Source organism: Excalfactoria chinensis, chromosome 1 (assembly GCF_039878825.1).
Source record: "Excalfactoria chinensis isolate bCotChi1 chromosome 1, bCotChi1.hap2, whole genome shotgun sequence".
Lineage (NCBI taxonomy): Eukaryota > Metazoa > Chordata > Aves > Galliformes > Phasianidae > Excalfactoria > Excalfactoria chinensis.
In genome coordinates this window covers 39,849,549-40,426,264 of record NC_092825.1, presented here as the reverse complement: position 1 = coordinate 40,426,264, position 576,716 = coordinate 39,849,549, and the positions used below count along the sequence as shown (strand labels likewise).

General features: G+C 34.7%; 4 protein-coding genes across 11 annotated transcripts; 2 read left to right on the top strand and 2 right to left on the bottom strand.

Annotated features, from left to right (window-relative positions):
- Window positions 1-157,782: 157,782 nt before the first annotated feature.
- Window positions 157,783-159,711, bottom strand: LOC140263743 (uncharacterized). Its single transcript, XM_072358877.1, has one exon. The coding sequence runs from the start codon at window positions 159,514-159,516 to the stop codon at window positions 158,032-158,034; it is 1,485 nt and encodes a 494-aa protein (XP_072214978.1). The 5' UTR covers window positions 159,517-159,711; the 3' UTR covers window positions 157,783-158,031.
- Window positions 159,712-222,189: 62,478 nt separating this feature from the next.
- Window positions 222,190-470,646, top strand: MGAT4C (MGAT4 family member C). Of its 5 annotated transcripts, none has more exons than XM_072347714.1 (5): window positions 222,209-222,509; window positions 460,953-461,087; window positions 462,741-462,896; window positions 467,364-467,511; window positions 469,271-470,646. In XM_072347714.1, the coding sequence occupies exons 2-5, from the start codon at window positions 461,085-461,087 to the stop codon at window positions 470,425-470,427; spliced, it is 1,464 nt and encodes a 487-aa protein (XP_072203815.1). In that variant the 5' UTR covers window positions 222,209-222,509; window positions 460,953-461,084; the 3' UTR covers window positions 470,428-470,646. The 5 variants fall into 5 exon arrangements, with proteins under 5 accessions (XP_072203826.1, XP_072203815.1, XP_072203798.1 ...); XM_072347707.1 differs by lacking the exon at window positions 222,209-222,509 and adding an exon at window positions 375,741-375,862; XM_072347725.1 differs by lacking the exon at window positions 460,953-461,087 and having other exon boundaries at window positions 222,190-222,509.
- Window positions 470,647-500,288: 29,642 nt separating this feature from the next.
- Window positions 500,289-512,780, bottom strand: NTS (neurotensin). 2 transcript variants are annotated; one of them, XM_072347578.1, is made up of 5 exons: window positions 512,714-512,780; window positions 512,377-512,454; window positions 509,178-509,239; window positions 502,572-502,796; window positions 500,289-500,662 (listed from the first exon to the last, which is right to left on the bottom strand). In XM_072347578.1, exons 2-5 carry the CDS (start codon window positions 512,435-512,437, stop codon window positions 500,516-500,518), a joined length of 495 nt encoding a protein of 164 aa, XP_072203679.1. In that variant the 5' UTR covers window positions 512,438-512,454; window positions 512,714-512,780; the 3' UTR covers window positions 500,289-500,515. The 2 variants fall into 2 exon arrangements, with proteins under 2 accessions (XP_072203679.1, XP_072203670.1); XM_072347569.1 differs by lacking the exon at window positions 512,714-512,780 and having other exon boundaries at window positions 512,377-512,661.
- A 17,732-nt stretch (window positions 512,781-530,512) lies between these two features.
- Window positions 530,513-558,658, top strand: RASSF9 (Ras association domain family member 9). 3 transcript variants are annotated; one of them, XM_072342837.1, is made up of 2 exons: window positions 530,513-530,885; window positions 555,051-558,658. In XM_072342837.1, exons 1-2 carry the CDS (start codon window positions 530,839-530,841, stop codon window positions 556,324-556,326), a joined length of 1,323 nt encoding a protein of 440 aa, XP_072198938.1. In that variant the 5' UTR covers window positions 530,513-530,838; the 3' UTR covers window positions 556,327-558,658. The 3 variants fall into 3 exon arrangements, with proteins under 3 accessions (XP_072198938.1, XP_072198957.1, XP_072198946.1); XM_072342856.1 differs by lacking the exon at window positions 530,513-530,885 and adding an exon at window positions 531,059-531,250 and having other exon boundaries at window positions 555,051-558,620; XM_072342845.1 differs by lacking the exon at window positions 530,513-530,885 and adding an exon at window positions 531,065-531,190 and having other exon boundaries at window positions 555,051-558,620.
- Window positions 558,659-576,716: the final 18,058 nt, after the last annotated feature.

The following is a 576,716-nucleotide window of genomic DNA, read 5'->3' as shown; positions in this document are numbered from 1 at the left end:
TTGCTGTCTTCAGGGAGAAATTGAAGCACATTTTATCATATTCCACAAGAGAGGAGTTAGAATTATAACAAATACATCGCCATGGAGTGATTATGTGTTCTCTGTCTTGTACTTGTGGTAACATAATTCACCAAATTAATTCTTGCATTTTAAGGAAGCTACAAATTAGTGTATTTAAGCAACAGACAAATATGACTGCAAGGAAAAGCCTCTCCTCGTGCTGCCTTAATTGTTTTTTTTTTTTTTTCTTTTCTTTTTTTTTTTTTTTTTTTTTTAAATGTATATATATATACATTCTTTTAGCAAGGAGTTTGTCATACTTAGCAAAGTTAAGTCAGCTGTGTTAACAGTTTGATTAAGAAGCACAGTAGTTCTTTCTACCTGAAAAGATAATCTTTCTAGAATATATCATAGAAACCAAGACTTAAAATTATTTATATTCTTTATAAAGAAAATATTTGTGATTTCTTTGTGAATTCCCCCTCTCTGGAAGCAGGGAGGCTGGATGGGACTATGAGCAATCTATTCTAGAGGGAGGTGTCTGTCCCTGCCTATAGGAGGGATTAGAACTAGATGATCTTAAATGTCCCTTCCAACCCAAGCCATTCTATGATTCTGTGATCTTTATTTTCTGAGCATTTATAACAATTGTTTTGTTTGTCCTTAATTATTGGATATATTGTTGGACACTGCATATGCTATTCCTCTGAAATCCTCACCAAATAAATTGTTTCTTTTGCTACTTTAGAGAGTATTTGTGCTGACACTAAGCTTGGGTGTCCAGTTGGAATCTGTTAATCCATTTGAGCCTTATAGAAAGGGAAAATTCTCAGTTTCAGAAGACACTCTTACTGTAAGTATGGTAAACTAACACTGACATATATCTCAGAATCATCATACAGCTCTCTCACACATCCATCTCAGAAGGGTACTGGGAGAAAATACAAGTCTAAAGGAGAGTATGTGGATTGCGATCTGGACAGGGAGATCCGTCACTAATTACCATTATAGGTAAAACAGACTCAGCACAAGGCAATTAATATAATTTACTACCTGTTCATAATAGCAGAGCAGTGAGAAATTAATCAAACTAAAACCCGGGCACATTCTTCCAGATCCACTGAGTTGTGCAAGGGAATGGTGATTGCAGTCAGTCCACAACTCTGTCCATCTTTGCTGCTCCTTCGTGGTTAGTCTCTACTCAGTGTGGGGTCCCTTCCATGGGATGCTGTCCTTCATGAAGTGATCCTCTGTGGGCTTCCCAAAGGCTGAAGCTCTCCAATCACAGCCCCATCATAGGCCTGTAGCACAGGGCCCACCCTTAAGACATTGCTCCACACAAGTCCTCACTGGTGGCAGCTCTTCCAGCCCTCCTGCCCAACTGCAGTATCCTCCCCTCAGATTGCAGCTCAGGCCCAGGGTGTTTCTGTGGGGAATCTCCATGGGCTGTTGCTCTTTCAGGTCTCAATCCACTGCTTCACTGCAGGCTCTTCCATGGCTGCACATGGAGATCTGCTCTGCTTGGTGCCTGCGGACTGCAAGGGTACATCCTGTTCTATCAGGGGCCTCTTCTGGGCTGTAGGAAGCCTCTGCTCTGTGCCTGGAGCACTTCCTGCCCTCCTCCTGCACTGACTTTGGTGGCTGCAGAGCTGTTTCTCTTACATTTTTACCTCCTTTCTCCCAGCTGCTGTTGTGAAGTAGTTATTCCTTTTCTTGAATCTGCTCTCCCAGAGCACATCCAGCATCACTCATGGCTCAGCTCTGACAGTGGTGCGACCCTTTCGAGCAGCTGAAGCTGGCTCTGATCTATCATAGGGCTGTTGCTGCACTCAGAGATCATCCCTTAAGTCCCTTTTCTACGAGAACCTTGCCACATTAGCCTAATAAATCATTTGCTATCAGTTTATTCTACTGTATGAGCCCAACTTAATTAATTGCCTCATTACTTTTAGCAGAGATGATTGTTTATCACAAATAGGAAGTAGTTTTCTTGTTGTCTAGTTTAAAGACTTCCCTGTTTTTCTAGGCTCCTCTTTTACAACAATTCCCTTGGCATGTATAATTAACTGCACGGAACAAGGGGTTGTATGCATAGATACAGTTCCAGCAATACCCTGAAAATGACCCATGTGTGTCCATCACTGAAGCTTAGCTAGTATTCTCACAGTTGTCCCTCTCCCTTGATCACCCAACTCTCAAGCTGCCTCCCTCTTTCTCTAACTTTCTGTTGCCTCTCTAGTGCTTCTATTTCATTCTTTTGTTTCTCCATCATACTCTCTTGTTCTCTGTCTTTCTCTCTTTTCTAATATTTCTTAGAACATTTCATCAAATTTGAACAAGAAAATTATATGTGAAGTAGTGCTGATCTGGGAATTCAGTGGTATAGTCATCCTTATCTGAGTTCAAAGGAGAGATGACTTAACAATATTTAGTTTCTAAATTTTACTACACATTTGCTTTTTTACTTTAGTGCAGTTGAGATCTATTTTCTGTTTCATAAGCTATTGAAAAGTTGATGGCGTGTGGTTATTTTTTTAAGTGCTGGAGTCATTCGAAATTTGGATGATTTGCTTTAAGATGTTTGGACTCCAGTAAGTTAAATCTAATTGCCGAAATTCATTTTGTTGTGAATTTTAGTTCTGATAAAAAGCATTTCACTTACTTAAAAATTCTTTTCAGCTTGGAGCTTGCTTCATCATAAGCTGAATGTCAAGATATTTGTAGAATATGCCATATGTGATTTTTACTTTAGTGTGTCTGAGAAAGTTGAAACATGAGAAAGTTGAGCAAGAATTGCTTTCACTTTTGTCAGTGGGTAGCAAACATATTTTAATGGAATTTGTGGAACCTACTAATTTCATCTCTTAAGAGATGCTCAAATTCCTGTGGAATGAGTTCAAAGTACGTACTAAATTACGAAATGCAGTGCTTTATATCCATTTAGAGTTGCTGATGTGTATTCCATACACAACTATTGTAAAAACTATTGCTGTCTCTTGCTGTGAATTTGGGCACTAGAATAATGCTGCTGGTGTCAGCATTGTGTTCTTCTTGAAAGAAGTAATTAATATAGAATACATTCTTATAAATTGTGAGTCCTTTAGGAAGTGAGAAAGGGAAGGTTTGTTCCTGAATGCCAGACAAAAATTTCTTTGATACTGTAAAAATATGCTACATTCTTCTTCTGTATGGGAGATGCCATTGCCTGTAATTTGATTTGTTGGGTCACTTCCAGAACAATGCATCCAGTTTTGAGCCTTCCAGTACAGGGAAAATACTGATAAACTATGGAATTTTCCTGCTGATTATGAGGTGGATGAATGTGAATGTTTAAAAACAAAGTTTCTTCTGAATCCTTATTGTTCCCCTTCCCTTCTTGTATGTCTAGATATATTTTTTTTTCCTCTCAAACTTATGTACATTAATATAGCCTGGTATCTGGTTTTACTTGAGAAACACAAGAGATCAGTAGCAGGAGTAAAAATTTGTTTGAATACACCTTAGCTGTTAGGTATTAAAGGCTATATCTACAGAAAAGTAATAACCAGCCTTGATAGAATGATAGAAAAGGAATACTGAGCTGCTAACAATTTACAGGTTATCAGTAGTTAAAAATATATTTTCATGTGTGATCTTCATATAAATGGAATTGTTGGCCGATGTCTTTATTATTTTTTTATGTATAAATTTATAAATGAATAGCTGTTGAGTCAAGGCATAAGGAAGGACTCAAACTATACAAATAGCAAATTTAACATGGCTAATGGAGACACTTCAAAAAACTCTATAATATTCCTCAAAATATTACTTCATTTTTTCCCCTTAAGAATCTTATTTAACTTTTTGGTTTTTTTTTTTTTTTTTGGTTTTTTTTTTTTTTTTTACTTCCCTGAGAATTGCTGTCTTTACATATACTGGTTCCCAATTGTTTTTTTTAACCCCCTTTGATACTTTTGCCTTCTACTTAACTTGCAGTAAGTCAAGTAACACAGTGTGACTTCTAATGTTAGATGAGATGAGCAAGTCTCCATAGGGACTACAAGAAGGTGTTGTGGGGGTGTGCTTTTACAGATATGTTGAAAGCTTTTTTTTTTTTTTTTTTTTAGTATCTCAATTTACATAGACGATATCTTCAAAACAGCTTGCCTATCTGACATCTGTATACGTTATGAAAATAATATTGATTCCACACTTTCTCTTCATTCAGTTAGCTATTTTAACTGTTTGTCAGAAGTGCAATCAGGATGTTCCTGATTTTCCTATGCTGTGTATACTGGGGAAAGAATATACTTCTGAAGTATCCAGATTTTAGAAATTACGTGGGAAAGCTTGATAACAAGTTGATAAAAGTAATATCATGTAGCATTGCAGTCACACGTGAGTAATTTCTACAGACAAGAAAAAGATGTCAGAGAAATCACAGTGTCTTTGGTTAGAAGAGACTTTAAAGATCATTATGTTCCAACCCCCTGCTCTGGGGAAGGTTACCAATCACTAGGTCAGGCATCAGATCAGGGTGCCTGGGGCCCCACCTAGCCTGTCCTTAAACATATCCAGGGATGAGGCACTCACAGCCTCCCTGAGAAAGCCCATTCTGGCACCTCACCACCCTTTCAGTGAACAACTTCTCTCTGATATCTACTTTAAGTCCCCCTTCCTTCAGTTTAAAACCATTCCCACTTGTTTAAGGATGAATCAAGCCTGACCAACCAGATCGCTTTCTGTAAAGAAATGATCTGGTTTATGTGTGAAATAGGTGCTAGCTGATGGGGAAATCTCATATTATTACAGATATTGCCCATGAGAACTTCATATTCTAGTTGATTTTGTTTTTAGCTAGCCCAATGGTATGGGCTATATGCTACTACCTATAGCTAAGTACTAGCCCAATGATAGTACCTAGTAATTGAATGAAAAATCATTGCTTGTTTAATATTGATCAGTGTATCCATTAAAATCCTACATTGCAAGTTTGCTAAAATCACTGCACAGCTTGAGTTAAGCTGATTGGACAAAAGTAAACATTTAATCTTATTGTTAGGGGAACCAGAATGAACTGCGAAAAAAAGAATGAACTGCCATTCTACCACAACAACATATGTCACATAATATTATTAATACTATGTAAGTATTTGAGAGAAAATAAGTGGATCCTAGAACCTTGCCATTTGAATTTTAATAACAGGAGATATTTACCTGGATCAGTTTTTAATTTGAGTTAGCATTCCTTGAATAAAGTTATAAACATCAGCATTGTACTAAAAAAAATCCGTGTAAAATTAATTTCCATTAATTAGAAAATAGTTTAGTCTTAATGACTGTTAATGAGATGGTTTATCAGTTATTTATTCACTGGAACTGGCTCTCTAGGGAAGAGGTTATAGCTTCAGGCCTGCTAGAGTCCAAGGAGAATTTGGACAATGCTCTTAGGCACCAGAAGTCCTGTGTGGAGCCAAGAGTTGGACTCAGTGATTTTTGTGGGTCCCTTCCAGCTTGGGGTATTCTATGACTAGAATGTGTGGATTGAAGGAGAGCAATAACATAATAGCACCAATTAATTTAAAGATATATAAAAGTAAGTATTTTATGCACATTTGTAAGAGTTTCTGAATACAAGTTCTCCTTCATTTCTCTCCTTATGTACACAGTGGTTAATCATAAGGTTTTCAAAGTTTTATAGTATCAATAAGCATGCACTTATACACACAGGAATGTAAATTCATGTGATAGTGAATAATGAATGACTGTATATTCCGTGCAGTTCGTTGTACTCTCTCTAATGTCAGTCATTACTCTATCTGACAAGGATAGCATTTTCAGATTGATGCTTAAAATTAATGAGGCATTTCTTGTTTCAGTAAAGAAGCTAATAAAGAACATTTTCCCCTCTGAATTATGTAAATTAGTTTATATAAATTAACTTAATTTTCAGAGTTTTGTGATTTTCTTTATTTCTAAAGTTCATTCTAACATTTAGAGGTTGAGAGAGCTGCAGTGACTGGAATACTAAACTTGAAAAGTTTTGTGAAAGTAAACAAAATGGTAAGTGCCATTCTTGAAGTAGGAAAAATGAGGAGTTTAGAGAGGTACCAGTTTTTGATGTAGAGGAACAAATTTAAGGTTACAGAAATTAGTTAAATGAAATGATTTAGTCATTCAGTTATCTCCATAATTGAGTCTGGTTTTGTATGTTAAATAATAATAATAATAATAATAATTCTTTAAAGAAGACTACCAGTTATTGAGAAGCAAATGCAGTATGTGGGTAACATAACCTTGTAGTTCAAAACTGTGGTGCACTTGTGTGAAGGACAGATCTGGTTTTCTTTTGTTGTCTCAAAGCTTGCTTCGTGAGGTTTTTCTGATGATAAGACTCTGACTGGCGACTGCTAACTATCTAGGAGAGTGAATGGTGGTTGCTATTGTGCCATCTCTGCTTATGATTGCAAAGATAAGCAGAGACAGGACAAGCAGTCTTTTTCAGGGGTGCTGCTTGAAGGAGCTGACCACTGCAGAAGGCGATAATGCTTGTGTCGCTTCTTAATCTCACGCCGGGTATATACACATATCAAAGAACCTTGCCTCCCTCCTGCAAATTGGAGCGAGACAACTTGGGAAAATTTACTTTCCAGCTCTTCTTTGTTTCACGTCTTCACCCTCTTAAATGACAATATTTCACATTGTCCCAGTTTCTTGATTTCAGTGAAGCATGTCTGTTTACACAACATTAACCTGTGTGCATTCTTTGACATTTTGGGGAGATTAAGTTCAATACATGCTAGAAGTTGTCACTGTTTTTGAACACAGCATTTTCTCTCTTAACCTACAAAATTATTTTCAAGAAATAAAACAAGCTCAGTCTGGCCCTACCGCAAGTCAGCCTGCTCTTATCCATATGCACATAGTGGGTTTATTAGCTTGGATGCTGCAAGATGTTAGATACAACTCGAGCTGTCTGGCCAGGAGCTGGCTTAGGGCAATTGTCTGCCTGACAGGTATGGATATATGTAACACAAAAATATGTTGATGCTTGCATTTTTTACAAAAATAGTTGCTTAAATATAGTTCACTTCTTGTAAAATATTTAATTCACTTTGTATATGCACGTGTACATCCACACATTTCAGCTGATAAAACAATCTAAATTATCTCAGTTCTATTTTGACCTGGATGTTAAGGTTTTGTATTCAATGATTTATGAAATAACATTAGTGATAAGAACTTAAAGGTTGAACAATTTAGCCAGTAACTGCAGTACTGGAACATAAACTAGTCTTATTCAAAGGCAAATAAGTAATCTGAATTTTAACAAGCAGAAATTCCATCAGAGATGTGTAGGATGACTAACGCTTGGATGTATGTTTTATGTGTGAGTAACTCAGTCTTGCTAGTGATAAAGCAATCTAAATTACTTCAGTTCTCATTTTTTAATCAGTGTCCAGAAATACTGACATGTTATTTCACAGTTTATTGGGAAGGAATTGGAATAATTCATGCCAGAAGAATTATAGGATATGTTTCTAGATGACTCTGCATCGGCAAAGAGCATTATCTGTAAAGAAATGGTTACCCTCAGGTATGGATTTTCATTTTAATGGTCCACACTAACTAACCTTGAGCATTCTAATCCTGTGAGCTGACTTTTAAAGAATTAGCATTCAAAAAAGAATTACACGCTTAACTCCCATCAGGTGTCTGACTGATTTTTTTCTCAAATATGTAAACTTCAGAGAAAGTAACATTATAGAAATTCTATGGGCTTTTAGCTTCCTCTAGTTTTTCCTCAAAATTACCTGTGGATGTTTAATCCATACACTGCCTAGAATCCACATATGATCTTTTTTTTCTTTGCCTTAACTTTTCCTTAAAGCCACCATTCATTTCTAAATATCACTTTGTACAGCTGCCAGCTATACAAGCTTAAATGTAGAGTAATTCCTCTAACTGTTGTCTATTAAACTTCCACTGAATTGAGATGATCCTGTCATTGAAGTGACATCTGGGCTACTACTTTCTTACATAATTCTGCTAACGCTTTAGAGCAATGAAGTGAATAGAAAATACTTTTCTGCTAGATGTTTGCTAATTTATCTATCTTCCTCTACATGTATAATTATGCAAATACCACCTTTGGAAAACTATTACATTGATCATAGAAAAGAGTAAAGGTGTTACAGTGCTCTCACCAACTTAAACATAAAACAGGAAATAGACTTTCACTGGTGGAAAAAAGTAGGATTTATGATGGTAACACTGCTACATATCTCTAAACTCCCTAGGAATATGCCAAATTAGTAAAACATAAAATTAATGGAAGGCACCTTCTACTTTTATTTTGAGAATCATCTTTTCCTCCAATCTTGTTTTTTCTTTCTTTTAACATTCTCCTTCTGCCATGTCAAATTCAAATTTTGACCTGCTTGAGAGGACTGTCTCCTCCAGATAGGATAACCTTCCAATTTACAGTCTCCTAAAGATTCTCAACAAGAAGTATGATCTAGTATACTGCATCAAAAATTCCACTGCAGTAAACTAATTAATATGCTACAGAAATTAAAATACTTAGGAGTATTGCTCTCACTTCATAGAGTAGCAGACAATAACTTCCAGAAATCTAGATGAATATTAGGTTACTGAAATAGTACTTTTGAATTTGCAAAGCAATTGGTTTCAATAAATTTGTCCTTCTGAATAAAAGGGTACAACAAACTGGATTACATTTCCAGCAGAGTTATAATCTCAGCTACAATGCTGTTGTAAGTGTCTATTGACTGCAGTAATTAACAAAATATAAGTGTCAGTCAGCCTCCAGTCTATAGCATTGCAGGGAGTAGCTCCTGCCATCTACTGCACTTAAGGCTTGATTTTGTTCAGTGTTTTAGGTTCTGGTCAGTTTCTCCATTCTGTTCAAATCACTCTGAAGAGCAGCTCTGCACTACAATGTACTGATTCTGCAGATTACAAAACGCAAACTGCATAAGAGTGCCCTCTGTCCTATCTTCTAGTTTATCAATGAACGCTTTAATCATTAATGTCCCAGAACCGATGCCTGAGAGACCCCAGCAGTTACTGTCTGCACACTGACTTTGCACCGCTGTCCACAACAACTTGAGTTTGACAGTCCAGCACTTTTTCTATCAACTTCATTGCCCATAGCCACTTTGGTGATAAAGGGACTTTAGAAGATTTTCAAAGGGCTTTCTAGAATTAGGTTTTGATAACACCCACTGACCTCCCCTTGCTCACAACACTATTTGTCACAGAAAATGTGAAGCTGATCAGGCATGAAGTGCACATACTGGCTATACATGTCCATACTGGCTACTCAGCTACTTTGTCTTTCATATGTTGAGAAATGGCTTTTAGGAAAATTTCTTCCAAAAACTTCCTACAGACCAAGATCCGGCTGACCTAAGATGAATTTTCATTTTTGTTTTTCTTGAAGTTGATTGTGGTCTTCTTCCAATAATAGGAACCTCTTCTTACTGTCACCTATCAAAGACAGTGGAAAGTAGACTTGCAAATACATTGCCCAGCTCCTCCAACACCCTTGGATGCATTCTATCTGGTACCTTGGGCATGAGCATGTCCAAATAGATTAAATGTTACTGAATTATTTTCTCTGACATTGCCCTTAGCTTTTTTGCCATTGCAGTACACACATTTTGTTTTTATAGCTGTCTCATTACTTCTACTTCCAGCTGAACTTTGGTGTTCGTGACTCCTTGCCTAGATGCAAAGCAATGTTTTTGTACTGCATCCACTTTCTATGTATTTCTGTTCTCCACTTAAACAAGAGCTCTGTGTTCATCCATATTTTCCTTTCTATATGCTGGAAAGGACCATCTCTGTTCTCTGAGAAAACCTGTCCTTGAAAATCAGCTTGTTCTCTTGTGCCACTTTGCCTTTTGAGGTAGTTTCACATGGGATGCTGCCAGTCAGTGCCTTGAAGAGGCTAAAATTTGCTTTTCTGAAGTTCAGGATTGTAATTCCACTGTCAATCTTACTTCTCTTAAACTCTATGGTTTCAGGGTCACTGCAGATCATATTCTAAGTAGATTGGGATATGAAATACCCATAATAAGATTAACTGTTGCTGAGAGCTATAGCAGTGAAAGCATTACAGATAATGTAAATTAGCTCACTGGAGAAATATTTCTTAAAAAAACATTGAGAAAGATGACCTCCAGATGCCACAAAAAGGAAAGCTGTAATAAGTATCCCAGTCTACGTATTACAGCAGGATAATGTATAATAATTGTCCCAGTCTACATATTATACTAGTTTTATGTATAATGATCATTTTACTGTAATGCTTATTTTATAAACAAGCTAAATAAATAGAAACTGGATTAAACTACAGGCAAAATGGTCTCTGCATTCAGAAGCAAGAAAGTAAGTAGTATTCAGATAAAGTAATTAATTAGTTTACTTTATTTATTTTTAAGGAAGCTTAGATCATAAGCTGATATCTTACAAAGACAAAGATGCTGGAAGTTTAATTTTAGTTGTGAAGTACATAAAGGAATGCCCAGAATTGTGTAGGTATTGCATGTATGTAGCTGATCCTGGTTTGGGCTATGCTGATGAAAAATTCTTGTCAAATCTTTTTTTTTTTCCTTACTTTGAATGACTCAATAATAGATGATCTGGCTTTCCCCTCATCTTTTTTCCCAGAATATAATATAAATAATCAGTGTTTCCTGGTTTTATCTGGCTTTTTTTTTTTTTTTAAATGAGAAATATGTATTTTTTTAAATACATTTTTTTTCTATTATTTTGAATGTACATTCAAAACAGTCTCCTCACACTGTTACATGGTTTCAGCAATTTTTTTTTCTTCTATTTCTTTTCCTACTCTACCAGTTTCCTTCAGTTTGTGCAATTTATACCTCCTGATTTGTACTCAGTGTACAGTTTTATTTTGGCTTCAATTTTAATATATAGTCTTTTTTCAATCCAGCATGATCTCTTCTTTGCACACTTTAAAAAATAAACCTTAAGAGATTTCAATTATTTATTTATTTTCCAGCTGTAAGGTGGAATGATACAAAGGTGGTAACCAATATTCAAAAGGTTATTTATAAGGAAAAACTCACCAATATGGATGCCTTTGCTAAGAAAAGCTGAGGCAGTCTCCAAGAGATACTGCCTTAGTGGTGGTCAGCCCTTAAATGAGGTCTAGAGGAGGTGGAGTCAAACTCCACCCCTTCCGGGAGCACAGCTGTAATCGGGTTATCTAGATTTATCCGTGATAGAGGCTGCTGCCCCTAGAAGGGGAGAAATGAACAAAAACAACGGCAGCAATCTAAGGGAAGAACTTATTTTACTAAATACGAGACACAATATTACTACAACTACTATATCAAACAAGGCAGAGAAAAAGAAAGAGAGAAAAAAGAGTCCCGGAGAACCGGGGCCTACTGCAATCTCTAGGCGACAGGCTGGAATGTTGCTGATAGAGCGAGACGGCAGGGATGGAGCGCTCCAAAGCGATAGACAGGGCGAAAAGAGGGACGTTCCAGCCTGGGAGCGAGATTATATGTGTGTCCTCCTCCTCTGGTGATTCATCTCTGGCCGCGTTGTCCCCTGGGATATGTAGTTTCCTCCAAGGGCTGAGTACTCGGGATGCTGCCATTCCACAGATCTGGAGCATGAACCTTCCACACTTCCGCATACCCTCTGTTACACTTCCACATACCCTCTATTACACTTCCACATACCCTCTGTTACACTTCCACATACCCTCTGTTACACTTCCACATACCCTCTGTTACACTTCCGCATACCCTCTATTACACTTTCTTATACCACCAAAACAGTTCATACCGCACATGATGTCATGATGTAGAATATTGACAGCACAAAACCATGACAACAGCTAAATTACTCTCACCTGTGCTCCCACAGCTGACCCGACACTTGCCTCAGCTGATTAATCAGAGGTTCAGGCTGTGATTACCAATTTCCCATACACCAGCTGAAGTTTTCTTAAAGCACCAGGCCTGTGTGTCACAGCAAGAGGATATTTTTTAGCCCGAGATTAAATGTTAATCACTTGTTTATGTAATATCACAGATTTTCTGAATAGAGGGAGTTTCTCCAAGCCCTGTGAAAGTAGAGAATGGAGATCTCAGTGTTTTATCTTCATACTTAGTATCATATGTAAGATATTGTGAACATTTCAGATATGAAAATATTGGATAATTTTATACACTAAAGAAGTCACTGTGAGACTTATGAGACTTATATCTGTAGAAAACCACTATCCTGGTTCTGCTTCTCCCAGAATAGTTCATCAGTGCTGTAATGAATTTAAATTGACTCTAAATGTTAGTCAGGGCAAAATTTTATTCCTCGCCATATTTCAGATGCTGACTGCTCTGACTCAAGCAAAGGTGTGGGTTGACAGTTACTGTCTGCAGGAGGAGAAGTATTATCTTCAATGGCTCCTGGTTATCCTTTGGGTATTTGAGGCAATGGAGTCAAACAGGCCTAAACCTCTTCTTAGATTTCCAAAGAACATTCATGTTTTTAAGGAAAACAAAATATTATCTATCTTTTGGCCCAAATTGACACATACTCATTCTTAAACAGTGGAAAAAATGTGCAGTTTGTCAATATGATATATGTGGAATACTATGAGAAAATTTATGTAATTTATACTAAGTATATTTTTGCTCTCAAATTTAATATCATAGAATCATTTGAACTGGAAGGAACATTCAAAGGTCATCTGGTCCAACTCTGCTGCAATGAATGGGGCCACTGACATCTAGATTAGGTTGCTCAGAGCCCTGTCCAGCCTGATCTTGAATGTCTCCAAGGATAGGACATCTTCCACCTCTCCAGGCAACCTGTGCCAGCTATTCCCTACCCTTATCTTAAAAACAAACAAACAAATAAACAAACAAAAACTTTTTTCTTATATCTAGTTTAAATCTCCCCTATTTTATTTTGAAACCATTTCCCCATATCCTATCACAACTGGCCCTGCCAAAGACTGTATCTCATTCTTTCTTACAGTTCCCCTTTACATATTGAAAGACCTCTATCAGATCTCACTAGACCCTTTTCTTCTCCAGACTCAACCCCCCAACTCTCTCAGCCTGTCTTCACAGGACAGGCATTCCACCCCTTGCATTATTTTTGTGACCTCCCTCTGGAAGTGCTCCAGCAGTTCCACATGTCTCCTATATTGCAAACTCCACATCTGAACACAGTATTCTAGGTGGTCTCACTCATACACAGAAGAGGTGCAGAATTTCCTCCACTGGCAACTTCTGACCATGCTTCTTTGGAGGCAGCTCAGGACATGCTTGGCTTTTTGGGCTGCAAAGGCATTTTGCTGGCTCATGTACAGCTTACCATCCACCAGTACTCATTAGCCCTTTTCAGCAGCGCTATGCTCCCCAACTCGTATTGATAGTGTGAGTTGCTACAAGATCTTGCACTTGTTTTTGTTGTATTTCATGAAATTTCCCTGTGCCCACTGCTCGAGCCTGTGAAGGCCTCTCTGTATGGCATCCCATTCCTCAAATATCCCATCCCTCAGGCATGTTGACTGCACCATGCAGCTTGTTATATGAAAAATTGCTGAGAGTCCTCTGTTGTGTTAAAGGGCATCAGTCCCAGTGCTGAACCCTGAGGGAACACACTCATCACTTGTCCCCATTTGGGCATTGATAAATTGACCACCACTCTCTGGTTATGATCTTGCAACCAGTTCCTTGTTTATCATACATTCCACCCACCAAATCTATATCTTTCCAATTTAAAGGGAAGGATGTTATGGGGGACTATGTCAAAGACCTTATCAAAGTCCAGATCTATGTCATCAGTGGCTCTTTCCTTGTCCATTGCTGCATCAGAAAAGGCCACTAACTTGGTAAGGCAGGACCTGCCCTTGGTAAAGTAACACTGGTTGCCTTGTATTTCCCCCCTCTTCCATATGCCTTAGTATAGCATCCAGGGGGATCTGCTCTGTTATCTTCCACATCATAGATGTGAGGCTGACAGTTTCATAGTTCCCTGCATCAACCTTTTCTACCCTTCTTAAAAATGAATGTGATGTTGCCCAACTTCAAGTTTTAATCTTCAAAACCTGTTCTTATTATCAAAAAAATTACTGCTGCTGCTGACTTATGTATTCCCTCAGTACCACATTTCAATGTAGTAAGAATTTTATCTTTCTCTTTTTGATGTTTACATGCCATTTTCAATGATTTCAGCAGTCAGTAAGAGTACCCAAACTTAACTAAAATTATACTAATTATACTCCCTACAAAAAGTGAAATGAAATGGTGTAAGAAGGATCTGTTTCTCCATGAAAAGATTTCTTAGGCTGCTTACAGTAACACATCCTCTGGAAAAAACTATGTAGTCCATGTAGTTATTTGTGGGTAAGAGGCCAGAAAAGTCTCATTACTTAATGAAGTAAAGGAAGATTCCTTTTCTAATCTTAAAGCTGTGCATCTTATGTGAGCTGAACCTGCATATCATGTCAAGAAACTGGTAGGCTGGGTAAGAAGGTTTGGCTGAAACATTATTACAGAGATGAATTAAGTGTGTGTTCCTATGTATTGTACTACATGCAATCTCCATTTGCCTTGATTTTTATATTGTTGACATAACATCAAAGACACAGACCCATGTTTTGCAGCAGATTCCTTGAATGAGTATACAAATCTTGAGCACAAATGCCAGCTGTGCAACTGCAAGCAAGTTGCCTTATGTTTTAAATACTGATATCAAAGGAAAAATAGCTGCCCTAGGAAATAAGCATTTCATATTGTGATTTAAGTCACAGAATAACTCATGTATTAATAATTTAGATAAACAGAAAAGTTAGAAAAATATGCACTTAATTTTCTATCATAACAATGTATTTGCAGTAGAATGTTAGCCATAACTTGACATCTAAAAATCATTGTCTGAAGAATAGAAAAGCTACTCTACATCTTTGATTTCTAGTTGTCTGCCCCAGTGGCAGCAATGTGAAGCAATATTACTTTCATATTCAACTTCAGCAAAGATCAAAACTTAATGAATAACAAAGAGTTTATACTTTAGTGAGAATTTTATAAAGCTAAGTGTCAGTCTCAGCCTTTATGCATCAGTAGGACGCTGACTGATGAATGTTGCAGGTCTCTGAAAATAAATTTGTTGTAACTTTATTGCTGTTTATGTGCATGTCATGAACAATTGTGTAGAACTGCAGCAAAAAACACAAGGTTTTTATTTCCCCATCTTATTTTCCATAATTTCAAAGACTTTAAAAGGGTGAAATAAACCCCTGACAGTTTTGCTACCTCAGCTAGCTTTTATGTTAACTTTCAGACTTATAAATTGTGGCAACTGTGTAGCTAGGTATCACCACCATAGAATGAGGGAAAATTAAAACAATATTCAGTGATGAACTCTCCTAAATGATATTCAAGGATGCAAAAAGCCTCAGGTCAGCACATTACTAGCATTCTAAATACTATTGATAGGATATTGTTTTTGGACTATTTACTCTCCCTGTCAGAAGGAATTTATGAAACAGGGCATGTTTCACCACACAAAATAGGTTATATTTTTATGTGCAAAGAAATTTGCAAAGGTGAAATATTTGAAATTAGCCTGTGCTCTATAATTCTTCTGCTTCCTTCATTTTTTGATATTTTTATCTCTGGGGAATGTTCTCCATTGCTAAACATATCATTAAATCCTTGCAATCAAAATATTTTAGAAACTACAAAACATCTTTCCATGCCTTAGCATTTGAACATTTGAACACTTACTTATTGTGTTTTGTTTTGTTTTTTGTTTGTTTGTTTGTTTTTTGTAGTGTAACTAATGTACTCTTCAGGGAGAAATACCCATTCTCTAATAGTCTATTTATTTATTTATTTTTGTCATCTTTTTATTACTAAGTCTAGTAAACTTAACAAATTATTAAGTCTTTATTATTATAAATCTAGTAGATTTAATAATAATATAATTAATAATTCTTTTTCCAACTGTTTGCTGAATAGGTTCAACAGTGGTAGATTAGAAAGTAGGGGGAAGACCAGATGTTACCAAAAGATCTTTGTGTTGCAGGACTTATGAAATAGAACTAAAATGCCTTATTACTTGATGTTACATTCTTGTTATTTGGAGCTCTGCAGGGCATCTTGTTGGTAGATTTCTGGATAAGAGCTCACACAGATAATTTATAGATCAGACATGGAGTAATCTCTACAATATCTTTTGCATCTGTACACCTCTAGATCACTTTGATGGGAGAAAACCAAAGCTCCACAATATATTTCTGAATGTTCTTTCTTCTCACCTTTCTAATTTCTTTCAATAATTATCATTTCTATACAGCAGGTGTTTTAAAGTCCTACTGTTCTATGGTGTTTTAAAGTTCTACTGGCCCAAACAATTTTGCTGAATTGACAGTCTGTTAAATAAAAATATACTTTTCTAAATTTGTTACAGTCATTTTCTAAGAGTTTTTAAATTTTGAATTGTGTATTTTATTTTTTTCCCTTTGTTTTCTAGTTTATAATTTAGGTTATTAATTGTATCCTCTACTCTGTGTATAATCTTAATTGACATGGTGATTTGTAGCAACTGGAAGAATTTCTCTTCAGCTATAATCAAACAGGAAAGGCATAAGACTGCTGCTCCTGTCTTCTGGGGTTTTCCTTGTTAGGAATTACCACTAATACTTCTCTAGTAACTACTTTTTACTTAAATATGGTATAGACTAAAAAACCATAAATACTGTTCTGTACAACTAGTTGGCTGCCACAAATGACAGTCGGGTAAAATTTCATATGTTTCAACTTGAAAAATTAAAAATAAAGCACAACAAAAAGATTACATAAAATTATCCATGTCTCTTCTGGTCCCTTTGGTCAAAATCTGACAGACCTGGTAAACTGTGGATTCTTCTAAGAGTCTTGCATTCTGTAGAGTTGTTTTGTTTGTTTGTTTTGTGTGGTTTTTGTTTTTATTTTTTGTTTTGTTTTTGTTTTGTTTTTTACCAAATACATGATTATTTTCTGCTGTGAAGTCTCTTCTGTAGGGCTCTGAAGCAAAAATAAGAATCACTTGACCACCTGAATACATGGGTAGGTGAGCCATCTGACAGTTGGTATTAGAAAGAAGAGACAAATTAACATCTTCTTGAGTCCAAATGAGTATGTGAGTCTTCAGGCTGACAACACTAAATGGTACTGTAAATTAGAAAATGAAGTACAGATATCAAGACAGCAGGGAAAAACAAACAAACAAAAAACAAAAACAAAAAAAAAACAACAAAGATAACAAACAACAACAAGTGAGTAATAAAGTGCCAAGAAGAAATATAAGACATTCTGTTGAATGGGGGTTTACTGTTCATAGTCCACAGTATTTCTTTGACAGTAGTTGCCAATGTCATGATTTCAAAGAAATGACTGTAACTCCCTCTCTTCTTTAAATACCATGGTAACAGAAAATACATGAATTATGTCCTGTTTTCATAAAAAGTGGTCTTTTGTTCAAAGTGCTTTCTAGAAAAATAAAAATAAAATAGGAAATGTGTTTTCAGTTATCTTCTTTACTGAGTGCATTCAGAGACCAACTCATTGCTTTCCAAGTAAGGAGGTAGTTCCTGAAGAAAGAGGAACACAATGTGTATGCATCTCACTGTTCCTACTGATAGTATGGAACTGAGAATAAGGAATTCTATAAAGATGCAAGAGACTCCAGCTCTGCTCTTAGAGTGTTCAGTGTGAAGAGGGTCTTTGTGTGCCCAAATGCAGAGCCAAAAGGCAAGTGCTGATAGCTTTGATATCCTAGGTTCTAGCTTAGTATAATACTAAGATAATTACAACTATTTCCTTTTGAGCTTCAGGTTCTGCTGCTGTCTTTAGCAGTGGTGGTGAATGTAACCACCTGACACTGCATGCATATGTAACTCTTGCAAGAAGGATTGAAGTCTGTGGTATGAAGAGACCTCCCTCTTCTACGTCCGCTGTTAAAATTGATATCTGATCTCTAGTTGGATTTCAGTGGAGGGAGAGTATAAAACAGAACTTGCCATAATCCAGCTGACTCAGATATTTATGAGAAATGTCTGGATTTTCAAGTGGATCTATCCCCATACTGATGTTGGTTCCTGCTATAACAATGTGGAAAGAAACAGCAAAAACACTGGTTCTGAATTTTTTAAGATATTAACATATTTGCCATTACACTATGAACAATATGCTACAAATTTAACCTTTTTAAATATAGCTGACAATATTACTAATTAATGACATTAAATTAATCATCATTTAAAATGCTAGTTTGCTTTTGTTGCGAAAAAGAACACTGTCAGTTTTCCCACTGCAAGCTGTTATGAAAAAGTGATCATTTTGTGATTATTCTTCTTTCCAAATATTGAAGACAATTGCAGTTGTTGCAATATGTTTGAGAAACTACCTCAGGCAGTGTTTAATGTTCAACATTTAAAAGTCATCACAACAGTGGAAACTTGTTATATATCTTAATAGATATATGTTTCTGCTGTGACAGACATGTAATTGATCTTGAAATTCTGTCTGTTGTTACCACTGAAATGGAGGCATATACGGGACAATGCTGTCTTGCCTGATATTTCAGAATGCTGAGCTGTCAGTAACTGTCAGGAAAGAATGTGAATGGCCGTCATGAGTTGCATACAGTGCCTGACAGCAGGCTAACCTGGAGGTCCAGTTCAGCAATGTATTCAAGGTGTCTGCTGAATTTTAATCCTCTCTTCTGTTTAACCTGAAGGAAACAATTAATCATTATTTGGAATTATTATAGGTATGTTATCTTGAAGAAAGGAAAAATAAGACAGGAAGAATGATTCTGTAAGAAATCTTTAAAAAGTTAAAAAATTTACTTCTCTGGATAGGAGATACTGTTTATCAGAAATGGTTTTTATAGAAGCGATTATCAGTGATTCTTACTCTTCTCCTTCCTGTTGACAGCAGCAAACAATAACAAAGTTTTGAAAACAAGCATGAGTATTGAAATTTGAAGGGGAAACTGTGAGACTAGTATGAATTCCCAGTCAGGATGTGATAGTTCAGCTTAGTCTTTCTGTTTCTTTTTAAGTATTAAAAAATAAATTTTAAAAAAAATTAAATATATATATATATATTTGAAATGTAAAGGAAATAATTTCCTAATTTCCTGTCATCTTCCAGTTTGAACCTATGTGACAATTACATCAATGCTTTCAGGTTTTGTTGATTTAACTCAATAGCTCTTGTTATTGAGCTTCTTGAGGGAGTGGACTAATGCAGATGCCAAGCCACTCTCAACAATATTTGAAAAATCATGGCAGTCTGGTTAGTTCCTTGATGACTGGAAAAAAAATCAATATCACACCTATTTTTTAGAAGAGAGAAAGGACAAAGCAGTGAACTGCCAACCTGTCACAGAAGTGCAGAATTGAAGGAACCTCTGGAGGTCATCAAGTCCAACCCCCCTGGCAAAGCAGGCTCCCTACAGCAGGCTGCACATGTAGGCAGCCTCATATCTGTGCTAGGGAAGATCATGTAGCAAATACTAAGGTGTACAGAAGAAAGAGAGGTGATGTAAGACAACCAGAGTTACTTCATTAAAGACAAATCCTGTCTGACCAACCTACTGGCCTGTGACAGCATAACTGTGTTAGTGGATAAGGGAAGAGCCACTGATGTCATCTACTTGAACTTCAGTAAGGCCTTTTATGTGGTTTCCCAAAAGATCCTTCCGTCCATATCGGAAGGATTTGGCAACTCCCACTATCAGTACAAGCTGGGGGATATGAGGATAGAGTATAGCCCTGCCTAAAAGCCTCCAATTATGTGGTTTGTTGAGAGTTCCGGAAGAACTGAAGAACTACAGCTCCCAGACAACTTCATTATTCTGTTCTCGTTGTCTGTTCCAAGGGAAAGATAAAACTGTTTGGGAGTCACAAAATTGCTTTTTCTTCTTTGTCACTGCAGTGCCTGCTCCCTAGCTGCCTAATCTAAAGCATTAGAGTAAGGCCTTTTGTTTTGGACATTTTCTCATTTTATTTCATTTATTAGCATCAATTCCAATTGTATTATATCACATTGTGTTATCTAGCTATCATATTTAGTATTTAGAAAGTTAATTTTCTCATTTAGCTTGTTGCTGCTGTTCTGTTTTTAGGCCTATCTCCCCACCTTTTCCCTATTTCCCTTCCCAGTTTCCTGAGGCATGGGACCATGGGTCCCCCTTGCCCCATTAGTCACAGAACCAGGTGGAACTGGGCCAGAACCGACACACCCTAATATTTATTCCTATGCACTATCCTGAACAAACATCCATGTATGCTTGTGTCAAATAAACACTGAACAATTTTTATTATAATAAATCAATATTCATGTGTAGGTTTTCAGTCTTTCTATGTTCTTTTTACAAAAGTCTTTTGGAACTCCAAAACAGATGTGTGTGTTTTCTAGAATGCAAATTGTTCCAGAAATACTTAAGGTCTAGAGAGGGGGTGTCCCTGCCCATAGCATGGGGTCTGTAACTAGATGATTTTAAAGGTCCATTCCAAGCCTATGATTCTGTGCTTCTAAGAGGCCTGTCACATGGAGACCACTGTTTACATAATATCTCAGTGTATTTCCCAACCCGGAAATAGAAAGAATGATTTCCAAATAATTACCAGAGAACAAAATATCTGTACATTTCATTTAAATGTACAAACATCTCTAAGCAACACCATCAGAGTAAATTAATTTTGGGGAATGTTACTTGCATTAATTCATAGAGAAATGCTTATGAACTGTAAGGAAATTGATCTTTTTATTTATTATAAACATTACAACTTATGAAGTTATGTCACTGTTCCTGTCATTGGTCTTAAAGATGATTACTTGTTCATTCTCTCATTTTACTGTAGCTTGCTGTTGCTAGTGATTCATCTTCAAATCATCTCAGTCAGATCTTAGATGAAAAGCTAATTCTACTTATATATAAATACAATTTCTCTTTATATCCATTGACATTTGAATTTTTGTGCATTCATTAAGCTCTGCAGATTGTTTGAAAGTGTGAGCTGAATATTAATAAAAGAAGCTTTCAGAGTTCATTATCTCCACTCGTACACATTCTTTGGGTGTTTGTCACATACTTTATGTTTCAAAAGTCAAAACTATCAGATGATTGCTAGTATTCCAACACGTGCTTAATTTATAAAAAATAAAAATAGAAAAAGCAAATGGTCTGAGTGGGAATCCATGATAATAAAAGGCAGAAGTCAGAGTGGTTATGGGGATGAGTAGTCTCGTGCTTGATTTTCAGATCACCTGGTACTGGCATGTAGTTCTGGTCTATGCAGCTGTAGTATGAAGTATTTGGTAGAAACAACCTTCCACTTAACTGAATTGTTTTGAACCATCCACTGGTAGTAGGAAAAGAGACAATCCTGCCATTGGCCATGTTTTTCAAATATAACTGAAAATACTGAGAAATAAAGACTGTCTATGTTTTCATACTAATTGAGGAGAACAAACTAGAGAAGGAATTAACACAGTAAATACTTTCAAAGCATTATGTAAACATCTTGACGACAGCTAGAATTAAGTCAATCTTTATGGGAAGGTCTTTGGTTCTTTATCTGTCTTCTCATCTCAAACCTTTCTAAGTCAAACTTTTTTGAAACACATTTTGAGTTTTCTGTTCCATGACTTGGCTAAGCTTTATTTTTAATTATTTTATGAGGGCCTCACTCATCGAAAAATATCACCATGGAAATTAATTCACTCAGCCCATGATTTGTGCATGTTGAAAAGCCTGAAATGCATAATAAAACTTTGGCATTAAAGGCAAAGCTAGTACCCCTGAAAATAAATTTTAATTTGTATGAAATATAAGTGCCCCCTGTGGTTGTACACAACTAATACTGCAGTCTTCATTCTGATTGGGAGTACAGTCTGTAATGGTATTAATACTGAAAGTCCCAAAGGCACTTGGGCCAAAATAATTGTCCTGTTATGCATTCATATTTTGGCATTCAGCCTTACCTAATATACCAGTGTAATAGGGCATGACATGCTGTCAAGATGATTTGACAAGCCTGGGAAATTTCAAAGGCATTATCTTACTGCATAAGAGTATTTATTTATCAATACACTTTTAAGCAATTATTTAAATATGCTTGCTAACCTGTTTGCATAGTACATTGGAGTCAATGAGCATAGAAAAACCTCAATGTTTATTTCTAGCAGATAAGAGCTGGCAGCATACAGGGAACAAGTGAGAGCAAATATCAAATATCACAGGATCTAGACTGAATTCCCTTTACTTCCTCTATGTTTAGTTTACATAATAATTCCTCATGGCTTTGATCTTAATTAGATCTCCTGATTGTTACGAAATTATAAATACTAGTTGCATAGGTGTTTTTTTTTGTTGTTGTTGTTGTTGTTGTTTAATTGTTTTTAATTTAAAATTAGCTTTTTTTTTTTTTTTTTTTTTTTTTTCCCAAATATTGGGAAAGAGGATCTCCTCTTTCTCTGGACCTGCTCCAGTACCTCCATGTCTTTCCTGTGCTGAGGTGACCAAAACTGAACACGGTACTTGAGGTGAGGTCTCACCAATGCTGAGTACAGGGGCAGGATGACTTCCTTAATACTACTCACCACACCATTCTTGATACAAGCCAGGATGCCACTGGCCCTCTTGGCCACCTGGGCACACTGCTGGCTCATATTCAGCCGACTGTCCATCAGCACACCAAGGTCCCTTTCCGTCTGGGAGCTTTCCAGCCACACCTCCCCAAGCCTGTAGGGGTTGCCTGGGGTTGTTGTGACCAAAATGCAGGACCCGACACTTGGCCCTATTGAAACTCATGCTGTTAACCTTGGCCCATCAATCAAGTCTATCCAGGTCCCTCTGTAGTGCCCTTCTCCCCTCAGGCAGATCAACACTCCCTCCCAATTTAGTGTCGTCTGCGAACTTACTGAGGGTGCACTCAATCCCCTTTTCCAGATCATCAATGAAGATGTTAAACAGAAGCGACCCAAGCACCGAGCCCTGGGAGACGCCGCTCATGACCGTCTGCTAACTGGATTCCACTCCATTGACCACAACTCTCTGGGCCTGGCCATCCAGCCAGCTCTTCACCCAGTGGAGAGTGCACCCATCCAAACCACTGACAAACAGTTTCCAGGTAGACCACATCGACAGCCTTACCTTCATCTACCAAGAGGGTCACCTTGTCATAGAATGAAATCAGGTTAGTCAGGCAGGATCTACCATTCATAAACCCATGCTGACTAGGCCTGATCCCTTGGCTGACCTTTAGTTGATCCATGATGATACCTGAGATTATCCTTTCCATAACCTTCCCAGGCACCAAGGTGAAACTGATGGGCCTGTAGCTGCCAGGATCGTCTTTCCGGCCCTTTTTGAAGACAAGTGTCACATTCGTCAGCCTCCAATCCACCAGGACGTTCGCAGTCAGCCAAGACTGCTGAAAATTTATGGAAAGTGGTTTGGCGACCACATCCGCCAACTCCCTCAGCACTCTAGTTTGCAACCCATCTGGCCCCATGGACTTATAAGCATCCATCTTTCAAAGCAGGTCCAGAACCATCTTGTAGCAGATAATCATTATGAATGGGAAACTGTAGGAGAACAACTACATCTACCTCAAGCTTTCCAAATAAATTATGTGTGAATAGGAATGCCACATATTGACTGAGTATCTTCTAGAAGACCATTCTGATTCTGATTCTTCCTTGTAACATCAGTCTTGCTGTGTATACACAATGACTGTAGCACAGTTTATGGCCATTACATTCAGCATTTTCAGAAAATGTCAAACATACCCTTGATGTCCTACTGTTCTTGTAGAGTGGATGTTTCTGGATGATTGGCAGACACTGGTGAAAAGTTTGATGCTATTTGTGATGTAATAAGTACTGTATGGATAACTCATATATCTGGATTAGTTTCCCAGAACTTACATAGATGGGATTTCCAGATGGAAAACAACTGCAGGTCATATTAACTAATGCTGTGCAAATAATGAAAACAACCCCCCCCCTCTGCCCCCAAAAAACCAAACTGTGTGTTACAAGAAGTATATATATATATATATATATATTTTTTTTTTTCCTTTTTTCTTTCTTTTTTTCACCAGGAGACATAATCAGTTAAGAATTAAGGTTTTCTCAGCATAAAGGCAGAAGAAGTAGATAATGAATGTACCTAGGGAGAATAACTCTGTCTTCACACAGAGAGACAAACCTTCTCTCCCCTTTTATTCTGCATGCTTTTTATTTTTAACAGTCACTGATCAACTACTAAGCTATTTTGAAAAGCTAGGTAGAGCATTTTAATTGATGTCATGTTTGTATTTCAGTTGGTAACAGGAAATGGTATTTGCTTGTATTCCAAAAGCAATTGGATGAGAATAGGTGTCTTTATAATATAGAATAAATTGGCTCTTGAAAAGAGAAAAAAATCTTATAACTGGCTCATGAAATTTGGAGTGTCTGTAGCCATGCCTCTATAACTAATAGCTGTTACAGAGCAACAAGGGTAAACTATTCTGTGGGGAATACTCTTCTGTTACGTTTCCCTAATAATAGACTTGTCCTCATCAGAAATTAGGTAGAGCTGCAATAGCTTAAATGTCCCCTACAGCTAATCTTCATTGATACTGTGGCAGGAAATAGATATATCCTACATTTTTCTTACTTCTCTTTTACCTTGGATAATTGAATATTTACAGTACTTGCGTTCTAGCAAGTAGAAAAGAGCGAGTCACTGATGTAACTTTTTCTCAGATAAAGCTTTCAAACTGATGGATATTATTTTGAAAAGAAGAAGCAAAAGCTCTAAATCAGATGACATTTGTGGGGTACATTTTTAGTGTTTAATTCATGCATCATGCACTCAAGAATAAGAGGTTATTCATATTGTGTTTGTGAATTATATTTATTTATTATGCATATTTAACTATTTGTTTTGATACTGCTATTATTCTGCCTTTGCAGAAATAACTGACATTTACCAGCCCATTGCTGTTTCTAACAGTCACATTTTATAAACAAAAAAAACCCACACAAACCTAACAAAATACAATAATATAGCAAGACAATCTGTTTTGTGATGCTGCAGGATCTCAAATAAGATTTCCTTTCTTCTATCTTTACTTTTTAATGGGATCTAAGAGCTCTTTGAATTCCATGTTGCCTGGGAAGATGGTCTTTTTTAAAATCATATCTGACTGTAAAGTCTTTGGAAAGCATTGAATTGCATGAAATTATGCACATATGATTGCAACAGACACAATTAGTTTGATGCTGATTTAGTAGTTGATGTGTGTGGGCGTAAGTAGACATAAGTTGGATTTCAGTATGTATATATGCTATGCGATTATATAGGTTTTCTAACAACTACCAGGTGGCAACTGGGTGTCAAAGGATGGTACTAAGTCATTTAGTGCCATGTCTCATTGCCATTTAGCTTAAATGATTAAGTTAAGGCAAATAAGAAAGTGCATAGACTTTTTATTTTTATTTTTATTTTTATTTTTATTTTTATTTTTATTTTTATTTTTATTTTTATTTTTATTTTTATTTTTATTTTTATTTTTATTTTTATTTTTATTTTTATTTTTATTTTCATTTTCATTTTCATTTTTATTTTTATTTTTATTTTTAACCTATGTTGTTGATTGGATATAAGCTGAAATGAGCAAATTGCTTTCCAACACCGTTTTGCACTTATAGGAGTGCTGTTCTCAAGACAACTTTATCAGAACTCCTATATTCCCTGTCAGCTTGCAATTTTTCTCTTTGCTTAAGCAGACATCTAGAACTCTGTACATATCAGAAGGTGGTTGTCTAAGGCCCTAAGTTGCAGTTTAACACTGAATTCTCATCCTTAAATGTCTCTAAGCTTTGCCGGCAAAATACCGACAGATACTATTTTGTGGTCTAGGATTTCAAGGTTGTATTTTGTTGGTTATAGATTACAAAATGTTGCATTTTGATCTCACTTTAAAGTCAGTTCATGCAAACATAACTGTGCAAAATGCAAAAGAATGGGACCAATATCTACACTAGATGTACCCCTGATTTTTGGCTTTTTCTAGGATTGCATCAACAGTTATTATCTTTTGTTATGTTGCACGGTAAAATTATGATTCTTCTTCATTTTAAATTCTCTTTGGAACATCTGAACACTGGAAAGGTGACTAGAAATTTATTATCAGTTCATTTTGTCAAAAATAAACGAAAAGTGACAAAATTTTATGCTGCTGGAGTTTATCCTTGATATCAGAAGCAGCTTAACCTAATTAGGAAATTAATTAAAAACAAACAAACAAACAGTTTTCTTTCCTTCATTACGTTATTCTGGTCTTATGCATGCAAAGAATATTACACTTAAATCTTGAATTTTGTCCCTTTTGTTGTAGTTGATACTATACCTATCATCTCATTATTTCATAGTAAATGTCATTAATGAGGTCAAAGAAAAGCTTTATGTTATTGTTTCAGTGTCAGTTCTTTATGAATTAATTCTGGTAGGAATCAGTTCTAATCATTTTTTTTTTTTTATTTTTTTTTTTTCCCTACTACTTGTGAGAATAATTTGCAGAGTACATTAATTAAGAAAATAAGCCTATAATTACTGTGGTTACCCATTTCCTACCAGGTTTTAAAGTTTCAGAAATAATTATGATCCTAAGAGAGTCAGACTACTTCTGATATGCTGCATTATAGATGCCACACTAAATGCCATGAAAGGCTTGATTAAAATATTAATGCATCTCAACTGAAAAACCTAATGCATCTTTCTGCAAAGAGCTATGCTTACAGACTGAATTATTTCGGTTGATTTCACAAAAAAAAAAAAAAAGCCTTCAGTTTTGAAAGTCTCATGTTTCTTCAGCTACTAAACTGAATCAATTAATCATTCAGAATACTGGTTTTCATAGTAAATAACTAATATCCCTTTCATTTTTGTTTGTTTTTGTACAAACTTTAAATGGTGGATGGAAATATCTTTAGAGACTGTTGAGTCAGGGAGAAGAGGAGAAAAGAACCTCTCAGAAACTGACATTTCTCAGAACAAGGATTTCTTTAACAATGTTAAATATTACAGGTGATTTTAATACCTTGTTTTTTATGGTATTTTACTATGTGTTCTACTTTAATTTTTTCTCCTCTTTATTTGCTTTCAGTTTAATGCCTGTTTAGATAAAAATTTAAATAAAAGTGAAATTATGTAAAGACTGCCCAAGATCCTTTATGTTTGCTGTTGCTGTGCTTGAGCTTATTAATGCCGCTTCTATGTAACACAGTCATAGATCAATATTGGTTCACTCTTAGTTTGTGCAGACCCAAGTAGCCAAGGGAATGAAATTCAAGGAGCTGAGCCATAAGTCTGGCTTCTCTCATGCTTCTGGAGGAAGTAAAAGGAAAACAGAGAAGGAGAAGGGAAGCAGCTTCACTGACTCTTTCAGTACCAAGTAAGATGTAAATTTTCAAGTTACACATAGGCATCTATGCTTTTAGAGATAATGGTGCAAGACTTGAATGAAGAGATCTTTTCTGTGCTGTCCTGGCAAGATTTTTAGGCATCATCACACTTCTGTACGTAGAATATTTTCAATATTAATATTAAATCAAATGATCAGTTACACATGTCCTTTCCTTCATCACCTATCAAGCTATGTTGCCTGCCAGAAATTTCCTGACAACCTAATTAAGCACGTAACTATTTAGGTGTTCCTCTAAACTGTTTACTTAAAATGGAAAGTGATGAAATTTCTATTGAAAAACCCTCAAAATCAACCTTGGAAACCTTAGTATTTACTATGTGCTAACTTGCACTTGAAGACTAATTCACACTCAATTCACACTTTTCTCACACATTTGCAAAACAACACTTCATCAACTTTGTTCATTAAGGTAGTCCTTCCACATATAGCTCAATAGGTGTCTACAACAAAATACACTAAAATATTTTTCTTTCCAATTTCTATTTTTATTTTCAGAGATAACAGATTAAAATGGCTGGATGCTTTGTATTACACCTTCTAGTTTATTCTTTCTCTGCTTTGGATTCCAATGTGTTTGTTGAATTTCTAATATTAAACAAAGATTCCGTGTTTCTGTTTGCTCAGCAGTTATGTGGATAAACATATAACACAGTGTAACCCAGAAACAGCAGCTATAGCTGGCTGACAACAGAAAACATATGTTCCTTAAGGTAGGAAGACCTAAACTAGATCACAGAGAAGAGACCAATCTGAAATTCTTGAAAATAAGTGTATTAAAATGCTGGTCCAAATGGCAAGGTAGAGAGCTAGGCAAAAATATGGTCTAAAGATCATTTCTATCATAGGGCAGGGAGAGATTAAGATAACCTTATGCCAGTAAGACCAGCAAAGTGAGTTACAGAGCAAGCTCTTGGAGAGCATCTGCAGCTGGGAAACATTTTTCCTGGTATCATGGTCTTATGGTCATCGGCATTCTATCTCATAACATCATGTAGTGAATTTGTTTGCCATGGCTTGATCCAGGCTGCACCTTGATGGCAGGTGCTTAGATAATGTCATGTTACTGATGGAGGGAAGATACAAGAGTAGGTAAAAGATCAGTATAAAACTGTCAGAGACCTACCAAGTAACATTTGTCTGATCTTAAAGATCTGAAAGAGAGCTCTGTAGTACGCTGTTGACAACCACAGACCCTTGCATCTCTTAGGAGTATATTTACTGAACACTGTATTTTTCATTCAATCATTTCCATCAGTAGAATTTTCCTCACTACATTTGAAATTATTTCAATGTTTACATTTTTATTTATTTATTTATTTATTTTTAATTTAAGTCCATTCTAAACCTCAGGAAGTACCGTGTTGTATCGCTATCAATTTAGTAGTCTATATGGTGGTTGTTTGCTCTTAAACATAACCAAGACAATATCTAATAATGGAAAAAGCAAGTTAAAGATTTCTTTTCAGCCACCCATTTCTCTCTCCTTTTTCTGAGTTGTACATTCCTTTGACATGATGAGTGCTGAAGGGTTTATGTAAAATAAAACTCTTCAAAACAAATGAATCCCATGTAAGCCTTTTCAGAAGAGGCTTGAATGTTCTCTTTGCTGTATAGTTCTATGCAGAGAAGTTTGATAGATACTGATTATTTTACTGTAAATAATTCAAGTATGACATCTCTGTTTTGCTCTTCTCCACTATAATTCTCAGGACTCAGTTAAAAAAGTGAGGGCTGTATGTCTTTGTCAGCCTGTCTGGACTACAAGCACTCAAGCTCCTGCACCCATCCAGTCACCTTCTGCCTCCAGTGTTAACGGAAGTTCCTGTTAGAGTGGCATTGTCTGAATTCATTAAATGCCTTATGATGCTCTATATTTATTCATGCACCTTGAGTTCCCCAGCTAACTTATTTAAAGTATCTTTCCAGTGCTTATAGATAAAAAAATTGTTTTGGTAATGATGATCAGATATATTATTGAGGTCACTTACTTCATGAAGCTAGCAGATACTTGGTTAGGTGTTGCCGTGTGCGCCCATGGTTCAAGCCCCCCCTTGCCCAGGTTCTAGCGTAACCCCCGCTAGGGCCAAGAAGACCACCATGACTCAGCAAGGAAGGTGGCAAAATGGCATTTATTAGGAGTAATCAACACCTTATATACCTTAATTACTTCGTCTACTCCCCTTAGGTTGTAGTTTGAAATGTGCACCCAAGGTACATCACAGGGCATGGGACGGAAGAGGGGGGGGTTACTATCCCCGTCACATACTGAATCCTCATTAAACGCCTACAACATCTCCCCCCCCCCAAATACAACAAGGCTCAGACTCGTTAACGCCTACAACTGTTTTGACAGCATATATATATAGCTATATATATATTGAAAATGGGAGTTTTAGTATTCCAAATGAATAAAAATGAGACCTAGCAAAGCTTTATAATGTGAATATTTATATGTGAATATTTATAAAATAATTATAATTGAAAATAATGTGTTTTTATTGTTTTGTTTTTGTTTTGTTTTTGCCTTAGAACTCCATAGGGAAATTTCATTTTGCATGTGTTGGTGGTTTTTTTTTGGTTGTTGTTCCTAATGACTAACGATGTTTTAGGGTATATAATCTTAAGTAAGCTTGTCAAATTCAAGTGATGTAATTCACTGATACTGGTAATGTGGTTTTAAAAATAATTTAACATGGCACACAGATACTACTTACTTAAGAGTACATTTTGCAAACATAAGCCACAGTTCCAAAGCTTTTTTTTTTTTTTTTTTTCTTCCCCTTTTATTTTTATATTTTAACACCAAGACTTGGAAAAAATGCCCTATTTTCTTATGAGTCCTTACCTACTAAAGAAATGTTTGTTATTCAATATAGTGAGCCTGGAAATGAATGAACAGTGCAGAATGATTTTGTATTTCTTTTTCCAAACTCTATGGAAATTTTGATCTATTTTAATCATTATTTTCTTTTTGAGGTAAGGTGGGAAATAAAAAGGGAAGGAATTCTGTGAGATAGAGAAGAAACAAATTATGAGCTCCATTTCACTTGCAGACACACTCGTAGCAAAATCTTGGTCTAAGAAAAATCTGTTCAGTTGGAAACTGTAGAAACAGCAGTTTATGACAGTGTGAGTTCTTTTTTCACCTTTAATGAATAAGATCCTTAGTAAAATTTTGCTTGAAGATGTTAATAAATCTATTCCATGAAAAAATCTGTCATTGTATAGTACCCTACCTTACCAAGACAAAGATTTTCCTTTCTTCATTCATTACTTATCAAGGCTTTAACCTTTCCTACATCCTCTGAGTTAACTGCCAGTGCTGTCTTTTCTATAATAATTTATGTATCACATTATAAAATATTAATAATAAAGAACACTTTTACTCAAGTAACCCCTTAAGTCATTTTAATTTGCCCTTTTGTATAGCTTTTTTTTTTTTTTAAAAAAAAAAAAAGTAGTTGATACCACATTATTCTCTTAACTGTATTATTTTATTAATGCTTTTTTCATAAGAAAATTACTGAACTTGGATGACATATGCATAAATAAAAAGATGCCAAGCTTAGAAACAAAGTGTCATTTCTTGATAATATACTGTTTGTACATCACCACTCAGCTGCATGTTATTAGTTTTAATTGTAGCCTATATGAGGCAGCTCGTGGCTGCGGAGCTTTCATGAATGTAGGAGTTCAATATGGAGGGCAAATAGGCAGCTTAATTCAGCAGGGGAAATAAAGGCCACCAAAACCAATTGAGCTGTTAATATTTGCCTTTCAAATTAAAAATAAAGGTGACACCCAGTGCCATGTGGTGTGACCCAAGAAAACCGGGTGAAGAGACTTGGATGGGTGCTGTGCTGGGGCCTGGGAGATCTAGGTCTCCTACCTCCCCACCAGTGTTTAATTTCATAGCTATTTTTGTCCTCTTTCACACTGCAAACCTTCTTTATTTATTTTGCCAGAATGCCTTGAGTCTAAATTGTAGTAAAATGAAAAATCAGTACTTTAAAGTACAGACCAGCACTCTGCTTTACTTTCAGGATCCTGCTGGTGCTGCACTAGAGCTGATTAGGGAAGTTCTCTTGAGATGTTTTGCCTCATTCAGATTATTCACAGGAAATAAAATTGATCGTGGTGATGTCCGATAAAAATGAAATTAAAGAAACAATGAATAAGAAAGAAATGATAACATCTTCTCATTTATTTTTACACTTATTATTTCAGTAACAATATAAATGTGAAAGTTTTCGTTTCCATTGGAAATGGTGTTTTGTTTAATGCCACTCATTTTACAAAATGCTTTTGTGTGTTCCACAGAAGACATTAAAAAATACGAAATGTTGAAATTTCCCACAAAACCAATGTTTTCAGCTTTTTGACATAATATGTAACAGAAAGATGGCTCAGATTATCACATAGGATTAAAAAAAAAACAAAAACAAAAAACAAAAATAGAAGCTATATTAAATATTGAACTAAATTAATATTCAAATGTAATAGATTATTTCTAATATTTTGAATTTTAATTTTTTCAATCAATATTAATTTCTCCCCCTGAAGAAACAAAAAAGTTACCTTGCAAGGGATGCTGACATGTGGAAATCAAACTCCATTGCCACAAAGTAGTTATAAAGCAGGTATGTTTAGTGAGTGATGCGCGTATGCCCTGGTGTTTGTGCTACAGATATAGGCTGAACTAATACTCAATCACTAGTTCACAGGAATTTGGATACATATTCACTACATTCCTGAGACCCAATTAGCACGTGGTCTCTCCCCCCTTGCGCTTCGTAGTGAGTCATGGGAGTGGTTGTGGAAGGCTTATTGTCTTCCTCACTGTAAACTTTCAAACTGTGGGAGGGGCATCCCCCAGACTGGTTCCATCTTGCCCTGTGTGTAATCACCTCACTGTCCTTGGGCTGTTGCACCCTTGTCTTTATGGCCTTCATCCCTCTTGTTATTCCAGACCCAGTGTCTGCAATCCCCATTCTTCTAACAACTGCTACCTAAACTTTTCACTACCCTTGTCCTTGTTTCTGCAAAGTCTCTCTCCCTTACTGTGGGGGCATTCTCACATCCTTCAGTGCTGTTTCCTCCAGTCACCAGAAATGACTGGAAAAGTGTAAAGATGAAATGATTAAAAGTACAGCTTTCCCAATATTTAGTATGCTACAGAGAGTTCTGTATATTGAAAACAAAGCATTTTGAATGTGTTTAAAATTTTATTTTTAACTGGAAAAATACTTAAATGAATCAAGTATACATTTCCAAATTACATTTTATCTCAAGCTTTACTTTTAATTTGGTGATGTCAATAACTTGATTAAAAGGAAAAATTAATGTCTAAGTATAGCAAATATTCTTGGAGGCTGAAATCCCAGTGTTTTTTTTTTTTTTTTTTTTTTTTTTTCCCAGTCTTCAGACTACTGAAGATAATTAAAGGCATGACATCATCTAAAGATTCTTGAGCAGTCAGGTCTTATCTTGTTGCTAGAGTTCTATTATCCTTGCAGCTAATGTAATCTGACTGTAATTGTCAGAATTGTTATGATTTTGAAATAAAGTAGGCCTTTCTTGTTTTTTATCTATCTTTTCATTAATAAGAAGACTAATGTGCTACAAACACATAGGATAAAATATTAAATAACACAAGAAACTAAAATGTTAAGGAACTGAGTGTAACCCTTCAGTGGTGGAAAAGATATAAATTCTATATGTATTTACAGTTAAAAGATGAAGACAAATGCACTAATTTACTACACTTGGAGGCATGAACTAATTTATGGATTTCTAGGTTTTAAAGCAATCAGTAGCTCTGTATGCTGTTTTATTAGCCATAGCAAGACATCAGCCTACATGATTTATTCATTTTTTGTTGTTGTTTTTTCACCTGAAATATTTTGACTGATGAATGGGAGAAAATTGATTCTGCAATACACCCTATGCAATAATCATTCCTCTAATGAGAAATTCTACTGAGTTCTTTTAAAATACTTTTAGAAGGTTTTGATGCAGGCTACCAATTACATAGGAAGATCATAATTTGACCAGAATTAATTTTAAAAATTATTTCACCATAGAGCAAGACAACATCTTAAAACACAATGCTTCTGTTAAAACACTTGTTGATTTTTAATACATACTGAGATAGGATGCTTGTTGTAAGTGCTATATTGTCACTGAGTTGTGCACTCAAATAAGTGAGGGCAAATAGTCTGCGTCCTCATCTCTTTGGTTGGTTTCCAAACATTTAATGCTAAAGCCCAGCATGATATGACACAGCATGTTGTGTCTTCTTCTGGATATTTTTCTTTCTTTCTTTCTTTCTTTCTTTCTTTCTTTCTTTCTTTCTTTCTTTCTTTCTTTCTTTCTTTCTTTCTTTCTTTCTTTCTTTCTTCTTCTTCCTTCCTTCCTTCCTTCCTTCCTTCCTTCCTTCCTTCCTTCCTTCCTTCCTTCCTTCCTTCCTTCCTTCCTTCCTTCCTTCCTTCTTCCTTCCTTCCTTCCTTCCTTCCTTCCTTCCTTCCTTCCTTCCTTCTTCCTTCCTTCCTTCCTTCCTTCCTTCCTTCCTTCCTTCCTTCCTTCCTTCCTTCCTTCCTTCTCTTCCTTCCTTCCTTCCTTCCTTCCTTCCTTCCTTCCTTCCTTCCTTCCTTCCTTCCTTCCTTCCTTCCTTCTTCCTCCCTCCTCCCTTCCTCCCTTCCTCCCCTTCCTCCCTTCCTCCCTTCCTCCCTTCCTCCCTTCCTCCCTTCCTCCCTTCCTCCCTTCCTCCTTCTCCCTTCCTCCCTTCCTCCCTTCCTCCCTTCCTCCCTTCCTCCTTCCTCCCTTCCTCCCTTCCTCCCTTCCTCCCTTCCTCCTTCCTCCCTTCCTCCCTTCCTCCTTCCTCCCTTCCTCCCTTCCTCTCCTTCTCTCCCTTCCTCCCTTCCTCCTTCCTCCTTCCTCCCTTCCTCCCTTCCTCCCTTCCTCCCTTCCTCCCTTCCTCCTTCCTCCCTTCCTCCCTTCCTCCCTTCCTCCCTTCCTCCCTTCCTCCCTTCCTCCCTTCCCCCCTTCCCTTCCCTTCCCTTCCTTCCCTTCCCTTCCCTTCCCTTACTTCTTCCCTTCATTCCCTTCCCTTCCCTTCCCTTCCCTTCCCTTCCTTCCCTTCCCTTCCCTTCCCTTCCCTTCCCTTCCTTCCCTTCCCTTCCCTTCCCTTCCCTTCCTTCCCTTCCCTTCCTTCCCTTCCCTTCCTTTTCCTTTCCTTTCCTTTCCTTCCTTTTTACATTTTTTGCACTGCTAACACTTGACCTAGAGTTTGTGCTACTTCCTTGGAAGGCACAAAAATACTATGTTCATCAGAACATGGACAGTAAATATTTCTATCTAACTGAAAAGATGTCAGTATAAAAAGCTTTAGGGTGGGATTCACATCTATTTTTGCACTGATTTAATGTTTTTGCATTAGTTCTTCCTGTGTGGAGAAATGCTTTAGATGCCTCACCCTTTGGAAGGCAGGAGGCAGGAATCCAAGCTCCAGTTCCCATTCTGTAATTATTCCCTTCTTAACCTTTTGGTTTTGGTGAAAGTGGGGAAAAGAAGAAGGGGAGGAAAGTGGAGAAAGCACATGTTTATGTGCTTATTCCTGCTAGCAAGTATGTGGAAATCTTTGTTTGACAGTAATGATTTCCCTTTTAATTTAACTGGATTTCTTTACTGTTATGCCTTTGAAAATATATGAAGTTGAACTCTTTAAATATATTCAAAGCTTACACCTTTCATATGTACATGTACTACACTTCTACTATGAAAATAGCATGCTAGTTACCAGTACATCTAAGTCTGTCATCAGCCATCAGTGCCTCTACAGCTAAGTAACACAAATTCAGCCTCTTTTATTATGTATCAGCATGTTCTCCTCAAAGTGAAGGAAAAACATTAAAATCTGATTCTGTATCACATTTCCACACAAAATCAGGTAGGGTTATATAAAGCCTTTGTATTTTGGTTATGTGTTTTGATTGAAACATGATAATCTGTTTAACTTTTATCTTGTGTACAATATCATCTGCTTTTTCTCTGTTTTTTAGCCTTTGTTTTGAACAAGACTTCAGAAACTCCTTCATAATCTGTAAGATTTTGTTCCCTAATTGTTTTCAATTAGTTTCCAGGTAGAAGTGTGTTTCTGGAAACGTACTGATTTCTTAATACCAGTGACAGTATTACAGTCATATTTATTATGCCCACTAATGTAGATTCTAAAACATCACAGCTCTTGTGTGAAGCTCTATTAAGCTTGTGTAACTAAATAAGTAGGTGGATGAATGCATCACTGCATAGGGCAAATGAATCATTGTGTCCCTCACTACTAAAACAGTTCTGATCCTTCTCCTGTTCAAGCCAGAAAAATGTTCCTTCTGGATGGCAGCAGTACTGATCATAAAGCACTTTTTACAGATTTGGAACTGTGCTGAGCAGACCGTAAAAGCATAAAAATACTTGGAAATATTTTCCAGAATGTACTTACATGTTCAGTGTAATTATTACTCATTCCTACCCTGATTTCCATAGCATATTTTTTTTCTCCAGTGAGTGATTTTTATAGCAAATATTTATTCAGTGGAAAACTTTTGTATCAAGAAATGCTTTAATCTAACAAGTGTCTGTTTCTTCAGTGTTTGTTTTGGGATATATTTGGATGCTTCCCTTGAAAATACCTTTGGGTTGGAGTATTGCTTTAACCTTTATTCCAGATTACTTAAAATGCTGTCTGTAGAAATGAACCTGAAATTGAAGTTATCTCATTGGGGTTCTTCTTAAAGTATATTTTTAGTTTTTTTCTCAGATAGAGATGTCAATCATATTTTAATTGAATGAATATGAATATGAATTGCTATCTCTTACGTAAACACATATCTAGGGTAGGAACGAGCAGAGAGATTAATGATTCTTCAAGTAACAGAAGTTCCAGATGACATTAAAACACATCTTTTTTTTTTTTTTTTTTTTTTTTTTTTTTTTTTTTTTTTTAACAAACCTTAATCTCCTTAGTAGATGAAATCTTCTTTGAGAATAACATATTTAGTTGTCTACATATGAGCTGTAGGTGTCTAAAGTCCCATTCATCTTAAATTTAGGACATTCATCCAGGCCAGGGTTCAGCATTTTTGGCATCAGTGCCTAATGCTGTTTTAAATGTCTTTGAGTTATGCCTCCCATATCCAGCAGCCTTTACAGAAGGATATAGGTCTCTTGAAGATCATGTATTACGGCAGTTTTACCTTGAGGCAATAACTGTTTTGCTGACTAGTCAGTAGAGGCATTCAACTGTGTAAATCTTCATGTGCAATTTGGGAGACACAGTACCCAACAAATCTGACCATGCGACATGATGTGGACAGAACTGCTAAACTCTCATAGGTTTGTATCCACGGTTAAAGACTGAACTCTCTGTCATCCTTTGACATAATTCTGGGTTTTGGGAATTATCTTCTCATGAAAATGGTCTGCTTTTGGTTTCTCACTGATGGGATATATATATATTTTTTATGACTTACTCTAGCAGTTTGTTTATAAAACCCTACCCAGGAGGCTATCGTGATGCTGTAGTAGCGTGATCATTTGTCTAGGAAATTGTCAGTAAGGAATAAGATTCAACAGGCATAAAAAGTGTCAGATATTCTACACTGAATGGGCTATCCTCAACATCTTGTTTATGTGCAAAATGAAAACACATTTTACATAAAAAGTCAAGAGCTGAACATAATGTCTGACTGCCTGACCACTTTAGGGCTAACCAAAGATTAAAATGTATTGATGAGGGCATTATTCAAATGAACACTCACAGACATGTGACATCAAACACCTCTCTAGGAAGCCTGTTCCAGTATTTGATCACTCTTACAGTAAAGAAATTTTTCTTTGTGTTCAATCTGACCCTTCCCTGGCACAATTTTGTGTTGTTCTCACATCCCTTCACATCCTTCCATTAGTTACCAGAGAGAAGAGATTGGCACCTCACTCCCAGTTTCCCTCCTCAGGAAGCTGTAGTGAGCATGAGGTTGCCCTTCAGCCTTCTTCTCTCTGAACTATATAACCAAAGTGACCACAGCCCCCCCTTACAGGACCTGCCTTCCTGTCCTGTTGCCAGTTTTGTAGCTCTCCTCGGGATGCACTCAAATATCTTAAAATCCTTTTTATATTGTGGAGCCAAAAACTGCACACACTGCTCAATCTAAGTCTGTGGCAATGATAAACATAATGGGAGAGTCAACTCTTTTGACTGGCTGATTATACTGTGCTTAATGCACCCCAAAATGCAGATGGCCCTCTTGGAAACCAGGGCGCACCACTGGCTCATGTTGAGCCTGCTCTCACCTGCACCTCCAGATCCCTTTTTTGCTGAGCTGCTCTCAAGCCACTTTTCTCCATGTCTGTATCTGTGTCTGGCATTACTCTGTCCCAAGTGCAGCACCTGTCAACTTCATGCCATTAAAGATTGCCTAATTGTCACGCAGTACAATAAAAGTTCCAACAAAACAGGCTTGTTGAGTCTCAGTCCAGAGGCCTCAAACTCTGCACAAGGCTTCTAACCTTTTACTAAGAGTGGCAGTACATTATTGCAGGAGTGTAAGAATACAAATAGGAGGCTTGAGCACTCAGAAACTAACCTGTTACACAGGAAAAAATATATATATATCACATATACTCATGAGAAATATTCCTTCTTTCAAACTTTGCCTTTCAAGGTATTCTGTGGGTATTCTGCAGGCAAGTTCAATAGTGGCAGTGTTCAGGCTGACTGAAGGCATGCTCCTAAGTACATTGGATCACACAGGAGGTTATAAAAACTAGACAGTATTTACTAACATAGGATGACATATTTGTGCTGAGAAGACAACATTCTCTACTTTAAACATGTTCAGAAAATTCCAAGGCAATATTTCAGACTCTTAAAGTGTAGAGAATATGAGAAAGATTTCATTGCATCTGTGAGTAACAGGGTAATTTGCAGAAGAAATATTTCCTTCAACTCCTTGAATATACCTTCAACTTCTGTTTCAGTGCTCTGTATTTCTACTTCTGCCCAAGCAGCCCCTATTAACTGCTTTTCAGGAATAATTCAGTGGTTACTTTTGCTCTGCCTTTTACATTTATTTTCCCTTTAGGAAACAGCTGTGATCTTCATTGTTTGATTGCAGAACTGTGAAAGAGACTATTTTAAACTACAGAAAAGGCACTCTCTTATTCCTTATTAATTAACATCACCCAGCTCTTGGCTCAAGTTAGTTAAACAACTTTTGCAGAAGGCAGATACTTCCTTTTGCCATTAACTCCTCTTTATATACCAAAATTTGTCATGACAATGAAACGTTTTCAGGAAAACAAAAATATTTTAGTTGGATAGCATAATAATCCTACAAAGTACTTCTTACTGGCCTTTCATTATCCCCTAAGCTGTTGTCTAAGTGCATCCACAGTTATCCCATCTCTGAGAATCTACTTGATTTTCTCATATGTTTGTGTGACTCCTACTTGCTTGCGTTTCCCTGAAGGAGTCTCATTCTGTTGCAGCTGCTGTGGTGACTTCGGGAAGCATTCTTGGCAAGTACATTGACACATTCTGAGAAACAGTGCCATCTGTTGTCACTACAGTGTTTATCCTACCTCAATACAACTTTATTTTTTAAGCTTACTTCGTGTGGTCTGTAAATACTCATGCCTAGTAAACCTCATGATGTTTCTTTCCACCCAACTCTCCAGCCTGCCAGGTCTCACTATATGGCAACACTGCCCTCTGGTATGTCAGCCACTCCTTCAGTCTTTGCACCCCAGCTTTGCTGAGTATGCATTCTATCCCTTCATCCAGGTCGTTGATGAAGATGTTGAATAAGACCAGACCAAGTATGGGCCATGGGGAAAATATATTATGAAGCCCTTGATGCTTATATGAAGCAGTATACTTCGCACATATAGACATGACAGACGTCTTTGTGACTATCATTACTAGGTTGTTTTAATGCTATCATTTTAAATGACTGCAGATTTTGTTAAGATGCCACCACTTTTTATTTAATTAATACTTTGATTTTAAAGATTAGGATCCTTTGAAAGCCACATTATTATTCTGTGCAGCAGCTTACTTCAAGCTCATTTATTTTCATCTTTATATTCTTTGTGAATGTCAGTTTTGTTTATTCAGAGTAGATAAATCTGCCATGTGGTAAATGATGAAAGGGAGATGGTCAAGTGTGTTATGTTTCTAACCCTCTGTCCCCTGTCAAAATTATTGTAAAAATATATGAAATATTTTGGCAGAAAAAGAATAATGTGTTGTTTCATTCTGTGGAACACTGATGAATTCCATATAGAATACTATTAGTCTAGAAATTAGATATGCCAGTGTACTATAAAGAAATTTATTTTTGAATGTAATGCTCCACATAAAATGAAGAATACTATTTATAATAACATTTGGCATTTGAATAGAACTTTTCTGAGTCTCTAAACATTTTATTAACATTTATTAAGTAAGGCTCATGACACAATCCTACTTCCACTAAATTAACAAAAAAGGTAACAGTATGAGGATTTGGTGATCAGTCATAATCCTCATCATCTGACTTTTCTAGTTTCCCTGCCTTTGATTCAAGACCACATTCCTTCATATCCTGAAAATGAGCAACACACTCTAAACTGCCAGAGCAATGTTAAGATTGAGTTAATACCGGGTCACTTAAAAGTGAAAAATTTGGTAATATTTTCTCAGATTATACTTTTTTTCTGTTCTATTATATGAAAAAAAATATTCTATTAACAGTTCACTGGATGATGATTTCTTTTAATTAAGGAAGGCATTTCTTAGCATAAGAAATATAGGGACCCTTCATACACTTTCTTTCAGATTAGTACATATTCATAGTTTTGCATCTTTTTTTGCAAAGCATATCTAATAACTCTAGATGTTCCAGATACAGAATTTCAGAATGTAGTGGCAATTATCCCACTTGTGGGATAACTAGTTGTACTAGTGTGCTCATGCTATATTAAAAATCGATCTTACTAAGAGAATAGTGAATTATTTTGCTAAATTATTTCATATCCCAAACAGTTTTAGAACCACATATATGTTTCTTAGAATATCTCCATAATTTGCTTGGCTATAACTTCTACTTATTATCATAAGTTTAATAGTTTGTGAGTGCTTCAGGGAGAGAATGAATTTGATAGTGGGATGAGGAACAAATCCAGATGCATTAATAGAGGTATCTAGTAAAATGGTTGCTTGCTCAAAAAAACAAGACATTAATCAGCTGATTGATTAAAAATAAAATGAAAATAAAGTCTTGTGTTCAGAAGAAATGATAACAATAATTAACAAAGGATTTGTTATGTTAATAAAACTATTAATTCCTGCTAAGCCCTCTGTTTACATGTGTAGGATTACAGACCAGAGCCTTATAATTATGTACTTCACTTTAGCAAAAGTACTTCAGAGCCCTAGATTTTACAGAATCTTTCTAAACAGAGATGTTGTGTCTAGGTAAACTGAGAAATGGGTGATGTTTTTCCATGAGAGCATCTATGAAACAGATTTTTAGAAGAAATAGTTTAATTATCTGCCTTATTCCTTTTCAAACTTAGTCCAAGGCAAGGCAGTTCAAGGTATTCTGTGCAATAAATATTGCCTTGTAAGTATTTGACAGACTTTGGCTCTGCTTCCCAAAATACAAATGATATTCCTTGCTGCTCTTCTTACATATATATTTTGTTTGTTTTCTTGTTTTGTGCTTTCTTGTTGGTTTTTTTTTTTGTTTTTTTTTTTTTTTTGTTTTTTTTTTTGTTTTTTTTTTTTTATTATTTAAATTAGACTGTTTGTTTGTTTGTTGAGGGGCCTTAAGAATCCTTTGTTATGTTGGAAGATTTCTGAAACATATGGCGTATACTGAGCAGCTTAAAATAAATAAATAAATAAGAACTGGGTATGCAGTCACCTGAAGCTGGCAAGAATATATACTACTTTTTAAGAAAGCAGTAAAAAAATCAGTGAATGTAATCCACAGAAATAGTAGTTTGGCCATTTATTCTATTTGTTCTTCCATTCACATAATGAAGTTTTATTCTGAAAAATAAAGTCATGTGACATGGCAATTTTTATTTAGAATCATATCTATCTTCATATGGCAAATAAGCTTTCTCTATGTCAAATTATTGTTACCAATACATCACAATGATCTGGTTAATTGGTGCTGGAACAGGCTACCCAGAGTGGTTGTGCTTACCTCATCCCTGGAGGTGTTAAAGGCCAGGCTGGATGGGGTCTGGGCAGCCTAGTCTAGTATTAGATATGGAGGCTGGCTGCCCAGTCTGTGGTGGGCAGGCTGGAACTTTATGATCCTAGAGGTCTCTTCCAACCCAAGGCATTCTATGTTTCTATGATTCTGTGATTCTATGATTCTGCAATTCTATGATCATAATACACTTTGCATGGGCTCCCTCACTACATTTATTTCAGTAGTTTAAATGCATTAGTTCTAATTAATTAGCTACTCATACGTGATCAATAATATTGTCCTATTTGAAGGAATCCCCACTACCCTGCTGTTTTGGGGAAGTCTATAACTTTATTTTTCCTACTACACTGAATGAGGCTTTGGGAAGACATATATCTGACTGTGCTTTCTATAATGAATAGGTGATAGTCATATTGTAACAAACCTGATGTTTACTGCTTTGCAAACCCATTGGTGAATAAATAAATAATCCACCTTTGTTATCCAGCTGCCTGGGAGATTCAAACCACAAAATAACAGAATGGTTAACTATTTTCAGTCTTTTCTTCTCGAAAATAATAATAATAATAATGAAAGTCTATTTATTCTATAAAATAAAAGAAGAGAAGAGAATGGAAGGAAAGAAAAGAAAGGAAAAGAAAAAAGAAAAGAAAAGAAAAGAAAAGAAAAGAAAAGAAAAGAAAAGAAGAGAAGAGAAGAGAAGAGAAGAGAAGAGAAGAGAAGAGAAGAGAAGAGAAGAGAAGAGAAGAGAAGAGAAGAGAAGAGAAGAGAAGAGAAGAGAAGAGAAGAGAAGAGAAGAGCAGAGAAGAGAAGAGAAGAGAAGAGAAAGGAAAAGAAAAGAAAAGAAAGGAAAAGAAAAGAAAAGAAAAGAAAAGAAAAGAAAAGAAAAGAAAAGAAAAGAAAAGAAAAGAAAAGAAAAGAAAAGAAAAGAAAAGAAAAGAAAAGAAAAGAAAAGAAAAGAAAAGAAAAGAAAAGAAAAGAAAAGAAAAGAAAAGAAAAGAAAAGAAAAGAAAAGAAAAGAAAAGAAAAGAAAAAATTCAGTAGCATTCATAGAACCATAGAATCACAAGGCTGGAAAGGACCTACAAGATCATCTAGTCCAGCTCTCCTCCCATTACCATTGCTACCACAAACCACTCAACCATATCTTGTAGCTCCTCGTCCAGACACTATACCAGGGATGGCGACTACATCACCTCCCTGGGCATTTTTCAGTGACATTCTTCTACTCAGTCACTGCCAGGAAGCCACTTAGTTTGTACTTCATGTTGGCAATAAACAGGCAGATGCAGTACAATGAACCAATTATGGTCTCAAAGTAATAGCAAATTAAATCATAAAGACCATCCAAATGCATAAGGATTAGAGAAAAGAATATTAGAAACTAGAAAGAATACTGAAAGTGAAATAAAATATTGAGCTGTAGAGAATTGTCTCATTTTTATACCGTGAATGCACAACTAGTACAATAAAGATAAAAAACAAACAAAAACAAACAAACAAACAAACTAACTAACAAACAAAAAAACACACATGAAAAATACTAAGAGTGAGATCAGCCTAAAAACAGAAGTATTTTTCTTTATCATACTTTCACTTGTCTTAGGGAGGGATGCATTTTTACATCTGGCTGCAGACTGAAGTTTTATCTAAGTAATGAGCATCTTGTTCTCACTTATTTGTCCAAGTAATATTGTATGTGTGGTCAAACAGGGATGTCTTTCAGATGACAGATGCTCACTCAGTGACTCCTTTATCCCCCTAAGCAAGCACGACAGGGGAGCAAATGCTATGAAAAACTGCATGGGTGGAGATAAACATGTAATTATTCACCAATTACCATCAACAGGCAAAACAGATTTGACTTGTGGAAAATTAACTTCATCGATTGCCAATTAAAATAGAGTAGAATGATGAGAAATAAGATGTGCAAACATCTTCTCCCAGGTCCTGGCAGCCCCCTGCACAGAGCTGGAACACCTGCAAACAGATGTACAGTGCGCAACTCATGTAAGTTTTAAAATTAATGTAGTATTTTCAGAAAGATTATCTCTTGATAACCTATGTCACATTGCAGCTGTCAGGAAATTAAAGAGGAATAATAAGTAGAAAAGTATTTCCTTTCTAGTTCTTGGTGTTATTCAGTTTGTTATGATTAAAATATATGTGTAAATTGTTGGGTTTACGTAACAAACTTTTTATTTATCTATTTTTTTTTTTAAAGGCTATTGAGTGAGATTAGCAATGCTCTGAGGCCAATTTACATTTCTGTGGTAATTTTATAGAATTGTCCAATGGAACTGTTTCTACTCTATTCTGTGCTCTTTATTTTTTATTTTTATCTTCTATTGTGAGTAGTAAATTCCGTATGCCTATTTTTTTACCAAATACAAAGGAAAGCACCATGTCTTTCTGAAAGAACAGGAAGGATTAACTAGTCCACTGGAGATTTTCAAGTGTTTATTTTCATAAAAGCAATTTTTTTTTATTTTTTTTATTTTTTTATTTATTTATTTTTTTCTGTGCCTCTGTTGGAAGATTCTCATCTGGAATCCCTAATCTTAGTATTGCAGATTTGCTTGGCCTCTCTGTTGACAAAATGCTGTGCTGATCATAGTTAATGTTTTACTTTTGTAAAGGTGGTTTTTGTCTATGCTGGAGAGTAATATCCACCATAAAGGTCGCGAGTTGTGAAGATGCATGAAGTGAAGTGAGTGGCACAAAACAGTAGGTAGTAAAGCATTGTACAATTCAGTGAACATCAAGGTCAATTACTTCATATCTACTTGTAGTTCAGCACAGCTGGACTGAAAAAAATCGTAATGCCTGACTGGCATGCTGCAGCAGCTTAATGCAGAATAATAATGGAGTTTAAATCTCCAGTTTATGAAAAAGTGTCATTCTGACTTGGCAAGCATAGAAATGAGAAGCAAGCTGTCTATCAGAAAAGAATTGAAAAGTATTAGGAGAACAAAAAAGAAAGAAAACAGCAAGAAGTATGTTGTTTATTAAGCTGTGAAACTGCCATCCTAGTTTTTCCTACATTTTCCTTATTTTGATCTTAAAACAAACTGGTCTGACTATTATAGTAATTTTTTACTATTTGAATGCTGCTGGTAGCTTTTTGTAAAGCCAAATTACTTTGGTAATGAATTTGCAAATATCCAGCATGTGAGTTCAAAAGTTCAGTTACACTAGGAAAGTCCTTTAAAATAAATGAGTGTTGTGATTACTCACATTATTTCAAATACTGTACTTCACTGCAAAATAATTAGAAACGATAAAGGTTAACTTCTTAAATGCAGTAAAAAAATAAATATGAGTTAGTAGTTCAATAAGGAGAAAGATAACAGAAACAGTCAAAGAGGAATTTGGCATGGGTTGATAACAGGGCAGAGAAAAGCTCAACATATTTCTTTAGGATCATTATATATAATGATGATTATAATTATAATTATGAGCCTGCCAGGTAAAGCCATATCTATCCTTTCAAAAGCTCTGCAGTTTCAATTGTTGACAAGAACAGTTACAGAAATACAATGCATTTGAGATATTTTTTCAAAATTTTGTATCATGTCTACTGTTACAGACATTTTAATGTTTGTATGCAAATACCCAGTTAGAATGTGGAAGATATTTTGAAAGACTATTTCTGACACTATATAAAAAAACAAACAAACATTATCAACATTAAATTTGAGAAAGCTACTTTAATTTAATGATTCCTAGGTAGTTATACATGTTTTAGGAAAAATCCTCAGTTTTAATTTGGCCAAAAAATAGGTTACATATTTTTGTAATGATTAACATTATTTTTTATGCCTTGGACAATCAGGTGTTTTACCTCAAACATGTAATATATGAAGGTTCTATACTCAGAAAAATATGTTCTAAGCATCTTAAGGAATTCTTCCTAGCAAACCTGTTCAAATCTGACTGACATGATTTTACAAGTTCACTTTTTCTTATTTATAGGACAGTATAACAATGGTAGATGCCAGTCCATCCCATCCACCTCAGAGATGGGAGTAGCTAGAATGGATGTCTCTGCCATTAATGTAATATTTACTTTCATAGTTTCAAATAATTAAAATTGTTTTAACTATATATTGTGTCAAATACTTAACTTAAATTTGCTTTCCTTTGTGAAAAATACAGAAATATTAAAATCTTATTCTTTTAGACAGAGGGTAGTCACTGTGTTGGTAATGGAAGAATTGTTTCCAATGTAAATATAGTAATTTACACTTGGCTTTTTGCAGAATTAGACTATTCTTTGCTGCCCTTTGCTACAAGCATGCTGCCAGATTAAATGGATAAATGGTCTAATCTAGAGTGGCAGCATTCCTAAATTAACTGAAACAAAATTAACTTTAGTACTGTTACCAGTGTTCTCAGCTGTTGTGTCTACAACAGTGCCCTGGGAAAATTATGATTGACTCCTCTCAAGGCAGCAGCTCCAACACAAAAAGTAAGGAACACAGGAAAATAAGATAAGAATGAACAAAACTGGGTACCTTTCCAAAGCATATTACCCTCTTGCATGCATACTACTGGCATTTTTTGCAGATATGTGGAAAATTATAACATATCAGCAGTAGCAAATTTATAGATAAGATCAAGGGACTCTGAATATCTCAGGACAGTGAAGGAACATCTAGGCTTTGTGGAAAACCAGCAATTGGTGCTAGAAATTCTTAGCTGCAACCTCTTCATAAAGGAGTGGTCTCTGTGGTGTACTTAAGAATTTAGCATAGTAAATATATATAAACATGCTTCAAAATGCTGGATGACCAAAGTTTTAAGACATTTTGAAAGAATCTGAGGATACATTAAAGAGTTTTGTCTTGATTTGTTCTTGAAATGTAATAGAAGGGGAGAGATGATAATTAAGAACACCAGATAATTTTGTAAAAACCCATATAAATCTTGATTTTTGCTGCACATAACTTTCTCCAATATGTTAACATAATTTTGTGAAAAATGCTGTCTTCCGAGGCACTGCAGATCCTTACAGAGTTGGTGGCAGAGCCTGTGGCTTAATGACTGACCTGAATAAAGGGAAAAACAAATCTGTGTTGTTTAGAAGAGAAATGGAATACTGGTATGTTCCCAATTTAAACACACAAAGGGCTGTTAACTCCATTAGTCTTTCTAAATATTCCCTGCTACCTTTCTTCATATGTCTCCTCTGGTGCACTGTAAACACATCTGGCTCATTGGCTGGGCAAGAAATTTCTCCCCTTTTCTAAGTACAAAATCTGTAACTAGACCTAAGGATCTGCCTGAGGAATGTCAAGAAAATAAATGTCCATAACTTTCTTTCTAGTCATGACTTCAGTGGTCATTGTAACTTGTCACTTGCAGATAATGTGGAATTTGGTTTAACTGTAGCCAATATTCAAATATAAAATCTTTCATGCTCTAGTTTTCACACATAATCATTTATGTTGATAGAATGTTTGAATGGGATGAATATGCACAATAAATAACATTTTTTTAAAAATTTGGTTTCTTAAAAATATATATACTGCTCTTCTGCTTTCCATCACAATTTTAAAGATCATGTTTTCTGTGAAAATTATGGGAGCAAATTAAAATTTAAACAGGAGGCAGTTGTGTTCAATAGCTGATTTTACTTATCACAAAACTGCATTAGCCTCTTCTAAATGATGTCTGCTCTTCAGTACCTTCAACATGCAGCAATCATCTTCAATAATTTCTCAAATGATCTCCTGAGCAGTGACTTTAAGACGCTGTAGTATACTCATATAATCTTTTCATAAATACCCGAATGCAACTCACTATGAATTAATTACTGGAGTTAAAGAAAGTAATTTTAAGTTACTTTTGAAGACATCGTAGATGCATGTTTGGAAAAAGTTCATGTTTAGAAGGAAAAGTATTTAGTAGCCTAGAATGCATTGCAGAAGATGATACAGTTCTCCAGTACTTTATGCTTCATCAGTATTGCATAATCAGAAGAAAATAAACATCATATTTTATATATTTTCTTCTTGTTTTTTTTTTGTTTTTTTTTTAATTTAAAAAAAAGGTACACCTCTACTCAAAGACACTTGTAAGAATAAATTTATATCTGTAAATGCATATTCGTAGATAAGTACCTAAATAATACAGTGATCTCTAGTTATTTTGTTTTTAAACTGAATGACTTTTGTCTAACAGTGGCATATTCCTATATATTATGCTCACTGTTTTTTCTAAGCATTTCCATGTCAACAAATCAACAAATGGCCTTTTATAGATATATGTATATATATAGTATAGAAAGTGCTAATTGTGTATTTTCATATTTTATATAACACAATCCCAAACTTCCAAATTACTCACCAGATAATACTGGAGAAAGACTGAAACACATCATTCTCCTTCCTGCCAACCAAAGCCTCACCTAAATGTTGTCTACTTATTTGAGTATTCCTTCTGAGGGTTTTATTTCAGTCTGGGCATCTTCTCTGCAGAGGACTGGGCATAAATATCTTTCAGGAAAGTGCTATTGCTGGGCTAGCCAATAGAATTCACATCTGCTGGATATTTTTGTAGCGGAGTGTAACCCAAACATAGATCAAGTTGATTATGTTATTCCACATTAAAAGGAAACAAACAAATAAATAAACTGTTTTCCCAAAGAAATAGAAAAATCTCTGACCATGTCTTCTACAAAAATGACGTGACTGCTGATGTTATTGGATATACAAACATGGGGACAAAAGCATCCAAATCAGTCATGAAAAGTATTAATGACATGATAAGAAATAACATATTTTCAAAAAGATAAACAACTAAAACTACAGTCTTGTGGATGTGTCATGAAAATTAAAGGACTCAATTTTGCTGAATACTTATGGTTTGCATCCATTGCACTCGCTTTATCAACATACCAGCTCCTTGAACTTGCCTTAAAAAACATTGTCACTACATGTACAGACATCACTTTAAACATTTAGGTCAAATCAAATATTTTTTTGAAGTGAGTACCCACGTTGTATGTGGGTATGTCAGTACCAGTATATTGTATGTCACTAACCACATTGTACCCACTTGTGCATTTTTATAGTGGTTTTCACTCATAATCTGCATCTACAACAAGATTTACAGGGGAAGAAATTAAATTTGCATATGCATATGTTGCTGTGAAGAACACATGAATCCTAAAATGACTCTGAAAATAAGAATATATCAGCTTTTTAAAATTTGTTTGATGGCATTAATGCCAAGTCTCCTCATTAATTAAGGTTTCATAATTTCACTGAAGTGTAGTGCAATTCATTGAGTGTCTTATACTAATTGAGAGTCCATCAAGCTGACAAACAGCATGTTATTAATTTAAAAACAGTCAAAACAATCACGCATCTCAGGGATTATAAAAAGCAGTAACTGACATTGGTGACACAACACATTCCGTTAATAAACCTTCTGTAAAATGTTGGTAGCTATTCTGTCCTTAAAAAAAATGCCTCAGTAATGGAATTAGACTTCCATTGTCAGTCAGAGCAGCTAACAAATCTACTGTTTCTATAATCATGACTCAAATATAATTTTACTGCCTGAAAGTGCAGGCAGCTTTAAAACAAGGGAAAACATCCTGATTTATTTGTTACAAGTCTGCTACAAGGCTCTGTCTTCTGCTTTTTTGTTTATTAAAAAAATGCTTTTTGATTGATTCAAGGAAGCCACTATCTGTCAGGTTTTGAAGAACTAGATTAATAAATATATTGTTAGCTACTTCAAATATAGTGCTAGTCAAAATCAGATCCTAAGTAGTTCATTCATATCTTAATAGCAAACATCTATCTGTAAACTGAAAGGATATTCAGATGCTTCTACAGTAGTTAATGTGTTATTTAAATTATTTTTCTACCTGGCTTTTATTTCTTGTTGTTGTTCTTCTCTGATGAGAAAATGCATTGTCTGGTCTTAGTTCATAAAATTCAAGATCCAGCTCACAAAACAGAAGAACAATGAATCTTTTATTATTTTATTTTATTTTATTTTATTTTATTTTATTTTATTTTATTTTATTTTATTTTATTTTATTTTATTTTATTTTATTTTATTTTATTTTATTTTATTGTCATTTGTATGATTCACCAACAATTAATTTAGACATATTTGGATGAGATTATACCCATTATATCATTCAGTGTACACTGTGCTTTTTTTCTCACTCAGTTCCTTTAAAGTGAATTGAACAGATGCTGACTTCAGTGGTTACTTTTGTCCCTTCAGACTTTGTAATATTTTTATTGAGGAATTCATATAAAAATGGTGACACTTCATCAGGTTACCACCCAGTAGCTCACTCGCGACTTCAGACGTGTTCTTAGTGAGCTAGTTAGCAGCTTGGCCACTCTTCTGGAGTCCTCAATTCATACATCTCTCCAGGAAACAGTAGAACAGATTTTGTAAGTGCCAATGAAATTTAGGTTAGACTGAGTGACAGAGATTAGCAGCATAATTCTTTTCAAGACATCTCAGCACAGAGAAAAGAACAGAATGTGTTTATATGTTAATTAGGAGAAACATGATTGTGCACATAGAATAAATGCAAGAATGTCAGAATTATACTCTCTCCTTCATCCAAACAAAATGAAGTAATTACTGTAAAAAATCAGTGATTCCAAGCTGTGTATGACATGCACAATACCTGGATAAGAAAAGATTTGTGTGTCTTTTTATGCAATCAACGGCAGGTGAAGAGGTGTTGCCCATCAATATTCAGAATAGTCAGAAGTGATGTCTGTGGTGTCAAGTGTCTCACCAAAAAGTCAAAATAAGATCCAGTTAACTTATCTTTAGTCAGAATTAGAAGAACACTCAGGCAGAAATAGCGCAGCTTTTGTATATAAATCATAGAACAATTGAATCAACAATGTTGGAAAAGACCTCCAAGATCATCCAGCCCAACCATGCACCTATCACCAATATTTCCCAGTAAAACATATCCCTCACTGCAACATCACAAGTTTTATTCAACACTTTCCAGTGTTGATGACTCCACCACTTCCCTGTTCAGCCTGCTCCTCTCACTCTCTTGATCACTCTCTTAGAGAAGTATTACCTAACATCCAACCTGAACCTAGCGCAACTTAAAAGCATTACCTCTAGTCCTGTTGCTAGTTTCATGGGAAAAGTTTACCACAACCTCCCTTCAGGTAGTTGTAGAGAGCAATAAAGTCTCTCCTGAACTTCCTCTTCTCCCAACAAAACAATCCCAGCTCTTTCAGCCACTCCTCATAAGGTTTGTGCTCCAGATCCCCACCAGCTTTTGTGCCTTTCTCTGAACATGCTCCAGGGCTTCAGTGTTTTTCTTGTAGTGATAGGCCCAAAACTGAAAAGAATGCTTGAGATATGGCATCATCAGGACTGAGCATCAAGGCAGATCACTTCCCCGCTCCCGCTGGCTGTACCATTTCTGATACAAGCCAGGATGCCATTGTCCTTCTTGCCCACCTTGGCTCATGTTCAGTCAAGAGTCAGTCAATACCACCAGGTCTGTTTCCTCTACACAGCCTACCAGCTACTCTGCCCCAAACCTATATCAGATCTCATGTTGCTAAATTCACCTTGTTCCTATTAGTATGTACTGGCAGTAGTAGGGTACTGGGATGACCACACTCAACATCACTGGGAATGATCTGAGGAACAATTCCTTTAAATGTATATTTTACATTTTGCTTACATATTTTCAAAATGCTTTAGATGTATTAGCGAATATGTTGATGTTTACTGCTGATAAACTTAATAACTGTATCATTGTGTTTTGAATAGGATTACATTATTAACTGAATTAATCTTTCTTTAATTATTCATCTTTAGTCTTTCAGAAAAGTACAACCATTCTCTATCAGTGTTCCTTAAATAATATTAACTATCATCTAGCTCCTCATGTTAATAATTTTTGAACGTCCATTTCTGTCAAACTGTACTTCACCAGAGGCCAAAATCAACTACTGCTTTTCTGGTAAGGGTTTTATTATGGTCTGCTAAGCAGATCATTAACCCAAAAATCAGTACCTGAAGTAGACTGAATCTGTACACTGAGCTCTGGCCACAAGAAGTATGAGTAAGAGACCAAGAAGTATGAGTAAGAGAACAGAAATACAATCAGTAGGGAAAATAACATATTTGCTGGCTGCTTTTTCTTTTCTTTTTTTTTTTTTTTTTTTTGAGGGGATCAAAAGGAGGAACAGTGTATAGATTCAGTCTTTCCTGTTGTCATAATATGTATAATCTCTGAAGTAATGTTGTAATTTAAAACAGTTAGAAAAAATCCCAAATGGACAGAAGTTATTAAAATGAATGATTGATAATTGATGATGCATCAATGAAAGCATCACAAAACAAAATTAATTAATTAAATTTGTATTTTAGTTTTCTATTGTTTGTCAGACATTTTATCAGCTCTCTAGTTTAGGTTACACTTTTAAGTACTCCCACTCCAAATTAATCCCACAAAGACAGATTTCAGGTACACAGCTCTGAAGAAGACAAACAGTCTAAATTGTGGCTAAGATACAGTCAGTATTTTACACTTTAAATGCAATTGAAGATTCATCTAAGCACAGAGTGGTTATATTTAGTTTTATCATATGATATCATGCTAAGTAGCTTTACGTGATAGCTTAGCATATCTTGGAACAAAATTACCTTAAAATTCAATACTTCAGTTCTTTCTGATGTGCTATACTGATGCATAACTTGAAAATTAGTTTGATGTTTTTGAGTCCTCTATAACCACTAAACAGCTACAGTTTAAGCCATTTGTCCTTATAGATAAAAGGAAATTACCTTCAGAAAGCATCACAGAACAAAATTAATACAATTTAGAACCTTTGTTTTGCCTTGGAATAACTTAAAAAGATTTGACAAATTAATTAAAAACAATAGAAAGCAAAACAAAACCAGAATTATGCAGACAACAGTTTTGGTTTTGTTATGTATTTGTTATTTTTAAAAAATATACTTTTGCTTCTGAATTTCAGAGCATAATAAAACATAAATCTGCATTGTCCAGGTAGTGAATTTTTAAATTAATTAATTTAGCTCTACACTATTAATTATAAGGTTACAAAACAAGATGAACCATAACTAGCTGAGATAAAATATTGCAGCCCAAGTACAGGAATACGGATGAATACTTTGTTATATTCTTTTTTTTCTCGGCTTTCGGAGAAGAAATGTGAGATGAAAATGGGATACTGCCTTTAATCTGGATTTTTTTTTTATTTTTTTTTTTTCTACCAAAACAATTTAGAAAACCCACTAGAATCAATTTTGCAAATTCAGGGAGATAAAAGTGATAGCCTATCTTATATTACAAGGAAGCCATCTGTTGTAGCTGAATTCAGAGTATACCATCCCATTCACAACAGAAAAAAAACAGTTTTTTTTTATGACCGCCTCTCATGGCTGTCAGAACTTGCTATTAAAAGATCAAGAATAGTGACTTTAAAGCAGAATTATAGTTATTATTTATTGTTATTATGTATTTATTTATTATTATTATTGTTATTATTCATTATTATGAAGAGCTTCATAAGTAAGCATTATGCCTTTTGACAACAAAAAAAAAATCTTGACTTTCTTTATGCACGGAAAGGTATTCTACTTCATTATTGAGCTACAAGGCATTGTGTTCATGGCTATTACCAGGGGAAAATCAATTCATACAGCTCCAATACCCCTGAGATAGAAGATGGTAGCACACATGAGAGCAAATAAGAACAATCAAAATAATTCTGGAAAGTAAATTTCAGTTTGAGGCAAAATTATGATTTAAACACCCTCCCCCTCCCCCCCCCCCCCCCTTTTTTTTTTTTTCACACCTCTAAATATGGCTTGATGTATTCTATCTAACTCAGATTTACCATGCTTATCTATCAGTAAAACACTAACAACTAATTTATAATGTTTGAATTGTGAGAGGGTTCCTTTAAAATGAAATTCTTAAAGATATTTTCAAACAGCACCAATATATAGTTTTCAATTGACACAGTTTTCAAAGTGATGTGTTTTAGAAAACTAAAAGAAATTTAAAAATTAGAAGAAAAGAAAATTATATCTGCAAGGAATGTTTCTTGTTAGTATCCATTTTGATTTTAAGAAAATAGATCATCCTTTATTTGTCTGGATTATAAACAATGCTTCTACACAGGTTACTCTGAAAGTAATGCCTCATATTTATTTCCATGGAAATAAATACAGCAGATACACTATTTGATAGAGGAAATTTACAGCTACACATCACTGTTTCTCAACATAGCCACCATCATTGGCTATGCATTTTCACCACTGATGACCCTGTGTACCATACTTGTAAAAATCTGCGTGGTCATCTGGAACATGACTTGTCTTTTATATATTGCTGTCATCACTGCTGAAACACACCGCCCACTGCCTCACTGCACTCCCATCCTCTCTTAGGTCTCAATAAATGTTCAACCAGTACCAGTGAATGTCAATGGGTGACATATTTTATTTATTTATTTACTTTTCCTATGTGGAGGAATTCAGTGACACATCTTTGCTCCACAAAGGTGACTACTCCTCCGGTGCCATCTGTCACATGGGAACAAAATGTAATGGAACATTGGTGAGAGGGTTTAACCTCTACCGCCATAGTACTAACATCTTCCTCTGAGGTTGTGAGCAACAGAAAAAAGCAGAAGAAATTACTTACAAAGCAGTGTTTGTACAGTACAACTCTTTCCAATTTACAGCACCTACTGCCTTCTTCTCTCTGTACAAAGGATTTTCTGCCCAAAGGAAGATTCATACCTCAAGGGGATATGAAGAAGAAACAAAGGAAATAGTCTGGGAATTGGTATTGTGAACTCGGAGCTGGTTCAACTGATAAGATGTGGAGAAGGCTCTTAGAAAATTAAAATCCATGGCACTTTAATCATATGGTAGATCAGAAAATGCCAGGTCTACTAGTAGGTGAAGGGAAAATATTACTCAGAGATCCAAACTGGATTAGTACTGTGGGAGGGGTTTAATTTTTTATTTGTTATTTTTTAATTCGGGGATGATTAAATGCATTGTAACCAGTCCTAATGATTTTCCAGTGTTTCTGGGTCAGACATCTTCAAAGGGCATTTCAGGAAACCCAAGTTAGTCTCCTGATCTAAATTTATCTTTGAAGAAGTTTTTCTCTTTTTCTGTCTGTAAAATGTCTCTGCGGGAGCCATCTCTCTTGGCTAAAGCTATCCTTTGCAAGTATTTCCATTTATTCAGACTGAAAAATCATATAAATGGCAAGTTTCATCTTCTAGTAGGACCTCTTTAGCTATCAAATAAAGATGAAGGAACCCAAATTTTCAGGAATATTTATATTCAGACATCAGTATTTCTTCAGAAGTAATCAATTTTATTAAATGGTGCATTGATTTTATAGTCAAGAGTTTGATAATTAAAAGTTTTTCTCATATTTGCTTTAAATATGAATGTAATGGAACCTGCCCGATCAGTACATGGCTTAAATAATGATCTGGTTGTTTAAAAGTGATGCAGACTGCTGCAGTGCACTGCTAGCTTTATTGAATGGCACACTTTAAAGTTAAGAATAGGCATAGGATTTTTCAAATTGCGTAGGTAACCTGAATGAGTTAAGACTACAAAATCTGGGACAACCATTTTGGCAGGAAGGGGATGAATACATTTGAACTACATTACTAGGAATGTCTCTTCAGCTACTAGGCTATGAACTAAAATAGATCCCTGATATGAAAATAAGAATATATGCTACATGAAAGACAACAGAAAAAAACATAGAATAATAAAGAAATATTTATTCACACATGCATCTGTTGCATATGAGAGCAAAAAACTGGAAGTCATTCAGTCCAACCACTGTAATGCTGGACAGGTAATTCATAGGCTCTTTCATAAACTTGTGAATTCCCATGAGAAAACTGGAAAAGATATTAATGAGTAGCACTGCTGGAACACTGATCAAAACCCACATCTTCTGCTGGATAAAAGTATTTTGATTCATAGCTTCGGCTTATTCATTCGGCGTATTCAATCAGCTTATTCAGTTTATTCATATTGAGTTTCTACTCAGTTGCTCTTGTGCCAACAGTGTCCTTCAGTTTATAAAACCTGCATTCCTTTCTAACATTTACCCCCCAGTATGTTTAGAGATAGTAGTACGTACTCTCTCGCATTGGTTCTTTTGTTAGGCAAAACAAGTATTTTTTATTTATTCTCCGGTTGTAAGATAGACTGTCATTCTCCTGCTGAGGTAGTGCATGATTAACTCAAGAACAGCGCTACCACAGCTGCACAGCTTCTGAGCTGTGCTTAGCTTCTGAGCTGTGCTTAGTTTCAGTTTGCCTAGCTGAAAGTGTGAATATCTATGTCTCCCTGTGTAGACTAACCCTTCTTAGCCTTTTCTGAATTTTGATTTGAATTAAGCACTAGTAAAGACAGATGACCAGAATTATAGATCATAGTTGTGAGATAAGGGGTGGTGGAAGGATAAGGAGACTGTCTGATTTGAGACTGAATTTAGTCTAATGAAAGAATTGGCTGTCAAAATATTTGCCTCATTTAAATAAATGCTTCAATGCATTTTCTTGCTGAGTGGTATTATGAAATACGTTAAGAAGCAGCAACAGTTTGCTTTTATCTCAATAATTTATGCAGTGGGTGAGAGTAACAGAGTAAAAATATACTTCTAAATCAATTTTATTATAATCAGAACCTGTTAACTAATTCAAGATCTTCCTTCTGAATGAACTAACTATGGTGTTTTTAGTGTCTAACGTAGTGCTATGTACATCAAAAATCATCTAAGTGAAAATATCTAGAAGCAAGAGATTTTCAGCTCGCCATACTGAGCTTCCATTAAAGGGGAACTTATGGTTAATACCTTGGTTTTCAATAGTTTCATGTATGTGAAGATGAAAAAGGTGTTTTTGTTTTTTTTTTTCTTCTTCTATAGCCACTGGTTTTTCTAATTTTTCACTATACTCTTCCTATTTCCCTCTCTTACACAACAAAAAAATTGTTGCCTGAATTCTGCTAAATGCTGTTTGTCTGGGAAAACTACATATGGAACAAATGCTAGTCATGAAAACCTTGGTCTACAGTTAGATTTTGTTTCACGTCAAAAGTAATAGGAGTAAAAAAGAGTCAGATAATGTGTTCTGAATCTCTCTCATCCCACACTTGAGCATTCAGCAATGTCAAGCTAGGAATAATAATCTAATATCAGTTTAAACTTCGTTTCAGAAAATATGCCCTGTTAATTACCTGTTTCTGATACAGTGGATAATGTGAGAGTCAATAAGGAAATGCTTGGAGGATCAGAAGGGTTAAAAGTCCTCTGACATTCTTATTTCATTTATATGTGATGTTTTAACATTACTGGAACCTCAGCACCACCACACTGCTCTCTCAGTCCCCCTCCTCAAAGGAGCAGGAGTGAAATGAGAATACAATGAAGAAAGACCATTGGGTTGAGAAAAGAACAGGGAGATTAGTCACCAGTATTGACACTAGCAAAACAGACCTAACATCAAGGGAGATGAATGTAATTTATTGTCTGCTAATAATAGATTAGAGAAGTGAGAACTATAAGCAAACTAAAATCAAATTCACCTCCCTCCTTGTCTACCAACTGCATATGGAGTTCTGCTTTGCGTGGCACCCACTGGCTGCAGGAGGACAAGCTGCTCCATCGTGGACCTCTCCTGTTGGGAAGCTGTAATCTGTGAATTCTTTGTTGGTTATACTTATATGCTGTCATGAACCCCTTAAAACATAATTTCTATAAATCTCACTGTGTTAAATGGGAATTGTTGATTCAGTCTAAATTTGCATATGTGGAAGAAGGGTAAAATAGAAAGAAGAACTGTGGGGAATGAAAAATGTTATCAGAGTAAAACATCTTTCTCCATTGTGTGCATTCACTGCTCTCTCAGAAATGGTCTGTGACACACAGGGTTATTCCTGTACAAATTATCATTCAGTTAGCAGAGACTGTTGCTTTATGACAAGTTGTTCTAATAGCAGTGCATTGTCATAATGTCATTGCAAAGCTCAGAGATAGATTTGGCAGATTAAGCTTCTTTTTCGGAGACATATGATAATAAGAACAGCCTACATGTTATGTAGTGTAGAAAATCACAGTAATCAAGGTCTTGTGCTGACATAGTGACACTGACTTAAGTATATTGTAGTTTTATTTATTGAGGTAGTTAAAGGGAAAAAAGCTTGCTAGGATAAACCTGTGAATGAATTTGCTATGCAAGACAAGGTAATATTTTATTCTTTTTTTTTTTTAACATGCCTTAAAATATCTACGTTAAGATATAATGTATCTGGGAACTACTGAAAGTTGTGTAATAAATGGTAATCATTGCAAATTTACAAAAGAATACTGTGTTTCTATAATAACAAAATATACAACATGGCACCTACATTAAGGATCTAAATTTAATTATAGTTTACAAAGAAGTAGTTCCCCAGTTTCTTCAGTTTGGAAGTAAAATACTCTGCTAAAAATAAGCATTTTTCACAGAATCACAGAATCACAGAATGACCTGGGTTGGAAGGGACCTCAAGGATCATGTAGTTCCAACCCCCCTGCCTAGCAGGGCCACCAAACATACGCCTTTTTTACATAAGCATTTTTCCTTTTGCCTTAATGACAATGTAGTGCTATTAAAAATAAGATGAGAAGAATATTTTCTAGGAAGTAAACATGAAAAATTCTGATTTGGTAGTAGTATACTGCCAGTTGAAGAAGTAGTGCTTAGATGAGTCACTTCAAATACGTAGAGCTTAAGAAGCAGTTAATCAAATTTTCAGATTTGTCAATCTATGTTGGTGTAACAAGTGCTAAAAAGTAATAAAATGTTTTTAAATGCACACAACTATTTTTGCTTTCAGAGATAAAATATTAGAACTGGTAAAATTATTTTAGAAATAACAAGTCTTTATGTCAAAGACAATGTATTGGAAGAGCTTACTTGTGAAATAAGGAGATTATAATCAAAGTGTGAATTGAGCTGTATTACAGAGACACTGTAAGGTTACTTTATATAATCTTCCTCTTATTATTGGCATTCTCCTTAATTTTAGTTTACTTGTTCATATTAAAAAGGCCTAACTTTTTTTTTTTTTTTTTTTTTTTTTTTTTTTTTTTTTTTTTTGAGGGTAGGTATTTGTGGACATTTTCAAATAGTCTATTGATCTGAAACAGAGAAATATCACTATATTCTTGGCTGAAGAGTAGAATATTGTTTTCAAATCTTTCCTGCTAATTCACTGAATAACAGTAATTACATCTATATTTTCTGAAGATATAATTTGATTGTTTTCAAGAGGAAGACACAGAAGATGTTAATGTTGGTCATTCTGCTTAATTGTCTATGAAATTAAAACTGGTTTAGTTGAAATAACTGGCAAAACATGGAAAAATAGGTGCAGAAAACCTATTTAGCAGTTTTAATTCTACCTCAAAACATGGACTGAAATCTTTCTGGACTGTTTTCATTATTTATTAATTTGCTTTTGTAATATTTTATATTTTAAAAATGAGTACTCTTACAGAGAGATTAATGCGATTAATTTTAAAGAACAAACTTGATGAGGGGTACAACACTAATGAAGTTTTAGAATAATAATTTGGCACCAATCTGAGAAATTTGTTCATTTGTTTTAGGAAAGATTGTGTTGTTAAATGAATATTAGAGAGTGGCAAATTAACTTTTCGAATATTTTATTTTTTTATATAATAAGGCCTGTTTTTTTATTTCTCTATAAAGTTCAGATATAATTTTTTTTTTCCTTATGATACCAATTCAAGTTGTATTTTAATGTAGAGATAAAAAATGTCACGTTTTAAAGAGAGAAAATAACTCCTTTCTCCTTCACCTATTTTTGCTTTTTTGTTAAGACGTATATTGATGAAAAAAATATATCTTACATGTTATGTGGAACATTTAGGTGCCCAAATGTATCCTCCATCCATTTAGAAAATTTCTCTTTTCAGCTAAAAATGAAAGAAGACAAAACAAAACCAAGTGTTATGCATATGTTGACTTTGATTTTGCATTTTAACTATTTTGGATCTTTGCATATTCCTAAAATATGAAGACAAATGTCAAGATTTATGGATTTACATAGTTTTATCAAAGCAAACAAATTCTCTTTTCATTTGTATTGCTTTATTTGACAGTCTTCTGAATTTAAGCAACTCTAAAAGACATTTTTAAAAAATGAGTCCAGCTCTACTTTTTACTTTACTTTTAACTACTACTGTGTATCTGCTGAGTATAAAGCTTCTTGCCTCTTCTCAGGTGGAATTTTTGACTTTGAAAGGCTTTGCTGGTAAACATGAATTGTCAATAGGTTGGCTATGTAGATGCCATCTGCTATAATCGCTTTCTGCCTGCTTATATGCTGTTCAGAGCGCTTCTGAAATGCTCAAGTGCTATGTAATATTGGTTTGCTGTAATTAGACAAAGAAGAAAATAATGAGAGTGATATCTTTTCCTTCACACTGATTTTCTTTGTGCCATGAATGAAGCATAATACACAGGCCCTTTTTTAATTTGGGTGATATTTCTAGATAATTATGTGTCAAAAATGCATATTTGAACACGGTAATTTTGACTGCCAGTAACACAGGTAGCATTATATCAGGTAGCTCAGAAATCAGTGACATTATTTAAATTTTTAAAATTCATGGGGAGCATGTACAGTGGAAAATTAATGCAAATCTATGCCAAGAATACAAAGCTTTTGTAAGAAATCACACATGTATACAGAAATTAACATCTTTACAAGCCTAAATGTCTCTTCCAGTTCAAGTTGAGTTTATTTTAATGATGTGTCAGAACAGAAGATAGAGGGAATTATTGAGTTGAGAAGCAAATTACAATTTCATTTTAAATCCTAAGCCTATTCAAAGTTAGTTCCCTCATTAGGCTAAAAGTTTTGGTCTGATTCTACTTTCAGCATAAAAATGTGGTTAAATGTGTTTGTTTAGAACTGTGATTAATTTTGGAAGAATTAAAGGACAGTTATTTATGAGCTCCTTCTGAGAAATCCTTGGTTTTTGTTCTTTCTTTAGTCACAAGTTTCCAGTGAATACATTGCATCCCAATATTTATGGTTTATCTAGCAGTTCTCACAGTGCTTTCTTTTTTTGACTGGATTACACTAATGTATCCTAAGGCAGCTGGTGCAAATGTTGATGAATAAGAACAAACTCTTCTACTAACCGCATTCTTTTGAATTATGCTTTTGTTTTGACTGACAGATATTGCTGGGAGTCATGCAGATTGAAAAATGCTGAACAAGTAGTAAGCAGCAAAAAGATGTGTTTTCACAGCTGGGAATGATTGACAATATGTACTGGTGATGCTGTGTTTTTTTTTTCCTGCTAAGCATAAAATTGAAAGGGGATACCCCAGTAGATGGCCAGAATTAGTCTGTATATCAAAGGTGTAGACAGTGCTCTGCATTCAGTCTAAAAGTAATGGAAAATGGAAATATACCACAAAAGTGTATTTTTCTGACTCTGCAGTATTGTATTTGTTCTCAAAAATTCTGTCTCTGACTGCTGATTTGAAGTGCTGAACAAGAATTTGTTTACTACATTGTCAACTTTCCATGTTACTGAGCCACTAATTTTCATTTCACTGTAAGTGGCTTGTTCTGTAAATGCCATTCTAGTCAGGAAAGGATAACACGGATGGAATCTGACTGCAAAGATTGTTAGTGTGGCCTGAAGTACATATGAAATTTACTTTAAACTGTGCTGTGCTCAAAATAGGAAGACAGTTTGGGGAACCTTGGAGAAAATAATAGGTATCAATCTTTTATCACTCGAAACAGCCTAGATTTGGTGAAATTTATCTAATTTGATCAACACCATTATAAGGTAGCTGCTTTTATAATATCCTGCTTGAGTTTATTGTAGCTTATATTGTTTAAGTATATCAACACTGAATAAATGATTTGAAAATATTAATCATGCTGTCAAAATTAAAATGGTATATTTTCAATCTCAGAATTTAATACTCGATTCACTTAAACTTTTGAAAATCTGTCATAAACATTGGTAACCCTGTGTGAAATGAAATGCATTTTAGTCACAGTTCGCATTTACAAAGCAGTTCATTTTCAAGTTCATTTTCCCAGTTACTATAACTGCCGTATCAAATAAAAAAATTACAAGTTTGAAGCAACATATGTTCCAACTGCAATCCTTTCAACAAGATAATGATTTAGTGCTGACATTACTTTTTAAACATTGTATATGATAAGAAGTGATGACATTTATTCCAGTCTACTTCACCAAAATGTACCTTCTCTGCACATTGCTGATTATGAGGCAAAAATTATGTATTAAGAACTGTCTTATTCTTTAATGTTATATCCTACATTCTTCCACCAAAAGAAATCAATTTTTGGCAAGAATAAATGAAGAAAAGCTGGGAGAAGAAGGGATTGGAATTAGTATGTTGAGGAGGTTAATTATTTGGAGGTTTTATTTTCTGATTGTGCACAGCCTACCTCCAGGAAACTATTATCTGATTTCATATTTCATACTGTACTTCAACATTTATATCCCGACTTCCTTGTCATTTGGTTAGATAACAGTACTAATCGAAATGAGGCTAAGCTATTTCTTTCCAATCCAAACATGAGGAGTTAGTCATAAAAGCATTAAGTGACACATGATATCTAGCCCAACCATTTACATTCTGCTTTCCTTCTATTTTATGTGTATTTTAGAATAAAGAAGAAAGTTAATAAGATTGGAGATCTGGAGAATAGAATTATTCGAAATTTTAACAAATGAATGTGAGCATTGTACTGGGTATTGCACAATGCAAGTTAAAAATGAACATATGTCTTAAAAAATTAGTTGTTGTGCAGACCTCAGTGGAACTGGAATTACCTGCTAAAAAGTGTAAAACTCAGTCATTTGCTTATGCTATCTCCCATCTCTGCAGAAAACATATAAAATGTGTATGTTCAGTTTACCACACATCATCTCTTCTTAGGAACTCAAGCAGAAAATTAAAACATGCAGAACAGATTTAGAGCAGACTTCCGATGTTACTTGCTTTAATTTTAAAAGCCACTGGATTGATTTGTTTAGAACAATTGGACAACAGTCAGGAATTGTGAAAAGTTAATGAGCTGATGGTGGAACTATTGCATAAGGTTTACAGAACTGCTTTCTGAGCTGAATTCAGCACTTTGCAAGATATAGATATATATATACATATGGCACATATATCTAAATGGAGATATAATAAGGAGCAATTCAGATTGTAAAAAATTTAAGACCTCTATCACTTATGCATTTAAGTAAGTTAAGTGGTTCCTCTTAGGGCATATTTATTGATGACACTTGAAACATTTCATCATATCTGAACACTTGTGGCTTTATCTGAAAATCTGTATTTTCCTTCCCTTTTTCAGACTATTTCTTATGGCTTCTTTAAATTTTACTTCTTCATAGGTACCCTTTGTGTTTCTACTGACTGTAACCACTATGACACATCTTTGTTCTTGTTGTTCCTCTGAAATATGTTTTGTTTGTTCAAAAAGGAAGAACAGCAGTAATTATGGTTTTTGGTGTGCTTATATATTCTGGAGACAAGGAAGACTGCTACTCCAATGAGAGCAGCCACTACTCTGAAACAGGAGAGGGTCCTAGAGGAGGAAATTAGGTCATCTAAGAGGGTCTGAGAAACACTGGAAGTGAGAAGAAACTCCTGGAAAATCAAGGGAGATGATGCAGGAAAGTTTCTAGCTAAAGGGAGAAAGGGGAAATAGGATAGGTTTTACTGCAAGTCATATAATCTTTAAAGTTGTTAAACTGAGATTTAAGATTGAGTGAAACAACTGCAAATAATGTGGGTCAAGGGAACAGTGCAACAACAGACTTAGTTGCAGACATTTATATTTCTTGTTTATTTTACTCAGAGCACATCTGACTTTTTTGCAGTTTTTTTTTTTTTTTTAAATTTTTAATAAATGTATCTGCAGATTTATTTTTATCTATCTATCAATCTATCTATTTATTTATTTTCTGATGAGAAGGTTACTCATCTTAAAGAAAGTTATAGCCAGAATTTTTAGAAATGATTGCTCAGAGAAATTTCAGCTAATTCCTTTAAAATAAAAGATACATGCAATTTGCTATCTCTTAGTAACTATACCTTAAAATCAAATATCTGGGTGGCTTATCAACTATGACACTCATATTACCCTTCAAATGTCCTTCAACATTTAAATAAGAAAAAAAGTTGCAAAATATTTTTAAGTATGAAAAGCTACTTCAGTTTAAATTGTAGGAAACAAAGGTAATCTGTATCTTAAATCAAAGACTATGTTGTTTTTACTTCTATATCGTGTTTCCTTTTATCAATTTTTCTTTTCATACAACATTGTTGATAATCATGGTATGCTATTATTATTTTACTTTCCTTTAAAAACAACTTTAAGTCAGATTCATAGAAAAATTGCATATATAATTTTGTCTTAACATGCAAGGCAGTAGACTTTCAGAAATAACCTCTCATATGTTGGCAATTTTACAATAGATATTAAAACATTTCTTACTATAAATGCTAAGTGAGTCAAATTCTTTTCCAGAATTAGGCTAAGTAATAAAATGATAACAACAACAGCAACAATAACAGCAACCATACCAAATTATCTAAAACACACTATAGCAGATATTGTCAGTGATATCAATTTATTGCTATTTAAAACATTTGCTGAAATATACTTTCATCTTTAGGTGTACAGTTTGTTTAATATTTTGAAGATGAGGGAAGTTTTGACTTGATATGTTTTTCTCCTGTAATCTTAGTGGCATTGTGGCAGTGCAACATTATGTCTAGGTTTATATGAGGATTTAGACAACATCTAAAATATAGATCTTCAGAATCCTCGTCTACTGCAAAAGCATCTCAATTCCTTGAGCATGTAAATTTCCTCTAGCAAAGTTATACAGATATCCAATTTTCTGCTGCTAAGCATAAATGGATACTTGAAATCTTGACAATACTAATCTGTTTGGAAACTATCTCCTGCCTAAACTGCACGGGAAGTTATAAATTATACCTTTCTCTGTAGAAGTCATAATCTTGAAAGTATAGTTAGCAGAAAATAAAATAGAAATTTCTGGTCTTTATTGTGTAGCAGCTGCCTGTAATGTTTTAATAAATATGTTTGAATGAAGGAATATGATGGGATACACTTTTATGCATGACAAGGTAAATGGACCGCTCTACTGAGATATATAAAGTGATTTAGCAGTAAGAAAGAAAGACATAAATTTTTCAGTTATCTCTGTGTTACTCACCCATTCCCTCATATTTCATGTGCATCAGTGTCCCTTCAAAACCCTTTCAAAAAGAGAGAATTAACCATATAAGAAAATATAACAGTAGATGTAGTTATAGTAAGGGCTCCAGTGAAAAATAATAGTATAGTAGATTAAAACAATGAAATAAAAAAATCCAGCCAAATGTAAAACATCATTAAATAAACAATTCCCCAAATCCTTTTATTTCTAATTACTGGAAAATTGTATTCTAATTGTCTCTGAAATATATAGTACACAAAGTCTGATTTTCTATTCCCTCAAAATATCTTACAGCAATTTCTCTCCTGTCCAATACAAATTCCTCCCACAAAAGTTCAACATATAACATTCTGCCTACTTTTCCAAAGTCCACCCAGATAACTCAGCAAAAAAAGTCCACATTGATGATAAGTATCATCACACCGTGATGATAAGTATGCTAGAATATTTTTTTATATTATTTTCTAATTTTTGGTTCTATAACCCTCTGACTTCTGTTTACACCCTTTATTTCTGTCTATTTCTGTAATGAACTATCCCTAAGCTTTCTCTGACCTCCTGGTGAAGGATCAAAGAAGAATAAAGAATAAAATTACACTGTTTTTTTTTTTTTTTTTTTTTTTTTTTTTTTTTTTTTTTTTTTTTTTTATATTTCAGCATGTGTAATTAAAAGAACTGAAAACTATTAAGTAAAGATGCTCCTTGAATGAACATTGACTTTGAGACTAAGGTATTGTTTGCTAGAGGGATTTTCTGTTTTTCAAACTGTATTATGAAGCACATCCTCTGTTTATTTTGAGCTTTACTCCAACTGACTTTACTTGAGAGCTCTTAGTTCTTGGAGTACACAAAAAACAGGCAGTTTTAATTCATCCTCACTGTGCTTTTTATGACTTCTAGTTCTCTCTCACATCCAGTAAGTCATCATTTTTCGAAGATGCAAAATCCTTGACCACTATTTATTTTAATATATTGATAATGTTCTGTACCATTGATCATCTGTATTGCCCTTTTTAAAGAAATGTTACATCTAATCATGCTATAACATTTTCATAAATGAAGGAGAATAACTGGGAGCAACTCGTGGATCTTTACTGTAGAATAATGAAGATTCACTGACTTCATTCCATCTCAAATAAATATTAAAATGAAATGTTATAAGTGGGCTTCTTCTGCTACAGAGCTGCTAGTTTCATGGAAGTGTCTACTTCAATTTGCCCTCCTCCAAACTTATGCTTTCTTAGTAACAGTCATTTCAATATCTGCCACAAAGATGATAAGTGAAGCCATGAATATTCCGTATGTGTCACGTTATGCAGGTCTACATAGAGCTTCATATGACATTTTCTTGCTGAGATTTTCTATCTAGCAGCATCTTACTACAAGTCTTCAAAGTCTGCCTTTGACTTTAATGTAAGATAGCTACATATTTTGTTGTTAGTCTGGTCTTTAAGAATTAGTACAAATTACAGCTACGGCATCAACAGAGCTCTTCTGATGACATTTCTTTGCAGACTGTGAAGAGAGTAAAAATGTACTCCTGTCACCTGTCTCCTGTCTTTATACAAATTATTTAGGTATGCAAGAATCCCTAGTCTTCTAATGTGCTAGCATTCATTAGTTTCCTGTTGCATGTCTTTTGGAAATACATGAAAAAGTACCACCTAGATTGCCTCTATATTTGTGTGGTTGAAAATTATACTTGCACCATAGATTTCAGTAAATAACTCCAAACATAACTGTAAATAACTGTAAATACATGGACAGAGATTGCACGTTTTAAAGCAGATTAATAGAGTTGATAGTACAATGTGCTGTAGTTAATTGGTATGGAGTCTCATATGATTGTAAGGACACAATATCAAAGGCCGTGAAATAATGAGTAGCATGGAATTGCTTCAGGAATAGCCTATTTTTATTTATTTATTTATTTTAAGAATATGAAAATACTCCAAGTGCTTTCCTAAGGTTTACAGCAGTTTCTCAGATGGCATGAGTGTCATAAGATTGCTGATTTTTTTTCAGCTTTTATATCTTGACTACAATATACTAGAGACAAGCATTTTGCAACTATATTATTTGGTCTTTTCAAACAGGACTTGGAGAAGAAAATGATAGCACATCTGATTTCTGTTCTGGGATTCTGAAGTAACTGATGAAATATAGACATAACAATGATATGTTTGTTTTGCTTTTTCTCACTTCAGTAATGACTGAAACACAACAGAACTCCACCAAAACACAATCTTTTGAGCAATGCATCCTTTGAAAATGTCTTTTCTTGAAAACTGTAGGTGGGCTGGGGAGAGAGAGGACTCAAAATCACTTGTGACGAGTAATCACTTTTCACTGAAATAAGAATTGAGTTCTTAACTGTAATTTATTCTTTGACTATCACTCCATATTTTTCAAGGCAAAGTAAGACAAACAAGCTGTAATACAGATGACAAATAACAGCACATCTTAGAAATTATTTTAAAGCTTTTGAAGTTTATTTTCCAACATTAGCTAAACCTTCTGTTACTGCACTGAAGTAGAATTAGAATCCAGCTCAGCTTGGATTGTTTTATCTTCTCCCCGGTAAGGAATGGCAGAAATAGATTTCAAAACTGAGAGAGAATGGCCTTGAATTAAACAGCCTATACATTTTGAAATCACCGATACCATTCCTATGATTTTTATATCTGATGCAGCTGAAATGGAGAAATTCTTACTGAGTGTGTAGACATTCCACTTCATTACATTTGACAGCAAATACTGTGTCTTACTGAGGTGAGCTATTCTTTTTAAATAAAAATCTGAAATTTTAAGTTACATATTCTGTTTATGCAGTATCTATGTATTAATAGCTAGTTAATTGGATAAATATTGGTTAAAATGAAAGTTGTAGGGAAAAATAAAACAAAACAAAACAGAAGCACCTTCCATCAAATGCTACACTAAAGTATAATTACTAAAGTAAAAGCAAGCACTTAACTGACAAAACCATGTAGCATTTTTCCTTTTACCAGCAATACCTCACCGATAGGTACAACAAAATATTTTAAAACACACATAATTATTACATACTAAGAAATATATTTCATTTTGAAGATTCTCAGAAGCTGTGTAAGTGAAAGATATTCTATCTTATTCTAAAGTATCATAGTATCATAGTATCGTGCGAGTTGGAAGGGATCTTAGAGATCATCGAGTCCAACCCCCGTGATTCGAGCCCTCTGTGTAGCAGCACAGCAATTCTACCACTTGCGCCACAGGAGGGATTTGAACCCGAGCCTCCGCTGTTGCAAGCGGCAGTTCTTCCACCGTGCGCCACCGGGGGCATGCAAGTCATATCCATCCACATTTTTCCAGCTACGTGTCATCACTTTTGCATTTACAACAGCTTCAGGTATAAACCTTTTCCCTCTTTATTTTCTGAAAAGATATAAATAGACTCTTTAGTTTTGTGGAAAAGATTTTTTTTTTGTTATTTTCTTATCATATCATATCCTCCCCATATCCAGAATCACTCTTTATAAAACCTTTGTACAAGTCATTTAGTCATTTGAAATTCAGCCATGATTCAAAAAGTGCTTATGTTCTAAGAAATTCCTCAACAGTATCTTCATATTTTTTATTTTTATTTTTTTATTTTTATTTTATTTTATTTTTTTTCTGGGGGAGGGGATGGGGCGGGAAATTGTTTGTGAAAATTCCCAGAGAAAAGTATGAACATGCCTGTGGCAATTGGATCTTACTTTGATTGATTCACTAGCTACCCTGCCTGCATTATATGCTGAAGAAAGTCCTTTCATTGCCCCCACTCTTTATTACATTGACATGAATTTATACAGATCTTGTGAAGTCTTCAGCTTTAAATAATTGGAATGTAAGGGAATGTCTGCCTTTTTGTTACTATGAAAAGTACTGAAAAAACAGCATTTCTTTGTTAAAATGTAGGTTGATCTAAGAGAACTCACAGTGAACTAACTGTCATTCAAGAGGATACTGAAGTGTTTCTGACTTGTTTGGCCTTGTTAGCTGGCTTAAAAGGTCAGTCTGCCCAATTATGATAGGCAGCACAACCACAATCACAGAATCACAGAATTGTACAATGTTCTCTATATGATAAAGCAAGGAGATGTCAGTTACCTAACTATGCTAAAAAGCAATTATCCAATGAAAAATAAATGTTAAACTTCATATAACATTTTTGTGTGTGTGGTTCATTTTACATGTATATTTTAAAAGTTATCAGATATGAGTGGGTTTTTTGTTTTTCCCCACCAACAATGGACTCTTGTTCTCTTGTCATCAGATCAATCAATTAACAGAGAATTCTTCAACTATTTTCAATCAAATAGAAATGCAAAATTTCACTTATTCTGAAAAATTTTAGTCCAAGCATTTTGACAGAAAGCTTTCAAATTCTAGGCACAAGATATTTACCCTTTTTTTACGTTATTAATTCTTTTATTTTATTTTATCCTCCCCATAAGAAGAAAAGATATTTCAGTCTGAAAGAAAGAACTTCATAATATTTAAAACATCTAAGGATACAGTCTGAATAATTTCTCTGGGAAACCTTCTGGGACCCTAAGGGATAAGCATTTTATGCAGATGCAGAACAATCTGTTCCTAAACAAAAGCAATTTGGGCATAATCTGTGTTGAATATAAAATCTTATTGGCAAAGAGTCTCCAATTTTCATTTATATCAATCTTAAGGCTTATTTTCATTTGTGAAATCTTTTTTTTTATTAGTTTCTCATTTCTAATTTATGCAGAGAGATTTTAAGAAAGTTCATAATAATTCTAATTTTTCTCATGGAAATTTCAACTCCATTTCCAAGAAAGGTATTTGATTATGACTAAGTATATAGTATGTAGATTCTTCAAGGAAAAATTTGAACAGCTTAGCAAATGCACTTTCCTAGTTATTAGCCTCCTATTTATTTCCGTGGAAACAACAGAACAAGAGTACAACAACATTCTTTCATAGAGCAAATTCTCAGCTACAGAACACTACCTTTCAACATTGTCACTAGCTGTACATTTTCACCAGCAATGAACAGGAGCCTGCATGTCATACTTGTAAAATTCTGCCTGGCCTTCCAGAATGTTGCTTGTATTTTATGTCACCATCACCACTGCTGAAACACCCCACTCACCACCTTGCTGTGCTCACATCCACTGTTCATCTCCATAAATATTCAACAAGTGTCGATGAATGTCAGTGTACTATTTTTGATGTGTGGAGGAATTCAATGACACACTATTGCTTCACAAGTACTTCCAAGTCAGATGTCATTTCACAGGACTGACACTCTGCTGCCATCTGTTGCATGGCAACAAAATGAAACAGAATATTGTCAAGAAGGTTCATCATCTACTGCCAAACCACCAATATCAGCCTTAAATGTTTTAGGCCAATGTAGTAATACAGGAATATGTCCTAGAGGCACGTTACGCAAACATTCCTTGTCTTCTTTTGAATAACAGTTGTTGATTGTGTGGGATGAAGTGCCCTTCTACAGGGTTAAGGACAGCATCGCCTTCTTGTGGGATTGTTGCTGGAAACGTGGCCTGAGAAAGGTTAGCATTTTATCCATTAAGCCATCAAAATTTTTCTTCTAATACCAGTAGACAAAAGTCTTTAGCTTGAATTACAAACATAAAGTTCAGCAGACTTTCTCATACTGGTATTCACTGCTCTAAATGTGAGTTTTCAATGACAGAGTATAAAATACATTGAATCATATCACTGAAAAGTCAGGAGACAGAGCAATTTTCAGCTTTCTAAGTCCAATTTAAGTTTATAAATTGAAAGCTCAGTTTGAGCCCTACTTAACAGAACAGACAATGCTAGCATGAGGTTAGATTTTTATATGAGCCTGCTTGTTTATCTCTAATTATATGCTAATCAATTTGATTTCTCATTTAAACTCAAACTAGGCATTTTCCAAGTAATAATAGACCTCATATTGAAGCAACAAAACTGTTTTACATTTTCCACATCAGCAGGGCTTAATTGCACATTTGGACAATAAAAATGAAGATGGATTCAGTTTTGTTGTGCTTACTATATAGCGTTACATAATACATTTCTAGTTTGAGCTGACACCTTTGTGGTGGAGATACTAAAATGTAACAGCCAAATATTTGCTCAGACATTGTCAAGCTGTTTTGTTCATGTTTTTTCATAAATGATGCATATTGGTTTGTCTCTGTTAGATTTTCCACCATTTAAAATTCTTGACCCAGTGTTACCTTCATTACAGGTCAAAAGACAAAAGTTATGAAAAGAACTCTTTCCAAAAAAAACCCACCCAATACCTAAGATAACTAGTTCAAATTACTTGTGAGGAGCACACAGTTTTTTTTTTTTTGTTTGTTTTTTTTTACTGCAACTCCCTTAGGAAGTCATGCTATGAAAAATATACAATATTGCTAAATATATGTGCAAATGTCAGGTAGCAATCCAATTCATTTATTGACACAGCTGAAAACAAATGGTGGAAAGGAAGCACCTTTGATGTTATTCCTGTAGATGCACAATCACGATGACAGTTGAGAGCTCACTTGAATCAATGCAGATTAGAATTCTATTTCTTAATCAAGTTGTATAATTAAGCAAACCTCTAAGCAATCTCTATAGCCATGGCTGAGTATACCCAAGTGCTTTACTTAATCCAGTATGAGTCAAAGGCAATATCTAAGTATTTGTGAGTGAAGTGTTATGGATATCCATGAATATCTTCTCAAAATACATCAATTTTAATGTAATAAATAGTGAGTCCTTTGACCCCAAGCATGCTGAAATTACCTTTGGATGAAGCCTTTAACTCAGCAGAAAATTTAACAAAATTTAATACTGAATAAATACGATTATTTAAAATCCTAAACATAAATCTTCTTTGATATGTACGGCTAGATTCTTCAGCTAAATGTTAATTGTTAATACCATGACTCATTTGTTTTCAGCTGAAATATTGTAAAAAACCCCGTTCACTTTATTTTATTTTATTTTATTTTTTGTTTTGCAAGATTGGATAAGATGTTTGGCAACTTGACCAGTATTAACAGTCCTATCATTAACTTTTTGACTGTAATTTCTTCAGAAGAGACTCCCAGCTTTATTCAAAGGATAAGTCCTTTTACTGTTCCACTTCTTTGGTCTCAGGACAGAGACTGTCTGCTTCTGCTGCTGCAGTAATAGGACTATGTGATGCTTTATTTTTTCTACCCATCTTCAAAACAGCATGTACTGGTACTTATACACTCAAATGCAGAGAGAAAACCATCAGAACGTATGTTCCTTCTTTCAGTGAAAAGGCACTGGTGATACTCAAGAGATGACATATTTCTGAACGTATTGGAGAAATCCTTTCAAGTGCACCTTGGAATAGTCTTGTCCACATGTAGCACATCTATAGCCTCACAACGAACACACTGAGAGGTATCTCTGGACCCTCTTCATTTAAAAAGTATTAGCACTTTAGTTCAGAATAAACTAAAAACGGAGATAATTTCTTTTTCTTTTTTTTTTTTTTTTTTTTTTTTTACTAAATGATTCAGTTGTTATAAATGTTATAAATGTTATAAAACATTTTCCACTACACTGAAAAGAACTACATAGAGTTAATCACTCTGTCAAGTGAAAAAGATTAAATGGCTGGGTAACAAAAAATCCTGTAATCTCTATTATTTTACCAGCCACAGTAAAGTATCTCTTGTTAGTTAGGAATCTTTGGTGTTTACTTAATTGTTCACAGAGAAAAAAAATATCATGTATATCTATCTCTTTTTAAGGTTTTTACTTCATTTCATTGTCTAACCAGAACACCTTATATTCAAAAGGTTTCCACAGTTATCTTTTGAACCATAAGCTTTAGAATCACATTTTTTTTCTTTTTCCCAACGAAATAAGCTTTCTTAAAATAGTTATACCAGCCAAAAGAGAAGCACTGATAGCAAAGCTTTTCTACCTTCACGATACCCTGATCCTAGATCTAAGTAAGTGACAGCTAAAGATAGACCACTACTCCCCTCACCCAAATTAAATCTGAATAGTTTAAAAGCTATTCACTTGCCTTCTCTTTTCATTCTGAAGCTGAAAAGATATTCATGAAGTATGTCCCAGAACAACTTAAGTGTTTCAGAAAAAAATGGAGGTTTAAAATAACTGTATCGGAAATCTTAGAAATACAGCAAGCTACAATAACACTACATGGTGCACATGTCAATGTATGCGTTACAATGATTGTGAAAATGGAAAAAAGAAAATTTTACATCTAAATTCTCAAGTGTTTTAAGAAGTACAAATACACAAATTTTATTTCAATTTTCCATAATATTAAATTATATATATAATTTATATTATTTGTATAATGCAATATGTATAAATTATATATATAATTTATAGGCACATGTTGAAATTTCACCTTTGACAGGTGGTCAGATTAGGGGAATATGGTTCAAACATCAAACTACAGTGTCTGGATATGCATGTTAGGCAGTAGTATTGGAAATACAGCAATTTATTCAAATTTTTATTCTGTAGTCAAAGTAGATTTTTTTTTTTTTATTTGTCTGAGATTTTATTGACCATATGTATTTCTAGCCAATGAAAACTCCTTTGATATTCCCACTTCCTTTGATTATATTTCTCTTAGCATTATCATTTGACAGACCTTATGTTGGCCTCTTCTATGAAACAGTATGAAAATTTTAATTTTAGTCGACCTCCCAGTATGCAGAAAAAAATTAGCTATTACAAGTTGTGGATGAAGGCAGAAGACTTAGCTACTTTAAAGAGGATGCTTGCAGTTTTCATATCCGTTAGTCTATATACATGCTATCATGAAGATTTCACCTGTGTAGATATGAGCAAGCTTTGAATCAATTGCAAATGAAACAACTATGTCATTTTTCTAATGTGGCACTGAGGTAGTAAATCCAACTTTGCAGCATATACTGAAATTACTAAAACAAGCAAACAAAACAAACAAACAAACAAAAAAACCCACTGACTTTGATTTGCTATTTAGCCATCTAAGGGAAGGGACAGAGCTTATATATGCCTTGCAGAAGGAAATTCAGAACAGAATCAGTATGAGTTTCAGCTGTTGAACTTTGGTATGGTTGAGGATAAAGCACATTAATGAATTTGTCAGCTTTAATGAGATGTCAAAAACAGACCAGATCAATTGTTTCATATTTCAACTATACAGTTTATATAACTGAATATTGGGGTGGTAATGAAAAAAAAAAGAGAGAGAGAGGCAGTGGTAAAATTTGTCATACATATGTAGTAAATATGAAAGTGAAGACATGGGTTTTGGTAATTCTTCTTAAATGTTAAATTCAGTGAGGCTTGCAGATGAGACTCTAAAAACAAACAAACAAACAAAAAATCTTGATTTTTATTTTTTCTTGATAAAAATGTCTTTAATCTCCTCTGGTTCAGTTCCTTTGCCCAATCAGTCTACTTCATTCTCAGCAGCTTCAATTCTATTGATGCAAAGTCATTTGGTACTACTTCATCCTTGAACAAATCTGCAGCATTTTATATTCTCTGCTTGTCTGAACACATTCTTCTTCTCTATTAGCTCAGGCAGCAGAAGGATCTCACCCATCAGACCTTCCCTTGTGGTATCTGCTTTGCATTACATCCACTGCTCAGCAAGACATACCTTATTTGACTCCTGTCTTGGTAAAGAAACAGAAAAGACCATGTCAAGTTTGTGTGATAAAAATATTCAGCTGAACAGAACCCTGGGGAAAGGGTGTGGAAAATAGGTGGAAAGAATAGGAGGATCAGCCAAACAAGACAAATGTCATTTGATCAGGGAAAGCTAGGTAGACATCTGTTTTGTTGGATAACATTGCATGAGACAGTATTGTCTGAGTTGTTTTTCAAGTGCTTAATAGTGGGATTAAAAGTAAGGTGTTCTTGGATGCAATGAGTATATATATTCAAGAAAAAAAAAAAAAAAGTTAAAGAATCCTGTGGATAGTACAGGAATATGCATAGTGAGATGTTTCAATATGTGGTAAAGAAAAAGAGATGAAGTTACACAGAAATTGTAATGCTAGCCTTTCATTTATTTTATATAGGTTATTAAGCTGAATATGTGCCAAGAACCAATTAAAGTTTGTGTCTAAGAGCATTTAAGACTATAAAAAAGAGCTACGATCCCACTTTCTAAAAATAAAATGTCATATTTCAGATGAACAAGCATGTACTTCAGCTCTTGCTTTCTGTCAAGTATATGAGACCATAAAGGAAAAAGAAAGAACTTGAAACAATTTTGTACTGAAAAAGTGAGCAATAAAAACTGACTAGCAGAAAAGGAAAAGAGATAAGGATGAAAGAGCAGTGTACATAATGAGTCAAAAGGAATGTGGGAGAGAGAAGAATTTACCTCTGTATAATTTACAAAGAACATCCTTTTGTGTTTTAATGTCATTAAATAGTAATGTAGCTAGTACCCAACAGGAGTTCCATGGATTAACAGTAAAACTACAGGGATCTGACTAGCATTTTTTACTAATATTAAGAAAGGTAAGTTTTCAGAACAATTGAAAATATATTTTCAGGTGCATTTTCTCGTGTTGTACTTGAGATTGTCTACAATATAATACTGCTGTGGATCACATTGAAATATATAATACATCTAATCATATTATAGGTTTTAGAAATGTTTTCTGAGCCCCATAAAAAAAAAAATATATATATATATATATATATTAAAAATGTTTGAATAAATCCAGTATTTAGTTTGTTAAAATATCAAAAGGGGAAGGTATATGGTACTTTTTAAACAACATGTAAGTTTACACAGAATCACAGAATACCTAAGGTTGGAAGGGAGCTCTGAAGGCCATTCTCACAGAAAAGGTTGTTCAGGCCCATGTCCAGGCAACTTTTGATGATCTTCAAGGAGGCAATTGCACAACTTTTCTGGGCAGCCTGGGGCAGTGTACTGTTACCCACAGGGTAAAGAAATGCCTCCTGATGTTCAGTCAGAATATCTTGTGCTTCAGTTTGTGCTCATTGTCTCTTGTCCTGTCATAGGGAAGACACTACAGAGAGTCAGTCTGCATCCTCCTTGAACCCTCCCCTCAGGTATTTGTAGAGACCAATGAGGAGGGTTCCTGAGCCTATCGTTGTCTATGTTAAGCAACTCTTTCTGTCTTTCCTCACTGGAAAGATATATTTCACCATCTTCATGGCCCTTTGCAGTATCTCCACTTCTCTATTGATCTACGGAGCTTGGAAATGAATACAGTAATCCAGTTGCGACCTAAGCAGTGATTAATACAGGGGAAAGATCACCTCCCTTAACTTAATGGGCAATGTTCCTCATAATGCAGCCTGTTTGCTATCCTGATTATACCCCCTTTGGTGAAAATCTAATCTTACTCTTGAGTTTTAGTATCACTGAAACTTCAAGGTGTTTCATGCTGCAACACCACTGGCTTATTGGCTTTGGCATGCCTTAAATATAGTCTGTGCTTACCTGACTTGATATGAAGGTTTGGAATTGTGTGGTTTCCACACTGAAATATTAGCTCAGAAACCAAAGAAAATTTGCACAGTAGCAAATAGCTCAAGGAATCAAAATTCTGGATCCTTGACACTGTGAACAAACATTGTTGGGCTAGGAGGTAATGATCCTTTCTCTCACAAGCCTAATTTTGAATTCTATGCAGTTACACAGTTTTGCTTTTTAAAAATTGAGTTTTGTCCTATAAACTCAGACTAGCCTATAGAATCATAGAATCATAGAATTACCCAGGTTGGAAAAGACCTTGAAGATCATCAAGTCCAACCGCAGCCTAACCAGTACCCCATCTCTAAAAAAAACTCTGCTAAATCATATCCGAGTACCACATCCAAACAGTTCTTAAACACATCCAGGGATGGCGATTCAACCACCTCCCTGGGGACCCTATTCCAGTACCTAACCACCCTTTCTGTAAAGAAGTTCTTACTAATATTCAACCTAAACTTGCCCTGGCGCAACTTGAGGCCATTTCCCCTCGTCCTGTCACTTGTCACTAGTGAGAAGAGACCTGCCCCACTCTCGCTGTAAGAACCTTTCAGGTACTGGAAGAGCGCGATAAGGTCTCCCCTCAGCCTCCTTTTCCTCAGACTAAACAGCCCCAGCTTCCTTAGCCTCTCCTCATAGGGCTGATTCTCCAAGCCCTTAATGAGCTTCGTTGCCTTTCTCTGGACCTGCTCCAGTACCTCCATGTCTTTCTTGTGCTGAGGTGCCCAAAACTGGACACAGTACTCGAGGTGAGGTCTCACCAATGCCGAGTACAGGGGCAGGATGACTTCCTTAGTCCTGCTCACCACACCATTCTTGATACACGCCAGGATGCCGTTGGCCTTCTTGGCTCCATGGGCACACTGTTGGCTCATGTTCAGCCGTGCATCAATCAGTACCCCCAGGTCCATTTCCTCCACACAGTCCTCCAGCCACTCCGCCCCAAGCCTATAGCGCTGCCTGGGGTTGTTGTGGCCGAAGTGCAGGACTCAGCATTTGGTCTTGCTGAACCTCATCCCATTGGCTTCAGCCCAGCTCTCCAGCCTGTCTAGATCCCTCTGTAGGGCCTCGCTACCCCCAGGCAGATCCACACTCCCAGCCAATTTAGTGTCATCTGCGAACTTACTGAGGGTGCACTCAGACCGACTGTTTTGGAACTTTTCTGGGAAAAAAGTAGTAGGAAAGAATTATTGTGAGAAAACATTTGATCCCAGTGCTCAAGTAACTGAGTTTGAGTTCCACTGACCTGTAAAAATATATTTTTTGTTTGTTAAACTTCCTGTTCCAGAGAAATATATTTCAGTTTGCTGAAGTAACATGTAGAAACATGCTGTTGCCACTGATGAAAAGAATATAATTCATTTTTCAATATTGGGAATACTTTGAGATGTTTAGAATTTGACATCTAGACAGCCACTTACCTCAGCGTCAGACAAGATTCTTGAAGCTCCAAAAGAAGCCACAGAAAGGAGAAAAGGAAAACAAAATTTCATTGAATGTCTTTTGTGATGTTCACACGTTCACTTCAATTTCCTTCACCAAACTTCAAATCATTCTTAGAAGATCAGTGATGTCCAGAGATTTCTCCCTCATAAATCTCCAAAATCTGACGTTCGCCAGAAACAAATGCAGTCAGGTAAAGTAATGTTTTCTCGTATATCTAGTAGGCTATGATTTTGTAAAGAGAATAAGACAAGCAAGCAATGTCAGAACAAATAATAATTTAAGTTTTGCCAGACTTATGTTTTCTTACATTTAATAAGTAAGAAAAGATATTTTTTATCAGATAGCTTGAACATACTTAACAAGAAGTTTTTCAAAATGCCTTTCTATTTTCTAAAGGTAACAATTTCATATACAATGTCCAGAACATCATCTTCAAGAGAAATCCCCAAGCCCCCTCTGTAAAGAAATTTCTTTAAGAACTCATTCTCTTTACTCAAATGTGGCCTTGGGATAAAATCATATTTAAATTTGAACAGTTGAAAGTGGCTATATGTTACATTTAGGGAACAAGGGAGGAGTTTAGCAAGGTCCTTTAAGTGGACAGAATGCAATTAATTACTAAACTGGAATCCAACCAAAGGACTGAAACTAACTACTCTTTGCTTGCCTAAACAAGCAGAAAGGACAAACTGAAGAATCATGGAGTCTTTTATAATTACTGGTCAGGATTTAAATTTAAATAATATTCATTTGGTTTTGTGGACAGAGTTTAAAAAGCTAATCCTTGCTGCTTGTTACTGTAGTTTTTCATTATAAATAAAAAACAGTTGCTTTTGTGACTTTGACAGTCATAAATACAATTACTCTGAGCTGCCTGAGAGAACATTTCCAAAGATAGCCATGACCACTGTACTTTTATTCAGAAAGTTTTACATCCATAAAATATTCTGTCATATAGAGATACAATTCTATAGCCTTGATACATGAACTCAGAAATAACAACAAAATTTTGTCTCCAAAATTCTCCATACTAGTCTAGATTTTATAGGCAACCACTGATTAATTGGCAAGCCCTTCCTTTCCCTTTTTACAAGCAAATTTCTCTGATGTGTTCTTATATGTTTACTTCTTTTTAAAAGTTTCATTTTATTGATTAAACTATTGCTTTTCTGAGAATCTCATTGTTTTTTAGCCAGTTCTACTGGCTAATTCGCAGCACTATACTGTATTTGTTCTAGGTGTGATACAGAACATTTTGTTTATAACTTTTGTAATGCTTTCCCATCTGAAATTGCAATACTTGAGTCTTTCAGAAATACTATGCGGTATTTTAGACTTGAAAATAATTCCTTTAAGATTTGGAAATATTGTCCTGTAATTGTCAGTGTGTGGGATTGGAGAAACTTTTAGGAAGGAGGTTAGATAGAGAAAGACTATATTACCTATTAACAGAATAGAAGTTTTGGATTATTTCAGATAATTTCAGATTAAAGTAGGAATTTTAGCTCCTGCACATGAATGAATAATGTCATTAAACTGGTAATAAAAATTGCAGAAGGGTAACAAATGCTTTCCTCTGAAGCTAGTGTATCGAGGGACTGCATTACTCAAAACAACTTTTCAGAATATTTTGTTCTGCTCTCTTGTCTGTGCTAAATAGTTCTAGCTCTTTTAGTTTTCCCTCAGTGGAGAGATGCTCCACTTTCTTCACCATCTTCATGGCTATTTGCTGTACTCTCTTCAGTAGCTTCGTGTCTCCAACAAGAGCTCCAACTAGCCATAACTGTTTTATTATTTCCAATAATATTCTATATTACATACATAATATTTGTATTTTTTAATATATATATTTATACTTATTCCAAGTATAATAACTGTCCATTCTAATTGCCAAGGTCAGTAAATTTGTCTGTTTTTAAAGATATTTAACTTGTATTTTCGCATTCTATCAGATCATCTGGAGCACTGTTGTCAAGAACTTTTACTTTACGTCAGTAAGCAATTTTTAGTCAGTCCATGTGCAAGCAATGTGTTTTTCTGTAAATACTCCAGTATGATAGGGCAAGAAAAGCCTTTTAAGAGTGGTAGGTAACACACAAACTCTGAAATGGCAGGTCTTCCTTAAACAAATTTATTCTACTGTCTTGGAATAGTAATAAAATTCCCCATAGAATCTGTGCCAAATCTGATGCAAAATGGAATATACATCCTCGGGGAAAGCTTGTAGAAGGTGTGTACATGGTTGAAATTACTGTCTTTTGAAGAACATGAAGAGTGTGTGCATTTACAGAAGAGTGCAACAGAATATTAAGTAGTCTACAATAGGGTGAAATATATCAAAGCAATATATGTCATAACTCAGGAGCAAATATAAAGTAATACACATCTCATTTAAATACAGTAGAGATCAAAAAGAGGATGCGTGGTAAGTGTACCTACAAAGTTACTTATTTTCCTGGTTATATTTTTATAACTTTTACTAAAAGTATACTAGAAAGAAAGATTATTATGATTTTACCTTTAGTTGATAGAATATTCTGAATTCTCATTTTCAGAAAATCTCGTTTGTTTTCAATAAATATTTTGTTGCTTTTAAATATTTAAAACCAGAGCTCCTTAATCATCAATGACTGTTAGAGAAGAACATTTTATCAATTTCATTTTTTTTAATGAATATATTTATCCTACTGTAAAATTATTTTTTCTGTAGCCATGAAATATTTATTTTTACATGGTTTCTATTATAGAAATTACTGAAACAATTGTGTCTGTCTGATAAAGTTAATTCAAACTTTTGTTTGATTTTAGTGGCCTTGTCTAGATAGGTGTTATTAAAGACATATGTTTGCAGGAAAGCAAGATCTTCCTGTTGTTTTTATTTTTCAGTTGTCTGTCCTAATGTTTACAAAAACAGTTGGAGGAGATTATTTTCAACAAAATTTTGTATGATGTTAATGTCTTTTTATCCATTTTAGCCCTATTTTGTCTTTTTGTAACTGCAACTGAATACTGATTCTAGTTTCAGGGCTTTTTTTTTTTTTTTTTTTTTTTTTTTTTTTTTTTTTCTTTTTTTTTTCTTTTTTTTTCCCCACAAAGTGCTGTAGTTTTTGTCTCCTTTTAGTGTGCTGGCAGACTCTTTCATCTAATACATATCCTCAGGATGGTTTCCCAGAAGAGAAGTATCTAAAATTATTGTTGCAAACAATCATTTCAGTGTAAATGTCCTGATTTTTTTTTTAATTTTTTTTAGTGCGTGTGTGTGTGTGTGATTAATAATAACAATGTTTCCCAATGCAATACTGAACCCAAGCTATTTCACTTACTTCATATGTATTTTACAATGCACATTTCTGAAGCTAGCACATTAACTTTGTTGCCTTCAAACAAACCTGCAGCATTCTAAATCTATATGGAGATTACTCTAGGTATTTGTATTTTTCTGGCTTTTGATTTATTTATTTATTTATTTATTAATGTTCCTTCAAGTACTTCACTCATTTCTAGTCTACAGTCAGAAGCTAACTTGAAAACTGTTTTATGGTTAAACTGCCTAAGGTAGTAAAACTGTTTAAATGCACTTTGTCTTAGTGCTATGCTACTAACAAAAACAGGTGTTGCATGATAACCCAAATCTTTGATTCTGTATTTAATATATTCCATTGCAGTTTTTCTTAATGCACTTTATGGAACAAAATGTAATATACTGGATAAACCTTTTGTGTGTCATTCTTTAAATTCAGTCATAAAATTTGAAGAGTCATAAAATATCTTTAAGATATCATAATAGTAATAATAAGAAGAAAAGAAAGGTGGATGTAGTGTTCTTCATAGCTATGTAAGTTATAGAATATTGAATCAACAGCAGCATTAATGAAGCACTCCTTTGGAATTTCTAAATTTCTGTGCTTTGGAAACACTAAATTTGAATTATTTTTATTGCATATCTAACAGAATAGACATAATTCAGGGACCTGTATGAAAAACAGAGAAGAAGATAAAATCCAGGACATCATTATTATCATTATTTCTTAAATATTAAATATTTAAAATAATATTATTAATAAAAATATTAATAATAAAACTATTAATATTTCTACACACGTGTCTCTAGAAAAGAGTTCTAAATTTTGGATTAGGACTCAAAATTTTAAAGGAGGTTGCTGAAATAGTAACTGAAATGATTGTCTTTCAAAAGATAAGCAATCAGTTTCTTGTATGAGGATAAATGCCTTCTGGTATTGTGGATTCACTTCCATCAGTTTATAAATGCCTACAAAGACAGATTCTGACAAGTAAAGAATTCATGCCTATGACTTTAGGTTGTATTTATTGTTCCATTCTTTGGATACTGTAAAAACATACTAATTCATAAGGCTAGTTACTACCTATTAACATTTTGAGGAGTGTGTTTATAAAACATTATTGAATTAATGATTTTGATCTGGGCAACTCTTACATCTCATTAGTGTGTCTTGATAATGCACCTTGTTCCTGTTTCACCCCAAAGAGATTTGCATATCAAGAAAACTAAGTAACAACTTGAAAGTCACCAAAATGATTTTCTGCAAAGCACTTGATATATTTTAATGCTAACTGTTCTCAGAATGGCTCTCATCTAAGAGTATTATGGGATTGTTTGTTCTATGGCTTAGGTATCTTCCTTCATGCAGGAAGGAAAAAGTGCAGGAGATTAAAAAAATCACTAGAATTGAAATTGAAGTAACTACAAAGTTTTCAGTTCCTCTTTTACTCAACATTCTACAGCCGTAACATCTATAACCTGCATTCATAGGCAAGAGACCCAATTTGTCAGATAATATACAAATACAGAATAAAAAGATCCTACCACAGACAGCTTACAAAATAGTCTTTCATTCTCAGACAAATGCCCAAAAGAAAAAGAAAAAAAGTCAAAAGTCATGATACAGGACTTGGGGCCTGAGTACTGAGGAGAAAATGATGGGTTTCGGGGATGGGTACAGATCAGTGTGGCATAATATACAAGTGACAAGTTGGTTATAGTAACTGTGTTAGAATTATTGTACCTTCATTGTAGCTTGTATCAACTTTCCACTCCTTTACACATAGTTACACATAGATTTATTCTTAATAATAAGATTATCTTTCTCTCTTCATACATGAAGCTGTTATCATAACTATCTGTAGTTTTTTGAAGATAAACATTTTAGAGGCTTCATATAGTGCTATTAGGCAACCTCATTCCAAGTGCATGCAGTACCCTACAGAAGTGCTCCTTTAACCTCCATTCCTGAAATAATATTACTCAGAGTAATCACAGAATCACAGAATTGTAGGGGTTGGAAAGGACCTCTAGAGATCATAGAGTCCAACCCCCCTGCCAAAGCAGGCTTCCTACACCACGTCGCACAGGTAGGCGTCCAGGCGGGTCTTGAATATCTCCAGAGAAGTTGACTCCACCACCCCCCTGGGCAGCCTGTTCCAGTGCTCCATCACCCTCACTGTAAAGAAGTTTTTGCACACATTCGTGCAGAACTTCCTATGCTGAAGTTTCAGCCCATTTCCCCTAGTCCTGTCCCCACGCACTACTGAAAACAGACCAGCCACGCCACTATGGCTCCCACACTTCAGGTATTTATAAACCTGGATCAAGTCCCCTCTCAGCCTTCTTTTCTCAAGGCTAAACAGACCCAGTTCCCTAAGTCTCTCCTCGTAGGGGAGATGCTCCAGGCCCTTCACCATCTTTGTGGCCCTCCGCTGGACTCTTTCCAAGAGATCCCTGTCTTTTTTGTACTGGGGAGCCCAGAACTGGACACAATATTCCAGATGAGGCCTCACCAGGGCAGAGTAGAGGGGGAGGATCACCTCCCTCGACCTGCTGGCCACGCTCTTTTTAATGCACCCCAGAATGCCATTGGCCTTTTTGGCTACAAGGGCACACTGCTGGCTCATGGCCAACCTGTCGTCCACCAGGACGCCGAGGTCCCTCTCAGCAGAGCTCCTCTCCAGCAGGTCTTCCGCCAGCCTGCACTGGTGTATGCAATTATTTCTTCCTAGGTGCAGGACTCTACACTTGCTTTTGTTAAACCTCATCTGGTTTCTTACTGCCCAGCTTTCCAGCCTGTCTAGGTCTCGCTGAATGGCAGCACAGCCTTCAGGCGTGATAAATGCTTTCCTTTTATGTAACATACAATAATAAAAATAGGAGGTTCATACTTCATCCCCCAACCACTGGAGGAGTTGTGACTTCTAGGGGAAAAGTGCTTCTGGTTTCCCCATACCATTTGCAATTTTTCTGTTGTGAGAAAGAATAATTTTTGGTAGTTTTCCCAAAGAATAAACTTCATGGATCCCTTGTGAAATACTGAATTTGATCATTTCAAACGTGTAAACACTAGGATACTCAATCCATAGAATAGTCATACTATTGCATATTGTATTGTCTAGACATTTTCTTTACCCACCAAATGTCAAATATTTAATTTACAATTTTGAAGATCAGGTCGTAGGAAATTAATACATCTCTAAATCTGAAAAGCTAAGACAAAGTGTTTCATGAGTTTTTTTTCCTATTCAAAGATCCTTTAGGCAATGCAGTCTCTGTACTGGGTTTTGTACTGAGTTTTTGTCATGGTTTTGCAATTTCGAAATTTTGCTATCAGTATTCCACATCATAACATCATGTAAAGTATGGATAATTTTACCGAATGTGCAGCTCACAGAAGAAGACTACATATCCCAGAGAACATCATGGTCAGGGATGAGTCACGAGCCAAGGACACTATATAATCTCACTTCGGGGCTGGACTTTATCTCCTTTGAATCCTGCCAGACAGGGAGGGAGAGCGTGGGAGCATTCCAGCCATTTTGCCTAGAGTTACAGTAGGCCTCTCAGTTTCGGGACCCATTCTCTCCTATTTTACAGGATTCGTTAGCCTTAATTCCAATTATATTGTATTATATTGTGTTATCCTGTATTTCGATATAGCATTTAGTAAATAAGTGTGCCTCCTTAAATCGTTGCCGCTGCTTTTCTTTTCCTTTTGGGCCAGTGGCCCTGCAGGCTGGCTGTCCCCCTGTCATGGGTGCAGGTAGATTTTTGGTTAACCCATGACAGTTTTGGAGATGAGAAAGACAATCATTTAGTCTTTGGTTTATAATTAATCTTTTTTTTTTTTTTTTTTTTTTTTTTTTTTTTTTTTTTACCTCTGTTCCTTTATTTTCCTAGACCCTCGTGAACTGTGTGTTTTTTATAAATCATTTATTTACACAACTGAACCATTTTTAAGTTTATTATTTTTTTTGTGCATGTGTGCATAAAAATAAATTTGAATCCCTAAATATCTTTGTTTATGAGCATGCCTACATCTTCAATTTTTTAGGAATTACTTAAAGAAAGTCTGGAATGTATTAAAAAACACATAATATACAAATAAAGAAAGGGTTAATGGGGAGCCACAGGATAAGAGTAAAAGAGGTTTACTTATAAATATATATAGTAATACATCATTCTGATTTTTATTTGCTTAAAAACAGATGTTGAGTCAAAGCTTGAAGCAGGAGGATATGAGTTGCAACTGCCCATCTTAGTGTGGCTGCAGTGGTCTGGAAACTGCTTTTTTTTTTTTTTGTCTTTGAGTCTCCTGTAGTTTAAGCCATCAAGAAAAATATTCAGTTATACTGAGCTGCTGTAAATAAAACAAAAACCACCCCCCCCCCCAAAAAAAAAACAGCTATTAATAATTAATAATTATTATAAAATATTATTAATAAATAATAATTAGACCAGGCTTAGCTATTATCATTGATTGCACTTACTAAGTCTGTGCTGGGTCATGACACTGCAGTTACTGTGAGGCACTGGCACATCAGTGGAGAGAGAACTGGGGGCTAGAAACAGCTTCTCAGGAGCACGTCAGCAGCCTGCTGGAAGCTCATGGGTGTCTGTCATTTATCAAAGGTAATGCTGATTCAAGACACATATAACTTATTGCCTGGTGGTTTCTCACTAACACTGGAGTACTTGTTTAACTATGGAGCAAAACAGTAATATTACAAGCTGAGCCTGGAAGATGGTTCCTTTCCTCTAGCAGCTGGGAGGAAATTTGACCAGTTAGTTTTGTTTATCCAGGATTTTCTTTGTATAGTGTGCTTTTTCAACATGTACCTACTGTAATGGGGGGCAATAATTTTAATGATACTAAAATGGACAATACTTCTTGATATCTTTCAATGATATATTTGGTTCTGGAAGGGATTGACGGGGTAGTTTATTGTGCTGTGCAATATCTGTAATATACCGTCACTGAAAACTAATCTATAATATTAAATAAAAGCCTTTTTAATTTTGAGCTAATGCCTAAATGTTGTGACATCTTTATCTGCATCAAACATTTTCCATGAACCTTGATGACTGGTTCAGATCAAAACACTGAAACACTGGAAAGGAAAGGTTATTTAAGAGCAGAATGCATATTGTTCATGCTCGGAGCAGTTAATATAATTGCTGATTTTCATCTATAAAAAAATGTGAATTAGTATACTCCATGCAGTCAAAACAGATGAAGCAGTTGGATTTTTTGCAATTAGTAGCTTTTTTTTTTTTTTTTTTTTTTTTTTTTTTTATGTCAAAATGTATTAGGTCTTCTTTGATTCTTGCAATTCCAGCTGAGATAGATAATATCACATTTTGGAACAGTCTTTGATAACAGTCCTTCACTTTGTTTCTTTGAATATAAATGAAAAGTAAATAGGAAATAGATCTTGTTTATACAGGGCAGTTTAAAAACTGTCTCTTAATTGAGCTTCTCATATTGCTCTTTGAGTTTTCAATTATACTTGTCATTGTCCTAGCAGTCATTAGTATTTGAATGAAACTGCAATTTTTAAGAGAGGATGTAAGAAAGTAAATAAAAAAAAATGTATCCCTAGAATAAGAGTCCTTGACATTTGTAACTTCAAATGAACAGAGTTTTATCACTAGAAATATAACCCCAAGCCCTTTCATTTTTTAATTATAGGAGATACCTTACTACTGTCAAGATTTTTGCATTTATGATACAAAATAAATATATAAAACTGAAAATGCATAAAACCACTAGTTTTATGTGATTATCATGCATTGTTAAACACATTTAATCTATCCTTACCTTTATATAATTGAAACTTATTCAGATCATAATATCCAGAATGAAAAAATGAAAGTTTTCAGCATCTTCCAAGTATTTCATAAATGAAAATGCCCAGAGAAAAGTCAGTTTATAAATCTGTTCTTGTAAAAAACAAAAAACAAAACAAAACAAAACAAAAAACCAAAAAACAAAACACCCTTGATACGTTCCCATTTCAGGGAAATTGTGCAGGTAACTGCTTCCTTTCTCCCTTTACAGGTAACAGATACTCCCATGGTTTCTCATAAGTCTTTTTTTAAAGTATACTTAGTCAGTTACTTGGAAAAAGGTTGACAAGATTACTATCACAAGAAAGAAAAAAAGTAGAAAATCTTTTCCTGAGTTGCTTTTAAGCCAGCTTGCAGGGGAACAGGTACCTTGGCAACACAGCATAGACTGTTCTGGACTGCTAAACAAGCCATCAAAAATTACAGCATTTTGTGTCTAACTCTGTATTCTCTATACTCATTACGTAAGTGGATCATTAAAATATTAAATTGGATCAGTTAATTGTACAACTCAATCAATAAAATATCTAAGTTATATTAAAATAAAAAACTCATATGTGTACTGGTTGATTACTGAAATATGCAGTTTGATCATTAGATTATATATAATATACAATGTAATATAATATATATATATAATGTAATTAGATGTCTGAAACACATAATGGAATCAGGAAGAAAATCTGATTCCTTTGTAAAGTATCCTTGGCATCTATGGAAATACAAGCATAAGTCTATCACATAAAACTATTTACTTGTTTTGTAATAATTTCAAAGACTATTTGTAATGTCTTGGGCCTATTAGGATTGACCTACTGATCTAAGAAGGCTATAGAGAAAATAGCAAAGGCAATGAAATGTCAATCAAAATGTTTCAACCTCTTTCTCTAATGCTATATGCAAGATTTTCAGAATTCAATTAAATCAAAAGCGTAATAGACTATGGAAATATTTAACCAAACTTGTAGATTTTTTTTTTTTTTTTTTTTTTTTTTTTTTTTTTTTTTTTTTTGGCAGGAAAGTCAAACTATCAGTTCACTTGTGGTTGGTTGGTTGGTTTTCTTTTTTTTTTTTTTTTTTTTTTTTTTTTTTTTCCAGACACCACTTATTCATAATTTTAGAAATATATTATTAGACACAAATGTTTTGGCTTAGGAATTTCTGTTGCCTTGAACTACATAATTAAACTTACTGTAATTAGGTTGATATTTCTCTAATTTCTTTTAAAGTTTCCATTAATGTCATGAATAGTAGTATGTATTACTAGAAGTTGATAGAGTAGAATTATATGAACAAAGGCTTGTAGCACATAATATTAAAAAAAAAAAAAAAAAAAAAAAAGTCATCTAAGTGATGACTTCTCAATTCTCAGTTCTGCTTGTTTTTTCGACATTAGCAAATATCCTCTGCCCCAACTAGCTTCATTCTGAACAGGCAAAATGACACTAAAACCTATGACACTGCTCCTCTAAACTTTGTTCGTGTCCTTATTCACATTTTAGAGGATATGATAATGGAAACAAGGTATATTTTCATGACATGTAACATGTATAAATTCGTTTAGATTAGATAAGACTTTCTATTAGAATCAGACAAAAGCTTGTCTAGAGACAAAAGAAGGCTTGAAAGTGATATTTGGGGATAAAGGGAAAAACTACCTCAGAAAAATAGATTTCTAGAAAGAAAAGAAGGAAGTTTTGAAGTTTTTGAGATGTATTGATTTTTTTTTTTCTCTCTCTCTCTCTCTCCTTTTTTGTTTTGTTTTGTTTTTTAATTTTCTGTTCATCCCTCTTTTCTTTGAGGGGTCTTTGTGGTCCTACTCTTCTGCAGCTGACCTACGCAACTCTAAAATGCTCAGGCTCTTTTCACTTTGTTTTCTACTTAAAGTCCTCTTTACAAGATGCAGTTGTCCTCTTCCCATACATTTGTTGATCGTATTCAACATTTCATGGCCCGCTGCAAAATGGAATAGATAGCATTCCAGACTGGAAATTCTTCCTGTCTCCAAAGAAGCTGGAGCTGTAAGGGATAATCATCTCTAAGTGGAAATGAAAATGGGAGCAGCAGCGACTGCTGCTTCTCATTCTGATGCTACTGTTAATTACAGATTTATTATGCTTTCTCACTAATATATTAACTGGATATGAAAGACTTTTTCAGGGGATTAAAAGACTTACTTAGAAAACTAAAAGAAGAAAAACATAATTTATCAAAAAATCTTTTGAAGCACAACATTTCTGTTTCAAAATACTTTAAGAAGTACAGTTCAAAGTGCTTCCCAAATTATATAAACATTCTATAGCCATCTATGAACTTATGAATCAGAAATATGTTTTTTGTTAATGTAAGTATGGCTATGATCCTGTAATGGCACACGTATCCGTTACTGAGAGAAAGCTTTATAGCCTGATTTTCCTGTTGTCAAAGTTGCTTGAATAATAGTAACATTTTTGCAGACTAGAATGCTCACTGTCACCCAACAGAAAAATGGCAGGCTGCCATCTCTTTTTTCTCCTCCTTACTGTGATGATTCACAATTTCTTTGATGTAAACAAGCCATATGCAGTTAGGTTTCAATATCACTAGCTCTAATTCTTTGTCTTTTTTTTTTGTTGTGTCTTTCTCTTCATGGCACTAAATTACTGTCCTGGCTGCAAGCAGGAATTTGTTAGATAGAACCACTATGTATTTTTTAGTTAAACAACAACAACAAAAACAAAAGCAATAAAAACAACAACAAAAAACACAACAGGATAATTCAGAGCTATGTTATTGAGCTGGAAATGTCTTGCTTAAAAAATAAAAATAATCATGTTCTTTTATTTTTAACTAAATCACATGATATATAGCTTCAAAGATCCATTGTAGATGTTGAATGTGCTCCTTATCCTGAAAAACCATTACTCTCTTTATTCCATGATAGTATGCAACATGCTATCATTTATTATGGATGTTTAGCTGTAACTGTAGTTTTTATTGTTTATTATCCATGTACCAGCATTATTAGTATTTATTTTGTAGGCTCTTCTGATTTGCAAGCAAGAATTTTTCCAGTCAGCTACTATAAATCTGCTATACTTTATTTTCTATTCAAAGCAATTCCATTGCTTTATTAAATAATATTGAGTTATATTTACTGCTTCCACAAGGAAAAAACATGGAAAATAATACTATAATATACAGATGGCTAATTTCAAAATACAGAGATAACAAATGTCCCAGACAAAACTTTTAGTTGGCATATATGTAAAACACATCAACATGTATGCTGTAGCAGTATTTTCCTGCTATAAATTTCACAACATACTTCTCTGCTCTGTTTGAGTTGGCCTGATTTGTGATGTGTACTGCTTCTCTTAATCTAATGTTTCCTATCCTATCCATGCATCATACAATAAAGGAAATTAGGCAAGTCAAATAACTTTTGCCTTGAACAATTTGATTGAAATATATAAGGATTGCATATTTGCATGGGAACTGTTGAATCACAGCCTGAGCCATTGAATGATCACCTGAGGCAACCACTGAGTCAGCCCCAGGAGCAGGTGAAGACAATTCATGTGTGTGACTGAAAGTGGTGGATCCTGGCTCCACCTCTCCTAGACCCCATTTAAGGGCTGACTGTCCCTGGAGAAGGATCTCTTTCTGGAGATCATTTCCTTTGGAGTTTTCTATTGCAAGTCTAGGATGTGGATGAGCATTTCTTTTATCTTTGGTTATCTCTTTCTACCTTAGTAATCTTTCTGACAATACAACATGTTAAATACACAACCTGTATAATACTATCCTAATCACTCTAATCTGCTAACTGTACATTTGCTGATTGTGTAATATTACAAATATTTCTAAAATGGTGCTTTTTAAACTCTTTAACACCAGTCTTATTCAAATGAATTCGCAGACTTTTCACACCAAAAGAATGAAAATGGCTGTTGTTAGAAGGGGTGATTTTTGCTTTGTTCATGATTCCTGCTGTCATGACACAGGAATGCTATTCTGCGGAATGAGGAAGTTGGTTCTAAAACTCTTAACAGATGTTCTCAGTGAGGCTTATTGCTGTGTTGCCCGATTTCTTGGCAGATTTGAATTCTGCAGTGCTATTATGACCTACAAATGTTATTCTTATTTTTCTTCATAGTACCTTTGTTCTTTTGCTTGAGGCATTAGCTAGTGAGGTTTTGATCACTGAAGAAAGATTCTGTAAGAACTGCAGGAACGTGTCGTAATCGTTTCCTTAATGTGCTTCCTAGAAGGACTGATGAATTTCTTTGTCACAGCTCCTATGTGATGGCCCAACCTATCACTGGGGCTTAGGTCTTAGATCTTAGGGCTGACTGCTGCTCCAAAATACATTTCAGATAACAATGCTAGTCTTTGTTGAATTTTATAATGCTTTATTTCTCTAATAAGTTCTAAAAAATCTCAAACACACTTCAGCACAGGACTTGTTACCTAGTATATTAGTGTGAAGTAAGTGAACAGCCCTCAAAACCCGTGTTCTGCAATAGAGCGTGGAAAAACTTTATCACTAAAGTGAACTAATTTACAAAATATTGTTCGTCGTCTTACTCATTTCCCAAATATTATGTTTTGTTTGTTTTTTTTGTTATTTTTGGTTTTTTTTTGTTGTTTTTTTCCTCAAAAATGCTTTCTTTGGACCATTCAGCTGTATTTTCAGTTCAATAGAATCTGTTCCAGATAACAGTCTATTATAATATTTGCCTTAACAATTACAATTCATCAGTTTTGTTTTTTGTTTTTTGTTTTGTTTTGGTTCTTTTTCTGAGTTAGTTGAGTTGACTTTGAAGTAAATGTCTAACATAATAGACACGCAGTTTTACATTGTGAATATCAACTACTGGACTTCTGAAATGTTACCAAGAACTTCATAGCAATTTGTTACTTGGATTATCTTTTCATATTCAATTTACATATTTTTGAAAATAAAAAACAAACGAACAATGCTACATTTTTCTTTTCCTGTTTTTTTTTTTGTTTTTTTTTAATGCTAGATATCATCCTTTCCATAGAGAGAGATGGGTGATACTACAAGTTATGCATGGAGATATTTGCTCAACTCTTTATTACAGGTCCTTAATTTTATTGTGAACTCTATCACTTCTCTCATGCTGGCAAGCTGTAGTTAGATATTAAAATAAATTCAGTTTGGGTTTTTTTCAGAAGGTTTTCCCTTTTAGTTCTAGTAATAGTTCAGTATTTCATGTACTATTCATACTTCTCAGTATCTCAAAAAAGTTTACAAATATTTCCTCTTACAATATATTTATGTATGTTGCACATACATATGCTGTACATTAATTTTTCATTGACTTATTAAATAAAATGCAAATCACTCACCCTTACAGCTTCCTAACTTCTTATATAAATTCCATTCATATATGTTTTGCTTTGCTGCATATTTTGTTGTCCAGTTTCACTAAGGTTACACAGAAAATCTTTGGAACTATAACAGCATATATATTTTTAAATTGCTTTAAATTAAAATGAAATTTAATTTCAACCGTGAGTTTATACTTTCTAGTTCATACTTTCTCTAGGAACCAACTTTTTTTTTAACTTTTTTTTTTATTTATTTATTTTTAGTATAGTATCTTGATTTTAAGGTGGAATAGTTTTCAACTGCCTTGAGGTAGATGAAGAAAAAATACTGAAACATTCTCTTTGACTTTTTTTTGTGTGTGTTTTATGGTAGTTAATTTTATTTTCAGAAAGTGATAGATAGGTCATTGTTATGTTAGCTCCCTAGGGCATACAAATATTTTGTCACCTTCTACATCCTATTTTATCCTAAATAGGAGCTTTTTTCCTATGAAGGAAACAATTTAAAAATATTTACCCTTTGTTTTAAATCTTTAGGCTCTGTAGTGCCCTACACTAATGTCTAATTATATTTCAAGAGTAACATACTTAAAAATTGACGTATGTTATACGCTTTTGCTCGTAAAAAGATCAGTTACTAAGCTTGCTTGGGGGAAAAAAAAAATAAAAAATGAAAGTTTTATTCTAGTAATCCAAAGCATTCTGTGATTCTATGATTACAATTTGAATAGTCTGGCTCTGTTTAAAACTTGCACAAGTGATGAGGAAATAAATATAGCTAATTAGTCCAGTATAGTAAAGTGTTTTTCTTTATTTGGGAATATTCAGCAATCTAAAAATATCCTACGTGTCTTTGGCCATTTTGTTTTGTTTTTTGTTTATGGTGTTTACTCCCAATGATATGTTAATCAGTATGTTTTCTGAAAACAAATTTTTTCACTCTAATAATTATTGGCACCTACAATTTAATTTGGCTGGTATATCAGGTTTGGTTACTTAAGTATTTGCATGTATCTGTCTCTGTTTGGTTCCTAAACATCAGCACTTATCAGTGAAGTTCTGATAAGTGGAGGCAGAGAGTGATTAATCTCATTGGATGCTGTGGTGTCCCGAGAGATCTTGCTTTGCCAAAGAGGAGAGCGGATATTTTCTGTTTTGCTTATCATACATCAAACACTGCAAGATGTAAAAAAAAAAAAAAAAAAAAAAATATATTGTTACACAACTGAAGAACTATCCACTGAATAATGGGTATCCACAGAAGTTAAGATATCTAGCACACATATAGCCACCTACATGTAGAAGTATAGGACTGGACCTGATTCCCATCTTGCTTTTTCCTGGGATGTCATATCCAGTGGTCATAGACTTAACAGAAAAGAGGTGAAGGGTAAGAAAATGTCTTGGTACAATGCTTTTGTATTCATAGATGGCATGTAGGTCATACTTCTGCTGTATTGGTTACTTTCTTTAATCATGGAGAGATAAAACATCTACGTGGGTCCCTCCAAACATATGTTTAAAAGATTTTTATTTTATTTTATTTTTTTAGAATGACACTATGTTTGAGAAAAGATTAAGACATACATAGAGTAGAATCATAGACTTTTAGAATCATTAAGGTTGGGAAGACTGCTTAGATCATCTAGTCCAACCATCAACCCATGCCTGTGATCGTTCTGGACCAAGTCATCCTACCAAAAAAAAGTGTTATTTGTCAAGATTTCTGCAATAGAGTGGAGGGTAAACGTAAAGCATGATCCTCTGATCTACTGAAAATGGATGCAGATATTCTAAGAAATGTCAATGATAACACGTGTTTTCTTTTAATATATAGGTATTAGTGTATTTATGGGGAAAGATACAAGCACGCTATTCCACACACATCATGGTGGAAGATCAAGGTTTTTCTGCAAAAGTACCTTCAGTTATGTATTTGGAGGATTTACTAGTCATATTGTACTGCTAATACATATCCATACACATATGAATATTTACATAATTTTACATATATCAATCTATTTATTTTTTAGAGAAAAACAGAAAATAAACTGGTCTGCCTGAGCTATGAATTTGCTGGATAATACTTATGTTGCTGAAATATTGTCACTTTTGATGGCTAAAATTAGAATGAAATACCTAAACCTCACTTTGGCTTTCTTCAGAGAGCTCTTACAGAGAGGTAAATTGCATGGAAACAGAGGCAAGACCCTGAGATATTAGACAGTGTTATGCTAATGATAAGCGGGCAATGTTTTTGAAGAGCTTAGCTAGAGACACAAATGGTTCTGCCTTTGACCTACTTCAGTGATGGAGTAGCTGTATGAATTTCAGATTCTTTTTACAATGGTTCTGAGTGTTCTGTTCATTAATATCAAGAAAACTAAAATGGTTTCATTTAGGAGTGTGCTCTAGGAGGACCTAAAAATATATTCAAGGAGAATCACAGAATGTACTGTATTGGATAATGATTGAGTCCAACTCCTGGCTTCAAACAGGACCACCCAAAAATTAGGCTGTGTGACTAGATTGTTGTCCAGGTTCTTTTGGAAGTGTGACAAACTTGGTATTGTGACCACTTCTGTGGGGAGTGTGTTCCAATGTCCAACAAGTCCCTGGTAAAGAACCTTTTCCTCATATCCAAGCTGAACCTCTCCTATGTCGGCGTTCAGTCAGGTTAGAGAGCTCTCTTAGTTTCTTGTTGCATCAGGATAGTCTGTTTATTGAGTTCAGCATGCATCTTATATACCATTCACTTGCAAACAAGACGTTCCTGTTCCTGGAACAGTTTCTCTAATCAGTTAATTGGTCCCAGCTTCTCCCAAGCAAAGTGGTAAAGGATGAAAGGTTCCTTGAGAACAAGAGGATTAACAATGCATATCAATGGAACCTTCTGTCTGCTCTTAGGGGCAAACAGACACTGCTTGCTCATCGTCTCACATTCCAGTCTCCCAGGGTTTCACAGTGATAAGGTCCATCAAAGAGTCTGATAAGCTCTCTGGCAACTCAATCACAGATATATCTTCCCCCACACTCCTATCTTCAGCTTTGTGTCATTTTTTTTAATCCTATCAATGGTCAACAGAATGAAGAGATCAGCACCTGGCCCTCCACTCTCCCTCACCAAGAAGCTGTAGGCTGCCATGAGGTCTCTTCTCACTTTCCTCCAAGCAGAACATATCAAGGCACTTTAGCTGTTCATTATGTTTCCCTCTGACCCTTCACCATCTTTGTATCTCTCCTTCGAACACTCTTTTAGTAGATTTATGCCCTTTTTGTACCATCATGCCCCAAACTGCATGCAATATTTGAGGTGAAACCACACTAGTGGAGTACAGAGTAGGACAGTCACTTCTCTTGACTGGCTAGCATACAGTACTTGATGTGCCTCAGTATACATTTGGCTTTCCTGGCTCCTGGGCACACCGTTTCCTCACGTTCAACATACTATCTATCAAAGCCTCCAACTTTCTTTCAGCAGGGCTGCTCTCCTGCATCTCTTCCCCCAGTATGTATGTATAGCAGGGATTGCCCCTTCCTGGAATCTGACACTTGCTCTTATTAAACTTCATTAAGTTGGTGCTTCCATAGATATCTTAGTCTAAATCTCTCTGCATGGCCTGTCCACCCTTAATGAAGTTGGCAGCTCTGCCCAATTCACTATCATCAGCAATCTTTCTCAAAACACCTTCTTGACTTACATCATTTAAGTCATTTACGAGAACATTAAAGAGAACTGAAACTAAAATGGAGTTGGGAGAGAATCCCACTAGTGACTGACCACTAACCTGATGTAGCCCCAGTTACTATAATCCTTTGGCCTTAACCTATCATCCAATTGCTCATGTTACATTTCATTTTTGTCTAATCATATGCTAGATGTTTTGTCAAAAAGGGTATTGTGAGAAATAGTATTGAAAGCTTCAAAACTCAAAAAGATAACACATACTGGCTTCCCTTGGTCAACTACATGGGTAATCTGGTCATAAAAGTAAACACTGAAAAAGTTGAACAGCGCCTTCCTGTTCTTTCCAACAATTCTGTAGGGGAGCTGTTAGGTCACAGCTTAAACTAGTGTTTGAATACCTGAGGAAAGGGTGTGGCTGGCTGAGGGAGCACAGGAACTTTTTGTGAAGGAGTGCTGCATAGCCAGATATCCCCCTCACTGGCTGGGTGAGTTCAGTTCTTTCTGTATGCATCTATTGGCCTGACTGCCAACACTTTACTTGGTAGAGCCAATAACCTATTAGAAAACATTTCATTACTTTCTGAACAGAACAGATAGTATTGTACTCTGTTTTTTTTTTTTTGTTTTTTTTTTTTGTTTGTTTTGTTTTGTTTTGTTTTGTTTGTTTGTTTGTTTTTTTCCTAACTCCCAGACTACCTCCTTTCTCTATAATTTTACTGGGTACCAAAATGAGTCTAACAGGTCTATAATTATCAGGGTCATTTTCTTCTCTCTTTTTGAGTATGGGAAAAATGTTTCCTAGCTTCCAGCTAACTGAAATCTCCAGATTCCCAAGACTGTAAGTAAATAACTGAGAGGTCTTGTAATGATATCCCTCAACTGACAAACCTGTGATGAATCCCACTGGGCTGGGCCCCATGGACCTATATACTTTCAGGTGGTGTAGGAAATCATGCTTGAGTTTCGACTTGCCTGGGAGTTTATTGTTACAGTAGCCTCTAACCTGGGGCAGCTAGCATCCCAGAGCCCACCCTCTGCTTTGAAGGTAGAAGTAAGAAAGGCATTAAATGTCTCTGCTTTGTCTGTGTTTCTGTTTTTAAGGGGTCTATTCTCATAAAGTAATGGATCAGTGTTCTCTCTGGTCCTCCTCTGTTGTTAATGCATTTTTAAATTTATTGTCCCCCTCAGTATTGGCCAGCTGCAACTCTACCTGACCTTTGGCCTTACAAATTTTCTCCCTACAAAGGTTAATAGCATTCCTGTAGTCTTTCTGTATCACCTGACCTTTCTTCCAGTGGCCATATGTTTTCTTTTTCCACCTAAGTTCTAGATTAAGATCCCTGTTCAGACAAGCCAACCTTCTGCCCCATCTGATAGACTTCTGACACTTTGGAATTCCCTGCTCTTGTGCTCCTATGAGGCAATACTTAAAGAGTCACCAATATTGATGGACCCAGATGCCTTCAAAAGCAGTTTCCCCAGGTAACTAAATAACTAGTTCCCTGAGCAGCCTGGGGATTCTCCCACCATATCTATAGTTGAAGCTTTTGTGGCAGTTTTCCATTTATCATCACCGATTTTAAATTCAACTTCTTGTTTCATGGTAACTATGGCCTAATTATTATTTATTATCTTCTACTAAGGCCAAAACATTTACTCCTTCCTTGTTCTAGAAACAAATGGCTGCCCAGTTTGTTGTTGAATTTCACAGTCTTTGTGTTATTCTTGTATCTTTCAAATATAAAGTATTATCACAAGCAGTTTGTGAGCTTACTAATTATAATAATGTACAGGTAGTATCTAACTCTATAATTTTGATACAGGTATTGTCGCTTTTGAAAAAATAGTAATGTGTTTCTAAATGAACTACTTTAATGAAAGATTTAGCTTTTGCATATTCTTTTTTATTAATGGTTGCAGAAGCAATAATGCTAGTCATTTTTAACAGGACTCTCCTCAATTTCTCAAGGGGAAAAAGCCTGTCACTGCATTTTATTACTGTGATCATTAGTAGAATGACAAGTGTGATCTTTTACTGGTAAGTAAATTAGGGTTATGTTACTTATGGATTTAGTGAATAGAACTTAAAATGTATGTGTCTGTATATGTGCATAAGCGTATATGCACACAAATATGCCAATATTGCTTCCATGCTTCCATTCTTCTTCAGTACTGTAAATAAAGTTTTGATATTTGATTAATGCTCTAGAAATCATTATGAACTTAGAAATGGAATACAGTTTTGTCTTTTCCTAGTATTTTTTGAAGTGTCCATTAGTGAAGAAAAGGAAAATAACTTGGACAATATGTATTATAAATCCTTAAATGCTTCTGTAAGGCACAAGAGTTATTTCAAAGCGTTAATATATGTTCTATATTTTATTATGTGTATGTTAATATATATGTTAGTTTAAGAACTTTTATTTGAGTTTGATAGTAGATTATTCTGTCCAGGGAATTATCCTATTTAGACTCCCAAAGACTAGTCAAGTACAACAAGAACCATCAAAACAACGCTAATGGATGTTTTTTACTCATTGGCTAAATGAAATAATTGTGGAAAAGATCAGATCAAACTGGTTTTCACGCTGAAACAAAAATTAATTATTTTAATTTTCTTGAAATAACTTTAGCATAGTTCCATTTGATCCTAAATTTGGGATTTTGTTCAATAAGTAGCTCTTCTGTAGTATTAATGCTGATATCTTTTTCTACTGCTTTTTATTGAAATAGCAATACTAATGAAGTCGCCATTGTTATATCTACTTCTTAAAAGTATGTAATTCAAATCTATTTTCAAAAGGTGCACTTTCTCTGTAATTCTACAGAACTTGTTCTATAGCAATACACTTGATGATGCAGTACTCTTATCACACCACTGTCATAGTAATGATGAACAAAATCCTCTTCCCTTATAGAGCTATTTTTCATTTATTAGAATGCAACTCTATTAATCATAAGTTTGACAGCTTAATGCTTGGATTACAGCATTAAAATGTAATTCATTAAAGTTTGTTCCAGGCAGTGTGAGTCAGGCAGTAAAATATTTATTAATCTTTTCAGTACTTTTGACAGAAAATTGAGTTTTTTAAAAAAGTTGAATGTATCATAAATACTAGAGCTGCTCTGAGAGTAAAGACTCCTTCTTTATTACACTGGGCCATGACTTCGGAGGTAGTTAGTGGTATGGCAGTAGGGACCAAACCGTTGCACCAGTATTCCTTTGTGTTTTATTTCTGTACAACAGATGGCAGCAGAGGGGCTAGCCTGAAAAAATGGTGTCATTTGTGAAAGTGAGTATGAAGCAAAGATGTGTCACTGAATTCCTCCATGTGAAGAAAATGACACCTACTGAGCTATTCATTCATAACCCTCTGGACATTTATGGAGGCTGAACAATGAACGTGAGCACAGTGGTGGATGACAGTGGTGCAGAGACAGTGGGTCACCTCACCTGGTGCAGATTTTTATGAGTGCAGCTTGCAGGCTCTTGTTCATCAGTGGTGGAGATGCACAGCTAATGGAGGTGACTATGCTTAAAGTGTTTTGAAGCTGAAAACTTGCTCTATCAAATAGAGTTATTGTGCTGTTTGTTGCAGCTTTAATGAAGGAAATAGGAGCTGTTACTTTTGGGGTGGCCTACGTACCATATAGAAAGGATCATTGGCATGTCAATAACTACAGGAATGTGTGATGCATTCTGTAACATAGCCATCTGTTCCACTGTTCTTGTATATCTTCAGTATCAAAATTTTACCAGAATGTCTAGTCAAAATAGCTACCCATCTTTTAATCCATGGAAAGGAACAGACTGAAATCTAAAACCATAGCAACAGCTAATGTTAAAATTCCACTTTCAGCCAAAGATTTCTATCATTGTTGCTCTCCACCAGAAAGACAACTCACCATTGCATGAGCTACTCAGTAAGTTCTAGGAGTGCATTGATGACAGCTTCCATTGATGACAGCTTCCTAACACTGACTGAGGATCAAACAAGGAGATAGGTTCTACTGGACTTTCTTCTTATAGGAAGGATTGTTTCAGGAATGTGGAATCCAAGGGCAGCTCTGGCTAAAATGATCATGACAGGAGTTCAGGATCCTGCGTGGAAGAGGCAGGGCTTAAATCAGAATCATAAACCAGGACTTCAAAAGGGCAGACAAGCTTTTTCAGTAATCTTCTGGAAAGATTCTCATGGGAGATTGTTCTGGAGAGAAGCAGAGGTTAAAGACATCTGGTTTATACTTAAATATAGGCCAGGTTCTTCTCGGTGATATGTAGTGATAAGACAAGGAGCAAAGGCTTGAAACTTCAGTGTAGGAAACTCCGTACGAACATGTAGAAGAACTTCTATGTGTTGAGGGTGATGGAACACTGGAACAGGTTGCCCAGGGAGGTTGTGGAGCCTCCTTCTATGGAGATCTTCAAGGCCTGCCTGGATGCCTACCTATTGTAGGGTACCTTCTTTAATGGGAGGAGGAGGGGGCTGGACTGTGATCTCTTAAGATCCATGTTTTCTTCTCAAACCAGTTCTCTAATTGACAAAGGGGAAGGGAATAATTGGGACTGCAATCAGTTCATTTAACTCTACTGTCTTCCTCCTCTCATCCCATTGAGGGTTCTTCCCACAGTTCCTGTCAGCAATTGCTCCTTCATGGGCTTGTCACTGTCTTCAACTTCTTCATGGCGCATTCATTTGTCCTGGAGTAGGGTCCTTCATGGGCTGCAGCTTAGATATCTGCTCTCATGTACTACAACAGTTTTCTCCTCTGTGGGCTTCAGGGAACTTCTGCTCCAGGCCTAGTGTGCCTCCTGCTTTCTTTCTGCACTGACCTAGGTGTCAGCAGGGCTTTTTCTATCACATTTGCTCATTCCTCTCTCCATGTTGTTGTTGCTGGCGCAAGTGGAGCAGGCTTTGATCTGATGCTGGGCAGCTCTTGGTGTCATCTTATACCTGTTAACAAAATGTCACATACACCAAAATACAGTGTCTTGTTCCAAGTAACCCAGCTTTAAGCAGGGGTGCTGTACTAGACGGTCTCCAGAGTGGTCTTATAACCTCCACAATTTTGTGATTCTTTGTACTACTTCTGAATACGTATCTTTACCTATAAATAAAATATGTATCATTCCATGATATGGATATAATAGACATTTTTAGGGTTGTATGTGAATACTTAAAGTTCATACTGTTTAACTGGACTTTGACCCAGAAATCAATGACTTTCCTTGAAATTCAGTAATATGTGATATGAATTCACAAAATCACAGAACTTTAGGGATTGGAAAGACCTCTAGAGAATGAGTCCAACCCACACCTTTCACTAACAAAGGAAGCAGAAACTTTTTCTTAAATTTTACAGTATACTACCTCAGTTAGAATGACTTCAGCATGGACTGAATCAGTTTGAGCAGCTCTCAGTTTTTTGTCACTTGTGCATGTCCAACTCTAGCTGTAAGTGCTTTCTCCTTCTTCACTGCAGGTAGAAGGGTTTCTTTATCCCTAAACAAACACTGCTTCAGAATGGAAACCTGAAAGGAATCTAATGCATCAGGGAAAAAAATAAATAAAAAAAAAAAATATATATATATATACTGTTTTATGATGAAAAACAGGAATAGATTCTTCTGAATAAAAAGCAAAGTTCTGATCTTATAATGAAACTAGACAGTCTGGAGCTGTTATGTTTTGTGAATACAGAACACTCCCCTAAGCAGCGTGGAGTTTTAAGTCCTCTCCAAGATTAGTAAGTATGTAGGGAAGAAACATATATATATTGTTTTTCTCTGATGAAATCACTTCATTCCATCACCTCTTCAGAAATTTAACCTTTAATCCTGTAGGTCTCCTGGTCTTTTTAATACATCCAGTGTTTGCTTGGTACCCTCCCTCTCTCCCTCCACCCCCCCCCTCCCCCCCCCTCCCCCTTCCCTCCCTCCCTCCCTCCCTCCCTCCCTTCCTCCCTCCTTCCTTCCTTCCTTCCTTCCTTCCTTCTTTCCTTCCTTCCTTCTTTCCTTCCTTCCTTCCTTCCTTCCTTCCTTCCTTCCTTCCTTCCTTCCTTCCTTCCTTCCTTCCTTCCTTCCTTCCTTCCTTCCTTCCTTCCTTCCTTCCTTCCTTCCTTCCTTCCTTCCTTCCTTCCTTCCTTCCTTCCTTCCTTCCTTCCTTCCTTCCTTCCTTCCTTCCTTCCTTCCTTCCTTCCTTCCTTCCTTCCTTCCTTCCTTCCTTCCTTCCTTCCTTCCTTCCTTCCTTCCTTCCTTCCTTCCTTCCTTCCTTCCTTCCTTCCTTCCCTCCTTCCTTCCCTCCTTCCTTCCCTCCTTCCTTCCCTCCTTCCTTCCCTCCTTCCTTCCCTCCTTCCTTCCCTCCTTCCTTCCCTCCTTCCTTCCCTCCTTCCTTCCCTCCTTCCTTCCCTCCTTCCTTCCCTCCTTCCTTCCCTCCTTCCCTCCCTCCTTCCCTCCCTCCTTCCCTCCCTCCTTCCCTCCCTCCTTCCCTCCCTCCTTCCCTCCCTCCTTCCCTCCCTCCTTCCCTCCTTCCTTCCCTCCTTCCTTCCCTCCTTCCTTCCCTCCTTCCTTCCCTCCTTCCTTCCCTCCTTCCTTCCCTCCTTCCTTCCCTCCTTCCTTCCCTCCTTCCTTCCCTCCTTCCTTCCCTCCTTCCTTCCCTCCTTCCTTCCCTCCTTCCTTCCCTCCTTCCTTCCTTCCTTCCTTCCTTCCTTCCTTCCTTCCTTCCTTCCTTCCTTCCTTCCTTCCTTCCTTCCTTCCTTCCTTCCTTCCTTCCTTCCTTCCTTCCTTCCTTCCTTCCTTCCTTCCTTCCTTCCTTCCTTCCTTCCTTCCTTCCTTCCTTCCTTCCTTCCTTCCTTGTTGTAGATTAAATCTCTCTTCACAAAAATTATAGATTTAGATATGCAAAAAACTAATCTCATTGATTCAAGATATTATTGTTGAGAATGCTGAACTTTAAAGGACAAAAGAACAGTTCTAGTGATCCACTGAGAAGCATGACACTATAGAGTATTACTTGTCAGAGGAAAACAAAGAATGCTGTAATTTCTCTTTACAAGGAGTGACTCTTGGCCAGTGAAACAGCTTTACAGTTCCAGAGATAAATTAACTGGGCTATGCTGTTGCAGACATCTTTCTCTTTCAAACACTGAAGTAGTGGATCATATTTGACAATAAAATTTCCCCTCTGATGCACTGAATATTTTCATATAATTTATGGTGTTTAGATGTAAGAACAAAATCCTTTATGATGATGAAATAAGTATATTGTTTTTTGCATATTATCTAATTATACTGTAATTAAAAAATGTTTAAATTAGAGCATTTAATTTTCTATTTTATTTTTCAAAACCATAAGTAGGAAAAGTTCAGCAATGAATGTAAACCTAATATTGAAGACTAACTCCTCTCTTACATATATATAGTGGATGTATTTTGAAATTTGTTAGATCAATGCTAAATAATTTTTAATTATTTGCTCCTATATGATTGGATATTCAAACTTATGTCAAGGTAATTTTTATTTCATGGAAAAGTGAAAAAATATATAATGCTATATCTATTTTTTTTTCTCAGTTTTGGTTTTAATTAAATTGTGTATTTTTCCCTGCTTATCACTCTTCCTAGGAGTACTGGCCCCTTTTCAGATAAAATTTTATTTTTTCATTCTGGTATATCAGAGACTGTTTCACAATTATCTTACTCTGAATGAAAAAAAATTCAACTCACTGCATAGATAAGTCAGAAAAAGTAATATATCTTACTGTCTCTGCAATATGGAATTAATTTTATTATCCATCATAAAGAGTGCATTAGCAATTTTATGTATATGTGAGGGATAGAGGACTGCATAGATTAGAATGTAGTCTAAGTATTCTTCCAAAACTAGCTTGGCTTTGGAGACACAAAAAAATATTGGTATTATATTTATACTTGGTTTGTATCCATGCTAAAACTGTGAGTATTGAAACAGAAGAAAAATCTTGTCATTTCTGGTATTCTGTGTGCTTGGAGACCTTGGGTCTGTGATAAAGATGCTACGAACACTTCAAACACACACAAAATAATAGGGTTTCTTGGAGAGCTTATAATCTAATTTTTAAGCAAGAAAACAACTTTTGATAAATTCATGAAATTGTGTACAGTGGATTATGTGAAAGAAAGTAGAGTTGTAGGTAGCAGATAGGGTACTGGGCTTCTACCTGTGCCCTGTAAGGCTTGTAGAATGATCCATCCCCTGGTAAGTCTACCCTTTGTTGTGAGGTATATAAAGTCAAAAAAGAAGGCAGCATAGAATCAGAGTGAGCTGTTAAGTCTCTGAATGTATTAGCACTGACACAGAGCGATCTATTTATCATTGAGATTTGTGGCAAATATGATGTATTCTCAGACAGATCATAATTCTGAAGTCGTTTAGCAATTTCACTTCCTTCAAGTGTTTGGTAGATTATTCAGACCTATAGGTAGCATCAGAATTCAAATGATTAGAGTTTCTTCATCTTTTAAGGAGTAGGCTGGATATTATGCAAATTGTGTAGGGATGAGCAATTTTTTTTTATTTTTTATTTTTTTTAAATCACTGGTAAATCTGCTAATTAAACTTGGTTAAATCACTTCACTTCCAATGCTAAAGATTTTCAGTTTTATTGAGGAGAAGAATTGCATAACATATGGATGATATGTGCTGCATCCTCTTCAAATTATATGCTTTTCTTTACTGTTCAGTTTATATTTTAAATTCCAAAGGATTCCTTGCCCACCACAAGATGGCTCAACCTTTCTATGTGGGGGAGATGCTCCAGCAGTAATGGCAAAAATCCATGATTTGATCTGAATCAGTTTACCCTTATTTAAATAGTTTCACCTCAATTAAGGCATAACTATAATTATGTAACATATACCAGGGATTCTAATGGAAGTTCAGATAGGCTCTTCACTATCACAGTGAAAATGCTTGCACACTGAAAAGCAAACATGAATGCATGCACAATTTGGTTTATAACAGAAGGGTGTGATACTGGAAAAACAAGTGTGACTATGTGACAGCTGTAGTGTGTTTGAAACATCCTCCTTTTTAAAACAGAAGGGACATAGGCACATAATCTTTTAAATGCAAGATCTTTAGTTCAGGATACTTAGTTTTTTTTCTGATCTCTTCGAAGACTGCTAACTTTTATGACATAATACAAAGCCCCTCTCCCTTTTTTCATCATCTTTCCTATTACGTAAGGTAAGCTAAGTGAAAAATGAATAGAAAGTAACTTTTCTTTGTAAAGAAAAACTAAATGAATACACACCTATAAAATTATTTTCATTTCTCTAAATCATTTCATGAAATGTAAGTTTGTTAAATTTTAGGTTTAGTATGTGTTCATTGAATTAAAAAGCGCTATAAAAATTCTCGCAATTAGACTTATTTACAGGCCTTATTTCAGTGCATTTCTAGCAATTCACATAATATAACATACACGTTGCTGTCAGACGTAATGACAGTAACTCTAAGCACAGATTACAGCTCTGCTCACTAAGGCTTTGTAGCACAATAAGAGATATTCTGTCTGATTCTGCATGGTTGAATTTAAAATAAATAATCTTACTGACTTCACTGGAAAGGTAAACAGATTCAGCCATATGGCAGTCCTACAGAAAGAAAAAGAGGATTTTCTGCTGTGAACAAGAAAGGGATACAGATACATAGAGCAGACAGTAGGCTTAATCAGGTTGACTTGTGAATTCACTAATACTTCCTTTTGAATCCTTACTAGCAATTCCTTAAGAACTGTGTAATTATCTCTTGATTAACTCCTTTAAAAGACAGGACAAATTAAAGACTTTGTGTGTATAAATCTATATAGATGCATTTAAAGTACATATAATTTCTTATGAGTTACTGAAGAAGTCATAAGTCTTTTCTGGACGCAATATATGTTAAGAAAATGTGAATTTTCTTCTAGATTTTTTTGCTGATGTTGCTGTAGTATTCTGATTTGAAAACTGTAAGTGAACAAGCAATTTTTTCTCTCCATTAATTTGGATAACAGCCTGACAGAATTTAGGTATCGTGATTTTGGTTATCTAAGTTTATATCTTCTACATATATAGATGAGATTATTGCACACATTGCTTTGTTGCTTTGTTAATTTATGCAATTTGGTAAACAGATGAAGAAAAGCAAAGAAAAGCCCAAGTAAACCCTGTGGCACACATCTATATTTCCTGGAAAACTGTGTGAAATTATAGTATGGAGAAATGAAGACTTTAACATTGATATCAAACTCATCTGTTATATTAAAAGGGCTTAGCACTGTTATTACTCTCTGGGAAAAAAAATATGTAGTAGACTGTTGAATCTCATCACTGGTCCTATTCATACTTGAAATCAGCATCCCAGTTACTTAATACTATTCATGCATTTATGATTCACTTATAAAAGAAATCCTGTCAAATGTAAAAATACTTCACAGTATCATTTTTTATTTTTTTTTTTAATGTTTAAAATTTGTTTATTGAGAGTACTGTACCAATGCTGTTCCTATCTCCTAAATATCATTACTCTGTTTAAATAGTTCTGGAATAGAACTTTTATTTTAAAAGCTGTAGGCTTTGAACAATCTATATCAAACCTAAGACTCATTTATTCAGACTGTGCTAGACAGCTAGTCTTCTGCTTTATTTGTTTTGTTCACTAGTGTAGCTTCTGCCTCTGAAAATAATGTATTTTTGCTCCCATTATCTACTTTTTCATCTTTTCTTGAAGAGCAATAGCATCTAATACAAAATTCCAACTTGTCCCTCATAATATGGCATTTGTTATGTTCTTGGGGGTATAAGGAGTAATTACATTATTCCTTTTGAGTTTTCCTTCCTGAGATCTTCCTGTTATCTTGTAACCAGAACTAGGGGATAAAATAGGTTTTGCTTGTTTATATAGTTCTGCACACAGCTTTTTTTTTTTTTTTTTTTTTTTTTTTTTTTTTTTTTTTTGCAATTTTTTGTGGATTTTTTTCAAAGTACTCTTGATGACTTTTTTTTAATGGCATATGGATAAGGATTTACATCATACTTAGTTTTTCAAGGAAAGTAGAAAGTAAATTAGGTAAAATATTGGAAAAAGTGATGATTTCTAAAGGAAGTAAGGCATACTGAAAAGCAATGGACAGTTTTGTGTGGAGGAAGCTATATCATCTTTTCTTCATGGATTTTTTCTTTGAAAAAGTGTTTGTTGTTGTTGTTTTTAAGACAGGGGGGAGGCTTAACTAAATAGGTCAAATTTAACTCAGCCTTTCATTCTATGGCTTTGGGCAGAAATGAGATGTGCAGAGCATACATCAATTCTTTGCAAAAGAAATTCCTTTTCTAAATTATGTGGTTTCTGTTCAAATATGCCTGCTTTTATTTAGAGATAAGAATATGTCATTAATCACTTTTTCCAGATTTTTTTCTTAAACTAAGATAGAAATAAAACAGCAGTAGAATTCAATCACCTTTAAAATGCTTGCATGTCAATCCTCTAATAGTATACTTCATAAAGTCTCAGAAATTAAGCTGAAAACAATGACGTACATGAGAACATAAATAAAGGACTACTAGGGATGCAGAAAATAGTATATGTGACAGTCAGTAGTTCAAGAAAAGCATGCTAGAATATAGTATTACCTAAACCTATAAAAGCAAATTAATGTTGTGAAATGCACAAACTTATTAAGAACTTATAAACTACAGTTAAAGTTGTGGAAGAAAAGCCTACTGGAGGCCTGAAAATCCATCTTGTGAAGTAAGGCCATCTTAGTCTGTATATAGCATTTATGTGTATCTAACTTGACATCCAGAAATGGAAGATTGAAAGTGGGCTGGAGGGGATACACATAAATATACATGACATTTGATTGGTTCTTTATTTGGAGGCTCATCCTACCACTTTGATAAAATTCTACTGAGCTCTGATAGGACACTAGCAATCTTTGCTGCCTGAAGTCAGGCTCTGTTTGAAGTTTATAGTCAGGGCTTCAGATGGTGTTCTGTCTGGTAAATTTCACAGGAGCCCACCTCTCAAGATTGTCCAGATCCCATTGGATAACTTCTCTTTCTTCTGTAATATCAACTGCAACAGTCAGCTTGGTGTCATCTGCAAACTTGGTGAGGGTGCACTCAATCTTACTGCTATCCATAAAGATAATGAAGAGACTGAACCTACATTTCTGTGTAATATCACTTGAAAACAGACAAGTATTTTCAGTTTCAAAAAGACATTCAGGTCTATAGACCCATAAAAAACATTACGTTCCTTGTTTTTTTCTGGCATTCTCAGAATCCTTAAAACATGTATGTGAGAACCCTTCTTTGTTTTCCAGCTCAAATCTTGCATCCTTAGGTATTTCTTGTGATAAGACTCTAACTGATTTATGGAGGAGGCAAGTGATGGGTGCTACCGTGTGACAACCAACGTCAGTTTGTGGGCATTTAAAAGCACCTTCCTTCAGAGCTGTTTGCCACTGGAAGAGAGTGCGTGGGACTGTTTACTAGCAAAAGATCTGTCCTGGGACTAAAAAGCTCCAACTTGGGATGGGAAAACTGGGGAATGATACCATCATGTCCTGTGAAAAACAGGATGCAGATGGGCATCCCTGCTCCCTCTTATCTGCTGGCAAGGCCCAGAAGATGGGAACAAAGGAGTTTCTGATGAGATCCCAGATCCTGAAGCTGCCATTCCAAGGAGAGCTGACTCAACCACTTTGGATTTGGCTTGTCACTCCAAAGAAAGATGACTCGACCACTTTGGACTTATTTGTAAGTTTGTACTACCATTGGAAATTATCAGTGTTGTCCCTATCATCGTCAACGGAACACCTGATGACCCACCACTACTGAAGATCAATACTGAACTACAAACCACTGGATCCATGGCGGTGACTATTTCCCTCTTGCTTCCTTCAAAAACTCCTTGCTTCTCTTGCCTATCTTTTCTACCACCTGCCTTTCCTTCCCCATCACGCTAAATCATAATAGTGTCTGTCCTCCCCTTCCCCATCTTTCTGATTGAGATTTGTGATACACTGGTTGGATCAACATTTGAACTGTTGTTTCTTAAACTCACGCCGGGTATACATATTCCAAAGAACCTCCTCCCCCTCCTATAAATTAGCGAGACAATGTAGCAGCATAACACAGAGGGCACATGTACATATCTTGATCAGACAACAAAATTAGGCTTAAAAATGTTAAACTCTATTCTTGAATGTCTGAGTATGGTTATGCTCACTGTGTGACAAAGTACACCTGGGCTATATATAAATATTATACTGATTTATTAGCTCTTTTTCTATTTCTAGACCATTTGGTCTGTGGTCTTCATACTACAGTCCAAAATATCCAAATATGTCCTAGACATTAATCTTGGACTAGGTTAGTTCCTGTTCCCTGTCATATCTCAGAGGGTGGACTTCAGACAGTTTGATTTTTCATCTGAAAAAATGACATGGAAGGAAATTTTTTTGAAGATAAATAAATCAAAACCATCAATCTTCCTGACAATTAGCAATCAGTCATTTTTCTCTGGTCTTTATTTTGAAGATATGATGCCTATTAGGACTCACTTGTCATACCATATTCATTCGCAGAGGCACTTCAAAACAAAAAGATTTTAATTATATTTGTCATCTCTTAGCTCTGACAATGACTATTTTTCCTAAATGTAGCATCATTGTGACAGCTACCTCACAGTGAATCTTTCTGAATCTTCTCCATATTTTACTTTGATATTAAGCATTTCTTACATATGTATTTGTGGAGTTCCAAAAAATACATGTATCAGGAAATCAGAAATGACTGTGATGGTACTGCTAAGACTGACCTGTTTCAATTTTATTCACTAAAACTCACTACTTCTGAATGGTAATTCCTTTTATAAATTATTGCAACAATACTTGCTGTATTGAGAAAACATAGCCTTTAGAGCATGTATTTAAACTTAGCTGTGAGTGTAAAAGACTACAGAGCTGATGCTGTACAGCTAGCTCAGTCTTACTGTCCCTGGTGGATTTCAGCACTTTACCAAAATAATTTGGAGTGAAGTAATGGAGGTGGGCTTGCTATTTCTAAACAACAACTAGGGGTTTCTACACTGCTTTCAGTATAGCTTCTCTTCTCTTTTTTTAATTCTTAGTCATCTTGTCAGCCATCTTTTTGTGCAGCTGGGGAAGTTTCCGATGTATTTTCATCCCCTTGCTCTTTCTTCATCCTTATGTGAAATTATTCCTTGGATCCTGCTGGCAACTGTGCCCAGCTCTATATACCCTATTCACAAATAACTATGTAAAATTTTATCTGTTATGTCAAAATGTTGCAAAACAGCTATAATGTAGTTAATTACGGTTTTTCTAATAGGTTTATATTCAGCTACCTGACTAGCTAACATTAATTAGATAGTTAAAAGTACATTAATGCATTATAGTTGTTGTATGGTCCTGTTTGAGCTACAATATTAAGACTAATTCTTCTATAAACGAACTTGTAATAATTGCAGTAATTTCTGCTCTTGAATAGTCATTAAGAGATGGAAGATTGTATGATGGATGCAATTTATTTTATTTTCATGCATAAAATAGATTTACAGTGCCTATATCAAAGTCTTCTACTGACTGTGACTTAGATGACGTAGACTTAGATGGGGATGTTTAGTTGATCTTCACATAGAACCATACATCCTATGCAGTAACCAAATAATACATATATAAATAATAGTACATGAAGTGTTTCACAGAACTGAATCCTTGTGAGAATCTAGTTGTACAGCTTCTGTTCAAACTTCATGGTATTTTAGATATATGATAAGGAGTCACAATGTCCTAGACAGGCACAGTATTTTGTTTACAGTCATAATGTGTATGTAGTGCAACTGTTGGCAGAGAAAGGGATTTCCAAGTAGTTGCTTTTTCTTCAGTAATTGATTCAGTGTAAAAAGCAGAGTGTTATTTGGTGCAGGGACCAAAAAATTAAACATTTCCTTTCCTTGCTTAATTCTTTAATGAAAAGGTTGAATAATTGGTATGTGTTTGTCTTTTGGGTACTTGATTCTAGTTTTCTGTGCAGCAGGCCTACTTTCATAGGAGGTGTCAACTCTGCTTCTGACTCTTGCTAAGTTGTAATCTAGATAACGAGATATCTGCTTGGGAATTAAGTAAGGTAAACTGAATTAGTCTCAGATTTAGGAAACAAAAGATGTGCTCTCTAGCTTACTGAATATTTTTATGCACTGGTGGACACTATTGCTATCATGCAGCATTTTAAAAAGAGTGTTCTGTTGTATATTTATTTACAGTGGAAGACCTAGTGTTTCAAATTCAGAGTAGATGGGCTTGATCTGCACTACTTACCAGGTTGCTACATTCAGCAGTGAAAACTTCCTGCTTTGTTTGTCTGACTAGCAGACTTTAGGAGAATCAGTGCCAAAAACTGAGGGACACTCTCTGGTGACAAATATCTTTCACTAGAGGTAATAGCAGATATGTTCCTATGGGACATGCCTGAACTACCTTTGTATGTCCAAGAAAGATGAGCTGAATGGGGACTTCTGTTCTGGACATGTCTTTCTGAGAGCATTTGAAGTGGACTGTTTAGTTTACAATGCAATGCATAATTTCTTCTACTGAAGCCAAATTTCAGAGTAGACAGGATTACAAACTAGATCACTTCTTCACCCTCAGTAACCCTCATCTTTCTTAGTACTAAGATTTGATTCCTTTTGATCAGAAAGAAAAAGTACTTAGAAGCAAATGCCTTTGTGTACAAGCATTCACAGAGCCTCCTTTCTCCTGCTTTCCAAAACTAGCCCAAGGATCAGTTTAAGAATAACCTATAAGTTCTTCCTAAGCATCTCATTTAAATATTTATTGTAGTGATAGTCAGCATTTACATAGCTATTATATGCATTATACAGCACTTTAGTAAGAATGACCTGTGTGGTTAGCAGTTCTTGACTGTTAAAGACTATCCAGAGGAGTTTTGCCCCTAAAACTAGGTAGTCATTAACTGTGAGGAAATATTAATCCCATAGGCTATTATTTATGAACCATGCAAAATTCATAATATATAAAATATCCTTTTCCTACATTTCCTGCATTTCATGGTATATGATGCTGTCTCTAGCAGTTAATAATTGATGTTATCAATTTTTAACATCCCATTACCCTTGTAACAAACTTTGAGGTTCATCTTTCTACCTTCTTTTTCTTTAACAAAATCCTTGTCATTTAGTGTTTAAAAAGCCAAAATAATTGTCATTTTAGGTGTCACCATAACACTGTATCTTAATTTTCTTTGTCAAAGTTAAGACAAGTGAATAGAAAAAGATGCCCAGGTTCCATGTAGCTTGTTTTAGTTTATTTTCATTTCACACAACTTGCGTTTCCATGGAGTCTGTGCAAAACACGTTGCTTAGGTATACTTGAAACTTTGGCGCCATTTATGTATCATTTAATTGTTTATTTATTGTAAGTAAGTGTTTAAGTAGTATACTGTTTTCATGGTTATTTCTTCAGGATGATGCCTACCTGTGAGACGTATTGTAGAGCACCTGCTTCAGCAAGAGGGTTGGACTTGTTGATATCTTGAAGTCCCTTCCACCTCCTGCAATTCTGTGACTCTGAGATTCTGTGAATTTCAGCTTACATAAAGGATGGTACTAAATTTAAGTGCCTTTTAACTGTGCTGCTTATTGTATTCCTGAATATCTTTCCCCACCCCCCCACCCCCAATCAGATATTTCAGATATTTCAGATATTTCAGTTTTCCTTGAATTCTATGACATATATAATAACGAAATGTTTTCTGAATTTTGTAATTTACAAAGTTAACTAATCTTGGCCAAAATTTTGTACATACATTTTTAATATACTGCATGATGAGATTTCATTTTACTTCCAATTTGGGCATTTCTCGACAACATTCTTAGGACTGTATCTTACCGTTTGAAGTTTTTGTTACCCAGGAGCTTCATGGATTTCTATTTCACAGGCTTATACAAACCATGTTATTCTTCAGTAATTGATGAAATGTCTATAGCAAGGTATTTTACCACCTCAAGATGCTGCTATTTATTATTCTGAAGACTGTTTCGAAGATGGAAATCTGTCAGATATGTATCTGCAAATATTCTCAGTGTGTTATTCAGTTATTTTTGTAAATGCCTACAGTCTTGTGTTTAGTATTCAAGTACAACAGTGTAGTAAAACTAGTTGTAATTCATTTCACTGCAAGAGCAGCCAACGTACTTCACTATACCTTTTTCATAGATCTGTTCCATTTCATTTGTCCTTATTCAGTGATTTACTTGATGTATATATTTGCAGCCTATTACTGTCTAGAGAAAACTATATGTAGTTAAAAATAATCCATCACACGGTGACAGGAAGATGGATTTTACTAATTGTATGCATTCTTGCAGTCATGTTTCTTTATTCTCCTAGAAAATGTTCTCCTCTTTCAATAATCTGAAATGTAATATATTAACATTTCCTGACAGAAAAAAAATTAAGATGCTTAGCAAAGGAAAACTATTAATAAAATTGATTTATATTTTTTTCTTACTATAACTGTTTATTATCTACTGGAAATAACTACTTTTATTAAATAATTTAAACACAATGGAGATCAACTTGAATTTTAAACATGTAGAAAAAATATCTCAATCTGAACATTAAAAGAAGCATATGCATGTGGCATGAATGGTAATAAGAAGCTGTTCTCAATATTCAGTAAAATGTAATGAGTTTGATTGAATCGTGGCAATAAATAAATGTAGTATTAAGTCACGTAGGAAAAAGGACAATGTGACGTTGACTCAGAGATGAACTGTAGCCAGTTGCTTTCTTGAATTCAGGATTTCCAAAATACTAGAGTAATATAGAGAATGGAAAAGTTCATCTAGCACAGGTTTCTGCACTTAAAAATGTATCTTTTTTGTCCATTTGGATGAGTTTTTTTGACCATGCTAAGTTGTTAAGCACACATGTTTTTGCCTAATTTTATATTGAAGTCGGGGATTACACTTGGAGCATGCTTTTGAATGGAGGGAGAGCTTGTGAAAAGTGTAGCACATCCATGAAAACACAGAGGCTGTCTGTTTATTTTAGAGCAAGAATGAATAATTTTTTGAAAACATGATTAAACACAGTGTTAAGTCAACATATAATGATCAGCTACTACAGAGATGAAGATCATGTAAACTGATAGCACTTTGTAGTAGTGAGCAATGTTATAAAAATCTAGAAATGAAAACCTGTCTTCTTATTAGTTGGTAAGTCATTGTGTTTTATACAGTTTGTACCAATGATAAAAATGTATGGAAATACTCATTTGCTTGCTGAGTATCTGTGGAGGAAATACATCAAGGTACTTCATACAAAAATCAACTTGCATGCAAGATTGATGGAATATTATAAGAATTAATTTAATGTCTTTTTTGTTTGTTTGTTTTGCTTAAGAGAGATCACAACATAACAATATAACATTTAGCATGATAAAATATATAGGGTTTCATTCATCAGAAAGTCTTTTTTTTTTTTTTTTTTTTTTTTTCCTAGTGTAGACAGTAAAAATGTATAGAAAGAATGATTTGGAGCAGAAATATGCAAATTTCTAACTTGTTATAGCTAAAACTCAAAAATTTTATCACTCAGTTTATTTTGACTATCACTTTTTTCATGGTGTTTATTTGAAAACAATTGGAAAGTGAGCATATTCTGCAAATTAGCCAGAGGTTTTGAGTTATTCATTTAAGTATATGAAAACTACAGACATTTAAAGTCACTGTTCTGTGAACCATATAAATAATGAAACCAACAATTCTGTTAAATTCTTTGAAGTAGCAGAAAATGGTGCAAGTGAATATTTCTGAGTTCTGTTCCTCAAATAGATTTGGAAGTCTTAAAAATTAATTCAAAATGCCAAACAAATGAATCTTGAACCTAAAGATCAGAATGAAGTTTCTTTCATCATGTACTTCTAAATTGAAACTTGGATAATAAAGTGATTATGTGGTTAACGTATGTTCAACACATGCTCTTACAATCAACAAAAGGTCACATGTATAGGAGTGCATTTTATTTTACTGATGTCTCATTTTCAATTGCTTGGGAAGTTTGATATAAGCAGGAACATCCATGTAACAATCATGTAATATTGCCACACTGTTCTTTCTTTCAGAAACTGGTTAATTCAATCTGTACACAGATTTTCCCATCAATTTTTAATTTGCTCAATTTCAGTGAGCTGTTATCTACAAAATTTTACCATTTTTCAGGCTGGTGACTGTCTCACTGATGCCTTGTGCTATTCTTTCTCTTCTGTTTCCATTTCAATACAGATTTTATAGTTCATTACCTGTCAATCAGTTTTAAATGATGTCATGCTCACTGAATCACATTCAGTAAAACTTGCATGTCTTGCATGTATTTCAGCTTGATCTTCCATTTATTTCTTTGAGCACTGCTGATATCTGTAGCTATATTTCTTTCAATGTGTATGTATTTTAAGAAATACAATATTTAGTTTCAAATTGCTTTCATCTGGAATATTTATTCAAGCGAGTGAATACTTTCTCAGTGGTAGTCTGAAACTTTCTTATCTGTAATGTTTGTCCATATTTTTGTCATAGTTCTAAAAATGTTAACTTTTTACTCCCTGCCATAGTTCCCCCTAAACGAAAGTAGCAAATGAACACAGAAGAAAATATGTCTTTATTTGAATATATTTTTTTCTGAACATGTAGAACACGTCCTGTATCACAAAAGAGCATCTGTACTTCTCTGACAGCGACCAAAAAAGGTGACCTTAATAGAAGATTTTCTTGTATGGTACTTTATGCTCAAACTTATGTTTCCACACTATGGGATTATGTTTTGGAGGGTTATAGGAAAGCTGTGTAAACAGAGATAAAAAGGCTTTTTATGTATACCAATATTAGAAAATCTCAGGAAGTGGCAAGGTTTCATTTTAATTTATCTGTATTGCCACTTCTGTTTCATGAGAATTTAACAATTCAAGTTGAGGCCATTAAAAATAGCATTCAAATTAAAAGAATCAGGAAACTATTTTTGAATTGGTTCTTGTCAGTAACTGTCTATAGCAAAATGTATTAAGTGTAGGTTAATGGGGCAGCTGTGTAACCTGAAATTTTACAGACTGTTGTATAATTTCTGCAGATGAGAGGTTATTGCCTTGGTACAGCATACAATCTCTGTTATCCAGCAGTATAAATGTAGTATTTAAAAAAAAAACAAAAAACAAACAACATGTTGTCTTCCTTTTTCTTCTCTTGAAGAAGACAAAAGGCAAAGACAAAAGTGATTGTGAAGGCTTCAAAAATGGGATGGCGTGAACAGTGTTAGGGGAAGCCAGAAGTGCACATAAACTGTCTAAGGATTTATTAATTTTTCTTTACTTGATTATGCAGACTGGGTGAAAATGAGAGCATGAATGTATAATTTTAAAGAGTAGTCATTGAGAAAAAGGATTGGCTGTTGTCACTGCAGTATAAGCTTTATTTCTGTTACCTGTTACTAGCAACAGCAAGTGTTTCTATTTTCTTATTTACATCTGTATATGTACACTAGTCATAAGCATCTTCAGCCTCAATAGATTTATTCCTTTATATATACTTATTATTCATGCTTCTTCATAATTTTTATTAAAGTAATTTGTAGTGAATCAGTGTTAAGCAAATATTTTCCTGTTCTACGATTGTAAGACTAGAGGTTTTTATTAATTCAGTGTTGTTCTAGTGCATTGCTCATTGCCCAGTAATGAAAGCTGTCACACGTATCATAATCTTCAAAACATAGACTCTGATTTACTATATTATTTAGGCACTTGTTGAGTTTTAAGCATGAGAAGATTTATAGAATGCAGCATTCTACATAGGTCTTTCTGAAAGTAATGCCTTTTATTTCTATGGAAATTGCAATAAAGAGCACAATGACAGTATTTGATGGAGCAAATTCTTAGCTACAAAACACTATGCTTCAACTTAGTCGTTATCATTTTTTTGCGATGCATTTTTGGCAGTGATAAACAAGAGCCTGCATGCCACACGTGTAAAAATCTGCACCAGCAAGGTGCGCTGTCACAACTGCTGAAATGTTCTACTCACCACCTCACCATGCTCACATCCACTGTGTGGTCTCCATAAATGTTCAGCAAGAGTCAGTGAATGTCACTGGGTACACATCTTTCCACATGAAGAAATTCAGCAGCACACCTTTGCTTCACATGCACTTCCATGTCAGATGCTATTCTGTCAGACTGACCCTCTGCTGCCATCTGTCACACAGCAACAAAATGTAAAGGAATAAGAGTGGGAACATTCAAACTCTACTGCCATACCACCAGCATCTGCTTCTGATGTTATGGGCCAATATAATAAAGTATGTGTTGCCTTCAGAGTAGCCCTCATATTGTTAGACTATGCCTGTAATTTCTGATCTCCATTTAAATAATTCAATGTTCAACAATTTATTTTTTTTTAATTATTATAGGAAGAGAAAACAATATTATTGATTTTTCTTCTTCTGTGAATATAAAAGATTATGTCTTTTAATTACTATAAATCAAAATCAAATATTTTAGATTAAGATTTTAAAGCTTAGTAGTAGGTTGTATGGACTCAACACCAGTTGTTTAAAACTGTGTTTCTTTAAATGTGTCCGCAGAGATTCTCAGTAAATTCAGCCCCACACATATTAGATTACAAACACTTGTCCTATTACACAGTCAGAAAAGTCTTCAGAAGCACTCTACCTCTTTGTATTGAGATTGAAAGACTTCCAGAGGTGTTAATATCCTCATGAAGAATACCACCCTGGTTACCACAACATGCTATAGAATATCACCACACTGCCAGTAGAGAAACTATCTTACATGGATGCACTTCACCACTTTAAACAGTGAGGACAGTTTCCTTGTAAAACATCTCACACCTGACATTTGCAGAGAGGTCATCCACAGCTCCTTTCACAATTATGCTAAACATCATTCACTTTCTGAAGCATTCAATGATCATACTGCTCTGGTAGAGTTTTCCCCTGGTCTTTGTTCAATTAAGAACCATACAAGTAATTACCATTACTTGTTACTAACAAGTAATTGTTAGTTACTACTCTCTTCAGTCACTTCTAATGTGTGTGAAATCCTGGGAAAGTTTAACACTCTCGGGCATTACACTGTTGAGATAATACTAAGTTTCTGACCAGTGTCTAGCAGCGGTAATATCTTATTTACAGGGGCATGTGCTGAAGAAATTGAACAACTTCAGAGTCCTCAGTTCTGCTTTTTTAGCAGAGGGTTGTTAAAGTAGTATGGTTGGGTTGTGGTTAGATGTGATGATTTTAAGGTCTTTTACAAACTGAACGATTCTATGATTCTATGCTGTGATTCTCTAAGGTTTTTTTTCTTTGTTTGTTGTTGTTCTTGTTGGTGGTTTTTGTTTTGTTGTGTTTTGATTTCCTGTATTGTTTTCTTGCTCTTAAAATAACATTTTTCATTTTTCCTGGATTCTAATAATTTGTTCATTTCTTTCCTTTCTTTCCTTTGCTGGCAGGTCTTTTCGTTTCTTGTTTTCCTTTCCATATTCAATCATAATTGTGGGCACCACAATATAAGAAGAAAATTAGAATGTTGTAGTACACCTAAATGAGAGCTGCAAAATTGGTGAAATGTTCAGAGGCAGGATGTATGAGATCCCTGGGTTTTCTCAGCCCAGAGCAGAGGAGCTGAGGGGAGGACTCAGGGTGACTGCTGCTGTGGCAGCACTGAGCTCTGCTCTGTGTGGCAGCAACAGGGCCCAAGGGAACATCATGGAGCTGTGTCAGGGGAAGGTTGGGTTTGGGGTTAGAGAGAAGTTCTGCCCCAGAGAGTGGTTGGGCACTGGAATGTGCAGGGCTGTAGTCATGGCCCCAAGCTGACAGAATTCAAGAAGTGTTTGGATAATGCTTTCAGTTTGATTTTTGGGTGATCCTGGCAGGAACTGAATTTTATGATCTTGTGGACTTTCAATTTGGAATATTCTATTCTTCTCTACTCTGTTCTGTTCTTTTAATTATTAGTAAACTCTGAATACTAATTGGAAACATGTACTGCTTAAAATTTTTTCATTAAATGAATGAATGAGTCCCCATGCCTGTAGTCCTATTTTTTAATAATATATTAACATCAACAAGGCATGAATCTGCATTTGTAATAATCTAATGCTATAATTCAGTTATATATAACATTTGTTAAAGTGTACTGGACCATGACAGGAATTTTTCCTTGTAAAACATTAGCTATTGCCAGTTTAAGAAAAAACTAAAAATGCTGTAAGCACCTAATATTTAATCTTTTTTAACTTCAGTTTCCAGATTACAGATGATGGTGACAAAATTTTGCATGGGACAAAAATTGTTGATTAAAAAATCTTGTCACATTCCTTGATCATTTTCAGGAGAAAAATAAAATGTAATATATAAGAATATTTACAGAACCAGACTCACTGAATTACTAGCACAGCACTATAATTTTTTGGAAATACAACACAAAATGCTTCAGCTGTGAAGATTAATGTATACCTCGGAGCATCACAGCAGTTTAGATAGCAGTTGTTACAAAGCCTTCTTTATTGTCAATAGAGTGCCGTAGGATCAAAACAATAAAAAATGTGACTTGCTTCTGAATTTTTCCGTTCTTCTTACAGCTCAGTTAATTCATCTTAACTTTGAAGTTTTCAATATTCAAAAATCATGTTCAGGTATTCTTTGTGCAGAGAAAGAAATGAATTATAAAAGGGATCTCATGAAATACTGTCATGTCATTGCTGAAACTCAAACTAAGTAGTTATTATCAGTATTTTTGTTACTATCTTTCAGCAACTTGCTTTTGAAGCCATGCAGTTTTCTGCTACAAATGATGATAGTCGATCAAAAATATGCAGCCCAGTATCTTGACCAGGATATTGTGTCTTTGGGCTATTGTAGATATTTGGATTTGAATTAAATGATGAAGAAAAGAAGTATGACTGTGAAAGGGAAATGGAATTAAGATAGGTGTATTTGCTTATAAAGAAGGCTTATTCATGCTATGGATTAGACAATCTCTGATCATAAAATGAGGGTCATGTAAGATTCCTATGTATCTGAGTGTCTTCTAATGTTATTATTTTGCCTATTGATTTTGCCTTTTATAATACTAACTAACTTAATATTTTAAGGAAAGCATTGTGAAATAGAGTTCTGATTGATTCTCTGCTTTACATGGTAAAAACTGAGGACTGAGTAATAATGATACTTATGATTTTAAAAGTTTATCTCCAATTAAAAAAATAATTGCCTCTGCTTCCCTGTGACTTCTTTTGGTTGGTCTCCACATGTTCAGCATGCACTTCAGAAAATGCATCATAAAAGTATTTAGTCATTTTCAAGGAAAGAAAATTTTACTTTTCTGAAAGTTTATATCTGATTGAAATTACAGCAGCTAGGAAAAAGACAGTTTCCTCAGTTTGCTGCACAGCCACCAGCGTAACATGGAAAGCAAGCAAACAAAAATACATTGGAAATCGTCCTTTATCTGACCTTTTTTATTTTATTTTATTTATTTATTTTAACATTCTTACTGCGTTATATTCAATGATACAAATTACTTAAAATTTTGCAGGAAGAGAAAGGTGAACTAGGGCAACAATCTACTTCACCTCTCAGTCTGTTATGTATCTATTCACAAATTCTCCCTAGAGTAGATCCTAAAACCTAATCATCTAAGATAATATGCAATTTACTCCTCAAATTCATGCATCAGCAAAAATAAAGTCTCTACTCGGAATGTTTTCCTCACTTTTAAATTCCTCGCTGTGCTGCGGTAAACTGAGAGAAAATGGGAGAATGAGGACATGCTCCTTTTTTTGTCCCTAAGGAATCATCTTCTTCAGATTATTATTATTATTATTATCATTATTACTATTTAGATTAAAGATGAATCAGTTTATCCTTATCTGTTTAGAGGAGTTGAGTTTATCAACAGGAAACGAATGTGGAACGCTTGTGTCATCTTGTATCTATCTGATATATACAGACTCCAATCATACATTCTTTATAATACAACAAAACTTACAAAAACAGTATTATCATTACCTCAAACAAACATTTGTATGTAATATTACTGCTATAACTTGTGTAAGTTCTGCTGCAGAACATATTTGTACTTTTCTCACAATGCTCTTACTTTTTAGGTGATTCAGATTTGGGCATTGCATTCTTGTAACAGATGGCTGAATGGTTATTCTAGATGCTAATTAGTCTTTTACATTTTTCATCTAACCTTACGGAGACACATTCCTCTGAGAGATGATTACACTATGTGGTTTTAAATAGTAGCACATATTTGCTAAGAGACTTCTGTAATGAGCCCTTTATAAACAATAAAATTGTGATTAACTGTGGTATAGTAAACACATGATACCAGCAAGACAGTAATTAACAGCACTGTGGCATTTTAAAGGACTGATTTACATATTTTACATTCTTTTACTGTAGGGGCTCTTCAGATGGAACCAGGAAATTCTTGTAGAAGTTCAGAAAAAGCTGCTAAAATGAGGGACCTGTGGAATTTCCATCTGGAGACAGTCATTTATCAACAGCTGAAGCAGAAGGAAGCAAACATGCTAAAAAAGCTGGTCATGGTAAATAAAACACACATGAAAAGAAAAAGGAAGCAAAGACTCAGAGATGTATGTTGGATGATAGTCATGATTAAATCTATCTCTGCAAATGTACATTTTTGTTCATACAAAACCAAATTTCTGTTTTAATGAGTGATTAGCCCAAAAAAGTCTGATTTGTATCCACACCTCACTAAAAAAAACACATTCTGGAGTTGTATCTGAAATAATTAAATGTCTAAGCATAGTGAACCATCAAAGTATCCCCGTAGTACTCCTTATTTGTGCAGAAATGTATTTGCCTATTTGCATAGAAGTGTTGCTGAAACATCTTCAAAGCAAATTCTGAAAAGGAGACAATGGAAGTATTCATGACACTGAAAATTTAATAAGATATCAGGTAGGTGACACAAAATAGAGTGTCTGACAGTTCTATCATCTTATGCTGGTGATGGTAACTTGTTAAAGTACAAAGAAAGCTGATTCTGTGCCCTAGAAATATTAAAGAGAAAACTGTAGTTGAATCTTATTTGAAATATCTTTTACACAAAAGAACTGATACTAGGAGAGAGCAGATAATGAAAACATTAACAAAACAAACACAAAATAGCTCATCCTATATCAGTATAGTTGCATGTCCAACCATTAGGATATTGTTAGTTATATGTTAATTGATAACCATGGGCCTTTTGCATCTCATCTTACTTTTTTCCTCCTGTTTTGAATAAAATTTTTAACTGAGATCCAGAGATTCTTTTATAACCCATAGCTAGTGACTTACATGACTTACGTGCATTGGTCTAGGAATGAAAGATTCACTTTGAGAAGGTAAGTTGTAACATTCTTGTATGTAACTGGTTATATAATAACCTTGATTTTTGTGCAATACCTCCAAAAATGCCCTTCCTTTTCTATTGTTTCTGATCATACTAAAAAGCCTCTTTAAAGAGAATATTGGATGTTAGGAACTTGGTTTAAAATATATTTTTAAGATGAACTCACACTTGGGCTAAGTATACTGGTCAAATGTCATTTTCCAGAGAAAATGAGCATGGGGAGAACTAGTTCTGAGAGGTTAAAGAGGCTGTTCTAGAGGGAATGTATTAGTTGGAGAATGATACAGAAAAAGAAGTGTGACTTGAATCTTTGCTTTATCCTTTCAGCACTGCAGGGAGAGTCAGACAATTGACAGTTTCATGAATGGCTCTAGTCTTTGTAGACTAGAAGAGAAGAAGGTTAGCAGGAATAGTCAACATGGATCCACCAAGGGGAAAACAACCTGGTAACCTTCTATGATGTCATGAACATCTAGATAGATGAGGGAAGAATAGTTGATCTCATGTACTGTGACTTCAACAAGGCTTTTGATACTGCCTTCTGTAACATCCTTGTAGGTGAGCTTAGAAAGTGTGGGATAGATGGGTGGACACTGAGGTGGATTGAGAACTGACTTACTGGCAGAATTCATAGTGTTGTGATCAATATAACAGAGACCAATTGAGACCAGTAGCTAACAGTATTCCCTGGGGGTTGGTACTGGGTCTTGTTCTACATATTCATCAATGACCTGGATGAAGGAAAAGAATGCACCAAAGCCAGTGAAAGACTGTGCTGTGGTTCAGAAAGACCTGAACAGATTTGAGAGTTGTCTGGAGAGGAGGCTCATGAAGTTCAATAAAGTCATGTGTAGATTCTTACAAATGGCAAGGAATAACCACGTGGGTCAGTAGAGATTAGGAGCTGACCTGTTGGAGCTCTGCGCAGAAGGACTTGGGTGTCCTGTTGGGCAGAAGGTTGACCATAGGCCAGAAGTGTGCCCTTGCGACCAACAAAGCCAATGGTATCCTTCATTAAAAAAAACATGGCCAGAAGATTGAGGGAAGTGATCCTCCCTCTCTATTCTGCTGTGGTGAGGCTACATCTGGAATAATGTGACCAGTTCTAGGCTCCCCAGTTCAAAAAAGATGGAGTAGTTCTAGAGAGAGTCCATCTGAAGTCCACAAAAATTAGGGACCTGGAGCATCACCCTCATGAGGAAAGAATAGGAGACATAGGACTACTCAAGCTAGAGAAAAACAAAAGGCTGAGAGGGCATCTTATTAATGCTTATAAATATCTAATGAGCAGGAGTCAAGTGGATGGGGCCTTGCTCTTCTTCAGCAAAGTGGGTCTGAGGTCCCAAGATCCAAACAGGGGTGCTGTGTGCACAGAAGGGCTGTGCCAGTACTTGGATGATCCTGGTGAAGGGATGCTGGACAGAGAGGCTGTGCTGATTTTTGAGAGGTCTGATCATGTCAGGTACTGAGATGATCTGTGAATGAGTGTGTGTTTGTGCACCCAGAGAGTGGGGTCTGTGTACCTGAACTAGTGAACTTCTGTCTCTACCATTTGGAAGAAGTCTCAGCTGTCGGAGACCATGTATCCATGTTTTATGTAAGTCATGTGTTTAAGAACTGTTGAAGACAGCACTGTATGTTTCTAGGATACAAGCTCAGCTTTGCTGCTGGTTAGTCTTGCAAAAGGGAAAGCAGCAACCATGTCCCCAACCTGGGCAGAGACCCTGGAACCTCCATCATTAGGCTCAGCTACAGCAGCTGGCCAGAAGTAGTCCTGGGCCAGAATAACCGGAGTAAGAAGGCTATTCTCCTCACATCAATAGAGGTAGACTTCATGCTCAGTTATGGGGTTTTAAGTCACACACATCTGTTTTTATCCATGATGGGATTCATTCTACTTATTTTTTGATGATCTCAACGTCTAGGCATCCTAGACTCTACTCTGAAAAATTAGACTTTCTCATGTGTATATGTTAGAATGAGAAAATTCACAGGTAAGAAGTAACTACTTTGATTCATTGGCTGTAGAACATACCTTGTGACTACTTTAAATGACAGTCCTTTACTAGAGAGATCATATTTCTTTTAGGTAAGTTTCATTTTCTAGATTTTTTCCAGGTTTTCTAGGTATCTGCCTGTCATATGAACAGAAATCTATGTCAAAATAGCAGCATAAATGTACTATGCTAGTAAAAAACATTTATCACATTTTCATATATAATACCAGTCCAACAGTAGTTGTCTCCATTCTCCAAATATTCTTTAAGCCTGATAATTGCCAGAATGCTTGATGGAGAGCAGATATTCCAGGCAGAAACATGATATAGCTGTTGTCACAACTGATTCTTTTTTTCTAAAACTAAAAATACAATGTGCTGGGCCGGAAGGGACTTTACGGATCATTTAATCTAATCCCATCTTTCCATCTTTGAAAGGCTTCTATATAGCAATAACACACAATTCCTGTAAATGATCTGGCAATAAAAGCCAAAATGAGACACTGAGGCAGAATACAATATTTACAGTTTGACAAAAATCATCAATCAGTCAATCAGTAACAGCAGCATACAATAAAAAAAAGGAGAGGTATCAAATACAGAATAACACTAGAAAACATCTGTTTAACTGAGATGAAGCAATATGTTTATAAGATTTTGCTAGTCCAGAATGTGTGTTCCTGTTACCTTTGTAAAACTTCTTCACTTCCACTGACAGTAGGTAGTGCACCTCTATGAAGCATTAGCTCTCTATATCCAAATGTGGGAAGAGAAACAGCAACAACAGCAAATGGAATGTCACTGGATATTTGCAGTAGGGAAGTAATGGGCTGTTTCTTGATATTATTTTTTGGGGATTTTCAAACAGCTAATGACTTTGCCTTTTAGATCTAGTATTTGTTCCAAGCAAAGTATTGGATCTTCAGTGATATATTATCAAAATGAATGGCTGATTCTGTAATGTTTTGCATAGGAAACTGTGAGATTGTTAAACTTAACTTAGAGAAATATATTGTCTATTAAAGCAATACAAATTGGCAGAGTATGATATACATTGTTATGTACTATTGTGCTCGGTGCTTGTGTTTTTACCTAAAAAGTATTAAAAATATAGGTAGTCTTTAGCTGTTGTATGTAGCAAATAATATTTCTGTTTCTAAAGAAAAGAGCTGTGTTAGCAATCACTGTACTATATCTTAGCTGCAGTCATATCAAAAACTTTCAAGAAGACAGAGCTGACACAAAAATTGTCTAAGCTGGCATCTGTTTTAGTCTTTTGAAACAAAACTCAGATTAAAATCTTAATGAATGTGTGTGGTCTTCCTTCAACATTAATCTGTTTGCCTCTGAGTAATTGGTATTTTACTGGTAAGAAAGTACGCTTAACAAGAGTGTGATTTGCAGAACAGTCTCTGTAACAGTATACGCATTGACATTTTCTCCAAGTAACTGTATGTCTAACAAGTCCATAACCATTTTAGAATCTTCATGAAAGAGATTTTTTTCAGGAATCTCTGGTAATGAAAAGGTACAGAATGTATCTATCAAAGGTACATCAAGTTGCTTTGAATTTGGGCAAAGGCATAAGTGTACACTGAATAATATTTGATATTTTTTTCTCCACTCAAATACTGATATTGTTGTAACTGTGAATGTGTACTACTAAAGATATGCAAATAGTACTTTAGAAGTTCATTTAAATGCATTCCACTTACTTGTGTCTTTTTAAACTACAACCTTTATTCATTAGGATAACTCTAGTAACTTTATTCAAGCTTATTACCTTCTGATGTGTGTAGTGAGTAACTTTTCTTATGTTGAACAACAAATGATCCAAAACAAATAGATTGTGAAATAGACTGTCATTACCCTCAGTGTACTGATAAAAAAGCAGAACATAAGCATAAACACTGATGTTTTGGCTTCACTGACATTGATAGCAGATTTCTTCTGATTTCACTGAGACAGGATTTTACTCATTCTGAAGTCACTAAGAACAGCTGTGGCAGAGCCAGAAAATCTTATGTTCCAATATTTAGGTGTTTTTGTTGTTGTTGTTGTTGTTGTTTTTAAAAAATAGAAAATCAGTCTCAGATCTTCACATTCCATAGAGCATTTTTCTACTTCCTTGTCACAGTATAGTATTCATTTTCTAGTTGTTGCAGCTCCTCACAGAATTATTTCAAATGTTCAGAGTCTTTTAAGAGGAAAGGATGAATGTGTTTTCATATACCTATTGGAATGATTGTTCATAGGCACAATTCTGAAACGACAGTGAAATTTATGTGGAGAGAATAAAAGAGAACTAAAGAGGCAGCTGTCACATAATGAAAGCTAGAAAAGATTATTATTGTATACTATAATTATAATTATTATACTGTACTAGAAATTCTGTTAGTCCATCTTCAAAACAGTTGCTGGAATATAAACTCTCAAGGACATATAGGCAGAATTTCACATGCAAACAAGTACTGCAGTTCTGCAAATCCTCTGTGTTACCCATTCAAAGGGTACTATTGAAAAAGGCAAGTTTACATTTTAAGTGACTATTTTAACTGTTGAAGAGTGCTGTCTTGGGGAGAACAGCCACATTGGTGTGAAATGTAAGCATTAATCCTGAGCATACAAATTCCAGATGTTGGGATGCTTTGAAGCAGTGCATTTTGGTTTCCATTGGCATCAGTAAAGGCAAAAAATTGTACCTCTTGCCACTGCCACTTCCAGCTACTGATTGTTTCCAAAATACAGACATGCCTAAGCATGAGATATTGCTGCAGATAGGCTAAGTAATGCACCTTAGGCTACAAAGGCATCTTCTTAAAAAACTAATAATAAAAATATTGCATCTAGTAATACTATAGCACACATAGTGTAAGTGTATATTCATTAAGTTGATCAGATTAGCCAGAGGAAGAATGATTCAGCTGTCCATTTTTATATGATAAATAGTAGGACTTTCTTTAGGTTTTAGCTTTTACCTTTGACAAAAATAGGAAATTTATTATTGACTTTAGTGAAGAAAGAATACCGCGCAGCTCTCACTTAGACTTTCATGGGAATGCAGAAATAAGTACAATATACCTCTGCACAGAATGCATTCTGGATTTTTATTTATTTATTTATTTAGATTCTGTTTTATTTTGTTCCTTTCTAGTCTGTACACAAATTGGTAAGAATGTGTAGCTTTTAATGGAGAATTTGCTATTGTTATATTAAATTACTCCCCCCTCACCCCCCCCCAAAAAAAAAGAAAAGGAAAAAAAAAAGAAAAAAAAGAAAACTAGTTCTTAATAGTAGCAAGATAATTTCTAAAAGAAACAGTATTTATAACAAATATGTGGATGTATAACATCTTTGACAGTTAAATGGCAAATACATCCTTTTTATGCTGTGAAAAGATGTCCTAGTAATGTGTTTCTTTAATAGACTTTTCTTGTTAAATTAAACTAGCCTTGACTTAAAATTGCTTCAGAGCTGTCAGTGCCCTGTTCTATTATTTTTATTTTTATTATGCTGGATTTTTCATCTTTTGCACTGTGTAAGCAAAGAATACAGTAAAACTTTCAGATGAATTATAACAGCATTGTATTGTTAAGCCCTTTTCTCTGGCTACTGCACTTCTGTCGTGTGACAACAATTAAACTGTAAAAGCAGTGCTCCAGCCCTCTGATCATCTTTGTGGCACTCCTTTGGACCCACTACAAGAGTTTGATGCCCTCCTTGTGCTGTGGTCTCCATAACTAACATAGTACTTCAGGAGGGGTCTCCCTCTGCAGAGCAGAGGGACAGAATTACCCCCCTTGACCTCCTGGTAATGTTTCTGTTGATGCAACCCAGGATACAGTTGGTCTTCTGGGCTGCAAGCACACATTGCCATCACATGTTGAGTCTCTCATCAATCAGCACTCCCAAATCCTTCTCCTCAGAGCTGCTGTCAAGCCATTCTCTACTTAACCTGTATCTGTGCTTAGTATTGCCCCAGCACAGATGGAGGACCTTGCACTTGGCCTTGCTGAACTTCACAAAGTGGGCATGGGCTCATCTCCCAAGCCTGTTCAGGTCACTTTGGATAACATCCCTTCCCTCTAGCGTGTCAACTGCACCACACTGCTTAGTGTTGTTTGCAAACATAGTGGGGGTGCACTTGATCCCACTGTCCATGTTTCCTACAAAGATGTTAAAAAACACCAGTCCTAGCACAGACTCCTGAGCAATACCGCCTGTCACTAGTCTGCACTTGACTGAGCTGTTGTCTGCAACTTTCTGAGTACAACATACAGCCAATTCCTTATGGGATATCTGAAATTCTTTCACAGACTATAATGAGCTAAATATACTTCGTATTATCATATTTTTTTGCTTTTCTTACACTTCACTGTAAATTTACTGTGTATCTTCATATTAGAAGTTTCTGTCCTGTCTATTTAACCAAATATACAGGCTTGTATCTTCACAATTGTATTTTATTAATATGGCATTATACCTTTCAGAAATTTCTTGAATCATTTATTTTTCTAGTCTCTTATGTCAGTATTTTTTAAGAGGGTCTATAGTGCTACATGGAAAGCTGCTTCCTGAGGGGTATTAATAGACACAATCTGTTGTAGGAATTAACAAGGATTCAGGATGTGACGTGATAGTAACCCCCCTCTTTCATCCCCTGCCTAGTGATGTATCTTGGGGGCACATTTCAAACGTACACCCTTGGGGGCGTAGACGAATTGATTAAAGTATGTAAGGTGTTAATTACTCTTAATAAACGTCATTTTTAGCCATCTTTCTTGCTGAGTCATGGTGGCTTTTTTGGCCCTAGCGGGGGTAATGCTAGAACCTGGGGCAAGGGGGGGTTGAACCATGGAAGCACACGGTGACAACAATCAAAAGCATTACAATCATAATCTCAACAATTATGAAACCTTCTTGATAAGTGATATCTTTTAGACATTCTACTTTCAGTACTCTCTGTCTGGGTCCCTTCTGTTCATCTGGGAGAAATTATCAAAATAGTCGACTTGTAGGGAAATTAAGTAGAAAAGGTCTTTGAAAGACCTTCTGAGGCTGTTATTTTTGGAAAGAAAAAAGATTAAATGAGGGTGCTTGTTCCACAGAGAACAGTATTTGAGCATCTGTAAAATGCCATTGATACATATAAACATTCTATAAACATATGTTTATAGAATGGATTTAGTTTTTCTTTTTTTTTGCTGCAGGAGAACATCTTTGAAGTTGATAATTGTAAGATGTTAAAGTTTTTATGGAGAATAATGAAAGTAATGCCTTAGACTTTTAGTGAATACCGTAATTTAAAACACATTAATTGCTTTTTTTTTTTTTTTTTCATATTCTGTGTAATGTGTTGGGATTTCTTGACTCTGAACAGAAAATCTACCCACCTCTTTTAATACTAGGAAAAAAGGGTTGTGTTACTTCAGATGTGAAAAAATTATTCCAACATCTAAACATTTTTAAAGGGTGTTAAAACATTCTTTTCTGAGGAAAAGATTCTTTCTAACATAAAATTCATCTTTTCCTATTACTATGCAAACAAGGTCCTATGCAAATGCTATATAACTTATGCAAAGCAAACCCTATTATTTCTTCTTATCCAGCTTTATCATTGCCAAGAAGATTCTAATTGGGCAGTTAGCAGCTTTTTATTGAGGACAGTGTTCAGAAAGGTCTGGCTCAAGCATAGGTTATTCTCTGCCCTGTTTATTATTCTAACGTTAAGGTTTGCTTAGGCAGATTTGGAAGCTGCTTTGTATTATATCTTAGTGCATATGTTTTCATGATTGATAATACACACTGAATGCTTTAAATATCATAGAATATCCCAAGTTGGAAGGATTTCACAAGTATTACTGAGTCCGTCTTCTGTCTCCATGCAGGATCAAACAAAAATCAAACTCTGTGTCTGAGAGCAATGTCCAAACACTTCTTGATCTCTGGCATAGTTGGAGACAAGACTACTGTCCTGGGAAACCTGTTTGAGGACCTAACTACTGTATCAGTGAAGATGATTTTCCTAAAATCACACCTGAACCTCCCCACTGCCTCTCCATCCTGTATCACTGTCACCAGAGAGAGGAAGATGTAGGCTACCATGAGGTCTCTCTTCAGTTTCTTCTCCAGGCTGAACAAATCGAGAGACCGTAACCAATTCCCATAAGCAAAAGTGTTAAGCAAGATTGTGGTAAATAAAGGTATCTTGCAGTCTATTTGCCCCTTTTCAGAACTGTAGGGGGTAGACAGGAAAACAAAATATTTCTTCTGAATATATATTCTTCTGAAGTTATTTCTGGGGGAATTTTCTGACTGAAGTTCAAGATCTTTAACTAAATGGGCATCAGTTATTTTCTAATTGTATGCTAGCAAGGGACCTAGAGATAAGAAAGAGCAAAATGTATTTCTTGTGTTACGCAGCTTTAAGTATCATAGGCCATGTTTATGGTGCAACATTTTCTCTACAACTGTGGGCATGCTGGGAGTGAACAAAGTTAGAAAAGCAAAAAACCAAATGCATCATCAACTTCCTGAAAATAAAATAAAATAAAATAAAATAAAATAAAATAAAATAAAATAAAATAAAATAAAATAAAATAAAATAAAATAAAATAAAATAAAATAAAATAAATCATCCTTCCCTCATTCCTTTTTAAAGTCACATTAAAGTATGTCTCTACTGGAGAGCTTAAATTTCATGAATTTAAATCAATGATGGGGAGATACTAGCATGTTAGTATGGGGGATAATAGCATGTTAGTTTAACTGATATTTGAATGGCTGTACATGTAGTGTAAACTAAACAAAAAGTGTCTGAAATGAGAAAAGATTCAAGGCTACCAACAATAAATGATATTCCACAGAGCTCTGAGAGAAAATAGCAATTATTTTAGTAACAGCATTCTTTCAGCATTCTTTAGGACATACTGTCTGGCTTGGTGCTTGTGTACCCTCAGAGCTGAAGCATGAACCTCCATCTAAGTTTTACATGGTTTTATCTTTTCTATTTTGTATTCTGTGAAACTAAAAATATGTGCAGATACTAGATAAGAGTTTTAATTACTTTTTAATTTAAAGTCAGAAACATAATTCCCTATAGTAATAAGGTTACAGAATTAATTTAAAGGCAATTAAATGAAGGCAAGCTTTGGATTCTTGTATAATACCATCTTTAGTGTCTGTAATTAGATTTAGCTTTGTTTGTCCATTAATCAAAATGAATTTGTATGTCCCTTAGAAGCATTTATATATTCAACTCCAGAAAAAAAAAAATAATAATAATAATTTTAAAAATTAAAAAAAAATAGTATGTTTGCTTGCCAAGGGAGATATTTGAATACAACAATATTTGGTAATGTGGATTAAAAACTAGATATTTAATAAAAGTGGCTTATGATAGTTGTATCTTGTAAGCATGCACAATTGTAATAGACACAATTGTGATGCGATAGTTATCAGTGTACTATCATAGATTAAAAACTTCCAGACTTGAAAAAAAATATATACACCTGCGTACAGATATTTTAGCCATAACATATAGCTATAGCAGTCTTCATCTCATGATGATTAACAGAGGGTTATATGTAATATTTTTGTCATTTGTGACAGAATTCCACTCAGAACAATCTTTCAGCTTCGTAGATTGGAGCTCCAAGTTTGGACAGTGCTTCAACATCTGATGTAGCATGAGAAGTGTTGTCAAGTTAGCATCTGTGAACTAAAGCAATCACGACAATTTGGGCATTTTTCACAGCAACTGTAGTATGCAATTCAGTAACTGTGATAAACAGTATGTTTTCTCTTGAGCTACGTATAAATAAACCTTAATTTTTTAATTTTTTATTTTTTCCTTTTTCCCTTATTTATGTATTTATTTATTAATGTCTTCTTTGGATTGCTCATTTCACGTGTCAAATTTGAGAAATGACATTTTGACTAATCTGGGAAATAATTAGTTTGTACAGGAATTGCAAGTATTCTAATGTCTGTTTTGTAAATACCTAAATTCTCACATAAAGGGGAGTTGAATCCAGTGTATCAGTTCCCCTGCCTATCTAAACTACAAGCACTGAAGTAAGTGTCACACATATAAGTGTTACCAGGACATTTCCAGGAAAACAGAAGCTGTAGCTGATACTCAACAACTGCATGAATAAAATATGAATTATGGTCATTATAAAAGTTATTATCAAATTTCATGTGCTATAAATGTACAGATCAATCTCTTTCAGAGCTTTTCATTATCACATTACTATTTTCTAGCTTCAACGTGTTTATCCCTGTTTAACTGTATATTAAAACTGACAATCTCACTACAGTTTCAAGCTAAATAGAGATACACGCTGAGAAGCATCATGTGTTTTTAAAACTTTTAATATGATTTCCAGTTTTTCTGAATTTATTTTAAAAGAAAATAAAAGAACTGAGTGTGATGAAAAGTGGATGACATTTGAATTAGGGTTGCAAACTTCAACCACAGTGCAGAAACAGATGAAATTGTTCTTAGAAACCAACTTGTCAAAGTTATAGGGAGGCACATGCACAAGGACTTACCTGAAAATAGATGTGAGCATGCCTGGCCTATGGAGGTGGTAGACAGCAAAGTTCAGATAGCTTCCTTCCTGTGCATAAAAGATCAAATGTGTTACACAACTCATGGTTGGGAGAGGCTGTGGATGTATTCACTTGCACCATCCTGACTTTCTGTCAACCTTGGCTCTTCAGTCAGTGGTTGAAGGAAAGTCTCAATGAGAGGCAATATGCAATAACATTCTCTGGAGTGGGCAACAGTGTATTTCATACTATAGAATCTTGAATTTTTTCTTTTTAAATGATTTTGAAAGTGTGTGTGAGTTTTCTGGGATCATAATGAGGAAGAAAAAACAACAACAACAAAAAATAACAAGTCCAACTTTGACATGCTTATGCACATTTACAGAAATTTTAAGCTCTCAATATATGAAAACCCTTATTACGGTGGAACCTTGGAATGCATGCCAGGTTAGCTGCATTTATGAAACTGAAACATAAATAAGAAGTCCTGGTTTCTATAAATATAGAGCACAGCTTTTGTGGAAGCAAATGTGAAGGCATTTTTATGAATCTGTCACTGAACATCATAAACCACATGCTCAAAAATCCTATTCTGATTTTATCTCTTTCTTTCTTCACTTCCACTACCTCTAATACATGAGCTAAGGATGATATTGTTGTGTGTACATATACTAGAAAAGCAACATTCAATATATATATTGACAACTAAAGCAACCACTCAAAAGATGCAGACATTTGAGTGCTGTGAGTAACATAAGTAAATAGCATTTTCAGTGTGTGGAATGTGGACATTACAAATCAGTATCAAAGACTGCAATGTCTACATGAATATAGATGTCTCCATTTCTTTAGGGGGCTTACATTTCAAGTTGTCCAATCCAACAAAAGGCACAAAACTGAGAATGCCTGAATCTTCGTTATGCTGAATGCTTCCTGCTTGTACTGAGACCTGTATGCACTGAAGAGTTATGGATCCTCATTTTCAGTCTGTAGAGACAAGTCCTAAAAGACCTGTAAACACATTACATCAGTAATTCATGTAGAACTGATAAAAATTAGTGTTCGGAATCATGTCTTTCCTTTAGTATTCAGATAAGAATAAAAAATTAAAGTGTTTTGTTTTGTTTGTTTGTTTTTAACTTAAATAATACAGAACTCTAAATTATGCAATTACATTTTTACAAACCAGCATCAGTGATTAAGGATCCACAACTTTTGCAAAGCAGCATAAATGGTTAAGGATCCAAATAATTCCTTTCTAAACATTTGAAATTTCTAATTAATTATAACACAAAATAATTGCACCAATCATCATATTCACAGAGCATTTCGGTATTCTCATTTCAAACTGATTTCTTGTGGACTTCTGTAGAACATGGAAAGCTAAAAGCTCCAATTATATCTCTTTTTAGGTAGAATCATTAAACAGTGCAGCAGAGAAGTGTATGATCTACAGACACTCGTATGACTTTACTTTTTTAAAGTGTTATTTGTGTAAGGCCCAATTTAACTCTTCAAGTAATTAGTATATTTTTCAAGAGTTTCCCATTAATGCATAAAATAGGAGTGCACAGTTCTTTTCAGATAGTGTTTGTTTAAAATCATTAGTTTCAGTAGAACTTCCAGTGTATCTTGTTCAGCCTCATTATGGCACAGTTGCATTTTACACAATTTAAAGACAGAGTGTGCCTGTTCTGGTGCCCTATTGGTTGATGCAGTAGCCCCCAGCTTTGCACAAAGTAGTAGTGAAATAGCGTATGTTGTCAAAATGAATTAATCCAAGTATTGCATGAAGTGTTAGTAAGGTAATTTTGAAATTTGTCTCCTTCTAAAAGATGGTAATCTCAGTACTCTATAACAATATTAAACTAAAGAGATAGATGTGGCAGAAATAGAAACAAAATAAACCTATCTATCTCTATATATATTTATATATTTTACTACAGCATGGAAATATAAGGAGTCAAAGTTTTAGACTTTGCTACAAAGAAAGCACTGACTACCAGAGAAAGTCAATGCATCCTAAGAAATTTGGAGGATGGAGGGATTCCATAATATGAGATAAATTACAGCTATCATACTGTTTATAAGGCTTGCCAACAAGAAATTCAGCAGATGGGATCTGGTCTTCTCACAGTTCAGCAGATACTGTATTCTTACATTTCATTTTTCCATTTAATATTTTTGAACTGATTTAAACTTTCATCTTTTAGCCAAGAGAATGAAAGATCCTGTTAGGACTTTTACCAGTAGGTCCTCAATGTCTATCACTGTTTGCATACTCCAGTTAAAACAGTTTTATTTATAAGTTTAATTTTTCTTTTAAGAGGGAAAGAAAGCATGCAGATAGTATAATGGTCTGAGTGAACATCTTTATTAGCAGGATAGAGGGCCATGATAGTTTACATGTTCTTTTTGGTTGTGTTAGTCTTTAATTATTAATACAATGTGAAAGCAGGATGAAATTCTCGCTGTAAGTCCCTGCTGTTAATGATATCCTCCTCTAGAGTACATCATCTTGGAATATTTAAGGAATTACCAGGGAAGAATGGGAAGACTGACTCATTTCAGGCAAAGAAAATAACTGAGATGCCATTCACTACATCTAAAAATCCTTGAGGTGTGTTTGGGCTCAAAATCTGATCTTCTACATCTGTTCAGAACACACCAGATTGTTTCAGGCAATTCTGGTTGATGTATAACCACTTTATTCATTTTAACTGGATTTATGGAAGAGGCAGGTGCAAAAGTGTAAACACTGAGGAACATCAAGACATGCTCAGAATAACAATGTCTTAACAGTTTGGAAATCTCTATTATATACATCCTTACTGAGAAAAAATAGCATGCAAAATGAGAATAGGTTCACTGTTTACGTGCTGCAAATATTTGTAACTAGCTACTCCAGCAATTGTAGAGTAAGAAGGACCAGAACATACTGTTCTTTAACAACTGAATATCCAAGCCCTTCTTTTGCTTCCAAAGTGGAGCCACACGGACTGTATATGAGCAGGTGAACCTGGTACTGAACCAGAATTGAAACTGCTCCAAAAACATCAGTGCAAAGACTGTAGTTCTGATGTGCTTTCTAGATAAGAGCATTCAGAGCTGTCTGGAACATTAGGCACACAAAATTAGCTAGGCAGGGCTTCCTTCTTTTTTATTCTCGGAGAATAAATTATGTTTTAATGAAACAGTGGGTGTAAGTCAGTTTGAAATTAGTATAATAACTGGTTACGTGCAGTGAATGACTGTGCACTGATTAAACTTTAATGTCAGTGATTCCAACTCATAGGTCTTCAAGTCTGGATTAGAAGTACTTTTAGAATTAGTTTGTACTCTAGATTTAACAGACTCTTTGTTAGGCTGGAAATGGGCCATGTAGTATGACAGATTTCATTACAAAAACAAGGATAGAAGTGAAATAGAATCATCTGTGGAATTTGTTGTTGTTGTTTATTTATTTTTTCCCCAAAGCAACTGGGATTTAGTACAAATTACCAGTTTTGAGAAGACTATCAAAGAACTGTCTAGCATTCTTCCCAGATGATGCAGAAGTCTTTAAACAGCAACATCATCTTGGCATGTACCTGTGATGCTCTCAAGATAAGTGAATATGAATTATTTTGGGGAAAAAAAAGAAAAAAAAAAAAAAAGAAAAGAAAAAAGGACATTCTCAATTTATTAGCCCCACTACTGCACTACTGTAGCTGGAAATATTCAGGCAGTGCCTCATTTTTATCTCCATGGAAACTACAACATATACAAAAAGCACTATAGCACTGTTTGATAGGACATATTCTCATCTAAACACTATATTTATTTATTTATTTATTTTTAAGATAGTCACCACCATTAGTTATGCATTTTTACCAGCAATGGACAGGAGCCTGCATACATTGGTCAAACAAGTCTTCATGGCCATCTGGAATGTGATTTGTCTTTCATATTGTTGCCACTGTTGAAGCACACCACCCACTGCCTCACTGTGCTTACGTCCACTGTTTAGTCTACATAAACATTCAGCAACTGTTAATGAATGCCAATGGATGATTTATTTATTTATTTATTTCTATAAGGAGGAATTCAGCAATACACCTTCACTTCATATGTACTTCCATGTCAGATGCCATTCTGCTTTTGCCTTGAGCAAACTTAAACTGTTTCTCACAGTATATTGCCAGACTGAAAGTCCAGCATACGGCTAGACATAAACATAATGTGATAAGTGAAAGAGTGGTTAATGAGTTGGGCTCAAAAGGTTATAGTAAATGTGGTTAACATCAGCCTGGCAGCCATTCACTCAGTGGAATTCTGCAGGACTGCATTTCAAGGCCAGTTCTATTTAATGCTACCATCAGCGTCTTGGATACAGTGCTTGAAGATACACAAAGTACATTTATAGATGACTCCAAATTGAGAGGAGCAGTTGATTTTTTTTTGAAAGCAGATAGAAATCTTGACAACATAGATGGTTGAGAAATAATTGACCACATTAAGTTTTACAAGAATGAGTGCCAGATTCTGCACCTGGGGTGAGGCTACACTGGTTAGATGTACAGACTGGGAGACAAGGGACTGCAGAGCACCACTGTGGAAAGGGATCTGGGGTTCTGACTGGCAGGAAGTTAAATATTAATCAGCAGTGCACCACTGCAGCCAAAAGGGCTAACCATACTTTGGGGGTGCATCAAATACAGGATTACTGTTGTTGGAAGGAACTGTCCTTCTCTAACCTAGTGCAGCCTCACCATGAGGTGCTGTAGGCAGGTTTGGCCACAGCAACAATGTAAAAAGGATATACAACTATTAGAGAATGACCAAAAGAAGGCTATGAAGAGGGTGAAGGTTCCAGAAGACAAGACTTTTGAGGAGTAGCTGAAGTCATTAGTTTGTTCAGCCCAGGGAAGAGGATGTGGAAGGGAAGCCTCGTGGCAGCCAACAGCTCCTCATGAGGGAGCATAGAGGAAGCGCTGAGCTTTGCTCTCTTGTGTCAGTGACAGGACTCAAGGGAAAGGCATGGAGCTGTATCAGGAGAGGATCAGGTTGGGTGTTAGGAAAAGGTTCTGCGCCAGAGGCACTGGAACAGGCTCCCTAGGGCAGTGGTCATGGCACCAAGCTGCCAGAGTTCAAGAAGCATTTAGACACCAGTACCAGAAATGCTTTTATTTTTATTTTATTTTATTTTGTTGTTTTGATTTTTGCTTGTTTGTCCTTGATGTTTCTTGTACTGAGGGCTCCATATGTGGATGGTATACTCCAGGTTGGGTCTCACCGGTGCAAAGCAGAGGGGAAAACTTGTCCCTGAGCTGACATATTTATATGGTGATATAACTCTACCTTTTGATTTAATCTCTTCAAATGAAAATTTCACTTAGCCATTTGAAATGTTGCAGTGAATTTAAAATAAATAGATAAATAAAGAAAGAAATAAAAGAAAAAAAAATCCAGGAAACATAGAACACTATTTTAACTTTTTAAAAAATGTGCTTTTTTTTTTTTTTTTTTTTTTTTAATTATTATTATTATTCTTTCTGGCTGTTTGTTGTTGTTGTTTTTAACTATACAAATTAATGGCTTTTGTCACCTTACTAGAAATGAAGCCAACATCAAATGTTGCAAGAGTTGAGAATGTTGGTAGTCTGATCAACTACTCATAAGCAGTTTATTTTTAGCAGTTTGTTTGAAAGATATGTTATCCCTTTATTTGAAATCCTATATCCCTTCCTGAAATTCGGTGTCTGATCATTCTTTTCAAAACAAGCAGAAGTCGGCTGCTTTTGGGAGAGGAATTCTGGTTTCTGTAGCTAGAGGAGGAAGTGGGTACTTTGAGATGTTGGGGAATAAGATCAACCAGGGGACGGGCCTGAGTGACTGCATGAGAACTGCTAAGACAACAGCCAAAGCAGCTAAAGCAGAACTACGGAATGGGGATGTCTTGCTGAGTGCCCCATGACAATGTGATTCATGCAAGGGAAGACTTTGGGGGTGGGCAGGGGAGTGTGTGTGTGGGGTTGTATAGCAGGTGTACGGGGATGAACATGCGTGGAAGCCATGCTGGTATATAAGCCGTGTGATGCAGCAGCAAATCTGAGAGCTGACTCCACGGAATCTGTGTATGTATCTCTCTCCCCAGACAGGGTCTAGCCTAGGGTCATTTGTCGGAAATGAGATTGAGGAAATAATCTAGCTGGGATTTTTTGTTTGTTTGTTTTTGTTTTGTTTTTGTTTTTTATTTTGTTTTTAGTTTTTTTATTTTCATTTCTTCCATAAGTGAATATATATTAGGTTGAAACAAAACAAGTGTCAACCATAACAACCTGATTATCTACATGGGATGGGACCATTCTGAATTCCAGTTTCTACCATTATGGAGAATTAATGCAAAATTCTACAGTAGTTATTCAAACATAAAATGCTTCCCATAATGAATATTTGAATAAGTGGCTGAAAACCAATTCTTATTCTTGAACTTTGATTCAATAAATGTGTAATTAATTTCTATCTAATTGAAATAGTCTCAAAAAGCCAGAGTTCTCTGCATGTAAATTAATAAGTTTCTGTTCTAGGAAGTTGGAAACATGGGTTTAATACTTTTGTTACCGCAAGGCACTGGAATTTAAGAATCAGATGTAATAAAAAACAAACAAACAACAACAAAATACAACATAGAGATTCCAGTGGGGGTAACTGATATTGAACCGTCATTTATGTGCAAGATAGAGACTGCTGTTCCAATGAGTTAAAAAGACACATTTAGCCATGCTACACAAGTACACCTTACCACTGTAAAGTGTTTTGTTAAAATTTGTTGAGCAAAGTCTTATTTTGTTGAAAATAACTCAGAACATAAAAGTGAAGAGAGGAAGTGAAAGTTTCAAGGTGACTGTGGCATTTAAGAGTCTGTAGCCAGAGTGCTATCATTTATAGTTAAATGCTTTATCTGATGCCTGGTTGTCTCTTTATGTTTGGGTCATATTCATCCTTCTAGCCGAGTCAGTGAAGTAGTACATTAGCTTGTTTCTTTCACTGCAATCCAGTTGACCCTACTCAGTAACCCTATTTTTTAAAAAACAGCCTATTGATATAAACTGACTTCTCTCTGGCAGAAAGAATTATAATGCTAAATGATTCTTATGAAATGTAGTTATAATATAAATACAAACAAAACGTTGCAACTCACATGTTGAGCTAAAGAATGTAATGCTCTACCAATTTCCATTTTTAATTTACCGTGATTGCACAATTTTGCTTTAGCTCTGTAAAAATTATTTTTCTCTGCAGAGCTGATGTTAATTCAATCTCCTCATTTTCTAAAGCATCCTATAGTTCCATACAAATCTACAAATACCAAAAATTTACATGAAACAAGCAAACAAACAAACAAAGCAAACACTTCACCTCTGGAAGAATATTGAAATAACATTAGGAATATGCATGTGGATCTGAAACATGGAATTGTATCTTACCATAAGGATGGGTGCAAGTACATGATCCTATGACACAGAAATATAGAATTCCAAACAAAGAAGAAAACTATTGAATTAAAATCTGGCAGTATATATCTGTTGGAAAGACTGATAAAGGACTGCACTTAGAAGGCGATGAATTCAGTAGGAAGCCAGTAATATATTTTATAAGTAACTGGCAAAATAAGATTTTTCATTTTTACGGTTTCTTGCACCTGCTGCTCTCTCTTGAATGTTAGTGATGCTATGAATTGTTACTAAGGAAACAGAGAATCTTGGATTTAATTAATACTTACCAGGTAAAGAACTTTAGGCTATTTGATTTTTTGGGGGGAAAAAATTTTCAAAATAATGTTGTTGAAAATCAGCCTGCATATATCTTGTTACTGATTAAAAATCTCTGGTCTCTGGTTGTAGCAGTTTTGTCTCATTCATCTACAAAACAAAACAAAACTAACAAACAAATAAACACAGACAAAACAAAAATAAAACCCCACAACTTATGAGTATAAATGAATGTGAAAATGGCAATGAAAGTAGCCATTTCTAATTATCTTTGAAATTGAAATACATATAAAATTGTCTTTGAGGTTCTATACGAAGTCCTTGTGCATTGTAACCTCTGTCAGAATTGGAATTAGTATCTACTATGTGGGCCCTTTCCAGAAGGAGACCGGAGACATGGTCACAAGGTATACAGAGAAAGCTGAGGTGCTCAATGACTTCTTTGCCTCAGTCTTCACTGGCAAGGACTCTAGGCACACAGCCCAAGTTGCAGATAGCTATTGTAAGAACTTGGAGAAGGTAGACCTGCCTACTTTAAGTGACAGTAAGGCTCGAGACCATCTAAAGAACCTGAAGGTTCATAAGTTTATGGGACCTAATGAGATCCAACCACAGATGGTTCCTTCCAAGCCAAAGAATTCTACAATTGTATGATTCTTTTGTTTGCTCTGATACCAGTATTTCACATTTCAGTAATAACTCAGATTCCCAGATTTTCTGTTGAATGAGTCTGTCATATTGAATAAACTTTCCAAGAATACATTTATAAGGCAGCAAAATTTAGAAGCATCCATTTTCTCCTCTCCATGCTCAGGAAGGTATTCATCATGTTATGATGAAATGCATATGACCCTTGTCTTCTCTCAGTCACTATGAAACTACTGAAAACTGCTGTATGTGAGGGGTAATTGAGGTCACATTGTTTGTTCAGTCCAGAGAATAGGAGGCTGAGGGGAGACCTCATGGTGGTCTACAGCTTCTTCAAAAGGAGAGCAAAGGGGCAGCACTGATCTCTGCTCTCTGGTGAAAACAATAGAACCCAAGGGAATGGAGCTACACCAGGGTTGGATATTAACAAAAGGTTCTTCACCAGTGAGTGGTCAGGTACTGGAACAGGCTCCTCAGGTCAGAAGTCACAGACCCAAGCCTAACAGAGTTCAAAAAAGTACTTAGGCAACACTCTCAGAAGTATGGTTTGAATTTCGGATAATCTTAAATGGAACCAGGGGTTGGACTCAATGATTAGATATCAGGAGGACATTTTTTACTGAGTGAGTGGTGAGGTGCTAGAACAGGTTGTCCAGATAGGTTGTCAAAGTCCTGTCCTTGGGAATATTTGATGTCATCTTGGATGGGGTCCCGGGCAATCTGATCTAGTATTTGATCAAGCAGTTAGCAACCTTGCCTGTAGTAGAGGTGTTGGAACTTGATGATCCTTGGGTTCCTTCCTCCTCAAGCCATTCTATGATTCTGCGTTCCTTCTAGGTCCTTTCCAGCTTAGGATATTATATAACTCTATGATTCTTTGAATTGACCTATAATTCTATTTCACTTACAAACAGACTTCATATGTAGTTCTGCTAAGCTTCTTTTATTTTTCCTTTCCTTTTTAATCTACTTTTAGTTGTTAACCTAAAATTCCCTATGTGAATGTTCATTATTACAGTGATGACAGATTCATGGAGTTGTCACAGATTATTTACGCTTTTAAATGGCTGAGATAAAGATAAGATATCAAGGTAAAATTGTCTGTTACTTTTTCTTTATGCATTCATAACTTCAACTAAGTTGGAAATATTTTTTTCTTCAGAATTTAGTACATACCTGAGGAAGTTTTTGCAGCCTGAATCCTTTTGTTCAGTCATGATTATTTATGATTCATGTTCATGATTCATGTTCATGATTATATGTTCAGTCAGAAATAGGTAGTGTAGCAAAAATGCTAACTCATGGCTTGAACCAATGATTGAGCATGTGGCAGGAAGGCAAAGCCAACATATGGGAGCTTAGGTGTATGCAGTGCACTTGAGTGACTAGAACGGGTCGAGCCAAGATCAACCCCTTCCCAGACCTCATTTAAGGTTGGCAGTGGATTTTGGATGTTTTTCCATATCTGAGGCATTTGGAAGGTAAGTAGATTCTTTCCTTTGTTTGAATGCTCAGATCTGTTGTATTTGTGCAAGTCCTTACATCCTGCAGCCTTGGACTTTACTATTCTGCTGCTGTTGCAATGTTTTCCATTGTGTTACAGCTAGGAATGTGTCGAATAAAATGAGAGGCTAAGTAGTTTGGAATAGGAATATTATCCAAACTATTCTGATGCATAATTAAAGTAATGGTCACCAACAGCTAATTATCGTATGGAAAGAATGATGTAGTCACTCATAAATGATTTTTACCTCTGCTTGAGACCTACAGTTTACTTGGTCTATATAATAATATGTATAACTTCTAATAAACAAGTAAAAAATCTGACACTTTAATATTATACTGTCCTCTTTTATTATTATTATTATTATTATTATTATTAAACTTTTGGCTAGTTGCAATTACAGTGAAGGGTCTAGATCTAAAGTGACTAGGTTCCTGATAGATGTTACTGACCATTTTTGCTCCTTCCTGCTCCCCTCTAGTTAGTCCAGCCAGATGTCTATTAGAGCTTATTTCAGCTGTAATCTTCCTTGCCCTTAAAGCTGTAAAGGGATAAAGATAAAACAAAGAATAACACATTGTAATCGGGTTATCTAGATTTATCCGTGATAGAGGCTGCTGCCCCTAGAAGGGGGGAAATGAACAAAAACAACGGCAGCAATCTAAGGAAAGAAATTATTTTACTAAATACGAGACACAATATGATACAATATAACTACAACTACTATATCAAACAAGGCAGAGAAAAAGAAAGAGAGAAAAAGAGTCCCGGAGAACCGGGGGCCTACTGCAATCTCTAGGCGACAGGCTGGAACGTTGCTGATAGAGCGAGACGGCAGGGATGGAGCACTCCAAAGCGATAGACAGGGCGAAAAGAGGGACGTTCCAGCCTGGGAGCGAGATTATATGTGTGTCCTCCTCCTCTGGTGATTCGTCTCTGGCCGCGTTCAAAAGAATTTACACTTCTTTGCCTATAAGCTGGAACATAAAATTAACTTCCTTATGCATCTATAAGATTGTAATAATGAAATACGTTTTTGTGTGTTGTTATTTTATGAAGATTTGAATAACTTTTTAATGTAGATTTTATAAGCTCAAAGATTGCCAATATGTAATATGTATTCTGCCTAACAACTGTACCACAGTGTATGTGGAAGGCGATGTTATTTGCACATTATAAGTAACAGCTTGTCCAGAGATCAGGGACCAGGATGCATGTAGGTATTTCAATCCCAGCTACTCTTTATTGAAGATGAACTACATCATATATCTTTCAGAAGGAAAGTTTATGAGGTGCTTTATTAACTTCTCCAGTAGTGCAAGACTTTATCGTGTAAATTATCATGTAATGCTTCATTCTAGATATGCAACATAATTCAGCTGTCTGTATGTGAGAAGGGTATACAATATATTGGAATAATATAATTTTTGCCCTTTTTCTAGTAAGTATAATAATTATCTGGGTTGCAGCATCAACCCTTGCTATTTGCTGATCCTTTAAAGTGGATGTGACTGAGTACCATACCTCTTGTAATTAAGTGTAACCTAGAGTTTAATCATGTTTCTTGTTGTCAAGCAACAAACACTTCAGCAGTTTTGAATGTTCAGCAAGTCAAATTAACAGAAGGTATTTAAAATATTCCAGTAAATTAAATGCATTGAATTATTTTCTTCTATAATCAAACTGATAATCTCACAATAATACATTGTAAAAAAATACAAATTAAATACTCTTTTTTTTTTTTTTTTTTTTTTTTTTTTGTATGTACAGATAATATTAATGTAAGACCATGTAATGTTATTGTATTACATTAATATAGATGTATCCCATGGCAGCTTATTTTCCTATGTGTCAGGTAATATGGTAGACGACACTGTCCTCCATTGACCTTAAACTGCTTAAATCTGTCAACTCAGTCCTAGTTGTAAATATACACATTATTTACACATGAGGGCATGATAATGAGTAAGGAGTAGTGAACTGCTTCTGGAGAGCTGTTATTTTCACATATTTAATATTCTATCATGAAACGGTATTTCAGATAGTTGGTTTTTGTTTTCACTGACATAATGTACTCCAGAATCACGACATATCATAGAATCATAGAACTACTCAGGTTGGAAAAGACCTTGAAGATCATCAAGTCCAACCACAGCCTAACCAGTAGTCTATCTCAAAAAAACAAAATAAACAAAACAAAAAACAAAACAAAACAAAAACAAACAAAAACAACAACAACAACAATCCTCTGCTAAATCATATCCCCGAGTACCACATCCAAACGGCTCTTAAACACATCCAGGGATGGCGATTCAACCACCTCCTTGGGGAGCCCATTCCAGTACCTAACCACCCTTTCTGTAAAGAAGTTCTTTCTAATATCCAACCTAAACTTGCCCTGGTGCAACTTGAGGCCATTTCCCCTCATCCTGTCACATGTCACTAGTGGGAAGAGACTTGCCCCACTCTCACTGTAAGAACCTTTCAGGTACTGGAAGAGCGCGATAAGGTCTCCCCTCAGCCTCCTAGTCCTCAGACTAAACAGCCCCAGCTTTCTTAGCCTCTTCTCATAGGGCTGATTCTCCAAGCCCTTAATGAGCCTTATTGCCCTTCTCTGGACCTGCTCCAGTACCTCCATGTCTTTCTTGTGCTGAGGTGCCCAAAACTGGACACAGTACTCGAGGTGAGGTCTCACCAATGCCGAGTACAGGAGCAGGATGACTTCCTTAGTCCTACTCACCACACCATTCTTGATACAAGCCAGGATGCCATTGGCCTTCTTGGCCACCTGGACACACTGCTGGCTCATATTCAGCCGACTGTCCATCAGCACACCAAGGTCCCTTTCTATCTGGGAGCTTTCCAGACACACTTCCCCAAGCCTGTAAGGTTGCCTGGGGTTGTTGTGACCAAAATGCAGGACCCGACACTTGGCCCTATTGAAACTCATGCCGTTAACCTTGGCCCATCAATCAAGTCTATCCAGGTCCCTCTGTAGTGCCCTTCTCCCCTCAGGCAGATCAACACTCCCTCCCAGCTTAGTGTCGTCTGCGAACTTACTTAGGGTGCACTCAGTCCCCTTTTCCAGATCATCAATGAAGATGTTAAACAGAAGCGGCCCAAGCACCGAGCCCTGGGGGAATTCACTTGTGACCGGCCGCCAACTGGATTCCACTCCATTTACCACAACTCTCTGGGCCTGGCCATCCAACCAGTTCTTCACCCAGCGGAGCGTGCGCCCATCCAAATCACGGGCAGCCAGCTTCTCTACCAGAATGTTATGGGGCACAGTGTCAAAGGCCTTACTGAAGTCCAGGTAGACCACGTCGACAGCCTTTCCTTCATCTACTAAGTGGGATACCTTGTCATAGAATGAAATCAGGTTAGTCAGGCAGGATCTACCATTCATAAACCCATGCTGACTAGGCCTGATCCCTTGGCTGACCTTTAGTTCATCCATGATGATACCTGAGATTATCCTTTCCATAACCTTCCCAGACAGCGAGGTGAGACTGATGGGCCTGTAGCTGCCAGGATCGTCTTTCCGGCCCTTTTTGAAGATGGGCGTCACATTCGCCAGCCTCCAATTCACTGGGACATCCCCAGTCAGCCAAGACTGCTGAAAAATTATGGACAGTGGTTTGGCGACCACATCCACCAACTCCCTCAGCACTCTAGGGTGCAACCCATCCGGCCCCATGGACTTGTAAACATTCAGCTTTCGAAGTAGGTCCAGAACCATCTCTTAGCAGATCACACAGGGCTCGTTTTGTTCCCCCTTCCCATCTACCAGTGTAGGGGGCTGCGTTCCCAGGGAGTTACAAGCATAATTATTGAAGACCAAGGCAAAGAAGGTATTAAGTACCTTGGCCTTGTCCTGATCCTCAGTGACCAAGTTGCCCTCAGAATCCAACAAGGGATGGAGATTTTCCCTAGCCTTCCTCTTGGCGTTGATGTGTTTATAAAAACATTTACTATTCTCCTTAACCTTAGAAGCCAAGCTCAGTTCTAGCTGCGCCTTGGCCTTCCTAATTTTCTCCCTGCGCAGCCTCACTACAAACCTGTAATATATGTGATTGTGAATTGGAACTCAAATTTTTAAAAAGAGGGAAAAAAAAACAAACTAGTAGGAACTGATACAAGCAGAATAAGAAAGACAAGTATGTTGCAATAACATGGGATCCCCAACAAGCAGAGTCTAACAATGAAGATGAAATATTGCTTTTTCACTTTTCATAGTTACTACATGTTATGAAATCACAAAAGGCAATCACAATGGCTATAAAAGTATAGTTGAAAACCAACCCTATGAGAATTCCTTTGTTGTTAGTTTGTTACTATGGAAACTCTTCTTGAAAATATGCTTGTTTCAATTAAATATTAATTAGTAAAGGATTTTTTCTATGTATTGCTAGTCTCAATCAGTAAAGGGCTCAATACAGTTGATTTCTACAAGGATTAGAGCACATCAGATTTCCTGCACCATATTCAACAAAAAGACACTTAGAACACAGCTTACCTGAAATTCATCCTACACTCAAGAGCGTATTCTGCTGGGTATTTTATAGCGGCTATCATCTCCCTTCCTTTTTTTCACAAGAACATTTGGAATGTTTTTTCTCTTTGTTGCTACAAAAGTAGAGCTTACAAAACTTGAAAATTAAGTGGAGCAAAAATTACTTGCTTCCCGATCCTATTTAATAGTCTTTTTTGAAAAATTACAGACATTTCTTTCAACTATATGAGAAGCCTACACCTGAAAAGTGGGAACAAAATATTTTATGATCAAACACCATGCTTCTATTATGGTATGTAAATGTGTTACTTAAATACACAAACTTCACAGAATCACACAATCCCAGGATGACCATAGGGGACCTCTGTATGTCTGGTTTAACACTTCTGCTTGAGCAGGCCCACCTGGACTCCCCTCCCATGGGCTACAGCTCTGGTCCAGAGTCTGTTCCTGTGTTTTGTTTTGTTTTTTTTTGGTTGTTTGTTTATCTCCTTTCCTAAGTCTGCATTCATACAGGCACAACTTAGCATTGTTTATTGGCTCACTTTTGGCCAGGGGTGTGTCTCTTTTGGAACCAGCTGGAACGGGCTTTTTCTGACTTGTGGCAGCTTCTGATCTCTGATTATATTGACTCCATATTACAACAATTATAATAGATAACAAGAAAATAATGGTCTTTTTTATATCCAGTAATTTTACTCAATAGCAAATGTACACTTGAAACACAGCAGTAATAGAGGTCAGTGTTTTTCATCTATAATGAAACATCTTTGCCCTAATGAAACAAAGAAAGGATCACTGGATGGTACTGTAGAGAGTGGGTAGGATGGGGATACAAGGTGCTTCTGTGTGTATGCTTTATTTTGGATACAATTGTGATTTTTTATTTCTCTTGGGAGAACTCCTTGGAGCTGCTTCCACTTTCCAGTCTCTTTCCAGTCTGTTTTTTATTTTGTTTGTTTGTTTTGTTTTGTTTTTTTTTTTCAAAAGATGACCTTCAACTGGATATATGTCACCAGTTGTGAATCTCAAGAATCAACACTTACACACACGAGCCTACCTTCACTTTCTTTAAATAACAAGATTATTTATTGAAGTACGAATAGAAAAAAGAAATCAACATATGAAGGAGAGAAATAACTGTTTTGCTTCTGTTTCTTTCACTAGAGTTTGTGGATCGGAAATAAGAAAACTGGCTATTTGCTTATTTTGATAATAACTTTCAATTCTGTGTAAATGGGTATGGAATATTGTGTTATTTATAATTATATCAAAGAAAACATGATATTTGGGTTTCAAACTACAACTTGCAATTATGTAAAACAATCAGTCAAGTTCATATAGTTCTGAAAATAGGTGAATAGTATTTGCTGCTTTATACAAGGTGTTTTATGGAAAAAAATCAAGATCGGTCAAATATTAAATTTTCGATAATGTGAATTATATATTCTTTTTTCTTCGCCAACATATTCCAATGGGAATAGAAACCACATTAAAGTTTTCTTGCATAAAGAATATTCACCACTTCCTTCTACTCTGCAAATATAATCTATGAGTTCAAAGTCATTACTGGGAATGATGTATCCAGTGTATTAAACATTTATCTCTAAAAGATATTCAGTGCCATGGAATATTTTCTACATTAATATATATATATATTTTCAGATGTACTTACTGAAAAATAGATGCTAATTGTAGAGACTATGGAAATTTTCTCTTGATTTTGGAAAATTCCACTGGAATAAATCTTTTTAATTGTGACAGCCATGATCATGCTTTTTGCTCTGCTATACAGAGCAATACAATAAAATGAAGTGTTTCATCTGAGGAGATAAATTTTAATTTAAAGTTTTAGAGCAAGCTACCTACTCTTTTCTGGCATAGAAGAATTCAGATTTGAGATTTGGCCAGCAGAGTTGAGGATACTATCTGCTGAAGAAGCCGAGGAGGAGATATGCAAACACCAGATGGCTATGCTGTGATTAACACTTAAATTATTATGTATAAAAGTAGGCATTTTAGTGTATCCAGAAAAATATATTTTAGGAAGGCAACAAAACAACAAAGCAAAACAAAAAAAACTATAACGAAAAGAAAATAATACATGGAAGTGATGAAAACCAACCAGTTGATATGTCAAAAGATTTCCTGACTGGAAGAGTTAATTGTAAGGGTAACATATTGTCTGTTTTTTTTTGTGTTTTTTTTTTTTTTTTTTTTCCTTCTTTCTTTCTTTTTCTTTCTTTTTTTTTTTTTTTTCTGATGCTCTGAAAGAACATACCGTAATTCTGTTACAATGTTGCAATTGTCTAGGAGAATATTTATAATATAAGTCAATATTCAATTAAAATTACCACTTAACCAACATATATTCTATTTTTAGTGTTTTACATAGATTATATCATGTTCTTTGGACTAAGATATTTCACTATTAATGTATTCACTGCTTGATGGTGAAAAACACTGATGCTACATACTTACATAAGTATCAGCCTATAAATAAACTAGGCCATAATATCTCAAAAACATTATATCACTTCAGATTACTGCAGAAGTTTAGCTATAATCAAGGTGGCTGCAAATACCATGCTCACAGCTGATAAAAAGTTGTATCTAAAGCCTGATTAAAGAATGTTCTTTAATAAAATGTTTTGACATGCACAAAGAGGTAGGGGTTATCATTTCTTCTTCCAAAGACATTTCCCTTATTTTGGCTTTTTTATTTGTTTGTTTGTTTGTTTTACCCTTCAGTTAATATAATTATGAATACTTTTTAAGCCAGCAAATGTGGTGAGTCACTTTGTGTAGCCACTGCTAAATAGGCTAGTACAAACAAAATGTCCTGACCTATAGACTGAGTTCTTTAGCTCACAGTAGCTATAATATCATCAAATTGAAGCTGCTAGTATATATTTGCAGACACAGTTATAAGAGATCTGAGAGCTTAGACTAAGTTGTATTTAGCATATTGATGTATAATAGATGTGATTGCAGCTAGGCCGAAAATATGATAGGCCTATAATATACTTTTCTTGTATGTAACATTCAAAAAAGTATAAGTAGTGCACACGGCAACAAAGTTGCAAAATGGTTGTTTATTTAGTTTAATCTTGTGCAAACAAAATTTACTGTAAGCTGTTTTACAGCTTTTACTTTTTCAAGCGTAATACAATTAGATAATTCAGTCTTTAAAAAACGTTGGTTTTAATAGCTAATCTTTGATGCAACTCACTAAAACCATGAGGAATTTTTTTGTTTGTTCGTTTGAAGGTGGCTTTTTTTAAGGACTTTTAGCCTTTAATTTTGCAGATCTAATATCATCCAGATATATAAATAAGTTTGATGGCAGAGAGATGAAGTAATAGTTTAGATGGATGATTAAATGGAAAGACTGCAGAGATAAAGGGAGAAATAAATAAATAAATGTAGAAGCTTTAAGTTCATTATCTGTCATGTCCTTTATTTGATTGCCAAAATCAATTTTCATCTTTCTGTTGTTGGATATTTAAACAATCAAAGTAAAAAGTAGATAACTGATGTTATACACAGATGAGAGATAAACAAATATATTTGTTATATTTTACTACTTTAGGTCTGTGGGTGATCAATGCTATTCATTCTTTGCTTGCTTCATAAAGTGAATGTTAATCTACATCTACAGATAAGGATGCTCATAAATAATTCCATAATTTTAGATGTTAATCTGTGTTTAGAATGTAGAAAAGCTTTATAACCCATTTCTGGACTGGTGGAAATCTTCATTGCTTCATAGATTCATTGGAGCTGTGCTGGATGATCTGATGATTGTCTGCTTTAATATGTAGCTTACCTTGTCTTACTGTAAATTCTTCTTGAAACTGCAAGTAGGCTTGTGATATTTTTGCAATACAGTGTCTTAAGAATTTAAAAAATAATAATGATCTTGGTAAGGAGAATACTGTTGTGATAGATGACACTACTTTGCTTTTGAAGTTCTTAAAGTTGCAAGAAAAGCATTTTGAATCATTTATCTTATACTTATCTGCAAAAAAAAAAAAAAAAAAAAAAAAAAAAGGAGAGTAGCAAGAGTAGAAATCAACTCAAGGTCCTAGTCCAGCAGAGCTTATAAACACCCATTTAACTTAAAACAGCTGAGTAGTTCTAGTAATTTAAATATACTTTACATATTCATGTGCCTATTTGCTTAGATGTAGGACTCAAATGCATTGTTATGGCTTTTATGATTTTCTCATGTACAATTTCTGTCTTGGAATGAGAATGTAGAAAGGATTAAAATTAAAGTCAGCCCTGCTGTTTGTCATTAAACATTCAAGTAAATTAGATTCATAAGGATGCAGAATGTAGTCTTCAATGCACAAATTATTCAATGATTAAATAGGATCTATATTTCATAGGAAGTTACACAAATTAGGTTATTCAATACGGTGATGAGGAACCTGTATTTTTAAATACCCTTATGCATTATCGGCCTAACTACAAATTAAAAGTTAATTCAATTTGATTGAGGTGGCATCTAGGTTTAAAAAAGATAAGAGAAAAACAAAACTACACTATCCTATACAATGAAAACCTGCCACATTAAGAAATGTTTGCACCACCACATTAAGTGCAGTCAACGTGTTTTTGTACGAGGTCACATCATTTGCTCACAGTGATAGAATGAATAGAATTCCATGGATCTATTCAGTATTATTTTGGTGCCTAACAAAACTGAAAAATAAGTCATAAATCTTTACAAATGACTACAAAGATTACTGTTTAGTCACAGTCATAGAAAATGTATAAACTAAATTTCTGCTTTGAATCATCCTTGATGTTTCACCCTTTCAGGCAGTGAGACGCATGCATCAGGGGAATGGGCAAGAAAATCTGAAAGGTAAAAATGAGAAAACTCATGGGTTGAGATAAAGACAGTTTTACAGGTAAAGCAAAAGCCACATGCAAAGCAATATAAGGAATTCACTCACTACTTCCCATTGTCAGGCAAAAGTTCAGCCACTTTCAGGAGAACAGGGCTCATCACGTGTAATGCCTTCTTTGGAAGACAAATGCCATCACTTTGAATCATCCTTTACTCCAGCTTTTGTGAGCACAATGCCATATGGTATGGGATATCACTTTGTTTGGGATCAACTATCCTGACTCTGTCTCCTTCCAGCAGCTTGGCATTCCCAGCATTCTTGCTGAACAAGAAATAAAAAAAGAACTTGATTCTGCTCAGCAACCACTAAAATGCATGTGCACTATCAACATCATTTTCAAATTTGAAACATAGTGCCATATGTGTCTCTGTGAAGAAAACTAATACTGTCCCAACTAAAATAATAGTAAATCCACAGTTAACCTTCAGAAGGTCTCCTCACTGCCTGTATTGAGAATCAGGTTACATTAATGTCACTGTGTTGTTGCTGCTGGATAAGTAATTTATCACCTCACTGATGATGTTTTTTTCTCACCCGAATATGAAGAACTCTCATATTCAGTATAAATTTTAAATAATCAGTAGCAGGTGACACTGTCATTGGATCAAAAGTAAACAAATATGTAAACAGTATCACAGCCCTACAGAGTAGTTCTCACATTCGTGAGAAGAAATAAAAATGTGGGTTTGGCTGTAGGCGTCCAATCCTCTCTGCCATAGAGGTTCCATATGAGGATGATTAAATCTTAATATCAAAATCAACTTTATTAGAAGATATTTGGTTTTACATAGGATTTTAATTTAGAAAAAAATGTTATGGCAATGTACTGAAATTGCTATGTAAACCAAATGAAGTAGTTTAAATAAACACTTAGATCGCAACATGAGATTGATTCCCGTTGCTTGTCTTCGCATTTCGTGATCATGGACATTTCATTCACAAGGAGGGAATCTGAAGTCAGATCATTTAGTCAAGATCATTTTAAGTTGATAAATTCTTTTAAAAAATCAGCATAACATTTAAAAATGAATCACGAGAATGATAAATGTACAGAAAGTTATAAAATGAAATTAAGCTTTAAGAAATTTACAGAAGTTTCGGTGCTATATGAAAGAAGTAAGTGGAGGACAAATGGGAACTTAAAAAATAGCCTTGATTCTTCAGGTTTTCCTTTGGAGTGTCACTGTTGCTTCCTAACTGCTGAAATTATTCAGGATAGTGTTCCTCATGGTCCTTCCGGTACACAAATCTTAAATTAGATTTCTAGATAACCGTTTAAAAATTGTTTGTAGGACTCACATCTCCTCTGTTTGTGCTTTTCTTCCACGTCTCTGATTCTGTAGTGGTTTCATGAACAGTTTACCCTCTCAGTAAACTGAAATAATTTTTCTTTTATGTCAATGATAAACGAATTAAAATAAAAACACTAATGAGAATTGCCCTCTCAGATTGCATGCTCTTCGCTCTATTCAGAATCGTGCTTTTTTGCAGGCTATTTGAAAGCTTGTTCTTCTATGAACCATCCTCTTTATTTTTTTTATTTTTTATTTTTTCCAAAACAAGTATTTATGACTGCTGAAAATTTAATAGTGCTGAGGCTGCCCTTTTTTAAGTAGTCAGTAAGATGAGTACATTAGTTAAATATCTCTCTGCAGCAAATTTTCTAAAATGTCCTAACTAAATTAATCCCAGTGAAACTTTTAATATATTCTTGATCATGTTATCTTATAGACTGTCTATTCTATAGTTAAAGTACTTCTACCAATTTAATTAATTGTGTAAAGTTAAAGAACATTAAATTACTCAATGGATGTCTCTTCTATTACCTTCCCTCCAACTTAGGAAGTTGAAGTAGATTAACACTACTTGTCTTTTGAATTAGATAATCAAGGAGGTGTTTAGTATATTTTCTGTTCATGCCTTCAGTTAATTTTCAGTGGAATAGAAAACTGGTGCTCGTAAATTTTAAACTTTGAATCATGCTGTGACTTTCATGAGTAACCATTTTACTGTCACTTTCAATTAAGAAGTGCTCATAAACAATGTTCTTTCTTTCTTCAATTTTGCCCCCAAGGTATATCAAAATGTTAGTAGCATTCTTACTTAGTGTCAATAAAGTGCTTTTCTATTCTGCCCTCCTCAGTTTCTTGTGTCTAAATTTTATCTTATAAAAAAAGACATAAAATTCAGACAGTGATGAGATTAGAGAAATGTAGATGAGAAGTGGAACAAAATGTCACAATTAAATATAAAATAAAATGAAAAAAAATTGAGGCAATTAATATTAAAGTCTGAAGAACAGATGATATCACTTTATTATGTTAACCTTGAAATGTAGCATTTTCTTCTAAAATGACAAATTTGGCATTTAGTGATTGTGTTCTGAAATTAAAGTAACTGTGTTCATTAGTTAAATCATTACAATGAGCCTTGGATGTTTTCTTTTTATTTTTTTTCTTTTTTCCCCCAAAGAAGTAGAGACTCCTTCTTAAATGCATTTCTCACTTGGTGGCAGGAGATTTTATATGCATTTGTACATAGATCTGAAAAGTATAACAAAATGGAAGACTGTGTGAAGATACGTAATTTTTTCCTTTAGTGATCTAGAAACAGATGTGGGCACAGAATTTTGATAAAGAGGGACTAGAAAGAAAACTATTTTGTTGATAATTGAGATTGCATAGGTAATAAATGGGTTTATTTCTATTAAATAAAATTATGTTGTGCTTAAACATACACTTTCATTTTTTTCTTCTTTGATCCTTTATTTCCTTAGTCTCTCATTTTTAGCCCACTAAAATACTTCTCAGGTCAATGACCAAAATCCATGAATTATTTAGATGAATTAATGTATGTGTAATGTTCTTCAAAATATTACTCATTATTACGGAACTTCAATAAACATAATTGTCCTTCATAATTTTGTTTCTGTTTCTTTCTTGGATCTTTTCAAAATTAATAAATTATCTTAGATATGTGTGCTCCCAGACATAAATAATGAGTGTCTCGCTCCAATTAAGGAGTGAGGCAAGGTTCTTTTGATAAATTATGCTCGGCGTGAGATTAAGAAGAGAAGCATTCAAATGTTGATCCGACCAGTTTATTGGGAATAATAGACGGCTGAGGGGATGGGGAAGGGAGAGCGGCGGATACCAAAATTAGGGTGATGGGGAAGGGAAAGTGGGCGATAGGAAAGGCGGAAAAGGCAAGAATTACGGAAAGTGGGGAAAGTCACCTCCTGAACGCAGCAGCGTCCCGTTGCACGTCGTTTCGTTGGACCAGGAGGAACAAGCGCAGGGGAGAGCCGCAGCAGAGGGTCAGGCCGCAAGCAGCAGATCGGTGCAGCGCAGAGCGGGAGGTAGAAAGGGCAGCGAGGTATCGGGAGGCAGCGAGGTCTTACGGTGCAGGGTCTCGGGCAGCGAGGTCTCATGGAGCAGAGTCTCGAGCAGCAAGCCCAGGTGAATCCGGTGTCCGCCGTAGGAAGACGTTGGAGGAATCTGAAGCCAGATGCCTAAGAGTTCTTCATGCATGCATCTTCTTCAGCATGCAGGCGTTCACGTAGTGAGGCATCTGATGTCAGACAACCTCCTTGTTCATGAAGAGAGGCATCTGATGTCAGAAAACCTCAACCCCCAAAATCCATGGTTTGTCCATGCTCTTTTTATCTACTTCTTCCCAGCCTTCGGGACATTTCTGGAAGGCTTGGGTAAGAGTCCTGTGAATACCTCGGAGATGGCCCTCTTCCTTGAGATAGGCCCACACAAGAGACCACTTAAGGGCCATTCATCTGTATCTTATCTCCCTTTCGTAGCTCCCGGACTTGTCCATCTGTCATCTGTCTGTCATCTGTCACGTCACCCTTAAACAAAGGGGGTCTGGAACCGTGGCTCTGACTTGCCTGGACTTGTCCTTCTGTGTGTCTCTGGAACCTTGGCCAGGCTTCCCTGAACTTGTCCATTTCAGCAGACTTTGAGACAGTAATGTAAAAAGCATGGCCTCTTACACCACCCCGTGACTCAAAGTTTGCTTAAAAAATGGACCACTGCTGATCCAGGATGGTGAGAGAAAGATAGTAAGCATGAGGGAAAAAGGAGAGGGCAGGGGAATTAAAATGTTTCATGCAATCATTACAAAGGATTTTTCCTGCTTGGTTACAAATGTTGCATGGATGTGCTCGACTTCCCCATCACTTGATGAGGTTACAAAATACATAGAAGATACAACATGTTGAATAAGTTGAACAAAACATGGTATCATACATGGAAGAAACAGTAGAGTTGCGACAACACACAATAGATAAACATGGTATCATACATGGAAGAAACAGTAGAGTTGCGACAACACAAATCATAAAAGTAATCCCAGAAACATACACATCTCTTGTCAAAACTCAGACACTTTCCAACAACTGTGTTTTGGATGGAACTCCTGAACTGATGTGTTACTGAAAAGCATCAGTGCAAAGGGTTTTATGATAAATTTTACTTTTGTGACCACATCTAAAAGATATTAGATGAGTCCCATTGCTCACTTCCCAATTTGTTAATAATTTGGAAACACCATCGAGGAGTTACATGCAAATCACAATCAGTTTAACCAAAAGGGGTGAAAGAAGGGGTCAGAAGGAATGATATCACTGTGCAGGAAGTACCAGAAAGTCAGAATGATCTGAAAAAACAAAAATCTGAACCAAATTGTGAATTTTTAACAGATCCAAGGACTGATATCAATCACAACCCACAACAAACCAAAACATAATATTATTGCTTCTAGCATGATCACATCTTCAATTTTTCTGTCACAAAACACAAATGGTTAAAATCAGCTACAAGCCATTCTGTTCAGTCAGTGTCCCACGGGAATCTTCTGAAAAATAAAACAAGACAACAACTTGCCCTTTTGGGGCTTTGTTAATACAATTAAGAAAACGAGGGAACAATTCGGTGAGAATATGTTTTACATTCCTTGTTTAGGGGTGTCCTTAGCCTTCCAAGGATTCTTGTTAAGGTATTTCATTAATGTTAGGGGAATTGTCCTCAGGTTAGCTGAGTCAATTGACACAGGCTGGCCAGTGTTTCCCTAGTTTATCAGTTTAACTGTATTGTGACTCACAGGGGTAGCTGGTAGGAGTGGTGAGGCCTTGGGACAGAAGGTGTTAAATGGAGAATCTTCTCCTTTTGTTGTGAGCTTTCTAACAAACATCCACCCTTCCCCCCCCCCCCCCCCCCCCCCCCCCCTAGCTCACTTGAGGAGGGTGAAGGAATTAGTTTCCCAATTTCTCAGGTATCTCTTCTGTTACTGTGGGGGGGGACACTAGGAACTAGGGTCTCAAGTTTAGTCGGCCAACTGGTCACCAGCATCTCGAGCCTATCTGTTGATAGTCCATTCATTAGATCTCGAGGAATACCCTTTTGCCAGCCCAGGGTCCACAGTCTATTACGTTTGTGAGCAATGTTTCGCCTACCTGTTCTTACTGGCAATGAAACCTTTTCCATTCTATTAAGTTTCGGGCTAGGTGGCCTAGGAGCAAGGGTGGCTGCTGCAAGCCTTACTCCCTTTGGCTCAAATTTACTGGTAGAAGCCACGGGCCCAAATTTCCTTTCATAATTAATCAACTCTTGGGCAACCTCCCCCCATGTCCATACCTTAAAACCAGACTGTAAAGAGCCTGAAGTACCAGCTCCTTCTAAAACAGTTCGAGCTCTCTCTCCCTGGGACATGGCTTGTATTTTACCTTGTAACTGTATACCTATGGGTTTCAGCGATTCTGGAAGCCCCCTAATTAAAGGAGTCATCCTTTCAGGATCCACAGGCATCATCATGGGAGATTCGTGCCGTGGCTGCAATTTCCTGTCGTACATCATTTGCAGACAGGCAGCCTTTTGGACACTTTCAACCAGTTGATCCACTGTCCCATTAATAGCAAGAGGGTCTCCCCTTTCTAAAGGGTTGAGACCACCAGCCCAGTAAGCAGCCCTCTGTGTTAAGGACCAGGGAGCACGGTTGTTGCCAGTAGTTAAAAATACTCCTGGCCCCCAATAACCCTCAGCCTCCTTTTCGGTTAGCATTATTTGGTCTCCACCAGTTAGACTGACTCTCCATACATACTCCGTTTCCGATTCTCTTGGAGACCGGCTAAAATCCTTTTTCAATTTAGCTAGTTCAGTAGCTGAAAAAGGAATTTCTTTAACATTCATTTGAGGATCAAGGTCCTCACCATTATCAAAGGTATATTCTGTTTTTATAAGAGGACGCAGAGGGGCTACTGGGGTTTCATTATTAAAGCTTTCTTTTGTTTCTCTCAATTCCTCCTGAGGATAGATTTTCTCTTGTGGTGCACTATGGATAACAGTGTCACCCGTATCTTTATATAATAAAATTTCCTTAAAAGCCGTTTGTAACAACACCGAATTATGCTTTTCTCTATTCAATTGTTCTTCTAGATTTCCAATTTGGTTTTGCAGAGCTTTTACAAGCTCCTGTGTTGTTTTAACCGTTTCTTGTAACGACTGTATTGTCTGGTTTTCCGCCTTAAGCTGCTGGTCTCGGAACTCCACGGCTGCTTTTAAAGCAGCACCGAGTACCGCACAAATAAATGATTTGCCTTTCCCAGCTCGGGTACGAGCCCCATGTTGCAAAACACAAATACGGTCCGAAACAGCCTGCAAATTATGCCAATTTTCTCGTGCCCAGTCCAACCCTGTTAACGATGGCCTAGACGCATGCTTTTCTAGCAAATCAAACAACATATTTTCACCTTCCATAGCGAATATACTTTTACTCACTATAAAGACAACAAAATCTACAACGAAATCTACGCTGAGGGAGGAGGTGACTCCTTATCTCCTCAGAGAGGCAAACACTTAGCAAAACAAAACCAGCAACTGCTCAAAACACTCCCTTACACAAAAGACCGAAAGACTCAAATCAACACTTCCAAAGAAAGTGTAAACACCTCAATCGCTCCTGGCTATCCTGTCAGGCCACAAAGAAAAACTTCAACCTTCAAGCCACACAAGTTAAAAAATAACTTCTAGGTTTCTCAAAAGAAATAAACTTCTTGGAGGAGCACACACGTCAAAATAAAAATTACTTCCTCACTTCCCCAAGAGGCGCACACACAAAACTTCAAATCCCGAAGTACGTTACAAGATACTTAAACCACCACAATGCAAAATAGTCTTCCCGGGGAGGCACACACATATAAAACAAAAGCAAATAGTCAAAATTAATCTATACGTCCCCGAGAGGTATACACGTAAGAAAGAAAGCAACAAAGTTTCAGGATATGGAGCGGTCTTCCTGGAGAGGTGCTCACGTCAAAGAAAGTTATCAAATTTATCGCTCCTTGCAACTCCAGGAGAAAAAGACAGAAAAGTTTTAAAGAAACTGGAAGGACAACACTCTCACGACGAGTATCCTGCCGACTACGCCAATAAAAAATGTCTCGCTCCAATTAAGGAGTGAGGCAAGGTTCTTTTGATAAATTATGCTCGGCGTGAGATTAAGAAGAGAAGCATTCAAATGTTGATCCGACCAGTTTATTGGGAATAATAGACGGCTGAGGGGATGGGGAAGGGAGAGCGGCGGATACCAAAATTAGGGTGATGGGGAAGGGAAAGTGGGCGATAGGAAAGGCGGAAAAGGCAAGAATTACGGAAAGTGGGGAAAGTCACCTCCTGAACGCAGCAGCGTCCCGTTGCACGTCGTTTCGTTGGACCAGGAGGAACAAGCGCAGGGGAGAGCCGCAGCAGAGGGTCAGGCCGCAAGCAGCAGATCGGTGCAGCGCAGAGCGGGAGGTAGAAAGGGCAGCGAGGTATCGGGAGGCAGCGAGGTCTTACGGTGCAGGGTCTCGGGCAGCGAGGTCTCATGGAGCAGAGTCTCGAGCAGCAAGCCCAGGTGAATCCGGTGTCCGCCGTAGGAAGACGTTGGAGGAATCTGAAGCCAGATGCCTAAGAGTTCTTCATGCATGCATCTTCTTCAGCATGCAGGCGTTCACGTAGTGAGGCATCTGATGTCAGACAACCTCCTTGTTCATGAAGAGAGGCATCTGATGTCAGAAAACCTCAACCCCCAAAATCCATGGTTTGTCCATGCTCTTTTTATCTACTTCTTCCCAGCCTTCGGGACATTTCTGGAAGGCTTGGGTAAGAGTCCTGTGAATACCTCGGAGATGGCCCTCTTCCTTGAGATAGGCCCACACAAGAGACCACTTAAGGGCCATTCATCTGTATCTTATCTCCCTTTCGTAGCTCCCGGACTTGTCCATCTGTCATCTGTCTGTCATCTGTCACGTCACCCTTAAACAAAGGGGGTCTGGAACCGTGGCTCTGACTTGCCTGGACTTGTCCTTCTGTGTGTCTCTGGAACCTTGGCCAGGCTTCCCTGAACTTGTCCATTTCAGCAGACTTTGAGACAGTAATGTAAAAAGCATGGCCTCTTACAATGAGCTTCTCCATTCTTCATCTGTTTTTTATATATTCCATAGAACAGGAGCATAGAGAAAATTCCCTGTCTTAGAAGCAGACCACCTTCTAGTAATCAAGTAGAAAAACCCAAGAGGCCATCATAGTTATCTGAGCACTTGCCATTGCAGTGCTCTTGTTGAGAAGACACTTCCTGAAAATACAGGGTTTTTATTTTTATATTTAATTTTATTTTTCATGTCCTGCTGTCCCTGTAGTTTTTTGTACTCTCATGTTCTATGTTTTTTCTGGCCCAAGCTAGTGAGTATTTTGTTAGTTTCTTGATTTTATTTATTTCAGAGTTGCTCATTCATAAAGAGGACAATGGAAATAATACTTTCTAAGACGTCTTTCTGAATCTGATCATGCACAATTTTAAGTTTCATTGAAATTCATGGTGAAAGTAGCAGTTAGAAGAAACTAAGAATCAGTTTCCCCTGAGAGTATAAAGTTTTGCACAGTCAATAATTTACAGAACCAGCTACATTTTGTAGCAACACTGAAGAAATTAGTTATAGGCAGAAATACTTAGTTACTCAAATTCATATGAAACAACAAAAGCAGTTTATCTATATAGGGCTGGTATAATTTGATGGAAATGAGTTATTTAGTTCTGATAGCTCATACATATATATTTATGATAAATTTAGTATGCACTGATTGTAAGACCTTTTAAAAATAATAGAATGAAAGAAATTAGTATTTTAAAGCTGTTCTGTAATTGTTCCCATCTCTGCTTATGCATTATTCACGAAGGCCCAAAACTGGCCCTCTATGACCATGAAGACTACTTTTTAAGAATTCTAATGTAATTCTGTCCTTACATACTGAATTATGGAGACATCAGATCATAACCCATGGAGTGATGAATTTCAGATGTTTAGAATTCTTAATGATTACCTCCACAGTATAAATTCTGAATTGCCTCATTTGTATGGGAAAATTCTCTTGATGCTCAGCAGATGCCCTACTGCTGTATTATGAAATGAATTTTAACTTCATATAATTTCAAGAAAACCACCTCAACCCACATCAGGAATTTTTAATAGACAATAGGAAGTGGTCTGATAAAAATTTCACCATTCCTGTTTGTGTGCCCCGGTGGCGCAGCGGTAGAATTCCCGTCTGCAACACCAGGGGGCCCGGGTTCGAATCCCCCCTGTGGAGCAGGGGGTAGAAGTGCCGCTCTGCTACACACAGGGCTCGAATCCCGGGAGTTGGACTCGATGATCTCTAAGGTCCCTTCCAACTCGCACAATACTATGATACTATGATACTATGATGAAACTAAGAATAATTGTCTAGGTGAAGTGAGAAAGAACTCTGTTAATGCAAAGGACACACTTGAATTTTTTACAGTTATAGAAGATGATACATCTCCATTCATTTGGGTGTGATCATAAAAACATTTTAATACCATAAAGTAATACATTATTTCCCCTTTTTAAAAAGATATAGGTTTTACACAATTGATTTTTCCTTAAAAAAACAAACAAAAATGCATAGGATAGTGCTTCATTTTCAAAACAAAATCATTTTTCATTTATGAATGTTTTTTTCATTAAAAGTATTTACATGCATTTGTGTAATGCATATCAAATTTAAAGTGATTATGCATATGCATATAATGTTTTATACGTATACATGTAATATATGGCTGTTTATAATATATTTATAAAAAATCATTTGCACATATCTTATATATCACGTATATTTTATTAATAGGATATATACAATGTGTCTAAATGATAAAAAAATATTATTCTCATCTTTTCAGTTTGTCATGGTTTTATGATTTTTGGTTATTGGTATTCCACATTAATTAAAGTGTTAATGCTCCAGTTCTGTGTATCTGTCTGGAAGAGAAGAACCAGATTCCCTAGGGGACTTTGCAATCAGAGAGGAAATATAACTCCTGGCAAGGTCACCTGATTGTTTCTTCTTCACTCTCTTCTTCTCCTCTCCCTGTTGCTGTCCGTCCTGATTGCATGCATCACTTTAGTATTACTGTAAGGCCTATGGCCTTCAGATACTCTCTCGTTATATTTGATTTATTAGCTTCAATTCTAATTTTTTTGCATTATATTGTGTTATCTTGTATTCCGATATCATATTTAGTAAATTGGTTTCTTTCTCCACAGATTGTTGCTGCTGGTTTTAATTATTTTGTGGTCTCCTGTTTCCCTTTTCTGGAGGCACAGATTTTGAAAAATCCCTCTGCCCCACAAGTCACGGAACTGGGCTGAACCAGATGGCACACTGTTGACACAGTTTTGTAAACTAATTTTATTTTTTAACACTTGAGTAAGGTTTTTACAAAAATAAATAAATATATAAGTAAAAATTTCAAGAAAGATCATTTGCTGACTGTATCCACTTGACCCCATTTATCTCTATTTAAATCTAGTTTGTGGTTTTGCTTCAGTGAATAGTACAGTTGACTGATGCAGTTAAGAACAAAATTTCTTATCCTAGCCTTCCTAGAAGTTAGTTTAATTTACCAGTGTTAGCAATTTTATGGCCTGGATGTACTATAACAGTTAGAAATATTCAATTACTTCAGTGACTGTGATTTTCCTACTTAGTTTCATTCAGTTATCATTTCCTCCACAATTTCTCTCTATATTTCTCTCTCTTTCCCTTCAAAACTTAATCTATCCAGAAAGTTCTTCTGCATCTATTGATTTACAGATCATACAGGCTATCAGATGTTAAGTTCATAATCAGGTTTGCTGTTCATTGTTCAAAGTGGAAGCAATCATTTGCTGCTGTAAATAAATGCAAGATTAGGCATTCCTTCTGCCCATGAAACATATATTTTTGATCAGTTTGTAGATAGTTTGCATTGATCAAATAATGAAATAATGTAATTAGGTGAGTAAGACTAAATGTGATGTGTTTCGTGTAGTTTGATTTTCATGAAATCAGTGTTGGAAGAGGGTTTTGAAAGTCATCTAGTCCAACTCGTCTGCAATGAACAGGGACACCTACAGCTGGACCAGACTGTTCAGAGCCCTGTTTAGATTGACCTCCAGGGATGACAGGGCATCCATCACCTCTTTGGAAACTTCTTCCAGTGCCTCATCACCCTTGTTTTCTTCCTTATATCCAATGTAAATCTCCCCCTTTAAGTTTGAAACCATTTCCCTTTGTCTTATCACAACAGACCCTGAAAAAGCCTCTACCCTTTTCTTATGCCCCCATTAAAAGGCCATTCTCGTGTCTCCCCAGAACCTTCTCTTCTACAGGAGGAACACCTCCAGCTCTCTCAGTCTGTTTTCACTGGTGAGGTGGATCATTTTGTGGCCCTCCTCTGAATATGTTCCAGAAGGTCCACATTTCTCCTGTACTGATGACTCCTCATTTGAACACAGTACTCCAGGTGAGCTTACACCAGCACAGAATAGAAGAGCAGGATCACCTCACTCACTTGTTTTGTCCTTGCTTCTTTTGGTGCAGACTAGAATATAGTTGCCTTTTTGTACTGTGGAAACACATCTCTATGGATGTGTCAAGTTTACCATCCACCAATACCCCTTGTCATGGTTTTGTAATTTTTGCTATTGGTATTCCAATAGAAAGCAAGAGCGAGTGTCATTTCTGTGATGTATTTCCCTCTCTGACCATGAGGTCCTCTGGGACGTGTAGTTCTTCTTCTCTGTGCTCCACATGATGTTGTGATGTGGTTTACCAATAGCAGAAATTACAAAACAATGACACACTTAAGTTCTTTTTGGCATAGATTAATTTATCCTTTCATCCCCAGCTTGTATTGTATTGCCGCGACCCAGGTGCAAAACCTTGCACTTGGATTTATTGAACCTCATGAGGTTCACCTGGGCCTACTTCTCAACTTGTGCAGGTCTCTCTGAATGGCATTAGATGGGCTTGTCGACTGTACCAGACAACTTTGTGTTATCCACAAACTTGCTGAAGGTGCACTTGATCCCACCAGTGTTGTCATTGATGAAAATGTTAAGGAACACTGGTCACAGTACTAATCACTAAAGGGCCCCACTCATAAATGATCTCCATGTAGCCATTGACTACTCCTCTCATTTCATTAATGAATGGATGACAAGCTGGTATGTTGAAAGCATTCAAGTGAAATTTTTTGTTTTGAGCATATTGAACGCTGAATAGATTCAGGTCTTACTCCTCTATTCAGGCTCCCGTGAAAAAGTTAGCTGAGGTCTGAAACATAAGGAAGTAACATTTTCAGATAGCTTACTAATATAAACTTTTATATATTAACTTTAACTTTTTTATATATTAACTTTAGTATAAATTTGGTAATATTTTCCATTAGTTTGAAAGGGATGATGTTCATTAACATTATACAACTTAATATCTTGTTGTAGTGGGAGAAAAAGAGACACAAGATAGCCAAGTCTGTATGGCTTTGTCAAAGGATCTCTTTTTAAAAGATGGAATGTCTGAACACTGTGGAAGTCTACTTTCAGTTTTGCTTTTAAAAGATAAGATCAAATATCTGCCAAAATACATTTTTCACAGTGAAACATTTCACTGATTCTGTACTGTAGATACCTTGAGGCCTATATCTTTTGGCAGTATTACTGCAACAGCAGAGCTGTCAAGAGGAAAGGACTATTTACAGCCATTGGGAACAACTCTTCCCTACCAACAGGAAGACATTTGAAAATGAACTTCTATACTGAAAAGCTGAGAGAATTTCCCCTGTATGTTTTTTTCTTGTAGGACAGCAGGGAGTTGAAATTAATATTTTTCTTTCTCTGATTTTGCTATCTGAATACCTTTGGTAACATGACATTTTTCTTTTATCGTTTTTTCTTAAATATAAAATAAGAATTAAAAAAAATCAGTCTACATCTATTTTTTTTATTATTATTATCATTATTTGTATTATCATTTTTAATCGTAAGTTTGCTTTGTTGTTTTTTTTTAGTGCAGTGAGATGAGGTAGATGATAGAATTTCTTCTTGGCTATGATGGATTTCCAAAACTGAAGTTAATGCTAAATGATATAGACGCTAAAAAATATAGATGTAAAAAAATCCTTCTGCACAGTGTGTTACCTAAGATACAACTTACCTCCAGACAGAGGTAATACAAAGTGAGATATTTCCTTTCAAGCTCACATACTTTGAAGAGATAAAATCTGAAACAAGCTTGAATAAAATTTAAACTTTCAAAATTCTATGAAAACCAGGAACAGCCTGCACAAAATACTGTGTTTAGAGATAGCAAATAATCAGCTACTGCAAATCCCTCATCATCTTTGGAAGTTCTTTCCCAAATCCTTCTCCACAAGTCCCACAAGTCCACATTTCTCTGGTCAGAGTATTCAGGCCATTTCCCTAAAATTTTCATGTTCTGAAATTTGTTTTCTTGCTTATTATTTTTACTTCCTCACTCTTCATATTACTTATTTATTTATTTATTTATTTATTTCCCACTAGCGGAGCCTCAGTGTTCCTGTTATTTTTATGTCAGTTGCACAGAAGCCAAAATGTTTTCTGTTTCTCATACTTAGCAGTACCAATTATGGAATTAAGAGGCTCTGGACTAAAAATGTATTATTTTCTCCAATTAAAAATTACCCAGGGAGCTGGGTTAAACAAGGGATATGAGAATTTCAAAGGAACTTTAATAAGATAGGCAAGTTAGTAAATGCCAATCTCTTCTATTTAATCAACAAAATAATTCAATTTTAGCCATAAATAGTAATTAACCTATGAATCATGTACAATATAATATTGCATACATAACGAAGTATGTTGCAATTCCCACATGAGATAAAGAATTGAGTTACGTGAACCTTGAGCTAGATTCTTTGTTCAAGGTACTGCTTGAGTATTGTTGCTTTGTTTGGCAATGAAAATTTAATTGCATGTTCCTGTATGTTGATATTACTTAAAGATGAAGCCAATCCTTTTTGACATTTTCTATACTAAAATTTCTCAGTATTTTTTTTATTGATTCCACAAAATATGGACAATTTTAATTCTGATTATTAAGGAAAAAGAAGACAATTAGAACTAGTTTTTATGTAGACTGAGCATATCATACCATTTGAAGGAGCTATCTTGTGTATGAAGCTTGGTAGGATGTCCAGTTCATACAGTATATAGCATTAATATTACTGCTGTATTAAATATGATTCTTTTTCCACACACTGATGGATAAATGGCTGGCTTTGATAAATATGTTCTTATACTATCATAAAATAGGATCTCTCTTCAATGAAGCAATATTTGCCTTAAAGAAAAGAAAGGAAAAGAGAAAAGAGAACTGGAGGGGAGGGGAGGGGAGGGGAGGGAAGGGAAGGGAAGGGAAGGGAAGGGAAGGGAAGGGAAGGGAAGGGAAGGGAAGGGAAGGGAAGGGAAGGGAAGGGAAGGGAAGGGAAGGGAAGGGGAGAAGAAGAGAAGAGAAAAGAGAAGAGAAGAGAAGAGAAGAGAAGAGAAGAGAAGAGAAGAGAAGAGAAGAGAAGAGAAGAGAAGAGAAAACAGCATAATTGTTGGAGTGAATAAGATCTCAGTGTTGCTCGTGAACTAAAGTATTTCTCACTAGATTTTAATGGTGGGATTCTTTGCATTTTTTTACATTGTTCATTATTTTCATGTTGGTATTTTTCAATAAAAAAATAGTATGAATTTTAAATGGCAGATGTTTGGGTTTTTTTAATAGTGTTGTGTGTTTCATAGAAACATCAGAGTAGCCTTCAACATTTCATAAGTAACCTATAATCTTGTATTACACTGTAAACTTTGCCCAGTAATGTATTCATCCTCACATGAAGGTTGCCTGGCAACAGTATTCACGATACCTTTGTTGACCACAAACATATGTTTATATGGTCTCAGCATGAATACATTTTCATTGTTATATTTAAAAGAATGCAAATATTAACTTCTTTACACCCAGATGTAACAGTAGGAAAAAACTGACCAATATTTTATCAAAAATCCTTCACTTAAACTATATTATTTTTCATTCAAAATAGTGCTTTAAGACATTTACTAATACAGGAAAACAGTAGTATCAAGAAAAATGAATCTTAAATGTTTAAGTTAATTATATATATGTTTGCCTACTATGTAGTTTGACTTTTGTAAGGCTTTCTTTATCTGGTGTGGGGAAACAAAGAAATACAGTCAATACAGCTGGAATGTGATCATGTATGATAGAAAACTGTATTTAAAATGTGTAAGTAAAACCACACAGAGACACTTAGCTTTACATTTACCTCCACCCAGTTTCACTTGAAATCAAAAACTTTGTAGACCACCAGACCCAGACCGGATCCCATGCTCTACTCTGTCTTAGCCTGTGGTATTTTGCAAGTCAGCTTTGGCCTCAATGGAGGATCCAAGGATCCAACTGTTGCATTCGTCAACCACATGCTACTTCTTTCAAACTTTAATACTGCTCATTACAGGACTAGATGCATGATTTTTACAGGACAAGCAAACAAACAAACAAAACTTATACTCTACATACTTTATAAGATACAACAATAGTGTACAAAAATAATACATTATGAAAGAATGGTTTTGAAATAAAGTCTTCTTAACAAAGGAATAACTACATTTTGTTACCATTTTTGTTTAAAAGTATACCCTGAAACTTTGCAGCTTAGGCCTTTTATAGCATAACTGTGACTGATGAGTTCTAGGAATATAGTTTTAGACTAACATGTGAGTATTGTATTTTTGTCAGCAGATGATCTACAAGTAGTGTATTGCTAGTAGTACAAAATTACTATACATATGAAATATATTGACTGGATATATGATAAAAGAAGTTAAATTACCAAAAGTACTCCATAGATTATAAGGAAATATTAATTTAAACAAAGCAGAGTGAATTCTTTATTATTGTCTAAGTGTAACAAGACAATGTTTTTCTCTCCTTTAATTCTATAATAACTAAAACATTTTCTTAACATGATTATTTGCTGTATCTGAGGAACACTACATGTTTGTGTATATCAAGTTGAATACCTCATTATTCCACAAAATCTTTAGTTCATGTTTAATTCTTGAATGTAATAGACGTAACTGATTCTAACTCCAGAATATACTTGCCAAATTTTATGACCTGACTGAAGAATGTGAAGAAAAGCATGTATAGAATCCTCTGAGAACCACAAAACAAGGCAATTATACTCTATTTAGATATTTAGGAAAACAACAACAACAACAACAAAAAACAACTATAGTTTTTATAACCTTTATACTTATTATCTCATGAGTGAAGAGTTATTTCAAGATGTTTTGAAAAAGATTAGCTTAAAAAGGCATAGTAATAAAGCAGGAAAATGAAGCACATGTAGAATTAGTGCTATTAAATATATTAATGAAAGTATTTATAGAAATGTAATGGAGATTATCTTTTTAATACTGTTTGATATTACAGATGGAAATTAAACTGAAAATATGATAAACAGGAAGCTAAATAGAACATTTTTGCAACTAGTTGGTTAAAAGAAAATCGTATTAGAGCCACAGAGGACTTGCAAGAATAAATTTTACATTTCTGTATGGGTATTGCAAAGGTTGCATGAAATGAAGTTTCTCTTCTGATCCATATCAATTTGTAAGGGTAGGCAATTCAGCTCACTTCATGAAATTTATTCTATGAAGCATAACAAAATCCAATTTACCAGAAAAACTCATTTAAATTAGAATCACAGTGTAATCTTCATACGACTCACTACTTGTACCATAATGATGAAATGAGATCAGATACCTATGTTGTATATATTTTTTTTGTATCCTGATTACCTTCAAACCTGTTCAGAAGAAATTATCCACAGGGAAAAAGCTTCAGGAAGATCAGAAAATTTGCATTTTTGCTCTGCCAAACTGTTAAAGTAAGAAACTGTACAATGACCCAGTTGACAGAGTTGCTTGAGAACAGCTAACGCTCATATACTTGGTTAGTGAGAAGAATATAAGTGCAACAGTATAAAAGTAATGCTTCCTACTATATTATGTTGTCCCACAACATCAGAGGTGGATGTTGTTGGCATGGCAGTAGAGGCTGAACGTTCTCACAAATATTGTATTACATTTTGATGCCATCTGACAGGTGGCAGCTGAGGAGCAGTGTGACAAAGTGGCATCTGACACGGAAGTAATTGTGAAACGAAGGTGTGTCATAGAATTCCTCCGTGTGGAAAAAAATGGCACCCACTGACATTTATCAACAGTTGCTGGACATTTATGGAGATCAGATAGTGAGGCACTGGGTGGTGTATTTCAGCAGTGACAAAAGCGATAGAGGGTCACCTCTGCTGGTGCATATTTTTACAAGAGCAGCATTCTCTTGTTCATCACTCTGAAAGTAATGCCTCCTATTTATTTCCTTAGAAAATACAATGATACAGAGAGCACAATAACACTATTTATCTGATGGAGCATATTCTTAGCTACAGAACACTACATAATCACAACCATTAGCTATGCATTTTCACCAACAATGAACAAGAATCTACATGCCGTACTTGTAAAAATCTGCACCACTGGAGGTGATGAACAGAGCACATTTATTAATTTCGATATGACTGCTCTTTGATATAGATTTCTTGTTAGGTTCATTGCTGTTAAGGATCTTAATTGTTTATTGATTTAATTTAAGAAGTCAATTACATGTTTTTATAGAACAAAATTATTGACTCCAACCAGTGTATTAGTCTAGATCTTACTAAGAGTCTGGGAGCGTCTTATCCCTCTTTCAGGGGATAATCCATCAAGAGATAATTTCTCAGCAGCAAACTTCCTTTTCTTGGAATGTACTTCTTGGAACTGAAAGTTCATTTAACTTTCTGTCTAGGCTGCTTTAGGTTGTATGTTAAATAATGTCATAAGAAATGTGACTGATTCAGAATCCCTTCTTAAAGAATTAGCAGTTGACTGACTTCAATATTAGGAAGAAGGCAAAATTTAATCTTGAAATTTATAGGGGTAGAAGAAAAAAAAATTGAAAAATAGTTGTGTGAATCTCAAAACAGATATATTTTGAAATTTAATTTTCCCGATTTTTTACCTAACTTGTGAAGCCTCTTAGATTTGAAATAACTAATAGTCAGACCGAACTTAGCTAAGTGAACCTCATGTCTATTAGTACATTAAGTGTTAGTTTTGAGGCTTTTAAATATATTTTATTATGTAGCATAGGGTGGACAAATCACCCTATATCTTATTTATTATACTGTACATCCCAGCAGAACATATTTTTTCTTATGATATTTCTACTTGCTTGTGGTTGAAAAATACATTCTTTGTCTATATCTGCAATTTTCAGTTTGGCTATCAGTGGCATCATAGTGTAATTGAAAATACTCTGCAGTTGGCCTTGGCCACAAGCAGCCAAAGTCTGGGTGGGAAAATGTTGCAGAGTCTGATGCAAGCCTGATGCAGTTACGGCTCAGGGCCATAACTGTAAGTTAACATTTCAAGGGTTTGGTTTTTTATTTTGTTTTGTTTTTTGTTTGTTTGTTGCTGTTGTTGTTTGCTTTGTTTGTTTTTCTTTTTGTTCTCACCATGCACTGACTTCTTTGCTGGAAATAGAGGAATTAGGGAAAGGTGTGTTCAGCTGAATGATGTGTGTTGAATGTCTTATAGGTTGTTTTACTGATGCCAGTTGTACACTGAGGTATGGATTATTTAAATTTCTGTCACGAGTCTGCAGTGTACAAAATAGTTTTCAACTGTTTTTCAAAACTGGGGAAAAAATCAATTCTGTTGGTTGTACCATGTCTAAATGGGCTCCCAAGAAGACAGCAGTTAAGTATCCAGATATCAGTTTAATAAAGGAACAATTTCATTACCCCTAAAATGCAGGCTGAATTGCATTTAGAAGATTCTAGTTCAGACTAATTTAATTCACTCTTTTGCAGTCTGTGTCAGAATAAGTATGCTTTTCTCAATGAATGATAAATGTATGGATTAGATGAAGCCTTTCATTTAACATCCCAACCAATAACTGTTTCCATTAATCTTTTAAGAATAAATGCTCCTTTTCTATTTATTACTACTTAGTAGTTATTAGTTGCCCTACTGAAGAGTGGCAACTTGCAAAAATTTGTTTGTTCTCGGTGATTTCTTATTTCTTCTCTCTTTTATTCTGTGAATGTCAAACAATTCAGAGAGCATGTGAAGTCAAAAAACTTTTTCCTGTTAAATGCAATTTACTCTTTGAATGGCACGTTGCTTATCATGTGTCATGTTTTGCCCTTATCTCAATTTAGATTGTAAACTCACTTTCGCTTTGAGGTGTGTGGAAGAAAGGGGTTGTGGTAGATGGTGAAAGCTGATTTAAACATGTCATGTTTCATAGTGGGTCGAATTTTAAATCAAAATTTTTGAGTGATTAGTAAATGCTATGCATGTTTGTTAGAGAAGTGAAACAATATATTTTTCTAGACTGCTCCTTTGAGGGACCTAATTTACTAATGCTTTAGCCCTAGATAGAAAAATTACAATTCTTTATTTCCAGCTAGATGTGTTTTTATGGAAAATTGAATACTAGTCCAAGATTTATACTTCTCAGACTACTGCATGCTTTGAAAAGAATTTTTATGAACTTCAAAATATACATAGCCAAAGATTTCTTATTTTCTGATGAGAGGAAGGGTGATAAATACCAAATTTTCCAAATTTAAAAAATAAAAATCTTTTGTTTAGATTGAGATAAACAATTCTTGAAATTCTAAACTCCAATATTCCATCACTTTCTGAAGGTAGAGATGTGAGGCATGCACCCCAGCTGTAGTTCATTTTAGTTCTGTATGATCCTTAGGCACTGAAATATATTCTCCCAAAGAATCAAATTTAGAAGGTTTGTTTGTCCTTAAGATGTTTCTTCTGATTGTTCTGTTTGACAGTGTGGTGCTTCTGAGCTTCTCTACTTTGTCAGCAAAACTCTGGAAAGAAGAATCATAGAATCACAGAATCATAGAATTACCCAGGTTGGAAAAGACCTTGAAGATCATCAAGTCCAACTGCAGCCTAACCATAGTACTCTAATTCTAATGACTTTCTGCTAAATCATATCCCTGAGCACCACATCCAAACAGCTCTTAAACACATCCAGGGATGGTGATTCAACCACCTCCTTGGGGAGCCTATTCCAGTACTTAACAACCCTTTCTGTAAAGAAGTGTTTCCTAATATCCAACCTAAACTTGCCCTGGAGCAACTTGAGGCCATTTCCCCTTGTCCTGACACTTATCACCATTGAGAAGAGACTTTCCCCACTCTCACTGTAAGCACCTTTCAGGTACTGGAAGAGGGCGATAAGGTCTCCCCTCAGCCTCATTTTCCCCAGACTAAACAGCCCCAGCTTCCTTAGCCTCTCCTCGTAGGGCTGATTCTCCAAGCCCTTCATGAGCCTCGTTGCCCTTCTCTGGACCTGCTTCAGTACCTCCATGTCTTTCCCGTGCTGAGGTGCCCAAAACTGAACACAGTACTCAAGGTGAGGCCTCACCAATGCCAAGTACAGGGGCAGGATGACTTCCCTAGTCCTACTCACCACACCATTCTTGATACAAGCCAGGATGCCATTGGCCTTCTTGGCCACCTGGGCACACTGCTGGCTCATATTCAGCTGACTGTCCATCAGCACACCAAGGTCTGGGAGCTTTCCAGCCACACCTCCCCAAGCTTGGGGTTGTTGTGACCAAAATGCGGGACCTGACACTTGGCCCTATTGAAACTCATGCTGTTAACCTTGGCCTATCAATCTAGTCTATCAAGGTCCTTCTGTAGTGCCCTTCAAACTTCAGGCAGATCAACACTCCCTCCCAACTTAGTGTCGTCTGCGAACTTACTGAGGGTGTACTCAATCCCCTTTTCCAGATCATCAATGAAGATGTTAAACAGAAGCAGCCCAAGCACCGAGCCCTGGGGGATGCCACTCATGACCGTCTGCCAACTGGATTCCACTCCATTTACCACAACTCTCTGGGCCCAGCCATCCAGCCAGCACTTCACCCAGCGGAGCGTGCGCCCATCTAAACCACGGGCAGCCAGCTTCTCTACCGGAATGTTATGTTATAATGTCAAAGGCCTTACTGAAGTCCAGGAAGAAATCATCATAAAACAAAACTAATTACGTTTATTATTATTATTTGTTTGTTTGTTTTAAGTCATTACCATATATTTTTCTTATTCTTCAGGGATACTTCACTACAATTCATGGCTCTGTGGGATTCTTTCTGACATGACACAATCCATCAGCAGGAAGAGTACGGTCATTTCTGATGACATACCAGAAGAGGTTGGTAGACTACCAGAAAGATAATGCAGATTTGAGATTATTTATTTCAACTTTATGTCATGTCCTGGACTTTCCTCTTAAAGAAAGAAAACCACCTTCAGCTGAACAAGTTTTCTGCCCTGGAAATAGTGGTCTGTCACTCTTCATGTACAAGGCAGCAGAGATTCAGATAGGCTGCCAAATGTTAATTAAATGCAAATATAATCATTCAAATCCTTTTGCCTGTTTTTATCCAGTGCTTGTGAGTAAGATGTTGGAAGGGAATTTTATTGGCTCTGGCCCTTACTTTTTACTTACATAAAATAAACTAGATTTTCTTTGTGCCTATGTTTGGAGGACATGAAAATCTCTGAAATGAAAAAAAAAGATAAATCTGAGCACAGGGCTTATTGCAGCTTACTGAATCCTAGTGAAATATTTAGAAAAAAAGAAACAAACAAAAAAATAAAAACACAAAAAACAAATCTATAATTACATGATAATATCAACATCGATACAGTATTAAGTGAATCTCTAAAAACTAGTAATCCTTGTATATGGATTTAAAGGCGTATTGGAAATTAAAACTAGTATACTTTGCTGTGCTTACTCAGGTCTTTTTCCACATTAGGCAGTCTTAAATATGTTACACTCCCCAAGGATGGAATTGAATGTTTCTCTTTTGTTTTGCAGTGTCTCTACAGACAGAAAAGCTTTCAGTGTCTATGTATTCTTCAAGTGATATGCAGCTCACCCAACATTTTAATATATATTTATTAAATGTAAAGACAGTAATAATATAGGCCTTTCATAAGAAAAAATCTAAAATATACTATATGCTTCATAAAACTGTTATGTATTCATAGGTCTCTAAGTGGTCATTTTCTCAAATGTAACAATTTACAAGCAGCTTCCATATCGTTTTTTTTTTTTTTTTTTTTTTTTTTTTTTTTTTTTTTTTTCCCAGAAGCTATAACATATACAGTTACATTAGAAAGAACTTTGAGGTAAACCTGAATATATCAATAGATTTTAAAGGTGCTTATAACACTATAAAATTTGGAAATAGTTAGAATTTCAGTGTTCATTTATAAACAGTACCTAAATTCTCTTAGAGAATATTTTTTTCCTCTTTTAGTCAAAACATAGTGGAGTAGATAAAATAACATTATGTAAGTACCCTTAAAAATGAACTTGTATACATGAAGTTTGACACTGGAGTTGGAATTTTCTCATGTTGACTATAGAAAGTTATGCAGATTCTAATGCTTTCTACAATAATTTTGAATTCAGTAAGAGAATTTACCTCATTTATATTTTGATCCAGAATTATTACTGAGCATGTTATTGATAAAGGAATCGAAAAAGTAATTAACAGCAGAAAATAAAGATTAAGAAAAAAACACAATACACTCTAAAATGTGCTACAATATATTTAACTAGAAATAATTCAATAAATTCAATAGAAAACAGAAGTACACTCAATATGTGTTTCTTTCACTCAGTGTGAAAAAAGCTTAATGCTAGAAATGAAATCTGTCAAAAATTCTAGCTCTATGAATGCTACTTCTCCATGAAGTGTCATATTCTTATCAGTAATGAAGGATATACTAAGAACTGAAATTCCTAAGACTTTTCCCACATTCTTCTGTGGACACTACTGAAACTGTGTAAATTTATACTGGTCAAAAAGCTCACCTATTATTTTTTTAAAACATAGATTGCATGTGTAAGTCAAAAGTAGAAAAGAACAGGAAATTGAGTTCATACATAGATAAATTTTCCTAGCGAGAATCTTGTCTCAACATAGACAGCAAATCATGAAAACAACCTGTTTCTTTGTTTTCATCTCTGCTCTATAAATGCTCTTGTGTTCTCACATCAGCTTCTGTGTACATTTTGAGAAATGAAGGATTGCACATCCTTTTATGCAGTGAAAATAAATTAGTATTCAAGGTCTTTAAATACTGGTTATAGCTGCAAATGGAATACAGACACTTTTTTTAATGTCTCAGTGAGGTGTACATGAACATCAAAGCAGCCAGTGTCATTTCCTTCTGAATTTTCATTTTAATAAAACAAGCAGTTTTAAATATTATATCTATATATTTTCATTTTCTCTTGGTAATTCCTTTATGCTCCTGAGATGAGAAGTAGAATGAACAATTGTTACAAATCTTCAGAAAAGTTTTTAGCTGGAAAATACATGTATCACAACAAAGTAATGGAGTTTAGGATTCTATTATTATGAAAATAGTAAAATTTCAGATGGTTGAGCAGAAATTAATTTTGCCTTTGCCATATGACTTTTCTTCTATGAAAAATCACGCTTTTATTATTATTGTTTTAGCTCTTTTTTTACTTTTGTCAGAAAGGAGACACACACAAAAAAAGTAAATATGAGGATCCTATTTTTTGTTTTTAAGATTTTATATTTTGGGAAATTTTGCACAGAATAATTTTATTTGACCTATCGTATAATATGTAGAGAAATTTCTCTTGAAGAAAAAAGAACAAAAGTTTAATTCACTGCAGAAAGCTGAGCATGTTCTTTCACACAATATTTAATTTATCTCAAGATCTGAAGTACCAAGAAACATTCTCTAAGAAATTATTCCAGTTGTGTGATCACTCCCACTCTTTAAAAGTTGACACATTATTATTAGCCTGAGTAAATTTTCTTATTTAAATTTTTAACAGTACTTTTATTCTGTCTTTTCTCCTAGGTTAAGAAGTTGTGTAGTCTCAGAAATTTTATTTCTACTTTTACACATGAAAAAATAGATCATGAATCACCTCTAAATTTTCATTTTTTAATGTCAGAAAGGAATTTGTCAATTTCTTAAAATTTCCAACCCTGAGAAGATTGAGAAACAGTAGTGGAAACAAACAAACCAACAAACAAAGTATTTTTTCTCTTTAATGTCTAAAATTTATAGGCATATCAGTTTTGGGACTGCTGTTACTTAACATCTTTGCAGACATCATGGACAGCAAGTTTTCAAATGTCGGCAAGCTGAGTGGTGCAGCTGACATGCTAGAGAGAAGGGTTGCTACCCAGAGTGACCCAGACAAGCTTGAGAGGTGGGCCCATGCCAACCTCATGAAATTCAACAAGGCCAAGTGCAAGGTCCTACACATAGGTTGTGGCAATCTCAAGCACAAATACAGGTTGGGTAGCGAATGTCTTGAGAGCAGACCTGAGGAGGATTTGGGAGTGTTGACTGATGGCAGATTCAACATGATCTGGCAATGTGCGCTTGCAACCCAAAAGGCCAACCATATCCTGGGTTGCTTTAAGAGGATGTCTCGCTCCAATTTGTAGGAGTGAGGCAAGGTTCTTTGATATGTATATACCCAGCGTGAGATTAAGAAGCAGTGGTTCAAATGTTGATCCAACCAGTTTGTTAAAATCCTAGCCGTTTTAGGGAGACGGGGAAGGGAAGGTGGGTGATAGGAAAAGTAGAAAATATAAGCAAGGAGTCTGTTGAGAGCAAAAGAGATATAGTCACCACTGTGGGTCCAGCGAGGTACACTGTAGGTCCGTTGATCTCAGGAACTCGTCTGATCACCGCGGGGGATGGGGGAAAGCCAGGAAGGTCCGCAGCAAGCCGGCCTCAGGGGTTCCTCCGAAGAGTTTTTCCCCTCAGGGAATTCTCCATCAAAGGTGTCTTTGGGAGTTTGTCTCCAAAGTCCGCAGTTTAGTCTTTTATCCCCCATTTCGGTGGGGTTGTTTTTTCTTCTTTTCTCTCAGTTTAGCGTGACATACCTGGCCCAACAGATAAGCCAGGGAGTGGTGCCTTCACTGCCATGCACAAAAATTATCACCTTTTGCAGTGGTCAGCTCCTCCAAGCCGCACCCCTGAAAAAGACTGCTTGTCCTGCTTCTCCTTATCTTTGCAATCATAAGCAGAGGTACTGTTGCACGGTGGCACCCACCATTCACTCTCCTGGATAGTTAGCAGTTGCCAGTCAGAGTCTTATCATCAGAAAGGACTCACGAAACAAGCTTTGAGACAACAAAAGAAAAACAGTTCTGTCCTTCACAGAGGAGCATGAGTAGCAGCTCAAGGGAGGTGATTCTGCCCCTCTGCCCTGCTCTCATGAGATCCCACCTGCAGTACTGCATTTAGTTCTGGAGCCCCCAACACAAGAAGGACATGGAGCTGTTGGAGCAGGTCCAGAGGAGCACTACAAAGATGATCAGAGGGTTCGAGCACCTACCCTTCAAGGACAGTGTAAGATAGTTGGGAATCTTCAGCCTGGAGAAGGTTCTGAGGAGACCATACAGCAGCCATCCAGTACCAGAACGGGGCCCACGAGAAAACAGAGGAGAGTCCTTTTATAAAGGTGTGTAGTGAGAGGATGAGAGGAAAAGTCTTTAAACTGGAAGACTGTAGATTTAGATTATATATTAGGAAAAAAATATTTACTGTGAGGATGGTGAGACACTGGAACAGGTTGCCCAGAGAGACTGTGGATGTCTACTCCCTGGAGGCATTCAGGCTGGATGGGGCTTTTTTCAACCTGGTCTAGAGGGAGGTGTCCCTGCCTATAGCAGGGCTTCTGGAACTAAATAATCTTAAATTTCCCTTCCAACCCAAACCAACTTATGATTCTATCTGAATTGTCTTGGATTAATTCCTTAAAAAAAGAAAAAAAATGTTTTAAAAACAAGCAGTGTATTGGAAGTGCTAAGTCAGGGCTTGATTGAGTGATTGAGCACCTGATGAGAAGGCAGGGACAACCTGGGGGAGACTGGAAGGGATGGAGCCAGGATTTAACCCTTTCCTGGCCTCATTTAAGGGTTGGCAATGATTTTTTTTTTTTTTTTTTTTTTTTTTTTTTTTTTTTTGAGATTCCTGTGTTTCTGGGGGCCTTTTAAAGATGGACAGTTTTTGTTTCCCCCCTCCCCCCCCCCATGTTACTGTCACTGTTACGCTTTCTACTGTGTTATGGCATTGCAAGCTGTCATTTATATGAATGCAGTTTACTGAAGAAAGGGGTTTAATTACTCATGGTCTGTTCTAGGAATGTTTTGGTCAAATTCTACAACTGATTTTTCATTCTACGACATACTTTTCATTAACGATAGTGAAAATAAGATGCTAAGGGAAAAATCCATGGTCCTCACTTATTGTATTTCTTTTATGTAAATTAAGCAAAATGATGTTAAGAAGGAAAATAAAAGGAAAACTTAGATTTGGAAGATTTAAAATGTCTCTTATGAACCTGGGAATAATTCAGAAGTGAGAATATCATTGTGCTAGAAGAAAGGTGCCAGGGTGAAAGCCTGTCCCACTAATATTTATGGCAATGTTCCCTTTAAAGTCATTAGAATGTGAACTTTGTTCTGTGTAAAAATGTTATTCATTCTTTCACAGATCCAGACTGAAATAGAATACATCTGAAATACCTCATTCTCCCTAAGGTAACCTAAGTGCATTAACAGCTGTAGTAACATGAAAACAGGTGGTACAATACACTATCTCACAATTAATTGACTGTTTTACAGAACATATGTCCAGTCACAGGTTCACAGTTCTGCATAGCTCATATGAGCCACAAATTTCAGAAAAAGAGTTCAGTACTAGGTTAATTGCATGCTTTTCTCAATGATTTGTGAGACCTTCACAATATTTTACAAACACCAGTCCAAGCTCCCCCCTCACCTCCACATGCCAGAACAGCATTTGGTTTTCAAAGTCTGGTAGAGAAAAAGTGGATATCCTCTTCATAGTGTCACAGAAGTATAAAATGAATGTGATATTCTAATCAAAGAGCTAAGAATGGGAAAGGTAAAAATATAAAAGAGGAGAAATAATGCATAGAGTAGACAATTGAATTGAAATCCTTTCCAAAAGGCAGAATTTAAGCGAAAAGGGGACAGTAGTAATTTTGATGCCTGTTATATCTCATGACAGATATACATGATGACTGTCAGCCTCTGAGGGAGAGTTTTTCAAGTAAAACCTTGATAAAAGTTCCTCCAAGGCAGATGGTGTTGATAGGCTGATTGTGCTCAAGCTAGCTTCAGGACATTTCAGACAGTTCTTTCTTGAGCAGTGGCCACTTCACATCCCATGGTCATGGATAAGAGAACATAATTAAGCCTCTATTTAACTCTGTCTTTAAATAGAGTTAAATTTTGGCAGGTATATGGATAAATTGCACACTAGCCAATTTCATATTGAGATCTGGATACTGGAAGGGTTTTTCTTCCAAGCACAATTAAATGGTCAATGGCATCCAAGTATATGCCAGGCGTATGCTTCAGAGTTTTACTGGCTTGTTGCCAATAAACATTAAAAAAAAGTTTACACTTCTAACAAGTGTAAGAATAACAGAACTGAATATAAAGCAAAAAAATATATATTTTTAATAATTTGACACATCTTAATTGCAAAAAATATTTACCTAGTCATCTGTCATGAACTATGATGAGACAGAGAAGCTTTTCTCTGTGCTTTTATCTACTAGGAGACTACATTCTTCCAAAACTGTATGTGTATGATTAAAAATATTGAAACCATGATTAACAAATAGTTTTAGGAGTGTGAATTAGGTTGAATTTAGGAATAAAGTTAAAAGTAATTTTTAAAATGTGAACTTATTTTTCTTATTATAACACATCCACCTTCTCCAGATAAAAAACTTTATGCAGATATATTAACGGATATACATACATTAGTGTAACATTATTGAAAACTGTTAACAAAGATAATTCAGAATGCTTTCTGCTCTTTTTCCTTCCCTGAGAAGCTTTTATTTCTTCAACTTTGACTAAACTATTCAAAGATGCCAATTAGACTTATAAAGTTCTAGCTAATAGTATTTGAACTAGAGTGATAATTTGTATCATCTATAATGAATTCAGTGAAATTTACTAGACTGGAAACTATATTTACAAATGCTTGCAATTTATTTCATTTCATTTGTGTAGCTAAATATCTGGCATATAATTGATGAGCAAATACAAATCATTTATGCTTGATAATGTATCCTATTTTTCCTTTTTGGACACATTCTTAAAAGAGTCCATTGAATTATTGTGCAATTGTACCATTTGCCAGTATTTCCCTATTGACCAGCAATCCGTTTTTCCATTCCTGCTCTTGAACAATCATTACACATACGGCAGTAAACTTATACTCCACTAAAACAGGGTAGTAAAAATGTAGACTGGTAAGCTAATGCAATATAATTCAGAATCTATTTCATATCAAGAAAAGACAAAGAGGAAGTTATGTAGCCCTTTTCTATTTTCTGTGAACTTTTTTTTTTTTTTTTTTTTTTTTTTTTTTTTTTTTTGTATTATCATTAAAAATGAGAAGTGTAAAATGAATTTTAAAAAATGATTGGACAATTACTAAGACTCTTGTGAAGCTAACAAAAGCCTACACTGACTTCTCAGTACTTCTCAGATTCCATCCATGTTATAGAAAACATGAAACCAAAGGTGCCTAAGTACTAAAATACTTCTTTAGAGAAGCCTAATTTGTTGCACATCAGACTAAATTAGAGATTAAAATAAGAACATTGCTATGTTGCACTTCACGCAACAATGCTGCTTCCTAACAGCATGTAAGCCATCACAAAATTTAGGGCTCAGCTATATCAGTGGCAACAAAATTAGAAATAAATAGAGAAGGATCAATAGAAAGTGTAGTCTGGCATACTGAAACAGCCCTTAGGTAGAAAACCTATTCTACTTCTCTCTCAGCAGCTGTACTCTTTGACAGTCTCTTACGCAGCCTAGTACACAGTAACATTATTTATTTTACTTAGGAAAAATATGGAGCTACATTTCTTGCATTACTGAAATACTTTTTGTTGATCAATAATGTTGTTAAACAACTTATATATTTTTCTGACTTTTTTTTTTAAAGGTATTTGTATTAATGTTGCTGTTACTTAATAAAACATTAAGAATTACTTTGTTATGCTATGCTGTTGTCCTGACAATCTGTGCTTAACAGCTTAACAGAACTTGTTGTCAAACACGATCTTACAGAACATCAAAATTTGTGCCAGAGGTTGCTGAGCCTTTCTAAAAATGAGAGAAAAAAAAATGCTCTCACTGTGTCTGAACTCTCAGTGTCTGACGTGGAATGCTCAGTGTCTCTTTTCTATTATGCCAAAGACTAAGTAGATACTGTCTGTCTGCACTGAGATATTGAATTTATAAATTTCACTCCTGTCTTTTTTTGGCCCTCTTTCAGAGCCCTACTAGATGCTGAAAATTCTGCTTCCACATAACTCCTACAAATCTTTTGTACTGGGCAGAGCCAAGCTTGACCGTACTCTAGGTGTGGCCTCACCTGTGCTGAGGAAAGGGGAAAAAATTATATCTCTCCACCCGCTGGCAATATTTTGCCTGATGAACCCAGGATATCACTTGCTGTCTCCAAGGCATGGATTGACTGCTGACTCAAGTTTAACTTGGTATCCACATGGACTACTAGGTCCTTTTCTGAAAAACTGCTATCCAACTAACTATTCCCCAGAATGTACTGGTGCTGGGATTGTTTCTCCCTGGGTGCGGGACTTACTGACACATTTACAAAGTTATGTACTAAGTGAATAATAGTAAAATGGAAATGAAGAAATACAGCTTTAATTTAAAATTTCCATCCAAGAATGGACATGAGTTACGTAAGTTTCCAGGTGCACAAATGCAGTTCATTCATAATAAAAACACATAATAAAGATGTTAAAAGAGATAGGTTTTAAAAAATGTTCAATTTCCTTTTATCTAGTTCTAGATACTTCATAGTATATTCTCTATCCTGTGATACCTTGTTCAAAATGTGAGCTATTTTTTGATTCTATTCAGAATTGTCTCAACTCTAGACATTTTGTAGCCCATTTACCCAGTTAATAAGTGTTTTCAATGAAGTTCCAAGGGCACAATATTTGAAGACTGTAGTGGTAGTGCAACATCCTTTGATTCACTGTTGCCTTTCTTATTCTAGTTCATGGTGATTAAGTATAAAAATTAATGCTAACATATATTGCTCAGAGTCACTACAATATTCATGTTATGAAATCTGTTCGTGAAGGGGCAAGGAAGTCCTTTATTTCTACTATTTTCCTCCAGTAAAGCAAACAGGTCTTGAGCCAGCAATAAGACACATCAGTTAAACTTCCCTGACCAACACCAACATCTAAAATAAAATAAAAGCAAGGATCAATGCATGTTGTAAGGTATGGATAGTAATCAGTCTTTCTCCTGCTGGACTAGTTTGAATCTTCTTACTTCAAACGTGACTATTTTAAAATTCAGATTACTGTTGTTCAGAAGCCTAGAGTATGTTAGTTAATTATATTTGCTAAATTGGTAGCATTCTTCTAAAAAGTCATAGAAGTTTCAGTATTTCAAAGGGAATTCAGGATGAGTAATGAATTGAGCATTATTGTTATAGATGTTGATTACTTAGCACATACAAATTTATCTTGAATGTGGCAAATATTATCTTTTGGGACTCAGACAACAAAAGTAGATGGTAAGTTTACATCCAATAATGTAAACATGATCTAACCTTTCAAGCCATATTTTAAAAAAAGTGCTTGCTTTAACTTGTTTATGTTTACTAAAAATACATAGCAGAATTAGTTTAGGAAATGTTTCAACCAAAAATAGCAGCACAGAAAATATTCATGCCAATTTCTAATTTGGTCTAATAATCAGCTATAGTTTAGATATTGATTAATCTGACCTGGATGTATATTTAATCCTCATTGCAAATATGAAACGTTAAAAACAATGCTATTTGATATCTTTAGTATTAGATAATAATAGCAGAAAGTCTATGGGCAATAAGGTAAAATGTCTTTTATTCTGCTTATTGCTGAATCACCAAAAAAATAAAAATTAAAAAAAGTAAAAAAAAAAAATTGTGGAATTACTTTTTCAGCAATAGAATTGTGTTGAAATAATACTGTTGTAACACCTTGTCAGTGAGTGAGAATGGAAACCACTGGCTTAATTTACATTCTATTAGCAGAGCCACCTGAGATCACCTCTCACTCAATTTCTCAGAAATCGGTCATTACCCTGTCTGACATCTACTCCACTACTCCACCAGCTGACAAGAAATTTTGACTATGTATCCATTTATTTCCCTTCCATGCAAATAAAAATAAGCAATATTTGTCAAAAATGACTCAGAAATCTGCTACAGAAAATAAATCTAATCTGTGACAAATTTGATTTTTATTTATTTATTTTTTGTTTTATAGATCTAAAGATACCTGTGGATTTATTGTGACTTTTAAGGGATTAAAATGCATCATTAAAACAGTATATTTCCATCGTATACCATTCTTTCTCCTCTGCTGTTCACTGTTATTCATCTATCTTTTGTCAAGAAATTGGTTTTCAGTTGTTTGAAAGTAGCAGAATTTGGAGCAAGCTTAAATAGTTTTCTCATCTTTAATTTGAGGATTTTTTAGCATGTACTTTTATTTTTTTTATTTATTTATTTTTTATTCCTGAATAATATATATATTTATTTTTAATGTAAGTATTTGAAAGAAAGTCCTTAGTTCTTTCTATTATTATTATTAAGATTATTTTGAGATTTTACTATTTTGCTATATATAATATATATATAATATATATTTTATACTTATTAAAACAACAACAACAACAACAAAGATAAGACAGTTATTTAGTCAGTAAACAACATAGTATTAACACAAGCTGCCATAGTATTCCAGTGGTTTCTTAACAAAAAACTCACGTTTGTCTTTGCAAAGCACTTGAATTTGACAGGAATACATTCCCTCTGACATAAGCCCTTTTATTGTTTCTCTCAACTAAGAAAAAAAATAAAAACCCCAAAATATTTAAGCTTTTTCATACTAGAATAAGTGGCTATTCACAGGCCACATGTAAGTATCTGTAAAGCAATATCATGTTTATCACCTGCTGTGAAGTACAGCTTATTTTCTAATATTTATATATATTAATATATATATTAGCTTCAATGCAGGCTGTAGATTCATGCACTACTTTGTATCTAAGATTAGCAGGATAAAATGATATTCTGAAAATAGATTCTGATTTTATAGAACACTTAATGTAATAACAAAAGTAATGCTTTGGACAATCTAGATAAGTCATGGGACTTTATATACTCAGATGTCACTTGAGGTATATATTCCAACAGTGCAACAGCAAGTCTGGTCTTAATGTTTGAAAAACTGAAAGATTTGAATGATGTGTGTTCTTTGATATTCACTGTTTTCTTGCACTTCATACTATGAAAAAAATGCATCTGGATTTGTTCCGACGATTAAAAGACTAAACTATCAGTTTGTAACTTGAATGCCATGTAGAGAGCAGTAGCTGTTGAAAATGGGATCCTGTCCACCTACCTTTTAAACCTGTCACTGTGGATTGCATTTACAAGTATTTGAACTGTAAGAATGTTGTATCTATATGACCACAACTTCATGCTTGTATCCATAGCTTTTGACCGCTACAAAAAATAGCTGTCCTTCATGTTGCAAATGCATTTAATGATAACCTACTGTAATTTTTTCTTTCTGAATTGAAGACATTGAGGTTTTTTGTTCATGGCTCACATCTGTAGGTGTTCTAATGAAGGACAGAACAATGGAAGCCGTCAAACTAATGATATGTTATCATCTAGTAACAGAAGGAACCTGTAACAATTTTAATAGCAGAGACTAGATTAATGTCATTTAAACCAAAAGGAGTTGGGAATCAATTTCAATGCCAATCATGGCTTAAAGAAGAGATTAGTAATGCAGCAAATGCCATTAACTTTTCAAACACTACCACTACATAAGGATTCCCATGGAATCTTCAAAACAGTGTGCAGCTGTGACACAACCAGAAATCAGAACAAACACAATACAACAACAACAACAACAACAAAAATAACAAAAACAAACAAACAAACAAACAAACAAAAAAAAAAAAAAAAAAAGCACTGATGATATTCCCAGTCTATTTTATGGCAAAAATTTATGCTCCAAACAAGTCTTTCTTAAAAAATGGAATCCCTTTTTCTTTAACAGTAGATAAAATATAACTATTACAACATTTATTTTTGAGTAGGAATTTTCTGAAGTATGAAAATTATGAAGCATCATTTAAGCTAAACAGTTTGTGCAAAATTTATAATTTTTACTGTGGTATGTTTCTTAAAAGTTCTTTACCTACATGATATTGTAGATATTTTAGCTTACTAACTTATTACCTATGAGTTTTCTCATCTAAGATGATGATTGGGCAGTTCCACTCAGTGCAAGCAGGTACAGATGTTTTCACAGTGCTACCCTAAATGATATCTGCAGAAGGGGAAAACACACTATTCAACATCAACAACAACAACAACAAAATCATCTTGCTTGAGACTATAACCTCCACTGATGCTGCAAGAGTTAAATTACTTACTGCAACAGTCTCCAAGACTAACTCTTTAAACCACTTAAAAAGCATGAGGGTTTAAGCAGCAGTTACAGGTGACTCAAAACTTGTAGATAGGTACTATTTAATTTGAACACAGTTGCACAGTATAAGAATGCACAGCATTTGCTCACTCTGTTCATTAAATATTGTTATCAATACTTAAATATTGTACTGGTATTAGGATTTTCACTTGATTATCCCCTAAATTATGCTAATTGCAATGGTGTCTTGCAAGATTCCACATTCTATCTGTAAGAAATAGTTTTGTTACCTTGTAGAAGAAAATAGAAACTTATTTCACTTACACAATAGTATTGATCATGAGAATAGAAACTTGAATTTCTGCTATTCTTTCTTTCACTTCCAAATGTTCTATCAGTTGTGAGATGATGATGCATGTTCTACATGCTGTTTTAGGTCTGGTATTTCATCATTTTGAAGACACTGGTGATACAATCAATAATGATAAATGATTCGTCTCAGTTAATTAGGCAGAAGAAAAAGTGAGTTACTTCAAACAAAACTTTTTGAAAAAGATTTATTTGTTAGAGTTTTCTTGCCTTCTTCATTTTTACATATGCTAACATTTCCTCCTATCTTTTTCTCCATTATGTAAGATATATTGATACACAAATACATTAGTGTGTTAAAGAGATAAAAATGGGAGTGTCTCAAGTGTAGATTATACGAAACAACAAAGTATTTGAGTTTTGTAAGCACAAACTGCACAATTTTATTATCTGCAGACTAAGAGAAAGTACGGGTTGTCTGTCTCCCAGTTGTGATTCTAAGTACTTTAAAAGAGCACCATATATGAAACATCATATAACTCTGAAAGAAAATCATATAATTTACCAGATTCTTATTACTTCTTTGTAGTTAATATTGTTTTGAGTTGGAAAACTCGTTACATATTAAAGACCTTAAATGACATATCCTTGAAGATTCTTTCAGGCAAGTTATGAGGGCAAAGGAAAAGTGTGAGGAGGAAGAAATGGCACAAGTAAAACTGACAGTGGTTCCCAGTTTCCCACCCTCTGAGCTGCTTGGACTAGGAAAGGGGTAGAAAAGTTGGAAATTAAGTTAAGCTTATGAAGAAGTGAGTGTAGAAAGAAGGTGTTTTCACCTTTTTTTTTTTTTTTTTCCCCCCTTCTTTCTTTTTTCTTTCTTTCTTTCTTTTTTTTTTTTTTTTTTAATTTATTCATTTTCTGATTCTCATTACTCTGTTGTTAATTTGCAGATTAATTTAATTTTCTCCAAGTTGAGTTTTTACTTATGATGCTATTTGCTGAACAATCCCCCTGCCTTTATTTTGGTTCAAAAGTACTTCCTGTCCAACTGATGAGGGGGACTGAAGATAATGCTTGGTAAGCATTTGATGACCAGATGAGGTTAATCCAAAATAAATAACTAGTCTGGAAAACCGTGAACAGAGAAGTAGGAAGAACAAAAGAATGCATGATAGAATACAAATGACTGAAAAGAGTGATAGTGAGATCTTAACAGGTGACTGAATGCTGTGTGGTATTTAAGGTTATCCATAAAGTAGAAATAATACTGTAATTTAGTTTTCTAGTCTTACTTCCTACACTGAAAGCTTTTCTATTTATTATTCACATAATATAAAAATATAATCTATTGTGGAGAGTTCTCTCTTGATAAGAAATACCATCACCTAAGAGGCATTTAGTGTACTGTCAAATGGTAGAAAGATGAATTTCAAGGGAAGAGCAGATATGACTTTTTTTTGTCCGTTTCTTAAATGAAAACCTCTTTGTTAGATAAACTACCAGAAGAATTTTAAAAGTAAGCAGTTACTGAGATAATGATGACAAAATTAGCCAGACAACTGGATGGAAAGATTATTAGTTATATATGGTCATTCTGACAAATCTGTGATGTCAACATGACTCAATTTTACGTGAAAAAAATTATTGTTAATCTAAATCACATTTTTGAAAAGCAAAACATAGAAGCTTGATTATATAAGCTACATGTGCCACAAAATCTACTATCAAAGGGAAACATAAGATCACAATACAAGTACTCCTTAAATCACTAAACATGTTAGAGTACATCTTTGATCATGTGCTTTTGCTTTCTGTTCCAAAGTTTTCAGGCATAGCCAACTTAAAATGACATTGTAGATATAATTACATACAAATATTATCTGGCTTCAACACAGTTGTTCACAGCCAAAGGAGCACATGTATTCTGCCTAGATCAGTCATCTTTTCAAGGTCAAAGCTTTTGTAAACAAACACTAAGAATAACACTACTGCATTTTCTAACAGGACAGAAAGATAAAAGGATTATCCATGGAAGATGAACAGGCTATTTATTTGTAGAACTTAAGTCTGTGGTTAGGTAAAATTTTGTAATTCAGGACCTGTTGGATTTCATGGTTTTATTAGCCTGAACAGCTCCAAAGATAGTGCCAAGATATTACAGTTTTATGGTGGCAAAAAGTCAAGCATTTTTTAATGCTCATCACTTGCTTGTTTTTATGCTTGTACTCTCTCATTTACAGTTATTTATAACCATTTCCACACTTAACAACTTGTTAACATTAGGCATCTAGTTTTTATAGGTTAGTTAAAATACTGAATTCCATTAAGACAAATTATCAGCATTTATCATATTATAATAATTATAGAGCTATTTTGGCTTCTTTAAGAACTCTTTTCTAATAATTTAGATGTCCTAACCTCATCCAACTGTTTTCTAATTTCCTTCCATTATTAACAGATAAAAAAATCCCTGCTTCTGGCTCAGTGAAAGCTAACATATATGTGAGGATGTTTAAAATATTCCTCTGATACCAAACAAAATGATTAGACCTGATTTTTTTGTTTGTATTTTAGTAAAGCTTAAACAAAGTTCTCAAGCTTAGTACTAATGTACATGCATTTTAGCAATATCTTTGCCTTCAAGGTATATTGACAAAACTGTCTTCACAGATAATCCTACCAAATCAGAAATGTATTATAAAATTTTCACAAGAGTCTAATTGTCTTTTATCCGCACATTTTTCTTTTGTTAATAGAAAAAGAAATGGAGCTTTTTTTCTTAAAAAGACCAAATATGGATTCTTTTTAATAAGATTTTAAAATTTATTGGATTTACAGTTTGTCTTATTTTTATAATCCCTTTAGTATTGACTGTTTAGTAGTATATTAAGCCACCAAAATTAGTTCTGAAAATTGGCCCAAATAGGGCCAAACAGCAGGTTATCTGTAGTAGCCTTTTTTTTTTTTTTTTTTTTCCCTTGACTTGATCAGTCAGGCTATTCTTTTCTTCAACAGATCCCTCCTCAGACAAATTATACACAAATAAAGCAAATTATTATGTAAGCACATTTAGTTTAAAGGCAATTTATTTTAAATAGTGGGTGACCATGTCTGTTCAAGTCATAAAGTAGGCTGCAGTTTTGAAGATTTAGTAGGCTTATGATGAAGATTTCTCTTCTGTGGTCAACTCAACATAATTTTTCACAGTTCCAAAATTTAACTCCTAATTTTTATATAACTTAATGTTTTATTTTTTTTTTTTTAGTAAGTTAAAGACATGCACTGCAAGTTTTTAAGAAATACCAAGTACACCCAGTAAAGTCAGAAAATCATTTTTGTTCACCCTTTACAGGCACTGAAGTACATTGTTTAGTGGTTATGTGGTCTGTAGTGATGAGTCATGACCTCTATGAGATTATTTTTAAAAAGCCACTTTGCAGGATTTTTTATTAGGTCCAAACAATTTTTCTCCATTTCTGAATGCTACTTGAGTACCTTGACCATAGACAAACATTGGAAGAAGCAAGTAAGTTGCCTACTTATTCTTAGGATTTACTTAATCATTCCTATGCTCCCCCCAACCCCAAATAAACAAACAAACAACAACAACAAAACAAAAACAAAAATGTATTAAAGTTTTGGAATCTTTCTGAATACACTGATGTTTTTTCTTTCTTTTTCTGATTTATGCACTTGGTAGGGATTGAGAAAACAAAAATGGAAGCACAAAGAAATGAAAGAAAGGAAGTAGTGATACAAATTATTCTCTCTGCAGTGCTGTGGGTTTATGGAATTTGTATGAAAAATGCATGTTGAAGACTTTCAGTTACATGCAGTTTAGTTAACGTTACTTTTCAGCAGCCTGATTCCTGAACCTAGCAGTCAGCAAAACAAATTGCACTGTCATGAACTTTATAAATAGTGACAAATCTTCTATGGATTGCTTTCAATTCATTTTTGACATACACCTACTATAAATTTTCAGTAATGTGTCTTTGGTGCTGAATAAGCCTCCTCTTTCACAGCTCACCACAACATAATTGTAAGGCTTAATTACTGTACTGTCTCTTTTCCTTTTAAAACTCTTAGAATTGATACTGCATCTTTTGTAATTAAACCAGTTAATAATAAATAATCATGTCATCGAAACCACTGTTACGCTAAGGCTGAGAACTAAAGTTATTCAAGCAAGTACTTACAAGTGCTTCAAGGTACTTAAGTACTACATGAAAATTCATTTTAATAAATAATTATATAAATCAACTTTTAAAAAATACATTCTAAACAATTTAGTGCAAAATGGCTGATATACAGGTATTTTGAATGAATAAAATTGTTTATTTCTCAAGTGAAATTTATTTTTATTCTACTTAGGTCAAATCATAATTTCATAACATTTTTGCTTTCCAGTAAGGTCTCCATGATTTGTTCCAATCAGGTAACTCATTATTAAGGAAAATAATAATAAAAAAGTTTTTATACATTCAAGAACTTCTTAACACCTATAATAATTTTTCATATATATGCCCTGTTGCTTTACAGATACCCAGTGGATGAATTCTAGCACCCACATATGTCCCTGATGATGCTATGGTATGGAATTTATTTCTTCACTTTAATTAATTACAGAAGCAAAGTCTCCAGGGAAACAGAAATCAAACCAACGTACTTGTCAGCTATAAAAAAGTTGTCCTTAGTGGAATAGAACTGTACATATTTAATGAAGAAACAAATAGTATATAGATGACATTCCCATGGCACTTGTAATTTGATATGAATTTTCATCCAAAAGTAATATGCAAAATTTTAGTTGGAATGTACCCAGTTGTAAAAAGCTGGTTTTATTTGATTCTTCCAATTTCTTTTTCACAACATCCAGGCTGTTTCCTAGATTATCATTAGCAAACAGAGAAAAATATTCTGTACATGGGGATTTCATTAGCAATACCAGAGATTAGATCAACTCAATTACTGGTAGATACAGCAACAAAAATATTTTTCTTTGCCACTTCTTCATGGCCACTCTGTGCTAAGCATTGAAGTTATTATCACCACTACATTTACAGGGAGATATTGAGGTCTTCCTTTCGCTAAATAGAGCCTAACCCCTCACTACTTGTATTTGGCAGGATCCTCTTTAATTCTAAATATTCTAATTTTTTCTCAGCTGATTTGCCTGTATAACATATGATTCAAACATTTGCTTGAAGGTGCTGGGGAGTGCACTGGAAAACTTCCAGAATAAGTAGGATTTGTCTGTTAAAAGTTGTGATTCTAGAAATATTAAAGAAGATTCCATGTTCCTGATCATATTTTCAGTAGTGTCGACTAGTTTCAGGTTACAATACCTCAAATTTTGGGCCAAAAGATTCTGGAATGGATATTAGAAATGTTACATCTCTAATGTGATTAAACTTCTGGCACCTGTATGGGCATTTCAAAGGACAACAATAAAGGTGGCATGAAGAGGAAATTTATTTTTAATGTCTACTACATGCATATACCTGACACAGACTAACCATGACACTGAATACATATCCAAACTACTTGTATTATTCAAAATCATCCAGACATACAAAATCCCTACCTAACAGTTTTTCTTCTCTGTTCTAGGACAAAATAATCCAATGAAGACTTGCATCTATGATAATGTGTAGGCTAGGTCAGTTTCCATTAAGTAATACTCCTCCACAGATAACGTATAATGGATGATCACTGTATTATACAAGATTTTAATCTGCAAGCTTTATATAACTAAAATCCCTGAATGATTCTTTACAGTGTGATGTACTTGTATGTCCCAAATACTATTAGAGGAAAACACTGTTATTTGCAGTACTCTGATATTATAATTGTTACAGAATCTTATCAATAAACAATCATTTTTCAAAAAGATTTGGAACTCAGGAATGCACTTTAGGTCTCAGAAAGTATAACTCTGCAGAATGATGTAAACAGTAACAACCAAAATATGTAAACTGAACCAATAAAAATTTAATTTATCAATTATTCCAAAGGTCTTATTTTTTCTGTGAAACATATTCTTTAATTAGAAATCAACTATGTGGTCTAATATTAATGGTTTTATTGGTGACCCTGTGGTTTATGTAACATGAAATTTCCAACACTGCTAAAAATGATGGCTCATTATACAGTACCATATTATTTATTCCTTTTTGTTTGCCTACAGCTCAGCAGTGTATTCTGTTCTCTGCTGAGCCAAAGTTACATTTTACTAAGGGCTGGTAAATCTAAAGGAAATAATCCGTCTTGGGCTGTCCAGATGCCCATGGGTGGCTGATTCTTTTGTTTCAAGCTGGTGTAAAGTGCAAAGAAGCGGTGATCTTGGTGATCATAAATACATATGCAGTGAAGAAGGCAGATTTCCTTTATTTTCCCTTGTCTCTTATGGTAAATATCAACACAACCATTACAAAGAAAATTCTGTGAAATAGAAACATGTCTATGTTTATATTTGGATTTTAGACTTCTTAGTCACTCATTTAAAGTAAGGCAGAGCTAAAAATATGTATATGTCCAAGTACTAAAAGTCAGTCAGTACTAGTTTACATGACCATTACATGATTTTGAGTGTTCTGACTCACTGTTGAACATGAGAATGGTAAAAGCTAACAACTCATAAATACTTAAAATTAATTTTAAATATAGGTTTTTGTTTTTGTTTTTGTTTTCACATACATTCTGTTATCTTGAATTGTACATTTTGGATCATCATATTGTTTATATGTTTATGCTCTCTGTGTAGTCATAGGCATTCAAATCTGTTTCCAAGAATATCCACAGTATATAATTTTCTAATTGTATTTCCAGTCTAAAAAACTGATACATTTTCTTAAAAAGCAAGCTTTTCTTATTAAAAATTCTGAAAAAGTTCTTCCTTGATTTTTTTTTATTTTATATGTATATATATATATAAATTTAATATAAATGACTAACTCAACTCTAATGAGTGTTTGACAGAAATAGTTTGAAAGTAATTATACAGAGCCAAGCATTTAGACTCATGGGTAATTTGCATGCAGTTTCTTTCACCCTTTATAATTATGTACTTGCGGTGTCATGCTGCTGAGTGAACATTACCCTTTAAAAATTCAGGGAAGGATGTAACAGCTCAAAATTCACTCTGCATTATAGAACTTCAAATTATTATTGAACAGAAGAGGAATGTGGAATAAAGAAAGCCCTCCTGTGAAGTCCAGTTGCACATGGAACAGGGGCTTACAGCTCTGAAAATGGGTATATGCTTGTTGTTTTTGTTTTGTTTTGGTTTGGTTTTTTTGTCATAAAAACAATTACAGTGCTTCAAGAATGGACTGTACAGATTGTTTGTATATCTAACTTTATTTTTCTTTATTTGATTTTGATTCTTGCCTTTCATCAGTGAAGTGGGGAAACTAAAACAGCTGGATTTCAAACAGCTGCATTATTAAAAATGTAATGTCTAAAAATCACAAGAATATTTCTGGATTTATATTAGCTAAATTAAAGCACATTTTACAGCAATATCCCTTCTTCAGTGTGTTTGGATAAAGGTTTTGTTTCCTACTTAATCTTGTTAAGCAAGACAAAATAACTTTCTTTGGTACTGTCCATTCTTTAATAACCATCTCTTGATGCGATAGAGAAGTTCTAAATGGTGGCATTTCAAGAACTTGACTTCACTGACCTTCAATTCCAGATGAGATCAAAGGTTAATATGGCATATGAGATTTCCTGGTACCATGGTTCAGACTATATTTCATTTTTCATTTCATTTTGAGGAGGATGTAATTTTTTTCCCAGTCATGAAAGCAGATATGGTTAAGGAAAAACATTTTAAATAATTTAGATGGCCAATGAAGGAAAAAGAAATGTAATAAACAATTAATCAAAAGGTGAGCATAGTCTGCCTTCATTAATGCCAGAACTTTACATTTCAGTAAAAGCAGCAAGGACAAAGCATCATACTGGAATTAGAAAAGACTGGAAATTGTCTTTTCTAGTTAAACAGAAAATGCACACATTGATTCATATTATTGAGAATACTCATTGCTGACAGTTGAGTTTTCTAGTCCATCCTTAAAGATGTACTCAGAGTGCTGGAAGAAGTACTCAGTCAGCTGTTCCCACTAGTTTTGCAACCAGACTTGCTATGTGGAAAAAAATGCTAACCTTCTTCTTATTCAATTCAGTTCTAAGTAAGATAGAAATAAACCTTTAATCTGTGTTTCTGCTTTGTCTAATTTGAAAATAGTAATATAATCTTTTCTCTTTTGAGAAAACGTACTACACGACAGTGAACTAGTGACATACAAATATGAATTGGCAGCAGGCCAAGTCTTTCTGAATGCAAATAATAACTCTCATATTGAAGAATTTGTCCCACACATCTGAGATGTGTTACTATCTCACATTATTTTCCTAAGCAGACTTTTCTAGTACTTACCTTTGTGTGTTATTCTTTCTGCAGTACTTTTGAGAATAATACCAGTGTATGATTCTTACACAATAAGGTATCTTGTGGAAAAAACATCTAAGACTGTGATTTAAAATGTACAGTACAACCTGCAAAGAAACTACCACTCCCCATGTTTAGTTAGAACACTTTCTTACAGTAAGTTCATGAAAAAAAACTACTTTTTTTTTTTTTTTTCTTTTTCTTTTTTTTTTTCCCCCAGATAATGGTAGAATGGAGAGAACAGGGGTGGATTGCGCAGTGCACTAAAGATGTGTGAAGAACGTATCCTAAATTTTTCATGTCCCATCTTGATTGCAAGGTGTTCATTATATTCAGCCATCTTGGTAATAGAATGAATCTTCTTACTTGTATGGAGCAGTAAACTTCCAAAAAAAGTACCCAATGAAATTCCCTTTCTCCATATTTATTTGCTACATACATTTAGACTGAGAAAGAGGAACAGTCAACAGCCTCAGATTAAGGACATCATTTATTTCAGTTACAACGTTTGGAAAAAAAAAAAAAAAATCAAAAATAAATGCTTTACAAAAGCACAAACTTGAAAACAGACTGAAAATATAACAAAATCTTTTTTTTTTTTTTTTTTTTTTTTTTTTTTTTTTTTTCCCGTTGTACATAATTAAATCTTTCTTCTTACTGAAGTCAGTGATCTTTCATCTAACAGTGGAATTTTTTTAAATACGGCAGATTGGAACTACTTTATAAGAAATTACAACTTTATAACAAATTATAATTGCATTTGCATTCCAATCACAATGTCACCTAATATTGCACTGCTGACAGTTACATGTTTTTTTGACAGAAGTAGAATAGTTATGCAACTCCAGACTACTAATTTCACAGTAAGGCTTAGTCTGTAACTACAAACCCCTTTATGTAGTTGATATGTAAATTAAATTATCAAGATTAATGTGTGACTTGATGCCATTAGACGTACAAAATGACCTAAAATTTTGGCAGTAATGACCATACAGGTTGCAAGTGAACAGATACTAATGCGCTGGCAAAATAATAACACAAGGCAAAAGGAAATCAATTTTCAGTTTTATCATTTTAAAATGTCTTGAAGAACAATAGTGTTCAAGAAGAAAAAAGAAAACAACAAAAAAATTACCAATGGCCCTCGATATTCTTTCCACTAAGTCTGGAGCAGAACCTTTAAGAAAGATTAGCATTTTTTCTGTATTGTACTGAGGAGAAGGTGTATGTTAAGATAGATGATATAGAACTAATGTTGCAAACAGAGGAAAAAGGTGTAAGGTAAATAATGAAAGAAATGTAAGAGTATACTGACCCAGTTTAGATAAAAGGTATGTTCGCTTTTTGCTTTTAAGCTGTAGGCTGTTTCTCTTAATAGAAAAGATCAAATGTAAACATATTTAGATGTTTCACAGAAGCTGGGTTTGTCAGCATCAGTTCAACTGATGAATCAAAATAAAACTAAAAAACAAAACAAAACTAAAAAAGCACAGCTAGATTTTGTAGAGCTTGTTAATGAAGGCATCTAAACTCCATTGAGGATGAAAATGAGAATGCACTGAGGAAGAATTTTGCCTTTAATGTGCAAGGAAAACTCTGCCAAAGTGTAACAAAACTAACAACTGCTACTACTGAGCTCTTTTGCACATTCAGTAGTTCTTTTATAATAAATAGGATGTCTTCTGACCTCATGCACTTCATGAGAACAAGTGAGAGAGAAGGAAAATACAATAATAATAACAATAATAAAAAGTTAAAATCTTGATACATGTACTCTAAAAATATTATTTTGGCAGGATTAGCCATTTAGGACAACTTTCTTGTTTGTTTACTTAGGTTAAATATAAAAAGTAATAAAAGTTTAAATCAGTAATGACTAATTCTGTGGACATTTGTTTGTTTATTTTTTTTTGTTTATAATTGTGACTATTGCTCCCCTTCATCAACAGCTCCCTTGAACTTGCCAGGGAAAAAAAATGAACTTGCATGTCAACTCTTGTATATACCAGTCTTCAGCCTTTCTGTTAGATCTGACACTGCAGACCATACAGTCCTCATTGGAATATTCATGTTCCAACTTATCGAATCCTGTTCTTTATAGCACTGAGTAGTACTTGTGTAAACAGTGTATCAAGAGCTTCTTTGGCTGTATTTTCAAAAGGTTGTTACCATAGAATCATAGAATCATAGAATTATCCAGGTTGGAAAAGACCTTGAAGATCATCAAGTCCAACCACAGCCTAACCAGTACCCCATCTCTAAGAAAAAAAAAAAAAAAAAAAAAAAAAAAAAAAAAAAAAAAAAAAAAAAAAAAACCAACCTCTGCTAAATCATATCCCTGAGTACCACATCCAAACGGCTCTTAAACACATCCAGGGATGGCGATTCAACCACCTCCCTGGGGAGCCCATTCCAGTACCTAACCACCCTTTCTGTAAAGAAGTTCTTCCTAATATCCAACCTAAACTTGCCCTGGCGCAACTTGAGGCCATTTCCCCTCGTCCTGTCACTTGTCACTAGTGAGAAGAGACCTGCCCCACTCTCACTGTAAGAACCTTTCAGGTACTGGAAGACGGCAATAAGGTCTCCCCTCAGTCTCCTCTTCCTCAGGCTAAACAGCCCCAGCTTCCTTAGCCTCTCCTCATAGGGCTGATTCTCCAAGCCCTTCACGAGCCTCGTTGCCCTTCTCTGGACCTGCTCCAGTACCTCCATATCTTTCTTGTGCTGAGGTGCCCAAAACTGGACACAGTACTCGAGGTGAGGCCTCACCAATGCCGAGTACAGGGGCAGGATGACTTCCTTAGTCCTGCTCAGCACACCATTCTTGATACAAGCCAGGATGCCGTTGGCCTTCTTGGCCACCCGGGCACACTGTCGGCTCATGTTCAGCCGTGCATCAATCAGTACCCCCAGGTCCATTTCCTCCACACAGTCCTCCAGCTACTCTGCCCCAAGCCTATAGCGCTGCCTGGGGTTGTTGTGGCCGAAGTGCAGGACTCGGCATTTGGCCTTGTTAAACCTCATTCCATTGGCTTCAGCCCAGCTCTCCAGCCTGTCCAGATCCCTCTGTAGGGCCTCGCTACCCCCAGGCAGATCCACACTCCCAGCCAATTTAGTGTCATCTGCGAACTTACTGAGAGCGCACTCAATGCCCCCATCGAGGTCATCAATAAAGATGTTGAAGAGGACAGGCCCCAGCACCGACCCCTGGGGAACACCACTTGTGACCGGTCGCCAGCTGGATTTAACTCCATTTACCACCACTCTCTGAGCCCGGCCCTCCAGCCAGCTCCTTACCCAGCCGAGAGTGTACCCATCCAAGCCACGGGCTGCCAGCTTCTGCAGGAGAATAGCATGGGAGACAGTGTCGAAGGCTTTACTGAAGTCCAGGTAGACCACATCAACAGCCTTTCCCTCATCCAGCAGATGGGTCACCATGTCACTCCATATGTACTAAGTTTTTATTATTCTTTCCAACAATCAACTTTGATACATCAATAAATCTTATGTGCCAAAAAGTTAAAAGTAACTACTACTACATTATTATCTACTGAACTAGAAATTGAAAAACATTTGTTGTTCAAATATGACAAATATGCACTTTTTACTTATGACTGCTAAAAAGATTACCCAGGGCCAACTCAAAAACATATAAATAATTTTTAAAACTGTTTTCTAGTTATAGAAGTCATTTCATAACTAAGAGTGAATGCATTAGTTATTATTATTATTATTATTATTATTATTATTATTATTATTATTATTATTTCAAAGTACTTCAGATGCCTTTGGTTCTATGGTATCAATGTATTGCTATTAGTTCAATGGTTAGAAATCGGTTGTTTACTTCTCAGAAAATTTATGCACATTGATGGGGCACATAATTGAGAAAGGCAGCATCAAATTGTTCACATTTATATTTCTATAATGATAAAGCCAAGTATTATATTTTTTGTGTTAAAGTTTTTTCATCTTGAATGAGTCATTATATAGTAGGTACTAGTTCTAGAGAAAACATAGTGGGAAGGATTGTGGAAGGAACAGATTATCATTTCATATTTTGTTTCTATTGTATGTTTAATACAGTCAGAAATAAGAATCAGGACTTGATTTTTCCTGTCAATCTCTTCTGCATGAGCTGTTTTTACATGAGGTTACAGTTAGCAAACTTTCCCGTGTTTAATCGTAGCAGTGACAAAACATTTAGTGACTGCATCTGGGCCAGATTTTCTTTTGAATACCTGAAGGATAAATACAGTTATAGTAGTACATTTTAAATTATTGGTGGCTTTTATGCTTCTGTTTGTTATATGATCATATGAATTGCCCATAAGATCTGACCATTCATCTGTCTGGTTAGATACATTTTTTAGTGTATATAAATCTTTTTCCCTGAACGTACTCAGGGACATTCAGAAATTTATTTAATTCTACAGTGTTCTGTGCTTCTGTATTGTGCAGTAAGTGTATTTAATATTCAAATGCTTACATGATCTATAGAATCATATAAGAAACCCTAACTCTAACAACCCTCCGCTAAATCATGTCCCTGAGTACCTCATCCAAATGGTTTTTAAACACATCCAGGGATGGTGACTCAACCACTTCCCTGAGGAGCCTATTCCAGTGCTTAACAACCATTTCTATAAAGAAGTATTTCCTAATATCCAACCAGAACCTCCCCTGGCACAACTTAAGGTAATTTCCTCTCATCCTGTCACCTATCACCAGTGAGAAGAGATCAACCCCACTTTTGCTGTAAGCACCTTTCAGGTATTTAAAAAGGATAAGATCTTCCCTCAGTTTCCTCTTGCCCAGACTAAACAGCCCCTGTTCCCTTAGCCCCTCCTCATAGGGCATATTCTCCAAGACCTTTACAAGCCTTGTTGCCCTTCTTTGCACCTGCTTCAGCACCTCCATGTCCTTTCTGTACTGAGGTGCCCAAAACTGAACACAGTACTCAAGGTGAGGACCCACCAGTGCTGAGTACAGGGGCATGATTACTTCCCTGGACCTGCTCACCACACCATTCCTGATACAAACCAGGATGCCACTGACCTTCTTGGCTGCCTGGGCACACTGCTGGCTCATATTCAGCCGACTGTCCATCAGTACACCAAGGTCCCTTTCCATCAGGAAGCTTTCCAGCCACTCTTTCCCCAAGCCTGTAGGGTTGCCTGGGGTTGTTGTGGCCAAAATGCAGGACACAACACTTGTCCCTATTGAAACTCATACAGTTAACCTTGTTTGTTTTCCAATTTTAAATTTGTTATTCTTAAACATGGTTACTACTAGAATTTGTGTTTTAAGAATTTTCAGATTTCTGGGGTGAGCTTTTCAACTCCATCCTAGTAACTTTCTGAAGTTAAGGAAGAAAGTCTAAAAATATCTGTCATTAATAAGGCCTTTTTTAAAAAATAGAATTTCTGTTTCACTTATTTGTCATGTGAACTGAAGGAATCTGATAAACTACAACACATTAGATCTGATCTTGTCTCCATCTTAAAGGATGACTACTACCAGCACAACAGAGCTGTGGACAGCTCTGACTAGATGATTCCTGAATTTATTTTTTAATTCTGTGTACAAATTCTATGCTACTACTACACCATCCTCAAAGCATAAAACAATCTTCTATTATCCACTTGAAACTCCCAAACTGCAATTTCTGGCTGTTGTCACTCAGTGACAACACTGAATTCACCAGCACTGATAAGAGCTTGTGAAGGACAGATCTGGTTTTCTTTTGTTGTCTCAAAGCTTGCTTCGTGAGGTTTTTCTGATGATAAGACTCTGACTGGCGACTGCTAACTATCTAGGAGAGTGAATGGTGGTTGCTATTGTGCCATCTCTGCTTATGATTGCAAAGATAAGCAGAGACAGGACAAGCAGTCTTTTTCAGGGGTGCTGCTTGAAGGAGCAGACCACTGCAGAAGGCGATAATGCTTGTGTCTGGCAAACAGAGGCACCACCAACCCCTGCTGGCTTATCTGTGGGCCAGGAATGTCACAAAAGCTGGTTTTAAACCATTTTACAGAGTGTTTGCCTTCAGAAGATGCTTGTTTAGACATTCAGTGTTTGTTTGAGTTATCCTCAAACTTCAAAGAAGAAGAAAAACAACCCCACCGAAATGGGGGATAAAAGGCCCTCGCTAAACTGGGGATTTGGGAGACGATTTTTGGAGATGAATTTTGGGAGACGATTTAGGAGACGATTTCTGGAGACGAACTCTGGAGATGAACTCCCAAAAACACCTTTGACGGAGAATTCCCTGAGGGGAAAACCTTTTCGGAAGGCCGGCTTGCTGCAGTGCTCCCTGACTTTCTCCCATCCCCCGCGGTGATCAGACGAGTTCCTGAAATCAACGGACCTACTGTGTACCTCGCTGGACCCACGGTGGTGACTATCTCTCTTGCTCTCTACAGACTCCTTGCTTATTTTTTTCCTTCTTTTCCTATCGCCCACCTTCCCTTCCCCATCTCCCTAAAAAGGCTAAGACTTTAATAAACTGGTTGGACCAACATTTGAACCGTTGCTTCTTAATCTCACGCCGGGTATATACACATATCAAAGAACCTTGCCTCCCTCCTGCAAATTGGAGCGAGACAGAGCTTGATTCTTTTATTTCTAGTTGCAGTCTGATATTACTTGTTTGCCAACTCTTCATGTAATGTCAGAAATCCAGCTCCGTCTATCAGCTTCCTCAACTTATTCTTTAATGTCATGTGCTAAAGTAAGTGACACTCTACATACCAAAGCCCCCTCCAGTTTCCTCACATCACTCATGAACTAGGAAGGTAATGGCTAGTTCCAGTGCAGACTTGCTACTGCTGTGTTTACAGGATTTTAGAATAGACTGTGCAGGGGACCCACAAGAATCATCTAGTCCTACTCCCAAATCCTCACGAGATCACCTAAAATTCAAGCTATATCTCTGATGTTGTCCAAACACTTCCTGACCTCCATCAATCTTGATCCTGTTTTCCAGCTTCTAAGCCTCTCATCCACCAGTCTGTATATCAATCCAGATTTGTCTCACATTGTGCTGTCTGGACAAATCTAATTGATACAGCTTTTTTTATGTTTTTTTTTTTTTTTTGTTTGTTTGTTTGTTTTGTTTTTTTTTTTTCTCCCCACAAAGTGAGTGAAAATTCACACAACCCATAACACCTAGGAGCTGTTGTCTACAATGAGTACAGAAGCAGAGCTCAGCCAGTCAGCTCACAGATGACACTGAAACATGCTTTATTCCTGTTGTACTTTGTAAGACCTCTGCTGGTCCTCAAGTGCACTCTGGACTGAAGTTCTAAAATTTCTTGCATCAGTCACCCAGTTAATTTATCTACAGAATTGCTGGGAGTGGACTCTGCTTTATCATCTAAATTGATGAGAATGTTGAAAAGTAAGGATCCTGGTATTGACCTGGGGCATCCTCCACTTATTAAAGGCCACAAGTCAGATATTAAAATATTGATCAACAAATTCTGAGCCTACTCCAAGTAATTATGAGCCCATTTAATGCTCAGTTATTCTAACCAACATTTCATCAGTTTACAATAGAAAATGCTGTGGGACTCAGTGTCAAAAAGCTTTAAAAGGTCAAGATATAGAACAGGTTATTCTCATTCTGCATCTGCTTGGAAATGTACTACAGAAGTGATACTCCCTTCCAACAGCTGAGGTGGGGTTTGCTGGCCCAGAACTCTGCAGATTCTCCTTGTCTTTCTTAACTATCAGCGTAACGTTAAGTTTTTGATCAATGACAGACATCTACATTTCTCACTCTTTTTCACAGATCCAATAATATTTTCAGCACTTTCAAGCTGATCCAACGGATAATAAGCTAATGCTTTTCAAGATGGAATATGTAGACATATCCAAGTTCTTTTAGTAATTCTGAGCTGCTGCTCAAAGTCAAATGTTAGCTTTCTTGGTTATGCTGATGCACACTGAAGTCTGAGCACAGGCAGTGTATATGGAGATCAAGACAAAAAAACATTGAACTGTTCAGCCTCTGACTTGTTCATGCACTAAGGAAAAAAAAAAAAAAAAAAAAAAAAGCCTCTTTGCCCCAAACTTCTAATTGTTATTAGTGTAAGTGTGGAGTCCATTTTTGTTACTGCTAGTGTCCCTTGCTAGATTTAGCTTGTGATGGGCATTGTTCTTGAATTTCACTCCAAGTGTCCAAGAGATATTAATTTATGTACAAAAAAGTAGGTCATATAGTTAAGATGTATAAGTACCATAGCAAAATACAACCAAGTTTAAAGCTTAAGTTACATGAAAATTCAGATAGAAATTCTGGAGTTCTGATGAGTGTTTCTGAAAGAATTAACAAACAAACAATTACAAATACACTAATGTATTTTACAGTATTTGGGGAGCTTTCAGTTAACAGTAAAACAAAACCTCATAATATAGCCTACAAAAGTACGTGGTCAAAATGTATTCTTTTTTTATGCAGCTGACTTTAAAAATAAAATCAAATCAGATCACTTTTTATTTCAAGCACAGATTTTTTAAATCAGTTCTGTGTAGAAGCAAGGAGGCTTCCATTTTCTTTGGCTGCATTGTTACAAAAAGCACTCTCCTGTGTTGCCAAGCTCACTGTACTGCCTCTATCTGCTACCAAAGCACTATCTTTTGCTGCCATGCAGTCTGCACTATGTGATAAAGTGTAGTTCTCTGCCTTGCTGATTATCAACTCTGCTATAGAAATCATTCTCTTGAGCTGCAATATTCCATTTTGAAGTCCTACTATTTCCTGCTCTTCTCCCTTCTCAAATGCCCATCACATTCAAATTTTGGTTTACAGCTTCCAGTAAGAGTTTTAGTGTGGTGTGCAGTCTGCACATATTATCAGTTTTAATTTTATTTGTGTGTGCACATTTGAGTAATGGATGAGTAATGAGATATCAAAAGATACATAACAGGAAAATGATATTCTACTTTTATTTGGAGAATTTGAAACATGCATTCTAAACAGAAGTATCAGAGGGTAAGCAGAGAACAGAAGTATATTAAATTATACTTATACTTATATAAAATATACTTATATAAAATTATTTAAATTCACCTTGAACTGAGAAAAAAAAAAAAAAAGATAAAAAAGGGGGGGTGGGGGTGGGGGCAGAAGGGTCTTGATCACACAAACAAACAAACAAACAAATAATAATAAATAAATACATAAGTTTATTCTGTGGGGCATGGTAAATATTTGAAGAAGGACTGCCATCTTACCAACTAAGAATTATATGATTTTACCTATACTGTTTTTGCATGAAATTTTTAATGTATATATGACAAAGAACATTTGTGTTTCAGGATCAAAAACCCTGTTAGGTTCCTTCTGGATAAATTCACCACCCAAAAATCCAAACAAACATAAGACTTAAATCACCAACCGAAAATCTAAGTGTCGTAAAATCCCGCTAGGAGAATTTACTTGTTCTTCAGTGAATGTTCTACCCATTAAGCCAGTATGTCATCAGCACAGTCTCTATTCAAAAAGCTCCTTAACAAAATATATTGTTACTTGAATGTATTAACAGATTTTAATACCACCATTTTAAGCTAAATCATTCCAGACAGAACAAATGTCAGGTTCTTTAAGGCAGGGAGCAGTAAGAAGCAAACAGTTTGCTATATGCAGTCATTCAAACGTTAGGTGTCAACAGAAAGAGGGCAAGATCTATTATGTAGTATTATGGAGGATACTAAATTATTACATATATGCATTTTTTTCCATACCATTATCTCAATATCTAGAAGGGCCCACAGGTTTTACTTTTTTGCCTGTGAATTTTCTTACACTAATTTGCTGCCTGGCTGCAGTAGAGCTTTGTTCAAAACATAAAATAAGGACTGCAACACCAGTCAGCTGAAAAGGCTGGCAGAGCAAACGTTGCTTTAGATGACAGAAGTTGGAGCAGCAGGTCCTGGAGAAATAAACTTGTATGAGCCAGGAGTCACTCTTTAGTTTTCACAGTTTGATAAATTTTAAATTATTTGAACAACAAATGTTCTTAAAGAAAATGTTCTGAAAAAAAAAAAAAATCACATTAGTGGGACTTATATTGAAGAATTAACTGGCAGGCTGGATGCTTGACTTGCACAGGAACTGAACTGAAGTAGGAAAAGGATCTGAGATTACATTTAGAAATATACATTTTTTTAATAAATACATTTTTTTTTTTAATTTAGGTAATAAGAACTATAATTTCAGGCTTCTCAATATATAAAATAAAGAGTATAAACATTAATATATCAAAGGTTGGGTAATTACTTATATTTTTTCTCTTAAACATAAAGAAATACTTCATAGTATCATAGTATCGTGTGAGTTGGAAGGGACCTTAGAGATCATCGAGTCCAACCCCTGGGATTCGAGCCCTCTGTGTAGCAGCGCGGAGCTTCTACCACTTGTGCCACAGGGGGAATTCGAACACGGGCCTCCGGTGTTGCAAGCGGCAGTTCTTACACCGTGAGCCACCGGGGGCACACAAATACTTCTGGCTCTTTTTTTTTTTTTTTTTTTTCCCCTTCCTTTCTCAAATTTCCTAATTTCTACACTAGACTTTAGAAAGCAGTTATATTACTGGGGAATAATGGCTATGGTTCTAACTTAAAGATTAAAATTAATTATTTATTTACTTTTTATCGCAAAACAGCAGAAAAGCAAGGTCCTCCCGTAGCTAAATTCTTACTCCTCTCTCCAACTAAGTTCTAGAAGGAGTAACCTAATTTTGGATTCATCCTTGGGGATGACTTGGATATCAGTTCCTCAAACAACTGTGTATGCATGTAATTTCATGGGTAAACAAACCCATTGTAGTACTTACATGTTTCACTTTAAGCACATGCACAACTCTCTGCAAGATCAAACAGAATTATGAAGTCCTACATACCCAGTTTGTCCAGCCACTTCAGTCTTCATGATACATGGAAGCTTATGTCACTTATAGGTAAATGATATCTGAGGGCTGCTCCAAATGTAATGTCTCCTATTTTATTATGCTGGCCCACAATGTCAGAGATGAATGGTGGCAGCATGGCAGGAGTGGTAGAACCTTCCGCCAATATTCCATTACAATTTGTTGCTGTGTGACAGATGTCATCAGAGCGGTAGTTTGACAAAATGCTATCTGACATGGAAGTGTGTATGAAGCAAAGATGTGTGTGAATTCTTCCATGCAGAAAAGATGGCACCCATTGACATTCATAAACACTCAATGCATTCTTAAGTAGATCAACCATTGGATATGAGCACAGTGGGCTAGTAGGTGCTGCCTTTCAGCAGTGGCAGTGGTGATGTGAAAGAGAACACATGTTCTGGATGGCCATGTTGATTTTTACAAGCATGACATGAACAATGTTTTTCATCGGTTTTGGAACTCCATAGCTAGTGGTGGTGGCTATGTTGAAAAATAGTGTTTTGTATTCGAGAATTTGCTCTATCAAATAGTGTTGTTCTGCTCTTTATATCAGTTCTAGTTTCCATGGAAATAAATAGGAAGTATTACTTCCAGAGCAACCAATGTATTTGCTTTCTTTGGGTACACTGACAATTTTTCACTGTTCTTTGTGAGATTTGTTGGTGGGTTCTATTTAGCTTGTTTTATGCTTCCTTGACTAATAAGCCAAAAATAATGAGTAACGTTGAGGAAAATAAAAAAAAAATATATTTTTTTTTTCTTCTTACTTCCTCTTGAAAACCCATACTCACAAAATGCATTTGTCTCTGCTTTTCAGGAGTATGGTACTGATTATGATGCTGAAGTTATGGTTAATAAAATAGTTATTAATTAAACTTCTGTGAGTTGTTTAACATATGAAATTTAAAGGTTGCACAAGGTTGTTATCATAATATTATCCTGTGAAAGGCAGTAGCAGAATGCTGAAATTCATACTTGTGCTCTGGATAGCTCTGTTGGTAGAATATAATCTTTTATAATTAGGGGAATGGTTAATTAATCTACCCAGTGCCTAAGTGACACTGATATTTAATAACAATTCTCATTTTGCTAGGATCTACACTGTAGAAATTCCTGGTGGGAACTCACTAATTTAAGTAAGTTATAGTCTTCTCAATTACTTGTATTTGTAAGATATAACTTGCTCTTGTAGGTGGCAATGTTTGCAATACGTAGAAATATTAACACTGAAATTAATGTATAAAACATTAGTTCATAGAGTTTTATGTTATTTCTTTATGCTGCTTAAACAGAGCTCTTAGTGTTAACTACAAAAAAAGTGGGAAATTTGTTGTGCAATATTTTGGGGGTAATATAACATGGAAGTGTCTAAAGATCTGCATGCTTATTGTCCTGTGCTTCATCAAATGATTCTCCCTATTTTGTCTGTATTTACATGGAAGTTGATTTATAGGTAAAATAGGTAGAATACCACCTTATACCTTTTTATGAAAGCACAACTACCAAAAGGGTATGACAAATGGAAAGGCAAAATTACAGCTTAACTCACTTGTACTTCACAAAGGTACAACCGTTGCTACTCATAAGACTTCACAGCTGCATCACTTTAAAATTCTCTGAATGGCAAGAATACCAAAATCAAAGAGCAACAGTGAGGCTTTATTCCCTAGAGTTTTAGTAGTACAAACAAATTATTTTTAGTGGTATAGGGTAGCCTAAGAATTTTAATCTCTTTAAATGATTTTTTGTGAATACCCCTCAATACTTTTGTGTTTAAGATAATGTAGGTCTGATCTTCCCTCTGCTTTCCTTTTAATTCTTAGTTTTAGTTGATTTGCCCTTGTAGAAAAAAAAAAAAAAAAAAAAAAAAAAAAAAGACAGTACTAAGGCTACAGTGCCTAATTGAGTTAGCATATTGATGATGCTTTCTTTGATAAATCATCTTACAGTTTGTAGAAGTTGATGAGAAAGAATGACAAAGAGAAAAGAAAGAAAAAATATATCCAGTAAAGAGAAAACAAAGCCTGGTTACATTAGATGTCAGCCATTGAATGCTATGACAGCTCCCTATTTTCCTCTGAGTCATCCTCCTCCACCCTCAGTTTTTAATTGTTACTGGAGGAAGAAGTCGAATCACGAACTAGTTTTGAGGAATAAAGAGTATCTAAAAATCTTGGCTAATTCCAGTTAAACCTGCAAATGGAGGTCTTTAATGTACACTTACTTTTCTGACAGCTGTTCTTCTTGTCTCTGATAAATGACCCCTCACTTAAATGAAAATAAACAGACTACACAATATTGATTTTATTACATCTTGTTGCATCGTCTGCAATGTAGGTAATATTGCAGAGTTGCTACATGACAAAATGACTACATTTGTTGCCACTTTATCTCCTGAGTTTACTGTTACTTTAACTATTTCAACACATATATTTCCCAAGTAATGTTTATTTTTTTTTTATTTTTTTTGTTAATATATATATATATATATCAATTTTGCACATATTTATACTTTTTTTTTTTTTTTTTTTTTTTTTTTTTTTTTTTTTTTTTTTTAATCCCCATAGAACTCCCTGTATTGTCAGCCAAAATAGTTTTGAGTTCATTACTTACATTTTTATGGTGCTTGAACACCTTAAAGAGAAATAAGGTTTAAAAAAATGACTTTTCATAGCTGTGTTTAGTACCTTATCATAAAAGAGATATACATGCATGACATGATATGATTTCAAAGCTTTGACATATTTAAGGTTACTCCTTTACATATTGTTATATAACTATCCCAGTTAAGTACTATGAAATACTGCAGAAGAATGGTTACTTACTGTTGTTTTCTGTACATAGTGGTAATTTGTTTTCTTCTTTAAAAAAGAGTAATAAATTAGACACTGGTAGAGCTGAGCAACTACCTTAGCTCATGCAGTTTATAGCAACTACTGAATTAATGAACAAATCTTGTGCTAATTCTTTCATTTACTTTACTTCCAAAATGAAAGTACCTATCTATGGGTGAAACTGATAAATAGGATTACTTTAGGAGTGACTTTTCCTCATGGACAGCTGTAGTGAAACTGCTTGCATAGAAAAAATTTCAGGCGACTGTCAAAAACTGCCTGAGTCACACTACCTTTCTCAGTTAAGAGTAGATATTAAACCAGGAATGTTTTGTAGATACCAGTTAATTAGATCCAGTGCTTACTTAGCATTGGAATCCTTGTTATTGAAGATGCAAGATGGAGGAATGCAAACTATGAGAAGATGTGTGAACAGGGAATTCATGAATGAAAGATTGTCACGAAGAAAAGGTCTTTCTGGCCAGTGTGCACTTCCAGTAATGTTCTTTTTACTCTTCTCATCCAGTAACCTTCACTGACTCTTCAGGCTGCAAAAAATTCTGCAGAGGTACCCAAGAGAACCCAAGAAAAATCTTATCTATCCTCTTCAAAGTCTGTCTGTGTATATGCTCGCTGTTCCTCTCATGATCCCCTGATCTCTGCTTGCTACATCTCACATTTTCTTCACACACATCCTTCTGGAAATATTCCCAAACTGAGTAATCTCCCCTGATCTACGTGAACTCAAGAAAGCTCTTGATCTGTGCTGTACCTTTTCACAGGAACATACTGTGCAATACATTGTATAAAGAAAAAAACCCTGAAATACATACACCTTGTTTGAATAGTTTGCATCTTTGTTTTCTGTACCGAAAGAAAACACTTTTTCATTTGAAATTGGGTACGATATTCTAAATATAGACAGGAAAAAAAAATCTTTAAGGATATTATGCTAATACTTATGTGTATTTTATCTGGCAAGGTATAGAACATAATGACAGAAGCACTGAAATTGAAGTGCTAAAAAAATTAACAGAAAGAATTGAAACGGAAAGATTTTTACAGCTATCCCTAATATACATACTTACTCAGTTTTCTACTTGTTTATAAAACACATATATGTTGTTGTTGGTTTTTTTTTTTTTTTTTTTTTAATGTTTAAGGGATCACATTAGTTAATGCTCACTTCGCTGCTTTTAGGAATGAGATTGTTCTTGTTTTCAGAATGTTGTTTGTCAATATTGGGGAGGGAGAGCATCAGTACATCACTTTCTATGATGCTGCAATAATTTAGTGAAGAAAATTAAACTTATGAGAAAAAAAAAATGTGTAGGCCTCTGTAGTCAATAAATGCTGGTAATATGAATTATTACAGATGTGGCATAGCCAGTTATTGTCTGCAACTTTGAATGATGAATAAAATATTTCTGTCTGTCTCATCCTTGGTCATGGATTTACTAAGACCATAGGAAAAGTATCTGGGTTAACTGATTCCTTTCATCTTGTGCATAAGTTTTTGTCTACATATAGATTATATATAGATACATATAGATTATATATAAATTATGGAATGCATATAAATTACTAATAGGCAAGATCTCTATCCTAAGAAGAGAGTGAAGGGTGAAGTAATATTTTGTATCTGAAAATTTTGGGAGACACTTTTGAATGAGCTGTTTAATACCAGTTCCTTGAGCCGTTATGTGTAGTCAGTGCAGCTAGCAATATAATGAAACAGAGGACTTAAACTTCTGTGCTTTCTTCCAAGCGATGAAGGTCAGGCTCATTGTGCAGAACTCAGTATAGTTTTAAAATATCTAAAAATCTGCCAGTTAGTGATATTTCCAGAAACACTTCCGGAACACTAGATGAAAACATAACCTTTCGTAGTGGTTTGACCTTGCTGTTTGGCCCCAAAACAAGCTTAGAGAAAGAGGAGAATGCCACATTAACCATCAAGAGTTTTGATTCTAAATGAACATAACATTCAAAAGAGCAATTGCTTTCTTATTTTTATTTTATTTCTTTAATTTTTTAATATATACTCCTAACATCACAAATGCTATGTTCACCTTATGCACTGGTAGAACTTATGTGATTTAGAATATAGGTGTGAAATGCAGTTGGCTGTTATGGCAAAACATTTTTTGTATATTCTTAGTAGTACATATACTTTCACCTGTACAGTATTCTACAAAAAATACTATCTGTATATATTTGTATTTGACTGGCTTTCTGGATGACAAAAAGCTAATGAAAATGGTAAACAGAACAAACTATATAAAATGTAAATAATCTAAAGACAAGCTTGATTTTATCTTAACTACTGACTGAATCTCACAGTTGAGTTATCTGTTTTTCAGTTTCTTTTTCCCAGCTAGAATCCTTATCAAAATGTTCTCTTAGGACAAACAATAAGGACCAGCAGTTATTATTTCCAACAGTATTTTTTTTTTTTTCTCGTCACTATTAATTATATATAATACTTATAATAGATTAAATGTGTTTTACAATTTGCATTTAACTCAAAGTAAAATGTAACATATGGACTGACACAAAATTGATTATTTGAAATTATCAGCTGGAAGCCCATTTCTTTTATTTCCCACTTTTAGAAGTGTTATTCCCCTTGCATATGAGTTAGTAATGGAAAGTCAAAATGTTTAGTGGATTAACTTACAGTTAAAAATGCATGTTTTGGGTATTTTTTTTCCCTTTGAAAGTTCTGTTTTATTTTTTATTCTTAAAGAGTGACTGAAAGTACAGGTAAAACTTTAGTAAAGAGAAAAGGAAGAATAAGAATAATTTCTTACTAGTTGAGGAAACTATAAATTCTGTCATTCTCTGTTCTGTATTGAAATGAATCACCTGGCAAATTTTGTTTAATAAGAGTTAAAATATTTTGCTTTAAATTGCCAGTCATCTTACGTAATTTGGAAGTTTTTCTAAGGTACTACTGCACTATGAATTTCCTTCTACAGAAAAGTATGTGACCAATAAAATATATTTTCAGTTGCAAACTATTTACTTAAGCATGAAAATGTGGTTATTTTAGGAAATAGGAAAGTGGCTCTGGAAAAAATGTCGATCTCTTGTGATTACATGTGATTTAGTTAGGCACATCTAAACCTGAATTACAATTTTAATAGGATATTTAATCTCAAATTCTTACTGTAGTTATTTATTGTCCAAAGAAGTCATTTGACAATCATTTGAAAAAAAGTTCTTTGTACTTACCTATAAGAAACTGCTTGATGTGCTTTACTTTTTTTTTTTTTTTTTTTTTTTTTTGAGATCTATTCTCACAATAACACCTAGAATGTATTATTAAATGGATTGATTTAGTTAAGAAAGCTGATGTGGGTTGGAAAGAGTTTAGCAACTTTAATGGCATTTATACCTTGGTTATGAGAGATCTCAGGTGAAAGATCTCCCACACAATGTATATTAATTGGAACTAAATGAAAAAAAAAAATAAAAGAAAATAAAAGAAAAAAATGCTGTTTTAAAGAAATAATAATGTAAGCTATTAGATGCATCAAGAATAAAGTAACTTGCTCTGTCCTATTACATTTTATGAAATGTTTCAGAACAATGAAAGCTAATGAAATGAATATGATCACATGTATAACTTCACTGATTGAAATTATGGTAAATTCAGTGTATTTATCTTTAAATATTTCAAATAGAATTTTACAAGAATAAAGAATAGCAATAAAACTCTTTTTTTTTTTTTTTTTTCCCCACTGATAGCAAGTTTCTCTGGAGTTACCAGGAATGTTAAATTCTATTTCTAATTTTAAAAGTAATGGTCTTACTTTTCAGATAAGCAAGTAATTGTCTTTTTCAGATAAGCTTGCTTACTGTTAGTGGCTTTCATCCATGCACTCTGTGAAGCTCTTCAAAATTATAGTTAGAAGTCTTCCACATGGTATAAGATGGGGAGAAGAATGTTGCCCAAAAAGAAGGAGAAAAAATGTGTATATAATGAACACAAAGAGTTTGCTGTACTTATATTATTGATAAATAAAGCAAGATACAGGTGATATGTGTTGAAAGGAAAAGCATGACTTGCACTGAAACTTTCTTCAGTTTTGTTTCCAACACTGTGTCATTGGGTGTACGTTGAATCTGATTTAAAAAGATTAAGGTTGATGACTTGAAAGTCAAGACAGTAGTCAGACCTCAGGTCAGATACATACTGGGCAATATGAGAAGCTCTCTGAATGGCAGTACACCATTAAGCCTATTGCTTGGCTTAAGTTTAACATCCCAGTGTCTGAGAATGTCAAGTGGAAGAATTTATAAGAGATTCTGGTCTTTAATGCTGATTTAGTGTCCACATCCCTAGACTTTACAAAGATCCTCAAAGGGGAATACAGGTATCATGAAGATCTTCGCCCAGGTTTCATCAAACACCTCAGAGACAACAGCAAGAATAGATCAGGATAAACTGATATTTAGAAGGCAAAGCTCTTAGCTGACAGCATCTTAATCACCAGAATGATGTTTTTTTTCACTCATATTTCAAGAAACATTTAGTCATGCAGCTTGTTGAAATGAAGGTGTACAGCAATAACATGATCTTGATAATGAGACTTTCCCTGTTTGTGTGTATCTGTGAGTACAGGGAGACTGTAGTTCTCATGTGAGTAGACAGTTTCATTTCCATTTCGAGCAAGCAGCCTGAAGATGTAATCAGCTGCGAGTGATATTCCTCAGGAAGGTTCAGTGTGAACGCATTAAAGAGAGGTTTATGGGATGTCAATGACAAATGATCATTGCAAAATGAAGATGTGGGTGAACTTCTGCCAACAGAGGAATTTGTAGTGAACTTCTGCTGAGTACTATGAAGGTAACCCCGAGGGTTTGCTCTGTTCTTATGAGACAAAAGTTGAGAAATTCCTTGATTCAAGTGAGTAGAACAAGGTAAGAAATGTGGGATAAATATTTGATGAAATAAGATAGTTTGATTTCCCCATCTTCATTTTCCTATGTTCATTTCCTTCACTTCCACCTTCCCCTTGTTTTCATTAAATGCTAAATTCACTTTCCCTGTGCAACTTCCCCATTGACTGCTAAACTGATTTGCAGTGTGATACTAATGAAAATACTGTGAAGAATAAAATGAAGTTGTTGTCACGGTGTTTACAGTTGTTTGCTTAAAAATAATTTAACTGTTTAAAGAGAAAAAATGTTCTAAGAAGTTTCAAGGGCATAATATTAAAACAGGTCATCAATAAGCCTGTGATGTTTCTTGGGGGATGAGACAGATGATCTGCCTGGTAGTGATGCTGAGGAAGCATTTTAAAAATCTTTGAAAGTATACACAAAATCTGTGCGAAAGGAATTAGTTCCTTTTTAAACATACAGGCAATTCATTTGTGAACGATCCAATTTTGTTTTCACCAGTGAGTTGGAAATTGCCATATTAATTTATTTCATAGTAAAAACAGCAGTGGGAGAACAAAACAGGTTTGTTCTATGCTGCATTTAAATGAGTCTGTGTGCAGGCTTTACTGGGGTAAATATACCCTTTGTTGTTATGTGTGCTCCTTGTCCTATGGTCCCCCCAGATCCCTTAAAGAGAATTCCGTTAAAATTAATTTTTGCACTTAAACATGTGGTTGTGGTTGTTAGTGGGGGACTTTTATTTTATTTTATTTTATTTTATTTTATTTTATTTTATTTTATTTTATTTTATTTTATGCAATGAATACTTAACGTCTAGTGATTAGGCAAAATTATCTTTCATTTCCAAAGATGCGTGGAGCTTCTCATCAATAAATTATTTCTATACTATTGTACTGTAAGTAAATTGTAAGTGATCTCATGTGTAGTAACTAGATTATTTGGAGAGTATGGATGTGTCCAGAAAAACTGTAATCAGTATGTCAAAACTATAATTCAAACTACGGGAAGCTTTTGGAGTTTTCTAAGTATTGCCTTTTTCAGATATTGATTTATAGATCCAAGAATAACACACTTCTGTAAGACCTTTCTTAGCAGAGAAAGATATCCCTCACTTCACAGCCACATCTTACTCGTGTCATTGCTTTCTGCCAATATGTACATTTTCAAGAATAAAGCAAAGGAAGAGTAAGATTTCATCAAAAAACACCTGGAGAACTCCCTAAGATTTGCAATGACTTCCATCTATGTCTAATTAGAATATATATATATATTTGTTTCCTATATACAGTTCATTATATACTTTACATGTGGCCTGAGACAAAGTACAGTTTGTTTTACTTTATTTTCTTGTATATCCCAACCAGATGCTATCAATTTATGTGTAGGTACAGAGATATCAGTTTGTGTTACACAAGATTTATGGATTTCAAGATAGACATAATGAACTTGCTCTGAGCTTGTGAGATGAATAGTGATGTCTGAGTTCAAAGTAACTCTATTCACTGTAATGCAAATGAGAGCTAAGGGAAGCAAATAGTTAGTTAAAAGGTTAATATCAGGAAAATAGAAGGATCTTCTGTCACTGATCACTTAAACTTTAGAAGCTCACATGCCTCCTTACAATCTAACCAGTACAAGAGAGAGACAATGGAAGCCAGAAAGAGATACACTTTATCTATCACATGCAAACTTTTGGGAGATTTCTTGTTGAATGACTTGAGGGGTTATTTATTTATCTTTTTAATATTAATCATAAAATATATTATTTACCTGCACTATTGATTTCATATTTTAATGTCATTTATGCAGATTTAAATGGAATTCTCAGAAGAAAATAAAAAACAAGAACCAGTAGTTTGGGAATGTTTATGAAAATTGGAACGTAAATATTAGTATTTAAAGTAATTGCAAAATTCCTGAAAGCATTTAATAATGACAGCAGAACTGTGTAAAGACATTCACTTGTTTATTGTTCTGGTTTCTTTTGTTGTTGTTGTTTTGTTGATATTATTGTTGTTTGTTTTATTGTTGTTTCTTTCTCTTTTATTTATTCTTTTTTTTTTTTTTTTTTTTTTTTTTTTTTTTTTTTTTTTAATTGTATTACCTGGGTTAGTTCCTTTCTGTTCTGATTTGAACTGTAACAGTAAGAGGTCACATAACTGTTCTTTCAGCTCCCATTTTTACCTTTGTCACATTAAATATGAGGGCACGTACATTAGCTTTGGAGCAAATATCCTATATGCCACAGGTTTCTATATTTTGTTTTGCATTATTGGGTGCATTCTTTCCTTTTGGATGAAACAAACAGAAAACATCTTGCTCTGGAAACTCACATAATGCACTCCAACTGCATATCCAATATATGAAACAGTGTGGATAGTATGGAAATTAAGCCTCTGACAAACAAAGTGTCAGCACCTCTTAGTGAAATGTTACATTTTACAGATCCTACCTTATCTGTCTCTTTATCTTGGTGATAACAGGTATAATCAACTTCTCTTAAAGCAAGTGTGCTTGTGTGCATTCTTCCACGGATGTACATGTTCGTAAAGTATTCAGATTTTACATAGATAATAAGAACTGGAGCAAGGATTTTGAGACAAGTTTTTAGCCTAAGAAGGATGTGGGGAAATTGTGACTGTAGTTGTAATACTGTGATAATTCTGTGTAAGGAAAAAATACAGGAAGCCTATACCCACTCCAAAATTCAAATTAGGAATTCCTGGAGTATGTTAAATTTACCTCATATCTTTTACATATGTGGGGTCATCTTAAATGATTAAATGGTCTTCAGATATTACTCTTCTAATGACTTATGTTAATTTTCAGTTTTAGTAGGAAAGAAAATAAAATTGTCTATCAGACACTTTTGGAGAGGAAAAAGAAAGAACTCGCTGTTTAATATTTCAGATTAAAAACTTCTGCTCTTCTAAAAAGCATAGAGCGGACAGCTTAAAAGTAGGAAGTCTAACAATAGTAAAAAAGGGCAATGGACATCAGTATATTCCAAAAATATATTTCCTTCCCTCTTCTCAGTAAGTCTCAACTGCCTGCTTCTGGGTAATATTTAGAGTGACAGACTGAAGCCTGAATGTTTTAATGTCTACATCTCCTCTTCAAATTTATGTACTTCCATCTTGGATGTCCTCTTTCCCATGTTACATGTTTTTAGTGTAGAAAGAGCACTGGCAGAAAAGCAGGCTATAGTCTTTGTATATTTTATTAATGTGCACATGTAGTGGTGGGTCACATCTTCTGACATTAAATTTTAGGGTTAGAAAACATATTTTTATAGTATTTTATTTTCAACTAAACTTCATCCTCTAAGAATCTAAGAAAGATAATCAAGAAACAAACTATAGCTTAAAGTCTAATGACAGAATGAGATAATTGTATCAAGTTATAGCAGTAAAAAAAGAAGTACGATAAAATATGTATTGTACAAGAGTTCAACAAATAATAATAATAAAAAAACTATTTTAAAAAGTTTAGTATGTTTATGTATATATATATACAAATTTGGGCTTCTTTTCAATTTTTATATATGTCCATGTGTACACTTGCATAGAAATGACAAAACTTTATATAAATTATTTCTCTTGCTGAGAATTATTGATTGGAAGACAGCTATAGTTCTCAAAATTTAGCCAAATAGTATACTCTCTATTGTTCAGAGTTTTATAATTTTCTTTAAAAATCTGCCTCGATAGTTCTAAAGCCAAATTCTTATGTATGTTTAAAAGCTAAACAGACACAGTGTACAACTTAGTTTTCCAGATTTTAATTTTTTTTAATTTAATTTTTTTTTTTTTTTAGAAGTTCTAAGATATATAAATTTGGACACATAGTCAAGTCTATTACAATTTCTGTAATTCTTCACAGAATTGCAGTATATTCTGCCTTGTGACGACCTTTTTAAAAATCATTCTGAAACACTGCTGCAGTCTTTCAGTGTTTCGTAATATGTTTTCATGACTATATTGCAATATAGCAAAAATATCTAGCATGCTGTGCCACAAGTATCACCTTTGCTTCCAGTATGAAATAAGACTGTCCATATAATTTCAAACAGATATTGGAATTGTGGAATAGGTTTTGGAATTCTACTAGAAGACTGATAGTATCTTTGAAGTTCTTATAAATCTACATCTTGCTCTAAAATCTTGTAAACCAAGTGACTACTGTATGGCCTAAGCTTCCTATAGGGAGTATTAAAAATTCTCTCCCTGGACAAAAGAGGCCAAACAAAACTGAAATAATGAAACTCAGCACATTGTTAGTATTGAAATTCCCATCTCTGTTGTTTTGTCTATATTTCTTTCTATCTGTACGTAGTAGAAATGCAAAGTCACGCCCTGAGAGACTGCTGGAAAATCAGGGCCAACCAGGGGAGCCCAGCAGCATGCATGATGAGCTGCATTCCCTCCATCCTTGAGGGAAGGGGTAGAGCCAGGTTCCACCTTTTCCCGGAACTCAGTTATGGGTTGGTAGTGGAGGTAGGTTATTTCTGGAGATTCCTGCTACCTGCGGTCTCCTAAAGATAAGCAGGATTTTTCTTTTGTTTCTGTATCTATAGTTGCTGCATTTGGGTTTATCTTCTCTTTCTACAGCCTAGGGCTTTGCTACTATGTGATTGTTGCTGTGTTTTCCATCGCATTTTAGTGTTAAGCTGTGTTTGTCTACCTGTTCACTTAAGAAGAGAACATAGATGTGAACATGTTATCAAATATGAGAATTCCAATATGGCATTTTAGATGAAGTTGTTTTGTTGGCTAAATTACTTTTTAGTTTCCTTTTATGGCACACAAGAATCCAACAGCTCCTACAAAATGAAATATTTATGTTGCTGATACAAACCAAAGGAAATGGATAAATCATATATTCTAAAATAATGATATATTAGGAAGAACAAACTTTTTTGATGTTGTGGTTTAAGTTTGTGGATTTTCATGGATGGAAGAAGAAATAGCGATATGGCTGTTATATTCAAGTTACTGAGTTTTTAAGTAGCTTGCCACTGGTTGTTACATGAAGTAGCAGCTTCAGAAAGAGAAGAGATGTGAATTATGTTTATTCTAAAAGACAAACTGAGCTTAACAGGTGGCTTTCATCTGAAGTGTTTTCCAATAAGTTTTACCCTACTGTGAAGAGGAATAAATGACTTGGGAGCTTTACAGTTGGGCTGTTGCACAGTCAGGTCTTGGCCAGTCAGGTAATGATTCTTCCAGGCAGTTTATTTGTTTTCAGAAGCAGATGTTGTACCTGTGTGAGCAGAAGAGAAGGAAATTCTAGAGGGAAAATATTTTAGAAAGAAATTTTGGATACCCAGAACTGGTTGTCCAGGGTCAAGTCCAGGCAGTTTTTCAAAACTGCCAAGGTGAGAAACTCTATAATAAATCTGACCATCCTTTTCCATGCTCAGTCACATTTGCAATAAATAAATGCTTCCCGTTTTTAAGGTAAAATATTCTATGTTTCAATTTATGCCAGTTGTTTCTCACCATGTCACTGGGTACTGGGAAGATCTTGGATCTGTCCTGTTTTCACCCTCCTTTCATGTATTCAGAGAGAAGAGCTCACCCAAGCTTTCTTTCCTCGACATTTGACAGTTCCAAATCTCATCTTTTTCCCCAGAGAAAAGCTCCAGTCTCTTTCACTTATCCGTGGTCCTTCATTGGAGTCTCCATTTCTCTTTTGCACTGTATAGTTTAGGTTTGGACATAGTATTTTAACTGTCCTTAGGCTCAGTAGAGGAAAGGGAAGACTTTACTCAACTTATTGGGGGGCATTTGGAAACAAAAACAAATGAAAAGACTGACAGAAAAAATCTCATAGGAAGATGATACTTTTTCTCTCAATAACCACCAATCTTTTTTCTTTTCTCTTTTTTTGTAAATGATATCCTAATAGATAAATAGCTTTACAGAATAAACTGTTTTACACAGTTTTCAAGATTGAATTCAAGATGGAATTGATTATTTGTAATGATTAAAACAGCAAATCAATATTCATGTAGTTACTCATGTTTTCTTTGCAATCTATTAACTTAAATCCAAAATTCTAAGTTTAATGTTCTTTATCTAAAATTAAAAGAAAATACAAAAAAGATGTTACATGATGATCTGTTTGCACTTTGCACTGACAATATACAATTATTAATGTCTGGGTCTGCAGTGCAGTCCCAACTAGAATCAGAAATGTCAGTGTCATAGTACTAGTAGTAAACCTGGTGCAAGGCACAACGAGAAACTGATCATTTCTTAATCTCTCTGGAAAGAGATTCTGTTTACATGTACTGATTGTAGTGAATGATTAGATCTCAGCAAGAGTTTGTGCAAGCTCCAAAGATGGGTTGTTGGGACAAAGGCTTAAGGATCTTTTGCTTAAAATAATAATAATAAGCTGACTGTAGTAGTTAAGTAGAGATGATGAGTCTACTAATTAAGTAGCTTGTAGTAGGCTCTGTGGGGCTGGTGATTACTGTGACACAACCCTCAAAAAAATTAGTTGTTGTTGACCATGCCTTTTCACTTCAGCTGGTGTCACTTTGTTAATTTGGATGCATATTTATTTTATGCAGTGGGAGTTTGGGATGGGGGGAGAACAGAGAAAAAAACCTAAGCATTGATTCCTCAAAGCTTTTCAGTGTCTATTTATGTCTGATTGATGGAGAGCACAGTGAACATCTGCCTCTTGGTGGTTTATTTGGCTATTGTTCTCTGGATTCTTTAGATCTAAGGCTATATTCCCCTGTATTCCCATTTATTCACTTACATATCTATTTGCTTACTGTTTGTTGTAGGGACCTGGATATCCATTTCACTGAATATTCAGGTGTGAGAAAGCTGTTGAGGGTAGATAACTAGAACTTCAGAAAGTTGAATTAGTTGTAACTGAAGAGAGAATTTGCCTGTTTACTAAGGAGCACAGCTGGTCTTTGGTCTTTGAACATATTCTTTTTAAAATTATATTCAAAGTTTGATAGGGTAGAGCTAAGCTAAGGCTAAAACTTAACTACTGTGTGTAATATTATACTACCCTGCTTAAGCTACCTATGTAACATAGAAGTTGGAAATTAGTAACTTTGTCCAACAATTTTGGCACTAAATTTGTCTGGAAAAATTCAGCTCTGTCTTCCTTGCAAGCTGGTGTAATGAAAAAAAAAGTGGTTTACAGTTAAAGATCAACAATCTGTTAAAAGTTTTGATAATTTTTGTTAGCAAAATTTTATGGTGGCATGGAAAAACATTACATATCTTTTTGGCTTATCTGCTATGGCTAAATGTGTCAGTTATCCAGATTTTTAGCTGTCAGTCCAGTTTGTGCCAAGTATGGGAAAATACTGTCACTTTCTTCCCTGGAAAATTTAAAAAGATAATTATGAAAACATACATAGATAGCCAGTAAAAAGCAGACACAAAGAATAGGTAGGAGAAGGATAATTTGAGTATAAAAAGATAAAGTTTGTGAAGCTGTGAAAAATTCCCATACTTAATATATTGAACACAGCTATATAAAAAACATGCTATCATTTGTCAGCTAAAAAACTTTTAAGTATTTATTTCACATATGAATATTAAGGCTGGTCCTATGCTTTTTCTTTTTTTTTTTTTTTTTTTTCTTTTTTCTCCTTTTTTCCTTTTTCTTTTTTTCCTTTTTGACCTGTAACTTGGAAGAATGCTGCACAGGGAATGAATTTCATGCTAGCAGACACTTTTAAGACTAGATTTAGCTGCAGTCACATTAGCTTAGATAATGGGAGAATTTTTCTTCATTGAAAATGCTCCCTGTCGCTTAAGAAGAACTCACTGAGGCAGCCTGCCATCTAGCTTTTTCACAGCAAAATAGGCTTGCAGACTGCAGATGAGAGACTCGGGAGCAGAGACAATTTTAACTTAGCCATCCCTAATTTATCTCAAGCTTTTTCAATTCATCTTCACTGCTCTGTGCACATTGGAACACCAGATTGTCAACCCCTGGGAACAGAATGCAACCAGGGAACTAGAGAGCTGTCACATCCTGAGAAATATTTAAATTGTGCCGATTTTCTTCTGGAGTGCTGAGCAGAGGGAATGAAACTCTCCATCAAGTCATAGCTTTGCGAGCAATAGATCAGAGGATACTGCCAGTTTTTCTAATGGATTATTGTTATCGGGCAGGTTCTTCCTGAAGGTATGTAGTTACTCTCTCGATTCATTACCCACACTATTTATCAGGTAATGATATAATGAACTAGTAATCCAGATACATTAAGAAAGATGTTAACTAAGTAATCTGTATGAATTGAGTGATGGCACTTTATTGCAGCATATTTGCAGGTAGTATACTCTGATATACTTACTGTCGGTGTTTTGAACCTGCTGCCAACTGCTTTGTCAGCAATCCCCCTAGGCAAATAAGAATGCTTAACCTTTAAAAAAAAAAAAACAAAAAAAAAAACAAACACATTGTGCTGCATAATACATATCCACAAGTTAATACTGACTGCCCTGCCCAGAGAATGTTATTTTTTCTGCAGCACTTAATAAGGAAAAGAAAAATCATATTTCTAATTTTATATGTGCTATAGGTGAGTATTTATATCACAAAATATTTTCCAAACATTGGTAAGGGTGCAACTCCTCATAAAGTACTATGACTTAATTCTGATGTTAGATGTTTCCTTGTTAGCTGTGATATTCGATCCTTTTGCATGAGGAAATAAGTATCTAATTCTGAAAATCTCCAATGTGAAATATGCAACAGAAGCCTGTTGTTGCATCTGTACTGACAGACTCTTAAAGAGCTTCTTAGTAAAGCACAAGGTTTATATACCAGAACTGGGGGTTTAAAAAACAAAATCTGTAAGGAAGATTTTCTTGCTTTTTAAACTTTTGAGTTTAAATAAAAGTTACAGCATCTGCTTTCTAGTCTGGAAATCTTACTGCATGTCTGTCAGCGCAGCTTGTGAGGCAAACTGACCTAAAAATGAAGGATCTCTCTAAATTGCAGAAGCAGACAGACATTTTTGAACAGTTCAAAGCGCGGGAGTTGCTGCAGATATGGAAAAAGCACTGCCTAGTAATACTCCAGATATGGAATAAAGCTAAGGTAGCTTTATTTGGATTTCTAGCTGAGTGCAAGCTCTGGCACTTGAACACAAAAACACAAATGTAGGGCTAAGTAAGAGTTAAATCCTAAAATAAAATGTTACCTGTAATTTCTCTATTCAGTGCCCTTTCCATACTGCTGTCATTCTCCCAAAAGTAAATGATGTATAGGCTTGTGTATGGAGCACTTGGTAGTGAATATTCTGAACTGGATGTTTAGTTGCAGGTGACAGACAGTTGTCAGATATTTTCACGTACTGCTGAGAGAAAGCAATATGGCAGTAACAGGTAAACAAGATAGGGGCTGGAGATTTCAGAGGCAAATAAGGGGTTAAAATCTGTAAGTCTGAGATAAGAACCCTTTTCAGTGTGCTTAGATACCCTTATTTATAGAATATTTTCAAGGGATTGATTAAAAAATTCTGGCAGTATGTGTTGCATACATGTGTTGCAACTTCCTTTTCCTGAAAGTTCTTTTCCTTAAAAAAAAAAAAAAAAAAAAAAAAAAGATTGATTCTGTCCCATTTCCAATGAACTCTGTTGAAGTATTTCTTTTCCTATGGACACTGGAAAGACTGAAGCAGATAAGCTTTCACTAAACTCTCCCTAGAGGCTTCTATCATCAGCAAGATGTTTTTTAAGGGAAGTATTTATGCTGCATCTGTTTGTCCCAATCTCTCAAGCCTCTGGGTCAAATATATAGACTCCTCTTAAAATGCTAGCACCAATGGATGTTTCAGAATTTTATGCTATTGCTTTTGATCTTTAAAGCCTCAGAAGGTAATATAAGCATTTCTTATTATAGACTGTTCTTTTAAAAACCTATTCCATTTTTTTTTTTCATTGGGTCCAATTGTATGCTTCTTCCCTCTAAATGCTGTGCCACTTGAAAACTAACTAATTATGCAGAATTACTCCTAATACATGGAGCTGAGGAGTAACCAGTAGAAAAATAAAAGTCTTTGATTATATTTACTTCAAAAGAATATGAAAGAAAATAAATGTATAAGCAGAAGAATGGGAGAGTGTTATGAAATAACAGAAATAAATGATATAATATCATTTTAATATATTTATATTCAGTCTTTATCTTCACATTGGTATTCTTCTGTTTTATTTCTGTATGAATTGCAGTCACAGCTATGCCCTCCCTTGCCAACTTATGAAGTCCCATATTCAAACAATATAATGTATTATTAAATATTGATAGGACATTTATGTAAGTAACCGTATTAAAAAGTGTGGCATAGCATTAAAAAAAAGAAAACCAGTTAACATTCAGGAAGGAAGAAAACTCAGACACAGTTTGTTTGTTTTATTTTCCCCCAAAAAATCCATTCTCTTTAAAGTGTGGTCTTTTGCCTGTCTTGGTTTGACTATTAGTTTGATTTTTTTTTTGTTTTTTTGCTATAAAGATTTCTTCAAAACAAAACAAAACAAAAAACCCACCAATTTTATTTATTTATTTATTTGTTTGTTTGTTTATTTATTTATTTTTCCCTGATTAAAAACAAAAAAACAAACACAAAGCAAACAAGCAAAACCCTCAGGAACATACTTTAGTATAGCAAATGGGCATATCTTTTTCATATTCTTTAGCACTGCACAGTCACTAACACTTATCTCCTCCACTTTGATTTAGTAAGCTGAAGTGTTGACTGTATTCCTTTCTAGATAGCTTCTTAAATTCCATTACTTTCTTTTCTTTGTGCTAGATAAATCATAAAATAAAGGAACAGTTTTGGCCTTTTTTTGTGCAGTGCTCTTAGTTTTCACCTGTTCTTATTTAAGAGTTTTTTGCATTTGTGGTACGTTCTACCAGGTTAAGTCTCTAGAAAATACAGACACTACACAGAATTTGATGTATGAAAAAGGCAACTTCTTTCCCTAGTTTGTGTTATTCAGTGAATTTATAGTAACTGTTTCCTATTCCATACTGAGAATATGAGTAGAATCACTTAAAGATTTTGAAAAAGATAAATAATGACTATTCAACATTATCTGTTCATTGAACTCTAACAAGTTACTACTGGTAGAAGAGCTTAAAGAAAGAAGTGCATTGGAGTCTGGATAATAATAGAACTTGCTAAGTCAGAATGAGTGTTTTCAGGTAAAACTCGATAGCTCTAACATGAGGAAGTATTCTGACCTTTAATTTTTTTCATACCTTTAAGTGTCTTTTTAGGTTTCAGTACTGCTTTGTCACTCTTTAGAGAATTAACAGAGTGTATTCTTTCACGTGCACCTTTTACACAGCTGAAAAACACAGTAATTCTGTGAAGAGCAAGATAGATCTAATGACAAACAGCACACTCATAATTTATCAATTTTGATAGAGCAAAACTGAAAGGATGATTTCCCCTGAGAATCATAGGATATCAGGAAAGAGACAACATAAGAACTAGCTCATGCTTTCAAGACTCTCTTATTTTGGCTGAAACTCTTCAATGTGTTTTCAAACTATGATTCAACTTCTTAAACTATGGACTACTCTGCATAACTATATTAGGTATTAAGTCCAAAAATGTACAGGCCTCTCATACGTTTTGTGCTCTGTCTTCCAGCCCCCTCATTCAGCTATGGGACATGACATCTGTGATGCTGATCTTTTATTTTTTTTTTTATTTTTTATTTTTTTTAGAAATAAACAATTAAGTACTAAATGTCTCTCTTTCTGCCTGACTCTAACAACACTTTTCACAGTCAAGAATTTGGATTGCAAAATAGCAAAACTTTGGTTCCTTATATCCCAAAAGATAAATATTTTTAAAGTAGCTGTTCTTCATGCTGAAAGGTATATAGCTCACAAAAGTATTGACAAGTCTGTTGTTAAATTAATTAACATTATCTTCCAAGTAATAGCATACTTGTTTTTTTAGTATTCTATACATATGTATTTCAAAATAGATCTGAATCCCTTTTTTCTAATGCTGATCATATCTTAATAAATTTTCAGCAAAATACTTCTTTGAAAATTTTTGAAAGACTTTTTTTTTTTTATGCTTCCCCAAATGAGATTATGCCTCATTTGAAAACCTGTCATAACTACCTCCATTTACTTTCTGGTAAGTCTTCATTTCAGATTAAGAAAAGATGAAGATATATATGCATATGATTTCAGTTTTATTGTAGTGTCTTAATTGTACATTTTAGTGTTTACCATACCTTTTCAGAAGAAATTAAATGTGCTTTAAAAAGTAAAAGGGATATGCTCTTCATATATATATATATATATATATATAAATAATATGCAGGAAAAAAAAATATATATGTATGTGTGTGTGTATATATATATATATATATATTTTTTTTTTTTTTCCTGCATATTGTTGATGGTGGAAACTATCCTGAAACACTTAGTTATGGCATCTTCTTATTTCCAGTAAATGCCTAGAGTTCTTTCCAGGTGTAATTCCAAATCATGTTTGTTTTTTGTAACTTCATTCTTGCTTTTCTATCTTAATGCAGTCATCACAATTTCTTCCTCATGTAGAGAGATAAATAACTTCCCTGAAGGAATTATAGTTATAAATCTTGTTCTGAATGTCAATTAATATCCAATTTACCTCCTTCTTGCACTACTAGAAATCACTACACTGAAGTCAATGGAATAAATGAGAATGGAATCAGACTCATTGTGTATATGGACCCCTGTTTTCTCCTACATGCTGATCAGCATGAATTTTCTGTCTTACACAGAATTTCAAGGGTAGATTATTTGTTTGAACATAGAAATACTTTTGTTTTGATCTTTCAGCTGCTACTGAAGACTAGTAATATTTTTCAGATTTCTGTGTCTTCTGAAATTGTGGAAGCTGCTTCATTAGAATTTAAAGCAGATTAAAATAAAAATCTGTTTCAAAGAATTTTAAAGAGTTCTTTGCTTCTTTTTCATATAATGTCCTAAATTTTTGTTATTTTAAGAGTGTGAGACATATTATATTATGGGCATTACTTAAGTATGCTTCTAAGATGTGTTGTCATTGCATTTACTTGTGTGTTTAAAAAAAAATAAAAATGGGACTTTTAGTTTGAGTAACAATTCTGGTTATGAAACCTTGATAAATACACATATTTCCATGTGAACCAAGAATCACAATCACAAAATGGCTTAGGTTGGAAGGGACATCAAAGATCATTTAGTTCTAGGCTTCCTGTTGTGGGCATCCACAGCATCTCTAGGTAATGTGTACCAGTACCTTACCACTCTATGAGTAAAGAATTTTAAGCCACTTTTTGTCCTTGTCTGATCACTGTCAGATCATGTAGAAAGTCAGTTCATGTCCTTAGCTTCCTTCAAGTGCTGCAAGGCCACAGTGAGGTCTCCTTGGAGTCTTCTGCCCTCCAGGCTGAACAAAGCCAGCTCCCTCAGCCTATTTCACAGCGCAGGTGCTCCAGCTTTCCAACCATTTTTTGTGAACTTTCTCTGGACCCACTCCAGCAGATCTGCATCCTTCTTCACAGGGCTTCTCTTGAAGATCTCTTCCAAACTGTACATATATCTGGGATTGCCCTGACTCAAGTGCAAACCCTTGCACTTGGCCTTGTTGAAAATCTTTAGGTTTATGTGAGACTGTCTTGGTGTCCCTCCAGATGGCATTCCTTGTGTCAAGTGCATCACTCAGTTTGGTGTAATCCTATCATATTGCCATATAGAAAGCCAACAGCATCCTGATCTACATCAAAAGAAGTATGGCCAAGAGGTCAAGGGAGATTCTCCTGCCCCTCTACTCTGCTCAGCTGAGGTCTCATCTGGAATGCTGTGTCTAGATGAGGAGTCCTCAGTACAGGAGAGACACATTAGCATGTCCAGAGGAGGGCCACAAAAAGATCCAAAGGATGGAACACCTTTCCTATGAGGACAGGCTGGGAGAGCTGGGACTGTTCATTCTGGAGAAGAGAAGGCTGTGAAGTGACATGTTAATGGCCTTTCAATATCTAAAGGGGAACTACTGGAAAGAAGAGGACAGACTCTTTAGCAGGGTCTGTGGTAATAGATCAAGGGGAATGGGTTTCAAGCTTAAAGATGGTATAAAGAAAAAATCTTTTACAGTGAGGGTGGCAAGGCACCAGAACAGGTTGTGGTGGATGATTAGTCCCTAGAGACTTTTAAGGTAAGGCGGGAGCAGGCCTTGGGGAACCTGATTGAGCTGTGGTGTCGCTGTTCATTGTGGGGGAGTTAGACTACATGACTTTTAAAGATCCCTTTTGACTCTAAGGAATCTATGATTCTCAAACTTTCTGAGAGTGTGCTTGAGCCCACTGTCCAGGTTATTAATTAAGATGTTGAGCACCAGTCACAAGAATGACCCTTGGAGGACACCACTTGTGATTGTCTTCCAACTTGACATGGAACCACTGACCACAACCCTCTGGCTGCAACCATCCAACCAATTCTTTATCCACCAAATAGTCCAGGCTTAAACTAAGGAGTATTTCTAATTTGTCTTTTCAAATGTTTAGCATTTTGCTCTACATTAATGATGAAGGAGTTCTCCATAAAATCAAAATACACTTTGAATCAAGGAGGAGCTGATAACTGATTCTAGTTTTGCATTCTCTCTACAGTTTTCCCTCATCCCCGTTTTCATAAGCTTCAATTTGCCAAGTTGAAGAAATACAGGGACCACTGTGCTTTTAGAAGCTGTATATTTGTACAGTAGCTAGAATTAACAGGGGTAATACGCTATCTCATGCATCCTTTTTCTGTTGTGAAATTGTGAAGAAAAAGGACATTGCCAAACTGAACAGATTTTTTAAAAGTCAGACTCCCAAAATATTTAAAAACTAATATAAATGTTTTGGTTTATTTCTGTATTCCCAAAAACATTCATAGATCTGTTGCAATTAATGTATCCCATTCTGAAATTTAGGGTTGCTATTTAGCACTTTGATGCAACCAAAATATCACACTGGTCTTCCTTGCTTAGCAGTCAATACTCTCCTCTTCATCTCTGTCTCATGTTCAAGACAACATTTTCCTTCTTAATATAATTGTTGTGAACCAAATATGTATTTTACTCTATTCTCTAATGAAGCAATTCTCTGCTGTACCTCTCCTCCTCCTTCTGTTTATGAAGTTCTTCAGATTACTTCAGGTTGCGTGAAATAGACTGCCCTTTTCTACACAGTACTGGAGGGCACATGTTTCAATGGTAGAATTCTCCATAGGAAGGAGGACATGAATGAGTATGATGTAATCCAAAAAGGATGTGGTGCTATGTCCTTTCTCTCTTTCCCTTACTTATTCTGGACAGGCTTTTCAGCAATTTGCTTCATGCTATCACTAGAGCTTGCCAAATCCCTCCATGAACCCCTCAAAGCACAAGACTGATGGAAAGCTAATCTAGCAGGAAAAAGTTTTCCAATAGTATAGCAACTGAATCATGTCAGCTAAGTTCCCGTTGAATCTGAGACCACATTCACATCAGGAAAAGACCAGAGTGACTGAGGCTGATAATAGAGTAGGGTGCAAAGAGGAATTTCCTTCTTTTGTTGCAATAAACTGTTAGATCTCAGCAACTATAACATTTAACCCTACCTTAAAGCTGCCTTGTACTCTTCGTATGTCTCCTTACCTTCAGCTGAAAAGTGTCAGTGGAGGAAAAGCACAATCTCTGATCACATTCAGAGGTTTTATTCCTCCAGTGTGTGCCTCCCTGGGGAAAAGCAGTCTAGAAGACGAACACTGAAATGGAAGTCACTCAAGGCTTTGAAACTTCCCCTGCCATCAAATATCCCGCTGCAATAATAATCAAGATGTCAACTCAAAAAGGATCTCTGAGAGACAGCTCTATGATCTGTTGAATCTACCTCAACCAGGCCTAAAACTAGGGGTTTTATAAAAATTGGAAAAATATGTTTACATGTAAAAAAGTTGTGAAGACTTAGTTTTGGCTTCTTCTTAAACACTATGTGAAGTTTCTGGGTAAATCTTGTAATGGGCAATTCTTTATCAGTTTTGAAGTTTTAATTATGCATTTTACTTTTAATCTTCACCTTGATTGGCATTGTTTTTTCCCATGTGTTCAGAAAAAGAATAATTATTAAGCAAAATTACCCAATACAGTAAAAAACAATATATATATATATTTTAAGATTATGAAATGTTTTGTTTTGTTTTCCTTTGTGTTTTGTTTTGAGGGTCCGAGTGTCTCCTTTAACAGAGAAGTTATGCTTTGCACAAAAACTCCGATTTAATGCATAATTCAAGAAAACTTTTATGGTAAACAATAAATGTGTTTGGTCTTGTATGATCCAGGAGCTAGGCTACGTGTTCTTAATTGTCATCTACTGGTTTAGTGGTGTTGCATATCGATCATCTACTTTATTTAAAAAAGCTGTAAAATTACTTTGTAAAATTACTAAGTTACTTTGGTTTCCACTGGAATTCTTTGTCACAATATCATACTTACCTTTCTTCTTCTTTTTTTTTTTTTTTTTTTTTTTTTTTTTTTTTTTCTTTCTTTCTTTCTTTTGTTTCATATTTACAACTCGTCATTTGTGATGGGGAAATGGAGAAAGTAATCTTCTGGTAACTGCACATGTTTGTGAGAGAAGATAAATAAACGAAGAAGACACTGAATTTAATATCTTTGGTTAAAATGAAATGATAATAAAATATGATTTTAGCTTTAGAACAGTGAACCACTTTCTGCAAAATATATTTAACCTGAGATGTTATCCAAAGAAAGACTGCAGTCTGAATCCTTATGCAAGGCTGGAGAATTATGAAGGGTTAAGATAATCCTATTAGGATCCCCTCTGTTGTGGTTGTTATATCAAGGGTTTTATTATACAATCAATTTGTCCCCTAAGATTCAGAATGATCTTCAAGGTGATGGTGAGAATGGAGTTCATGTTACAACTGATAAAGACCTATTGGTCTAAATGGTAATATTATCCCAGCAGAAGCCAATATAGAAAATAGTCTCAATTGCCAAAATTCTTGATTCTGTAGCACTTGAAAAACAAGCTATAGAATGAACACATCTCCTCCATAGAGGAGAAGGATGAGAGATTGAAGGTTCTGCTGTATGCAGCTGTAAAATGGTGCTCAAACAATGTATTGACTGATTGTTTGATCTGCTACATTAAATTTCACGAATTCTATTTCTCCACTAAGAAAAAATGTTGGTTTTTTTGTTGTTTTTTTTTTCTTTCCCCCATATTTGAGTGGTACGAGTCAGCATATTAGTAAAGAAAGCCACTTTCTGAGGGAGAAAACCAACATGCCCATGTACTGTGAATATTTGTGAATATTTGTGAATACTGAAACTTAAGCATAAATCAGACTGCAAATATGGGTTATCACCAGAATTGTTTGATTACCTCTTTTACTGAATAGAATTACTGTGATATCTTAGAGGGAAAAATATATACAGGGATTTGTTATCGGAAGTGTTTATTGATCAGAAGTTATCTTCACCGGAAGCAAAACCAAATTTAGTAGCTACAGTATTTGCAACAAAACTATAAAAAAAATTTACATTGTCAAAATAATTTTAGAATAGTTTGGGGAAAAATAAATAAATAAATAAATAAATAAAAAAGCAAGGAAAGAACAAGAAAAGGTTTCTTAACAGACGGTAACAGAAAAGCAAAAGTAGGAACTATTTGCACACCCAGTCACCCAGTACTACCTCCTTCTGTCTGTAGGCAGGTAATATATCTGAAATGTTTCTGCGCTGAGTAGTATTCATATGATGAAATATTTTTTGGTTTTGTTTTTTTGTTTTTTGTTTTGGTTTTCTTTGTTGTTTTTCCAATGGTCAAAAATAACATACTAAGTAAGTATATGATATTATATGCTATTTCATGTTCCTTATGTAGAGGATCCAGCCTCCTGAGGGCAGATGTAGTCTGCAAATTCTTGCCTTTTGAGTGTTAATATATATGTAGATAAGTCGAAGGACACTTTCTTACAAAATGACTGTTTCATCTCTGTATTTGCCATGGGAAGAAACATTCAAACAATTTTGTTTTGTTTATATTATGTCTTTTCACATTTTAATAGTATTTCTTGCCATCCCTGGTTTCCATGTTTCATTTTAAAACTTACAAATGAAACTATGAACAATGGATCAGAAAGATCATAATTTTCTATAAAGATACCAAATGGAATCTTTTTTATACAAATCTATATAACTACATCAAATGCCGTCTTTAGTTTACCAGTATTATGAGAAATAGATTACCGGGAACAGGAAGTGAACTCTTACTTGAATTTGAGGATTCTTTTGAAAACAAAACAAAACAAAGCAAAACAAACAAACAACAACAACAACAACAAACACCAGTAAATAATATTATCTTAAACATGGGAAAAGCTGTGTCTTTTAGTACAATATAGTACAAGATTAATACAATTCTATGTGTTTTTCTGATACTGCTTTTATCAGTCTGGCACTGAGAGATGTACAGCTAGCTTCACGTATAACTGAGGTGGTAAATATCAAAGAAACTGTGATCTTTCCAAAATATCTTCCACTATAATTTACCATTTACTTGGAGGAGCGCATAGGATAGTTGCTTTGGAAATGTAAGCTTCTTAATTAACTTTTAAATCACTGTGTTTTTTTTTTTGTTTTGTTTTTTTTCTCACCAATTAACCTGTTAACCTTTTGCAACCTTATTCAGTGCAGAGGTATGTTGTGAGAAACAGAAGAAAGGTGTCATATTCAATCTTTAATATCATTTTAGCAGGATGGAGGTCAGTGCGTACACTCTCCATAAGCTCACTGGGTGACTACAAATGCAGGAAGTCCCATGGCACAGTTTAAATTGCAACTGTTTACCAAAGCTGATTTAAGCATCACTGTCTTGTATAGCAGTCTTCTGTAGATTCATCTTTAGGCACACATCTGCTTGATGTAACAGCATTGTTACTGGCCCATTGTCTTCAGGTAAATTCTTACAACATGAGGGGTGAATTAGACTAAATGTAGCCTGCTATTTGCCAGAATTGTAATTACTCGACATAGTTTTGTTTATCAAAATTTAGTTTTTGATCTGAAAACACTCACATGTTCACAAGATGACTACCAAAGCAATAGTTTTAATAGGATTTGATGAAGTTTCATGGATTTGATGAAGACCGGTGCTGTCTAAAAGAAAGCTGTATGTTTTAACAACACGTGTTTATCAACTTACTTATGTCTGTACTGTTTCCAGAATGTTGAGAAGTATCTTGATGAAAACTTGCACAGTGAGAAGAGAATGTTAGTACTGCTTGATCAACAACAAAGAAGACAAAATATTTTCAATCAGATACTTGACCCAGTTGCTCCATTTGTCACTGTTGGAGTAGATAGTACCTGTTTAGAGTAAAATATCTGCTGTAGTTTACCTACAGATGTATTACTTGATTACTAAAAGAACATGCTTATAGAACTGATATATATCATTAGTTTGTCGTGTTTTGTCAATTTGAATTGACTTTGAATTTGTACTATGTAACATGATGTGATATCACACCATTTGACATAAATTGCTGTAACATAATTTAGCAGGTCAGAAAAGTAGAAAAAACAAAACTGTGTCCATGATGAAATTCATGTTGCTCATTTAGCAAATGTGATTTTATTTTATTTTATTTTATTTTATTTTATTTTATTTTATTTTATTTTATTTTATTTTATTTTATTTTTCTGCAGTATAAAAGTATATTTCAAATTCTTTCTAGAGAAATACTCATATTCCTTATTAAACATACTAGAACTTCTTAAGTAATCTTGAAGTTGATTAACCCTTACTCTTGTTGAGGGCATATCTAGGGAATACCTTGAACACATACCGTTTTCCTCATAAGTCATAAAAACATGGCACAGTAGCCTAGGCTTTACATTCATATTTTTGTGCAATGCATATCATCCTCACTTCTGAAACAGTAACAAAGATATGTTAATGATCAAACTCCGGCAGAAAAAAATACTTTTTCATGTAGGACCCATAGCTTTGTATCTCATCATTAAATCATGTATAACATGAATTCCATATCATCTGGAAATGACAGGCAAGTGTCACCTGCAGTATGAAAAAGTAATTGGCAGACGTTTCATTAGTTAATTAGGGTGATTAAGGACTTAATTGTTTTGCTTATTCAAGGTAACCCCTTATCAGCCTCAGGAACTCACTGGAGTTTTAAGCCCTGTGTGTACTAATAAATAATCAGTATTTTTGAACAAAGAACAAAGGAAATGCAGTTAAAAAAAAAAAAAAAACAAACAAAGTTATTCCATTTGGCATGCAGCAAATATATTTATTTTTGTTGATGTCTATATAAATGGGAGAAAAGTAATACTCAAAAAAACAGTAGAAAAGCATACATATTATTTCAAGTTATCTTTTGCGTGATTAGCTTGTGGGAAATTACTTACTAGAACAGATACAGTAATCAGAATATATATGAATATTTATTTAATGAAAAAAAAAATTACTACACGTCTATGACATAGTACAAAACTAAAACTCCCACTGAACTTTAAAATGAAGCAGTCTTCTTGCTCTCCTGTGGTGTAACTCTTTGTAGATGCTAGTCAAAAAGTAATTTCTGAGAAAATATTAAGTAATAACAATCAGTGTCAAGGTTCTGTTTTTCTGTTTTTAATGTTGTCTTATAAAAAGTTATTGTCTATTTGAAATATAAAAATGAAACATAAAAATGAAAATTCCCTAATTTTGCTTTAAATATACTGGATTTTTTATATCTACTGCTTATATATCTCTGATATCTACTACTGCTGATATATTTTACTGTGTTGTGTAGGAAGAATAGTCAAAATACTTCAGATCTTTTTTTCATAGGTATTTGGATATATTCTTACACTTATATCTGTTCTAGAAAGTATTCTCCCACACATGAATTAAGGTAAATTACAGTAGACTTTAGATCTTCTTTATCAGCAGTCTTCCTTATTTGCTTAAGTTGAGCTGAAGTCACTCCAGGCATGGTGAACCAGTATCCTCTATGCTTTCCCTGCACAGACGCTCCTCGGCTATTTTGTGATCAGTAAGTGTATTGGTACCTGTTCTTCGTCCTAAGGATTTTTTTTTTCTTTTTGTCTGGGGGAGCTTCATATACTTCCTGTCAGCATATTCCTCCAGCTTTTCAAGGTCCCTCTGAATGGCAATTCAGACTGAAGGTACAGTCTGTTGTGATATCCTAGTTGTCAGTAAAGATAATAAAAATAATAATAATTAAAAAAAAAAAAAAAAAAAAAAAAAGTCTCCATCATCTGCCACTAGTGAATGGTGGCAAGCCAAACCAGTAAAGGTTGATGTGAAACTTTTCCATATTGTTTGCTATCAGGTCTGCTCCTTTACCCTTATCTTTTATTGATGTTACAACATGTTTTATTGATGTTATCAATATTGATTTTACAATATTATCTTTTCTTACTGACCAGCATTTCCCTCACAACACTCATGTATGCAGGTGTTTTTTGGCTGCACATGTGAACCCTGCATTTTCCCTTTGTGTCCTGGCATTGGTCATGGTTTAGGGAGCCTGCTTTGGCAGGGGCGTTGGACTCGATGATCTCTAGATCTCCCTTCCAACCCCTACAATTCTGTGATTCATTACTTCTAATTTTTATGTTTTCTACTTATGTTTACATTTTGCTGGTGGCCTTGATCACTTGTATAGGCATCTTGTCTTTTTTTCTTACCTGCCATTTTTTGGTATATTAGCATAGACTTATCAGCATAGAAGAGGCGATCTTTGAGAATCAACCAGCTGTAAGATTTATATTCATGATCTGTGTTTGTTAGCTAAAAGACCAATTTTTCAGATTTTCTAAAAAGGGTTTTTTGTCTTGACTCAAAATACATTTTTTAATATGCTTTGAATAATGATACACAGTGGAATTAAGTAGAGAAAATAACTATTTAAAAATACTGATTTCTTTGCGAGTGATGGCAAATTATGATCAGCTGAGATCACATGCAGAGTAACAACCTCCTTAACTAAATTAAAGCTGTCTACATGTCACTCTAAAAGTAATGCCTCCTATTTATTTCCATGGAAACTACAACAGATACAAGGAACACTATAATATAACTTGTTAGAGAAAATTCTCAGCTATGAAATACTATTTTTCAACATAGCCACCACTATTAACCGTGTGTTTTTGCCAATGATGAGCAAGAGCCTTCATGCTGTGCTCCTAACAGTCTTCAAGGTAGTCAAGAACATGGCTTGTCTGTCATTTCACTGTTGTCACTTCTGAAATGCACCACCTTTCCTCATTATGCTCGTATCCACTGTCTGGTCTCCATAAACATTCAGCAAGCATCAGTGAATGTCAGCGGGTGCCATTTTTTCAGTATGGAGGAATTCAGTGAGGTACCTTTTCTTCATACTCACCTACATGTCAGATGCCATTTTTTCAGACTGCCTCTCTGCTACTATCTGTACCATAGCAACAAAATGTAACAGAATGATAATAAGAAGGTTCAACCTCCACTGTCATACTAGCAGCATCTGCCTCTAATATCACAGGCCATAGTAATAAAACAGGAGGCATAGGATTTTTTTTTTTCAGGATAACATCTCCTGCATAAAAATACTTATATCAGTGTCTGATGTTAATAACTCACAAAGACTACTGTAGAGGTGTTATGTGTGGATTTGGCAATTATTTCTTAGGCATTTCACGAATCAAATTCCAAAATACAGTCTCCCTAGATTATTTAGATTCATGAATATATTTCTATATCTGCTGATAATGATAGGGCAGAAAAAATCTTCATGCTTAAGGACAAAGACCCTGGCAATTTGCTTGTTAGTTAGTTTGTTTCTTTTTAATAAGAACAAAGATTTGGGTCATAGTTCTCTGAACTTCAGGGCTTTTTTTCAGTCAAGTTTTTTGATCAGTGGAAGTATTTCTGATCCCTCCTTGAATTTCTTCAAGCTACTAGATTCTATCAGAAATTTTATGTAATGACTGCCATTCTTCTCTGGTCTTAGCTTTATATAATCTGCAACTGTGGCTATTGCACAAGAGCTTTGTACCTGTTTGCTTTGCAATGTTTTTTATTTATTTCCCCTAAAGATTTTTTCTTCCTTAATTTGTTAAAAGTAAAGATTTGTAAGTTATCTGAATATGTTCTGAAGGGAAAAATATTTTATATATATAATATATAAATATATATATATATTTAATTTAAAATAATTTCCACAACAGGGCAGCTACTAAAGTCCTTGTTCAGAATTTATCAGATGAAAACTTATTTTCAGTACTGCTGAAGTCTCTACAATTAAAATAAATAAATAAATAAAATTATTTCAGAATGACTTCTATTAATTTGAATACTGCTCAGGAACCTTTTGAGTTGTAACTCTGATCAACTTTTTGATTCACAGCAATTTTCAGTTGTTTTTTGTTTTGTTTTGTTTTGTTTTTTAATTATTATTATAGTTACTGCGCTTTTTGAGAAATGTGAATCCAATATTGATTCTATGCATATATTGATATTTGCACATTTGTCCTAGTTGCTTCAATAATAGGGAGTGAGTTATTTTAAGAAATATCTGAATTCATTAGGGACAGTGAATCAGTAGAGCTATTATTTTTGGTGATGGTTAATTTTTTAAGACTCTTTTGGGGCCTGCAAATTTTAACATGATGCGTAGATTCAGTTTTTCCTTCATTAAATACATGTTATGTTGCAAGAAAACAAGACCTGACAGGGAAAAACAAAATTATAGCCAAGTTGCAGCCTAAAATAATTCTACCAATATTGCACTCACAGTACATTTTTATGCCTCAGTTAAGTTTATAGACAACTCTATAACATGAAATTACAATTCTATGTTATAGGGTCTGTGTTCCTACTTAGCAGAATCCTGCTGTTAGTAGAGCTCAGGTTATATTTTGAAGTAATTTCTGCTCCTTCACTGTCCTGAAATGCAGCTACTTAATTAGAAAAAGTTATCTCTTTGTGGCTCTAACAGGTACTTTGCTATCACATGGTGCTTACTAACCGGTTAATAGGATATAGCTGAGTAGTAGAGAGGAAGAGTTCCTGGTCACACAGTGCTTGTGTTGAGAACTCACAACAATGAGAAGAGCTTCTGGAGTGTAATGAGGTACTGATGGTTCTGAAAAAATCCAATCAGGAGAAAAGCTGCAAAATGAATACAGCTGGAAGATTCCTGAAAGTAGCAGAGTAGTATATCCCCAATATAAGACAGCTTTTTGTAGAAACTGTTGGGGAGATGGTATGGGAACTTTTTTTCCTTGTGAGTCAGAGAGTTGCTGACTTGGAAAGAAAGATTCAAAGTGAGGGCATTTCTTTGTCCATCATGGTGAAGAGGGAAGGATTACTTTTGAAGTATTTTATTTAATGCCTTATCCAGGAGATCCAAAGGTTTTTTTCTGTCTACAAATTTGCCTTCTTTGCTGTCACCTTTTTTAACATTCTTTGAAACAATGCAAATGCAGATTTTCTAAACATTTTACTGCTTTTTTTTGTTATTTGTTCTTGCTGTTATTTATTTGGTTCACATTATGCAAAACAAGGGGATGTGGTGAGTATACTCTTCACAAGCTTGTGGCTGACTCATAGCTCCATCACATGCACATACAAAATTATATTTGTTCAGTGCTACTTAGATGACTGCAACATAAAACTGTTAATGACTAATAGAACAGAATTTTTAAGTAGTGCATGTACAGGAAGCATTCTCCTTTACTATAAAACTGCTTAAAATTTGAAATAGCTGTTCCTGTGTACAATGGAAGAAAATAAAGGATTTGGTTATGATAAGAAGACTCTTTCAAAGTTGTGTCAATTAATATGCTTTTAATCTGAGTTACAGAAAAACAGGAAGCTTGTTCAAAAGCATGCTAGATAGGATTTTCTCTAAATTTTTTTCCCAGTGTTTCTGTTCTCAAAAATAAATAAGCAAATGACTGCAAGTCACTTTCTTAGATAACCCAAGGCTGAAATTCTGCTTTTTCTTTCTTGTAAAATAAAAACATTTTTAGGGCTATTATGGTTTAAAAGATGTTGCTGGGACAAGCTTGATTCTAAAATATATCTTTTATAGACTATTTTTAACGCCATGTTATGTACTATTATCTAAATTAAGTGCAAAGTCTTTATTCCACTTTTGTTTTAATAGTGAGACTTTAAATTTTTTGGTGTTCTAATTTAATTTCTATTTTCTTACCACAATTTGTTTATGCAGTGTTTATGAAATCTGAATGTTGACTTCAAGAATAGCCTGTTTCTGATTCTAATTCTAATTTAATATCGTTCATTGGTTATCAGTTTAGTCTTGTTCTAAAAACGGAGAGAAAGATCAAAGACCAAATTATGAGTGCTTAAAACTTCTTTTGCAGTTAGAAATAATTTAAAAGATAATACAGGCTGATAAAGAAACTTTAAAACTATGCCATACAAGTATATTAATGAGATTTTGCAGTTAACAAAAGCAACTGTGATGAGACCTTTGCCACTGAATGAAAGTGCTACCAAATTTTGTGCTCACCATACAGAAGCTTTTATTCCTTTATTTCTGTTGAACTGAACCTGCCAGAAGAAATGTATTTTAAATACTAAGTATATGGCACTTTCTTATGAACTAAAGTCTTATTGCATTGTTGTTTTATACGGTAGTTGCTTATTACTTCATTATTTGATATAGTCAGTGCTCAAGTTCACAGTGCATAAAGGTAGCTGATTTGACCCACAGGTTATGAATACAAATTTTCAGAAATTTAAGCATCAGGTCAAAAGTATTACAAAACTCCCCTCAAATTACCACAATCTAGATTCAGTGAAGACAGATTTATTAGAAGACTTAAGATGATGTGTGCAGTAGTTTATGAACTAACTAGTAATAGTCTAAGCAAAAGTCTGAAGTCTGAAACTGCAGGACTACTTCATAGTTTTTTTGGGGGAAAAAAGTAATCATATTATTTTGCTTATTAGCTAAGCACCAGTTCTTATTTGGAATCCCTAAAAGAATAATTTTAGTGGAGTAATATTGTTTAAAAATGAATTTTAAGTTTTCAGAATAAGCTGCTATTCTTCAGTGTAGCTTTTAAAAGTATGATTCCGATTTGAAATTACCCCAGTGTAAGATTAGATTTGAGTACAGGGCTGACAGAAGTTGAAAGAGGTATTTAATAATTTGTGGTGGAGCTAGCACATGCTTCTCATACATACTGATGATCTTGAAAAATATGACTGGGATTTGAAGAATGATGAATCATTCTTTTTTCAGAACTTTTTGAGACTAACAACACAATTAGGTAACAGCTTTTTCCATGTACTTAAAAATACTGGTTGCATTTATGGTTGAGTTTTTTGTTTGTTTGTTTTTCTTTCCTTTTTTTTTTTATAAGCCACTGATAGATTACTCCAGCTTTAGATTACAGTAAACACTTGAATCTAAAGTAGTCTGTTTTTTTGTTTGTTTGTTTTTTAATGAGATAATAATAATAAATATATTTAATGAGATTCATTTTCTTATTAAAGGTTTAACTTATGTATTGCATTTTAGTACCTTACTGTAGCATCTCTTAGTTTCATTGTAATAATTTTCATTATTAGCTTTCAAACATATAGAACAACTTATTTTGCATTTTAGTACCTTACTGTAGCATCTCTTAGTTTCATTGTAATAATTTTCATTATTAGCTTTCAAACATATAGAACAACTTATTTCCACAGAAATGACAAAATCTATGGTGGTTGAACATATTTGAAAACTAGGCTACATATAATTGTTGAAAAGAATTTTTCATTTTAGATAACTTTCACAAGATTCCTGAAGCAGCAGCCATGATTTAATGTTCCTCACCTGTTGTGTCTGCAACTTTGTAACTATGTTAAACCGCAGATTTCACAAAATCCTTTGTCATGCTCAGGTTGAATTAACTCTTCATCAGAACAGTTCCTCTGGTCTACTCTAATGTTTGTCCAATTCTAATGTTTCCTAAGAATGTAAGAATGATCTCACTTCTTCACTTCTTGGTTGCTAAGAAAATTTTTTTTTGTTTTGTTTTGTTTTTTGTTTTGTTTTAATCATTCTGTTATGTAGTCTTTTGTCATTTTCTCAGTAAGCAACTGTTTAACTCCCTGTACTGGACCTCTCTCAGCAGACCTACACTTACATTAAATTGTCGACCTCATTATATTACTCTGTGATGTGAAGAGTGAAATATATCTGGAATATATTTAAATTAATTAAAAAAAAAAACAAAACAAACAAAAAAAACTTTAAACCAAGTATTCATGGTCTCCTTGGCATGTGGATGAAAAAGATTATTATTAGAATATTATTAATATATCATTATTACTATCAATCAGTTCTTTTTCACTGGAAAGTTGGAAGTGTGAATTTAATTTTTAAAAAATAACAAATATGAAAAAGCATACTGCCATACCTCAGGTTCAAGTGAAATTCAACTGAAAAATGAATTAAAGTAGATATCTTTTAAAATGATATAACTAATCCAAATTTTCTTTAACCTAATTAAAACAATGTTTTATTAATATTTGGGACAAAGATTGCATTTTTTTTGTTTCCCTCATCCCAGTTTCCATGTTAGCAGAAGAAGAGTTATGGATAGTGATGCATAATGAGAGAAGGAAAGAGGAAATATTTATAGCATACATTATCACAGTAAACCTTTTTTTTTTTTTTAATTATTATTATTAATTATAAAGGTAATAATAATAATAATAATTTTCTAAAGATATTATTGTGATTGTGTTTTGTTTGACTTTTTTAGCAAAATGTTATAGTGGGTAGGAGTGAGGGCAAGGATTTCCATTGTGTTTAATTTGGTGGACCTTAAAGTCATTTATCAAAATCAGACCAAATTACCCATCTTCAAAATCACCTGCTTTCCACTGTGTTATTTAAAAAAAAAAAAAAAAAAAAAGTTTTTATTGATGCTGTGAAAAGTACTAAGCTATATGACATCTGAAAATTTCTCAAGGTACGTGTCTTACTTTTCAGTGTCTGTATCCTTACATCTCTTTTCTGATTGGTCTGGCCAGATTGGTTTATTCAAAATGATGTTATGTAACGTGACAGAAAAAGTGAAAGTGAGTTTATTGATTCTGTATTTCTGTAATTTGAATTTGAATTACAGTACATGAGCTCCTCTGGTGGCAGAACTACACCTTATTTTAAAGGTCCTGTATTTTCCCAGGTGACCACATACAAAGTCGTTAAGCACACTTTTCACGTGAAATGATCCTTTTTTCAGTCTAGAAATATATTCAGATTTACTGTTTGGAATACAAATAGTCATTAAAGTATTCAAAAGGCATATACATAGAATTAACTCATGACTCATGCTTCCCTACACAGAGTAGTGAACAAAATGAAGCTGTAGCAAAGAGGCTGAGATGGAAAAGAAGAGAACCTGACTTTCTTAGAAATGGACATGTAGACAGGTGTGTTGGGACTGGCACTGAAACCATGTAGAAAATCACAGTGTGACTTTTAAAAAGATGGAAAGTTGCTTTTATTTTAAGACAAAATTGATTTCATTTATTCACATTCACAAAACAAACCTTAAACTCACAAGCACCAAAATAAGTATGTTTGTTCATCAGGCAGGCTGGAAACTGCTCTGGAATGTAAATGAACATGAAAGCTGATGAGCAAAAAAAAAACAAAACGAAGTCCATTCTTGAAGAAAGAAAGTGGAGAGAGTTAATAATGTTAAAATTGATGAGTAGTTGATATTTTTATGCCTATATTGAATCATTATTGGTGCTTCCTTTTCAAAGAGGGGGGAAATATGAGACACATATAACTATAATCCTCATAGAATCCACACCCAGTTCTGCTATGAGATAAATCACATTTTGCTCAAAATATCACATCCATGCTCATTAGCTTGATTGTTGTAACGTGTATACAGCAATAAAGTATATCATTTCAGTAAAAATCTGTTCCTGGAAAACTGACAAATGTAATTTAGAAGCTGTCTTTGCAATTATCTGAGCTGTGATACAAAGAGACGTTCCACCCAAACCCCCTAATAGCTAGGGCATATAAACATTGTATTAGAAGTCTAGAAAATCTCTGTTAATAATGAGTATCATCAACGTCAGTGAACAGCTTAAAACAAACAATAAACAAACTCACAAATATAACCCTGTATACACTAAGTTATCTCAACTCAGTCAAAATTTCCATTTGATCACCTGCTCTGAGGATCTGCAGAAAGTATCAGGAATCTTCTAAGTAGTTAGGGAAAGGAGCTGTGTCTCAGATCTTGGAGTTTTGCAGGGGTGTTGGGAAAGATACTTGTGGGAACCACAGCTCCCTCAGTGAGAGGATATTGCTGTGGTATCCCTGTAGATAATTCTCAGTTTTGAATGTCAACTAAATGATTTTTTCCATTTACTTATTCTGTTCAGGATTTGCAGTAGAAATAAAGTTTATAACAGTCACATTATCTAAACAAATTAGCTGCTAGAAGGCTAATCTTCACTTTTTTTTTTTTTTTTTTTTTTTTTTTTTTTTTTTTTTTTCCTCTAGCTAGTGATGCAGAAAGATGCTCTTTGTTGTAATTGTCAAGAAGAGAGTAGAAAAGATATTTGATAAGATCCTTAAAGTATCTAAATGCCTGAACTAAGATAATTTGTATTCATTCATTTTTGGGTGCTATTGCAAAGGTCTCTGTGAGAACTGCCCTAAAAACACTAAGCTGAATCAAGTTTAACTCTCTTCACCTCAATGGAGCTTTAGCTCAGAAATATTGTTTTCCGTAGTATAACACTATATCTCAGTGCAACAAGTGCATCATGTGCTCAGCAGAGCCCTCAAAGCATATCACAAATAGTGTGGACAGGAAAAGGCCACATCACCTGCCTGAAAGCCAAAGAACAGCTCCTGATCTTGTTCTGGCTTATTAGTGTAGATATAGAAGAAAATTTATTTCCTTTCTCTCTCTCCCTTTTATTACTGTGCACAAATACACAGTCACAGCCTGACAAACATAATCGCAATCCCACCACATACAAAAAAATATTTTATAGTTAAACCTCAAATCTGTCTTCTGGCTTAATTTATACTTTAGGTACATTACATCAAAATTGTTCAATAACAAACAATTATGTTTTCAGTGTTTGGATTTGTACATTTTATAAGTAATATATATATATATTCTTTTTGTGAAATAACTGATGTTTTGAACACAATATATTAATATATGTAAGTTCTGAATTTATTTTATTTTTCCCTAAAACTGGTAGAAATATAATTTGAAAAAGAATTCAGCTTTCTGCAAGAAATGCTTTCCTAAGTACAAAAGTTCTGTAGGGAGCTACTGACATGTCCAGGAATAAGGGAACTTATTAAGAGTGACTTTATGAAGCAGAGCTAGTAAATGTAAAATAAAATTAAGAATGGAACCACAATGTTGTTACCCAATAAAAAAGTTTGTGTAACACTAATATTCATTTATTGTCAGAAGAAGATTTCCCATACAAACTTAAACAATTTTAAAAAGATGAGATCAAAATTTCTTATCACCTTCACTGTATTTTTCAAATGGGTAAAAGCAAATTTTACTGCAGATTCATTGTGGCCTGACAAATTTTTGAACCTGACACAAATCTCCTGCTTGTCTTCATAGGTAGTAAGGGTGATCGGTGAGGTTTTCTGCCACTGGAAGCTTGATTTATTTCTTGTCCACTTCCTGCTTTCTATAAATGATTCTGTATTAGGAAATACAGCTCTGTCTGTATTTTTAAAAAAGGTCTATCTCAAATTGTACACATGAGCAATCCAACTGATATCTTGAATTTATAAAATTGCAGTTTTGACTGGTTTTACGGGTTATGTGCGCCAAGTGTTTAATATAAAGATTCATTATGTAAAGAAGAAACATAAAAAGGAGATACAGAACCATGTCATGAAAAAAGCTGGAAAACATGAAAACATTTGAGAGAAATGTTTTTTCTATCCTCAGCATAATATTTAAAATTGGAGTGACATGAATCATGGCTTAAGATAGAAAATTATCAAAAATAAGAATATTTAGTTTCTCCCTTTTTTTTTTTTTTTTTTTTTTTTTTGTTGTTGTTGTTGTTACATATTTCAAATACAAATATTAGAGAAGTTAGACGTACATTTTGGTGCAATGTATTTTTTCTATTTGGTACTGAAGTCCTAAAAGGAGTAAACAGATCATTTTCAGAATTTTGTGATTTCAGCTGGTTTTGACTCTACTTTTATATTGTAATTACTGGACTCATGCTTAGAACAGATTTGCAAAACAGACTTATTCCTTATTTTTTAAGTATGTTTATACAATCAAAAGCCCACCACACAATTTTAATTCTGGCCATTCTAACGCAAACTCTGTGAGACTGTCACTGTTATTTATGTATCTAAATGTATGATGATTAAGTATTCTACTTAAATTGCATTATGAACTCCTAGAATGTTCTAACAATTAAATCCAGTATTTCAGCTTCACTTTTAGAGACAGATAGTAATTTATCTTAGCTCACACAGTATGCATGTTATATTTTTTAATAGAAGGTAGCACAGTTTATCTCACTGTTTTCCACTCCAGGTGTCTGTTAATGCATGAGTGGTCACTTCTAATTGAATAATGAATCAGTTCTGTGAAGTAAGTCTTCCTGAAAGACTTTTATCCCTACGTGATGTTCAACTCTGTTTCCTATTGAACGCTGCAGTTTTGTTCAGGATGTCCTTGTTTGTTTGTTTTAATTTTCACCCTGCATCACAAGTTGATCTGTTTTGTTTTTTTCTCTCTCGTTTTCATTTGTGTGTGTGTGTGTGTGGTGGTAGGGGGGGGGGGGGGGGTTGGTTTGGTTTGGTTTGGTTTGTGGTCCTCCTTACTTTTTTCTCTTCCATGAATTTGTAAGAGATTGTAATTTTCAGTTAAAAAGATATGTGTGCTTTAAAATTTAAGGAATATATTTTCTTAATATTTGCTTCAGGAGTGTCCAAACAATCTTTGATTTTTCTTAGAGATGTAAACTGTAAATGTGTCTGTACACACCAGCATAGGCTCTACTTACTTCCATACTATTTTTGCTTGATACTGGAATAAGATGTGTTCATTGTTACCTGATTCAGTTTCCTACTTCAATATTCAGTGGTATGAAAATAGTAATACCAAAAAAAAAAAAAAAAAAAAAAAAAGTCTTCTTTATTTCTTTAACATAGTAGTATTAAGCAACAACAAATTTTGATGCAGTACAACAGTTATACAGTGTATCAATGAGAATGAAATAGAAGATTTCATATTTGGCAACTAATTCATTTATGTATTCTCTCATTCACACCCATGAATATGTCTGTGAATAAAATATTATCCTCCTCCATTTATCTTTGAAGATAAATTGTCAGCCTGGATACTGTCCTAAGTATATGATTCTTACTGATGATTATGTCTCTTCATGTAATTTACTGTTACCAGAAGTTTTTACTCAAAATTCACACCTATTCTTTTGGCCTAAACCTGCACAGTACACATTTACCTCTGGTTTTGAACTCTTCTAAGAGGCAGAGCATCCCCTCAGATAATGATGTATATACTGGACTGATCCAAACATCATGACCTCTTTGACTTTCAGAGTTTCATATGCATAGTAGAACATAGGGACCTGTCCAATTATTTACATTTTGTCTATTTCAGCTAGTTCATAAAAAGAAAACATAAACAAGACAAACAGAAAAACAAAGAAACTAATCAAACCATCCAAGCAAAACAAACTGCCAGGACATCAGTATCAGCTGTATGATAAAAGAGTAGGCCAACTAGCAGGAACATCTGGCTGCTTTCTTTGATTGTGTTTGAGATATAAAAATGGGCACATGTACTTAAGGAAATACAGTTCTTCATTGCTTGTTTTGAGTGATTGTCTTTTGTATATTGAATTTTAGCTTGCTTATAATATGTCTAGAAAGAAACGTAGTTTTAAGATCATCATAATCCTTCTCTATGTCCTCTTACCCTTGTGATCCATATCTGTGATCTCTTAAATTGAATGTATTACTCATTTATTACCATCTCTATTTTAATTTCCTCTCCAGTTAACTCTGCAAATAAAAGACTTCTAACTGTTTTAATTTTCTCTTCTGACAGCAAAAGACATATCTACATTATTAAAATGCCAGATATCTTTATAACCGTTATCATTTACAGTAATTAATAGAAAATAGAAGTAAAATTTGCAAGGGAAAAATTATTATTCTAAATCTTTGTTAATTCCTAGTAGTCTATCAGCTACCATTTCTCCCACACCCCACTTATTATTTGCCCTTTCATTTGTACATTATTAATAAATACTTCTTTAGCAAAGTTGATGTATATTTGCAGTGTACTTCGGTCTGAAGTATAGATCTACTGGCCCTGTATTTCTCAAGCTGAGAAGAAAAGGAAATTTTCTTTCATAAGGGAAATTGTGCTAATTAAGAATCTAAAAGAATGCAGTCAGTCAATATATATATATATATTATTAACCATGACTACAGGCTCTTAATGTAATGGCTCTTATTTTAGTATGGCAGCCAGTGATGTCAAGGGTGGGTGTTGGCAGTATGGCAGCAGGGATTGAACTTTCTAAACAATATTCTATTAAATTCTGTTGCTGTGAGGCAAGTAGCAGAAGAGGATCAGTCTGACAGAATGGCGTCTTACATGAAAGGGAGAATGAAGTAAAGGTTTGTCATTGAATTCCTTTACAACGAAAAAATGCCCCCATTGACATCCATCAATGCTTGCTGAACATTTATGGAGACCAGTCGGTAGAACAAGCCCAGTGAAGTGATAGGTGGTGTGTTTCAGCAGTGGTGACAGTGGATCACTGCTGCAGGTGCGAATTTTTACAAGTAGGACATTCAGGTACTTGTTCATCACTATTGACAATGCATAATTAGTGGTGGTGATTATTTTGAGAAATAGCTTTTTATTGCTGAGAATTTCCTGTATGAAATAGATTGAGCTCTTTGTTGTGTTCGTTATTGTGCTCTTTGTATCTTTTGTACTTTCTATGCAAATAAATAGGAAACAATAGTTTCAGATCGCCTACATATTTTAAAAGTCAGAATATTCCTTCTGTTTCTTCTTCTGAATGGAAGTTTGTGTCTTGTGTCAAGAAGGTGCTTACCTTGCATGGAACTTTGTTCATATTAAGTATTCATGACAGAAAAATAACAATAATAATAAAAATACTGGATTTAACATTTGACTGAGGTTTTGAGAATATCTTTACATTTTCTAGTGAGACTGGACAAACACTAATTACATTGATGAATCTCCCAGGTCCATTTCCTTCACACATGTTTAGCTACTCTGCCCCAAGCCTGTACCATTGCTTGAAGTTCTTGTGGCCAAAGAGAAGGACTCTGCACTTGGTCTTGTTGAACTTCATCCCACTGGCTTCAGCCTGTACAGTTCATGCAGGTTAACTCTTCCTCTCAGCCTTGTGTCAAATGCAAAATTACTGAAGGTGCACTCAATCTTCATCCGTGTCATCAATAAAGTTAAATAGGACAGGTTCTAATACAAATCCATGATGAATACCACTCATGACCAGCTGCCAGCTGAATTTCACTCCATTCACCATCATTCCCTGGGCCCAGTCCTCTACCAGTTCTTTATCTACCAAAGAGTGCAACTGTCCAAGTTGCAACTGTAGGAGATAGTGTTAGAATCTTCACTGAAGTCTAGGTAGACTGCCTCACCAGTGTTTCCCTCATCTACCAGATGGGTCACTCTATCATTGAAGGAGATAAAGTTTGTCAAGAAGAATCTGCCTTTCATGAACCCATTCTGTCTGGGCCTGATTCCCAAATTGTCCCACACATGCCATGTGATCATACACAAGATGATTTCTTCCACAACCTTCCCTTGCACCATGGTCACCCTGACAGGTCTGTGGTTCTGTGGGTTGTTCTTACAACCCTTCTTGTAGACGGGAGTCACAGTGACACAACTTCAGTCCTCTAACGACCTTTCTGGTAGGCCAGGACTACTGATAAATGGTGGAAAGCATCTTGGTAATCAGGTCTGTCAGCTCCCTCAGCACCTTCAGGTGGATCCCATTGCCCTCATGAACTTTTGACAGTCAGGATGAAGTAGAAGATCTCTAATTGTCTCTACTTGAATTGTCAGGTGTTTATTCAGCTTCCCAACCCCAACTTCCAGCTCAGGGGGTAAAGTACTCTGAAGATTATTGGCCTGACTATTAAAAACAAATGTAGAAGAAAGCACTGATACATTGATGAATCTCCCTCATCCTTTTCTTTATCCTCAGTGGTCATGTTCTCCTCTACACCCAGTAAAGGATCACAGAATCACAGAATCACAGAATTATCAAGGTTGGAAAAGACCTAGAAGATCATCTAGTCCAACCATTACACACACACTTGATTCACTGTAGGGGACAAAATTGCTGGTAATTATTGTAATTGTATGTTTCATTCCATTCTGAAGAATCAAAACCTAATCGTATATGAAGACTGATCTGAAGACAGGTCCCCTAGCTTGTTAATTTGCTGTTCTACAAAATAACTATTTTATGGTTCTCCTGATAATTTACATAGACTCATCCTATTCTTGGCCTCAGTTAGAACTTACTTGAAGTGTGTCCTACTATCATGTCAGAATGAAAAGCCAATAGTATAATTCCATATTGTGGTGATAGTAATTCAAATCTTATTTACATATTCATATGTTTATGTAGATATTGTTTCAGCAAAAAATAATTATAAAACAAACTGAATTTCTGCTTTGGGGACTGAATTCATAACTATAAACATGAAAATACTGAAGACCTTCAAAAAGGTGCTTATTAAATTTAAAGGATACCTAGTTTCAGCATGGAGTATCTGATTATATATTTAAACTGGTGTATATGATATACATATATATATATATTAGAATTTTTTCTTCCAATTTTCTCTGTTACTTAATGAAATAATATCCGAGAATCCAAACTGAGAGCTTTTGTACATCCAAGTTTCTTTTCTCTCTGTCTTTTTCGGTGTAGGAGACAGGATTTGGCATCTCAAGATGGGCTCCAAGTAAAATACCATTTTTGTTTACAGATCCTGTCTCCTTCTCTTCTGCTCTTTATAGCTTTTTGTCACATTCTTTATAGTTGTTTTAACTTGCAAATGAATTAGTTTCCAGAGAGAGAACATTACACAGTCATTACACAGAATTCATTACACATCCTTTCAGGTGGGGGGTGGGAGGAGGGGGGGGGAAGGAAGGAAGGAAGGAAGGAAGGAAGGAAGGAAGGAAGGAAGGAAGGAAGGAAGGAAGGAAGGAAGGAAGGAAGGAAGGAAGGAAGGAAGGAAGGAAGGAAGGAAGGAAGGAAGGAAGGAAGGAAGGAAGGAAGGAAGGAAGGAAGGAAGGAAGGAAGGAAGGAAGGAAGGAAGGAAGGAAGGAAGGAAGGAAGGAAGGAAGGAAGGAAGGAAGGAAGGAAGGAAGGAAGGAAGGAAGGAAGGAAGGAAGGAAGGAAGGAAGGAAGGAAGGAAGATATTATTTGCCACTGATCATATTTGTTAGTGGTATCATGGTACTGCAGGCTATCCATTCTCAAGTTACAGTCACCTCTCATTGAGGGATATATAGTAGATTAAACTAAATGAAAATTGTATGAAATTATTGTTTTATCTATACTGAAAAAGGATTGATGTCTGATCATGAAAGTGGACTATCTCTTGTCTTAGGAGATAGACTTCTATATAAGAAGTGTAATTTGTAAGACCATCTATGAAGAGGATTTTTTAAGTATAAACAAATCATAATATTTTGGAAAACATCAGATTATTGATTAAAACTTGAGAAAAAAATAATTTTCTATTCACTGAGAAGATTATTCAAAAGGATGTATGCTACTGACAGATTCTTATTTAAGATTTTTGACGTCACCATTAATCTATTCATTCTTTGAGGTAGGTAACTCATTAATGAAATATTTTATTTCCATCTTTTTAACTATTTGATCGACTCCACTATCCTTTTGTGATAAGAATATTTTACTAATATATCTGCATGTGGTAGCTGCTGTTAAATTCAATGTTTTCTGTTATTTTATATTCTTTTACAATAATAATAAAAATAACAAAGAAAAATTCATGACACTTTAAAAATACCTTTTCAAAGAAAATGTCTGCTGCTAAATATCGCAGTATACTACTTATTTTTTTCTGTTCCTTATTTAATTTTCTATAAATTATCCTAGCTGAATAATTGTATATGATTTCATAACTCCAATATGATTTTATTTTTTTTTTGCATGTGCTTGTGAGTATAAATATATGTTTAAGTTATTAGCAGTTTGCTTTTAATATATAAAAGTGAAAGAGCAGTCCTCCTTCATAAGAAATTCCTTTGTAAGATTCTTTTGGGGTTTATTAGAGATAATTTTCACACAGTGTGTGAGAAGAGTAAGGAATACTTTGAGTGGGAATTAATATATATTTTTTCCCTTTATTTACCATACAGGTATGTCTGAAAAATTGTTTTAAACTAGTAGAAAATATCAGATTTTTTGAAAATGTAACTTTTCATGGACAATAACTTAATCATGGAAGCTTTTCTGTGTCCACGACTGAATATCTTGTCATAAGTGTACAGCCCCTGGGAACAGTACAAAGATAAGATATCATTTCTCAACTGTAGGTGATCTAGGAACAAGTCTCTCTCGCTCTACTTTGATAGTGTGAGTTAGAATGGGTTTCTTTTAGGTCGGGTAATTTTCCGTCAAGATAGTTGTTATTATGCACATCTTCTTTCCTCTATGGAGTATTTGATCAAAAGTAATGTTAGCAAATAACTACCATCACATTCTCAACATTGTTTCTTTACCAGAAGGGTGAATAGTAGTGGAGTCTTTACTCTTCTGGTGGGTAGAAACTAATGTCAAAACTTTGGATTTTTTTACTCAATTTTTCTCTGTTTCTGAGAAATAGAGATACTAAAATGTTGTAACAACATGATATAGTGCATGATGGAAAATGTGATTTTCCATTAGCAGACTAAACATAGGCTGGGTTTGTTAGTTGATTTATTGTAGAAATAAATTTATGACTGCAGGCAACAAGGTTACTTGTATCAGGAAAAAAGTGTTATTAGCAGAGCTGGGAACAGCTTTAAAGTATTGATACTCTCTGGGAGGTGGTTTCATGTCTATGAATAAGTATGTCAGAGATCATAAAGTTACAGGTAATTGAAAAAAATGGAAGAAATATTAAAGAAAGACACAGAATACAGAAATTATTCCCTAGTGAAGGTTTCAAATAGGAGGAATTGTAACCAGTCATTGTAAAATCTGTGTATGTGTCCAGATCTGAAAATTTAAAACAAACTTTTCCATCCAGTCTTTGCAATTGAAGTAGATTTCATTTTTAAGACAGCTTAATTTAAGAAATTTTATTTCTGTATTTAAAAAGTGATTTAAAGTTGCTGATTATTTATTTATTTGTTTGTTTGTTTGTTTATATTGTTCACATTTTTGCTGCAGGCATCAAGTGCCTCCTGAATTATCTATTTTCAGTTTTTGTCCACCTTTCGTTAATCACCTGTTAGTCTTGTCATTGGTTCATTAATGAAAATTTCCTATTTGAATATTACTTCTGTCTTTTAGCAGTTTCTTGGGATCCTGTTTTGATGCTTCTTATCGTTTTCTCTCAAGCTAAAATCACAAAATATCTTGCTAACTTTCCTCCCATTTTAATTTCCAACAGATTTTTATACTAAATTCTTAGTCATTTTAACAGCTGAATGGATTGATGTATATTGTTTTCTTTAGCAAGAAATGAAGTAGAATTTAATTCAAACTTTTTTTTTTTTTTTTTTTTTTTTTCCATCTTGATTGTTCTGTTTCTCTTCTGTTCCTAAATTTGTGAGGCCAAGGCTGACTTCTGACAGGAGCAGATGCTCAGATTAAAATTTTCTGGGTTTTCATATTTCTTAATAATCCAAATTCTTGTTTTGGCATAGGACTATTTAATTGAGTGCTGTAATCAAAATGTGAACATTAAGAATTCAGTCTTCATATTTATATATGTAGTCAGAAATCCAAAAGCTTTTACTGCAAGTCAGTGATGAAAAGCGGTCAAAAGATGATACATTTGTCAATATTTATTACAAATGAGAGATGTGAGTACTTAAAATCTTACACTACCAAAGTGTTTTTGAAGTTTAGCATTATGAAATTTAATCCAGAAATTGACCGCTTATTCTCTCACTTTAAATTTTACATGTGCATTTTAAAGAACAAGCAACTTTTATTTAGAGAGAATTCTTTTTTTTTTTCTTCCCTAAATCTAAAAGGATGCATATTTGTATTACAGCAGAGTTTTGCAGAGATTTAAAGGCAGCATTATATTTAAAGATGCAGTGTAGTATTCAGTTTTGGTATTTTTCAGATTATATTATTTCTTCCTGCTGGAGAACTGAAAAGCCTTCGAGGCCATCTGATCTTTAAATTTGTAATTTAAGGCAAGTAGCTTTACCTCCAAGTCCTTTGATTTATCTATTTTTGAAAAGGCCTGAGGTATTCATAGAAGTTCAAAGCCAAACAAAAATGTATTCCTTGAAAGACATGGGCAATATTCTTTGCTTTCTTTTAAATTGATTTTATCTTAAATTGTAAATCATCTCCACTGAAGATCCTGGTGAGAAAACATTTCTTTTGCACAGTATTGTGTTTTTACAGTAAATTTCTACCCTTTAAGTTATATTAAATTTAACTTTTTTTTTTTTTTGTGATATTTATTTACTGTGCCTTAATTTTTCTTTAAAATGATAGTTCTATTATTTATTATTCATTTTCTATATTTATATAGTGAAATAAAGGAGTATTTGGAATAACTTCTACCCCCAAATGGATACAAACTATGTGGCCACTTACATGGAATTGATTTCTACCTTTGGATAAGCCCAGTGCTCACCTCAAATTCTCAACATTAGATAGCTGGCTGGCTGGCTGGCTGGCTGGCTAGATAGATAGATAGACAGACAGACAGACAGACAGACAGACAGACAGACAGACAGATAGATAGATAGATAGATAGATAGATAGATAGATAGATAGATAGATAGATAGATAGATAGTCATATTTAATTTCTTAGTGTTTGAAATCTGTTCTTCAGTATTAGGTAAGATATTCATCAGCCAGTCAATTAGTCAATAAATAAGATAGATACATGTCTTGTACATATCAGTTATATGTACATTATATCGTAGAATATGTATTATATCGTAGAATAGCACATACTGCACTTATACACTTATAGCCAAACTGTATTTCCCTTTCTTATTCTTGCTCCCGTAGCAGTAAAACTGAAGGTATTCAGAATTCTGATCTTACTCAGCAGTGTAGGAAAACTAATGTGAAAATAAAAACTGAGCTTTTGCAGAGAAATCTTAAGCAGCTAGCTGTGCATATTGTTAGCTGTGAAGCCATCTGACCAAAAGAATCTGAGCTGAAGGAAAAGCTTCAATTTTCAATTAAAATGTAAAATGTAAAGACTGGAGAATAACCAGTGCTCCACCTATTTTGTACTGGTACAATGAAACTGGTTATATCGAGATATTCTGTAGGAGATTAATAGATGATGCACAGCTATTATATTATTAGCGGAACAGGAAAATATGTACAACCACAATTCATAAAAAAGGTGAAAAATGATTCAGTTAGCTAAATGTTTGCAGTGGAGTGACCTGCTGAAATTCTCTCTTTGAATTCTTTCAGCCCTGATGGTTGGTTATCAGACAGTAAAATATTTTTTACATTTCTAATTAACGAAGTAATTGCCACATGTTTTTATATTTTTCTTTTTGTTTTAATTTGAATTATTTATTTTAGAATTATTTTATATCTTATGTGTAAAACTTATGTACTAGGTTCTTAGAAGTATAAAATAATAGTTTCATTATTTTTTATAATTCTGTAAATCTACTTTAAAAATAGATTTGAAATATTTTGGAAATATATGAAATATACAAGGAATTATATCCTTGCATAGTACAGATTTCTCATTTGTACTTTTCAAGGATGACTCATACTACACATAATAAAATCTGCAAATTACTCATAACCTCTTCCTTTCTTCAAGTCTATAGGGGTTATTTTATTTAACTACACAGTCAAGCAGCTTTTTTTTATTTACATTAACTATGTATTTAAAAATTTTCTATTTTCATATTATTCACTTTTATCATTACTGATGTCTGAAGAATTCATTCTTAACTTTACATTTACTCTCCATACTTTTAAACATGTCAGTTATCAAATATCTATTTCATATTCTTCAGCATCTGTGCAAAGCATGGGCAACCAGATAGACAATTTGCCATTCCTTTTTGTATCTCCTTTTCTCTTATGCCTGTCCTGTTTTACATCGGAGTTTTTATACTTTCATTTATCTCTCCAAGCTGTATATTTTCCCCAAATTAGTATTTATTATCTGTTCATCACCTAAGTATATATTCAGTAGGTTCATCACTTAGATATAAATACAGAAGGTAAATAATAAAATAACTGCTGCACCATATGTTCAAGATAATTGTAACTGCTACTGCCAATCAATTAGTCACAAAATTAAATATAATTACAGCATTTCAGATAACAACTAAAAGTTTCATTAATTGTTTCTTTCAAAGAAGAAAGACAAGCTCAGTAAACTGCCCTTTGAAATATATGGTAGAAGCATGTGTAGCTGATACTTCTGCATTCAAACTAGAGTCTCTCTCACAGACATATACTTTCACTTCAATGCAATTTCTGAATATGTTTCAAATGTAACATGTAACTAATAACTATGTAAAAGAATTCTCAAATTATAGTTGAAAATTTATTATTGCAATTGAGATTGAAATAAACACATGAATTGTGATTATGCTTCCAGAAAGCTATGCCAATCAGAGTTCGAATAAAAACTAAAAAATATATGCTCATTTTATCAAAATATTTTTAGCAGCATAATACATTGTCTGTATCTGGAGATTTGTTTATTGCTTTTGGAAACTGACAGATTTATTTGTAATCTTAAGTATTTAAATAGATATATTATACACATAGCTGAACTGCAAGTGAAAATGAAGTCAAAGAAACAGAATTTCTGTGTTAAAAAAGTCCATTAGAAGTAAGGCAGCTCCTGCTGGCAGAGAATAGTCCACTAGAGAAGTTGGTTTATTAAGTAGGTTTTCTGGTCGCTAATTACATCTGTGTGCTTTTGCTCATTTGTAAAGTAACTTCATAGTTGTTTTTTGTCATGCTATACCTACAGAAATCTTTAAAATTGCATATGAGAGAGAAATGCTATACACAGTGTCATGACTTTACATAGCACTGTTTCTGTAGTCATTAAGATTTGGATTACCAATCAATTTAAATTTAAATTTATAAACCATCATGTTCATTTGGAATTCTTTGTGCAGGCAGAAACATCTGTGCTAATGAATTTTGTGTGGTATGTTATGAATAAATAATTTTTCCTTCCAGGTTTGCTGGAAAAAAAAAAAAAAAAAAAAAATCAATAGCCTTCTATCACTGCTGTTTGTTTAAGTGGGATTCAAACTGAAACTGAATTTTCTGCAGTCTTCAACAAAGTTGCTGAACTATATAATCCTGATATAAATATTATATGAGACCCACTGTTCTATGTGCTCTGAAGCAAATAAATGAAATATCAAGAAAATCTTGTAAATCAAAAATTAGTTTTTCACAGTATCATTGAATCATAGGATGACTTTCATTGGAAAGGACTTTAAAGACCCCCTGACGCCTACAGAGTTGGCAACCCTAAATGATACAGAAAAGTTAAAGTTAAATAAATATTTTTATAGATTCTTAAAAGACCATAAGTGACAGAAAACTTAAATCACAGTGACTTTTAGGAACATAAATTAAGAGAATGTTAATGTAGATTCATACTTGGGTCTAAGCGAATCTAAGGACATTTCACTGTACGTTTCTTATTTTAAAATGGCAAAGAAGTTAGAAGGAATGTAGGAAAAAGAGTCAAGTGTTGTGATTAAGCTTGATTTCTGTGACAAGGGTGTGAAGGAATGGATCCATGTCCATTAAGGGTGGGGGGAAGGGAAAATGTAGGGAGATGGGCCTAGGTGAAGGAACAAACTCCTAGTGCATTGCATGATGTTATGATGTGGAATACTGATGAAAAAAACATGGAATAATGACATCAGATTTTCTTAATCCTGAAGTGATCCCCTTGCTATTAGATTTTAGTATCATAGTTTTATAAACTTTATGTATTTTGATCCATAAACATGCAGTCTAGAGGTGAGGGTGTCTCCTTATCTAAATAAATTTGTCTCTCAAGAAAACTTTTTGAGAAGCAAAGGCCATGTGTCAAGCTATCTTTCTGATACAATCAGTGGAGAAACAAGACTTAGAAATTCCCATTGTTTATGTGAGTGTGATGGTTAAGTGTCTCAAACAAATCTAAGTCAGAAGCTCTAATTACTACAGGGAGATTGTAGTAATATTTTTTATTATAATATATATTTTGAATAATCTCATCATAGTAAGTACTTTATATGTTTATGTATGTATAGAAATTGATTCTTATTTTTTTATTCTAATTATAGAGATAGATGTAGATATTAGAGATATAGGTACAGAAATACAAATAGAGGTGAGTAGAGATACAGATAGGGATTATATAGGCATACATACACATAAATATATTCTCTAAATATGGTTCGTCTTTCTCAGTGCTGCAAGATTTATGTTCTACAGATATATATATATATATATTTTTTCCTAAAAGGGTAATTTTCCTCTTCTTTGAGAGGAACCTCATCTGTTACTAATTGAAGCTTTCCAAGCCAGGTGGAATTCTAGCCCATAAATTTACTTCCTCTTATGCCTAATGCGTGTAAATTGGCTTACGTGCTTAAAGTCTAAGAGCCAAGAATATTTATGTTATGTATCTCCTGTTCAGCATCATCAAAGGTTTCTGGGAATCCAGTATAACAGTAGTTTTCATCTTCAAATACAGACAACAAAAAAATTAAGTAATAAATAAATAAGTAAATAAATAATACTGTGGCTATAGTGTGCACGTTACCTGCACTCCTGTGTCCAAAATTGCAATTGCATAAAAATATTGACTTTTTGAATGAAGTCAGGCATTTGCAACTTTCCTTTTATCATTCATATTAAAGATAGTGTGTAAATGAGTCTCATCTATTCTATAACGAGAATTAAGAAAAATATATTCCTTCACACAAGTTTAAATAGTCATATTTTTTGCATTTTAGAAACCATCAAATAGTTCTTGTAATCATGGATTTAATTTTCAGCTATATATATATTATTTCTTTTTCAGAAGAGAACACATAAACTTCTCACTGCTACTGAGATGTCAGAACTATACAATTTAATGAGAATAAGAATATATGGAAGTGCGTTAGTATTCTGTGTTCATTTGCACACTAGCAGTTCATTTTGAATTAAAAGTATATCTACCTTTCTCTTGAAAGGAAAAAAAAAAAAAAAAAAAAAACCACACAAACACACACACACACAAAAAGAACAACAAAAAAAACCAAAACAGATAAACTCTAAATATTAATATTTACTTTAAATATTAAGCAATTATTCCAGTTAAAAACAGACAGAAAATATGACTTAATAATCCAATGAGCAGTAATGCTACATCAATTAAGTGAAAATCTAGTTTCTCTCATCCCCCTCCTTCCTCCCTCCAACTTGTTTTTCTAATCAAGGACATGCTTTCTCCCCTGAGGCATGTGGGAGTTTAACAATTACTTGCAGCTCTAACACCAAGCAATTTCTTCTGGGACTGCAATCTGTTAGAGTTCAATTTTCTCAACCATAGATGAAATGATCAGAATGAATTTGTTCCTTCAGAATGAAACAGAATGAATAAACTAAATGTGTTTGAAATGATATTATGTAGCACTCATTCCTAAACCTGCAGACTTCTTTTGCACATAAAGATACTACCATGTGCAAATACGAGATCTGGCTTTTATGGCTGCTTATACTGACTCTTTCTTCCTGCTGTTTTTTATCATTTAGATAAGACTTTTAAATAATTTATCTCTTACCTACAGAGATCATTATTAGAAATACTAGAAGAAAAATCTTTAATAAATTGCTGAACTTTGGAATGTTTTTGTGAAGTATATCAAAGCATAAAGCAAGAAATTAACCTATAGCAAAACAATAGACACTGGGAAGAAAATCAAAAGGGCAAAAGGGAGATGATTTTTGAGTCAACGTGAAGACATTTTAATAGGTAAAGCAAAAACTGTGCAGGCAGGCAAAGCAACACAAGGATTTAATTCACTATTTCGCATTGTCAGGCAGATGTTCAACCACTTCCAGGAAAGGAGAGTTCACTACATGTAATAGTTTATCGGAAGACAAATGCCACCACTCCAAACACCATCTCTTCCTTCTTTTCCAGTTTTATTTCTAAGCATGACATCTTATGGTACAGAATATCCCTTTGGCTAGTTTGGGTCAGCTGTCCCTGCTAGCTGTTTATTCACCTCCAGCCTCATTGCTAGTAGGGCAGCACAAGAAGCTGAAAAATACTTGAATATGTGCAAGCACTGCTCAGTAGCAATTGTTGTAATCAGTTGTGATGTCACCATTGCTTTCATCAAAAATCCAAAACACAGAATCAGACAAACACAATTCCATGGCAAAGTTTGGGCCAAAGAACGTCACCTCTGTCCTATGGAAGGTGGTGGAACAGTTTATTCTAGATGCCATCTCCAAGCAAGTGTAAGAGAAAAAGGGTATCAGATGTAATCAACATGGTCTCATCAAGGGAAAATCACGCTTGACCAATCTGGTAACCTGCTATGATGTCATGACTAGCGAAGTAGGGAGAGAGCAGTGGATGTTGTGTACCTTGATTTCAGCAAGGCTTTTGACACTATCTGTCTTCTATAGTGTTCCCATATGTAAGCATAGAAAGTGTTGGACAGATAAGTAGAAAGTAAGGTGGATAAAGAACAGGCTAGTAGACAGAGCTCACTTTGATCACTTCCCTCCGAGACTAGTTGGAGAACTATGGCTGGTGGTGTTCCCCAGGGATCTGTTCCGAGTCCAGTCTTGTTCAATATTGTCATCAATGTCCTGAATGAAGGGACAGAATGAACCCTCAGCAAGTTTTCTGATGAATGATAGGAAGCTGGGAGAAGTGGCTGACACACCAGAAAATTGTATTTAGAGGAATTTTCAAGTTATTGACATGTATATTTTCTCTTTCTGCATAATTAAAAAATAGGAATAACCACAACTTCTGTGTTTTAAATTGTAAAATGTTTGGATGAACTACAGATCCCTCAAGGAATTTTGTAGTACTTTGCTTTCTAGAAAAAGAAATGAATCACAGATATGTGAGTTAAATCTTCAGATACATATGGACCATCTGTTCTACTTAGTGTGCCCCGGTGGCGCAGCGGTAGAATTCCCGTTTGCAACACCAGGGGGCCCGGGTTCGAATCCCCCCTGTGGAGCAGGGGGTAGAAGTGCTGCTCTGCTACACAGAGGGCTCGAATCCCGGGAGTTGGACTCGATGATCTCTAAGGTCCCTTCCAACTCGCACAATACTATGATACTATGATATGATACTTCTCAAAATGAACTAACGTCTTGAATATTGTAACAGTTCAATAGACATGGACACAAAATTTAAAGGTGAATAAAGAAAACATTAACACATAACTGAGCTCAAGATGAGGATGAGAAATTAGGTGAATGATTAGATGGGAAAATTTTAGTGAAGAGACAGAAAAATGCTTGAGAAAAGACTGTTCAAGACTTTAGTAAATATTAATCTAGCTGCAGACACCAAAAGAAACATGAGGTTGGAGTATAGTAAATTGTTTGGGGAGGTGCTCTTATAGTGATGTGTTTACAATTATATCAAAAAGGTGATTTATTTATTTATTTATTTATTTTTTATATAAAAAAGCTCTTCACTGACTATGTGTTTTGTGTGTTTTTTGTTTATTTCTTTGTTTGTTTTGTTTTTAATACAATGCAAGCATATTTTAGAGACCAACTGCTCTCTTTTTTTGAGCTCCCTTACTCAGGACAACAACTTTGTCATGCTACTGAGCAATTTCATCAGGGTATTTGCTGTATATTTGCATTCTCAAATTAATTACTCATTTTAAAAGCATGACACAAATAATTGTAGTGAAATTTATGTTTTTAATACTACATAACACATTTTTTTTTTTAGGAATATTTATTTTAAGTAAGGTTTTTCTCACTCGTCTTTTATTTTTGTGAATTTATATTTTTCCTGCTTCTGATCTTCACTTCTCAGACAGCCATCACTGATTAAAATTACATTTTCCTTAAGGATGCACAAGTGAAATGCAATTTCTATATATATAAATGCATATTACAGAGATTTTCTTAAGAATCCTTAGATTCCTTGCAAAATTTATTACAGATTTATTTTTGATGAGGTAAATTAACCTTTATGAAGCCAATATTTCAAAAATTGGCATGCTAACTGAACTGTCTTTTCTCAATTTCACTCTGTACTATTTAAATTCTATCACAAATTAAATAATGATTTCAATCTACTTTTTCTCTAAGCACAAGTAATTGACTTTCAAAGTAAATCTTGCTTCATAAACTTTAAGTCCTAACCTTCAACTCTGAAACAATGAAGGAAAGTGAGTGGAGAAGAATAACTTCTGGGGAGTATCGTGGTGTGTCATGAATCTTCTTAATTTGAACCTTGTAACTTATTTCTGTAACGAGAAAAGGCAAATAATATAGATTAGAATTACTGCCAAGCATTTAGTTAATATACAGAAATGCTGCCAAAGTGAAGATGTGAAAAAACAGAAGTGATTATTATGAGATATACAAATTTAGAAATTAGCAAATGTACATCACTCAGACAATATTTGCTTATCAAATTCTCAGGCCTACTGCAGAGAGCATTGGAAAGTTAGACAATGCAATGAAATCTATGATTTTTTGAAACAAAAGTATTTTTCCAATATTAAGATTGTAAGGAAAAATTCTGTTGTTTTGGTTCTATCAGGTAAATCGCCAGATTGAAAGTAACTGTGATTGAAGTAGCCAACTATGTCTGTGAGATGGAACCCATCCTTCAGAGCTTTCTCATAGACAGAGTAGTAGGGTGCACTTGAAAAGTGGTTGATTCACTTTGGAGTGTCTGAGCTTTAACACTTAGCAAATGTGGAAGGAAAGACAACATAATTGTGAGTTTTACCAATTTTGAGTCAGATATATTTAAGATCTTAAATAATACATAAATGGGTATTTCTTATTGCATAAATTAACAAACAGTTTAGAGTAATGATGGACAAATGTTTCCATTTTTAATGAAGATCACTAATATTTTCACATGATGAGGTAATGTTAACTCAAGGGAACTTTTTCCTTTCTTTGTGCAAAAACAGAGCAAATATTCAAATTGAGGTTTTATAGTCATAAATCTCTTTATTATGCTGCACCATATTTAGCTAGAATACCAGACAATTTACTTAACCAGATGTTACCTACAGTAATGCTGCAAATGATGCAATACATGGAATATATGTAATACATGTACATATATGTATACACGTATATTTCAACATCCATGCTATATACTTTTTACCCACTTGTGTTCACACAGTCTGTATAGACATGAGTTTGGAGAGTCAAAAATGCTTGTTTTGGAGACCATATAATTTTATCTTTATGAGAAGGTTAACTAAAAGATATCTAACAGTTTCATTAAAAATAATTACACATTTATTTTTACTGCAGCAATAACAAACTCCTGAATTTGAATATTACTTGAGTACATTCATGCATTAATCATCTTTCTCTTCTTTGAGAAAGTCATTACAGTCACCCTCTCCTATGACTACTCAGACAAGTATTCAAGCTTTTTCAGAAGCTAATGGTGTCCTGGAAATATTCTTATAGCCTCTATCTATATGGAATTGAGAGTAACCACTAAATCCTCTCTAATAATTGATTTAGAGCAATACTCCACAGCAAGCTCCTTGTTCAGAACACAGACCAATTGTTCTTATGTCTTTATTTATTAAATACTTAGCTTAATTTCCAGTTGTATTTAACCATTTCCCTCTGAAAAAAATAAAATCACCTGTCAATTGATAAAACACGTACTTTGCCCTGTAGTTCACAAGTTTTTTTTTAACTGTTTAGCCAGGACCATATATAGCTGAATATATTAGCTGGCATATCTTAAGAAGGCTTTCTTCAGGTTGCAAGAGCTCTCCATCCCCACATGTAGCAAGTCAGGAAAGCAAGGCAAGAGACCAACATAGCTGAACCAGAACCTTCTGGTGAAGCATAAGAAGAAAATGCATAGACAGTGAATGCAAGGTATCATGGAAAGAGTGTAAGGAAGCTACTAGGCTGGGTAGGGATGGGGTCAGGAAAGTCAAGGCCCTGCTTGAGCTGAGCTTGGCTACAGATGCCAAAAAGAACAAGAAAGGTTTCTTACAGGTACCTCAACCAGGAAAGAAAAGTCCAGGAGGGCATACACTCCTAGTGAGTGACATAGGCAGGCTGGTAACAACAGACAAGGAGAAGGCTAAGGTGCTTAACAACTTTTCATATCCCTAATAACTGCTGCCACACAGCCCTCAAACATTTGGATTAGTAGAGGGGGACTGGGGAAGCAACATCCCTCCCACTGTAAGTGAAGATCATATTCGTGACCACCTGAGAAACCTGAACATCCACAAGTCTATGGGTCCTGATGAGATGCATCTCAGAGTCCTAAGGGAATTGGCTGATGTGGTTACCAAGCCACTCATGATATCTGAAAAGTTGACAATCAGGTAAAACCCTGGTGACTGGAAAAAAAAGGTAACATCATACCCATTTTTAAAAGGGTAAAAAAGATGACCCTGGGAACTACCAACCTTCCCTCACCTCTGTGCTGGGAAGATCATGGAACACATCCTCCTGGAAGCTGTGATAAAGACAGATGGAAGGAACGGTGGTGATACAGGATAACCAGCAAGGCAAATCCTGCTTAATCAACCAAGTGGCTTTCTCCAATGGTGCTGCTGCATCAGTGGACAAGTGAAAAGCCATTGACAACATCTATCTCAACTTCAGTAAGGCCTTTGAGATGGTACCCAACAACATCCTTCCCCCCAAATTGGAAATATATGGATTTGATGGGTGGACTGTTCAATGACAAAAATCTGGCTGCAGGTTCGTGTCCAGATAATGGTGGTCAATGGCTCACTGTCTGGATGGAGATTGGTGAGGAGTGGTGACCCTCAGGGGTCAGTATGGAGCCAACTCTTTCATATCTTCATCAGTGACACTGACAATAGGGTCGAGTGCACCCTCAGCAACTTTGCTGATGACATCAAGCTGTGGGGTGTGGTCAGGATGCCATTCTGAAGCACCTAGACAGACTTGAACAGTGGGCCCAGGTGAACCTCATGAGGTTCAATAAATCGAAGTGCAAGGTCTTGTACCTGGGTCAATGCAACCCCCATTACCAATACAAACTGGGGTATGGAAGGACTGAATGTAAGAATTATAAATAGATTATTTTATGTATTTTTTCAGCTTTTAAGAAAATTATTATTTGTTCCATAACTTGCATTCAACAAACTAGAAAATGCTGAAGCATATGTAAGATCACATAATCAACCATAATTGGTGACTGATAATGATCCCACTGCATCACAAGAACAACTTTTGTTGGTAGAAGCCCAAGGACAAAGTTGAAACACTTTCTGTTTAGAATGACACCAGCAGTAATTCAGTAAGAGATGCTAAAATTTAATTGCAGATATAATTTACATCATTTTCTTTAGAACTCAGACCCAAAAAGTAAGTAGTCAGCTTAATTCTCAAATGAGCACACATGGGAAGCAGTACAACTTTTCATACCTCAGTTCCAGATAAGCTAGTCTGATCTTTATTTTCCTGCATGTGTTGTATGTGAAAAATAATATACAGATTTTCTTCTGGAAGAGTTATTAATGAAATAATTTACTCTCAGAAGGAATACCAGAACATGTCTTCTCCACTACATTCCCTTCCTTCTTTCTCCCATACGTCCTTCTCTGCATCCTTATAACCACCAGTCCTTTGCTTGATTGTATGTTATCTTCCTCATCATCTGTCTGTCCTTGTTAACTGAGGAACACATACACTGTAAGTTGAAAAGAAAAATAGGTGTCTCTTCTAATAAAAATCAATTTGTCTCAAGATTAAGACCATGAAAACCAGAATGCTAAGTTCACCAGTCAAGGTGTTTGGAATTACAATACAAATCTAATCTGTCAGGTGGACAACTGAGGAAAACAGAAGATTCTCTGCAGAGAGGGATTTCTCTCTCAACATATTTGAAGCAGACCCAGCCTCACACATTATTTAAGCCTTGATCATCGTGATAGCTTTATTCTAATGGGAAAGACTTATCTGAATTTTTCTTCTAAATCTATCTTTTGGAAGAGTTGCAGTTGTTACTTGTTCTATAAAAAATCAAATGCTATAAATATATTAAGGTTATCTACATTTTTTCCTATGTATGTGTCATAAGCTTTCTTAGGTCAAGAGTAAAAGGAGCTTCATATGATTCAGTTTCATGTTTGTAATATATTGTAAAATACAAGTAGGTCAGCAACTGTAATATCTTGCTTAATACTGGGTAACTTTCTGGACTTCATATTATATGACCATTAAATATTTAATATTAAGGTATTTTAGAGAATTATTTGCCTAAAATGTAACTCTTTTGTCACTTTTTACTCAGCATGTCTTCTAACAATGAGATTTAGTTTTCTGTTCATGAAAGTCTGAAAGATATGCCAAACTGAAATAGTGATCTTCTGGAAAATGTGCCTAAATTTACTCCCAGAAAGATATCAGAAGTTGATTCATTTAATAATACTGTGCAGTGACTGAACTTTTCAAAATTCCCAAAATGGCCAATGCTTCTTGAATGCTCCTTAGCAATATATTAGTGATTCACATGAAATATTTTTGAGAGTTTCCTTGCATGTACTTGAAGATCACAGTAGTTTTAAAATAGTCTTTTTCTCCAAGTGTCTCTAAAATCTGAAGGTTTTTCTGGCATTTGAGCATTTCTGGGAATAAAGTCAACAGGGATTTTGCTTGATCTAAAAGGAAAATCACAGAGCAATGTCTGAGATTGTTAATTGTCATTAACTATTCATCTTCTCGCAAGGTTGCCAGCCACTAAAGATCATGGTCATAATTCCATGGAAACATCAATTTGTATGTGTTAGGTTCTGCACTGTTTGGTAGTTTTGAGTTTTGTTTTAGCAGTACACACAAAATTCTTTGTTGAAAAGCTGACAAAATCAGGCTGTTAACACTTAAAAAAAATGACTTGAAATATTGTCAAAGATGATTCATGAAAGTCTTGCAAATCTATTTCATTTTCTTTTCCAGTCACAGAATGGTTAGGCTTGAAAGGAAACTCTGGAGAACATCAGGTGGAAACAATCATAGTATCATAGTAGTATCATAGTATCGTGCGAGTTGGAAGGGACCTTAGAGATCATCGAGTCCAACTCCCGGGTTTCGAGCCCTCTGTGTAGCGAAGCGGCACTTCTACCCCTGCGCCACAGGGGGGATTCGAACCCGGGCCCTACAGTGCCGCAAGCAGCAGCTTAAACCACTGCGCCACTGGGGGCACAATGTATCCATTCTGCTTCTGAGATGTATATTGCATGGGTTTACTGAAAAGTTGGATACTGTATCTTATTTTCTAAACAGAAAGTGTGGATGTTTAGTATTTGCTACTGTATTGGTGGTTGGTCTTGGGAAATTCTTGCCTTTGGCACTGATGTGAAAGTATCTTAAAAATCTGTTATTCAGAGTACACAACTATGTAGTGAATACTAAAATGTAGCGTGTTTTGAAGTTTAAAGCTCAAAAGCATAGTTTAATTAAAATTGTGTTCTCAGTAATAGTTCTTATCAGTGCTTGCTTTTTTTAATTTTCTGGTCTGATGATTGAGGAGCAGGTGAGCAAATTTTGCAGCAATGGCTTCAAAATGTTTTGGTTTTTAATATATTTTAGCTGCTCGTGTTTTTTTTATTTTCTTTTAATGTCTTGAAAATCTATCCCTATAATTCCTGCTGACTCTGAACAAGGACAGCATGCTTTTTGTAAGTTTTCATTACTTCTGTGAGCAGTGAGAGCCAAAAAAGTATTCAGCTTCTTTCATAAGCTTATGACTATCATGGAAGAGAGATAAAGGAAATGTTACAAGAAGGACTGATCTTTTTAATAGTTACTTATTACATAGTGACAGTGACAATTTGAAAACAAATTTAATTTTGATATTCTTCAAGTTTTATATTTTACATTCAGTGGAGGTTTATAGAAGTTGCAGGAATGGAAATCAAAGGATTTTCTGTAGGCTCTTCATTAAATACTTCTTGATATGATTGTTTCCTGCTATTATATTATAAATTAGTTTAGGAGATATGATGAAGACAGTTTAAAATTGTGTTTGATTTTTGTTTGCTTGTTTTTCCCCTACTTTTTCAGGAAATAGCCCAGTTTTCTTCACTCACATATGTCACTATGATGGCTGTAGTCAATTACTGAATGTAGGTGCATTTAATAATCTGTCAGTCTAGGTGGAGACTGAGCACAGATCTGTTTCCAAATCACTCAAAAATACATCTACAATGTAGATATTGCATCATCACAATTTTTTCCCCCCTTCACCACAGACCATAAAGTGTGAGAAAGCTAATGTACAAGAACATAAATGTGTTCTTTTTCTAGACCATTCCTTTACCTAGATTGCAGTTTAAGTAGCTTCACACACTGAGAACAATATTAAATTGATTTAAGTCAGGTAAAAAGGTTTAAGACTAGTTTTATGTCATTCCTGAAATGAAATTTATATTTTATTTTAAGGGGATAGGAGATCTGTGATACAACTTTTGTCTGCACAGTTTTTTTGATGAGTCTTCCATTTTATAAATGCATGGTCTGGGTTTAAGTCTTTGAAGAACTTTTAGGTCTTCCTGGCACTGACTGCTTATGCCTTTTACTCTGGAGAGTGTGTTGCAAAAACAGTGTAGGAAACAGTAGTATTAAACACAGTGACACCAGAAGCAGTGTAAATCAGACTTTCAACATATCTGATCCCTGATGACAGGTCATTCCTATGGTTCGCATACAGTGTACTCATAAATACTCTGCAAGTCTCCAGTCTCCTCTCCAAACAGCTCACTGGAGACATGATTTGCAGGATAGTGAGCTGAAGCTATACCTCTTTATGTTGTTGTGAACTGCAGCTTTGGATTTCTAGCCACTTATAAAGAGATGGAAAAGAAGTTCATCATGTTTTGAAAGACTTTCAGAGCACCATTTCTGAATGTCAGTTGAATAGATGGAGTAACAAAATTAGGCCACTGAAAAAAGCTTTTTATTTTTTTCTTTTTTTTTTTTTTTTTTTTTTTTTTCCCTTTCTCCCTTCCTTCTTTCCTCCCTTCCTTCCTTCTCTGTCCTAATACAGATTTCTAAATTTAATGATATGTGTATTTGTCTGTGTGAAGTTTCTCTGTGAATTTTCTGTTGTTTTTCTTTTTTGGTTAATTTCAGTAGACTTGAAAAACTTCAAGTAATTGACTGTCGGTATCTCTGAAACTCAAGTCATTCAAAAGATTTTCCTTTCTATTGTAACACAAACTAATGATGAAAGCAGTCAGTGGTGAAAATAAAGGAAAATAATAAGTTTAACTAAATATTTTTACCTGTAAATTAGGTAATGCTTGAGTTCTTTTAAAATAACTGTAATATTGACATTCTTCACATCTACATGGTGTTTCAAACAGCACATGTAATCTGTCACACCCGGAGAGATGTGGAAACTTCCTGTTGAATTCAACAGGATCAAATATACAAGCTGTTTAACCACTCAGTGCATTAGGATACATGATTTATTCACATGGTCAAATAGCAGTTTACTAGAAAATACAAACAGAAACACAGAAAATTATGAAGTTTTTTTCTTTGGAAACATTATGTATAAGAATGAAGGATGTCATTAAGTACTTAGTAACACTTTTAAGGAGACAAAAGGAAGTAAGAAAAATTGTTTCCAAAATTAAAGGTTTTATTTCTGTAGCATGAAAACACGTTGCTGAGGATGTGTTCATAAAATATTATTGAAGAGATGTCAGAATACTAATGACCAGGAGGAATCACAGAATCACAGAATTTTAGGGGTTAGAAGGGACCTCTAGAGATCACCAAGTCCAACCCCCCTGCCAAAGTAGGCTCCCTACACCACGTCACACAGGCAGGCATCCAGGAGGGTCTTGAATATCTCCAGAGAAGGAGACTCCACCACCTCCCTGGGCAGCCTGTTCCAGTGCTCCGTCACCCTCACTGTAAAGAAGTTCTTGTGCACATTCGTGTGGAACTTCCTATGCTGAAGTTTCAGCGCATTACCCCTAGTCCTGTCCCCATGCATTAATGAAAAGAGACCAGCCTCGCCACCATGGCTCCCACACCTCAGGCATTTACAAACCTGGATCAAGTCCCCTCTCAGCCTTCTTTTCTCAAGGCTAAACAGACCCAGTTCCCTAAGTCTCTCCTCATAGGGGAGATGCTCCAGGCTCTTCCCCATCTTTGTGGCCCTCTGATGGACTCTTTCCAAGAGATCCCTGTCTTTTTTGTACTGGGGAGCCCAGAACTGGACACAGTATTCCAGATGAGGCCTCACCAGGGCAGAGTAGAGGGGGAGAATCACCTCCCTCGACCTGCTGGACACTCTCTTTTCAATGCACCCCAGTATGCCATTGGCCTTTTTGGCTACAAGGGCACACTGCTAGCTCATGGCCAACCTGTTGTCATATCATATCATAGTATCATAGTATTGTGCGAGTTGGAAGGGACCTTAGAGATCATTGAGTCCAACTCCCGGGTTTTGAGCCCTCTGTGTAGCGAAGCGGCACTTCTACCCCTTGCGCCACAGGGGGGATTCGAACCCGGGCCCTTCGGAGCTGCAAGCAGCACTTTATACCACTGCACCACCAGGGGCACACAACAGGGGCACACTGTTGTCCACCAGGACATCCAGGTCCCTCTCAGCAGAGCTCCTCTCCAGCAGGTCTTCCGCCAGCCTGCACTGGTGTATGCAATTATTTCTTCCTAGGTGCAAGACTCTACACTTGCTTTTGTTAAACCTCATCTGGTTTCTTACTGCTCAGTTCTCCAGCCTGTCCAGGTCTCGCTGAATGGCAGCACAGCCTTCAGGCATGTCAGCCAATCCTCCCAACTTTGTGTCATCAGCAAACTTGCTGAGGGTGGTCACTATCCCCTCATCAAGGTCGTTGATGAAGATGTTGAACAAGACCAGACCCAGTACCGATCCCTGGGGGATGCTGCTAGTTACAGGCCTCCAGCCAGACACCACACTGCCATCAACAACCCTCTGCACTCTGCCAGTCAGCCAATTCTTGATCCACTTCACTGTCCACTCATCTATCCCATACTTCCTCAGCTTTGTTATAAGGATGTCATGGGGGACAGTATCAAAAGCCTTACTGAAATCAAGGTAGACTACATCTACTGCTCTCACCCCATCCACCCAGCTAGTGACATCTTCATAAAAGGCCACTAGGTTGGTCAAGCGCGACTTCCCCTTGGTGAACCCATGCTGAGTACTCCTGATAACCTCCTTTTCTCCCAGTTGTCTGGAGACAGCATCCAGCACAAGCTGAACATTTTATATCATCACATTCAGTCTTTTGCTGTTTCAGATATCCACTTACAATTTTCCTAGCTATATTAAATTGTATCTCATTGTTTCTTTACAAAATAAATAAATAAATAAATAAATTACATTGATAATATTCTGTTTCTCTGTTATATGCAACCTATATTTCTCAATATACATATATATAAATTTTAAGTCTCAAAACTTTAAATACAATGTGAATAATCCTATTTTCTAGACGAACTTCTACTATTCTCTGTTTTGATTTTAATCTTCTATTAGACCTCAATACAATTAAATTATGTAATACAGCTAATCAAGAGTGAAGAATCTAGAGAAATGTTTCCCTTTTGCTGCCTGGCAATTAGCTTTACATAAGATATGATAGTATTTCTGATGCAACAATGGGATGACCTTTTACTTCTTTTATACACCTGTCATTCAGCAGTGCATCTCTAATGAGCATCTTGAGCTCCTGAGAGCCTCTATTAAAAAAAATATTGTACTTTCACATGAACATACTGATGGCTGAAGTAGAGCTTCTGATATATGAATACCTTTCATTAATCTTTCTCTCTGGGACCCATTAGGAAGGCTTTGACATTCTATATCATTTAGAGAGCTTAAGAAGTAAAAATGCAGAAAAAAAGAGAACACTGAACTTTAATATGAATTATAGAACCATTCCTTTGCACATAAAGGTAATACTATATAAAGAGATCACAAGCAAATAAATAGTGTAGCTTTATGTAGTGCTCAGAATGGATTAAGTGTTCATAAAATGTGAACTGACAAAGGAACTTTGTCACCTCAGCCTTCAATAAGTTCAATAGAGAGAGATCATTGGCATTCTCTAAACACTAATCACCACAAAAGGAAGAAAGTCCATTTATTCTTGAGTGCAAAGATCTTTCAGGTATGCAAAAGTTCTATAGCTACCGCATCTTTCTTCTGAGGAATTCAGAGAATCAGAAGTAAACTTAGACTTGTGAACAACAGTTGCATACAGTTTGGATAACCTATACAAAAACCTGATATGCTGGCATTTTGAATCACAAGTATCTATTTTCAAGATTAATAGGGCTATAGTGTGATATAAATAGCTGTAATCAATTTGAAAAGAAGGATTTTTGCCACTTCTTTGTATGCAGTCTGAAAGTATCCTCTCAGGAACAGAAAGGAAATATGCATTTAGGAGTTCAAAATTTAATTGAAACTGAATAGCCAAACATGAAAAGTTATCATAGTGGGAAATATATGGATCAATTATAAATAGTGGGTTTTTTTGTTTGTTTGTTTGTTTGTTTGTTTTTGTTGTTGTTTTTTTTCTGAGAAGTTTTCATGAAATAAAGAACATAAACTTGACCTGTTACTGAGTTGGGAAGGCAGGTGGTTAAAAACAATTGGAAGGGACAACTTTACACATGGCAAATGAATAAAATGCTTGTGATGTAGGTCTTTCCTTAGATGTTTTACATTAATGATCCCATAATGGACTTACTAGCTCAAGCTTTTTATTGTGGAAATTAAATTGAACATTTATACTAAGAGGAAACCAAGTAAGAGGACAGACTAAAAAGTGAAGTGTCAAAAGTAAAATATGGGACTCTGCATTGCTAGTCAGGTATTTGATTACAAAACAGATATAGTTTTGAATTGGATCCTGATATTTTCAGTCCCCTATTTCAAAAATTAATGCCCCAAAATTCTCCTCAGTGATAATTATTTTTTACATATATATAAGGTTATTTATACCTGAGCACACAAAAAGTTTGTGTGAATGCTGTCAGTTTTTGTGGTAAATATAAAAAAAAAAAATATGACAACCCATTTGTTCTTTTTTTTTTTTTTTTTTTTTTTTTTGGTTGGTTGGTTGTCTATTTGTTACCTTTGTTAACATTTACCTGTGATAACATTTCGATATTTTATAGGTTTGTTTGTCCTTTGATATTTTATAGGTTTGTTTGTCCATAGCTCTCAACTTAAAGTGTTCAGGTATGACATCCAAGATTAATTTAACAACTGGAGAATTAGAAACATATCATCCTTTTTCATCCTTTTGACCTTAGTGTCAGCTCATTACCACTTTCATTCATTTTCAGCTTTGTTCTTTTAAAATGATTTTTTATCTTCTGTGTTTCATTAGAAAATGAAGGAGAGTCCACCTCCCACATTAACTATTCCTGTGTCTTCTTATGACTTAGGTTCTTGGTAGCTAACAAGAATCTGCTAGCTTTGTCATATTTTGATTTAGAAAATGTTCATTTTTATAGTAATTTCTTTTGATACCTGTATTTGACACAATAATTTTAAGTATAATTTATTATCCTGAAAATACAAACATCAGAAATATTGTCCTTTCTTTGGATACCACAGGCACTGTTTTACAGTGAGAGCTCATCTAATCAAAAGATTAACTTATTTGGATATATGTGGAGATATGGAGGCATGATTATTTTAATTCTTAAAATAAATAAATAAATAAATAATATCTAATTTTTAAGAGGTTGCAAGCATTTTGAATAAGAGACAGTTAAGTTTTAAATATTAGTTACACACTAGGTTGCAAGAATTAGTTTGAGAATGAGGGATGCCACTTATTGGGATAACATAACAGTTTATATAGTGGTATACTCATGATATATTTAGCTTCAGACATCCATTATTTAGTGGAAAGTCAAGTACTAGTAGATAAGAAGCAGTTCAAGGAAGCTTACTTTCTGTGATTCCTTAAATATCCGAATCCTTCTTTGTTGTAGAGTAGTATTTTTCTCCCCCTCTCCCCCACAGATTTCATTTCAGTTTTTGAAAACAAAATTGAGCAATTTGCCAAGTAAAGTACAGTCAGTTTGCATGGATAATAATACTGCTGTACTATTTACTATTTTGTATTAGTATTATTAATACTATTAGTATTATTAATACTATCTTGTATTTTAATTGATTTTACAGAAGATGTAAGATTGGTCAGTATTCAAACTATTAGTTGAGCTTTAGTTGAGTGCCTTGCTCTCTAGATTCTTTTTTCTTTTTTAATTTTCCTGTTACACCTAAAGAATTTTTTAAATTTACAGGCTATATTTGACTTTATAATTATTGCAGGTTGTTTTTTTATTTTGTTTTTTTGTTTTTTTCCTGAAAGAATGGAGACCAGTTTTGCCATTTTTCATCAGCATTTGACACTGTCCTAGGTGACATCCTTTTCCTCAAATTGGAGATCTGGATTTGACTGATGGCCCTCATGGAGGATAAGAAATTTTAAAGAACTATAGTGAGCATGATGTCTAGGTGGGGATCAATGATGACTGCTGTGCCTCAAGGGTCCATACTAAGGCTGGATTTATTTGACATCCTTGTCAGCAACATGGACTGTGGAAATGAATAAACCCTGAGGAAGTCTATGGATGACATCAGCTGAGTGGCTCAGTTGACATGCTAGAAGGAAGGCATGCCATCCAGAGGAGCCTTGACAGTTTTGAGAAGTGGGCCCATACAAAAAAAGGAAAAAAACAAACAAACACATGGTTCAATAAGCCAAGTGCAGGGACTTACACCTGGGTCAGGGCAATCCCAAACATGAAGCAGGCTGGGCAGAGAACGGTTTGAGAGCAGCTATGAGGAGAAAAACTTGGGTACTTTTGCATGATAAGTTCCTCATGAGCCATCAGTGTGTGCTTGCAGCCTAGAAAGTCAGCCGTATTCTGGGCTGCATCCAAGGAAGTGTGACCAGCAGGTCAAAGGTGGTGATTCTCATACAGTATTCCAGTCTCTTAACATCTCACTTGGCATACCACATCCAGTTTTGGGGTTTGCAGCATAAGACATGGATCTGTTAGAGTAAATCTAGAGGAGGGCCACTGAAATGATCAGAATATGGGAGAACCTTACCTATAAAGAAAGGCATGGGAACTGGAATTGTTTAGCCTGGTAAAGAGAAGGCTTCACAGATACCTCATAGCAGCCAACCAGTACTTCAAGAATGGCCAAAGGAAAGATGAAGAGTGTCGTGACAGAACAAGATTTAAACTAAAGGAAGGAAATTCAGATTAGATATTAGAAGGAAATTTCTTTACTGGTGGTGAGGCACTGGAACAGTTGGCAAAGTTATGCATACTTAGTTCTTGGATGTCTTCAAGCCCAAGTTGGAAGAGGGCATTAGGCAGCCTGTTCTAGAGGGAAGCTTCCTTGCAAATCACAAAGGTATTGGAACAAGATGATATTTAAGGTCTCTTCCAACCTTGACTGATCCTTGTTTCTGTGGTTTGTGATTCAGTAACAAATACATTGAATAATATTGGCCCCACTATCAGTCTGTGTGGTACATTGTTTGAAAGTGTTTGTGGTCTAGACAACAAAAACTCTTCACCACATAAACAAGAATAAAAAAGTAATAGGCAGCCATGGTTCAGCTATATTTTACTTCAGAAAAAAAGGATAGTTTGAGTTTTCTCTTGCACTTTTACAGATTTAATCATTATAAGCTCTTGGAAATGTGAATACTCCACAGAAACTGCAAGGGATATGTTAACTTCTAGTATTTCTCTCATTCCATACTTGACTAAATCCTGACAATTATTTTACTTATGGGCACAGAAAAATCCAATTTCAATTCATAACACTGGTAAGATCAATTGTTGAAAACTATTCTTTTGTCTTTTTCTGATCATGACTTAAAGGTACAGAAGTGGTATTTATGACATTCATGTCATTCATAACATTCTTTTCTGCAATATAAATGGAATTCCATTCATTTATATAATAAGGTAATGTAAGAAACATAGTCCATTTTATATAAAGGTACAAACCAGTATGATAAATAACTATAGAGATAGAATGTACCCAATATAAGCACTAATGATGAAAAAGTAGATCTTCTAAGAACTGTTATTTTTAAAAGAATTTTTAAATTTCTATAGGTAGCATGATGCCTAAGTACATCAAAAGGAAAACACAAGAAGAGCTTTGAACAATGGAAAACAAAACCCAGATACGCTAATGTAGCATGAATTATTACAGAAGTGCTATATTACTCTGTCCATTGTAGCTATCAATATTATATGTATTTATATATATTATGTATGTATTTATATATATTATGTATTTATATATATATACATTCTGTTATGGAAACTAATCTTGGAATGTTATGGAATGTGACCTAACCATCTTTTTTTTCTAAATATCATAAGCTCAGTAAAAATTGTCATAACAAATTTAGAATACTTAAAAAAAAAAAAAAAAAAAAAAAAGCAATAACAACGACAACAAAAAAGTCACTGATTGTTCATTAATGTTAATGTCAATAAATAGACAGCAGAGAAAAGTGGAGATAAAAACATGTTCTTACTACTTTTTACAACTATTAGGAAATTAGAACAACAGACTCAATATTATAATGCTGTGGGTTTTTCTGTGTAGTTGGGGGGTATTTTGGTTATTTTTTAGGTTTTGACAACTAGATTGTTATCAATTAACAATTGAACTATATTGTTATATCTTTTTGAAGTATATCAGTTGAGACATCTCTTGTCAAAACTAAACCTGTATTGCAGATAAACAGAAAATCTCAAAAACTGTAAAATGATTTCTTAAAGGATAAAAAGCTAAGGACTGCCTAGGAAAGAATCAGTTATTTAGAGTTAATATTGTGAGTTTTATCACTTTTAGGATTCATGGCAGGCATGATTAAAACTGATGTAATGTGGTTTTTTTCCTGTTGTTGTGGGTTTTTTTTGGATTTTTTTTTTTTGATCAGATTATAGTTACATTTCTATTATTTATTCCTTTTTGAAAACCTTGATGACAAGTGATAACAGCTAATTATTCAGATGTAATTTGCAAATACATTATTACTATTTTTACTTGATTATTTTTTTACTTGATTATTATTATTATTATTATTTTTTCATCAATATCTGACTTAAGTCGTTGGCAATATGATGATGTGTAGTTCTTTCTAGGCTGTTCATTTGGTTACACTTCACTTACCATTATCTATTTTATGTACTTTTATGGTACTTCATTGTTTTTCAAATAGAATAATAATATATGATTTATCTGATGCAATTATACATTTATCTCTTTTTGTTGAGCTAGAAATTATCACCATCATCATCATCAACAACAACAAAGGGGATCTGGCATATGAAATGACATTCTCCTTTCTGTTTTGATAGGTTTATATATAGCTGTTAATAAAATTGCCAACACTTATATCCATGTAATATTACATACTCCAGAGAAGAAGAAATACAAAGTGAAAATGTGTAACATGTTGTAATTGAATGGCTATAAATTCTCTGATGTATTTCAGGATGTGAAAATAGTGTTTCTCAATGTATTTCAGGAATAAATCCTTTATATCTGGTTAAAATGCAGATAAGATTTGTAAACTATTGTAATTTACAAAGTTGATCTGATGCAATTTCCTCACATCTGCTTCAATTACAAAACTTGGAGGGAATTTACTACAACTATCAAGTACAATTTGGGGTTAGATGCAATCCCCCAGGCTGAAAGTCCGTATGTAAATAAATTCCATTTTAATACCTTTGACACTTCTTATAAGACAATAATAATAATAATAATTAAAAAATCTTACAATATTGTAATGAATTAATTATTTACTAATAAATGATGAAACTGGTAGTACAAAGCTGTATCAGAAGAAATGGAAAATCTGAATGACTCTGAGGATAAAACCTTATGTTTCAAATCTTAAAATTATTATAATTCTTATAATGTTTTTTTGTTGATTTTTATATCTTGAGTGGTTTGCTTAATGCATAGTAAGAGTTGCAACAAGCCACTAATTAGTATAAATGGCTTAAAGGCATTTATTTCTGTGCTTTGGAGTTTGTTTCTAGATTAGATAATTTAAGGAAGAGAATCTTTTATCTTTGCACATTATTGTTTGCTTGTAAGGACCTAAGATTAGCTTTGCAGGGGCTTCATCACATCAAAATCATCACTAAATGTGAACTTTTGCATATATCTACATAAAAATTAGTAGAGATGTGCAAATTGCTTAGATAATGATCAATAGCCAAAAGACAAATTATATTTCTTAAAAGTATGTGAGAAGGGGAAATATTGTGCAAAGGATAATTTCCCTTTTAAGAAAAGATTAACAGAGAAACAGCTACCTTTATTACATTTTTATTTGACAAGAAGAACAAATAAATTGCAATTTTAGTAAAATGCATTTTCTATATAGCAAATGGTCTTCTTTGAAAACTGACAGGGAATGCACAGATCAGCAGAGCAGTTTGACACTGAAAAATTAAGCTCAGTTATTTAGTGGCAGGAAATTGAAAGCAACAAAGAGAGAAAAAAATATAATGCTCAGCTTACAAAGAACTGTATTAGTTTGTGAAATGATTGCCTGCCAATAGTAGCTTTCTTTACAACTTTTTTTTTAGTGAAAATATCACTGAATATTCAACTCAGTAGACATTTTGATAAACCAAATGTCACTGTATTTTAAAATGATTTCTCCATAGATTTTATTTAAGTATATCTAGAGGAATACAAATCTTCAGGATTCAGCTTTTTTCTTTGATCCCTGGGGTTACTTGTCATGCTTGTGTCCTGAAGAACTCTTCACGATAGAGCAGTACAGTGCTGAACACTAGAATGTCAAGTCTTGTGCAGATGGATTGAAAAGACAACTAACACAAAGGAACAGAAAGTAAATGTAGATGGCAAAAGAGACATTCTTAAACACAGAATAAATGAATGAATATGTTTTTGTTTTTGATTTTTCAAATTTGATCTTTTGGAGTGCTTAATCTAGTGTGTATATGTACAGTTTATAGAAACTTTTATAACTAAATACTAATACTACAGGGGAAAACATCAGTTGAAAAGAAAACAAAGATCTCCATTTAAATATAAACTAAAATGATAGTCATAAGTGACAACTTTACATGAAAATATATTTTGTAAAAATCTACATAAGACTAGCAGAAAGAGTGAAATTATACTAGTGCTTTTGCTACAACAGTTGCTGTTCCTTTTCTTATATGAGTAGGTCAGTACTTAAGTGTTTATCTTAGTGTTTATACTTCATCTTTTGCAATTATTTTTTCTTCAGACTTTATGGTATAGTTCATTGCATGACAGTTTACTTCATTTGGATATTTATTTATTTATTTATTTTTGTAGTGGGGGAAAGCTCTAGGGTTGGTCTTTGTGAGTCCAGCAGCTTCCCTAAATCAGAAAAGAAACAAATCCAGGTGCTCCAAAAGGCATGTGGTGCAGCCAAAACTCAACCAATATTATATTCTCCTCAAATACTTGAGATAAAACATGTTAAATTTTGTATTAACTAAGTTATCTGGTCTAGGATTATAGGCTCTGCACAATCAAAATACAAATACATATATTCCTAAAAAAGTAGTCGTGTCACACAACATGTTTGTTTACAGTTAATGTGACTTTCTCCTGTCTCCTTGTTTTCAGGGAAGAAAATATTTTACTTTCACTGGAATGTATTTATACATTATGTACATTCATTGTCTCCCTAATTCCAGAATGGCTGAAAGTTGACCATGTTCTTTAGCTACCATTTTGTCTTCCACTCTCCTAGAAGTTCATCGGATAAGATTTTTGCTTTTCTATTTTGTTCTTTAATTCGCCAGGAGAATCACACAGTCATCTGCTCACTCTGCCCCTCACTGAGGGAGAGACTGAGAAACAAAACAGAACTTTGTGGGTTGACATAAAAATTATTCACTGTGAGAGAAAAAGAAAATAGAAACATACAAACAAGCAATTATGAGTGTGTATATACATATATTTCTCCACAATGCAACTCCTTGACACCTGTCAAACAATGCAAAATCTCACCATCCCTTAACCAAAGCCCAGCTAAGTCCCAAGCAGTGGCCTGCCCTGCTCCAGCTCCCCAGAGGTTTATAGCCTTCTGCATGATGTCACGTATTACAGAATGATCACATTCCTCATGCAGGCCAGTTGTCCTCGTTCTGCCTTCCCAATGCACTGCTGCTGCACTATGATGGCAGTGGACTTCCCCTACCAAACAACCTGGCCCATCCCCACTGTGCACCCATGACTCAGCAACAACAAAACATCAGTGTACTATTCACGCTCTCTAGGCTGAAACCACGATACATTTATATTCCAAATTTCACCAGTAAAATTTATACAGCTGCTATGCTCTGGAGTCCCTGTGACCTACATAGTTGCATTACTGAGAATGTTGCTACCAGTGAAGCAAAAAGAATCACTATAAATTATGGGCAATATGAAAACACACTAAAAATTTTAATCTTTTCTGGCTTCTTTTGTCAAGTACAGCTCTTAATAATGTACTTGAGTGAGACACCAATCAACTTCTAAATTCTTCTGTTGGTGAAATATGTGTTTTTGCCTTCATACTAATTTAGCAGAAAAATATGTTACTGAGCTGTGTCCTGGCAGTCCTGGCTGTTGCCTGGACACAATTATTTCAAAGTAGAGGTGCTTTATTAGTACAACAACTTAATACATTTTTTGTTTTAACACTAGCTCAGAACTTCGTTTGCCCAGAAACAATATTTTTAAAAGAAAAATTAAATTACGTTCATGTCTGTTATGTTATTTAGTTTCATTTTCACACCACTGCATACAAAATTAAAACATATATTCTGTAGTCATACATATACAACTCACTGCAGAATGCATATGCAGACCAATGTACAAATTGGTTTAAAAACAAAAGGCCTCTGAAAAATATGTTACTGTTGAGCAACATGTAGAGTATCTGTAACATCACCTCTGCTATAGTTTAAAAATTGCCAGGCCAGAATGTCATGGAATGAGAAACAAAGTGAAGGAAAAATCAGCCAAAGTCATGACCTTCAACCTTGCATTCTATTAAGCATAAAGTATTTGGAATACCTTGGAAACTGTATTGGAATGGAAAATGGAAAGTAATGTAGGGGAAGCATAACATCACTTTCAGTTTTTTAATATTGACTGAGGGTGTGTAACACAAACATTAAAATTTTTCCTTTGTTTTATTCAGTCATAGATGTTGTGACATGTGGCCTAGAATATACATCATGTCTTTTATTTCTCCCTAGTAGATTGAATTTCTGTTGCAATCCCCAGCAGATCATCCTTGCCAAAATGAATCAGCCCCTTTAGGTTACTTTTGATATATGAAAACAATTGTCTGTGTATTTCTTTCTAGAGACCCAAACACAGAATTCATCACAACAGTCCGAGATGACCAATTATTTCTGAGATACAGCAAAAACTTGAAAATACACTCTCTAAATCAATTCCCATTGAAACTAAAGATTTTCAGACTGCAGGTTTTTTTTCTCAGCTTTGAAGCCTATCTAGGAAGAACACATTTGTCACTTGACCTATGTACTATCAGCCACTGTTCTGCAAAAGAAAATATCCCAAATAATTCTGCTACTATAATATGAAGATTACTTCCAGATATTAAAATTATGCTTAAAATATAATGCCTTATATATATATGATGAGAACTAGATATTCTTATGTGTTTATTTTTTATCACCTGATTTTCTATAACCTCAAACCAGCAACCACAGCTTTCTGAATTTCTCTTTTGAATACAACATCGAAAGACTGTCTGTTAACCATATACACCATCCCTCAGTTTCCTCATGTGAATAATCCTGACTTATTGAGAATAGAGTCAGAACAAAAATATTCTTTACCTCCAGATATAAATACTTCTTTCACTGTTTCCACTTCTTTCAACCCTCCCACTGATTCAGCATCGTGTATTTATTTCACAGCACACTCCGCAGATGTTCAGATTTTGTATTTGTGGCTATAATAGTATGGAACCTGATGAGTTATCTGTTTTGCTTTGGCTCTTTTTAATCTGTTACTCTTATATGCAAATTAACTGATAATAAAGATAAACTTAATCACTACACTGAAACTCTCTGGTTAAAAATGGTTTAATATAATTTATGATTTTAATGTATTAAGGATTTAATTTTGCATGTATCATTCTCTGTAAGAGATGTGTCAGAAAGATTTCTCTCTTAATAAGCACAAAGAGTAGATGATGTTCTTAATAATCATTTGGATAACTAAATGCGTATTAACAGATATAATATGGAGAACATGCATTATGAATACTTTCTAGCTATTCTTATTCTGTTTGTCACTGTAGCCATGCGATAAATAAATAATATTTAGAGAAAGTAACTCTTAAATAATGCTTTTATCTAGAGATGTCATTTTTATCCAATTTCTTTAATTAATCAACACTTTGCCATACAGCCCAGCATGGGAATCTGAGTCATCAGGTAAAAACACAAGAAATTATGAAGAAACAAATAAAATTAATTCAAAAGCTAGGTTTGGCATTTGTGTCAATAAAACCATAATGTTAATACAAGACTGTGATATGTAAAGTCACAACAGTAAATGGTAAAGGAGAGCTTTGGATATAAGACTAGATGTAAGATACAGCTCCAGATATATGAATTTATTCCCACAATGTGGTAATACTGCCTCCATTTAACAACAACAACAACAACAACAAAGGAACAGACAAATTAAGTAGTTGTCCATTGCTAAGGAAAGATCTGTAGCAAAACAAATGAGTACAGAATCATTCCCAGTGTGAAAGCATCTCTATATATACTGACTGGGGGAACTCAGAGGACAACAGGCTGAAAATCAGCCAGCTAAGTGCTCTTGCTGTAAAGAGAACTACTGGTATTCTGCTTTAGGCAAAGGTATCAACTGCAGCTTGAAGAAGGTGATCCTCCCCTTTATTCGGTGTTGGAGAAGCCACATCTGCTATACTCTGTCCCATTTTGGGTTCCCCAAAAGGTTTAGAGCTACAGGGCAGAGTTCAACATAGAGTCACAAAGATGATAAAAGAGCTATCTTTACTTAAGGCTAAAAGAACTGTGACTGTTCAGCCTAGAGGTGAGAAGAGTCAGGGGCAATCTTACCTATGATGGCTGCTCCAAACGTAGTGTCTCTGATTTCATTGTGTTGGATGACAGTGTCAGAGGCTGATCTTGGCGGTTTGACAGCAGAGGCTGAACCCTTCAACCAGTATTCTGTTACATTTTGTTGCTGTGAGACAGATGGCAGTAGAGAGGCAGTCTGACAAAATGGAGATTAACATGGAAGTACACATGAAGCCAAGGTGTATAATTGAATTCCTCCATGTGAAAAAAGTTACCTCTGGATGTGAACACAGTGATGCAATGGGAGGTATGTTTCAGCAGTAACCAATACTGATATGAAAGACATTCTGGATGGCCATGAAGATTTTTATGAGCATGGCATGCTGGTTCTTGTTCAACACTGGTGAAAATGCATTGCTACAGGTAATAACTATGTTGAAAAGTAATGTTTTGTATCTGATAACTATCAGTTTTATTGTGCTCCTTGTATCTGTTGTAGATTCCATGCAAATTAATAGGAGGCTTAACTTTTAGAGCAACTTAAATAAATAAATATATGAGGGAAGTGTCCATTTAGGACACACCAGGCTTTTTTCAGATGTGTCCCCTGAAAATAGAAGAGACATTGGGTACCAAGCGAGGGAAAGGAAGATCAACCTGAAAAGCAGTAAGCTGCTTTATTTGTTTTTTGTTTGTTTGTTTGTTTTTGTTTTTGTTTTTGTTTTTGTTTTTTTTTTTTTTAGTTTATTTTTACTATGAGTGTGACTGAGCACTGGAATAGGTCATCTGAGAGCTTACGGAGTATCCATCATTGGAGATATTCAAACACTATCTATATATGGCCTTGGACAATAGTCCAAGGACAATAGTCTAAGGACAATAGTCCTTAGGTGACCCTGAAAAGGAGTTAGACTAGGTTGCAGTGACTGAAGGCATGGACTCAGATGCTTGAATAATCCAGATTCCTTATTGCAGGTTCTAACATCCCTTATATACATTTCCAAGTTCCCTCTTGTAACTTGCCCCCCCAAGAACACTTAACAAGTCACCTTCAAGTCTAAATACTAATTGCCCATGCAAATGCTAATCCAGTGTGAGCCACAAGTTGCTCCTATTCATGGGCTTCTTCTCCAGCCAGGGTTATCATCATGCAGAGATTACATGCCCTACTTGACTTCTGCTCTTGTCTCCTGGATACAGCCTTTGTTCTCAGTGTTCTCTTTCACACCCCGTCAAACTTGTTTTTCAGCCTCTATTCTGAACATTGTCTTGAATCCCCACACTAGGTAACCTATGGAAGACTTTCCAACCTCAAATATTTTATTATTCTGTTTCATAAATAAAATTTTAAGTATTATGCTACTGAATTATTTCTGAATAATATGGAGTTAATGCTCTGATTCTACTCTACCAGTCTCTACTGAGGTTTCCAGGACTAGTGAACTCTTCTAAGTACTTACCTTGTTGTTTCTGCTACAACTCTTACTGTGATATGGCATTAGTTAGAATAACCTTGCAGGTTAATTAGATATGAAATGTGATACTACCAAAAAATGAAGATAATTTTAGTTTAATATCACCTGCCACTAAATCACTGATCAATTTTTGTCCTATGGTGAAAATCAACAACTGCTTCACAATCAAAAATCTAAACTGCTTTGCTTTTACCAAGTAAAAAGGTGTTGCATTTGAGCCAGGGCAGTCCCAGGTGTTTATGAAGACTGGGTGAAGAAGCCCTTGAGAGTAGCCCTATGGAGAAGGACTTGGGGGTCTTGGTAGATGAGAAGTTGGATATGAGCTAGCAGTGTGCACTTGCAGCGCAGAAGGCCAACTGTGTTCTGGGCTGCACTGAAAAAGGGATGGACAGCAGGGAGAGGGAGGTGACTGCCCCCTTTACTAGTCTCTTTTGAGGCCTCATCTGGAATACTATGCCCAGGCCTGGATCCCCCAGTACAAGAAAGATTCAGAGCTCCTGGAACAAGATCTAAGATGATCAGATGGCTGGAGCACCACTCCTATGAAGAAACGTTGAGAGAACTGGGCTTGAGTAGCTTGGAAAAGAGAAAGCTCTGGTGAGACCTCATTGAGGCTTTCCAGTATTTGGAGGGAGGATATAAACAGGAGGGGCAATGGCTGTTTACGCGGGCGGAGAGTGATAGGACAAGGGGGAATGGTTTTAAGCTGAGGTAAGGAAGATTTAGATTAGGTATTAGGAGGAAGATTTTCACACAGAGGTTGGTGAAGCACTGGAACAGGTTGCCCAAGGAGGCTGTGGATGCCCCATCCCTGGATGCATTCAAGGACAGGCTGCATGTGGTTCTGGGCAGCCTGCTCTGGTGGCTGGCGACCCTGCACATAGCAGGGGGTTTGAAACTAGATGATCATTCTGGTCCTTTTCAACCCAGGCCATTCTATGATTCTGTGAAAAAAAAAAAAAAAAAAAAAAAAAAGCCAAACTGTCTTTCACTCTTCTTAATGCTTCTAGCCACAGCCCATAATACAAACAGGGAATAATTTAGGATACCTATGAATACAAAATAATAATAATAATAATTCTCTGTTGTACTGAGACATTGATCTACCTAGCTGCCTGAACACTGGGAAACTGCTTTACAAGTTTGTAACTTCAAATAGCATTTACTAGGAGGATTTCTTCCATAACCTTTTGACGTTTTGCATTTCTTACAACATGCAGCAGAAATTTTTGCTTACAATTCCTCTTTATTTCTAATGCATTATTAATGACACAGTATTGCAATCCCCTGTCTCTTGTAGCAGAAATAATAAAAAATAAAATAAAATAAAAAGAATTACTGTGGCTTCATAAATAAATAAATCAATATCTATCCTCTCAGAAGAAAATGGAATATCTCAGAGTATTTAAAAATATTTTATCATCACCACTATGAATGATTGTTCGTTTTTCCCTCATTAAAATAAAATCAGCATTTTATTTCATATTATATTTGAAATAAATTAACTACAGACCAATTTTCAAGAAGATGCACTAACCTAAAGTGAAATATTCACAAAGGATTTGTTTATGTATGTATTTATAATTCTTGAAACCTTAATAGGAACTTCAATGGAAATCTTCCAAACGATGAATTGCTTCATTTTGCACAAGTTCTTTATTTATCTTCATTAACAAGCTTGTTGGAAAGAGTTTTTTCGTGCTGTAATGTATCATTTACTGAAATTCTCTTTCTGGCAAGCTGACAAAAGGAGTATATTAGATGTTATGCTGTCTAATTACAAGTCTTGATTTTAGTAATCATTTCCAATTTGCTGGTCTCAAGACACAGGAATAAAGAACAGAATATTGTAGATCAAATCTTACAGATCTTCCCAACAGAGCTGTATCTAAGAGAGATAGAATAAAATGTTTGGAAGAGTGTATTTAGTACAAAACTTGTGCTGATAATTAAGTCATTGGAGAGGTTTTCTAGATTTTTTTTAATAGGGAGGAAATTAGTATAGAAATTAGCACACTATGCAATGTTTTGTTTGAAAAATAACAGCACAGTAAAACATCTTAAATTCTTACCTATTCAAAAAAGGTACTATGTGCAATTGAACTAGTCAATAGTATGTATGTCACAGTGAAAGTAATGCCTCCTATATATTTCCCTGAAAACTACAATAGATTCAAAGAGCACAATAACACTGTTTGAGAGGGAAAATTCTGAGATGCTAAACAATATTTTTCAACATAGTCACCACCATTAGTTTTGCATTTTTATCAGCAATGAATAAGAACTTGAATGCTGCACTGCACAAATGGAGTAGATCCACTGTTTCACTGCTATAATAGCATAATTACTAGGATAAAAATATTGTCACTGCAGTTCATCTTTCATCAGTCCAAACAGATGGAAATCAGAAGGTGACATATCTGAACTATATGTTGGGTGTGCTTGACAGTTCAGCCAAGACTGGCAATGTGTCTTCAAACTGATATGGAACCTAACATTACTGTGTTGCAATAGAAAGATTGTCCTGTACTCTGGCCTGACTCTGGAAGTTCAAGCTACCTGCTTAGTTAGTATAGTAATGCAGTAGTCAGAGTTTATGGTTTGTTCTGGATTTCAGGAAATCCATAAGGATCACCAACTGCATGACACTTTACACACTGAGGTCTGTGTCTTGAACTTCTCATTTGACAGGGAATTCACATATCATTACTTCACAGACTGCCATTTTGACTCCAGCATGTAGTTCAGTTATGAAACAACATCTTATCACAAGTAATGATCCATGAAACTGTCATCTGCAGCCCCATATTGGTTCAATCAGTACTGAAAAACTTGCATACAGTGATCTTTCTTTGCCTGTGTGAGAATCATCTGCGGGATCCACCAGGAAAAAAATTGTGATATTCAAATGTTGCTAACATTGTTTCCAATGCATTGAAGCTGATATTCAGTTCCACACACAGTTCCCTTGTTGTAGTTCACTAATTTGTGCAGAAGAGGTGATTGAGACACTCTTCATTTCATGGTATGACAGCTGTGCATGGCAATCTGGAACATGCTCTGTATTTCACATCACTGTCACTATGGGTGAAACACACCACCCATTGCCTCACTGAGCTCAGTTTCATAGATTGTACTCCACAAATATTAAGCAAGCATCAATGAATGTCAATGGGTATATTTTTTTTTCTTCATGGAGGAATTCGGATACACCTTTTCTTTATATACTCTTCCATCATTAATTTGTCAGACTGCCCATCTGCTGTCATTCATCACACAGCAACAAAATGTAATAGGATATTAGCAGGAAGGTTCAGCCTCTACTGCCATGCCACCATCTGCTCTGATACCGTGGGCCAACATAATAAATGGGAGGCATTACTTTTGGAGCAGCCCTTGAAGACTCAGATGTTTCCATTATTTCACAAATTACATTTCTTACTAACTTCTATAAGCATATTTTTGTGGAAATAGTAATAACAATGTCTTCTATAAGATAATTAGAACCAGAAAATAATACGGATAATGCAATGAGTACAATTAATTTCTTACAAAATTTAAATGCTGATACTTTCTTTTACGAACAGTGATAATTATAACTTCACACTTTAAATCAGTGTCAAACATTTTAATAAGCATCTCATATTGGAATTTATTAAAAATGCTATCACTAGTGATATGTTGGGGGGATGTTGTAGAAAAACAAAAAGACTAATTTTCAGTATAATGCATTTTTCTGTAGAGATACTAATTAAAACAATGAAGATTCTCACCACCAATTTTTCTACTGTGGAAACATTAACTAACTAAGGAAAAAATAGCTTGCACAACCTATTGAAACAGCACTTAACACTTTTATTGCTAGTAGGTAGAATGTAAAAAGAATTTATTAGTTAATTTTCCGGTCAAACAAACACATCTGACTAGGTTCATGATGAACCAAGATACTCTCCAGAAGTTATTCATTCTCTGCTTCTTTCCTTCATTGTGTCTAAGGTGAAGTTTAGGACTGAACATTTATAAAGCAAAGTTTACTTTGAAATCTAAATACTTTTTGCCTAGAAGAGTAATGGAATGTGATAGAAGTTAAAAAGTGAAGAGTGAAATTGAGAATAGACAGATCAGTTATGAAACATTAACTTACTGAAGGTTGACTTACTTCATTAAAGATAAATAAATCTGTATTATTGTTGCAGGGAATGTTAAGAAAATCACTGTATTCTATATGTTTATATGTAACAATTGCATTTCACTTCTGCACCCTTGAGGAAAATGTAATTTCTAGACAGGGTGATGTCTGTCTGAGCAATGAAGTTTAGAAGTAAGGTGTGCCCTCACCAGTGCTGTGTACGGAAGGTTGGTTACCTCCTTGATATTTCTGCCTGCACAATTGCTGATACGAGCCGGGATGCCATTGGCCTTCTTGACCACATGACTCATGTTCAGTTGAGTGCTGACCAACACCCCCAGGTTTGTTTCTTCCACACAGTCTCCCAGCAGTGAAAGTGTATATTTCATACTAAAATGTACAGCTTGAGTTGCTTATGAAAGGCCTTCAATTGTTGAAGTAATTTTGAGTCAATTGTTAAGCGAAAGTTGAGAGCTAATATTTGTTGTAACAATCACTTTTTATATGCACAGCTAGGAGACAAGATTTTATTGGGTTTAGACACTGCTTTCTCTTCCAAAAGATGTAGAAGCAAATATATCTGTAGGAGAAAAGAAATACACTAATTTGACAACACAGCATGAATTATATCTATATGTTTGTCTTTGAGAACTCTGAAAATAAGGTAAACCATGAAGGAACCTGTAGGAGAGCAGCGTCCCTGATATAGTCTGAAACATGGATCATTTCATGGTCCAGTTTTGACAACAAACTTATTTCAAAAATATGTCTTGTTGGAGTAAAATTCACCAAATTAATTTATTATTATTATTATTATTATTTTTTTAGATACTAGATTGATTAAGATTTTGTGAATAGCATAGGATGAAGAGCATAATATTGCACTTTATTTCATTTGATATCTAAATCTCCACTGAATATTTATATTGAATATTGATTTTATAAAACTATCTTGGAGTTTCATTTCTCATAATTTTACCAGCACTATTATGATTGGCCTTTCAGAGTCTATGTCCATTACTGTGCTAGAGTGTCTAAATACACAGAAAGTTTCAGAAAAAAAATAATAAAAAAATTGAATACTAACATATAGAAATTACAGAAAAATATAAAATATTGATTACAAAAAAATAATTTCATTTTCATATGGGAAATAAAAAAACAACAACAAAAACAGATTTCTCCATATACAAATTTTTATGCTATCACTAAGGAACTAGTCCCAGCAGAAAAATGATACCAAAGACCTAAGATGAAAAATAATTAGTTCTTTTGACTGTATTTATACTTACAATGTAGTTAGTATTATTCTCCATTATCTACATTTTAAGTTGCCAGGACAGCTTTATACCTGCTTCAGGTCATTTCTTGTGTCACTGAAAGGAGAAATTATTATGCAAAGTGTTTTTAAAGTGCTCTTTTTTTTTTTTTTTTTTTTTCTTTTTTTCTTTCCTTCTTTCTTTCTTTCTTTCCTTTTTTTTTTTTTTATGTTATGCAGAGATAGTGATTACTTCAAATCAGTGTTTGGAAAAGTGCAGTCAGTAATGATATGAGATTTGGAGATAAAAACAGTAAGCACTTTTAAGTTCAATAGCTTTTAAAGGTTTCATATGCCTTCTCTAGCACTTTTATTCTGACTTTTTACAAGCTCCTTTAAATCTAAAATAAGAATAAGCCTTCATCAGTTTCCCAAAGTGTATAGGTCAGATTAATTTTAGATTCATCTTAATTATTCATTTATTAAAAAGTAAACTTGCAAATATTTTATAAATTTGCCATCTGGTAACCTATTTCTCCATGCAGACTTAAGAAGTTCAGGTTAGTTATTTCTGTATAAAAAAATACTTGACTTTTTAGATGGCGATGATCTGCATTTTCTTTTATATAAAAGTTCCTCTTATAGGGATCTTTTCTGACAGTTATTGTATTTGATGTTAGTACAGCATAAGTAGTTGAGATATGTGCTTTTGTAATGAATCTATTTTCAGCTCAATTTACTGGGCTTTTCAGGAAGGCTGTCATTATGCAAGTGAATAGATTCCTTTTAAATGATACTGGACTGTAAGACCTAAACAGGACTATCTCTATAAGGAACAAAAGAGTCTGGATCAGTGACTGGATAAAATCTTGAATGTACTGACAAACATGTTAACAGAAGGTTTTATAAACATCAGGCCAGCAGTCCATATCTAGGCATGCCTGTCATGTTGTATAAAAGATGACATATATACTTTCATATGTGCTATTGACCCCAGCCTCCTTAGTGACTCATGTGGCTTCTTCCTAATCTATCCAATCTTCTTTTGTCTCAATATTCTGTCCTTTATTTAGAAGTCATATATTAATTTTCCTCCTTTGATATTTCAGAATATCCAACTCAGTGCCAATTAGGATTCCAAGAAAATGTCACAGTTTTCTTTGGTATAAAAAGGACAAAAAATAATGACACTGCTGTGAAGGCACATTTCTGTTGCCATGCTTAATCTTCTCCTCAACTTTTGAGTATTTCTTACAACAAAAGCACAAATGAGTGCTACTCTAAGTGTCCTGATTATTTGCATATTATGCAGATACCTGAGCTTGCAGCTTCTAAGGAAAGTGATCATTGCTGTTCTAGTCTGAATTTTCATAGAAGCTGTGCAGGATATATCTAACACAAATAATTAAGAAAATGTTGAGGAAGTTTGTGTCTGATCAGTTGTGTGAAGCCATTCAGGCAAACAAGATTGCAAATAATGTTTGGACTATCATTACCTGAATACAGACAGTGGTGCTGGGCTTTGATACATATCAAAAATTGATTTGTAAGTCCTATGAATACTTTGTTAAGCATCTCCTATGAGTCTAGGGATGATGAACTCAGCTGTTACACATCCTTTCTGGGAAGCTTCCCAAAGCAAAGTTTATGTAATTGTGAATATCTTTGAGTAGATTCAACAGAGAAATTTAGAGGGTGTCAACACCACCTACACACCAGTAAAGCACAGAAAAGAGATTTATATCTTTCCTGTACTCAGTCCCATCAGTATTTATCATACTCTATCAGTGCTCTATCAGGAAGAAAATTTGTAAGGTATCTTCTCCAGCTGATGAACAATGAATTGATAGCTGTTAGAAGCTCACCTTATGTCACGGGTTAACTGAAAATCTACCTACACCTGTACAGGGGGCAGCCGGCCCACTTTTATACATGGGGAAGCTCCTGAATTGCATTCTAAAAAGAATATAAATATAAAAATGGAAAAGTTAAATGAAATTGTATAAAACAATCTACTGCAGAAGGCCTAAGCATTTGAATGTTTTGTAGCTGCCACTGCTTGTACCTCTGCCAAAGATGTTACATCAGTCTGCTAAAAAAGATGTCTCCAGGGCTCATTCAAGGACCAAATTAGCTACAGGGGTAAAAGCTTTCAATACAAAAACTCCTGTGTATGTATTTCTCTTCAGTCAAATTAACATTCAGGAAGATAAGGTCAAATAATTCAAGGGGGACATATGTAGTAGCTGCCATAACCACAATAGGAAAGTCATTTCATGCCTCTTCCCCTCCTACAGAATCTCTGGTATGAATATTGAAGGATTGTTTTGTATCTGATTGGCCTCAGAGATGGAGCAGTAGGCTCAGATTAGCAAGATCAGTGGCATAATTTATAAAAGAGATGAAACGTAAAGAAACTGGAAATAGGTATGGAAACAGAAGTAAGATTTGCTTCCATGCATGAAATTTAACATAAATAAAAATACTGGTAAAAATTTTAAAAGAAATAATAGCAGGACTTAGCTCTTCTTAGTCTACTCCTATTGTGAATCAACAGTATTAATATCACTCAGTATTCTAAATATAGTCTTTAACTTTTAGTTACTAGAGCTCTAGTTATACCTTCTTTCTTTGGATTTTTTGCCATGTCTGTTTCACAGATCCACTGTCCTCAACTGCAGACTATCTCAAATGTAGTTATCTCTTTCTTTTCGTATCATGCAGTTCTATAACTGAGCTCAGACTGGATGGGCTCTGAGCAACATAAGCTAGCTATAGGTGCCCCATTCATTGCAGAGAAGCTGGATCAGATGACTTTTAAGAGTTCCTTCCAATTCAAGTGATTCTGTGATTCTATTATTTCATTATTTATAAATAATGCCACAGTATATACGGATATTTCAGTGCTCTTCTCTAATAATTTGTTTATGGGAAAATGCACAGCTAATGGTGGTGAATATCATGAAAAATAAAGTTCTGTAGCTGAGAACTTTCTCTGACAAACAGTGTCATGTGCTCTTTGTATCTATTGTAGTTTCCCAGGAAATAAATAGGAGGCATAACTTTCAGCACAACATACATACTGGACATACATACTGTTAACCAGTTCAATTGCACTCAGTCATAGGTTTGAATAGAACAATTTTTTTTTCTTTTAGAAATTTGTCATGAAACCAAGAACTAACTTAACACTAATGTTGCTCTGATAGTTTATAAGATCTAAGGACTAAAGTGAGAAAGTGAGTGAAAAATATGTGAAAATATGTGTATTGAGAGGACATTTATGATGATACTGTTTTTCTAATTTATTTATTTATTTATTTATTTATTTGTTTGTTTATTTATTTATTTATTTTGTACCTATTACTAAAATGTCTTTTTCTGGCTTTCCTTTTTTTATACTGTGCATTGCTCCATTTTTCTGCCACAGTGGATTACAACCTTTACAACACAGAAGACTGTATTGGCAACTTTTCAGGAACCAGAGGGCTGCAACTAATTTAAATACCATTTTACATTCAATTAGTTCAAAATAGCATCAGCTTCCTGTCATCTTTCTTACTTTGCATTGGAAGAACTAAGATTTTTTTAAGTCAACAATAACTTTACCCTTACAGTCTCATCTTCTAATAGTTTCTGGATTTATTTGTATAACTTATTTTATTTCCTTTTCTTCAGAGGTTTAATATTTAAGTCAGTGGAGAAGAAAGAAAAATGTTACCAGCATGGGAAACATAAATATCTGTGTAAAATGATAAAACTTATCCCATACCACATAATATGTTCATTTTTGCTATTAGCATAAAATTGTTTATCAAGTTATTTAGAGTTTTTTTGTTTGTTTGCTTGTTTTACTACTCTTAGAATGTAAGTAAAAGGATTAAACACTGGTGTTTTTTTGTTGTTTTTGTTTGTTTGTTTGATTGTTTGTTTGTTTTAGGGGCATTTCTATACAATGTGTGCAACAGGGCTTTGCATTCATTGTCAATTTGCCTGCTTAAGTAGGATATCTGAGAGCAGAACAGCATTCTCTGTTTAACTGCAATGAAATCCATCCAGAGAAGAAGAACATTTTTGTATTCTCTTTTTCCAAAATATGCTTGACCATATGGGCACATTGCCTATGTGCATGTGCATATGTACAAGTTTAGAAATTATCCAAATTAATTCTTTTTATGAATTCTCTTATAGAGCATCATGGCTGTTTAACAAGGCACTTTATTCCAAAAGTAAAAAAGAATATATATATGCACATATAAGATGCTTGTTTGTATCTCTCTGAGTTCGAATGCAATGAATAATCACAGTTTTTCATGTCTTTTTTTTTTTTTTTTTTTTTCATGGAACAAAATGTATTTTCTGTAGAAGTAATATTGTTAGTGAAATCATTTTTTAGTATAACTGAGCAATTTGGAAGCATTCACAAAGAAGTAGCAATCAGTAACAAGTCTTAATGGGTACTTATGCTTAATGACACAGTGTCCGATAGTTTTTCTTGCTGTTTCAGGCATTTTCACTGATAACCCTTGAGATCAGAAGAAAAGCAAGTGTACTTTGCAAATGATCTAGTGATAATGTAGATACATGAAGCTGCAAAAGTCTTTTCACGACTTCACTATCTATGATCACTGATAATATTTGAAACGAAATTATTCAAAGCTTGTATTGTATAACTAAATTGATAACATATGTTAGTAAAACATGGGATTTTCTCGAAACAGTCAGATAAAACTTGCAGAAAATTATTTTTGTGTATCATACTTTTCAGGATAAATTGTGAAGATATTTGCAAACCTGAAGTTAACTGGTGTTTGTTTGTTTGTTTGCTTGTTTTTCCCCTATATTAAAAATCACAGAAACAAAACTTTCACTGACATATATCATATTCCTTAATGGAATCCTTCTCTCTGCTTGTATGTGAAAACTGTAGTGGAATATTCAAAAGCCATATAGTAGGTGGTAATTCTACATGTAGATGTAAATGTAGAAGTACCTGTAGATGTAGATGATGTATATGTATTTCTTCTCACCATAACCCCAGGGGTATCTTGTGCATATCCCTGACATTTTTATTTCAGCATTTTGAACACAAGAGAAAAGGTTTACTGTCAACAGGGAAAAAAATACTCTGAGTACTATGTTTAGCTACAATATATTTAGACAGTTTTTCAAGAATTCTAGACTAAATATATGTATGTTTGAGCTTCCTACTTCTGTTCACTTGGTCTTTGTTATGATATTTCAGAGTTCTGTGTGTCTGTATCTTTGTTTGATTAACTCAAAAAGAAGTTATATCACACCAGAAAATGCATAATGAGTACCCTCTATTAGATATAGTTATTAGAAGTTTGTGGTTTTAACACTGTACTTTCAACATGTTCTTCTTCATTTTATTTCACTATCCAGTTGAAAGGATAGGATCTAGTCTATTCAGTGACAACCATGTGAATAATATAAACACACAATGAATCTTCCTGGCACTAATGTCTTGTAGCAAAGATACTTGAAAGGAAAGAATTTGCTGTCCTAATGACACTTTAATGATTGACTGATTCTGTACTTAAACAAGAAAAGTTTGCAAATAACAAACTCTAAGTAATTTCACTTTATGACACTATTATTGGAATGCTGGTAAAAAAAAAAAAAAATGCAGATGTTATTCTTTTATTTAATGAAAAAATTAACTGGATGGCCAAGTCCATAAGTTTGATTTGTAGTCATAATTTGTACATATTTTTTATGATAGGATTGCTTACTAGTCTTATTAAGAGACAAAAATCATTGCTTGCTTTTTTTCTCTAAAATTGATAGTTTCCATATTTTCAAAGAATTGCAGAATAGTTCATGTTAGAGGTGGCCTTCGGAGATCATCTTGTCCAACCCCTGTTCACAGATTTCCCAGGACTGTGTCTAGGCACATATTGAACATCAACAAAGAAGGAGGCTGCACAGCCTCTGGGAAACCTGTGCCAGTGCTAACATCCTCACAGCAATAAAAGATCTTCTAATATTCAGCCAGAGCCTCCTCTGCTCCTTTGTGCCTATTGCCACCACTGGAAAGAGCCTATCTCCATCCTCAGTAAGTTTGCAGATGGTGCCAAAATGGGAGAAACTGTTGACTTGCCTGAGGGTAGGAAAGCCTTGCAGAGGGATCTGTTTAGGCTAGATTGATGGACTGAGGCCCTTCAAGACACACTGCTGGGCACTACACTTTGGTCACAAAAACCACGTGTATTGCTACAGGATTTGGAGCAAAGTCACTGGAAAGATGCATGGAGGAAAAGAATCTGAGGGTGTCAAGTAACACTTGATTGAACATCAGCCATCCATGTGTCCAGGTGGCCAAGAAGGCCAGTGGCATCCTAGTTTGTATCAGCAATAGTTTCACCAGACGGACCAAGGAGGTGATCAGCCCCTGTATTCAGCTCTAGTAAGATCCCATCTTGAGTACTGTGTACAGTTTTGGGCCCCTCACTACAACCCTCACTACAAGACTTTGAGGCTCTGGACTGTGTCCAGAGAAGGTCACTGAAGCCTGTGAAGGGTATAGAAAACAAGTCTTATTATAAGCATCTGAGGGAACTGGGGTTGTTTAATCTGGAGAATTGGAGGCATGGAGGAGACTGTATTGCTCTCTATGGCTTCCAGAAGGAGGTTGTGGGGAGGTGGGGATCAGCCTATTCTCCCAAGTAACTAGAGACAGGACCAGAGAGAAAAGCCTCAAATTGTTCCATGGGAGGTTCAGGTTGAATATTAGGATTCTTTCATTGTTTTTCTAGGATTTTTTATGTTGCTAACATTAAGACTCCTCATATCTATCTCTATTTTACTTGTTTGCAATTTTTTTGTTGTTGTTGGGAAAGAGCTATTGCAGTTTTCTCATCATCATCTAGTTTTCTCTCTCCTGAACTGTTCCTTTCAGATTACTGTCTCTCAGATTGAGCAGACTGGAGCCTTGGCAATTTCAAGTTTTCCTCCTGCTATATCTGCAGTTGTAGCCTTCCATCCATCTGTTACTCCACAAGGTCATTCCTGTTATGTTAATGACCTGACTCTCCTGAAGAGATTGCTCTTATGTCACTTGTTATGTATTTGTTTCCTACATGCCTGACCTTTCTTTATCTCCTACAAGTCTTTTGTATGGTGTCAGCAAATGTATAAACTTGTCCCATTCACTAAGTCAACCTTTATGGTCTGTTGCCTTCAAGAGTCATGTATTTTAGATTGCTATTTTTTATTACTTAAGATTTTCATATAATAATTTACTTTCTTAGCATGCTTCCAAATCTGACAATATTTTGATATTTAACAACAACAACAACAACAACAAAAGGTAAACACAGTTACAAGTATTGCTTGTCTTTTGTGAGAAAAGATTCAATTTTTCTTGCTCAGGAGATTGAGTTTGTATCTCAGTTTTCTAATGGTGGATCATTTGAGTGCTTTTTCTTTCCAGGAGCACTGTATGAGCAACTCTGTCTTGGCTGCAATGTGTTCATATAGACACATCTGCTTATGTTTTTCTACTGTTGTCTAAAGCATTGTTTTGGAATCAGAGCTGTTCATGCTTTAGTTAGCCAGAAAATGACAAACACACTTACCTAAGCCTATTAATTTAAAGAACTATGGTATTCCAGGTAAAGAAAGAATCATTCTGGAATAACTCTATTTACAATGATAATAATTTTAAAAGTGGTAGATTTGCGATTATTTTTGAAAACTTGCAGTCTGGTGGTAAGATTCATCACACTTTGTTTGCTAATGCTAATCTTCAATATTAAGACACTGCAAAGCAAACAAAGCAAATTAGTGTAACTCAAGTGCCAAAAGGCACCCCATAAGAAAAATAACATCTTGACTGTGTCAGATTTCTTACAGAGAATGAGAAATGAATCAAAGAAGAAAGAAACCTCTGGGTTCTGGCTGAAATGTCTTATTCATCTTCATCTAATAGAATTCTTAAATGACAAGGGACTGTAGAATTCTGTGGAGACTAGCACTAGACATCGATCAATATCTGTACAAAGTAACAGCTATCCTATAGTGTGTGCCTGTTAAAAGAAGGTGAAACTTAATGTCCAATCCAGTCACTATTAATTTTTCATAATATAGATATATTTTTATATGTTTTCTTCTGTATGCAAAAAATTTACAGGCTCATTCTTGGGTTAAGCTAGTGTCTGTCAAGACTTCTATCACTGAAAAGTTTTCTCCCTCAAATTTTAGATAAGATGAATTGGTAATCCTCTTCATCGTTTGTGCCTGCATATGTCTACATTATCAATTTTATTACTAGTGCTCTGGGAACAATTCTTGTTAATTAACATCCATTTCCTCTGTTGACTATCTGCCAGTGTTAAGTATAGAGATGACTAAGAAACTAAATGGCAATAGTTCTTCCATTTGCTCATGTATTCATATATTTTGTTTAGATAGTTTTGAATATTCTGGGTTTAAGAGAAAGTAAAATTTAAGGTTTGACCTACACTGTTTAAAATAACTTGACACTTCCTTCCATATCTTAAGATTTTAAAACAGCTCAACTGAGAACTTTATTCTCTGCAATTAAAACAGTATGGAGCAGTATCCCTTGCTGTATGGTCTGATAAATCATATAAAACAGAACTCAAAAAACTAATTTTAAACAAAAGGAAATATTGTGTTCAGCAATAGACATTCAGTGGGTAGAACATTTGAATTACAAATCATTCTAAGAGGATTTCTTTCCATGCAAGAAAATTCTTTAGTCCACAAAGGATGACTTTTCAGATGAGAAGGAATAGATTTGTAGGAAAACAAGCAAGAAAGAAAGCATGTGAACAAAAAGTAGTAGAAAGGAACTGATATCATCTCTACTTTAGGTAGTTTCATGTAAGACTATATTATCTGCTCCACTTAACTGCATGAGAGGTTGGAGTTAACAAGGTATGGTCTGATAATACACTGTTTCATTCAGCATCATCAAGTAAATAAGTCCATGTTTTATGATGTCATCTAAAGAAAAGTGCAGTAATTTGGCTTGATAATTAAAAAATAAAAATAAAAAATATTTTCCTATTCTGAACTATGGCACTAATGAAAACTCATTCATCATGGCAGGGAAAGAAATTGTTGTTGAAAATCTCTTGTCCAGATTTCCTTCACAGTATTTGGGAAGGAAATAAAGCATTGAAATTTTGAATTCAAAGTTTTTCAAAAGGTTTTAATGTTTTGAAAGATCTTACTTTAGTGAATAAATTACAAACATATCACAAAAATAAAATCCTGTCTTGAAAATATACAGTCAACAACAGGCTAGTGAAAAGTAGAGGCAGAGGAAGAGGTACAATGAAAGATGATAAAGAAAAGAAAAGAGAGAAAAATCTGGCTCGGGAATTGTTATGATGCAAGGAGCACTGCATTTCTGCTGTAGGTTTGAGAACCATTTAATCTTTTTCTGTGATTCTTGTCAAAAATAATTCAGCTGGCTTTATATCATCTTTATTTTGTAATCAGTTTTAGATTAGTGAGAAAATTTTTCCTGCATCTTATGAAAGCCCTCAACTGAGCATCAGGGAGCTCATACCACAGTACTGCCAACAAGGCAGGAGATGCATGTATGGGGGAAATATAATGACAAATCAACATGCTCTGATCCAGATCTCCAAACAGTTCTGAATAATAAAAACTAGGATTACAAGAATTAAAAATACTTAATATATTGGAAATAGAAGATGCAGATCATTTATATTCTTTTCAACTGCAATTTCTGCTTAACACTTAATTAAACTACATGCAAATTAAACATTTAGATTAAAAAAGTATATATATCATGAAAGCACTAAATTACTGCCACAGCAGTGAGGTTGAAACTAAATAAACCTTAAGGTCCCTACCAATTCAAGCCTCTCTTATCATCATACAATTCTGTGAAACTATGAATATTAGCTGAGTCGAATGTCAGCATGAAAGAGGAACTGATGAATTTACAGTAAAATTATGATGAATGTTCCTTTCCTTTCATGAAAATAATCAGATATGTCCTGCTGAATTTTTTTGCATGTCAGAACAAATTTTGCAATGATTATTTCATATAATATTCAAATCAGTAATATTTTTATCTATATATTTTACATAGTATTTACGAATAATATTTAAATTATATTACTATTGGAATTATTATTCTTTCTCCATAACAAAGATTTTCTTTATTTACTTTTTGTCTACTTCCATTTCAAACCTATTGAATCTTTTCGAGTTGCCAATACATATTACTATTTGAACTTTATGTTGATTACGTCTTAATTCAATATTTTTCTTTCTTTATTTTCAGAGGGCTGTAAAAACAAAACATTATTTGATTTTCTGTATTTATATATCTCTGTAATCTGTATTTGCTTTTCCATATTTATGCAGTCTATGTCCTCTTGGTAATGACACAGAAGTGAAAACTATTTTTTCACTGAATGGACTGTTGTTATGGGTACAGTTATACTAAAGCAAGCTGGAGTATATTCCACATCATCTGAAAATCATAGCCCTTTATTTTTTTATGATAGAATTAACTAATGTAATTTGCCTGTTTTTCCTGTTGTTTTAGAAAGGTAAACTTATAAAAGTAAAGAGATAGGAAAGAAAATCCTAAATGATATTTACTTTCATCTACAAGTTTCCCACATTCTTCCATTAGTTTGTTTTTATGTTGTTGCTGTTTTTTTCTCCTGCAGCCTACCTGGGTCAATAAATGACATCTTATATGCAAAGCATAGCATTTAGAGTAAGTGTAATTGAAATTTAAACCAAGAATTATTATTAATGTTATAGATCAGAGAAACAGGAAATAAAGAATTCCCCCCACCCCCAATAAATAAATAAATAAATAAATAAATAAAATCTAAACTATGATAGTATGTATGATAGTATGTCTGATAGTCCTTTTTTTTTTTTTTTTTTTTTTTCCTGCTATTCCTTCTGATTCCTTAAGTAGTCAATGTGGAGCTTTGCAAGATATGTAAGCCCTATTTGTCTAAAATGAGATATACAAATTTTGATGCTGTGATCTTTGTTTCACAGTTCTCTACTCCGGAAGACAGGAATGAAGAAATTATACCCTACATCAAAACAGCTTTACATTACTTGCATTCAGTTCAGTATTTGTTCTGCACACAAGAGCAGCTAGGATGATGATAGCCAACATGCTGTTATTTTGCCAGTATTTTGGATAGCTGTCTTTTACAAAGGTTTTATGGTGACTTTTATTAAGAATCAGGGATTATTTTGGATTTAGGTTTTCATTTTTCAAAAACAGTGCTTCCCTGAAGAGAACTGTTGAATTTTTTTCATTTGAGAAAGTAAAGAATGATTTGATCTGGTTCTGGTCCAAAATGTGGTTTTGTATGTGTTCGTCTCCAAGCAGAAATTAGTAAAGCCTTTTTATTTCTTATCACTCCCTTACATTTGGACTCATTAGAATATTCATTCAAAGAATTAAGAGGATTCATTTTTTTCCCCTCTTTTTCCTATATTTTCCTTTGTCTTTTTCAGCTATTTACTTTTTATTGTTAAATTAATAAATAGTAAAGAGGAAAGTAAAATAAGAAAGCCAGTTTATTAATAGTCTATCTTCTTTATTAGATAGTAGTTCTAATGGCAGAGTAATTAGAAAATCTATTTGTTTTCAAACATTTATTTGAAAAAAAAAAAAGGAAAAAAAAAAAAAAGTGAAGCCTACTAGTACATGTGGCAGAATTAAACAAGATCCATAGCTGTGTACCCACAATTTGTTTGCTCTTTGACAATGCATATAGGTATTTTCTTTATAATTAGATTGTAAATTTCAGCAGGAAAGGTCCTTCGTCATAAGTCTGTCTTATTACTTGCTCTATAAAGAACGATTCTTTCAGGAATGTCTTTGAGTATCTACGATAACAGTAATATGTAATGAAGATTTATTCAGAAAAATACTATTCCATTTGCTGCTCAATGTTTCCCTTACACAAGCCAACAAAAGACATTACAGTATATACAGATTTTCTTCCATTTTTCTAATCCCTGAATTCTCAAATTGTGCATGTGTACTTTCCTTTAAATGATGTAGAGAGAGCATACAGGAATATGTATTTTCAAACTAAGGATTAAGAAAGATAGGATTTTTCACACTAGTTTGATGGCTCCCACCTGAACAGAGAATCACTGTACTCTGAAGTACCTTTAGTGTCTACATATATTCAGTTGTGTTTTTTTTTTTTTCTAACTGTTCTTATCTATTAAATGATTGGCTTTCAGACATGAGCTAATAGGAGTAGTGCTTTGTACCAGGATAGAGAACTTCTGTCTTTCATGTGACTTGGAAATTAATTTAAATCTCCCCAGATAAATGTCTGCATATCTATAATTTGGATACTTAATTACTTCTGTCCAACAGGGAAATGCCTTTATCTCTCTGTCCTGTTCTGTTTACCAAAGAAACATATCTAATTATTTCAGTCTGCCCTAAAGCAAACTAGTACGTGTTAGTGGCTGGCAGGGTCTTTAGCAATTCTTTGGCCATAAGTGGAACACAAAAAGGGGGAGAATAATGCTCTTATTTACATGAAGAAAAAAATGCCATAATTCCTACCATAATTCTACAAATTTTCCACAAGAAATTAAAGTTTGTGCTTTTCATATTTTCCTGTATCAGAAGTACCAGCTAGTAGCAGTTGAAAACACTGGCACATTCCTTCATTGTGTATTGTAGATCTGTCTTTCATTAAGAAGACATATTGTCATTTGCCGTCTTTCTGGAAAAGTGGTGTAGCTCATTTTGCAGCATGGTAAATGTAAGATGAGAGAGACTATTTATTTCTGCAATTTCTGCAAGAGAACATTAAGTACTTAGTAATCTACATTAATTTCATGTGTTAACATACACTAAATTTAAATCAAGTTAAACATTTTGGGAAGATTCTATATATTCATGGGAAATGATCACAGTTATGACAAGAAGAAGACTCAGGTCTTAAATTATGATCTCCATTCATACAGTTTTATGCTTCGCTAGCATTTTGGTTCTTAGTAGGCTAGCTGTCTCCATATAAAATCCTGCTGAGGTCAGGTATTTTAACATTGTACTGCCTTTTATCACTTACCTGCTACGGATCGACTTTCTATGTTGATTCAGTACTTTACTGTTGTGTTTCCACTGGCTTTCTATAAGATTCTGAAACTGTGATTTCTGATTATTGCTCCAGTGGTAAAATCATACTTTTTCAGGTAAAAAAATAATCATATTTATTTTCTTAGTCTGTACATTCTGTTGCATTAATTCTCACTTCCTCTGTTCCTCTAGATTTTTTCCTGTTCTGCCCCTAGTTTTTGTGACCTCTTAGATAAATGGCTAGCATGCATTGCCTTTATGATATTTTTACTATCAATTATTGTCAATTATTTTCAACTAGGAAAGTTTTTTATTATTTTTTCTTAAGATTCAGACTGCTCTTTCAGATCTTTTTAAAGGCCAACATAAAACTTTATAACAAGTGTTCAAGGTGTCCAAATTTGAAAACAAATAACATTAAAAAAAAAAAAAAAAAAGTAAAAGTAAAAGTAAAAGTAGTCCCATTATTACATGTTCTAATTATGTTGTGGGGCTCATTTTATCTATTCATTACATTTTGTTAATATATGATTTTTTAATGATTTAATCAGTTACAGATTCAGTAATAGATTTATTTATTTTTTTCATATATCAAATAAGATAAAATCTCAATCAAATTTAACTACTTGAACTGGAATTCTTACTGTCCTGGTATACACTGCTTGAGAGATATTGTATTCACATGAGGTTTGATGCACTGACATACAATTACAGAATACTCTGAGTTGAAAGGGATCCACAAAGATCAAAGATCTAGACCAACCCCTGGCTCCACACAGAAATATCCAAAGTCAAACAACATATCTGGCAGTGGTGGCCAAATGCTTCTTGAATTCCAGCAGCTTAGGGACATGACCACTGTTCTGGGGAGCCCATACCAGTGCCCACCACCCAACCTAATAATCCTCTGATACAGCTCCATGTCATGCCCTTGTAGTCCGTTGCTGTCACACAGAGCAGAGCTCAGCACTGCCCTTCCGCAACCTGTGAAGAGCTGCAGCTGCCATGAGGCCTCCCCTCAGCTCCTCAGCTCTGGGCTGAGCACAACAAGGAACCTCAGATTCTCATTTTCCTCCAGACCCTCAAATTTCTTATATTTTATTTATTTATTTATTATTTTTTTATTATTATTATTGTTATTATTATTATTATTATTATTATTTGTAGGTTTTAAAAATAGCTTTTTGTTTGGCATGGGTGTCTTATTTCCTCCAACTCCCTTCTTTAAACAAAACTTAAAGAAAATTTAATCTTTCTCACTTCAAGAAAATTGCCAAGCGATAACTTTATATGGGGTACTTAAGACTAGATGATTAAATATTATTTTTATTAATGTCATTATTTTGATGATTTTAGAAGAGATTCCTCATTTTTAATTCTGAATGACTTGTGATGTAGGCATACTTCCATCCAACCTTGAAATATATATATATGTATATTATGTATTTCACTATGAGAAAGTGTTCCAACTGAACAAATCATATCTGTTGTTGTTATCTTTGCATACTTAAAATAGTAATCTATTATTCTAAGAGTAATAGTGTTGTGTCTCTATGTGTATGGGCTTTCCTTTTTACTTTGTGAAAGGAAATGATAGATTAACTTATTTAGGTAGTAGTGAAAATATTCTTAGCCACTGTGAAACGTAAGAGTTTTACTACTTCAAAGTACATACCTTCTTCCAGGTGTGGTGTGCCTTTATCCTATGGAATTGAATTTGTCTCCTATTTCCAAAGAGAACACCACAACAATCATGCCAGAAGCTATTGATTTTATTATTATTATTATTTTCTGATTAGCATCTCATTAGATGCAGCAGATTTTCTCTTTCAGATTGTTGTGGGGTCAGGCTTGCTGCCAGTATCTGATATCTGCACACAGTAGATTTCTATGAAAAGTTCTAGTAGGGAAGGTCCCTATTATTCTCAACAGCCAGTACGCCCAGGAACCATCACTGTTGAAATAAAATCAAACTGAATATAGTGATACAATATTAATACAGACATAGACTAAATTTTAGTTTCTATTTCTTCATATGGTACTTCTTTCATATAAAATGCAGAAGCACTTTTGGCATTGCCTTTGGTAACAATCAAGAATCCTTTTTTTCTCCCCTGACTTCACCTAAGCCTACCCCCAGTTTTGTAATGATAAATATGGATAGTCAAATCTTGTTTTTTGTTTTTGTTCTGTTTCCTTTCCATTTCTTGCTTTCCTAGCTACACAACATTTTTGAAAATTGAACATCAAGCACTCTCATGCAGAAAGTCAACTAAAATCACACTGTCTTTGAACACACACTATTAGAGAAAGGTATCCATCTAGTTAAGAGAACCTGTTTTTAGGTAGGCAGGTAGGCAGGTAGGCAGGTAGGCAGGTAGGCAGGTAGGCAGGTAGGCAGGTAGGCAGGTAGGCAGGTAGGCAGGTAGGCAGGTAGGCAGGTAGGCAGGTAGGCAGGCTTGTGGGTTTTCCTGCACCACACCCCAACCCCCCCAAGAAATACACTGGTGCTGTCTGCATTGGGATTTGTTTATTTTTAAAGCAAATTCACAGCTGAATCCCATAATCATCAGACAAACTGTGGGAGCAGTGCTTCTCAGAAAGGGAGCAGGGGCTGATTACTGGGATTTAGAGACGGGAAAGCAAGCACGAAGTTGGAACTTTGGTCAAATGTTTCATATACTGAAGACCTTCTTCAGACAATAAATATATTAGTGTCTTTTTCTGAATCATTACTTTAGATGCCTAAAGTCCTCATAATTTTCACCTAATGCAAAAAATAATAAAAAAAAAAAACCTCAAGTGTTTGAACAATACTCTCAGATACAGCTTAATGTTTAAGTAGTTCTGTGTGGAGCCAGGAGCTAGATTCAATGATCCTCATAGAATCATAGAATTACTCAGGTTGGAAAAGACCTTGAAGATCACCAACTGCAGCCTAACCAGTAGCCTATCTCTAAAAAACAAACAAACAAACAAAAAAAAGTGGGTTCCTTCCTACTCAGGATATTCTATTCTTTGATTCTAGGTATGACTATTTAATTCCAGTGCATCACAAAGTTATTTTCCAGTAAACTAAACTGCAGATGTACTGAAAATTAAGGTATACGTGTTATTTTAAAATCAAAATTTAAAAGTGTCACCCTACAATAGATAATATAATTTATATGTCAACATGAAAGTATTAGAAAATTTATTTTAAAATTATAACTTCAATATTGTATGCTGCATCACTGGCATTTCTGTTTGTATGTTTGGTTGAGTAGTTTAACTCCATTTTTAACTCTAGCATGAAGCATAGTGTATTTGTAGTTAGAAGAAATATTAACTGGCTTAAGAATAAGAAGTGTGTGGGTGTTAATGGGAAAAAAAAAAAAAAAAAAAAAAAGATGAACTGATAAAGTTTTTTATTTTGTGATTAAACTTGTATTTTAATAAGATTAATATTTAGAAACTGAAGAAAGTACCAGTAAAATAAGATAGTTGTAGCTGAAATATGCTGTTCTCTTTTGTAAAATGCTAATAAATATTATACCAAACCTGTAGTTGACTATGAAAAATAAAAATTGCATGCAATTAACACTCAGTTGAGTAACAAAATCAGAACTTTTTTTCTGGGTGAAACCTGGACTCACCTTCCTCCTACAAAAATATGGAGTTTCTTTGTTATTTTTCATTTGCGGTTTAATTTTATGTTTTTGTTCTTTTTGTTGTTATTTTGTTTTGATTTGATTCATTAATTTGGATGCTGTTACTAGAAATATGTTTATTGCCAGATTTTCTTTATCAAAGAAAGCCAAGGAAATAATTATTGCATTCAGTAAATTCTGTGACTCGACATTCAGAGGCAGCTGGCTGCTTGAAAAGACATATCTTAGATGAAAAGGAACCAGTGTTGGCTTATATACCGTGTTTTTCAAACAACTTACTTAGAAACAGTGATAGACAGATCTACTTGCTATTTCCAACTTCTCAAAGTTTCAAAGGAATTTTTTCACACTTAGTTTGAACTTTCTTTAATTAATTTTGGGACCTAATAAATATTCAGATTATTAATTGTATACCTCTTAACAGAGAAAGAATGACAAGGTAGAAATGCAAAGAACGAAAGAAAAAAATGCGAGCCTTTTTTCTTCCTGAGCAAAGATTTTACTCTTCAAAAATGTTTTGATTTTATCACAGATACCATCATTCCTTGAGAGGTGGAGAAACTAACAGTTTTTTGACAGCTTCATTGCAAGCAAGAGCCTCTGGAGTATGAAACCTCTGTCCAGTGTGTCTGTGATAGAATAAATTAACATATGATTTTCCTTCTCTTTGAAGTTATGGCAGTATTTTAGCTAAATATGATTGAGAATAACTTAAGTGTTACAGAATAAGAAGATAACGGTACTCTCTAGAGCATGACCTAAAAATGTAGGAGCAGCAATTAGCCAGAAGAAATTTTCTCCTTCTGTCAAGGGCAAATTTAAATTTAATTCATAAAAACTGTAACTCATAAAAACTATATATATATATTTTTTTCAAGTTTAAATGTAGTTTTAATATGAGGCTTCAATTCTGCTAGTTAACTTTATTTTGTATTTTTACTTGTGTACTTTTTGAAAACACATATTTTCAAACAAAAATTAATAACTTGTTTAAAGAAAATAGTCATTCAAAACAAATTCCATGTAAATTACAAAACAATAAAGGTAACATCTATTTCTTGCTCCTCTCCTTCTAGGAAAAATTTGATTTAAAGGGACCTATTCTCAGAGCAATTACAGGCAAGCCATGTTCAACTTTCTCAGACAGCAGAAATTTACAAAGTAGAATTCAGTCCCTACTTTTCTATGATTTGAAGGGTGGGATTATTTATTCCAATATGCTTTTGAAAACCATTTTATAAAGTATCTAAGAAGTTGAATGCTTGAAGATAATATTTTTAACATGTACAAAGTATATGAATGTTTATCATTTCTACTCCTTCTTATCCTAGTTTCAGAGAGGTTTGTGCAGTCTCTTGTTCCATCTATCTTTCTCCTGATAACACTTTACCTTCTGGCCAATTTAATAAAATTTGATGCACAAGTACAGAACTCCAAATTTCAGAGCATGGTAGAATTAAGGGGGGAGGGGAGGGGGGGGGCAAGAAAAAAGTATTTATACTTACATACTACAGCTGGGGAAAAGCTATATGAAGAGGTCAAGAGTTCTTCCCAGTCTGCCCCCTCATAGAATGGTATCTTGGTGATTTCTTTCCCACTCCCTTCTGATGGCCATGTGGAGATCACACAGCTTAGAAGAAATCACTGTACAAGGTCATTTCTGCCCAAGTGATGGATGGGAAAGAGACCACAGAAGGAACCAAAAATGTTCATGACATATTTGTGGAACAAAGTGGTAAACTGGGTCAGAAGTGTCATATACAAAGTAAAAACCCTTTTGTGGGGAAAACAGCATAAGTGCCTGGGAAAAAGAAAGTTTATTTTGATTGTTTGTTAAACAATATGCTATGAATCGAAGTTTATTTTAACTTCTCTCCCTTTTATAAATACTTCTGTGATAACTCTGAAAAATACAGGAGCCTTAGGAGCTGCTTAGGATTTTTTAAGGAGTAGATATCCTTGGAAATTCAAAAGTGTTATGATTATACAATATATTAAAGGTAAACAGTGTAATCAGAATTTTATGTACATTTGTAAGTGTACATTTACAGCCTGAAATTAATGTCCCAATTTCAGCACTACATATGAAATAAAAACACTAGATATCTGGGTTTTAGGATTTACTACAAGCACCCACATGTACGCGGATTTCATAATTGAAAGATTTTTTACTAGTATACCACCCTTTGCACCTCAGAATATATGTCTGCTTCTGAAGGTAGAAATGAGTGAATAATGAATTGGAATGATGAATTATGATTAAATATTTAATAAAGTATAACTTGTTCTTCCTAAACCCACACATCTTTCTAGATGTCTCTCTCCAGCAATGGATGCACTGTTGGAAGCTTTGAAAAAAATCCAGAATTACAAAGTTGCTAACAGAGCACCTGGGAGTATAGCACGTGCAGGTGAGATAAAGGTCAAAGAATTCTTGATATGCAAGTTAATGTGTTTAGGCAGAACTTAGTATATGATCAGTGTTGAGTACACGAGAGTTTAATTTTTTTTTTAAATGCATAAAATCTCTTTGGAAGCTCATAAAACCTTAATAAACATTTTCTCTCTTTTGAGTACATTATCTGTTATTGTTGGGTTTTTGTTTTGTTTTGTTCTGATTTAGTTTTGTTGTGTTCTTTTTTTTTTTTTTTTCTTTCCTGAATACACCATTGTGCTTTCATTTTTTACTTCTCTTATAGCTAACATTCCTAAGACATAGTAACAGACTAATAATCTTGTTACACTGTATAACAATATATTTAGTTTAAAAAAAAAATAAAATTGTTTTGTTTTTTAATTAAAATTAATTTTTCTGAAATAGATGATAGTTTTAAAATTGGAATTCAAGCCCTAACATGATAGGATTTTTTCTCAGGTCTTTAAACATAGACTCTTAAAAAGTCAGTGGCTGGTTATGTCTGGCTGTTGTGTCCAGTAGATTATCCCTTTAACCTCCTGTTCAAAGCAGTGTTGACTTTGTACCTAGAAGCAGATTTCCCAGTGAGTTTTTGATCCAAGCTTTGAATAGCAAGGATGAGATTCCACTGCATACCTGGACAAGCTGTTCCATGGTTAATCATTCGCAAAGTTAAAATAACTTCCTCTGTATTTAATCATAGCTTTCCTTATGATAACCTGGGCCTATTGTATTTGGAACTATGCATCTCAGAGGAGAGACTGGCATCTAAAAGCTCATTTTCTAGTCTAAACTGATCATGTTTAGACCTTCCTCTATATGACTTTACATCTTAATTAGCAATGTTATAGATGCGTGATAAATCACATAATTTCTTTTTTATTAGTTTTAGCCTTGTTTGGGTAGATGATGGGGAAAAAAAAAGTGATAAAATTGTTGTCTTCAGTTAGAAAACTGCAGGATTGTCACAGTCATACCATAGATAAATTACCAGCATTGCATGATGCTCAGTGAGTGGATTTATAGGAAGGTAGATTACTATATTATCTTAAACACAATGAGAAGATTTTATTATTTGTTACTTTAACATTGTATCACTGTAAAATATGGAATTAAGGCTGTAAATTTAAAATATTTTGTGTATTCCTGAATCTGAAGAAACAGCATGAAATGCTGCTTTTTCATTAAGAAGAAATATTTACTCTGACCCCAGTATATTTACTATGACCATTGTAAATATAATAAAACAATAGCCAAACAGACCACAGCAAAGCACAAGAGAATATTTGTCTGTCTAGAACAGGAACACAGGACTTAAAAATCCTTAGATATCTTGGATCCACTCCACAGACATTATTATTTTAACTTGTCAAAAACAGTATTTTTAATAATTTTATTTTCCTACTTTCCAAGTCTGGTTCACCTGGAAAAACAAAAACAGACAAACAAAAAACCAACCAAAAAAACAACCTTGTTTTTCAAACTGTATGCTTTTTGACAGATCAAAATTTCTTACTGTTAAATTTCAGTTTGAAATTTCCAGCAAGGGCACCTGTAAAAACTGGTGTTTATAGCATTTTCTGGTGAAAGACAGAGGATATGTATCACATCATTTTTAGGTGTACTAGCAATAAATGTTGTTTCCCCCAGTAACACTTATTCATTAAAGTCTATTTAAAGACTTCTCAAAGATGAGAGTTAGTTAAAACCAAAGTTACAGTAATTTATACTATCCATTTTCCTCTCCAATTTTACTTTTTTTCTCCTGATCTTCCACTATGATATTTTTGCTTTTGTAAGCCATTGAGACATTTGAAATTGATTCCAAGTGAACTACTTGGAGAAAATGAATTGAATTTGCTAGTTGTATTGAAATTATTTAAGCTGAAATGTTATAGATTTTAATTATTATTATTTTTTATTAACTTATTTTGCAGCTTGTATCTTAGCATATTTGAGAAACATTCTAGCTAAAAATTCTGGGAATTGAGTAGTGTCCAGATTGTAATGTCAGCATGACATTCTCTTCCAGAACTGTGTCTGCATATTGCCTTCAGGCTAGGTAACTGATTGATAGAACATAGGGGTAAAAGAAGTAAAAAAAAAAAAAAAAAACTATACTAAATTTCCAGTTTTGACTGTAGGCATGAAGAGATGATTTCATATTTTCTTTTTCTGACATGTTTACTTTCATCTCTATCTAAAAATATTGTGGGAAAAGAGTAGCAGTTCATGGAGTAAATTAGTATGAACTAGAATATCATAGCAAAGAAGCAGTTATTTCAACTAAATTCATCCAGGCATTACTTTTTAACTAGTATAACTGCATGTATGAAATGTTAAGAACAAGTTAACAAAAGTATTCTGAGAATCCTTCACAGAATCACAACTGCGGGCATAAATGCAACATTCTTGTCTTTAAAGTTTTCTTAAATGACTCAGATATAGGATTAAGTAAGCGTTTTGAGCAAGTTTGCTTATATTATTGAATTGTGAGAAGCTGTTGACTCCATTGAGGGTGGAGAGACCTTGCAGAAAGATCTAAACAAATTATCAAGCTGGGCAACAACCAGCTGCATGAATTTTAATAAAAACAAGGGCCAAGTTCTGTATGTGGGAAGGGATAACCCTGGCTCTACATACAGGCAGGAGGATGAGAAACTGGAATGCGGCTCTGCTCTCCAGTTTTGGAAAGTCTTGGTCAAAGGCAAGTTGAACATGAGTCAAGAGTGTGCACAAGCAGCCAGGATGACCAACTTTGCTGTGGGGTGCATCAGGACCAGTCCTGCCAGCTGGGTGAGGGAAGTGATAATCCTGCTTTACATTGTGCGGATGCGGCCTCACCTCAAGTACTGTGTGCAGTTTTGTGTGTCACAGTACAAAAAGGTGTAAAATTATTATAGTGTCCAAAGGAGGTCTACAAAGATAGGCAAGTTACTAGAAGGGATGTTGTATGATGAAAAGCTAAGGTCCTTTAGTTTGTTCAGGCTGGAGAAAAGAAGTCTGAGAAGGGATCTCGTCACATCTTATAGATTCTTCATGAGAGAACAGCATGAAGCTTCAGCAGGGGAGGGTCAGGTTGGATATCAGGAAAAGATTCTGTGCTGAGTTGGTGGTTGGGCACCAGAGCAGGTTCCTCAGGGCAGTGGTCATGTTACTGAGCTTGCCAAAGTTTAAGCACCTAGAAAATGCTCTCAGACATGTGATCTGATTTTAGGGTCATACTCTGTGGGAGCTGGACACAGTGATCCTTATGGATCCCTTCCAACTCTCAATATTCTATGAACATTTCTGGATAAATTTCTAAGGTAATGAACTCTGTTTACATGACTATCATGGAATCCGTGTACAACTTCTGCTTCAATATAAAAGCATTGAAACTGAAGTGATTTGTTTCCTTTACTGAAAGAAGTAAATTTAAAAAACAGTGAAATGATTGAAAATGTTCTTAATGGAAATGAAGCCGAATTACGATTAAATGATTCTGTCAAAAGCAATTCATAAAAACACATATTATGTGGAATTCTACTGCTATGTTGATATCTTGATATCTTGTTCTGTTTTGTATATTTTGTCAGTGTTGGGAGAGAAGAATCCTTTGATTAATTTGTAAAATACACTGTTGTCAATGCTGTAATTTTCTATTTTGAAATTATTTAAATACACTAGCAGAAATGTACTTTAATCTTATTTCTATTGGAAAAGCCATAGTGAGGGTAAGCAATAAAATCTTGAAAATAAGATTGACAATGAATTTTAAAATACTAAGACACTGTGAATCTTTCTTTTCCAGTGAAGAAAAGAAGAAGGAAAATTACATTAATAACATGACCTGCAATCTTATATTGTTGGCCTAAAGATCAATAGGGATATCATTTTAATACATTCAGTAATTTAAATGCTGCTTTTGCATAACTTGAAGGTGATCTTATAACATCAGTTGCTATTTTTTGCCTATTTATAAAACAAAGGAAGTTATGATATGCAGGGTGTATAAAGAGAGAGTTTCAGTGTTGGTTTTCTTATGGATGTTCATTCATATTCGTTTGAGGAAAACAAACCCACCAGACAGAGCTTAGAGACTGCTGTTGATAAAAAAAATAAAAAATAAATAAACCGAACAACCAAATGAACGGAAAACTCCGTATTGATTTAATAGTATCTAGCTTCCATAAGCAAGGGCCATTGTCATGAATGCCTATTTCAAAGTGTTGAAAGCCTGCAACACTACGTATCTGTGAGTCATGGAGATCAGACAGGTAAGTAATACAAACGATGTTTGGATTTCATTTCACATAGAGCTGTGCAAAATATTGCAGCAAAGCTGAAAACTTTCCTTCCATTTTTTAGATGTTTCTCTTCTTATAGTAATGAAAGTTTCCTAAAACAAGCTGTATTTTACAATCTTTATACAACATTTTTAACAACATATGCAAGAATGTTTTAAAGACTAATTTAATTAGTAATGACACATTTTTCCATTTCACATTAACATTAGAACATAGAGAACAGGAATCTGCTCGGTCCATCCCTAAATTACACTGGTGAGTCACTGCTTGGTTTTCAATTATTAATGCCTTATTAAGTGTCAGTATGATGAACTGTCTTTTGAAAGATGTGACAATGTCATTTTTAGACAGACACAAGGTTGTAATGTACACTGCACAACAGTATTTGCATAATGTTCTCATAATGCTATCACACGGTACTTCAAATTCAAACTTTAAAAACACAGAGCATGGAAAGATTAAAGCTTAATAAAGCTAAAATATATTCAGTATGAGCATCTGAAATTTGTAAGTACTGTATATAACTTTTTGTATGTACTCCAGATCATTCTTGAATTTGCAACACTTCTGGCTGACAAGATACGCTATTAATCTTTAGCTAGATTATTAATAGTATATGTTGAATGTTTCAATAATAATAATAAATAAATGATTCTAATTCTTTTTTAATTTGAGTATCAAATAAGAATGTGGTGAAAATTATAGTATTACAAGCAGGAAGTGTTCCTAATCAATTGCATCCAGAAGATATCATATGTTCAGTGACCATGATGGAGTTTATGAAACTGATGGGTTTCTTTTCGCCATTCAGGAATCTGTGATTACTAGGAAAGTAAAAACGTTCAAATGTGACAATGTATGTTTACTAGTAATCTGCCTGACAACACAGGTTTCCAGACAAAACCAGAGCAGGAAATCTTAATCCCAGCAGTATTTTAAAGGAAAACATGGAAAATGTCATTGTGGGATTTAAATGCATTGTTTTAAAGTACCAAGCTATGAAATGTAAAATTTAATTTACACACTGTGTATCAATACGAGATCTCTGGCATATAATTCTTAATGAGATGAAACTAAATTATATCCATACTGGCAGGGAAAACAGTGAATAATCTAAAAGGACATTCAGGTTACTGCAAGCCTCACTGTTAGAAAGAGCAGTGTTAAAAGATTCAGTGGTTAAACAGCTTTTAACACCTTACAGCTTTTAACACCTTATGGCTTTGACACATACTGCTCTAATAAGAATGATGATAAAAACTATTCAAGTGCATACAGTCAAGTCTTTCTAATGCCAGCAAGACACTACTGCTTGTTTGAAAATCTCCAATAAAGAGTTGATATTTTAATTCATTTTGTTTCTTTGTTTGTTTTGATGCCAATTCTTTATGTGCTGTCTTTCTTTTACAATATGATTTGCTCACAGAAATAGTCATTTTGTAAATTACCACAAAATCCAAAAGAACAGTCTGAAAAATCATTAGAAGTGTAGGTGGATAGGTGTTTCAATTTTTTGTGATTTTATTTTATGAAAGAGAGAAAGAAAGAAAGAAAGAAAGAAAGAAAGAAAGAAAGAAAGAAAGAAAGAAAGAAAGAAAGAAAGAAAGAAAGAAAGAAAGAAAGAAAGAAAGAAAGAAAGAAAGAAAGAAAGAAAGAAAGAAAGAAAGAAAGAAAGAAAGAAAGAAAGAAAGAAAGAAAGAAAGAAAGAAAAAGAAAGAAAGAAAGAAAGAAAGAAAGGAAGAGAAATTTTTATTTCCCAGGTCATCTAAAATTATTTTTGAGTTAAACCATGCTACACTGCCACATTTTGAATATTGTCTCAGTTTAATAGAATGCATGTAGAAACTGAAGCAGTGTAAATGTTTATTTCACATGGAATATAAATATTCATATCAAATATTTGGATTTTCAATCAGCAGATCTTGTCATCAAAGTTAAACTGCCTTTAAGATAACTAAATTCAAAAGCTTGAGTATTAATGATATACATATATACATAACATTTTAGACAATACACTGGAATCCTCAGGCATTTTGTGTTCACCTGTGATGCAGTTTGTTAACGTAAGTGAAAACCATCCATAGAAACAGAATATTGTACAAATTGGACAAGTATAACTGCCTTCCAACAAAGAAAATTTTATTAGGAGTTTGTCTTCAGCTAAATTGTGCATAATACGGAAGCAGAAAAAAAAAAAAAAAAAAAATGATAAAAGGGGCAGTAATTAAAAAATAAGAGTAAGGCAATGTTGTAAACTTATATTTTTTTGCTATTTACACATTTCCTGAGATGCAGAACAGTAACCTTGAATCTATAATTGCTAACACTGTGTCAGTTCTACTGGCAATTACATCAGGCATCTAGAAGTTTTGCAAAGAAGATCCATGTGTTACTGGCAGAGATACTTTCATATACACTTTGGCAGCTGCAGACTGAACATTTTCTTGAAATACACACATTTTCTGTGTATTGTCAATAGTAAAGACACTAATTAATACTTTTGGTTTTTGCACTTATATTCCTTACATTTGTGACAAAGTGCATTGTGTTTTTTGTTTTGTTTTATTTTTGTATGCTTACTTGTTTGTTCAAAAACATCTCACAAAAGAAATCCAGAACTAGATTGCCTTATTTTCTAGTACCCTAGAAATTGCTTCAGATATATATGGGGCTAATTAAATATTGTATTTATTGCTCCTACAGTGTTTTTTTAGAAAATATCTCAAAAGACTTAAGGAAAATATTTATCTATAGTCACTATTGTGCAATCGCATATTATCTCCATGTTCACTAGAACACATACATGTAGGTAATTAGGTGTCATAAAAAATCTGAAATTAATATATGTATATGTGTATATAAATGTGTGAACACATGCATACATATATACTCAGGCTCAGGAGTAGTCTGGTTAGAATTAGTGTTGCTTTCATCCTTTTCAGTCCATGGATTTTATTTTAGCACTAAGAAGTGCATGTGGAACATAATTTCGGAATGAAATAACTACTGGGTAAAATATTGACTAGAAAAAAAATTGTATAAATATATGCACATAATTAAATTCTGAATTTCTAGAGGTAAAATAAATGTGTACTGTCAGGAAATCTGTTTCCTTTATCACTTGAGATGACAGGAAAAAGAATAGATGATAGCAAAACTGTTTACAAATAAAAGTTGGAGTGTCTTTCCTTGTCCCTTTACATTCATTATTTTAAGAAGGACTGAAGTTATGTTGATTTGACTAATTTCTTCCTTCAGATTTCTAAGCTGTATTTGAAGATTTCAGAGATCACTTGATACAAAATCAAGTCTGTAGTCATTTGCAAATGTCAAATAAAATCTTTCTAAACTTTAGCAAACTATAAGTATTATTGAATATTTTGACAGATTCTGAAATGATTTTTAGTAAAATACAATTTAAAAACTTTTTCTTCTCATGCCAGTTGTGCCCATTAATAGTAACATGAATGTTAACATTTACTATCTCAGTGATGATCAAAGTATATCAGTGATAATATATTAATTTAATGAAATGAAGCCTGCACCCTATTGTAGAAAAGTTTCTAACAGAAAATTGATCTTCATATTTTAGCAGTATAAAGTAAAAAACTGTCAGGGAAAGCTGGACTAAACATGAATATGTATGAGAACTTATGTTCAGAACTACTTGCTTGTATTCAGTTCATTATCTATTTACTACAAAATTCACAGTAATTTCAGGGAGCCAGAATTGAAAGTCCCATACCATAGTTTCTGGGTTAAAATGCTTATCACTGGCTATTAGTATTCATTACTTTTTCTCACATCTCTTCACTGCTTTTAAGCAAAACTCAATAAAAAGGGCTGTGGTTTAAGAGAAAGTTTATTTCATTTATTTTTAGGTTATTGATGTTAGTTGAGATTTGCACTGGAACATTACCTACCCAAAAGCTACAATAAATTATGATTGTTATACAAAACCATGGCCTCTCCACTATGAAGCTGTGTGTATCCCACTGTTTTTCTCTCTAGAACAGTCATTTACCTCCATCAGATCTCCAGAACTCCAAGCAGTATTGTGTCCCCAGGCAGAACACATGGAAAATTGTTCCATTAGCAGGCAAGAATCTATTATCACATTAGAATAAAGTGTAATAAGTAGAGTTAAGATTATACTGCTATGTACAGCTTCAATCCAAATGTAAAACAAAAAATTATGACTGAAGAGCCATGTTATAGAACACTCTATCTTACATATTAGAAATGTAAAAACTTACCTTCTCAAACATAGAGCTATGAAATTTAAATTACCAGATCTGACTTTTCTCCTATCCAATACTGAGTGCAACACTGAACAAATCTTTGTGTTGTGATTTCTTTTTAAAATGGTGATTATCCTATTAATTCTTTAATAGCCCAAATGACACATTAAGCATTGAATGTGATTATGAATCAACAAAGTAATTTTTTGAATATTTGTTGCCAGTTTTAGATCAGTTTCTCAAAAATGTAACTTTTGCTTGATTTGAAGGCTACTACATTGGAATTTTCTCAGTTATCTATCTCAACATTACTGGTGAGAAAATCTGAAAGAATGTGTCTGGGTAGCATAAAACTGAGAAACACGCCCTTATCACCTCAGTTGTGGTCAATATTTCTTATGATTTTCATCCAGTATATGGGAAGACAAGTCCATTTACAAGGAAGATACATTTCTAAATTAAGTCCACTGTTGAAATAATATCTTTAAATTCACTGTATTTGTTATCTAATTGTACATGTGTTAAGGCTTTACTCTTCTCAGGAAATAGTTATGTGAGAATGTAAAGGAAATGTACATTAAAGTAATTTATAAAGCAAGGAATCAAACTGTAGAATGAAGCACAAAATGACATCTACTTCTGTGTTAAATACTCTTCATGCTTTTCTACAGGACACCCTCCAGAAACATCAGGGATGTTGAAGTACAACCAAGAAAACATGAGTGCAGTTTCTTAGAAAAATGATTGTTACAGAATGAGTTGCTCAGCATTACTAGAATATCATTAAGCTCTCTATATTTCTCTTGATTATAATTCAATTTTGTTTTGTTAAAAATAAATCTTAATTATAATGCTTATTTGGTACTTACATATAGTTCTTAGGAAAACCCAGTGTAAAAAGAACAATCACAGACCTTTCTATAGCAAAACAAAGAAAATTACAATGAAAAAAAAAAAAAATACAATCTAAGTTGACAGCGTACAGACTAAACGGTAATACACTGTTCCAAGTGCCTGAACTGAACAAGACAAAATGTCATTTCATCCACTTACAGATAATGATTGGCACAGTATCTAGAGAATTGAGCAGCTATGCATATTAATCCCTGCAGAAAGAATATTTATTCTATGAAAACTACAATTCTTTTACACCCAACCACTAAAAAGTAGTGCTTGCTTACATATCTTTACATATGTATAAGATTCATATGATAAGGAACAAGGATCTCATAAGGAAGAATATAATAAAATTACAGTATTGAAAACAGATATTTTTTCTGATACATTACTACAAAAAGGTAATTCAGTGAAAGAGAACTCTAACATCCTTCTCCCTCCCTCCTAATATTTTTTCTTTAATGTATAAGGTAAAATCACAGAAAATGCATGTTTTTCATGGGGAGACAAGTTGCCTAGCAACAACACCAGTTTCAATTTCTCTTCAGTATGTAGTATGTGTCCATATCCAGAATGCTATTTATCTTCATTAGACATAAGTAATTTAGGTTGTCAAATCTCTGGTGACCACTGAGTATCTGATAACCACGTATTTCATGCTTGTCCAGATATACTTGCAAGCAAAATAAAAATAGCATAGATTTTCAATCCCACAGTCTCAGCAAATGACAACATCAACACTGGTGTGTTGCAGTCTTTTTATTTGCTTCCTATTCTGTCTGGTGTTCATTACTGTGCCAAAAGATCATGAAGATCAAACCTTAATTGCCAGCTCTTCTTTAATTAGTAATTATGATAGTTTTGGTGTAATCATCTCAGTATTGACATAGCGACCCTACTTAAATTTCTGTTAAACAGTCTTAAGAAACCTCCTAAAGAGTGTCAGCTCATGAGACTGACAAACATTTACTAAGTCACTAAAAGTTAGTCTTATGTACACAATTTCACACTTTTCAAGGAAAAAAAATACACAACACAAAACTAATTAGACATAGTACATACATATGTATATAGAGATATGTTTACATTTATACGCACATGTGGAAATATGTATTCAGGCATGTAGGCACACATAAAAAACAACTTGGCATTTCTACCTCAAAGCTATGAAGCAGCTGCAACATACAGTTTACCATGGCACAGTCTTTTTCCAATGATTTATTCTTCATCTAGAGCAAAAGAGATGTGGTTGATCACATAAGGTTTCTCAGGTGTCATAGGGAGTGGTACCTCCCATATTCATATGACATAAAAAATCCTTCCGTTGAATAATAAATGTTCACATTTGAAGGTACATCTTACAGTGTCATTAATTAGATGCTACTTGTTAAGCTTAAGCAAATATAAATGTGTAAAATTTGATATGTATTATATAATAGAAATGGAAAGAAAATAAACTAATACTGAGGAATTTAGAAATGAGAAGGAAAAGATTCAGAAGAATCATAGAATCATAGAATTACTCAGGTTGGAAAAGACCTTGAAGATCATCAAGTCCAACTGCAGCCTAACCAGTACCCTATCTCTAAAAGCCCCCTGCTAAATCATATCCCTGATCACCACATCCAAACGGCTCTTAAACACATCCAGGGATGGCGATTCAACCACCTCCCTGGGGAGCCTATTCCAGTGCCTAACTACCCTTTCTGTAAAGAAGTTCTTCCTAATATCCAACCTAAACTTGCCCTGGTGCAACTTGAGGCCATTTCCCCTCATCCTGTCACTTGTCACTAGTGAGAAGAGATCTGTCCCACTCTCGCTGTAAGAACCTTTCAGGTACTGGAAGAGCACGATAAGGTCTCCCCTCAGCCTCCTTTTCCCCAGACTAAACAGCCCCAGCTTCCTTAGCCTCTCCTCAGAGGGCTGATTCTCCAAGCCCTTCACAAGCCTCGTTGCCCTTCTCTGGACCTGCTCCAGTACCTCCATATCTTTCTTGTGCTGAGGTGCCCAAAACTGGACACAGTACTCAAGGGGAGGCCTCACCAATGCCGAGTACAGGGGCAGGATGACTTCCTAAGTCCTGCTCACCACACCATTCTTGATACAAGCCAGGATGCCATTGGCCTTCTTGGCCACCCACGCACACTGTCGGCTCATGTTCAGCCGTGCATCAATCAGTACCCCCAGGTCCATTTCCTCCACACAGTCCTCCAGCCACTCTGCCCCAAGCCTATCATAGTATCATAGTATCATGCGAGTTGAAAGGGACCTTAGAGATCATCGAGTCCAACTCCCAGGATTCGAGCCCTCTAGTGTAGCAGAGCGGCAGTTCTACCACTTGCACCACAGGGGGGATTCGAACCTGGGCCTCCAGTGTTGCAAGCGGCGGTTTTAACACCGTGCACCACTGCTGGGGTTGTTGTGGCCAAAGTGCAGGACTCGGCATTTGGTCTTGTTGAACCTCATCCCATTGGCTTCAGCCCAGCTCTCCAGCCTGTCTAGATCCCTCTGTAGGGCCTCGCTCATGTTGTAAGATGCATTACTATGTGACACATGTGACGTAATATAAAGGAATTCAACATCCTGAAGAGAGAGATGAAATCAAATAGCAGACTTCAGGATTCTTCTCTTCATCAGATTTTGACTTTTTCAGGGAACTGGTGGGTGGGATTCCAGGTTACGGCAAAGGAGCCAAAGAAATCTGTCAGATCTTTTAGAACATCTCTTAAGCACAAGAATGATCCAATCTGACACTCGGGAGAACAAATATGTGGAGTAGGAGACCGTCCTGGCTCAGCAGGAGCCTCCTATCAAAGCTCCAGTGCTAAGAGGTAACATAAAAAAAGTGGAAGAAGGGACAGACAACAAAAAAAGGCACAGAGAAAAATTTTCCAGGCACAGAAGGAAGTTGTCAGGAAACTCAAAGGAGTATCAGGATGACATGAGGAACTTTTGCCCTTCCATGTGCAGAAAAATCTTGGTGAATGAAAATGTGGCCTTTATTACTGAATGAAATTGGTAACTTAGTAAAGGAACACGCATGTAGTCAATGCCTTCTTTGTCCTTGTGTTCATCAGCAAGGTCTCACTGGTTTCTGTGATTAGAGACAGGGTTCAAAGGGAAGAAACACTGCCACTGGAGAATATTCAGATCAGAGATTATTTAAGAAATATCAACCCACAGAAATCCATGGGAACCAAAAGGCTATGTCCAAAGGTGTTGAGAGAGCTGGATGATATGTTTGCAAAGCTGCTTTCTGTCATTTTTCAAAGGTAAAAAAAGTAAGTCACTAGACAACACAGAAAAGCAAATGTCTCACCAATACTCAAGGAAAACAAAATGATAAACCTGCAAAATACAGGGCAGTTTGTATCTTTTTGACAACTGAGAAAACTGTGGAGTGTGTCATGCAAATGCTTTTCTGGGAACAGGGAGGAGGAAAAAAATTACTGGAAACCGCATGGCCAAAGACAGTCCATGTCTGACCAGTCAGATTGCTTCCAATAATGAAATTACTGAATTTGAAGATTAGAGAACAATGGATGGCTTGGTTTATCAGGCTTTTTAAAATTTCCTATCACAATATTCTTGCATTTAAACTGAGATGTCACAGGCTGGGTGGAAGGATAAATATATGCATCAATAACTGACTGGATGGCTGAGCTCAGAGAATACTATGATACTAACCCCTGGGGAACATGCTTAGTTACAGGCCTCCAACTAGAACCTGAATCTATCCACTGATTTGAGCTTGGAAGTAGTGAAGTTTAAACATTAACAAACTCTCTAGGACCTCCTTTTCAACACTCTAGCCTATTGGATACATCTAAGGAGGTTCTTGGAGAGGTCAAGGTTGTATCTCTTGAAGTCCAGGGTTGCAATCCTACTTATCGCTTTCCTTCTTCCACACAAGACCTTGTACTCCACTATCTTGTGGTTGTTGCACCTCAGGCTGCTCTCAGCCTTTGCATCACCAATCAGCCCTTCCTTGTTTGTAGCAGTAAGGTCCAGCAGCACATCTCTCCTCATTGGCTCTTCCATCACCTGCAGAAGAAAGTTATTTTCAGTGCATTGCAGGAACTTGTTGTACTGTGTGTGCATCATTTAACTGATATCAGTATAACTGGAGTCCCCCATGACTACCAGTGCCTATGATCATGAGGCTACTTCCAGCTGCCTGTAGAAGGCGTCATCAACTTCCTCCTCCTGATCAGGCAACCTGTAATAAACACCCACAGTAGTGTCACCCATATTAAGCTGGACCTTAATTCTCACCCATAAGCTCTACACATGTTCATCATTAGTCCCTAAATGGACCTTGATGTTTTCCACTTGTTCTTTCATTAAGAGCAATTCTACCACCTTGCATTACTGACCCGTCTTTCCTAAAAAGTACACAGCCATCCATGATATTCCTGTCATGAAATCATGGTCCTGCAACTGCACACAGATCCCTGTTTCTTCCTATTTATTTCCCATGCTGCATGTGTTGGTATGCAGGTGTTTTCAAGAAAAAGGAGCAGTGGGTGCAGACATCTTCAGAGGGATTCAAGAGGGTTTCCCCATAGCTACACTACTGAAGTATGTTGGCCCCTGTCGTGGTAGGGAGATAAGAAACATTTGTCTGTCTGTTTGGCCTAGCCTATTCCCCAGTGGACTGCAATAGCATGGGAGTTGCTATTTTGGACTATGACTCTCAAGTCTTTCAGGTTAGCCAACCAGCTTCTAAAGATCACTCTGTTACTGACAGATTGACTCACTTTTTTTTCTGTCAAACAGCAGTAAGATTCAGATGACTTGCTTTTCCTTTACAGTTTTATCTAGTCCAGAGATGTATTGAGCTACTGAATTAAATTATGCTTAGAAGTAAAATATACTAAATTAATATCAATTGTGGCATCCAATCATTTTTCACCTCCAGAATTTTTCTCAAATCATATTTCATTAAAACTGGTCCTCTTGCTTTTATAATATGCAGAGCGAATGTTACATATGATTTTTCTTTTAGTAAAAGGAAAATGTGAAGCTATCAATTAAATTATGTGATTACACATAATCTTGCCAATATATGCTTTAACCAGAAGTATCTATCTCTATCACAACTAGTAATCATCTGAAACATTTATTCAGCTGTAGACCTTGAGTTACCATAGTAAATCTTTGCAAATAACTGGAGTGATTATAACACTGAGAAAAAGATGAATAATGAAGCCTGGCATGTCTGACTTCACTTGTCTCAAGTACAGAGAAAACCTACTCAGAATTATGGGATGTTTCAAGGGAAAACAAACTCCAATGACTTAACTCCACTGACATTCTTTATAGATGTATTACATTTGTCATTCTTTGAATTAAAAAAAATAAAATAAAATAAAATAAAATAAATAAATAAATAAAAATGCCAGTGTACTTTTCAAATGCTGAAAGTTCAAAGATATGCATCTAAATTCTGCTTTAACTTTTGTGCAATGACATAAATTTTTATCATATTCCAGCAGATACAAAGGCTTTTCTCCCTGTAAGACACATTCAAATTTAACCTAACTGAAGCAATGGAAACTGCTAAAGATACAGCAGGAAAATATGATATCCTTGTGTAAAGAGTGACCTTCTTACATCTTGATCAGGAGTAACACAAATGAAAGTGAGATTTTGCTAGGCAGTAGTGTGCAGTCTTCTATTACAGTCTTAGAACACAGCAAAATGCTGACTACTTTTATAATTTTTCTCCTTTGTGATACATCTTTACAAGAAATTACTGAATTTATTCCTCTTTTCCAGTTTCTCAGTTTCCTCAGCTTACCCATGTTAACATTTCAACAAACAAGCAGTTTAAAGAAAAGAAATAAACTTCGTTTTTTGTTTTGTTTTGTTTTGTTTTTTCTCTTGCCCAGCTCCAATATTAATATTTGCACTCTTCTGTAAGTAATACATAATACCCCGGAAAGAGCATTTAGATAAATGAAGTCTTGACTGTCTTTTAAAGGTAACATGATTTTAAAAGTTAAATGTTTCCTCTATGTTGAAAATTTGTATTTTTTAAAAAAATAAATTTTCTATATGACTCCAGAAAATTACTTATCTCTACCTCCCACTTTCATAAACATACATTGCTCCAGAGCTCCATTTTCCTATTTTATATGAGGAGGATCACTTTTTTTTCCAACACACTTTTTTGCTTTAAATTTTCAATTAGCTTAATTAGTTAGGCTATTAAAATATAGAAAGGATTGGAAACAATGCATTTATGAATAAAAGTTTTTATTTCTACCTTTTATTTATTTGTTTGAATACTGCATAGAAAAATAAAAATAAAAAAAAAATATGTTCAGAATTCCCATTTGAAGCTCTTTTCTATCTTATCTTTTCCCCACTGAACTTCACTTCTAAAAGCTGTGTTAAATTATTATGGTTTACAGGTACTTAAAAATGATCTTTTTTTGTTTTTTCTTTTAATAAAACAATTATTAAAAAATAAATAAATTTGTTACATGAAATGATGTGTGCCCTGTGTAGCGCAGTGGTAAAAAGTGCTGCTTGCAACACTGGAGGCCCAGGTTCGAATCCCCATTGTGGCGCAAGTGGTAGAACTGCCGATCTGCTACACAGAAGGCTCGAATCTCAGGAGTTGGACTCGATGATCTCTAAGGTCCCTTCCAACTCGCACGATACTGTGATACTATGATACTGTGATTGAATTTTTAATTATGATTCTTTTCATAATTTTAACATAACATGGAATAAACAGCAGGAAGAATATTGTTTGTCTTGAGCAAATATCACCTTGAGTGTATAAGTGTTTCATTAAATGTGAATGTACGAATAAGATGGAAAGAAAACTAATCAAAGTTGTAAATACTACATATTTAGCTAAAAACACTTTTGCACATTCAATAATTGGTGTTGATTTACTCACTCGTTTGAAGTATGTGATTTTCTACACCCATATACAGTCTTTTGAGCTCAGTGGTTTTCCACTGCCACTTTGTGTACAGTCAAATAAAAAATGGGATGCATGCTTCTAGCACTCCACAAACCAGCATGTTATCTCTATCTGTTACCACATAATGGATGGATTTCCATTACTCTGGTGACTCATCTTTTTTTTCACTGCTAGAGAGAATCATTATGTTGATCTGGTAGTAGAATACTGATACCAGATGCTCAATTATCTTTTTACTGTTATTATCATTCAATTGGTTTCTTAGAAAAAATTGATGGCTTTTGTTAACAGTGCCAGGATAGTGGAAGATTAACTACATGGATTTTTACTTCATTCTCATTATTACCTTTTTTAATTAAACAATTATTTATAAATAAAGATCTAATGGTATTTTTACAAATTCTAAGTGGAAAACTTAAAAATCACACACCCACACACAAAATAAGCAAACAAAAACAGTCAATCAGATTACAGTGTAATTATTTTTTTCTAGGAAGTTTATGTGTCGAATTCCTGAATGAGTGAAAAGAAGATGGAATTTTGGTTCCAGTAAGCTTGTGTCATGATTAACAAAAGGCCACTGCTTGACACTGGAACCAATAGCTGTAAGAAGGTCCTTGATATCAATAAAATCACTAAAATTGTAACAGGCTTTAAAATAGAGATTTTATAGTGGGAAAATCACAAGCCTCTGCTTAAGGTTCTACTGCTATGATCTCTGCTAGATTAAAAATATATTCAATATAAAAGATCAAAATAGAGGAAGAACTACAGTTTTTATTTGGAAATGCAATCATAATATGTTATAAAATTATAGATGGGATCTGTACTATTTCTATTAAGCTGTATTCAAAATTTAAAACAACATAATTTGAATGAGAATTTTGCTGTCCAAACTGTAATAAAACAGAATAAGTAATATAACATAAAAAACTGTAAAAAGATTAATTTTCTTTAGGTATCTTTAGTTCATATTTTTGCATAAGTCTAAAACCATGTTCCTGAATCAGGGAATTTAGGTGATTTTTGACTGTTACACTGCTGCATATTCTATATTCAATGAATTAAGGAAAGTTTTGTATATAATAACATTAAAATATGTTTTCTTAGAAGCACAGAATGGTTTGGGTTGGAAGAGACCTTGAAATCAGCTAGTTCCACCACTCCTTTCATTGTGGGGGACATTTCCTAGGTTACTCAAAGTCCCATCCAACCTGGCCTTTTACATTTCCAGGGAAAGAAGAACCACAGCTTCTCTTGGAAATCTATTCCAGTTTCTCATCATTCTTATTGTGAAGAATTTCTTCTGTTTATCTAATTGAAAATGACCATCTTTTAGTTCAAAATCCTTAGCACTTGTACAAAGTAATACACTCTCTAATACAGTATTCCTTCTGTATGCCGGCCCGTTTAGGTCAGAGGCTTATAGATGTGTCATGGTTTTGTAATTTTTGCTGTTGGTATTCCACATCATGACATCATGTGGAGCACAGAGAAGAACTACACATCCCAGAGAACCTCACAGTCAGAGAGGAAAATACATCATAGAAGTGACGCTTTATTTCTCTCTCTCACTGCCTCTCAGTGGGTGTGGGTGTGGTTCCAAGCTGTGCACCTTCAATTTCAAAGTAAGCTTCTCAGTCTTCATAAAACTCTCTCTTTTGTTTTACTTGATTTATTACCCCCAATTTCAATTAGATTGTATTATATTGTGCTATCTTGTAATCCACCATCATAGTTAGTAAAATAAGTTTTCCTCCTTAGATTGTTGCCACAGCCCTGTTTGTTTCCTTGAGCCCAGCTCCCATCTCCCTACCCCTTTCCCTTCCCATTTTTGGGTGCTGGGGAGTCCATGGGCCTACTGCCCCCCTGTCATGGATATAGATAAGTCTGTGACAAGATGCTCCTACATCATCTCCCCAGAACCTTCTCTTGTATAGGCTAAAAGACACCAACTCTCTTAGGATGTCTTTACAGAAGAGGTGCTGTTGTCCCCTGCCATACCCCTCTGGACCTCTCTCACAGATTCACATCATTCTTATCTTGGGGCCCAAGTACTAAATCCCATATTCAAGGTGAGCTCTCAGTATTCTTCATTTTCCTTACGCAAATGCAGAAAACTTATTTTCTTGGTAAGATACATAGCTGATTTGAATCACATTTGACTATGAATGAGTTATATCTTTTCTTATCTACCTGCCAAATCTCCTACTAGTGTTATATGACAAGAATATAATGTGCTTTACACAGGTAATATTTGTGGCTTCCCCACTTGACAAAATGCCAAGTTTTGTTTCTGGAGGTACTCACATAAAAAAAGAAATGATATTATGGGACTGCAAGAGGGACTGTACAGAGCAGCAGCTGTTCTGTCTTTAGTAATAGAAGACTCCCAGAGTTTTGTGCCAATTTTGTCCCAAAGCTTTCCATCAAAGTGAGAACTCAGTTTTCGGAAATTCAGGGACATTTTTGCTTATCTGTTTAAGGAAAGTAACTAATGCTGAAGTAGATACAGGCTGATTCTCAAACTTTAAAATTAGCCATAATACCTCAAGATTTACTTGTTGTTCCTTTGTTAGTGAACTCCACATTGTTCCTGACTTCTCACCATGCAAATCAATCTGTCTGACATTCAGTCAGGTGGCACTGCCGGACCAGGCTCACTCAGCCTTGGCTTGATGTGCTCCACGCAGAGGGCACCATCTGCAGCACCTGATGCATGGACTCAGATGTGAACAATCCAAATCATCTATTAGAAGTTCTCACATCACTTTTATACCTTCAAAAGTTTTCTTTTTCTAGGTTTCCCATTTGCCCCTACAACCTTCCCATCCGCCCTTGCATATCAACAGAACATTTCACAAATACTCTTCAACCATTCATGTGGACGCTTATCCAATCAGAGCTGCAAGCTGCTCTTTCTTCTAGAAATTTCCTTGGTTCTCATGCTGTTTATCTTGCTTCACATCTGCTGCTCTGTATGGTCCTTGTATTCCCACGTTATATCTTTATAAGGGAATTAATATTTGATTATATTCAAAAGATTCAAAGCAACATATCTAAGTAAGTTCTCATGTTTCACTATTCAATAGCAGAAGAGCTGTGTGAATTTCTTATTGTGTTTTAGTGAGTATTATTTGGGAATATTCCATGGTGATATAGATCTTTTTTTTTTTTTTTTTTTTTTTTTTTTTTTTTTAACTACTAGACACTTGGAAAAATAATATTTTACTAGTTTCATGCTATAGTAAGTAGGAGGTAGCTTCCTTCTTCATCTTCCTAAAACACTCCAGTTTTCACTGTTCAGCTTAGTTTTAGGGATGCAGCTAGAATACCATCAGGATAATCACACTGATTCTTAATAATCTGTATGCATCTCATCTATATGATGGGTTGTTATGCCTCTCATTGATATGATGGGTTTTTAGTGTTTTGTCCAGAAGCTACGAGATACTGGGAATATTTTCTTTTTAAATAGTACTTTTACACATATGAAAAGTCTTCCAGGCACAATCCACACAGACTCTTTTAAAACTCAGACACTACTGCACCACCAAATGTTTTGGGATTGATGACCCATGGTGTGAGTGAGAACTTTAGCCATGACCTTTTATTTATCTCTCACATCTAATAGAGAGTTTATATGGTCCTAACTGATACAATTCCTTACGTCTACACCCAAAATCAAGACATTAAAAGTGAGAATGGAATCAAAGCACCTTGAAAGAGCCAGACAGGAGCTTACATGGCTGGTCCACTATGCTATCATTCTTGTAAAAGCCATCTTGATGTTAAAAACAAATAAAGAAATATATATATACATGTATATATGTATTCTAAGCTTCTCCTTAACGAAAGATTTGACATTTTTGTATATCAACAACAGCAAGAAAGTAATTGTCAAGCAAGTCAAGATATGAATTTAAAACTACTTTATTAGGGGACATTTTTAAAAGTAATTGTTGCATTTTACATTCTATCTCACTGTAGATTTACCCCCTCATATTTACAATGCCTGAGTTATTTTCATTCTCTTTTTCTACAGTTCACTGTGCTGCTTCAACAGTATTAAAAGATAAATAAATTTCCTTATTTGTTCTTTCACACAGGGCAATTAAAACATTGTTTAAAGACTGATTTCTCAAAGGGAAATGATTGTTTTATTAAGTAAGGTTGAGGTATGGGGAAAAATTGAGCATTAAAAATGAAAAATAAGAGTGCCTGCTGGAAGATAAAAGTATGCTGAAAAGTATGCTTTAGTTAATTATTTCATTGACTACCTATGGTGCACTCTACTGTAATTTCTTGGAAAGAAACAACAGAAAGATAATGTCACAGAGTTATCTATATCAATGTATATTCATGACAGGGGGCAGTAAGCCTGTGGACCCCTGGTCCCCAAAAATGGGAAGAGAAGGGGGAAAGGGGTAGGGAGATAGGAGCTTGGTTTGAGGAAACAAACGGAGCAGAGGCAACAATCTAAGGAGGAAAACCTATGTCAGGTTGCAAGTAAGCACAATACAATACAATCAAAATTTCGAAATCAAAATTGAAATTGAGACTAATAAATCAAGTAAAAACAAGAGAGAGACAGAGAGAGTTTTATGAAGACTGAGAAGCCTGTATTGAAATTGAAGGTGTACAGCTTTTAAGCACATCCATACCCTCTGCCAGGTACTGAGAGAGAGAAAACAAGCATCACTTCCATGAGATATGAGATATTCTCCTCTCTGAATGTGAGGCCCTATGGGATGTGTAGTTCTTCTTCTCTGTGCTCCACACGATGTCATTATGTAGAATACCAATAGCAAAAATTATTGAAAAGAAAAAAAGAAAAAAAAAAAAAAGCAAACAAACAAACAAAAACAGCAAACAATGAAGGTGATTTAAAGCAGTTGTGTTAGATGTAAAATGGGGATGTAAAATCCAGATGTGCCAGATGTGATAAGGTAGCAAAGGGTGTTGTAAGTGCATGTGTGGTTGGTGCATGTGAAGGGGGGAAAAGCATGAAGGAACTGTAGGCAGAAATTGGCTTGTGTAATACTTTGATGGTAAGAACAAAGGTCTTCAACATATTAAGCCAGATCCTTTGGAAAACAATAGGTCCTATGTGGTTAATGGCACATTAAAAAAAAAAAAAAAAAAAAAAAAAAAGTATAGAAACAGAGAAAAAATGCTGTGCTTCTTCTTCTTTTCTTATTTTTAATACCCATGGTTAGTTAATGGTAAATGCCGGGAGAAAACACAGACTTTATAACTGTTTGCTATAAAGAAAAAGCTATATTTTACATTATAGAGAGTATATAAAAACACTGCCTAGTTGATAAAAATAAATAAATTAAAAAAAATGACAGATAGCTCTTCCATTCCAAAAATATTATTTGTCAGTTGTGGTTCCTTGTTCAGTATCACTGTCAGAGGTGAAAGTCAGAGGCATATATGTAAGCACGAATTCATTAAAAACATTATGTGAAAGCTGAGAGCACCTGCTTCATCACAGTAATTCAACTATCAAGGACATATTAAATGCAAAAATGAGTCAGTGCTAAGTCAAATAGGAAAAGGAGGTGATTGGTGACAGCCAACATGGCTTCAATAAGGGCAAATCATGCCTGTCATATTTGGTGCTTTTCTACTACAGGGTTAAAGAGCTGATGGATATAATGGAAGGGCAGCTGATATTATCTACCTTTGCAGGTAGACAATAAAAATTTTTAGCACAGCATTCTTGTTTTTAAATTGAACAGATGTGTATTTAGCAGAAAGTCCACTCCGTGGATAAAGAATTGGCTGGATGGTCACACTCAAAATGCTGTGGAGAGTGGCTCAGTGTTTGAAGACCTGTAATGAGTGGGGTACCTTAGGGGTCAGTACTGGGACTGAAGATGTTTAACATCACTGATGGTGATATGGACAGAAGGACAGCCTGGCACAGTGCTCTCTGTTAATAATAAACAAACAAACAAACAAACAAACAAACAAATAAATAAAATAAATATATTCGACACATTACTGTGTGCTTACAACAGTATCCAAAACTCTTATTTGTTAATTTGTATTTAATTTTGATTGAGAGACTACAGTAAGGTATAGGACTATAAGGACTACTTTTTCCTCTATATTATGCCGGAGGAACAATTAGAGGCATTTTTCAAGTTAGAGAAAAAAGTCCATCTAGCAGAACAATTATATTCTTACTTTCAACATCTTAGTATCTTTTATTCAGTGTGTATTTCATTGTAGTATCACTGTTCTGAAACATTATTCAGGTCTCAGTTTTATTATTATTGCTTTCTTTTCATTTCTGAGTCTTTTTATTTTTTTATCACTTGTCATCTTCCTCCCTTCTGAATTATTTATTTTCTGTAATTGCAAAGTTGTTCAAAATTTCTGTGAAGTACTACTTTTATAAGTTGTGTATAAGTCATATGCAGTAATTCATTACCATAGTGTGATAAGGATCAACACTAAAATTTTAGCAGTGATTATTAATAAGCCTCTCACAAGGTTTAAAGTGTAGGAACTCTAGATTTATGCCTGTCACTACAGTTTTTAATGAATCAGTAAAGCACACTTTCATGTGTTTTAATTTCAATTAAAATTTTGAAACTATATGAGATGAAGTTGATGGTGAGGTAAATATTTAAAAAGCTGTTTATATATTCACGACTTAATCCCCATCAGTATCTTTATATCTAGATGTGTTGTTTGTCTAAGCATATCCAGTAACTTAGAAACTGAGGATATGAAAATTAGTAACTTAGAAACTGGGATATAAATACAGAATTTTTTGAGTTGATTATTCAAAATTAAACCTAAAAATACCTGCCTTTAAGTAATTTACAACATTACTATTTTTCAAAATAAAAGAAATTCTTAGTATCTACAGATCTTGTCTGGAGAGCTCCTTGGGGTTTTGAATAATTATTTATAAGATAGGTGAATCTCTATTACTCAGCACCTGGGCTGAAATTCTGTTATGAAATTTGAGTGAACTGACGGATGTCCAGAAATCATTTTTGGTATCCAGTAATTATAAAGAATAAAACTGAATTATTTATGAAGATTTCTGGTGCTTTTACACACCACAGGTGATTAAGTAAGATTGTATCAGTTTTTAAGGAGAGAAAGGAAGCTATATTAGGCTGCAAAATTTGGACATTATGAAAACATAATTTTTTCGTTAGCAAGCAGTTGTTTACTATAGGCAGCCATGAGATGGGTGATGGTGTCTCACTCTGAAGAGACATAGACTCCCTTCCAAAAAATTACAAGGCCAAATAATCTGCCTTTTTTCTTGTTCATTTAACTAATATGAGTCTAGTATCAAATATTTGCATCAGGATCTACCTGAAGTCAGCTAATGAGAGACAAGAATAAGAGGTGTTTTTTTCCTCAAGGAATGGTTAACCACAGAATGAAAAGGAGGTGTTTCTTTACTTGGAAAGCAGAAACAGTTATAAAAAAAAAATAAAAAATAAATTAAAAAAAAAAAATCTTAGATGAATTAAAAGCATGTGCATAGGAAAAAAAAATAAATCCTACTCAGATCAAGTTTTGGTGGATTCAAATCCAGAGTTTGTAGTTACTACTGACGTACTCCAAATTAATCTGTTTTAGAACAAAGATCTTAATCTTTACTAAGGTATTTTCTGGAATATAAGTTAAGAGTGCCCTTTGAGAGGATCAGGAATTCATTGAACATTTGATCTAAAATGAGCAGTCCTTAAAAATACAAACAAAAGCCAACCAACCAACCAACCAAACAAAACAAAACAAAAACAACAACAACAAAAAAAAAAAAAAAAAAAAAAACCTTGAAAATTAAGATAAAACAAATCACTCCCCTCTCATTTTTTTTTTTTCAACTGTTATTTCAAAATGTATTTTGTCTTGAATTTCATACATTTCAAGTACATTAAATGGCAATGTTGAGACAAGTTTTAACACTTCCTACCATTCTCAAAATCATATTAAAAATTCATTTTCTTCTGGATATTTGGCTGTTCAGATCACTTCCTGGCTGGGGTAATAAGACAATGAATTAATGAAGCTCAAGTGTAGGTAAATTTTGTGACAAGTGCTTTAGATGTAAAATATTGAATTTTCATAAACCTTCCAAGAATGTTTTCTTAAGAATTGTTAAACATTCATTACAATATTGTTTTATTCAAGTATATTTTTGAAGTGACTCAGTTTCAAAATAAGAGGTTATTTTAAAACAACAATCAAAGGAGATAAAGTTATTTGAACATATTGAGAACATATTTGAAGTGAGAAGTGATCCTAACTGATACAGGATATATTTCTTGTTTTGTAATTGATTGTAATTCAACAAGTTGTTTCAAAAGATGTGCTTCATATTAGTTAGCATATTTGCAGTGTTTCCCAAAAGAAATTATACTTTTATTTATATCAGAGATTTTCATGTCTCTTAGTATTACTGAGTTTCATATTATCTGAATCACTAAGATAAATTTACCAAGATGTGGAGTCTCATATCACTGTCTAGTATTCAATAAACTTCTTTGTGTTTGGCATCTTCTTCTTTATCAGCTTCCTGTTACATTTTCAAACTTTGCCATGTCAACAGCAGCACTGCAGCATTTGAGCTGTCAGAAAAGAAAATAAAAGAAAAAACTGTAGATGGAAAGAGGCTGATAGTAAATTTGTAGAAGACAAAAAGTTTAATAACATGCTGAAGAATTTCTGTCGTCAGATTATTTTCAATTCATTTCGATTGCTGTTACATTTCCTTAAGATAGGGAGACTTTTCTACTAAAGGACTATGGAGGCTGTCTTTATCTTTTAAACTGAGGTGAAACAAGCTTTCTTGGTTACAGATAAGTGGCAAATAAGCTGTCCCATTCAGATGTACCTGTTACTAATTTATCTGGGTTTTTAGTATTCATATATACTAGTCTATGTGCAGTAGAGCATCAAATTGCTTTCCACTGGGAGCAGGTCAAATTCAGGGGTCATGAGAACCATGCTACTGGATGTATCATGCTTGATTCATACAAGCTGTTACCATCAAGAACTTGGCAGATGAATTCTCTACCTAATTAGAGATTTTACACCAGATTTTTGTAATTTTTCCCTTGGAAAATTTAATAACAAGTTCATATAGTGTATATAACAACTGCTCTGTGGAGAATTTTTCTGTCACTTCTACAGGACCAAGTGAATGACTAGTGATTGCTGTGTCAACATTCTTGACTCTGTAAGTAAATAGTTTTGTTCTAATTTTATAAGTTAAAAATATATTAAATTTATTGTTTTGGCACTAGATTATCATTGGAAGTTCAAAAGAGAGAGATGGTGAACAACAGAAGTAAATCTCTGTCCAAAAATCCTGAACGCCCAACCATGAAAACAACTTTTCTTGTAATTTTAAAACAATACATTTTTCTGAAAGTTTATTAGCACACTTGCAGTGAATAAAGAGCAATATGTGAATAATGTGTTTGTATTACAACATAATTTCTTCCTCCTAGTTGTGAGCATTAGAATGATTGGGTTTTTTTGCTAATATTTCTCAACTTCTGATGTGAAATAAATAAATAAATAAATAAATAAAAAGCAGTGTAAACTGGAATATAAAATAAGTATTTCTCATGTATTTTTTACTCATTATCTGATGAAGATGTCCTTAAATCAATTCATTATTTTTTATTTAGAACTGAATATTCTGTACCTGGATGAAGTAGAAATCAAATGCAATTAATTTCTTATTATAAATGGAAAACTTCATGTAACTTGGGTAAGAATTATTTTCTCTCTATCTCCAGCCCTCCAACTGCTAAATGATAATTCTGTGCTATTAATACTTACACAGGCTTTATGAGAGATGTGTTTCTAGATTAGTTGTGTGAAAGAAAAAGAAAGCTAGGTACATAACAAAGAAAGTAAATCAATTACAACTATATTGCTTTTTAAGAAAGAACAAATTGCAAGGTTTTCTATCTCTTTAGAATAACAGTTGTAGTGTAGGTAAAAACAGTTTTGAGATCAAGTTCTGGAAATTAATATTTATTTATTTATTTATTTATTTTCCAATGGGACATAGACTAAAATAATCCACCAGAAAGAAGATGGACAGTCCAGTAACTCCATATTTCAATTCAATATTTCCACTTTATTTAATTAAGTATACTATGCCTTTTTTTTTTTTTAAATGAAAGTAGTATATGTATATTACATATGAAAATATATATATTCACTTCTGCTCAAAGATAATTGTTTTTCCATAATTCCATATATAAAAAACACTTTCATTTTTTTCATTTCTGAAATACACTTGTTTTATCAATCTCCACTGACAAATGAATGCAGATCCTGCTGTAAAACCATTATTCTCTAATACACATAGCTATCTTTTGTAAATATACATGAATATAAATATGTAAATGTGAAACCAAAATAAAACTAAGGCAGTAGTAACTACTCTAAAGGGAGAAAGTGTCACTGCTCATACATAGTAGAGTAAAATTTTAAAATGTCATGTAAATATTTTGATATTTTGACTGAAGCCATCAGTAAATGTAGAAGATACACTGAAGCCACTGTCAGGATTGGAGAGATTTATTTACAGGGTCAAAATGTCCTCCACACTGACCTGAAGGTGAGGAAACTAGTACTTAGAAGCTGTAGTAGTGATAAAACACTTTCTTTCACTCACACTTCTATATACTGCCACTGGAATGTTACACTATGGGGAACTTTTAATCATGCGTCTGACACAGCAGGATGAATATTTGACATTCAAACTTTCTCTTCTCAGCAGCTATCTTTCTGGAAGCATCAACTGAAGTTGGTATGCTGAAACAGTAATCCTTTTCTTTAATTTCAGTATGCTTTATTCATTTTTGGCTTTTCTGTATCTGTGGTCAGTATTTGCAACTCTAAGAAAAATGTCATTTATAGAACAGTAATTACATTATCCTACATTAATTACATGTAGGCTAAGTACTGTAAAAGATTTATTGCTTTGCATCCCAATCTGAGCCCTTCAAACACAGATCTGTTTCAATCATAACAGTACATCATAAACGTGAAAAACAGAAGTGTTTTGCAAGGGTCAGTTTTTCATTCAAATACACAGTGCTACTACTATATTGGCTAATTTGTCTGTGCAAGACTAGTCCAGAATAAAGTAATAGACACAAAGCTTTTTTGAACTGTGACATTTCTACCATTCTATTAGTTTCGAATAAGAAAATAAGACTGCTGATCATAAAATGCTTTTTCTGTAATGAATATAATTGCTCTGTCCTATAAGATTTAATTACAAAGTGACTAGCTCAGCTTTTATATAATGCCTTGGAGACAAGATTTTTGGCATGGTAGCTTCAAATTTTTTCTCTTCACTTTGATCTGAAAATCAGGATTTGTATAAAATAAAAAAATAAAAATCAGGCATTTTGAAGTTTTTCAACTGACATGTCAGTTTAAGAATTCTCTAAAGAATTCTTTTTCTACTCAGTGGTTTTGTGTTGCTTTGTTGGGTATGCATAAATTATAAGTCTAGGGTAAAAGCTGGATTTTATAGGCCATTGTTGAACATTTTATTCTCTATATCTGCTTAATGAAGATTACTAGATTAAGCATCCATGAACATATTGATGATATTTTTCATGACCTTCGTGAAAGCTGGCAGAAAATTTAATACTCTGGGCCTAAGTTGAACACTTCAGAAAATGTGTATGCTTGAACTTATTAATTATTAACCACAGTAGATACTCCTAATGCAAAAAACATAGTGAAAAGCAAGCTCTGGATAAGTTGAAGACAGATAATAAAAATGTGGCATGTAAGGTTAACAGGCTGCTGTGAATAATCGAGTTATTGTAAATGTTGTGTGTATTTAATATATACTTAATAATACTTTTACAAATTTAAATTTCTCTCAGTTTTTCTGTGTTCAGTTTTGTGGTGCCTGAAGTTAAGTGATGGTCTTAAAACAGACACTGGAATATAATACATGCCATGGCACTGTACACATTTATTTAAATTGCAGGAAGCAACAAAAATGAAGTTTGTACTCAAGTTTTAACTTTAGCTCGAAGTGAAGGTTTTTATTGGTAATTTATGAGAGCTTTGTCTTTCAATCTCATGTCTATCACTCTCTGCAATGACCTGCAACATAGTGATTATTTAGGATCTTCACCCAACTAAAAATAACAGGTTATTATACATGCAAATAGAGCAACTTAAATTTAATGGCTTAGTTATTTTACTCACATGTCAGTCCATATCAAAAATTTAGCAGTCAAATGCTCTCTTTAGTTAACATCACAGAATCACAGAATTGTAGGGGTTGGAAGGGATCTCCAGATATCACCGAGTCCAACCCCACTGCCAAAGCAGGTTCCCTATACCAGGTCACACAGGCATCCAAGTGGGTCTTGACTATCTCAAGAGAAGGAGACTCCGCAACCACCCTGGGCAGCCTGCTCAAGGGCTCCGTGACCCTCACAGTAAAGAAGTTCTTGTGCACACTCGTGCAGAACTTCCTGTGCTCCAGTTTCTGAAACTTGCTGGATCAGTAGGGGATTAGACTGTGAAGTGCTCATAAAAGCAACGGTAACGGGCAAGATAAAAGGCTTGTCTGCAAGTTCCACATACAGTGTTAGAGAGTGGTCAGTTTCAAGAATGAATTAATACTTTGTCACTTCATGGCTTCTGACACCCTGTAGCTTAGGACCTTATGAACTGGAGTATGCCTCTTCATCCTTGTATTTGATATCACTTAACTGCAACAACAATTGTATTGGCACAGCATGTGCCAATCAGTTTTGCAATTCATTTACACAGTGAGTAGGAAGCTTGCAATATAAGTACTGTATACTTACAAAATACCACAGTCTGGTTGATTTTGCATTAGAAAAATCTTTTTGTTTAATTAGACAGCTGTGCAGCTTGTTAGAAGAACATCTAAATGAATTGGGACAGAATATAAATAAATAATTAATGACACTTTTAGCTACATATTTATTTATAGTACATACATATTTACCACCTATATATAAATAAATATATAAATATATATATATATTATAATATATATATAAATATATATATATAAATATATATATATAAATATATATAATATATATATATATAAATATATATATATAAATATGCCACTATTCATCTAGATATTTATGTAATTAGAAAAAAAAAATATTCTCAGATAAACGTTATCCGTCTAGCATGGCAGAATAGTGAGCTAATGAATATGCTATACTGTTGACATCAAATTCTAGGGTCATTCAAAAAGTACTGAATGCTGTAAAAGTACTGTAATCTCCAAATTCATTTGCAGACCTAGTATTTGCAAGTTTTAGGAAATCAGTTTTAAATAGAAATGAATAAATTTCTCGTATTTAATAACTTTGATGTTAATTATCAGAATATATACAATAACTGATCTTGTAATGTCACAGACAATATGTGATGTATCTGTGTATGATCAATAATTATCAGTAATCCATTGTCTTGATGTCATTGTTATGAATGTTATGTGAATGCATTTGTATGTGTCTTCTTCCTGGTCTGCTGCAAAGGTGGACTTGTAAAATTGTCTGTGAGTGGCCACTGTCTGTGCTCAAAGCAATTATATTTCACAATAGATCATAATGCGCTACTGTGTTCTGAGTGAACAGAGTAACCAGGAACAGAAATCCATGATTTGGTACTGAAGCTTTTCTTGCTTAATACTAGATAGCTTCTCCCACCCTTTTCTCCCTCCTTCCATGAAGAATTAATAATTTTTGTCTCATACCCTCATCCTCTCAATTACACAACCAGTTTCTGAAGAATTTAGAAAACAAGTGCTGTAAGTGATTAATGCCAATTCCCATGTTTATTTTCTGAGTCCTTTGCTTAGCATTAGAGTTACAGAAACTTAGCATGAGACTAAACTAAAAGAGAAATGAAAAGGAGCATTTCATTCTGACACTGCAAAAATAATGAATATCTATGTGAATATTCAGTGGGTATTCAGCATCATGGAAAAACTGTGTGAAATAAGAGTAGACAAATAATGAAGAAATAACCTCACTCACTCAATCCCTTTCTATCTTTCTAAGGGTTTCTCTTAGTGTACTTAGATTGCAGTTCTCTGCTCTACTTAAAGCTCTAGAAATCATTTTGCCCAATCAAATACTCTTGGAAATACATCTCTAAGCAAAGTCATCTCAGTCTAAACAAATGCCAAAGCTATTTTTTGACACTACCATCCACTTAATCTTTTTATCTCCTTCCTTACAGCACCACATACGTACTGAAGAGCAATTCAAGGAAAGTCAGAGACCTTAAATCTCAGTGCAGATGAGCAATTGCCTAAATCCATGCATTGCAGTATACTGAAAAGGAAAATAATGGGAAAACTTGAGATATGATTTTCAACCTAATTCAGGGACAATTCATCTCACAAAGAGTACAGTACAAATGTATATCTGTATTGCTGTACCTTTGCTTACTGTATTTATACAAATCATCTAATGAAAGGGATAAAATTAAAACTCTTCATATGATTTAGTGTTCCCATCTGCCATTTCTAATCTTTTGTCCTTAAACAGTGGGTGGAAGATGGTCTTTCAATTATTTCCATATATCTTTTTTTTTTTTCTTTGAGTATCCACTTAAACCACCAAATGCATTTAGAATTTCTAAAAATTTGTTCTTGCACGCACACAAAAAAGATATATTATTCTATGTCTTTCAGTCAGAAAGATCTAGGCTGATAACTGTATTGTGCAATCATTGTTTTGGATAACATCTCTAGAAAAAGGATAATTGTAACAGCTACAAACAATTATATCACATATATTTTGAATAAATACTATCTAGTTCTGTAAAATTTTAATGGTCTCAAGGTATTGTGATTTGCATGATGAGCATAACTATCATAAGTAGTATTCTTCAAAAGACGATCCAAAGAATGATTTACAAATGAGAAAATAACCTTTTCCCAGTGTTTACTGGGAAAAACATACATGAATGTTGTAGCTGGCAATAGTGACTCTGATAGAAGTCAACATTAATTTTGATTCATAAAGATAGATATGCTTCACTATTTTTTGTTCATATTATTTGTTTCATAGCTACATTCAATTAGGAAACTGTATTCTTACATCCCCTGCTGAGTAAGTAAGGTTCCTTTACTTATCTGTAGGATAGAAAATGCAGATGCTTTGTGTGTTATGGTTACATAATTCACATGCAAAAATTACACTTATCAGTACTTTCTTTGCCTTCATCTTCAATACCCTTTATATATATATAATATATATTATATTATATATATATAATATTATATATATATAATAAGTGTATATTTATAAATATATTTTTATATTTATATACTTATATTCTGATTTTTTTTAGGTCTCCCAACTACTTTCTATACAACAAATCATACATACATGTAAACATATATATATGTGTGTGTAGTTGTATATAAATGGAGTTTGTAATTTAGGACTATAATTGGCTATAACATGTAAATGCTAAAATTCTTTCTCTAAAAAATCTTGTTTCCCTCAGCCTTTTCCTCTAACTTACAGCATTCTTTAACCATATTATAATTGTAAAAATTGAAGAAAGTAAGGACTGTCTGTCTTTGTCAGTTTAAGTTCCTTGGCAGACAAGAAGTCTCTGAGGAGCCAGAGTTTGTCTCCATTTGTTAAATTAAGTATATTGATCATGACCTGAATGTAAATCTCCTAACTTTTTTCTGATGATCACTTCTAAGTACAATTAATGGTCTTTGGACCTGTCTTTCAAGAGACTAGTCACTTTTCTTTTTGGCATTTCTACCTTTTAAGTGAGTTGTTATATATAGCCTGTGGAGACCATCTGGAAAGACACAGTAGTTAACAAAATGACTTAGTAGAATAAAAAGCTGTTTTGCAAATGCACTTTAGAAAGAGATATGCTGAGAAATAATGTGCATACACAATGGTTGAAGTAATTTTGAATTTGAAATGAATATTTAATAATATGTTAGTGAGTAGTCCAAGGGACTTACATTTGGCTTCTCTTTCCATGTGCTAAAAAAATTGTCACATTAGCAGTGTCTTTGTCTACTTTTCATGTCATAACCCACCTGAGTACTGCTCCAGCAGATCCATATGTTCATTAAGATGATTTCATCCTTTTCATCTTAGTGTGGAGTATTGGATATCCAGTCAGAAGGTTGGGTTAATAAATTTCTACAGGACATTCACAAAGTGTTTACAAATTTGACTGAAGGGATAAATTTCTTATATGCTCTATTAAGGGCATAGGTTAATTTCTAATAATATGGACAGTGCAGTTACCAGATCTTCCAGTAAATTTATTTTCCAAGTCTTAAAAGAATAAATTTCATCTATTTATCAGAAATCACTAAGTTTGTAAAATTCTTTTTCTACACTTTCATTGAATCATAGTCGATGAAATCCTCACACTTAAGCACAGTTTCAAGTTGTATAATACCTTATCTGTTGGAGTATCTTAACTGAATATGTGCAGAAGTTACACCAAATACCTGAAAATAATAAAAAGTAATGAGATTTACTAGTAGTATATTTTTTAGCCTCTTGGACTTAACTCTGTTTATCATAAACATAGTGAAATACTGGGCTATGTGGCTGTTCAAAACCTTCTTTATGATTTTTAATTTTTTTTTTCCTGTGATTGCATCTGCTCCTTCTTGAAACCTTAAAATGATCAATCATGTAGCGTTTGATAAATTCCTAAGCATGGCAGATGTTCCAACCCTTTCTGTATCAATAGTTGCAAGTATGGAAAGCGTGGTTTTTTGGTTTTTTTTTTTTTTTTTTTCAGTAATAGATCAAAACTTGAGGTGTGCCTTAATCTTTTGCAGAACTATATGAAAACACTTTGAAAAACAGCCATCAGATTAGCAATCACAATACTAAATAACATATCCCGACCCTAGTAACCTGAACTTTATCCAAAATCAGGAGAGTTTCAAAGGGCTAATAACATCTACTTATGTCACATATTCAAGTCTGTAATCAAGATCAAATTTTGGTTATATCAAATTCTAGTTATGTCTGTGTAAATCCTTTGGTATAATTAAAAAAAAAAAAAAAAAAAAAAAAAAGTAATAATAAAAGCCATTGAAAATCCAGCAAATCTTCTGAAATCTTCTGTCCTTTTGGGATAGACTATTTTAGTCTTCAGTATGTGCCTCCTACAAGAATTTATTTTGTCATTTGTTGTTGTTTACTGGGATGGTACAAAATGCTTGACCACATACACTTCTGTTGTATTTATATCACAAAGATTTTGAAAGAGCTATGATAGATTTGATTTAGAACATTTCTACCTTTAGACTGTTTTACTCCATCTCAGGTGCTCTAGTGAGGTTTTATGTTATGTTCTATGAAGTATTAAATGCACAGTATTACTAGATTAGCAATCATTTCTCCTTGTGAACACCATATGAAAACTAAACATGATAATTCATGCCGCAAAATGGAAAATCATTTTGCATTTTTTACTAGTGGTATTCTCTTTTTTCCTTAACATGCGCTGATAGTTTCTAGATAGACTTATTATGTGACTCCTACAATAAGCAAGAAATTAAGTACTTTGTAGTTAAGCACATTGTTTTATTATGAATAATTTCATTCTTAAAAAGATCTATAATGTAAAATATATAGATTATTTAAAATTACGAATGAAAATGTACCAAAATATTAGCATTTATTAGGTGAAGTAAAACCATATGTACATGCAGAGTGAAACAAATGATTAATTCACTACATCCTGTTGGCAGGCAGGTTTTCAGCCATTTCCAAGAATGCAGGTTATGTTGTATATAATGATTTCTTGGGAAGACATACTCCATCACACCATATGTCCTTCCCTTCTTTCTTTACCACAGAATTTATTGCTTGAACACGTTGTCATATGGTATGAGATATTCTTTTGGCCAGTTACGGTCAGCTGTCCTGGTTCTGCCCCTCCCCTTGTGCATCCCCAGCCTCCAGTAAAAGTTCTTGCTTCTATACATGCACTGTTCTGCAACAAATAAAATGATTAGTGTCTTATCACAACTATTTTCATTAAAAATCCAAAGCAGCACCATGCAAGCCTCTACAACGATAATTAACCCCAAGCAAAACTATGACACCTGTGCTGAGAACTTGCCAAATCCATTCATCTCTGTATATGCTATGCAGTACGATGCATTCCATTTCAGGAATGAATTAGAAGAATTGTGATTTGCATATACTAGAACTTAAAGTACTTTGATTACCCAGGGTGAGGTAATCATTTCCATAGCTGTTTCCTGGCTTTTCTTCATCTCCCTGTAAAATGGCATGAAATATACACTTGCATGACAATGTGTCTAATAAAGAAACATGAATATTCTTCCTTGTTATTATCTTAATACATTCTCTACTTGACTTCCTTTATAAAACTTCATTTTATAATAGAGACAGGCTGACTGTCACAGTCGCTTTCATTCTTGATTAGAACATATAAATCTTGAATACTCATCTGTTCTCTTCCCATCTAAGATCTGTAAACACCGGATAGTTTAGACTGACACACTGTGAATCTTCTGAGCTTGATTATGGATCTATGCATGTACAGTATTCAGTTCTATGTACTTTTGTGAGCCTTATTTGATCAGAGATTCAGAATTTTTGTGTTGCTGCTTTGCCTGTTAGTGCTGTTATTTTCTCACTTTTGGAAGACACTAGTGATACCTAAAAGCCTCTTCTCTGTGCAGTGCTATTACATTATTTTATTGAGGTTTATATTTTTTCATTATATTTTGATTAACATTTTCTAGACAAATAAGTATAGATAAGTATGCTTACCTAAATAGAATTTATGCAATGTGTAATTATAGATACATTTTATCTTCACAGAGATATCTCAAAATTGTATAAAAAATTACAGATATATAAATATGTATATAGTATCTTTAATATAAACTAAGAGCAATAACAGCAGTTATTATATTTTAATTATGTAATGGGATATGATGGAATATTTAAAATGTCTATTACACAGCTTAAATGCTGCAAATTTGTGTTACTCAAATACACCTCTTCTGTTTTTAATTTTTTTTTATTATTTTAAATAATAAATGTTTACATATGTGACTGTTTGAGACTGAATGGTGAAATAAATAAATTGTGCCCAGAGAAACACACCAGCAGCAGCACAGAATAGAATATTTACTTAAGGCCTTTTTTATTTTTTGTTGTTTTTTTTTTTTTTTTGTTATTTTGTTTTTTTTTTTAATGATACTATTGCAATTTAGCAAAGTCAAAGTTAATTGTTTATAGACAGACTAGCAGAATTAATGCATTTTCCTCTTTTCCTCCTTCTGAAAAAGGATATATTTAAGGTTTTCCTGTAACTTCAATTTTACAGGATAGCTCTTTACAGGAAGATTTAGAAATGATAAGGTCCCCTTGTCTCCTTAGAAGAATAAAATAAAATAAAATAAAATAAAATAATTAAAATATCAAAGAAAGAGGTTCAGTTTGTCCAGCCATCCAATGTATAAGTCTCCTGGCAGGAGTTCCATCTGGTAGCTAGCCTGTTCAATCTTTAATCACCTATTAAAACACATTTCCAGAACTTTCTTTGTTATACCATTGCTCAAGGTCTTATCCAATGATACATCCTTTTGCCAGTGCTGTTCAGTCTTGAATCTGGACTCTTGGAGAGCAGGGACTCCAGTCTTTGTTAGATCATTGCTTTACTTATTCTTAAAGTCACCACTCTACCTTGTGGAAATTCTCTACCAATATCCCTCCCACCTCCTTGAAAACAAACAAACAAACCAAACAAACAACAACAACAAAACATTTAAATACGTTTACTGTGAATTTTGAACATTATAGAGATATAAAACATTAATATTAAAATATTAACCTTATGAAACTGATGTGATTTTCCAGTGCACATTTATATTCTCCCCAAGTATTCCAATTTCTGACTGAGAAGCAACAACTGTGTAATGCAGATATAAAAGACCTACATTTTATTAACTTATTTTGAAATTCATAGAATATTCTTTAAACAGAAAAGGGTGTTACTGCTAAAACTGAAATTAGCTATCAAACATATTTTAGTAATTATTTTATGCAAAGTAATTCAACTAATTCTAGATAATTTTTTTTTTTTTTTAATTGTGAACTGTACATAATGTCAATTAATTTAAGAACAGGTTTGACAAGTACAGCTGTCAGTCCAGTTACAAGATTTTGTTAAATAGAATTGACATTAGCTGCCTAAAGGATGTAAGAATATGGTCTGTATCATAGGGTAATTCTTCTGATTGTAATGAAAAGTAACAAGACTTAGTTTCCTGATAAAATGTTTTGCAAGATCCCAAGACATCCATAGTCAAAGCAATTCAATTTGCATTCTTGTTGTGCTGAGAGTGGTCATTTCCCCGGTACTATAAACCAAGTGTCTGCAGTGACAGCTTTACAAACTGTGAGCTCTAGATGAAAAGTACAGTTATTTATTTAGCTTAATCACTGTACAGCTGAGAAAAGAGGGATAAATCAGGCATTTCAGGCATTTCTTGCCGCACAAATATGTGTTGCACAGTTCATTTCTTTATAAAACATGAACTATGCTGCATTTGCTAGATACCGAATATCCAACAATCCTTGCTTAAGACATTCCCATCTTTCTTTATGTTCCCTGACACAATTTTTTATCATTCCTGCCTCCCAGACTTACCACATTTTGCTGGCAGCAGCTAGTTGTGGAGTCACTTGGTGAGTAGGGACAGCAAAGTGAGTCACGTTTTAAAATGAATAATTCTATCTCCTGTCAAAATTGCAAGAAGGGAATGGAATATCAAAATGGCATTGCCACCAAGATCTTCATATCACAAAACAACCTCCTGACTGTAAATCCTTTATTTATTTGTCTGTTTGCTTGTTTTTCCAGATAATTAATTAATATTCACATCTATCACATTTAAGAATACTACTGGAGAAAACATGAAGAGTATGAAGAGAGAATTTCTTGATTTCGTTTTTTGTTTGTTTGTTTGTTTGTTGGCTTTTTGTTTGTTTGTTTTTGTTTTGTTTTGTTTTGTTTTTCCAGACAAACTGATGCAGTTAAAAGGAAAACCTCATTGTGGAAAAATCTGCTTGAAACACCTTCAGCATTCTAAATGAGTTGTTGGAGAAAAAAAAAAAAATCTGCTTAAATATGCAGAAACAAGGCCTCAGTGATACATTTCACATACACTAAAGCTGCTGTGTTCAACATGACATCTTTTGTTGAATTAGTACTGTAGTTAATGTAAATTGCTCAATTTGCAGTTAATTATTTGATTGCATACAAAGTGTGAATAATGGATGGTAGTACAAGCACAAAATGTTTTTATTTTTCTGCTAGGAACTGCAGCAGCCAACAATGAAAGTCATCTATTTCTAAAAAACACATAGGAAAGATGGAAATATTTTTGTGAATATCACAACATCTCTACATTTTATGAGATATTCCTCTTTGCTTTTGTTTGCTGCTTCCATAAATAGCTGTACAGAATTGAAAATTCCAACAAAACAAAACTAGATAAAATTCTTTTCAGACTGACAACTAGGTAATACTTCTAGGTATATGAACTTCTGTGAGAGGCTGTGAGGGGAATCTGCTTTAGCAGGGAAGTTGGACTAGATTTCTCCGGAGATCCCTTCCAACACATACAATTCTGAGATTCTAAAGTTCTGTGATATAACTCATGTCAAAACAGCTCTGTGAAATTGCAGTACCATACTAATAACCTAGTACTACTATGCTAATACTATCTATCTTAGCATGTATTTCTCTAAAGACAGTATTCACAGGCAGCTCCAATAGTATTGTCAATACAAAAAAGAATGTATGCACTTCCTGTGATGATCATAAACACCCTCTTTCCAGTGCTGTATTTCTATATTTTCTTAATAGTTGCTCAATCTGATATGCAATTTTAATATCTCAAGATATTTGAATGTTAAAACAAGGTAACTCTCAGTAATCTTCATAAAATTGAAATCTTGAAGAATGTCCTACTAACTGTTAATGGTTTTTATAATTCACTATAAATAGTAGGTGTCCTGGGTTTGACTAGGATCAAGTTAATTGTCAGGAGTTTGCATTTTCATGTTCTCTCTCCCAACTCACTTGAAGGGGGCAGTGAACAGGTTGGTGTGTGGTACCTATTTATTAGCTGCGTTAAAGCAAAATTTAGGTTTCTATTTCTATTTTTGCTTAATCAGTGTTAATCTCAAATTTAATTCCATTCAGTTCCATTTACTTCATTCAATTATTTGCTTAGTTTTTTTCTAATACTGAGTTTTAAGAAGCATATATCAAAGTTAGTTGAAACACAAAGTCATGTGATTGAACGTAGCTTATTTTCATAGTCACAGAAATGAGAAGTTTTATAGAAAGATAGGGTTTGTTTAATTCCTCTGACAGTCTGTTAGAGGATTGCAGGCTAAGATTTTGTAATTTCAGTATAAATTCACTTTTTCTTTTTTTCTTTCTTTTGTTTTCTCTTTGCATGTTTTGTGAAATTACTTTAGCATGTAGCATTCAATGTTTGGAAAACACTGTTGTCCTTTGAGTAGAGTATCCTGAATTCTAAATTTCAATATGTGATGAAGAATTCAGTGTAGTGGAACAGAAAATATAAAAGATGAGACAGAGGGAATAAGACTGGTGGCATGAGTAAACAAAGAACTTTTGCTGAGACTCTGTGAGAAAAAAAAAGAGTCTCCTTCCCATGGAAGAAGGGACAGGCAACTCCGGGAGAATACAAAGGAGATGCTAGGATAATATAGGGAGAAAATTAGAAAGGCAAAAGAACTCAACCTGGCCACTGTAGTAAAAGACAAAAAACAAACAAACAAACAAAAAACTTACATATAAATAAACAGTAAGAGGAGAACTAAGGAGCCTAATGATCCTTTATTGGTTGTGGCACAGAGACTTGAAAGGTGGACACAATGAGATTCAAAACAACAATGTTCACACGGGCCAGAGGAACCCAGGTATTTATACAGAATGGGAGGAGCAGTCCTTGAGAGTAGCCCTGCGGAGAAGGGCCCGGGGGTCCTGGTGGAGGAAAAACTTAACGTGAGCCAGCAGTGTGCTCCTGCAGTAACAAATGGTATCCTTGGTTCCATCAGAAGAGGGTGGCCAGCAGAGGCAGTGAGGTGACTGTCCTTCTCTACTCTGCCCCATCTGGAGTACTGTGCCAAGGTCTGGAGCCCCCAGTACAAGAAAGACAGAAAACTGTTGGACCTCCTCCTCAGAGGAGGGCCACAAAAATAATCAGAGGGCTAGAGAACCTCCCCTACGAAGACATGCTGAGTGAGATAGATTTGTTCAGCCTGGACAAAAGAAGACTGCAGGGTGACCTAATTGCAGCTTTTCAGTACCTAAAGGGAGCCAATAAACAGGAGGGGAATCAACTCTTTGAAAGGGTAGATAACAGCAGGACAAAAGGAAATGGTTTTAAGTTCAAGGAGGGAAAATTTAGGTTCTTGACTATGAGAGCAGTAAGGTTCTGGAACAGGCTACCCAGAGAGCTTGTGGATGCCTGTCACAGGTGACCTAGATTTACTGGTGCCCATGACAGGGGGCAGCCGCCCCGTAGCACCCCCGGCCTGAAAAGGAAGGGAAAAGGGGAATGGGAAAAGAGAACAGCGGCGGCAATCTAAGGAGGTAAACTTATTTTACTAAATATGATATCGGAATACAAGATAACACAATATAACACAATATGATTGAGACTAATAAATCAAACAAAACAGAGAGAGAGTGTCCCCGAAAACTGAGAGGCCTACTGTGAACTCTAGGCGACACGGCTGGAATGCTTCCCACTCTCCGAGAGTCTGAGAGAGAAAGCACCAGCCTGGGAGTGAGATTATATATGTCCTCCTCCTGTGACTTATCTCTGGCTGCAAAGTCCTCTGTGATATGTAGTTTTCTGAGAACTTCTGAGAACTGAGTATTCGGGTTTATAATAGTCCGTACTGCACATGATGTTAAGATGTGGAATATTGACAGCAACATTACAAAACCATGACAATGGCCCATCCCTGGAGGTGTTCAAGTCCAGGTTGGATGAGGCCCTGGGCAGCCTGGTCTAGTATTAAATGTGGAGGTTGGAGGCCCTGCCTGTGCCAGTAGGGTTGGAGACTGATAATCCTTGAGGTCCCTTCTAACCCAGCTCATACTGTAATTCTGGGATAAGGACAGGACTGAGGTTCTCAATGTCTTCTTTACGTCTGCTTTTTAACAGTCAGAATAGTTATCTTCAGGGTAATCTATCCCCTGATCTGGAAGTTGTACTAAGGGGATATGTCTTAGTGGGCATCCTTGGTGATAGGTGGACAGCTGGAGTAGATGATCTTAGAGATCTTTTCCAACCTTAATGATTCTGCAATTCTATGGTAATATGATTCTATGAAATTGGATTTCCTCTTGAGTCCTTTAATGTAATTAGTAAGGATGGCATCTGTTGATGAAAGTTAAATTCATTTTAGCTCAATACTTAAAAATTAGTATGCTAAGTATGCTTAGTATGATCATTTTTTGATTATTCACAAAACTCGAAAACATTCATTTTTCAACAATGAAAGACTGAGTGTAGTGGTATGAAGAGAATGCTTAAACGTAAATATTGAAATTTGTCTCTAAGAAGAACCAGTTTCACTTTCTATTCCATATAAGAAGTTTACAGTTATTCTTTTCATTTCATCATCCTGTACTACCACTTCTTTTTAGAATTACATGCCATCTTGCTCTCACCAGCTTTTCTTTTCTATTTATTTATTTATTTATTTATTTTCCTATGTATAGCTGTGTTGAGCTTAGCTCTCTTCCCACAAACCACAACACTGGTTCACTTCCAGATCTTCTACTTTGCTATTCTTATCACTAATCCTTAAGATGAGTAATATACAATTAAAGAATAGTTTAGACTATTAGGTAGAGTAATAGGATCAGAAGACAAGATCTTTAGAACGTTTTGCCATTATTATATATATTAAAAAAAAAAAAAAAAAAAAAAAAAGAGAAAATTTCTTTCACGTGAAGGAATTAATCTGAATATTTTTTAGCTCCAAGGAATTTACAAAAAGTGAATCATGTCATCCATCTCTTACTCACGTTACAATGTAATTAATGCTTAGTCAGACTTCTGTTTAATATCTGTTCACCTGAGCTGGTTTGCTGGGCTTTCCTCATCTGTGGATAGATTCTCCATAAAGCCTTCTCTTTTCCAAGCTACACAAACCCATTTCCCTCAACCTTTCGTCATAAGAGAGGTGCTCAAGCCCTCTGATCATCTTAGTGGACCTCCTCTGGGCCCGCTCCAAGAACTCCATGTCATTCCTGTACTGAGGTCCCCAGGCCTGGAGTTTATACTACGCATAACTTTATGATTAGAGGAAAAAGTAACATAAATAATATTGTTATGTAAGACAACAAATTGGAAAAAATCTTCCAGTGACCTGCAGAACAGAAACATTTGACTTCAAAAATGCCTGCTTTACTGAAAATATTTTTTGTAAAATATTTTCACCATCTCTCTATTTCTGTGTTATATTTGTGTTCAGATTTGAGACTTTTTTGTGCCACCTAGGGGAGTACTGGCATATTTATCTATCAGTTTCATTTCTTTCCTCTGCTGCATTTGTGCTCTAGAGTAGTGGTGTTCCCTGTCAGTTGCACCATGATTTCTTAATTAGCTCCTCTGTCAAAAATTAAAATCAAATTCTAAAGCTTTAATAAATTTGTAAAAAAAATCATATTGTTTAAATCAAAAAGCTATTAATGTATTTCTGCTACATTCAGTAAGATCTAATTTTATTTTTAATAAATTTGTCCATTTTCTTCCATTTTCTAAAACTTTATATTGAAAATGGGTAACTTTAAAAGAGTTTTTGAGAGTGTGGTAGGCTGAGTGTATGCTACAGACTTGCAAAATCTGCATAGGTCATTGACAGACTGACTTTGTGAAGCCAGAATCTAGGTGAGTACCAGAAATCTTGTTAATAGTAAACAAGCAGATTCTCATTTACCTACCAAGAAAGATGTGAGTAGAAGTAATTGTCTGAGTATAGAAAATACGATGTCAAAACCCTTGTAGATTGAGATGATGATAGGGAATTTGCTTACCACTTACTGTCATAGGTTAAGCAGAAATAGCACAGGGAGATTAATGGAGTTTCTTGCCTACTGTTAATTGAGAGAAGCAGTGAGAACTAGAAACAAACTAAAATCAACTTAGTACACCATCCATTCTCTTTTACCTCCTCCCCACATGTGATGTGGGGAAATGGGGAAAGTAGTCAGTCTGTAGATCTTCATCTCTGACAGTTCCTCATGGTCACTTTCAGCCCCTGCTTCACACAGGGTCCCTCCAGAGGGTGCTGTTCTGTTCAAATTGATCCAGTGATTCCTTCCCAAAGGTTGCATCTCTTCAAGCACTGCCCCAACATGACTCCATATCTTGGGGCCATTCATCAGGAGCGGACTGATTCAACATGGGCTTCTCCTGGGATGCAAAGGAACTTCTACTACATGCCCGAAGCATATGCCATCCTTCTGCATTGATTTAGGTGGCTGCAGGGCTGTTTCTCTCACAAATTCTCACTTCACTCTCCCAGCTGCCATTGTGAAGTTTTTCCCTTTCCCAAATTTGCTTTTCCAACACATCCAGCATCACAGCTCAGCTCTGGCAGTGGCAGGTTACTGTTGGAGCAGCTGGAGCTGGCTTTGATGCACTCTTCTCACAGAGGCCACCCTTTTAGTCTCCTTTGCTACTAAAGCCTTGCCACATCAATTCAATACAGTATAGCAGTTTTATTATGCTGCCAATTTAATATACATTATGTGTAAAACATTTACTGATAACATTGCCTGACTTTATAAAAAATCTTATCAGTTGTGAAGTGCCAGGATTAACTACTTAATCTAAACATACTTCAAACTTAAACTGGAGCATCTCATTTTGCTGCAATCCTACTGCCTAATAGAGGAAAATCAGACATGATCTCTATTACTAGAGCTTTTAAGTCACAGTGCCATAACCCTAAAAACTGGCATGTATGCTTAGTTATACATAAACAAGCAGTTCATTTAAATTGTATGACTTTTGTCATAAAAAAAGAAAATGTGAAGAAGTATGTTTAAGGTCTTCAGTGGCAACATTTTTCAATTTTCTAATAATTGTTGAAAACGAAGTATTTCTGCCATTAAGATAATTGCCTCTATATTTTGTAGGCATTTATTTAAGTAAATATTTTCTGGAAGAGTTCATAAGAATGATGAATATGTGGTCACATATTTACATTTTTAAAGAATTAATAAGAAAAATTACAAACAATATTTGTTTTAATGCTTATTTGCATTTGTTGCAATTTCCACTATTTAGTCTTTTTAGTACATGTATATATTTTTCTGTGTTTCATCACATAATTATTTTCATAACTTTATTTCTTTTGCTTATTGTTCTCTGTGTTCTACATATTTTCTTGTAGAAATTCTTTTCTCCATGTTTTATTTATTAACCTCTTTTCTAGTAATATGCATATACTTATTATATAGTCAGCCTTTGAATTTGGCTATTTGAAACTTTAATTGTTCATGCTTAATAAGAAATTAACATCATGTCTTTTCATTTAATGTAATATTTATGAATATTCATCCATCGGTTTTCAAATGGTTATTACTTGAATATTTTCATATATCATAAAGATATGGTGGATCACATGAATCTCTCATGGGTTTGCAATAATCTCCAATGATGTCCAATAACATTTGGTGTTTTTTAGCATGTAAGTCAAGAATGTGGAAAAATAATGTTTCATTCATTTTATGTAAAACAAAACAAAACAAACAAACAAACAACAAAAACAAACAAACAAAAAACAAACAAACAAAAACAAAACAAACAAACAAAACAAAACAAAACAAACAAACAAACAAAAGGATAAATAGCTTCTGTTGTACCAGACAGTGGCTAGAAAAGAGGCCAAACAGGACTCTATTTTTATATGCAAAAGAAATTGCATATTTCTCCCATAGATGGCAAATCTTCTGCACAATGTTAAAGAAAGAAGAAAAGAAGAGAGCTAAATAGAGAAATTAAGTTTAATAAAGCAGTCTATTGTATCACTTTGTTTCAAATTTTGCCCAGGAAAGGAAAGGGTGGGAAATGAACTCCACACTGTCCATGCTGTAAGCATCTCAGTCTTTTTCCCTCCCTCCTCTTTGCTATGGCCTCCAGTTGCACCACGGTAAGTTTAGGTTGGATATCAGGAAAATACTTCTCTACAGAAAGGGTGGTTAAGTACTGGTATAGCCTCCCCAGGGAGGTGGTTGAGTCACCATCCCTGAATGTGTTTAAAATCTATTTGGATGAGATACTCAGGGACATGATTTAGCAGTTGGTTGTTAGGGTAGTATGATTATGTTTTGGTTGGACTTGATGATCCTGAAAGTCTTTTCCAACTTGAGCAATTCTGTGTTTCTATGATTCAATGTTAATATTTTTCTTCCTATCGTTGGTAGCATATTAATAAACAGTTGAGACTGCATGAAGTATCTGAGTGGTGAACAAAATTTATCAATTTTTTTGGAGGAGCTCAAATTAATCTACAAAATACATAATCATGAAATCAATTTTACTTTAAACAATTACCCAATTCTTGAATTTAAAAATAATTAATTATTAGGTTTTATGAGTACCATCTAGAGAAAAAAAAAGTCTTCATACATAGTGTACTTGAAATATGCTATGTAGAGGTTAGAGTTAAATGGTAAAATAAATAGACCTAAAAGCTATCAGGTGTATTAAGACACGGAGTGTCCAGAGTTGAAAATATTCTCACAATTCAGACTGACTTGATTGCAATACAAAGACTAACTTTACCTGGCTAACATGTAAATGCCTCTATAGCAGAAGTGGTTTAGGAACACCTGGAATAAGAAAAGAATAAATGTGTTTGGTTTAATTTTAACTGATGAAATTGTAGTACAGTCCTTGATACAGAACTCTTTCTATTTATTGAGCTGTTCCATAAATCAGTAATGTTTGAATTCTGAGATCCATACTAAGCTCATCTTCTGCCCCCCAAATACTACACACTAAAAGTAGATACCTACGTCCACTTCCCTCCCCCCCTCCCCTCCCCTCTCTTTCCCATCCCTTCCCTTCCACTTCCCTTCCCTTTCCTCTTTCCCTTCCTGGACTTTTCATTTTACATCAGGGATGTAAGACAAAGTTCTGCCAAAGCAGACAGCCATCGCTGGTGTGCTGGAATAGAAATCAAACATATTATAACATTATTTTTTTCTTCATTTTATAAATTCTAGAATTGTATTTTTTCCCAAGTTTTTTTTCCTTAGAAAATACTTGTCATTCTCTTCTTCTGTTAGTTCTGTTAGGCAGTTACTGTAATTCTTTTGTGCTGCCCTTGTGTTTACTTGATTCCAAAACTGAAATCTATTCTATGAATTCCATAGTGCACTCTAACTTAATTTACTTTTACTAACATCTGGTACAATGGAAGCTTGGAGGATCTGACAAATGATGCCAGCTTTCCAATTCCATGAGGGAGGACCAAGTGGGTTCAAACTGAAGTAAAGTTAGGGAAAGGCATCCATCTATCTCTAACATATTTAGACAGGGATATCTAGAGCATGAAGAATACGTAGGTTCCTTACAGTGATGACATAGGGATTGAAAATAAGAAAAAGAGTACTTTAGAATTTTTATGTGTCAATTTAGTTCAAACTCTGATAATCTGGATTGAGCAGATCCCCTTTTATGAGAGAACCTAAAAATGGATAGAAGAAAGATGAACTAAGCTACCAGACAGAAAGAAAGGCAAAGGTACGTTTCATCTTTCAGAGACCTCTAATTTGATACTGACTAGAAAACACACTGCAACCCAGAATAGCTCTTAGTAGTTCTGGATAAAGATTTAAATTTTCTGATTCTCTTGCCTACAAAGCATTTCAAAACATTAAAATAATTCAAAACATTTTGAAATCGCGAGGTTTTTGTTTTTTGTTTTTTTTTTTCCTCCCCACCAGCACTAGATCAGGTTTCCAATTCAATACGTATGAATGTGTTCAATGAATAATTTAACAGATCAAAGTTTTCTGGTCCCCTGAAGAAAAGCTGCCATTCAGCTAATGAGAAGCATAGTCAAAAGATAAGGAAAGCTGTGAGAGGTTGCCATCCTCTCTAGTTACTAAAAAAATGCTGCTTCCAGTGTGTGTGAACATGTCATGTTAACATCTTGAGATAAACTGCTTGGTTTCTTTGCCTTACACCATCACAATGTTTCCAGAAACAATCTTAGTGTAGAGTAGAAAGACAGGAATCTTCTAATCTTCTGCTATTAATGATTAAAGCCAGGGGAAATCAGAAATGCCCAAATGTGGCTTTTTTTTTTTTTTTTTTTTTTGCTGGAAAGGGGAAGACTGGACAGATTTGTTAATGAGTGACACAAATTAAGATTCTGAGAAAATGGGCTGGTCATAAGTCTAATTTTCCATGTACCAGACAAAATAACTGTTTTCTTAATGTTTGTTACTGTTTAAAATTAGTAGGTTTTTGATGTTGTTGTTGTGATTTTTATGAAACACTGCAAATTCCTGATTTCTGGTTAACAGCTAATGTAACTTACATCATGAGCTATCACTTACTGACTCAGAACATTTCTGATTCCTTCATTCTTTTAATAAAAAAGATTTAATTTTCTTTTGGAAAAATATGTCCTTTATTTTCAGATTCTTATTGTGAAGTGGATGTCAATATCTAAACATTAATAATAATAAAATAATAAAATGAATAATGCAAAGTTGGTTATATTTTACACACAGGATGGAAAAAATGCCATTTCCATAATGTGATGTAAAAACAAGAAACTTTTACAAATCACTTAACAGTTGATGGTGATTGAGTCATGCTGAAAACAAACAGGCAAGAAAGTGTCCAAACATACAAACTTTATTCAGTAAACTGAAATACAAGCTTGAAAACTGAAAAGTTTGATACATCTCAAAGGTCATATTTAGCTTTTTTTTTTTTTTTTTCTTTTTTTTTTCTTTTTTTTTTTTTTTTTCATGAAGCATGAAGTTTTATGAAATGTTTACCTTGGCCACAGATTGTTTGCATACTCTTTTGTTCCCCTTTATCTTCTGAAGTACTTACCTCTTATGAAGCCAGGAATGAAAATGCAGTATAATATATTTGAGATACTTTATTATAAAGTACTACGCTCAGGAAAGAATGAAATGTATTTCAGTAACAACAACATAAAATACTGTGCAAACACCTACTTAAGATGACCTTTCAGAGAAAATACCTTCTGAGATTGCTTTATTCATCCAAGGAGAAGAAAACATATCATATTGCTCATATATATTTCTTAATATTTCTTGATGATAACTTAAAATCCTGTTCATGTTGCTGTTTAGGGTGATAAATTCAAAGCAAATACCTGCAACTTGCAGCTGAACTAAGCATGAGATGCTATAAAACAATAGTGCCATTATAGTAAAAGATCCCATGCATGAAGCCTGAAGTATTAATTCATCCCATTTTGTACGCAGAAGTCAAAAATCAGCTTATAATTCTTGGCTTCACTGCACTAAATCATAAAGATATTCTAGAAACTCCTCTGCAGTTTAAACCTAAGATTTTCAAATCTAAAATACACCCTTTCCTGTTTGTGGTAAAGATGTTTATTAATATTTTTGGTTAAAACATCTATAACAGGTATGTCCAACCCATGGCACACAGGCTGCATGTGACCTGGCACAATTCTGACTGTGAAGGTTAAATATCCCTTCAATTTTATGTTTTTTTGTTTTGCTTGCTCTCTTTTTAATGTGTTAGTTAAAAAATAAAAATTAAAAATAAAAATTAAAAATAAAAAAGTTTTGTTACTTTACATGCATTGACTATACTATACATTTTTTAAAAGAGTTGCTCTGAAAGTAATTCCTCCTATTTTATTATGTTGTCTCACCATATATCAGATATAGATATTGGTGGTATGGTGGTAGAAGCTGACACTTCCTGCCAGTGTCCCATTACATTTTGTTGTTATGCAGCAGATGACAGAAGAGAGACAATCTGATAGAATAGTGTCTAACATGAAAATGCATAGTGAGTGTGCCATTTCCTATGGTACAGATTTTTACAGCCATGACATGCCGGCTCTTGTTCATCACTGACACTGTATTGAAAAATAATGTTTTGTAGCAGAGAATTTGCTCTATCAAACAATGTTTTTGTGCTTTTTGTATCTGTTGTCATTTCCATGGAAATAAATAGGAGGTATGACTTTTGGAATGATACATGTACATGCAGCTCATGACCCATGACAATTTTTCTTCACTCAGTGCAGCCCAGACAAGTCAAAAGGCTAGACACTCATGCATCATTTTACTAAACTCCTAAATACTACCATTATCTACCACAAGGCTTAAGTACGATCATTTACTGTGTGCCCCCGGTGGCGCACGGTGGAAGAACTGCCGCTTGCAACTCCAGGGGCCCTGGGTTCGAATCCCCCCTGTGGCGCAAAGTGGTAGAAGTGCCGCGCTGCTACACAGAGGGCTCGAATCCCAGGGGTTGGACTTGATGATCTCTAAGATCCCTTCCAACTTGCATGATACTGTGATACTATGATACTATGATACTGTGTTTTGCGGATGACTTTACAAACCTTTGTATGTTAAGGAGATTTTGTTGCATGGCTCACTTCACAAGTCAATATCCAATGTAGTCAAGAATAAAACAGCATAACTATCCATGGGGAAACTCATGCTATGCACTATGTCCTACACAGATACAAATTTTATACAGCTGGACAAAATTGACAGAAAGTTATCCAAATCACAATAAAAAGTAAATCTAATTGATGTTAGCTATTTCCAGCTGCTATATTTAAGTTCAAACAGTAGTAAGGAACTTTCTTGAAATAGACAGATGCTGGACTCTGCCTATGGATAGTGTAAGAAAGATAATGTATTTGCCTCTGTAGCTCTTGGCATTCTGTATAATGAACAGTTGCTGCAACTCCTGTCAGAAGCAACGGTAACTGTAACATGTTCTGAATCTTCCCTGCAGAGATGTATTCCCACTGAGATTTTTAGCTCACCTGTCTGGATGTCTGCCTCTCAACTAGCTGTGTAGATTGCCATAAAATGAAATGAAGCAGGTGCTTATGTAACTTGATTCATCTGATCCTAATGCATGCCTCAAATAAACCCTCCATTTTCTCAGAAGTATTTGTCCTGGTTCATTACACTCCATTTCAAAACAGTATCTGTGTATATTTCTAAAGTATGCATCTAATTCATTTGATCAGGGGAAAAAAAAAAAAAAAAAAAAAAAAAAGTAATTTGTAGTTTCATTTTTTACACTTTCCAATGGAAATTGACACAAGTAAATGTCTTCTTATTCTTTTTAAAGTCTACCTTTCCTGACAGGTAAAATGATTAGATGGCCTTGACAAAAATACTAGTCAGTCAGAGATGAGTCATAGTTTTGCTTACTGTTTGTAATAATGCTCTGGGTCTTGGATGAACTTAGTAAAGCGTATATCTGAGATTATACAGAATAGATGATATTAAACAATAATAATAAAAAAATATGCTGTATCAAGATTCACTTTCACCACCCAAAAATTTTACAGTGAAACACAGCTGCTGTGCCACAGTTAGAGAGAAATTATTCCCTTCTATCCAGTACTGCTGGTGGTAAAGAGGACTACAGACATCAGGATTTCAAGCTTTCTTGGCATCTTCTAAGCAATTGTCTTATGTAAATGAAATTAGCCCCTCTTGCTAAATACAGATAGCATGAGAAAAGGTCAGTTTTTCTTTTGCCCTCCTTAATTCCATTTCCATCTTTATATTCATCCCTCAAGCATGCACAAAAATAAATAATAAATTCATTTTTTATATAAAAGCTCTGTAAGTCAATAACTCTGTAATGTTCCTCAGTAAATCAGTCCTATTTATGTCTGATATTCATTTTTCAATACATATGGATTAGAAAATAAAAGTATGATTTTTTATTGTTTTGTGAGAAGTTGAGTTGATAAAAAAATGAGAAAAGTTAGTTTACTTCCACACAACCCAGACTTATGTTGAGCTGATTATACAGTATGTTTCTGATTTGTATTGATCCTATGTGTGCCTGACATGACATATCTGCTTCAATATTTCTAATTATCTAAATAAGATCACTGATTCTCATGATAAAAATTGAGTAATACATTTGAGAATATGCAAACTTAGAAAATGCTGTATAGTAATTTGTAATAAAAAACAATTGATTAATATAAGAAAATGTTAGGTGAACAGTTTAATTATTACACTGAAAACAAACACAATTTGAAGTAGACTTGCTGAGTAACCTTAATTTTCAATGTTGACTTATGAAACTAAACCAGAAATTGAGACTGTGGAAACACAGACAAAACTAAGGTAGTTTTACCTTCTGTTTTGCTTCTTCATCTTAATTTTAGTTTCATTGATGATTCTAATTGCTGTTTATTTTCAGTTCGTAATGTTAAATAATGTAGCTAAAAATGATTTTTACAAATCTTTTTTGTAAATCTTCCTTATTTGATTCTATTTCTAACAATAACAGCACAGAAGTATAGATAGTGTTTTAAAACATTTCAGTAGCCTACAGAATATACAGCTTAATGGTTTATGCCAGTGCTTCAAGGTAATCAGAACTTGTAATCTGGAGAGGAAAATGCCAAAATTCATTCTAAGACTGGATTCAAAAATAAATGCATCAGTACACCATTTCAATACAAATATTCTTTTGCACTGCAGTGTGTATCATGGGTCACATTTTGTAAATTGTTACACCATTGGAAGTTCAAAAATATCAGTATATAAGCCAAAGTACATCAAATGTACTGCGCTTATTAATTAATATTGCTTGAATTTTAACTTGTGAAAAGGTAAACAGCTTCAATTCCTTGGGAAAAAGAAAAAAAAAAAGTGTCATTTTTCATCCTTTCCTCAGTAAAATACTGCAGATACTTTTTCTGCTGGTTCAATAATATTCCTAAGAAGTTGTCATTTACATTTTCTGAATAGAATTTTATTTCTGGTGATTTCACTCCACTCATACTCAGAAATATAGCTCTATTTTGAAGCTGATTACTAAATCTAGTTTTTAAGGATCTGTGTAAACTGATCTTTGCCATTTTCCTGACTTTTTCTGACATTATTATATTAACTATATAATATATATATTTTTTTTCCATATAGAAAATTAAAGTATGTCATAATGACAGAAAAAATCATGTCCTTTCTCAACAGATTTATTAAAAAATAGGACTGCCTATATCACGTAGTTACAATACACAGTTAACTGGATCAGCAACAGACTTAGTGACTATTCATTGCATAAATAAATTCCAGGCGAACATTGCCAGAAAAAAAACTTAGAATTTGTATTGTTGAAGACAACTATTTTGTGCATGAATACGGGGACACAGAACATAGGAATGCAGAAACACAAATGAAAGACAGACACATATGTACATATCTACGCACATCCATCCATCCATCCAGAAGTACATACATAGATTTAAAAGACTTACACTCATTCTTCAAATCAAGTGAAAAAAAATATTAAAAAAAAAAATATGTTTTACAACCTGACACCTCTCATGCATGCAGTGACATTAATGATAGTGTTTGTATGTCCATACAGACAGTACGAATAACACATAGTACTCCAAATAAGCTTTTTTAATATAGTCTTCAAAACCAATATATTACAATTTTAAGAGCTACATTACATAATTATTTGCTTGACCAAGCTGGTCTTCCTAAAGTAAACAAAGTTTGTCACTGAACACTTATATAGTAGCTCAGGGCCCCATCCAATCTGACCCTCCAGGGATGCAGCATACACAACTTCTCTGAACAACATGCTCCAGTGCCTTACCACCCTCTGAGTGTTGTTCTTCCGGTCTGCAAATGCACACTGCATTTTCATGTCAAGCTTTTCATCTGCCACAGCCTCTGAGGCATATACTAATAATGAGTTCTTTTCTTGGTCTGTGCATATGTCTGGGACTGCCCCAACCGAGGTGCAGTACCTTGAAATTGAACAAGTTGAACCTTATTTGGTCCACTTTTGAACCATGTCCAGGTCCCTGTGGATGGCATTCCTCCATTCTGTTGTACCAACTGCACCGCTCAGCTTAGTGTCATCAACACACTTGCTGAGTATGCACTTGATGCTATTGTATATGTGTCATAGTTTGAAGAGTTAATCACTCAACACCCTTCCCTCCCCTCTAGAGGGAAGACGGGGAAGGAAGAGGGGAGATAGGAGATAGGAGAAACTAATTTACTAAAATAAATGTAAAATAATACAGAAGAATTATGAGCTATAAATCAAAATGAACCAAAAATAGAACTGGAGGAGAGAAAAAATCAGTCTGAGTCTTTATTGGTAGGCCCTCCACAGCTCCCCTCCTGGAAAAAACAAGAGAGCTCTTCCCTTGTCCCCTGGAATTGAAAATGATGTGGAGGCTCCTGGGAAATGCAGTACATTCCAATGTATCTTCCACTTGGAAAAACAGAACTCAAATGACACTAGTAAACAAGAATCACATCTCCGCAGTGCACTGTCTCTCTGCACTCATCAATGCCTATTGCATGATGTTATGATGAAGACTACTGATAAAACCTGGTCAATATGTCATCAACAAAGATGTTAAAGAGTACAAATCCCAAGATGTCCTGAGGAACATCATTCATGACCAGCCTCCACCTTGATACAGAGCCACTGACCACAATCCACTGGCTGCAACCACTCAACAAATTCCTTATCCACTGAACAGTGGGAAGATCATGGAACAGATCCTCCTGGACAACATACTCGATCACATGAGGAATGAACATGTGATCTGAGACAGCCAGCATAGCTTCACCAGGGGAAGGTCATGCTTAACTTGTGGCCTTCTGTGAGGGAGTGACAGCATTGGTTGACAAAGGGAAGGCGACCAATGTCACTTACCTGGACTTGAGTAAGACCTTTGACATGGTCCCCCACCACATCCTCATCTCCAAATTGGAGGGTTGTGGATTTGATGGGAGGACCACTCGATGGATTAGAAATTGGTTGAAAGGCCACAGACAGAGGGTGGTGATCAATGGCTCTATGTCCAGGTGGAGGCCGGTAACAAGTGGTGTCCCCCAGGGGTATGTCTTTAGACTGGTGCTCTTTAACATCTTTATCAGTGACATCAATGATGGAATTGAGTGCACTCTCATCAAGTTTGCTGATGACACAAAGCTGAGTGGTGCGGCTGACATGGAGGAAGGAAGGGATGCCATTCAGAGGGACCTTGACAGACTTGAAAGGTGGGCCCAGGTGAACCTAATGAGGTTCAACACGGCAAAGTGCAGGGTTTTGCACTTGGGCCGGAAGAACCCCAGGCACCTGTAGAGACTGGGAGGAGTAGTCCTTGAGAGAAGCTCAGCAGAGAAGGACCTGGGGGTCCTGGTGGATGAGAAACTTAACATGAGCCAGCAGTGTGCTCTTGCAGCTCGGAAAGCAAATGGTATCCTAGGCTCCATCAGGAGAGGGGTGGCCAGCAGGGATAGGGAGATGATTGTCCCTCTCTACTCTGCTCTTGTGAGGCCCCATCTGGAGTACTGTGTTCAGGTATGGAGCCCTCAGTACAAGAAAGACATAGAGCTGTTGGAAAGGGTGCAAAGAGTCCAGAGGAGGGCCACAAAGATGATCAGGGGGCTGGAGCACCTCCCCTATGAGGACAGGCTGAGGGAGCTGGGCTTGTTCAGCCTGGAGAAAAGAAGGCTGTGGTGTGACCTCATTGCAGCCTTTCAGTACCTGAAGGGAACCTGTAATCAGGAGTGGAGTAAACTCTTTGAAAGGGCTGATAATAGCAGGACAAGGGGAAATGGTTTTAAGTTGAAAGAGGGAAGATTTGGGTTGGATGTCAGGAGGAAGTTCTTTACTAGGAGAGTGGTGAGGTCCTGGAACAGGCTGCCCAGGGAGGTTGTGGATGCCCGTCCTTGGAGGTGTTCAAGGCCAGGTTGGATGGGGCCCTGGGCAACCTGATCTAGTAAACATGGAAGGTTGGTGGCCCTGCCAGGCAGGGGGGGGTTGGAGCTTCATGATCCTTGAGGTCCTTTCCAACTCGGGTCATTCTATGATTCTGTGATTCTCTGAACAGTCCACACTTCAAATCCATGTCTCTTCTACTTCGAGATAAAGCTGTAGAGTGGGACCATTTAAAAAGGCCTTGTAGAAGTTGACGTAGACTATGTATATCAGATTTTGAACCGCTACAACACATTCTTAGGTGATCCCATTCAATCAGTCACACATATGGCTTCTATGCCCAAACTTAGACATTTTTTTCTGTTCTATCTGTACAGTCTTGTAGCCATACAAGTTCCTAATGGTATAAAATATCTAACTCACATTGATTCTACCTCCTACTGCCCTTCACTGAATCCTTGGAGATCAGCATTTTCCTCTTAAATACATTCATTACTAATTCTGTAAAAGTCCTGAAACTGTAGAAGTCTCTTTTTTCATTTCTCTTCTCTCACTACTAACAGATAATTCCCAGCTGCTATTTCATTTCTTTTTTTCTGTCATGAAAGCTGTAACTACATGATTAAAATGGTATGCAGCTTTAAAACTATTATCCATTATACTAATTAAGGTCAAATAGAATAGAACAACATTTTTTGTGGAAAACAATGTAGGCAATGTAAACATTGATTAATTTAAGGGCATTAAATGTGCATATGACAGTTGCCACAAAACTTTTTGTTAATTATTTCTTGGCAGTTTCTTGTAATGTCATTAATAGATCTATAATGTTGCTCTTTATCCTCTAAAACAAAAAATGCTGGTGGAGGTTTTTGATTGTTTGTTGTTTGTTATATATAATCTTGATGAACATTCCTTTAGGTATCATGCTGTGGACAGTTCCAAGTCCAAAATAGTTTTTCGCAGCACAAAGGAGGGAAATACAATGTGGGAATCCTTTTTTTTTTTTTTTTTTTTTTTTTTTTGCTTTGGAACGATAGTCATTAGTATATTATGAGTGTCTCTTCTAACTAGTGCTTCAAGGTAATGAATTATATATGCAAAAAGGGAATGAGGGTAAAGGTTTGAAAGAGCTGCTTGAGAGAATAAGGGTTCGTAGGCAACATCAATGACCCATTGTAGCACACTACAGTCAAACTACTCAGTAGGTAAGCTATTCAGAATAGATAGGTGTTCTAATTAAAAGAAGTTATTAATTTCCCTGAGTAAACTACTTTATATATATATATATATATATATATAAACAAACAAATAAACAAAAAACTTAATGAACAAGGCAATTTCATTAAAATATTTTTCATGATTGACAATTCTAAAACACTTCATTTATTTTACATATTTCTAACAAATGACCTCAAAATAAACTTCAGGGATCTGCCCTTGTAAGAGACGTTTTGGTAAACATTGAAAGCTTTAAAATAAAAATTTATGTAGATGCATTTAACATGCAAAGACAGTCATGTATTTAAATAAATAGAGCTGAAGCAGATTAAATCTTTTGGAGATCTGGCTTAAAGTAACTTGAAAATAATATCTGACAGTCTGTTATTGATTATGTGTTCCTTATCACCTTGAAGCAAGGCTCAATAAAACAATTGGAATTTTTTCCACTCATTTAATAGATTTAGGATCATGTACTTCATTTGATTGGGCTCCTTTCTCACCTATATTTCCCAGGACCCTTGTTCATTATGTAGAATTTACAGTTTAGTTTTAGTCAGGAATCACCTAGAAAATGTTGTCTAATAGTGTTCTTATGAAAAAATACGATTTCAAAAATGCAAGTCTTAGTCAGAGTTTATATTTCTGTCAGGCCAGAGATGACATTTCTTACTTCTTTGTGAAGAATATCTTATGAGCAAGAATCACATGACACCTGACAAAATGACTGGCAGGGAGAACTAGGCAGAAGAATTTGACCAAAAGATCCAAATGGCTTCTCAAGAGTCTGAAATATGAATTAAACATTTCCACCATGTCATTCAATAGAAACATAGAATTTACTAGCAGTTTTCAGGGTTTGCTCACAGCCCATTTTATTCCAACTGCAAAATATAGTTGATTTGTGCTAATAATTGTGTGCTAAATGAATGGATAATAGTAACAATGCATCAGTCTTGCAAGCTAGAATAACGCAGATAATGTTGAGTTCTTATTATACTTTTAAAGAAATCATTTAAATAAATATTGAAAGTACATGCAAGCCAGATTGATAGATTATTTATTTATTTATTTGTTTACTTACTTATTTTTTTCCAGGCAAATTCTACTGGACTGTATATATCTGACAGTTGTTTATGAGTAAACTGAGGGAAATCTATAGAGAGAAATCTTGTCCATAGCGCAATGATAATATAAAGTCTATTTAAAGACTTCAGTTAGTATTAGATGATTCATAGACTTTTTTCCCATTGCGACCATGATGAGTTATAGGCTTCAAATTTGTATACAGAGAGTGTGTCAGAGGCAAGGAGATACTCACAGTACAGTTTATTGGAAGAAAAAAAAGAAAAAAGAAAAAAAGGAAAAAATGCAAATAGAATTATTTTAAATAATAAAGAATTATAAGACAAGAAAAGGACAATCAGGAAAAAAAATAAATTCTGACACATTAGAAAGTAAATATTTTATAAGAAAGTTTTTCTTACACTTTTACTGTTTTAAACCTTAACTGAAACCAAAGAACAAAGGCTAGGAAATTATAATAAAGAATAATCATATTTTAATAAAAAAATGGAAACTGTTAATTTTATTAAAGGAGCTGAGTCTTCAGGGTTTATCAGTTCAGGACAGTGAAAGCACAAAGATATGAAGATTATTGTCTTAAATTAAAGGAAGTTAACAAAGGTCATACAGATTATTAATTTCAGAAGAGAAGAGATGGGATTCAAACATTATTAAATCAAACATTATTCATCCAAAGCAGATGAAATGGAGTATGCACTTCATTAATTTCAAGGAAGCAGAAAATAGATATTTATTTAATTTTGCAACTTAAGGCAGAAAATGAAACAATGTATCAATTTATTATTAACCAAACATGAAATTTTTATCATAAGGTTTACTTTAGAGTCCATTTGAGCTTTTCTTCAGATTAAAGCAAGATAACAAGGCAAATGCAACAGTTTGTCTTATTTTTTCCTTACGGGGGGGAACAGCCTATAAAATAGATATCTAAAACAGTCTATCAAATTATAGTGGTTAGTGCCCAGATTTTTTTAGCTTCTTCACAGTTATGTTAATAACATAGGTACAAAGTTCAGAGTCCCAGTGGTGTAAATAACCAAAGTGAAACATCATTTTCCTGAAGAGTAGAAAAAGCATTGATATAGTAAAATGTATGGGACAGTACTTTTTTTTTTTTTTTTTTTTTTTTTTTTTTTTTAAGTCTAAGATATGCTTTAAACTAAGAAGCAGAAAAAAAGTTATTTCACAAAACTAATTAGAAGAGGAACATAAAAGAAATAAGATTAAAATAGTGCATCATTTCATGTGCATAAAAAGATGAGTGTTTAGTATCATAAAGACAGATTAAAAGTTAAAAATTTATAAGTGTAGTCTAATATTATACCAATAGATATTAAGGTACAAAAATAAACTCTTGATGTTGCCTTCAGAAATAAGCTATGTGGGAGAAATACCTATGGCAAAGGTGTAACGTAAGGTGCAACTCCTATAGTACTGCTTTGGAATTTCTCACAGACTTCTGTTCTGAAAGCACTGAATTTTAGTTTCATGCAAAGTGAACATTCTTAACATTCTTCTCCACCTGTCCCTATTCCTTTTTCAGCAAATGAAAAGAATAAAAAATGAAAAAATAAAAAAAATCTTGGAATCTTGTTTGTTTGTTTTTTTTCACAAAAAATAAAAATAGATTTATCATAATCTCAGCCTCAAACACTCACAGTTGAAAAGTAAACACATTAAGTAGGAGCTCTAGCTTAGAAAGCCCACATGCTCTCTCAAGTAGGAGCTCTAGTTTAGAAAGCCCACATGCTCTCTCAATCCTGCTGATGAAAATGATCGTGGATTTTTTTTTTTTTTTTCCTTAGGTGCATTTAAGGTAATATAGAGACTTTTTATCGATTACCATCCTTCCTGCACTTCATGTTCAAAATTTGCATGCAGTTCACTCTGACATTCTCCAGAATCACAATTGGAATTATTTAGTTCATAGTGTAGTCTTCAAGGATATATCACAAATGGAAAACAGTAAAACATACAATTTACAAATCGTTTTTTAAAATGACTTGTCAGTATAGTAGCAATAAAGTGACAGACATAAACAATATTAAAAAAAGAATATGCTATTGCTTTCATTCCCTCTGTTAGTCTTCAAAAGGAAATTATTCACTCTATTGAGTTAACAAATAATATTGTTTTTACAAGGAGTTTTAAAAACAGTGCTGGAATATACTTTCCTAATGCAAATTCTTGCACAGTCCAGAGTTGACAGTCCCATTGTTTGCAAAGAGCTGGTCTCCCTGACATTACAAGAGTGTACAGTAAATGGCTCGAATTTGAATTTCATATCTTTAGAACATGAGAAAAAAAAAAAGAAAAAAAAAAATCTATTGTCCTTAGAAATAAGTTTTAGGCTCACACACTTAGTCAAGATTCATCACATAATTACATCACATCATGCCACACTTGGAGAAGATGATGACTGAAATACATATATTGAGGTATACATTGTTGAGGTAACAAGATTTCTACTCACAGAGTAAGGATGGACTAAAAGAGGCAAGTGCTCATTTAAACAAGAGTAAAAACTTAATACTAAATAATATAAAGGTGTTACTCCACCACATTAAATAAAAGAGTCAATTCTAAAAACATCCAGTCACCCTTCAGATGATGACATAGGGAAAGACATTTGCAGAAGACATAAATTACATAATTAGTGGAGACCTCTGCCCTCTGAGGCTGTGTTGATAGATCTTAAATAGCAAGCAATCAAACATAAACACCTATGTTTAAAAAGATGGGTTTTTCCAATTGGTCTGATGAATCAGTAAAGGACTGATTCAATTGTCTGTACAGAGAAATCAAGTGTTATCTGTGAAGCTTAGGGTAAAATGTCTGGGCTGAAGACCTTGGAAAAGGAGGGTGTATATCTTATGTAAGTACTGTGCCTACCTCATGCTCCTAGGAAATAAGCTACATAGACTGGTAGATGTTCAGATACCCTTGGTGGTCTCAGATAATATTAAACAACTCTATTTAAACAAAAATAATTCTCCATAGATACCTAAACTGAGCTTATTTCTAGGCTTCCGTGATTGCACTGATTATCTTTGCTTTGGTTTTCTAGTTCACTAGACATTTAAGACACGTAGAAACTTAAGCGTGTGTGTTAACAGAAAACTGAGTACCATATATAGCAAGGCAATGCCACTTGAAATCATCCAGATCAATTTAAGCCAAGAAAGATTTAATCTAGAAGGCTAATTGAAAATTCACCACAAATTAAAAGATTATTTATCTTTTGAAGAATGCTTTGACTAGTTTTAATTACAGCAACTGTTCAGAAACCTAAGACATTATCATTTTAATAGATTATGCTTACTAAAGTAATAATGTTATATCCTGGATACACATAGGTTTCTTCAAAAGTAATTTCTTCTATTTATTTCCATGGAAACTACAACTGATACAAAGAATATTGATAGACCAAATTTTCATCTACAAAATGATGTTTTTCAGCAGTCACCATTAGCAATGCTATTTTTGTCAGTGGTGAACTATACTTAGCAAGACATGCTCATGGATGTCTGCATGGCTATATTTAATGTAGCTTGTTTTTGTGTTGCTGTTGCCACTGCTGAAACACACCACCCACTTCATGACTGCACGCACATTCACTGTTTGGTCTCCATAAATGTTCAGTAAGCATCGATGAATGTCAGTGGGTGCCATTTTTTACTACACAGAAGGATTCAGTTACACATCTTTGTTTCATATGCACTTCTATGACAGATTTCCATTTTGTCAGACTGCCCTTCTGCTGACACTAGTCACATGGCAACAAAATTTACCAGAATATTGGCAGAAAGGTCCAAGTTTTGGGGTTCAGCTTCTACAACCATATGACTAATATCTACCTCTGATGTTGTGGGACAACACAACAAAACAGGAGGCATTATTTTCAGAGAAGCCTTCATAGTTTTCAGTCTGTAACAGTGTATATGTGCCTTGCTGAATATTAATTATAAAGAAGATAATCCTTCAAGAATATAAACAAACTTTATGTTAATGTTATGTCGTTCAAATACTGTCTGCACTGTCAGAAAAATTTATCCTATGGAAATATATTGATTCAACAATATGGGACGCATATTTTTCTTCTTATTATTTTTCTTTCAACTATTATACTTTCCTAACTATTTGCTGACATGACATACATATCAGATAATATAGTTTTGGTAATATGAATAAAACAGTAAATCATCATTTTTAAATCCAGTAGTACAACTACTGGCAGAGATATTTGACAGCAAGCAGTCCTTTCACTTCTGGTTCTTAAAACGTCAGAATGAAGATAGTATTTCCAAGACTAAATCACCGAGTAGCTTCTCAAGGTCTTCTGCTTGTTTCTAACTCTAAAAACATTCAAAAAAAAAAAAAAAAAAAAAAAAAAAAAAAAAAAAAACTGAAAATTTCTACTTTCCCAATGTAATGAAAGTTCTCTAGAGCTTTTGTGCACCACAGGATGGCATGAATATCATCCAGCAACAGAATCATAAATCACACAATGCTTTTCTGAAGTTTTCAGTTATGGAAAATTTATATATGCCTTCAAAGTTAAGATGCCTGTGAGTAGAGTGTTTTAACTGAAGCACTGTAGTAATGTAGCCTTCGGAAAAACAGAAAATATTTCCATATTTCTGTAGTTCTCATTCTCTTTTGAATCCTTCCAAACAATTTTCTTTTTTTCAAATGAAATATAGTCAGACGACAATTTTCATCCTGGTTTGCAACTGCTCTATTTTGAACAGATATTCAATATTGCTTTTAACCATGTATATAGAGAAGGCATTCCATGTACTATTTTACATATGCGTGGGGCTCAATGAAGTACATCTGCATGGTTTCACCCATTCCTGTGAAAAGTCTCCGGTGTGTAAGTCAGGAATCTCTGAATTAGGATAGTAATTTAGAGCAGCAGACACTTGTAACAACAGGAGTTAGCCTCTTCAGCTACATAGATTTTTTATTTTATTTTTTTAAAGTTCATATTGTACACAAACTTTACCAGAAAATTCTTTTGCTGAGAATGTTCTTTTGCTGAGAAATTATCAGTCCATGTGCCCTTGTTGTGTCATTTTAATCCATTAAAAATTATCTATTTTTTTAAAAAAAATGTTTTAAAATAGACCAAAATATAATAATCCATTCATGCAAACCGTGTCCACCTCTGCCTCCTGCAAGAAAACTTAAAACTATTTTCTCAAAATATATTTTTCAAAGCTTAGCTTATGCAAGAGAAATAAGCTTTCATGAAACTTATATATTTTACAATTTTCCAATGAAAGCCATCACTTCTAAAAATTCTCAAGACCAGTGAAGTGTTGCTACAGTATGAATACAGGAACAGATCACTGTGGGATTGTAATCTGCAGTGAATCATTTATTTGAGACAATTGACTTAAGCTCAGGCTCACCATTATGCATTGGGCAGCCCTATCTTCACTGCTGTCTGAATTACCTCAAATTACCTTTATCATTCTATCACATTGCCTTTTCCTTTAGATGCTTTGCATCTGCTTCTCTTCCTCTGAGCATCTCAGATTGGCTATGGCTGAAGTGACCTAGCATCCCAGTCAATCTCTGATCCTCTGGAACTTCACATCCCAGTATTAATGTAAAACTCTGTGAGAGAAGATATGCACTGCCTGCCATAAATCACTGCCTTGCTAACGCATTTACAAGTTACTTCCCATTAGCTGGTCCATGACAGCCACTCACATATGCACACCTTCCCTTCACTATTTAAGAATCTTTTTTGCAGAAAGAGTTAAAGCACATCAATCTATCTTGTATTTACTACAGTCTTCAAGCTCCTGTCCGCTGATTTATAATGGTGTGTATGAAGGGTCTTGAACATGGTAAATTTTAGGTAACTCAGAGTTGCTTACCCCTCTCAAAGGGATCAAAAAGAGATCAGAGATTGCACATGGAGAGCGATCCAGTTCTAAATGATTTCCTTTAAATGGCCATCCCATAGACAAATTATTTCCATGTTAAATTATGAATTACTGTATCAAAATTTAAGTGTCAAAGGCAACTCCTCTAAAGGAAACCTACTATATGTTTAGGCGTATAAGCATTTCTTTTATCATCAGTAGAATATTTTATGTTCTTGAAGCAATACTTGTTAAAGGCTATTCTAGGCTGAAGGGCCTAGAAATTGCAGTAATTGAAAACGTATACATAAGAGTGAAGGTTTCATTTAAAACTCTAAAAAGAGTTCTTATGCAGTTTAAAGCTCTTCATTTGATCTGTCAACAAGTCAGCAAAATTTGGCCTCAATATTGTAGTTAATTACATGTTTTGGGTACAGTTAGTATTTATTGGTTTTTAACTCTTCGTGAGGTAGAAAAGTATATCTATTATAACATTTAAAAAAATGTAACTATTATGAGTTTCAAGTGAATATTGCAAGAAGCTGTGACAATTCAAACAGAGCTGCCATCTTGTGGATAAAAACATACTATGAGCAGGTGATGCATGTTGCCAGAGCACAAAATAAAAATGTTCATAATATTTCTCAACTCTACTTAGTTTGTCCCTTGGTTCTAAAACAGAATTCTGAGGGGCACAGTTTTGAGCTTGCACATTCAGTCTCTGAAACCTTTTATCACCTGACTGAGTTCTATCTTCCTCCAAAATCTATAGTCCTAGCCCTTCCAAAATTAATAATGAATATGGTAAACAAGACTGAAGAACTTCTTGTGCTTTTTAAATTAGTGCCTCGTACAGAACTACTTTTTGTAATATAAATAATTGGTTTAACCATTAAATTGATCTGACAGAAATAACTGTCAAGCAATTAAATGCTGCAAGGATTTTAGCTCATGGGAAATATATACTTAAACCTCAGATTTGTTTTTCTTGAGAACTATGCTCTCCTCCAATTAGATTTTTCAGTATTATTTATATCTCAATTAATGCTATAGAAATAAATGATAATGTTTGTTACTGAAAAACATTGGTCAGTTCTTCTTATTTATTTATTTATTTATTTATTTATTTATTTTCCCCATTTAATTTCTATTTGAAATTAAGATTTCAAAAATATTGCCAGTGATGAGTGATGTTACATCCATCTGGGCCAGGTGTAAGAGATAACAAGTTAGTCTACTCAGATAAGCAGGCACACTGATAAGAACATATGAATTGTGTATTTCCAGATTTAACACATTTATACGTCGTCCCTTGTTCAAGCTGTTTTAACCTCTTTTATATGTGTATTTTATTTAATTCATTTTTCATTTAATGCAATTACTTTACTTTTTTTTTTAATTGTTTTTTTTCATGTTTGTTTGTTGAAGTTGTGTATTACTATTTCATATATAAAATAATTAAATTTTATTTTTACTGTTTTTAATATCAATAATAATAATTTTAAACTGGTAATCACCAGTGTGGCACAGCAAGTTGAAATGTGAAAAGTAGTGTGACTTGTTTAAGATCATGGAAGTGCTCTGTCCTCTACAGCTGTTCCCTTATTCAGCCTCTATCTCAATAGTCATTACAGTTTTTGTTCTAAAAACACAGAGTGGGTATGAAGTGATAATTTATCACTAATATTCATGCCATCCAGATCCAACAAAATTCTAATATTCTTACTGTAGAAGAAAGACTTTTTTTCTAAAGAATATATTTCAAAACATATTGCCTGTCTACTAGGAACTAAAATTCTAAACTAACATTTGTACTACCAATTCTACGATGCTTTTCTATTACATAAGTATACTTATATATACTTGTATGAGTATGTTTTTAAAGTGGCTGCCTAGTTCAGAAAATTTAAGCTCTATTTTATCACCATATGTAACATATTTTATGGACACTGAAGACTCTGTGAGAATATGGCACTCTACCACTTAAGACAATGTACCAGGTCATCTGTGAGTGATACACTCTATTAAGAAATAAAGTGTAGTTTGTGACGGCATAAAGGATGTATAGACCTTTATCATGGTAAGATTAACTAGAAAGAGAAATCAATTTATTTTTTCAGACTTAAGCAACCCATGTAATCAGATATTGTTGACACTGTGTCTGTTTGCGTTGGACTATTTAGAACACCAAATTTTCAGGAGGATGTAACTTGTATATATGATGCATCTAAGCATATTTTATCTCATCAATATTTCTTTTACTCGTATCTCATATGTTCATAGCAATTACTGTGTCTTACCTTTATCATCAATCATACAAAACAAAGCTGGCATTCCCATTGTCCAAATTCATCTTTTCTGATCTGTGATTCAGTTTTATGTCACTTTGCATGGCGATGAATCTTTTTTTTATTTATATTTCCATCTGAACTCCCATGTATTCTGAGCAGAAATAAATGAACAGAGGCTTTCAGTTTGGCCTAAAGTATGTTTTGACTAATAGGTTAGCCTCCAGTTCCCCACACAGAAATGCTGTTTATTAAATACCCAGAATTTAATATTCCATCTTTAGATAGATAGAAGGTGAAAGACCAGAAGGTAATGGTAGATCTATTTACCAGTTTTATTATAGAAATGTCATGCTTCACATCTTTTGTATTAAGTTAAAAACACATCCTGCTGTAGTTTGCTTTCTTGATTGTCTTCTTGTTGGTTTGAATTTTTTTTTTTCTTTGATTGCTCTTTTTCTTTGTTTGTTCTTCCCCTGTATTTGTTTTTGTTTTAATTATTATTTTTTATTATTTTTCCTTCAGCGAACAAACTGAGTAGGATTCTAAAATGAAGGAAAAAAAAAACATTATTTTACATGACCTATAAGATACCTTAAATAGACTTATATAATATGTAATTTACTATAAATAAACACTGTAGCTGGTTCTCATTCATTCAATAAGCAATTAGCTTTGTTGGATGGAAAAAAAAGATAAGATTATATGGAAAAAAAATGACATTCAGACAGCATTAGACAAGATTGTTGACTTTTTGCAACAGTGTTTTCTGTCACTTAGGTAAAAATATATTTATGTGGTGGGAAAACAAAAAACAATACTTTAAGCACTGACTTGGAGTAATTTTAAAGTTCACATGATTTTTCATATTGCTAGTAATAGCAAAATACTTAGTGTCACTATATTTAGGATATCATATATTTGGCAGTGTGTTTCATGCCTCATTTACTACTGAATGTCTAGGTTGCTACTTAACGTTCAAAGAGTAAATGCACATCTATGTTTGCACATCTCTTTACTTTTGCTGCTAATTTTAAATAGTTACTAAGACTCAGTAATGAACATGATAATGCTGCAATATATTTCAATTGATTTTTTTTTCTTTTTTTTTAGTGTTTATTAAAACTCATAGCTTAAGAGAAGACAATTTAAAATCATTTCAAAACAGAGTTCTCTAGGTGCTGCATGAATTAACTTCTCCTTTAATACCTCTTCTGTACAATAATTTGATGATTTCTGTCATTTAGTAAACAGATTACTGAAAATGCACTTGCCTGGGGGTCTTGTTTAATAATTCAGGCAAGTTCTTATTTATTTATTTATTTATTTATTTATTTATTTATTTATTTATTTGCTGTATTCAGTGGTTAAGCTGCAAACACCTGCCACCTCTGCTCCCCAAAGAGGCAGCTTCTTCTGCTCTCCAAGTGAGAATAAAAATGACAGAAACAGTAAAACACCCTGAGTGTGTCTGTATAGTGGTAAGAGAGACACATTGCAATTTGTGGCTGGCAGTTTAGGGTTAAGGTATGATTCCAGGTGAGAGAAGCCAATGAGAGGACGCCCGGTTGATGTGTCTGACATCATCCTGCTCCGAGCACCCAGCCCGGCCGGGGCAGCTCCCAGCCGCGGCTCCAGCCCCGCCGTGATGGATGCCGGCAGCCCCGCGCTGGGAGCCCCTTATCTCGCTGCTTTGTGAGGCCCAAGGACCGCTCGAGCTGCCGGCTCACACCCGGCGTGGCCAGATCGAGCAGAACCAATTGTTTCCTCTGTGTCTGGTAAGAATCTGATCTGTTTTACCTTCTATGCTGGAATAAAGGTGATACGCCCAACCTGCAAGGCGAATTGCTATCATAGTTGGGAGGCTTATGAAGCTGTAATGTGTAAAGAGTAGCTTTTACTGGCAGAAGGGAGATGCTTTAGGGAGGGAATGCTTTAAAGGAAAAGCAAGACGGTATTTGGCAAACTCTACTTTACATTATGGAAATTAATAGTCTGGCTGTTTGTGCTGCACTTCAGGTTAACTAAAGAGGATTACACTGACAAGACCATTGCTTGGATCAATAATTTAATATCTGTATTTTTCCTTTCCTTTAACAGCTGTGTTTTCACTTTAAAATCCAGCTTTTGTTGATGAACAAAGAAATGGGGGGATTTGAAGAGAGAGAATTTAATGTCATACCAACTTTAAAAAATGTTCTATGATACTTTGCAGATGTAAATCCAAAGCCATGAAGGTTACTACCAAGATGTTTAAATTTGGGGTTCTGGAATAAGCTCTAGTTACTTTCCATAACTTAAAGTGATAATAAACTGAGTCAAAGATTAAAAGTGTTTATTGAATGCTATGTTGATTCCAACCACCCAGTTTTGTTTTATTTGCTGTCTTGTATAATTTCCCCTTTATAATCTGTAGTTCATGTTATTAAAATAAATGCCTCATTTTTGTAGTTCTGTAAGTGTATACATAGAGACTGAAGAAGTGTTTTTGTCTTTCACACTGTTAACAGCTCTGTGGTTTGTACAGAGGGAGGAGAGGGAGAGGAAGGAGTCTGTCTTTGTAACTTCCTAATTTTGCAACAGAATAAGTACATTTAAAGCTTTTGCACTGATGTGGATTTAAGAGATTAGAAGTGTCGCCAACACTGATAAATCAAATACAATAAAGGATTTAATTGACTGAAGGAGTTCAGGGGCTACTGTATGAAGATTCCAATAACCAGTTTAACTAGTCAAGTGGTGTAACCATTAGGAGATAATAAATTGTAGACTCTAGTTAATTTTAAAGCCTGATGGCATTTATTTTTTACTGCTTAGAATTCACTAAATACCTAGGGTACTTAATACTTCTCTGCATTTATTTCAGTAATCCATGACTGTACAATACAAAGTTTTAAGAAATGACAGTGAGTATTGTAAGTGCTTTTAAGATACATATATAGTCATTTATTCCATGAGATTTTCTCTAATCGGTATCAGATGAACACACTGCTTAAAATACCATTTAAGAGAGTAGAGTTTCTAAGTCTTATTATACTTTCACACTTTTTACTAATTCAGGTGTGTCTTTGCGGCTCCTAATATTTACTGTTGTTAATTCAACTCTGCAAATTAATATTCCCAAACAGTCCTATGCTTCTATTAAATGTTCTATATATGGATGGAATTAGAATGTAGGCGTTCATTATGGTTTGTTTTCTTTCCACTATAAAATTCCAGGTATTCCATTTCAAAGGCGGTCTCATCATGGACTTCAAGCAGAGAAATATTTGACATTTTACTACTTTATCTTTCTTGTTTAGATCACTATCAAACATAACTCATAATTAATGTATACCAGCCTTGCAGATATGTTTTTCAACTAATTGATTTAAAGTTAAAAAGCAAATGTGTTTGAAACTTACTCTCAGCTTAACATATCTGCTTAGGACCATATCATTTATCTGTGCTTCATTACAAGGCTTTGTGTCAGAGCTCAGAATGTGCTTTGTCCTGAATGGTTTAGCCAAAAAGCCACATATGAACAAATATTCTGTAATTTTTGATGATAATGGATATGAATTTAATGCTGAAGTGCTATACACCCACAATGTTCTGATTTTAGTCCTTTTAAGTACTGATGTACATTGCCTGAACAAATGATAAACATAGTCTTATGGAAGCCAGAGAAACTCAATGGTATAACAATCCAAACAGATTGCAATCTAGTTCATATAAGAAATGAAGCATGTAGTTTAGCTTAATCTTTCAAATAGAAAAATAAGTCCTTTCTGGAAGACAAGGAAAAATACTGGTATGTTTTTGCTTCCTTTCAATCATAAAGCAAGCTTAGCCTTAGAAATAATAGAATGCCACAGTTTTTAGGCTAAAGAAAACAGTGTTGACAACTATATTCTCTCTTCAGAATAATAAAGATGACTCCGATAATGTTGTCACGTGAATTGCACAATAGGATGACTGTTAGTCTAGGAAAGTGTCCTCACTGTTCTCTGCTTGAATGACAGGTAATGTCTACAAAACATGCTCTTGAAGTCTACATTCTGCCAATGACTCTATTAAAGGAAGAATTCACTTCATGTTGCTTGATCTTGGAAACAGGTCATTTTGTTTGTGTGGTTTTCTATGAATGAGTCAACTTATACATTTTCACAATGGCATCAGGTAACAAAACTTAGAATGAAGATTTGAGTCATTCCTCCTACACAAAATACTCATATCTCTTGTCAGAAAAATTTGAGCAATATGATAAAAGGGGAATTCTTTTATATAAATTGAAAGCATTACACATTTCCTAAAGAAAATAAATATTTCAGTTTAGCAGATGTGTGACATTTCAGTGATTGGTGAGAAAGTATCCATATCACCAGTAGTATAAACAAGAAATAAAATTAATTAATCTTCTTTAACAGGTTAAAGAAAGTTATCCTTAAAAAATACAAATTAAAGCAGATCTTACTAATATGTTTTCTTCTGTATCCAAATGTATCTCCACAACAAGTGTAAGACAGAGGGGATTTTATCTGTACTCCAAGCCCCAATCCAAAGGTCAGGTTTTTGTTTGTCTAAGATAGATTGCAAGGAGACGTTTTAAAGAAATCTCTATTATAAAAACAGACATAAAACTTTGTGCTGCAATCGTTCTCCTTGCCTACCTTGAGAATACTGAGGTTTGCTGTCAGGGTGCTAGAGAAGGATTGTCAAGAGATTATTAAATAAATAAATAGTCTTCTAATTTCAGAATTATGAAGATTATTCTTTTCTTTTTTGTTTTTCCTTTTAATTTCTCTGTCAGTAAAGTCAAAGGAGATAAAGACTATAGAGTTTTTTTTACCTTGAGAGATCTCATCTATCCCTCCAATTCATTGTTTTCCTTTGGAAAAAAGTCCAGTTGTACTGAGGCAAAGAATATGCCTTGAATTTAATCCAGCAGGTCATCTCTCTGTATTTGGAGGACTGGTAATGTAGACTGTGCACTTATCACACAAGACAGGCCAACAATTTTTTTAAAGCTGTTTGTTTTCCTGTTTCATTTTGTTCTGAATTTCATATGAAGTCCAGTGGAAACTCTGCTTCCCAGCACTGTTGCAATAAAAAATAAAAATAAAAATAAAAATAATAAAAAAAAAAAGTTAATGGGCAAGGGTTTGCAGTTCACAGTTTAAGGAGGTGTTTCAGCTTCAGTTTTAGTCTTTGCCTACAGATAGTATGAGTACTTTCTGTTTCCGTAATTGTATGTTTTTAGCATAACAGTGTGGCATGGTCATTGCATAAAGTCCGTCCAACGTTATTTGGTGAGGGTCATTTTAACTAATTTCAGTCCAGAAATATGCTCTTATAATCTATGGAAAGAAAGAAACATCCTAAAAAAATTCTTCATCTTATCTTTATGACAGTTATTTCAGATAGATTAGCTAAATTGCTCTCAGGAGGGGTCAAATCCTCTATATATAGACAACTTACCTAAATACATTAGGTTATGTGGTTAACATCCAAATTTTTTTAAAAGGTCCAGTTGAGATCTTCAGGATTTTTGAGTAGAAATGAATCTCATCAGCAATACAAATAAGAAAACAATAATGATAACCCAATATTTTGTCTACAATGAAGTCACAGCTCCAAGATGGACTCAGACTTCCTTTCTGCAGCTGCAGAGTTGTTGACCAAAGCACCTGGCCCATCAATTTGGGATTCCACAGATATTTACTGCTGATCAGAAAATGGGACTGTTCAAGAACTGTAGTTCCATGGCTGGTAACAGGGAGAAGCATGCTGTCTCTTTTTCCTTCAGTCAAGCATTACTTCCTGTGCTTGGAACTTATCTTTTTCCTGTCCCTAGACATTTGTTTGTCTGCAATTAGATATTCTAATATGTACCTCATATTTTCAAAGTATTACAAGTCTGCTAAATTTAAATGAATTTTTATTTTTAAAAGGCATAGATAGCTCATATATTTTTTCTCCTTCCAATCCCAACACTAACATTAGGGAATATTCAGATATTCAAACTATTGAATTTAGAAAAAAAATGGCCCTTACCTAGTTTCCTTCTTTGATTAAAGAATCAGGTGTCTGATATCCATAATTTCAAAGACAAGTTCATTGTCTGTATGTCTTCTAACAGTATATGGGTATTATTAAACTGGGATATTGTGTAATCAACTTGTCCTTCCAGTTGACAATATACTTATTTAGATAAACATGTGAATATCTTCTGAATTGTATTATAGTCTCTGCATAAAATAGCCAATAAAGTTTAATACAGGGAATAAGGCCCATGGTTTTGGTTGAATACTTTATTCCTTTCTGAAAATGCATACACATAAGATACTAATAATGTATCAAAATTGTTCTGGAACTTAGTGGTGGTTTCAACACTACTGGACAGGTAAACATCACCCTCCATCCACAAAGTAAGAGGAGAAGAAAATAGGGTTAATAGGGTTTAGAGGTTGAGATAAGAATGGGAAAATCACTCAGCAATTACCATAACAGACAATATAGTCTCAAGACAGGGAGCTTAATATAATTTATTGTCCATTATTAACAGACTAAGAACAGTGTGAAACAAAGCAAACTGCCATCCAGTGTGAGCTGTAATCAGTTCTTAGCACTTATTTTCTGCCATTCCTCCAAGGTTATTCTCTGCCCCTGCTCCAGGTGGGGTCCCTCCCACTTGATGCTGTTCTTCTTGAACTGATCATATATGTGCTTCCCACGGGCTGCAGCTCTTCAAACACTGCTCCAACACAGCTCTGTACCACAGGGTCCACCCTTCAGGCAGTGCCCTACACGTGTCCCTAAAGGTGGCAGCTTCTTCTGCTCTACATCTGCCCCCTCCTCCCCTTGGTCTGGACAAAATGTACTGATACATTGCCTATTAGCTATTAGAATCAATCCCTTTATAAACTTTAGGTTTTAGGATCAGGGTGTTATTTAGCTGAGAAGTTAATAATTATAGATAAGGAAAAGCAGATAAAAAAAAGATGAAAGAGTATATTCAGCAGAGCAAAAATATAAAACAGTGTGAAAATACTCATCTTCTCCTATTTCCTGATTTATAAACTTAAGAGTTAAATAGAATACTATGATCAAATTTCTAATCAATAGGAAGAATTACTACCTCCTGAATGAAGCATAATCTAAATAATCTGATGCAATTTATCATAGAATAATATCACATTATTGCTCACAAATGGGAAGTATGGCTTTCACAGTTGCCAAGCTGTACTTATCCACATCTGATGGTCTCCATTAATTTTTAACAATCGTCCTGTCACCAGACCAGTGAGCTGTAGAAAATACTGTGGAGATGTCACATTCCTTGATGATTGCAGTTAATGCTGCTGCCCCTCTGAATCAGCATGAAATGTAGACACTTTTATGACTGAATCTGCAATCTGGGATTTGATAGTGCTATTTATGGCATTGCTAATGGTCTGTAGCACTGACAAGGGGTGTGTTGAAGTCATTCTCTCAGTTACCCTTGTTTTCAGTTGTAAAGGGAGAACAGACATCTGGATCCTACATATCAGTAACTAGACAGAAAAAAAAATAAAAATAGAAGAAAGAAGTTATGACTTTTATTTGTGAAAAATTTTAACAAGTTAGATTTTTGTATATTTGTGCATGTGTATTCATTTTTTAACAGTATTGCTCTTTTGAAGAAAAGGAGGCAAATTATTTTGATCTGCTTTCTAGAAGGCCAGATGCAGTCACAAGTCAGACAAGAGGAGGCTTAATGATATCTTAACACATCTGAACTAAAGAACACATACCTGCACATGGATTTTAAGTAGAGGAAATAAAGTTACCACATGTTAACTCTCCTTTCCCCTGAAAGAACATCTGAATCTTACCAAACCCAATAACCTCCAAATTTATCAAAAAGCCTATTTAATGCTACTGTCCTTATAATGTTGCTACATCCTATGTGCTAACAGTAGTGGCAGCTATTACATCTTGTTTCATCATTTCATCTTGTAATATATAGAAATAAGGAAGAGGAAGGAAGGAACATGTAGTGTATTAATGATCTCTAGAAATAGTGATACTTGACTTGGGATGTGTTTATGTCCTTTAACTGATTAATTTTTATGTGATTTATACTAAGAATTGTGTTATCTTTACATAAGCCTTTGAAACTAAGCCATTCTTCCTTCTGAATGTGTAACAAGTACTGACTTGTGCTAAATGATATGAATCCAGGAGAGATGTGTTTTCTTACTGCTTCTGCTTACAGCTTCCAGCAACATGCAGTACAGATAGTAAGAATTGGATTACTGTGTTTTGCTTTAACAGGCATTTCACAGATATTCCCAAGATATCTAATTTTAATGCCTTCAAAAGTTATTAGTTGGGGTTGAAGAACAAACCTTGTTTCTTGGGAAAATAAATGGTGGAACTGTGTTTATTGCATGTATGTATAGATGTTAGAACAGTATCACTAGAACTCAGATGATACTCATCACCTGGGACGATCACTGGCGAATGTGTCTATCTTCTTTTGGAGGGATGCCAGGAAGGACATGGAGATGTGCAGTTCTTAAAAACTCACTATAGAACAAACCATGAAGGTAATACTTTTCATGTACAGTATCTTATGAGGTCACAGTCTATTAAATATTTCCTGATACATTCTAATCATTTCACATGCAATTATAGCCCTTTATCTATAAAGCTTTTCAATATCTTCAAAATCTTTAAAGTTAGTTTTTCCTCTTTTCTAATTTAGCTTGCATAAAATAAAATAAAATATAGTAAGACAACATAGAGTCCTGTATATCATACTATTTCCCATGGTTGCTCTGAATTATCAGTAGTTCATTGAAATCTTTCTAGAACAGGTAAGAGTCCTGAAGGCTACAGTCCTCTAAAAAGATTTTGTGTGTATGTGTGTGTAATCAGAAAAATTTAAAAGGTAATGTTTCCTTCCCAGTTGGGTAATTGTTTCTTTCCTGTAGCTGACAGAGACCTTTAGGTTACTTCTAAATTAGAAGTAGACAACAGAATGAGCCGACCCAAACCCTCAGTGGACTTGTTAACTTCCTTCCTGTGACAGACATAAGAGGTATCAGTATCTTGCACTCTTGCAGTAAATTCCCTCCTGGACTTCACAGTGTTTCACATTGATGTGTAGTAGGTTCGCTGAGTTCCAGGATTGTTACTGCAAGAGAAATTATTAGATTGACTTTGTTAAATGTTTCAGAATTATATGAACTGGGAAGGACTATGTCAGGCATTCATAATATCATCGACTGGAACAAATATAGTTAATTGTATAACTGCATATTCTACTTTCTATGTACGTCCAGATGAATCCTGAGACTAAAACTCTAAATGTTTGCATTGTAATGACACTTCATTTCTAAGCAGTTTTAATCATTTTCAGTTATTTGGATGTATTAGATAGATCAATTTTAATCCAACTTCTTACTGAGCTTTCTACTTCCAAAGAGAATGATTATTTTAATATATATACATATATATTTGAAATTAACACATGCACTATGCTTTACGTTAAATTCCAGGTACTGTACTGCATTTGAGGTAAAAGCTTTTAAGCAACTCCATTTTTGTATTGAACAAGATGAGAAGAATCTGGAAATTTAATTGTAGATTAAACATCTGAGATCATCTGTCTGAAACCTACATTGTCTTTCTAGGATCATATCACACACTGACAAGGAGGCACAGTGGGGAGACAGGGCTCTTTTTAATCAGCTGAATCCAGGGCAGTGTGCAACAATAGGAAAGTGGGAAAATTCTGGCTATTAAGAAAATCAATTGCCATTGAACTTTGTAGTATCCTGATGAATGACAACTGATTATTTCTTGAATTTTCTCCAGTGGATATTTTTTTTCTTTTTCCTGCGTGTCTTCTTTGGAATGAGTCTCCCAGACCTTTGCATCCATACTGGCCTCTAAAAGAGGCTAGTGGCTGGGCAGTTTGGTATGGATGACTGGAAACACGGACAGCAATGCAAACCACAGATTGTATGTATCTCACAGCAAAACATGGTGCTGTCTGTAGATATCTTGATGTCGACTTGTGTTCAGTACATAAACTTTTTTATTTACAACAACAATTGATCATCACTCAGAAATGTTTAACTGATACATACATGGCGTCATCTGCACTGCTCACTAATCACCTGTATTTTAGGCAGTGTTACACTTTAGTTTATTGTCTAAAACAAGCAGTTTGATCTCGATCTTACGCTCCATGAGAAATGTTACTTAAAGAACATATTAATACTCCTCGTTCTCTTACTACTTTGATGCCACCTTTAAATCAGACACAAAAATATCTCTTTTATAGTATATTAGTGGCCTCCTACACTATTCTGCATTCCTTACCTGTAAGCCTACATTATTAATCCTTAGATCTAAAAGTCAGTTAATATAGTTTTGTTTGTTTGTTTGTTTGTTTGTTTTCTTTCTCTGAAGAACAGAGAAAATGAAGATATTTGTTGTGATATCTTTCCTGGGTGAAGGTTTGCAATTATTTCATTTACCCATGATTCAGGACAGGGATAAGCTTTTGGCAGAAAGGAAGACCATTACTTCTCACACATATCTTAAACTGGCTGTTGTCAGAGAAAAAAATGTAGGTGCTAACTAACTGCCAAGGTATCCTAATAGACATTTGTCTCTTCAGAAAGAGGATGTTTGAGAATGTACTAATGAGAGTTTACTCTAAAGTAAACATACTTGCCTGTAGTCTTCAGGTGCAGTCTTCTTTTACTGCCTCTTGTATAAGGAAAAGAAATACATTCCTTTATACTTCACCTGGCTTCACTTCTTTAAAGTTAAAGATTCATGAAAGCTAATATAAATCTGCAATTTTCTGTGTCTGTAGTATGGAAATACTTTATCCTTCTAACTCATGCTGCTCTGGTCAATGTCAGTGCACATTTTCTGAGTTTCTGTGGCCCTGCATGCTTGTTACCAGATTTTGTCAGCTAAGATTATCAGATCCTTGAGTTTTAGAGAGCCCAGATTGGCTTTTTTGAGATCTCCTTGATTTTCTGTACAGATTTTGTATAGGCTAAAAGCCTATTGTGTCTACATCCATCATTTCAAACCCACTGCTTTAAGGAGATATACTCTGAGATTAACAGTTTAAAAATGACTTGTTTTAATGAGCCAGCAAGTGTCTACTTTAATCACACATGCAAATTTTAAAATAATTAGTGGATTAACCACTCATTCTGTAGTATTAACAATCAATATAAGTAATTCTGCAAGATATTTAACAGACTATAACTTGGAATCTGCAGGCTTTTAAATCTTTACGTGTTTACATAAAATATCAGTATAGCTGAAAGAACAGTGAGGAGTTCTTTAATTTCTTCAGACCCCCCAGAACTACTTTTGCTTTTTACTTTCCCAAAATGTTTACAATCACAACAAATATCTGTTAAAAATTATTGAGAATGAGGAATGTTTGATACTATTAGGTTTTCTGGGTGATGGATAAAACCTCTACTGCTTGTAGTTCTATGGTCTGTCTCCTGCAACTGTACAAAACCCACTGATATTTGGACATAAAGAGTCAGATCTAATAATATCAGCTAGATAGATCTGAAGGAACATGAGAGAGAATCTTCTCTCCCTGGTCATTCAGACCAGCGGCATGACCCACACATCTAGTAGTTCCTTCATGACCTAGGTTCCCCTAGGTTTAGATTTCATCAGGGAACAAATTTGTATGCAACCTAAAAAAAAAAACATTTTTTACTTATATTGACTATTTCAGTAGGTATAATTTCAGATTAAACAATGCACAACTGAACTCTCTTCCCGTGATGTTCAACAGTCTTTAGAGCCAAGAAATTTGTCCAGCGTCTTCTTAGTTCAGTACTTGTGGTCTGAGCAGCACAATGACCAGCTGCAAATCAATCACACTAGCATGGCTAAAATTTACAGATCTTCTACTTTTGAATAATTTTTGGCACAATTTCAAAATAATCTCTTACTCTGTAATAGAATTAGAATATTAAAAAATCAAAAAAAAATATAAAAGGAAAGGACAGTTTCAAGTAAAGTATTGAAACAGTTTCAGCATTATTGAGACATTAAAATAGTAAAAAGTTTAGTATATCTTATAATATAGAGATGTAAAAATAAGAACTTGATAGAACACATGCTGTTTAAAACATGTTGAAAGAAAAATAAAGATGATACTCTAAATGCCGCTTTTTCATTTCTGATTTTATTTGGCAAAGATTGCTGAGGTAATTCAAGCATTCTTGGAAAAGATTTGTTGATGCTGCTTTCACATTAAGTGCTAGGTTGCATAGGTATCATGCATTGGTGACAGCTCTTCTGTGCTTATACCAGTAATGAACACCTTTAGTGATGTGGGATGTGTATTTTTTCAGTGCTACCAACTACACTTGCAGTAGCAAAATTTGATAGGATTTATGAGATATTAGATGAAATCTTATGATTGACTTCCAATTTCATCACAAGTATCATTACAATATAGCTTCAGGTTTACAAAAGTAATTTGTTCATCTGAAAATAGAGTCTACATAATGTCAGTTTTAGTGCTAACGTGGATTTTCAACTGTGTAAAGCAGAAGTGTAGGTAAATTCAATTTAACATGCCCAGAGGCACAGACTCACATACTCCTTTCTGAAAATAATCAGTTATTCATTCATGAACCTAATTTTCCTCAGTCATCTCTGTATACTTTACACTTCAACATTTATACCTTTCAAGATCAGTGTTCAGTTATGATCAGTGAAATATATTTAATGGGCATCTATGATACTCCAAGTAAGCAATCTGTAGTTTGTAACCTCTTTCAAAAACCACCTCTTATTTCCTAAGAAAGTATTATTTTTCTGCTTTTTATAAGAAAAACCCATTCCCCTATCTCCTGAGATTTTTTTATTATATAAGCTAGTTTAACAAAGCAATCCAAAGTTTAGATAAGAAAATACTAAATTTTATGAAAACTTGTGGCAAGAGACAAAGACACTGAAAGAAAGGCAAGATCTGGATCTCAATCACTATGCATTTTTTGGCAGAAGTTAGTGGTCAAGTAGCATGTGTGGTCTTGTGGTCAGTGTGGTATATATAAAGGTTTTATCCTTGGGCTTGGGCAACCCTGCTTGAGAAAGAGAGTTGGAGAAGATGACCTCCAGAAATCCCTTCCCACTTGAACCATTCTGTGATTCTGATGTTGTGATTCTTGCAGCAGTATGCCCTGGTAGCCAAAAGACTCAACTATACCCTAGCGTTCCTCATGAGAAGAGCATAGGGGCAGACACCAATCTCTTCTCTGTGGTGACAGTGATAGGATCAGATAGAATCTTTATGTTCAATATGTGTGTTTGGAAAATGTTTTTCACCAGAGGGTGGTTAGGCACTGGAATGGGCTTCCCACAGCATTGGTCACTGCACCAAACCTGCATTTGGACTCTGCTATTAGAAATATTGTTTTATTTTTGTGTAGCCCTGTTCAGAACCAGGATTTGGACTTCATTATGCTATAGATATTCTATGATTCTGGGGGAAAAAAATTAAAAATAAATAAATAAATAAATAAATAAATTGAACACAGTTTGATCATTTAATTTGTTACTGAATTTTTCTTAGGTACACAAACTGTTTCTTTGAAGTGTATTCAGGGATATTATCTGTGAAATATTTATTTCACCTGACAAAACATACATGCATACATGCTTGATAATGCTGTTAAAACTGGAAATGATTGTGTCTAGAAAACATATACAATTGGTAAAAAATTCTGATAACCTTCTTCTCTTTAAAGTAATCATAATAAATTAATTATGAATTATTTATGATTTATTAACTTATTACTAATAATTTATTCATTATTAATAAATAAACTTAAATCTTATATATGTGTATAGTGCTTTGAGGCAAAAAAGGAGCATTTTTGAGGCAAAAAAGGATATATGAAACATCCACTGTTTCAGAACAAATGTTTGGTCTACAAAGACAATGGTTGAAGTCAGAGATATTGATCAGAGATCTTTGATAGAGTTCTTTGAAGAGAATACCATTCAGTTTAAACCAGTGTTACATCATTAGCCCACAGGCATTTTTATTGTTTTGTTAAACTAGCATATTTATTTTTCTTATTTTCAAATTACATAGCAGTCTTCCAAGTACATGAAGACATGGTCTTTCATCAATTAAAAGTTTTTAATTGTGCTTTTATGTGATCTGGTACTGGGAAAGCAGGGAGTTCTTACTTCTAAACTTATTATTTTATATTAAATTTGTGGATGTTAATATATGTTGTCATGAGATATGACTATTGACCAGCAACCAGATAATGATACCTTCTACATGATTCTTGCTGGCAAAATGCAGTCTAAGTTAGTAAAAAGGAAGTAGAAGAATGCAGCTAACAGATATACTTAAGATTCTTTTACCTTTTTGAGTAGATCATTCATTTGCAAGCAATAGTATGTATTGCGTTGGCATATGCAAAACTATTCATAGAACAACGAAAATCTTGAATGTGCTGGGGAAAATGTAACAAGCTGTATCCAATGTCCAGATCCAACAGAGAGGCAAGATTCCTGCCACTCCTTGTCCCTTGGTCCAGGCTGTAGTGAAGATGTATTTCCTGCTGGCACATGCATGCAGAACACACATATGTACGACATATACACGTATGCATATATACACAGCTGGCCACACCTACCTCCTAGATCCTAGTCCTTACAGTTGCTGACACCACATTCTCTCACCCATACAGTCACACATGCACTCTCACACTGAAAACAGGATCTCAGAGACCTCCCCCCCCACACTTTTCTCCCAGAATGCATCAGCTGCTTACCAACTAGGTGTCCACTTCCAATCATACCTCAGCTAATGCTGGTGACTGCACCACAGGTGCTGGGACCTCCTAGCTGAAGTCTGACCCCCAGCTGCTTCCCTCCCAGTCCTATACACGCAGGTGCAAAGAATAAATAGGACAGACTGCACCACGGAGGTGCAGGGTACAGCCAGGCAAGCATACTGAACAACAAACTGCATATAAACAATGCAGATGAGCATTAATCACTTGCCCTAACAAAATTCAGTCAAATATCTGAATTCTGTGGACTTGTTGACAGCTTTCTGTGTTTTCAGAAGAGCCTTCCTACAAAGTATTCTTAGAGACTCCATGAGGAAATTGTCTCATCTCAACCTGGTATGTGCTTGGAAGATGGTGATAGGAGAGGCTCTACACATTCATTTTTATTCTAGAGCATGGGTGTTCAAAATTTTGGCTCACCTGGACCACACTGAGTTAAGTGGAATTGTCTTGGGCTGCTTATAAAATATGTAGTATAGTTAGTGTATATAGAAAACAATACTTAGGTTTGTTATATATATATATATATATATAAACATTTTAAAAGAGTGCAATAAAAACATAAATCTATAATATAGTGAGTGTAAGAAACAATACTTATTTTTAATATTTTTTATTAAAATGTTAAAAAAAAAAAAAAAAAAGAGCAATACATGCATAAAACAAATGGGATATTTGATGTTGCTTCTGTGAAAGTAATGCATCAGTCTGGTTCGATGGAAGAATTTGCAATTCTTATGAGGTCTAAAGGTGTCCCTTACAGATTTTGATGAAACTTCTATATTCCGGTAATTAATTCTTGAAAATAATAATTCACAAATATATGCACTGCTCAAAAAGCAATAACATGAATAAAGCATGATTGTTATGTGAGAGATATTTTGTCTGGTAAGATAGGTCTTACAGAAGCCTAGTAAAGAAAATGATCAAATTTTTCAGTTGAATATTTGATTGCAACTCAGTATATTTTATTTGAAAATTTGCAGATAATGTATTTATATTGACTGAAAATAGAATCACAAATATACCAAAAAACAATGATTTTTTTCATTGAACTTCGGACCTAATCTCACATTCCTTTATCCAAGCAGAAAGCAAGGCTTCATATGTTTTCCAAGAGCAGCATGTTCTTGCAGCTCTAAAGGCCAATGGTGTCCTGGGCTCCATCAGAAGAGGGCTGGCCAGTAGGGACAGGGAGGTGACTGTCCCACTCTGTTCTGCCTTTGCGAGGTCTCACCTAGAGTACTGCATCCGGGTCTGAGGCCTGCAACATAGGAAAGATGTGGGGCTCTTGGAGAGAGTCCAGAGACCCTTCACCTGTGGCAGGTGGAGACAGCACTGCACTGTGGCCTCCCCTTTTTCTGGTTTCCATTGAGCCAGTGTTAATGGAAGACCAGTGTTCTGATTATTGCTGAGTGCACACCTGGAGCTGGGCAAGGCTGCAGTCAGGGAAAAGTCACCTTCATGATGGCATAGCAGTATTACTTTCTGCCCCAAGCCACATGTAGCCTTTGGGCCACAGTCTGGATAAGTCTGTTCTGGAGACTTCTGTCTACTTCCTCTTTTTCCCATAGTTCCCACAGAATCTGCATGTGCAATTTTCTGAGTAAATTTTCTAACATAATTTGCAGCTGCTAAACTGTAACATCATCTGGGAATTTCCAGTGATTAGATTAGACACTATGTAAATTTTAATGAATTTCATAGTAGGCAGTTCTAAAGAGATCTTTTAATATGAGAAAACTATTTAACTTGGCGTGTTCTGTCAAGCTTTTGATTGTCTTATAGATTTGATTAAATAAAATATTTCTCCAAGAAATTTATGCAACCATTTATAATTAACTACATAAATATATATATAAATATATTTAATCCACCTAAAAGATTTTATATGTAAATAACATTTGTATACTGGAATGTCTTCTTCTGCAAGAATCAAATTCCAGAGCTGATAGCAAAATAAATAAATAAATAAATAAAATTTAAAATAAATCTTTTTAACCTGTGTTATACTGTCATCCTTAAAACTGACTATAGTAACAGTAGAGATTTTAATGGCTTTTTCACATAGAAACAATGACTAAGAGCTGAATCAGAGAATATTACTTCTGCATATAACAAGAAAATCATTTTTGTTACAAACAATTCAAAATCTAAAGGTTTCATCTCTACTGTATTAACAGTTTTATAAGGAGACTCTCTGTAATCAGACTCGATAACATTTATCAATGTTATTTATTCATTAATTATCTTTGAAGTTAAGGAAGGATCTATGCAATATATTAATGCTTGTTTAAGTGGGGAAAAAAATGGTCAGCATCTACTTGTAGCATTCTGTTCTACAAATACATGAGAATACATGAGCATCTTGAAAAAATGTTTTGTTGTCAGTTGTAGGTAACTGTGGTTTAAAGTACTTTCACCACTGGAAAACTTTATTATAACAGGCAGTTCAAGAACTGTGAATGAAAATGCAATAATTGAATGAATATTGTTTGAACGAAGAAGTTTGGAAATTTGCAGTCTTGTAAAAAAAAAAAAAAAGCCACTCAGTGAATTTGCAGACACACATTGTCTTTGAAAAGTCACAGATTCATGACAAGTAGCAATGCACCACAAGAGATTTTTCAGTATCAAAGAAGAAAGATGCAGTCTTTCTATACAAGAGATTTGCCTGCATCTGTTTAGTAAACATTCTTAAATCTATAACAAAGGCAAAAAGTAGACAATTACCATCAAGTTGTCAGAAACACTGTGTTTTTCCTACAAAATCTAACAGATTCTGTCTACATCTGGGATAAACATGAATGGTGTGTAACTCTTTTTGAGTTTCTTTTGTTCTTGAAATTTTACCATGTGAAAAGACTCTGCAAGCAGTATTTGCACAACTTAAGACCAAAAGGCAACTGTGTATTGGTTGATTCTTAATGTTAGAGTTGCCACCTTCTGTTTCCCAAGTTCTGTATTGTTGTATTTGTTTGTTTGTTTTATCTTCTTGGTTGGTTGCTTGCTTTTTTTCTTTTTGTTTGTTTCTGTTATTGTTTTTGTTTTGTTTTTGTTTTGTTTTGTTTTGTTTCTGTAAGATATATCTTTTCATGAGTACTTTTCCTCCTGAATCACTAAGCTGCTAAATATTACCTTCTCAGCAATTTTATATCTGCTTGGGTTGGCTTGTTTGTTTGTTTTTTCAACTTTTAATGCTTTCTACTCAAGTTGAATATTTAGCTTAAGAAACAAATTCTCTATAAAACTGAATGAAGGTTGTTCAACTATACTACAATAAAATAAGTCTCTCAGACAGCTGAAAAACTGGGAAGTAAATTACTGGTTTTCTCTGAGTTGCCCAGAAGACAACAGTCATACTTAGAAAAGGAAATAATAAATTTCACGTTCTTGGTAGATTAAAATGTTGCTGAGGAATGTCTGATAGCAAAGATGCAGTAGCACTATAACATCAGTGTATGAAGCTAGGATTCCCAACAGAATTTCCCTGAGATGCTAAGCAAAGAAGTGAACTTAACTCTCAGCATGTGGTACAACTGAGTACTTCTCAAAAATGTAGTGCATATGTTTACCAAAAGGGTGGGTTACTCTATGATTAAATATTGGTAGAAGCTGCCTTGTAGACTATCCTTCCTTGCAAATATTCAAAGCTTAACTGGTCATGTCTGTGAGCACCTTGCTCTAGTTGACTTTTCCTTTAAGGTGTTGGATCAAATGACTCCCAGAAATCACTTACAACCTAAAAAGTTATATGATTCATTGATTCTAACCTTTTAACTACTTTATATTAAAATACATTTTTACATGTATATGTGCATAATTATGCAGTTCTTCTTCATTGTGTGGACAAAGTTCTGGCATCTGATGGAGAAAATTTAAAATGTCTTTTTTTCCTCATCTAAATGTAACCCACACAAATTGTGTTCATATATATAGTATATGCACATATAATGTTTCTTTTTTTTATGTTACCCCTTTCATTTATTTCTGTTAGCTGAAGATAGGTTCTGATCAATTTAGTATCCTAGACCTAAAATATTTTCTATCCTAAACAATTTCAAAACAATTTTTAAAGTTAGTGACAAATTCTGTTTATATCCCGTGATCAGATATAATAATTTATTTAAATTTCACCAGACAGTGAAAGGATATTATACTGGATTAATATGTTATAGTTCAATTGCACTCCTAGGAATTTTTTTGCTTCTCTAAACTTTAAGCTTTGTATCATGGTTAGTAGTAGGTAGCTAACTTGATTTGATAAAGGAGTTTTAAACTCATCTTTAATTCAGCAGGGACTGAAAAACTCATTTCAGGAAGCCACGTAAGTCTCAGGATTCATTGAGTTGACATTTCCCAATTGGACTGAACTTTAAGATTGTATCACATTGTAAATAGTGAAAGGAAATCTGATCTCCCGCACTCCAGACACTTAGAATTAATGAAGTTGAAAATTTTGTGAGCAAGAACATAATTTGTCCAAGTATCTCAATGGAAATGAACAGAAAATCTTTTTTCTTTCAAAGATTTAGGCACTGAAATAAGAATAAAATATGTGCAAACGTAGAAAGAGAATATAGCTGTGTTTTTATTTCAAGTTAATGTAAAACTAGTCTCTTCTGACTCACAAATATTAAATTCTTTATGACAAACTAATGAAGATGGCATATGCATTTAATCAATGTGGAAGCATATCAGCTGGTATATATATATATATATATATATATATTTTATTTTAGTAGGACAATTTACTTTGCTTGCCATTACAACGTGAAAATAAAACAATTGAACAGTTAAAGACAGATTCTTCTTCCTTGGGAGTAAACTTTAGCATAACATAAGAAAAAATAGCACACATTTTATTGTTGTTTTTGTTGTTTCTGTAGAAGCCACTTTTCTGTATATCAGGAAAGTTCAAGAACATCATTCTTTGACCTTTAGCAAAGATTAAATGCAGTGAAATAAATTGTGTTACACAGGATATTGACTGCAAGTTGAAATTCTTGCATCACTGAATTTTCCATTTAGTAGTACAGGCAACTTTCTTAGTGAGATTGTAACTTGTGCATTTTTGTTATATTACTTACTGTCAGTGTTGCAAACATTATTGAGATAAAGAGTAAATTAAAACTTATGGGATGGAGGACATTTTAGTACAAACATTACAGATTATGTGAGTAGTAAGGACATTCTTGTAAGTGTCAATTTGCAGTGTCATTCTGCAGGAGCATAAAGTGCTGGTGTATCAGTTAGAGCCTTTCCTTGAATAAGAAATATGAACTGAATAGACAATATTTTCCATGTTATTCAGACCTCAGTAATTAGCACATTTTCATTGACTTAAAATAAATTTCAAGAGGTAGGCTGTTCTTTTTATCATTATTATTATCTATTAAAGATATCTAATACAGAATTGAGATTGGGTGAAGGTATTCTTTATCAGCTTCTTCCCTGCTGCTGAGTATGCAGCATTTTGTTATCTGCTTATCAAATATAGCATAAAAATAAAAAAATTACATACATGTAGAAATAAAACATTATTATCTTTCTCACTCTATAGTACAATTAATCTCAAGTTGTTAAGACTGTTGTTCTGTTCTGTTCTTAGGTAACAAATATAGACATTAGCTACTTTGGAAATATGTACATATTCATTTAATATCTGATAAACAGAAAAATAATTTCTAGCATGGAAGTGTGATGGTATGCAGAATGGACATTTTAAATAATATTAACTTCCATAACTAATCTTTTAAAGACATTAACATGTAGTTTGAGAATAAAAATAATACAGTAGTTAATAATGTAAAGAGCTATATATAAAAAACTGTATATATACATAATAAATAGCTTGAAAACCAGAAGTAATGCATTTAATACATTTTACATTAAATCTTCAGTACACATTCAGATATCTTACTTTGTTCATCTCAATAAATAAATAAATAAATAAATACTCATTCAAGGTATGAATTCATGAATTACCGAAAAGCATAACTGATATTCCTGCAAACCAATGAAAGAAGTGAAAACTTAAATCAGAATGTGATTGTCTTTTTTCTTAAAATTTTCTAGTGATGTATTGGTAAATCTTGCCACAGAATATATGCCATATTATAGACTTGACCTCCAACTGTGGAAAAGAGGAACAGTTAATCTGGTAGGTCAGAAGAATTCTCAGATTCTGTAGCCTTCCACATTACCCCATACCTGCCTAATTGTTCAGAAGGGATGGGGACAGAACTTTTCTGTTAACTTTACTTGAGAATTTTGCAAACTGGTTTTCTTGCGTCATATTTAGAAAAAGATCATTCCAAGAATACATTATAGAAATGTACTCTTTTCTGTGAATTAAAACATCTGTCTCTTTTATGGGTCCCAACATCAACAGTAGCAGTGACCTTACTAAAGAGGTCTATAGTTTCCACTCTAGTCATAAGTTGTCCAATAATGACTTAAATGTTTTGGTACTTCAGTGAAATTTCTGTGTCCTAGACAGGACTGAATTTGTTTGTGTTAAAACTAATGAAATCTTATCATCTGTAAATGTTTTAATGAATAAATAAATATATGAATAGTATTCAGAAATGTATAAGAAGAGAAAATATTGATGTTACTTAAAATACTAACAGGCTGAAATGAAAGTCTCTCTCTTGTAATATAGGTTCTGGTTACTTGTGGTCAGCGGTAAATGTGTTCAGGATGAAAGTATACTGCAGTTAGTATGAAGATGATACTCTAGGATTTCATTTTTTAAAATGGATCAAGCACAGACATTGGAATCAGCATCAGTTCAGGAGCAAATGGAAACCCACTATTTTAGTCCTTGATTTCATCGACATTTCTTTGTCTTTTGTGATTTTGAAGGTAATTTGTGACCTCAGAGTCCTTAATAGATTCCTCTAGAGACTATAGAGTTAAGAAATGTTATTTTTTTGTTTTGTTTAGTTTTAGTTTTTGTTTTGTTTTGTTTTTAATTAAGACAGGAGAACTTCAGTCTGATTGCTATATTTATTAGCAGATCATGTTCCTACACTACTGCTACCAGCAAACCTCACTCATTCAGATTAATGACTGAAAAACTCGTAAGTTATTAAATATGAAAGCTGCTCAAGCAAACAAGGCAAGCCCTCCCTTCCACAAATACAAAGTGTTCTTGATTCATTGATCTGTATCAAATGCTTTAAAACAGATTTTTCAGTGTTCAGAAAATGGAGTGGAATTGCAACAGACTGATGATGATTTTTTTTTAATATCACAGAAGGAAAATAAACAATTTAAATGGGATAAGTACATGTGTATAGGACTGCATAAGAGTATTTCTTACAAAGGGTGTGGTAGGCTTACGTGTGTCATTGTAAATTAATTACAGCACACGCTTGCAATGCCTGAACGTGCATTGCTCTGCTCTTATAATTCACTTCTCATGCTGTGATAGTGCCCAGGAGTCCAGAGAAAGACACCAAATGAGCTTTGTTCTCTGTTGCACAGGACAAAAAGAGAATCTTTACTCATTTACTTCATTAAGAATTGATTAACAGGATTCTACATATTTATAAAAATGCTAATGTAAAAATGATTTTAAGTATTTCTGATTATTACAGTGTGTCAGTATGTTAAGCATGAAACATTTTGTTAAAATTAATGACAATTAACTGTCACCATATTGCAAAACCTCATGGGAACTGGAAACCAGAAGTCATTTTTCAGTGCTAGTTAGAAGTGAATATTCTTCTTGAATCTCACATTAAAACAGTGTTTATTTATTTATTTATTTTATTTATTTATTTTTTGTCACTAGATCATTAAAATCAGAATTAGAAAAACAAGCAAACAAACAAAAAAATCATTTGTCAGTTCTCATGTTGTTGCATGACTGTTCATCCTCTACTTCAGGGCTTGAAAAAATAAACAATAAAATGAGGTAAAGCTACGGAGAATCATACTTTTCCTTCACTGCTACAAGGAAAACTATATGACTGAAATTATCCTGAATTCCTGAATTCCTCCTGTCACTTAATTTTGTATTACCCTCACAATTTTTTATTTTTTATTTTTATTTTTATTTTGTCCACATATGGGAAAAGATTTCCTGTACCATGAAAATTGCATTCATTTTGCCTCAGATAGTTCACAGTTCTGTAGTTGCTGTTTTCTGATGCTTTGAGTCAACCTACAGGAACTAGAAGCTACTACTAGAATTATTGTCTATCTGTCAAAGTTCCATTCTTTGCTTCTATAAGAAACCAGTCCATTCAAAACTGAATAGAATCCTGTGTGATGAAATATCTGAACCTTTTGAGTGTGTCTTATCTAGATATTACCTCATTTTCCTGCAAATTGTTTTATCTTCATATAAAATAATATACAATAGTGTGTTTAAAAATCAAAACAAAACAAAAATAGACAGAATAATTGCTGCCTTTAAAAATAAAGAATAAAGATAGCTATTTATTCTGTTATGCAGCATATACAGTCTTTTGTTTGATGACAGAAAATCTAGTCAATGCTGGTAATGATATCTTGAAATCTTGTCAGATTTATCTTTAGTTACCTCTTACCCATGAAGCTGTGGTTCTCATGGAGCTTATGTACATTGTATATATAAATTTGTGTGGACTGAGGTGTAAATAGATAAATATCTCTACATGTGTATCAGTCAAATTAGGTTAGATTGTAACTGTGCATTAAACAATGCAAAATGCTACTTTGAAAACACTGAACAATTCAGATTGCTCACTGAAAAAAAAAGATCAACTGCAGTAAGTTGCTTGTAGGTATAGCCACACTGAGTCTTGCATACCTGAAAGGATGGAGAAACCAAAAAAGTCTCCAGGCAATCTCTTCCAACACTTGATCATGATATTTAAGTTTATGTCACTTGTGATTTGTTTTTTTGTTTGTTTGTTTGTTTGTTTGTTTGTTTGTTTTTCCTTTTATCTGCTTGGAATTCATCATGATCCAATTTCTCCCCATTGCTGCCTCCCAGCCCGCTACTGTGACCCTGTGAGAAATGTCTGAATCTATCAGGTAGTAGTACAGCTTCCCCTGTCTTCTTTGTGCTGAGCAGAAGCAGCTCTCAGGTTTGCATGCCAGATGTTTCAACCTCTAACTTTCTTTTGGATTCACCACAAACTGGCATTGGGGAGCCCAAACCAGGACACTGTTTTCCTGATGAGGTTTCGCAAGGACTGAACAGAGAAATAGGATCCTTGTTCTAGTTCCGCTGGCTGTGTGCTTGGCAGAACAGTTCAGAATGCAAGTTGCCACCTACTTTGCTGCTTGGGAGCCCTGATGGTTCACCTTTCATTTGTCACCACATCTTTTTTCTGCAAAGGTATAATCTAGCATCTTTCTAGATAAATACATGGACAAATATTTGCAAGTGCATAGACATATGTATGAGTGGTTTTGTACATATTTACAGAGAGATAGGACTGAGAACATTCTTCAGGGATACTGTTCCACAAACTCTGGATCCATATTTTACCAATTTTTCTCATATTATAAAGTAATTTCTGAAACTCTTCCTGTATCAGGTTAGGATTTCTAATTTAAAATTCAGCTGATATAGGTTTCTACCTTCTCCAAAGCATAAGAATTTAATTTAAATAGCATTTTTGTTTCTACTTTCTGTCTAGGTGAATTAAAAAATTAACTAAAACTAAAAATATACTGAGAAATGATTAGTCATACAACATTTCCAGTCTATAAATACAGACATAAAACTTTAGGAAATAATTTAGTTTCCAATACATTTATCAGAAGTCAAATATACTTTTTTTTTCTCTCTAAAAGTTATGCATTTTCATAAGTACTTTAGCAATCCAGATGAAGATTTTTTTTTTTTTTTTTTCTTATATATATATATATTCATCCTTAGTTACTAACCTTTGTGTTCATTTTCCTTTGTTGGTTGAAAACTGTCTTATTAATCTATTATGTGAGAAGCATAATTCTTTCCTAGTTCCAGAACAAATTATTCACAAAGAGAATAAATTACAATGCTTCTGGGGGAAAAGATCTGCCTAATAAACTACTCAGATATGTAAAATATCATACCTAATTAATAAGGCTATCTATAGCACTACAAACTTCAATTTATGCTGTTAGACACCCTTGTTTTCTTAGAGGTGGTCAGTGCCACACCTCTGTTAACATCCTTCAAAACAATGATTGTGTTTACTGCGTTAGAATAACCAAGAGGGGAAATAGCCTCTTCCGTATTCTAATATCTTCTCCTTAATTCACTTATAAATTAAGAAAAATATCAAAGTAAAGTGGTGAGGAGGCAATCATTTGATAGAAGTCTAATTTCCAGTTATACCTTCTACTACAGATATAGCAGGAGCAATTACTACTCTCCTTAGTTCCCTCTCTTTGGTGGCTACTGAGAATCTGTGTATTTAATTCAAACCCTTGTTGGAGGCTTGAGGCTCTGAGGCTGTATAATATCAAAGGGGAATGGATAAAGCACAGTGATGACTTATAATTAAGGCTTCTATTATGAGTAAAAATTATATACATTTCTAATTAAAAAACTAAGATTATTTTTTACAAAACATATTTCCCTGACAATATGAGGAATTTGTCAGTTTTGCTTTAAATACTTTAAGTTCTGTTTTCCAAAGTGTCTGAAGAGCACTGGACATATCTATAACTTAAAATGGCATTGGTTTTATCTTTCTGCTCTGCTATCTCCATATCACAGTCTTTTTCTCTCACATATCTTAAAACAAAAATATTATGCTCAGAATACCTTATAAATATTCACAAGTACGTAGTTCTTCTTTGTGGGAAAAACTATGAGAAATTACATGATTCATATTGACTTTTGAACCTCAATTCTGTTAAATGGTAGAAATATTATAGCGAAACCCTAAGAAATATTAGAATCTAACTTAATATTGATGAGACCAAAACCAATTATTTAATGCTCTTCACAATATGAATCAATAAACACAACTTGATAGAATACAATCAAAAAGTTTTGACTTAATAGAATATTGAATCCAATCTCAATCATCAATTAAGATTAGATTTTGTTATATAAATGTAGAAAATTTTCAAGTGGTTGAAATATTTGGTTTAGTTGTGTTCTGTTTGACTGGGAAGAAATCAGTGCTTAAGAAGAAATAGCATTTTATTGTAACAGCATTTCCTGAAAAAAAAGGAAAATCAATGACCTGCCAGGATATTTTCAAAAATTTTTGATAAAATATTGAGAACAAGACGAGACTCTTTTTCCACCATAATCTCAAAATTTACTGCACAAAGCTGTCAACTTTTTTGTTATGTCAATTTATTGTTGTTGTTTGAACCTGGCAAGTGACAAAGGAAAGGGCAAGTGCTTGACATTACAAACTCTATTTTAATTTAAAATTTAACTGAACTTAGTTGTGTTTTTTATTTCTCTATGAAAAACATGTTGCTGTGTTCTGGGTGAAAAGTGCCATTCTTTGATTTGCCTTAATGCATACATAAATGTAAGACAAAGAGGACAAGTGCCCAGTATGAGAAGCAAGGATCCTGGCTTGTGTGTGATTACATCATTTGATGGTCCTCAAAACAATTCAGATATTACATCACAGAGTAGACTGCAGAGAAACTGTTGTCCCATAATATTTCTTAGAAGGTTTAACATTTTATGGAGCATTGACAGTGGGATGAATTCAGAGTCCTCTAAAATTTTCTCTCCAAATATATATGTATATATATTTCAGTGTGCTTAATGCATTTTGTTTAAGGAAATGCTTTCTCTTGATATTATATCGTATTTGCCAAATGGGTACATTGAAATAAGGTTCTTACACTGCCAAGCAAATGAGGTGCGTCTGTAGCCTGCCCCAAATATACATATGCCCTCCATCTTCCCTGATGATAATCTCTACAAACACAAAATAATCATTTGTGTGTCTACAGAACAATCCTTACACTCCCCCAAAATGAACAATAAGTTTTTAAAATCACTATGATATTAACTCCAGAAATGAGGCAAAGAACAAGTTGGCACAGAAATGAATGAACAGCAAAAGGAACACCAGGGAAAATGTAGATACTTATTATTCTCGTAATAGGGGATGATGAGAAGGCAGAAGTGCTGAATGGGTTGTTATTAGTGGCTCAGAGTCTAGCTGGCAGCCTGTAATTAGTGGTGTTTCCCAGTGGTTGATCCTGAGTCTAGTCTCTTTCAATATTTTTATCAATGATCTAGACGAGAGTCTGCCTTCAGCAAGTATGCTGATGCTATAAAGCTGGGAGGAATGGCTGACACAGTAGATGGCTGTGTTGCCATTCAACAAGACCTGGACAGACTAGAGAGTTGGGCAGAGTGGAACATGAGAGCAAGCTTTGGGTTCTGCACCTGGGGAGCAACAACTACACGTATCAGTACAGATCAGATGACCTACTGAAAATGAGCTCTAAGAAGGAAGATGAAAAACAAGTTGACCATGAACCAGCAGTGTATCCTTGTGGCCAATGATATACTAGTGTGTATCAAGAAGAGTGTGGCCATCAGTTTGAGGTCCCTCTTTTCTCTGTCCTGTTGAGGCCACATCTGGAATACAGTGTTCCATGCTAGGCTGTGTGGTTTAAAAAGATGAGGATCTTCTACAGAGAGTTCAGTGGAAGGCCACAAAAATGATTGGGTGCCTGGAGCATCTCCCATATGGGGGAAGGCTGGGAGATCAAAGACTCATCAGTCTGAAGAAGAGAAGGCTTAGAGGGAATCTCATCACTGTAAATAAATATCTAAAGTTCAGGGGTCAAGTCATAAAATTATAGTATGATAGAATCACTAAGGTTGGGAAAGGCCTCCAAGATCATCTAAATCTAGCCATCCACCTACTATCGATATAACCTCTCTAAACCACGTCCATTGGTACTACAACTAAACATTTCTTCTAAACATTTCTTGAACACCTCCAGGGACAGTGACCCAATCACATCCCTGTGCAGTTCATTCCAGTGCAAGATAACCCTTTCAGACAATATATTTTTCCTAATATACAAACTGAACCCCCCCCTGGCACAACTTGAGGCCATTCCTTCTAGTGCTATCATTAGTTATGGGGGCCAGAGGAGCCAGAATCTCTTCAGGGTTTGGACTAGATAATCTCCTGAGATCTCTTCCAGCTCCTATGATTCTGTGTGATTCTGTGAATTATCATATGCATATATATTAGAAGAGATCATAATAGCATCTCAGAACTGTTAATTTTACTGAAATAACCAAATCAACTGCGAACATTCAGTGCTACTGTTTGAAGGCTAGGAGATTTTTTTTCAGCTGTGATTTATATACTTAAGAAACCATGCAATATTGATAGTACAGGAGTTTTGGCTCATATTTTGTTATGCTCTTCTGAATATTTTATCAGCCACATATTATTCAAGATTTATTTCAGTTTTTCATGGTGAGGACTCGACTCTGAAACAAATAAAAAGCAATCCAGTGAGTAATATTTAAAAATCAATATTTTTCAAGTAACAGGGCTCCTAAAAGTAACATTCTTTATAATACTCCACACTTAAAGATTGAATAATAGTAGTTAACTGTATTTTGGTTTATCTTGATTAATCAAGGAATTTATTAAAGGCATACAATGTCAATAATACTTGTATTTATTAAGCAATTTGAATGAGATGTTAAATTTCATTGAGATCTCAGAATAGTTGAGAGAACATATGTTTATTTAACCTTGTTACTTCACTGGGAATACTTACTATTTACAAATGTATCACAGTTTGGAAGTTTTAATAGCTTCAGCTCACACATTACTTTCCAAAATTTACAGTAAGTATTTACTTACAAACAGAGGTGCAATAGAGACAAATTTGTTAATGTGCACTCTTTGAAAACTACATTCTTGGAAAATTACAGCCTTTATATGAATACTAAATATTACTCATTCTGGACAGATGACAAGATACAGTGTTCCATTGTTTTAGTAACTAGTTACATAAATGTATGTTCACATACTTCACATATTCAATATGTTCATAAACATAGCTTTCTCTTTTATTGCCTTCTAGCTTTTTTCTTCCCCTCTCTTTATATTTGGGGATTTTGTTGAAATAATTTCCATCCATTTTTATAATATTGGCAAATCTCAAACCTAGTCTCAATCTCTCGTTGAGTTAATTCAGATAAAAAACTAAACTAGTGCACATACTGTAATATCTGTAATAAAATAATACATATGTGGAGGTCACCTTTTTTTTCCCTTATACTGCTTAAAGCCATTCAGTTTTCTATACTGTTCATACTGAAGCCTTTTATGCAGCTGCTATTTTTGCCTTCATTAGTTTTAAGTTATTTTAAAAGAAGTAGTTCTTACTACATTTTCCACACAATTTATACCCTTTCTCTCTTTTTGTATAACTGCTTGTTCACATTTTGAAAAATGTGAGGAGACAAGCAAGTGTGCATGGAAAGAGGACTGGTTTTAACAAGCTAACATAAAGATCTTGCTTCAAGAATGTCAAGGGAAAATTTTCTAGTGATTTTAATACAGGTATTGTTTACCAGCAACTCTTAACTTGGTACACTGGTTTTTTTTGAGGAAGCTGACTCTCGTAGTATCTCTAAAGTCATCCCATTCTTCAACTCACCCTGCTTCTTCTGCATCAGCTTGGTTTTTACATTAAAAAGGAGGCTCTGGAATAAGGACATTTTCATATTTCAAATTTTACATAGAGTGTCACAATGCTATTAATGTACAACATTGCTAGTTATTTGGCATCATAGACTTCTTTCACCTTGTTACCTCTTTTTTATAAAAGCACATTAAACATATATTTTGCAGAAGAACAGAGACAAATAGATGTTAAATAGTTTACCTAATTTTGTCATGGATCAAATTTGTGTTATGAACAGAAATTGCATGATGAAGCATCCTGGATTTCAAATATCATTTACAATCTGTTTGAGGATAAACCACTTCTTAAATTTTTATTTGGTGCAGATTTATAAACTTCTACAGTTTATACTTTAATAGATTATTTTCTGTGTGAATCAGTTCTCAGTCTGAGAAAGTATGAGACATGAATTGAGTCTTATAATTTCACCTATATTTTACTCCAACTCCACTCCTCAAATTTGTAGTACATCCCATAAATATTAATAACAGGGTGACTTAAAAGATATTACTGATAGAAAGTCATAAAGTTCAATTATTTTAATTGCCCTTCTTCAGAAATATTTTAGGAAGAGCATTCTATTGGGTCAGCTTTTTCCTCTTTAAAAATATAATTAAAATTTCCATTGCCTTTTTATTAAGACAGCACAATTTCAATTAGGAACTCAATGTCCATATTAAGAACAATTAACATAAACTCTAAATCTGAACAATTATGTTAATATAAAATTCAAACCATGCCAAGAAAACCATCCAATGCATAACACCATGTTTTTAACATTTCCTGTAGCCATAAATATCCTCTCATTGAAAAACCATAGAGAAGTCAGATATCTTAACAGTGTCATGATCACCAATTACTGTGAAGCTTTTTCCAGGGAAAGGCTGTAGGAAGCTCTGCAGAATATTATCAGCAGCAGACTCAGTTCAGCAATGTACTTAGTGAATGTGAACTTCAGCTTCATCATACAGTTGCTCTTTGACTTCGCAAGATGTCACAAGGAAATGGTTAGTTGTTTTAACTCCATTTGTGGTCACTTCTGCTTTCCGAATCTTGTTCTTTCTGTTGTTGAACTGTCTCTTTCTTGACTTTCTCTTCAAAAGAGAAGATTAAGTGCAAAAGTTCACATTTTTTTCCCACTTGAAATGCAGCAGAACTCTCAAGTGTGGGGGTGAATCGTGGAAAGATCTTCAGGTCAGGGTTAAATATAGTGGAAAACTCCTTATATTGTGATTAGGAGAAGAGCTGACAAGTAAGGGAACACTTTACATGAAAATGAAGGTTAGATAATCAAGAGGGCAAGAGGAAGTTGGCAAATACTGCGTATAGATGGAAAAGGAGAGATTCACAGATTATAATATATTGGCAGTCTAACCTCAGCAGCTCTTCACTTGTGCTTCCTGGGAAGATTTAATGAGGATAAATATTAGAGAAACTTGATATTTTCAATGTAGAAATGTGACTGCAAGATGAGATATTTCTAGATAGAAATAAAATCATTGTTCATAAGTATATAGAATGTATATTTAGAGGTTAATTCTGAGTTAAAATTATGAGATAATGAATGAGATATTCAAATAAGTTGTGTAAGTCCTATTGATTTCATACAAGTTAAAATTTTCACCTTCTATTTCTATTTTCTGTTTGAATTTTATTCATAGTAATATGGCCATCATGGCAAATAAATGAAGAGCCTTGTGACAAAAACTTGAGGCATTATGAGTATAGTGCTTCTTTAGTTCCCCACCTAAAATGGGATTTATGTTACCTGAATGCAACCATATTTTCATTTCCTGAAATATTCTAGGAGGTATAACTACTACTAAGGAACTGTCAGATCCTGTCTTTCTGTTTCTTGCAATTCTGAAGCAAAACTATATGACCTTAAATTTAGATTCTATAAACATTACTACTGATCCTATTAATTTGCTAAACCTAGAATTTTACTCTGCTTAAAGTGTTCTCTTTCATTACCAGTCCCATTTTTAACATTTTTGTCCTCCATCTAAATAACTTTCTTGAAAATACTGTGATATCAGTATACATATTGGAATATGAATATGGATTCAATTGTTCCCTTTTGCATATGTTTTTATATAACTCATTTTATTCCAGTCTTGTTTCTAAGATAAATAATGTATGAGCTTCTTTAGAAACATTCATTCTTTCCTTCTTTGAATGCAAAATTCTGCTTTATGGTCTATTTTGCCATTAACAATGCATAGAAATGGCTATTTGTTATAAAGCTATTTGTAGCTCTTGTACTGTTTAAAACTGATGGCCATGTTGATTGAACATTTTAATAATATTCATAATTAAAATTTAGGTAATATATGACTACTGCCATAGTGAGAGGGACAATCTGATACTTCACTGTGTAAAGCTGTATATTTTTTCCTTCAAACTAAAGCCAGACATACTATGCAAGGTTATTTTCTATTCAGAAAATTAAAGAACATTTCATGTAGTAAGTAATTTTTCATTGAAAGCTAACAGCTATTTTATTATTATTACTATTATTATTATTATTTAATGAGTAATGAATATGATGGATTTCTTCTATTTGTTTTGTACCTAGCATTTAACACAGTGAACCTCAATCTTGATAGGGACATAGACTGTGATAGCAGTATAAATATTTAATCAAGTTAATTAAGTGTAAAAGTAGGAAGTCAAGTAAACTCATCTTATAAGGAGTCTGTTATTCTGGATGAAAAAGATCCAGCTAAAAATATACTAGAGAGATGTAGAATTGAAAGCAAATAAATAAATAAATAAATAAAAAGAAATAGCTATTTGAAATCAACATTTTACTTTTGCTTATTTAAATGTAATTAAAGTCCTTCCAGTACACTGAAGTACTAAGCAGCCACAGCTATTTCATGTAGCCAGCAGCTCCTTAAAAAAGTCCTAGCTCTGTAATATGTCATAGTGATAGAGAATGCTGGCAAAATGTGACATCAGAAAGGAATATTGAGAGACTGAGTGAAGGAAAAAGGAACAGAAACTGAAAATCAGTCCGTTAACAAGAATATGTAGTCAAATCATTTTTGAGGAAAAAAGTACATTTTATGAATAAATCTAAATATGTAATAGCAAAAGAAATATTAGAGAATATTAATAAACAAAACAGAATAAGCAAACAGCAAATAACTTTTAATGAACTTTTACAATCAATATTGTCTTTTCTTTGGGGTTTGTTGGGAGGTGGTGATGAATGGGAATATAATAGTTACTCTTGAACAAGCAATCTCTGAGGCTGTATACAGTTATTTTTTGTTTATCTCCCATACACCCTTTCTCTCTCCCTTCCACCTCAAAAATGCTTCAATTAATTTTATGTGGTTATTCAGCTGAACTTTGTGTCTACTGTAGTTTTATGAGGTCTAACTTCAAATTCTCTGCAAGGGCCCATGTAATCGTACAAGTAAGTTGGGTGTTACCGGAAGTAAGTTGGGAATACCGGAGATGCCCTGGACTCTGACCAGCTGGCCCTTACATGCCATTTTGGAAGGTCACACAAGTAGTTTGTCATGTTTGCCAGACTTTTGCAGAAGTTTCAAGAATATCTAATGATACTGGTTACTTAGGTGTAAGAAGTGCATCAAGCCATAGATGACCTCCAACTATAACGGGTGCTTACAAAAGAGGTTATATGTGCATAGTGATCTACACTTATGGATCTTGAAATACCTCCCACTCCAGCTACCTAGATGTTCACCTTTGAGTTAGTTAGTTCAATCACCGGTTCTTTGCCTAAACCTGACAACACAAAAGCATGTGAGATTTACTAGGCTATCAAACCTGGCAAAATGAACACTTTGATCCTCTAGTGTATTGAGATGGTGTGAGGTGGGATATTTCGGAGTACCTCCACGGCATTTGTCAGAAAATAAACAGCTAAGCAGGAGAACCAGCTAAGTATCTGCTTGAGAATGATTTATTGAATTCTCAGTTAGTTATCCAAAGCAGCTCACGTGGGCCATCTCCAATAACACAAGAGTGAGTCTAAATGACTAACTGCAATGTAAGTATCCATACTGAAAAGTTGTGTACAATGATACTAACTTCTTTTTGAGGAAAAATTAGTTTGTTCACTTCAAATTCAGTGAAAAGAAAACTCTGTAGGAAGGTACACAAGAGGGAACAACACTGTAATGTGTGAAAGTGGCAGAAAGCATTTGATTCAACTGTTTTATAGAATTCTGCTTAAAGCTACCTTATCACATTTCATGAATCAAATTGTTGCTTTTATTCAGCATTAAGGAAAAATATGCTCTCATGTTTTTAACATATTCTGGAAATATAATAAAAGAGATAGCTATTTAGAATAGCATCAAACTCTTCCATAAAATGTAAATTATAAATCACCATCCAATAGACTAATCACTATGCATTAAGCATCTTTTCTGATAAGCAAGAAAATTGCAGAGTGAGATATACGATGAACAGAATGCAGAAAAATGTCTGGGGGAAGGGGGTTAGGGAACATATTTCTAAAGAGGCTCTAATCACAGGGTTTTAAAAAGAAATCCTTTTCACAGAATATTAATTGCACTTTGAAGCACATTTTCCTGATCATCAAAATAATTCTATTTATTATATGTATGGTCTGTTATTATCTTTAATAATAGGGTGTGAAAACTATCAGAAAAGAGATGGAGTATTTTACTATGCTTCTGAATATAAACAGTTTATAAACCACATTTTGGGGTGAATTTTTAATAAATAAAAATATTTTGCAAAATTGTTCCTGACTACAGCATTTAAAATTGTCTTAGAGTTAGATCGCCTGAAAGTTTGTTCACGTAGATGGAAGATTTTTTTTGTCTCTTTTTGAATAAGCATTTTCCTTTGTCTGTGCTTCTGCTGTTTCTTTCTCAGCTAGTGTAATGTAGGTTATCACTTACATATTGAGAGTATTGTTTAATTACTTCATTGTTAACACAAATTGCACTGACAGAAGTTACTGTGAATTATTTGCAGCAGAGAGAACAGGAATCTTTTTTCATAGACTAGTTTTAGAAAACAGAAGAGTGGCCCAGCAATACTTACACTGATGTGCCCAAACACCCTAGAAGCTCATGAAATGAATTTTTATGGCTATTTCTTCAAGTATGAGTTTTTAAGCTGTTAAAAGACCTCAAGGTATGATTCTCATTGAGACTTCCATCATCAAGATTTACCTGCATGTAATTATGACTCCTGAGAAAAATGTAGTATTACTTTGTGAAAATATTTGATGTTAAGGGACTTGTGGAAAAGCAGTAACTCAGGCTCAAATGCAAACCAACGTATATATTCTTAAACAATAGGGTAATATGAAAAAATACCAATAAACATGTATAATTTTTTATTCTCAGTAGCTTCCAAAAGTTAGATAATTATGGGAATATATGGAAATGTTTGCATATTTTTTTTATCATGTAATCAATGAATAAAATATAGAAACAGCTACTCAAGCTCAAGAACTTCTCTCCAAGTTTAAACTCCAACCCAACCCTTACCTCACTTTTTGCTGCATAATGGACATGTCTACATTAGTATTTTCAGTATATTCAGATTTAGAGTGAGATTTTGAAGTGAATTGTACAATTTTCTCTGCTTCTAGGAATTTTTATCAGAAGAATCTCAACTTACACACTCAACATTATTTTAATGCTGAATTAAAAGTAAATACATGTTCCTATGGTTAGCGGGCTTTTATGACCAAAAGAGAATAACTAAGAAATGACACTCATCACTTCCCTGCCATATGCCCATCCTGGGACACTGATTCCTGAGACCAATAACATTTGGATCTACAGACACACTCATTCAGGTGCTTATCAATTTCTAATGCATTCCATGACACTTTTAATGAAAGATGGAAAACTGCTTGTTGCTTATTATTATCTATCTTTATCTGCTTCTTAAGATTATTAGGAATCTTTCAGTCCCTGCTGTGGGACTACATGTTTCCTTTTTCCTACAAGACAGTCTTGCGGAGAATTCAGGAGATATCATTTAGAAGCCTGAATTTGACAGGTAGACCACTTAGCAAATAAGGAATTAGCTGAATGGTTACACTCAAATAGCTGCAATCAGTGGCTTGATGACCACATGGAGATCAATGTTGAGTGAGGTGCCTTTGGGTTCAGTAATGGGACCAGCAATGTCTGTTGGTAATACGGACAGTGGGATTAAGTGCATCCTCAGCAAGCTTTGTGGGAGAAACAAATCTGTGTGATGTGTTCGCCACACTGGAGGGAAGGGATGCCATACAGAGGAACCTTGACAGGCTTGAGAGGTGGGCCAGTGAGAACTTCACTTGAAATTCAGCAAGACTAAGTGTGAGATTAGGCACATGGATCAGGACTGTCTTAAATACAAGCTGGATGGAGAATGAAATAAGAGCAGTCCTGATGACTGTTTGTTTGGTTAGAAGCTCAGCATGAGCTGGCAATGTGCACTTGTAGACCAGAAAGCCAACTGTATGTCAGCATGGTGAGCAGGGTGAGGGAGGTGGTTGTCTCCGTTTCTTTCTCAAAAGACCTCATCTCAAGTACTGCATTCAGTTCTTCATCTCCCTTCATGAAAAAAATGCATGGATCTGTTGGAGTGGGTCCAGAGAAGGGCTGCAAGGATAATCAGAAAGTTGGAACACCTATCCTACAAAGATAGACTGAGAGAGAGAAAATTATTTAGTCTGGAAAAGAAAAAGCTCTGGAAAGACCTCATTGTGGCCTTCCAGTTTGTAAAAGGAATAAGTAGTAAGAAAAGCACAATCTGATATTGATAAGACAATGGGAATTTAGATTAGATTATCAAAGATTTAAGTTAGACTAGAAGTGTGCACTAGTAGCTGAGAGAGTAGACTGCATTTTGCAGTGCTTTAAACACAGGCTGAGACAGTTTGGGCTGTTCAGCCTGGAGAAGAGAAAGCTCTGGGGAGACCTGATAGCTATTTTTCAGTGTTTAAAGGTGAGCTTTAGGAATGAAGGAGACAGACTCTTTAGCGGTCTGTCGGGACAGGGGGAAATAGTTTAAAACTAAAACAGGAAATTTAGATTGGATAAAAGAAAATAAGTTTTTTTATGATAAGATTGGTGAAGCACTTGAACAGGTTGTCCAGAATGAACTAGATGACCTTCTAAATTGCCTTTAAGCTCAAATGATTCTATGATTTCATGACAAAGACAGTATAACCATCTGTGTTTAGCTTTGGCTTCACCTTGAATGTTATTTTCATTTGTAGCCTTCACAACATAAAGAGGATGTTAACGTAACCTGAATACTAACGGCAAAAAAACAAACAACCAAACAAAACACACCACCACCACCAACAACAAAAAATCCTCATGGAGGAACACTGAAAACAGTTGATTTGTCTAGTTTGGAGAAAAGAAGGCTAACAAACAACCTCACTGTTGTCAAAATCTTGCTTGGAGGTGGAAATGCGGAGAAAACTATTGGTTACTTCTCCCTGGTAAGCAATGGTAGGATGCAGAGAAATGGCAAAGATATGCCAGGAGAGATTCAGACTGGACTGGAAAGGAAAAAATTATTTACCATGGGAGTGGTCAAATAGTAGTGGTAGTTGATGCTTCATGCCTCTTGGTATTCAATATGCATTTCAGTGAATTCATAATTAATATGCCATAACTTTTGGTTAGCTCTGAATTGATGAGGTAACTGGACTAATGATTTTCATAGGTGCCTTCCAACAGATCTGATCTCATCTATTCCCTTCCCTTCCTTTCCCTTCTACTGTACTGTATTCTGTACTACACTACTCTTCTCAATTAATCTGAAAGCCTGGAAAAATAAGATATATGAAGGAATTAATATTTTTATTTTATGGGGAAATAAAGCAAAATGCAGTTCAAGCGTTTTGAACAAAAATTGAAATCATATTGAAATTTCTAATCCAATCAGTGGGAAAGATTATTTAAAATAAATAAATAAATAAATAAATAAATAAATAAATAGAAGCAGTACCGGCTTTTATTGACATGGGAAAAAATACTGGAAAACTGAAAAGCATTATGAATGAGAACCACAAAAGATTTTGCCAGTAACAGAACAACATCACTGCACTCTCCTATATTCTTAATCAGTTACCTTTATTTTGTCTGTCAAATAATATTGTTCTTTTAAATGTAAATAAAAATATTTGATTAAAATGGCATATTAGGAAGTAGCCGTCACTGATGTTAAGCTGAGACTTAGAAGATGATGTATTTTTTCTAAATTTGGAGCAATTTTAAGAATCAGTCTTATCTGTTTCATATTTTAATCTACAGACACAGCTTGTTCTATGCCCACATAATAAAGTGAATGGTCTTGCTATCACTACCATTTTCATAAATGTTTTTTCATGCCTAGTGAAAAATATTAGTTTGCCTGGTCAACCACTTTTATGTTCTCATTTGCTAGATATTATCATTGACTTTTATTCTGGAACTGTCAAATAAATGATTGTTTTTTGTAAAACAGTCCTTATCATTGCCTTTGTAAAGGAAAACACATTAATAAAATTGCTACTTTATTAGAATACTCTAAATGACATAATCATTAGAGTTTATGATGATATTAATAGTGTTTTCAATGCCCCATTCAATTCATCCTGGATTGTGTTTCTCCTTATTCCCACTATTGATGAAAATAGATTTTCAAATTTTAGTACAGCACACAAATAGAGAAATAACTGACCAATGTTTCTCAATACTCTACTCATATACTAAAAGATAGTTCCAAAGAACTCAAGGTTGCATAGCTTGGAGGTGACAATTAAATCAAAAACATTAAATATGAAAATTGATAAGGAATTAGACGTAGTGTAGGATTTATACACCTTGCAGTTGAGAAAACTATTAGTCCATGAAACCTACACAAAGTATTTTCTTTTCTTTTCAATAAATAAATGAATAAATTTGACAACATTTCTATCAAGCTTAAAATAGAAATCCAGATTTCAAACCTTTCTCTATACTTTCTCTTTGATAATAGTTATTTAGCATAAAATGTCACAGTAACAACTTAAGCAGATTATGTACCTTCCAAAATAATCCTAAATATAAGTAAATGTGCAATAAAGCCTGCTTCAATTATCAGTTTAAATTTCATTATACCCAAAACATTACAATAAATCTTCCAGAATTAAATAATATAAAAAATTAACATGGAAAGAGAGAATAAAGGTTTCAGATTAAAAAATAAAATGAAACAAAACAGTCAAAATGTAGATGAATGTTGAATAAATTAATGATAATTATTTATGCATAAGATTAAATCCACAAACAAAAAAGGAATATTTTGATTAAAAGATACCAGAAAGTTTAATTCTGGTCTAAGACATTGAAATAAGTTTTGACATTTCTAAAATGTTTCAGTTTTCTTTTATGGAAAAAAAAAAATAATAATAATAATAATTAAAAAAAAAATCCTTCCTATTAGTTGAGTCATGATTGCAAATGAAAACAGCTTTAAAAATCGCAAAACAAGAATCAAAATCTAATTTTTACTATTCTCCTTGAGAGATATTTACTGTTGTAAAAGTGAAACTGCATACTTGAGAGATATTTACTCTTGTAGAAATGCACTTGCATACTGATATAATAAAATATGAATAAGAACACTGTACCTGACTTTATAATGTATTCCTCCCTCCTGCTCTGCATAACTCTGAGAGTAACCAGCATCTGTTCTCCCTAGGGTCAGTGTGTGGTTGAAGAATGTCCTCAATTACCTTAATTTATTCAAATCTTATCATGTTTGCATGTCTGTAAAATATTATTTTCATTCTTGAAATGTCATGCTGTCTTTCTCTTAAAGTAAAAGTATATTTTTTGTTCTGTAAGTAAAAAAAAAAAAAATAATAATAAAAATGTGTTTTTACATTGACAATAGAAATATTTTGAAAGTAACCATCGGATCTTCTAATAAATAAATATATATATTCAGTAAACTTCTGGTAATGTAGTGTTTTACAAGGTTCAAGAAGTTTAAGTATTAACTTTTACATTTAATCAGACTAATATATATATATATATATATATATATTTCTTATCTATAGAAGCCATGTTTCACTTCAGGCCATACTGCTGGTGGGTTATATCATCGTACTATTAAGAAAAGAATATGTTTAGTATTCTTTTCTGGTAGAGTTTATTCTAGAGAATCAAAGATTTGGGGAGCAACAATTATTGCTAACATATACATTATTATTGCCAGCCACACTGCCAGCATAAATGGTGTTAGATTCACATTGTTCATTGTTCATTGGATCTTGCCTAAGAATTTTCATCTTAGTGCCTAAGAATTTTCAATTATTTTCAATTATTTTCAATTATTTTCAATTATTATTATTGTCTTAAAGTGTATCTCTGTCTTGCTCATGCTACTTTTTTCTTGTGTGTGTTTTTGTTTTTTCGTTTTTCTTTCAGTGGTTAGAGAACCTTTCTATACATTTAGAACAGTCAAAACAATGATGCTTTCTCTTCCATGTGTTTTCTTGATGCATAATCTTTAATGATATTAGTACACAATTTCACACCTCTTTTTCTTATCCTCAAAGGTTAAATGAAACCCAACTCATAACTTCTGAATTACTGACTTAGTGGTTTCCTTTTTTCCTCATTACCTATCTCTCATTCTGAGAATATTTTTCAGTCCTCTTAGTTTTCCAGAAAGTGTTCATTCTGTGTTTAAGGTTGAAACCTAAGGGTGCTAGACTAATATAGTCAATTGTATATCTTCCCAGTCTGGCTGCCTGCATTTCAAAACATTTTTGTTAACTGCTTCTGAAAGAAATCCTTTCCAGAACTGGCTGCTATTGGTCACACGGACAAGAGTCTCAAGGAAAAAACTTTCTTGTCCCCAGTATTCAGATTCTTTACATATGGCACCTCTTCCTTTAAGTTGGTGAGAAAATCTTTCCACAGCTTTCCCCTGGTATTAGATCTGTTTGGAGAAATCCACTGCATGAGGATCATTTCTTAAACAAGAGTGAGCTGATCATGTCAGTAGTTTGTCTGAACAACAATTATTCCTACAATCATACAAAAGGTGAACAGCTGGTTTGTCTGATTACTTTTTCTCTTTTACTTTCCGACATTTAAGTGAAAAGCAAATAATTGAATTGCATAATATTTGTATTATGTTTTCAAAATTAGAATTAAACATTTTTTTTTGTGTGTCAATAATGGAAAATGTAAGAAGTGCAACTTTTACTAGGTCCACTGCAATGGTAACAGTTATTTAAAGAATCGGTTACATTAATTATCATACAAATATATGTTATTTATTACTTAAATATTATTTTTTTTGATCTTGCATTGAACGCAGTATTATTCAATTCTACATTATTTGTCTTAACCTCTCAAAATATATTTTTCCTCTCATTCTTAATTTAAAGGAGATGAGTATAACTTCTTCCCTTACATTGACTGTTGCATGTTCTTCTACTCTTTGTTATTCTGAGGTGAAACAATTCAGCACCTTGCACTATTGAATATATAATAATGGAAATTTTGTCCACCAAAGGTCTATCTGATGCGACAAAAATAACTTTCATGTTTTTACATCACAAGTAATAAGTAAATGAAATAATATTTACTTCTTCTGAAATATAATTTCATAAACTACAGTTTCAGAAATAAAACCATGATAATAATGATAATAAATAGGACTCCTGACTCTATATTTGTTTGATTATGTAAAGGAAAACAAACAAACAAACAAGCAAACAACTGTAATGTAAAGAGATTTTCCATATTTGGAAAAAATAATGTAGTGTTAATTTGAACAATAAACCTTCCCATCTCAGTATTCTTCAGATATGCATAAAAATATGAAAATGAATATAAAATTAGGTTTACATTTCAACTTTCTTAAAATTACTAACAAGACATAAATCATTTCAGGCATGTTTTTAGATAGATGGTAGTAGAAACTGTCACTCAACAAAGAACGTTTAAAATTGACATAATAAAAAAAGTAAAAGCTGATCTTTAGCCTCCTGATAGGAATTTTTTCTTTATTTCTAAGAAAATACAAGAAAAAATGGATGGAACAATGGGAATGGCATTAGGTTCAGAGCAGTATAAAAATGCAGACATTAATTTAATTCAGATTAGGACATTTGTATGCAGACTGATCTGACTGCAAGTTTATGTTGTTACTGTGCAATGCATGTGACTTTTGCCTCTTTTGTAGATGCCACCAAGTTTAGTAAGATAAATTCCTTCATTGTACATTAAACATATGTGATCACTACATGGCTTCTGCATGATATTAAATTGTTAATAATTATCTATCTTGTAATGTTCTAGACACATTCTTCTCAGTTTGCTCTGCTTGAAATAGATTATGTGACAGCAAGTCACAGTGATGTTTTTTTTCAGTGTCCACTGAATATTTTCTTCTCTTCCATGATTTTTTTTTTTTTTTTTTCAAGTTATACAGGTGATTAACTATTGATGGTACATATGATTTTCAGTAATATTTAATTGACAAATATTTGAAATTAAAGTATTTAATTTGAATGTGTATATGGTATTTACAGGCAAACAAGTAGCTGCAGTATGTGGTAGGCAGATTTTTTTCAAGTCACCTCTATACCAAAGACATAAAGTTTTGCACAAATTCTTAGTCTGATTACCAAATATGCACACCCTTAAGTCCTGAGTTTTGGAGGTGCTCAAGCTGTGCTGGAGCAAAGATGCAGATTTTTTTCATTGCTGTCTGATGAAGAAAATAGAGGACTCTCCTGGGAAATGCAAGCTTTAACACTTTCTCAAACTGTAAAGCCCGAGTGAATGAATAGAGAAAGAAAAAAGTATTTTGGAATAGGAGAGACAAACAGTCCTAATTTAAGAGGTTCTTAAGTCACTCACTGCCCTCTAGATTCTTTTTCAGTCTACCAGAGAACAGAAGGGAAATGAAGGAGAGTCAGCACTAAAAAATAAGTAAATTTGAAAGTGTATGTTGAAAATTTCTGACTATAGAATACTCAAGGTTTCGAACTGAGTCTGAAGTTGCTGACCACTCTTAGAAAGCATGCTATTTTCTACTACATGGCACAGTTATGTTTCTTTTTTATGCTAATGCATTTCCTTAGTTTTACATGTCATATATTAGAATGGTTAAGTACTGCCTGCTAGGACTGTCCAAGACAAGTTGCTAATTTTTCTGAGATACTTAATTGGGGCTTAAGATAGTTCGTTAGTTGTAAGAGATGTACTTAACTGTTACATTATACTTAATTAATGCTTTGATTCTGCCATGGACTTTCTGTTAAGATTTTCAGAGTTCAAAAGTACGTCAAGCCTATTTTTTAAATGTATTTATACAGAAAAAAATATATATATCAAGTTACAAATGAGAGCAAGGGAAGCAGAACAATAACAGAAGTCCCAGTCATCATTCATCTAAAGTAGCAGATTTATTGGAGTCAGATACAAGCATCATAGATCTGTGACCAGAATTACAGATTCAGATGGATTACGGATAGAACAAGAGATATTTATTTAGCTCAAGAGGGTTAGCTAGTCAATATTTTATTATCAGTGAAATATTTTCTGCTAGCAATATATTCCCTGTGGGAATGTCCCCTGCATGTTCTGAGTTAACAAGAAAAGAATAGTTCCATGCTTTGAGTGATTTTCTGGGACTTGACTTACATGCCTTCAACTGTCCGATTTTTTACAATTTTTCTATGTGTATTTTGCTTCCTTGTGCATCAGGTCCCATTTATAAGAGAGAAGTTATGCTTACAAGGGTCTAAGAATATAAAAGACCAGATAAGCATAACTGAACATCATTTCTAATGACCACAAAAGGAAAAAAAATTCAGTCTAGTACCTGTATAGTGCATACCAAATAACAGATGTTCCTCATTTTATTGGCTACTACTGGAAACAACTCACACTTAAAGATGAACAATATCATTAACAGAAAAATCTTAGTGTACTGTACAGATTTTTCTATGATGATCCTTTTCTTCGCAGGTTATAAAATGAGTGGTTTCAAATACATTGTCAATTTTCCTAATAAATTCATGTCTTAATAAGATATTGTTTGAAATGATGTTATTACAAACAAATATATTACTCTGTTAGGATTCTATTCAGTATGTGCTACTCTAACATACTTAATAACATAAAAGAATCCATTCTCAAAGAATAAAATGTAACCCTAATTTTTCTTCAGAGTGAGTTAAACTTACATTAAGTTGGACAATAAAAATATAAATGAAATTGATCATATTAGTGTGAATAATTTCTGATTGGAAATATCATGATGAATTACAGTGTAATGAATACAAGAAATGCTAAAATTCCCTGACATGAGTTACGATTGTCTAATTTAACAATTTTAAAATTTTCCCTTTAAGCTTCTAATTAACTATTGTTAAATCATCAAATGGCACTATGTATCTGCTCATAACTAGCATTTTCACTAAAAAAATGTAATCACTTCCTTAGATGGCTTCTCCTTTGTTCTTCTAGAATTCTCTTCTAGATTTTTGTTCAATACCATATAAAGAGACTTATTTGAACTCACACTAAATATATTGAAATGTACATTTTCTCATATTTCTGAACAAGATCTTTCAAATCACTCCTGTATGGAAAACCAAATTTAACTAGCAGAATAATACTCATAAATAAAATTCATATATTGGAGTGAATCACAATCACTTCGTAGCGAAAACTCCATGCCTTTCTTTCCTTTCTTTATACATCTTAAGCACTTCAAGTCCTCCAAAATTTGAACTAAAAATAAATTCACATGTAGGATTAAAAGATATATATATATTAAAAATAAAAAATAAAAAAGCCTTGCGTTTTGAAGTACTGCATACACATCACAGCCTCACAAGTGAATTTACACTTTTACAGGAGAGAAAGAACTGTGATGCAGGAAATAGAACATATAGTTTCATGATGAATGATACTCCATTATCAGTAGTTATTTGTTTTGACACTATCAGTGAAGAAATCTGCTATCTGAGGATAAAGCAAAATGGAACAGTATTAGTAATAAATGCAGCTTCTTGTAGAATAGAAGATGAAATACAAGATATCGTATAAAAATCATTTTAGAGTATCAGATCCTTTACATAAATGAATCAGCCAAAAAAACAGTGGGTTACTGCAGTGTGAAATTCCAAAATAAATAAATAAATAAATAAATAAATAAATAAATAAATAAATATTATATATATATATATATAATAATTGTATAGTTAATTTGAATCTTTACAAAATATGGAAAAGAGAGAGTAAGTCATTAAACATATATAAATTGTGACTTGTGAAGAGGACTGTGTTCATGAATTTATCACTTCAAGACAACCCTAAATGAGTATGGGCATTAGTAGCTACCAGTCAGCTTAATCATGCATTTACTGATTTCTGACTTTACAGTGATACCAAGAAAAAGAGAAACCTCAAGGGATGTTTATACTCAAATCACTGGCTTAGAAGAACAATATTAAAACAAACAAACAAAAACAAACAAAAACAAAAACAAACAAAAAAAAACAACAAAACACTATGATTAAGAAGTGAGGGAAACAAATGAGCTGAAGGTATGATTTAGAATCTTTGTTAAAGTTAAAAAAGAGGAATATAAAGCTGAATGTGAGCCTTCAGAAGACTGCTGTGTAGATGTCAGATAATGTTCAAGTCTTGTATTCTATGTCTGGACATATACTGAGACACCAGGGACCATGAAAATAAAGTGCATCAGATGATTTAATTTCTTAGTTTCCTCTCTGTATAATGAATTGCGAACTGCAGGTCTTTCAAATCAGGTTCATTTTGAGGAACACAAACATTAAAAATGAAACCAAAGATGGAGAACAAAGTAAGGTATAAAAATGGGTATTAGAAGAGAATGAAAACAATTTGTAATTCCCAGTTACTACCCATAGTTCTTAACTGTTGTAGATGCTGACAAAATGGACAGTTTACCTCTTAGTGTTTCCTAAAATTCCTTAAGAAAAATAGGAAGAATTACTTTGATAAGCCTACAGATAGGGTTTACATTAAAGAACACCATTATGATATAACAATGTCTAGAGTTCTCTGTAAGAATTGAGAACTCATCACTTACTACATAGAAAACAAGACAACTTTATGCTTCTGAAAATATAAAGGAATTTCTAAAATGCTGAGGCATGTTTTTCAAATAAATGGTGCCTGAAGAAAAGTGGGAACAGTATGAAAAATTAAATAAACCAGTGTAATGAAGTGCCAACAAAGTGATTTGGCAGAGCATGCAATTAGACTAACAACTCCAAGTCTGGAAAGCTTCTGATGTGAATTAGCAGAAAGAAGGCTACAATTGTGGCAGGAGCTGTGAGCCTCCAGAACTTTAAGGAATTTAATATCAAAATTCTTTCAGAATGAAAGAGCAGCTTGGGTGGATGGAGCTTTTCTGTACAGTTGATGAAAGACAGTTGAGTGTGCACGCGACAACATCTTAAGATAGAAAAATAGCAAGTCCTGTGCCAGAGAAGGAGTAATAGCTTGTCATTAGAGACAGAGGATAGGTGTGAACAGAACCTATTTCCTGGGGAATAATTCTGTTGAAGAGGTTGTGGGGACTGTTGCTGACAGCAAGCTGAATATTAGCCCATAGTGTGCCTTGGTAGCAAAGAAGGCTAATGACACTCAGGAGCACAGACAATAGATTGTATGGCTTGATTACACCCCTTGAATGTGGATTTATTAGATTTTATCAATAAAAAGATATCTAGTTTTTGGACTTCTCATTGTAAGAAAAGTATTGATTGTTTGCAGTGAGTTCAAAGAAGCCATCAAATTGGCCATGGCCAAGCACTTCAGCCTGGAGAGGAGATGGTTTTGTGATAAATTAATAATGGCCCTGCATGGAGATGGTTTCAAAAATAGACCCTTCATAGAGATACATGGTGGGAGGAAAAGAGACAATGGGCATAGAGGTAAACAAGAAAAATGCTGTAGCTGGATGTGAAAAGAAGCTTTCTTCCTATGAGGACAATCAAGCTATGGAATAGGTTACTCAGAAAGATGAGCAGTTAAATTTTGAATAGGAAAAACAAACAAACAAACAAACAAAAAACAAAACAAAAAACAACAAAAAAAAAAAGAAAACAAAACAAAAGATAGAAGAAACATGGTCTTGTCTTAGTGAGATGTGAGCAGATATTTTAGACTAGAGACTTTCTGAGGTTTCCTTCTGTCTATGTTTTCATAGAATCATTGACTCACCAAGGTTGGAAAAGACCCACAGGATTGCCCAGTCCAACCATCCACCAATCACTAATAGTTTCATTCATTCCCTATGAATGGTCTTTACATTTTCTCCCCAAACCCTCAACATAGAAAAGCATAATCCTGGACTGTGACAGTATTTTAGCTCAATTCTTCTGTATTTTGGTCGAACACTTGGTTTTCCTATTTGTTTGTTTGTTTATTTGTTTGTGCATCTTTGACATTTGCTTGGGTTGAAAATATATTTTACTTAACAGGTCACTAAATACTGTGAAATAATGGAATAAGTCTAAGTACTGAAGCAGCTTTGACACCAGTTTGAAAAAAAAGATAAGAGGAAGAGCAATTAGAGATAGAAGAGGGAAGAGGTGGAAAGTAATGGAAAATAACATTTGAACAAGGGGTACAATATTAATGGTGAGCTTATCACCTTAGACCCCAGAAATGCAAAACTTCTTTTCCAAAGATACAGAGACGTGAGCTTAAATAAACTCATGACAAAATTATGATGCAAGTTTTTCACCCAAATAAGTGTATTAGCCATAGGAAAACTTGTCACTGGGCTGTCCATAATAAAGAAAAATGTCCATAACCTGAAAACAGAAAACTATCTGAATACAGAAGCATACACACACACACACAGAGTAAACAAATACATAGCTCATTACAGAATAGTTTTTGCATAATATTTATAACCATATTGTTGAAGTATGGATTCCTTTCCCGTAATGAAGTATCTAGCTTTAGTGATGACACTTGGTATACATCACTGGAATAGCAGCCATTAGTGTTATATAGTCTATCATCCATGTGACAACTTTGAAAGAATGTGTAATATATAATCCGACTTGTTCCATTTCGACATCAATATATGGTATTTACTGAAACAGATAAAGCAGTGGGGTTTAGTTTAATACTGCAAATAGATATAAATCAGATTCTAACCAGCAGTGAAATTCCTGTAAACAGTGCTGCAACAGCATCGACCATGAAGTGACTTTTTTGATCAAAAATTGTTTTCAGCCTACAGTCTAAATATAAAAATTACCACCACTTACTGTACTATAACAGTGGAAAAAAACAAACAACAGTGGTCAATCATTTGATCGAAATGTGTTATTATTTATTTTGTAAGTAAAAAAATGATCAGTGAGGACAAAATAGACAGCTTTGAAATGTTAAAAAACAAAAACACAAAACAAAACAAAAAAAACTTTAATGGTTGTGGAAATCGACTTACAACATAGATGTTGCCCTTCATTATTTAAACATAAAGTCATTAATTCAGGAAACTCTAACACGTACTCAAAGGAGTGGTGAAGAAATTAAAGTAGGAAAATCTATGTCTTTTTTTTTTTTTTTTTCATTGAACCACATGTAGCCCTGAAGTCTAATGAGTGCAACGAAAATGCAAAGTTTTCTAAATGCTCCGAAGAGAATAGTCTTTGACTGTTTTTCTGTAAATATATCCCAAAATACTTTTATTATAGTGTTACTTCCCTTCTTGGCCCATTATAAATTTATCCTAATTTACTGTATAAGTTCTTTTTTTTCCCCTGTGATTTTAATCACAGTTAATAGACATCAGCATATAAATTAGAGGATTAAAGAAACAAAACCTACTAAACATTAACATGAGCATTGGATGGAGCAGGACCCAAAAGGAAAGGCAGGACAAAAAAACAAGCTAGCCCTGGTACAATATATCTCCAAAACACCTATTCAACATACCTTCCAGACAGCTGGCTTCCTCAAATACCTTTTCCATCTTGATGCCACTTCTAACCCTATGAACTGTATCAAAAAATAAAAGTTCATTAATATATTTTTTACACATGTATTTCAAGATTTACATGAAGATATGAGACAATGTTAATGCCCAGATCTGAAGATTTCAGTAGATTTCTGTCATTCTCAAAGGACAAAATGTATCTACTAGAGGAAAAGAAAAAAAAAAAGAAAAAAAAAAAAAAAGTTAAAACAAAAGAAAATTTTCAACACTGAAACATTCACAACACAGAGATTTAACACTAATTATGTTGTTCCATACATTTATGTCCTCCTGAACTGGACAAAAGAGGCAAAGACTTTGTACTGAATATCATGATAAGTAATGATTTTCTAGCCAAATATAATGGTGATTTTGTTAAGGAAGTCTTAGCACAATGCTTGTGAGGTGCCACATACTGACAATGCAGTTGCCCGATGGCCAAAAATATTAAGGATCTGATTTTATCTATAGTGATATTCTGCCAATTAGATGCTTATGGATTTGTATCTTCAACTTTAAACATTACTTTTTAATAAAATAAATAAATGTGATAATTTCAGTACTTGAGGAAACCATACTTGAAAAATAGTGAAAGGTGACTGAAAAAAGTGCATTTATAACTCACATGAATAGTAGTTGATGTTCTGTAGAATTTTCATGTAAGTTTTTGGATGTTTCTCATACAATTTTTAACTTTCAGTAATATATAGATAGAATGTATCATTTTGGAAAGATTTCCTTGAACATTCGTTCCATGTATGAAAATGAATCTGACAAAATGTGCAGACTACTGTGTTACCTATATTTGTTCTAACTTTTCTTGTCCTTTTTCACCACACTGAAAGAAAATGTATTTTTAATGTTTTTAATAAGATATAACATTTTTGTCATTAGAGTAAGATACATTATAAACTGTGGAGGTTTTAAGCACTTATAATGTGCTTGTGTGGCCTGATAACAACCATAGTGACATGCATAAGGAGAAGCCAGGTAACTGGATACACAGATCATTTCAAATGCATTCATGTTGAGAACTAAAGAAAACTTCTAAAAACTGATATTTAATATAAGCAAGTATGACTTTTAATCCTTGCTGTTTTTAAGACATTAAGATCAATAGCTTATTTCTCTTTCATTTTAAATGTATGCTGGTATTTATTTATTTATTTATTTATTTATTTATTTATTTATTTATTTATCACAGGATCAAAACTGTCGAACTGCTCAAGTTGGAAAGGACCTTAAAGGTCATCAGGTTCAATCGCAAACTAACCATACTACCCTAACAGCCCAATGCAAAATCATGTCCCTTAGCACCACATCCAAACTGTTTTTAAACATATTCGAGGATGGTGACTCAATCATCTCCCTGGGAAGCCTATTCCAGTGCTTAACAACCCTTTCTGTAAAGAAGCGTTTCCTGATATACAACCGAAAATTACCCTGGCACAATTTGAGACCATTTCCCCTCATCTGTGATTTCCTCTCACCCATGAGAAGAGACCAACCCCACTCTCGCTGTAATCACCTTTCAGATATTGGAAGAGAGCAGTAAGGTCTTCCTTCAGCCTCCTTCTCCCTGGACTAAACAGCCCCAGTTCCCTTAGCCTCTCCTCATAGGGCATATTCTCCAAGCCCTTCACAAGCCTTCTGCCCTTCTTTGGACCTGCTCCTGAACCTCCATGTCCTTTCTGTACTGTGGTGCCCAAAACTGAACACAGTACTCAAGGAGAGGCCTCACCAATGCTGAGTACGGAGGCAAGATTACTTCCCTACTTCCCTAGTCCTAGTACTGCATTTCTAACTTCCAGCAGGTTAACACTCCCTTCCAACTTGGTGTTTTCAAAGTGTTCAGTGTTTCCTTCCAAATAAGCAGCCTGATATGTTGTAGGTTATACTTAAATTTAATTATCCAACATATGACAGAGTATAGACATAAGTTTGACTTAAATTGGTTTGAGACAAACATGTTTGTGCACACGTGCACACGCACATGCAAAGTCTTGTTCTGATTTTGTTTTAAATGGCACATCTTATTATTCATGACACTAATGCCCATGTATTATCTTATATTTGTAACACTACTACTACTGCCCACTTATTTGTGTTATATTTATTTGTTTAATTAATAGAATTATAAATAATCAAAGGAGGTTGTGAGTTGACATAGTTTGGATGAGTATGCAAACATTTAACGTGTTTCTTCATATATCAACAAAAATGAAGGCAGAAAAAAAAAATGATATCAAAGAAATCACCAAATTAGTATTAGTTTTTAGGCTATGATTATTGATAATAAACATTATGTCCCATCTGATAGCATAAGAAGTAGAGATTAGAGAAAAATGTGAAATGGGAACTCTTACTGAGTTTGCTACAGGGTATTATACTTAGCATACAACTGCGATTTCAGCATAGCACAGGTCCCTGCTGCCAGCACTATAATCAGATACATCATCATGTCATAAATAGATTCTTATTTTTACAGAGGTAAGTCATGACCAATTTTTCCAGAGGCAAAAGAGAAACCTGCGTGTAACCACCTAAATCTTAATTTCTGGTATATTTCTGTTGATTTTAATAAGTCTAATAAAACTCATCAAATTATTATGTACTATAAAATCTTCTATAATCTTTAAGTCAGTATGGAAATATATTAATAGTATATAAAAACAAAATTTGTGTTGCTTTCTATTGCTATGTTATAATATACATTAATTTGTTTACTTTTCTTTCAATTCCCACACCAACCCCAATCCTTCCCTCAAATATTTCACCACTGTTCAGGTTTGACCCACCTCTCTTCCAAAATTACAAGCTACTCTTAACATTAAGGAAAACTAATTCTTTTTCACTTCTCTTAAAATTTCATATTACACAGAGTCATGATGTTTGGATCCTATGACAAACTACTTCCCATGCACCTTTCTTCCCTTGGGCTCATCATTGTTTCCTTGGATATCAGAGCTATTCTCCTTTGACTGTATTAGTCATTCAAGAATAATAACATAAAAGACTGGCAAATTCTTTAGATGATGAGCCCTTTATTACATTTTTCTAACAACCATTAATATCTATAATACTCAGCAATTTTCTGATTTTCTTTTGTGAAAGGACAAATTGTGACTATATGGTAAAATGTCATGGTGTCTGCAAATATTAGTTCTTTCATTAATGTAACTGAAATACAAGGAAACAGAACAATAGATTTCACTGGTGACTGATAGAGAAAATTTCTTGGTTTTCAAACACTTTTTATCTACTTTCACCTGAATGTATAAACACTAATTAGAGCATAAATCTATCATGATGGACATTTTTCTGATTAATGTCCCCGAAGTAAAGCAAGACAGCTTATACATCAAACAATTTCCTTCATGTATAGTATCATTCAAATTATATTTTCCATTCTATTATTAATATATATATATATATTTATACAGTGACTAACTTCATGCAACACTAATTTCCCTGAGTCTTTCTTCATAGGGCTATAACACTCTGGGTTACAGAAAATATAATATAAAAAATATAAATGTTAAGCTGTATGTTGGCAGAAGAAAAAATAATAATAATAATAAAAAAGAAATGGAAGGCAATGGTAGTGTTTTATGGGTTGGGTACCAAGACAGTAGACATGATCTCCTAGTATTTGAAAACATCCAGACCATACATGTCTTGCTTCAAGATTATACTTGTCCCTTGCTCAAATTTCAAAAACCATTTCATAGAGTTTATTTGGTTTGTTTCCAGTATGTTTGAGCACCTTTATTTTTAAAATCATAGTGAGTAATAAGAATAAACTTAATCATTATACATAGGTCATTCGGAAAGCAATGCCTCGTATTTATTTCAATGGAAACTACTACAGATTCAAATAGCACAATTACACTATTAGACAGAGCAATTTCTCACTTACAAAAAGTTCTTATTTAATATAGTCACCACCATTAACTAAGCATTTTTACTAGCAATAGACAAATGCCTGCATTCTGTAGTCAGAAAAATCTGCATGGATGTCCAGAACACAGCTTGTTTCTCACATTGTTGCTGTCACTGCTGAAATGCACTACCTACTGCCTCACTCTTTTCACATCCACTCTGTAGACTCCATAGAACTTTTAGCAAGTGCCAGTGAATATCAGTTGGTGCAGTTCTTTCCACATGGAATTCCATGACATACCTTTTCTTCATACACACTTTCAATGTCAGGCTCCATTCTGTCAGACTGTCCTTCTGCTGCCATCTGTCAGACAGCAATGAAATGTAATGGCATATTATTAGGAATGTTCAACCCCTATTGCTATCCATCCCTGATGTTGAGGGTTAATATAGCAGGCATTACTTTCAGAGCAGCCTTCATATATATGCTATGTGATCTTATAATACCTATAATACCTTACAACAGAGATTTCCTCCTTTAGTTTATTTAGCAATCCTGTAACTCTAAAGGGGAAATAATAATAATAATAAATAAAAGTTCTCTAGATTTTAGTTCTAAAACAGGAGAATTCAATTTATGGCAACATTACAGAGCAGCTTGAAATTGTCTGTAATTCTTCCATTGTTGATCATAAATGACTTCCATTTGTTTCTGTCCAGAAAAAATATATGTAGATACTTCCCAGACTGTTTAAGCCTGTAGGAAGTTCATGAGAACAGCCTGTCCAGAAATTTTATTAAAGTTCCTGCTTTGCCCTTCCTGGTAGTAACAGGCAACATGAGCAGACATGTCTTCCAGAGATTGTATTAACATGCCTGGAAGCAAGCTAAATACAAACAAATGTAAATTAAAGTACAAATTCAAAGTATTTGTGCTCCAGAAAGACTGCATCAAGATGGATAACACACCTAAATCAGATTTATAACCAGGTAACTTCTCTGCTGCTTAAGAGAACAACAGACTCCACTATAAAGTCATTTATAAAAATACATAAGAACATCAATGTACATCCACTGCACTGTCAGTAAGTTAAGATAGAATTTAAATTTCTTTTCATATCACAGAATGTTAGAGGAAATAGTAAAATGGATGATTAGCAAAGTAAAATGGAAACCTCTACTATGAGGAATGTTGGAACATATGACATAAGGTCTACAGAACAAAAAATTTAAAAACAAAATGTCAGTCTAGCAAGTTAGCTGACAACTACAACTCTTGTAACTACCCTCCCCCTTTTTCTCCCATCATTCTCTGGGTCAAGTGGATACAAAGAGCAAGGAAATACCAACTGCTTTCTAAAGACTATTATATTCTACTGCTTATGAAGATAATTGTTGTCATATAAGGTAATGGACCTTGAAAACCCATATTACTACAAACCATTGTGTAGGAGAAAGAGAAATATTTTAAATAACTATCAAAATATTTTTCCAATATACATTTAATTTACAACTACTAGTAGCTGATACTAAGAAAAAACAAAACAAAAGAATCACTTTCCAAAGAAGAATTATTAGTTTTTCATATTGTTTTTCCATCTAAATAAATTACATATATTTATTTGTCCTGCCAGGCTTCTTGCCTTGAGAAATATAATGTATTTTAAAGTGTGTCACTTCAGGAGAAGCCACATAGAAGTTACACAAAACAACTGGTGTTTTCCACAAGCAATGAAATAACAGACATTTTTTCAATGTTTCCCATAGCAACTCCTTTGTTGACCCACATTAAGAAAATTTTATCAATTTGTAAGCAATTTCTGATTTTCAAAACTAGTAATAGAAAATTGCTATTACTGAAGCATAACTGAAATTTGTTGAGAAAAATAAAAGAATGCAGAAACATGCAGGGTCTTTTTGTATTGTTTTGTTTTCATATAAGTCACATCTTATTTTCCCATTTATCAGCAGTAAATTGAGTGTGTGTGTAAAAATGCAATGATTATATCAGTGTCATCAAAAGTGGCATTTACTCCAACTGCTTAAATAGTTGTTATTCATACATTATATTATCATATATAGCTTAATCAGCACTTTTGAAAACAAACCTGCAGATTAAATAGCATTTTACAGCTTGTAACAGTCCATAGCATTGTATCCTATGCTGAAATACACAAAGATGAGAATAACTCATACGAATTCTTGGATATTAATTTACAAGAAAACTGAGTCAGTATACAATTGCTCAGCTTTTATCCAACAAAGAATGGCGTACAGTCTTAACACTTGTTTATTAACAACATCTCATCATTGTGTTCCCATAGAACAGAATAGAAAAAAAATAAAGTGATATAAAATATATCAGTAAAGAATTTTTGAAATATCCAAGGGAGAATTAATAGAGGGAAACAAATCTGTCAGTTAGGTAGCTAGTCTTGTTTTCTTTTTACACTTCTCTCCCTAAAACCTTTCACATTGGTCTTTCACAAAGAATTTATTCTTTTTCTATCATAAATTTAAGATTTTATTTTTTTTTTCCTGAATTTCTTTAAACCATGCTGAAAGCGGTAAAACAGTTTTTTTTTAATAGTCTGGTAGTCAGTGATCTCAGACAGCAGTTACAGTGAGCAAAAGTGAATAAAATTTTCATAAAACTCAGCTTTAAAAACTTAGTTAAATTTTTTAAAACTCTATGTTTTGTGTATCTAAGAAATATTCACCTTGCTTGACTAGATTTATATCTGCATATTGTGTTGTGAGGTGGAGGTAATGTTATTCCTTAGAGATACACAGGTAAAAATACTAAATAACTGAGACTTCTGTGACCAAGAACCCAGAATTTGTGATCTGAATTCTGAAACAAACTAACAAACAAACAAAAAAAAACAACAAAACATAATTCTCAAGGTAAGTCTACTTGCAGTTTGCATGCTTTGATAATTAACATTATTACAGACACTTTTCATAGAATCATAGAATCATAGAATGATAGAATCAGTCAGATTGGAAAAGGCCTCAAGATCATCAGGTTCAACCATGACACAACCATACTACCCTAACTAACAACACCCCGCTAAATCATGTCCCTTAGCACAACATCAAAATTGTTTTTAAACACATTCAAGGATGGTGACTCAATCATCTCCCTGGGAAGCCTATTCCAGTGCTTAACAACCCTTTCTGTAAAGAAGTGTTTCCTGATATACAACCGAAAATTACCCTGGCACAATTTGAGACCATTTCCCCTCATCTGTGATTTCCCCTCACCCATGAGAAGAGACCAATCCCACTCTCGCTGTAATCACCTTTCAGATATTGGAAGAGAGCAGTAAGGTCTTCCTTCAGCCTCCTTCTCCCTGGACTAAACAGCCCCAGTTCCCTTAGCCTCTCCTCATAGGGCATATTCTCCAAGCCCTTCACAAGCCTTCTGCCCTTCTTTGGACCCGCTCCTGAACCTCCATGTCCTTTCTGTACTGTGGTGCCCAAAACTGAACACAGTACTCAAGGTGAAGCCTCACCAATGCTGAGTACAGGTGAAAGATTACAGAATCATAGAATCAAAGAATTATCAAGGTTGGAAAAGACCTAGAAGATCATCTAGTCCAACCATTACCAATACTTCCCAGCTAAATCATATTCCTCAACATCCAAACGTTTCTTGAACACTCCCAAGGTCGGTGACTCCACCACCTCCCTGGGCAGTGCATTCCAATGCCTGACTACCCTTTATGTATGTACATCTTTAAACAAATATAAATATTAACCTTAGGCAATTGTATTATGAAGTACCCAGAGACACCCATGAATTTTTTTTTTTGTTTGTTGTTTTTTGTTTTGTTTTTTCAAGATTCTTGTAAAAGTACTGTGAGATTATGCCATTATTCTCACACAGCAAATATGTAGCAGATATGGTCATATGTGAGATGGAAATATTCACATCCCTTCTCCACATAGATTTATACTGAATTAAATATTATTTCATGACTACAGTGGTAAACTACAAAAGAAAGCTTTGTTTGCCTTTATTAAATAACTATGTACTCATTTGGTTTAAGTGAATTTTAAAAAAATATTGTTTATTCTATTTTTTTTTTTCACTAACTACAGTTCATCTAACTTTTGTAACAAAACAAGACTATGCTATTTACCTATTAGCACTAAATTTTATGTCAAGCACATTAATCCCTTGAAAGTTCAATTATAAGTGAATGTGGTAGTGTCATAATATCTTTTGAAGAAACACATTAAAAAATCTAGAAGCAACTGTTCTATACAAATAAAAATCTGTCTAAAGTGCTGTCTAAGAAGAAATATTGTAATCCTCAACAGTAATTCAGTCATTAGTTGCAACATATTTCCCAAAATCTAGGCATACTGTCTTTGATGGAAGTTGATCATTTTTATCTGTCTGGTCAGGAAGTATACTGTCAGCTATTTTCCTTTTTTTTTATTGACAAATAACCTGGGGGGTATTTAGGCTCTGGTTATCAGGAATCTGGGTGAAATAACTTCACAGAAATTAAATATCACATGATAAAGATGCTGTGTGTAAGCAAATTGTGGATTGCAGAGAAAAATCTTAATGAAAATGTTAAGGAAGAGAAAGATAAACTTTGAAGCAAAAGAGGCAGAAACCTCTTATCTGTCAAAGTAGAATAAAGCCTTGTAATTATAAGCAAGCTGTCACGCCATTTCTTCTTCTGTTCTGAGATTTGTTGCAGGCAATGTCATTTCATATTATAAGTTGTACTGTGATCAGAGCTGGCTCTATCACAAACGAGCGACTACCAAAAACAATTAGAATTATTAAGGATTACTATTTAATTATTGTTGCAAAGGAAAACTGGAATCACAGAATTAAAAATTTGAGTTGGAAGGGACCTTCAAAGGTCTTCTAGTCCAACTCCCCTGCAATGAAAAGGGACACCTACACCTACACCTCCACTTTTTCCAGTACCCAATCTGATCTTTCCTCATGCAGCTTAGGTGCTATCACTGTCACCAGAGAAAAGAGATTTGTACCTGCCCCTCTGCTCATCAAGTTGTACACTGCTATGGGACCTCATCTCAGTCTCTTCCAGTATGGACAACCCAAGTGACTTCAAATACTTCTTATGTGTCTTTCCATCTAGACTCTTCACCATCTTTGTAGCTCTGCTTTGGATGCTATCTATTATAGTTCTATGCCTCTCTTATATTATAGCACTCAAAACTGAACACAATGCATGAGGTGAGGCCACATCAGCTCCAAGCAGGACAGTTCCTTCCACTGTCCAGCTTGTGCTTCATCAACTCAGGTTACACCAGGTTGGCCTTTTTGCCTTCCAGGGCACATTGTTGACTTTTGTTCAACTTCCTGTCAGCCAAAACTCTCAGATCCTTTTTTTCAAGGCTGCTCTCCAGTTTATTCTCCTCTGTACACACATAAAGAATTGCCCCATCGCTGGTATAGAATCCAGCACTTATTCTAGTCAAATCTCGTGTATCTAGTGGCTGCTGAGCCCCCTAATTTGCCAAGATTTCTCTGCAGAACTTCTATCAAGGGAGTCAACACCTCCTACCATTTTTTTTGTCATTTGTTAATTTATTTAGTATACCTTAAAATCTTGTACTAAATTCACCAATAAAAAAATAAAAGGAAGTGTTAATAAAATAGAGTGATACCCACAATACACATCTTGGTATTTTTTTACAAAAACATTTTAAATATAATTTTAATTTTAGTGGCGTTTTTTATTATCTGAAGTGACCAAATCCATTTTCAGCTGAAAACAGATTCAACTGAACCCAAGCTCATCTGAACCAGTTAAGAAAAAATTGAATTGCTTCTTATATTCAGTAATGTACAGTCTGAGAACTGTATTCTGAGTACTTAATGTCTTTAATGGGGCGTATTTCTCTCACTAATTCATCTAGTAGAAGCACTGAAAATATCAGTGTAGTGAAAATATTATTCATTCTGCTATTCACTACAGTCTTGCTTTATTTCTAATGCCAAATAAAGGAGGATAAGTAGATGACAGCAAGGAAGATCTAGATTAAAGTATGTAAGGCCAAATTAAAAATGAATTTGCCCATCCAGGATTTGGCAAATGGAGTGAATAGTAACTGAACACTTCCTTCTCTGCACTGCAACATCACGGTGCAATGCTGCTATCACAGCTTCTGAAGATTTCCAGCCAGTTCCTAGTGAAAGCACACTTAACAGAAAATGAAGTACTAAGGTGTTAGTAGTAGCAGGAAGATGTGTTAGCTGAGTAGTCAGAAAAAGATGTTAGAATGCCTCTAGAATTTCTAGGCATGAGAAGGTGCTCTTTTGTTACTATTAAATAGAAGCAACACTGGATTAAGAAACAAGAGATTAAAATAAGTAAAAATAAGTTATATTGGTAGAAAGAGAAAGATTAGTGCAAATGCAGGTCTCTAAATGTTAAGAAGTATATATTTGGTTTTTAAACTTTAAAGACTTCTACTAACTTTGAAGTTAAATGAAGTACAAACTACCGAGTTTTATAATACAAAAAAAAGCACTGCAACACTTCACCAGCTTCTGCACATCATACATAAATTACTACTTTCCAATCAATAGGCATTTTAAAGCACAATTGGCATTCTAGAACTATAACAAACAATCTGTCCTAATGATATTATGCATTCATAGCATAGAAATGTGCTGCAGAGAAACAAATACAATATATTCTGTAAATGCATAGTAGAACATAATTACATTAAGGATCATGCTTCTTGAAAAAGATGTGACCCAGGCTTCATTTTTCCACCTGCAGTCATTTCTGGAAACAGCAGTATGGACATGTAATTGTAAACCAAATAATTACACTTAAATGTTTTCAGGTTCAGTCATCCAGTCACATATTTAAATACTGTAATTTGTGTCAACAATTATTAATGCCCATTGGATTTCAGATACAAAATTTACTTTGCTTTTCAAATTATACCTTAATAACTCTGCACATTTTTGCCATCAGGAACATTACTGGTCAAAAGAAGGCTGGATATTTGTAATCATGTGAAAAGGAATAGTCATTTGTTTGTTTTTGTATTATACGAAGTATACATTTCAAGTGAAATATGAAATTAATGTAATTTAAATTGCATATAGACAAGCAAAAAACAACCAAAAAAACCTATGTATTTTGGTTTTTTGTTTGTTTGTTTTTAATATATGAAAATAAAAGGTTGAGAGGAAGTGTCTTGGTCAAAAGTAGGTTAAAACTATGTTGTTTTTTTCTTCCAATGAAATGGCATAGCCATTTATCCTTAAAACTCAAGACAGATGTATTTTTATTAACTATCTTTCTCTGAAATATGTTAATGGTATTTGCATACGAACACATATTTATTTAATATTTCCTGACTGCAAAAGGTTTCCTAGAAAATCCTACTTCTGAATCATATGAAACAACTTAAGACTTAAAAATATAATAAAACAGGAATTTCCATGATGAGAACATTGATTGTTTTAAAAGATTTTTTTTTCTTTCAAACTTGTAAAGAGAATTTTTAAAATAATCAATTACTTTTGAATAGCTATTTATTATGTCTCAATAGCCCTGTGTTTATAATTAGAAAAGGATTTATCATTCAGATTATAACTCTTTGTTCAGATTTTATTTATTTAGAAAGCAGACTCAACAAAAATAAGTTCCTAAAAGATCTGAAATGAACCCATGTGCTTTTCTTGTCATGGCTTCTTTAAATGCCCTGAAAGCATTATTTGTTTCCTTCATGGAACATTTATGAGTACAGCTAAAGAATGCAGTTTTGAATTGATTATTGTACATTTATTTTGTTTTCATATACACTTGTGCAGTATGAAAAATAAATGTCTGAAATGGATTCACATTTTCCCTCAAAAGAAAGAGCTCATATTTCTCTAGTCTCTTTGAAGCAAAGTTTTTGTGCTTGATAAAGTCTCTGAGAATGGTTCAGACTAGTGACCTGAATCATTAAACATGGTCAAAAAAGAGTAATGTTATTCTAGTGGTTTCAATCAAATGGCAGTGTCCTTCAATATTTTTCCTAAAGGACTCTGAAAGACACAGCAGAGGTCTACAGGTTGTTATTGTGCATTAGCTACAAAGCAGAATTTCTGAATGAGTAAAATGTAGAATAGCATCAACACAAGTCTTATATTAATAAGAGAACACTTCATATATTAGCATAATGGATTATAATTTTATTTTTTTTAATTGAAGCTGGATAGGATTATATAAGAAAATGTTGCCATTTTGGTCCAGACTCTGGATCAAGAATCATCAAAGAATTGGGCTGTAGTTTATTTCAATAAACGTCAGTTATACATGTCACTAAAGAATTCTAACTCAAAGTTTTATACATTGGATGAAAATACTATGTACCAACTAAATCAGAGGTGGTAGTAAGTTCATTATCATTTCAATTTTTCCACTCATTCAAATAATTTAGCCTGTTCCAGTGTTGAGACTAACTCAATTGTACTAGCTGAGGACCCTATCTTTCCTCACCTCTGATATTCATTCCACAAACAAGTTAGGATTTTTTAATATACTTACATTAAAGAAGGTTAAAATGCATTAGAGAATATTCCTTTCCTTGGTATTAATAGGAATAATTCCTGTTTGTTGTTTTGGGAGTGCTGCGAATGAATACAAGTGGAAATTACAGGCTGTTCTATAGTAGTAGCAATTTACCATTCAATTATTTAAAGTTATATAATAAAATAAATGTGAGGTCTATGGAACTATAATATTTATGAAGGAAAAATTAAATCTGTTTCTTTTCTATCTCTGAAAGGATTAATTTCTTTTTTAATACTATTATTTTTTTTGTTTTTAATTTTTTTTCTGATACATGAATGTTTCCTAATGAAACAATAAATCATGTCTGGCTGATCATGAATTGTATCCAAAATGTCAGGTAGAGATAGTTATAATCATCCATTTTAAAGAATGTTACGAGCCACTATCACTTCTGTTTATGTTATCAATGGCAGTAATAAAATGAGAATGTAGAGGTCTTTTTTTTTCCCTTTAATTTCACCATTTTGTCATAATTTCCACAAGATAAAGAAAGTGAAGGACATTACCATCCTGAAATGGATGTTGTAAAAAAAACTTAATGAATATGTGATACTATATTTATTAATTCACTGTATTTTGATGTTTTATGGGAGAGTAAAATTGCTCAGAAGACATAGGGAAAAGTTAAAACTGGGGAAAAAAAAACTGGAAGAAACTATTAGGGCTACCTAAAGATATATGAAAACTAACATACCTTTTATCTGGGGAAAGGCAAGTTAACATTGATGGCATTTTGGAAGAAGTCGTAATTTGAATGGTAGTAAACTACAGATTCAATTTAAAAAAATTGAAAAAAAAACAATCTGGAATTGTAAACATTATAATATAAATTTATTATGGATCAACTGTTAAGCTTATTCATTTCATAAAATACATCAGGAAAAAAAAAAAAAAAAGAAAAAGAAAAAAAAGGTATTTTAGGAATGCAATGCTATTTGCAATAATCAGTTGAAACTTCCCTTGACCTCAGTGTCTGAGAAAGTAATCAATTCAAAAAAACCTCAGTAGTCTGGCTTTTTTATTTTATTTTTTTGTTTGTTTGTTTTTGTTTTATGCTAACAAAATACTACAAATGATCCAAACTCTGTAATGCAGGAGGTTCCTAGGATGTATCTAGGATAACTTTCTAAGCCAGTTAATAGACAGCCACATACTGAGAAAATATGCAATACTGGACCTGTTGCTCACCAGAAGGAGTGAACTGATTAGTGACATCAGGATTGGAGGTTGCCTGCGCTGTAGTAATCACAGAATGGTGAAGTGCAAATTCTTGATGGATGTCAGACAGACAGAAAGTAAAATCATGAAGTTTAATTTCAGGAAAGACAAATTCCAGCTATTTGGGGAGTTAGTCAGCAAAGTTGCCTAGGAAACTATCATCAAGGATAAAGGAGAGCTAGTAGATCTTTAAGGAACCTTTCACAGGGCACCATATCTCTCTAACCCCAAGTGTAAAAAGTCAGTAAAGTAAGGCAAGAGATTGGCATGGCTGAACTCAGACCTGCTGGTTAAACTGGAGAGCAGGAGAAAAATGCACAGGCAGAACAGGTAACCTGGAAGAAGTGTAGGGATGCTGCTAGGCTGTGTAGGAATGGAATAAGGAGGGCTAAGGCCCATCTGGTACTGGGCTTGGCAAGGGGAGCAAAAAAAGGATAAGAAAGACTTTGTAGGCTTTTATAGGCTTCTATATTTCCATTTTCAAGAAGGGAAGAAAGGATAACACTGGGAACTGAAAATATGTCAGCCTCTCCTCGATGCTGGGGAAGATTATGGAGCAGAACATCCTGGAAGCTATGATAAGGGATATGGAAGAGAGGGAGGTGATATAGGATAACCAGCACAGCTTCACCAAGGGCAGGTTCTGCATGACCAATCTTGTTGCTTTTTATGATGGCAGAAATGCATCAGTGGACAGAGGAAAAGCCACTGATGTCATCAGTCTGGACTTCAGTAAGGGCTTTGACAAGGTCCCTCATAACATATTTATCTCCAAATCTGAAAGATGGATTTGATGGGTGGATTGTTTGATGAATGACAAACTAGGTGTGAGATTGTACCCAGAGAGTGGTAGTCAAGCACAGTCCTGACAAAATGGACTGGTAGGTGACAAGCTGGACATGAGCCAGCAATGCAAGCTTGCAGCTCAGAAACCCAACCAGTCATAACCCGGGCTGCATCAAAAGAAGTCAGGTCAGCGGGTCAGGAGAGTTGATCCCGCCCTTCTACTTTGTGCTGGTGATTACCCACCTGGAGTTCTGTGTTTGGATGTGGAGTCCTCAGTACAGGAGAGGTGTGGACTTGCTGAAGTGCATCCAGAGGAAGGCCACAAGGATGATCCAAGGTATGGAAAACCTTCCCCTTGAAAATATACTGAGGGATCTGGGACTGTCAGCCTGGAGAAGAGAGGGCTCAGGAAGACCTGATAGCAGCCTTTCAGTATCTAAAGGGAGGCAATATGAAAGAAGGGGACAATCTAACAAGGTCCATTGTGATAGCACAAGGGAAAATGATTTCAAAGTAAAAGAAGAGAGATTTAGAATGAGATAAGATAAAAGTTTTTTTTATAATAAGGGTACTGAGGCACTGGAACAACTTGTCCAGAGTGGTGGTGCAAGCCCCATCCCTAAAGGTATTTAGGATCAAGATGGACTAGGTTCTGAGCAACCTGATCTAGCTTGTAGCTGTCCATGTTTATTGCAGGGGAGTTGGAGTAGATGAATTATAAATCAGAATCACAGAATCACCCAGGTTGGAAGGGACCTCAAGGATCAAGAAGCTCCAACCCCCCTGCCTGGCAGGGCCACCAACCTTCCACATTTACTAGATCAGGTTACCCAGGGCCCCATCCAACCTGGCCTTGAACACCTCCAGGGACAGGCATCCACAACCTCCCTGGGCAGCCTGTTCCAGGACCTTACCACTCTCCTAGTAAAGAACTTCCCCCTGACATCCAACCCAAATCTTCCCTCTTTCAACTTAAAACCATTTCCCCTTGTCCTGCTATTATCAGCCCTTTCAAAGAGTTTACTCCGCTCCTGATTATAGGTTCCCTTCAGGTACTGAAAGGCTTCAATGAGGTCACACCACAGCCTTCTTTTCTCCAGGCTGAACAAGCCCAGCTCCCTCAGCCTGTCCTCATAGGGGAGGTGCTCCAGCCCCCTGATCATCTTTGTGGCCCTCCTCTGGACCCTTTCCAACAGTTCTATGTCTTTCTTGTACTGAGGGCTCCATACCTGAACACAGTACTCCAGATGGGGCCTCACAAGAGCAGAGTAGAGAGGGACAATCACCTCCCTATCCCTGCTGACCACCCCTCTCCTGATGGGGCCGAGGATACCATTTGCTTTCCGAACTGCAAGAGCACACTACTGGCTCATGTTAAGTTTCTCATCCACCAGGACCCCCAGGTCCTTCTCTGCTGAGCTTCTCTCAAGGACTACTCCTCCCAGTCTCTACAGGTGCCTGGGGTTCTTCCGGCCCAAGTGCAAAACCTTGCACTTTGCCGTGTTGAACCTCATTAGGTTCACCTGGGCCCACCTTTCAAGTCTGTCAAGGTCCCTTTGAATGGCATCCCTTCCTTCCTCCATGGCAGCCGCACCACTCAGCTTTGTGTCATCAGCAAACTTGCTTAGGGTGCACTCAGTTCCATCATTGATGTCACTGATAAAGACGTTAAAGAGCACCAGTCTAAAGACATACTCCTGGGGGACACCGCTTGTTACCAGACTCCACTTGGACATAGAGCCATTGACCACCTCCCTCTGTCTGTGGCCTTTCAACCAATTTCTAATCCATCGAGTGGTCCTCCCATCAAATCCACAACCCTCCAATTTGGAGATGAGGATGTGGTGGGGGACCATGTCAAAGGCCATGTCAAGACTCAAGTCTTGGTAAATGACATCGGTTGCCTTCCCTTTGTCAACCAATGCTGTCACTCCCTCACAGAAGGCCACAAGATTTGTTAAGCATGACCTTCCCCTGGTGAAGCCATGCTGGCTGTCTCAGATCACACGCTCATTCCTCATGTGATCAAGCATGCCATTGAGGAGGATCTGTTCCATGATCTTCCCAGGCACAGAGGTGTGACTCACCAGCCTGTAGTTCCCTGGGTCCTCCCTGCTCCCCTTCTTGCATATGGGAGTGACATGACACTTCCTCCAGTCATCCAGAACCTCACCTGACAGGCACAACTTCTCAAATATGATGGAAAGCGGCTCAGCAACCACCTCAGTCAGCTCTTTCAGAACCCTGGGATGCACACCATCTGGCCCCATAGACTTGTACTCATTCAGTCTCATGAGGCTCTCAGATTTGCTCTGCCCTTACAGTGGGGAGGGATTTACCTCCCTGAGCAATTATATGATTCTATGATCTACTGTTGGCTCTGGAGTAAAAGGCATAAGTAAAATATTATCTCTACGTATAATATGAATTTTTCTACCTAAACATGCTAAGGAGAACTTCTGCAGTTATAAGTCTGGCTTGATAGGAATTGTACAGTGCAAATTTGTTTTTTTTTACATGCAGTCTGTTGAACAATTTCCATCAAAGCATATTCTCTGGAAGAATAAAAATGTAGATTTTCAGAAGGAACATATTCTGTTGTGATCAGCAGTGATTCATTACTGAAGTATGGCTTCTCTGTCACCCCTATTGTCCCTCAGATTTCTGTCAGAATGAAGTAACTTCAAACCCCACATGAGAACTTGATTAAGAGATTGTTCAAGGAGTACAGTTTTGTTCAGTATATCCTCAAACATTTCATAGTATATCACAGTATTTTTTGATTTTGTTCCAAATACACTTATTTTAAGATGTCTAAAAATATGGAATATTACTAACAAGAGATGCTTAGAATATTAATAACTGTATTACCTTCATCTCAATATGTTGGGAAAGTCTCCTAATGAATGATCCAGCCTTGCCTGGTCTCATGAATCATGTTTATTGCACTCTCTTCCTCTTTCCCATGAGGAAGGTGAAATAGCTTTCCAAGTGGTTCTTCCTTATGCATTTTTCAAAACCTGACAGAAAATCAAGCCTTTATATTCACTAGGGAAATAGGGCTTTTTATTTGCCAAGGGGTTAGCAGTCAGTTACTGAGGAAGACATATAGGAAAGAAATTTTCACCAGGAGGTCCTTTCTCATGGGGAAAAGACAGTCCAAACCAGTATTCTGAGTCAGACTTAAGAACTTGGGTTGATTATTCAGAGGTGAGATTTCTGTGCAAATACTCCATGAAGGTTCTCTATAAACTGATTTAGATGCAGAAATCTTTCTGCATCTCAATTTTTGTTCCTCTTACTGTGTTCTAACATCATATCGTTTCTGCTTACACTCAAACATACACATGAACACAGAATTCTAAAATGTAGGTGATCTGTTTCACTATTATTGCAGTTTAGTTGAGTTGATTGCTGAATACTTATCTCTGTTGGTGTTGCTCTGTTTTCTTAGATGGTGTTTAGGTAAAATAAGATCCATAACTACTTTTGTGTTGCACTTAGTGTATTTTATCTAATAAAATTCTACAGCATTTACATTCTACTGTATGTAGGTGTCATTAAGTATGTAGACAGATTGCATGTTTATTGGACATCTGTCGGTTAGAAAAACTCATGACTGATATTTTACTCTGGGGTCATTAGCTTTTGTTGTACAGTCTGTTAACAACCATCAAAATAAATATTAACATGCTTGAGTAATATATGGAAAATATATATGTAACAGTCTCACAGAAAATAATATTATCTCTGTCAGATGATTGCATTGTATGAAAATGGAAAAGGACTATAGCAAACGGAACAGCTTATCCAGAAGTAATCATAAAGTAAAACAAGAAGGACATTAATTCTACTTCAAATATTTCTCAAAACTGCCTGAATGATTTTGAGAATCCACTGTGATCCATGTATATATTACCAGCCTCCCAGTTTCCATTGCTATCAGTCAGATTCTTCTAAATCTCAGGATCAAGCTCAGTGGTAGCAGTTTCAAAGACTTTTTATTCCATCAAGAAAAAAAAAAAAAAAAAAAAAAAAAAAAAAAAAAAAAAAAAAAAGGAGTTTAGCTTATTTAAAATATGCTTTCAAGAAATGAACCCAATTAACCTCCCTGTAGAATGTTTCTTATTAATTTCCAAGTCCTTTCAGTGAAATTTGTTACAAGTTTAAAATACTATATCCATCTGGGATGTATTAAAAAGTGCTTAGGTTTTCTTTACAATAAGTCTTAAATTCCAATTAAAATTACCATTTAAAGTATTTCTCGGCTACTTCTTACATTAAAAAAAATAATAATAAAAAAAAAATCTGAATTAATTACATGAGAATTAATTGTACAGGAAAAGAAAAAAAGGAAAATGCTATTCTTCTCTGAATCATTTTTTGCTCCTTCATTATTCATGGACATTAATGGAGTTTTAATTTGTTGTTAAACCAAAGTTTTACACTTTGTTAAATCTCAGTGCCAATAATTACACGTCTTATGGATTTTCTGTCTTTTTAGGTATGCAAGAGTATGTCTCCCCTAGGATTGTTTTTCTTGTATTGAGATGCCACTGATACTCTTTCAAAAGAGTTTGAAAGCATTTTAGATTTCTTTAATACATTCTCATCCTCTTTACCATGTTGCAATTAATTAAGTAGAATGACAAAACATTTTTTTTTTTCCCATGTGGGAACAGAATTTTCTATGATGATTCCTCTTTAACAAATGTTTTTAAATATTCCTAGTGATTTCATACTCTGCAGTAACATACATTTTCAGTATAAAAACTGAGCTCTTACATTAGTTCAATTCAAATACATAAATAGCTATATAATAGTTGTTTAGGATTAATATTGAAATCCAAGTAAAAGATTTAAACAGCTAAAATGGATTGCAGTTACATAGCTGTTCACTAAACATGGGACATAAATTTGTTTCTCTTTATTGGCCACCTAATCATGTAAGTGTCTAAACTCACTAGGCATGCCTGATTTGATTTACAAGCTTCAAATAAGTGCAATTCTTGACTGTGTGCAGGTCTAGAGGAGTCCAAATAAATGCACCAGAAACAAGAATAGTCTTGAGTATGCAAGTTTCAAAAATGTGTCTGTTTCTTCTGAAGTGCAAGTTCTTGGTACACATCAGCAAAATACAAAAGATACAGAGTTATATATTTATAGTCTTCCAGAGTAAAGATTTCAAAAATATTATTTAGTCAGATAAGATTTTAATCTGTTTAGAGAAGAGTGAGCAGTGAGATCAGAAAAATGCCTAATCAAATCATGCTTTGAAACTAATTAAACATAAATCTTGAACATCTAAGTAGGTAAGTACCTTCTCTCCTGAAAACTACTTCACCGAGGACCAAGTTTTACTGTGCTTTATTTAATCAAAGCTCTAAATCACCATAGATTTTGTTTAGAAAAGGGTGAGAGATTGACATAAGTATTGTAAGCACAGAAATAAAAATATTTCACTTAATTATCATCCAGTTTTCATAGAATCAGAATGATTTGCATTGGAATGGACTTTTAAAACCCCTTTGTTCCAGTCCTCCTGCCAAGGACTTGATCACCATCCACTAAATCAGTTTGTTCACAATTCCATTTATCCTAGTCTTGAACGCAACCAGGGATGCAGCATCTACAACTTCTCTGGGCAAACTGTTCCAGCACCTCAGTACCCTCAGAATAAGCCATATAGGAATTGACTTCCTATGTCTAATCCAATCCTACCCCTTTGCGGTTTAAAGCCGTTATTCTTTGCCCTATTATTACACTCCCCAATTAAAAAGTCATGCAGCATTTTTCCTGTAGGGATTCTTTAGATAGTAGAAGGCTGTTATAAGGTTTTTCCAAAGCCCTGTCTTCTGTGAACTGATATAACCCAACTTCCTCATTCTCTCTTCATAAGAGAGTTCTCTAGCTCTCTGATCATCTTCATGGGCCTCCTCTGGACCTGCTCCAACAGGTCCATTTCTTCACACTGTGGGGGCAGGAGCTGAATGGGAACTCTATGCGGGGTCTCACAAGAGAACAGCTGAAAACAGTTTTAGCAAACTGGGAATCATTTAGCAGAAATAAAATGCACACTGGCCCCCTCCCTCTGTGCTCCCTGTCATCTCTCTGAAGGGTTGGAAGGGGATGAACACAATGTGTGACATGAAGATGGAGAACTGAAACAGTTTTTCTTCATTTCTCAATGTCTGAATCAGTAGTTAAAAGGTTTTTAGTAGTTAAAAGCATAATTCCCTGAATCAAGGCTGTTTTGCCAGCAAAAAGGCTTTATCTGAAATTACATTTAGACTAGCATCAACAAGGTAAATGGAAAAAAAAGCAAGGTAATGGGACTTGGCATACATGGGCCTGGACATGTCTGCTGGCTGTGTAGTTCCTGCTGTAATATTCTGTAGCAATGAAATATAAGTAAAAAGAGATGCCCATAATCAATTAGTAATCATGTAAATATTCTGTGATTCTTGTTCCTTGAGCAGTAATCAAAGTGAACATTATACTATAGCTTTTGGAAATTTGCAGGTATTGCTAGCATTTAAGCAAAGCACAGCAGGAAGCTTAATACTAAGCAACACATTCGTAGTGAATGCATTCTCTCTCTTGATCCCATGAACAGCCAGGGTGCTTGTTTCATTAGGTCTCATATGACATTAATACCAGCTAATAACACTAATGCCAGCACTGATAAGTTCCTAGATGCTGAGACATGATTGTATCAACATCTAATTAAACTGTCTTTGTGAATGAAGTTTCAGCTTCTCAGGAAGGTAGATTTATAATGTTTTCCTATATTCATAACTAACAATCTTCAGCTGTTGTGGATCTTTCATGTGTTAAGTGTGAAATACAAGGAAGCCCTGCTCTAGACTATCTGAAATTATTTCTAATACAGAAGTGTAAATAAATCTGTAGAATCTGGGGAGAAAATCATCTTACTAAAATGTTGTCCTCATGCATTTTTTTTAATTTTTTTTAATTATTATTATTATTTTTAATGTTGTAATAGGTGTAAAACCAATTATTTTTTATTTCCTTACTCCAGATAACTTGGCAATTCACATATCTTCAAATGTGAATGAATTTCAATGGTTCATTACATGAGTCTGTAAGAATGAAAACTGCAGCTACTCTGGATTTATAATAAGTTCTATGTATTTTTCAAATAATAAAAATAAAGTTAAAGCAATTTTCTAAACCACATACTGCAGTACTTGAAAAACTAGTTAATATTGTTCTTAATTCAGTGCTCACCTAATACAAAGATATATGAAACCAAGTTCAAAATAGTAAGATATTCCAATACTTAGCATAGACTGTTGAATTTATTTACATCTGTGTTTTCTCAGCATCAGGAACTTAAATTAAGCCCATTTATTGTCTTCATACATTTAATTTTGAATAGGTGTACTGAGTTTAAATAATATTATGCTTATGGTTTCAGGAACTTTAATGTCTGGACTAATGTTTTGCGAAAATTTTTATTGTTGTTCTTGCTAATGGTTCTAATTCAATCCGTATAGGTAATCTCTCTTAATAAATTGATGTTCAGACTCTTAACTTCTGTTAAAGCATTTTAAGGTAGGACACTATCAAAACTGCAACTGTACCACTTTGTTAACCCTATAGTTTGCTTATATCATTACTGAAACAAACATGAATTATACCTCAGTGAAACTTGCTTGTTTTTCCTCATGGAAATCACTTAGCTTTTGTATGTGCAACAGAACACATTGGCTTCTTGTTCACCAACTGTAGAATTAAAGAGTAGATTACTGTTCACTTAGAATAAAATAAGTCAGAACAACTTGTGACTATGTTAGTATTATATTAACTACATCCCAGGAGCAAAGCTGAGAGTGAATAGGCAGAGACAGCTGAGGTATTTCCTAATTTTTTGGCTGCTTGCCTTTCAATGCTGTTACTCATCTTTTAATGTAATTGTGCGTGTAATACTAAGAAACTGGATTATTTTATTTGCCTGTATGTCTATAATATTTCGTTTAGAAACAGAGAATCTTATAAAAACAGGAAAACTTTGTGTGTGTGTGTTTCTCTTTTTTTCTTTCCTCTTCTAAGTGCTGTGTTGTAGCATTTATTTCCTTTACAAGTTTGTCAGTTATTCTTTCAGTGTTATTTAATTTGTTTGTGGCTTCTAATTCTGTTTCCTTAAAATTTAAGAAGCCTTTTTTCTCTGTCATCACTTGTCCACTATAGGATTTTTTGGTTCAAAGGGTAGGTCATTGTTGAAGTTGTATTTTTCTTTCATTTCTTTCTCCAACTGCTGAGTGTTTAATTGAAGTCATTGATCATTCCAGAACTATAGCACACTGAAGGTTACATTCTAATTCTTATTTCAAGTGTTCTTTTAATTTTCACTGAGTATTTACTTACATATGCTTCTGGTATTAATACAGTTTTCTTGGATTAATTCTCCCCATATCTTTCACAGTTCTTTCACTGTACAAAATGTATGACACTGAAGCCAAAACAACTTGAATAAAAGGGAACTAAATGTTGCCTTATATATATTTCAACACAAGTATATGTAGTAAGAACTGACAAATTTTTAAAAGTGGTATAGCTATGCATATAGCTATATATATACATATATAGCTATTCATATAGCTATATATATCCTGCGGAAGGATCATTATTTTACTTTTTCAAGATGCACCAGGGGAGATTCAGGCTGGACATTAGGAAGTATTACTTCTCGGAAAGGGTAGTCAGGCATTGGAATGCACTGCCCAGGGAGGTGGTGGAGTCACCGACCATGGGAGTGTTCAAGAAACATTTGGATGTTGTGTTGAGGGATATGATTTAGCTGGGAAGTATTGGTAATGGTTGGACTATATGATCTTCTAAGTCTTTTCCAACCTTGATAATTCTGTGATTCTGTGATATACATGTACATACATACACATGCACATACATACATATACAATCCATAACTAACCTGAAAATATTCACCTTCTGATTCAATGCTAGCTAAAGCTTGTCTTCATGACTTCTGACATGACATACTGTCAAGAATTGAAAAGAAAAAAAATATATATTTAATATGTTTAATACTTCCTATCTTAGTTGATTCTCACAAACTTTTCCTTGTGCATTCACCAAAATATTATGATTTGATTTTTGTTTGATGAGTGACACACATTCATGAAACAGACATTTTGTCCTCTGATGTTCCATTCAGGTTCAGCAGAGTTCCATAATGTTAAAATTCCTTTCTTGCACATATTCCTTTAAGTTTTCCTGCCAGAATCACTGAAAATTTCCATGTGAAAGTAGAGTCTTGGTAGATCATGGAGACACATTCCAGGTCCACTGAGAAGAAATGTTTGCTGTTTGCAGTGTATCTGTGTGAAAAACAAGTAGAAACAAACCCTTCTCCACAGACAAATCAGCATGGAGCTGAATTTCTCCAAACATACAGACTGTTGATCAAGAGGTAAACATTTTAGTTTTGTTAATTTCAATACAGCTTCTAACAGCATGCCTGTGAGAGGTTATAAGACTTCAGTGATGGAGTTGAAGGACATAAGGACAGTTTCATCAGTAAAGCCTGGATCAATACATGACTTGAAAACTGCCTTTATCATGTAGAAATAAGCTAAGCAATGCAGCACAGTGCAAAGTTACAATAAAATCAGTGCCTAAAGGTAAAAAGAAATCATCTTTCATGATAAGAAGATATTGTTTGTAATTCTGTGCCTTGATTCAGCAGGCCAGCAAGACTAGCCCAAGGAAAAAACACCAGCAGAAGCAAGTGGATTACAACACAAAGTCCATGCAGATATCTTAAGGGAATTTCGTTTTATATTCTCACAATATAACATTCAGTAAATGTTCATATGAGAAGTCTTTATTGTTGTTATAAATCAGAATATTTTGGACATATCACTATATATATTCTGGCAGATGCATTATATAATGTTATTCTGCTTTTCTTGGTAGCTTCTGGCTTAAATTAAAACTTATTACTTCAATGCTTTCTGTTGAACTACTTTACTTTCATAGGGAAGACAAAAAGCAGGGAGGAGTCTGATGGTAATGTTAGTGTCTTAAAATGTGGAAAAGAGCTCAGTGTTCTTGGTAAGTGTAGACAATTATATATTGAAGCTTCATGTTATGAATTATTTACTCAGTTCTTACTATATTCTAGTTAAAATAAATGGCCTTTTGATCTCCTTTACTAAAAACTTATCTGAAGATCATTGATGTAGATATTTCTCATAGAAAATTAAATCTGAAAGTAATGAAAACAGTTTTTAACTTATATTCAGTCTTTCTTTTTGCAATGTATGGGCATATATGTAATGGAATAATATATATGCATATGTGTATGTTCACCTCCATCCAAAGTATGTTTAAAAATAAAGTAAAAATTATCATCTTCATTAAATAAAGTAAAAAACAAACAAACAAACAAACAACAACAACAAAACATGAGGAGAGGAGAGGAGAGGAGAGGAGAGGAGAGGAGAGGAGAGGAGAGGAGAGGAGAGGAGAGGAGAGGAGAGGAGAGGAGAGGAGAGGAGAGGAGAGGAGAGGAGAGGAGAGGAGAGGAGAGGAGAGGAGAGGAGAGGAGAGGAGAGGAGAGGAGAGGAGAGGAGAGGAGAGGAGAGGAGAGGAGAGGAGAGGAGAGGAGAAGAAAGTTGTGTATGTAAAAACACAGAACAAACATTTCAGAGATTTTTCACTAACAATGAAATAATATTTGATGCAAAATTATTACAAAACATAACTTTATTTTTATTATTTTCCTTTCATGCCACACTCTAACAGCCTGCCATGTCTGAACATAAGGGACAAAAGGGCTTGCACTTTGGCTCACTTACCTGTTTTCATCACAACTTTTGTAAATCACTGAAGGTTGGGACCAGAGATGTTCATGAAGTGTAAGAAATTACTTCAGCAATAGCTATGGCTCAAGGTATCTGATATTATACAGATCTAACTAACTAACAAAGGTCATTTCTCCTAAGTCTCTCTGAGGAAAAGAATACTCACAGTTGTGATGAAGGAAGCATAATGAAAGTGCATATTTCAGGATACAGAGAGGAAAAGATTTGTTGAATATGTCTCAGAGAAGGTGTACCATATAAGAGACAAAATCTCGCATTTGAACTAGATTGTTAGACATCTGTTTAGGTCTTGCTGAGTGGTTAATGCTTCCTCATGCATTATTAAGATTTAGCAGGGAATGCAGGAAAAGGCTCATTTCCTTTTCATGTTATCTCTAATGCTGAGAAACTGTTGATAGGTTAAACTTGAAATAATACCCATATCCTACAAGAATCTGCAGCAAAGGAAATGGACATAGATGATATTTTACTGAATGATTGTGAAAAATGAAATGTTTAGGTAGAGATTAAAAAATACCAACAAATAGTATTCATCATATTTTAGTCTTAATGATAATGCAGACATTATTGTGCATGTTAATGCTTTTTCTGCTTTTCAAATAAATACAGCATGAAGGGGTGTTTCAAATAACAGCTCCTACTTCCATATATGACATCTCCATTGCATTTTGCATTTCATATCTTTTTGATACAAATGTGTTTTATTACCGTGCCCTACCTGCTTAAATGAAACATACATTTTTCTTCAAGATTGAGCAGATCTGTGAGAGCCATAAAATATTAATGATGAAAGCTTGGGGAATTTGGTGTGTCTGTGATATAGGTTTATCTTGTTGTCAGAGCTTTCTCAGTCTAACCTGCTTCTTTTTTGTGATCTCCATCAGAAATGATATACTGTAGAAAGTATTATGCCAGTTCAGGTTAAAATATATAAGGCTTTTCAAGTCAGATAAAGGTCCATTTTTATTTAATGATTTAGGTGTATATACTGGCTTTATAAATTTTGCTACAGTTTTGTTATTGAAAAGCATACCCTGTTTGCCAATCTGCTACGTTTGTTGTTTGTTTTTTGTTTTGTTTTTTATTTTGTTTTTCCTATTATGACACTATTCAGCAGAATGCTATTTCTTATATAGAGCTGGAAGAATGGAAAGAAGAATGGAGAAATAATATTACAGCTTACTTCGTAATCTTGTGCCACAACAGGGAAAGTATCTTTAGCAGGCTAGCCTCTATAAATATTAAAGCAGCACAGTAGATAGAAGCTAAGAGAATTTTAATTTCTGGCCACTGTTTGAGAATGGAAAGCAATTGTATCTTCTTCCTTTCCAATATATATATATAGTTACACATTGACAGGGCTTTCTTGATCAAAACTTCTCACAATGAACCATTTCCTAAGTTGAGGTATATGTTCTTTTTATCTTTTTTATTTTTCTATGTCACTATGTCTTCATTAGTTAGTGGTTGTCTACATGTGTTAGTTAAATAAAAACAACTTTTAGACTGAAGAAGTAGCCATGATATTCTAATGATGTTGATGGGTGCAGAGTATATTTTAATGAATTATCCAGATAACAACATGCATAGGAAAAGATATGGTGACTCTGTAATGAAAAATAAGATGTTAATTATACTCAAATTAACCCAGACTACCTATAACAGTCATTCTCTAATAGTTCACATACACTGTTTAATAGCTCCCTAATTGGAATTAAGTAACAGGTTTGTTGACATACATAGACAATTTTACCTGTTTGTTTGAAGTATCATAGTATCATAGTATCGTGCGAGTTGGAAAGGACCTTAGAGATCATCGAGTCCAACTCCCAGGATTCGAGCCCTCTAGTGTAGCAGAGTGGCACTTCTACCGCTTGCACTACAGGGGGGATTCGAACCCGGGCCCTCCAGTGTTGCAAGCAGTGGTTATAACACCATGCGCCACCAGGGGAACTCTCCATGTTAGTACAAATTCTCAAAATCTGGACCTGAAGAAGAATAATGTATGTTTTAATATAGAGCCAAATAATCTCTTAGAAGGAGAATAACTTCAGCCATTTTCTGAGATGAGTTTAACTTACACTGGCAGAAGAGTAAAGAAGAAAGCTGGGATGGTGCAAGGAAAGACAGACCGATGCTAAGGACCTGGCAGCACCAATAGGGAACAGACGGTCTTAATAACAATCATGGAGAAGATGGAGAGGTGGAGATAAAAAATTTTTTACTAGAGATTCAAAGTGATTGGGTAAAGTCTCACCAAGTATGAACTACTTCATTTATTAGTTAAATTGAGAGAAAATCTGGAAGGAATGGGCAGCCTTTTAGATACACTGAGGAACTGAAACTGTTTCCAAATCCTTTTATTTCTATTCTCTCTTACTTTGAGATTCTATGCATAAAAAATATAACCAATTTTGATTTGTATCCTAATAGCTGCAGAAGATTAGAAACCAATCAGGTAATCTGATGTGAGCAGATCTTGGAGGTTCAATCAAACAGGATGAGAAGCTTATGAGTGATAGCTTAGGTGGCTGTACTGCTCCCAGTGTAAACATTTGTTGAAGGTCACAGTGAGATGTGTTAAAAAATGGTGTGTTGTTAAATTATTTCTTTCAAACTACCTTCAAAACTTGATCTTGAGAACTTATCATTTTATTAGTCACCAGAATTATTGGGTTTCAAATACTGAATTTATGATATATTCCTGTTGCTAGTTAATACATTCTGCATGTTGTAATTACTTGTCCATCCATGGTAAGAATATTTTATGCTAACCTTACCATTAGTCTTACTAAAAGAACTGGCTCTCTATCTGGTTGAAACAAGTTAAATACAAATTGGTTCACTCTGTTTGAAGCATTTTCATGCATGGCAGTCTGGCTGTTTGATAGTGAGCAGATTCAGCAAGAGGTATTTTTATGATTTCCTTGAGTTTATACATGCATATTTTTAACAGTGTAGATAATAGTCTTTCATTATTCTCAAGTTCTTAAAATCTCATTTTGCAGTCTAAGTCAGTTACCCGCTACTTTCAGGAAATTTGTTATTAGGTAGAAACTTCAATTTAAAGGAATGTTGAATGTGTGCTATATTTAACAATTATAGTTTTCCACTAAAAACAAAAACAACAACAAAAAAACAATCAGAGAAAAGATTGAAATGTATTTTGAATACCTAGCCTTTTTAAGTTCTATATGATTTCTCTAATGTTCTGTGAAGGTATTAATGGTCTTTGATACCTCTGTAGTTATATGCAACTTGGTAGTCTTAGATAAGACTAAAAAATGAAATATGTTAATTTAATTACATATAATTTTATATGCATATGAATTCACATTCCATTGAGATCATGTACCTTACCTTTGAATATTCTTTTTCCTTCGAGTTGCATAGTAGTACTGCTGAAAATCTCTTTAAATAATCACAAAAGACCATCTGAGTTTACATGTTGGTTATTTTATTTTTCTATGAGAAATATCACAGCTACTGAGAAGCAGTATTTTTTTTTTTTTCCACACTTGGACACTCCCAGAATGAAAAAAGTGAGAGTACAGAAACAGGCATCACATCAACATGAAAATAAGGATCACATGTAGATCATGTATAAACTATGATATATTTCTAATAAGCTTTTTCTCTGCTAATGAAAAATAATTTGTCTGCCCACTGCATAAACTTAGTGGAAATGTTGTCAAATACTGCAAAACAACAACAAAAATAGAGATAACATTGTTTTATACTGTGCTATCTGCACATATAAGATACAATTATCTGGGACTTACAATTGTTCTTATTCCTCTTATAATACTCCTCTTATAAAAATTTTATCTGTTCATGATATTTTAAAAGAAAAATATATGCAACCTTTTTCTTCTGATGTTAATGGATAAAAATTATAGGAATCAAATAATTACTGAGAATTCTTGATTGTCCATCATTTCTTTTAGAAAATGTAATTTTCCAGGAACTAGAATAGAAACTACTTTTGATTAACCACAATAGTAACTCAAAATGAAATTACATATATGAAGAAGCACTTCTATTTTATTTTATTTTATTTTATTTTAATTTAATTTAATTTTAATTTTATTTTAATTTAATTTAATAAGCTCTTTGAGGCTAAATTCTGCACACCACCATATGGTGTTTTATGTTCTGTTCTAACATTAGAAGCATGTAAATTATCCTACGTGTCGTGCTACAAAACATGGGTGTCCAACCTCTTAGCTTACCTTTGCCACACTTTTAGTGAAGAGGAATTATCTTGGTCAGCATTTAAAATACATGATTTGTTTAACACATATAAATAACAACTTAATTTATTTTTTATATTTTTAAAAACAAACAATCAAAAAAAAGCTTCAGTAAAACTAGTGGGATATTCAACCTTGTTTTTGTGAAACTAATAAACAGATACATTGAAACATACTACAGATAAGTTGATTTTTCACCTTGAAGACACTTTTAAGTCATTTGTATGAGTGACAAAAACCACTAAAAATGTTAAATCTATGAGTCATTTTTCATTATCAAGTTCTGGCACAAACATTCCTTTGATTCATAAGTGCTTCAGGCTATAAACCTTTTCCTTTTGACTTCAGTTCAAATACGACCAACTCATACTAGCTCTAAATTGTGGAAAATAAACAAATAATCATGAAAATAAACATTTTCACATTGCCCCATACTCCTACTGTGTTTTCCTTACTAAGATTGAAGAAGCTTACCTTTTTTCCTTTTTTGTTTTCTTTTCTTTTTTTTTTTTATTGTTGTTGTTGTTTGTTTTTTTTTAGTTCTGTGTTGGAATTTCTTTGGACCTCTTTGGAACTGCATGGAGTCCATACAGCATGTTCAAACCCAAATAATATTTGATCCCTTTCAAATTTTTGTTCACATCTGTCTAGATTATCCAGGGAAAAAATAAAAATAATAAAGAAGTAATAATGTGATTTAATTCCCTTGACTTAGCTTATATTTAAAGAGGTTAATACTCAACTCAACCTCAGGAGTCCAGTCAAGTCATAATGCTATCCCATCAATTTTTTACATGGTGGTTAACATAATACATTTGTTCATTCCTAGGGTTTCATAAATCTCAAGAATCCAACAGATGTGAGGTTCTTTCTTTCTTTCTTTACATGGTTAGCAGTAAGGAGCTCAGATCTTGTAGAAAATTATTTTGCAAACACCTTAAGTTTTCTTTGCAGCTTTGATTGATTTATTTATTTTTAATTTCTCTTTTCAGTTGTGAGGCTTCAGTCCACTGGGTGAAGGGGGGAGGAGGGGGGAAAGAAAATAGTGAACAAAAATTTATGTATTTTTCCTGCAAATGCTCAAAAATATCAGCGATCTCAGGTGCTGTTTCTGTAAGAATGTGCTTAGTTAAATCCCCTTAATTATGCTAGAGATTCACTCAGTAAATCTACATCAACTATTCCATATGTATTGTATATTTTGAGTTTGAACTATGGACAGCTTATTTTTTTTTTTTTTTTTTTTTTTTTTTTAAGTATATGCTACTTTGAAAAGATACTAACAAGACTGATAGTAGATGACACAAGATTTCCATACGTGTAACTTTAATAAAGTTAAAAGTAATCCTGTAAAAGTAACTTATTTTTGATGGGCTCTGTGATAACCAGGGACCACACTAATGTCCTGTTTAAGTGTTGATTCTTTAGAGCTAGTTGGCATTTAATACTATTAGCATGAACTATCCAAAGCTTTTTCCAGGTGCTAGCAAGAATGAACTAAAAAACAAAAAACAAAACAAAACAAAACAAAACAAAAAACAAAAACAAACAAACAAACAAAAAAAAAAACCAAACCTCTCCAGTACTTTATGGATTATAACAAGGACTACACAAAAGGTATCACATTACTTTGAAAAATTAAGAGAATCAGGATGAATAGTATGCCAAATAGATGTCCTATATATTTGACTCATGAACATTACCTGGCAAAAACAGAATCTTAATTCACTCACTATGTTGAAGCAGCTCTCTGCCGGATTGTCCCACAGTATACAGAATTCATTCCACCTAAAATCAGATGCTTTCTTTGAAAGCATTGAATGAACTGTGTTTTCTGTTCTTGTCAGGTAATGTTCTTGAGACAAAGATACACAGATAATACATTACTTCCCTCATTAACACAATTTGAGGGCATAAGTCCACTGTGGCTGTTAAACACTTTAATGAGTATCTTCTTCTGCTTTCAAATATCATGTAGTAAAGCTATTAGGATCCTACTGTGGGGCATGCAGGTAATAGTCTGTCCTCTGTGTGCTGTACTGTGATGAATCTATTGATCGGAAAGTCTACTAGCAGTGAAACTGTATTATGGCTAAAGCCTGGGGGAAGTATGAGAGAGTGATACCTGGAGTCAGATAACGGGCCTGAGAGGCGCATAACGGAAGTTGTCTTGGGATAGGCAACAAAAGTCATTTTTTAAAATGAAGATAACTTGCAGTAGTCTACTGTAGCCAAGACATGCCAAATGTAGTACAATAGCTGGGGAAGATTATGATTTGATCCTCTGTTATTGTCATAATTAGGATACTTATGTGCTCAGGACAGGTATTTGTTAATGCAGTAGATCCTTGCTTTTGATCTAGAGATAGGAAATTATTATGTGCTGACTGCATAAATGTGACAAAACAAACAAACAAACAAAAAGAAAACAAACAAACAAAACAAACAAACAAACAAACAAACAAACAAAAAACAGTGAAATTAGTAAGGAGAAGAATGGGAAGAGTTCCTTCTTTTACATGTCTGTATCCAGGCATTTCAACCTATCTGTAGCCAGTGAAGAGAAACGGCCTTTGTAGGGAACAAATAAACTGATATATTTTATAAAATGACTTGGAGTGAGATGAATCACAATGTACAAACAATATTTTTCTGCATTGACTATAAAAGAAGCAAAAGTATGAATAGTTCAGACATTCCCATCATAGGTGTATGTGTCTGGTCAAGAGAACGTCATTCTAGGAAGACAATGAAAAGAATTTCAATGAGTTCACAATGTGACATACATCCAACAGGCCTATATCTCAAAATTCAGTAGTGGAACGGTAGGCCAAAAATGCCACCTGAGGAACCAGAATCAGCCAACAGAGAAGTGTGCTCCTCTGTTTAGTGTATCCTGGGAGTCTTATCCAAAAAGATTGCCTCTCTAGTGTCATTAAGGGACTCTAAAGTTCCTTGCTTGGGGGGGGGGGGGGGGGGGGGGGGAAGAGGGGATGTCTTGGATGTCTTTTTTTAATTATTTTTGGGGGGTTTAGAAATTTTGACAGCAATTTGTCTTTTAATGACATCTTTTCAATTCACCATTAATGAGTGACATGCAGAATAGTGGAAAAGGCAATTTAAGTCTCTACTTATTTTCATCATGGTACTAAGGGACGTGGTTTAGTGTTGCAACTCTATAGGTCAGGTTTCTGGTTGCACTTGGAGCAAATCGGAGTAAGCATCTTCTGAAGAAACTGGGAAATAATCTACTATGAGGCAGAGGAAGCAAACCCCTCTGTTTCACTACTACCCTTTTGAGTAATGAAACATCAGTTTAATGAATTGAGGCACTGGCTGCAGTCTGAATATCAGAGATTACTACAGAGCAATGCATGAAGAAGTATGCAGGCTTTGGAGAGATGCTCCCTATACAAATTGAACTAGTTTTACTTGACAGGTCACAGAGAGAAAGCAACTTGATAAGTGCATGTGCTCTATAAGAAACCATTCTATTTACCTTTGTTGACTGGAAATGTCTTTTTATCCTATGTGTAGCTATTCAGCCCAGGATCCTTCTTACTTCTGTCTACAAATACTTTTCTAAAGCCTATAAGAAATCTGATGATTAAGCTCAAAATCATCACTGTGGCCATGGAAAGCCACTTGTGTACATGGTCTATTTTCATGAGAGCCAAAGGCTATCTGTGAAGGATCTATTTGCATGGTATCTAATTGACTCAGCAGGCAGAACTGACTCAGAATGAAAAAGCACAAATGATACTTGCAACAACAGTTATTAACCCTTCCCACTACAATTCCTGATTAGATTGCATGACCTAACTGCACCTCAGAGTAAGACAGTATGTTGCACATTTTATGGTACCTCTAAAACTATCTCCACTGGTTATACAATCAACATCATTTAATATATGTTATAGGTCATATCTAGACTAAATGTTAAATAACAAAGTCTGTAGAAAAGCAAAAGTCATTTTAACTTCTTCTAGTTAAAAAAATAAAAAAAAAAAAAAAATAAAGTAAAATAATAATTAAAAAACAAACAAACAAACAAACAAAAAAAACTATCAAGGCTACAAGCCTGCATATGTATCAATAGCTTAAGAGAGACCAGACAAAATTTGGATGTGTTTGCTCCCACTAGATTGCCTATACTGAAAAGAAAATATCGCAGCACTGTTTTCTTGTGACAATGTAGGTAGTTCAGCACACAAAATATCTTAAAAAAAAAAAAAAAAAAAAAAAAAAAAAAAAGTGCAGCTTTTATAAATAATTATTTTCATGTTATAGATGTTTAATCATTAAAATGTATTAAGATTTTTTTGGGGGAAGAACATTTAAAAAAATAATAAGCAAATTATTGACTCTAGACATTTGTATGTAGTCTTCTAAACCTTTTTCACAGAATGAGTTAGTTTATTGATCAGGAAGATGCTATCTGGGTGCTCAGTGGAAAGTCTTAATGAAACAATTATCTGAGAAAAAGATTAGTAACACAGCCAGTGAAAACCAATTTTCTCACTTTTAATCTCCTAATCTATTTTACATTATTTCCCAGGGGTACCGTGAACTTCACAGATATGTGGTTTTGTGCAAATAATAAATTATAAGTAAGAATCTCATGAGTTTGGGAGTTTATCAATAACACCTAGCGACATTTCAAACTGGATTTTTCCCTATTCTGAAATACTTAAATCTTGTTTAACTAAATTGCAAAGGAGCCAGCAAGCCATTTTGCTATTTGTAAATAGATATCTATTTATTTATTCATAGATACGTATATATTTTTCATATGTAGAAATATATATATTTGAAATTAACTCAACCAATAAAAAAATCATTGCTTTTTTGATCATGGAAGGATATTCCAAGTACAAATTATTATGGAAGTATTGTGAAATTATATGTAAAGATGCTGTGCTAAAATAGCTTTCAATATCTGACCTAGATTTACAGAATGCTATACAAGGGATGGCTCCTCAGAAGCACAGACTTCTCATAAAAAGTATTCCTTGTTCCACAGTACATGTGACCTCTCAGGGTTCTGCACTTGTGGTAATATTACCAGGTTGCAACTAGCCAATGAACTGTGAATCAAGAATAGTATGGAGGATTATCACAGCTCAGTGGCTAGCATCACCTTTTAGGATTCACCAGTGACTAAACCAAATTAGTCATATTTTTATGTACCTTCAAGAAGACTCTTCACATTAGGATTATAAATGATTAGAGAAGTTAGTTGTATTTCTTTTAAATGATCAGATTCAGTCAAGGTCAGAATGCAGCTTTTCTGATCATACTTAATTGGCTTTTGTCAAATGCTTATGCTGCTTTTAACAACAAAAATTTGGAAGGTAGGAAAGTTAGTTTACTTTTCTGTGGAATTCCACATCAAAAATAAACTTGATTATGGCCAAAGACAAGTTCCTAATATAAACCTCAGGTAAGAAACTCTAGGACACTGAGCCAAAAATTAGCTTACAGTATGATTAGGTTACACAGACTGTGCTTCCAGTGAAGATATAGAAAATGTAGGGATATACTCAGACCATTATATCCCACTAATATATTCAGATTGGTGTCTAATAAATTTAAGGAATTTAGTTTGCCTCACAGGCTATAATATTCTCTCTGTTCACACACTAGGCAAATGTCATGTGATAATCATCCATGAAAGTCTGAACTTGTTGAATACAGCAGTGCTTGTTTTCATGTCTTCCTTTTATTCATTTCTGAGTGAACTGATAAATTTACTAAATATCTTTTAACTCCAGTGCTACTTTCAATACTGATGAATTTTTGCCTTATTCCTGATGCCACTTAACACTCACTCTTGAACCTCCACCTGTTTCTAAGATTACTTTCTCTGTATGTTTCAGTGAACATTCTTCATGTCTGTACTGTCTTTTTAAAAGACAGTAAAAAAGACAGCAAAAGCTTTGTGCCTGATTTGAAAGTATTAAAACATCCAAAACATCCATCAGTTCCTCTCTCTCTCAAAAAACAAAACAAAACAAAACAAAACAAACAAACAAAACAAACAAACAGAATAGAGCACAAAGATGATCTCACTGCTGCACCTCTTTACATTTGTAGATACAAGTAAATCCACTCGATTGGTTTGGTAAGTTTATGGTTAGGTTGGTGTATTTAAGTATAAAGGAAAACCACAGGGCCTTTCAACATTTATCTGTTAAGAAAAGGAAATAGATCAGGAAAGTGAACAGTAATATCTGAAAGTGGGACAAAACATGTGACAAGTATTGTTAGAAAGTCATAAAGAATTAGAAAAGATTGAATATGAAATGGTTCATTGCAGTCAACTTGCATATGTGCAGTACATAGAAATTATTGCAGAGCTGGCATAAAATATCCTCTTACCTCTGAAAGGGGGGAAAATAAGGAAGAAACTTTGATTTTAGCCACTTTTTATTCCTGGTAAAAGATGTTTAGATGTGGGGGTAGATGTAACTGTGAGCAAGTCACCAAAGAACTTATCAGATTCTTTGGTAGACCTTATCACTGTGAAACCCTGGAAGAGTGGAGTGTGAGACCAAGAGCAAGCAGTGTCTGTTTGCTTCTCAGGGTAGATAGGAGGTTCCATTGATATGCATTGTTAATCCTGTTACTCTTAAGAAACCTTTCATCCTTTATCACTGCTGTTTGAGAGAAGCAAGGACCAATTAACTGATTAGAGGAACTGTTTGAGGAACAGGAATGTCTTGCTTGTAAGTGAATGGTATATAAGATGTATGCTGAACACAATAAAGACACACTATTCTGATGCTACAAGAAACTAAGAGAGCTCTCTAACTCGACTGAGCACCAACATTTAGACATCATAATTGAAAGTTGCTTAAAACTTTTAACAGCTTTAATTTTAAATTTAAGTTTTTGTTTGTCTGTTTCAGACTTGGCTATTAAGAACAGACTATTACTAGAACTCCACTCAGACTTTGCTTTCTAAAACATTTTTTTTTTTTTTTTTTTTTAAAATTCTGTTGAGTGTTTCAAATTCTGCAAGAGAAAGCATCACATTGTCATACAAAAATAGTTCTGATCTTTAAAAAGCCTTCACACCTTTGCAGGTCTTTAAAAAATAGCTTCTTCTCTTTGCAAGGTATGTGATTGCATATTTTAGTTCATTGTCTTTTTGTGTCTGTATCGTCTTAGAAAGTCACAAGAATTATAGTTTTAAATAACTGTGCACAACAGCACAAGCACATGTGAATAGAAATGTATATTAGAGTTTTGGAGTCTAAAGAGAGGGAAGAAAATGATACATCTAATTTAGAAAGGAAGAGAGTTCATGCATGTGTATTAATAACTACATTTTAACTGCATAATGCTGGCTTTACAAAACAAATTGCATTTATAGCATTTTAATATCTACTTAATTGTGCATGAATAATGAAAGCATAAAATCCAAAAGCAAAGTTGTAACTTCATAACTGATAAAGTGAAGCTTATTTATTTATTTATTTATTTCAATTTCTGAGCCTTAGTTTTGAGTGGTGGTGAATATTCTGCTCAAATAGTCTTAAAGAATATGAGAAAATTCTTTGTGGGAAGTCTGGATATTATTTTTTCAAAAGATGACTGGCAGTGCTTACCACTATCTTTTTATCCTTTCCTATTTCATTTTTGTAGTGTTCCACAATGCCGTGTTACAGATTGGAAATAGTGATGTAAGAAAAAAGAATTCTGTATGTATGAGGCTTGAATAATTTTAGCTAAAGGCTTTCATTGTAAGTATGCCAAATAGTACATTCAAACTAACTGGTTGGAGCAGGTGGAATGCTGGCAAGTACGCATCTGCACTGCCATCTGGTGTTAGTGATTTCAGCTGTGTCTCCTCCATGAAGCACTGTCAGCGGTGGTCTCACCTCAACTGGATTTTCTTCTCTGTAGTTCCGTGGGTTGGTGAGATCCTGTAAGTTTTATGAGTATTTAAAAAACAAACAAACAAAAAACAAACAAACAAGCAAAAAAACAACATCATTGGAACTAAATTTTTCTTTAAACAGTTTCAAGGATTCTATATGTAATCAAGAACACTATAATGACTTTGTATAAAACCAACACGAGAAATATATGCAGTTTCCACTGAATGTTGGCCATGCGGAACAATTCTCTTTCTGCAAATCAGCATTAATACCCTCCATTACTATTAATAATAATATCCTTCCTCCAGTCTCACTTATGTGTTTCCAGCAATGTCTGTTCCTAATTCAGCAAAGTAACTATCTAATGAAAATTGCTTGTCCTTAAAGGAACAACCAGCAAATGTAGTTACAAACATGTTCCTCACGCTTACTGACTTTGGTCATGTTGTTCAGAGCAAAGACAAAGGAGCAACTACAGCTTAGTCAACTACAACTGCAGCTCAGTCAACTCAACTACAGCACAGCCATTCTATGAGTGATAAGCCACTTATGAATTCTCAAGCATTCTAAAGGAAAACTTCTCTATGTGCAGCTGCAGCACATCTCTGATATCCCTAAAGCTGATAGTGATTCTAAGTACTGTGTGTCTTGCTGCTTGAATTTTCAGCTGCCATTCTCATTCTCATGCCATTCTCTATGAACTGTCAGTATCTAATCTTTTCAGTGATAGTTTCATCAGTCTTTAAGAGTGTATTGCTTTGAGAACATAGTTACATTGTGACAAATAGTATTTATATTTATGTATATATATACATATATGTATGTATGTACATATATCTCATGGCTTAATCTACAACAGGGGCAATCTTTCATTTCCACAGCTGTTATGGTGTCCTATGACAGCCTGTTGAATCCACTGATCCTCAGTAATCACCGTGCTGTCAGTAGACAGAGGGAAAGAGTTTGAAGATTCATGACCTTGATAGCTCCTTCCTGGTGATCATTTCCATTAGATGGTAAGGGTTATTGTAACGTAAAAAAGAAAAAATAAAAAAAAAAAAAAAATCCTGCATCGGACTTACTCAGATTCATGAAACAGCCTGTTTCAGTTCTGCCCACCTTCAAACACATGAGGACAAGTCTGGCCAATTTATGAAAAATATGCTGTTATTCATTAGTAGTTCTTTTCCTTTGTGCAAGATATAAGTTGCTCTTATTGTTGTTCTCTACGTAGTGATTTTAAAGCCAGTGATATTAAAGGCAGCCAGCATCCATACACAACAGTTCATCTAAAAAAAAACCTTGCAGTTAAATTTTTGTACTACTTACACCTGAAGTACTTACCTCTCTGTTCTCTAGAGTCTAATAGACTCATATTTTAAACTGTCATATATGTTTAATTAATTTGGTAAGGTAAATATAGATTGAATTCTACATTTTAAATATTTTTCATTGGGAGTCCAGAAAATTATCAACTTGACATGATAAATCTTGAACAGAATTCATAGCTGGATACATTTGCTGTCAGTTTAGATGTTCAGCACTTTAAAAAGTGGAGGTATCTAAATACAGAGTTTAAACATGGACATGTAGTTCTGTTTGCTTCTTTGTGTAGATTAGTAGATCTTTAGACTCTATTCACATGTTTTCAATACATTAAATATTGTGGAAAAATCATACATTGTTATGAACAACAGCCATAGCACTTTTGCACTTAAAAACATTGAAAACATAAATGATTAGTTTATAATCTACTTTTCAGTTAAGAATCTCTCAATGTTTGAGCAGTGCAGGTGGATTTTATTTTAGCTTGTGGTCAGATATTTTTCAAACAAATGCAGTTCACAGTGAAGTAGTTAAACACATTAAAACAAGATAATGTTTGATCTGGTAGCCAAGAATCCCTTTTATATTGTATAAGTAGTAAAATCACTAAAATAAATATGTAACGCTATGATATGATTAGATAGCCATGTTTCTTGATCTTGAACTCAACTAATGAGCTTCCTAATTCTTTGTGCCACTTTTCTTTGATTTGTTTAACTGGGGCTTTCCAACAATTACCTCTGTCCAGTCTAAGGTAGGCATTGATCTTTCTTCTGCAATCAGTGGGGAAAATAACAGCTCTGAGGGTAGTTTTCTTCATACTAGTACAGGTGTCTGAGGATGAAGGGTGCTGTAGATTCCTGACATTACCGACTTTCTGCAGGAAAGGTACCTCATTCCTACCTAGAATCATCCTGACTTTTCCCATTGGCAAGGATTTTGAGACAAGCAATAATTTCTTCCTGGCCTTTTGTCTTGAGCTGTATTTGAAAGGAAGTACAGATACAAATCATCTTTGCTTGTCATCTAAATGGAATCTAAGAAATTTATGCATTGGGAATTGAATAGCTGATGCTCTCCTGTCACAATGTTGCTATAGTGCCAGCCTAAAATGGGTAGGATAAAGTGTGCTTTTCTTTATTGACTGGAAAAGAAAGGTTAAATTACAGGTAGGATTAGACATTAAGCTTGAAGATTACCAAGATTACATGAAATAAATTCCACCTTAAGGAGTATATTCTGTGTACGTTTTAAGAGCTTTGATACATATTGTTTTGCACTCATACCTATACAGTAGATGAAGAGTTCTTGTAACACTGTAACACTGTGATTTTCTTTCATAGGTGATGTTACCATATGCCTTTCTTCATATGAGACACAACTTGAAATATTTTGATAAAATGAGATGCTTGCGAAAACGATCAGCAGTGTCATTCTTAGGAGTCCTTGTCATTTGCTTGCTGTTCATGAACCTGTACATTGAAGATGGTTATGTTTTGGTAAGTTTCTTAGATGAAAGAAGACCTAGAATGAACAATAAAACACATCCCTAGAGAATCATTAAGGTTCATAATTCCTGTAGTGTCCTCCCTTTAGTGTACAATTAACAATAAAATGCATCGTGATGAAATCACAGTGCACAACACACACAGGGTGTGTCAGTAAGATTCGATCTGTCCTTTACTTTTTGCTTTAAGTATAGGAGAAAATGAATGTAGAAGATCTTTTCTATCAGATACCTCATTCTAAGTCAAAACATATCCTGTATTTCCCATATTTCTTGATTTCCTTCAGTTTTTATGTAGAAATTGCCTACACCTGGAATATTCGTGTAAGCTAGAAGCTCCTGCTTCAGTCCATGCTACAAATCACAACTGAAAATGCTACATTACATGATGATAGGGAATATAATTTTAGAAGAGAATCTAAATTAATTCCATATTACTTTTGGGCTCTTGTATGAATAATTTCTTTTCGCCACTTTTATTCTATGTTTTGTCATATTCTGTTTCCCAGATTTGAATCTTCTAGGTTCGGTGCTACAATGTGAACAATTAGATGGAAATGACACCTAGTGTAAGTCAATTATATATAAATAAATAAATAAATAAATGAAAATAAAAAAGTCTGCTAAGGCTTTCAACAAGTTGGTTATTGAGAATGTAACATAACCTGCAATTTCTATGTACCCTATCAAGACCTCAGTGGAGAATGAGAAGTATATCTGAAGTATTAGCTATATTTTGAATTTACAGTTCATCAGAGATTAGATTGGGCCCAAAGGAAGGGCATGATAGCCTAAAAGATGGATCTTACACATATTAAAATAACTAAACATACTGCACAGTGATTCAGTTAGTCCTCTTTTGTGATTGATAGTTGAACTAATGAATGGCTTTCTGATTCCTCTTTGTCCGACTTATCTTATGGGGCAGTACAGACTTCCCAATATTGTCTTTGCTGAATCTGAATAGCAGTGCCATTGTATGATATATGTACAATATGTAAATAGTAATAAAATGTTTATATGAATTTATCAGAACAATGTATGTCTTACTAGTGATTTTAATTAAAAGTATTTTACTCATTATACTGTTATCCTTTTGAATACAGTTAAGGCCATCCTAGTGCTTTTTGAACTTTCAGAAAGATAACTCATACTTCTAGTATGTTACTCCATTACTGACATATTGCTTTCTCTAACTTTATTAGCACTAAGGTTTTACACTGATTTATTTATTCATAATTTCTTGGTTGTGATTGAATTTGACCTGGCTTTTTTTTTTTTTTTTTTTTTTTTTTTTTTTTTTTTTTTTTTTTTTTTTTTTTTTTTTTCCCCAAGCTGTATTTTCTTTGATGCTTCTTCTTTCAGTAATTGCTTCAAAGTCCCCCAGATGTCTCTGAAAGTGCTTTTATTATCACTGCTAATGGTGTTTCTCTTGACTTGTTTTTGAAATCTTTTCCCATCCTATTTGCAACTCCCCAGATGGCTCCATATCTTATTCTTAATTTGCTCTTCCACTCCCTCACCCCTCCCTCACCGCTACACACACACACACACACACACACACTTTATTATTTTATTTTATTTTATTTTATTATTTCATTTTATTTTATTTTACGAAATTTGCTCTTCTTCATTGCTTCTCTCATCACAGTTCTGGCATGTTTGCATTCATGTATCCCCCAGCCAAGCCTCTTGCCAAATCTCCAAATCTCCTGACAGTTCTCCCAGATCTCTTGATACATTTATGGTCCATCAAGCATTTTTCAAATGTGTCAGAGTGTTGACTTTTCAGCTTATTTATTTTTATTTTCAACTTTTCTTACCATGTCTGACAGCTCCATTAATTTACTAGTATATGTGCTCTTCTGAGGTTAAAAAATTAAAATAAAATTTAAAAAAAAGCAGCTTTAGTGTTAGTGTGTTAGTGGTGAGGAGAGACACAATTGAGGATAGGCTTCGAGGACAGCAAGCTAATCAGTGTCCCTCAGGAAATGAGAATCTGAAAGTTCTCAGAGCCCTGGAGGTCTTCTGTCTTTCTAACTACAGCTTGTTTCCTCCTGGAAAATCTCCTGTAGATAACTGACAGAGTATGTGTGTAATTGCCCAGTTTCTCTTCCCAGTGTTGGACAGCTGGTACCGCTTTCACCAGATGCAAGACGAACTGAGCAGATCTTCAGGAAGTTACAAAGTAAAACTGAGATACACTGTGGCAAAGCATAGGAAGGGAGAATTTTCCTTTTTCACACGGAGATTCTTGCTTATCCGAAGAAACCTTTCATTGGTCTCTAACGGGCATTTGCTGTGGAAGTGAAAAGTAATGACTGTGGAAAGTAATTACTCACCTGGAGAAATTGCTTAAATTAATTTGATAGATGCTATGCAGTGCTGGTATACGCATATGGTTCTGCTGTAGCATAAGTCCCACTTCATCTAAACATTTAGGAAACATTATGAATTAAAATAACTTACACTGCAATGTCTCTATTTAGATACTGTGACTTTTTCTACATACTCTAAGTTGTAAGTGAAGCATGGCTTCCTAACTCTTCTATGAATAGCAGCATGATTTGGGTACTGTGGAGCAGTGTATGTATATAAAAATGGAGCATTCTGGACTATCCTTACACTTACAATAATCTATCAAGATCCAGCAAACAGTAGAATGTGAACTAAAGGTTAATTAAGAAAGGAGAGCCAGAGCTATTGTAGAAACAGAGAAGACAGCAAAAGAGAATAATTAGCTCTTCATCTTCACTGGTCTCTCCACAGCAGTCAGAAGGAGGAAAAAAAAAAAAAAAAAAAAAAAAGAGAGAGAGAGAGAGAGAGAGAGACCATGAGACCATATTAGTTAAGGAAAAATCAATATTTCAGTTTTTGTTTTGTTTTGTTTTGCTGTGGTCAGTTCATTTTAACATTTTCTCCTGACATTTGTTATTTGTAAATATTTTTAAGCTTTATGCAATAAGTCAGGTTTCCATTCTCAAATCCAACAAAATGAAGAATTTTGGTGTTTCAAATGATACATGACATTTTGACCTTAATGAAAAACACTGTTTGAAAAAGTAATACTAGCACTAGAACAATTGTTGTTTTCTGTGCATTTGTTGTTGTTTGTTGTTGCTTTCTGTTTCAGTTTGGTTTTGATCAATTCTTATGAAAGTCTCCTATAGTTTTGGAGCCGGTCCACTGATTGCATTTTAATCTAGAATCAATATGAACCTTCTTCTCCTAACTTATGAGAACATAGCATATAGCATAGCAGCACTAGAAAGTATAACAGTGCATGTAGTAAATAGTAAACTTAAATTGAACATGGGATTGGTTTACAGGAGTATTTATTTTCACCATAAAATACATCTTGACATACCTAGAATATTTATACCATCAAACAGAAATTTTGCTTACTATTATTTACGTTAGCAGCAGAACTATTGCTGCACAATGCTCTCGTTTAATGACAGGTCAGGACATCTTTTAGCATAGTAACGTACTGTAATAGAAGAAATAAACTAATTTCTTAATTGACCTGTCATCAGACTTGGATCAAACAATGTAAATTAAATAAGCATACCTTTAGATTCAGTCTCATGGTGCTGCATCTTGTTTTATACTTTTCCCAAGGACTGAGAGAAAGTTTTTATGGATGATTTGCTGCTGATGAAATGTCTGTTTCCCTTGTGTGACTTCATTAAGGCTCAGGAGGCCTATTGGAAAAAAAAAGGAACAAGACTAGAGGACAGGGAGAGAGAATGTGGTGATAATTTTACTTTTTTTTTTTTTTTTTTTTTTTTTTTTTTTTTCCTCTACCACCATACCATACCATATTAACTAAAACCAGCAAAAGATTTGTCTGTCTGGATGATCATGCACAATTCTGCTTATCACAAATCTGAGTTGGGGCCACTCAGAAAGTGACATATGACCTGATTCAACAATACAGTCTTGTGTTTTCTATGTAACTGCTCTGTTTGGGGCTTTTTTTGGTAGTTTTCTTGTTTGAGGCTTGTTTTGGGCTGTCAGTTTGATTAGCTTTTAATCTATGAAAGTATTTTCAAAAAGATCTCCTCCACCATTTATTCTTACAGAGAAAATTAAATCATGTGTTGTGAACTGATGTTCTCTTTTCCGTGTTCTGAATATGCATTTTTTTGTTTGTTTTTTGTTTTTTGTGATAATTAACTGATCTCAAACCTTTCAAAAAACATTTTAAGAATTTTTTTTCCAAACTATTTTTTTCTTCTTTTCTTTTTTCCTTAATCTGAACAGTTACTTCCTGCAACTAAAAATGTATGATATTCAGTAACGAGTCTTAAAAAATAAGGTAACATCTACATACTTTCAAGAAAGCTGACACTGAAAAATGTTACTCTTGGAAACCTGCCTGTCTGTGTTGCCTTTCTGGCTAGGATTCATAAATGTCTTTGTCTCTATCCTATTCTTCTTGTTTTCTCACTAATAGGAAGGGGACAAGCAATTAATCAGAGAAACAGCCACGCACCAGCTCAACCCAGAGCGCTATGCTCACACGTACAAAGATTTGTCTAATTTCTCAGGATCTATAAACATTTCCTATCGCTACCTAGCTGGCACGCCTTTGCCGAGGAAAAGTAAGTAACTGCAATCTGAATGTTATGAAATGAGATAAATTAAAATGGACAAAATCCATGTAGTTCTTGTCGTACTTCTAGGCAAGAAAAATTAGTTAAACAGTGAGGATCTCAGAGAGTTTGGTGGGACAGCTATCTCTGCACAGGCAGTTCCTGGGTAGCTGCTAATTCAGCCTCAGCAGTCAGTGTCCTACAGCTTCATTATCTTCTAATCATGTCTGCCTCATAAGCTGCCCTGCAGGCAGTCCCAGATGGTCTGTGGATATTTTTGTGGATCTCCAAAGCTGGAAGAGATGATTCAGGAATCTAGAGCTATGTACATGATGGTGGTGCACTGCAGCCACTCCCTAAGACTAGACACAGTCTGTGCCTGTACAATCAATATGACTGGGATCAAATGGATGCAGTCTTCCGATCCCCCATTGGGTCAGTCTAGAAGCTGAATTCAGTGTTCCTTTAACTGCGATAACTGGAGATAGGAGTTGCACTATTTATGGAGATGATAGGCAAGGATTCTTCTCCTAGACTTCTGCAAACAAACTACACTCTCATTTTGACATCAAGCAAGGCTCAAGACTTCCACCTTGAAGTGAATTATAGACATACCTCAATTTCATCCAGGAGTCCTTTCAAATCAATCATTTCACCAACATAAACAGGGCTCAGAAGTCCAAGCAAATACAGTAAAATAAAATCAGTTGTGACCTGCTGATCTTCATAAAAATCTATAAGGCATAATTTGTTAAAATTAGATTCAAGAAAATTCTGACTATGTAGGCAGCATACCTGGCTTCTAGGGATTGTACTTCACTGTTCAAATACATTTTAAGTGGAGTTTAGACTCAAGGAAATCTATGCATCACCATACCAGAGCAATCTTTTACAAACTTTTAAGAAAGTCGGGTCAGGCTCAACTTAATTATCAAGTTTTAGCATTTATTACATTAAAATAGATACATCAGAAGATGTCTGAAAGTACTGATCTGGATTGCAATAACAGTTATTAGTGCAAAGCAGCAGAGATTAAAATTATTTGCTTATAATGAAGATGTAGCTCTCCCCAGCAAGATGTAGCAGTATTAAAAACTGCTTATAGAAATACATATTTGCAGTGGTAGATTCTCTTCTACTTCAAAATGATATCCAAATTATATCTTCCAAAAGGGACTTACATATGCTTACCCAGTGAGTTCTGACAGAAAGTCAGAAAAACAAATAAAAAAAAAAAAAGCAACAGGAGAAAATTGGACAAGTTCAGTTAAAAATAAAATGAAAATGTAGAGAGAAATTATCCATGTAACATTCATAAAATAGCAAATACATGCATAAGTGAAACTAGTACTGTATAGTGCTTAAAATGATAAAAGTTTAGCTCGTGTTTTTGTGCTGTACATTGCAGTGCCTTGTTTCAAAAATACTGTGTGAATCATAAATCATAATCACCTTTCTTTCAGCAGATTTCATAGTCTTAACACTGAATTTTGGATCAGTGAATTTTTTTTGTGTCCCAGGCATACACATTCACACTGTTTTAAATTTTGTCCATTTCACACCTGTATGCAGTAAAATCCTTGTTTCATAAATGACATTCTTTACATTCTTTGTTGCATGCACCTCAGTAGGTTCACACAACAGATTCTCAGATTTCACCATTCAAAAGCTTTATTTAATGTTAATACAGCCCTGGATTATAGCTTTGCAAGTAGTTTGCAATGTCAGATTCTCTGTTTCTTCTTTTTCTGATTCCTCTTTTGTACAGGATATCTTACAATTGGGCTATCTTCTGTGAAACGGAAAAAAGGAAACTACTTGCTCGAGACCATCAAGTCCATATTTGAACAGTCAAGTTATGAGGAACTTAAAGAAATCACAGTGGTAGTACAGCTGGCAGATTTTGATTCATCTTGGTGTGATGGGATGGTCCAGGATATTTCACAGAAATTTGCACATCACATAATTGCAGGAAGACTAATAGTTATTCATGTCCCTGAGGAGTATTATCCAATACTGGATGGTCTCAAGAGAAATTACAATGATCCAGAAGACCGGGTGAAGTTTCGATCCAAACAAAATGTTGATTATGCTTTCCTGCTTAACTTCTGTGCTAATCTTTCCGACTATTATGTGATGCTAGAAGATGATGTTCGTTGTTCAAAAAACTTTTTGACCACTGTTAAGAAAGTAATTACCTCAAGAGAAGGATCCTACTGGGTAACTTTGGAATTCTCCAAGCTGGGGTATATTGGAAAACTTTACCATTCCCATGATCTCCCACGCCTGGCTCATTTTTTGTTGATGTTTTACCAAGAAATGCCTTGTGATTGGCTGCTGATCCACTTTCGAGGGCTGTTAGCTCAAAAAGAAGTGATACGTTTTAAGCCATCACTGTTCCAGCACATGGGATACTATTCATCTTACAAAGGAGCTGAAAACAAACTAAAGGATGATGACTTTGAAGAGGAATCATTTGATGTCCCTGACAACCCACCTGCAAACTTGCACACCAATATGAATGTATTTGAAAACTACGAAGCAAGCAAGGCTTACAGCAGTATTGATGAGTACTTTTGGGGCAAACCTCCTTCTACAGGGGACTTTTATGGAATTGTATTTGAAAAGCCCATCAAAATCAGTAAGATTAAAGTTGTCACTGGAACTGAAGACCGACAGAATGACATTTTGCGTCATGGGGCCTTGGAAGTAGGAGAGAAGATTGTAGGAAGTAAAATAGGGAGAAAATGTACTACATACTTGAGACTAGGGGAATTCAAAAATGGGAATTTTGAAATGACAGATGTAGAGCACAAAGTCCTGTTTGATATTAGCTGCATGAGAATTCTTGTTACCAAAAGTCAGAAAGAGTGGTTAATCATTAGGAGCATTAGCATCTGGACTTCTCAAACATCAAGTCAATAAAACGAAGCTACCTGAGAAGGTACAGATTAAATGCAATCAGCTGGGTCCCAAATGGTACCATTTCCCAGATAAACTGACTTATTTCCAACACTTTCCTAGAGACACAGGAAATCTGGGTAAATACTAAAATTATCAAAGCAATTTATTTTTTACTAGTTTGGCCAGGCAATACACAAGCATTTACTTGTTGAAAATTTTGAATTTTATAGGAAATGCAAAGTTCTGAAACTTTTATTGAGATCTTGAATCCTTTTTTTTTTTTTTTTTTTTTTTTAATAAAAAAATAAATGTATATATCATTTCTCTTTATAGAGAGATTTTCTGGACAATACAGATCAAAACAAAACACACTATAATTACTGAAAAATTTAAAGCTATGACTAGTATGTTGTGAACAGAAGTTGGATTCCACCTTATGCACATAAAATGTAAAATGTTATGGTAGTATGCATTTGTAAAATTGTTGGTGATATGTTTCTTTTAAAGGCAATTGTGACAAGGATGTCTGTCCTGAAACTGGCAATTTCATTCTGAGCACTGTAAGAAAATATTGTGGGTAGTCACTGAAAATTCTTTTCAAAAGGGAATGTGTGTAAAATTATGAATCTGACATGATTACTACATGAAAAATAGATAATTGCATCTATTATTCTGTCTCAACAAATATCCTTTGTTCTTTCTCCTAGGTCAAAGAAATACTACTAATGTTTTATATTAGTTAGGGGAGCAATTTAATCTCATTCAAATAAAATTCCTCATAGTAAGCAAGCATTCTGCTTGAGTACAGGTGTCAGTATCAAATCCAGGCACCCCAAGGGCAACATTTCTTTCTTAGGCACCTTAACATATTTAACATTCATCACTTTCTGTTCCTTTAATATGCAGAACTCCCTGTGAAAATTATGTACATAGCTGCAGTATTCTTCCTGACAATTGTTCGGCCTTCCCTACTTAGATGTCTGGTCTATATATGTTACAAATGTAAAGTGTACCAGGTTAAACAATTGAAAATGAATGCTACATTGTTCTTTACTGGCTGATGTCCAGGCAATAGACCAGATGCAAAATGAAGATGCTTAATTTAAGGAGCAATTAATATGTTTCCAATCTTTTTTCATATTGGTCTAAATTTTATCACATTTGTCCTGTTGCTATCTTTTTGTGGCCTCGAGTTTTTCCCTATAAATTTATTTTGCCTGGCTTGAGCCAATAAGCAGAAAGCTTCCTCAGTCCTAATGACTTCAATGTAATCTCTGGGTTTCCAGTGGATTACACAGGGAGGTTGTATGGCTATGTGATTTATATTACATGAATACATTTTTATAAGTAGAATCTACAGGGTTTTTTTTCTTCTAAGAAATTTGCAGACATTCTCAGTAGAAACTAAAAACTCTGTAGGTGTAACAAATGTGACACAGATGAGCACTGTACTATCAAACCCATGAATACTGTGGTTATCATCTAATTACATGAATGGATTTTAGTTAAACCTGGGAGGCAAAGATTAAATTTTAAGAATGCCTGCACTGACCAAGAATGAACTAACTGCTGTACTCAGTATATCCAAACTTGACATAGCTATTTCAGAAAAGTAAGTTACTTGAAAACCTACACAAAACAGCAATGAAATTGCTTTTCCTGATTCATAAATCCTGCTAAATTCAAGTCCAGGTTTGGAAAATCTACTCAGAGGCAGGTACATTTTAAAATAAATCTCATAGTACATGCTTACACATAACTCAAAAAAGCATCCTTTCCTGTAAGAATAGTCTTTTCTCCTTAATACACAACTAAATCTCTTTTCTTCTCATATTTCTATGGAAAGACATCTTAAAAGCAACATACATGTCCAATCTGGAAAAGAAAATATCACTTTTTTTTTAATTAAAATTTGGCACCATTCTCAAATGGTTATAAAAACTTAAAAAAGAACCTGCTTTTTAACATTGATTACCCATGATTGTCTACTAACTAGTTGATAATTAGTTATGAGTCAACACTGTGGTTTTAAATGAAATGTCTTTCTACATTTCCTTTCCTTGATCATCAACTATTAGTGCCAAAGCAAATATAACTAGGCTGACTAGGAGTGTTTACTTTTATTCAGAAATGCAGTATTTCCAACAAAATCTTCCAAATCAGGATGGAGAACATACTCAGTCTATATGTTCTATAATGAAAAGTCAATAATGTTACTGTAATCTAAACCATGCACAGTGTGAATGGGTGATACACATTAAATGCTCTCAACAAAAGCTTTAAAGAGTATTTTATGAACTATAAATCAAAATAAGCAGATCAACTGCACAAAAACTTACATAAGAAAAAATTTTTAGTCATGCTTATAGTAAAAACAATTTTAAGTTGTAGTTTAAATAACAGTCCCTCAGAAATGCACTAGTATTTGATGCCTGGCCATGCTGCAACAGCCAGGAGGATTTGGACATGCCAGCTGAACAGTGGGATTTTTTAAAATGATGAAAACAACTTCTTATGCTAAATTTGAAGATTCTCTGGATTTAGGAGACTGTACCCTTCTGATCTATAGCTTGCTGAATGTGAAAAGAGTCACAGTACTTATTACCATTCCTTTGAGAGCAGAACACAACTGCTTTCCTTTCTAAAACACTAGCAGTGAATTTTATCTCCTGCACCATACAGACGTGGTAATAAAACTCATCTAGCTTCAGGTTCTTCCCTGTCTGAGAGGCTCAAATCCACAAATAACAAGCATATGCCCTTGAAGGAAGTTTGCCTCAGGTGTGGGTAGTGGTATGCTCTGGGAATGAGAGGCATACGTAATACCTCCTCTTGTATTTTATTTTATTTGAAAACAACAACCAAAAAAATTAAAGATTCATTTAACTCAGGAGAAGCAAGAACACTGTCCCATAGAATGTCTGAGAACTGAATTGAATGCGTGGGTTCCACTTCCTCCTCCAAGTAATGCACATTGTACCCAACACATTAAAATGAAAATTGTTGCCAACTGTTTGTTTGTTTTTTTTTTTGCCAAAAAAGCCCTCCCAGCCCCCGACCAAAAAGAAAAAGAAAAAAAAAAAAAAAAAAAAAGAAATAGCATGAGCTGGTTTTCAGACAGGTTTCAGACAGACATATTTGAGATATTTTTTCTTCATGTGTTAAGAAAAGTGATTGCCTTCAGAAATAGAAAGATTTAACTGGAAGTGTATATGTTCACTGATGCTTCCCAAAGTTTGGATTTTTTTTTTTATTATTATTATTTTTTATATAAATACACTCATGAAACAAAATATTGGCAGTGTCTCTGTTCATTGATGTACACTGTTGGTTAGCGTGTTTCTTGTGTTCATTTGTGGACAAAATGTCAGTATTTTCACACTGAAATGCTAATACTGAAAATCTTAAATTGTCTTCTGCACATTGATTGGTCTATTCTTAACTGAACATGCATGCACTGTTTCTATTAGCAATGTTTGGGTCTACTTATTGTATAATTCTCCTGGGATTTTTTTTTTTTTTTCTTTTCTTAATTAAAAGCCAATTTGTCTTCTATCTTTCTACAAATAGTGTGATCCCTTTGATATAGGGAATTCTAGGGAAGTAAAGTACTGCTCCTTGTGAAGTAAATGAACTGAGTTCCTACTTTTATGGAGAACAAACAAACTCAAAAAGCAAAAGCTGTCAGGTAACAATTTTTGCATATTTTCTGTATTTATTACTACAAGGATAATGAATGTGCTGTTTGTAGATAAGAGTTATGACATTTTTAACATGATGCTCTGTTTTACACTCTGCCTAGTATTCTTCTCTTAGGCACCAATTTATTTATTTATTTATTTATTTATTACTTTTTTAAGAGGAAATTTGGTTCCTGAACATTATTAATTCATTAAAAGTGAAATAAAGAGGGAATTAAAATAACTTAAAACTGAAAAGCAACTGAAAGAAAAAAGAAAATAGGCATCATTTAAATTTCAGTACTGTAGATTTAAGTAGTTTTTATTGTGAAGCACTTCAGAGATTCCGTTGGAAATGATATTTTTTACTAGCTTCATCTCATGTTAAACTTACAGTCCTTTGTGACTGCACGTTCAGTAACCACTGAATTATCAGTAGTAATAAAGAACATGAAGTATGAACTTCGGCAATGTCATATCCTCAGATGTGCAGCATAATGTTTTACAACAAACAGGTAGAAAATATGGATGAATTATAATGAAAACAAGTTAAGAACTTTTATTTTCATATTCTATATACTAATATGAATGTATTGAAGTGTCTCCACCACTCGAGCAGATTTAAAGATAAGGTAAAACAAGGGACTTAATACTTGTCCTTCTTGGTCTATGGAAACAAAAGCTACAAAATTTCTACCCTCTTTAACCAAAACAGAATTGACCTATAAAAGTCTGAACGTGTTGATTTTTTATTTATTTATTTATTGTGTGTGCATGTGTGTAGAAGCTAATTTTTTTTTTTTTTTTTTTTTTTTTTTTTTCAATCTAAGAAGGCTGAAATCCAGCTAATCTATCTCCAGGCAGATATACTTTGTTATCTCTGCACTTCATTTTCTAAGTTAGCACTTCTTTTACTAATTTTGATTCAGCAGATGCATCCTGTATTGCTATGAGGTTCAGGACCTCTAACTGTAAGTAGCACAGTCAGGCTTATAGAGACTAAGGCCAGACTGCTGCTCCTGTTGTAAATGAAGAGGAGAAGAAACATGTCTAGAGTCATATCAGTGTACAATAGATGTCTAAGGTCCATCTATCTAAATTTACTCTTTTGAGAGGCTATTCAAGTCATTTGGCCAGAATATTCAATTACTAGGTAACTAAAGATACAAGAGATCTATTATTTTTGTATATTAAATATAATGCACATAAAAATAGATAAAGACGGATGATACATAGAAACCAAATATTTAAATTTACTTTCTAATCAGAAGCACTGTTGCTGTAGTTAATTTTCACAGTAGAAATGTTCAGCATCTTCTTCCCAAATGTTATGTTGCAATTTCTATGAAAATAATTGGTTCGGCTTTAAAGTAATAAAGATAAATCAATCTTATTATTTATTATATGTTAGTTTAAATATTAATTACAGTGAAAAATTAATTACAATAATATTTCCATAAACACTGATTTGGCGTTGTTAGTATAAAATTGAATTGGCATCTAGGCAATTTTTTTAGCTCTATTTCTGGATATTTTCCAGCTCTCGTATTTCCCACTACAAATTTTCAAATAAAATTCCACTTTGCCCTTAAAGCTGATAAAAAGGCTCTTAAAATTCTCTCTTGAACATGAAAGTGCTTTATGTAGGGTTACATTATTAATTAAACCCTTTTCTGGCTCTTTGCTAGGCTTATGTGAGAGGTTCGCATTTAATGAATAAAACTGAACATCAACAGCTGACACTTATTTCCCCCGTCCAGCTGGTTAAATAGCTGCCTTCCCTCCTTCTTGCTATTTACTCATTAACACTGGGTTTGCTCTTTCCAGTTCAGAGAAACCTGACTGGCAGCCATGGAGACCTGTCTGCAAATTCTCAGCCTCAAAGATACTGTGATTGTATTGCATGAAAAGTTCCAGTTTCTAAACACATTCACATTCTTTTTTAACATCAGTGAAAGCTCAGTGCTCAGTTTCTTGGTTTCTTTCCATTGGCATAATTAAAGAAGGTTTTCTTCCTGGATAACTGCATGAAGCAAGGGCATTAAAAAAGATATTACCAAGAAAAAATAATAATAATAAATTGCTATGCAGTTAACTTTTAAAAACAGATTCAAGGTTTTCTTTGTGATTGGGCTCCATCTATCCTTAGCAGTTTGGGCAGAAGTGATGAGAGTAACATGATGTCAAGAAAAGGTTAAATAAATACAGTGTCTTTAGCAATGGGGGGAAGGTATGTGTTGCTCAGCAACAGGGTCAGCCAGGTATATTTCTGCAGTGTGATTGCACTTAAACTAACTTATTATTTAAGGGCTGTTCTTTGTCAGAGTATCATCATTATACTATCCCTTCTACTGTAAAAGGGAGCCTGTGATGGCCCCCAGAATTGCAACTGCTTTTTTTTTTTTTTTTTTTTTTTTTTTTTTGCCATCTCAATAAAAATAATAGATTCGGCTTTAAAAAGCATTGCCTTGGGCATGCACATTGATGCAGTACAGACAAAGGACACCGGAGGCTGTCTGTCCAGCTTGCAGTATGGTAGCACTGGAATACTTATGTCTAACAGACTAGGGGGTGAATATGTGACGAGGAACAGTTACTATTCTTGCTATGGTATCCAGAATATTTTTATAAATAAATGTAAGATTGGAAAAGACTCGTTGACTTAATGCCCTTCTCTTTAATCATGTTATGATTCACTTTTCTTTTAACAATATGTACTACATTTACATATGTTTAACTTGGGACAAAACTGTATATAACTTAAGAAAAGAAATTTGACAGTGGATTCTTGTATACTTTCCCAAGTGTATGTTCAGCTTGTTCTGATAATCTGAATTTAGAGCTCCTGCTCAAACCAAAATCTAAAGCTGATACTTAAATTATTCTGCCTTTCCTCAGTACACATTCTACCTTCAACAGCAGAGGGCTTTAGGTATAAGTTGTGCCTTTACACCAATATGTGCTGATACTGAGTCTCTTGTGCTGCCATCACTTGTGAGATTTCAGTTTATCTGCAGCCTCAGAATCAATTCTAATATCATGCTACACTTATAGTAACACAAGCAAGCAGTCCTTCCCCTCTCTTTAATTTAATTACTGAATAAATTAACATCATGGTGGGTAAATACTGTAAAAACCCTTTCACCTTCATTCAGGAAACTGGGCCAGTTTCTGTTGTTTATACCTCAAAATTACTTCTTTCGCTTAGTAAGTGCTCAACAGATTTAAATGTCATGCCTCCTGTGAAGGCAATAAGCATTCTATAATGAGACACCCTTTAAAAGAAAAAGGTGCTATTTCTTTTTTGCCTTAAAGCAAAGGATGCTCTATTTGATTTTGTCAAAATCAGATACCTACCTTTTTACCTTCATGAAAATCTAGTAAAGCAAACTGGCTTTGTTAATCACTCCTGAAAATGTTTCCTGTCAGCAGTCTGGTTTTGCACTTGCAAATTGAGCCAGGTTTCTCTCCTCCACATGGCTGAATAGTGTCTTTCACAGAAGGAAAATAAAAAGCCCCAAACAGGTCTTTTCTCTAGTGGTTGCCTGCTACCTTTCAAAGACGCAATTTCTTCCATATGTTCCTTCCCTTCTCCCACTAAAAATTGCATGTTAAACCAACATGTGGTCTCCCTTCTTCCTAATACCTCAGCTCTCTCCCACCTACATATTCTCATTTTCTTTTGGAAATGAGTACTTTAACTGAAAACTCTTATATTTGGTGGATAAACAATGCAAAACAGCCAGCAACTTTTTAAAAGGTCTGTAGTACTGGAAAGATTCAGAATTAGATATGCAATGTATTCCCTCAAAGGAGATAAAATGTTTACTTGAGACTGCTCTTTACACACAAAAACACACCCACCCAAAAAAAAACCTAGGCAAGGAGGCTTTCTAGGTTAATGTGTGCATCTGCGTATGTGTGTGTTAATAAAGCAGTTGCAAGAAACTAGCATAGAATCATAGAATGCTTTGGGTTGGAAGAGACCTTCAAGATCATCTAGTTCAACCGTTTTGCTATAGGCAGGGACACTTTCCACTAGACCAGGTTGCACAAAGCCCCATCCAGCTTGGCCTTGAATGCCTCCAGGGAGAGGGCATCCACAACTTCTCTGGACAACCTGTTGCAGTGTCCAGCCACCTTCGCAGTAAAGAATTACTTCATAATATCTAGTCAAAATCTACCTTCTTCCAGTTTAAAACCATTTCCCCTTGTCTTATCACTACATGCCCTTATAAAAAGTCCCCCCCTGGCCTTACTGTACTGGAATGTACTGGAAGACCGCTATATGGTCCTCCCAGAGGCCTTTGCTTTTCCAGGCTGAAGAGATCCAGCTCTCTCTGCCCATTCCAGCAATCTGATTATCTTTGTGGCCCTCTTTTGGATCTGTTCCAACAGCTGCATGTCCTTCTTGTGCTCCAAAACTGGACACATTACTCCAGTGGGGTCTCGCAAGAGCAGAGTAGAGGGGCAGAATCACCTCCCTCAACATCCTGGTCACATTTCTCTTGATGCAACCTAGAATGTAGTTCACCTTTTCTGCTGCAAAAGTATATTGCCAGCTCATGATAATTCTTTCATCAGTTACTTTGTATAATAATATTTACCTTATCTCTACTGTATCCTCATGAATGCATTCAGTTCTTTAAACTTCCTAAATATCCACTATCTTCTTCAGTCTTAGAGATGACAGTATTCAAAAGAAGCTGTTAATGTTTCATTGCTCTGAAAATTAGTGGCCAGAAGTTATTTTTATTGTTTTATTTTCATGGAAACAGGCTTTCTAAGGGCAAAGATGGGGACCTATTTCCATTATTTTCTTCAAAACCAGACTTTGCCACTCCTCACACTGCAGGCATATTCACAGGGTGGGGAAAATAAATAAATAAATAAATAAATAAACAATAACGGCAAAATAAATAAACAAATGCATTGAAAGCATTAAGAGGAGAAGAGCATGAGAAAGAGAATGTCTTTATTTCAAGCTGAGTACAAAGAAAGCTAAAAATGTCTTTTCCTGCTGCCCTGCCTTCTTACTGTGACACTCATTTCATTCCATGTAACTCTGTGAGTTAAAATTTTCTATCAACTTTGCAGTACTTTGCTGTGCTACTTCTGCTATAAATCACCTGGCATGTCAGACATCTTGGTCATGTCAGACATCTTCCTGGTCAAAATGCACCATACTCTGCAGAGGTACTCTCTAGTTCATTTTGCCTGAAGTCACATAATTGGGTCTGGAACTATGAAGAGGAGAAACATGCTCATGCAAGGCCTTTGTACAAATCTAATTCATTGGTTTTTCAAGCAAGTTGCCAGGCTGGGCTTCAAGACACCACAGATCCTTCCACATCAGTATGCAGAGACTAGCAAAGCAGCTCACTGTACTGTATTTTCAACAGGCCCATAGGACGGGCTTTGTTTTTAAAAATATTTTTCCTTACAGCAAACAATCCTTCTTGTTCTTGTTTGTGGACCCATCATGTTTAACTGTAGTGTGTTTTGGAATAGCAAAGTAATAAAGATATAAGGGGATATAAAGATGTAAGGGGAAATAAAACGATTTGTGAATTTTCACCAGTTAGTCGTTTACAATATCTCAGCAATAAATAATGACACATTTTTCTTCCATTTAATCTAGCTTTATTTCTCCCCCTCATCTTTTTTAGCTGCAGAGACAACTGAAAACTGAAACCAACAAGAGCGAATCTTCCCATTCTTACATCACAGTTTGCACAGTTTTCAGCATTTATCCACAAGGAAACATCTACCATCTGGTGAGCATATTTTGGTTGGATGCTCCACTCCCAGTAGTCAGACTGTCTTGGAACAATTCCTAGTTCTTATTAAAAGAAATAAAATCATCCTCTGTGCCAGAGTGGTTTTTGGGCCGGACACTTACCTCTGCTACTGTGGTGCAAATAACTACTTCCAATACCAATTAAAAAAAAAAAAAAACAGAAGATGTCTTTTTCCATTTCTTATTTTCTTCAAGTTTTCATTATAATTCAACAGAATCAGATTAATGCAATAGCTCCAAAACATTTTTAAGGGGAAGATAATCTTTAGCTTAACTCAGAGTAAGATAATGGGTTTTAATTCCATTCACTCCTACAAAAGAATTTTTGTGCTTTTGAGCAGATCTCCGAAGCATTTGAAAACTCAAGAATCTGAAATCTCATTCCTCATTGTATAAGTTATAGATTAGCACCTTACTACCAAAACAGTATTTATTCAAAATAATAATCAGAATTTCATAAATGGGGTGTCCATCAATGCGGTCTGCACTTAAGCTACAAGTAGTTTAAGTGGTTTCACTGCTCTTCTGGCAAAAGTGTTGGTTTTCAGGTTTTGGCCTTGAAAGACAAAAAAGTTTCACAGTTAGGACCTACTTTTTTTCTCCTCATACATATATTTTGTGAGACACAAAGAAGCAATAAGGAAAAACTGTTTATAGTCTACAGGAGAATTGCTCAGTTTTTTAATCCCTTTTGTTGGAAAATTGATCCTTTTGCCCATATGGCACCTCAGAACAGGGTTTTGGCACGCATAGGCTCTTATTTGGAACATATTCCTAAATGCTAATGCAGTTTTGTTGTTGTTGTTGTTTTTTTCTTTGTCCCACACTCTTTCTTTTAGATTGCTGTTGTCTTCAAGCAATCACTGTCTGTTATGAACCTGAGGTTTGTTTTTTTTTGTTTGTTTTGTTTGTTTGTTTGTTTGCTTTTTCTTTTTTCTTTGCTGTTTGGGTAGGTTTTATTTGGCTATACATATAAATACATATACTATATAAAGTCAGATGAGGACATGTTTACTTTGAAGATTGTTTTTGCTGTGCTCTTTTTTTTTTTTTTTTTTTTTTAATCAGAATGGAAATTAGTCGTAAGAAATGCATCCTCTATCAAAATGATCTGTTGCTTTCTTTTACATTTTAGGAAGAAGTGAGGATGAATTGCAATAGCACTGAATCTGAATTTCGTAAAAATCAGTTAGCATAATTTTCCATAAATTGAAATAGGGTTTTGTTTTTCTCACCCACTTTTGTTCCCATCTTTGCATCACCTCCCTGCAGGTTGCTTGTACCCAGTACAGTCAGACAATGAGAAGAATAAAAAATGGACCCAATCAGTTACCATTTGGCTTTGCATATGCTTCTCCTGGCATAGCTGAAGGAGTGGAGCTCAAACAATTCAGTTAGAGAGAAAGAAGATTTTGTGTATTTATTGACTTAACAGTTGTTTACAGTCTTGTAAAATTTATAATCCCTTTCTTTCAGCATCTGTACCAACATACATAACACTCTCATTGTTGCAGATCTAAAAATATAAAAAACATAATCAGAAGAAAGAAAAAAGTATTACTCCAAACAGATGAAGTAGAGCACAGAAACTTGAAGATGTATCAAAACCACAAAATAAAACTGTAACAAAGGCCCAAACAACGTCCAGGTCTCAGTGTCTTCACATTATTCAGCTGTAAATTTGTTTGTTTGTTTGTTTTGCATCTTCACTAGTCTAGTTTTACATAAACTGTAATAATTTTAAATAAACTGTTGTTGCAATAAGAAAAAAAGTCAATTAGATTATGTATCTTTAAAATCAATTCTTGTAAAGAAATTCTTTTTAAGTTCACCCATGTCTTTTGTTACATTTTTACTAGCCATTGTCACAGACAAGCATTTTCCACAATTTAAATTACTGATTTGGGAAAGTTACTTTGACATACATAAATTTTAAAATTTACTGGAATACCTGGATGGAGATGGAAAATCCATAGCTCTGAGTTTTCCATCTCCATCACCAAAGAGGTTAATACTACTGGTAGCTGATTTCTAAAGTCAACTGAGCATCAAACAATCAAACAGAAGCATTGTGTATGAGTTAATAAAACTACAAATAGAAAACCAAAGAAACATATTTGAATATTATTTAAAAAAAAAAAAAAAAAAAAAGTTCAAATTATTTTTTTTTTAGTATATTAAATATTTCCCGCAAGTGTGTAATCACATATGTATTACGAATACATTTCTTAATATACATAAAAGCATAAATGGAAATAACCATGGAGAACATAATGTCAACGGATAAATGTTTATCGGCTGCAGCGAGCAGACACAGAGACTGCTATGGAAACTTTGTGGCTGTTCCAGTTTCTGTGTCTATGTCTGCTTTCAGTTTATTCCACACTTCTCACCAGTATGTGAAGGTTCCTACATTTTGACAACTAAGAGTGTGAACAGAAGATAATCAGAGACAAACTTCACTGCTAGTAAACAAGTTTCATAGTGAGAGGATGAAAAGTCATGGGACTGTGGAAATAATGTTGTGGGGAAAACAAAGAGGATTGTATTTTTATGCACAGTTGTAAACCCAGGGAAAGAAAACAGAAGATGATCTGAACTCAGTATTCTAATGGAATTTTTACAGTTCTGTAATTTATTTTTTTCTTTAACATTGAAAGAGACATTTGGAATTGCATAGCTTTGTAAAATAACTCCAATTTTCTGTGTGCAAGAATAGAATATTTCAGTTTTAAAAAATATCAAAAATCTCCACTATAGAATGGGAGAGAGATGGTGAGGCTAAAAAGGATAAAACTACATGTCCTTTCGATTTCATAGCAGACTGGTCACAAAAGTTATGACCTTTAGTAGAGTAATTTTAAAAAATGACAAGATGGAGAAAAAAGCTTCTAGTGCAGTCAGTCTCACTGGGAGGCAAGTAAAGACTGTGAGAAATCAGAAAGGCTACATCACAGATCAATATCAGGTGGATCCAGAAGGCAGGAGAGAACAGGAGAGAATAGAATTTACACCTACATGAATATATTTAATTCACTTAAAGAAGCCAGTAATTTAGACAAAATATAGATATATATTTGTACAATTTACATTCTTTCTTAATAGTATACCTTCCAGTGGTGATAGAAGAGAAATGACCTGATGGGACCTATGAACTTAAATTTAAAGACATCAGATCTCAACTGTTGTTATATTCAAGTTTTCAGTGTGAAGGCCAGGTTCTAAGTTATGTTCATCTTGGAATGGCCAAAGCTGAGTTCAGTTCAGAAGGTATTTTCAAGTGAAGTCAGTCTGTTTATTATCTGGATACTCAATTTATCACACTATCCCTAGCCCTAATCAGCCTTGTCCACAGCTCTTACAAAGTGAGCAAAAGTTTTCACTGTTTTCACCTAATGTTGTGTTCCAGCTTCAGACTCTCCTTTTTAATTTGGAATAAGGGTACCACCTACTGGCCATACATTTTTAATTCTGTTCAGTGTCATTCCCACTTTTTAGATTGAAACAACTTAATTTCATACCTTTTCCATCATTTCATGCAATTCCAGGGATGTGGGTTTGAATAATACTCTTGTTGAAAATGCGCACATTGCTAGGGGGTGAAGGATTGAGAAAAATATTGTGCAGAAGAAGAACTTCTTGTTGATCAGAGTTTTACTGAGGCAGATATGAACAGGAAGTTCTGATTTCTCAAGCATTACAGAGGAATGGCCTTCAGAATAGCATCCTTTCCTAAAAAGAAATGTGGAAGAATATTCTTACTTTCCCGTCCTTTGAGGACATAAATAAGGAACAACATGATCATCTCAGGCATCTAACTCTGCCCTGGCTATTTTATAACTCTGCAGCAGCAACAGGGAAAGTCCAAATTCTTCCTCTTCAGCCTTCATTCTCTACCACTGCACAAAGCACAGAAGACAGGAAAAAGAGGTGGACCTACTTGTCAGAATACTGAAAGTCCACATAATAAAATATCCTCTAAATGCTAGGAGTAGATTAATCTGGGTTGGATCAGGGAACCTCAGCAGACTTTTTTCTCATTTGTCACTCATCTTGCTCAGCACCCTTGAATAGTCAGCAATGTGAAACACTGCTAATCCTTTGTAGCCTTCCTTCTAAGGCCAATCTTCTGCAAATTCCTATTTACCTCTGGTCCTAATCACAGAGTAAAAACAGGCCCCGTATTTTCCTTGCCACAAGCCTAACAACATCATTCTCCTGAACATACCCCAAATGTTTGCCACCACATTTGATTCTTCCTGCCTCATGCCTTGCATTCTCCCCGAAGCACATCAGTCAATTCTTACCAAACATAATTTGCCTTTGCAAAAAAATCTGGATTTCATTCTGATTTGAGAGAGAAAAATTTCATACAGTGAATGAGAAAAGAATATAATTTAGATGATGTTTCATTTAGCAGAGAAAAGAATTAAAAAATGGCTACAAAATAACATCTGACATATTTTAACTTGTACGGCTTATTTCAGTTTTCAGTGGTTAGTATGATTCATCTTTGGAGAAGATTACCAAAGGTAGAAGTGAATTATTTGTCTTTTGAATTCTTTGGTCGCTAAATGGAAAATTAGCTCTAGCCTTGATTAAATTGTCAGCTCCCTTATAGAAGAAGGTAGATTCGATGATCCAGTCTGTCATCCTTCACCTATAATTATGATTATTTGAACTCCATCTACTAATAAAGATAGATTGAACATCTATTTCAGCAGATAGATTAAAAACCTCAGTCTTCAGCCTTCTACAAGTCTAAACAGAAACAAAAATATTGGGATGTGAAATCTATAATGCAGGAAAATAGCATCAATGTTTGTACAATGCCACTAAATTAGTTAATGTAGGACCTGTTTTATCAGGCTTCCACTCTTGCAAATAGAAGGGACAAAACTCAAGCATTTGCTTCAGAAGATCAGAAAAACTAAGTCTATTCCAACCAGATAAAAAATAATTAAAATATGTGATGCTAATTAGTAAAGCAAAATTTTGTAACACTGGCTCAAATCATATAACCAACTAGAAAGTTCAGAATTAGAGAAATTTATAGGATTTTTTTTTATTATTTTATTTTATTTTATTTTATTTTATTTTATTTTATTTTATTTTCAGTTAAAAGGATAGACTGATAGGGAATGCTTACTGATTTTATCACCAAAGGAAACTGAAGCACTGGCAAAAATAGGAGAAATAAAATCGCCTTCTCAGAAGCAAGAAGTGAAACTGTGAAAGTGAGAAACGGAATCTAGTACTTCCTTTAGACAAAGAACAAAGTGGGATAGAACTTTTACTATATTGAAGGCTGCATATGAAACTGCCTTCAGAGATAAATGTAGCAGTGCTAAATGTAAAACTGAAAAAAACAAACAAACAAACAAAACACAAAACAAAACAACAACAACAACAACAAAACCACAATAATTGTAAAAGTACCGTAGTCCATACAATAAGTTCTTTATGGGAGAAAACAATTTCCTCAACAAATATTTTTCTGTCCAGTAGTGCAAAAAAACTTTAGATAGTAGAGCAATATCATTTAGCCATATCATGTTAGCTTTAAAAAGTACATGGAAAATCACCACAAAGCAACCTACTAATATGACATGAATATTTTGTGGATCTCATTGCCATATGATCAATATGGAATGAGCAGTTGCTTATAAACCAGCAATATTTGGTCTAACAAAGCTTTTCAATACTGATATGATAGACTGAATCTTTACTTTCATAAATATTTGAGGAACTAAAATTTTCCTTCAGCCATATAGCTTAAAACTAATTCTCTGTTACAAGTGAAACTGTAAACTCTGTCCCATGTGCTTATGTACACTACGAAGATGACACTGCCTTAATTAATGCAATTAAATTATTCTAGTCTTTTGCTTTAAAACTTCATTGAATCAGTTTAAAAACAAAAACAAACAAACAAATAAAAACAAAGAAACAAAAAACCACTTCTGGAGAGTTACTGATCTTGCCAAAGCTCCAGTAGAAACCATCAAAGAGGCTGACTGTTTGGCTATGAATGAGTGAACTAGCCCAGCAGAGTCCAAATTACCCTGGAAAGCTTTTGTTGGCTTGCTTTGGTATCCCAGATTGAATCATAGAATTCATTGAACCACAGAATCATAGAATCACAAGGTTGGAAAGGACCTACAAGATCATCTAGTCCAACCATCCTCCCATTACCGCTGCTACCACAAGCCACTAAACCGTATCTTGATGCTCCTCATCCAGACGCCTCTTGAACACTGCCAGGTACGGCGACTCCACCACCAAACTGGACAGCCATTCCAGTGCCTGACCACTCCCTGAGAGAAAAAGTTCTTATGTCTAGTCTAAACCTCTTCTGATGCATTTCCTCTGGTCCTCTTTGATGCCTGGGAGAAGGCCAAGCCCACAACCTTCAGAAAGCTGTAATGAGTAAGAGTGCTGTGAGGTCTCCCCTGAGCCTCTTCTCCAGACTAAACAATCCCAGCTCCCTGAGATGCTCCTCATAAGACTTGTGCTCCAGACACATTCCAGGGCCTCAATGTCTTTCTAGTAGCAAGGGGCCCTGTGAAAGACAAAACTGTTTTTCTTTTTTGTCTCAAAGCTTGCTTAGTGAGGCCTTTCTGATGTTAAGACTGACTGGCAACTGCTAACTATCTAGGAGGGTGAATGGTGGGTGTCACCATGCCATAGTACCTCTGCTTATGATTGCAAAGATAAGCAGAAGCAGGACAAGCAGTCTTTTTCAGGGGTGTGACTTGGAGGAGTGGACCACTGCAGAAGGCAATAATGCTTGTGCATGGCAATGGAGGCACCACTCCCTGCTGGCTCATTTGTTGGGCCAGGGATGTCACACTAAACTGAGAGAAAAGCAGAAGAAGAAAACCCACAGAAATGGAGGATAAAAGGTCCTCACTAAACTAGGGACTTTGGAGGCAAACTCCCAAAGACACCTTTGATGGAGAATTCCCTGAGGGGAAAACCTGTTTGGAAGAACCCCCGAGGCTGGCTTGCTGTGGAGCTTCCTGGCTTTCTCCCATCCCCCACAGTGATCAGACGAGTTCCTGAGATCAACAGACCTACTGTGTACCTTGCTGGACCCACAGTGGTGACTGTCTCTTTTGCTCTCTACAAAGACTCTTTGGTTATGTTTCCTACCTTTCTTATCGCCCAACTTCCCTTCCCCATCTCCCTAAACAGCTAGGACTTGTAATAAACTGGTTGGACCAACATTTGAATCGTTTCTTAATCACACGCTGGGTATACATATATCAAAGAACCTTGCCTCCCTCCTAGAAATTGGAGCGAGACAGGCCCAAAACTGAACACAGTACATGAGATGTGGCCTCACCAGTGATGAGTACAGAGGGATAATTACCTCCCTGCTCCTACTGGTCACACTATTTTATACAGGCCAGGATGCCATTGGCCCTCTTGGCCACCTGGGCACACTGTCAGCTCACGTTCAGCCAAGCATCAACCAACACCCCCAGGTCCCTTTCCTTTTCACAGTCATCCAGCCACTCAGCCTCAAGCCTATAGTGCTACATGGGGTTATTGTGGCCAAAGTGAAGGACCTGGCGCTTGAACCTCATCCCATTCACTGCAGCCCAGCAATCCAGTTTATCCAGATCCCTCTGAAGGGCCTCCTTACCCTCAGGCAGATCAACACCACCTCCCAACTTGGTGTCATCTGAAAACTTACTGAGGGTACACACAATATGAAACAATATGCGTCCCAGTACAAACCCATGGGAGACACCACTTTTAATGGGACGCCAGGTGGACTTAACTCCATTAACTACTACCCATTGGGCACAGCCCCCTAGCCAGTTCCTTACCCAAAGGAGGGTATACCTGTACAGGCCACGAGCAGCCAGTTTCCCCAGGAGAGTACTGTGAGAGACAGTGTCAAAGGCTTTGCTGAAGTCTAGGTAGACTACATCAACAGCCTTTCCCTCATCTACCAGTCTGGTCACCCAGTCATAGAAGGAAATGATGTTGGTCAAGAACGACCTGCCCTTAATGAACCCATGCTGGCTGGGCCTGATCCCCTGTACACCACACACATGCTGTGTGATCTCTCTCAGGATGATTTGTTCCATAACTTTCCCTGGTACCACAGAAACATAGAATCACAAGGTTGGAAAGGACCTACAAGATCATCTAGCCCAACCAAGATAATCTAGTTCAAACATAAGTTACATGGATATAAGCCTGCTTAAATCACTCAGTAGACAGTTTTCCAACATTTTTTGGATTCAGACCTCAATTCCCTAAATAAGTGACTAGAGGACATGTAGGTTGCCAGGTCACAGGAGCCCAGCAGCCAGGAAAAGAAAAAAGAAATAAATGAGAAGGAAAAATAAGAAAAAAGAAAAAGAGAAAAAGTATGATAAGAAAAAGAATTTGAAAGGAAAAAGGAAAAAGGAAAAGAGAAAGAGAAACAAAAAAAAAGAGAATGAAAAAGAAATTGAAAAGCAAAAAGAAAAAGAAATGAAAGAAAAAGAAACAGGAAAAAAAAAAAAAAGAAAAAAAAAAAAAAAGAAGAAGAAACAAAGGAAAAAATAAATAAATTAGAGGGCGTGGATAGCATGACCAGATATTTTTCTTCATAATTTTAATCAAAATGAGAAGGGAGAAAAAAAAATATAATAATAGGGGAGGGGGGGGAAAGAAAAAAAAAAAAAAAAAAAAAAAGGAAATTTATCTTATTAACAAATAATTTTAGTTGACAAATAATTAAATTTCTCTATATTCTGTAGTATGTATGAGACATATTGTTAGATTTATTAGCAAAATATTTTGAACTATCTTATCAAGTCATGTGAAAAATTCTGTCCTGCCTTACTAACCAGTTATCCTTGATACTGAAATTTATGTGTAACTTTAAGAGTATTTTTAAATGTCCCTTACCATTTAAACTCTTAAGATCAAATATCTGTTTGAAATTATTAGGCTGAGTAAGGTTTCTGCAAGAACAGTACAGAAAGTTCATGTTTTTAAGTGATTTGTAACAATAAAGCCAGAAGGACCTACTGAAGTTAATTAGCACTAGTTATTTTTTGATAGTAAACCTACCAAATTATCTAGATACGGAACTGCTGAAAAGCTTCATTTTTCTGTTTCTTTCCACCAGATGGTGGTATACTGCAAAAAATCATAAGGCCTTTCCACTCCCTTCTCCTAAAAAGAAATACTTCATTAGTAAAACTACTTTCCTTCAAGTCTGTTATTTATAGTACCAAAGGTCAGACAGCTTCATTTTCCAAAGACTGAATAGGAGAGGTGTTAAATAAAATGAAATAAAATATTTTAAGGATGCTCTATCCCAACTCAGCAGCAACTCTATTTTCACCTATTTATTCTTAGTAGAGTCTACTAGTTTCATTTCCCTCTGGTTCTCACCTGTAACACAGATGTACATTTCTGTTGGATAAAGTGAAAGTTCCTGGGAACAGCAAAGCAAGTATTTAAAGCATATCTAGATGTCATGGTATGACTCCTATATGTTACAAATACTTTGAAATTAGCCCAAGAGTTAACTTTGGCTTAAAGATGGGGTATGGTTTTAACACAAGAAAACTCCAGCTAACTTTACTAGACTTACATTGGCTGAAAGCCAAGAGAGTGTTCATCACATCTATAGGACTTTCTAGAACTGAGTAATTTGGTAGAAACAGTAGATTTTGAAGCTCATACAGAGTATGGACTTGCAAGAACCATGTGTATTGGTAACAGGGGTTTGTGTGACTCGCGTTGAGCCTTATTCTAGCTGGTTAATACTATTAATGCTCACCTTCAAGTATTGTGGTATTGAATTAGAATCTTCATCTGTATTCACTTTAGTGCTTACAAGAATTAAAATTTAAAAAAAAAAAATTAAAAAAAAAATGAAGAGCTCATACTTATAAACTTTATGTTCTCATCTGTGAGACCAGTGATTATCTTCTAGTGAGAAACAGTAATTTCATCATCCAAACAGAATGAAATCTGTTTATTACTAATTTTCACAAAGGAAAAACGTAAAAGGTGAAATAATGCTATTGTCTATGCTTTATTTCACTGTGTTTCTCCTAGTCAAGCCTTGATATGCATACACAAATAAAAGGGTCCATTTTGCTAATCCTCAAATTCCAGAGGCTGAGCTCCAGGCCCTTGGGAATATGACGTTCAACACAAGCCCTGACATTACACCCTGAGCTGTGTGGATATGAAAACTAGGTTTTAAGCCTGGAGCAGGCCTGTATTCTAATTATCCTTTGCTCATGTGAAAGTCAAGACTCAGAAGCTAAGCATAATTAAAGTAGGTATTCTATGCTTCGGTCCCTAACATGAAGCAACTCAGGCTCCCAGCTCAACTGTTATCCATACTCTGCGAAGTTATTTTCTGCCAGGTTGATATTTGCCTTCTCAGACACACGTTCTCTCTTTTTATCTTATGCTTATTGTATCTGAAAAGTTAATTTTCTTCCCTTTCAGTTTCAAGATATGTTTCCTAAATCACTGACAGTTCTTTCAAACATTTACTCAATTAGTATTCTATACGATGCTATATCTATGACACCAGACATCAGGAGAATTGAACTAGGTGACCTTGACAGTAACTTCTATTATTGTGGTCTTTTGTGTTACTTCATATCAAATCTGCTGTAATTTCAGTTCTGCAGTAACTCCACTTAGGATGCTTTCAGGGAATTGAAGAAGAACACAGTCCTAAGATACTAGACACCAGTTTTAAGAAAGAAAAATGCAGTGTGATACCTATGCATCAGTTTACTCTTCTCAAAAATCAAGAATAGATTTTGGCTTGTGTACTTCAAGTTTCTGTGGCTGGTTAGGTGCTAGGTCAGTAGTAAATCCAAAACACAAGCTCCACCTGTTTGGTTTCTGCCAGCCCAGGAGGGCTAATAAAAGACAGGGAACAGCCTACTGTTTCTTGTTTTTGGGAGAGAACAGACATAATCTCATAGTCTTCAGTGTAAGAAAAAAGGTAAATTTCAGGAACTGACATGTCTTTTAAAGTAAATTTATGTTATATTGATCTGATGCTTTGTGGGAGATGCCATAGTAAATTCCTTTCTTCATTGTCTAGCTTTAATAATAACAATTCATTTTTTCAGTTAGGTAGGTTTTGCTATTTTTCCATACATCATTTTCAACTTCCAAGAAGGCTGTCCCATTGCCATTTGAAATATCTGCTTTTTAATATATATCTACTGCTGTCTTAAAAGAGGGAGGCTTTTCTGTCACGTTGGGCCAAAAAGCCCCACACCTTTTCCCAATTTTGTGTTCATTTTCGGTCAGTGTGTGACTGTACAAGATAGGGAACTAATTTTGGATATGCTGGAAGATGACTATGAGGCAACAGTAGTGCAGCAATTGTGTTTTGGTCTTTGTTTTGGTCAGCACTGCTAATACATAACCATTATAAATATATCATCTGATATTAATAGATCAAACAAGCAGTAGTTTTTGTTTTTGTTCTTTTTTTCTTTTTTCCCCCCGAAAAATCAAGGGAGATCCCTGCAAAGGCTATCATTTGATAGAACAGATGCTATGTAAAATTACTTCATATAATAGAGTGTGCTTACACAGTAGAAAAAGAAATATCATCTGTTTATTTGTCCTTTCCCTTTTTCCCAAGCCTTTCATATAGTCGTATAAATCTATACTGTTTCAGTAATCTATAGCTATTATTAATCTCAATGAATATCCATAATGGTTTATTTGGGCTATCTGTTCTCATTCATACCAGTTGCCAAACACATTTTCCTGGCAAAAGTTTAGATGAGGAAGATGAGTCAGAGTGCCTTTCTTTATCCTCCAAGGGCCCCATGCATTTTTCACAGAAAAGCACTGAAGTGCTTCAGTGAAGAGAAATCAGATTTACAGAGAAATCTGAAGCACCATGCATCAGAGATTTTAACACTCACTCTATCTAAATAAAGACTTTACTTTTCACAGTAAATGTCAGCTCCTTTCACATTATGCCTTGCCTTGGGAAGGGGTGCAAATAGTACATTATGTTTCTTCACACACTACTAAGAGCTGCTAACAAGGCATCAAAATGTTTTATCACAGCATATCTTCTTTTGCCTTCTGCCTTGTCAAAAGTTGTTTATAATCTGTATCATCCAGGTTGGAGAAACATGGATTTGGGGAACAAGTCACAGAACTATGCATTGAAATATGCCTTCTGATTTGCAGCATTGAGCTAGACACATGAAGAAGAGCTACATTGTTCAAAGATCATTTCCAGATAACTTTTTAGAGATTATATACATTTCTGGACTTTTAATCTATAAATCTATCTTGCAGAAGCTACAGTTCCCAGTGCCACTTCTTGCTTTTACACTGAAGGAGAACTTCCATAGAAGGAGATGTATCTGAGATTGTTTGGTTTTGTTTTTGTGGTTTCCCTTGTTTTTTTGTTTTTTTTTTTTTCTTTTCTTTCCCCAAATAACTTGAGAAAATGGAAGTGAAATGACACATCATTTATTTATTTGTTTGTTTTATTGTTTGTTTATGAATCCAAATATCAGAAATCCTGGATCATTTATGGACACATTAAGTGCATTCTCAACTGGTACTTCAATATTATTTTACAAGATTTAAAGGAAATTCAAGTTAGATGGCTGGCCATGCAGAACTCATTCAGACTGAAGCCGTTAAGACTTGACTGTTTTGATAACAATGAAGTGCAGGGTTGTTGTTTTTTTTCTCAACCATATACCTTTATTTGACCTTTTCTATTCCTTAAAACTGTAAAGGTGTCATATTTGAAGCAGAGAAACAAACTGAAGCCCTGTTAGAATAAAGGGACTTGAAAGGACTAAGAAAAGAAACAAAGAAAAATAACAAAAATAGCGAAGAAAAAATATTTAAAAAAAAAAATTTAGGATTTTTTAAGCTATCTTAGTTTGCCTGCAGGAACACTTCAGTTTAGCTTTTATTACCTAGTCATTATTTGTATTAGAACAGTTCCTGCACTTCATTGCCCTAGTACTACACAAGTATTTAGTGAAGACATTCCTTTGCATGTTCAAAGAATAATTTCTTCAGTACTAAAAAAACATTTAAATAGAGGAAAAAAAAAAAAAAAAAGGTGGAAAACATACCATGTTTTGACCCTCTAAACCACAGGTGTGCAACTTTTTGACTTGCCTTAGCTTCACTGAGTAAAGAGGAATTGTCTTAGCCTGCAATCAATATATAATATAATCAATTTATATAAGTAAGAAAACTTCCCTTACATGTATATATATTATTCAAACATTAGGAAAAGAGTGCAACAAAACCATAAAAACAGAGGGATATTTGACCTTGTTTTTGTGAAAATGATGTCTCATTGTAAAGAGACAGGAGTAGCAATTTTGAGTTGCACGTCTGATTGCAATTCTTTACATTTACTTTGAAAAATCTTAGTACAATGTATTTAAGTTGACTGAAGACGGAGTCACAAATTTTGCAAAAAATTGATAATTTTAATGTAAATCTTGAGATCACTTTTCAAATTCCTTTATCAAAATGGAGAACAGCGCTGCATATTTTTCACTGTTCGCAGAATTATGTTTAGCTAACACATAAAAATGCACAAAATTATCTGCTATGATTTGAGCTTGCCATCATTTCAGTTTCATTTTGAATGTTGTTATGGTTTGCAATATAGCATAGATAAGTTGATTTTCAACGTGACAATGCATGTTTAATTCATTTAAATGAGCGGGCAAATCCAATAAAGTGCTAAATACGTGAGCTATTTCTCATCTTCAAATTCTGGCACAAATTTTCCTTTTGATTCTATAAAGGACTTGATTTCATTTTGCAAATCATAAAATCTTTCTAGCATTTTACCCCAACTTAGCCACCTTACTTGGGAAAAGTAAACAATGACCCCATAATTAGCATCCACACTTTTAAGAGACTCCTGGAATTGGTGATGATTCAATCCCTTGGGCTTTGTGAAATTCACAGCTTTAATAATGATTGGCTAATGAGTTTACTAATTAAATAAGAAAACTTACATATCTACTTAATAAAAATAATGTGTCTTCACAGGCATACACACATGTAGGTAGGCTGAAATGTTATCAATCTGTTTTACTTGCCAAGTTGTGCAAAGTTATGTAATATAATATTTCAGTTACAGTTCAAGTGGCTGTGTGTTGTGGGTACAAGAGAAGGAGTTAGAACTGTAACATACCCTCAATTCCACAGAATTCCATTCTCACCAACATAGCCCATACTCGAGATACACACAATCGATTTATGAAAAATATCACTGAAAATCACATAATAAAAGTTTACAATCATGTGGGGCTTCAATATTGTCCATTCAGGGTCACATATGGCCTATCGACCATTAGTTGGACATGCCTGTTCAAAATGAAGATGAATTTTCCCTAAAATATAATGTTTTCTATGCTAGCATTAGATAGTTAGAATTGTTTGATTTTGATTTTGAGTATATCCCAGAGGAGAAAACCTTACAGTTTTGACTGGAACCTGTGTTTGATTTATGCAGCAAGGTTTTGGTAACAAAGGTATTACAGGGATTGCCTAGGAGCTGCTCCATGCCAGATCATAGCCAGCTCCAGCTGCTCCAAAAGGGATCTGTCACTGCCAGAAATGAGCCATGAGTGATGATAGGTGTGCTCTGGGAAAGATTTCAGAATGAGAAAAACTGCTACACAACAACAACTGGGAGAGAAGAGGAAGAAGAGCCCTGGAGCCACTGAGGTCTGTGCAGGTGGAGGGCAGGAGGTGAGAAGAGTGGAGCAGAAGCTCCTTGCAGCATGGGAGAGGCCGCTGGTGGGGCAGGATGTCTTCCTGCGAGAAAATCTATACATGCAGCCATGGAGGATTCCATTGTGCAGCAGCGGGTGAGACCTGAAGGAGGCACAGCCCATTGAAAGTTTGCTTTCAGTTCTCAATGCTCTCAAATTAATTGATAAATAATTAATCTTTCCCAAGCTGAGTCTCTTCTGCTTCTGAAGGTATTTGATGAGCAATCGCCATATCCTTACATCACCCCATGAGATTTTTCATAGTATTTCTCCCCTTTTTATGTTTAGGAGGGGCTGTGAGGGAGTGACTGTGTGATGCTTGGCTGCCTGCTGGTCTTAAACCACAAGAAAGCTAGACAGAAAGAATACCTGGTTAATATCTTCTCACATTGTTTGGTTAAGACCCTTAGTTATCTGCATTTTCCCACTCACTTGTTCCCTAACAGATGCTTTCAGCTGAACTAACATAAAATCACGAAGGTGTAGTGTAGATAGATGCAATGTTTATTTTAAAAAGAAATTATAATGTTTGTAATTCATCCAGTTTTCAAAGGATATTAACTTAGCACAACTATACTGTAAAAACTAACTTCAGTACATGAAAAATTTTGAGGAAAATGTCAGTTGGATATTCACCGAGGATTTCTGCTTCAAAAGCATCTGCAATATTAGTGCTTCAGTACCTCCTACATATTAAAGGCAATCTTCAAGAAATCAATGTCATTATTGACTGTTTCTACAGGAAACTGAAAGAGCATCATGGTACCTTTGTATTATGTAGTTACATATCCCCGTAAGTTATACTTTATTTACTGCAAAATTTGAAATAATTTTAATCCAGTCAACCATTTGTGAGTATATAGACATCTATCTTTTCTCTTTTTCATTCTTTCGATTCCTACTTTTTGCACAGAATAAAAGACTTGTTGTCTGTTCCAAAACATTCTTTATTTAAAAGATCAGTAAATGTGGTACTTAAACATAGCAACTGTGGTATACATGTTATACAGATACCTGAAAGGCTTGGTAGTACACAAAAATGATCAAGTGATTTAAGTCATGCAAGAACTGTTAACTTCTTCTAATATCTTTTATATACCTGCTATAAAATAGGATAAATTTAATTTTCATTTTTTCAAGAAAGCGAATTATTTTTTAACCACAAAGATTATACACTGAGTTAGCTAAATTGCTTTTACTTGCTAGTAAAAGGCTTCACCATATTATATTCTGGAACAGTTGTCTTTAAATGCGTAAATGCATTATGGATTTGAATTTTTTTCTTTGAGGAACCATACCATATCAGAACAGACAAAATGATTCCCGAGTCACAACCCTCTATGAATAATTTCCTTTAAGAAAAAAATGAACAATGCAGCCCATATTTGTGTATGTGCATGTGTACACATTTATTTTAGACCTTGAGTTAAATATATCGAGGAAAAAAAAAAAAAAGCAAATGTCTCAATTTGCAAAATACAAGATTACAAAAATCTGCCATGCGTCTTGGATGTTTTAAATGGTGAATCAGAAAAAAAGTGCAATAATGATAATGATTGTCTTTTAGAGTGTCTCCAGTCAAATATAAGATTTGCTGACAAAAAACAAAAACAAAAACAAAACAAAACAAAACAAAACAAAACAAAAAAAAAAAAAAAAGAAAGAGAACCAGTTTTTCATTCCCATACTGATAAGCAGCTTAGATATTACCTCTGGACTAGCGTACTCATGCTGCTGACAGACATTTATGACATTATGCAAACATAAAAGAAACATCCTACAAAACAATTCTGTGACTGCATTTCAAGAGTAAAATAGCTAAAACCACTATTATTAGAACTTTCATATTCCTCACTTGAGCTTATAGGCTTGAAAATAGTGCTAGTCTAGTGCACTGTGTCTTTTGAGTCAGAACAACCCAGTACCTGACCCAGTAGGACTGTAAACGGACAAATACTATTCCTTGGTAATTTGAGTGCAATCATGTGTAGTCTTAAAGTTTTCATCTGTGAGAGGGCTTAGGAGGAGTTTCCTGAAATATCTGTACATGTACATTCTCATCTACTTGAAAACAGCTAGCTGGACAAGAAGAAGCTCCTGAAAGCTTTATGTTTCTTAACATCTGACCTCCCTTCAAAAGCTTCTGTATGTTTCCCATGTCATTTCCGAACATTACTACTTCAGCAGAGTCAGACATTCATTTTAGTCCAGACTGTTGCCTGATTACTGTATTTCTCAGACCCATACAAGTACCTGGAATCTGGCAATTTTTGAAACCTGATGTTCAAAATTGTGTTTTGTATATGCGTTTTGTTTTTATAGAGGATAACTATTGGAAAATATACCAAATCAAATTATATCTCAGTTATTGCATGACAATATCCAGTATCTGAGGAATATCTGAAATTATTAAGTACCAAATTTCTTAAAAATTAGTACAATTATTCATCTATAAATACCAGCAATGGACTATGTAGGAAAAAAATTCTCCTCTATGGAGAGAAAGAATGCATCTCTCAGTAACTGCCTTTTGGAAAAGAAAATTGTCCACATCAAAGTAATTTATTTAAGCCAATGTGACAATATGAGTTAATGGTCTTCGAAACACTTTTAGACATGAGGCAATTCTGAACTTCAGGGAAAAAAAAAAAAAAAAAAAAAAAAAAAAAAAAAAAAAAAAAAAAAAAAGCCTTTCTGCGTTTACAAATCTTTTCATATTGTGAGGGCCTCCTCTGTCTTGAAGTCCAGTCATTGCCCGTTATGAATGCAAATACAGGACGAAGGGAAGTGGCCTCAAGTTGCACCAGGTCAGGTTTAGGTTGGATATCAGGAAAAACTTCTTTACAGAAAGGGTTGTTAAACACTGGAATAGGCTCCCCAGGGAGGTGGTTGAGTCACCATCCCTGGATGTGTTTAAAAACCATTCGGATGCCATGCTCAGGGACATGATTTAGCAGAGGGTTGTTAGAGTTGGGGTAGTATAGTTAAGTTGTCGTTGGACTTGATCTTTAAAGTCTTTGCCAACCTGAACATTTCTATGATTCTAAATACAATGCTGTTTTCACAGGCAATGCAGAACTAGGGCCAGTGTTCACACCCTGAGAGTCTCACTGATATAATGGGTGAAAGAGAAACAAATATGCCTTTCTGCCTATTTGTTTTTTGCTTGCATCATCTAAAAAGGAGGGTTAAAGAAAATTTGCAGTTCCATAGCAGTGAGGCTAGTTGGAAGTAGGAATAGCTAAAAGTAAAATCAAATTTCAAGAAAATAAAGGTCCCCCAGATAACCAAAACAACCCTTTACAGCTCTGTTTATCTGACTTAATCATGAGGATTTGGTGTGTTTTCTAACATCTTAACGCTTGCTTTTCACCAGTGGCCAATAACATGAAATGCCAGCACTGACTTTTGCAACTTTACTGACCATTATACAATCATGGATATTGTTTCCTCATCTAGTTAGGACTTCATCTCATTCTGAATGACATTTCTCTCACAAATCCCTGAACACCTCTATCAAATGCTAGGGATCAATTTAACAAGCTACCCTGTCACACTTTAAGAGCTGCCTCCCTCAGTGACACACAATAGCTGACCCTGCATGGATTCAGTGTGATGAAAGTAAATGGGTTATTTTAAGCTATTTTCAGCCAGAGTACCTGGCTAATCTGTTTACTGTGACTTGCAAGGAGCAAGCACACAGTCAGAGGGTTATTTCCACTAGACAGGTAGAACATCCTAGGAGATCCACTACCATCACTCTGAGTATCTAAATCACCTGCAAAATGCTTGCTTTTGTTTCTGAAAATTTTAGCATTTTCTCTCAAGCAACAGTCACATTATAATATTCTTATTGCCCTTAACATGAATACATTGAAAAAATACTTCTACAAAATAATAATCTGAAGACCACCTAGGGTCTTTGTTTTTGTTTTTTTTCCCACAAATATTACTTGCACTAAATTTTAGAACAAGCTGCATTCTGCCTTGTTACTTCAGATCATCAGGTAATTTGAAATTTAATCTGTCATAGTGGAACCACAGACCTCGTGGGTTTTTAGAAAGAGGGATGTTCTTCACTTGAGAACATACTGTGTCTCTAGTCTAATTCTACAACCATTTCATAAAAATAAAAATCAAAGGGTATGACTCTATGAGAGCCATATTTAAGCAAAGCTCTTAAGTTCATTAAGCATTTAAATCATTGAAACAAAATGTGCTTAAATACTTAGCTGTTTCAAATTATTATTATTATAGTAATTACTGTATGCTCAGGTATATCTTGTGAATGCATGTTCTTAGTGCCTACTTAATAAATAAACTGACTAAAATCATTTGAGAAAACAGAATTAGCTTTGGAGCAGAGAAAATACATTTCACAGTAAAAATAAATTATAAATAAATAAATAAATAAATCCCTCTCCATGTATCAAAGCTGGTATGATCATTGATATGGGTATGTTTTAGAAGTGTACCCTTCTATATCTTTAACATTAACTGACAAAAAATCTGATGTATGAGAGAATATGGTAATTCCTGGGGTGATTTCTTCTGGTCATTTATTGGAACATTCTGGGGAAATACCTCAAGCAGAAAACAGGCATCCTTCAAAACCAGTGTCTATTCCCAATTTTTGTCTCCTGGTTTGAGAATCAAGGTTTCATGGATCATGGATTGTAACTCTAAGTGTTGGTTCATTCAGTTCTTTCAGACTCTTTTCCAAGCTGAAATCCAGGAGCATGAGATCCCTAATCAGATATAATGATCAGACATTTAGGGATGGATGGAGTGTGAATTTTGAGTGGTTCTTGAGTACTTTACAGGTTGAAAACACCTCTTTTCATGCTGAAATGTTCCTTGTGTCTATGGAATTCCGAGACTATTTTTAACTTCTGGAACTACTTGTTGACATTACAGATTTGTAGAGAGGAAAAGGGGGAGATAGATTTCAATAGTAAATTTAAGTTGTTCTTACCTAAAGTCCTCTTTTAAATATTTTTCCAAAATTTCTCATGTAACTGGATTAGTATACTGATTTTCCAGTAAGACCACAGGAGCATGAATCATGTTTGATTTTTTTGTCTTTATTTTTTTTCCTGAGCATTCATATATTAGGTAAACACCATAAATTAGTTTACTGATTATTTAAACTCTTTTCCTTATTTAACCAGTGATAACCACGATGCTGAAGCATATCTGCCTTTGCTCTCTGCAGCATAGTTTGTTGAAGTCTCATTACTGTATTTTCTTAAATTATGGCTCTTCAGAGACAAGGTAGGAATCAAGAACTTAAATTCACTTACAAGCAAAACATTTCAAATATGAACTTTGAAAATACCATTTAATAGTGGAACATATTGCTGTCTTTATTTAGATCTAATCCCTAATAATTTAAACTGGACAATATATAAAATACTGTGGCAGGTCTGACTACTGTATCATATAAAAACTTGCAAACCTATATGTTTCAGGTGTTTCTGTAAGAAATTGTTAAGAATTTCAGTAAGATTTATGGATGGTATCAATTTTCTCAGTGTATGATAGCGTACTTTCTAAAATTGGAAAAGACTGCTGTATTGTTGGAAATATGTTGAAATCTCAATTGTGTACAATACATCATGCTTAGAAACTAGATTTATTTGAAAATGTATTGGTCTAATTAATCTCAGGTAGGAAAAAAATCACAATCAAGAAACAGCAATTGCAAAAAAGACACAGTTATGTTATCATCTTGATGATCTTCCATAGAATATTTTCACACAGGTATGATTTTAAAGTTAAATAAGATAACTATAACACACAGTTACCTATAAACTAAATACACATTGTTTTCCTCTGCTGCATCAGTAATATGAACTTCTCTTGAGTATGTATGGTCTTCTAGCTTTGTTCACATGTAGTTGACGTTTCAGAATATAGGGATTTTTTCTTTTCATTATTTCCTTTTCTTGGCTTGAATTTTCTAGATCAAAAGCATCTTGCTGAAGTAACTGTAGGATGTAAGAAAACACAGCATAGTATCATGGCTTTTTTATTTTGTTGTTGTTGTTGTTGTTGTTGTTTGATTGATTTTTGTAATGAAATTCATGAATTCCACAAGAGTTTTATTTGTCCCAAACTCAGACTTTTCCCTAAGATCAGACTACAGACAAGTAGAGTCCTAGAGAAGTGATATTTAAATTCCACTGAAACTAATAAGACCATTGGTTTTGACTACAGGAAAGCTAGTATGTCAATCCGGGGCTAAATAGGACTTAATGTTTCCTTAGCACTGTCAGTCTGTAATGGTTAATTTATCCTAAAAACCTTCCTAAGACACCCACTCCTTGCTAATTTCAGATTTTGAAATTTTTATCACAAAATTCTACAGCTAAAAATCAAAATGTATATAAAGAAAGGAAATAAAGTACAAGAAAGCTAATCTTTTTCAATTAAAATATGTTATTTAATTGTATTTGAGTTTTACTTGTAGTTTTTAAAATATTTTCTTCAGATTCATCATTGCTTTATTTATTAAAATTTCATTCATTCTTTTACCATGTTCTTCCATGGTCAGGCTGAAAGCCATTAAGCTAGAAACATTTTTAGACTCACCTCAGTATTTTCCTAAGCAATCAAATTCTGTTACTCACTTAATTACTTAATAAATGAGTGCTCATCTAAATTCTGTTGATATAAATGGAAAAAAACTCATGATTTCAACAGAGTTTGGAGTCAATCCTAAATGAGTAAGAACACAAGAACTTGTTTCATTACATAAACTGTTTATTTCAAGTCTTCAGTCCTTCTCCCTCTAGCTCTATTCTTTCTCCTTCTATTGTACCTTAGAAATTTTTTTACTGGATAACTATGTTCCTAATAACCATGTTCCTGATACAGAAACATCATTTTTAAATTTTACATGCAGTATTGTTTGATGTGGAGCTTTCCAACCACCACAGAAGGTGATACAACTATAAAATAAGGAGCCGTGATTCCACGAGCTATGGAACGTGATTGTTTCTATGGTAGATTATTTTCAGCAATAAATGTACCAATGAAGAGTTCTCAGAAAACTCTAGCTCTTAAAGATGCTGCAGTCTTTTTTATGGGTCATCCTAGATGGTACAATGGATCGAGAACCCTAAGCAAACATACAGTTCTGATTCGTCAGGCAAAAGGGGATCAGGACTCAGTCAGATTGCCCATCTGATGTTTGTTTTGGTGTGTTTTGTTACAGCATGAGTAGATTCTATCTAGTGTGTTTATGTGAATGTTACAGTAAGGTACATATCACAGATCAATTACAAAACAATTACTACTTATAGAACTAGCAACTGTAAGGTTTGGATGGACAGAAAATCAGGAGCTCCCTTGCTACTAGTTTCCTAGCAATTATAAAAAGTTTAGGGTACCTGGTAAAATTACAGGTATACATAGGCATGTATGTATTTTGATTCCTGTTTGTCTCAGGGCCTTTCAAAAACTCTTTTAAATTTACTTATGCTTGAATAAATCTGCAGTAATCTCATGTCTGTTAAGCACATATTAATTCTGTGCTCTGGCTAATTTTCATGTGTTTATTTCATTCCTTGGAATAGCTACAAAGAGTGGGAAAATTATGTAGTTAAGAATATTTCACGTTTGTTCACGTGTCTTTATCCAAAACAGATGTTCAGCTCTTCAGAACCTATACTAAGTCACAACTCTTTCACAAAGTGGCATATTATCGGAATCAAAAATTAGAAAATAGCAAAAAGGTAGGATAGTTTAGAAAACGTGAATAGGTGATTTAAGCCAAGAACACTTAAGGTCTAGAGGAACACTTGAGATCTGAAATTTAAAAGATCGCTGGGACTACAAACAGAGATTGAAAGTGTAACAATCATTGAAACATGCATTTGTGACACTTCATTTTACCTCCCAGTGCTGAAAGGCTCTGCTGTGGCAAACTTTTTGGAGTTGATATACTGTCAGCGCTGCTTCCAAGCTGAAGCCATCCAGAGCGGCAGGGAACTGTCTTCCAGAAATGAGATCCTCATCATCTACCTCTACCGTTTCCCCTACCTGGTTGTTCATATTGTTGATAAGATTGCAGACATTTAGCAGGGTCACTTTCCAGTAAGAAAGTTTTGCTCTGTTCATCTGAAAATACAAATGCATGTTACATAATATAATGCAACTTTTGTTTTGTTTTGAGTAGTAATGTGTGACATTTAAACATTTTGGAAGGAATAAGTTTGTTTGTTTGAAGTCCTTTTAATCTGTCCAGCTTTAAGACAATAATTAGACTGCTGAAATTAGGACAACTTCTTTATTAAAAACACTAAGACTGTTTCCCCATTGTCTTACCCCCCAAGTAGATATACACAATGGAAAAATAAACTGCTACCAAACCAGAATGGCAGCATTTCATAGTCATTCCGCACAGGTGCAAACAAAAACACAAATGGAAATTAATATAATATAAATTCATAGGTGTAAATCAGGACAGTGAGTCAGGCCCAGTGGATAAATTCCCAGTGCCAAATTCCAAGCTAGATGCCTGTGGTTAACTAGACGCTCCTCCCCAGTTCAGAACAAATAGCAGTCATTTCAAAATTCCCCAAGAAATGGAACAGAGTCCCTGCTTCAGGGCAAGCTGTCTGGTGAAGTTGGAGCCAGTGTTATGGAATCTGTAAGCCCCAGGGTTTTTGGATACTGGAAACTCATGAGTGTTAAGAGATGTGAATAGGTCTAGGGGCTCAAATGAAGATGGAGTAAAGGCGAAAGAGAGTTGTGCAAACAATGTATTTAGTGGCTATACTGAAATACCTCATGAGATCAACTGTCTTTGGGTGGTCCATAACAGGACAATTCGGAGATGTTACAGAAAGTCAGAAATAAGAAATGTCACCATAGTTTGATCCAATACTTTACACTATTTCAGAGCTGTTTAATTTTTAAAACCTTTAGAAAATGATAAGAAGAATTTTTACTTTTTACAGTCAATTTTAAAAACAGTTAATGAAGTAATTTTCTTCAATTGTCATTAGAAAAACCTAATTCCTACCTCATTCACTGTTTCCTTTTCTGTTGTCTTTGCCACTTCCTTGCTTATTATCTACTTATTACCCTAGTCATTATTTCTTCTAAATTGTATTCCTCTTAGTGCTGAATATAAAGATTAGTTTCATTCAAGTAGAACAATCTCCAATCAAGAGTCAAATAGCAAATTCCTGTTTATTAATAGCAATTAATGCCCTTGAGGCATATACTAGGATTATACACTGCCTATGAACTGAAATGTTGTTTCTTTGTCCTGAGAGTGTTAAGTTAAATACAGGTATTACACTAATACAGACATTGCCTTTTACTCACCAACAGCATTAAGTAAGTCTGTGGATGCAGATTTACCTAGCTGAACACTGGGTAATCAAACAACCTGTTGTTTGTTTAAGGAAATTTTTTAGCAAAGAGATATTATATGCAAGATTTGTGCATATTTGCAACTAATTTTATGCTAAATGAATGAAAATGTACATTAATGAAGAAGAAACAAGATAAGCTCTCATCACTAATAACAGTAGTTGCAAGAAATTGCTTTTCAACCATAATCATTAGTTCAGTATACAACTGGTGCATGCATGAATTTCAAAATGAGAATAATTTAGCCTCTTTACTAAAACTACTATGTTCTTAGGTTTCTATACAAACAGTGTTTTGCTTTGAGAAGAAAACTAATCGCAAATCTTATTCAGAAGGTTATACTTTTTTCACTTTGGACTCGTGTGCTGTTCCATCTGGGCACTCCACTCAGGCATCCCATTAATCTAATTATTTGAAAAGCTGTGGCAGGTTCAAAACAAAATTGACATCTTTACAGAATGCCTGATTTAATTAACAAAAGTTAATTTAGCCAAAAAGCAACTGTCCACTGAAGTTTCAAAATCTTTACTCTGTTTTAAAATATTTCTGAAATGCAAACACAGAGCTTTTATTGCCAAATGAGGAGCCTTTTCCAATACAATTGTTTCTCCTTGTACATGAAAGAAATATGAACTAGAGCTTTGCCAGCTAAACTGCAATGAAGAATAAATTCCAGTAGCAGTATTGTGTGAGTAAGTGAGAATTCTGAGTTGAAAGCAATACTGTGCTGGTAGATAGGACTGGAAAAGAAAAGGACTAGAGAAATTTATTATGCTTTCCTGCTTAACTTCTAGAATCACTTTGATCTGAAGTTATTATTTTATGTTACCTTGATGTGTGTCCTTTTTTTTTTTTTTTTTTTTTTTCAGGAACATTTCTCTCTATATTAGCAAAATACTTAAATTGCAGTCTCCATTATGTGCAATTGGTCTTGGCTGCTACTAGGGAAAAAATCTTACAGTGCTGTATGCAAGCATACTTTGTTAGTCAAGGGAGTCTAATTCTCATTAATAACATGCATCACTTCAAAGTATTTTCACTTGGATACACATGCTTCTGACTTACACTGCTGCCAGCTCCCAGAATAAGACTATAAAGCATTATGAACTTCAGTCAAGAGTGAAATAATTTTATAACTGAACACAGACCTCTCTAGATCATGTCCATGTTTCTGAACAGAGCAGGCATGCTTTTTTCTTATAATCTACTTCGCTATTACAGCAAGCATTACAATCATACAGCTTTGTTTTATAGGTTATGGAAAATAACTGAAGTGGGAATGTTAAAAATAAATAAATAAACAAAAGCAAAACAAACAAACAAACAAAAAAAAAACATGCAAAAATACAATTTCAGATGACTGTAATACAAATGTTCAGGTAGATATTCAGTGTATGAAATATTTTCCACAGATGTCTAAGCAATACCAACTACAGTTGCTCAAGGTATGTTTTGGAAAAACACCTACATGAGAGATCAAAGAAATTATATCTGCCAAGAAGGAATAAATTGTTTTGAAGATTAACTTGAAAAAATCTGGGAGGTACCTGGTGGAAGAAAAGAGACTGCCATATGAATCAGAATTAAAAATTATTAATGATGAAGAATTCATGAAGTGAATATGATATATGTATTTCCACTGTTGAACATGCTTCTGAAATATGACTCAGATAATATGGTTTCCACTGAAAGTGAACTCCACATTGTCTAAGAAAAATAAATAAGCTTGAGAAGATTTCCCTCTTGGACAAAACATTTTTCCTGTGAAAACTACAGAGAATCTCAAGTGACAATGTATGTTTTTTCTTTCCATTTCTGATTGAATGATGCTCCAATATATTTTAATATAATTTTTTGCTGTTTCTGTTTTGTAATGAATACCACCAAAATGTTAATTAAAATAAAATAAGAACAAATATTTTGTTCTTTATGTATTATTATCTTGCCTTTATCTAGTGAAATCAGGTGAAAAAGATTCATGACCAAGCAAAATCCAAGGTACTGAACAGCTAGGTAAAACACTTGGACTTAGCTTACAGAATTCCTGAGATATAATGAAGAGAACTGAAGGCTTGCTACAGTGCCTTTTCTGGTGTACTTCACTGTCCTTAGTTTTGGTTAATGACTTCCTCTACACAGAATAAGACAGGGAGTTCACCTGTTATCCAGCAGTGTTCATAACACACAAAGTATCCAGATAACTTCAGTAAAACACTGAGGGATACGTGAAAGTATCAGGAGTATGAAATATATTATGTCAGTAGGTCTGCACTGTCCCTACATAGGTGCTTCAATGGTTCCTTTTCAGAATAGTGATTGAATTTTGTTCTGAATATAACAGTAGAAATAATAACAAAAATATTTTCTGCCTTTAAGAATGAAGTTCTTCTGTGATGCATACTAATGCCTATAAGTATAAGGGCTTACGTGGAATAACTGAGTCAGGAATTCAGAAACTCTTAGGCAGCTGCAGCCTCATCTGCCTGATACGAAGGCTAAACTTTCTAGGTATATACAGTAAGGAACAGGAATTCAAGCTCAGAGAACTCAAGATTCCATAAAATTTATGTAAGTAGGAATCAGGGATCTCAAATGTGCATTCTGCTAATGATGATTCCTGCAAATAATATTTCCTTCAAATAACCTTTTCTTTTTTCTTTTTTCTTTTTTCTTTTTTCTTTTTTCTTTTTTCTTTTTTCTTTTTTCTTTTTTCTTTTTTCTTTTTTCTTTTTTCTTTTTTCTTTTTTTTTTTTTCTTTTTTTCCCTCTTGAACTAATAACATTTCAGTCTTGTTTGGTTCAAGATGGTCTTCATTCTTCATGCAAATAGTGGATCATGTTAGCACTAAAGAAGCTGGGAGTAGATCTATCATTTTGATACTTCAGGTTATCTTACTAAATCTTCAAAAAGGCTCCTTGGACTTTATCTTAGAAGAAAGATATATAAAGCTTTTCATGGTCTTACTTGATTCCTGTATCTTCTTCAAGGTGTAACGGGGAGAAAGGCGATAAGCTATATTAAAAGTTGAAAGCAGTTCATGAAAACATGAATGTAATTATTTAAATATGGAGAGGTATTCATCACATGGCTGACTTTAAAGAGTAGTTTGGAAAAGACCAGTAGACACTTTTCAACAGTCTGTGAAGTCAAAAGAAAATAGTAAAAAAAAAAAAAAAAAAAAAAAAAAGTATATTTCCATAATATTGCATAGATTTGATACCCTACTTCACAAGTATCTACGTGGCTAGAATTTTTCTGTGAAATAGCAGAAACTTAAGTGATTTTACTGTATTTACTGCACTTTTAGATCTGGGCTTTCATAAACTTTTTTTTTTTTTTTTCCTTCTATTTTTCCCTTCCATTTTATTGATGAGAACCACTGAGTCTGTTTAAATTGGCTGGATTTCCCTAGCTGTTGATTATCAAGTCAGTGTTAAATATAATTAATACAATCTAATGGTAATTGCCTTCAACTGGAGACTATTCTCAGGCACAAAGCCAGTCAGTTATCACACATGCCATCCTAAAGTTAGTCTCTCATTTCAGAACCATGATTCTGTTCTAATGAAGAGTAAAAACTAACGAAGGCCAATAAATAAATAAATAAATAAATAAATAAATAAAGATAATAAAAAATAATTATTTCAGTAATGAATGGATGTATGTCTTGTACTTCCGTACACCTTGTTAGTGGTTCCACTATGCCTTTTACTGTCAAGGAAGATTACATTTTATACTAATTAATTTAAAATAGTGATTTAAAATTCTATCATTTAGAATTAAAATGTCTCCATCATCTATCGTTTATATTAACCTCAAGTGTCAATTCACTTGCAGTATATATACCATAAAGCCATTAAAAAGTAAGTTACATGATGTAAAACAACACATAACAGTATATAACAAACATCTTTGTATTATCAACAGGTGCACTGTATTTGGGCATTTTTAGTTACCTAAGATTGCACTCTATGGTAAAAGAGAAGAAAAGATGCAAGTGGAATTTACAGTCACAGTCCGACTCAAATCAGTAGCAGCAATAGAATAGCTGCAGGGTTTTTTTTCCCAGGGCATATTATGGTTTGGCAGGCAGAGAAAGAACTATTTAAAGAACATTAAAATTTGTCTCTGGGAAATAATCTCTATTAAATCTTTCTTTAGAGAAGCCAGTGGCAAACAGGTTTGTTTGCGATCTACCATGCCAGTAAAGAACGTGGGAACTTAAGAACTGACAGATCAAACCAGAACAATGTATTTTCCAGCCTCCTTTCTTATCCTGGTTTATTCAAATGATACTGTGAAAAAGCTCACGTATAAGAAAATACAGTATATACGTAATTTTATTTTCCAGTGAAACCAAGCACCAAGCGTGAAAACATTCAACTTTAAGCCTATGAATCTTGTTTTGGAGCTTTTTCTTCAAAGTATTGCTGAAGAAACACTAGACATATATTTCTTAGATCATTTGTGGAAAACAACAGTGCTGAGAAAGTGTCTGTCAGCCTGTTCAGTACATATGTGCAACACTTGCTACTTCACCTACGTTAGTATGAGTTTGGAACAGAACTTTTCTCTACTTGTTTTAAATAACATCTATATCATTCACAGTCTGGCTACTTGTCAAGGAAATGTCATTTACCAGATTAATAGTTTCATAGTCATGTCCCCATGTTCTTGTACTAACATTATAATGAAATTCCTAAACCAAAATCAGCATATGTATTAACAGATTTTGCTTTATGACTGTCATAATTTTATATGCACATAGAAAAAAAGTTCTGCATAAAAATCTCACTTAGAGATTTGTCTAAAGGTTAATTTAGCTTTCAGCAGGCATAATCTTATTGGAAACACATTTCCTCTTATAAATTCATCCCTCTACATGTTTTTGACAGTTTAATGGAAGTATCAATGTTATACGTGAGGAACACTTTTTATGTGTGTCACATCAACACCTTTAAATTTCCTTTGAACTGAGAAAACCTTGCACCAAAGCAATGTCTAGCACTGAACTTTCAGGTCTGAACCACAGGTTATTACTTTGTGTAAAGACTTCCAGGTTTGTAATGAGAATTCATTTGCTTTCTAACTATCAACTAAAAGAGAAAAAATAATTACCTTTGATGTGTACATATTGGTCAATAAATCTGTTTCTAGTGCTTTCATTTCCTCTTCTGAATCTGGGAATAAACCAGTAACATATGTTCATTATTTTATCATAAATCATGAATATTTGAATCGAACAAACAAAATATAGATATACAAACGGGTTGGGGCAGGGTGGGGGTTGGGGGGGAAGCAGAAATAAAAGTGGATTCACAGCAGTGTGTTCTAATGAGACTATGAGATTTTTGGTACCAAAACTGTATTTTGAAATGGATCTTCACTACATTTCAAAGCACAGTCAACCTTACTGACATTTAATGAAAGAATTCACTGTCCACCCCTAAACAGGCCCAATAATCTTCAGCTGTTTCAGTACAAAAACTTGTGCAACTTTCTTCATTCAAAATCAGTCTAATTTTCATAATTAATACTCACCACCTCTACTAACTAACATTTACTTAGCTGCTGTTTTTTGGGAGCAATCACAATCTTTCTCAGCTTAGATCTTCAAGGTGTTTTTAAATGGTGACCAGCAAACTAATGAAAAGTCACCGTGTCTCTGCTATAGTCTATTGGATATAAGGCATTCCTCTGGAAACTCTATGAAGATTTATTTGCTGAAAGGCTACGCTCAGATCTATTAGACTGTCTGTTTCTGTCTCTGATCTAGTCTACTCTCACACAATAGCCATCTATTCACTAAGTCATCAGAGTGACCATCTTCTGTGCCTGATGTGATCTCAGAACAGTACAGCAAGGACAAGATCAGAAGTCTCAGTTCTTAACCACCTTTATGCTTACCACTTGCTAAGGAAGTAGCTTTCTAGAATATTTTTGGCTTTTGCTTCTTTCATATCTGAAAAATCTTAGCATCCCCTAGTTCAAGTAAGGTCAGATAGTATCACCAAGTTCTTTGTCTCCTCAGACATTTTTATCAGTTATGATTCTGCTAAAAGGAGTTTTTAATAGAAGTGAATATTATTTCCTAAACAATCACTTTGTATAGTTATACTGCTTTCCATTTGTATTAAAGTCACCAAAAAATGTCTGTGCCTTATGTCAGTCTTCCTTTGTAGTGATGCTGATGTTCAGCTTTGTATTACCAGTACGCTACACTTACTGTTTTTACTTAAGAATTGTTACTGAAAATATTGGTAAAGACTGGACAGCAGTACTGCAGCACATCACTAGCAACTTCTCTACAACCTAATGCCTTTCAGCCATTTCAGCACTACTTGTTTTCAGGATTACCTAGTCTTTCAATAGCTTCACCAGTGATGAAGTTCTTTCTGCTGGCAGCACAAGTTCATCTCAGCTAAGTTTTGACTACTGATAGTAACAGGTCTTGCAAATGAGTGAATATTGCACACATGACAGCATCACAATTTATTGTATTCTGGGGCAATGAAATGATTCACATCTAGTTAGGACCCTGTAAAAGCTATATAGAACAGAACATAGTTTCCCCGCCACCAAGGGTATAAGACAGATGCAGAAGTGGAAAGCTTGCTGAATAGATAAGAATTAAGAAACATTTTGAATGAGAAAAAAAGTCTGGAGGATATTACTTAGGAAGCTGTTCATATAGTGAAGAATGAAACAAAGCCTGGAGGAAAAGGGAACACGTTCAGATAATTCAGGAGTGAAAAAGACAGATGATAGGTAAAAGCAGAAAAAGAGCAAACATTCAGGAGAGCAATCGGGTTACAGATTATTGTCCAAATCTGAAGAAAATCCACATACTTTGCTGTCTTTTTTATACTTACCTTATTATTGATAGGAAATACAGATTCTTTCTGTATATTTACATTCTACAGAAATAGTTGTCTTCTATTAGAGCACACTTTCCTGAGGGCAAACATTTTCAAAAGAAAACTGAAACAACTGATCATTTTCCTAATGACTTAACTGTCCACATCAGTAAAAACTGATTTGGCTTTTCAGCACAAAGTTCTCTATGACATTTCTCATTCAAATATAATTCCAAAATTTTGAACAAATGAACCATCATGTCAGTTACACATACAATTTTGCTTTTTTTATATGAGTCGATTTTAATTTCCACTCAAATATTTGACTTCAGTGTTTCATGAAATTTAAATTGCCTCACTGAAAATATTAATCATGGTTTTGCTTGAAAATCTACATATACATGCATAGAAAATAATAAACTTTTAGCCCTGTCCCTAAGAACACCAGCCCTGTAAAGCACACAAAATGATTATGCTCAAGCCATGACAAAATCCAAATTTAAATGTGTTACAATTTGTTTATGTGGGGGAATGCACATTGGAAACTTGCATCCAAAGCAAGGAGTTCTGAGTCCTCCTGGATACTGAAGCTGAAAAATTAATCTACTTGTAAATCTACACTTTACCTTTACAAGTAACAGCAATTTGTGCACCAGTGAGACTGGATTTTGAAGCCTATTCTGCTACGCATCTGTCACTGTACACCTGTTAATTTGCCACAATTCTTTTTCTTTTTTTTTTTTTTTTTTTTTTTTTTTATCATAAACTGATTATCTAAATAACACGTTCTTAGCTATGTCACTTTCCAAATGACTTGGTGGTGCATTTTCAGATATGACCTTATTTTTTTAGGTTTCTAAAGCAACTGATCATAGAGTAGAAATGCACTTACATCTAACATAATATTGTATGATCTGCATCTTTGTGACCAGCATTTTGTCGTCATTTTGAAATCATTACTAGTAATTTCCCCCCCCCCCCCCCCCCCCCCCCCCCCCCCCCCCCCAGAATCCTAAAACTGTACTTCAGCTACTAAAAAGTGACTACAGTACATATATAGTAATGCTGATTTGTACTCTGATGGAAGGAAGAAGAAGAAAACACAGTATCTGTGATAGCTTGGAAATACCCGGGATTCAAATATCACAAATGTAGAAACAAAATTAACGGACAGTCTACATCGACGTTTCTCAATGACCGCTCTGACTAACAATGATGGTAGCGATGCTGATGAGGGGAATGGTTTGCAGATTGGGCGTAAGTTACGGGAGTGATAGACAACGTGATGCTGGACAGAGCCCACTCGGTGCTAGCCGTGGGCGCCCGCAGAGGACAGCAGCTTCAGACCGAGGTGAGCGCACCCCGCCCAGTTTGGTCTCGCTCGAGGCTGCGGGAGCGGCCGGCCGCGTGGTGCTGCCCGCCGCACGAAGGTACAGGGAGCAGGGCGCGGCAGAGCTTACCTGAGCAGAAGCTGCAGGAGGCTAAGGCCAGCAGCACCACGCACACCAGCTGGGCTCTCATCCTTGACGCGCCGCTCTCTAGAAGTAAAGTCCATAAATCCTGGGGAGAGACGGAGAGAGAGACAGACAGACACACAGAGAGAGCGCCGCCGCTCCGCGCCTCAGCACACGCACTGGCGGGCAGCCGCAAGCACCAGATGGGGGACCCGGACCCTTCCCCAACTATATAAGCCTCAGGGTGATGTCACGGCTGTGCAGCCATCGCCTCATGATGAAGTGCCCTCCCCCCTCCCCTCTCGCCGTCCCCCCTCCCCCTTCCCCTTCCCCCCCCGCTCACACTGCTCCCCTCCGCCGCTCCGCGCCCGCCGCTGCTGACGCCACCTCCCGCCTGACGCACGCGGAGCCCCGCGGGGCGCGTAGCGGGGCGCGCAGCATCCCCACTCCACCCACGCGCCCGAGTGCTCGTATCCGGCAGCGACCTGCCCGTCGAACTCGAAAAGCCCCCAACTACAGATATGATAATTACTTATGAACAGCAAAAGTTTCCGCAGTTGCTCGGACACCTGCGTGTGGGATGCGCCGGGTCACGGGCTGCGCCGAGACGCGAACGCCTCGTGCGGCCGTCGCGGGATGCGCTTTATCGTCGGTTCGGGGGGGGGCACAGCGGATAATAGAATCAAATGAAGTCTACGTGAGAGCGAGAGATAACGGGAAAGTCACTTGATAAAGGTTTCATGGGTGCAAAGAAATGGTAACGTCTGCCACAATCAGACTACCCCTTTCGAAAAGAGAGGCAACAGCTGTTGTTTTAAGGAGAGTAAGCTCTCCTTCAAGACATTTATCCTAAGGTGTAGGTGTTCTGCTTGAATTTCACAACATTGGTGAGACAGCCCAGTAAGAGCGGGCTCTGCGGTCAGTGCCCGGAGCTCACGAGTGTAAAAGCCGCGGGGCACCGCGGGACGAAGTGGAGGCAGAGCGGGGGCGGACGGCCCTGCGCCGGGACGGTCGAGGTGGCAGCGAGGAGCTGGGGGCTGTCACGGACTGTCTGTCACGGACAGAGATCGGTAGTAAAAAAAAAAGAAAAGGCACGAAATGGTCTGAAGTAGAGGGTAGAGCAGGTTAATCTTTGTTAATCTTTAACGTGGAGTGTGCATATGAAAAGCTGAAGACTAGCAACAGCCTCCATCGCGGCGCTGCTCATAGCGTGATTTGCCTCAGATACAGACAAACGCTCCATCTGTTGAATGGAGATATTACAATGCAGAACATTTTGGTCCCTGTGAATACATTTAAGTACAGATGCACATGCCATATATAGCAGGAATGCACTCTGGTAGAATTCTGATAGCGTGAAAATTCTCTTCACTATAGAAAGTTTCCTTTGAAATACAGTGATCCTTTTCTACCTTCTCTGCCTGTCTATGCCATGAAATAGGTACTTCAGAAACAGAAAACCTGCAGAAATTTCAAAACCCTGCTCCAGGGAACAGCTGGTGGGAAGACTTCTTCTTCCCTGGATCAACTTTGTAGAAGGATAAAATTTAAATTTGTAATTTTGTTATTGTTGTGGTTTGTTTGCTTGAAGACAAGAAAGACAAGGAAAGACAAGGAAAGACAAGGAAAGACAAGGAAAGACAAGGAAAGATGAAGGAAAGGAAAGGAAAGGAAAGGAAAAGGAAAGGAAAGGAAAGGAAAGGAAAGGAAAGGAAAGGAAAGGAAAGGAAAGGAAAGAAGGAGAAGGAAAGGAAAGGAAAGGAAAGGAAAGGAAAGGAAAGGAAAGGAAAGGAAAGGAAAGGAAAGGAAAGGAAAGGAAAGGAAAGGAAAGGAAAGGAAAGGAAAAGGAAAGGAAAGGAAAGGAAAGGAAAGGAAAGGAAAGGAAGGAAAGGAGGAAGGAAGGAAGGAAGGAAGGAAGGAAGGAAGGAAGGAAGGAGAAGGAAGGGAAGGAAGGAAGGAAGGAAGGAGGAAGGAAGGAAGGAAGGAAGGAAGGAAGGAAGGAAAGGAAGGAAGGAAGGAAGGAAGGAAGGAAGGAAGGAAGGAAGGAAGGAAGGAAGGGAATATATATCACATTGTGTGGACTGTACTAGTGTGCCATTAAAGTTTTAGCTACAGCTCATCTGCCTTAGCACGGAGGTTAGATGGCCACTCACATTCCCCTCCAGTCCCATTTTCTATTATTTCCGTGATGTAGAAAGACCAATCTGCAGCTGATTTTGCTCTGTGGGTGTTCTGCAGTTCAGGCAGCTCTATGAATGAGAATCATATTTCATAGGTATTTTCTAGTGCCTACTCTCTGTCACAGATTTCCTCAATAGTGTAATTGCCCATATACTTATGTAACTGGAATTTATAGGAATGACGTTTTATTTTTTCCTCAGGAAGAGAACAATTGCCAGTTTCCCTGCCATTAAAAAAGATCCCCTAGTTGGTTTAAAATAAAAAATAATAACCCTGGAATTCTAATATTCATGATTCCAAGGAAATGACTATATGTTGTATTATGAGACATAATATTTCTTATAATTGCTCTGTTTTCACCTGCTTAGTTTTTGTCATTTTGCTGTTGTTGTTGTTTGTTTTGTTTTTCCCAAGAGAAATGTAAAAGCAGAAACTTCAGTATTAGAAGTCTTTGCTTTCTTATCATGTTGAATGTTCTTCACATATTATCTTTAGGTGCCCTAGATTAGGCACAATTGAGTTTGGACAATTATATACTTTTTCTCAGTAGAACTAAACTATCTTCTATTTCCCAGGTGTTCATGTATTTTCTTTTTCTAACTCTTTCCTACTTCTGTAGCTTCTTCTACTCCTTACATACTAGTATTTTTTAAGCCTTTCAAGAATTAATGCCTTAAACCACCTTGACTTCTCCAAGTTATCTTCATTGAAGCTTTTCTTGATGAGAAAGTTTACTCTTGCAAAGGAATGTCCCAGAAAAGCTTTTATATGGAAAACAAATTCTTCTTAGACCTCTTTCTCTGACTCTTTCTTCCTAAGTATTTCTCAGCTAGAGAAAACGTGTAGCTCTTCATTAATGTTGGTCCACTTGGGAATCTCACATTATCTGCTTGCCCTCAACATGTGATTTAAACGGTCTATCAAGGCCCACAAATAATCTCCGCTCACAACTGTGAGGTATCTGAAGATAGTGAAACAATCAGGCAACTGGTAGATTCACTAAAGAACAGATACATGAACTTTAATTTACTTTACTTCATCACTGGAACATAAAACTACCACTCTGCATGTGGGTGACACCTAACACAAAAACTGTAAGCACCAAAGAGGAGAAAACCACTCTGCCATAGAAGATACTGGAGACAATAATAAGGAAGAGTCATTGTTTTCAGTTAACAGTCTTATGCCTTAGAAACAAAAATAAGCACAGTGAGAATAAATGAGATTCAATTCAGGCTGTTTGTATTTTGATATTAAATGTATTAATTTGTCTGAGATTTTTGTGTTTGTGTGTTTTTTGTTTGGGGGAGAGGGGTGCTGTATCCAAACCTTTCAGGAGGTATAACAAGTATGGAACTGGAAGATGAATCATTCAAAATTCATTCACCTAAGAATTATTTCACAAGACAAACATTTTAAACAGCACACTGACTCAAGGTGCTAGTTCATCATATCAAATGCAAATGTGATTGATTTAAGCTGCTTTGCCCCTACAGCAGTTTGGCTACCAGCAATTTAAGGTAATTTGCTTGATAGAAAACTGGTAACATTTATTTTGTCATGTCGGCTCAAGAAAAGTAGAAGAGCATCTGAAGTGTAAAGTAGAGAGTGCAGATGAATTTCTCAGGTAGTTCAAGTCTGCAGCGTCACTTTCTTTGTCACAAAATACATCTAGGGTTTTTCATTCAGTTTAGTCAGGACAGTAATGCTCAGATTTTAGCGCTGTGTTCATAAAAGATCCAATGGAATGATACTCAAATTTACTGTTGTAGAAAACAAACAAACAAACAAAAAACCTTATAAGCATTCATGTTATTGTCTGAATCAGATTTTTTTTATTTTTATTTTTTAACACACAGCAAATCTATGACACATTTTGCAAAGAGCTTCAAATCAGCACAGATTTATACACATCTAATAGCTAAGTCAGCATTTCTTTAAGTTTTAAAGTTCCAGTGTCTGAAACTGTGAACATGACATTCTGCACAGCCTCTACATCTGAGGACTACTTGTTTGGCAAGGCTTTTATTCATGATACTTTGTCATTTCAAACAGCAACATCTTTTTTCCCCAAAAGGCCCACAGTTCTCCAATCACAGGACATTTTAGGTGTTATCATCTCAACAAAATAATCTAAAGTCTCATCTTTATTTATTTATTTATTTTACATAGTCATTACATTTTTGAGACACTGAAATTCACCAACTCTTCTGCTGGCAAAATAGATTCTGTTTTTATGACTGTAAAGCAAGTATGGAATATGTGCAGCTATATGTATGTTCAGTTAAAACGGTTATGAACTGCTAAAATTGTGAACATTTCAGTCATATATATGTGTAGCTCTTTGGGGATTATTTATGAAAAGTTATCTTCCCTCCTACTCCCACTTTCAATTTTTTTTTTCTTTTACTGGTATCTTCATACTAGTGAACAGTGTAGTTTAGAAGTGCCACCACAGTGTGTCATGGGAGTTATGCTTTGGACACCTCCTGCTTTCTTTCACCTCTCAGCAGTGCATCCTCATGCCAGACTGCATCTTTGACATTTGTCAGTTACACATTTTCTTCAAATACCCAACATAATCATTTTTTCATTTGTCTCCAGTGAACCATGAATATTTTAATGCAACTTTCAGAATGTAATATATACAATGGACATGGGTGAACAGCCTGATGTATCTCTATTGAAGACTGCATATTCGTGTGATTCACTGTTTATCAAAGTGATTCTGCTTGGAAATTTTGTGCTAAATTGAAAGAGCGAAATGAAATTGATCTGAATTCAGAAGGGTGTCTGTCTTTTTCCAACGACATTCTGATTTTATCAGCAATTGTTCTTCAGTTTTCACTGGATCACAGCAACCAAATATATGTAGTATTCACTGTTATATTGCACTGGTTCAGTTATATAATGTGGGTAGGAATTGGACCTTGCACTGTGAAATTATTGAAATTATTCTATTTTGTCTCTTAGGCCACTTTCACAAGTTTCTTAAATAATCTCACTATTTCCCTGCACCCAAGAGACAGTTTCAGTTTAACTAGTTACCTAGAAATCATACAGACATGAAACCACCTTGTGTTAAAAAATGCAGAGGATTATTTCCTTTGTGCACAGTAGAGAAGCAACATGTTATTATTTCTGTAAATCAGTGAGATTATGGTGATACCTTCGATTTAGCCTGATACGGGTTTCTCACCAGGAGACCATAACAGGTTTCCAAACTATCAGTAACCTTTCTGTTTTCATAAGAAGAAGCCTCAGGAGTTGCTGACAGTCTTCCACAGTTGTACTGTAGCATGAGAAAAAACAACCTTGACCTCATTTTGTCTAAGTGCTTCCTGTATTTGTTTATTATTTTTACTTATCTTCCTTCTTCAGAAAATTTCATTAAATAAGGCAAAAGAACTATTTTTACTTAAATTTATTATTCATATACAAGATGCTTGGCATCACCATTTATGAGTAAATCGGTTTTTTTAAGACGTTAGGTTTGATTGCTCTTGATGTATCTTTAGAACCAAAATACGAATTCATTGAGCTGTGGTTTCAGTACTGTGCCAGCATGCAGATTTCAAATCTACACCCTTTCTGCAGCATGCAGCTTATGGGGGATGGAAAGCATCTATGTAATTTGCACATCTGTAAGCTGACATTTGCATGTACAGCATTTAAGAAATTCCTTGGAGACCAAAAGCAGACATCCCAATAAAGAAAGACAGGGTGGTAATAGGAATATTTTACAACAGTGAACACAAGCAACAAATCATTTGCAAATGCACAAAAACAAAACGAAACAAAGAAACATTTTTCTGAAAAAAGGAATTCAAGCTTTGCATCTGATGAATATTTTGCATTTCCATAACACCTTTCAATTTCAGTGCTTTTCAAGCATTAATTAACCAAAGCTGTGTCTAAACTAGTATGCAGCTGTAAGTATATACTGCTTTGGAGGAAAAAAAAAAAAAAAAAAAAAAAAGAGAGAGAGAGAGAGAAAGAGAGAGAAAGAAAGAAAGAAAAGAAAGCATCATCTGCAGCAGGCTATACCAGCCTTGTTGCCTTGTTTGTATTCGTAAGGCTTATCACAGGGACTGCTGAAGAGTTGCAACCTTTACCCCAGTTACTTATCAAAATCATCAAGAGCAGAGCATCCTGCTCCTGGCCAGATGTCATGATAGTAGTTCCACATGTGCAATTGCCATCCATTTCCAAGCTATGATTTAGTCCTTTTTCTCTCCCCCGCTTCTTCCCAACAAAAATAAATTAGACTGGAAAAAGAACAGTAATGTTGTCGTCACTGCAGATAAACTGGGGGATTCAACTAGATTCACCCTAGCATAGGGTGTTCATGTCTCAGTTTAGTACAGTGATGTCAGCCATACCTTGTGCTGCAGACATGATCTCAGCTTCAGACCACACCCCTTGTACACTGATAAATGCTGCTGGAGCCATGTTTAATTGAGACCCAGAGGCCACTGTTTTCTAATCACTAGATGATGTAGCCCCAGTCCTGCAGACACCTTCATACATGTCTAATTCTATGATGAATAGCATGACTCAAGTGCTGAAACACTAGATTGTCTGTATCTGTAAATTTCAAGTACTCACAGTGAAGAAGAACGTGAACTGTTGATTTAAACATTGAGTCTGGGATTGCAACTCTTCATTTTAATGAGATACTTCTGCAATTCTTTGGGTATTAATTGAAAATGTTTTGACAATACAACATTAGAGGTAGGTTTAAAGAGTATTACCTGTACCTGGTGGTCCATTGCAACATTTCACAATGTTGGCTTAGGCAAAACTGAAATTTTTGAAATTCAGGAATAAAAACTTAGGTCAAAACAGCAAACTTCAATTTTTCTTTTCTTTTTGCTCCTTGTTCCCAGCCTCCTGTGGATGAACGAGTATTCCAGCTGTACTCACTGGTAACTGCTTAGATAGATAGGCTGATATTCATTGTTCAGGCTAACAAGCACAGCTGCAATGGTCTCACTCTTTAGGGCCATACCTCTATTAGCAGTGCAACTTGTTGCAAGTGTGCCTCTCTGTCCCGTATCCACAGAAATCATCAAGGGGAAAAGATTTGTTTATGCATGTGAGATATGAGGTCTCTCTGCTGTGGGAACAGACATTTGTGGTCCTAATGAAGAAAGAATGACATTAGATAGCATCACTATAGAGCTAAGGGGTATGTAGAAAGTGTGGAGAAATTAAAAAACTTAACAGGTGTGGCATGTTATCTATGACAAGCTTGTACAGGTACAACAAGTGTAGATAGCTTTGAGTCTTTGCAGTCCAAAGCTGCAGCAGGAGGATGTGCATCATGAATTGAGAAAATTATCCTCTGTTTAGATTTTCAGGTGTTCAGCTCATATTATTTACCTTAATAGGGAACAGAGCATAGTACTAACTGACTTTACTACTCTAAAAATCACTTCTGAAGTTTCTCAGAAACAGAAACATTAGAGATAAGGGTCTGGCCATTATTTTCATATGTTTATAATGGGTGGTTCAGATATAATTGATCTAACATCATCAGGTAAGCCAGTGCTGGGTGATCCTGAACATTTTCTTTTAGTGGAATAGGGCTTGCAATTGTGCTTGGAAATGCTTGCAGTGTGCAAGCACCAGCATCATCACTACATAGAGGTATTGTACTAGAGGTGGATTGCACAAATGGTTCTGATAGTAATTTCTATTCTTTACAAGGTAAAAGGAGAGGGTATATGTTTACCACATGTAACAATACGCTACTGTTCTCTTTCATTTATTGCAGCTTTGCAAATAAGCTTCAGTGGAGATTCTTGACAGATTATACCCTTCGTGGTCATAGAGTTGACTTTACATCAATCCTGGTCATTGTTTTTTTCACCTAACCAACTAGATCTATTTTGAATAGACTTTCACATCATTATACCGGTCTACATGGTTGATCATAGTCACAGTCACGGATTGACTAACTTCACTCTAATCCTATACCTTCTAGTTCAAGGGAGTTATTTTAAATAATACAAGTAACCTTTTCATTAAAATCAGTAGAATTTAATAATGTAAGCAACTCTGAAGATTTTGACCTGAGTCAATACAAAGTCAAAAGTGTCAATACTTCTTTGGAACATCAATATAATCCTCTTAAACTATTTGTCAGTAATGTGGATACTGGCCACCAGTAGGATGGGCTAGAAACCAAAGAGTACATTTCCTTTAGCCTCTAGAGTTGAGGTCCTGAGGCCCTTGATAATTTTCTTGCTGAAACAATAATTAAGCAATTAGTTGGGGAAAATAAGTCCTTGACCAAGAGGCACAGAATAGTTACACAGAAGTGACTGTTTATGAGAATGCAAGTCTGCTCCACTGTAAGGAGTCCTACCCTAATCCAATCCAAAGTGGTATCTTCAGAAGGTGTACATCTTGATATATGTATCTCTCTGCTATGTAAACTGTTTCTTCCTGGAGCTTCTTTTTGGTTTATCAGATTCAAGCATGCATCCCACATGGCTTCACACCCTTTGAAAGTCTTCCTTTTATCAGCTGGTCTTCAATGCTATCTCTTATTTTGAATTTAGGTCAAAAACATTCATATATGTCAAATCTTCCTAAACCTTTCCGTAGAGACCTATTCTCCTTATTGGAGCTAATGCTAAATCTATCAAAACAAATGCAACTCAAATTTCTGAAGGACATAGACAGTTTCAAATGTGTTATTAAATTTGAACTTGGCAAATGATCAGAAAATACAGTATGAAACACATTGCCCCTTCAGGACAGTAAGTTCAATTTTTTTTTTTTAAATTTTTTTTTTGTTTGTTTTTTTGTTTGTTTGTTTTTATTGGTGGGAGGTGCTGGTTTGTTTTTGCTTTGTTTTTCTTTTCCATTTACATATCTTAAATTGGCCCTATTTGCATTGCTTTATTCTGAGATTAACACCAAATTTATCTTAAGTAAATGTTCTGTCGAATAAATTTGACCTCTAGTTAGGATGAAAGTAAGAAATTCTTTTGAATATGAATTACTGACCAGTCTCAGGAGGTTTGTTCTTTTCTCCTAAAGGAGAGAAACATTCATCATTCACTGTTCCAGAGATCAGTCTTTCCTAACACATTTGCAGTTGTTCATTTGTGTAAGAAGGCCTTGATCAGAAAAAACTCCCACTGGCTTCAACGCAGAAGCTTCAAAAAAGAGCCTAAAATGTGAATTTAATTGTTTCCAGGTATTACATCATATACAGATTCCAACTTTACTGATTTTTATATATATATATATATATATAAATAAGAAATTGAGTGAGAGAAAGATTTAGAGGCTGTTTTAGTCTAGAATTTTCATATGTTATCTATTAAGAAGCTTTCTTATTCTTCATGGTACACTATTTCCTTTAAAAGTAATTCATGAACCGTCAGCATGCCAGTATAAGATTGTGAAACAGCGGCTTTCTGCCACTGTGGAATTATCTGTGATACTTTCCATCCTCCTCTACATGATACAGGATTGAGGGGTGTAAATCTTTGTTATTATCCTGCATGAAAAAAAATAGGCTGCAGGGGTGGAGACATTTTGTCATTTAGGGAAGGTTTGTTCATTTTTCATGAATGGCTAGTATCTTGGAAGAGAGAAAGCTTGTATATCTGGCCCACATGTGAGCTGACATCTGGAGAGGATCCCTATGTAGAAAGATGAGAACAGGTATGCTGGAAATGCACATCAGAAAACCAATATCAAGGATTTTGGTGTAAGTTGAAAAGCGATAGTCTTTATGGGTGCAGGTAGTGACAGGATCTCAGGAACTAGCATTAAAGAACATAACAACTCTTTCTCTAGTGACTAGAGTAGCATTCACCTCCAGGGGGCATGTATTTCAGAAGTTTGTCTCTAAAAGAAGTTCAACAGACCAATACTCAGAGACTTGTTTCTTTCTGAAAATCATTTTCAGTTGCAAAGGTTGTTGTTGTGTTTTCGTTGTTGTTTTTCTAAATGCTGTCAAATTACTTAAAAATACTTAAAAATTAATGTATCTCTTAAAGCGTTAAAGAATGCCCCTAACTTGGATAATAAACTAATTATTCCAGCTCAATTGAGTAAGAGACTTCAGAAATATCAGATGAAAAATAAAATATTAACCCAATATATGTATGTATCTGAGGAATCAAATCTGGCCATGATCATCTCAGCAATTTAATGAATTTCAGAAAATGTTCATTCAGATGTGTTTGTAACCCTGTACTATATCCCTATCTCCCCAGAAAATTATTTTTGGTATATTTTTAAATAAGGAAAAATATTTTTACATTTATATGCCTTCCAAACTGCTAAACCTTTTCCAGGAATAGCACATTTTCTTGTTGTACCTGGTGTATTTCCAACATGTGCTTTGTAATAGGTACAATCTCAGCTAGGGCTCCTGGAGCTGTTCTCAGATCCATTTTAGGTTTTCTGATAAAGCCTTTATGTCAATTATTGGTGACCCTGACACAGTAGCTTGGAACACAGTAGTTCATCCAAACTACTTTATTAGATGTAGATGTCAGAGCTGCTACTAAGTCAGACATTTACACCAAAGAATATAACCACAAAGCACTATTGTAGCATGCCATATGAACTGCTGTGAAAAGTAATTATATATTTCATAAGAGGATTACAAATTAAAAAAAAAAAAAAAAGCGAAGAAGGGTATTAGATGGATCATTTAGCTCTATCTGATGTTTGCATGATTACTGTGCAGTTCTGGAAGAGCTGAGAATTTAATTCATTTCTCTTAACACATTTTAATCAAAATTATAGAGTGAAGAAAAAGGATCTACTAGGCTACTGGAAGGAAAAAAAAAAAAAAAAAATGAGGAAATGAGCAATTGTCTTGTTGGGTCCAATCATTAACGGAAGAACTGGTTTACCACACCAAAGACCTTACTGGTGTCACATTTTATCCCTGATACTTATCCTGCACTGATAGCTTTTTAAGGTAAAAACAAGGCAAATATGAGGTAGTCTTTTTACTCCCAACATCAGGTGATCAGCAGTTTAAGTACATTTGGAGCCAAAAATTTGTTTAGTCCATTACATTTAATTTGTTTACTCCATTATATTTAATGATCCTACAATAGATAGGTTTTTCATTTGTATACCTCAGTGTTTGATTAATTTTCTTCAGTTCTTATTGCAGAATGTTCCGATACATAAATGACAGACATTTACACTATTACAGAAAGAGTGGAAACAGGTAAGAGAGGAGAGTGTTGTAAATGGAAAGAAATGGTCAGTCCAGTCACAGGACATCAGCTCAGTATCCAATGAAAGCAAGGACAGACAGAGATATGGGGATGGATGAACAGTGTGTTGACTGGAAGTCCTGCAGAGACAGAGTTTGACTCCACATCTGGGGAGTTCCCTCCCTTGAGACCAAATTATGTTTATGGTTAGGAGTACCTGGGGCCTGTAGAATGCAAAACTAGTACTTTTTCTGAAATTGTCAATAAAAACCTACTTACAGAGGGGCAAGCTGTCCGTTTTGTTCACTGATGTATTAAATTAAGGAAAATCCTTACACAGAAGTCTTCTACACAGGATGCAGTGGCTGAGGTGGTGCACCAGCTGGATCTGCAAATTGTAACCTACAAGATTTCCTGTAGTGAGGGCTATGCCAGTCACTGTTAGGGAATGCATGAGGGCTATACCAATGATTGTTAGGGAATGCAGGACAGTGTGGAAAAAATAAAATAAAATAAATAAATAAAAGAAAAAAAAAAAAAAAAAAAGGAAAACATAAAGAAAAATAATTGTTTAGGAAACAAATTTACAGAGGCAACAAAGACTTAGGAAAATGATGATTCATATGACCTCTAGTAACTATGTAGTTTTGCATGTAACTATGTATTTTGAATTCACTCATTTCTGTCCTCCATGAAAAAGTTGGCAGTCAGAGCGCAGTTCTGTGATTTACAGTGGCTGCTCTGAAAGTAACGCCTCCTAATTTATTACGTTGGCATAATGACAGAGCTGGATGTTGGTGGTATGGCAGAAGTTGAACCTTTCCACCAATATTCCATTACATTTTGTTTCAGTGTGACAGATAGCAGCAGAGAGGCAGCTTGACAAAATGGCCTCTGACATGGAAGTGCATATGAAGCAAAGGCATGTAACTGAATTCCTTCATGGGTAAAATATGATATTCATTGACATTCACCGACACTTTCTGAACACCGATGGAGACCAAACCATGGATGTGAGCACAGTGATGTGGAGGTGGTACATTTCATCAGTGGTGATTGCAGCATTTAGGTCAAGCCACATTCCAAATGGCCATGAACAGCTGTCAAACCATGATATGAAAAGTGCCTCAGTCAGCTCATCCATGCAGATCAGTGGTTTACAACCAGGGAAATGTGCGAACAGCTGAATATCAGGCACTGGAAACAATGTTGTAATATGACAAAGTCTGCATCAAGTGGATGCCATGAACGCTCACACAGGAATGGAAAGAACATCATATGCAGAACCTACTGAACCCACACAAGTCTGAAGATGATAGTTTCCTGGATCATGTCCTTGGTGGTGGTGGGATGTGGTGTCACTACTATGAACCAGAGTGAAAATGGCAGTCTGTGGAGTCCATGTGAATTCCCCATTGAATAAAAAGTCCAAGATGCAGCCATCAACAAGTAAAGTGATGTGCACTGTCTTTTGGGATAGAAAAGGGGTGATCCTTCTGGATTTCCTGGAACCTGGACAAACCATCAACTTAAACCACTACACTGCAACATGGACTAAGCTGAATGCTCAAACTCCCAGTCAGGCCAGAGAAGAATGCCTTTTTCTGGCAATTCAATAATTCCAGACCCCATACTATTCTGAACATGGTGGAACACATTGCCAGTCTTTGCTGGACTGCCCAAAAATACCCACTGTATAGTCCAGATTTAGTGCTTTCTGACTTCAACCTGTTTGGGCTGATGAAAGATGGACTGCATGGGCAAAAATCTTGTAGCAATACCACCACCATAATAGCTATGAAACAGTGGGTCATCTCCATTATTGTGGGCTCTTGTTTATCACTGGCAAAAATATATAGCTAATATTGGTGACTGTTGAAAAAAAGTGTTTTGTAGCTGAGAATTTTCTCTGTCGGATAGTGTTATTGTGCTCTTTGTCTGTTGTAGTTCCTGTGGAAATAAACAGGTGGCATTAGTTTCGGAGAGACTAAAATATTTTAACCTTGCTGTCCAATTATTTCTGCAGGCCCTTGTATTTATACAATAAGAAATCACTGTTTTTACATTTTTCTCCATACTATCTACTTCTCTCATAGTAATCAGATATTCACAATTTTTCAGATTGAAAAGTGGATTTCTCATCATATATCAATTCATTTCTTAAAACTCTCACCGCCATTAGCTGTCCCTCTTTTCCTAATACTACTACATTCTTATTCAGTTGGGTTACCTGCTATATTGAAATTGTAGGCTCAGAATGAATGTTTACAGTATCATAATGAGTTTTTCAGCTTAATTCCTGATTTCATCCTGAATAGTTTTTCATTTTATTTATTTTTTTTCTTTAGCCAATTGAGCTGAGATCATCAGTATGGCTTTTACCTGTCAGTTTATCATCAGCCACCAGTCAGTCTTCTGAGTCTCTCTTGCAAATTTTCTCAAGTGAGTTGAAAAGCACAAATCCATGATCTCTCTGAGGATACATCCACCAGTTTTCTGCATTTAAAACAGTTAGAATCCCAGCACTGAGTTTTCCCTCTTAACCTACTGGACCATTTAGTCTAATGTCACATATTCATACACTCGGTTGCACTTAAAGCAGACAGAAGTATTTACGATGTTGTAAAATGAGGCTGTCAGAGTACTAGAAGCAGACTATGCATATTAATCTCAAACAAGGAATGGGTAATTTATTCTGTTTCTAAGGAAGCTTTTGCTGCTTCCATGGAGGTGCTCAGTGCTGCAGTCAGAATGAAGTCCCACAATGTTGCAGAGCCAATCCAGCTGCTCAGCTTCGCTCAGATGGGAAGTCCTCCTCCCACATCTCTTGTCAACTTGGTCCTTTTTTTCTCTTTGCATGCTATTACTGACAATTGTCAGACACCTCAGTAAGTGAATTTAGTTAGCACAGCAAAAAAACTGTTCATTCACTTTCCTACGTCAAATCAGTTTTCCATTCATTTAAAAGTGAAATGATTTAACCCCAAAGCTTATTGACAACCAGATCTGACACAAGGTAAGGGTCAGGTGTGTGCCCAGTAGGAGTTGAAAGAGACTTCCGGTCTTTTTAGGGAAGCAAGACATTAGGTTAGATGAAGTCATTTCATGTGAATCCACTCCGAGCTGCCAAGCTGTCCTGCCATATAGCCAAAGGGGGAGGTCTCGTGCCTTTCCTTTCTTTCTGATTCCTTCACTCCATCTCTTTCCTTCTTTTTGTCCTGCTTCTTGTTCAAGTCCTCCCTTCATCAGCTTTGGAAATCATACTGTCTGACTTATTATGTTTGATCCTGAAGGCAAGCCAACTCACTGCATCACTCAGTCCAAAGCAGACAGAGCAAACTGTTGTTTCTGGGTTCAAATTCATGTGAGTTACTTCAGCTTTCCAGGAGACTGGATGATGTCCCAGAGGCTATGTGAAATAGGTGATGGAACCAAGTGGTTGGCATGAGGGAAGAATGGGAATGGGAGGGCAATAGCACATCTGTACTTGTTGCATGTAAAAAGTTAATTTGGCTCTTTGCATTCTCAGAAATTATACCTGTAGACTGATACACTTAAATCTAGATTGCACATCTCTATGCTGCGGTGTATTTTGTCAAAAGAATGAGTAAAATCTTTACTGTGAGCTGCTTTGGAGGATGGCAAAATAAACTGTTTAGTTTATTAACCTTAAGCTTTCTGATCAAGCACCAAAGATTTACATCCAGATTTATTGTTCTTTAAGCTTATCTATGTGGCAAGTGATACTCTAATGTCTATGGTTCCTTTTCTTTCTACATGAAATACCATAGTGATAGGTTAGGCTTTCTTAGGATTTTAAGTCCACTATGTATATATTTTATGGAGTGTTTTAAAAAATCAACAAAAAAACCCAACGACCACCACCATCAACAGAAACACAAAACCTGTACCTACAAGCCGTCATTCATTCCTAACTTCACCTAAGGGGAAGATACTATATGATTTGGCTGAGCAGAACAGATCATGGGTTAAAAATGGGAGCTTACCAGCTATTTGCCTTTTACTTTTCACAGGAACAGAGAATGATTAGGAGGTGATTGTGTTCAAGACTTGAGCTGTGAAGCTGTGTCTTTCTTTCTTTCTTTTTTTTTTTCTTTTTTCTTTTTTTTTTTTTTTTTCCCCCTTTTTATGTCCCTATGGCATGCTGGGAAAGGCCCTGGTCTGGAATGTTGGCCCAGTGTTCTTAGAAGATCAGAACTGCAGTTTAAAGAAAACTAAAGACGTGTATATACAAATGTGGAAAGTATGAAGTGCTTTGGAAATTTAAGAGCAGGCTAACTAAACTGTTGTGTCAACACTGCCTACAAAATTAACCTGTTCCTCTGACAAGTTTGTCTACTCTCTGCTCCAGAATTTGGTTTATGTGCTGAAGCACAGAATTTCATTTCCGTTCTATTGCATTTTCTTGCGTTTCTGTACATGTATTTGTACAAAATCAGTATGTCCTTTTGCTCTTTATGAGACTTCTGTCTGCGTGTCTATAGATCAATTGAATACCAAGAGAAAGAGTATATATTTACTTATTTATGGTTTACTAAATGTCTTGCTCTTTTTTTTTTTCTTTTTTTCTTTTTTTCTTTTTCTTTCTTTTTTTTTTTTCTTTTCTTTTTTTTTTTGTTATTTTTGCTGTTGGCAGTGGTTGGTTTTGGGTTTTGGTTTTGTTTTGAAAGAGCCATGTTCCTTGTTCTTAGGATTCTCTCCCTTATCTTACAGGCACTCTATTCCTGGTTTTGGTTAGCTTAATTTTGACTAAGAACTTCCTCTTCTCCCTCAGCTGTGGGGAGAATGTCTGCTTCTTAGTTCTGGAGTCTTCCTTGCAATTCATTTCATAGCTACATGAATGCAGCATTATGATTGACTTGCATAAAGGGAGCCAGTTCCCACAGTAGATAAAATTAGTTTTAAAGTATTTTGCATCTTCTGGTAGAAGAGGAAAAATTTACATTGTATTTTAATATTTCAATAAATTAAAATTGTGAGAAGACTATTCAGGAGTAATATAAACAACTACATATATAGCCAGGTTCTCATTTCTTTTTGTAATTAAGAGGAAAAAAAAAATATTACTCTTCAGATAAAGCTATTTCATTTTACCCCTGCTGAGAAAAATAGTTATATGAATATTAATTGTTCTCCAGGAAATCTTACACTGATTTGATTTTTATGCCAAGTATGACTTGAACTTCTATTAGGGACTGAAAAAATTTCCCTGTCCTTTATATTTGAGAATGTCCCCTCCTCATGGTACATGCAACCTGAGAAAGCAAAAGGAAAGACTTTTACAGAGTTAATTTGTTCAGGCTTATATTCATAATGCCAAAAGCAGACTGCTTAAAATCTGCCCTGGCAGCAAGATGAGAAATCTGAAAGTTTCATTTCTGCTTCCTTATTTTTATGTTATTTGGATGATTACCCAAACAAGTCTTTTAAGAGACTTCGGTCCCTCTCTTTGTAGTCACAGCTCAGAGAATTCAGTCTTGGAACTCAACTGAAAATATGTGGGGCATTTCCAACACTGCCAGTAATAGGTAACCAATGGAATAGGCCTTTGCTTTGTTTTCTTCTCTTCAGTCTGCTGTGAATATCTAGACTGAGGGAAGAAAGGGGAATTTTAGAAGAGAGAGGGGGAAAAAAAAAAAAAAAAAAAAACAAACCTTTTTCAGATAAGTCCTCACTCTGGTAAAGTACTATCAAGCCATTCTTCCCCACCGCTCTGCCATCAACTCATTTAATAATTCAGTAACCTATTATGTTGCACATTGTTTCAGCCACATAATGAATTGGCCCTGTAATATGTGGAAGGAAAAAAAAAAATTGAAAAGAAGAAAAAAAAAAAAAAAAAGAGAGAGAGAGAGAGAAAAAAAAGAAAAGATGATACAAATAGAAAAATATAAATTTACATCTAATCTGTACCTGTTAAAATAACTGTACAAAGTAGAGGACTAGAGTGCGCTGTGCTGGGGGCTTCCTGGTCCAGGACCCTCACCTGCCGGCATCAGCTTTTGTGGTGTAATAGTTCCTCCTTCCCATGCTCTGCTCCAAATAATAATAATTAAAAAACAAAATAAAAAAGTCGTTTTCCTTTTGAAACTTTACTACAAACCCCTTGGTCCCAGAGGGCTCCAGCAGACAGGAACTGTAATGTGCTTTAATTCCCCTTTTGTCGAAGCCAGCTCAAAATAATAAACCCTCCCCCCCCCCCCCCCCCCCCAAAGAAAAAAAAAAAAAAAAAAGCAAAACCCGAAAAAACAAAAAACAAAACCAACCAAAAAAACCTGCAAGTACGAGCCGAACCTTTCGAGCTGCTGCCTCACTTGTTCTCTGCTAGGCCATGCTTAGAAGCCTGTCTGAGGCCCTTTTAGCCCCCCAAAGGTCTGCAAAGTCTTTCATGCATATAGATACTTCACTTCAAAATCTAGGGAGAGCAGAGGGGCCACCGAGGTCTAGCTTTATCCCTTCATCTTCCCATTACTTGTCCAACACCTTGTAAAGAGGTACTGCTCCTTGATCTGAAAGGCAGGTTATTATGTACTGAGAACTGGTGTGGCAACTGTTGCCAGCCCTTCATTAACGCTGGTGTTTAGCCGAACAACTTGACCTGAAGTGGCTGGAGCCTCCCGGGGAAAGTTTTCAATCCTTTTGTTGTGTGTTTTTGCAGAGTTCCCCACCGGAGCAAAACCCCTTCTCTCCCATTTGCTGGCTGGTGCCCTGAGGGCGACGAGGCTTGAAAGTTTAGAGAGCTCTGTGCATAACTTCACATCACAACAGCAAGTGCGTGTTCCCCTGTGTCCCGTCCCCCTGTCTCCCTCCCCTTCTTTCTTTTTCCTGCTCCTAAACGCCTCCTTCAAGACTGCAGCTGGGCAGGACTCCAAAGGTGCAGCAGCAGCAGCAGCAACAAGCTGGAGTTCAAAGTTAGCAGTAAATTGCACAACTTCCAGCTCATCGCTACGCTCGGTGACTATTAACAAGCTGGAAGGCGCTCAGGGAAAAATATAGGGGAGAAGGGAACACCCTCGAATTGTTTGGGGATCGCTGATGTTATGCTTCTGCCGCTGGGATCATGGCTCCCTTTGGAAGGAATTTATTAAAAACTCGGCATAAAAACAGGTAAAATGCTTGCGTGCTCGGCGGAAAAGGGGGGCCGGGACGGGATAAGGGATGGAGCTCTTTTTTTTTTTTCTTTCTTCTTTTTTTTTTTTTTTTTCGTTCTGTGGGACGGATGTGTTGCTCCGGTCCCTCGCAGCGCCGGGAGCTGCTGTAACTTCGGGGCTCACCTGCGGCCGCGAGCCCGGCCGGAGGCAGTGGGACGGCGAGTGCAGGGGAAGGGGCACTCGGTTCCACTCCCCCATCGGTCTCTCTTCTCTCGGATCTGGCACGTTTGAGTCCCGGAAAGCATTTTCAGCAAAGGGAACGTAAGTTTTTCTGACTTTGAACCCACGCCAGGGACATTTGAAGTTCCCCGTGTTAACAAGGTGAGGCTGGACCGGGCATGAGACGCAAAACTGGCGGCCTTCCGTGAGGGTCCTGAGGGCGGCGGGGGGTCTTTCTCCTGTTCTGGGAAAAAAATTCCTTGAGTTTCTCAAGGGAGAGCCGAGCCACACCGCACCGGGCCCTCCGTGCCGCCTTCCCCCTCGCTGGGGGGAGAGCCGCTGAGGATCAGCCCCGTCTCACGTTCTAGCTCTAAGTCTGGAAGGCAGGGAAAGGCCCAATCTTCCAGCGTTGGCAAGGGGGAAGATTTTTAGCTAACCTTTAAACTGAGCCAAACTTGAATACTTTTCCTTCTTTCTTTCTTTTCTTTTTTTTTTTTTTTTCCCTAGAAAAGTTGTGCCAGGTGACAGCTGTGGTACCTGGGTTGGCTTCTGCGGAGTTTTTTGTTTGTTTTTTTTTTTTTTTTAGGTTTTTTTTTGTTCGTTTGTTTTTTGTAAGGGACTTTGCTCCTCACTCTGTGCGTGCTTCCACATACCACATGCACAAACTATAGGAAGAAAAAAAGAAATAGCTCCTTGTGGAGTTAGGTAATCATTTTAAGTGTGAGGATGCCACTAAAGTTTGTAAGACTAACTTTTCTTGGAGTGAACATGTTACATTGGACCCCGTGGAATCTAGAGAAGCTAAACCTGTCCTAGCTGAGGTTGAACAGCAGTGAAATTTTGGCTCAGTGAGAAACTCGGAAATCAATTGTAATCTCTTCCTGGTTTGAATGGTGCTCTCCACTAAAATTTGGCTCTTGTTTAGGGGTTCAAAGGGGAAAATATGATCAGGCCCTTAAAAGTGGATCAAAATGTATTGTTTTTTATTCCAAGGTCAGGTTTTGGCTTTTAGATTCCCATTTGATAAACTGAAAGTTATTCTTATAGTGGGACTGTGTGAAAATACTCATGTATTGTATGGTGTATAAATCAGACAGACTGTAACAGCTGAGTTTTAAAAAGTAAGATACTGTTTTAGAGTTACTGATACCACGTGGTACTTGTTATCATGTATATTTTGCTAGGAGTTCCAGAAACGGAAATATTCTGAAGTACTTTTTATATGACTATTCAAAGTTCAGTTAATTCAGAAAGGTGTACTTGAACTTTTACATGAAATTGCTTTTACATAAAGCTGTGAATTTATTGCCGTTTAAGTATAAGTTTTGCTACTGACATCAATTACCTGAATAACTATGTTAAATCACAAAGCACAGTTTCCCACTGTTCAGCAGTGAATCTGTTTCTGTTTTGGACTTGTAAAATATCTTTAGACTAATTGCATCAGTCTCACTGTGTTTGCTGATGTGATATTCTATTCCTCAGGAAAAGAAACTCATAATCCTTTTTTTTTTTTTTTTTTTTTTTTTTTTTTTAAGAGCCAATAAAAATTCAAACACCAAAGGAAACATTATAGTGAACATTACATCTAGCATTTTCTTCTCATTTCCCATCCCCCTGCTGCCCCTCTACAATGAATAAATAAATAAATAAAAATGGGGAAGATGCCTTCATGTGCAACAGTTGTTGTGGCAGTAAGAAGGGGCTGAAGCCTTGAAACCTTGAAAATCTCATGACTACAGAAAAGGCAGTTGTGGGGAGTTAATAGGGAAATAAATAAATAAATTAAAAAGTAAAATACATAATTCTGAAAACTTGCTATTGTCTTTTCAAATACTTAAATTCTGATGTATTTAATACTAACTTCTGATACTGACTTTTGAGAATTGAACTTTACTTATCCGACTAGTAAATGGATCTCATGGTATAACTGAAGAACCGAAATAATTCTCTTTCCATTATGATAGCCTCTTTGCCAACTCATGTGGAACTGTGAAGAAGTCAGATGATCTTAAAATAGAAAACGGTAGCTGGGACTCAGAATTTGTGGCTCATTACCTTGCCTTAGTTTGCCTACCTGTAAAGAGGGATTGAAAAGAGACGGACATATGTGTGCATATTTAATGTACTGCTTTGATTAATAGGTCTGGAGCTTGTCAATGTCTTCAAAAAAGCTGTTGTCAGAGAAAAGCTTCTGAGTAAAGGGGGAGTGCAGGAATAGCAAACTCTCTCCTCTCCCCCCTCTTTCCACTCTATTTTCTTTAAAAGTATGTAAAGAACCTTAACTATATGCAAATATAACACCTGAAGATAAACAAATGAGAAGTAAATTCTGTTGGCAGTAGGAGGAGATAAAGCTAAGTTAAATGGTTTAGTGAAGGCAGCAAAGGTAGTTGGAACAAGAGCCAGAAGGAAAATGAAGGAGTTACAGTCATTTGCTCAGATAACGAGATGACACCTCTGTAATTAGTGCTTGTCTTGCAGCATTGCCTAGAGGTTCCAGTGCAGGTTCAGAGCTCTGTTTTGTAGTAGACTCTTCACATTCAGGTCATAAAATGTCAGCCTCGAATTCAAAGAGTTTAAAAAAGGGTTTACTCTAATTTTGCCTGTGTGTATGAGGTATTTCATCAAGAAGCAGGGGGATGTTGACTGAGGTGCCATAAGCCTTTAAAGAAAGAAATTGACATTAAATTTCAGGAAGATAAAACCTGTACTGAACTGCTTCTAGCACTTGGAAGATCTGTGGGCGTTACTCTCTTGGGCTGAAATCTAACTCAGTAAAGAGTCAACATAAGGCCTTGGTAACTATTCAGCCCTCATTTGATTTGATTTCAGAGGAGCAGCCACTAGGAATGTAGCCCCAGCATACTTTTCTTGGCCAGAGGGTGATATCTTGATATCTTTTCCAAGACTTGCTTTTCTATTTATACTGTTCTTCAGTCTCTGATGACATCAAGAATAATTATAGTCCCTGGAGCATGTATGTACTTGTTGACATTGTCCCCTGGAGAACAATACACCCAAAAGGTAACAAGGCCATGCTCCACCCACCTACAAATTCCAACTCTGTTGAGTAGGGACAGGCTGTATCCTCTAAGACAATAAAGAAAAAAGGGCAGTTTCCTGAAGGACTAGACTTCAGCAACATGAATAAACACAAGAAGATAATTTTTAATGCAGATATCTTAAAGACACTATTCTTTGGAAGTGCGTGATGCAATGAAATGCTTAGGCAAAGACTGAGGTACATAAAGTGTTAGTTCTTTGCAAATAAGGTCTGGTATTGAACTAACACATTACACTGCACAGAGACAAAACAGCCCTCTATCCATATGAGAATAATGAATACAAAGTGTATTGTGTTTATGTACCAGTGTTTCACATCGTATACAGTTTCCTGGTTGCTAAGTAGAAGATGAATCTGTGGCCCACTGATTTTCTTGTAACATTAGGACTTCTTTACCCTCAGGTGCGAGATTTGGTCACTCTTTGGAGTGGGTGTTTATGTTCACCAGTCATATAGATATTTCAGATTTACCCATCTTCTCAAGGATATCTGGATCTATCACTGTCTTACTACCCAGTGATCTTATACCAATAACTGACCCTACTGCTTTTTCTCTTCCATTATGGCTACTTCATTGAGTTTTTCACACGGACCTTATTCAAACTTGCTAAAGCACTACTCCATGCAAGCTGTTGACCAGAGTAATAGATATCAAAAAGGGAGAGAATACAGAGAATCTCTCTTCTTTGCATAGTTATCTTTGATGTTGCAGGACTCTTCTGTTAGGCACAAATGGCTTGAGAAACACTTTCGCCAGTGTAATTCCTGCTGGTCCTGAGTTTACCACAACTATTAGTATGCTCTGTTGACATACTACACATTTGAACCCACAGTACTGTTTGATGATGAAACAGTTGTATTATAAAACTGTTATTATTTAAATGTATTTATTGCTTTAGTGTTTCCTTCCTGATATTTTTTTCACTTTTTACCATCAAGTTCTTATTTCCACAGCAGTAGGCATAGTGTTTCTGTTTAGGAGGCAGTCATTTACTTTGTTTACTCTTTTTGTTTTCCTCTTTTTAACTGTCTAATCTGTGATTCAGATGTAGAAAGAATGACTGTATGTATCCATACATCCATATAGATATAGATAGAGTTCTCCCTGTCCCGAAGTCAGAGGCCCTTCTCCAGTGAGTGTAATATTCAATTGTTCTTTGAGGATTTCTATTACAGTGTAAGACAATGAATTAGATTAGAGACTTCATCTATGTAATGCTGACCTACCATTACCATGTTCCCTCCCTTCTTCCCTCCCTCCAGTAATTTTGCATCATATCTGGTTAGCAGGGTATTACTCTGTACCTCTCTACAGCTTTACACTTCAGTACACTGCTACACATTTTAAGACTTGAAGAAAAACTGAATTTGCTCAGCATTTAGGTTTGGACTGAGCATGATATTGGAGATCAGCTACTTATCTGAATGAACTGTTTGTGACCTATACTTTGTCTTATGGTACCATGTGAGATGTCAAATACTTCACTTCTTGGATAAGCATGTCTGCAGGAAAGTCCATGAGAAGCTATAAATGTGCTTTTTGATCCAAAACTACTGGACATTTGGTATGTATGTTTGAGTGAGGGGGAAGGGAAAGGGGAACAGGAGGATCAGTGTATAAAGGCTTATTTAGAATCAATTGTGTTATCTGTTTTAAATTTTAAACTTGAAAAGATGGTGCTTGTTTGGTAATGGTGGAACATAAGCTCCTTGTTTTTACTTTTGCTTGAGATATAAATGTATTATTGAGCCATCAAACAAGTTATTTTTTTAGCTGGAGTTCATATATTATAATCAATTTTCTACTCAGGCTTGTCAGCTTTCTCTCAGGGGTCAAAATGGTTGCATACATTTTCTAGTAATCTTTGTACATATTTGTTCACTTTCAGGAAAAGCTTTTTGTCTAGCAAAATACTATCCTTATTTCTAAAGAGTTAATTATCTACTATTCCAGGAGGGCAGACAGCAATTTCATACCAGTGCAGTAAATAAAATGACTAATAGAAATGTGTAATACTACACCATCTAAAGAAAGAGCTTTACTTAGGTTAAGTTGAAACTAATTTGAAACACTAATGCTATGTACAGTCTGAGAAAGCACACACATACAATGTATGGTCTGAGTAGGCAAGATTCAGACAAAGAAACATGTTTTTAGTAATATAGAGGAAAATTTTTCTAGGCTGTGGTAATTTCATGTTTTAGTAATTAAAAAAATGAATATTTTCCATGCAAGAAAAAGACGAATTTGCTAAATGTGATGATTTCAGTAGAGAAGTATGTTTCTAGAGATGGGAAATTACTTTCTAAAATTCTTATAACAATTAAAAGTCAGTGATAGTCGCACAGTAGAACATTATTGTTTATAAATTTTAATAGAACAAATGATGTACAAAAATGAATTAGTTCCACCAACTTCTGTACTTAATATAAAAAATATAAAAATAATAGGAACAAAAATATGGTGCAAGATACTGATTTTACTTAAGACCACACATCAATTGAAACACTAGAATGAACATTGGACATATTGGTACCCATTTGTGTGCATAGACAGCTGAGTTATTGTCATTTCTACTTTTTTTCTCACATGTTACGTTACTCTACAGACTGACTTTCTGTCTTCATCCCCAGTGTTATCATGTTAGCAATTCCACAAGTCTCCCACAGAACACAACAGAGTAAAATGGGTTCAGGATGATGAACAGGAGAGAATGGTCAACAAAATGAAATTAAAAGGAAAAATAGTTGGCTAAGTTTATTTGTTAAACAAATATCAGAATCATCCACCTCAGAATTTAAATAATAAACAACTGCAGTTCATTGTAATTTTTGTGTGGGTAGGATGGCATCTTATAGATAATTATTAAGCAGAGTTCTCTGAAAATTTCTGTCAGATCAGTTTGTGTCTGATGTACTTTCAATCATCTATTTCATGCCTGTATCTCTCATTAAAAAAAATTACTTAGAAGTGAGTGCAGGATAGTTGGCATACAAATGATGGTGATGGCTTTTTACCTCCCAAAACCACACATTTTCCATGAAACTCCCAAATTCTTTCAGTAAGAAATGAGAAATTTTTGCACATGATTTCTCATGCATGTATGTTACACATAGATATAAAAGCCAAAAACTTGTTATTAATTGAGAAAGTTGAAGATTCTGGAGACTCATACTAAAAATACAATTTGTTTTTGAAAGTACTGAGTGCTTTTCTGGATCTCACCTCAAGGAATCACCAAAATTACTCACTGGTCACCTTTCCCTGTCTTGGCCTATCCAGAAATGCACTTAAGGAGCACGTGTTGTAATAGCTATAATGATACCAGCTTGTTTATGACCTCAGACAGCTGATAAGCATAATTTGTTTTCCTCAGCAGTAATTTAGGCAGTAAAACTTGCATGCCTCAGGAGAATAAGTAGGACATGACTAGACAGTGAAAAATTCTGTAGAAGCACAGGGTATTAAAGCAAGGCAGTGGGAGAGGTATGAATAAAATCCGGGAGTTCCTTGTTTCTAATCCTTGTACAGTCCACTAGACCTGGCTTCCACATAAAGAAATAAGAAAGCATAGTGGATTTTTTAGATTTCGTTTCACATGACTCGCTTAGGAATTTTCAAGGGTCTAAAATTTTTCATAATGTTTAATATGTCTTAGGTGAAGAAAAGGAAAGAAAAGTAACCTCTGAAACCAAAACTCAGAATGAAAGGTCTGTACTGGTAATGATGACAAAGTTGTCCTATAATCACACTTTTAAAACTATGAAACATAAAGCTTAATATCATAAAGAGAAGAAGAAAAGACACTGTAACTGGAAGAAATTTTTCCAGCAAGTTTGGCAGATCTCTCAAATGCCTATTATTTAAAGATGGGTTTCTATTTCACTAACTTTTTCACTCATTTTTCTTCCTGAGCATGTTTACATCTGTCAGCTTGAACCATGTAGTTTTTATGCATTAGTGTTAGAAGTAAGAATCCAGTCTATCAATTCATGTTGTAAACTTAGGGGTGATGTAAATCTCATTTTCCTAGTTTTTTTTTTGTTGTTGTTTCTTCACTTGTTTATTTTACTTTTGTTAGCTGCCTAGAAGTGATAGGAGGAAGATATATTTATTTATACAGAGGTATTTGGTACAAAAGAAATACATAAATACCAGCTCTCTTTTTTGAAGGTAGAATGTGTCAATTTGATTAATCTGCTTTCTTTATTCTCCACTTTACTAATGTAAAGAATTCTGAGTTATGAATTTCCTATCATAATGGAAAAAAAATCATCTCTCCAGACAAGCACAAGATATTTATTTTGCTCTTGTTCTAATAATACAAAAGTAATAAGACTTAAATTAAATACGGAAAAGCATAACATTCAGGGGCTAAATCAGGCTTATAAAAGTGTAATAATAATATACTGCATAAATTTTGTTCAGATATGTTTACCTTAATTTAACTTGTAAGGATGCATGACATCAGTGGAATAATGTGGTTGAGTGAAGGCTACTAATTTTTAAGGCAATCTATCTTTGTGTCTTGACCCTGTAATTTACTCTGTGTTTAAAGACAGTGTTTTCCCCAACCTTCTCCAAATTCAAAATAATACTGAATCTTATTGAAGGTAGTTTCCATTGTTAAAACACCTTATACAACAAAGAACTTGAGAGAGAAAGTCAAGGCACTGCTTTGATAACATATTTTGTGTCTTATTTGTCAAATAAGACAAAGGTATCAAAATAAGGTATCAAATAAGATCAAATGTATCAAAGGTATCAAATAAGACAAAGGTATCAAATTCAGATTCTGATTACTGATCAAAGTGTGTCTTAGTGATATTTATAAATACAGAATCATAGCACAGTCCATCCAATGGATAGGCAGGAGTTTAGCACATTGAAAAAGAAGCTGTTCCTGAGAGAATATGGATCAGTTCAGAATTCAGGAATTAAAATAATAATAATAATAATAATAATAATAATAATAATAATAATAATAATAATAATAATAATAATAATAAATGAAAAACGTCCTGTATCTCTCTGGAATGGGTTAGTCCGTTAGTATAATCTCAGTGAAATTTTCAGCAGCTCTTGTTTCTGTTGGCTTTATAATCAGCAAATTGGTTTGCTAAAATGTTGTTTCATTTGGACATTACCTGTTGACGGACTTCTTCTGCACTCATTGCTAAGGCACTAAGTGTACTTGTTCAGCTTGATTATTGTCTGTATCTCTCAGATCCACTTTGCTATCAGTATTCTGTTTTAACATATCTAGTCTCCCAATAAAAAATCGCAAAAAATTGCTATCGACTTTCCTGCACTTTCCTAGAGTTCTAGTACTTCAAGGTCTTGGTAGATAACCAAACACATTTGTTTACTCATGAAGGCCATTGCAGGTATCAGACAAAGATCTAAGTTATTTTTGGAAGTACAAGTTTGTCACTGCATGCATGTGGATGGTGCATTGGACACTCAGATTGTCCATTAGATTCAAGTGCACAGTAAAGCAAAAAGGTGAACTTCAATTTAGTCAGCTTTAGTCATTAAACATTTATGCATCTATTAATCTCAGTACTCTTTGTAGTTAATGTATATTTTAGATGTATAGATTTCCAGAGGGCAATTCATTCAGACATCTATTTTAGTATAGGATTAATCACCCCTTTGGAGGTGCCTATCTTATGTCACTGATTACAGAGGAAGGTCAGAAAATTGTCTTTGACTACATATCTACTTTACATAGCTAAAGTGAGCTGAGCTCCACCCCCATCACTTTCAAAGGGAAGGTCTTCATGGAGCATGCACAGACCTCATAGTATATATATATTTAATCGTCTTTTTTAGCATTCATTTTAGTAATTAAAAAGGGAATAGTGAATAGAGAGGTGAATTACAGATGTGTAATGTATTATTAAGGGTGAACCATTCCTTACTCCTGCCACAAAATTCCTACATGATTCTGGGCAAGTCACATTAACCACAGCTTAAAAGTGGTTACTCACTGCACGTTCCTTATTTTATAATTCCATACACTATAATACGTTTTGAACAAGAACTGAGCAGGAGAAGCTTAGGGATATCCTGCTTTAGACATCTCTATAGATATCGGATCAGTTAATTGGAATAGGAGCTAAAATGAATGTACAGTTTGGCTTAACTCTGAGTTTTGGACCCTTCTCTTCCTAGGAGAGAATGAGAAATTAAATTAATTAATGCTTAAATTATTAATGCTGAATTAATAATTCAGTTTATGAAGCAGGTGAATATCTAGTGACAGAAGGCATAGTAAAAAAATTAAGTTTAAGCCATCTTTTGCAAATGGTAGTACCATACATAGGACAGAAGACATAGAATAGACAGATACTGAACAATAGTAAGTAATAAAGGTTAGATTTATGACAGATGCTTTGATACACAGATCTCATTGTAGTTACCTAAGACTAGTATTTAATCTTCTGATGTCCATTAAATTATTATTATTAAAACCCACAGTAGTAACATTTTGACTGGCAGCATTTTCCAGCCACCTGTACTATCATCATGTCTCACACCAGTCTGGAAAACTCTCTAGTTATGTAACTCCCTCAGACTCTTCCACAATTAAAATAAAAACAGCCTTTCATCTCTTTGAGCTATGAATTCATATCCAGCAATACTGTCCAGAGCACACAAGGTGCAGCCAGGCTCCCCAATGATCAGAACAGATCTGTGAAATACCTGTACTAGCAGGTATGTATTTGTGAGGGAAATTGTATCAACTTTTCTAAACTGAAATTTTCTCAGTATTTCCTTTCGACCCTGTTCCATTTTGTCTCAGTTTGTGCAAATTACTTACAGTAACTCAAAGACAAAGATTTGTGTTGAAGGGAGAAAGCGATCAAGCTCTTGATGATCATTCTAACTAATACTATAATGTGTTATGCAGTGAACATCTAATAGTACTAACAGTAACTATTTCAGTCCTGCCCTTTTCTTCATGCTTCTGCCTATTTTATGTCAGTTTTTCCTGATCTTGCAGTGTCAACAAATACTGTTAAAAGTTAAAATTTTCAATGGCACTTTTATGGAAGTCTAGGTGCCCAAGAGGAAATTATGAATTTCAGCAGCAGGGAAAGCATGTGAAAGTGTCTGCAAAGCCTCAGTGCTTTCTGTGATTGGCAAAACTGGAGTATTGTCAGTTGTATGCATTCAGAGAGACAGGAGCTAACATAACGGAGAGAAGGCACCTCGCTGTGGGTATGCTGAATTGAATTAGTCGTGGTTGAACTAAGTAGCATGGAAAACTTGAACAGTGTTTCCAAAAGTTTGAGTATATATGGAGCATTTTTCTTCTCATGAAAGTGTTAGTGCATGGCAGGCCCATATTTATTATATAAGTGCATAAATTATAGTTTGTGCTGTATGTGATCATGTAATTAATATCTGTAGCAATATATATATATATATGCTGTCATACAACTTATTACTGAATTGACTTGTATCAACTGTAGCTAATGATCTATAAAATATATTGTCTATCCCATCACGTAGTTATAAATAATATCTACAGAAAGACATTTCTGCAGATTGCTTAAATGTGTATCAACATATTACAAAATATGGTGCCTACAAGAGGTCTTTTCATAGAATCATAGAATTACCCAGGTTGGAAAAGACCTTGAAGATTATCAAGTCCAACCACAGCCTAACCTAACCATAGTACCCTAACTCTAACAACCCTCTGCTAAATCATATCCTTGAGCACCACATCCAAACAGCTTTTAAACACATCCAGGGATGGCGACTCAACCACCTCCTTGGGGAGTCTATTCCAGTACTTAACTACCCTTTCTGTAAAGAAGTGTTTCCTAACGTCCAACCTAAACTTACCTTGGCACAACTTGAGGCCATTTCCCCTCATCACTTGTCACCAGTGAGAAGAGACTTGTCCCACTCTCACTGTAAGCACCTTTCACATACTGGTCAGAAGTGGCAAATAGAATGTGAACATGCCATGTCAGAATTCCATTCATGGACATTTATTTCTCCAAACATCACGGAGTTGTTTTCATGACATAAGGAAGTATGCCTTCAGTTAGCAATCACTGTTGTATCCATTCAGCTTCTGCCATGTACAGTCAGAATTAAAACTGTTGTCCTCTTTAAGCTATAAAGTCACTGCTCATATGTTGAAAAAATCTGAAGCTACAAAGATGTTTGGATACGTGAAATAAAGCAGCATCAGATTAATTTGAATGTTGACTCAGTTTGACTTTCCATGAGTTGAAGACAACATATACTTTGTGGTGTCTTTTTGATGTCATATACTTCTTGGAATAATTACTATTTTGCCACAGAAATATCTTGCAAAACTAGCCCTATAATGTTTTGGATCTGCCTTAGTCTTTGGCCACAGACACTTCTGTATGTGACATTTCTTCAGCTGTATGAACTTTTTGAATGTTTTTTTTTTATTAAAGTGTTCAGTTACTTTCAGGTGGGTTATCTCAGACAGTTTAACAAGGCCCTTATCTTTATGACCTAATTCATATTAAGTCATTAGATTTAGAGTGAAGTGGACCCATCTGGATACCAGAGAATATTTATGTAAGGATTCATAAACGAGTTATTCTGAAATTTAACTAAGGAAAGGAAAAATTGAACTTATGACAAAAGTTTTTAAAACAGTTTAGGAAAAAAAAAGAGTTTTTCTTGTACTCATCATTTCAGTTTTCTGAGGTTCTGGGAGAAACTTCAGGCTTAAATTATGACCAGTCAAATATTTTAGGATTCACATAGCTTTTTTTTTTTATCTGAATCATTGGACATTCTTCCACTAGAGTCAACTTCCTTCATCTTCTCACAGCTAAAATGGTTTGTGTGCTATCAGGCACCACTCTTTGGTATTCTTTACCTACACTTTATTCTTTACATTAGAGCAGGCAATTTCCTCTTGATCTTTATGATTAGCATTGACCTTGCTTCCAGACAGCAGTTCCTCCCTCTTTGCCTTTCCCATCTCTTGCTCAACTGTCTAGAACTAGTTTTGCAAGCCTCTTTGCCATCTTTTGCATATCCATCATTAGGGCAGCTACTAAGGTTAACAATTTATTTGTTCAGTAGCTTCTTTAGAGAGGATGAAGAGCCTTTTCAGATACCCTATCAGCCTGTCCCTGGCTGACTACATATTAAAGCATTCATTGATAGGTAATTTTAGAAAATTACTTGAAAGTATAAGCTGCAAAATCTCCCAGATTGTTAAAGGGAACTAAAATGCTGCAGATTTCTTTTCAAATATCCAAGTCCATTCTTCTTTTTATTATAATCATGTATCTAGTTCTGAATTTAGCTCTTTTAATATCAAGAGCCCATTTTGTCAGCTCATCTTTTTACCTTTTATCCATTCAAATACTGTAAGTAATGGAACACATCTGTAATCAAATTAACTTTCAAAAAATTCAAGAAGTAAATTTGAAAAAAAAAACAAAACACAAGCAAACTGATTATAAATGAGTTACTGATCGAATCCCTTTTGAGGCAGAATTTCAGTATACTTTAACGAAATCAAGCCAAATGGAGAAAATCATACAGTATAATTTCAAAATGGTTTAGAGACTGTAAAATGTATTGCAATTAATACAAAAGAAAATTGAACGCCATTCTTACTCCTGACAAACTGTAAATATACGTGTATATATATGATAGATAGATAGATAGATAGATAGATAGATAGATAGATAGATAGATAGATAGATCAAAATATACATGATGGCTGCTCGAAAAGTAATTCCTCCTATTTTATTATGTTGTCCACAATGCCAGAGGCAAATGTTGGTGGTATGACAGCAGAGGTTGAACTTTTCCACCAAAATTCCATTACATTTTGTTGCTGAGCAACAGATGGTAGCAGAGGGGCAGTCTGACAAAATGGCATCTGACATGAAGGTGTATATGAAGCAAAGGTGTGTAATTGAATTCCTCCATGCAGAAAAAAAACTGCACTCACTGACATTCACTGACTATTGCTAGATGTTTCTTGAGACCAAATAGTGGATGTGAGCACAACGAGGCATTGGGTGATGCATTTTATCAGTGATGACAGTGACATGAAAGACAAGCCACATTTCGGATGGCCATGCACAGCTGTCACTCCACAAAACAAAGAGTATCTTGATCATCTCATCCATGTGAATTGATGGAGTATGACCAGGGAACAGTGTACACAGCTGAATATCAGCTTAAATGCATCATAAATGATGGTGGAAGGATTGGAATATGACAAAGTTTGCACCAGGTGAGTTACGTGAATGCACACACAACAACAAAAAGAACATCATGTGCTGACTTGTGAGGACCTATTGAACCAATACAAGGCTGAAGGTGACAGTTTCCTGAATTGCATTATTACCAGTGACGAGACGTGGTGCCACCACTATGAGCCAGAATCAAAACAGAAGTCCATGGAGTGGCGACATATGAATTCCCCATTAAAGAAAAAGTTCAAGATGCAGCTCTCGTGAGTAAAAGGATGTGCACTGTCTTTTGGGGTAGGAAACTACTGGATCTGGGATAGGAAATTTCTGGTGTTCCTGGAACCCGAACAAGCTATCAGTTCTGACCACTGTATCACAACTCTGACTAAACCGAAGGCTCAAGCTTAGAGGTTCAGGCCTGAAAAGAAGACAACCTTCCCCATGAAGCATGAGAATGCCAGGCCCTATATCAGTTTGAAGACCATGGAGCTTATCACCAGTCTTGGCTAGACTATCCTACCATACCCTCTGTATTGATGCCTTCTGACTTCCAGGTGCTGGGGCCAATGAAAAATGGACTGAGTAGTTAACATTATCCAACCACTATAACAGCTTTTGCCTCTGTTGGTGTAGATTTTTACAAGTGAAGCATGCAGACTCTTGTACTTCACTGTTGAAAATGGTGATTAAAATGTTGAAAAATAGTATTTTCTAGTTCAGAATTTGCTCTATCAAATAGTGTTATTGTGTTCTTTGCATCCCTTGTAGTTCCAATGGAAATAAATAGGAAGCATTACTTTCAGAGCAAGCTATGTGTGGATCTATATACATAAACTGTTTTGAAAGATTATTAGATGTCACAAAGCTAAGAAAGCAAATATAGAAAATACCAGATTTCTGGCTGCTGATATAATTGGACTTCAGATCTTTTTTTTTGGGGGGGAGATGAAAATAAAAAAATAAAAAATAAATAAAAAATAGGGTCCTATAATTTTATAATACACAATTGTTTATATTTTAAATAACCGAGCATGATGTTTGATAAGATGCTTGAGCAGATCCAAAGGCTTGCTTTTGCAGAAGAGGCGTTCCTAAAGCCCACATACCATGCTACTTGACATTCTCAACAGTCTTTGCATTGACACCCATTATCACTTGACACCATATGACTTAATTCAAGTATCAATTCACAAATATATGTCTATATATATATATATATTTCACAGATAGCCATCAGATTACCTACCACTTCATGAAATTCTAAGTCTTGTAGTTGCTAACCTAAGTAACTGAACTTTGCAGTAAAAATAGTATTTAGAGTCATCACTTGTCTAAAATGGTAGAAAGCAATTTTGTGTATTTTAGGGGTGGGCTTAGGGTGTGTAATAAATAAATAAATAAAAGAACACTGATTCATATGATGTTCCTTTTCAAAATCGTGAGTACAATGTCTGAAATTCACCAGCAGCTACAGCAGTCGTTAGCCTTAAAGAAAAGGAGGTAAGGAAAAGAAGAGTTTCTTTGCTGAGTCTCTGCTCATCTTGAGGAATTGGTGAGAATAAACCAAGTCCATCTGGACTTTGTTTACTTTTACTGTGAATTAGGTTAGCACATGTTCCCACATGGTGTCACGGAGAGCAGAATTGTTTGAGCTGTACTCCATGTTTCAGGGTTGGTAAGATGGTAACTGTTATAGTCTCCTTTAGCCCAGGGAGTATCAGAAAGGTGGCATGAAATCTTATCATTTACTTGTCTGCATCTTGTTACTTTATTCAACTTACTTTATTATCACTGGTCTGTGTATAGTGCACTTTGTTCATGTTCTGGCAGTCTAAGCCCAGCCTCAGAATGCACTGTTTATTTCTTCACTGAGAAAGATGTCAACAAACCCCAGGGGGGGATATAGTATACATTAGCTTTTCAATGAGAGCTGAGCACCAGTTCATAGAACAACAATAACAAAACTAGTGCCTACAGCTCCTGGAATTCCCCTCATTTCTTTTAATATCTAAGGCTCATAAACAGCCAAGGTGATTCTAAAAGAAAGTTTCAATAAGTTCTAATGGGAGAAGTTAGATAACCTACATTTCTTCTGCAATAGCAGCTCTTAACTTTGTCATTTTGAAGCTTTTGTTTTAAATTAACTATACGTGTTTCTTGTTCTTCTATAAAGGGATGAAATTTTAGGCACATTCTGCAAATTTTTAATAGGAGTCTCTTAAAGCTTCTATAGTATAACAAGTGCTTCAATATAGACAAACATGTAAACATTATATATACAGAGAGTCATTTTGGCAATGTAGCAAAATTTTCATGGTATCTAAAAAAAACACTGACATCTTCACTTATCATGTAAGAACTACCCACTGCTCAAAATCAAAATGCAACATTTACTTTATTGGTGTTCCTAAAGTTTTCATGATGTTTACTAATACTGAGGAATTTGAAAATGCCTGACTTCCTGTTCCCCCCATCATGGGGCAACAGAGGTTTCCACTGGATATGTTAGTGTTTGTTTTGGCTCTGGAGCTCCTCATGGATCTGCCTTTCCTTTATGACAGCTGTTTCCTCAATAACAGTTGCAATAGATACATCAAAGCATGTTTTCTCAGTAAAACAAATTGTTAATACTATTGTTGCTCATCTTGGAAAATATTTTGGTAGACTTCACTGTATCAGACCATCACAAATACGGACCCAATACGATAAGCACATTACCTGCCATGGCAATTTGTGTACACAACAAGTCACTTACTGAAATTCCAAACATTTTTGAGTAATATCCACTTACCAGTCTTATGACTTTGAATATACAATGCAGAAAGGATGATTTGTCTGACAGGAAGGCAAATTTAAAGCATAGTTTATAGGAATGTGTACCCTCAGGGAAATAAATGCTTTCAGAAGTAAGACTGCAGAAAAAGACAGTGGCAGATGAAGTCTTCATCTGAATGGAGACTGCAGTCATTGCACTGGACTCTAGCTTAAGTCACTGCAAAGTAGATGTGGTAGGGGGCAGAGCTAATAAGCAAAAGGAAGAATACAAAGTTTTGGGTTAATTCTGCTGAAAATCTGCCCTTGGAATTTGCATTTCCATTATCTGTTTGAGTTACTGAAGTTACTATATCATTATTAAACCTTTTCTTCTCCCACAATATCATCTGCTGTAACTTTTGGAAGGTGGGTAATTCCCCCTTATTATATTTATTATTATTATTTTTGTTAATGTAACATTCTGAATTAGTGTAATGCCTTTTCTGTAGCATAAATACTGCTGCCCATCCACTTATCTGATGACATAGTTATTATTTTCAGTCCTTGTTGGTTCTTTTTGTGGTATGCTTTTATTTCTTTTGTATCAGCTTTAGGTAGTACAAGTTTCTGTGTTGTTTTTGTTTTTTTCATTTTTTTTGTTTGTTTGTTTGTTTTTGTTTGTTTGTTTGTTTGTTTTCTCAAAGATTGGTCCCCATTTAGGTACCTGTGTCCCAAGCAATGCAGTTATTAGGAGGAACACAGTTTCTCGTGAGATTTTCACCAAAGTTTGAGGCTTAAAGTCAGCAAGAATTCTCTTGTGAATGACTTACTTACAATATGACAATTAATTTGCAGAACTTTAAATTTTAAACTATCATAATTTTTTTGTTATCTAGCTATAACAGAACAGTACTATCTCATACAAATTCATAGTTACTTAACTGAAAACTGTCATACAGCACTAATATAGTGTAAAATGTTTGGATGAGCAGAAATTTCTGCTGTAGATCATTGATGAATTATAATGTGTGTAATTTTGTACAGAAGCAAAATGAGTTGATGACATTCCTCTGAAGAAGGGAGTAAGGATATAGTTATAGTTTTAATTGTAAAAATGATGATTTTGATTGAACATAATTCTCAGCAGCTGTTGCTAATTAAAATATTTCATAAAGGCTTTCTGGCTCTGGAAATCTTACTGAGGTAAAAATTTACACATTTAAAAAGGAACTGCAAAATGCACATGAATTGGTAGTGAGAGAAGTGTGTATTACAAAGCTGGTTTAAATAGCATTTATTTAAATAATTTTCTTATTTCAGATATCTGAAATATTATGATTAGAGCATACAAACTATCATGTATATGCATATGCTTGAAAAAAGTCACATGAATATCTAGATACCTAATTTCCTCTTTTATTTTTAATAAATGCCTACACACTTTTCTATACAGGAGGAAGCTGTATCATAAAACAACATTTAATAGATACAGAAACAGATGGCAAAGAGAAATTTAAATTATCTATTTTGAAATAATTACTTTGCTTTCACAAGTTCTGTCATGTTCTTTCCAAGCATTCCTGTAGTATCAGGATTACACTAACTATTATTATCATTGTTGAAGTGCTCCTTGCCAAATACTTTTTAGCTAGATACTGACATTGCTTTAGTGTCATCCAAAAGAGAAGAAGAAGCAAAATTCTGGCACCTCATATAAGAAATTTTTATTCTCTACATAATATGGATATAACTGTGCAACATTAAATTACTGTTTCTGAAATAAAAGTTCTTTTATTTATTTATATATATTTTTTTTAGGAACAGGTAAAAGGGAATTGTAATGCTGTGAGTTAATAGACTGTCTTGAATCCCTAAGGCTTTGGAGTAATTCCAGCTTCCCCGGGTGGTGAGAGGAGATACTTCCTCATTGCTGCCCTTAGGAAACTCAGAAGCATGTAACAATCTACTTAGACAGGAGTGTAGGGTTTGGCCTTTATTTCTTTCTGAATAACTCTTCAGAAGGTGATAGAAAGTTGAGCAAAAAGGTGGACTAAATTTGGATGGTCTGAATAAATTTTGCTCGAACATTCAGTATGATACATTTGTTTCCCAAAGGTTGAAATACTGACCTCAGTTTCCATAAGGGCTGTCTATTCTCAGCTGACTCAGTATTTAAACTCACTTTGTTAAAAATCCTTTTTGATCAAATTAAGTTGATCCAGCAAAAGAATCAATATGTTGTTTTTTGTGTCAGCTATGTCCACCTGCAGAGCTTTATTCCATGTAAGTGATTTCAGTGACTGAGAGGATCCACCCAGTAGTATTTTTGATCATGACCATAATCAATTTTTACTTAAAAAAAAAAAAAAAAAAAAAAAAAGCTTTTGTCAAGGAAATTTGTCATATTGGTTTAAAATTAAGAAAGCATTAAGCAGTAGTGCTATTAAGGGGCTCACAAAAATGTACTGGCTTTGAAATTTTTAGGCATTATCTAGATATTTTTAAGTTAAATTAGTTTAGTTCCTTGGAACAAGTAGATAATAAATAGAAACATTCTGAAAGGAATTCCATTTTATTTTGATGTGAAAGTAGGCAAATAATTTATTGTAGTGAAGGAAGAGAATAATTTTATCTGCGGGTTAATTTTTCTCAATGAAAAAAAAAAACAAGAACAAGCTATTTCACTGTCAATTATATTTTAGAAACACTGTATTAAGCTTTTATCAATATAATAAGTAAACAATCTAGACCCACTATAAAGTTTATTGAAATTATTAAGGACAAACTTTTATGTAGTCATAAGGGTGTAATTCTAAAAATGGGAAATTCTTTATTTGATTGTCTTGACTGCTTGTAAAGCTATATATTCCATATTTAGTAAAGATGTTAATATTTTCAAGAGGGCAACAAATTACATTTTGGATATATGTGGTTCTTCTTTGCCAGTCATTTCTTTAGTGAATATCAAAAGTGCTTAAGTTACTGAATATTTTGACTCTGTGCAACATAAGTATGTGTTTTTGTTTTGTCTATATGCTGCTGGAATTCTGCCCCTAGGCCTGAATTTTAAATTAATTAAGTGTATATCAGACATGCAACAATCAGCTTCTGCAGACATAATAAAGATTTTGTGTGAGGTCTGTAATATGATTAATATATTTTTTGCATAGTAATGAGGAGAGGCAAAAACTAGAAGGCATAAAACTGAAAGCCAAAACAAACAAACGCTTATGGAGAGATACTTTTGACCATTCTTAAATTTAAATTCTCACCTGTTTCTGAGCAATAAATTACTGTGCTGGCAAAAATAAATAAATAAATACAAAAAAAAAGAAAGAAAAAAAAAAAAGTGTATTGCCACTGTCATCAAGGCCTTTAAATTATGGATAGTTAGACAGTACATTTCAATGATCAGTTCAAAGACATAGATTTCAAACACATTAAAGACTGTTTACAGCAACAGCAGTAAACTTTTTTAAAAAACGAAGAAGTTGTCCAGCTAGTTTTAAAGAAGCTCTTACTGAAACTTTCTTCAAGAAAGCCAAACATTTTAACTTGGTAAACAGCTGCTACAGACTCATTAATTGATGAGTTATTAAAAAGTGACAGTTTCTTTGCTTTCTTTACAAAACTGCAGGATGCAAAGAACAGTAAATATGAGAAGCTTTCCTCTTTATTTAAATGACCTTCTAAAAGTAGATCTCATTGCTGAATATCTTTATTTTTAATATTAAATTTCTGGGAAAAAAAAAAAAAGTCATTTTACATTCCTGTTACATTTCTCTTGAACAATGAACCAGAATGTGATTGGATTACTCTCACGTGTATTTAGCTACCTGAAAATGTATTTAAGTGAAGGTGATCATAGTTGTTTATGATCTTGTAGTTAATGAAAGAGAGAAACAGTTTCATTTGAAGTTTCATACAAAGATCATTGATGGTTTTGAATCTGGAGGTCTTATCCTTCGTGACAAGGAGGAACACTGATAGCAAATTTATACTGACTTAAATTCTGGATGTCTAAGTGAGATGAAATCCACTTCTTGATATATGCAGAATCTGCTCTCCATTTTCTATAGAGAAAGCACTACTTAATAGATGATTTAAGATGATTCCTAGTATTAGCATTTTCTTGCATCCTAAAAACAACTCTTTCCAACTCTTTCATAATTGTTACTCTGTGACACACAAGCTGAAGTTTCATTTTGAAGGGGGGTGGGGTGGGGGGTAAATTGGGTTAAATAGATTAAAGAATTACAGAATAAATTTTACTTAAAAGGACCACAGTATGCCACATTGGTTTACTACTTTATAGTGGAGGATTATAAAGAACACCTTTGATTTTTTAAAAATATATTAGAATTTCATAGTACTGTAAGTGTATAAATAACATATTAGTTCATTTTAGTTTAAAAAAACATAATTAAAAATATAGTAACGCTGCTGAATAAAAATGAGGGTAAGATATGTTGTGACAAACATGGAAAAAATAATGACAGTATTTGCACTTTATAGACTTATTTTGATCCTACAATTAAAATAGTGTTGAGACTTTTTTCTTCTCTCCTTTTCTTCAAAAGGTGAGAGTATAATTGCAAATATATGTTATATGTGTTATATGCATGCATATAGTAGTATATATCTGTATGTATAAGCTTCTTGAATTCTCTGTGTACCACTAGTATGTGGATAATTTTTCCATTCCTGTGGTGCTATGCTACTATTAGTTATAGACTTCAGTATTTTAAATATGTTAATATGTATACTTACCTACGAACAAGTAAAGAAAAATCCTTCCCAAGAAAGCTCAGTGTTGAGTCTAGCTGGACAAGTGCACTGTAATTGAAAAAATATTGGGGATGGAGAGAGGAGTATGAACAGCTTGAAAATTATTGAAAACCACAATCTAAATGCTGTTTGCTGCATCTGATTCCTGGACTCAGATGTGAATGATCCAAATCATTTATTACAAGTTCTCACATCACTTATATACCTTCACAAGTTTTCTTTTTGTAGCTTTCCCATTCGCCCCTACATGTCAACAGAACATGTCCACAAACACTGTTCAATTATTCATGCAGGCACTTATCGAATCAGAGCCATGAGCTGTTCTTTCTTCTTCTAGAGGTATCCTTGGTACTCATGTATTTGATATCAGTATTTGAGTAAATGTTGCAGAGATCTTATGGAATTGCTTTTCAATAAATGATATCTTTTCATCAGAAGTATGCTGAACTCCTGCTGAAGTCAGCAACAAGTCCATATTAAAAATGTGTAAAACACACATACTTATCAGTACACAAATGCAATGAAGTTATCTGTGGGTTTTTAATTTTTTTCTTAAGTTTTACTAAGGCCACAGAGAGAAAATTTCTTCACAGACAAACTTGAAAGGAGCCAGGAAGAAAAGAGAATGTAAACTTCTGTGTAACTCAAATAATCCCTTACACACTAAAAATCCCAAGAAGACAACATAACAATAAATGAAAAACAAGAATGAGAAAAAATAGGGAGAGTTTCCATGTGCGAGCAGATTGTGTTCAGACTCCGAAGAATGGCAAAAGACCAATATGATGTTCATACTCTAAAATGTATTTATTTACTATGAAAAGCAACAGGAAAAGCATGTTCTAAACTTACTGCCTCAATGTTCCAGCCTAATATTTCTGAAATTTTTAGCACCTATTGCATTTTTTATTTTTCTGTCTGTACTTTTAAAGCTGAAATTCAGTGACTGGTAGTATGCTTTTATTTTTAGGTCAATTACTTGTCTATTAATAGGGAACATTGTTTGAGACACTATTTTTTATAATTCATTTTGCTATTATCTATGTCTGCCATAAGTCCTTTCATGTTTTCTTAAATAGTCTAGGATAAATGCATTTTTATTCTGAATACTGGTTTTGAAAAATAATCACAGTAAAATCCTGGAGTAAGATGGAATTACTGAAAAGAGAAAATGAAGTCATCATTCAGAGCTATCTAACAAAACAAAAATTTTACAGAAGAATATTATAAGACTTTAAGCAACATGGTTTGACAGAGTTCTGATGTACAATGATACTAATAAAATCGCTGTGGTAGGCTTTTTTACTATTCACTTGCAATCTCCTGTCTCTTGAGGCTATTGCCTTCTGGTCAGAGTGGCACCTAGAGCTGAGTCAATCATAGTTCTATTTAATGGACTGTAGTTTTTCTCCTGTGTTGTATAATATTTAAGAAAAATTAAATAAGTTACATGCTTTAATAATTATAGGTTATAACCTATTATCCTAATTAACCTAAGTAAAACGCCATTCCTAGTAAATCTCAACAAAGAAAAAATAACTAGAAATGTGCTGTGAATAAGTAGTTATAGATAGAAAAAAAAAAATAAATGTGTGTGTGGTATTGAGCCCTTAGAATACTGCGGACATTGTCATTATCATTGTCAGGTTTCCTTGTCAGGGTGGATTAAGCCTCATTTATTCAACAGAACTGGAACTGATACCAGAAAATCCAAAGAAATGTGCATTTCCTCAGAGAACTTGTTATTTTTATCATTTTAGGCAAGGGGCCTAAACACCAGGTCCAAACAAGCAGCAAGTCATGCATGTATAGGCTAGAAAATAGGAAGATACTGCACATCACTTACTCCTTTCCTTTTATTCATATTTTCTCCATTGACTTTGTGTCAATGAACATAGCCCACGGGGGTATAGAGCTACTCAGATGGTGACAAATCTAAAAGTTTGCTCTAAAGCAGGCATGTCCAACCCATGGCTATGGTCTGCATGAAGCCTTTGACATCTAGTAACATGGTCCCACAAGATCATAAACTTTTGACTTTGGGTGATTTTTAGTGATATTTTGAATGAGTCATTTATACATAACTCAAACACAAATTATAAAAAAAAAAAAAAAAAAAAAAAAAAAAAAACCAAAAAAAACACTTTTTGTGTTTTTCTTGCCCTCTCTTTTGTTTGAATTAAAAAGAATTTTAAAAGAAATTTTGTTACTTATATACACTAACTATATCACCAAGTCTTGTCTGACCTTCTATGATGATACAACTGCATCAGTGGACAAGGGAAAAACCACTGATGTAATCTGTCTGGATGTTAGTAAGGTCTTTGACATCCTTCTTTCCAAATTGGAAATAACATGTGTGTGATGGGTGGACCATTCAATGGATGATTAACTGGTTGTAAGATCATACCCAAGGAGTAGTAGTCAATGGCAAACCCAGTGACAAGTGGACTCCCTCAGGAGTGAAGACTGGAATTGATGTTATCTTCATCAGTGACAACAGTGGGATCAAGTGCTCCCTCAGCAAGTTTGTGAATGACACCAGGGTGCTGAGTGCAGTCAACATGCCTGAGCTATAGATCTGTCCTTACAATCAAACTCTCTTAAAGTAGTGTTCTATTCTCTTTTTCTCATTTTCAAACCTGTTTTGCTGTATATTTAGAAACAAGATTCTTCCCATTAGAGGCCTGGACGATAATAAAAGATTTCATAAGTTTGTGCAATGTTTATGTGATTAGTACAGATACGCAGATCTGAAAGTTGTGTTACCTTGGGATAGCTTAGAAATTTTCTTGCTTATTATTAACAATCACTTGTTAAGTCCACAAAAAACATATGTCATGTTTCTGCGGGAATTAACATTTAGCTGGACCAGTAGTAATGTTAAAGCAGTTGTTGAAATTGCTGTGCTTTTTCTGTTACTAATTGCGAAAGCATTTTTTTCATCTCATGTAAAGAAGTATACTGTACTGTACAAGAATGCCGGAATTTTTCCATGTATTGGTTATAGCAGAATTCTGATGATGATTCATGAAGTCTCTGCCATTTAAATATAATTTAAATTTGGTCTCTGTTATTTATTTATCCATTTATTTATTTATTTATTTTTATTTTATTTTTCCCCTCTAGATCTCCGAGCAAAGACATGGCTTCAAATGAACGAGAGATTGTGGTGTGGGTTTGCCAGGAAGAGAAGATTGTATGCGGCCTGACAAAGCGCACAACATGTGCAGAAGTGATTCAAGCTCTGCTTGAGGAACATCAAGCAACTTTTGGGGAGAAAAAAGTCCTCTTTGGAAAACCTAGTGATTACTGTATTGTAGAAAAATGGAGAGGATCTGAGCGAGTCCTTCCTCCTTTGACAAAGATTCTGAGACTTTGGAAAGCTTGGGGAGAAGAGCAGCCCAATTTGCACTTTGTGTTGGTAAAGTCTGATGCTTTCCTTTCGTTTCCATTGTGGAAAACAGCTGAAGCTAAGGTAGTACAAAATATAGAAAAGCAGTGGGAGCTGAGTCCAGCAAATTACATGAAGATGTTGCCAATTGATAAGCAAAAGAAAATTGTCAGGAAGACCTTCCGGAAACTTGCCAAACTTAAACAGGACAGTGTTCAACAAGACAGAGATAATATGGAGACACTGATTCATTTAATCATATCTCAAGATCACACTATTCATCAGCAAGTCCTTAGAATGAAGGAACTTGATATGGAAATCGAAAAATGTGAAGCAAAATTCCACTTAGACCGCATTGCCAATGATGGGGAAAATTATGTGCAGGACTCCTATTTAATGATCAATCCAAGTGAGGCTGAGCAGCAAGGGAGTAAGTCAGATGATCAAAAAGAGATGAATGAATATTTCAGCAAAAGTGAGGGAATTTTACAGGTTGAAGAGAGACTAAAACATCACAAACAATTAATAGAGAAGCTGTGTGCTGAAATAGAAAAAGAGGTACACGGTATATGCTCAGAAAAAAACAGAGATGTTGTTCATACAGAAGGAGCTACTAATGCTCAACTGGAAAACTCAGATTTGGACAATGTAAAGTATGAGCTGGAAAAAAGTATGAAAGATGGTCTGAGAATCAATTCATACCTGAGCTGCATTCAGAAAGAACTTACCTACAGAGACTCACTGCTTCAAAAGAAGGAAAAAGAATATGAACTTCTTACAGAAGAATTTAATTTACTACGTGTTAAAGACAACATTGAAGTAAGGCTTCCATCAAATGAGGAGCCACCTAAGAGCAGTGGCATCTCCAGTAACAGCATTGCAGTTCCTGATTTTGTTCATAGAGTGACCAATTTGGACATAAATGATACTGACTCTGACACTGGAATCAGCTCTACACACAGTCAGGACTCCGAAATAACTTCTGGGGATGTGGTACTGTTATCAACATAGATGAAAACAGTCATGCATTTCTGAGAAGTCATTTTTTGGAGGACACTGATAAGAATAGATGAGCCTCGTTTTCTTGGAAGTTCATCCCTTCAATATGTAAAAAATGTAGTGCAGCTCAAGAAAAGTAAAGTGTCTATGTGCTTAAAAGTGCACTTGTTTTTTAAAGCTCTGGCATTCTCATGCATTCACACTAATACATGAAAGGAAGGCTGTAGGCTTTGCTAAATCCAGACTGACTGTTAAGTTGTCGTAATATTGATACTCAGTGAACAGGGGTTTTCTTACTTATTTGGACTAAAAGCCTGTAGATTAATCTTTGAGTCCGCCTCTACATCTCTCTTAACTTTTTTGGAAAGTGAATTAGGGATTAGATGGAGATCTGTTTTTTCTGCTCTGTTACAATGGCTTTATTCAACTGGAGCTTCCTTGGCATGAAGCTGCTGTAAAGGAACATATAATCAAGCATATAGACTCTTAAAAATTAATATTTATGATACCATGAAACAAACAAAAAAGCAATCTTGTTTGTGTAACATATAATTTAGTTTTGAGTTAATAGGATGATAATTTCAGAAACACTTAAGTCCTACTTTAAAAATGACCATACTCAGATTGTTAATTTGCATTTTCTTTCAGCAGTGTCCAACTGCTGGCAAAAATCTTGAAACTCCCACTCTTCTGCTCTTACTCTGCAGTTGCCGTGGTGATGCTATGTGGACACAATTTCTGCCAGCGGGCATGTCAGAACTGCCCGCCTCTTGCTTCTGTGAGTTGATAAATCCCAAATTCACACCTAGCCCCAGGGGCATTTTCAGGAAGGCTTTCTCCTGCTTATCTCAACAATAGGATGTAGTGACTATGTATTGACTTGGGCCTCCTGAAATCATGGCTATGAAATCAAACATAACACAGGGCAGGGACCAGACATTTTTTACTATCAGTTCCCAATGGTCGGGTAGTTAAGCTTCTCAGATAGCAGACAGATTGTCAAATTCCATCTGATACTGTTTGGAGCAGGGATACAGACATGTATTTGCAATCTCCTTGATTTGAGGACTTGAGGATGCAGCTAGAGCTGGTCTACTTTAGATATCTAATTAAATATTGGGTCACAAAGGAACAAAAAAAGAGTAGGAAACATTAAATTTTTATAACTATGTGGTTAAGTCAAATGATTTCACTTAGGATGTAGTTATTAAGCTCAAATCCTTCTCCAATGAATGCTGCAAATTCAAAAATAGGTATATAAGTCATAGTTACTGAACAAGGTTTCTAACTGAGCTAGAGACTGCTGACTGAGGGAACACGGAATAATTTCTGGTTTGCACACTTAGGGTTGCTGTGTTTATATTTTGCAGATCAATTTGTTTAATGCTTTTGAAAATAGAATGTAAATCTGATTAAATGAATTGAATGGAGAAATAGTTACTAGATGAAGTTTAACACAGTTCAAACACAGACTGCCAAAAAAAAAAAAAAAAAAAAAAAAAAAAAAAAAAAGTCTTACAAAGTAAGTGAAAGGGCAATACCTAGATAGTATAAAGGTAAGATACTTCCAGATGCACTGCTTTCTTTTCTTTTTTTTATCTTCTCTTAAATGCTTGTCAGACAACTGTGTTCTGGAGTGTCTGAAATGTCGAGACTGCTGATTAGCATGTATTTCATTCAGGAAGAGAGAGGAAAAAAAAAAAACAAAAAACACTTTATATCTTTTTATCCTTTTTTTTTTTTTTTTTTTTTTTTAAAGATTTTTGAGTCTTAGATATTATAGAATTTCTATTCTAAGAATATATGGTAGTTACCTTAATATATTTTGTGTTGTTTTTATCATACAATTTTATTTGAATACTTCAATAATAATATGTCATATTTAGGCTCATCAGCTCTTGATGGTAACTCAAATATGCATCACATATCTTATCTTTGTAATAATTTATTAACGCAACTCAGAATCTTTTGAACTCTGTGATATCACTCTGACAAGTAGAAAACACAGGGTTTTCACTGCTGAGAGTAGGTTAATGTATTCTCTGAGTTCTTGTGAATGTAGCTATTAGCTATTTCTACTGAGTTTTTTATAAATACTTAGGGGGTAAAAGTTCAAGCAAAAAATATACATAACTATGCAGGCCAGTACAATACCTGTGTGGGGAGTAATTTCCACTCACACTCTACAAGATTAATTTTATTTATAGGAATTTGTACTGATTTTCATGTCATCTCCATTCACACTGTGTGCCTGATTGTATATCCCCTGCAACTTGTAGATCTTGAGTATTACTGTGTTCTAAGAAGAAAATAGGAAAAAAAATAGGTTGAGAGAGTGTTTCTTAATAAAATAAATTAACACAATTCATGGTGTTTTGAATCTTATGCTTCGATATCTCATAAAAACTTGTCTATTTGTGAAATTAGAAAACTGTACAAGATGATGTGCATGTTTTACTGTTTATCTGCTTCTACACTTTTCATATACTTGATCAACCTGTTTTTACATGCCAAAGTAATATTTGTGTTCCTTTATCTTCACTCATTTGCATCAACTGTCCACAATTTTTTTTATTCTCCAAAGAAGTGCAAAACAAACATTTGGGTTTGTTTCCCACCATTCTCTCAAGCTAATTCCCTTTTTATCCACCCAGAGAGAGAAAATGTGAAATGTCAAATCAAAATGAATGGAAATTCATTTTGTTACACTCACATGTACTGAAATGTTATTTCTTCAGAGTGAAAGAAATACTGAAGTAAATAGGTGTCAGACTCACCCTGATTGTTTTAGGTTTTGGATAGGTTTGTTCCCAGTATGTATCTAGGCAAAGATCTTCAGTGACTGTCATCTGGGTTAACAGTGCTGACAAGAATGGACATTGCTAATACAAAAAGCATTGGCTCCTACATACCCACATAAAACCACATATCTTTGTAAGAAATACCTCTATAACGATTTCCATGTAATACAGTAAATACCCAAACTTCATGTTTCTGCACGACTTACTCTGTACTTTTACAAATTTAATGAAAGCAGATGAGTCAGATTAATTACCTGCTTCAGTCCCTTGATGATGACTCTTTAATTTACAATACAAATACAAAACATATTTATCATTTTATTGTACATACATTTACAGTATTTTCCATCCATTTGTATACTTAAGCATTGCTATGATATGACAAAATATGGTGGGTTTTGTTTGTTGGTTGGTTTTGTTTCGTTTTTTTTCCCTGGGAAAACTGAGTACTCCCTGAGTACTTGTGTCAATTCAAACTAATAGATTATATCTTTACCTTCAGACTGTGCTTTTCCTGCCTGTTACACTCCATACATACACACAGATTGCTGACAGAGGACATTCTATTATATGATAATGACAGATTGAAGCTCTTGTCTGTGAATTTAAACTTGCAGCTTTAGTCTGATAAGATTAATAGGCTTTTCATTTCCTTACATGCCCAGAATCATCATTTGTTATTTTTGCATATTTCCAACTGTATAAAGACATAAACAGATATAATGTAACAGATCATTATTGCAAAATCAGAACATTCTGATTGCCTAATTATGTTCATTGCTTTGGACAGTCAAAAATCTAGATTCATGAACCTAATTCAGCAAAATATTCATATACGTAGCTTAAAGAAAATAGTAACTTGAATTATTTTATGTGTGATTGATCTTTATTATATTTTCTCGAATAATATATAAGTATTCTTTGTTTGATAAATTTTTTTCATTAATAGTGCAAGTGGAATGTACATAAGAAAGACTTCTTCTAAACCTCCCTTAGATCATCTCTTCTGGTTATGCAAGTTTAGTAAGCTTGAGCATAAATTATTCTTTTCTACTTACAGTTGTATGCTCATCGTGATTATATGCATCATGTTTTTTTTTCCTAGAGCTGAGGTGTTTATCCTTCAGGGTATTTTTTCTACAGCATTAAAAAACCAAACCAAACCAAAACAAAAACAACTCAATTACCCAAGATTTTATATATTCTGAAAATAAATTGCTGATCACTGTCTTTCCCATGTCTCTATCTGACAACATAAACACTTCAGAACTAATAAGACTACATTTAAAGTGCCCATAGTGTAATTTTTTTTTGATACATTAAACCTTTGTTTCCTGAAATGTATTTAAATGAGTATAGTTCAATTTTAAGACTTTATTTCCTTTGTGATACAGTTTTATAAAATGTAATAGCCTCTTTCTAAAGTTTATTTTTGTTTTGTTTTGCATTGTTGGTTTTTTATTTTATTTTATTTTAAAATGAAACTCAGTTTATTTTGAACTATATGGAAGTCTCATAGTCCTTTCTTAAACAAAAGCTTTTGACTGAAACGAATATTTTAAAGAGAGAGTTTTTATGGTATATAAAATACATAAAGCAAGAGGTGTTGTTTTTTTTTTCTAATACTGAACAGACTCTAATATTTCATTTATATGCCTTACACCAAACATATATTTTCCAGGCGATGCTTGCTGATTAATTTTTTATTTTGTTTTGTTTATTTATTTATTTTTAAAGCAAATTTATGGATGCTTTGTGAGTTCAACAGATCAGTATCAGCTGGACCAGTCACTTATTCATCTGGAATTTGAGGGTTTTTGCATCAGAGGTTCATCCAAAAACCAGATGATCATAGTGTTCAAAAATATTTTCAGTAAGAATGCCAGAAACACTTGGCTGTGCTAGCTTTGTCAGCTGAATCCTGCGTAAGGGTAGGAGATGTAATCTTTCTGCATATGTTATGAATGTATGCATATTTTACTTGATTAGGCTGTTGGATTAGATTTTGATTCACCTCAGTATTTGAAAACTTAATTTCTGATGTTCAGTCCATTCACTGGCAAGCATTTTTCAGGAAATGATCTTTTTATGGATAAGAAAGGATCAGTAGAGGGATTATCTTGTTAGGATCTGGTTAAAGAGAAGTTAAAAAGCTTACCTGATGCAAAAGTTCAATGTTATTTGATCAGTTTGATCAAAGTGTTAAGGTTGGATAGAGAATAATAATAATATCTGGAAATAGCCATATAGTTACTTTCCATGATACAGAATTTATTCTGTTCCACAATGCAAAGCACTAGAATAGTATACAGCAGTATCTGAGCATTTTACCAGTGCAGTCCCGAGAACAGTATATGTCAGTATCTCCATTACAGATAATAGGAGGAAATAATTATTCAGGTGAGGAAATGGCTGTTAATTCCCTTTCACCTGTATTCAGAGTTTTTGCTATGCATTGATTTAGATTTTATTTAGAGAGCTTTTGGCCATATGTGGCCTAGAAGTAGTCCAGGATCCTTTTGTATTAGACTATAGTGACAGAAAAATACTCAGTTTTCCCAATAATTTTAATTCTTTTGCAGGTCACTGGCTCTGAACATAAAGCTTGTTTTGCCATTTTCCTCATTTCTGATTTTACTCATATCCGTACTTTACATATAATTTTATGTCTTATCTATTTGAAACACTGAGAAATTTCCATTATGTTCAGGGATGCATTTTTTCCTGAGTTATTCAGTTGTTTAGATCAGATTTTCTTTAGGATTATTTTCCAATAAAAAAAATATCTACAAGTTTGCTGATGACATCATGCTGAGTGGTGCATTTGGTACAAGAGGAGGTAGGGATGTCATCCAAAGGAACCTGCACAGGCTTGAAAAGAGGACCTGAAAGAATCTGATAAGGTTAAACAAGGCCTAGTACAAGGTCCTGCGCTTGGGTTGGCGCAATCCCAGGTATGTATGCAGACTGGGAGGAGAACTCATTGAAAGCAGCCCTGCAGAGAAGTAATTGAGGATTCTTGTGGATGAAACGTTTGTCATGAACCAGCAGTGTGTGCTTGCAGCCCAGAAGACTTACTGTTTTCTGTGCTGCATCAAAAGAGGTATGGCCAGCAGAGAGAGGGAAGTGATTGTTCCCTTCTGCTCTGTGCTTGTGAGGTCACACCTGGAGTACTGTGTCCAGGCCTGGAGACCCCAATACAAGAAGGGTATAGAGCTGTGGGAGTGGGTCCAGAGGAGGGTCAAAAACAAGATCTGAGGGCTGTAATACCTCACCTGCTGAGAAGGGTGGAGGGATTTTGGTGTTTTTAGCTTGTAGAACTGAAAGCTTTGGGGGGACCTCATTTCAGCCTCCCAGTATTTAAAGGGAACTTATAAACAGGAAGAAGACTGACTATTAGAATGGTGTGATAAGACAAGAGGGATTGTTTTTAAACTAAAGGATTTAAATTAGATATTAGGAGAAAATTCTTTACTATGAGGATAACGAGGTGCTGGAACAGGTTACCCAGAGAAGCTGTGGTTACCCTGTCCATAGAGGTGTTCAAAGCCAGATTAAATGGGGCCCTTGGCAAACCAATCTAGTGCCTAACTTAGTGGTTGGCAATGCTGCTTATGTCCAAGGAGTTGGAACTAGATGATGTTTAAGATCCCTTCCAATTTAAAGCATTCTATGTCTCTGATTCTATGATGATTCTTTGATTCTATTCTATAATCTTACCAATTTATTTTAGGTTTATTCTGTTTTGCATTGGATATGCTGTATTTCATGTGCTGACTTCTGAGTGCGTACATTTGTATTAAACTGAAGATTAAGTAGCTAGACTGCTGTTGCTTCAGAATTTATTTTGCCCAAATATTCATAAAATAGATATTCATACTTTCTTGAAGAAGCAGGTTTCTGATTAAATCCCAACTCACCAAGTCTGTTAGTCTAATAGCTTGTATATGTTAAATTGCTTTTTATTTCATTGTACTTTACTTTATGAAAAAGTTTAAGTGGATCAGAAAATTTTTTAGATAACATAAGCATGACTTGATTGAAGTAGTCCCTATATTATTCATAGCTACACTGAATTCTGAAAGCAAAATTATAAACGAAAACTGTCCTTTTTCTGGTCTTTTCATGTCAAAAAGGTGTGGGTCAGTCATAAACCAAAGGCTGTACTGCACAGTCACACATAGAGTAATAGATCAGCAATGTGTGGATTAGCTAATGTTCACTAAATTGTTCTGGTATGTTTAAATATGAGAGCTTGAAATAGCTGTGAAACTGTTATTGCTGATAACCACAAAAAGCAGAACCTTCCTTGTAACATTGACCGTGATGAGGACTGTATATTTTTGCCATCTGGATTAATATTTTGCTAGGCAAACAGTTGAGTCCTTTACATTTAGACACACTCATACTTTGGGAAGAATTGTATTAACAGGCAGGTGTTCAGTTGTTTTTCATTTGTTACTAAAATTTGGGGGATAAAAATAAATTTTAGTTCAAGTGTTTTTAAGAAAAATTGTTCAATTCTTTTCTATAAAGATTAGGCACTTCCATATTATTGCTGGTTTCAGCATTCTTTTCCAAGAAAAAATTCATATATTTGGTTTTGATATGTGAAATTACAGACTGAGAGTGTTTGTAGTTATGTCAATATTTGAGCTATGCAACAGAGGCATTCAGAAAAAGATCAAGGCCTGTACATCTGTAACTATTTCATTGCTGTACAAGTCTATGAGCTTCAGGAAAGAGAGATTTCTTATATATTACTATGGCATGGAAGCAAAGTAATTGTGCAGCATCTGCTGAAAATTAAGTGTTCTTCTACAGCTGTATCTTGGCAGGAGAATGTATTATGAACTGTAATCTCCTGATAGCTAACTTCTTTAATTTTGTGATTACATAGAAGTCTCTGCTTTCAGAAGTGAGGACAGGAATAAAATTGTTGATGTAGCCTTGTAGAGCACCGCCCCAAAATTTTTCTTCTGTTTTTGATCAAACACAAGTAGCTATTTCAAAACCAACAAATTTTTATGATCATTAAGCCAATGTTATGGTGAGGGGGTCTTGCTAAAATCTTTCAACTATAACTTTGGTAATGCTGTAGTTTTAAATCTTTTCTTTTCTTTTCTTTTCTTTTCTTTTCTTTTCTTTTCTTTTCTTTTCTTTTCTTTTCTTTTCTTTTCTTTTCTTTTCTTTTCTTTTCTTTTCTTTTCTTTTCTTTTCTTCTCTTCTCTTCTCTTCTCTTCTCTTCTCTTCTCTTCTCTTCTCTTCTCTTCTCTTTTCTTTTCTTTTCTTTTCCTTTCTCTTCTTTTCCTTTCTTTTCCTTTCTCTTCTCTTCTTCTTTCTTACTTTTTTTTTTTTTTTTTTTCCTTAAGACAACAAAGTATGGAAACACACTGGGAAAGGGCTTGTTTCAAATCATACATTTGTATATGTCTTCCTCCCATTTCATGTTTTCCTGCTACAGCAGTAGTATTTCTGGAATTCAATGCACTGAAACTCTATTCCATGATCACATGTGCCTGATGTTGTCAAATCAGGCTTAGATATGATCAGTTGCATATAGAAGTGGAGGTCCCAGTGTGAGTTTTGCAGAAACTGGTAGTTAATGCTTGGCAGATGCTTGACTCACAAGGCAGGTAATTGTCAATCTCACAGTTGAACTGTGCTGCCATACCTTTTCTCCCAACACATAATCTTATGCGAGTAGGAAACACCATCATCACGCAATTGACTGTTACATCCCTTGACATGACAGATAATTTCAGTCCTACTTTTCTTGTGGTCTGAGCCAGCTTTTGTGAAATCTGAGAGTAAGATGAATTTGTGTTGTTAAGCATGAAACAGTAAAAGTAAAGTAAATGTTGGAGTGGAGCCAACCATAACAAAAAACCTTTAAAACATAGTTATAAAAAGGCAGCAGAGCAAAGGCAAACACACAGATATAGAGTATTTTCTCCCTTGTTGTGGGTGTGACAAATGCTCAGGCCATACTGACCCATATGGCAGCCCCACATTTGTTTCTGGTTGAAAATGAAAATTAGAAACAACTGTTCTGCAGTGATAGTAATCATCCATTGTCAAGAAGAAGGAAATTTATCATCTCTAGGATTCCTTAAATTGAGACAGAATGTATTTATGCACTAGTAAACCTCAAATTATTGAGCTTGACAGTATTCACTTACATAGGAGCGGAAGATGATATGTTCTACTACAAGAATTATTGGTGAGTTTTTATGGCCTGTGTTAGGCAAAGATCAAGCCAGATGATCCTTATGTCTTAAAAGTTGCCTTTAAAATTTACAGCTTCTCAGAAACAAAACCTTGTCAAAGAAATGAAGAAGGGAAAGAGGAGCCCTGAAAAACTGCCCTTAACTATTTTCCTTCTAATAAAAGCACTACTGTTTACAGAACAGGAAAGTCTTGTTCTGGAATTGTTATGTCCATGGATTGGGTTACAGCCATCACCATGCCTACCATCTCAAAAATAAACAAACATTCAGCATACGAAAATAAAACCAGAACTAATCCACAACTTGGGACTTCTTTAATGCTTTTCCACCTGGCAGTTTAAGGTATTGCCTACATCTCTGATGTCAAGCCCTGTAGAAATTCACTTGCTAGCAGGGCTGTCTGAACAGATGCAAAATCATCCTATTGCAAGTGAGAAACTATGCTCAGAATGACTGATTCATTCAAAGTTGTGAATTCCGTCAGAGCCAGTGAATAAACAGAATTAGGTTTGGATCTATCAAGATAGTAATGTTATGACTTATCTTCTTATCTAGATTCTGTCATCCAGTCTCCACAGCATTGCACACAGTAAATCTTTCATATTTTCTTATTTTAAAATTGTAACACTACCTCATGACTAAAAGTGGAAGGACTGTGTGTGACACCTTACAAAAAGTGAGAAGAAGATGGAGAAAATGAATGAACGCAAAGAGAAAATAAATTTAAATATACATTTTAAAAAAGGAAGTAGATTTCTGTTTTCTTCAACCGTGCAAAGGAAGGGAAATATGATAGCTGAAAGGTATTAATTCTATCCTCTACATCTTCTGCGTTATTTTTTTAGGTGTGTGCTACATCCTTTTTAAGGATAAATTGCAAATTTCCAACTTTAATTCTTAATTTTCTATCCACTATTTCTGTCTAGGTTTGAGACAGTTTTGCTGCATGTGATCATATGAATTAAAGTTATAAAAATCAGTCTTGGTTTTATTTTATTAGACTTGGAATCTGTACTGACTTAGTTTACATAAACCTTCTGTAGTTACACTGAAGTGTCCTTAACTTGCTGCTACAAAGCAACACTTGCAAAGATTACCTGTGATTTTTTTCTTTATACATTCACTGTATACCATCAAACACACCAACTAGAAGTGTTAGGTTTACACTTCTAGTTAAGTAACTTAGTAAATTCTAACAAGGTGTTTGCAAGACTGAAGAATAAGAGGTGCATTACATGTCCTTTGAACAAATGTGGAAAACATGAGAACATACTCATAGAATCATAGAATGGCCTGGGTTGAAAAGGACCACAATGTTCATCTAGTTTCTACCCTCCTGCTATATGCAGGGTTGCCAGCCACTAGACCAGGCTGCCCAGAGCCACATCCAGCGTGGCCTTGAATGCCTCCAGGGATGGGGCATCCACAGCCTACTTGGGCAACCTATTCCAGTGCATCACCACCCTATGAGTGAAAATCTTCCTCTTAGTATGCAACGTTATATCTAATGCTGATATCTAATATCACAGATCTTTTTCACAAGCTATTGATTTGGTCTCCTATGCTTGTGCAGAAAGAAAATAAACAAATAGCAACAAAAAACAGACACCACAGGGGGAAGGGGGAAAGAAAAAAAAAATAAAAGAGAGAAAGAGAGAAAGAGAGAAAGAGAGAAAGAGAGAAAGAAAGAAAGAAAAAGAAAGAAAGAAAGGAAGAAAGAAAGAAAGAAAGAAAGAAAGAAAGAAAGAAAGAAAGAAAGAAAGAAAGAAAGAAAGAAAGAAAGAAAGAAAGAAAGAAAGAAAGAAAGAAAGAAGAAGAAGGTTCTCATTTAGAGAGTGAACAAAGTAGGAATGATTCAGTGCATTCTTCAGATTTAGTTTAGTTTCAGCATAGGCATCAGTTAATAAAATTCTGATGATCCTAAACGAGAAGTCATCTAATAGCCAACTTCATCTGTTGTAATGGGAATTGAATAATTTACTGTACAACAGAGTTGACAAACTATTGGTGCAAATGTGCTTTTCTGATAGCAGTCTCTAGAAAGTAATTTTTCAAATAGCCTTATATTAAATAAAGTTATTTGAAAACAGCCTGGTTCCCTGCAGAACTGTGTTGATGTCTGAATATACATACCTGTGCTGAGCAGCAAATTGCATATAAAAGCATAAGAATATCTGCAATTTAAGCTCAATTTATCCCTTAAAGAAATAGGTATTTCACATGGAGTTGCATGACTTTTCTCTCTAGTAAGTTAAGTACACCTTTCTTCACCTAACTTGGCAAATGATACAATGTTCTTGGGAACAGACAGGTAGAGAACAAAAGAACTGGAATTTTTGCTTTGATAGTAACTCAAAGTTTGATGTACTTGAAAATCCAACCATATCATGAGGCCTTCAAGAACCTTAAGGCATTAAAAATTAAGAAAAATTGCTCAAGGGTTGGAAAAGTGAAAATAGTAATCTGACTTTACATAATTGGCAAAAAATTTGGTACACATAGTTCTCAAATAGGTAGGGTTGGATTTTCAGCAAAGATTATTCTGCATCCTAAAGCAATTTCAGAGCTGATGCATCAAGTACAGTGATGATGAATGCACTATAATGTTACAAGCATCAAGAAGCAATTTTTTCTTATTCTTTGTGGAAGCATCATGTATTTTGCAGCATGTAATATAATGTTGTCCCAGCTTAGGATTCTAGTAGTCTTAAACAAGTGATTTATGAAATTATTGCATCATTGCCATGACAATGTTAAGGATCTCCTTTTAGAAATTCAAAACTCATTTTTTTTTTTTTTCCCTCCTTTTAAATTTTTCTTTCAATAACGAATTCCCTGTATTTGCATAGATTTTTAAATAAATGTCAAAAAAATTTCGTGCGACTTAAAGGTGTAAAATTTTGCAGGAACATTGACATTGAAGTCATTCATAGAAAGCTATTGATGTCAGGCAAATAAGTTATATTATAAATAGATCACTAGGAGGAAGTGCTAGGAAGAAAACAGATCCAGGAATAACTATTCTGAACTGGTTATGGCAACACAGACTTCTAATAAATGAGTTTTGCCCAAGGAAAAGAAATAAAACCAGTAAGATACAAGCAAAAATTCACTCATAGTCTAATGTATGCCTGCCTTCTTCAATTGCTACCCTTTAAATATGGTCATTGGGTAGAAAGAAATTGTCTAATAACTACTTCACATACTACTGATGATTCTTCCATCCTTATTTGTTGGAGTATAATAAAAAAAAACAAAACAAAACAAAACAAAACTTTTTTTTTTTTTTTTTTTTTTTTTTTCCATATTAGCCTAATTATTGATTTGTCACTGCATTTTTAATCCATTGTCTGTAGGCTGACATTTTGCTTTAGCCAATGCCTGAACAACACCATAATACAAGTGATTGCTTAGGTTAGCATATCTACTGCAATTCATATTATTTCACCTGCATCTCAAGTGTCAAGACTCTTCTTTGGCTATACACTGCAATTAAGATTCCTGAGGATTTATAAGGATGTAACTGTCCCTTTCGGAAACAAGAGTTCACAGACGGAACTCTTAAATGTAACATTGATGGAGTATGCAAATATTACAGAACCTAGATCATTTATACAGGCATTCTGCATAGCAGGCTCCTGTTGGACTGTTTGGTTGGGAGAAGATTTTTAACAGCAAAGAAGAAATGGAGAAGAATGGAGGATGCATCAGGGATGAAATTCTGTGCACCCCTCCTTCTAACAAGAAAGTGTATGAGTGGAAGGTAGAACTAATATGATGCATCTGGATTTATTTGCCAAAAAATGGTTTCCCTCAGCTCACTAGAGACTGGGAGACAGTGATAGAGGCTTCTGTGCAAAGCAAATTTCAGTGCCCCTGTTTCCTAGGAAAAAGAGACACCCTTATACACAGCTTTTTTCTAGACCTCAAGCTGGCCTTTCCCCATGCGTGGAGTCCAGTATCTGCACTGTGGCTAGCCAGGAAAGCTATGCATGGAGTATCAGTTATATACAGGGTAAAACAACAGTCATTGCTTCCTCATTCCAAAGGTGTTATCGCTCAAAGTTTTTCAGTATTCACTAACAATCATTTTCCAAAAATAATGGCTGGCATTTTGCCATGTGTGCTGAAGTCATGCTCTTAATTATATTTCTGAAACTACTTAGTTTCCTGCTGCAAAAGATGTGCAGTGTATTTGAGTTATAAATTGCATGTAGATTTCACTTTGAATTTTCTGCCTTAAGACACCTCATCTAGGGCACACTCAAGAGTTTCCTGCTGTGCTAACAAATGTCATAGAGTCTGTCATAGCTATTAAATATAATAGGGTCTCATGGCCTTTGTTATCACTGTAGAATCATGTCTTGAAACAGTTTCAAAGCAAAAGCAAGACACAAAGCTACCAGTGTTATTGTCACTGCTTCTTATGACTGTGACTTGACTCTACTGAGTGGTGACTCTAGGGAATTGTTTTGAAACCATTCCTTCTCATATGCCATCTGAACTAAAAAGCCACATTGTTTAAACATCTGCTAGAAGAGCTGAATTCTTTTGCTGTTATGTACTGGGGAAGTTATTTGACCCACAGGAGTGTGGGGACAAATTCATAAGCATATTTTTGAATGTGCAAAAATGCTGTTTTGGTGTACGTCAGGGAGGATGGATGAGAAGAAAGTGAAAATTCAAATGTCTGCATTTTAATACAACATCCAGTTGCAATTTTACTACATCTGACCATTTCAGTAGAAGCTTTCATGCAAGATCTTACAAAGATTTTCATCTTGAGGTCTTACAGCATCTTCTGAAATTTGTTATTATTGCAGTTTTCAAGGTAAAACAAAGCAGAAGAAGGGAATGGAGTTTGTCAGTGTCACTTAGCCTGTCAGTCAGTAGCAAAGTAATGAAGTTGCTGTGTACTAGTATACTTCTCTGTCTCTTTTTTGAAACCAGTTCCCACTCAGGTGAATGAAAAGATCCTGAGTAACAGTTGGACTGGGGGTTTTTAAAACTACCTTTTTTTCTAGGCACAGGTAATGGGAAATAGATCAACAATAGTTTTCTGGGATTTGAAGGATTATTTATGTAGAGTTGCCTATAAAGACACCCAGGATTAAAAAACAAAACAAAACAAAACAAAACAAAACAAAAGTCCTATATTTTTAAGCAGAAATCTTATGCTAAATGATAATATATAGCATTTATATGGAAAACATAAAAAATACAGTGTTGCTTTTTTTACTTTTGTCCATGTGCAGGTACACTGAATGGAAACAAATTTCTGAATTTTAAAGAGGCATTTTCATTTCTATAGTGGAAATCGTTCTTCAGTCATTTGGTTATTCTGGTTATTTAAATAGAAACTTAATTTATCATATTTGTGCTAGTAACACAAAAGTTATTTCTGCATAGAGATTACAAAAGCATAGCTTTTTGTTTTTTAATATTATCCAAGAAAATTATTATCAAAGAGAACTACTTTAAATATATACTATTTAACTTCAACATCAAGCATTCAAATGTCAGGATTAGTTTCTTGTCACAAAATGAATTATATTCATTTGGCTTCAGGCATTATCATATGCAGGCAACACAACCACATTAGCATAGACTATTTTTTAGCAAGATCCTCTTTGTTCAGTGCAGGAAAAGTACTTATCACATAATGGATCATGGTTTCAGATATTATCCTCTCCTTGTTCCCTTTATGATCTACTGCTGTACACATTGCACACTACTGAGACAATAACAAAACTTAGTAAGTCCTGGATTTCACTGTGGGAAACACCCATGGAATTTACAAAGAATTTACAAAGACTCACAGTTTTTTTGTTGTAAACCACTCTGGGAAGAGAAAAAGAGAAGATGAAGCAAAAAAGCTTACAGTCAAACATATCAATTAATATTTTATGTTTAAGAACAGTTTGTTAGAACTTCACTCACAGTATTAACATATAATCTTCAATGACAAGTACAAATTCAAAATTCTGACTTCCACTGATTTTATTTACATTGCGTTGATTTCTTCAGATCCCTGTAAATTATTTCTCATTGGAAGATTTCTTCATTTCTCAGTGGAAGAAGAGGTCCTGCTGGAGTGGAAGAAGAGTAATGCAGCTACAATGCTGCAGAGACGGCATATGATGCGTAGCACAAGGATCATCCCTGAAGGTATTCAAGAAATGTTTAGTTGTTGCACCAACCTTTGACACAGTTTAGTGGGGAAATATTGTTGGTAGGTGTATGGTTGGACTAGGTGATATTGGAGGTCTTTTCCAGCCTTGGTGATTCTCTAATTTTATGATTCTATGAGTAGGGATTAGGTACAGTTGTACTGTTGATGTCATGTAGAGATTAAATCTATCAGTCTTCCAATGGAATCTCCTTCTGTTTAAAAATAAATGAATTCAAAATCATTAGTTGCCCTTGAAAAGTTCAATTCGTTGTCATGTCAATATCCAAGATCAGAAGATCTTTCTGCCAACTCTATGTAGTACTTTTGCTTATTTTGAGTTTGCCAAGGCTTTTCAAGTAAATAAGGCTCTCACCAGCTTCACTGCACTTCTCTGAATATGTTCCAGGGCCTCATTGCTTTTCTTGTAGTGAGGGGCCCAAAACTGAACACAGCATTTGAAGCGTGGCCTCACCAGTACAGAGGGATGATCATTTATCTGCTCCTGGCAACACTATTTCTGATACCAGCCAGGATGTCTTTGTTCTTCTTGACCTACAGTATTTAATTGTCAGACATTGTGGCTTTTGTGGTGGTGGTCTCTCTTTAATACATAACTACTGTTCCTCACTAGGAAATAAATAAATAAATAAATAAAATAGCTGTAGTAACAAGCAGGCAATTGCTTAGATCTGACTCTAAATATAACATTCCACATGTGAGTTAATGCTCACTGAGTCAGAGAAGTCAGATAAGGAATTTTTTGAAAGAAGAAATGGGGAAAAATGAAGTTCTCTGTTCTGGTTTCATACTGATGTATGCATGGGTCATTTAAGTTGGAATGTTTGTATTCCTTGTTTAAGACAATAGAATAAAAGAAAGGATTTAAGACTGTGTAAACTAATGAGGTCAAATGAAAGATTAGCAAATGTTATCCTCTGCATGGACTCGCAGTAAAGGAAAATGAGTAATTTTGCTAGTGGCTTTTGTAGCTATTTTGCCTACAGGAGGAATGAACATTGTTACATTGTTCAAGGCTCTGTTATGAGATCCAAAGAAGATGATGCTACAATAGCACAGTCTGTTCCAGTGTTATAGACCATTCTTTGTTGCTTCTCTAACCTATCACCCATTTCCCAGCTCTTTATCTTTCTCACTCATAGTTTCTTGTCTCGGCCATATTGTTCTGTCCATAAATTTTTATTCCCTTTTTCTCAGGTTTGTCCTTTTCTAACATGTATCTCTATATTCTCCTTCTTAAATTTTCCTTGTCACTGTAGATTACTACTGCCACAGCCAGGGCAAGCTTCCTCTTCCAGACATTCCCAGTCTCAGTTACATTCCTTGGTTTTCCTTTGTCTTCTTGCCTAGTCAGTCCTTTCTCTTGAAAAGAAGTGAATATGAAAATATTTGGAGTTTTACAGAAGAGTTCAGCCTGAGGCAGCTACAAAGCAGATGGAATTCCAGCCTAAATAGTTAAAGTCTGGCAAAGTTTAATGCAACATAAAAGAAAATTTTTAATAACAAGCAGTGCTACTAGCCAAATCTTTATAAATCCTAATCTGGTTCCCTTTGAAGTCAATGGTAAAAGTCCCAGTGGGAGCATTAAGTAATATAGTAAGCAAGCAAGCACATGTTGAAAATGTCTTCACTGATTGGACAGCAATTACAAATGAGAATCTCTCTCTTATTACAATGCACATGAATATACAATATACATTTACTATTTTGACTTCCATTTGAAAAATGTACACAATGGAATCTGTGAAATTTGTTTTTGAAATTTCTCTGACTAATGTGGTCACATGCTGAGCTTCCAGTGTCAAGGAAAATTGAGAAAACTGATAATGTGATTATTTATGTATGTAATGCTCAAAATGACTTTCCACTCACTTAAAAAAGCAGTGTTTCTTGTGGCTGTAATGGGTAGCAGCATTTCAGTTTGTAAGCGCTTTACAAATATGTTCAAAGTAGCAAGTGAAAGATGAACATTACCTTTTCATTTTTTTTTCATTTGTTTTTCTGAAGACCACAAAGGACTCTTTCATGTTTTTGTATGGAGTAAAATTGTGTTGAAATTGTCATACAGGGTAAGTTACAACCTAGTAACCCTAGGTAATATGGCTAGTATGCAAAAAATAACAAAAAACGGGGGGGGAAATGAAGATGGGAAAACAAACAAATACACAGCAACAAAACAACAAAAACAGACACTGGCAACATACCGTAAGATTGTAGCACAGGCTGTTCAAAGTCCATGAAACCAAAGGCAGATTTTTGTGGCTCTTGAGGATTACACAGATGGAATCTCCTTTTCAGGGTTTCACTGTGAAGTCATTGAAGACCTGCAACCTTCTGTATGGATCTTATTTCCCAAACTGTAACTTTGGACGTAAACATGGATAGTAACTCTTGAAATCTCTCCCTTTTCAGTACATTGGTGAGATCTTGTTTTGTGGTATCTATGGATTTGGGGCATATTTGCCTAGAAAATCATCCTGTGAGCCATATCCCCCTGGCTATTTTGTTACTTTGCAATAATGTTAAAACAATATACATATATCCAAAAGGCATTAAAAACAAAAACAAAAACAAAAACAAATAAACAAACAACAACAACAAAAAACACACTATCATCATTTTGTTTCCATCATATTTGTCTTGTTTAACACTTTCTGATGATGAATGTAAGTTAATATGCTATAATTAATATCATTATGAAAAGTAAATTATGTGACCACGGAAATAACAAAAATAGTCTCTAATAATATTTTTCATGTTAAGAAATTCTATTTTTCTGATGCCCTTTGGGAATAATAAATTATTATTATTATTATTATTATTTGTTTCTTATTCCAAATTCCTTAATGACTCTTCTGAATATTATGATTTATAAGAATAAGTAATTTTCTTTACTACTCTCTCCTTACCTCCTCCAGGAAGAATTTGAAGTTTGAATATCTTATTTGTGATCTGACTTTTGTACTGGAAAACTCAACAGAAGGTTAGTCTCATTCATATTTGTGCAATTAATATCAGAACAGAGTTCAAAGCTTCTGCTTCTTGTTGTAGTGCTTCGGTTTCTCATTAATCAGAACACAATTCTCTCCAGAGCTCTCTCTGGTAAAATATTGGTTCCTTTCTGACAAATTAAATTGTTTCCAGGTTAATCTGACCTAACTGTATTAGGTAAATTACAAATTCATTTTCTATTCCATTTTATTAGTCATCAGGATTACTGAATTTCCACCTACTATAAGTTAGCATTATTATTATTATTATTACTATTTAGGACACATAAACTTCCCTGTAGCTTTTTTAAAGGTCTGTTCTCATTTTATACAGACATTTTGTTTAAAGGACTGATCTGTTTTTCATTGCCATCACCTTCATAGTTGGTCTCTTGTTCTATTCAGAATGTTTTCCTAGCTCCTGTCATAAGGTGCCCGGTCCAAACTTACACAATGTGCAGGGCTGTAATTTTCTTCTGTGGAAATGGCCTACTGAAATTCAGACATGCTCACTTTGAAAATTACTTCCAACAGTGATACCACTGTTGAGACAACAGTGCTTTTTCTGGGACAATTTTAAAGATGTCATTTGCTACTGTGATATAATTAAATAGAATAGTTCAAGTAACCTAGAGCCATGTCTGCTGACTGCTATAAACTGATCCTCAGATAATTCCTTCTCTCCTCTCTCCACCCAATTTATTTGCCCTGGAACCTTTTTCCCAGACATCACAATCTTCTTATATTGCCAGTATTCTGCATTGGTCTATGCATTCTGCACCTATGTGTCAAAAACACATAGGAATCTCCCTGATATTTTGGTTTACAGGTCCAGTGTGACATGCATAGGCAGATGAAAGAGTTAATACTGGATATTTTAAAGGGCAGGAATTAATGCTATGTACATTTTCTTGTAAATTACTGTATATGGTAAAATGTTAAATATGAAAAAAAGAGTATTGCTTGTGAGTGCAGGGAACCTGAAGGAATTTTACAGTTCACAGTAAAGTCTTACAAATGAAACTTTAAGGGTGGCAGTAAAAGATAATTTTCTTTCAAGGATTTATGGCTCATATCCTGAAAGGCATTTAAAAACTTAAATTGATGGAGATTATTCCCTGAAATACTGCTCTGGATCTCAGGTCAGATACCAGGTGTTTAGATATCCAATTATCTTCATTTTCAATACATGTTCCAGTACCTCTAACAGTCAAGTCCTATAAGATCATAAGAGAGATTTCCTAATTTCCAAGCAGTTCTGTAGCTGATCTGCAGATGAAAAGGTGCAGGCAGACCAGTGAGATGAGCAGAGATATGAAAAGCAGCTGGTGATCCTGGCCTTTGGAAGTGTCTAATTTTAGAATAGTAAAACATCAAGGAACACGCATTAATTGCTACCATAATAATAATGATTTCTTATGGGGAAAAAAGCCCATAAAACCAAAATTTACCAAACAAAAATTGTTTGCATCATTTGTGTGAGATATAAAACAATTTAAATTTAATCTTGTAAATTGGGAATCTATTTTAATAATATCACTCTGAAAGTACACAATGTAGAGAGGGATTAAAAACTCTTTTTAGAAGCCTAGCTTACTTATCTCTCAAGAATAAAAAGGAATGGAGGTTGAAAAATATATACATACAACAAAAAACAGAAATATTTTTTATGTTGATGAGGCACAAAAAGGAGGCATGGAAAAAAAAAAGAAGCAAGTTTTACATTCTTCAGTTGATGAAGAGTTTAGAGTTATGTTCTCTCCTCAGAGATTGGATTATTTTCTTCCTGCAGATACTTTGTACTGCTTTCTGCTGTAGGCCCTAATTGTTTGTTCATTTTAAATGTTCAAAAAGCCAGCCAGCCACTGGGGCACTGGAGTGTAAGATTAAAAAAAGAACTAAAAATCAATCAAACAAACAAAACAAACAAAAAACAGCAACATTCAGATCCTGTAATTCAATTTAAAAAAAAAAAAAGAAAAGTTGGTGATTAAATTCTGCTAATTTTAAACACTTTATTTTTTGCATATCAATATAATATATCACCTGTCCTGTATGTTACATTGTGCTGCTACAGTGCAATGTGTGAAGCTGAAAGAAAGAGGAATATGAAAATGCTGAAGATTTACATTTACTAACAGAAAAGTGTGGGCAGCAAAACAAAAAGAGAAAGATGAACTATAAAGAAATC

Bases quoted from the DNA above. Each gene is read 5' to 3' on its own strand.
- LOC140263743 (XM_072358877.1), bottom strand. From the start codon at position 159,516: ATGGAAGGTGAAAATATGTTGTTTGATTTGCTAGAAAAGCATGCGTCT.
- MGAT4C (XM_072347697.1), top strand. From the start codon at position 375,737: ATGCCGGCAGCCCCGCGCTGGGAGCCCCTTATCTCGCTGCTTTGTGAG. The intron at 375,863-462,740 runs GTAAGAATCTGA...TTTCTTTCATAG, and splicing joins AATTGTTTCCTCTGTGTCTG to GTGATGTTACCATATGCCTT. The intron at 467,512-469,270 runs GTAAGTAACTGC...TCTTTTGTACAG, and splicing joins CACGCCTTTGCCGAGGAAAA to GATATCTTACAATTGGGCTA.
- NTS (XM_072347578.1), bottom strand. From the start codon at position 512,437: ATGAGAGCCCAGCTGGTGTGCGTGGTGCTGCTGGCCTTAGCCTCCTGC. The intron at 509,240-512,376 runs GTAAGCTCTGCC...GTTTATTCCCAG, and splicing joins CTCCTGCAGCTTCTGCTCAG to ATTCAGAAGAGGAAATGAAA. The intron at 500,663-502,571 runs GTAAAATGAAGT...TACATCCTACAG, and splicing joins GAGCCTTTCAGCACTGGGAG to TTACTTCAGCAAGATGCTTT.
- RASSF9 (XM_072342837.1), top strand. From the start codon at position 530,839: ATGGCTCCCTTTGGAAGGAATTTATTAAAAACTCGGCATAAAAACAG. The intron at 530,886-555,050 runs GTAAAATGCTTG...TTTCCCCTCTAG, and splicing joins AAAACTCGGCATAAAAACAG to ATCTCCGAGCAAAGACATGG.